Below are 556,644 nucleotides of genomic sequence, written 5' to 3'. Positions count from 1 at the left end.
AGCAATGAGGTGATTGCTTGAGCCTAAATAATGATTTCCAAAGGCGATAAACAGGTTCTGACTCGTCATCGAAACCTTTGAGCCGTGTATATTTCTGTATCCAAATCACCATAAAAATGCAGTTCTAACGTCGAATTGGCCTGCTGCAAGCAACTGGACTAAAAAAGTTTCATCATAATAAAATCCGTCACATTGAAACATACTATGCACAACCAAGGAAGCATGGAATGGAACAATCGATCCATCAGGTTTATATTCAATAAAAAAAAAACAGCACTATGTCTCTCAAAGACAACAAGATCTAGACTAGTGTACCCGCTAGCGAGAGGGACATTCCTAACTGAAGATATCAAACTTCGATATATGATGCCACATACCAAGGCTTCCAGAAATCAACTCAAGATCATGGAGGATAAACGAGAGAAAGTATGGATGGAGTTCTATGTTACTGAAGCAATGACGAACAGCTCATGGACAGTACCAAACTTCGAACTGTGACATGTCGTAACTAGATTATCAATTCACGGTTTTCATCATTAATTTGCAAGAACAAAAATTAACACGACCCAGCCACAACATATGTGTGTGAACTGTGTAACGAAACCTGTGAACGATATCATATAGAACTATGCAGTAAAAGAGAAAAATCTATGGATGAATATGCAAAAATGTAAAGTGTTACGCAAAGTAGCTGTATGTGGTTATTTGGATGCAATTTTATTAATTAAAAATTTAATTTGAAATATCCATCGACTATCGATGACATGTTTTCCTTTAGGCAGTTTTACCAAGTCCCAGTTATCATTTTCTTCAAATACCTTCATTTCTTCTTTCATCGTATTAAACCATTTATTGGAATTACTACTTTCCTTAGCTTCGTTGAAGTTTGTTGGGGCAAGCTCTTCATGGATAACTTTTGTCAGGAAAACTAATGCATTTACTTTTTGAGAGTGGTGAGGCTGGTATTCTAATTCGTAGTCACTGAATTTTACGGGGGGACCTATTTCACCAACTGGAAGTCGACTTGGTAACTCATTCGAATATTCTTGGTCACTAGTTTCAATCTGATCAACAGTAGATACACGTCTCTCTACTGTTTCTTCAGGTGCGGAATGTTTTGATGGAATCCACACTTTGGAACCATCTTTGTCATTCACGTAGCCAATAAAATGTAATCGAATTTAGAACGAAATTTCTTAGGCAAATAAACATAGCATTTCTACCCAGAAATTCGTAGATAGCTAAAACTGTTAAACACTTTGCCAGTCCACAATTTGCATCGTGTTTTACATTTAACAATTGACATCCCAGTACGACTGAGTAGGAAAACGGCTGTGTCACATGCCAAAGCCTAAAATGATTTAGGTAACTTGTCAGACGTTAACAATGAGCGAGCTAATTCAACTATATGTCGATTTGCTTGTTCAGAAACACCATTTTGCTCAGGAGTGTCTGGACACATAAGACAAAACTCAGTACCACGGCCTCGTAGCACAGCAGCTACCATGTTACCATTCACTCTCCTCCTCTGACGCTGCTGATGCTTTCTCTGTGATTGTCGAGGAAATCAGTGGTAATGTTGGGAACTATCATCCCATAGCTCTGAGAAAATTATTCTTTACCTCAGGCGCCGTATTAAAAAATAAAATCGCGAATCTCAAGACTGTTTGGGAACAATAGCGTACAACTTGATTTCACTACTGGGGAAGCTGCCAATAAATTTGTAGAAGAGAATCTTCTAGGTAAAAAAAAAGGGTTCCTTTTGTAGTGAATTACAGAACGCACCGCTAGGGTGTTGTAAGGAATGTAGACGCTAATCTGCCACAGTTCTTACAAAAATATATTGCAACCTATGGTACGCAATGTTCACTTACACCTTACTTTCCCCTAGTTAGACAATGCTTCCATTGTCTTAGATATGGCCACTTAAGTAATCAGTGCCACTCAGAAATCCGTTGCAATAAATGTGGAGGTAACCATGAGGAGTCAACATGGTCAAGCCAGAGTACATCATATGTACATAGCAAAGGCAACCACACGTCAAGAGACAAAACTTGTCCAATTTATCTAAAGCAGCAAGACATAAATAGCTTCAGCTGTCCTCGACATTTCTTTCAAAGAAAGTGAAGATTATATTAAATGCAGGTTCTGTGCCTTAGTGGCAGGAAACCAGGGTAAAAGTAAACTGCACTGGGAGAAGAAATTTCATCTCCCACAAACACACAGCATAAATTCATGACAATCATCCACCCTAACTGACCTACGCCTACAAAACCTATACCAACTCTAACCCCCCGTCTTTTCCATTATCAAATTATCTGCATCCACTATTATAGATAGACTTTAAGCTCCACATCATCACACTGGTGTTCCCCAGATACCAGACACAAGTGGACGATTTCTTCATTGATGTACAAGCTAGGACATGGAATATTAAATTTATATCTCAGTTAACATTGTAGCAGCCACACCGTTCAAACGCGCGAAGTGCTGTACTACGGCACAGCCGACACAAGTAAGTGACGCCCGGCATTCACGATTGCAGCTATACCGTTACGCCGCATTCTGGCAACGGTGCATTGCGCATCGGACAAAGCAGGCAGACAGTGCGAGCTGGTCAACACAACGCGACACGGCTCAGACTTCTCGCGCCACTGACCACATGCTTCGAGTTAACGCGGCTCCCCCGCAAACGCGTACACACAGTCTTAAATGCAGTCGCCTGTTTCGCGGTGTGCACCGTTCCGTTTGGCAGTGCTTTTCTCTCTTTCGTGGACATCATGCCCCCTCCAGTCGCGCCAGGAGCTGAATATTCAACGACGCGGCTTTTGTCTCGCTCGGTCCACGGGTTCGCGCCATGGCTCATCACTGGAGTGTTTACCTTCCAGGGCCGGTGATCGAGCTGTACTGCTAGTGCAATGCGCCTGTACAGACGGGCATTGGAGATGAATTATATTTGTATCTTAGTGTAAGACTTTTGAAGAATAAGTGTGTCACGATCAAAACTGCTCTAGTCGTTTCCGTCACCAAGCCTCTCCCTTAAACATAGTGGTGATACCACACGTCTCCACTTCACTGGTGACACTGATGTGAAACGAGGCTAAAAACACGTGGTGATGAACATTCGTCAGTACAAGTGCCATGGAACCGCAAGTAGGCTGGCGCATGCATGCCCGCGCCCAAACAGTGCTCCGTATTGATAAACTATTGTTTTTTTAACAAACTCCGTTTTTGTATTGTTTTTGTGCGTGTATGTTTCGTTCGTGAACTGTCTAGTGTTATTCTTTTTTTTGTGTTTTCCTTTGTAGTGTTATTTTCATTGTGTGCTTTCCCCTTGTGCGAGGACTCGACTCTAAGCTAAGATGGCGACATTCGAAGAGTTGCAAAAGACTTGTGAAGACCTGCTCGCATGCAGCAAGGGGCTGGAGAGTGAGCTACAAGCATGAACTACATGCGCGGACGCCGTGCAGCCACAGACAGCCCAGGACAATTTTGGCCCACAAATTCCCACCACACTGATGCCTCCTACAATCGCCGGAGTGCTCACGAGCACTGGATGGGTGTTGGTCAGGCTGCCTTCCTTTTGGCCCTGCGATCCTATAATGTGGTTCAGCCAAGTGGAGGCAGTCTTTATGAGCAACCGTGTAACTAGACACCTGGCAAAATTTGGACACATAGTGAGCCAGCGCGACCAGAACTACACGGCCGAAGTGCGGGATATAATCACCGCCCCACTGATACAGTCATCCTACAAACGGCCCAAGGAAGAGCTGATCCTGCGGATCTCGTCATCTGAAGAACAACAAGTGCACCAACAGCTGCGGCAAGAGGAATGCAGCTATCATAAGCCCTCACAGTTCCTGTGCCACTTGCAGAGCCTCGTGCAGTCCGACATGGTGACAGATTCACTCTTACGCACTATCTTGCCTCCCATTTCAGGTGCAGGCAGTGATAGCAGCACAGACGCAGATGCAGCTGGACGCCATTGCTAACTTGGCCAACCAGGTACATGATGCACTGACAACTGTGCCAGCACAGCGGCTGCGGCACTTTACGACTCCATCCTCCCACCTCCGTGGCGGCAAACACCTCCCGCACCTGCATTGGATGGTGACCTCCACCAGCTAGTGCAAAACTTGGCCGCATGGTGGCAGCTCTCTCCATGCAAGTCAACTGGTTGTTGCGCTCGCAGCAAGAGGGCAGCATGCATTGCACCAAACCAGACTACAGGTGGCACAGCTCATCCAGTCAGCAACACAGCATCAGCCACTCCAATGGTACTCTGCAGTCTTCAGAGCATACACAAACATGGTACCACACCCATTTCGGTAACAAAGCAACTAGGTGCCATGCTCCTTGCTCGCATCCAAATGCCAGCTAAGACCGGAGCAGGGCGCACCCAGCTGCAGTACGATATCGAAGCATCTGTTTCTCACAGCACTGGGTGCGGGCGTGAGGTACCTTGTCAAGACAGGTTCAGATCTTCGATATTCCTCCATTCTATGTTATGAAACCGCAGTTGGGTCGAGGCACTCTCCCTCACAGTGGCGAACAATTCAGCTATTAAAACTTATGGCACACACAGCTGCAATTTAGATATAGGTCAACACTGCACATTCTCGTGGACTTTTACTGTGGCCCATGTCAATGAGCTGATGGAGCGCATGGACTTCCTCGGCCACTACGGGCTGCTTGCTGACATCGCAAATGGCCAGCTCATCAATGTGACAACAAATTTAAAGAGAGAGGGGCAGTGCCAACAGGCCACATTCTACAGTGTTAAACCTGTGAAGTGCCCCTGACCTTATGCTGACATCCTTGAAAAATTCCCTGACCTCCCCCACCCAGCCAGCGCACTGAAAGACATTAAACATTCGGCAGTGCACCACACCTCGACCCCACACATCGTGTCCCCACGTCGACTCACGCCTGATCGACTTGCACCAGCAAAGGCAGAGTTCGAGGCCATGCTGCGGGAAGGCATCGTTCGATCATCAAGCACCCATGGTCATCGGCTTTACATTTAGTACCAAAAAAAGAAATATCGTGGCGCCCGTGTAGGGACTATCGCACCCTTAATTCACGAATGGTGCCAGAGTGATACCCAGTCCCATACCTACAAGACTTTAGTTATGCTTTGGCGGGCTGCACAATGTTCAGCAAGATAGACTGCGCAAAGGTGCATTGAAAAAACAGCTGTCATAACGGTCTTTGGGCTTTTCGAAAGCCTGTTTATGGCTTTCGGTCTTCGGAATGCTACCCAGACTTGGCAGCAGTTCCTCGGTGGTGTCTTGCAAGGCTTGCCATTTTGTTTCGCGCACCTCGACGACGCCCTAGTGTATTCCAGGTCACCTGAGCTCCACCGCCGCCACCTAACAACCATCTTTCAGCGCCTGTTTTTCCAAATTTCTCTGATACTTCCCCGATTTCTCTGACACTTTTGTAATTCCCTGATTTGCAGAAATTATGGAAACCCTGTGTACAAACAACCACTGGATCTGTAAACAACCGTTGTACCACAAACAAATAGTGAAGGACAAACAGTGCTGACAACACGGTTCTACCGAACTGAAGACAGTTGTGGTGACTGAAAAAATGCCACACTGCAAAAGGATATGAGGTGTTGCACAATATCAAGTACTTCTGGGAAGGAACATACAAAGCTAATTCAGGCCAAGCCTTGGTCCGCACATCTGGTCCACATAAAGTTTAAGAAGCCATGGTCATCCCTGATGTAGCAGAACGGGACACTACATTATAAACACATCGATACAAGGTCACTCGAAATCTGTGATACCTTGACAGGTACTGTACTCCAGAATGAAATTTTCACTCTGCAGCGGAGTGTGCGCTGATATGAAACTTCCTGGCAGATTAAAACTGTGTGCCCGACCGAGACTCGAACTCGGGACCGTTGCCTTTCGCGGGCTTCGGTAGCTCAGTTGGTAGAGCACTTGCCCGCGAAAGGCAAAGGTCCCGAGTTCGAGTCTCGGTCGGGCACACAGTTTTAATCTGCCAGGAAGTTTCATATCAGCGCACACTCCGCTGCAGAGTGAAAATTTCATTCTGGAAACATCCCCCAGGCTGTGGCTAAGCCATGTCTTCGCAGTATCCTTTCTTTCAGGAGTGCTAGTTCTGCAAGGTTCGCAGAAGAGCTTCTGTAAAGTTTGGAAGGTAAGAGATGGATACTGGCAGAAGTAAAGCTGTGAGTACCGGACGTGAGTCGTGCTTCGGTAGCTCAGTTGGTAGAGCACTTGCCCGCGAAAGGCAAAGGTCCCGAGTTCGAGTCTCGGTCGGGCACACAGTTTTAATCTGCCAGGAAGTTTTAGGTACTGTACTGTTTTGTGCTCCAATGTAGTGTATTTGTATTATTCATATCAAACAAACGATTTTGGATTTGTTATTTCGAGTTTGCATGAATAATGTACTGTATAGATATTCATAGTCACAATGTAATGCAAACCAAGTTACTAATGTGTTTCAAATACTGGTTAAATTTGGCGCAAGAAGCAATAAATGTATCCAATAGTATGTAACCAGATTACTGCAAAAATAATTCAGGGATGCCAAGTTTCCTGAAGTGAAATTCTCTGATACTTCCCTGATTTCCAGACAAGTTTTAGCATTTTTCCCTGACAAATTTTGAGTTCTCAAGTGTACGTAAAGACATAAGTTGACAAAAAAGTAAAGACTTCTGTATTTCTACATGTGTGAGTGTTAATCTTAAGTACTAACATCTACATTTTTTTGTAGTGATCTGTTTTTTATAGAGAAAGAAAGCTGAATGGTCCATATGTTTCATTAACCCTTTCAGACCTTGTGGTTACAATTGTGTATATTAGTTTTCAAGAATTCTTAACTGCCATAGAAATATTTTTCCTCAATTTGGAGCTGATGTACACATTTGTGAATGTTCATTCTTTTCAGCATGCACAAGTGCTGCTATTTGTTGTGCAGCACTATAAACATATCAACAGATTACCATAGTAGTGCAGAGCAGTTTGTGCCCTTGAAAGTACCTGGTAGTCTTTCGTAAGCTATAACCCACAGTATAGTTGAGTACAAGTATTGTTGTTTTGCATGAACATTGTAGAATGTTCCATTTATTTATTACAACAATCAATATTTCAAAATCATTTGTTTTAGCCAACAAAACAAAGCGATGTTTTTCTGTGTGCACAATTGTAGCCATGAGGTCTCAAGAACAATGTTGTACATAACTTTGAGTATCTTGTGTTTCCTTCATATGAAGTGCTTGTTGGAACAGTTTCTTTTTATCCTGACAATTGTATGAGTTTTGACTGGGGTTTATTCAAAACATAAAAAGTATGTTGTATTACTAGGTGTTGTTATGAGCAACAATTAGGAAAATAGACATAGCATTGAAGCTCCAGTTGATGACAATGTCGTTAGGCCTACTGTAAATTATTATTTTAGGGAAATACCTCTACTGATATTATTATTATTATTTGTGAATATTTCAGTTCTGTTTATCATGTCAAAGAAACAGTATTTCTACAGTGAGCGAGATGCAGATGCCATTTTAGGGATGCTGCTGTATGGAGAGGTGTCAGATATTGGTTGATCATCAGATGAAGAATCATTTCCTGATGTAGAATCCTAGTGTACTTCAAGAGAGAAGGAGGTCAGAGTGGGGGCTGACAAAATAAACAGGGAAGAAAGCAACGATGAGTCAATTGCAAATAATGAAAGTGGTGTGTGGAGGGACAATGATAACAACGACAGTGGTATTCTAGACAGTGATCCACTTACCAACAATGAGCTCAGTGATGTAAAATACATTTTGTCAGGAAGAAAAGACATCAAATGGCGTCATCGTCCGCTCTCTCTACTGGATTCATATTTTGAATGGGAACAATGTATTGAAGAACAGGAAATACTTTCTCCTTGAACTTATTTCAGAAAGTACATTACCAATGATCTGTTCAGTACTATGGCTGATATGACAAACCTATATGCCTTGCAGAGTGGAACAATTAGCAATTTCAAACAAACTACACCAGCGGAACTCCAAATCTTGTTTGGGCTTCATATAATTATGGGAACTCAAAAATTTGCTAGAGTCCGAATGTATTGGGACACAACATTGAAAATGCAATTATTCTTGGATAGTATGCCCAGAAATAGATTCTTCCAACTCAGAACAAATTTACATCTTGTTAACAACATGGCTATACCAGCAGACAATAAAGACAAGTTCTGTAAAGTTCGACCCTTTATATACTGCCACCCATAACAGGATATCTCGAATAGAAACTGAGGCCAAGCATCTGCCACACCTCTGGATACACCTGTTCAAAGACGACGAGGAGAAACTAGGCCTCCTAAAGAGATTCAGTTTGATGGAACACAACACTTGCTCTTCATGAAAATGGTACACTGCCTACCAGATGCAAATTTCTGGGATGCAAGGGACGTTCATGAATAAAATGTGAAAACTGTAATGTACATCTTTGTTTGTCAAAGCAAAAAATTGTTTCCATTCATTTCATATCAATTAGAACCACATAATGAACATAATTCCTTACTCATTTCATTTTGAATTAAAACTATGGTGAATTTTGAATTATTTTGTGTGCAAATGATTACAAATTTATGTTTAATGTTTAAGTAAATTAGTTTTGTCTGCTACGATTTCAGTGTTGATTGGGACCCAGTGTACACAAATGTGTACAAATCTTTTTTCGAAAATGGTAACATATTTTTATAAAATCATTAAAAAATCATCCAAGTCAATTACAGTATTTAAAAAAAATTCTTCCTCCAGAAAAAATTCGGTTCTGAAAGGGTTAAGTCACACTGATGTTTTTTATGCAAGACAGATTTAAAATATCTTCACTTATTTCAGAAATAACCTCAAAAAAAGGAGGATTCTTGAAAGAATTGCATAATACAGGGAAGAGTTGTGTAAACCAACACTATAGGTGACCGCAAATAAAATGTTGGTTTTAGTATATTCATTAGTGTTGGTTATTACCCACTGTGTTATGACTATTATTTTACAGGTATTGTGTGATTTTTCTTTTGAGAAATATATGGCTATATAGTGTAGAAACTGCCAGCAAATGCCACAATTTTCTTCTTCTTATGGTCCATACTTCATAATATATAAACTACTTTTGAAGTGCTAAAACATACTACAGGAAATAAAATGTCTATAAAACGCCGCACTGTACATTGTACTTGCGATGAGACAGTTGCAACTCCTGAAATCCATCGCCCGTGTCCACCGGCCTGCCGAGGAGCACCGCAGTCCTGGATCCACAGAAAATCCACCACATTACGTCACACACAAACAGACCTGGCCTGCAGCAGATAGGTGAGTCTAGATCTGACCGGCACGGCCTGCACATTAGTGGGAAATGATGGGAAGACCCAATCTGTTAGAGGTACCCACAGAAATGACCTGCGGTTGTGGCCTATCGTGGAAGTCCACTCATGTAGTTTACAGTACGCTTGTTCGCCCACTGCTTGAATACTGCTCAGCAGTGTGGGATCCGCACCAGATGGGGTTGATGGAAGAGATAGAGAAGATCCAACGGAGAGCAGCGCGCTTCGTTACAGGATCATTTAGTAATCGTGAAAGCATTACGGAGATGATAGATAAACTCCAGTGGAAGACTCTGCAGGAGAGATGCTCAGTAGCTCGGTACGGGCTTTTGTTAAAGTTTCGAGAACATACCTTCACCGAAGAGTCAAGCAGTATATTGCTCCCTCCTACGTATATCTTGCGAAGAGACCATGAGGATAAAATCAGAGAGATTAGAGCCCACACAGAAGCATACCGACAATCCTTCTTTCCTCGTACAATATGAGACAGGAATAGAAGGGAGAACCGATAGAGGTACTCAGGGTACCCTCCGCCACACACCGTCAGGTGGCTTGCGGAGTATGGATGTAGATGTAGATGTAGATGTAGATGTAGCCATCTATTCACGTGTCACAGACACCATGTTGATAACTCACACAAATACTCTTGAGAATCAATACTAACGAGACACTCACACTCACAACTTAACTTTTGGCCACAGGCACTGTCAGAAAACGAGAGCGCACACACATTCACATACTCACTCAGACATTACTCATGCACATGTGACCACTGTTTCCGGCCGCTGTGTCCACAGCCTCTGACAATCAGATCCAAACAAATCACTTGTCATGCCTCCCTGCCTCTCGTCAGCAGCTGCTAGTTTAGCAGCAAGAAGTGATGGCAGCACTGAGTGCAAGCTGAGGGGAGTGGTAGAAAGGGCAAAAGCAGTAAGAATGAGGGAGTAGGAAGTGGCACACATACTCAGCTGCACCCAACCAGTGACGATGCATGACATCTCAGTAAAAAAACCATTTCATGTACTGAGACAAAAACTAGATTTTTCCAGTGTTTTTTACCAAATTTCTCTGCTTCTCTGACACATTTGAAATTCTCTGATATTACCTGAATTCCAGAAGTTGTCGCAACTCTGAATATGCGAGGAACAACTACTTTTAAATAATATCGAAGTAAGTAACATTTTTATGTAACGTGTTGTTCGTATAAATAAGATCTTATATTTACACAAGTTAGCCAATGTATTCCTGTTACATTATTAACATACAAAAAAGTTCATACAAAAATGAATCTGTACTTACTATCAAACTATCCAGAATCTTAAAATGTTAATTGAAATTTGTGAAGATTTAGTCAATAACAATGTGTCTTCAATTCCAATTATTGCAAAATTATAGAAAAAGCATGATGGTAGCAATGCATCCACAGTGTTGTGACACATTTTACGGTTTCACGATTGTGGTTCATTACATTCTGTATTTTTAGTAAATTATGCCATAGTTACTGCGTCACAAATCGGCTGACAATGCAAAGAAAAAGAACCAGTTGCAACACACTTAATGGAGGAGTTATAAATTTAACTGAGTAACACTCTCCACTATACATCAATGTACAGCGAGTTTAGTACAGAAGTGCACCAATTCAGCCTGGTACTTAGGTTTAGAGAGCATACAAGTGATCAAAACAAGACTGTACTTGGTAATCATCTGAACACCAATAAGCATAAAATACTCCACATGCAAGATCATTTAGAAATTTTACACAAGGCATGTAAAAGGTATACCCCAAATCTATTAGAAGAAATGTAAATCTTTATTCACAGCAAAAGGTAGCCACAGTGCCTGCTTAACAAACTAAATGATTTCAGGTTAAATTGGTACTATGACATCTTCCAAGACTTACTAATGCAGCAGTGTGTCGAGAGGCATGGTGCTTGCCTGTCATACATCATGTATGCATCAGCTGTGGCAGATATGGCCCCATTTGCAGTGTCCACCCGACAAGTAAATATAACAGCCATGAGACCACCATGATACCCAATTCAACAGTTCTTTCTACATTAATATGTTAATGTTCTTGCTATATATTTTAATAACAAAGTTTTATATACTCAACTTATGAAAAGAACAGGATATTGGATTCAACTTTATATAACTTACATTAGAAATGAAGTTACATGAAAATCTGCCTTGTATAATTTTAAAACCACATGTTACATTATTTTTTAACAACACAGCTGTGCATATTATTTTTATCAATTTCCTTTTATGAGATGACTGTATGTTCAATTTGTAGACACGAGCAATTCCAGTTCATAATTTTTAGAGATTATTATTTATGATACACTGCATCACTAAACAGCACTAGTCCTGGTGCAAGTATACAGGTGAATTGATGAGATGCAGTGTATTGAAATTTTAAACATGGCATGTCTGTGGTTTCTTCTATACCATGTATTATTGTATTTCTGGCACAGGCATTATTTCTCAGCTGGTCTGTTTATCTGACAGATTCTGTAAATGGTTGTGGCCAAAATGTGTTAAGGTGTAATTTTTGAAAAATAAAAATAGCAATCAAAGTGGATAATTATATTGACTAGCAATAATCACAGAATACTCTTGCTTGTCACAAATATTTAGCTACAATCGAATTCTTAACAACACTTTGGTGGATTAAGTGGTCAAGACAAAGATTGCATCACCCATCGAGTGAGGGATGTCAAGTTATCAATTTCCAATTTCAGTTTAATGCTCTTGTAGCATACTCAGTTTAGTTACATATTGTGTGAATACACAACAATTGCAACAATTTATTGCACACACACACATTTGCACTGATAGCTGCACTGACAGATTGTTGCATGTAGATGGACCTTAAGGCATTAATAGTCAGCATAAATTGCATTTCATCAACTGAAACACTGTGTGTGAGAAAAGAAAGTTCCAGCATGCAGAACAATAATTCTGGTTGCTGTAGTAAATATAGTGGAATTCCTAGGACACAACTGATTTACTGTGAGTGATGAGTGTAATGTTTTTCACCAGTCTGGAAAATCCTGAAGTTTGAGGAAATATCTATCCTTCCCTACTTGAAGTTCCTTGGGTTTAAAGTCTGAACTGCTGTCTTGGTGTAATATTGTCAGTATACAATCAATATAATTGTACACCTTGATGGCGGTGGTTGTGGTTAGTGTTTAACGTCCCGTCGACAATGAGGTCATTAGAGACGGATAGCAAGCTCGGGTAAGGGAAGGATTGGGAAGGAAATCGGCCGTGCCCTTTCAAAGGAACCATCCCGGCATTTCCCTGAAACGATTTAGGGAAATCACGGAAAACCTAAATCAGGATGGCTGAAGACGGGATTGAACCATCGTCCTCCCGAATACGAGTCCAGTGTGCTAACCACTGTGCCACCTCGCTCAGTAGCTTGATGGTGTTCAAGCTGGAAACATTATAGTGAGTAGTGATGTGAATACAGCTAGAAAATAGTAGAATTTCTGGAGAATTTAAAGCAGGTATTGAGGGAACCTCTTGAGAACTAAAACTGTGAATCAGAAAGTGTGTGCAGTCCTACACCTAAAAATCTACAAATCAATTTCGTCATTCTAAAAAGTGGAAAAGCAAACGAGGAAGACTTTAATGACACTGATTTCCATCTAATAGACGCTACTGATATACGAAAATATAACAATGGTATTATCCAAAAGGCAGTAATGGTAGAAATATGCATCTTAGGAAATCCGAGTTAGTTGTTTACTGAGACAGTCATGGTAGCGATCTAGCAAAAATCTTGCAAAATGAACACAATCTTAGAGCTACCAGCTATGTAAAGTCTGGGGCCCTTATGCATAAAAGTTAGGTTAGTGTTGTTTAACGTCCCATCGACAACAAGGACATTAGAGACGGAGCACAAGCTCGGGTTAGGGAAGGAAATCGGCCTTGCCCTTTCAAAGGAACCATCCCGGTATTTGCCTGAAACGATTTAGGGAAATCATGGAAAACCTAAATCACAGATGGCTGGAGACGGGATTGAACCGTAGTCCTCCTGAATGCGAGTCCAGTGTGCTAACCACTGCGCCACCTCGCTCGGTCCTTTTGTATAAAGTTGTAAGCAACTTACATGTGATAACACTACAGAAGAAACTCGGTTTTTGGTCATAATCAGTGGTGCAAACGATGTCTATGTCAATGAACTAAAAACTGCCATCTGTAATGTAATGAAAGCCCTGGTCACACTGAAAAATGAAAGTGTAATAGTAACTGGAATGTGCACACATATGACCTAATAGAAACATCATGTGTAACCCAGAAAATTTACATAGGTCAACAGGCAATTTTATAAAATATGCAAAGCATACAGGAACACAAACTTCCTAGACGTGCAACTCCTGGTAAGGAAACACTTCACTGGGCATGGTATGCATTTAAATATTCATGGAAAAAACTTCATAGGTTCTAGAATAAATGAGATTACTGAAATGATGTGCACAAATGACAACATTATGCCTATTATTGTACCAACTCATAATGGAGAAGCCATCTCACCATAGCTGATAACACCAACAAAAATAGCAGCAGAAGAACAAACACAACCAACTGCAGTGACACCAACCACAGCAGTACGAACAATAATCGGAGCATAAATGCCAACAACAGCATCACCATCGACAGAAGCATCACAAACAACACTAATCCCAACAATAGTAGGAGCAGCAGACAACCATCCACAGGGTAGAAAGTAGACAGAAAAGAATACCTCCTTGCCATCTGAAGGATTTTTAACTGCAGTTATGACAAAAAAGAAGCCACCAAGGTAAGTAATATTAAATGTCTGACAGTACTCCACCAAAATATTCAGTGCATAAGAAAACAAAGTGCAAGAGATGGAAGTTCAGTTACTATTCTTAGACAGCTCTGTTATCTGCATCACAGAGGAATCTTACGTATTAATTTACCCTCATTTGTCAAAGCATGTTCTTATTGTAAAACACAATGAAAGGTGGAGGATCATGTTTTTATGTTAAGAACAGTATTGAATTTAAAGTTATAAATGATATTATCTTGTTAAGTGTAGATAAAGACTCTGAAGTGTCAGCAATAGAGCTAGCTGCTATAGACAAGCCCAACAACTAACTATATTATGTGTATACTGTTCTCCCAATGGTAATTTAGAGGTATTCTTTTCAAAACTTATACAAAGCCTAGAACTAGCATCAACTCTGAAACATAATAACCTTTTGTGCAGGGACTTTAACATAAATACAGCTGAAACAGATGGCACCAATAACACATTTCTGAACATCCTATGTAGTTTTGGCATGTCATCACTAGTCAGCTGTGCAACAGGAATAACCAGACATTCATCATCTACCCTTCACCATGTAGCTACAGATGCAGGCAGAGAAAACTGTGATGTAGCCTACTTGTTAAAAATCTGGAACCATCAGACCATATATATCAGATTGTAAAAGTAAAAGCTTGTGTAGAAAAAGAATCCAAACTGCATTTATACAAAAGATTCTACTCTCCATCAGTTTTGCAAGAATTTTCCTTACAGTTAACACATAATTGTTAGGAAGGAGCTTACACAGAAACTGAAGTGAACAGGAAATTCTCTAATTTCATGTCTGAGTTTAAACTAAAATTTTAAGAAACATTCCCCAAGGCATTAATTCCTATTGGAACACCTGCCAAAAATAAATGGATCACTAAAGGGATTAGAAAACTTGTAAATACCTAAACTCCATTAAAAAGGACAAAAAATCTACCACTGATAGGTTGATAAATTTGGCCAACAATAAAACTACATGGGTTGTACTGAAAAAAATAACAGCAACTGTGAAGAAGAGGAGTACAAACACACAAATCAAGAACAAGGTAAACTTAGCAAGTAACCCAAAAGAATTAGCAAACTATGTGAATACCTACTTTAGCAGCATTGCAACAAAGTTACAGAAAATTTTCCAAAAAGTGTTAATCAACCGACACAAAAGCATATAGCTAACTCAATGGTATCGCTTCCAACTACTTAGGAGGAAGTATGGAATGTTGTAAGGCAATTAAAGAACAAAAACTCAGCAGGTTTAGACTGGAAATAGCAACGTGCACTGAAAAAATGCATAAATGGTATCAAAGCTCCACTAACAGAAATCATAAATGAATGCTTCAAAATTGGTTGCTTCCCAGACTATCTGAAACATGCAAAAAATTTACCAGCTCATAACAAAGGTGATGTAGAAAACATTGACAACTACAGATGATTAGACCTATTGTCATCATTATCTAAAGTGACAGAGATGTTTATAAAAACAGGCTTATGAGCTATCTAAGCAAATTCAACCTTCTCTGCAGTGACCTAGCATAGGATAGAATTCACAACTGTCCACTCCACCAAAACAATTTTAGAAACACTAGATGAGAACAGCTATGTAACTGGTCTTTTCCTAGACCTGTCTAAGGCATTTGATACATTTGACAACCGGAAACTGTTGCATAAGTTAGAGGCACTAGGAATAGAGGGAATGGTTAGCAAATGGTGAGTTTTGTTTTACTCATCTCATGACGTACATTTACAATCCATTTGGTTTGCGTACAAGAGATATGTCAAAAATTTATAATACATTTACAATAATTTTTACATTAATAAATAATGGTACTACAATAAATAATAACACTATCAGGATATTTCTTAGAATGTGTAACACCTTGTATCCAGCTCAAATTTCCAGTTTGTCCTGCATGAATTCATCCACTAGGTAATAACACTTCAGTGTCAGTACCTCATATATCTTTCTTTTATGTGAACCTCAATTCATCTGCATCAACTTGCTCCCTTTTCATTTATTAAAAATGTTCATTCCCATGTATTAGGGTCCCTGAGTATAAAATGTTTTTTGTTTCTAGTATCATGTGAATGGACAAAATGGTTTCCCTCAAATAATTCATGTCTGGCATACAAAAATATAATAATCTCATATACACTCCTGGAAATTGAAATAAGAACACCGTGAATTCATTGTCCCAGGAAGGGGAAACTTTATTGACACATTCCTGGGGTCAGATACATCACATGATCACACTGACAGAACCACAGGCACATAGACACAGGCAACAGAGCATGCACAATGTCGGCACTAGTACAGTGTATATCCACCTTTCGCAGAAATGCAGGCTGCTGTTCTCCCATGGAGACGATCGTAGAGATGCTGGATGTAGTCCTGTGGAATGGTTTGCCATGCCATTTCCACCTGGCGCCTCAGTTGGAACAGCGTTCGTTCTGGACGTGCAGACCGCGTGAGACGACGCTTCATCCAGTCCCAAACATGCTCAATGGGGGACAGATCCGGAGATCTTGCTGGCCAGGGTAGTTGACTTACACCTTCTAGAGCACGTTGGGTGGCACGGGATACATGTGGACATGCATTGTCCTGTTGGAACAGCAAGTTCCCTTGCCGGTCTAGGAATGGTAGAACGGTGGGTTAGATGACGGTTTGGATGTACCGTGCACTATCCCCACACCATGATGCCAGGTGTTGGCCCTGTGTGCCTCGGTCGTATGCAGGCCTGATTGTGGCGCTCACCTGCACGGCGCCAAACACGCATACGACCATCATTGGCACCAAGGCAGAAGCGACTCTCATCGCTGAAGACGACACGTCTCCATTTGTCCCTCCATTCACGCCTGTCGCGACAGCACTGGAGGCGGGCTGCACGATGTTGGGGCGTGAGCGGAAGACGGCCTACCGGTGTGTGGGACCGTAGCCCAGCTTCATGGAGACGGTTGCAAATGGTCCTCGCCGATACCCCTGGAGCAACAGTGTCCCTAATTTCCTGGGAAGTGGCGGTGTGGTCCCCTACGGCACTGCGTAGGATCCTACGGTCTTGGCGTGCATCCGTGCGTCGCTGCGGTCCGTTCCCAGGTTGACGGGCACGTGCATCTTCCACCGACCACTGGTGACAACATCAATGTACTGTGGAGACCTCACGCCCTATGTGTTGAGCAATTCGGCGGTACGTCCACCCGGCCTCCCGCATGCCCACTATATGCCCTCGCTCAAAGTCCGTCAACTGCACATATGGTTCACGTCCACACTGTCGCGGCATGCTACCAGTGTTAAAGACTGCGATGGAGCTCCGTATGCCACGGCAAACTGCCTGACATTGATGGCGGTGGTGCACAAATGCTGCGCAGCTGGCGCCATTCGACGGCCAACACCGCTGTTCCTGGTGTGTCCGCTGTGCCATGCGTGTGATCATTGCTTGTACAGCCCTCTCGCAGTGTCCGGAGCAAGTATGGTGGGTCTGACACACCGGTGTCAATGTGTTCTTTTTTCCATTTCCAGGAGTGTATGTATAAGGATGGCAGAGTTAATATTTTGATAAGTTTTCTAAATAATGGTTGACATGGTTCTTTGTGATTTTTCTGTCTTTTTAATATCTGCATTATGTTTGTCGAGTTTTCCAAAAAACAATACCATACCTAATAATGGATTTGAAGTAGCTTGTATATGCTATTTTTTGTGTGTCCATGTCAGTTGTGATTGATAATATTTGCTCTACAAATGCGAAGTTGCTCAGTTTGTTTGCCAGGTATTTAATGTGTGCCTACCAGCTCAAATTTTTATCTACATTTAAACCTAAGAATTTGACTGAGTCAGCTACTTCTATATCTTGGTTATTGTGTACAATCTTAATCAGCTCACATTTTGACTGGTTTTTGTTTTTTTTAACTGCATCGCATGAGTCTTAGATAAGTGTAGATTCAATCCATTTAGCTGCAATGAAGTTTCTACTTTACTGAGGGTACTGATCACAGATTTGGAAATTTTTGCCGAATCCTGATCTTAAACTAAGAGAGAAGTATTATGTGCAGACAGAACTGATGAGGAGGTGATACTTAATGGTAAGTCATTAACATAGAAGAGAAATAGTACTGGGCCTAATATGGAGCCTTATGGAACACCCTGAGATTTTTTTCACCCTGAAAAATAATGTGTGCAATTTGAAGAGATGCTAACTCTTTGATTTCTGTTATAGATAAGTCGGATTTAAGCGAATTGTAGGGCACTGCCGCTAAAGCCATACTTCTCAAGTTTGTAAACAAGTAATGCATGGTTTACAGACTCAAACGCCTTTACAAGGTCGCAGAAAATTCCTGCCACCTTATTTCTCTTGTCTAATGATGTACTTATTTTGTCAGTGAGACTGTTTATTGCATTAATGGTGTTCTTCCTCTGCTGAAAACAAATTGATTGTTCAGAATAACAGAATATTTTGCTATGAAGTTTTGGATTTGTGGAACAGAAAGTTTTTCAAATATTTTGAATAGGACTGGGAGAATTGAGATAGGACAATAATTTCCCAAGATCTCTCTTTATCCCTTCTTGAAGAGAGGTCTGACTTCAGCATATTTCAGTACCTCTGGGAAAAGCCCTCTTTTAAATATTGATTTATTATTTGAGCTAGTGGTTTTGCAAATATATTGTGTACCACTTTAGTAAATTTGGAGGGGATTCCATCCCAACCTGCAAATGTTTGTTTCTTAATGTTACAATACCATTTTCTACATCCTCCACAGAAACTTTTAAGAATTTTGTAAAGAATTCAGAGTTTTCACCGAGGCCAAAGGGATTTACTTTTTTTGATAATCTGTTACATATACATCAGACTTTGCTATATTTATAAGGAATTAACTAAAGTACTCTGGTATTTGAGGTGGATTTGCAATAGTATTTCCTTCAATGTCAATTTATGAAATTTCTTGGTTACAGGCGTTAACACCTAACTCAGATTTAATGACTGACCATACAGCCTTGGCTTATTTTTATGATTTAAAATTAGTCTGATATTTGCCAGTTTTGTTCACATCTAGAAAACAGAATAAGTCAATAGAAATCACACATTTCTCCAGTGGATCAAAGCAGATTGGGAAACATATATCAAATTCACAATATATCAATATTGGGGTTCTTCAAGGAAGTGTACTGGGTCCGGTATTGTTTCTGGTATATGTAAATGATTTCCCACGACATATAACATATCAGCCATGGAGAGAAGATATTGTTTGCTGATGACAGCATCATATTAATCACCAGTGAGACAGTAGCACAAGTGTTGGAAAATTTTACTGAAATGCTGAGGGATGTCTACAAACGGTCACAGGAACGCAAAGCAACCATCAAAATAAAGAAAACAAATACAATATGCTTTAGAATGAATAGAAAACAGAGTCCCTTAAATTTAAAACTAGATAACATCTCCAACAAAATTCTTAGGGTTGCATATTGACAGCAAAATGAAGTGGAAAGAATATGCTCTGAAACTCTCAAAAAAGATATCCACAACATGTTATGTACTTAAGGGAAGCCGTAGCAATGAAAATGACAAAATTAACGTTTTTTGTTTTTTTCATTACAAAATTATGTGGAGTTTTCTGAATAAAACAAATCAAGTTTCACTCTTCTAAGTGTGTTTTTTATCGCTACAAAGTTGACGCTCCGCGTAAACGGTTGTAGCAACTTGATGTGTCACCTCTGACGGCGTCGCTCCCTGGCTGCAAGCAGGGTATTTTTGCGGAAATAGTGTTTTGTTTTCCAACGTTGCATAGCTTTTTCTATGTGACAAGTGACTGTTCATACCGGTAAACATAAAAGCTATACCGTGGGTGTTGACGTGTGGAGTTTGCTTTGTGTTGTTTAGCTGTTCAATTTTGCGTATTTGACGAATTTTGCTCATACCTGCTTTACGTATTTGATTTGTAGATATCAATATGCCCCGTTTCAGCAGTCGAGTGTTTAAGAAGAGGCACAATGAGTGGAAGAAGAAATCTTTTGTTGTTTGGAAGGGAGATGCTCCTCAGACTGCTTCACCGACTACTCCAAATGAATTGGATAGAACTTCTTCCAGCAAGAAACTTTGTGACGGCTAAGAAAAATTTGAAAACTGTGAAAGTGACAGCAATGATGTGAATGAAATAATTAACATTTCCTTGCTCTCTAATATTTTGAAACATAACGTATTATGCCAAGTTTGAAAAGAAAGAAGAATGGAATTGAAAATAACTTCACACATTGGTTTGGCATGTAAAATGTTATTGATGTGTAGCAAATGTGCTGCTAGAAGTTTCGTTTTGTAATTCTAACAGTATTCCTCGTAGTGAATAGTGGAAATGTGTATGATATAAATGTTAGGCTAGTGTATGACTTGCATTGCATTGGCAAGGGCAGTGCTGCAGGGACAATGTTATGTGGAATTGTGAACTTGCCAAAACCACCAACAAAATTTGGATTTTATAATGAATTGGTGGGATCTTCTGCTGAAGATATTGCTCAAGCAACAATGAAGAAAGTAGTTGAAGAAGCTGTGACAGGTAATGGGAATTACCAGATTTAACTGTTGCTTTAGATTGATCATGGCAATGTGTCGGTCATAAATCTTTAAATGTAATTGTAACACTTACCAGTGGAGATAATTGCAAAGTAATTGATGTTGCTATTCTCTCATAACATTGTACATGGAAGCGCAATACCAAGGACGAACGTAGTGAAAGTTGTGAAGCGATGGAAGTAGAGGGAGTGAAAGCAATTTTTTCCAGATCACAGGAGTGGTATAATGTACAATACGCTATCTAGGAGATGGTGATTCTAAGTGAAATGAAGATGTAGAGGAACTCACAACTTATGGCAATGAAATTCACATTAAAAAACAAGAGTGCATTGGGCATGTGCAGAAGCGCATGGGGGGCTCGCTTGTAAAAACTAAAGCAGACATTAGGATCCCAGAAGCTTAGTGATGGTGAGACCCTTGGAGGAAGAGGAAGATTGACAAATGAAGCAATTGATAGATTGCAAAGGTATTATGGGTGTGCAATTAGGCAAAATACAAAAAGCATTGATCATATGAGGAGAGCAGTATGGGCATTATTTTTTCATACTGCATCAACAAACGAGCACCTACAGCATGCACTGTGCACCAAAGGTGTAAGTACCAATCAGGAAAGGAATATGCCCATAAAAACAGTTTGCCAAATGCCATAATTGATGTCATTTAGCCCATATTCAGAGATTTATTACAGACAAGTTTATTGGATAAATGTTTACATGGGAAAACACAATATCCAAATGAAAGTGTAATTTATTTAATCTGGATTATGAACCCCAAAAGAGTGTTTGTACAGATAAAAACATTGCATTTTGGACTGTATGATGCAGTGGCAACATACAACGAAGGAAACAATATCAAATGTGATGTGCTGAAACGTTTTGGTTTCCAACCAGGACACAACATCATTTCCACAACGCGCCGCCTAATTGATGAAGAAAGACTAAGAGGAGCAGGAAGAAGAGACAAAAGCCTACAAAATTCAGCAAAAGGGAAGAAAAGACCAGTGACAAGGAAACTAACACTGGAAAAAGAAGAGGACAAGAATTTATTAAAAAATTTTGGAAGCCATTTCCCATAATTTCAAAATTTTCATCTTTGAGTAACATTTTCTCAAAAACTGCTAACAGTATATCAAAGAAATTTTTACACAATATTGTTTACTTCCTTTCCTTAAATTTTATAACAAATTGTAAAAAATATTGTATAATTCAAGAGTTATAGAAGAAAAAGCTCATCAATTTAGAGTAAAAAATAAGCATCTGTTTAAAAAATTGTAAAACAAAAACCAATAAATATTTCTTAACATGGCATTATAACTTTATAGAGAAATATTCACTGATCACGTAGTCCAAATCTCAGAGAAATATGTTTAATGGTTTTAGAAAAAATGCCCCTTCTATTTGCTAATATTAACATGGAGGAGATGGATCGTTATGGCTCCCCTTAAGAGCTCTTGCATCCACATGCAGTGATGAATGTCTGAGAACTGTATATGTTAGTTATACTCGTTCAATAATCAGTTATGGTATAATTTTTGGGGGAAACTGTATTCAGAATTTACAAACAGTATTTAATATGCAAAAGAGAGCAGTTAAGAATTATAACGAAAAGCGGTATGTTGGCCCAATGCAGAGAACTTTTTGAAAGATCAGAAATTCTGACTGCTCTGTATGAATTTATATTCCAAACCATAGCATATATCAAGAAAAAATATAGAAAATTAAAGTGAAAATATTATTTCTCATAACTATAGTACAAGAACAAGTCACTGTCTTCACCGAGACAGGAAAAATACACATAAGACCCAAAATAGTTTCTTGTATGAAGATGTAAAACTGTATAATAAACTGCTGCACAAAATAAACAGATAACATATATGGCTTCAGGAAAAATCTTAAACTGGATTCGTAGGAACACTGTTTTTACACTGTAGGCCTAAGTGAATTCCTTAGTAAAAATGATTGTAAATAACTTTTGTATCACAATGTTTAACTATATGTAATGTTTTGATAAGGAGCAAAAATGATTGAAAATAACTTATGTCCCACAATGTTTAACTACATGTAATGAAAAACTGTATAAATATGTTAATGTATAAAAACTGACAACATCCATACATTTTAAAATGTCAACGGATGCCTAAATAAATAAATAAAACTGACAAATTATGTGTACATGCAATAATTTATTTGATTACTGTTTGTGTGCAAAAACATTCATTACATTTCAATTTTCATCAAAAGTTACATGTTCAAAACTTAGATAACTTTCCATGCCATGAAACTCGGAAAAGCAAGGTGTGACACAAAGTGGTACCTCACAAAGAGTGCAAATCTTTTTTCTGGATGAATACACATGAATCAGTTGTCTTGATAATCTGATCTGTCTGTTGCTGTTCTAATTGATACAATACATATAAGAATGTAATACCCAAATCAACAAAAAAGTAAGCAGTCGATGCCAACATTTTACAAATTGTCTGCCTATCGTGTATCCTTATCAGAACTGATCGGACCTGTCATCTCCGCCTACTTTGTTGTTGAAATGGCTTACCGCTTCTGGACAGGCCACAGTTATGTCAGAGCCATGTTTCATTTTCCTTTCAATTAATTTGACATCTTTTGGGTCGTTATAAGGAGAAAGCAGACAAACTGCTTTGTTGTCCTACTGCAAATTTAAACTCACCACACTTAATATCACTTTTCTGTTTGCCAATACAGTGTTTAAGATAACTAGGAGAACATGATTATCAACATCCAATACGTTACATTCTTTTTATATAGCCGGTAACTGAGGTCTTACTGCATGGCTCGAGATCATCGCTTTCAATATAGACAACAATTAAAATCATTCGCTATCTATAGGCTGTATCATGCATTACAGTGTTAGGTGACTGCTCAGAAGGAAGTGAGTATCAGCATCCCAGTGTTTTCTATTGAGGTACACAGGTGGCAGGTGTTATTTGTGGACACTTTTCAATCAAGCACATGCAATGCCCCAGGTTAACGCAGTGCAAGTTGCAGGGGCAGTCCTTTTGATTCTAAAAGGATGAACTTGCGGCTGTATTACTGCAGGTGCCAAAGCCTCTCCACCTGTCATCCATAGGTTGTAGACATGTGACAGTGAGACAGGTCAGTACACACGGCAAATTGGACAAGATCACTAACACATTACGACCCTACATGAAGACCAATATCTGGCCATCTCTGCATCATATGAATATCACATGAACACTGCAATACGATCTCAGAAGGGTCATTAGAGCTGCTGTGTCCGACTTACTGTAATGAATAGGTTACAAGAAAGGTGCTTAGGACCCCAATGTCCTTTCGAGTACCCCACTTGACAAGACATCATCTTGCAGCTCACATTCAGTTCTGCTGTTCCCGTGTCAACCGGCAACCTTTTCACTGGTACAATGTGTTATTTACTGACAATTACAGGTATCCTCTCACACAAGATGAGGTCATGTTCGTGTGCAGAGACTCATGGTGAATGGTGCTTGCCAAATGTTGGCCAGGAAATCCACAGATTTCCAGAGTTCTGCGGTGTTGCGGAGAGGCTTCAGTGTTGACAGCCATATGGATCTAGTCACTGACCATGGTTGCCTTACCTCCAGGGTGAACAGATCCTGTTGGACCATGCAGTGGCTGCAGCATACAGTGGTGGCCCTGGATTCTTTCTAATGCCAAGGCCTATGTAGCGGGCATCAGCAGGGATGTCTTGCAGAACCTGGACTTTGAAGTAATGGAATGGCTAGCGGTGAGTCCCGACCTAAAAACCATTTATGCGGGTGTGGGACATGCCTTCAAGACACATTTGTGATCGACCTGTTTCATTACCAACTTTTCAAGAACTCTCGTTGAAGAATGGGAATGAATATAATAGAGTGACCTCTGTAGACTTATATGGAGCATGCCATGCAGATGTCAGGCTGTGATAAGTGTTCACGGAGGGCATACATGGTATTCGAGCCTTCAAAGTCCAACAACAAGCACCCTAGAGGACGGGATGAATGATTATGTCCACTTTCTTTTTGTCACCTGTCATGCATTTCAGTTTTGTTTACATGATTGAGGATGTGAAAGGTAAAGGTATAATTTATAATATATCCTGTCCTCAGTTATTGTTCAATGGAGTACAGCAGATGCCCAAAGTCTTGTTCTCCTAATTCTTTTGAGCAGTGTATTTCTGGAAACCCTCTCGTTTCCTCTAACAGATCTACGGCTATAAAGACCAAGTCCTTTCATTAATTGTAAGTTGTGAAAAAATGATCAAAAACAGTGATTCTTCATCTTTCTTTTTATTTTCTAAAATTTCTTGCTCAGACAACTGAAATTCTTGAAATACTGTGTAGGGGTGTTGGACTTACCAGTGTACACTTCAAAATTTGAAATTATACCACTTTTAAGCTACAAGGCAACAGATTCTGTAGTCCCTGTTGTTGTGATAGTGCCACGACATTTAACAGTGCCGCCACGACAGTACGCACAAATGGCGATAGAGGCGCTCCGCAAATCGGATGAGCGCGGGAGCGCCACCTAGCTACGAACGGCACCAGCCGCATGTCACGGCACAGCAGTCGAATACGAGAGACTGAGTTGTAATCATGTGATCAGCTATTGTTTCTAAGAGAGAGTGTGAAAATCCACGCAATTATTGTGATTAAAGGTTATAACACTTTTTGGCGACGAGGTCGGGATATTTTCACCGCGTTGTGGATTTGCGTGTTCGTGACGGGGCAGACATGGAACAGCTTATGCAAGCGCTCATTGAACAACAAACACAGCTGACGGCAGCGATTCAGGCGTTGTCGACGTCGCTTACTCATTGTCTGTCTTCCTCTTCTCCGCCTCCATTCCCTCCTTACGACGAGGCCGCTGAAGACTGGGAGGATTATGAGAAGCGTTTGCGGCAACACTTCTTGGCTTTCGGCGTTGTCGACGCTCCTATGTGTAAGTCGTTATTTCTATCTTGGATTTCCCCTCGGGTCTATCAGCTGCTATCTCATTTAGCCTCTCTGCGGGAACCAGCCTCCCTGTCCTTCCAAGAAATGTGTGACTTATTGTCTGCCTATTATCGAACAAACACCCACGTCGTTGCCGCCCGCGTGGCGTTCTACCGGTGTCGTAAACAGCCCCATCAATCTTACCGGGCTTGGGCGGCGGAACTACACGGCCTGAGTAGGAAATGTCAATTTGTCACGGACACTCATCACGAGTCTTATGCTGATTCAATGGTTAGGGATGCTATTCTACGGCTTGCTCCTGATAAAGAAGTTCGGCAACGTGCCCTACAACTGCCAAACCCGTCGTTGTCGGAAGTTCTAAGCATCGCTCAATCCTTTGAAGTGTCTCACGCTGCTGGCGCGCAAATAGACGCGTGGTGTGATGTAGGCGCTGTACAATCAACTCTCGACAAGGACAATTTGCCTGTTGCACAGGAGAACGAAGATGTGGCGGCGGTCCACTCGCGTAAACAACGTCGCGTTGGGCCGCAACGCTCGCAGCGAAACCAGCAACCACAGAAGCCGGTTCGTTCCGCGCTTCCTTCTTGCCCCCGTTGTTTCGTACAGCACGACAGGGCAGCGTGTCCAAAACGTTGGGCCACGTGTAATTCATGTAGGAAAAAAGGCCACATTGCTTCTATGTGTCAGTCCCATAAAGTTCCTGTCGACGAGGACGAGGCGTCGGACATGGATGTTCACTGTGTGCTTTCTCAAACAAATAAGTTGTTTGTTACTGTTCGTGTTCTGAATAAAGACATCCGCATGCAAGTGGACACTGGCTCTGCAGTAACTCTCATTAATTCTCGCACGTATTTGGCGTTGGGCTCCCCTCCTTTGTCTCCAGTTACGCGCAATCTGAGGACTTATAATCAGCAGAAAATTCCTATCATGGGCCAGTTTGATGCTTCCACTGCCTACAAGTCTGTTGTTCGGCCCCTCACGTTTTATGTGGTGGATCATGAGGGCACTGAAAACCTGTTCGGTTATGATGCTTTCCAGTTGTTCGGGTTCTCCATTGATGATGATGTGCACCTCATATCTGAGGACATTCCGTATCAACAGCTGGATGGATTGTGTTGTGAATTTTCGTCCGTGTTCTCTGCTGGTCTGGGTTGTGCCAAGGATTTTGCAGCCCACATTACTCTTAAACCTACGGCTCGCCCTAAGTTTTTCTGGGCACGCCCTATTCCGGTGGCGTTGCGTGCACCTGTCAAGGCTGAGCTAGACGGGTTAACAGCTTCAGGGATTCTCCTTCCGGTTACCTCCAGTGAATGGGCATCGCCGATCGTGGTGGTTTCTAAACCAAACGGGAGTCTGCGATTGTGTGGTGACTTTAAAGCCACTGTCAACGCTCAGAGCCTCATTGACACTTATCCTCTTCCTCGTCCTGAGGAGTTGTTTACCAAGCTCGCTGGGGGCCAGTTCTTTTCCAAACTTGACTTATCGGAGGCGTACCATCAGTTGCCGTTGGACGCTCCTTCCAAGGAATTTCTCGTTATCAACACTCCTTGTGGGTTGTATCAGTACCAGCGATTACCATTTGGCGTCGCTAGCGCACCGGCCATTTTTCAGCGGTTTTTGGAACAGCTCACGGCTTCCGTTCCCGGCTGCATAAACTATCTGGATGACATTGTTGTCACAGGAGCCTCCACTGCGGAGCACCTTCGTAATTTACGTTCACTGTTTCGGGTTTTGCATTCGGCTGGGTTGAGGTGCAATCTGGACAAGTCACAGTTCTTCCAACCCTCCATTGAGTATCTTGGTTTCCACTTGTCCCGTGAGGGCATACGCCCTCTCCGTGAGCACGTTGCGGCCATTAACGCTCTACCCCGGCCGTCTACGGTCAAAGAACTTCAGGCGTTTCTAGGCAAGATTGCTTATTATCACAAATTCATTCCATCCGCAGCAGCGGTAGCTTATCCTCTGCATCAGCTGTTACGCAAAAACGTCCCCTTCTGTTGGTCCGACGGGTGTGAGCAGGCTTTTGTCCGCCTGAAGGCTCATTTGCAGTCGGCGCCTTGTCTTGCCACATTCCGTCCGGGTCAGCACTTGGTTCTGGCGACTGACGTGTCACAGTATGGCCTAGGGGCTGTTCTCGCCCATCGGTATGAGGATGGGTCGGAACGACCTATTGCCTATGCTTCCAAGACCCTCAACGAGGCGCAACGGCGTTACTCTCAAATCGAAAAGGAGGCGCTCGCTATCATTTATGCTCTAAAAAAGTTCAGCGTTTTTTTGTATGGTTCTAAGTTTCACCTCATCACTGACCACAAACCGCTGGTCTCTCTGTTCAGCCCCTCGGCGTCACTTCCGGATAAGGCAGCTCACCGCCTGCAACGTTGGGCCTTATACTTGTCTCGTTTTCATTATGAGATTCACTATCGCCCCACGGCCCAGCACGCAAACGCGGATGCATTGTCGCGATTGCCGATGGGCCCCGACCCTGTTTTCGATCGTGATGAACTCCTCTGTTTCCACATAGATGAGGAAGAACGTCGTGCAGTCGAGGGCTTTCCACTTACAGGTTCGCAGGTCGCGTCAGCTACTGCGCGGGACCCGGTCCTGCGTCAGGTGATCGGTTTTGTTCAACGAGGTTGGCCGGACAGGACCGGGGGCCGGGCATCGGATCCCCTTCGCAACTACCATGCCTTGCGCCTTCGTCTGTCTGTTCGTGATGGTGTTGTTCTTCTGGCCACGGATGGCGCATCTCCACGGGTCGTGGTGCCAGCCTCTCTTCGCAAAGATGTTCTCAAACTGTTGCACGGAGGCCATTGGGGTATTTCTCGGACTAAGTCCCTGGCCCGCAGGCACGTTTATTGGCCCGGCATTGATTCGGACATCGCCCATATGGTTGCTGCATGTGGCCAGTGTGCTCAACAACTGGCGGCACCTCGTACAATGCCCTCTCCGTGGCCTGATCCAGCTCAGCCATGGGAACGGGTGCACGCCGACTTTGCTGGCCCCTTCCTCGGTACTTATTGGCTACTGTTGATTGACGCCTTCTCGAAGTTTCCATTTGTTGTTAGATGTCCGTCGCCCACCACTGCGGCGACGACGCTGGCTTTGTCCAAAATCTTTGCGCTAGAAGGTCTTCCATCCACGATCGTCACGGACAATGGCCCTCAGTTCTCTTCGCAGGCCTTCCGTGATTTTTGTACTGGACAAGGGATTCATTATGTTACCGCACCTCCCTTCCATCCGCAATCGAATGGGGAGGTCGAGCGCCTTGTCCGCACTTTCAAATGCCAGATGAAAAAATTCCTTAGTGATTTTTCCACAGATGACGCCCTGCTGCAATTTCTGAGTTCTTATCGCTTCACGCCTCTGGGTGATCGCAGCCCTGCTGAACTCTTGCATGGCTGCCAACCGCGCACTCTACTGCACCTGCTTCACCCTGTCAGGCCTTGTACTGTGTCCCCTAGTGCGGGAAAATACTTGGTGGGCGCCGACGTGTGGGCACGAGGGTATGGATCTCGCCCTAAATGGATTCCAGGGGTGGTCAAGGCTCTTTGCGGCCGCCGGCTTTGTGAAATCCGTACGGGCGACGGCACGGTTGTTCGCCATTACGACCAGATGCGCCCACGAGTGGTGGCCACGCCTGTGCCACCGCCCCATCCTTCGCCTCCACCAGCTCGAGACGCCAGTCCTGTCGCTGCTGCCGATCTACCGTCCGTGTTGATGCAGCCGCCGTCGCTGCCGCTTCCAAGTACTCCGGAACCGGCCCCAGTCGCGACGCCGCCTTCTCCGGGACCCATCTCGCTGGAGCACACTCCCAGGTCAATGACACCTATGGATGCTGCTCCGGAGTTTTCACCCATCATCTCATCCAGGAGGCACGTTCCACGCACGAGCTTCCGTCCTGGACATTTTCGACCATACTCCCGTGTCTCTGTGCGGGATCTCCTCGGGGCCTCACAAGAGGCCATGGATGTCTCTGCGCTGTCCATGTCTCCAAGGAAGTGAGTGTTTATTTTTTTCAAGGGGGGAAAAGTGTTGTGATAGTGCCACGACATTTAACAGTGCCGCCACGACAGTATGCACAAACGGCGATAGAAGCGCTCCGCAAATCGAATGAGCGCGGGAGCGCCACCTAGCTACGAACGGCACCGTCCGCATGTCACGGCACAGCAGTCGAATACGAGAGACTGAGTTGTAATCATGTGATCAGCTATTGTTTCTAAGAGAGAGTGTGAAAATCCACGCAATTATTGTGATTAAAGGTTATAACACCTGTTATGTGCTTTATGGGAACACACTGAGAGATGGGCATCCCTTGAATGTCAACATTGATTCACTGATGTGAGTGTCTCGCCATGGCCATGGGCACGTGTGGTGTGGTGTCTGTGTAGTACTGTGCATGAGTATGTGTACTTCTACTAGAGAAAGAGCAAGAGCTCGAAAGCTAATAAAATACCGTTTCTGTTGCATGTTTCTATGTGTTATACATCAGTCAGCTATAGGTGAGTGATTTCCTTTCCTTTATTTTATCTATTACCCATCCTGGAATTTCCATTGTTGTTACACACTGAAGCAATAGTAAACACTGATAAGAATTACAGCCATTTTTCTCAGTTACTAAAGTCAACTGTGTTTTACTGTATCATAAAGATAAGAAAACTTCGGTCTTTTGCAATTTAAATTAATTATTGGACACCAGGCATGTTTCGCCTACTCACATTACACATCTTCGGTGGTCTTTAATACAGACAAATTTGCATGACTGAATAAATTTATATGTGTTGCAGACCACTGAAATAGGTAGGCCAAACATGTCTGGTACTCAAGAATAAATTTCACTGCAAAAGACGGGTTTTCTTGTCATTATGATAAAATGCAACTGAAATATTAAGGTTATTCTATGCTTAATTTTGGAGTTGGGTTTCATACAAATGCACTAAAAGACAATGTAATATTGTTGATTTACTTAGTTAAGAAATAAAGTCAATATGAAAATACATTGCTACCAGAAAACTTGTTTCTTCCATTCTTAAGTCCACTGGGCAAGTGTTTAAGAGCATTGGAATCTAAATACACTGTCAGCACTATATTGATTCTTTAACTTTTGTAGAATTAAGTAAGCTGCTGTGCAACCACAAATCACATTTCACTAATCAGTCAATAATACTTGCTTACTCGCACACATGCATCATATAATAAAAACATCACATATTTTCACCACTCGAAATTAGCAATTATTGCTCATCAAGGTTTTATATACTGAAGTCGAACTTCCTGCCACTGTAGCACAACAAGCTGTCCTTAAAATGATGCATTTTGGAGATATCTTTCATGTGGTATATCACTGAAACTGATTACTTTCTAATACACGGGTATAAATACGAAAAAAACATCAAACATGCCATAGCATCAGAAGTCTTGAAATCAAGATGATGGCTGCTTGTTCTGCTTTTAATGCTAATTGGTGGTGGGCAAAGAGAAGTTTTTATTTATTTCTTTATTTATTTATTCATCTGTGTAACAATAAATATTATATGAATATTGTCAGTTTATAATGCATGAGCACACATTTACATTTACAATGAAACAGATTTCTCATATTTTGTGTAGTTTTTATAACTAGTCATACTGTACACACATTTATAATTACATCATATTTTGGTGATAATGTCATATGTTGCTAGTAATCTACATCTATGTTAAATATTCTTTTACAGTATAACAACTTTTACTTACTAAGAAGGTTTTATGCTTTTATATGAAAATGAGGGGCTCATTTATTTCTTTAATTTCCTGTGGTAATTTGTTATACAGTTTTATCCCATCATAAATTATACTTTTTTACGTCTTTGCCTTGTTCTTTCTATCTAGATGGAGGTGGTGACAAGATCTTGTTTCATGGTCATGTTGAGATTTTTCTTAATGAACATTATGTTCTGAAAGATATACTCACAAGAAACCGTTAGAATGCCTAGCTTTCTAAATAATTCTAGACAGTGGGCCCTGTTGTTGCTGTTTGTTATTATCCTTATGGCTCTTTTTTGTACTTTGAACACAGTTTGTATGTTACTGGCATTTGTTCTCAAAAACATGATCCCATAGCTGAGGACTAAGGGTAGATATCCATAATATGTTATTTTAAGACAAGTATTATTGCACACTGGTGCAATGATTCTAAGAGCATAGAATGCTGTGGATATTTTCTTTGCCAAAATGTTGACATGGTTTGTCCATTTCAATTGGCAGTCTACATTCATCCCTAAGAATCTGGTACTTGTTACACATTCTAATTCATTATTATTAACTTTTATTCTAGTGGCATTTTGTTTTTTGTTCAATTGGAAGTTAATATAGTTAGTTTTCTTTACATTTAGGGTTACTTTATTTTTTAATGACCAGTTGTGGACATCATTGAGAGCCTCATTTGCGCTTTCTGACAGTTGTGTTGGATTTTCACCTGTTGTTATTATTATGTTGCTGTCATCAGCAAAAATTATTTTCTCTCCATGTCTGATACTTTGTGGGAAGTCGTTAATGTATATAAGAAACAATATTGGGCCTAATACACTTCCCTGTGGGACGCCTATATTCACATGTTCTGGGTCAGACAGGTGTTTTACAAGAGAATTGTTTGAAACTTGAGATATCTCAACTCGTTGAACTCTGTTTTACAAGTATGATTTGAACCACTTGTTTGTCACACCTCTTATTTCCATTTTCCCTAATTTATGAAGTAAGATTTTGTGGTCAACTGTATCAAAGGCCTTTAACAAGTCTAAAAAGATACCACTTACATTTTCACCTTTGACCTTCTAAAATTACTTTAGTGAACTGTGCTATAGCAGATTGTGTGCCTTTTCCGGGCCTAAAACCAAATTGGTCATTGGAAAGAAGGTTATATTTATTCAGGTGATTTAGCAGTCTCTTTTTGGCTAGTATTTCTATTTTTTTTAGAAATGATAGACAGTATAGAAATCGGCCTGTAGTTCTCTACATTTTCCATATCTCCGTTTTTAAGGATAGGTACAACTTTTGCTTGTTTAAGGTACTCCAAAAAGTATCCAAATTCGAAAGATTCATTAATTATGTATGTTAATGGACCCTTGATGGAGTCTATACATTCTTTAATTACGCAGACTGGTATTTCATCAAGTCCTACTGAAGTTTTATTCTTTAGTTGGTGTACTACTAGTGCCACTTGCCTTTCTGTAGTTGGCAAGAGCACCAATGAGTTTGTTGGCTGATTCTGAGTAGGTAAATCATACGTATCTGGAAATTTCTGCCTTAATTTTTTTCTAATATTACTGAAATATTAGTTTATAAAATCAGCTAATTTTTGCGGTTTACCTACTGGTACATCTTTGTTTTTAATATGTGAATTGAGGTCCTTTTTAGCAAAGTTAGATTTTCCTGCTTGACGATGTTCCAGGCTGCTTTGCTCTTGTTTTCAGCATGAAGTAATATTTTGTTGTTTGAAAGTTTTTTGCAGCTAGCAGCACCTTTCTGTATATTTTCCTGTAATTTTTGTAGAATTGCAGAACTTTTGGATTAGACTGATTACTTTTTATGGAGTTGAGATATCTAAGAGTTCCTGAGGATTTTTTGCTACCTGTTGTCACTCATTGATTTCTCTCTGTAGTTTTAATTGGTAAAGAGTTTTGGGAAACATCTCTTCAAATCTGAGTTTAGAAATTGACATGAACTTGATAAATTTCTGAATTGCATTAGTTTCTGCATAGACTTCCACCCAAACTTCATATTCTAGCTGGGATTTAAACTCAGACAGGGCTGATTTGGAAAACATTCGTTTGTATGTACACAGTTTAGGAGGAGTTTCTACATGAATGTTAGTTTTTAAGATCTGGCAGAGGTGGTCTGATAGGCCCAGGTTTTGAACAACAATATGATATTTTTTACTATCAATATCTGTAGGTACATGATCTATAGATGAGGAAGATTCTTTCGTTATGCTAGTTGGACAATTAACAAGGGAGGATATTCTATAACAGCTTAGAATATTAACATATATGTTGCTAGCCTTATCAGGCTTCATCATATTAATGTTTAAGTCACCACTGATAATTACATTTGTTTTTGGTCCAGAAGCCTTGTCTAAGTTTTTAAAAGAATATATCAGTGTCTCCGTTGGCAGAGCGGTACACACAAAATATGACAAATTTTTTTGCTATGCCAGGTCCTATTATTTCAACTGTGGAAAGTTCAAAATGTTGTCCCCACCTAGATCTAAAAGATCATATCTTACTTTAAATAACATACCTTTTTTCACATAGATACATGATCCTCCACCATTCATTGAGATTCTGCTATAGGAACATGCAAGGTCATATGAGGCTAATGCAATGTGTACAGTTTCCTTCCCTTTGCACCAGTGTTCAGTGATACACAAAATTTGGCTATCAAAAGTTTCCAATTGTACTTCTAGCTGTTGTGCTTTGTTCTTTATGGCTTGAATGTTTTGGTGAAACACTGTGAGGCATTTGTTTTCACTTATCTTGGTGGCGCCCTTCCCTTTAGACCTGATGCTAAAAAATCCTTTAGATGAGCTGGTGACACAGTTATTCTTCTGTTGATGACAGTGGAGGTGAGTCTGTTGCCAGTTAGACTTGGAAGTTGGCGTATCTGAAGGTATCTGCCGTGTGTTAGTCTTGTAACTGAGGCCGGGTACCAAAAATCCTGCAGAGTTGTAAGTTTCCTGGCTCTTGTGCTTCTTCTGTTTGCTTCTGTTACTGCTCATGATAGTGAAGCTGGTGAAACGTCTTTCACTGTTGAAGACTGAGGAGGGGCCAATACTGACAAAAGGTCATTCGCCAATACTGATGAAAGGTCCATGGCTGCTGGCACATCAGGCGTTTTTTTTCTTGTTGATGATGCAGTTGCGTAGTATGTAGCTGCTTCTGCTGAAGCTGCTTTGGAAACTTCTGTCATAGTTGAATCATTTTATCTCAGCTGCTTTTGAGGAAAGTGGAGATTCTAGTGCTGAACCTGTTATCAGTCATTCAGTTTCATTTTCTTGTTGGAAATTTTCAGTTGCTGTGTTTGGTGGTGGAAGTGCTATGGTCATGCTATTCTTGTTCTTAACTGCCTTCACTGCATTAAAGATTTCTCGACTAATGAATGATTTTCCGACTTTATTTCTGTGAAGCCCATGCCTGATAAAATGACTTATCTCTGTATATGGTATGTCCACATACGTGGTATTTGGGAGGTTTCGGCAGATTTTCTCAAATTTCCTATTAGTAACTGTGATTTCTTTGTTGAAACAGGATTGTTCTATAAGAGCATGCCTCTGTGGGATACTACAATGAAGAAGTTAACATTTGTAATTTTCTGTAATGTACTTCTTAGAGCTCTTGTGGCGAGTTTGCCCTCGTTCCTATAAACATCATTAGCACTTCCTCTTATTAAACAGTTGCTGCCCGGCTTCAAAGAATGTTCACAGTTTTTTAAAACTTCATGTAAAGGGGCACCCAGTTTCATTATTTCATTAACCTTGAACATAGTCTGCATGTTATACATAATGTCGGTTAAGCCCTTTCCATGACTGTCTTAAAGTATGGAAATATCTTCTTTGTTCTTCTTACCTGTATCGGTAGTTATCTTGTTTGCATGATAAGTATGTTCCATGTATTTTCTGGTATTTCCTTGCTTGTTATTACAGGACTTTGTAGGCCTACTGAAATTATTTGTGGTCGCTGCATTTGATGAAAGTACTTCCTTTGAAAATTCAAACTTATTTGGGTCTGGGAGACGAAAGTTGTTTTCGTTACGATTACCAAGACAAAACATTTTAAGCTAATAAATTTACCGTTCTGTTCGTTTACAACCGTTTCAATACACTTTGAATGGTCTATCACTTCTTCCAGCTTCCGTACACTACCAATCACTGATTCAAGCTTCTCTACATATAGTTTAGCTAACATAAGATCATATTTTAATGAAGAAGTCGTGCATTCTTCTTCGCATTCCGTTTGTAAACACACGATATAACGATAGTTACAGTGCACATTTCCACAGTCACTGGTCATGTTTTTTTTCTTCTAAGGCATTTAAACATTGACGATCGTTCCATTTCTGTGACCACGAACATAATTTAACACCATATTTCACCTTCTTACTACATTTTACACACACAGGATTTAAAAACTCGTAATTTCCCGCGGATCGGATTATTAGTACGTCTATACGCGCCGCCATCTGCTTTCAGCATCTCAAAGTTTGGAGTGTCTCTGAATTTTGTGGAGTGGCTAAAAGTGGTGTCAGTTGAGAAGTGCAACAGGGATTTGGACGTTTCCACATGCAACTTGGAGTGATTGCCAAGTGCCGTCACTTTTCTTGTACTAGGAACTTGGCCATATATATGTACCAGTCAACATCACAACTGGCTAAAATTAGCAAGTGCCACAGCATGCGCCTTGCATTTGGAAATCAGTGGCTGAAATAGTCACTTCACATCTTGCTCCATACTTCTGGGACGCCATATTGGATTCATCATAATTGGTTTGGTTCCATATTATAATCTACATCTTATGGCACTATATCGTCCCGAGACGACAGCGCATTTAAAATTTATTACAAATACGTCAACTTAGTTACAATTTGCTATACTCTAATGTCTGTTCAAGACGATTAGGCTGCAAAAATATTTGGTTGGTGATTTTCGTTAGGCGCATTAAAATTCCTTTCGCCAGTTTATGCCAGAGTATTTTATAATTTTTTGTATTATAGGTATAAGAAACGTAAGTCGATAATTATCCAGAGATGCTCTGTCACCCACCTTATGAAATGCGGTGACTACAGAAATTTCCAAAAACTTTGGGTAAACTATGTTCATACAAGACTTAATTAATTATTTTAGTCAATGGGTTTACAGTTCGTTTTCTGATATGTTTAATAACATAATCTGAGAAGACACAGTAACGATTTGCTTTAGAATTACTTATTCATAGATTTCCTCCTCCTTTACGCGATTCCTGTGAAAGCAGTCTTTTGGTTTATTGTTTATTACTGGTAACCAGGCCCCTGACTTATTCACATCATTTTGACAGTTAATTATTTTATGCTAGTAACACATATTATTCATTGTATGTGTAGCATCAACAAAGCACAATGAAACCACTATTTGGGAACATGGAAGTTTTCTTATATTATTGAACAACTGTTTAATTAATGTAGTTGAGTAGTAATTCACTCCAGTGAAAAATTAGCTCCGAATTAACCTGACATTTAAGAATAAGACTATTTGATAGCAAATTATTCCTTTCGACATACTATAATATAGATGTAAAATAAGTTGTATCCCCAGCTTTTGTGAATTCCTGTAAGTTATCAAGCGTGAAGGGTAACAATAAATATACCAGCAGTGCTCTGCAAAGTTCCAAACACAAGCGCAAAAAACTATCCAATTAGAAATGTAAGTGTCTAGCGTATCATGTGCACCCTGACAAAACCAAACTTGTTGAAACTATTGATTCACTACAAGAAATTGTGCGCAGATCAATGGAGGAAACAAAGTGCTAGCTGATAAGACTTGGAAATGCGGAAAATTAACGGAATAAACTAAAGACCGCTGAGCAGACTATAAGCAGATATAACGAAACAGAAGTGTACACAACAGCCGAACATAACCTTAATAATACCGGTACTCCAATGCATGCTGTTCGCTACACTAGCCAGTAACCAAACCATTGTGAACATTCTGCGTGATCTACAGTTAAAACAAAAAAAAAATCTCGTTTGTTGCATCAAAGTTCTCTGTCAAAAAGACATCAAATCATAAACCAAGAGGAAATGGAGACAAAAATTACGCAACCTATGCATCCATGCCAGACGAAATCGACACTTGAAGATACAAGTAATATGTTTCCAGCACTCTTCAAGAAGACAGGAAATGTAACTATCACAACAAATATCATCCGAAATTGTGCTAAACGTATTCTCTGAAAATTATTTCGAGTAGTTAGTTCATGAGCCCATGCAAATAGAAATAGGTTGAGAAACAAACTTGACCTCTTAGCAACAAATAACCCTGAGTTAATAATGAGCATCAAAACCGATTCAGGGATTAGTGAACACAGGGTTGTCGTAGCGAGACTGTAATCCCCAAATCCTCGAAAAATAAGCGAAAAATATACCTATTCAAAAAAGCAGATAAAAATTCACTTGACGCCTGCCTGAGAGACAAACTCCACTCATTCCAAATTAATAATATAAGTGTAGATCAGATGTGGCTTAAATTCAAAGAAATAGTACCGGCAGCAATTGAGAACTTTATACCAAATAAATTAACAAGCGATGGAGCTGATCCTCCTTGGTACACAAAACGGGTTAGAACATTCTTGACGAAACAAACATGGAAATCTTAAACAGACGCAAAGTCCCCTAAGGTTGGCGATCTTTTACAGAAGTTCTAAATTTAGCGCGGACTCCAATGCAAGATGCCTATAACAGTTTCCACAACGACACTTTGTCTCGAAAACTGGCAGAAAATCCAAATAGATTCTGGTCGTATGTGAAGTATGTTAGCGGCAACAAACAATCAATGCCTTCTCTGCGCGATAGCAATGGAGATACAGTACTATCGAAGACAGTGCTGCCAAATCAAAGTTACTAAACACAGTGTTCCGAAATGCCTTCACAAAAGAAGACGAAGTGAATATTCGAGAATTCGAATCGAGAACCGCTGCCAACATGAGTAACGTAGAAGTAAATATTCTCGGAGTAGTGAAGCAACTTAAATCACTTAATAAAAACAAGTCTTCTGGTCCAGACTGTATATCAATTAGCTTCCTTTCCGAGTATGTTGATGCGTTAGCTCCATACTTAACAATCATATACAACCGCTCGCTCGACGAAAGTTCCGTACCCAAAAACTGGAAAGTTGCACAGGTCACACCAATATTCAAGGAAGGTAGTAGGAGTAATCCACTAAATTACAGGCCCATATAGCTAATGTCGATATGCAGCAGGATTTTAGAACATACACTGTGTTCGAACATTAAGAATTACCTCGAAGAAAACGGTCTATTGACACACAGTCAACATGGGTTTAGAAAACATCGTTCCTGTGAAACACAACTATCTCTTTATTCACATGAAGTGTTGAGTGCTATTGACAAGGGATTTCAGATCGATTCCGTACTTCTGGACTGCCTTTGACACTGCACCACACATGTGGCTCGTAGTGAAAATGCATGCTTATGGAATATCGTCTCAGTTATGTGACTGGATTTGTGATTTCCTGTCAGAGAGGTCACAGTTCATAGTAATTGACGGAAAGTCATCGAGTAAAACAGAAGTGATATCTGGCGTTCCCATAGGTAGTGTTATAGGCCCTTTGCTGTTCCTTATCTATATCAACGATTTTGGAGACAATCTGAGCAGTCGTCTTCAGTTGTTTCCAATGACGCTGTCGTTTAGCGACTAATAAAGTCATCTGAAAACGAAAACAAACTGCAAAACGATTTAGAAAAGATATCTGAATGGTGCGAAAAGTGGCAGTTGACCCTAAATAACGAAAAGTGTGAGGTCATCCACATGAGTGCTAAAAGGAACTCGTTAAACTTCAGTTACACAATAAATCAGTGTAATCTAAAAGCCGTAAATACAACTAAATACCTAGGTATTACAATTACGAACAATTTAAATTGGAAGGAATGTTGTGGGGAAGGCTAACCAAAGACTGAGTTTTATTGGCAGGACACTTAGAAAATGTAACAGGTCTACTAAGGAGACTGCCTACACTACGCTTGTCCATCCTCTTTTAGGATACTACTGCGCGGTGTAGGATCCTTACCAGATAGGACTGACAGAGTACATCGAAAAAGTTCAAAGAAAGGCAGCACGTTTTGTATTTTGTTGACACCGACCTACATAAGGACGAACGATCGCCGGCCTTGTGGCTGTGCGGTTCTAGGTGCTTCAGTCTGGAACCGCGTGACCGCTACGGTCGCAGGTTCGAATCCTGCCTCAGGCATGGATGTGTGTGATGTCCTTAGGTTAGTTAGGTTTAAATTGTTCTAAGTTCTAGGGGACTGATGACCACAGCTGTTAAGTCCCATAGTACTCAGAGCCATTTTGAGGAACGATCACCACGATAAAATAAGGGAAACCAGAGTTCGTACGGAAAGATATAGGTGTTCATTCTTTCCACGCGCTATACGAGATGGAATAATAGAGAACTGTGAAGGTGGTTCGATGAACCCTCTGCCAGGCATTTAAATGTGATTTGCAGAGTATCGATGTAGATATTCCGTCAAAAGAAAATTGTTTTTACTTGTTGATCCCCATCTTGCAGGTGTTGTTCACGAAATAGTAAACGCCAACAAAGAGGTAAGTGCCATATGTTATATCAAACCAGGTGCTCGCATTGATCAAGTACTTTCAACAATAACCGATATTCCTCAAAAGGTAATGAACAAAGACTACATCGTGATCTGTGGTGGTTCAAAACACGTTGCACATAAAGAAGACTTGTATGCTGCTAATGTCTTAAATTCAACTCTAAACCACCTGAAGCATTCCATTGTAATTGTAATTGATATTCCATACAGGCACGACTTATTACAATCCTCCTGTGTAAATAAGGCAGTAATTGCAACAAATAGATAATATGCAGATATCTCCGGCAATTTTACAAATACTCATAGGATCGAAACTCAAAAATTTGGCAGAGAACTTAACACCGCTCATCGTTTTCACCTTAAATGGCGTGGAAAAAATCATTTAGCGACTATAATTAGTGACATAGGTGCAAAGGCAAGGAACAATGTGAACACAAAAGAATTAAATTTGATTGAAGGGTGTAAGGGTACGCAAATTAATTGCAGTAATGGATATAGGCAGACTACGTTGGACAACTGGATGGTGAAAAAACAAGAAAAAAAGTGTGTCTTCCCAATCTGTAAGTGTGTGGAAACAAACTAATTTGGAGAGATGTGAAGTAAAAAATAAATTGTTTATTTATTTCATTCGTGTTCTGTAGACCCATTAGCGATAAATCGCTTGGGTGTAGAACGTGTCATTTACATAGATTTGAGACATTTGTTCATAATAATAGGTTGTACAATAGAAAAATGTTTACAAGAATTGTTTTTTGCGAAAAGTTACAAATTAAATTGAACAGACTTACAATAGATCAAAATCAATTCACATATTCTCGTACATAAATTCGTCCAGTGAGTAAATGGTTTTACTTAGAAGATACTGTTTAAGTTGATCTTTAAAAGTATGTGGATCAGTAACTGACATTTTTATTGCCTGAGGGATAGCATTAAATATTTTTATGCAAGAGTAGTGTACTCCTTTTCGCAACATACTTAGATTCTTTTGTTCAAGATGTATATCATTTTTTACCCTAGTGTCGTAGTTATGATACATGCTGTTCATTTCAAAAAGGGATTGGTTTTTACACAAGAGAGAGAAAATGTACTGAGACACTGTTGTGAGTATTCTCAGCTCTTGGAAGAGTTTCCTGCACGAATATCTGTAATTGACACCACACAGAATCTTAATTACCCTTTTCTGGGCTATGAGGATTTTGTTTGCCTTTGGCTGGTTTCCCCAGAATATAATTCCATAGGCTATCAGGGCATGAAAATAACCAAAATGGGCAGCTTTCAAAGTATTTAAGTCACTGAAGGAAGCCATCGCACGAATAGCGTAGATTGATGAGCTTAGTTTTTTATATAGGAAAGGAATGTGTAAGGACCAGTTTAGATTGCTATTAACAAGTAGACCCAGGAACTTTGTTGACTCAACTCTTGCTAAATTCTCATCATTGTATTTAACATTAATCTCACCTTCGATATTTTGGCTTGTATGGAATTGAATCAATTGAGTTTTTTTCAAAATTCAGTGATAATCCATTAGGTAAACCAGTTAAAGGTCTCCTGAAAAATTGCGTTTACAGTGATCTCAAGATTAGTATTTGTTGAACTGTCTACCAGAATTGTCGTGTCGTCGCCAAACAAAGTAAATTTTATCTTAGCTCTTGTACACATTGGAAGGTCACTTATGAAAATAAGGAAAAGTAGAGGACCCAGAATAGAGCCCTGTGGACTCCACAGTTTATTGTGCCCCAAGAAGAGGACACTGGTTCCCCATTAGTGTCGTTTACCATGACTTTATCCTTTAAATAGGAGGTAAGCCACATCCCTGCTTCTCCAGTTAACCCATAAAATTCTGCCTTCTCAGAAACATCACGCTATCGAACGCCTTAACAACGTCACAAAAAATTCCAGTTTGAGACATTTTATTATTGACTGATTCAACAATTGCATTGGTGAAAGAATATATTGCATTCTTCTGTTGAGATAATTCTCTGGAAACCGAATTGACTTTTATTGAGAATATTGTATTTACTAAGATGTTCAAGAATCCTTCTGGGTACAAGTTTCTCGAGAATCTTGGAGAAAGAAGTTACGAGTGAAATAATTGGTTACTTCGTTTCTGTCACTCTTCTTGTACAATGGTTTTACCACTGCATATTTAAGTCTATCAGGGACAATTCCTAGTCTCAGTGATTCATTAAAGATGTGGCACAGGGCTTCACAAATGAAAATGTATGTGTGTTTCTACACTTTGATGGAAATACCACCAATACCAGCTGAGTTTTTGTTTTTCATGGTACTTATTATCTTCTTAATTTCCTCAACAGCGACAAGAGGCATGATAATCCAGGGCGTTGCATTAAGTCCACTTCTTTGTAAAAGACTCAGAGCCTCATTTATAGAACCATTACACCCTATTTTATCTGCTGCAGTCAAAAAACGCTTGATGAAAATTTTTGCAACATTTTCACCTTTATCAATGATATTCCCATTATGTCTAACTTCAATATTTTCTGCATCGTTTGAGCAACTACCAGTTTCTCTTTTAATAATAGCCCAGATGGTTTTTATTTTGTTGCCAGAATTATCTATTTCTGATTTGATGAACATACTTTTTGCCTTATCAGAGCTTTTACAATGAGCTCTTATTTCAGGATCATTTGTATTTCTGAGAGAAACATAAAGCAGTCTTTTAGTCCTACATGATGTTTTTATTCCTTTTGTGAGACAGTGTTTGCTGGTATGGCTCTGGTACTTGTTCTTTGCGGTTCTTAGAGGGAAGACAGCTTCAATGTGGCACATAAATTAATTTATAAATAGGTTAAATTTGTAATTGACTTTCAGTGCTCTATAAATTGGACTCCAGTCAATGAGTTGAAGATAAATGTTGAAGATCATGAGATTTTAATTATCAATTACCCTAAATGACCTTTTACAGACTGTCCTTCTTGTGTGGGCATATATCATTGATAGTTAGCAATTGACCATCATCGTCTGAAAGACCATTTAGGACTTGTCCTGTTGCATTGGTGTTTCTATTCTCATCAATGAAAATATTATCTATACAACTTGAACAGTAGTTCATAACCCTTGTGGGGGAAGTCTACCATGGGTGTGAGGTTGTATGTGCTCATTATATGTAGCGAGTCAGCTCTACTACTATCATAATCTAGAAAGTTAATGTTAAAGTCGCCTAAGACTACAGTATTTTTTGAATATATATGGGATAGAAGAATTCGAGTTGCTTAAAGAACATACATTGCTTCCCTCATGAGGCCCTGTACACTTACTACAATGAGTGACAGGGTCATGGTGCTAATTTCTACACCACAAGCTTCAAAATGCTGATCAAAACAGTATTTTGTGAGCTCTAGATTAGATTAATACTTGTTCCATAGATCATGAATACGACACTTCGTAATGATGTGGAATGTGTCAGGTTAATAAAAGATGTCTGTACCAGATATTGCATTACACAAATGTTTAAGCTTGTTTTTTTCTAGAAATCTATACATTATATTCTTTTTTACATGTATAATTACACCACCCTTCTGCACACTGTTTCTACAAAAGTGAGAGACAATATGATAGCCATCTAGATTCAGCATATTGATATCCTCCTTTACATGGTGTTCGGCAAAATAAAGGATATCGCCATTATCAATAGTATTACTGTCACTAATATTCATTGTCAACAGTTCTAGTTTACTTCTTAGACCCCTTATATTTTGATGGAAAATACACAGTTTGTCACATTTAGTATTGACTTTTTTAGGAAGTGAGTTGCTAGGTTTCAAGATGGGTGAGTTTTTGCACACGCTCGTTAGATAATTGATCTTTTGCTGAATGTCATTTTTGACTGATTTACCTAAGTCATGGTTTTCCACTTTTTGTTGCGAAACCATAAAAAATCTTGATTTAGTAGAGCAGGCTTCCTAGGCCTCAAGCTACTCTTTTGATTGTAGCATGCTGCAGGCCTTGCTGACACTACAGTAAGTTTGATGGAGCACTGTGATCTAATTGTTGATCCCGCTGCAGTTAATGTTAATGTTTCCGGTGCTGTAGTTGGAGTTAATGACACTTCCACTGATGGCTGAGCAGTTGGTGTAAATGAAATGGAGCTTGACAAATCATCTATGTCGATTTCTTTACTTGAATTGTTTCTCAATGTATCCGAAGTCACTGCAGTTGTACTACTCCATACTTACTGCTATTGGAGGATACCGTGGTTCATTCAACTGATTTAGGTTTCCCAGTATTAAGTCACACAATCTAGATTTGCCACTGCTGTTCCTGTGCATACCATGCATTGTGAAGTCTTCTCTTAGATTGGCAGCTTTAAGAAAGCTCACATTGCAGAACAGTTCGCACATTTTCACAATTTTACAATTTGTAATTTCTTTATCTACACAAGATGTTTTTGTTAGGTCATGTCGCTCAGGAATACTAACAATAGTTATTCTGAGTGCTGGCACACACTCTAGCATTTTCTTCAGATCTCTTATTGCATGTTTCGTTTCTTTTTTGTAAACATCATTTGCTCCAGCTATTATTATAAACGAGTTATTGGAACCCGAGTCTGCATTTGTGGATATCTTTCGTAACAACATGTAGAGGCGCACCTTGTTTCACAAGACCCATAACATTTACCTTTTCCATTTTTTCTTTCAGTGTTTCAGCTAGCCCTCTTCCATGACTGTCTGAGAATAAGTAAATATTTTCTTGATTTACTTTCCGATTTACAGCCCTGTCATTTTTCCACAGCGATAAATCTCAAAATCTGCTTACTTTGGTTGCTTTCATTCACTTATGTGTTATGGAATAATCTTCTGGGGCAATTCACCACTATCGAAAAAAGTTTTTACAAGTCATTAAAAGGTTATCCAAATTTCGTGTGGATTGCCTCAAAGAATCTCATGTCGCAATCTTTTTAAGCAAATAGGGATCCTAACCACTACTTCACAATATATCTTTTCAATCATGACATTCATGCTTCACAATCCTCCTCAATATGAAACAAAAGAAATGTACCATCACCATTACAGAAGGAGGAAATGTGACACACACTGTGACCTGAAAAATCTGTCCTTGGTGTGAAATACACAAGCACAAAAATCGTCAATGCACTTCCAAGTAATATAAAGAGCTACGAGATAAAAAAAAGTACTGTTTACAAAAAAGCTAAAGGAGTTCTTGCTCGAAAAAATTTCTAGTCTCTAGAAGAATTCTATAGCAGAGATAGCTAATTTTATTTCCCAAATACTGTTGTATATTCCTGCCTCAATATATCTGGCTGTGTTAATCAGATTAATTGGTGGTCTTTAGAAAATTGTTTGTACAAAATCAGAATGTTATATCTGCTTGTGAGTGTAATTTTATCGTCCTACTGGACCAGACTGGACGCCAATTTCACTCCACAAAGAGGAAGCATACGTACCTGTCCCTCTTCTATCAGCAGTGTTTCTAGAGGAGCAAAATGTCCTTATGATTGGGATAAAGCACACGTCATTCCCGTTTTTCCAGAATAGTGATCAAAAAGATGCAAAAAACGATAGGCCTTTATATCTGACATCGGCCTGTTGTTGAGTTTTGGAACATATTTTCTGCTCATGCATTACAACATTTCTGGAGCCCAAAAATCTGATCTGAAGGAACCAAAAACAACAGCTATGTGAAACCCAGCTTACTCTGTTCGCCCACAAGACTCAGAAAGCAGGAGATACAGGCACCCAGGTAGATGCGCGTTCCTCGACTCCTGGAAGGCATCCGATACAATTCTACACTGCCGCCTGCTGAACAAAATATGAGCGTATGTAATATCAGACCAGCTGTGTGATTGGATTGAAGAGTTCCTAGCAAACAGAACACAGAATGTCATTCTGAAAAGAGAGAATTCTTCAGATGTAGAAGTATCTTCAAGCACAACCCAGGGTAGTGTTATAGGAGCATTACATTTTTTGCGGATGATGCTGTTATACACAGAGAAATTGCAATACGAGAAAATTGTAGTGAAATGCAGGGAGTGGCAATTGATGCTCAACATAAAACATGTAACATATTGTGAATACATAAACAGAAAGACAGTTATTGTATGGCAATACAATTGCAGAACAATTACTGTAAGTAATTACTTCCACACAATATTGAGGAGCATGAGTATGGAGCGAACAGAAATTGCACAACCACATAAAATTAATCACAAGTAATGCAGATGCCAGGCTGACAATCATTGGAAAAATCCTCAGGAAATGTAGTCTGTAACAAAGGAAATACATCACTGAATACTCGTTCGACCAGTACTTGAATATTGCTCGTCAGTATGGGATCCGTACCAGATAGGACTGATAAAGGAAATACAGAAGGTTTAAAGAAGAGCAGCACATTTTATTATAGGTTTATTTAGTAAGCATGAAAATGTCACGGAGATTCTCAGCCAACTCCAGTGGCAGTCACTGCAAGAGAGGAGTTGCACATCACGGTATGGTCAACTGTTAAAAGTTCCAGTCAACCAATGTAATGCTTCCTCCTCCATATATTTTCAAGAAGACCAACCAAATCAATTAAAAAATGTAGCAGCATCTACAAATATAATGTTACAGGAAGTGCCTGTGATGCTTCTCTCTGATATTATTTCATTGGTTTCGACGACAAAACCAAGTTAGTCAGACACTGTCTTACCTGTGGCAAACATTTTTGGACTGGATGCATACTTAGCAATTGGGTTCTCTATTCAACCCTTCGTGCCATGTGAAGCTATGGATACTACTTGCTCTCAGTTTGCACTGTTGTTTGAGGGGCAGTTAGTGAAGGCTTTGAACTTTCATGCTCACATAGCGTTGAAATCTTTGGTAACGCTCCAGTTCTTTCAAACATTGTAGGTCGTCACCTGCTTGGAGGAGTTTTTGAGTTACTAAATTTCATTTTTATCACATTCAAAGTTGGTGTATGTTCACACTCAAAGTACCTTTTCTATGGTCTCACACTGTAACAGGCTGTTGTTGCAGGCCTATAGTAGTTCATACCGGTTAGAAACAGCTAGCTTGGGATGATTTACGAACACAGACTACAATAAACAATGTACAATATGGGAGGAACATCAAGTGTGGCTCCAGAAGTTGCAGGAAGAACTTGGGATTCCAGGCTTGGCTCTTTGTTCTCAACTACTGATGTGACAGCACGTACTTCCCTTGCTCTCCTCTCCTGTTTTTTGAACTTTGGTCTGCTGTATCTTATCTGTGGTGGCTCCTTGTAGTTGGTGTCTTGCTCCCCTTCTTCAGGTGCAGTCTTTGTAACCCCAGTATTGAATTGTGGTATGCTTCTCACCTAAATAAAAAAAAGCAGTTCTTAGTGGATGCCACTCCCTCAACTTACCATATGACAGATATAGAGTGCACAAAATTCTGCTAGCACTCATACATGAAGTGAAGCTAGAACTGACTGGAACAACAAAATGTGTTTTCCCTTTACCTTGTAGCCAATGGGCCCACCCTTTACTGGTAGTCAAAAGCCAGGTGGCTCCCTTCGATTTTAAACTTATAGTGAATGAGCAAGCAGGAGAAGATTCATACCCCTCACCGTGCACCAACGAGCTTTTTTCTAAATTGCCTACAGTTCAACTTTATTCCCAAATCCATCTCACAGCAGTTTATTTGCAGCTTCCATTAGATGATGTTGAGCATCACCTTTGGCCTCTATCAACACAATTCATTACCATTTGGAGTCACTAGTACACCAGCGATATTTCAAAGATTTTTGGAACAGGTCATTACATGCATTCCCTACAGTGTAAACTATCTCGATGACATTTGGTAATAGGATGTAATAACAAAGAACATGAACACAATTTGCATCCCATTTTTGCAGCACTCAAGCTTAATTATTCAAAATGCTCCTCTTCCCTGACTTGTGTTACTCATCTCAACAATATTCTCAGTAAATAGGGCCTACGACCCACACAAGAGTATGTCACACAAATACACAAAACGCTGGTCCCCAACTGAGTAAAAGATCTCCAAATATTTTCAGGCAAGGTTAATATTATGCCTGGTGGCTTTTATCACCTGCCCATTGACTCGTTTATGTTGCAGTTGGGTTCCCTTTCATTGGTTGACTGTTTATGAGAAGGCATTTCAGACCTTGAAATCAAGGCTTCAGTTTGGAACAAAGTACCAGCTTCACTTACTGTTAATTCTGCCTACAGATACCTCATTGCATGGCGTAGATGGCACAGAGGCCATACTGTCTCACAAGCTTGTCAATGGTACTGAAAAACCTAAAGCACTTATGTTTAAAACAGTAAATCAGGTCCAGAAGCATTACTCCCAAACTGAAAAAGAGACATCAGCTATCATTTTTTGTGTGCACAAATTTCACCTTTTTTGTACTGCCAGAAGGTCCATTTAATTATGGAGCACCAACCATTATTATCACAGTTTGGACCCAAGGTTAAGCTGCAAGAATGCACTGCTTATCACCTGCATTGGTGGGCTTTGTAGTAATCAAATTATGAGTACTATATACAGTACCAACTGTCCAGCCAACATTCAAAAGCAAATGCTTTCTCTCAGCTTCCTACAGGCCCAAATTTTGAAAGGTAGGCAACGGTCTATTTACAGATAAACACCCAAACAGAGCAATTCTTGGAAGATGTTCCAAACAGTTCTAAAAATGCTGCAGCAGCATCCATGCTTGATCTCACTTCTCCAACATATCTGCACAGAAAGAACCAGCAAGCTGTTGGCCACAGTACCCTTGTCTCACTAATGCTTTGTCATCCGAGAACATCAACTTCAAATTTATCATGTCATCATGCTACTAATGCAAGAAGATGACAATTTCCAGTTGATGGTGTGACATCCCTGCAGCAATGAGTGTTGAGCTACTACACCAGTTGCATTGGGGGACCATCAGGATGAAGCATCTGGCCCAGCACTTTGTCTACTGGCCACATGTGAATGACATAGTTACACAGGTAGTATGTCACTGTACAGCTTGCCAAGCATTCAATCAGCCACCTCCCTGCATTATACAACCTTACTATCCTCTTCTGTTCTGTATACATTGGTATATGTTCCATTGCATTATTTGCAAATTAATAACACCCTAAAATTACGTATGTTTCAGATCACGTAACATACATAATATGTCTATGTAGCAGTTGTTATTTGGATGATAAATGCTTAAATAAAATTATACTATAATTTCTAAAATATTGTTGATGCACCACTAATTTTAATGTAGACTGCATTTTCTATGACTTTACATTCATTCTCAAAAAATGTTGCATTAATTAATAGATGAAATCATTTGCTTGACGTTGATGTACATATTAACATAAATTTTATCAAAATCTAGAAGTTCAATATGATTTACACATTCTTAAGGTGCCTGAAATGCATGTCAGTTTCTATTTGTAGGAGTATGGGATTAATTTTCCAGGTGGTAAACATTGAGAACACTGATCAGTTGATCTTGTGTTCATGAGTGATTCATCTGTTTTGCCACAGTTTTAATCCCTCTTACAAAATCTATATTTTTTGATTAAGAAATGTAAAATTGTTTTATTATGTGTTGTTATTTGAATTTAAATGTGTTGATACATAGATTCTGGCTTTATTAAATGGTGACAGAAAGGACATTTCATGCAATTCTCATTTCTGCTATTGTTGGATGCACGACTGTGTTCACTAGTACTTTTCTTTAAGTGTTTACGATTGTTACTTCGATTATAATTCTTATTTTTGTTTGGAAATTGTGCACAATGAGTGTAGTCTGTCTCTGTCTTCTCTGACTGTCCCAGATGACTGCTAGGTGTGTTTATTTGTTTTGCTTTTAGAAGATCATTTTTCATGTAGTAAATTTACATATCCTTCATTGTTTCGATGTGGCTGGGGCGTGTATTCTATTGCATACTGTGACAACTGTACATCACAAAATGGGTATACTTTGTTATTGAGGCACTTGTGGCTGAGAAATACTTGCTTGTTTGGGTATATTTTGGTGCAATAGTTACAGTGATAAGAATCATCACCTGAATGTGTATAGCTGTGAGACCACAGCCACGTGGATTTCACTTACCTCTTCCATGGAATAGTGTGATTTATTGTGGCGGACTCCTTTCCTTATGTTGTCAGGCAGCAGCAGACAACATCAGCAATAGCAAGGGACTATCAAAGTAGCTCCTCCTCCCCTCCCCCACCTCGGTTACGGACAACAGATCTCACTTCATGGCATCCAAGTTCATGTGATCCTACACTTGCAATGGGATTAAGCACGTGACATCTCACCCTTTTGTCCACCTTCTAATGGCTCGGAAAATGATTCATTTACACTTTTAAAATGTGAATGGCAAAAGCTATGGAGCAGCTAAATCAGATTCAGGTCAGTACCCATGGTCATAACACAGCAGAATTACTGCATGGGTGTCTTCATCAGGCACTGCTTGATCTCCTCTTCCCACCACCTGAGTGTGCCGAAGAGCAAGTGATGCCATATGGCATGAGCATCCTAGTGTGAGTTCGCACTCTTATGTGGACCCGAGGTTGGATTCAGAGGTCCAATGCAGCACAACAGGGATGAAAGCTGGAACTGCAGGCAAGATACTGCATCTCCACTATCCAGATGCCCACCACAACAGTGACAGCCACCTGCATCTGGCCCTCCAACAGCTTGACACGGATGATTGGCGTCTGCTCCTTCCATCCAACTTATGACAGGGAACCTCCACAAACATCAGTCTGGCTTCACTGTTGGAAGAACCAAAGCACCTCAAAGGCTACTGGTACCAGTGTCGGTACAGTACCATCTCTGGAGCCTTTTCAGTCTTTTTTTATCCAGGCCATGAGATGAAAAATAGAAATAAGCAACAACGTTCATGAACTGCAAAATCTCTCTACATCAACCAATAAGGAACACATTCTTGGGAATTGTTGTGTGAATAAAATAGATTGATTTGATGTCATTTACTATAAATATCAGCAAGTCTTCTGTTATATTATGATGAGTGATGTAATCTGTTTAGTACAAACTAGTTGAATCTAAATATTCAAATACACATGTAGAATCACTTCTGTTTCTCAATCAAATCTCTTCAGATGCCAGATAACAATCAACTGCACCTTTTATATGAAATACAGGCTGAGGTGTTATAGCTAAATGCCAAATTACATAGGCAGAGGTGGTTACTATGAGGTTCTGTAAAAGTCATTATGATTGTTGGTATAAAAAATTTCACTGGCAGTCCCACTATCTTTATGCTTTCTTCGACTTTGAAATTATGATAATACATTATTCCTTTTTTCTTTAGAAAACCTGAATCACACTCCTCCCTGTGTCAAACCACCAAGCAAAACTGAGAACAGTACAATGTCAATACTGAAAAATAGTTAGCACATAATCAGTCCAACTAAACAACCTGAACTTCAATCAGCTGTTGAGTTATTCAGGCACAAAAATATGTCTGTGTGTGTTAACATGTCCAAACCGAACTGGCAAAGAAGCATATATATCTTGTACACATATTCTTCTTGCCCAGTGGTCACTAGGGGGGATAAGTTATTACATTTACAAACACTGTCAGAAAGGCAGGCTTGTGGATTTAAATATGTTTGCAGCACTTAAAGAATTAAAAATTATAAAATTAAGCAATAAAATAACCAAAGATTCAGAATTTTAGCATACCAATGCATTTTTCCATATTAAAAAATTTGACTTAAAAATTACAACCTTTTGCATTTACAGTCTCTCACAATACAGAAAATAAATAAGAAGTTCTTCACTGTACAGTAAAAGCATTTTAATATAAAATGCAAGACAAATTATACAACCTTACTATCCTCTTCTGTTCTGTATACATTGGTATATGTTCCATTGCATTATTTGCAAATTAATAACACCCTAAAATTACGTATGTTTCAGATCACGTAACATACATAATATGTCTATGTAGCAGTTGTTATTTGGATGATAAATGCTTAAATAAAATTATACTATAATTTCTAAAATATTGTTGCTGCACCACTAATTTTAATGTAGACTGCATTTTCTATGACTTTACATTCATTCTCAAAAAATGTTGCATTAATTAATAGATGAAATCATTTGCTTGGTGTTGATGTACATATTAACATAAATTTTATCAAAATCTAGAAGTTCAATATGATTTACACATTCTTAAGGTGCCTGAAATGCATGTCAGTTTCTAGTTGTAGGAGTATGGGATTAATTTTCCAGGTGGTAAACATTGAGAACACTGATCAGTTGATCTTGTGTTCATGAGTGATTCATCTGTTTTGCCACAGTTTTAATCCCTCTTACAAAATCTATATTTTTTGATTAAGAAATGTAAAATTGTTTTATTATGTGATGTTATTTGAGTCAGGATGATTTTCATAAATGTGTTGATACATAGATTCTGGCTTTACTAAATGGTGACAGAAAGGACATTTCATGCAATTCTCGTTTCTGCTATTGTTGGATGCACGACTGTGTTCACTAGTACTTTTCTTTAAGTGTTTACGATTGTTACTTCGATTATAATTCTTATTTTTGTTTGGAAATTGTGCACAATGAGTGTAGTCTGTCTCTGTCTTCTCTGACTGTCCCAGACGGCTGCTAGGTGTGTTTATTTGTTTTGCTTTTAGAAGATCATTTTCATGTAGTAAATTTACATATCCTTCATTGTTTCGATGTGGCTGGGGCGTGTATTCTATTGCATACTGTGACAACTGTACATCACAAAATGGGTATACTTTGTTATTGAGGCACTTGTGGCTGAGAAATACTTGCTTGTTTGGGTATATTTTGGTGCAATAGTTACAGTGATAAGATTCATCACCTGAATGTGTATGAAGATGAGATATTAAACCTGCACGATTCATGAATTTTCTATTGCAAAAAGTGCAGGACAAATCTGTTGCTTCTGCTGCAATGTGAATTTTCTGGTGTTTTTTCAGCAATTTTTTAGAGCTATACACCTTAGCACAAAGTGTACATTGGTTAACCTGGGATGCACGTAAAGAGTTATTATGATCTGTTGGAGCTTTCTCATTTATTTCAGTTACTGTGTTATCTGAGGGCTGAGTACTACTATGAACAGTTGAAGTTTCCAGGGATGTTGAAGATGCTGTGTTGTCTAACGGACTATCCATATTGTACGAGACTTTAGAAGACATCTCTCTATTGTCCAATGATACATTTTCTACAGTTGACTGCATAATTTCTTTTATTTGATGAACTCTGCTATTTTTGGAACTGTTCGCACCAGAAACACAATCACACAAACTGAAACAACGCTTGGAATTTAAATGCAGTGAAAGGGATGAAGCAGTTTCAAAGATTTGCCGGCAATGATCACAAACAAATAGCTCAGGTGGTGAAGTAGTCAGATTAGTAATACTCTTCTCTTTTTGTCCTATTTTGAACTGTTTTATAATATCTAATTTACCAGTGTAGGATTTGAATGAAGATTTCTTGTTAAATTTTTCACTGTGTGTGGTTATATGTAATTTCAAAATTGAATTATCGGCGAATTTCTTGTCACATAAATTACATTTCAGCAACATATCTTCTGTTATATTAATTTTTACTTTTAAATGTATCTGTTGATGTGTAAGCATTTCCAACAGTGAATGAAATTTCCTTTTGCATTTGCATTCATATGTTGGTGACCTTACCATATTGTGGACTATGGCATTGTGCTTCCTAAATATTTTCTTAGTTTTTAGATACTTCTGGCAAAAGTTACACCACTGTAAGTCTAAATTTCCTGCTAAAGGTGCTGCTCTTGTTTTCATCAATCCATCATGTTTTTGTCTCTTCCCAGACTTGCCATCTGGCTGTGGTTGGGCGAGTATCTCCAACGCATTTTGTGGCCTGTGTAAAATTTTGAAAACTATAAATATCACGTAAAATTTCAATTGCTAGAAAACGTAAATTAAAGGGAAATATCAACTGAGAATATATATGACAAGGTAACAATTTGATAATATTATACATAACATGCCAATAAATCAGGATGGTCAGAAGCATATTTGAACTGTCGTCGTCCTGAATGTGAGTCCAGTGTGCTAACCACTGCACCACCTCACTTGATTGAGACAAAAGAGTAGTATCTCTACATCTATAGCATCTTGCACCTCGACATTTTCTAATATATCTCTTATGGTTTCACCTATCATTGTACACTAATCTAATATCATGTAGCATGTGTTGCTCACAAGCCTCTTACCTAAACTGTGGGGCTTTGGCGCACTTATTTGAGTTTCTCTGAGAAAAAGAGAGAATGGAACATAAAATGATCATTTCTGAGAGTCACAGGGAACAGTATTCACATGCCACACAAACTACAGAGCCAGAGGCGCAACGAGAGCCATAAATGATGTCAAGTCGACAGGTAGACTCTTCCTGGAAACACCCCTATGACTGTTTGAACTCTTAAGTTGAACCTGTTGCAATTTACGAATTGGAAAACATATAGATTCATCTGAAGAAGACAGATCTCGAAAAAATAGAGAAGCTGAAGGCTATTTACTTAAAAAGGGTGCTACCTCTCTCCAAGTACGCTCTCGAGCCTTGTGTATCAATTGGCCAGAGAGCCCTTCTTCGTAGAAGAACTGCGACTGAAGCACTTACTACCAGTGACAACGGCCTACCAGGACTTATTGACGAAATTCAAGATATGGAATGATTTATATGTTACAGATGCCATGACAAACTGTGAATGGACACAGGGAGGATGTGAACTCCGCCATGTAGTGACAAGACTCTCCATGCATGTTTACCTATGGTTACCACAAACCATGCAACACCGAGTTTTCACAAGCCCAGCACGAGCTGTATATGTGCGAGGTGCCGTGACCAGTGTGAGAGATATCGTGTTAATCTGTAGGATGAGAACAGAATCGCTGGTGAAATTCTGTAGTGACTAAGAATAATAATAGTAAATAGAGAATAATTCCTGTAATTCACAAACTAAATGGCTAGTTTGGCTACAATAAATCTATTATTATTATTAATATTTGTGACAAAACACCTTTCACTAAAAGACTACTTATCTGAGAATTTAAACATGACAGCACATCAACTGAATTAGTGTCGGGTAAACACCTTTCTCTAAAAGACACCTTATCTGACAAGTTAAACATGACAGAACATCAATCAAATTAGCATCAGGTACTCTTCTAGTTCCAAGCTAAAGAGGTGGTTAGCCCTTGTGCATTTTGTTATGATTACTGGTTTCAGTGTTGGCTATCTTCAGATTTATTGCAGCAAATGTAACAGAATTAACTTCCTACATTTAACTGTTTCCATGCACAATGACAGGTACATCTGGAATTTTTCAGAAGCTTACTATGGATACCATTATTAAGAACACTCGTGTCACCCAAAGGGATACAACCACGCATATTTTCAGGCTATGCTGAAAAGGATGATGAAATTAGTACCTGATGATGACAAAATTAAAAAAGGGTTTAATATTGTAAAAAAAAAAAGTGGCTGCAGCATTTGGTATACAGAAGACGACATTATAAAAAGGAGTATTAACCTCAAACAAAAAGCGGACTACTCACAAAAAGCAAGAGACATTATATATGAAGCATCTGGCAAAAATGAAAAAATACCTCATGATGACCTATAATGGGACAGTTTCAAACCAAATTGTCAGGATTTTCTAGGATACTAACATCAGGGTCAGTTTTCAGATGAAGCACTTAATCACATTTTAACCTAGAATAAAATAAGAAACAGTAAAAATAAATTACCCAGTTCAGGACCATATAAAATATGATAGCAAAAATTCGAATGGAAATATATAAACTGGCAGAAGTGTTTCAACCTCATTTAAAGAACATAAATATCAAAATAACAAAACTGTCTTCGGTACACATCTGCCAACTAACAAATATGCAGACAGAAACATTCAGAAAACCTGGACATACTGCTTAAATTTCCTAAAGGCCATCTATTTACCTTGTTGGAAGAGTTAGCAATTTTTTGTCATAGGAAAAGGACACACTGCTCAATCAGCAGAGTGAATTCAATTATAGCTCCTACTTTGAAATACTCACACAAACATGACTGACAAAGCATATACACAGGGCAAGAGGATTGGTGGATGGTTGTGGACTTGCAGTTTTGGCAGCAAACTACACAGAAATGAAGAAGATGGTGTGGCTGATGTTTGAGGAAAATGAGCTTCCCAAGCACTACGTGATGGTGCTTGAGTTACAGAGAACTGCAGGAAATAAAACTAAATAGTTAAAACAGCATTTACACTAGCTCTTGCCGTAGCCATGGCAGTGTGCATTTGGGTGTCTGTGTGTGCGAAGGTGTGTATTTTTGCTACAAAAAGAACTAGCACTCAAAGGCTAGTGTAAATGCTATTTTCTGTGATCCATGCATCGATTCCTTATAGATGAGTGGTGCCTTTCCCATATTTTATGTATTGCTCCATCCAGGAATTTCCATTATTGTTAAACTAAATAGTTATAGTACACAAGAAAGAATATTTGTGTAATTGTAAATGCCTAAATTAATTCTGGAGAGCTTCTCTCAGTTCCGGAGAGCTTCTCTCAGCTAGTGTTTTTGTTGTTTTAGTAGGAACTGGGATACATAATTGTCACTATTGAACTTTTATTTCATTTTTCATATTATAGCTGTAAAACCTAAATAAAAATTCAGGGCAACTTTTTCTCCACACACATGTGTTTTTTAAGCAATTGTTTGTCTTATATGTATATTACTCAGTCTACCAGACAATATGAAGCATGCATCAGTGTTTATGTAGGATTATATAAAGATGAAAATACTAACCATTTGCACACTTTTAAATTGTGAAATGTACATGCCTTACAGAAAAACTTACAACACAATACATTTTGTATTGAGCAGTGGGACAAATTATGTTTTCACTTTGTACCTACACTGCTCATAGGGATTACACAAATGTGAATTGTAGTTTATTATATTTACTGTGATGCAATTACTAATTGAAGATTTAATTTTATACAACCTGTATCAAATATGAAGATAGCTAATGCCAAAACTGGGTGATTTGATTTTTATTCGGGTCCTTAAACTAAATTCTATATAAAGGTCGCACTGCAATGTGTCCCAACATAATACTCTACTGTATGGAGAAAAACAAACAATGCTATAAACAATACACATATATGGTATACAACGTAACATACATTAGCATGCAATATTACAACACCATTTACAATATAAAACACCTTTTACAAAACCTATAGCTCTAGAGATTCATTTACATATACAGTAGGCCTATGGTACAGGAGGAACTGTTTCTGTTTCTTCTTGAATTCATTATGGTTGTTATTGTCCTTTTCTACATTCAATGGGAAGTTATAGTAAATCCTTATTCCAGGCTGGATATATATTTTTTTATACTATACTGAGAGTTACTGAGACATTGTGAAGGAATTGCTTCTGTTCATGTCATAATTTTTAATATTACTATTAGTTTGGAAAAGTTTTTTGTTGTTGATTACAAATATCATCAATGAGTAGATGTACTGACTTGTGAATATCAGTATACTAAGGATACTGAACAAGTACCTACAGGACGACCGATTTGTAACACCACAGCTCAACCTCAAAGATTGTTTTTTAAAAACTTTTTCCACATTTGTGGCATTTACCCATAATATTATACCACACAAGGTCAGAGAGTGGAAACGTGACAAATTTCTCAAATCAGGAATATACAAAATACAATGTAATAAATGTCCAAGTTTTTTATGAGGACAAAGAGTGAGGGCATTTTAGACCCACTTCCGTGATAAGACCTAGTTCGCGAGTCTTATCATCAAGAATTCATGTAAGTCAAGTTTTGCAAAGTATCTCTCAATAGGAAAACACTCTCTTCCTCCTCCATCCTTGCTTGACGTGGAAATCTTGCATATAGTTTACAGGCAACAACATGAAACATTCTGAAGAATTTGGAATATATAAATATTAGCACCTAAAGAGAAAAGATTTTTTTTTAATGATCAACTTGCATTAAATAACAGAAACCTTTTGAATGCACATCATCTATTCTAAAATGTGAAAATTAGCTCATTCCTTTTATATATCAGAACTATGCGCCATGTTTTTCCAAATGTATTATTTATAAGTTCTTTATATATCTTAGTTATACTCTTTATATGTTTTTATATATGTTCCTTGCTGCTAGCACAACAGCTTGACATGTATGTAGACGTGATTCAATTACTGTAAACTGTCAACCTGTGTTTACAATAATCACATACAGTATGTACATTTTTGGAAATATAATGGCACTATGCTTCTACTAAGAAAATACTTACATCTGCCAAACCATTAGTAAGTAATTTTACGTATTCTATTCCTTATATTTTACTTAAATGTATGGCCAAGGTGTAAAGATTTATATTATGCCTAATTTTGTAGGCTTTCGAAGATGATAAATTAATTAGCCAAAACTAGTAAAGTGAAATGCCAATGCCCTTGCTGCAATGGTAACACCAGTTCCCATCAGATCACTGAAGTTAATGCTTCGGGCTGGGCTAGCACTTGGATGGATGACCATCCGGTCCGCTGAGTGCTGCCAGTGATTGTGAAGCAGCAGTTCCGGTCTTGTAAACTGACATACAGCCAGGAGAGCAGTGTGCTGACCACATGTCCCTCCATATCTGCATCTGGTGATGCTTGTGGGCTGAGGATGACATGGCCGCCACTCGGTATCATTGGCCCACAGTCGCCAGTCAGCATCATTGGCCCCTTCATGGCCTGTTCGGAGTTTAGTTTGTAGTAAAGCAAAATAAAAATATATTTGCAACTGATAACTGAATTGTATTCTGAAATATAACATTATAGTTTACCTGTCGACATAGGACAAAATAGATATTACTGCAAAGCATGCTGGGCTTAGTTTCTTCAGCAGGTGATTAATCAATATGTTCATTTGATCTTAATTTATTAGCCATTTGTATGCTTAGAAATTTTATATCTGAAGTTTCATTTATTTTATGATCATTGATATCTATTTCAAAAACTTTTTAACTTTTTATTTGGAGCGTGGAACTGCATTAAATTTGTTTTGAACGGTTTAATGATAATATTACTTGCTGTGACCCATTTGTATACTTGTTGGGTTAATGTTTCAGTTGTAAACTGCGATCAGCATTTGACGCACTTGATTAAGATACTTGTATCATAAGCAAACATCACTATATTTGCCTTGTTATTTATTGACAAAATTAAGTCTTAGGTAGAAAACATCTTCAATAGGTTGCTTAGTTTTTGCAGAAGACCTCACAATTCACAATTCTCTATCAGGACATTCAAGCAGCATGAAAATGGTTAAGAGACAAACAAGTGGACAAGAGCTCCTTTTTTTCATTCTGTTCATTTTATTTCTATGAAATGATTGGATATATTTAAAAAGATAACCAAAGTGTTGTTATAGTGTTGCTCAGTTGCTGTTTTGTTGGTGAATGCAGTTTTTCTTTCAATAAGTATAATGTGTATGATACAACAAAATCGAAGAGAAATTCTTAATGAAACAGCAGAAACAGTAAGGCTCCAAATGTCATTTGGAGAAAAAAAGAAAGAAAGAAAATGAAATACATATCCAGAAACAACATGGCACCAAAAATTCTGAAAACTAAATATGAAAAAACTGAGAGGGTTTCTCAGCTCAAATACTTTCTGAGACTATTCAATAAAATGGACTGGAAAACATAAATTATGAAATTTGTTGTCAAAAATGGAAACATGTTTTAAGCAACACAAAATACACCTAACTGAGATGCTACAACAATGTCATCAAACCAAAGTGTCTTTATTGGACCAAGACCCTCATTTTAAACAGAAAAAGAGACACTGAAGGAATACAAGATAGAGAATGAAAAGCGTAAGGCTGCAACAAGTATTGTTTCCATCTTTTTCACGATGGCTGCTGAGTGAGATCACAGGTATTTTCTTCGTCCACTAGAAAAACTTATTTAAGAGGGAATAGTGTTAAATTTAAATTTTCTTTGTTTCACATGCTTGCTGTAGTGTCCTTTCTTGTCACACAACTGAATATTAGCATCCCAGCACACTTCGTGTTATCTGAAGTCCCGATGATCGCGGCATAACCCGAAATTTTGTGACATAAACACAAAAAATTCTATTCAAGTTTTCTTAATGGTGAAAAATTCGTTAAAAAAAGACAGCTACTAGTTTCATCAGTATCTATTGTCACAATAAAAGTGTAATTATACATTTCTAAATTGTATTTAACTAACACATTTCGCATTGTCTACTAGTTCGATAGACACAATCTAGGCCAAAATGTTCCGAGTTACAAATGTTTAAAAACCTGACCAAACACGCTTGATAATGTAAATTCTCTAAAAGCAAAGTAGTTAATAATTCATTCTCCTGTCAATGTATATCTAAATCAGTATAAAAACAACAACAACTGCACATAAGAACTTTGTGTCGTTTTTTGTTTACATATAGCTAATCTCGCGTCCTTGACAAATTTAAAACATTCTTTAAACTTAATTATTCTTTTGAAACTGACCATGAGTGAGAAATGCAGGAGATAGTATAGGGTAGTGAATAGAGGGATTTATTGCCAATCTTGTAGGAAATATTTTCACTGAGGGGTGGGGGGAGGTGGAGGAGGTGGGGGGGGGGGGGGGGGGTGCAGTGGGGAGAAAGTTGGGAGGACAGAAGACACTCTCTCCTGGAACTGCAGAATATGCAATAGGAACATTTTGACTGGAGAACAGGAAAGGAAAATCTATGCCCTTCAGGCACAGCTGGAGGAAGTAACAAAGAAACTGATAAGGATCAAGAGAAATAAGGAGGAGGAGGGTGCTTGGGAACTGGCAGCTGGTACGAGGATAGGAATGAAGAGAATGCAATCTGATAGTTTTATTATCAACTCCAAAAACAGGTATCTACCACTGCCAGAGTTAAGTGGAGAAGAGGCTCAGGTAGAGTGAGGAGCAGGAAATGTGCAACACACTTCAACTGAGCCCAAAAAGCCTAGGAATGTACAAAGTGTTAGGAAGAAGAAAGTGCTGCTGCTAGTTAATAGCCATGGGAGAGGTGTAGGCCCTCAGTTACAGAAAAGCTTAGGGGCAGCATATCAGGCCACCAACTTTAAGCCAAATGCAGGGCTAAGTCATGTGATAGAGGACTTAGGGTCTTTATGTAAGGACTTTACAAAAGAGGATCATGTAGTGGTAGTAGGTTGGGCGGGAAACAGTTTGGACAGAGATGGGGCATATGACATAGGTGGTGACCTGGACAAGATAGCTTCCCTGACTTTGTTGAGCTGTTCTGGCATCATGATCGCCCAAACCTTGATGGAACCGTGAGGCGAATCAATGTCGACTTAGGGATGGCTCTGAGGGCAGTCAACTTTGCTCATGTTTCTCTGATGCCTGTTGGGACTATCAACAGATGGGATTTCACTGGTCAAATACCTGTTGTCATGGGTAGGAAAAGTAGGTCTTTCTAAGGATAAATCCAGACAACAGGTTTCCCTGCCTAAGGAGTATTTCCAGCAGTTTAAAAAAATACTGGTACTATCACTCACAAGACAGATTTTAACACCTCAAACATCACATGTACCAGATGTCACAAAGAAAAAGAAACCATTGGAAAGAGTAACATGAGGCATTTCACAGACTTAACAATCCTCCGTCAAAGCATGCAATCAATAAAAAATAAAATACAACTATTAGAAGTTGAGCTCCAACCTTTGAACTGTATAGTAGTTTGTGTTACTGAGCACTGATGTAGAGACACAGGAATCCAATATGTAGTATTATCACTGTGTGAAAGAGCAAACCCTTACTGAGGAACTGCTTCAAGGGGTGGAAGATCACACATTTATATCAGAAAAGGAACACAGTTCAAATCATGACATAACTTCAGTACAGTAAATGAAGACAAATACTTTGAAATAGAAGCTATTGAATTAACAGGGTTTGAGATCACCAAGAAATTAATCATTTTGTGTGTGTATAGATCTCCCAGTGGTAGTGTGGACACCTTTTTCAATAAATTAACAGAAGTTCTAGATAAAGTCTCAAGTACATAGGTCAACATAATTCTGTGTGGGGACATTAACATCAACACTAATATCATAAATGAATCCAGCAGCACCCTCATAAATATCCTTCACAGTTTTGGCATGTCCCTATTGGTCAATAGTGCAACAAGGGCCAATGCAATTATTGCATGTGGCCACAAATATGGACAGAGAAAAATGTGATATAGCTGTAAAAGATCTCGGACTATCAGACCATCTCTGCCAAATAACAACAGTAAAATCAGGCATCGAATCATTCCCTTAACTACAAGCCCACAAACCACACCTTCCAGAAATCAAATTAAAATATTTTTCAAAAGAACTAGCAAAACGCAGCTGGGATGAAGTGTATAAGGAAACCAACGTGAATATGAAATTCTCTAAAATCTCCACATTTTTTAAATTGAACTGTGAAAAGGCATTTCCAAAAGTAAGCACATCTGTATCAACATCTCACAAAACAGATGGATAGCAGCAGGTATTAAGAAGTCCTCCCAAACACTTAAATACCTAAGTTCCATGAAAAAGAGTTGCAATGATCCAGAATTATTAAATTTCTATCACAGATATGAAAAGATGTATAGGAAGGTGCTGACTGCTGTAAAAAAGTCATTTAACAACAAAATAATATATAATGCAGAGAATAAAAGCAAAGCAGTCTGGGATGTTGAATAACATACTGCTAAGGGAGGGGGATGAGGTAATAAATGATCCACAACATTTAGCAAACCATGTAAATGAGCATTTTTCAAGTATTGCAGAGAAGTTACAGCACAAATTCCCCATAACAAATAATACACCTGTAAATAATGTTGCACTAAACACAAACCGAGCGAGGTGGCGCAATGGTAAGACACTGGACTCGCATTCGGGAGGACGACGGTTCAATCCCGATTCCGACCATCCTGATTTAGGTTTTCCGTGATTTCCCTAAATCACTGCAGGCAAATGCCGGGATGTTCCTCTGAAAGGGCACGGCCGACTTCCTTCCCCATCCTTCCGTACACTGATTAGACCGATGACCACGCCGTCTGGTCTCGTTCCCCAAACAACCAACCAACCAACTAAACAAAATTATGTTACTTCCAACCACAGGGGATGAAGTCAATAAAACTGTTCAAAAATTTAAAAAAATAAAAAAAATAGAAAGTCAGTAGGCTTAGAAGAAATACCAATGTGTGTACTGAAACAATGTATAGAGATTATACAAGGACCCTTAGCAAATATAATAAATAACTTATCCAGAGCAGTTAAAACAGGCAAGAGTTGTACCTTTGCTTAAGAAAGGTAATGCAGAAGACATAGAAAATTACTGGCCCATTTCCCTGCTGTCACCATTCTCAAAAATAATAGAACAATTATGAAAGAAAGATTAATGAATCACCTGAATTAATACAATATTTTAAACGAATCATAGTTTGGTTTCTGAAGTGGCCAGAATACGGAATCAGCCATAGAGGTATTCACAAAAGTCGTACTTGATGCTCTTGACAAAGATGAGTGTATCACAGGCATGTTTTTGGATCTTTTTAAGGCCTTTGATACAGTCGACCATAAGATCCCATCAAATAAATTAGAAGCATTAGGAATAAGAGGGGTAGCTAATGACAGGTTTCGATCATACCTAGCAAAGGGTGCAAAGAGTAGAGATAACACACACATCAAATAGATCTAAACATTTAGTAAAACTCTTATCAGAACCAAAATACATTAATATAGGGGTTCCGCAAGGTAGCATATTAGGACAAATACTATTCCTGATATACATCAATGACTTTCCCAGTATTGTTACTCATGGTGAAAAAATTCTCTTCACTGATGATAGCAATATCATAGTCACTGAGAAAAAAAGATAACTCCTTGCAGAGGAGGCAAATGAAACTCTCAAGGAAGTTTATGATTGATCAAAAAGCAATAAAGTAACACTGAACATAAAGAAAATTAATGCCATGAATTTCAGTTTGAAGAGGGAAAATGTCAATGTTAAACTAAATGTAGGTGGCACCTCTATAGACTGTGTAACAAATGCAAAATTTTTTAGGAATGAATACTGATTCACAGCTGAAGTGGTATGAACACGCAAAGGTACTTGTAAACAGAATGTCATCAGCACGTTATGCCCTTAGAATCCTATCATCAGTGTGTAACATGCAGTGTCTTTTAGTTACATACTATTCATGTGTACACTCAGTTCTTAGCTATGGCATTCTTTTTTGGGGAACAAATGCACAAAATATGAACACAATTTTCAAACTCCAGAAAAGAGCCATAAGAATAATAACCAAAAATGGTAGTCGAGCTCATTCTAAAGATCTGTTCAAAACACTGGGGATTTTAACTGCTTCGTGTGAATACATTTACCAGTCAGTAGCACACATCAAAAATAACATTGGTAACTACTGCACAAGCAGTTCTGTCCATGACCACGGAACAAGAGCTAGACTTAACTTACATTTGCCAAGAAAAAATAAACACAAAACTCAAAACAGCAAGGAGTAAAACTGTACAATAAATTACCAAAAGTGATTTACGAAATTGCAAAAATACACTTATTTAAAAGGGCTCCTAAAAAGTAGCTGTTATGCAATACATCTTATACATCGAAGGATTACTTAGATAAAACATAGTAGGGGTTCAATGGCTCTGAGCACTATGGGACTCAACTGCTGAGGTCATAAGTCCCCATAGTAGGGGTTTGGTGAAAAAACTTATGCAAATGAATAACAACAATGATTATAAAACATCCGACATTCCACATAACACCTTCACACTGTGTTTTTCCTTTTCTAGAAAAACTTACCCCCAAGCTACGCTTAGCACGATATTAACGCCTCTTCTTCTTTCTGAGCTCAACATCCCACTCATTTTAGAGGGATGCTGACTCAGTTTTTCAGGATAGCAAATGGGAAGTTGCGGAACAGAAAATGGCCCAGAAATCACCAGTGTGTGTGTGTGTGTAGTGAGTGAAGTGTTATGACAATGTGTGTATAGTGTGTGCAGTGACTAATAGTGAGATGTGTGAACAGTGTGGCATTACATTATTTAATAAGTTACTTGTAAAAAAACGTATTGTATACCAGGAGTAAATCTAATGATTGTCTCTAACTAGAAGTCTGTAAATGAATATGTATATGAATTACCTTATTTTAAATTGGTCTAAACTTGTTAATACTTTGACATGTCCTATAGCCTTGTAAAAAGAGATCTACAGATGAATAAAGTTACTACTACTACTACTACTACTACTACTGCTACTACTACTTCCATCTTATTTCCAGCTTCCATTAAATTTTTTTACCTGTAAGCACTATCCCTAAAGAGAGTGTGTGCACTATCTACATTATTCTGTTTCTATTGTATTGTGGCATCTGTATTCTCTCTCTTCCCCTTTAGTTTTTTACATTTTCAGTTAATTTATTTCTAAGTGAGGTATATTGTTCTGCTGATTTTAAACATTTTCTTCATTTCTTTATGAATATATTATGCTGTTCATGGCCACCTCTTTTCTGCATTTTTCAGTCTTAGTAACTATGCTGCTGTATTTACTACACCAGTTAGTTACATATTCCATAATCATTTGAACGATTATTTTATGGAAATGATGTGAAACAAATCAGTTTACACAATATGTATACATGATTAGTGTTAACTTTAATGAACAAATTTGTATTTTTAGTCCTACTAATGGGACTACCCTTTTTTCCTCCCTTTCTTGATTGCCAGATTTTAAATAGAAATTTGTCAATGGAATAGAAGGTGCTGTCCAGCGGAAATGATTTTAAATTAGATTTAAAACTTGGCTTGCTGCCTACTGCCAGACATTTTAAGTTATTGATCAAAACTTTTTGATGAATTTTTTTTTAATTTTTTTGTGGTAGACACAAAGTGGGTTGCCCCTCCTCTGATGGGGCAGATTAAGCCTGTGTCAGGACTACAGTACGATGTGGAGGGTGGTTGCGTAGGGAATTCCTGCAGCTGGGTCTTCAATGGGGATATGAACCAAGTTGGGACTAGGAGTGGTGTGGCAAAGAGACCATTACACAAACCAGCTATACTGCAGCACAGCATTTTATACAGGCATGACTAACTGTCCACCATAACACCGCCAAAATGGACAAGAACACAACTGACTGTCCAGTGGAGGAACATAAGAACATGCAACTAAGCACAACATCCTCGAGTTCAATCCACGCTTCACAACCCGTACCCATCTGGATCCTTCCTTCCAGCACCAGCTTTCCTGAACTACACAAATGGGAATTATCCTCACAACACATCTCCACTCCTTATAATCCTCCTGGCCTGAGCCCCTACTAACCCACTGCCCCTATAATCTCTACCCAACAATATCCCCTTCCTCTGTCCTGTCATCCTCTCCCAATCCTTGCCTCCACATTATCATCATTCATCATTGTGCTTCCAAAAGTTAGCAAAGTTTTGATTCTTCTTTGTGTGCCTGTTGATGACTCAACACTTCTACTGTTTGGTGAATGGTCTCCTAAATTATTTACATTCCGCCAGGACTTTCCTTACCATGTTTGTTATGTTCAGTAAACTCGATAAATAGGCAGTGGTGTCATATCCCATGGAGAAGTCAAAACATTTAGCTCTGGACAGGAATGTTAGAACAAGTGTGGTTCAGGTTCGGAAAAATAGTTGATTAAGTGTTGCATGCACTTGGTTTTGTGTGTGTGTGTGTGTGTGTGTGTGTGTGTGTGTGTGTGTGGGCGCACGTGTGTTTTTTGTAGGAACGAACCTATATGGTATACAGACAATGTAAGGAAGCAGTGACTACTGTACAATAGGTCTAAAACAATTTATAGGGCTACAGGCATAGAGATGCAAAATGGAACATGTTTGATCATCAGAAGGGCAATGCAACAACTACCAGCCGAATCTTGTGGAAAGACCTCCCACAAAACCCAAAGAAATTATGATCACATGTAAAAGATGGTTCCAGACACTTGAGGATGACACAGGAACTGAAACTGAGGTTAGCAAAGGAAAACCAAAAATGTTAATCTCTGTTTTTAAATATTCCTACTCAAAGAAACATCCTGGAATACTGTCTTGCTTTAATTCTTGCACTACTGCAAAGAGAACTCATACAACTATTAGTGTTAGTGCTGTTGAGAATCAGCTGAAATGGCAGAGAATGATAACAATAACTTCAAACTTTTTGCAAATGATGTAGCTGTCTATAATGAAGCACTGACTGACTGGACAAATATCCTGTCAGGTTTTACTAAAATTACAAAGCGGTTTGTAAAGACTGGAAAACTGCTTTAAATTATGAGAACTGTAATACTGTGCATTTCACAAAATGTAACAACAAAGTTTATGACTACAACATCAGTGAGCCACAAGTGAAATCAGTCACATCAATCAAATATTTGGCTGTAGGAACTGGTGGAGAAATGAAATGGAATTCTCAGATATGCTTAGGAGTAAGTAAAGCAGATAGTTTAATTTGATTCTTTGGTATAATACCAGGAGATTGCTTACAAAACAAAACGATTGTGAGATCCATCCTAGAATCTTGTTCAAGATTGTAGGACCTGTACCAAATACATCTAACAGGAAATATCAAGGAAACACAAAGAAGGCTACATGAAAGCTCTCAAGAAAGTTTCGCAGGAATGTTGAAAAGCCTGAACTACCAGATCCTTGACGATCAGTGTCAACTACCTTGAAAATCCTACTTAACAATTATTAAGAACCAGTTTAAATGAGGAATTTAGTAATGTATGTTGCCTCTGTATGAACTACAAAGGCAAGATTAAAGTAATCAGAGCACACATATAGGAATTTAAGCAGTCATTCTCCTTGCACTTATTGCAGGAATGGAATGGGAAGAAGCCCTAATATGTGGTATTACAGGAAGCTCTCTATACCATGCACTTTCCAGTGGTTTGCAGAATGTGGAGGCAGCTAATTTGTTGTAGTCTTCACTATGACCCTGGAAACAGATCTGTACAAGGTCCTATTAGTCAGGCCAATTGCTGCATCACAAAACACACACACACACACACACACACACACACACACTAGCAAATACAGCAAATGCTGTGATTGGGAATTGGGTATATATCCTAAACTCTCCCCCCCCCCCCCCCCCTCTCTCTCTGCCAATCTCCTCCTCCTCCACCTATCCTCTTTGTGTGTCACCTCCTTCTGACCATGTCCCCCCCACCCAAGCCTGCCATTCTATTGACCCCTCTCTGATCTTGAGGCTCTTTATTATTATTGCGAATGAAACCTTCTACGCTCATACTCTGCAAACCATTGCGAAGTGCTTCACAGAGGGTATGTCCTATTGTACTACTAATTATTATTTCTTCCCATGCCATTCGTATATGGAGTGTGAGAAGAATGATTTTTTTTTTTTTTTTAAATGCCCCTGAGCGTGTTGTAACTAATCCAACCTTGTGTTCATGATCCCTATGTGAGCAGTATGTAGAGTGTCGTAGTATTTTCCTACACTCAGACATTATTTAAAGCCAGTTCTTCAAATTTTGTAAGCAGGCTTTCTCCGAATAGTTTACATCAGCCTTCAAGATCTGCCAGTTCAATTTCTTCAACGTCTTTGTGGCACTCTTGCACGAGTCAAACGAGCCTGTGACCATTTGTGCTGCCCTTCTCTTATACGTTTAATAATCCGTTCGTTCTTTCTGAGTAAGATCCCACCCACTTGAGCAATATTCCTGAATGGATCACACAAGTGATCTTTAAGCAGTCTCCTTCGTCAACTGCTTGCACTTCCCCAGTATTCCATCAATAAATAGAAGTCTGCTACATGCTTTAGCCACAACTGAGTTTATGTGATCATTCCATTTCACATTCCTACAGAGTGTTACGCCCAGGTATTTGTACAAGTTTGACAATTCCTACTGTGACTCTTTGATATTATAGTCATAGGATACTATGTTATTCATTTTGTAAAGAGCACAATTTTACATTTCTGGACATTTAAAGCAAGTTTCCAGTCTCTGCCCAACTTTGAAATCTTATCAAGTGCTGACTTGAATATTTATACAGCTTCTTTCGGACAGTAGTCCGTTACAGATACTAGCAACATCTGCAAAAAGTCAGGGATACTATTTGTTAGAGTCGACACAGGTGAATAAGTAATAGTGAGTAAAACACATTTAGTGCCAGTAACTATATTTGCACTTCCAGGTAAAATACATTGAACACAATAACCAAGGAACATTTAATTACATACGTAAGACTCAGAGTGTACAATAGCACCAGAGAAGTCTATTATATTCCACATGATGCAATTAGCCACTGTTTCACATGAAATATATTGTTCACACAATTCCAACGCCCCCCCTCTGAACATAAATTTTGTGGCTTGCCTTCACAAGATAAACCAAATAGTCCCACAATCTTTTCAAACTTCTCTTTGTCTAAGGGTTTTATCAGAAGGTCAGCCAACATTTCTTCTGTGCGCAGGTATTCCACGGGAATGTTCTGTCACTGTATGTGGTCCCGAATAAAATGGTGGATTATATTAATATGTTTTATTCTAGCACTTGTAACATCATTTTTAGCTAGGTTAATGGCTCCTTTATTGTCACAGAAGATCATTATGGGTTTCACTGTTAAATTGGATTCTATTTCACATATTAACGTTCTTAGTCACAATGCTTCCTGTGTGGTATAAGACAGCACCATATACTCGGCCTCTATGGTACTCAATGCAACAGTCTTTTGCTTTTGACAGGGCCATGAAATGAGACCCCCCATTAATTTAACGCAACAGCCAGTAGTGGAGTGCCTATCTCCCAATCCACTACTCCAGTCTGCATCTCTGTAGCCTTCTAGTTTTGCATTACCCTCTCTGTGGTATCTTAATTCGTTGTTTGAAGTTCCTCTTAGGTATCAGAATATCCTTTTCACAGCTCTCCAGTGTTTTTCTTTTGGGTCTCTGCAATATCTGCTCACTGCATTAGTAGCAAAAGCAGGTCAGGATGTGATGTCTGAGACAAATATAACAGACTTCCTACTGCTTCTAAATATGGAACATACTTATCACCTTCCACATCTGTCCCATTTATATTTAACTTCGCTCCTACTTCCATTGGAGTAGTTATGGATTTACAATCACTCATGCCAAATTTCCTTAAGGTTTTTTTCTGTATATGATGATTGATTCATGCTCAATTCTTGTCTCTCTTCATCTTTAGTAATCCGCATACCTAAGTAATGTTTCACTTCTCCCAAATCATGTGCCTTAAACTTAGTTTGTAGCTGTTTCTTAAAAATTCTTAACTGACTTTCGTTTTCAGCCAGGATAAAGAAGCTGTCCACCCATATTGCCATTATTATTATCCCTTCTCTTTCTCTTTTATAGTATATACTGGGATCTGCCTTCTTAGAGTTTTATGTAGACATCGTTTCCAGCAATATCCACTCTGTTTAAGTCCATAAATACCTTTTTGCAAACGCCAAATCTTTTCTCTTTCCGATCTGGTTTTCATAGCTTCTCTTGGTTGAATGACATATCTCCTCCTCCAATTTCCCATTTAAATACGCAGTTTTTATACCCATATGATGAATTGTTAAATTTCGTTTTGCTACAAAGGCTAAAAGATATCTCAATGAGGCATACTTGAAATGGGTGAAAAAGATTCTTTGTAATCTATCCCGTTTTGCAAATATCTTTTTATTACAAGTCGTGCTTTATATCTTGGTGATGAATTTCAGAGCTCTTCAAAGTGAATACCCATCTTGCCTGTAATGGCTTCTTATCTGCTGGGATATTTACCCATTCAAAGGTTTCATTCTGAGATAAAGATTCCAATTCTCTCTCTGTCGCTTCTTTCCATTCTTGAGAGTTCAGTCCTCTCATTGGTTCTTCTGCTGCTGCTGGCTCATCATTAAAAGACTGGGCTGCATACATTTCAAAATCCGGATATTCTTTCGGTTTTGGTACACGAGAAGAACACCTTACATTATTCTCTTCATTTTGTTTGTCCTCAAACTGACTGTCATCATAAATAGTCTCCATTTGCCTTTGACTGTCCTCTTCCTGTTCTTCAGTTTCTCTGTCTTCAAATAAGGTTTCACTCTCGGAACTAGGTGCAGTTAACTTAGTAGTCTTGCCTCTTCAGAGTCCTTTCTATTTTCAAAGAATACTACATCTCTTCTTGTAACTATCCTTTTACTCAATGGATCCATTAATCAGTAGCCTTTTGAATTCTCACAATAGCCTATAAAAATATACTTTACAGCTTTCGGGTCCTATTTTCCTGTTTTGGAACGTGCGTCATTGCATCACACCCAAAAATCTTTATAATGCTTAGGTCAGGTTTCCTTCCTACCCATATCTCATATGGGATTTTATTCCTTAATGCTTTTGTAGGTGATCTATTGTATGAATATACGGCCGTCGATACCGCCTCTGCCCAAAAATCTTTTGATAATCCAGCATCAGTTATCATGCTCCTTGCTTTTTCGACAATGGTACTATTAGCCATCTCAGCAACCCCATTTTGAGATAAGCTGTACCTTACGGAAGTTTGATGCCTGGTTCCCATTTTTTCCAGAAGTGTCTTCAATTTCTGGCTAACATATACTCTCCTGTTATCAGACATGATAATCTTAATCTTCTTTCCCGTCCACCTTTCGACCAGATTATAATATTCCTCAAAAATGTCACTCACTTGGTCTTTGGAACTAAGAAAATAAACATGAGTATATTGTGAATGATCATCAATAAATTTAAGAAAATAATGGGTCCCACCTATGGATTCACACTCATCGGGCCACATACATCTGTATGTATTAACTGTAAGACATCTGTAGATTTACTTTTACTAGTCTTAAAAGGTAGTCTCACTTGTTTTCCTTTTATGCATATCTCTCGAGGGTCCTTGGTTACACTATAATTCCGTATTCCCTTTACCATATCTCTCATTAAAGACATGTTGTTGTTGTTGTTGTGGTCTTCAGTCCTCAGACTGGTTGGATGCAGCTCTCCATGCTACTCTATCCTGTGCAAGCTTCATCTCCTCCCAGTACCTACTGCAACCTACATCCTTCTGAATCTGTTTAGTGTATTCATTTCTTGGTCTCCCTCTATGATTTTCACCCTCCATGCTGCCCTCCAATACCAAATTGCTGATCCCTTTATGCCTCAGAATATGACCTACCAACCAATCCCTTCTTCTAGTCAAGTTGTGCCACAAATTTCTCTTCAATACCTCCTCATTAGTTATGTGATCTACCCATCTAATCTTCAGCATTCTTCTGTAGTACCACATTTCGAAAGCTTCTATTCTCTTCTTGTCTAAACTATTTATCGTCCACTTTTCACTTCCATACATGGCTATACTCCATACAAATACTTTGAGAAATGACTTCCTGCCACTTAAATCTATACTCGATGTTAACAAACTCTTCTTCTTCAGAAATGCTTTCCTTGCCATTGCCAGTCTACATTTTACATCCTCTCTACTTCGACCATCATTATTTTGCTCCCTAAACAGCAAAACTCATTTACTATTTTCAGTGTCTCATTTCCTTATCTAATTCTTGCAGCATCGCCCGATTTAATTCGACTGCATTCCATTATCCGCGTTTTGCTTTTGTTGATGTTCATCTTATATCCTCCTTTCAAGACACTGTCCATTCCGTTCAACTGCTCTTCCAATTCCTTTGCTGTCTCTGACAGAATTACAATGTCATCGGCAAACCTCAAAGTTTTTATTTCTTCTCCATGGATTTTAATACCTACTCTGAATTTTTCTTTTGTTTCCATTACTGCTGGCTCAATATAGAGATTTGAATAACATCGGGGACAAGCTACAACCCTGTCTCACTCCCTTCCCAACTACTGCTTCCCTTTCATGTCCCTCGATCTTATAACTGGCATGTGGTTTCTGTACAAATTGTAAATAGCCTTTCGATCCCTGTATTTTATCCCTGCCACCTTCAGTATTTGAAAGAGAATATTCCAGTAAAAATTGTCAAAAGCTTTCTCTAAGTCTACAAATGCTAGAAACATAGGTTTGCCTTTCCTTAATCTTTCTTCTAAGATAAGTTGTAGGGTCAGTACTGCCTCACGTGTTCTAACATTTCTATGGAACCCCAACTGATCATCCCCGAGGTTGGCTTCTTCTACCAGTTTTTCCATTTGTCTGTAAAGAATTTGTGTAAGTATTTTGCAGCCATGGCTTATTAAACTGATAGTTCAGTAATTTTCACATCTGTCAATGCCTGCTTTCTTTGGGATTGGACTTATTATATTCTTCTTGAAGTCTGAGGGTATTTCGCCTGTCTCATACATCTTGCTCACTAGGTGGTAGAGTTTTGTGGGCTTGGCTCTCCCAAGGCTTTCAGTAGTTCTAATGGAATGTTGTCTATTCCCAGGGCCTTGTTTCAACTTACGTCTTTCACTGTTCTGTCAAACTCTTCACGCAATATCATATCTCCTATTTCATCTTCATCTACATTCTCTTCCATTTCCATAATATTGTCCTCAAGAACATCCCCCTTGTATAGACCCTCTATATAATCCTTCCACCTTTCCCTTCTTTGCTTAGAACTGGGTTTCCATCTGAGCTTTTGATATTCATGCAAGTCGTTCTCCTTTCTCCAAAGGTCTCTTTAATTTTCATGTAGGCAGTATCTATCTTACCCCCTTGTGATATGCGCTTCTACATCCTTTAATTTGTCCTCTAGCCATCCCTGCTTAGCCATTTTGCACTTCCTGCCTCAGTTTTGAGACGTTTGTATTTCTTTTTGCTTGCTTCATTTACTGCATGTTTGTATTTTCTCCTTTCATCTATTAAATTCAATCTCTCTTCTGTTACCCAAGGATTTCTACTAGCCCTCGTCTTTTTACCTATGTGATCCTCTGCTCTTTCTATTTAGGTGTCCAAGTCTGTGGTGCCATAAAAAACTTTCCACTGAGTATCCTGAATGACTAACATTTCTATATTTACCTGATTTCTTCTTCTTCTTCTTCTTCTTTTAACAAAGAACAGATAAACTTTCTTTCTCCAATACATGACATCTTGAAGTAGTCTTTACATCCTGTAGGATTTTCACTTTGATACTGTCACCCGTGATCGATGTACCTGAGCTATCCAGCCCCATAACCAAAGGCGCATGCCTTTCAGGCAGTCCAGCCAACAGTAGTGTCCCTATCCATTCGTCAGCGATCTCAAACACAATGTTTCTCAGTCAGTTCAACGTGGCTATTATTTTGTTGACGTATTTGTCTACACTCTGGCATTTGTCCAGCTGAGTGGTAATTAACTCACGTAATAATCCTACTTTCCTTGTAAGACCTCCGTCCTCAAATGCACTTCATAATTTGTCCCAGACATCTTTTGCCGTTGCAGCTTTTTCAACGTGAACATAATTCACTGGGTCAACTAGTAATATCAACTTTGATTTTGCTTTCAAGTCCTTACTTGAATAATTCTGATCTGTGGATTTCATTGTCCCATCCACCACATCCCATAGGTCGTCTGCACGTAAATACGCTTTTACTGCAAATTTCCACATTGCATAGTTTTTGTGACCCATAAGTCTTTCAATCTGCGGAATTTGTGTCGCACTCATTTTAACGGTAGTTTTGATCTTTCTTGACAAAAAGAATAATACTGAAGAATAACACAAAAGAGTTGCGTTCATCTTGTAAGGATAACTCGTACTTCAGGCAAGTGCACTACTTGGAACTTTTCCACTACCCTCTCACTATTATATTATGTATACTTATTCCACATGCATTATACTTTTGACAATAAGCGTACTTGTGGTACTGAGTCAAATGCTTTCTGGAAATCATGTAACACTGCATCTACCCGACTGGGTAGACCCAAAGCTTTCAGTATGTCATTTGAGGAAAGTGTGAGTTGGGTTTTGCATCATTGATTTCCAGAATCCATGATGGTTGGCATGGAGGAGGTCATTCTGTTCAAGATACCTTATTATGTTTGACCACAGAATGTGTTTTACGAAACTACAAGAAACTGATGTCAAGGATGTTGGATGGTAGTTTTGTGGATCACTTCTACTACTCTTCTTGTGAACAGGTGTGACCTACGATTTCTTCCCACTACTGGACACCGTTTTTTGTTTGAGGGATCTAGAATAGATTATAGTTAGGAGAGGGGTTAACTCATATTCAAATTCTGTACAGAATTTGATGTGGACTCCGTCGGGGCCTGGAGTTTTGTTCAGTTTTAACAATTTCAGTTGTTTCTCAACACCATTGACACTAATACTTATTTCACTCATCTTTTCGGTGGTATGAGGATTAAGTTGCAGCGATTCTCCTGGGTTTTCCTTTGTAAGGAAATATTTGAAAATGGAGTTAAGCTTTTTAGCTTTAGCTATGCTACCCTCAGCTTCATTTCTTGTCCCATACACAAATGACTGCACGCTACCTTTGATTCCACTAAACACTGGGAACTGAAGTTGTTTAACATGGTCGGTTGAGACCATTGGTATGCAGAATATGAGAGAGATCTCTTCAATTGCTGGATCTGTGAGGAAATAACTTGAATGACAGTATTTCACATAGTTTCAATCTGCAAATGGGTAGGATGACAAAATTGTAATAGCAATCTAATCAGAAACCAATAAGTCATAATTACATGTTTCCTGTTTTCTACACAACTGACAGCAAGGAAGAAAACAAAGCAGCACATATAAACTATGGTTTGAAATAATATATAAGGAGAATGAATATATAAGTGGGAAACAATCTGTCTAATGGTTTACATGCCTTCCAACCATAGTTGAAAGTGACTCCAGGAAAGAATATAAAATCACACATTTTCACAGCAAAGCACTGTATTTTATTTCTCACAAGATATTCTGACAGAAAACCTGCACATATTCATTTAAAAAATATGTAGCCGGTGTTCATCTGAACGTTTATTAGGTATTATGTTGAAACTTCACGTAAATTCTCAAGAACATTTTGAGACTTTAGATAACTATGTTTCCTGTTTACATATTACACATATATTTATAGATTACATACATTAAAATATAGAGCTTATGTCCATTTGGATGCTCATTAGAGTATCATGTAAAAATTTGGAGTAAATGGGAGAACTTTACAAGATTTTTGGTGACAACCTAAACAACAACTTGTCTTAATATGGTAGTGTTTATTAATATTTATGTCCAAGGGCAGCAATAGTGCACTGTGTGATGTAGTGCCACAACCCAATCTTTGATCAGTTATTAGTGATTAACAATAATAGGAGAAGTAGAATGGGAGCACCACAGAGCGCAGTGTTAATAGCTACGGGTTGGTAACCACCAAAGTAGTGACATATGACTTACAGTAAAAGACATGCAAGTGGATTGCAAGCAAGGATAGCTAAGCTCAGAAAACAGTGTTGCACAGCCGCAACTGTATAGCAGGTAGGGTGGTGTCACAACATTGTGGCAAATCTCTCTGTTTGGCAATGGACAAGGTGCTGGGCTCTAGTGAAGCAAATGGGCATGAAGGGCAGATACATAAATCTGGATTTTATGGCAGGGATCTGGATGCTAGCAGTACCACAATGATGCCTGAATGACACTGGACAGAGAGATGACTGGGCCCTGTCAGCAGCAGTTGTGGGTCCGAAACAGGGCTGTGCCTGCCATCTGCACTAAGTTCTTCGAAAGACTCGGCGCCTCAGCCCTGCCAATTTGCCATCTGTGCCTGCAGACTCTCACATTGAGTTCGTAGTGGGACTTGGCACCACAATGCCAGCCACTAGCCAATTTCTGTCCGAAGACACACAGCAGACTCCCCATGCTGCCGCCACAGCCATTTGTAGAGCCAAGGTACTGTCTCCCACATGGAGTGCTAGTGTAGCACAACGTGACACATCAGTAATGTCTACATCCACGGTCTACAGCCGGCTGGTCCACAGCCAGCTCAACAAGAGTATCCAGTGGAAGCCATTGCCCGTATAACAGCCTCGGTCAGGGTCAGTGAGGAGAGGCTTACCTGCTTCACTGTGCTATGCACAGAAATAAACAAAGTTGTTTTTAACTGTTAACAGTGTTTAACCTGTGACCCATGGTCTGTCACAGCCACTCATTCATCCCCCAGCATGCCCAGCACACTACAGTAAATTGGTTTTTTTGGACTATGTCATTATAGATTGGTGAGAGTGCCATGTGTTATGATTATATTTTCATAATCTGAATGTTCACTTTTCACATATCAAACGTATAGTGAATTGTGGAGGAGATAACACCAACCAAAGAATGAAAACACTTCAAGAGTAAAAAAAATAACTGGTTTTGAAAAAGACAGCCTCTTGTCTGAAAGCGAAAGGTGCACTGCCCCTTCACTAAATTTCTGTATTCGATAGCAGTGGGAACAAGTGAGCTGAGTGTAGCCAAAACTATTATGGCACAAACTGACAAGGAGGATTGAGAAAAGGCTAGAGGTTCTATTTGTTGCGTATTATTTCCAACCACACTGAAGTGTCATCCTCTTGGCAGTGAGAGCCAGCTCCCAGACCTAGTAGAATTGAACTAATTGAACTTTGTCCAGCAAGGATCTGACAGGTCGGTCTTTCCATAAATGGCCATGTAAAGGGTTCAATGGCCATGTAAAGGTTTAAATGGCTATGTAAAAACTATAATAACAGGGGATATAAATATAGACTTATTAACCAATGATGCCCACTCCAAAAAGCTACACCTCCTACACAACAAATTCAAACTGACCCCACTTATCCATGAGCCAGCTAGAGAAACTGGTAACAGAAAAATATGTCTGGATAGCATAATAACAAACATGACCCATCTTTCCTACACTACATCTATTCTAAAAGTAACCATCTTTGATCACCATGCAGTACAGTTTCGACTGGAGGCAAATGTGATTCCACTTGTCACTAAAAAGAAACTATATGTAAGCAAAAGAATTATGTATAATGACAACATCAACAAACTGAACAGCATGTTAGCACACATACCATGGTTTGAAGATGATAACTTTTCTTATGATACCTTTGCTGCTGACTTCTACTACTGTTCTGATGCCTCATGCACAGTTGTAGCCACAAAGTTAAACAAACGAAAAATACAAACAAAAGTATCTGGGTAAATAATGATGTCACTGAAGCAAGGGAAAAATTAAAATTATTCCATAGTGCAATGGTGAATAATAGACAAAATCTCAAGCTATACAAGGCCTTCAAAATTTATCAAGAATACTATAAAAATTTATTAATACGGACCAGGAGCAACTATGGCGCAAACAAGCTTCTGGCTTCACACAATGTTAGTACTTGTGTCTGGGGAGTGACAAACAGTTTTGAAACAGGCAGAGAGAAATTCTGTATTGACTTTATTATTGACCACAGTGGAATGGTTGTAAAAGATCAACTTGAAATTGCTAATATATTCAAAGAATATTTTTCTTGAGCAGGAAAAGCTATCAATGGCAAACATAATAACCCGCAGTATAATTTTAAGGACAATCCATTTGAGCACATCATATATCTAGCCCCCACAAATTGCAAATAAATAATTAACAGCTCTCTAAAATCTTCCAGTTCTGCAGGGAATGATGGCATTAGTATTAATGTATTAAAAGTGTGTAGACAAAATGTGTCTGTACATCTGTCTGTAGCAGTAAATAATATAATAGAACCTGGCACCTTCCCAGACAGACTAAAAACAGCCCAGATAGCACCAATCTTTGACAATGTGACAAACACAAAATCCAAAACTAAAAACCAATTTCAATACTTCTTGTCTTTTCCAAAATAACTGAAAAAGTAATATATAACTGAATTATAAACTTTCTCCAGATGCACAACCTAATGTTTGAAAATCAAAATGGATTCTTAAAATATAAATCAACAAGCATAGAAGATGCTGAGATGACTGAAGAGATAATAAGTGGCACCGAGAACAAGCAACATGTTGCAGGTACATAACTTGACCTTGAGAAAGCTTTTGACTGTGTGAACACCACTATCCTATTAGATAAGCTATTGAACACTGGCATTAGAGGCACTGCTCATGATCTAATAAAGTCTTACACGAGTAACCGAAAACAGTTTGCACTGCTTAAAACTGAAAGTGGTGTTCACAAAATATAGAGTATCCCAGAACTCAGTATAGGGTCCTCTTCTATTTTTGATTTATGTAAATGTTAGAAGATATTGGACTCAGAGTTCAAAAATTGTTCTGTATACAGATGACACATCCACCATGTGTAAAAAGGAATCATTTCATGAGCTAGAGACCACTGTAATAATGTGACAGATGAAATCATCCAGTGCTTTATATTAAAGCCACTTAAATGTAAGCAGAAGTAAAACATGTCTCATGGTGTTTAACGACAGTAGTTTAAAGATGAAATTAAACAACACATAGGCAATGAATTAGTAAAGAGTTTAGTGTAAAATTCCTCAGTTTAACAATTCAAAGAAATCTAACATGGGCCACACATGTTGACACTATAGCATGAAAGTTGCCTAAGAATATATTTGGAATTAATATGATTAGCAACTTCTGCAGAGACACTGCTGCCTTAAAGACTGCATACCATGCCCTATTTTCCTCTCACTTAAATTATGGAATAGAAATTTGGGGAACAACAACCAAAACAAATCTAAATAAGCTACTGCTACTTCAAGGAAGAGCTGTAAGAATCATCTATGGAGCAAAATATAACAAATCGTGCTGTGGCTAGTTTCCAAAAACTGGTGTGCTTACCATAGTAAACATGTACCTTCTAAAAGCCATACTACTTGTTAAAAGATTTCAGCCCAACATCTGTTCTGATTTGCATCAGTAAAACACCATAAATAAAGAAAAAATTTTAGATCAGCAGTCATAGAACAACACTCTATGAAAAAAAAGTCCACAATATGCAAGTTGAAAGTTAGCCAATGCATTGCCCAGTAATGTTATGACCCTACATGCAATGAAGCTAAAATTTCAACTAAAGCAATTGCTGTTACAAAATCCCTTTTACACATTAGATGAATACCATACTTACATGCAGCAAAAGAAGTGCTTTGAGAAGATATGTAATAGTGTTAAGCAGCCCATTTTATTTGATAGTTAATCATTTTGTTAATCAATTATGTATTCAGAAGACTGTATAATTGTTCTATGTATCAATAATTGTGAGCTGTTTTAATACATATGCAGTGAATCATTTAATGTTGAATGAAGTATTATTATTATTATTATTATTATTATTATCTGCCTATGTAGGTTGCAGCTGAAGCTCGGTGGGCAGGCTTTTGAGCAAATGGCTTTACTGTGACAACAGATGTTTTACAGTGTCTGTTGCATTTAAACATGTAGAAAGTCCTGGCAGGAAGGAGTAATGCTGGCAGTGGGAGAAGGAAGTGACCAACAAGAAAGCCTGCCTGTATTCTGCTACTGAGACTGCTTCGTTGAAAAGCCCAAGTGTTTACATGAGTTAGAGCAGTTAATAGGAGCTCATGAAACCTAGGAGGCAGCTAGTAGCTCTTTTAGCAGTAGGAACTGAGGTCACTCAGGAGCAGAGGTTTGTTTTTCTGGGTGTGATGATCGATGAAATGCATAGGGAGGAATATTTATAACATGGCTTTATATGGAAATACTATGAGAAAAGGTGTGCCACTATGTAATAATTAATATAACATGGCAATAAAAGGAATGAGGAAGGATACAGAAATTATTTATTGCCACTGAACATCAATGTCACAGTAACCCACCTAAGTGATATGTGCCTGTAAAGTGCAGTTTCCCAATAACAGTTTGCGTTCACATTCTGAAACTCAAGAATTAAAGACATTGTAGACAACTGATTTCTTGCATTAACTAGTTTCCTTTCATCATAAAAGTTTGTGGCACTCTAGTAAAAAGTTTCATTATGAGCATGCTGTCATGCAACAAAACTTGTTATCTGTTCCATGTCGACCTTCCATATGTCCATTGTCAAGTACGTGAACACAAAAGTGGAATATTATTACCATGCATACTGAAATTTCATTATAACACTGTAGTAGTTCAATGTGTACACAGTCATAGTTTCTAAAAATTAACATCTTATATAATAAATCCCAATGGGTGCATTAAAACACATCGAAGAGGCCTATACCACACTCTGGACTCATTACCTGACCCGTGGTGATACCTTAAGGAAAACTAGCATTTTGCCACAACTCTTCCTGTGTACATGTATTTCACAAATATTTGCATATATTTAACACATTTCATAGATATTTATATTGTGGTGTAACATGGGACTTTTCATAACATCAAGTTCCACCTTTACCCTCTTAGGCTGATGAAAGATTTTCATGAAAACTGAAAATGTAGTCTAGGCAGTTTGCAAGTGTCTGGACATCCCACTGTGGGCAATATTACTAACATGTGTACAGATGGGGTGCAAAAGCTGCCTGCACTGGACATTGGCAAAGTACGACAGTAATTGTGCATCTCCACCTGCTCTGGGAGCTCACTTGTCCTCTGGACGTTGCAGCTTGGCAGTGTCTCAAAGGTCAAGGAGCAAGATGTATGCAAAAATGTTAATGATCGTAAACAGCTGAAAAATCATTATAGGAACTGTCATTGATTCGATGGCTACTGCAAAAGCAATACACCTATAGGATAAAGATCTGTTCACCAGGTGTTGTAACTGTAGCTGCACATGGAAAACATTGTGCTTAAAATAAAGAAGAGTCAATGCAAAACTGTTTTCCTTATTTAGAAGCTTGGACAGACGAGCCCTCTTCCAACACCCGCACACCACAACAAGGCGAAGCAGTCCAATGGCACAGCTCCACAGTACTGCACAGCACGACCACAAAAGTAATTAACTTCGAGAACAGCATCCAAAAATTGTTAATGAGGTATCAGGGTGACAGATCGTACACGGAGTGTAACCACATAACCACCCATCAATGGTAACACTTCATTTCAGCGTGCTAGTGCACAAAACGAATTACTTGTGCGAAAAGAAGAGAGCATTTGTGAAATGGGTGACAGATCGTACATGGAGTGGAACTACACAACCACCCATCAATGATAACACTTCATTGTGGCGTGCTAGTGCATGAAACGAATTACTTGTGTGAAAAGCAGAAAACATTTGTAAAATTTCAAGAATTTCTGACCAAAATAAGAGAAGAAAATATGACATTCCCAGAGCAATCTAGATCAATATACTTAGTAAACAGTGCACCAAAGACAGAAGTTGGGACACTCTTTTGTGTCACACAAAATGATGTAAATACTTACGAAGAGGTCATTGTGATTTGTTAAAACCAAATAAGTGTGAATTGTCACAAAAGATTAGATAAAGAAGATCAGTTGACAGTAGCAATGAGGTCAACACAAAATATATCTACATGGTTAAGTAACCTCTGGCATGGGAGATTTCGTACAACAACACGGAAGGATTTTGTTTGTTGATTTCGGGGCTACGAGTGTTGCCGTGGCTCTCACTGGCATCTGAGCAGCAGTCGACTGACATGACAACAGCGCAGCTGCAATTTGCTGTGCAGTGGCTAATCAGCTGACTACATAGTGGCTAATCAGCTGACTACATGACTGCACAGCTACCTGTATGTCTAATTAGGTGAGTTGCACACAGTACCAAGTTGAGAATTTTGTTTAGTAGTGTATTGTGTAAAAAAGTTCTTGAAACACATTTCAATAACTGGGAACAGTGGTGTTCAAACAGCATAATATTATAGAAGTGCTACTAACAATAAGTGAATATATTGTTGCCTACATTAGATGTTCGTTACCACACACAAAGTGGAAGGGTTAACAGCTCTCATGGAAGCACAGGGAGAAAATTTAAAAAATTATCAAATAGTCTTGAAGACACTTAACAAGAGATATTCAACTGTATGAAATACAATAAACAAGAGTTAGCTTATGGTATGTAATGCAATAAAGAAGAGTTGTCAAATAGTATTACAGATTTAAAAACACAAGGGAAGGAAGAATCATGACTTTAGTAAAATTACCTATAGATTTAAAGCTTGAAATAGAAAAACAGTGTGCTTTAGTCTGGAAGGAGACTGTAAAACAGTTTAAACAGGCGAATGATAAGATGAAACTTATAGAGGAACTATCCAACCAGGAGTTTGAAAATATTCAAAGTCAAATGTCAGATACGCATTTTTAGCAAAGTAGTTAGTGCCCCAAACACTTAGGACAGTTTGGAGGAGCACCTACAGGAACTAGCTGAACCAAAAGTTACTGCTACACCTAATTCTTTAGGCAATACTGTAGGAATTCAGACTTCCTGTATCATAGTGAGTACACTATGGTATGCGATTATCGTAAACCTAGGCATAAAAAATATTTAGGCTGTAGTGAATAAGATGACGAACTGATTTTTTATTTTGCTACACGTTTGGGAGAAGACTTACTAATAATGTTATTCATGTGCACATTAGGTTTAACTTGAATGGTAATAGGAGTGTTTAAAGGAAGCTTTAAGTTATGGATGTGAATTTTTTAAGTTCTTGGATGAACTACTATTAGGTGAGAGAAAGATATTTATTAGAAGTAGATGCTGTGTAACAAGATGCATTCCACAGTATGGAGAAGAGAAGTGTTACTTATAGAAAGTGTTACCATTTAACGGAAAAGCAGAAATAAAAGAGAGCAGAAAAGGCTTTTGTTTATTTTGTAACTTGATTACTGAGATTTATATGTTTTCATTATTCTAATTACTTACCTGGGGTGAAGTTAGCCTTATTTTATTATTTATTGATTCTTAAATGAAAAGAAATGCTAAAGTTTACATATGTACAGAACCTAAGGAATGGTATTAGGCGTGCATTTGTTTCTTCCTGCTGTAGCAAGATGTTTAGTGTTAAATGTAATCACTGGTTCAGCAACAAAGCAAAATCTCTAAGGCGAAGACATTTTTTGCAGGCAATAAGGTGTTGCTGCATATTACACCCAGTGTTCCCTTTATTAGAATTGAACACTACATGTGGCTTTGCTGTGTGTTAGAGCCAGTATTCACTTTGCTAGAACTGAACATTAAATGTGTATTATAAGTGTTAAGATTTATTTTAGTGATGTGTACGCCATGCTTTGTGTCAGCTTGCAGCATTGCTAGGAAGAAAAATGACAAGAAAATGACCTTGGGAGGAATGATTACTTTTAAAGACTATTTTATCATTGTGCAATGTTGTAATTAGTGAAGTATGTTGCATTACACATCTTTCATTAAAGTGGGGGAATCTGTGGTGTAACATGAGATTCTTTGGAATAACATGTCCCATCTTTATCTTCTTAGGCTGACGAAATATTCTCATGGTAACTGAGAATGTAGTTTAGGTAGTTTTTAACTGTTGGGATATCCCACTGTCAGAGATATTATTATATGTACAGATCGGGTGCAAAGGTCACCAGCTGTGGACAAGACCCAAAAATGAGATGGTTCTCCTGGGTGTCGAATGTGTCAGAGGGTATAACACAAAACATTTGAATATAATACTCACTATGCTAATCATTTGTCAGAATATTGTCAAAATAGGTGAATACATTAAAGTAAACTGGAATTGCTAATATTTACAGAATTAATACTCTATCAGAATGACATATGGTTATGCACTTTTAATAAATTTATCATCCACTGTTGTGACCAAGTGCTGTGAAAACTGAAATCTAACAGACATTTTTACTGAAACTTATCTAACTGTCACTGTCAAGATATTCATCGATAAAGTTTAGGAGCTGCCTATCAAAAAGTCTTTCAAACTCAGTTTAAACCATGCTTTACCTGAAATTACCTGTGATGCCTTGGAGATCAAGCAACAAAAGGTCACAGACAAGAATGTAAATGATCATAAACAACTCAAAAATTATTATAAGAGCTGTCACTGATTTGATGGCTAATACTAACACTTCAGCACATACATTTCATTCATATCTCTAGTGAATTTCAGCCTCCAGGTCATCTGAATTCTGAAGAAACTTGTAATTATGAAGGTAACAGATTATTGTTTTGAGAAAAAGGTGTCTCTGGCAACAGTCAGATTCTCTACTGTTTTATACCATGCAGCTCTATAGAGGACATTAAATGCATCTATGATGTTGATCCCAAAAACAATGTGGTCGATGCAATTAAATTACATAAATGAGAGAGAGTTTGTAGTTAGTACTTTTAAAGTACAGTATTTTGAGTCAATTATTTACAGGAAAGAAATACACACAGACTTCTACATGTCACACTTTCTCATCATAACCTCCACCCCTACCAGCAGTAGAGGTATCTTACTCCCTCATTATTTTTATGCATATAATGAAACATTCGTATACTAAATTTGGTTGAAATGGCTCCAGACATTTAAGAGTTATGAGGTGTTTAAGATTTATGATTTATGTCAGTCCTTTTAACATCATCCTCTCAGCCGTGGGGTGCTAGGGTTGTCTCACTGTCGGAGTAAATTTTTCCAAACAGCAAGTGACAAATGGTATACTGATATGTGATATATTAATACATGAAACATAGAGATATGTTATGTCACTGTCTTTGCATCTCCAGGCCAACCCCAACTCTAGGGATTATATGTCATCATAGACTGTAACTAATAAGTGTTGTCCACATAAACTACAAATCTGATAATAATATCAGTTCTTATCAAATATTTTTACATGTGAGGAGCATGGTTTCAAATTATGTTATGCCTAGAGAACAAAATTTTATAGAAGAAACAAAAAATTGACTACCCCTAACATGTGAAACTTTTCACAAATTGTAAAATGGAAAGTTAATTGTGTTTAAGGCATATTTCTGGAAACTTGAAAAAAGTGAAATCAGTTTGCAACTGTGTTCTTCAAATTTAAGGAAAATTTATTTGGACTTCATATGTTTTGATCCAAAGATTTGTAAAATACACAAATAAAAAATGATTAGTGAACTAAGTACATCACTAAACAATTATTTTTGTTTTTATTATAGAAGAACATTACCTTTTAATAGAAAATTAATTTCTTTACAATTAACATCTTAAAGAAGGTTGTATACATGGAAGAATCCTGGAGATACTAAAAGGTATCAGATAGATTATATAATGGTAAGACAGAGATTTAGGAATCAGGTTCTAAATTGTAGGACATTTCCAGGGGCAGATGTGGACTCTGACCACAATCTATTGGTTATGAACTGTAGATTAAAACTGAAGAAACTACAAAAAGGTGCTAATTTAAGGAGATGGGACCTGGATAAACTGAAAGAACCAGAGGTTGTAGAGAGTTTCAGGGAGAGCATAAGGGAACAATTGACAGGAATGGAGGCAAGAAATACAGTAGAAGAAGAATGGGTAGCTCTGAGGGATGAAGTAGTGAAGGCAGCAGAGGATAAAGTAGGTAAAAAGACGAGGGCTGCTAGAAATCCTTGGGTAACAGAAGAAATATTGAATTTAATTGATGAAAGGAGAAAATATAAAAATGCAGTAAATGAAGCAGGCAAAAAAAATACAAATGTCTAAAAAATGAGATCGACAGGAAGTGCAAAATGGCTAAGCAGGGATGGCTAGAGGACAAATGTAAGGATGTAGAGGCCTATCTCACTAGGGGTAAGATAGATACTGCCTACAGGAAAATTAAAGAGGCCTTTGGAGAAAAGAGAGCCACTTGTATGAATATCAAGAGCTCAGATGGAAACCCAGTTCTAAGCAAAGAAGGGAAGGCGGAAAGGTGGAAGGAGTATATAAAAGGTTTATACAAGGGCGATGTACTGGAAATGGAAGAGGATGCAGATGAAGATGAAATGGGAGACACAATACTGCGGGAAGAGTTTGACAGAGCATTGAAAGACCTGAGTCGAAACAAGGCCCCGGGAGTAGACAACATTCCATTAAAACTACTGACGGTCTTGGGAGAGCCAGTCATGACAAAATCTACCATCTGGTGAGCAAGATTTATGAGACAGGCGAAATACCCTCAGACTTCAAGAAGAATATAATAAGTCCAATCCCAAAGAAAGCAGGTGTTGACAGATGTGAAAATTACCGAACTATCAGTTTAATAAGTCACAGCTGCAAAATACTAACACGAATTCTTTACAGACAAATGGAAAAACTAGTAGAAGCCGACCTCGGAGAAGATCAGTTTGGCTTCCGTAGAAATGTTGAAACACGTGAGGCAATACTGACCCTACAACTTATCTTAGAAGAAAGATTAAGGAAAGGCAAACCTATGTTTCTAGCATTTGTAGACTTAGAGAAAGCTTTTGACAATTTTTACTGGAATATTCTCTTTCAAATACTGAAGGTGGCAGGGATAAAATACAGGGAGCGAAAGGCTATTTACAATTTGTACAGAAACCACATGCCAGTTATAAGATCGAGGGATATGAAAGGGAAGCAGTAGTTGGGAAGGGAGTGAGACAGGGTTGTAGCCTGTCCCCGATGTTATTCAAATCTCTATATTGAGCCAGCAGTAATGGAAACAAAAGAAAAATTCAGAGTAGGTATTAAAATCCATGGAGAAGAAATAAAAACTTTGAGGTTTGCCGTTGACATTGTAATTCTGTCAGAGACAGCAAAGGAATTGGAAGAGCAGTTGAACGGAATGGACAGTGTCTTGAAAGGAGGATATAAGATGAACATCAACAAAAGCAAAACGCGGATAATGGAATGCAGTCGAATTAAATCGGGCGATGCTGCAAGAATTAGATAAGGAAATGAGACACTGAAAATAGTAAATGAGTTTTGCTGTTTAGGGAGCAAAATAATGATGGTCGAAGTAGAGAGGATGTAAAATGTAGACTGGCAATGGCAAGGAAAGCGTTTCTGAAGAAGAGAAATTTGTTATCATCGAGTATAGATTTAATGGTCAGGAAGCCGTTTCTGAAAGTATTTGTATGGAAGTGAAACATGGACAATAACTAGTTTGGACAAGAAGAGAATAGAAGCTTTCGAAATGTGGTGCTACAGAAGAATGCTGAAGATTAGATGGGTAGATCACATAACTAATGAGGAGGTATTGAATAGAATTGGGGAGAAGAGGAGTTTGTGGCACAACTTGACAAAAAGAAGGGACCGGTTGGTAGGACATGTTTTGAGGCATCAAGGGATCACAAATTTAGCATTGGAGGGCAGCGTGGAGGGTAAAAATTGTAGAGGGAGACCAAGAGATGAATACACTAAGCAGATTCAGAAGGATGTAGGTTGCAGCAAGTACTGGGAGATGATGAAGCTTGCACAGGATAGAGTAACATGGAGAGCTGCATCAAACCAGTCTCGGGACTGAAGACCACAACAACAACAACATTTTAATATATAGCATGTTCATAATGTCCTTCTTGCTGCCGATTGACTTTAATAGCATTTATATCAAACTTACACGTTATTATTGAAAACCATGTTACTACACAATACAAATATTCACATTAACCATGATTTTGATATAAAATTTAAAATGTCTTTCTGCTATGAATCTTTAATAATACACTTACTATTTAAATGCTTGTTTGTGTTATTAATAAACAAAACAGTTATTTCAAAATCTAAATCATCTTGTTAAACATCTTGATTTATAATAATATACTTACTATTTCAATACTTATTTGTGATATTATTGAACAAAACTGTTATCCCAAAATATGAAACTTCTGGTGAACATCTTGATTTATAGGGTGTTCAGAATAGCCATCCTGTTGGTTTCTCTCCAAATTTGGTTGAATCCTCATCCTTCCAAGCAATCACAAGCTGATATACAAACGTCTTCATTCCTAATTACCAAGGCAGCTGCATCAATGATGTCAGCATAGAAATCTATATCTCCTATGCTCCTTCAGTCATCTCCAAAACGTTACAGAATAAATTACTCTCTCAGTCTCCTTCACTTCACTCACCTACATCTATCTCTGCAAACCACTTTGAATGCAAGACAGAGGGTACACCTAATTGTACCAATTATAAGGGTTTATTTTCATTCCATTCACATACTAAGCACAGGAAGAATGATTGTTTAAATGCCTATGTGTGTGTCGTAATTAATATAATTTTGTCCTCAGGAAACCTATGTGAGCCATGTACAGAGGGTTGCAGTGTATTCCCAGGCTTTTTCGGGATAGCTTAAACCCATCTTCAAGAGTCTGCCAGTTTACTTACTTCAGTAACTCTGTGACAGTCTCCCACAGGCCTAACAAACCTGTGACCATCCGTGCTGCCCTTCTCTGTATACATTCAATATAAACTGTTAGTCTGATCTGGTATGGGTCCCACAGACGTAAGCAATAATCTAGTATTGGTCATACAAGTGATTTGTAAGCAACCTCCTTTGTGGACTGATTACATTTTCCCACTATTCTATCAATGAACTGAAGTCTACCACCTGCTTTACCCATGACTGAGCCTATGTGATTATTCCATTTCATATCCCTACAAACTGTTACATCCCGGTATTTGTAGGAGATGGCCAATTCCAACTGTGACTCATTGATATTATACCCACAGCATACTAAGTTTTGTGAAGTGCACCATTATACATTTCTGAATGTTTATTGCGAGTGGCCAATCTTTGCACCTCTTTGAAATATTGTCAGGATCTCAATAAATATTTATGCAGCTTCTTTCAGACAGTAATTTACTATTAATATTGTCTGCAAGGTCATTAATACACAAGAATGAACAGCAAGGGTCCAAACACAGTTCCCTGTGGCACATCCGAAGTTACTTCTACATCTGGTGATGAGTCTCCATTCATGATAACATGCTGCATCTTCCCTAACAAAAAATTCTCAATCCAGTCACAAATTTCACTTTATACCCCATAAAATCATACTTTCAACAATAAGTGTAGTGCTTGTGGTGTCACAAGGCCTAGGCCTGTCCCACCCTTCATTAAATCGACCAACATTTATACGAATAATTGTAAGAACAGTTATTATTATGATGTTCTTTAAGTTTGTTTTTGGATTTTCAGAAATACTGTAGGAAGAAGGTTTATTTATGTTGCAGATAATGTGGAAGACGTTGCCCAACGATCACCACGAAAGTTCGACGTAGCGGCAAGTGGGCAAGAAATAAAACGAATGCTGCAAACTAACGCGGACCATGGAAAAGCCTGGGCCGCGAGGACGTTGAGCTTCCTAGGTCGTTGTTGGACAACGTCAAAGGAAGAGATATTCTGCTTTCTCTTTGTAAACAGATCGATCGAGTCTTGAAAGGTACATGTAAAACATATAGGCGGGTGACACATTAGGTGGGACCTGATGCCTGTATACTTCCACAGTTATTAAAAAGTTGTTAAATGGCAAAACCAATAGTTCATTATTTATATAGATAAAAAGTAGTAAAGATATAGGAAAGGAAGAGTTGCAGCGTCAGAACGAAAAGTGATACATCGGTCAGCAATGAAGGAGGACGTAAACAGCGGGTGTTACGTGGTGAAAACAAATCAACTGATACAATAGTAAGTCTGTAATTCAGCATAAAGCCACGTAACACTACAAGCTGGTACAGAATCAAATGCTTTTCAGAAATCTACCCAACTGCCTTGATCCAAAGCTTTCAGTATGTCATGTGAAAAAAGTATGAGTTGGGTTTCATATGACTGATGTTTTTGGAATTCATGCTGGAGATCATTCTGTCCGGCACATCCCATTATGTTTGAACTCTTAATATGTTCTAAGGTTCTATAACACATCAATGACAAGTATATTGGATGGTAGTTTTGTGGATCACTTCTATTAGCCTTCTCATTAACGATTTTCTGTTCGATGGGTCTGCAATAGATTATAGTTGCAAGAGGGGCTAACTCCAAATTCAGTGTAGAACCTGATCGGGATTCCATTGGATCCTGGAGCTTTGTTCAATTTTAGCCATTTCATCTATTTCTAAACACCCTGAACACTGATATTTATTCCATTCATCTTTCCAATGGTAGGAGGATTGAAATGGAGCAATTCTCCTGGGTTTCCCTTTCTAAAGGAACATTGGAAAATGGAGTTAAGTGTTTCAGCTTTTGAGCTGACCCTCAATTTCAGTTCAAATCTGACTTGCTAGGGACTGGTCACTAACTTTGGTGCCTATGCAGTAGTGACTGTTTCTTTGCAGTGACTGCTTACCACTCGTAACATATGGTGAAACTACAGATGGTTCAGCAACAAGGCACACTGTTGCCCCCCCCCCTTTTTTTTTTTTACTGTGAGGCTGAAAATCTTGGCTGGATCATAACAAAGACAAGTCTACTCCATTTTTATTTTGCATAACATTTTCATCTTTGATTCAACTCTGTAACATAATTTGTTTCAAGTATCTGACACTGTCTATCTTTTTAAAATATTCACAGAGTGCTTCATTGTCCCTCACGCCCCAATCCTCACTTAAGACATGAACTGAACCCACAGATTTATAAACATTGTGGTAATCTTCGGGTGTCAGTATCTCATATTTCAAAGATGTTTTTCCAAAATTCCAACGACACTGTCAGCAGGAAGATATGAGTGACCTCTTACTGGAAAGTAAGTATGACTTTTTAATGGGGTAGTTCTCTTTGTTTGAGTTTTTAGCTTAAAATGTTCTCTGGAATGTCTTCTTTATTTTAGAGTTCATCCCAAATTCACCAGAAACTACACTGTTGAGGTGATTTGTGACAAAGTGTCTCTAAAAACTGTTAATAGGAAGAAAACAAATAGCCGACATCACGGCATCAAGTAATTTCAATGATTGCCCAACAGGCATTACGGAAATTATGAACATGCTCAAACTTCAGATCAGACCAACTTCCACACAAAAGGCGTATCGATCTAGCAGAGCAGGAGACAACAGAAGCTGCCAAAGAAGCTCACAGGACTACCTCGGCCACAAAAAGGGTGGATAGAGGACCTCATTTGGATGTGGATGGATTACTATACAGTCCAGGTATCACTGACTAAAGTTCAGAGGACTAACTACAAAAAATATAGCCAAAAACTTTAAATGTAATTTTCTTGAAACCATATTTTTCAAATTGGTGGTAAACAGAAGCTGATAATAGTATGTACGATTTTGATCGCAATTTGATGCCAGAATTCTTAACTGAATTCTCTGCCAGTGTGTACAACCTTTTTCAGTACCCTTCGATTTCTATATTCGGTGCATACTTTTGTCTCAGTTTTGTGGGTGGAGAAGATGACATTTGCTTCAAAACGTTACCATTTTGTTACAACTTCATGTGTTTTGATTACCCTATGTATGCTGACAGAAAATATATCAAAAATGACTTATACACAATTATCAAACAGTAGAAACTCGAGATTGGAACATCAATAATATTAAGAAAAGGATAATGACAATATTATGAAAAGGGTAGATTGGTATCATCATATAGTGGAGATGTTGAGTCACAAAGAGCCAAAACAAAAAGATCACTGAACACAAAAGTTTTTGGATAAAAGGCCTTCTTCTGAATTAGACAATGAATACACACACACACACACACACACACACACTGCAACTCAACATTTCAGAGTGCCTGCAAGACTACTTGGACGCACAGAGTGCGTCAAGAGCTAAATTCCTTATCTATTCCAATTCTCTGAGTGTCCTTCACTCTTTGCAACACTTGTACCCAGCAGATGAAGTATTTCGGGAATATCCAGGACACCCTCCTCCATCTACAATGGCTGGTGAAGGTGTTGTCTTTCTACTGGGTACCAGGAACATGGGTATTGCAGGCATGAAAGGACAGATGTAGCAGCCAAGAAGGTATGTTGTGATCCTCAGTTATTTCAATGTGCCATCCCCCTGCATACTATCGCATCACTGTTGAGTTACAGAGTCATGTGTCGATGGGAAGATAAGTGGCTACAAGTGACTGATAATAAGCAGTTTCTAGTAAAGCCCACTACATGGCTGTGGCATACCTCATTGCAACCACAAAGTCAGAAAGAGGCCCTCCTTCCTTGCCTTCGGGAAGGACACAGCCCTGCACTGGTGCAATAAGCCTCCAATGTGTGGTGCTTGTATTATGCAAACGAATGTGGTGAGACGTTTAAGATTTTGTAGGTATTGTGATTTTTCCAACTTTTTCCAAAAATTTTCAGGATATGTGCTCAATGTGTTACGAGGGCGATAGGCTCCCCATGTTTTTATATATAGTCAGCTGGTCATATATCCCTGTGCTGTTGTTTTAGCTCCTCTGTCATTTGCCTTCTGTTTTCATCCCAGATGTAGTACCTTTCACTACTTATCATTTGTTTTACTGCATGTGATATGGAGTGCTGTGTGGATCAAAGCGAGTGACTAGGAATTGTGGAGTGAGTGTCTTCTTAGCCCTTTACCCATGTTCATTTCTTTTAATACTTGTAAGGGCGCTGATAACCTCACCGTTGAGCACTTGTACACCCAAAAACAGCAACTTTATTGCTGTGGAGTCAGATTTTAACAAATCGTATTCATTGACAGTGTAAGTGGTTCCTGAAAATTAGCTGTTGTCTCAATCGTATTCAGTCCACTGTAGTATGTGTTTCAAATCGTATCGTCTCCAACATTAATACTGGGTGAAGCATATTAGTTACTTTGATAAGTTGGTTATATTGACGACTAGCATCCTTTTCTCAACAGTCCTGTGTGTTCAGTAATTACTGTTGTCTTTTATTTCTGAATCGTGTGTAAGGGAACAGTTTCTTCAAATGTGGAGCAAGAAATAGCTGTAGGTGATGATTCAAGATGAAGCTGAAAGAGGAAAAAGTAAACCAATCATGCTCATCAACTTAAATGTGAGGAAAGGTACAAAAAAATAAACTTCAAATATAATACTGGGATTGTAGATCTTGCTACAAACACTAATTTGATGCTGCCAAAATTTTAATGAATGGTGTTATCTTCTAATTTAATACACTACCAAGTCGACATTCAGGTTTTTGACTCACTTCCTTTATTTTTTGTACAGACTCTGACAAAGATCCTGATATAACCCTGTTCACATTATCATTCTAGTGAAAAAGAAGGATATTTTCATTGCTGTAATGTACCCACACATTTCTACTAAAGGACAAAAATAATGTATTTGGAGCTTTAAACAAAAATGAACTATATCTGAATGTCCCATTAAAGATTCATGTATCTGCACCATAGAGCTGGTACTAGGAAACCTGCATCAGTTATCAAAGTAAAATTGCTAATCAGTTATTGGTGGTGGAGGATGTAAATAATGCAGAGGGGGTGACCACAAAAAAGCAAAGTATACATCCAAGGGAGAGAAGATTATTAGTTTCATTACAAGCCTAAAGAGTAGGGAGAGCCATATTCTAGGAATAGGAGACAGCAATTGTACATTTCTACAAAGCTGAGCATCAGTAAGTTCTTTGAAATGTAGAACGCAAGTGTGTGAAGTGAATTACAAGTAAAAAATAATGGTTCTCCCAGCAAATATTCAGTTCAAAATTTAACTTAGGTTTCTAACACCTGGCTCAGACACTTCTATTTACTGCCTTAATATTTCTCATAGATTGGCTACAGTTGCTCAAAATGAAAAAGCCCAACTTACTAACTTGGGTGCTCATGCAGTAAGGGCAAAAACTTGTCATCAGTTTACGAGGGTGAAACCCCATAATTCAACAACCATGTTCTCCCAGTGAGGCATATTATTCAATTCAAAGAAACCATAACACTCTCTGTGTTAGACACACACACACACACACACACACACACACACACACACACACACACACACACACAAAATAAATATCTACCCTTCTGTGTCTGGACAGTAAATCAGGCTGGCAGAGATTCTGTTGAGGTGTCTTCAGCCCTGTGTGATTTTCTATAACATTTTGAGTTCTCTATTGAGAATGATAGCTTGAGACTTCTTGCAGATGGCTGTGGAAAGCAAAATAAGAATGCCCATGTGGTACAAACAAGATTTTCTTTCTTCTTAAAAAATCTCCTTGGCTGCTTAAGGATACAGGATACTAATAAATGGTGGAAAAATCAATTTTTTTAAAATGATTTTATCAAATTCTGTGGTCTTTCCTAATTACATTGATATATACATCAATGAAAAATGAATATAATAGAGGGAAACATTCCTTCCACATGGGAAAAATATATCTAAAAACAAAGATGATGTAACTTACCAAACGAAAGGATTGGCATGTTGATAGACACACAAACAAACACAAACACACACACAAAATTCAAGCTTAAAACCCACATCCTTTCGTCTTTCCCTCTCCTTCCATCTTTCCTGAGGAAGCAACCGTTGGTTGCGAAAGCTTGAATTTTGTGTGTGTTTGTGTTTGTTTGTGTGTCTATCAACATGCCAACTGTAACATTACAGGACATATTGGGACATATTGAAGTATTCAATACTGTAGACTTTTAGGGGATGTCGATACGAAACTTTGGTGATGTTTAAATATTGTACTGTGTCAATATTAGGACATTTTGCACAGAAAGAACAAAAATAGAATTAATGTAAATATATATTAGTGTTAGTAACCTATTTTCATTCAATTTTGTAATTATATTTCATTTTGTAAAAGAAAGACTCACTGTTTGCTGTAGCTCTGATTAATTGTATAAATTATCAGTTTTGAGCTAAATTATTTCGTATAATATGGACAAGATACTTTTAAAAACTCACCAGCTAAAGAGAAAGTAGAAAGTCTGTAAATGAACGTTTAATGCACACTTCTGGAACTTTCTATGGAGAAATTCCATATTATGATCGCAAAAATACGAAAACTTGTGAAAACTGTTTCATAACCTAATTTTGAAAGACGATTTGTATCAAGAAATATTGCTAAAAAGATTTATTTACGTCTTGAAACATGATTTAAATCATTTTACATATAAATAGTTGTTCTAAATCTCTCAAGAAATATCCAGAATCAAATGTCAAGATATTTCTGGAAACATCGGTACAAATCTGGTGAAGGTTATCCAGAAGCTGGTAGAAAAATGTTATAAAATCTATTTGGAAATTATGCTTGTAAGAATTTATATGTACTGATCCTTTTACTTAATTTAATCTGTACTAAAATTCTGTAATGTCTAATTTAGTTTTAAGTCGTGAATTGCTATCGTATTGTAAACAAAACATTGACAAAAACTCTCATTGTTTGGAAAGATATTAATACACCTAGGAGTTGTCAGCTGCCAGTTCGCATATGCAGTGTGGTTAGCTCTGAGAGTCAGTTGTCGAGTCTGTGAAGTCTGTCAGTTCTGTTTGTAAATAAACGTCTGTAATGAAGAATTACTTGTTGTCGTCAATATGAACTCAAGACCTTTTTGTACGAAGCAGACACCTCCTAATGCAACGTTTTAATTTGGTGTGGAGGAGCTGAAATGTTATAATTTGGTGGAGGAGCTGGGATGTTATAATTTGATGGAGGAAGCAGAGGATATGATGACCACCCAGTAATTCTTCAAAATAAAATACGTCTCTTCTGGGATCACAAGAAGAAAATACGTCTGTTTTGGGACCACAAGAAGAGAATATACGACGGACCAGTCATTCTTCAGAAGTAAATATGTCGATTCTGGGGTCACAAGAAGAGGAGTGAATCAATCGAGCGAAACCATCCTGGAATTGAAGAAATTTCGCAAAACACGGACACCAACGACCGCCGACGGACACTAAGATAAGTACCTGCTTCCTAAAATAATGGAAAAAGACGCAGATTTCAGTATTGACAGCGGTGTAGCGAGTACACCTATTAGGGAAAGTGCTTCTGACAGTGTAGGAATGTTGGAAATGTTAAAACAAATGTTTTCAGAGTTAAACTCGAAGTTGGAAAACATAAACTCGAAGATGGACGATTCTTGTGCCGAATTACGTCAACAAATTGAACAGACACAACAACAGATGGACAGGTCGATTTCGAAGGCTGTGTGTGATTTAAAATCAGAAATAAATTCAAATACAGAACAGATTGCTCACACTAATCAGGTTCTCGAAGAATGGCGAATTACTTTTGAGTCAAACCAAAAAGAACTTAGTTGTCGTGTGGACACGGTTGAGAGCAAAATTTCTGTCCTTGAAACTGATTTAAGTAACGAAATTTCAAATAACCAGTCAAAACTTAAAAAAGTTGTTGATTTTGTAAATGAGGAAAATTCTCAATTGAGAAATGAATTTGACCAGACAAAACGATTTTTTGAAAGCGAAATTGAATCTTTCAAATCTGATTCTGACAAAAAGGTCACAGAAATTTGTAGTAGAGTAGGTAATGTCGAAAAAACTGTAGACAGAAAATTTGTAGAAATACAAGAAACTATGTTGCAAAAAGGTTTTAGTAATAGTTGTAATGGGGTATGGGGGAATTTTCCCATTAAAACTTATCCCGGTGACAAGAATATACACCCAAAAGACTTCATGCAATTCTGCAAGGAGCAGTTCACGTCCATAATGACAGATAGTGTTAAGATAAAATTTGTAAAGAAATTACTTGATGGTGAAGCGCTTTCGTGGGCCAATCAGAATTGTTCCGCGGAAATGCCCTTTGAAGATTTCGAAAAATGTTTTCTAACCAAATTTTGGTCTGAAACTGAGCAAGCTCGAATCAAAAGTGAATTCTTGAATGGTCCTAGTTACAGAGAATCTGATGGGTCAATGAAAGCCTATTGTGAGAAACAGTTGCAAAAATTAGTGCATCTGGATAAGCCGTTTGATGAGCTAACTCAAATTGATGCACTAAAACGGAGACTTCCGAAAAGAGTACAATGGGGTTTAGTATATGGTCCAGATGAGTCCATAGAACAATTCTTGAAATATGTGGACAAACTTGATAGAGCCTTTGAACAAAACAACAGATTTAACGACTTTGTAGGTTCATCACACAGAGGGTGGGAACCGAACCGTGGAAATAATAACAATAATAGTGAACGAAGAAACTTTAACAACAACAGGGATAATTATAATAGCAATGACAGAAGAAATTTTGGTAGGAACGATCAGCACTTTAATTCAAACAGAGAATGGGAAAATCGAAACAGGTCCTGGGGTAATGACATGAGAGAAGGTAACCCGAGGCAGGGAAACGACAGACATAGGCCTTTAAACGACTAAATGCTCCACTGAGAGTCTGTCAGTTTGGGGCAAGGAATTTTCAAAATCAGGCTAATTTCACCCGGAACAGACAGCACTATAATCAGAGACCTAACCAGTATAGACAGTATGCTTATGATCGATCTGTAGATAGAGGTAATGAAAAAATTAAATTTGACAGGAAATTTTGGAATGTCATCAGAGAAAATACTAGAAACAACTGTAATAGGAACCACGCTACCTTTGATGAAGTAGGCTTAGAAGATGATATAATTGCAAATTTATATAATCAAGAAGAAGCACCTAATGCTGAAATGAAAGGTAAGGATAACTTTGATAATTTTGGATTGTACAAACTTATGTGTGATGATGTTTTAGATGTAAGTTGTCATAATGATGTTCGTACTGAAGTTTCTGGAAAGTCTGATATTCATGTGGATGTGGTTGGTGAAGATGGTGTTGTGAGTAATGTTGGTGATACTAGTAGTGTTTGTAGTGTAAGCTCAGGCAATGATGATGATAATGTTGATGTTAAGGCTAATGGTGATTATGTACTAGAAGATTTTGATGGTGAATTGGATGGTATAGTTTATGTTGAAGTTAAGGAGGATGTTATAAGCAATAGTGTTGAGAATAGTTGTGCCAGGAACTCTAACTACATTCCACATGAGAATCAGATTGTGCCAGTTCAGCTTAGTAATACATCAGGAGACAGGGGGGTTGATTGTGCTGATGCATCTGAGATTATTTTGAAATCTGTTTGGGACAAATTTAAAGATTACAGTGATGACAATGATGTTAAGATCAAATTAAGGGAAATTTGTGAACCAGTTTCTGCTTTTAAGCCTAATGAAATCATCAAACGGGGTACTAGTCAGGATGAGTGTGAGGTAAATAGTAATCCAGACATTCCAGTAAATTCCAGTAGACCTAGAAGTTTGAAGAAAGTATTGCCTAATAAAGAAAACCTAAATATGGAACAGAGGTATGATGAGATAGCAGAAGATATTTTGTATGAAGAACAGGAAGAAAGGGAAAACACCACTATTGGTAGTCCATACATAAAAATTAAAGCTGCAGGTTGGGAAGGGTATTGTTTGATTGACACAGGGAGTCCAATTAGTGCCATTTCAAGCAAATTAAGAGATATAATTAAGCATGATCCTGGCTTTGTTGAATTACCAGTTGTTGGAATAAAAATTAGAGGCATTACCGGCAAACTGAGCAAAATTGTTTATAGACAGGTGTTGTTGTCCTTCAGTATAAATGATGTACAGTTTACTCAAGGATGTCTTGTAATAAGTGACCTAAATGAGAATGTACTGTTGGGTATGGACTGGATATTAAAAGCTAATGCAGCATTTGATTGGGAAAAGAGTTTGTTTACCTTTATTGATCCTAAGACGAGAGTATGTTCCAGTACTGACATGTCGGTTCAAAACTGTGCTGATAAGGGAATTGAAATTAGGGACGTTACATTTTCTAAAGACAGTGGTTATTGTGTAGAGGAAATTACTGAGGATTATGATGATGGAGAATATGGGGATATAGTTCAAAAAAAATTACAGTTTTTTGACATATACATTGGACCTCCCCCCATGAACCATGGACCTTGCCGTTGGTGGGGAGGCTTGCGTGCCTCAGCGATACAGATGGCCGTACCGTAGGTGCAACCACAACGGAGGGGTATCTGTTGAGAGGCCAGACAAACGTGTGGTTCCTGAAGAGGGGCAGCAGCCTTTTCAGTAGTTGCAGGGGCAACAGTCTGGATGATTGACTGATCTGGCCTTGCAACATTAACTAAAACGGCGTTGCTGTGCTGGTACTGCGAACGGCTGAAAGCAAGGGGAAACTACAGCCGTAATTTTTCCCGAGGACATGCAGCTTTACTGTATGATTAAATGATGATGGCATCCTCTTGGGTAAAATATTCCGGAGGTAAAATAGTCCCCCATTGGATCTCCGGGCGGGGACTACTCAGGAGGATGTCGTTAACAGGAGAAAGAAAACTGGCGTTCTACGGATCGGAGCGTGGAATGTCAGATCCCTTAATCGGGCAGGTAGGTTAGAAAATTTAAAAAGGGAAATGGATAGGTTAAAGTTAGATATAGTGGGAATTAGTGAAGTTCGGTGGCAGGAGGAACAAGACTTTTGGTCAGGTGAATACAGGGTTATAAATACAAAATCAAATAGGGGTAATGCAGGAGTAGGTTTAATAATGAGTAGGAAAATAGGAATGCGGGTAAGCTACTACAAACAGCATAGTGAACGCATTATTGTGGCCAAGATAGATACGAAGCCCACACCTACTACAGTAGTACAAGTTTATATGCCAACTAGCTCTGCAGATGACGAAGAAATTGAAGAAATGTACGATGAAATAAAAGAAATTATTCAGATAGTGAAGGGAGACGAAAATTTAATAGTAATGGGTGACTGGAATTCGAGTGTAGGAAAAGGGAGAGAAGGAAACATAGTAGGTGAATATGGATTGGGGCTAAGAAATGAAAGAGGAAGCCGCCTAGTAGAATTTTGTACAGAGCACAACTTAGTCATAGGTAACACTTGGTTTAAGAATCATGAAAGAAGGTTGTATACGTGGAAGAACCCTGGAGATACTAAAAGGTATCAGATAGATTATATAATGGTAAGACAGAGATTTAGGAACCAGGTTTTAAGTTGTAAGACATTTCCAGGGGCAGATGTGGACTCTGACCACAATCTATTGGTTATGACCTGTAGATTAAAACTGAAGAAACTGCAAAAATGTGGGAAATTAAGGAGATGGGACCTGGATAAACTGAAAGAACCAGAGGTTGTACAGAGTTTCAGGGAGAGCATAAGGGAACAATTGACAGGAATAGGGGAAAGAAATACAGTAGAAGAAGAATGGGTAGCTCTGAGGGATGAAGTAGTGAAGGCAGCAGAGGATAAAGTAGGTAAAAAGACGAGGGCTGCTAGAAATCCTTGGGTAACAGAAGAAATATTGAATTTAATTGATGAAAGGAGAAAATATAAAAATGCAGTAAATGAAGCAGGCAAAAAGGAATACAAACGTCTCAAAAATGAGATCGAGAGGAAGTGCAAAATGGCTAAACAGGGATGGCTAGAGGATAAATGTAAGGATGTAGAGGCTTATCTCACTAGGGGTAAGATAGATACTGCCTACAGGAAAATTAAAGAGACCTTTGGAGAGAAGAGAACCACGTGTATGAATATCAAGAGCTCAGATGGCAACCCAGTTCTAAGCAAAGAAGGGAAGGCAGAAAGGTGGAAGGAGTATATAGAAGGTTTATACAAGGGCGATGTACTTGAGGACGATATTATGGAATTGGAAGAGGATGTAGATGAAGACGAAATGGGAGATACGATACTGCATGAAGAGTTTGACAAAGCACTGGAAGACCTGAGTCGAAACAAGGCCACCGGAGTAGACAACATTCCATTAGAACTACTGACGGCCTTGGGAGAGCCAGTCATGAGAAAACTCTACCAGCTGGTGAGCAAGATGTATGAGACAGGCCAAATACCCTCAGACTTCAAGAAGAATATAATAAGTCCAATCCCAAAGAAAGCAGGTGTTGACAGATGTGAAAATTACCGAACTATCAGTTTAATAAGTCACAGCTGCAAAATACTAACGCGAATTCTTTACAGACGAATGGAAAAACTGGTAGATGCGGACCTCTGGGAGGATCAGTTTGGATTCCGTCGAAATGTTGGAACACGTGAGGCAATACTGACCTTACGACTTATCTTAGAAGAAAGATTAAGAAAAGGCAAACCTACGTTTCTAGCATTTGTAGACTTAGAGAAAGCTTTTGACAATGTTGACTGGAATACTCTTTTTCAAATTCTAAAGGTGGCAGGGGTAAAATACAGGGAGCGAAAGGCTATTTACAATTTGTACAGAAACCAGATGGCAGTCATAAGAGTCGAGGGGCATGAAAGGGAAGCAGTGGTTGGGAAAGGAGTGAGACAGGGTTGTAGCCTCTCCCCGATGTTATTCAATCTGTATATTGAGCAAGCAGTAAAGGAAACAAAAGAAAAATTTGGAGTAGGTATTAAAATTCATGGAGACGAAGTAAAAACTTTGAGGTTCGCCGATGACATTGTAATTCTGTCAGAGACGGCAAAGGACTTGGAAGAGCAGTTGAATGGAATGGACAGTGTCTTGAAAGGAGGATATAAGATGAACATCAACAAAAGCAAAACGAGGATAATGGAATGTAGTCCAATTAAATCGGGTGATGCTGAGGGAATTAGATTAGGAAATGAGACACTTAAAGTAGTAAAGGAGTTTTGCCATTTAGGAAGTAAAATAACTGATGATGGTCGAAGTAGAGAGGATATAAAATGTAGACTGGCAATGGCAAGGAAAGCGTTTCTGAAGAAGAGAAATTTGTTAACATCGAATATAGATTTAAGTGTCAGGAAGTCATTTCTGAAAATATTTGTTTGGAGTGTAGCCATGTATGGAAGTGAAACATGGACGATAACTAGTTTGTACAAGAAGAGAATAGAAGCTTCCGAAATGTGGTGCTACAGAAGAATACTGAAGATAAGGTGGATAGATCACGTAACTAATGAGGAGGTATTGAGTAGGATTGGGGAGAAGAGAAGTTTGTGGCACAACTTGACTAGAAGAAGGGATCGGTTGGTAGGACATGTTTTGAGGCATCAAGGGATCACAAATTTAGCATTGGAGGGCAGTGTGGAGGGTAAAAATCGTAGAGGGAGACCGAGAGATGAGTACACTAAGCAGATTCAGAAGGATGTAGGTTGCAGTAGGTACTGGGAGATGAAGAAGCTTGCACAGGATAGAGTAGCATGGAGAGCTGCATCAAACCAGTCTCAGGACTGAAGACCACAACAACAACAACAACAACATTGGACCTTTCAAGATTCAGGACAATCCTCATCCGAATGCTTACCATCTAGTCTACCCAAATTCTGGCAGACTGTTTGGTCTACGAAACGTGACCGAACTGAAATTGTAAAAAAAAAAAAAAAAAAAAAAAAAAAAAATGTAAAAAAGTATTTTAGATAATAGATGTTTATAGACTTTTATATGTAATCTTACCAGGATATTTTTGTATACTTTGTTATGTTGTATTTATCTGATTCCTCAGGGGAGCATACATTCTTCGTGTGCTAAGTGTTTGGCGAGCACTAGGTCCCCTAGCTATGCAACTGTCATATTTCATTTTCGTATTCTGGCATTGCATCTTACACTTATTCTGTGATCCTGTATAATCAATTTTCTCCATCTGTCTGTCTATCCTCTCTTAGCTTTAAGAAATTATTTAGAGTAAATTTTCTTGAGTAATTAGACTTTAGAGAATTCAAAATTCTGTGTCCTTAAAAACCGGTCCACTGACTATTAAATGCTTTTGCTAATGTTTAACTGGGTTTGACCACTGTATGCTGTATATTCATAGCGGACTGTGCTATTGCAGCCTGTGATAGCCTGCAGTGTATATGGAAACCATACGGACTGTGAAGATGAGACTGAAATACAGTGTGTGGGATTGAGGTATACCGACCTTTAAGGAAGAAGATCACGACCTTCAAGAAAGAAGATCACCGGTCTTCAAGAAAGAAGACACCAAAGATATGTGTAAAACTTTTCTGTTTTGTAATGTAAGGACATCAACCCTTCCGTGTTTCACGTGGAAGTGCTGATGGGGGTGTTGTGTAACATTACAGGACATATTGGGACATATTGAAGTATTCAATACTGTAGACTTTTAGGGGATGTCGATACAGATATGCAAAATGTAAAGGGAAACTTTGGTGTTGTTTAAATATTGTACTATGTCAATATTAGGACATTTTGCACAGAAAGAACAAAAATAGAATTAATGTAAATATATATTAGTGTTAGTAACCTATTTTCATTCAATTTTGTAATTATATTTCATTTTGTAAAAGAAAGACTCACTGTTTGCTGTAGCTCTGATTAATTGTATAAATTATCAGTTTTGAGCTAAATTATTTCGTATAATATGGACAAGATACTTTTAAAAACTCACCAGCTAAAGAGAAAGTCTGTAAATGAACGTTTAATGCACACTTCTGGAACTTTATATGGAGAAATTCTATATTATGATCGCAAAAATACGAAAACTTGTGAAAACTGTTTCATAACCTAATTTCGAAAGACGATTTGTATCAAGAAATATTGCTAAAAAGATTTATTTACGTCTTGAAACACGATTTAAATCATTTTACATATAAATAGTTGTTCTAAATCTCTCAAGAAATATCCAGAATCAAATGTCAAGATATTTCTGGAAACATCGGTACAAATCTGGTGAAGGTTATCCAGAAGCTGGTAGAAAAATGTTATAAAATCTGTTTGGAAATTATGCTTGTAAGAATTTATATGTACTGATCCTTTTACTTAATTTAATCTGTACTAAAATTCTGTAATATCTAATTTAGTTTTAAGTCGTGAATTGCTATCGTATTGTAAACAAAACATTGACAAAAACTCTCATTGTTTGGAAAGATATTAATACACCTAGGAGTTGTCAGCTGCCAGTTCGGATATGCAGTGCGGTTAGCTCTGAGAGTCAGTTGTCGAGTCTGTGAAGTCTGTCAGTTCTGTTTGTAAATAAACGTCTGTAATGAAGAATTACTTGTTGTCGTCAATATGAACTCAAGAGCTTTCTGCATGAAGCAGACACCTCCTAATGCAACGTTTTAATTTGGTGTTGAGGAGCTGAAATGTTATACAACGCTTTCGTTTGGTAAGTTACATCATCTTTGTTTTTAGATATATTAATGAAAAATGATCCATACATACCAAATTTTAAAGTTACGGACATGCACGCTGCCATGCCCCCTTTATTTCTGTTACAGAAACCGGTATTATTTTGAGAAGAGCTGTGAACTTTCTGTTTCCAGTGATACATTGTATATATTGGTAACAGTGCATGTTTCTAGTGTCTGTAAATGATTATCTTTGCTAATATTTACATTTGTTTCGCTGAAGCAGTTTTTTTCACATGTTACTGAATGTGTGTTGCCCAAGTGCTACATATATTTGTGGAAGTACATATTCTTTAGTGTACAATAAATATGAACTACGCAACACACGAAAAAATTCAATAAAAGGAAATTCCGTGGTAACCAATTCACAAACAATGCAAGCCACACTGTTGAAAGTAACGTATGTAACATTTTTTCAGGGAAGAAACTCCCACATGGCACGCTGTTTGTAGTGGATTTGTTGTTCTTGATGTGGGCATCTTATCTACCTCAAAAATGACTTCGAACACTGTGCAAAATTCATATGATGTGAATTTGAAGTTAGTGTATGCAATGCGTGTAATAGGAAAAGGAAAAAAGGCTGCTCAAATGTTTTGCAGTTTGATGGACCTTCCTCCTCCTCCCAGTATGTTCAGCAAATACACAAAAATACTTTTAGGTGCCTTGACAGATGTGTCTAAAGCATCTACGAAACGTGCAGCAGAAGAAACTATAAATATTAGTGATACCTGGGACACTGATGTTGCATTTGATGGAACATGGCAACGTCAAGGACATCATTCTTTGAATGGTGTTGCCAATGCTACTTCTCTGGAGAATGGAAAAGTTGTTGATGTTGAGTGCTTATCTAAGCACTGCCACACCTGCCATGGTAACACTGAAGGACATATTGAACATCAGTGTTCTAAGAATGATGATGGTTACGATGGAGGTATGGAGAGTGATGGAGCTCTAAAAATGTTTCAGAGGTCGGTGCCCTTTTATAACGCTAGATACACGAAGTACCTAGGCGATGGGCACTGTTAAGCTTTCAATAAAATTAATGAGGTCAATGTTTATGGTGATACCGTACCTGAAGATTACTGATGCTGTCCACTGTGAGGAGTCATGGTGGACAGCGTCAGTAATCTTCAGGTAAGAGAGCCTTACTGACCCATACACTGTGTATCCATAGTCTAGCTGTGGATGCACAAAGGCCCTATAAAACCAGAGCAGATGTGCCCTGTCTGTTGCCCAAGACCTATAGCTAAGACATTTTATGATTCTCAGTGACTCTCGGCCTCTGGTCTCAGGTCTCTCAGATGTCATACCCACAACAGTTTGGAGTAAAAGATGAAGCCCACAAACCCCACTGATTCTTTAAAATGTAGAATGGTGTCCCTCATATGCAAGCCAGATAAATTTAAAAAATGGTGAGAACGATTAAAATGGGTACACACACACACACACACACACACACACACACACACACACACACTTATCTGCAGAAAACTGAAAACCTGTGGTTGTAGTCCGCTCCTCCAACTGACAGACTGTAAGTTGCAACAGATGCGTCACTGTTGCAACAATGGAAGAGGTACAGGAAACAGCCAATTCGTGACAAACAAGGAGCACTGTACAGGTCTCCTTAGTGTAGATGTGATACTGTTTATGACCATGGAAAAAAGGGTAACACTTAAAACATTACACTGAGGAACACCATTCTTCTGCTGGAAACAATTTGACAGCATGTTACCAACACGGGACCTAAAAAAGCTCTTATAGGGAGGACAGTATGACGATGGGGAGGAGGCCACAAAAGCCCCATTGATGGCATTGCAGGAGAATATTGTGTCTCCAAGTAGTGTCATACACCTTACTGATAACAAAGAATTTGCAGTGACTGTAATGTTTACATAGGAAAGCTTGCTGAATAGCTTCCTCTAGTAGGGTAAGGTTGTCAACAGTAGACCAAAATCTTCGAAATCCACACTCAGAGTGACTGAAGAGTTGCCTGGTCTCCAACAACCAGTTGAGACAACAGTTAACCATTCACTCCACACACTCTCGAACACAGTTTGTTAAGACGACACTCCGGTAACTACTGTGACTGTGGCTCTTGTTTGGTTTGAGGAGAGGTATCCAAGTTGCTCTCTTGATAAGTTGGGACAGTGACCTGTGTGCCATAGAAAATTAAAACATTCGAGGAGTATTTCCTTTGACACTGCTGGCAAATGTCAAAGCATGCAGTATTGGATTTGCTCATGACCAGGTGCAGTATCACAAGTCTCAGACAGTGCCGATTCTAGCTCCTACATGGAGAAAGGACAGTTGCAAGACTAAGAATTTTGGGCTTTGAAGTCAAACTTGCCCCTCTCTGCAGTCACATGGTAGCAGCAAAATGCAAGATCCTGACTGGCATTGGAAGTAGTCACTGCATAATCCTCTGCCATCAGCTGAGCCAAGTCTCTGGGTATTGTTTGGAAGTACCCCCGTCTCAGCACTGCTGCTATTTGTAAATGACTGTGTTTACTGAATAGCCTCCTGATGGCTTCCTATACTTTTGTAGAATAAGTGGAACGACTGATGGTGTCCAGGAACACTTGCCATGACCTTTTCTTGCTCTCCTTAATCACACATCGAACCTTGGCTCTCGTTATCTGAAAGGCTGTGAGATTGTCTGCTATTGGGAAGTACTTAAAACGTTGAAGATCTGCGTGCATGTCCTGGATTGCCGATCGGCATGCGCCGGATCACCAAGATGACCTGGAGACTTAGGGGTGTGTAAGTCACCGGCATGATGAATCGCTCATGTAATGTGGTTCACCCAGTCCTGGCTACTTTTGCACTGTTCAAACACAGCCAGCTTACTGAACAATGTCCATTTAGCATTGCTAACCACCCATTCAGGTGGCTTCTGTTCAGGTAATGTTCCATCCAATAGGTGATTGCGGAATATGAAGTGGTTGTCAGTGACTTCCCACTGAACAGAGTTCGCGAGGGCTGGAGAGCAGAAAGAGCAGTCAGTGGCTGAGAATAACGTAGTAGCAGCACAGAAATGAGTGGCAGCACCTGTGTCGAGGATGCACAGCTCGCGAGACATCACGAGGCTCTCCAGAACCCGAACCAGAGGGCAAGGAGACGTTGAGTTCCACAAGACATGATGGGCATTGAAGTCTCCCTGTAGGAGAAATGGTCAGGAGAATAGTTCCCTAAGATCTGCAAGAGCCTCAAGTCTATTGTATCTTGCAGAGATAAATACAGCAAGCAAATAGTGATCCTCAGACACGTGTGAATTTCAAGTGCAACTGCTTGCAGCTCAGTAGCCAGGGAAGATCAGAGGAGTGGTGTGGATAATTGACAAACACAGCAACTATTCTCTTTGCTCTTTCCCCCGTCATGTCATCCTTATAGAGCATATAGCTCTGTAGTACAGGGGCATCAGATGCGTTAAAATGAATCTCCTGCAAACACAAGCACAGACGGCATTATGTTAGGAGCTTTTGTTCCACCATATGTGTCCTGCACCCATTAATGTTGCCATGTAGGATGGGAGCCATGTACCATGGGGGTAGCACTTTCATCCTGACTTTCTGCCAGGGAGGGGAACCTGCAATGCATGGAGACTCAGTCTTGGAGCAGAAGATTGCCCCAGTCAGACATAAAGGACCATCACCTCCAAAGAAGATTTGAGAGAGATGTCCGAGAGGATGACATCGACATAATCAGACTGTGTTCTTCTTGTCTCCGTCAATGGGCGATTTTTGACTTTCACTTTGATTTTTATGGTCTGGGGAGGCATTGGTGCCACAACCGCAGGAGTTGTAAGGGCAGCACCAGACAGTGGTCAAGACTGGATCTCTGGAGGGGCAGGGAGTTCCACAAAGTCAGCAATCACGGCCTTTTCTGAAGTTCTGGGGGTGGGGGTGGGGGTGGGGGGGCACATTTTGAAGTGAACCCTAGAGCAGTTTACACACTTTGGAGAAGATAAACAACAAAATCCATCATGGTCAGCTTTACCACATTCACTACAAGTGTCTTCTCTCTTGAAACCAAGAGTAGTGTGCCCGAATTTCTGGCATTTAAAATGACAAATTGGGTTGGGGAAATATGGCCGGACACTTAGACGAAGGAAATCTGTCTTAACATTATTAAATGTAAATATAAAGAATATAAAGTGTAAAATAGTCTGATCTGACAAGATTGCCATCCACATTTTTATGGTGTTTTGAACATCAGCAATGCCTTCTGGGGACCAGCTTTCTGTTCTTCTTGGGAAATGCCAGCCAGATCCCTGCAAGTTACACCTTTGATTTAGTTCAAGGTGTTGTGCAATTCATAGTTTTCTGCCACTTGTTGGGACCTAGACATTTTAAACAACTGGGTCCCATTTTTCAACCAGTTAACAGATTTTAAGAGTCCAGTGACCTCTAAACGTTTTTGTATGTAGAATGGTGACACTTTATCAAAGCTGTCCTCTTTCCGTTTAACTATTATAAACACAGTCTGACAACTAGCAAGCATTCTGTTACTATTAACTGAGTCTGGAGGAGTGGCTACTCAAGCCCTCTTTGTTAGGTCTGGGTGTGGTACTTACCAGCAGCCCACCCATTCCACTGGGAGGAGGATGAGAAAATTTCGAGTGTTCCATCTCAGTCCCATGAGCAGCTAGGGAAACAGAAGTGCCTTATACAACTGAGATATGGCAGGTCAAAAGCCATGCACCTCATTAGTGCACAACACACTTTTGAGATTGAGGGTTTTTTTATTTTTTATTTTTATGGAGGGTTTTATCATCCTCGTGATCCAAGCAGACAAGTCAAGCTCCCTGTTCCCTGTGACACACAATGTACTACCACCACACTGTACACTGGTTGCTAAAGCATGCCCAGAGCTTATGGTGACAGCGAAATGGCAGCTGTTACCAGCCGCAGCTCAGAAACCCCAGGGGCCACAGCATGAATGATCACTGCAGAAACTACATGAAAATGTATCAAACTTAATTTTGTCTGTTGATGGACATAATGTGATTTGAAATGATGCTCCTGAACGTCGCATCTTGTTGCACCTGCCCCTAGTGGTGGTTGGTGTATATTATCACACAGTTTTTTATATACACAATGAGTCACTTTTATGGAACCGCGTGACCTCTATGGTCGCAGGTTGGAATCCTGCCTCGGGCATGGGTGTGTGTGATGTCCTTAGGTTAGTTAGGTTTAAGTAGTTCTAAGTTCTAGGGAACTGATGACCTCAGAAGTTAAGTCCCATAGTGCTCTGAGCCATTTGAACCATTTTTTTTATTAAGCAGCTTGAAATGAAACTGGAATATCGTATGAGTATTGGGCAACACAAATGTGGTGAAAAGAACGGGAAAATGATTGAACAAGTGCTGCAAACTGTTAAAGTGCAAGAGAAATAAAAATATAAAAAAGGGAAAGTAACAGTTCATAATGGAATGGTTTCTGTCCGTTAAAAGCTGTACAAAGTGTATATGCCAGCAAGGAAAAAAATTTCTGGGTTTTTCCCATATTTCCCAGTTAAAAAATAAACTTTCTCCCTGATGAAAATACACTTTTCCCATATTAAGTGACAGTATACTTTCCCTCGGGATCTTAAAACTTATGAATCCTTTGAATGGTTAAGGTTTTATACACCGGCATAGATCCCTCGGGATCTTAAAACTTATCAATCCTTTGAATGGTTAAGGTTTTATACACCGGCATAGAACCCCAGAAAATGCGTTTTGGAAAGATCTTTGATTTGCAACGCTGTGTACGTAGCATATTTTCGTATTACGAAAGAATATAGTCAGTTTCTGCCAAACACAGAATGTTAGTTTTCGAAGCATTGAAATCAAGATTGCCATGTGCTTCTGTAAGCCATTCATAGCTCACGTCACATGATCTCACCAGCCAATGATAGCAGATATGAATCGCGTTTACATGGGGCTCCCGAAGTAAAAAAATTTAACCGAAAATTAAAATAAAGAAAAATTCCCAGAATTCTTAAAAACTGCCAGATTTTCCCCAGTTTTCTCCCAGATGCAAAAATTCCACTGTTTTTCCCAGATTTCCCGGAGCGTATACACCCTGACTGTATGAACACCTTAGAATTATTCATAATACAATGGGCAGACATATTAAAGCCTTATGCAGTGTAGACCGCAAGATGTGCAGGAAGAGAGTCAGTGAGGTTTTAGGGGGTATCGACAGAGATGCGGATCCATACTAACTCCTGTGCTGTGGCAAAATGTGTTAAGTTTCTCGGTTGAAGATCCACGGCATGAACAGTGCGAATGAGGTGGTCCCACAAATTCTTGACCCGATTTCAATATTGGGAGTTTGGTGGCCAGGGGAGCACAGTAAACTCATCCTGGTGCTCTTCAAACCGCACACGTACACTGCAGTCTGTGTGACACTCCGCTATGCCATCAGGCATAGGAAAAAACAAATTGCATGTACATATGGACATGGTCCCTGAGGATAGATGCATTCTTGTGTCGATCCACTGTGACTTCCAGAATGACGGGATCAACCAGGGAACACTATGAACACATTTCCCATGCCATAGTGATGGGACAACCAACTGCTTTTAACAATCAATTGGCCAGCCAATTGTTTTTTCATTCAGTTGAATGAAACTAATCTGCAGCCAAGTCAATCTCCAGGTTTGAGTGGTTTTGCTTAATATGAGATGATATTTTCACTCAGTCTCTGGGTTTCAGTGATTTCACTTATATATTTTTCCACCCTTTTCCTCCTTGGGGGTAGGGGTGCAGCGGCAGCAACAGTCACCGCTGGGGTGGGTGCAATGTGCTGTCACCGTATGTAGTCTATCCCTGCTGCTGCCAGGGCCAGGGTCACAGCTGTTGCGAGGTGGTGGTGCGGTGCCCCGTCCAAGCACAACACTGCCGGCATCTGTGCTATCGATGGCTGGCTACCTCCTCCCACCGTTGCCCTGGCCCTGGCAGCAACAGGATGGTAGGATGCTGACGTGGAGTGTGTGGAGACTAGACTGAAATGATTTTTTAATTAATGGACATCATCACAGCTTTTCAGTAAAACACAATGCAAACAGTCACAAAAATCTGGCAATGTTCCTTTCTTCTTCGTGTACCCGTAAGAGCACTTCTATGCTTGTTCAGCTTAGTTACACGGCATTTGCACTTGGAACAATTTAATGCATAGCAACCTATCTGTCAGCTTTAAATGATAAAAAGAATAATTAGTATTTCAGTACATTATTAAATGAATACACATACTGCTTATTTTAATAATGGCAAAACCACTGAAATTTCTACGCATACACCGCGAGGCAACCCCATGGGGGTATGTGTACCCAGTTTGTATCGTATACTGCTGCTTTATTTCACCTCATCAAAGTACTACAGACTGGTTCCTCTCATAAAAATAACTGGATAACTGTGTCAACTAAACACTACTTTCAGCTGAATGCACGAATCAATACATGCTTCAGCTGACAGAACAACTAAAGACTGATTTCACTTGAAAAGAAAGAAGGAATGACTCAGTCAGTACACAAAACATCACTGGATTGTGTCAATTGTTTTCATTCGGATGCTAACAGAGACTCGTTTCATGCGAAAGAAATGAATGAATAATAATTCAGTTCATACGTAAAAATACATCCGACTGTGTCAATTGTATGTCAGATACATTGCTCCAGTTCCACATTACGGCAATGACTGCACTGTTTCCTGCATCCCCTGACACTGTTTCTATACCTTCCATTGCTAGTGCTGTCACCTGCCATCAGTGAGTGGTTATTGCATGCTGTTGTTGAATACAGGCAGTGGTCACATTAATGTGGCCGTGTATATTGCCCAGGATAAAATCTTAAACGAAGGAGAAGAAAAAGAAGAAGCAGAAGAGGCTGGTGGTGGTGGTGGTGGTGGTGGTGGTGGTGGTGGTGGTGGTGCTGCTGCTGCTGGTGATTGCCCAAAATTTGAAACAGCAAATATTAGGAGCAGTTAATAAACAGGAAACTATTTTTGCAAACCTTGAAAATAAAAGCACTGTTTACAGGAATTGAGTGTTAGCCAACAAACAAAGTGGATGGCATTGTTAATTGATAAAATAGTCGCAATGTATCTGGTTCTAGAACTGTTAGTACAAATCAAAGCAGAGTGACTTAACACCCTGAAACAGGAACAAAAAATCTGGCAAGAACAAACCAAAGCAAGAAAAAGACATCCACTGATTGCTATCCCAAATGACACTGAGACAATAACATTCGAGACTAGTATTAAGTGAGATAAATATTTCTCAGAACTATTGAATACTTACTGTGAGGTCAGTCAATATGAAGTGCTACTAGGAAATTCCATCTTGGGAATACAGAAACAGCATACTGAATAGGGGAACGAAGAAGTTCCAGATGGGGTCTGTTCTGGAATGAAGTTAGGAGGGTCTTTAAATACACAAATAATCAAATTATAAGACAGTAATTAATTCCCAAAACCAAAGTTAATCACAAAGAACAGATAATACCCATTTTGTAGCCAGATGAGGAAATATCCATTCTTTATATTGCTTTCTCGACATTTTAAGTCTGAGAAGGGCAACTACTGTTGAAGTCACAGGTATGAAGTTGCAGATAACAATGGAAACTCGTATTTCATCCTTTAAAGAATACAGCATCAGAAAAGATATCAATTGGCTTTCTAGAGTATACTGGACATGCATTGCAGAAGAATGTGTTGAAAATAAGAATGGCAGCGCCATAATCAGCCTGAAAGTGAACAGCAGCCTAGTAACTTGAGAGTGCCCAGAATATTATGCTAAGGACATCTTACGTAAAAATGGGCATGGCCATATTAATATAGGAATAGAGAATAAGTGAACTGTTCTGTTAATAAGTCAAGAACCAGGGACACTTAAAGAGACAATTTAAAGAGAAGATGATAACAAAATTCATTTTCTAGGTGGTTGTGTTTGAATTACATGTACTGGTGAACACTTTTAAAAGACCAGAAAGGCTCCATAACTATAGCATGGCAAGAACAATGCAGAAAGCTGGTCACGTTATTTTCGAAAGTACCATTCTGCTACTCTTATCACATAAATAAGAGAAACCATGTAAGACCTAACTCTGGACTACTGGATTGAAATTTTCATCTCGTTTCTCCCACATGTGTCCAGTGTCTTAAGCACTATACCATTTAGCTTGGCAGTGCAGGGTGTTGTATGATAAGAAAGCAGTCAAATAAGGAAAGAAAAAATCTTTTTTCCCTCATAGAGTAATTTTACTGGTCATTATTCTTTATACTAAACAGACCATAATGTTTTTCTCTCTGTATAATCTCACAGACAAGTTTATTCATGATGAATGCTCACAGCTGCAATCGGCGCTGACTTCGGCCGCGCAGCTTGAGGCTGTTGCCAATGGGCACCACTGTGAGGAGCCGGACTTGGGTATCACGGGGATGTCAACCTCGTCCCGTCTGCCCCAGATCGGTCTGCCGCTGTGGTTGCCCCGGTTGCTGCCCGCAGTGGGGCTGAGCCCTCGCCTGTGGTTGATTGGGAGGTCGTTCCAAGGCGTGGCAGGCAGCGAAAGGCGTCCCCGGAGGATGATCAGAAAGCCTCCCCGGTGCGTCTGACAAACCGGTTTCAGGCACTGTCTCTGGCTGAGCCAGGTGCAGCTGCCTGCCCTGTTTCAGAGGATCATTCTCAGCCTTCAAGGTCCGGGCAATCGCAGAGGGTGGGCTTACTGGTAGTTGGGAGCTCCAATGTTAGGTGCGTAATGGGGCCCCTTAGTGATACGGCGGCTAAGGAGGGGAAGAAATCCAGTGTGCACTCCGTGTGCATTCCGGGAGGAGTCATTCCTGATATGGAAAGGGTCCTTCCAGATGCCATGAAGAGCACAGGGTGCAGCCAGCTGCAGGTGGTGGCACATGTCGGCACTAATGACGTGTGTCGCTTTGGATCTGAGGAAATTCTCTCTGGATTCCAGCGGCTATCTGATTTGGTGAAGGCTGCCGGTCTTGCTTACGAGATGAAGGCAGAGCTCACCATCTGCAGCATCGTTGACAGAACCAACTGCGGACCTTTGGTGCAGAGCCGGGTGGAGGGTCTGAATCAGAGGCTCAGACTGTTTTGCGACCATATTGGCTGCAGATTCCTTGACTTGCGCCATAGGGTGGTGGGGTTTCGAGTTCTGCTGAATAGGTCAGGAGTTCACTACACTCAGCTGGCGGCTACACGGGTAGCGGAGGCTATGTGGCGTGGACTGGGCGGTTTTTTAGGTTAGAAGGCCTCGGGAAAGTGCGGGATAGGCTGCAATGTCAAAGGGTGCTTGGCAATTACAGGACGTGCTTGGATCAAGGAACAGTCGGAATTATAGTTGTAAATTGTTGTAGTTGCGCTGGAAAAGTCCCTGAGCTTCAAGCGCTAATAGAAAGCACAGAAGCTGATATCGTTATAGGTACAGAAAGCTGGCTAAAGCCTGAAATAAGTTCTGCAGAAATTTTTACGAAGTCTCAGCCGGTGTTCAGGAAAGATAGATTAGGCAGAATTGGTGGTGGAGTGTTTGTGTCTGTCAGTAGTGGTTTATCTTGTAGTGAAGTCGAAGTAGATACTCCGTGCGAATTGGTATGGGTGGAGGTTATACTTAACAGCCGAATTAAGTTAATAATTGGCTCCTTCTACCGACCCCCAGACTCTGATGATACAGTTGTGGAACACTCATACGGTTATAGTTGGTGGGGACTTCAACCTACCCTCGGTATGTTGGCAAAAATACTTGTTCAAAACCGGTGGTAGGCAGAAAACGTCTTCCGAGATTGTCCTAAATGCTGTCTCCGAAAATTATTTCGAGCAGTTAGTCCACGAACCCACGCGAATTGTAAATGGTTGTGAAAACACACTTGACCTCTTAGCCACAAACAATCCAAAGCTGATAGAGAGCATCGTGACTGATACAGGGATTAGTGATCACAAGGTCATTGTAGCTAGGCTCAATACCATTTCTTCCAAATCCATCAGCAACAAATGCAAAACAATTTTATTTAAAAAAGCGGATAAAGTGCCACTAGAAGCCTTCCTAAAAGACAACTTCCATTCCTTCCGAACTGACTATGCGAATGTAGACGAGATGTGGCTCAAATTCAAAGATATAGTAACAACAGCAATTGAGATATTCATACCTCATAAATTGGTAAGAGATGGAACGGATCCCCCGTGGTACACAAAAAAGGTCCGAACGCTGTTGCAGAGGCAACGGAAAAAGCACGCTAAGTTCAGAAGAATGCGAAATCCCGAAGATGGGCTAAAATTTACAGACGCGCGAAATTTGGCACGTACTTCGATGCGAGATGCCTTTAATAGGTTCCACAACGAAAAATTGTCTCGAAATTTGGTAGAAAATCTGAAGAAATTCTGGTCGTATGTAAAGTACACAAGTGGCAAGACGCAGTCAATACCTTCGCTGCGCAGTGCCAATGGTACTGTTATCGACGACTGTGCCGCTAAAGCGGAGTTATTGAACGCAGTTTTCCGAAATTCCTTCACCAGGGAAGACGAATGGAATATTCCAGAATTTGAAACACGAACATCTGCTAGCATGAGTTTCTTAGAAGTAGATACCTTAGGGGTTGCGAAGCAACTCAAATCGCTTGATACGGGCAAGTCTTCAGGTCCAGATTGTATACCGATTAGGTTCCTTTCAGATTACGCTGATACTATAGCTCCCTACTTAGCACTCATATACAACCGCTCGCTCACCGATAGATCTGTACCTAGAGATTGGAAAATTGCGCAGGTCGCACCAGTGTTCAAGAAGGGTAGTAGGAGTAATTCATTTAACTACAGACCTATATCATTGACGTCGGTTTGCAGTAGGGTTTTGGAGCATATACTGTATTCAAACATTATGAATCACCTCGAAGGGAACGATCTATTGACACGTAATCAGCATGGCTTCAGAAAACATCGCTCTTGTGCAACGCAGCTAGGTCTTTATTCGCATGAAGTAATGGCCACTATCGACAGGGGATCTCAAGTTGATTCCGTATTTCTAGATTTCCGGAAAGCTTTTGACACCGTTCCTCATAAGCGACTTCTAATCAAGCTGCAGAGCTATGGGGTATCGTCTCAGTTGTGCGACTGGATTCATGATTTCCTGTCAGGAAGGTCGCAGTTCGTAGTAATAGACGGCAAATCATCGAGTAAAACTGAAGTGCTGTATGGTGTGTCAGGTGGCAGTTGACGCTAAATAACGAAAAGTGCGAGATGATCCACATGAGTTCCAAAAGAAATCCGTTGGAATTCGATTACTCGATAAATAGTACAATTCTCAAGGCTGTCAATTCAACTAAGTACCTGGGTGTTAAAATTACGAACAACTTCAGTTGGAAGGACCACATAGATAATATTGTCGGGATGGCGAGCCAAAGGTTGCGTTTCATTGGCAGGACACTTAGAAGATGCAACAAGTCCACTAAAGAGACAGCTTACACTACACTCGTTCGTCCTCTGTTAGAATATTGCTGCGCGGTGTGGGATCCTTACCAGGTGGGATTGACGGAGGACATCGAAACGGTGCAAAAAGGGCAGCTCGTTTTGTATTATCACGTTATAGGGGAGAGAGTGTGGCAGATATGATACACGAGTTGGGATGGAAGTCATTACACCATAGACGTTTTTCGTCGCGGCGAGACCTTTTTACGAAATTTCAGTCACCAACTTTCTCTTCCGAATGCGAAAATATTTTGTTGAGCCCAACCTACATAGGTAGGAATGATCATCAAAATAAAATAAGAGAAATCAGAGCTCGAACAGAAAGGTTTAGGTGTTCGTTTTTCCCGCTCGCTGTTCGGGAGTGGAATAGTAGAGAGATAGTATGATTGTGGTTCGATGAACCCTCTGCCAAGCACTTAAATGTGAATTGCAGAGTAGTCATGTAGATGTAGAATGCCTTGAAATGGAAAAGAGGCACTTGTTAATGCAATCCACTGAAACTGACACTTTCATGTTTTTAATGAGGGAGAAATAACAGTGTTGCTCTTGTGAATGCATATTGTAAGCAACATTTTAAAATATAGTGTACTGAGATTCAAAAGGAATTCCGGATTACTTATTTCATGATTGGTCCTACTGCTTCAGATACAAGTCTCCACATGGCGAGAAAGAAAAGAAAAAGCAATGAGAGACCATATGGACAGCTGATTGTGCACGAAATACTACAATAACAGAGAATGAGGTCTCCGAATTACATGGCTTGCTGAATCTACATCCAAATCTATATGGATACTCTGAAAATCACATTTAAGTGCCTGGCAGAGGGTTTATTGAAGCACATTCACAATAATTCTTTATTATTCCAATCTTGTACAGTATGCGGAAAAAAACCAACACCTCTATCTTTCCGTGCGGGCTCTGATTTCCCTTATTTTCTTATGATGATTGTTCCTCCCTATGTAGGTCGGCATCAACAAAATATTTTCACATTCAGAAGAGAAAACTGGTGACTGCAATTTTCTGAGAAGATTCGCCGCAATGTAAAATGCCTTTGTTTTACTTATGTCCACCCCAAACCCTGTATCATTTCAGTGACCCGTTCACCCTATTTCGCGATAATACAAAACATGCTGCCCTTCTTTGAACTTTCTCTATGTACTCTGTCCATCCTATCTGGTAAAGATCCCACACAGCGCAGTAGTAAGAACATAGTGTAGGCACTGCCAATAAAACATAGTCTTTAGTTTGCTTCGTGCACAACATTTTCCATGCGTTTTCTCCAATTTGAATTGTCCATAATTGCAATTCAGAGGTATTTAGTTGAATTTACGGCTTTTAGATTTATTGTGTAACCAATGTTTAACAGATTCCTTTCACTATTCATGAGGACGACCTGACACTTTTCGAAATTTAGGGTCAACTGCCGATTTTTGCATCATACAGTTATCTTTCCTAAATCATTTTGGCGATTTGTTTTGATCTCCTGGTGACTTTACTGGTTGATAAATGACAGTGTCATCTGCAAACAACCTAAGACGGCTGCTTGATTGTCTAGTAAATCATTTATATAGAGAAGGAACACAAAAGGGTCTATGACACTACATCAGAGAACGCCAGAAATCACATATGTTTTACTCGATGGCTTCCTGTCAATTATAAAAGAACTGTGACCACTTTGACAGGAAATCACGAATCCAGTCATATACCTGAGACAAAGTTCAATAAGCATGCAATTTCACTACGAGCTGCTTGTGTGGTAGTGTCAAAAGCCATCTGGAAACCTAGAAATATGGAATCAATTTCAAATCCCTTGTCAATAGCACTAACACTTCATGTGAGTAAAGAGCTAATAATGTTTCACAAGAACGATGTTTTCTAAATCTATGTTGACTGTGTTTCAATATACCATTCTCTCTGAGGTAATTCAAAATGTTCGAACATATTATATGTTCCAAAATCCTGCTGCATAATGACGTTAATAATATGGGCCTGTAATTTAGTGGATTACTCTTACTACTTTCCTTCAATATTGGTGTAATCTGTGCTACTTTCAATATTTGGGTACGGATCTTTCATCAAGTGAATGGTTGTATATGATTATTAGGTATGGAGTTATTATATCAGCATACTCTAAAAGGAACCTAACTGGTATACAGTCTGGACTGGAAGACTTACTTTTGGTAAGTGATTTAAGTTGATTCACTACTCTGAGGATACCAACTTCTACGTTACTCATGTTGGCAGCTGTTCTTGATTCTGGAATATTTACTTAAGCTTCTTAGGTGAAGGAATTTGGAAGGCTGTGTTTAGTAACTCTGCTTTGGCAGCACTGTCATCAACAGTATTTCCATTGCTATGGTGTAGAGAAGGCACTGACTGTGTCTTGCCCATAGCGTACTTCACATATGACCAGTATCTCTTTGGATTTTCTGTCAGGTTTCGAGACAAAGTTTCGTTGTGGGAACTATTGCAAGCATCTCGCATTGAAGTCCTTGCTAAATTTCAAGCTACTGTAAAAGATAGCCAGTCTTGGAGATTTTGTGCCCGTTTAAATTTGGCATGTTTTCTTTGTTGTTTCTGCAACAGTGTTCTGACTCGTATGCACTGAAAAATATATAATGTTCCGTGTGCGTTCTCTAAATTACATTGAGCATATCGGATATGTTTGCAGCCATCTATTGTGGTGTGGTTCCATTTGTGGACTTGAAACAATTATGGTCCACACAATTCTTTGCACAAAAGGCATCACTAAATGAAAGAATAACTTTCAACTCTAAATTATCCCACGAAGCACACTACAATTGGTGACCCTGACTGGATTTGTTTTCAAGAATAGTAATCGAAAATATTACTAGTAGATATCATGATTTAACTATACAATATTTTCCTTTCCGTGTGAGGAATACATAAATTAATGGGACACCAAATCAGCACAACACAATAATGAACAAAAGACTCTACTAAGATCACGAGATGCGCACAAGGTTTGAAAATATAAAACAACAAAAATAAAAATGGAAAAAGTTTGAAAGTTATTACGCCGAGTAAGGTAAGTGAGATTAATCATTAATATACTTTGTCAAATAAAAGGACTGATTTGTCAGTTAATTTTGCAGAAGTTTGATAAAGCATTAACTTTTCTCTTGTACACAATTAGTTTTTCAGTAGTAGCCTACATTCACTGCCAGAACATTCAATAATACTAGCTTAATTATTGTTGAAGGTAGAACTTTTTTTGAACTCCAAACAAAAGTAGATTAGTAATAGTAATTGTGAGTGAAGTATTAAATGGAATTTATTTACTTTTGTAGGAAAATTGTCGAAATAAATCATAAATCAATATGGCAGAAGCCAATAGAGAAGTGAACAGCATTGTAGACGAAAATGTGCAATCAAGTCGAGAAAATCCCATAATGGGAGAGAACAACATAATAAGTGAAAATGTGAAATAAATGCTCCAGTGAGATAATACCTTGTATATAAATGTGGAGCCGAATTCAGCACAAAAAACTATGACAAAACATCTAATATCGGAAATCTCTGTCAGTTTAGCATATGACATAGTGATCGATCAGCAAGACGCCATCTCAGTTTTGCAGAAACATTTGGAAAGTGAAATGGCTGTAGGACTAGATATCCCTTTATGTCCCTTATTGAGATGCCATATGGGCTTCAACAGATATTTCACGTCACCAATAACAAATGATACGGCTTTAAATTATGCGAACAGTGTTGATGCACTAGCACAATGCATGTGAACAAATCTTATTCAAATCAATAGTCACATAAATAATGAAATGGATGAAAAATTTGGACAAATTGACACAAAATTTTCTAATCTATTTTCAGAGCTACTGTTGGAACAACAGAAAGTAACAGACAGGTTAGATGAGTTCACATCTCAACAAGATGCCTAGCAAGTAGCACATAATGAATTAGAGGAAAATGTAGCTTTTGTTCACACGTAAGTATTGGACTTGCAGGCAATCTGTAATGAACTTCCAGATTGAATGCGAAAGCTGTCTGAAGAAGTGGCTTTTATCAAGTTAGAGCAAAGTCGAATAAATGCTGACAGGAGAACATTAAAGGAGCGTGCAGAGCTAGGTGCACTTGATAGTGATGCCACCCTAGCACAGAAAGTAGTACAGTAACATGGAACTTGTTTCTGAGAAACAGGAAAATTAACATCGGACAAAGGAACCAAAATTATTCTGAAAGTAGACAGGAGCATCAAAGCTGCAGTGCAGCAGATGCAAACAAAATTAGTATCGGGCAAGACTGATGCAACTGACAAAAATGTAACCGGATGCCATATAAGCTTGACACTGTCAAGTTAGGGAGTAATCTAGATTAATGCAGAAATAGAATTAAGACTTCAAACAGTCATGATCACTATTGTACAGCATTTATTGTGATGAGCAGTTTCAGCAACCTGTGTTGATATCATCAGATCTGTAAAGCAAAGAACTACATCTTCAAGTACACTGTGATCATATGTGAAGGGTGTAATACAATTTAACATAGACATAAACATGGACCATACCTAGAAATGTAACAGACCTTCTACAGGATATTTCACTGAATCTTGATCAAATGCATCATGTATTGTATCATATCATTGAACGATATTTCATGAACATGAGAAAAACAGTATATCAGCAAGTCAGGCATAAAATATCTAGCATACACCTGACTTGCTGATACACTGTTGTTCTCATGTTCATATCATTCTATGACATGATACGATATAAGATGCATTTGGTCAAGGTTCAGTAAAACGTATAGCAGAAGGTATGTTATATTCCACAGTATGGAATCCCAGCATACTTGAAGATGTTCTATGCCACTTCTGTTTCTGCCACAAACGAATTCAGTAACACCTCATCAGTGTGAGACTGTGTATTCTCCTTTTCCCATGCGCAATGTCATGGAGATAGATTATAATACAGGCATTCAACTACTAGTTTCAACTAATAATCAAATGCTTCACCAAGTAAATACACCTATGACAATGGTACCAGCCCCTGCTGTAGAATTGTCACTTTCACCTGTACTTCTGGATGAAAGCTTGTTAAAACATTGTCAGCTCCAAGTAATTTTGGCAGAATCAAAGAAAGTGCACCCAATGGTGTTTATAAAAGCTTTTCGACATGTGTTACTACGTGACTGGACTGAGAGTCAAAAGATGCACTACATGGTAGGTTTCTTTAAAGGTGATACCTTGTTGTGGGCAGCAGATATAGCTGAAAAGTGTCAAATGTATGCTCAGTCCAAGTAAGCTTTCTTTGACAAATATTGGTCAAATTTGGTGCTGGAGAGGTTGAGACATGAAGTGTTAAATACAGAACCCTATTATATTAAACAAGGGGGTTTACAGAAGTGTTTTGAAAACCAGATGCCTAAGCAAACCAATTTCCCATGTAGATGTATGAGGGCTATTCAATAAAAAATGACATATATATATATAAATAAAACAGAAAGAAACTTCCACATGGGAAAAATATATTAAAAATAAAGATTCCAAGACTTACCAAGCGGGAAAGCGCCGACAGACAGGCACATGAACAAAACACACAAACACACACACAGAATTACTAGCTTTCGCAACCGATGGTTGCTTCCTCAGGAAGGAGAGGGAAAGACGAAAGGATGTGGGTTTTAAGGGAGAGGGTAAGGAGTCATTCCAATCCCGGGAGCGGAAAGACTTCCCTTAGGGGAAAAAAAGGACAGGTGTACACTCGCACACACACACACACACATATCCATCCGCACATACACAGACACAAGCAGACATATTTAAAGGCAAAGAGTTAAGGGCAGAGATGTCAGTCGAGGCGGAAGTACAGAGGCAAAGAAGTTGTTGAAAGACAGGTGAGGTATGAGCGGCGGCAACTTGAAATTAGCGGAGGTTGAGGCCTGGCGGATATCGAGAAGAGAGGATATACTGAAGGGCGAGTTCCCATCTCCGGAGTTCGGATAGGTAGGTGTTGGTGGGAAGTATCCAGATAACTCGGACGGTGTAACACTGTGCCAAGATGTGCTGGCCGTGCATCAAGGCATGTTTAGCCACAGGGTGATCCTCATTACCAACAAACACTGTCTGCCTGTGTCCATTCATGCGAATGGACAGTTTGTTGCTGGTCATTCCCACATAGAAAGCATCACAGTGCAGGCAGGTCAGTTGGTAAATCACGTGGGTGCTTTCACATGTGGCTCTCCCTTTGATTGTGTACACCTTCCGGGTTACAGGACTGGAGTAGGTGGTGGTGGGAGGGTGCATAGGACAGGTTTTACACCGGGGGCGGTTGCAAGGGTAGGAGCCAGAGGGTAGGGGAGGTGGTTTGGGGATTTCATAGGGATGAACCAAGAGGTTACGAAGGTTAGGTGGACGGCGGAAAGACACTCTTGGTGGAGTGGGGAGGATTTCATGAAGGATGGATCTCATTTCGGGGCAGGATTTTAGGAAGTCGTATCCCTGCTGGAGAGCCACATTCAAGGTCTGATCCAGTCCTGGGAAGTATTCTGTTACAAGTGGGGCACTTTTGGGGTTCTTCTGTGAGAGGTTCTGGGTTTGAGGGGATGAGGAAGTGGCTCTGGTTATCTGCTTCTGTACCAGGTTGGGAGGGTAGTTGCGGGATGCGAAAGCTGTTTTCAGGTTGTTGGTGTAATGGTCGAGGGATTCAGGACTGGAGCAGATTCGTTTGCCACGAAGGCCTAGGCTGTAGGGAAGGGACCGTTTGATATGGAATGGGTGGCAGCTGTCATAATGGAGGTACTGTTGCTTGTTGGTGGGTTTGATGTGGACGGATGTGTGCAGCTGGCCATTGGACAGATGGAGGTCAACATCTAGGAAAGTGGCATGGGATTTGGAGTAGGACCAGGTGAATCTGATGGAACCAAAGGAGTTGAGGTTGGAGAGGAAATTCTGGAGTTGTTCTTCACTGTGAGTCCAGATCATGAAGATGTCATCAATAAATCTGTACCAAACTTTGGGTTGGCAGGCTTGGGTAACCAAGAAGGCTTCCTCTAAGCGACCCATAAATAGGTTGGCATACGAGGGGGCCATCCTGGTACCCATGGCTGTTCCCTTTAATTGTTGGTATGTCTGGCCTTCAAAAGTGAAGAAGTTGTGGGTCAGGATGAAGCTGGCTAAGGTGACGAGGAAAGAGGTTTTAGGTAGGGTGGCAGGTGATCGGCGTGAAAGGAAGTGCTCCATTGCAGCGAGGCCCTGGACGTGCGGGATATTTGTGTAAAGGGAAGTGGCATCAATGGTTACCAGGATGGTTTCTGGGGGTAACAGACTGGGTACGGATTCCAGGCGTTCGAGAAAGTGGTTGGTGTCTTTGATGAAGGATGGGAGACTGCATGTAATGGGTTGAAGGTGTTGATCTACGAAGGCAGAGATGCGTTCTGTGGGGGCTTGGTAACCAGCTACAATGGGGCGGCCAGGATGTTTGGGTTTGTGAATTTTAGGAAGTAGGTAGAAGGTAGGAGTGCGAGGTGACGGTGGGGTGAGGAGTTTGATGGAGTCAGGTGAAAGGTTTTGTAGGGGGCCTAAGGTTCTGAGGATTCCTTGAAGCTCCGCCTGGACATCAGGAATGGGATTACTTCGGCAAACTTTGTATGTAGAGTTGTCTGAAAGCTGACGCAGTCCCTCAGCCACATACTCCCGACGATCAAGTACCACAGTCGTGGAACCCTTGTCAGCCGGAAGAATGATGATGGATCGGTCAGCTTTCAGATCACGGATAGCCTGGGATTCGGCTGTGGTGATGTTGGGAGTAGGATTAAGGTTTTTCAAGAAAGATTGAGAGGCAAGGCTGGAAGTGAGAAATTCCTGGAAGGTTTGGAGAGGGTGATTTTGAGGAAGAGGAGGTGGGTCCCGCTGTGATGGAGGACGGAACTGTTGCAGGCAGGGTTCAATTTGGATAGTGTCTTGGAGAGTTGGATCATTAGGAGTGGGATCAGGATTGTTTTTCTTCGTGGCAAAGTGATATTTCCAGCAGAGACTACGAGTGTAGGACAGTAAATCCTTGACAAGGGCAGTTTGGTTGAACCTGGGAGTGGGGCTGAAGGTGAGGCCTTTGGATAGGACAGAGGTTTCGGATTGGGAGAGGGGTTTGGAGGAAAGGTTAACTACTGAATTGGGGTGTTGTGGTTCCAGATTGTGTTGACTAGAATTTTGAGGTGTTGGGGGGAGTGGAGCTGGAAGTGGGAGATTGAGTAGATGGGAGAGACTGGGTCTGTGTGCAATGAGAGGAGGTTGAGGTTTGTTGGAAAGGTTGTGGAGGGTGAGTGAGTTGCCTTTCCGGAGGTGGGAAACCAGGAGATTGGATAGTTTTTTGAGGTGGAGGGTGGCATGTTGTTCTAATTTGCGGTTGGCCTGTAGGAGGATGCTATGTACAGCCGGTGTGGATGCGGGAGAGGAAAGATTGAGGACTTTGATTTGGGATAGGAGTTGACGGGTGTGTTCATTGGCCGAGTCGATGTATAGGTGAAGGATTAGGCGGGTGAGGGCTATGGATCATCTCAGTTTTTTTTTTTTCAACAACTTTCGTTTTATTTCCATTCCCGTTTTTCCCACAAAACCGATCATTTTCTAGCAGCTTCCCACAGGTTTACACGTTATTATTTCTTCATCAAACAATTGTTAGCCTCATTATCATAACCTGCCAGTACATAACCAGTCCTTTGAATACATTTACACACATATTCTTCGAGATTTTATTCAAAAATTTTTTTCGAATTTTATTTTTTCGCAAATCATTTTTCCGAAACTTTTTTCGAAAAATTTTTTTTGTCGAAATTTTCTTGAATTTCTCGAAATTTTCTTGAATTTCCCCACCCTTTAACGTGATCTGGAGACAACATAACTACCCAACCTTTGCACCCATTGTTGTTCACCAACCTAAGTTCAGCACATGATCAACATAGCTCATCTCAAACCAACACTTTTTCGACTTTTTTCACACCTTTATCTCTCCCTATATAAATCTCTCTTTACTTTCACTTTAACCTCATATTACCCTTTCCACCTACCAATACCATGTCAACCTCACAACATCCCTACAACGACCCCATTAAATTTTATTTACATTCCCTCCGCAAACATGCCTTCACCCTAGCCAGATTACGCTCCCATATTTTATTTACTCAGGCTTGTCTGACATTTGGCATTACTCCCAAAGGCCTCACACTTAAAGTTCCCATCTCTGGCTGCAATCCTTCTTTCCATCAGTCCTTATACCAGTTCCAAACAGCACAATCCATAGCCCTCACCCGCCTAATCCTTCACCTATACATCGACTCGGCCAATGAACACACCCGTCAACTCCTATCCCAAATCAAAGTCCTCAATCTTTCCTCTCCCGCATCCACACCGGCTGTACATAGCATCCTCCTACAGGCCAACCGCAAATTAGAACAACATGCCACCCTCCACCTCAAAAAACTATCCAATCTCCTGGTTTCCCACCTCCGGAAAGGCAACTCACTCACCCTCCACAACCTTTCCAACAAACCTCAACCTCCTCTCATTGCACACAGACCCAGTCTCTCCCATCTACTCAATCTCCCACTTCCAGCTCCACTCCCCCCAACACCTCAAAATTCTAGTCAACACAATCTGGAACCACAACACCCCAATTCAGTAGTTAACCTTTCCTCCAAACCCCTCTCCCAATCCGAAACCTCTGTCCTATCCAAAGGCCTCACCTTCAGCCCCACTCCCAGGTTCAACCAAACTGCCCTTGTCAAGGATTTACTGTCCTACACTCGTAGTCTCTGCTGGAAATATCACTTTGCCACGAAGAAAAACAATCCTGATCCCACTCCTAATGATCCAACTCTCCAAGACACTATCCAAATTGAACCCTGCCTGCAACAGTTCCGTCCTCCATCACAGCGGGACCCACCTCCTCTTCCTCAAAATCACCCTCTCCAAACCTTCCAGGAATTTCTCACTTCCAGCCTTGCCTCTCAATCTTTCTTGAAAAACCTTAATCCTACTCCCAACATCACCACAGCCGAATCCCAGGCTATCCGTGATCTGAAAGCTGACCGATCCATCATCATTCTTCCGGCTGACAAGGGTTCCACGACTGTGGTACTTGATCGTCGGGAGTATGTGGCTGAGGGACTGCGTCAGCTTTCAGACAACTCTACATACAAAGTTTGCCGAAGTAATCCCATTCCTGATGTCCAGGCGGAGCTTCAAGGAATCCTCAGAACCTTAGGCCCCCTACAAAACCTTTCACCTGACTCCATCAAACTCCTCACCCCACCGTCACCTCGCACTCCTACCTTCTACCTACTTCCTAAAATTCACAAACCCAAACATCCTGGCCGCCCCATTGTAGCTGGTTACCAAGCCCCCACAGAACGCATCTCTGCCTTCGTAGATCAACACCTTCAACCCATTACATGCAGTCTCCCATCCTTCATCAAAGACACCAACCACTTTCTCGAACGCCTGGAATCCGTACCCAGTCTGTTACCCCCAGAAACCATCCTGGTAACCATTGATGCCACTTCCCTTTACACAAATATCCCGCACGTCCAGGGCCTCGCTGCAATGGAGCACTTCCTTTCACGCCGATCACCTGCCACCCTACCTAAAACCTCTTTCCTCGTCACCTTAGCCAGCTTCATCCTGACCCACAACTTCTTCACTTTTGAAGGCCAGACATACCAACAATTAAAGGGAACAGCCATGGGTACCAGGATGGCCCCCTCGTATGCCAACCTATTTATGGGTCGCTTAGAGGAAGCCTTCTTGGTTACCCAAGCCTGCCAACCCAAAGTTTGGTACAGATTTATTGATGACATCTTCATGATCTGGACTCACAGTGAAGAACAACTCCAGAATTTCCTCTCCAACCTCAACTCCTTTGGTTCCATCAGATTCACCTGGTCCTACTCCAAATCCCATGCCACTTTCCTAGATGTTGACCTCCATCTGTCCAATGGCCAGCTGCACACATCCGTCCACATCAAACCCACCAACAAGCAACAGTACCTCCATTATGACAGCTGCCACCCATTCCATATCAAACGGTCCCTTCCCTACAGCCTAGGCCTTCGTGGCAAACGAATCTGCTCCAGTCCTGAATCCCTCGACCATTACACCAACAACCTGAAAACAGCTTTCGCATCCCGCAACTACCCTCCCAACCTGGTACAGAAGCAGATAACCAGAGCCACTTCCTCATCCCCTCAAACCCAGAACCTCTCACAGAAGAACCCCAAAAGTGCCCCACTTGTAACAGAATACTTCCCAGGACTGGATCAGACCTTGAATGTGGCTCTCCAGCAGGGATACGACTTCCTAAAATCCTGCCCCGAAATGAGATCCATCCTTCATGAAATCCTCCCCACTCCACCAAGAGTGTCTTTCCGCCGTCCACCTAACCTTCGTAACCTCTTGGTTCATCCCTATGAAATCCCCAAACCACCTCCCCTACCCTCTGGCTCCTACCCTTGCAACCGCCCCCGGTGTAAAACCTGTCCTATGCACCCTCCCACCACCACCTACTCCAGTCCTGTAACCCGGAAGGTGTACACAATCAAAGGGAGAGCCACATGTGAAAGCACCCACGTGATTTACCAACTGACCTGCCTGCACTGTGATGCTTTCTATGTGGGAATGACCAGCAACAAACTGTCCATTCGCATGAATGGACACAGGCAGACAGTGTTTGTTGGTAATGAGGATCACCCTGTGGCTAAACATGCCTTGATGCACGGCCAGCACATCTTGGCACAGTGTTACACCGTCCGAGTTATCTGGATACTTCCCACCAACACCTACCTATCCGAACTCCGGAGATGGGAACTCGCCCTTCAGTATATCCTCTCTTCTCGATATCCGCCAGGCCTCAACCTCCGCTAATTTCAAGTTGCCGCCGCTCATACCTCACCTGTCTTTCAACAACTTCTTTGCCTCTGTACTTCCGCCTCGACTGACATCTCTGCCCTTAACTCTTTGCCTTTAAATATGTCTGCTTGTGTCTGTGTATGTGCGGATGGATATGTGTGTGTGTGTGTGTGCGAGTGTACACCTGTCCTTTTTTTCCCCTAAGGGAAGTCTTTCCGCTCCCGGGATTGGAATGACTCCTTACCCTCTCCCTTAAAACCCACATCCTTTCGTCTTTCCCTCTCCTTCCTGAAGAAGCAACCATCGGTTGCGAAAGCTAGTAATTCTGTGTGTGTGTTTGTGTGTTTTGTTCATGTGCCTGTCTGCCGGCGCTTTCCCGCTTCATATATATATATATATATATATATATATATATATATATGATGTAAATAAAATAGAAAGAAACTTCCACATGGGAAAAATATATTAAAAACAAAGATTCCAAGACTTACCAAGCGGGAAAGGGCCGGTAGATAGGCACAATGAATAAAACACACAAACACACACACACACAGAATTTGAGCTTTTGCAACCAGTGGCTGCTTCGTCAGGAAAGAGGGAAGGAAAAGGAAAGATGAAAGGATGTGGGTTTTAAGGGAGAGGGTAAGGAGTCATTCCAATCCCGGGAGCGGAAAGACTTACCTTAGGGGGAAGAAAAGGATAGGTATATACTCGCGCACGCGCACACACACACACACACACACACACACACACACACATATCCATCCATACATACACAGACACAAGCAGACATATGTAGAGGCAAAGAGTGTGGGCAGAGATATAAGTCAAGGAGGAAGTGTGGAGGCAAAGATGATGTTGAATGACAGGTGAGGTATGAGTGGCGGCAACTTGAAGTTAGCGGAGATTGAGGCCTGGTGGATAACGAGAAGAGAGGATATATTGAAGGGCAAGTTCTCATCTCCGGAGTTTGGATAGGTTGGTGTTGGTGGGAAGTATCCAGATAACTCGGACGGTGTAACACTGTGCCAAGATGTGCTGGCTGTGCACCAAGGCATGTTTAGCCACAGGGTGATCCTCATTACCAACGAACACTGTCTGCCTGTGTCCATTCATGCGAATGGACAGTTTGTTGCTGGTCATTCCCACATAGAAAGCGTCACAGTGTAGGCAGGTCAGTTGGTAAATCACGTGGGTGCTTTCACACGTGGCTTTGCCTATGATCGTGTACACCTTCCGGGTTACAGGACTGGAGTAGGTGGTGGTGGGAGGTTGCATACGACAGATTTTACACCGGGAGCGGTTGCAAGGGTAGGAGCCAGAGGGTAGGAAAGGTGCTTTGGGGATTTCATAGGGATGAACCAAGAGGTTACGAAGGTTAGGTGGACGGCGGAAAGACACTCTTGGTGGAGTCTGGAGGATTTCATGAAGGATGGATCTCATTTCGGGGCAGGATTTTAGGAAGTCGTATCCCTGCTGGAGAGCCACATTCAGAGTCTGATCCAGTCCCGGGAAGTATCCTGTCACAAGTGGGGCACTTTTGGGGTACTTCTGTGAGAGGTTCTGGGTTTGAGGGGATGAGGAAGTGGCTCTGGTAATCTGCTTCTGTACCAGGTCAGGAGGGTAGTTGCGGGATGCGAAAGCTGTTTTCAGGTTGTTGGTGTAATGGTCCAGGGATTCAGGACTGGAGCAGATTCGTTTGCCACGAAGGCCTAGGCTGTAGGGAAGGGACCGTTTGATATGGAATGGGTGGCAGCTGTCATAATGGAGGTACTGTTGCTTGTTGGTGGGTTTGATGTGGACGGATGTGTGAAGCTGGCCATTGGACAGATGGAGGTCAACGTCAAGGAAAGTGGCATGGGATTTGGAGTAGGACCAGGTGAATCTGATGGAACCAAAGGAGTTGAGGTTGGAGAGGAAATTCTGGATTTCTTCTTCATTGTGAGTCCAGATCATGAAGATGTCATCAATAAATCTGTACCAAACTTTGGGTTGGCAGGCTTGGGTAACCAAGAAGGCTTCCTCTAAGCGACCCATAAATAGGTTGGCATACAAGGGGGCCATCCTGGTACCCATGGCTGTTCCCTTTAATTGTTGGTATGTCTGGCCTTCAAAAGTGAAGAAATTGTGGGTCAGGATGAAGCTGGCTAAGGTGACGAGGAAAGAGGTTTTGGGTAGGGTGGCAGGTGATCGGCGTGAAAGGAAGTGCTCCATTGCAGCAAGGCCCTGGACGTGCGGGATATTTGTGTATAGGGAAGTGGCATCAATGGTTACAAGGATGGTTTCCGGGGGTAACAGACTGGGTACGGATTCCAGGCGTTCCAGAAAGTGGTTGGTGTCTTCGATGAAGGATGGGAGACTGCATGTAATGGGTTGAAGGTGTTGATCTACGTAGGCAGAGATACGTTCTGTGGGGGCTCGCTAACCAGCTACAATGGGGCGGCCAGGATGTTTGGGTTTGTGAATTTTAGGAAGTAGGTAGAAGGTAGGAGTGCGAGGTGTCGGTGGAGTCAGGAGTTTGATGGAGTCAGGTGAAAGGTTTTGTAGGGGGCCTAAGGTTCTGAGGATTCCTTGAAGCTCCGCCTGGACATCAGGAATGGGATTACCTTGGCAAACATTGTATGTAGAGTTGTCTGAAAGCTGACGCAGTCCCTCAGCCACATACTCCCGATGATCAAGTACCACGGTCGTGGAACTCTTGTCAGCCGGAAGAATGATGATGGATCGGTCAGCTTTCAGATCACGGATAGCCTGGGCTTCGGCTGTGGTGATGTTGGGAGTAGGATTAAGGTTTTTCAAGAAAGATTGAGAGGCAAGGCTGGAAGTGAGAAATTCCTGGAAGATTTGGAGAGGGTGATTTTGAGGAAGAGGAGGTGGGTCCCGCTGTGATGGAGGACGGAACTGTTCCAGGCAGGGTTCAATTTGGATAGTGTCTTGGGGAGTTGGATCATTAGGAGTGGGATCAGGATTATTTTTTTTCGTGGCAAAGTGATATTTCCAGCAGTGAAGAACAACTCCAGAATTTCCTCTCCAACCTCAACTCCTTTGGTTCCATCAGATTCACCTGGTCCTACACCAAATCCCATGCCACTTTCCTTGACACTGACCTCCATCTGTCCAATGGCCAGCTTCACACATCCGTCCACATCAAACCCACCAACAAGCAACAGTACCTCCATTATGACAGCTGCCACCCATTCCATATCAAACGGTCCCTTCCCTACAGCCTAGGCCTTCGTGGCAAACGAATCTGCTCCAGTCCTGAATCCCTGGACCATTACACCAACAACCTGAAAATAGCTTTCGCATCCCGCAACTACCCTCCCGACCTGGTACAGAAGCAGATAACCAAAGCCACTTCCTCATCCCCTCAAACCCAGAACCTCTCACAGAAGAACCCCAAAAGTGCCCCACTTGTGACAGGATACTTCCCGGGACTGGATCAGACTCTGAATGTGGCTCTCCAGCAGGGATACGACTTCCTAAAATCCTGCCCCGAAATGAGATCCATCCTTCATGAAATCCTCCCCACTCCACCAAGAATGTCTTTCCACTGTCCACCTAACATCCGTAACCTCTTGGTTCATCCCTATGAAATCCCCAAAGCACCTTCCATACCCTCTGGCTCCTACCTTTGCAACCGCCCCCCCGGTGTAAAACCTGTCGTATGCAACCTCCCACCACCACCTACTCCAGTCCTGTAACCCGAAGGTGTACACGATCAAAGGCAAAGCCACATGTGAAAGCACCTACGTGATTTACCAACTGACCTGCCTACACTGTGACACTTTCTATGTGGGAATGACCAGCAACAAACTGTCCATTCGCATGAATGGACACAGGCAGACAGTGTTTGTTGGTAATGAGAATCACCCTGTGGCTAAACATGCCTTGGTGCACAGCCAGCACATCTTGGCACAGTGTTACACCATCCGAGTTATCTGGATACTTCCCACCAACACCAACCTATCCGAACTCCGGAGATGGGAACTTGCCCTTCAATATATCCTCTCTTCTCGTTATCCACCAGGCCTCAATCTCCGCTAACTTCAAGTTGCCACCACTCATACCTCACCTGTCATTCAACATCATCTTTGCCTCCACACTTCCGCCTTGACTTATATCTCTGCCCTATCCTTTTCTTCCACCTAAGGTAAGTCTTTCCGCTCCCGGGATTGGAATGACTCCTTACCCTCTCCCTTAAAAACCACATCCTTTCATCTTTATATATATATATATTACCTTACTTCAACAGAATACATTGGTCCACCAAACATTAATGAAGTAAATCAAGCCATTAAAGAATTGAAAAATTATAAAGCTAGTGGCGAAGACCAAACATTTGCAGAGCTGTGGAAAAATGCATCAGAATCAAGTAAAGAATCACTTCACCAAAGTTTAATTAAAATGTGGAATGATGAAACATTGCCAGAACATTGGACAACAGTAGTAATACACCCTCTACACAAGAAAGGAGATAGAACTAATCCGGATAACTATAGAGGAATCTCTCTCTTGGATTGTACATATAAAATATTTTCTAGAATAATTTATAATAGATGCAAAGGTGATCTGGAAAAAGAATAAGGGGATTACCAAGGAGGATTTCGACCATGGCGCAGCTGTCCGGAACAAATCATAACACTAAAATTGGTTATGGATATTTACAAAAGAAGACAGAAACAAATGATTATAACTTTCGTGGACTTTTAAAAAAGCATATGATAGTATTCACAGACTTTCAATGTTGAAAATACTACGAAATCTTGGATTACATCCTAAACTAGTGAAGATGATAAGCTTAACTTTAACAAATACTAAATCAAAGGTGAAGTTCAGAAGTGAAATGTCTGAACCTTTCACAATTAAAACAGGACTAAGACAAGTTGATGTATTATCACCCCTTCTGTTCAACTGTACTCTGGAATATTTAATGAGAGAATGGTATAAAGAAAATAAAAAATATATAAAAATTGGGTACAATAAAGACAAAATTAGCCTAAATTGTTTGGGATTTGCAGATGATCTGGCACTACTAGCCAACAACATTGAAGAGGCTAGGGATCAACTCACAAATCTCCAAAATATTGCAGGAAAAGTAGGATTAACAATTTCATTTGAAAAAAAACAAAAATAATGGCAACAGACCCCCTTGTAATAAATAGTGTACAGATGTGTGGGACTGATATAGAAATTGTAAAACAATTTAAATACTTTGGAGAAAATATAACCTATAACTTAACTGAAAAAATGTCTTGGACAGAGAGAACTAATAAATTATCAAGAGCCCAAAAAGTATCCAGAAACACATACAACAAAAAATGTTTGTCAATAAATACAAAATTAAAACATTACAAGACTGTTGTCCAACCAGAAATAACCTATGGAAGTGAAACCCTGTTTAAGCTAAATCAAAAGAACAACACAGACAAAATTCTAAAAATAGAAAGAAGAATAATAAGGACATGCATCAATAAAAAGTATCAAAAAGCAGGAGAATGGCGTATTGTCGCAAATGCAGTAGTATATCAGGAGATAGAACCAGTAACGGATACCATGAGAAAGAAGAGAATATCATTTTTTGGCAATCTATTGAGAACACCTGAAGACAGATTAATACGCAAAATTTTGGAGAAACTCTGGAAACAAAAACAACAACCTGCCTGGATAAAGGAAATAAAAGAAGACATGAAAGAACTAGACATAACGCTAGAGGACTTGAAAACCAAATCAAAACAAGTAAATAAATTAAAAAAATAGAAATATTAGATTCTTGCCAAAAATTGATAAAAGAGAAACAACTAAAAGGGTATTTTCAGAAGAGGAACGAAAACAAAGATCGGATAGAATGAAGAAATACTGGAAAGCCAAGAAGGAAAAAACAATGAGAAATCTTAGGAAGACCGGAAAGAAATTGACTGAAGTGGTCCAATGAGGCCGTAAAAGCACAATAATAATAATAATAACGTACCTTTACTCATAATCATAATTTTGATGGTTCTTCTCAAAGCAGTCTCCCACAAATGCGATACACTTGTCCCAGCATTTCTGCCAGTCTTCAAATATAAGCTGGAAATCATTTTTTGAGACGACCTTCGAAATGGCCTCCACAGCCTTTAGCACTGCTTATGATGATTGATAATGCCTCCCATGAAGATGTTACTGAACAGAAAAAAGTCACATGGGGCTAAACCCAGACTATGCACTTCACACTGATTTTTGCAAGATATTCAGCACGAAAATTGGCAATATGTGGCTGTGCATTATCATGGTGCAGCATCCAGCCTGCTTTACGGAAATGCGGTCTTTGGCACCTGATATGGACTTGCAATGTTTATAGGACATACATGTAGTACTGTCCAGTTACTGATGTGTGTGCAGGAACAACATGCTGACAAACCACTCCATGAATATCAAGTGTAATTTTTCTATCACCACCGTGTGGGTGGCACCCAATGTAATGTTCAGCATTTCAGAAAGTGATCTTAAGGTAATTCGCCAATCCTCTCTCACAATGATAGCAACAGTGCTGATGTTTTCTTCTGAGCAGTAACTGGAGCACTGGGTCCACCTTCCTTTGAAACTGATTGTTTCCCCTCTTTAAATATTTTAAACCACTTCCGAGCTGTGCTGTAGGGAAGAACTGACTCTTCATAGGCCTCCTGTGACATTGTATAGGCCTCAGCTGAAGATTTGTTGAGATGAAAGCAGAATTTAAAAGCCTCGAGTGTTACCTCCATTGCAACGGTAGGCGATACTGAACATCTCTGACCTTGTCTGTCTCTCACAAGCAGAAACCAGGAGCCCCAATGCTGAAACTACTACGGCGTGTTTGTTGCACATTAAACTAACAGATCAAAGATTAAATTTTAGTGCAGTTATGACCATTAAAAAAATTATGATCATTCTTTACTGAACAGCCTTCGTATTACAAACACTTAAAGGAAAATTAACATCGAGCATTCATGAAAAACTTGTCACAGTACCCGAGTCAGATTTGCAGTACTTTTGTCAGTCTTAGGTTTCACTGATCTTATCCATGAAGACACAAAAGCACAAACTAACAACTTGAAGGTGCAAGCAAATGCAAGAGGTAATGAGAAACATAGCAATGGTAATAACAGTAATCACAACTCTAACGGTTGACACCTTCCTCCCCAGATAGACGACAACAACAACAGTAATAATAGAGGAAGTGCAAGTTAGCTCCTGAATAATAATAATTATGGGTTTAAGAAAGAACAAGGGTACAGCCATGGATATCAGAATAGGGCAGGCCATAACAACAAAAGCAATCACAATTATAATAGTTGGCGAACTGTGCCCCAGGTGGTACGTGGGTTAACACTAATATGAATGATAATTGTGTGCTGAGAAATGGATGACTGGAAACATCCCCATCCCTCCAATATGGACACAAACTGGTGTAACTGTGGGCATGCAGTAAATATAACTGAAGTTGCACTTAGCAACATTGCCATTCCCCTATAACAGACAGAAAACTAAAATCGGCCATGCTAAGTCCCTCAGCTGTTGTTGGAGGACGAGACGGAGGTGAGATCCAATATCAAACCCAATAATGTGAGCTAGCTACACTACAGAATAAAATGAATACAAAGAAACTAACTTACAAACGAAAAACATCTAGACACTTCCATTAAATCTAAAAGTTAAACAAACTACATTTATTGAAAACTATTTACAAACTATGAATATTTATGTCAATTATTTTCAAGCATCTACACTAAGCTATAGGAATACACACATATAATTACAAAAATAATGTATACACAAAGATATACACAGCAAGCATGTACAAACCTAATCTACATAAACACAAATAGGTGTGTGTACAAAATACAAAACTACAGAGAAGAAATATAGGTTGGCCTGCATGCCATGTTTTAGGGAAAACTCTATGGGTATGAGAGAAGACAAAAGACAGTTCTACTTCGAGCCATAAAGAGACATGTATGAAAATTGAGTCTAAATATTGTGTCAGCAAAAGAAAATAATGGTAAGTGAGTGTGATATTTGATGTAACATGGTGTTTCACAAATCCTATTCCAGGTGGTGTCTGTGGTATGATTGTCCCATGGGAAATCTTAGTTTTTAAGTAATTCAGAATATATATGAGAAATGATACAAGAGCACATCCCAAATGGTATTAAGATTTATATAAGAAATATGGTGGTTGGTACCGACAAAGAGGTCGTCAAACTGTGTCATGTTGAGTGAGCGTGTGTGCGTGAGAGAAAATAATACAGTTGTAATAAATCACATAGAAGTATAACACCCACTCATAGCCAATGTCACGGGGGTTAAAAGCTAACACTTTTATAGTTCTGTAACAATAATAAATACAAACCATGTAGTGTATGCTCACATCTCAAAACAGTTATAAGCTCAGAGTTAAGACCTTGAGTTATCATCCTCTTTCAAGTGTAATTAGAACTAAAGATAGTAAAATGAGGGAATGAACAAACTTTCAAATGTGAACACCTATAGTACATAAATGCTTCACAACACAAATGCACTCTACTTAAATAAATATGAGGTATAACCTGTGGCAAAAGATTGACCCACATGGGTTATGTGGATTGAATACAAACATACATTTTCAGGATGATGTAAGACTGTTTGAAATTGTCACATGTCGCACCAGCAACATATGGTGTTGAACATGTGAAATGGCTAATATTCATAGTAGTTAATTTATTTCTTCTCTGACATGTAAGTAGAAACGGTTTTCTTCATAGGCAGTTGATATGCCAATTCTTTTCTTGCATATTGCATCAAAAGTAGAACTTAGCCTCAAAAGTGTAGACGGAATGAAATCTCAACTTCGTTTTGCACTGAGTACTCTACGACTGGAAAACAGCACATGTGAGTCCTGTATATAAGAAAGGTAAAAGACTGGACCTGCTAACTTAAACATCAATATTCTTAACACTGGTTTGCTGCATAATTCTTGAATTTACTCTGAGTTTGAATATATTAATTTCCTTGAGACAGAAAAGCTGATGTCCACAAATCCACATGGATTTAAAACCACTGCTCATCTGAAACTCAGCTTTCCCTTTTCTCACAATATCCTGCAAACCATGGATGAAGGACACTATATTACTAGATTTCAGAAAACACCTGAGGTGGTGCCCCACTGCTCACTGCTAACTAGGGTCTGAGTATATGGAATAGGTTTTCAGCTATGTGACTGGCTGAAAGACTTCTTAAGTAATATGTTGTCCTTGATGGTGAGTGCTCATAAGTAACAAAGGTATTGCCAGTAGTGCCGCAGGGAGTTTGATAAGAATGCTCAAAATTTCTATTTGGTGCGTTGATTGATAACTTGCCCTAAAGGGAGAAAAATGTAAGATAATGGAGATGATTAGGAAAAACAGTCCTCTGATATTCAAATATGGGATTAATGGTGTGCTGCTTGACACAGCCACATTGACTAAATATCTGGGTGTAACACTGGAAAGCAGTATGAAATGAATGAGCATGTAAGGGAAGTAGCAGAAAGTCAAATGGCCAACTTCGGTTCGCAGGGAGAATTTCGGAAAAGTGTAGCTCATCTATACAGGAGGCCGTATATAGAACAGTAGTGTGATTTGGTCTTAAGGAGGGTCCTACTGCTCCGGTCTTTGGAATCCCACCATGCTGGGCTAAAGGAAAACATTGAAGCAACTCAAAGGCATGCTGCTAGATTTGTTACCAATACATCCAATCAATGTACTAGTATTAGCGAGATGCTTCATGAACTCAAATGGAAATCCCTGGAAGGAAGCTGACATTCTTTTCACAAAACACCACAGAGAAAATTTAAGGAACCGGCATTTGCAGCGAACTGCAGAGCAACTGGCTGCAGAATGATTCTACTGCTGCTGAGACACATTTCACGTAAGTGTCTCGAAGACAAGATAAGACAAATTAGGGCTCGTTCAGAAGCATATAGTCATTTTTCCCTCGCTCTATTTGTGAATGGAACAGAAAAGGAAATGACAAGTAGTGATACAATGTACTTTCCATCATGCATCATACAGTGCTTTTGTGGAGTACGTATGCTGTAGAAATTTTTTCAAAACATTCTAACACATTTATTTTTAAAATAAATTTCTATTTTTACATTTTCCAGAGATTATAAATATGTTGTGACTTAATAAACATAAAGCACAAACAAGAATGCATTGTCATTCAGCTGCAAAAACAATGTCATGCAAGTGGCAGTTGTTCTTGCCAGCCATTGTTGCAGGTGACTGGAAAAAACAGTGCATACACCTTTCATGGATAGCAAGGAGAATTTCTCCAGTAATGACTCCTGAAAGAGCTTCAAGAGCATATGTTTTTTAAAGTAAACCCGAAATTTTAGGTAGCCCCATAAGAAATAATCACATGGAGAAAGATCTGGAGATCAAGAACGCCACTCCACCTCCCCAAGCAAATAAATGAGTCGACCTGGAAAATGTTCCTTTAATTATTGAGGTCAATCAGATATCTTCTCAGTTCTGGCATAAAAAATTCTCGCAACATTGTGAGATAACATTGCAAGTTGACAGTCAGAGTGTCCACTTTCTCAGAAAAAGTAAGGACCAATGATGCTAAATCAGGCTAATCCAAGGTTTCCAGTGTCCTTTCGGCAAACATATGCTGCCATGCATACACATTTTGCTTCAGTTGTTGGTTGGTTGGTTGGTTGGGGGAAGAGACCAAACAGCGTGGTTATCGGTCTCATAGGATTAGGGAAGGATGGGGAAGGAAGGCGGCCGTGCCCTTTCAAAGGAACCATCTCGGCATTTGCCTGGAGCAATTTAGGGAAATCACGGAAAACCTAAATCAGGATGGCCGGACGCGGGATTGAACCGTCGTCCTTCCGAATGCGAGTCCAGTGTGGCTTCAGTTGTTGAACCACCATGATTTTAGAAGGATAAAACTGGAGGTCAAATTGCAAAATGCAGTGAATTGACATAGATCGTTGAGCTCTGTCTATGTTTTCTGCTGTTCTAACTGTTTGAATGCCACCCCATGCTGTTCCAGGTCTCACCATTCCTCTCATTCTGATGTTGAACCACTTTATTACTGTTGTGCAAGATGGGACAGCACCATGTCGACCAACACTGAGCTGACTGTGAAATCTTCACTGCATCTGTGTTACTGGATGAATGGTTGCAACAAAAGTGTCACATACACAATGACCCGTTGTTCAATTGACCAAGGTCCCATGGCTACTGAAATGGCAACTAATAACAAATATATATCAACTACTACACATGTGCTAGTTCTCCCACCACTTAAGTTATGGCAAATTCTAAAACATAAAATCTCCCTACCAGACCCTGTACAGTTAATGGTCTTGAGAAGAATTACTAACAGAAGGTTACACTGTGATGTCTGCAGAGATTCTTGCACGACCAATGCATGGCTATCAACTAACTGGACTAAAAGTATTAGTTACAGCCAGCATAGGCATCCATATAGCACAAAGGGAGGGGGAAGGTCTCCCTCCTGGAATCAGGAGAATAGACTTTTTATTTATTTTAGAATTCTGGCACTTTTCTTGGAAGGATTGGGCTTCTAAAAAGCTGCAAATCTAGCATAGCCACGCACAACAGGAAATACTGTGACTTTAGAATCACTATATAATTTGTCATTGGTTGCTTACTACACTGTTGATGAGAAATTATGCAGTTTGATTGGTACAAAGGCAGTTTCTATAATGTCCTGCAGTCAAACGGAATACGAACTTTTACGGACCACAGATGAAGGAATCCTCAAACTTTCCTCTGTCACTTGCTGATACAGCTTTTATAGAGCTGCAGAAAAACACCAGTTTAAAACATAACATGGAGTCATGTCAATCACCAGGACACCAGTGGTACATGAATATGGAGGTGGTGGTTGTGTCTATGGCTGGCATCCAACCGCAATTCCCACATGTGCAATAGTAGTTTATCTCTTGCCCGTTGGTGGACAATGATTGCCTGCAGAGACTACAATCAGTTTTACAGGACACAACAATTGTAGCAGACCCTAAAGCAAATGAACTTTTATATTGTAAGCGTAATTATCTATACTTCATATGTTAATCCAAATGCAACAGTCAGAATAAGAATAGCTCTATTTTCTGTGCAGGACGAGAAAAAGACTGAAATCTGAAGCTCCGAAAAATGTTCTACAAAGCTGGCATCTTCTTGACCTCTACAGGGAGCAATATATCACAACATACAGCAACATAATTATGAATTCTGTCACCAATTTGACATTACTGCATAATGTGTCAAACTGGGAAGATTAGGACAGTCTAGAGTCAGTCATAGCACGTGAAGTTCTACAGGTCAATGTGAGGGTGGTTTTTGAAAATTTACCATTTTTATTTTGTCAATGGTTGGGACTGGGACACAAATTAAGCAAACTATTCAAAAAGTATATCTTCCAAAATACAGATAATAAAACTTTAATCATGCCAGCTGATGGGATATGAAAACAACTCAATAAAATCATTAACACGATCAGATGTGGAGCTTCGCAAGGAAAAAAAGGGCCAATGATGAAAAAGTGTATTTTAAAGGTAATTTCATGTTTCTTTGAGGAGCATTAATGATATACATGATTGGGAAAAAAATTAGTACACTCTTCTAGAGGTTTTCAATTCACTCAAGATTTATTGTTGCAACAGTGCATTTGGAATACATGAACGGATTACATTTACAGACCAATAGCACAAACGGTTCCGAGGCACCAGGTATCAACCCATGCTGAAACACCCAGTTAGTGTATGGGGTAGCCTCCATGGGTTGTAATGCAGGTGCTCACTCTGGCATCCAGTCAATCTTACAGATGGCGAGTACTGTCCTGGGATATGTTATGTCTTGCCTGCTCGATCTGTGCATGTAGTTCTGTAAGAGTAGTCGGTTGACAAGTCACGTAAGTGACTTCTCATCCCATAACATCTGACACATGCTCAATTTGAGAGAAGTCTGGAGATTGTGCTGGCCAGGAAAGCTGCTGTACATCTTGCAGAGCATATCGAGTTTCACGGGCAGTGTGTGGGCGAGCATCATCCTGCTGGAACAACACATCACCTTCCTGTTGCAAGAATGGCAGAAGAATGAGTCTAACAACATTCTGCACATACCGAGTGCTGGTTAGCACACCCTCCAGAAACAACAAATGTGTACAAGAGTTATAGCTTATCGCACCCCACACCATAAAAGCTGGGATGGGGCCAGCTTGTCTTGAATGAAAACACACTACGAGACAGCACTCACCAGGTCTACGTTGTATGCACAAGTGATCATTTGCACACAAGTAGAATCCGCTTTCATCGCTGAAGACCACGGCGCACCATTCCATCTTCTAAGTAGTTCTCTGATGCCACCAGTCGAGCAGTGCATGTCGATGCTGTGGCACAAGTCAAAGATGGGCTTGATGTCTGCTTGCCGGTAGTCCCACTGCCAATAACCAGTTTGCTACAGTTTGTATTTACACATATGGGCCCACAGCTCTCTCATCTCTGCTGTTGTAGCTGGATGACCAGCAAATGTTGCCGTTACAATAAGATGACCCTGGCAGGCGTCTGTGCTGCACGGACATCCAGAACCTCATCTACAGTTGTGAAAACGTTCACTTGACCACTGATACCAGCATCATTGCACAACTGAAGCAGCACATCCAAACTGCATGGCAATCCTGCAAAAGGACCGACCCACCACAGGAAAGGTCACAATTAGACCCTATTCAAACTCACTCAATTGGCTGTAGGAAACATGAGTGCATCTCAATAACATGGTTGCCTGCTTGATTTAGATTTTTGCACTACAATGACTGTGAGATTTCTCTATGAAAGGGTAGACAAAGATGGTGCTCTGATAGCTATGCCGCTACACTATCTGTTGGCAGACAATGTTGAAACCATTATCAGTACATCTCCTATCCCCCATATGCCAACATCGGTTCAAAATTAATGTCATCTTTCCAGGTCCATGTGTCTAGCCCCGCTCCCCTTCTTCCCACCGGCAATCTATATTTCTAATTCTAGCTGTCCTTAGTGATATCCAACTGGACTCCCTCAGCCATTTTGATCTTTTCTCATTTCAGGTTTTTACTTTTCATTTTCGATCTCAACTTATTAGTACATGATTAAAAATACCTTTGTGAACATTTTTTGGCTTTGTTTCCTAACTCAATGTATGTGGTGCATTTTATTATACAGGATGTAATTCAAATTGTTAACTCAACAAACACATAACCCGTAATAGTATCAGTAATATTAAAAGATTTATTTTGCATGTCAGAATGGAATATTCTTACCTTTTAGGTATCACAAGCAGACAACTATTACTCCTGTGAGATACAATGAATTTTCTGTTCCTTTTTTAAGGTTTAGTTCTTGCACAATGGCACATTTTCAATTTCACAGAATCAGTATTAAAAAAAAAAGGTCATTTATAGAAATTTGCCCCTTCTGGATAATTTTTTGCACATGCCCATGGTTTTAGCTCCAGTGAGAAAGAATCTTGTCCTTGACGACCACTACCACTACCACTACAAACACCACCACCACCACCACACACCACCACTGCCACCACCACCACCAACTCTCAACAGGCATAATGAATGAACATTAGATGGCGTGAGGTACTGCAGTGTTAATTCATCAGGGTAAGTGTATGAAAAATATAAATTTGAAAGATTATTTCACTGTGTGAAAAAGTAATGTACTTCAGAGGAAATCCTGAAAATATATAACAAAGAAAAGGAAAGCTAAGGCATCAATACTAATCAAGATTTTATACTTCACAGAAATGGATCACGACAGCATGAAATTAACTGGCTTGATTCCAAAGCTTGTTCAGAAACTCCTTTCTCTTCACTTAGAGATACTCGCTGCTCAGGTATACAGCAACTGCCTAGTATTCTTCAGCACTTAAACATCCAACAAAACGAACAAAAAGTAAATTGTGAAATCTAACAATGAAGGTCAGTTGACACATTTTCCACCGAGTTTTGCTTTCTTTCTTACGAAAAACACATTTCATCCTTCCATTTTCTATTTTCCTCCAGCCAGAAATATAATTTTTTTGTTTTTTAAGTACGAGACTTAAACTGCAAGACTATTAAACTTATTTATTTAAAGATATTTTAGTTTTTTTTTTTTTCTCTTCTATTCTATTCTGGGGGCCTTTCAACCATTCAGGCCTAGGAAAAGAATGCAAGCATTCTTCTTAGTCACTTCCACCTCCCACTCATAACGCTCATCTGGCATGTGGTGATTTCTGCCTCTTTTTAAAATCATTCAACACAATCTATTTCACATAATATCACTTACAGGGCTACTCATACTCAAGCAGCAGTCGAGATCTATGGGGTACAGAAAACAGTACACAAGGATACCTGCACTAAGACCACACAGCACCAACCATCAGATCTGAGTTATCAAAACAAAACAGTAGTTCAAATGTGTATCCATCTCCCAAACATAAAACACATCTCACTTACCCAACAAGCCCATTCTGCACTACTTCCTGTTTGTCAGCTTCTATTCTGTTGTCACTAAATGCCTGATCATTTAGTTCACTACTTATGCAAGTTATTTCATTTTCACCGTGTCTGAATATATTATCTCCTTCACTACTGCTATTTCTTGCCTGTACGTCTGGTGCAACATCATGAACATCCACAGCATGGGTTTCGTCAAATGGTGTATGCTTGACAATCTCCATCTGCTCATTTTGGTCTCCTGGCCAATGTTCTGATAATGTAATGCACCCACCATACGACTGCACAGGATTGCCCATCAATTCAGATCCGTGTTTCTTGTCCTGGAGAATATTTCACAAAACATTGTAACACAATTTGCAAGAGGTAGTGAGACCATGAATTCCACTTCAAATATACAAGAAAAGTAAAACTGAGAATTTAAAATTACTGAGAAATATGCACAGGGTAAAAAAATGCATTTTTTAGGTTTTTTCAATGAACTTACAATTTTTATTGTCATTCATAAAAGAATAAGTTGGACCAGAAGAGTGGGAATGTAAATGGTCATGAGTGTGGCTGATCACTTACAAAAAACAAGGATTAACGAGCCATCTTGGCAACACATTAAATCCTTATCCCTAGCCGGTTTGGGAGCAAGGCTGACATCTGATAAAGTTTTCAAAGTCATACTACAATCATCTCACAGTCAGGTAAAATAGAGCACATATCAGTTGGTAGATTAATCTTTACTCTCCTGTCTGAAAATGAAATATAGATTCATTTAAAATGTTGTAGGCTGTAATTTGTACAGCATAAGCAACAGTCACTGGAGGGTCCTCCCACCAGAGCAGCAAGCCACACATCATCCGACTGTCCCCTATTCAAAGGATAATGAGAAGTATTTCATGTTGACTCAATAGCTGGAAGGAAGTATGCCATGACCGAATAATTGGTTTGCAGGTAGAGCAGGGAGTCCTGGATGCATTTGTCTGCTGCATACATACACTCCTGGAAATTGAAATAAGAACACCGTGAATTCATTGTCCCAGGAAGGGGAAACTTTATTGACACATTCCTGGGGTCAGATACATCACATGATCACACTGACAGAACCACAGGCACATAGACACAGGCAACAGAGCATGCACAATGCCGGCACTAGTACAGTGTATATCCACCTTTCGCAGCAATGCAGGCTGCTATTCTCCCATGGAGACGATCATAGAGATGCTGGATGTAGTCCTGTGGAACGGCTTGCCATGCCATTTCCACCTGGCACCTCAGTTGGACCAGCGTTCGTGCTGGAAGTGCAGACCGCGTGAGACGACACTTCATCCAGTCCCAAACATGCTCAATGGGGGACAGATCCGGAGATATTGCTGGCCAGGGTAGTTGACTTACACCTTCTAGAGCACGTTGGGTGGCACGGGATACATGCGGACGTGCATTGTCCTGTTGGAACAGCAAGTTCCCTTGCCGGTCTAGGAATGGTAGAACGATGGGTTCGATTACGGTTTGGATGTACCGTCCACTATTCAGTGTCCCCTCGACGATCACCAGAGGTGCATGGCCAGTGTAGGACATCGCTCCCCACACCATGATGCCGGGTGTTGGCCCTGTGTGCCTCGGTCGTATGCAGTCCTGATTGTGGCGCTCACCTGCAAGGCGCCAAACACGCATACGACCATCATTGGCACCAAGGCAGAAGCGACTCTCATCGCTGAAGACGACACGTCTCCATTCGTCCCTCCATTCACGCCTGTCGCGACACCACTGGAGGCGGGCTGCACGATGTTGGGGCGTGAGCGGAAGACGGCCTAACGGTGTGCGGGACCGTAGCCCAGCTTCGTGGAGACGGTTGCGAATGGTCCTCGCCGATACCCCAGGAGCAACAGTGTCCCTAATTTGCTGGGAAGTGGCGGTGCGGTCCCCTACGGCACTGCGTAGGAACCTACGGTCTTGACGTGCATCCGTGCGTAGCTGTGGTCCGGTCCCAGGTCAACGGCCACGTGCACTTTCCGCCGACCACTGGCGACAACATCGATGTACTGTGGAGACCTCACGCCCCACGTGTTGAGCAATTCGGCGGTACGTCCACCCGGCCTCCCGCATGCCCACTATACGCCCTCGCTCAAAGTCCATCAACTGCACATAAGGTTCACGTCCATGCTGTCGCGGCATGCTACCAGTGTTAAAGACTGCGATGGAGCTCTGTATGCCACGGCAAACTGGCTGACACTGACGGCAGCGGTGCACAAATGCTGCGCAGCTAGCGCCATTCGACGGCCAACACCGCGGTTCCTGGTGTGTCCGCTGCGCCGTGCGTGTGATCATTGCTTGTACAGCCCTCTCGCAGTGTCCGGAGCAAGTATGGTGGGTCTGACACACCGGTGTCAATGTGTTCTTTTTTCCATTTCCAGGAGTGTATGTTTAAAAGGTTTCTAGACACCTAGAGTGTTGGAACAGATGATACATTTCTCAGCACAGGTATATCACATATGCTCCAGCAGCCTCACAGCTGCATGTAACTCCACAACATACACAACAAATTCATTTGGTATACAGATCTCGGGAACTAGCTCAGAGTACACCATTGAGCAGGCAAGAAAATCTCATGCTTAGATTTGTCTGTAAATACAGCTACATAGTTGTGGCACTCATTTAAAATTTAATTAAAACTAGAATTAAAAACATATGCTGGAGTTCAGTATGAAATTAGCTTCCATAAGGGAAGTGGAATGCACACCACAACTGCGAAATAACTTTCAAAATGATAAAGAGCAGCAATCAGTAGTCGTTAGCAGCACCTAGTATCATTTGCATTCCATCTTTATTAGAGATTTCGTCTAGTAACTAACCATTATCAATGCAGTATTTCTGAGTTGTTATATGTGCCCTACTATGTGTACATCTGTTTTTCAGGCTCTTGTCACAGTTCAGTATCTCCTGTACCCTATTAAGTCTAAAAGTATTCTGAGCCTCTTCAGTAGTCAAGGTGGCAGTTGGTGCCAACCGTAGGACAGTGCTAGTATTTGACTAACACCAAGTGCCACAAAATCATGTTTGTCACAGATCCCAAAATCCCATACAAATTGCAGATGATCTGTAAAAATTGCTTTCATAGGAGGGCCTGCAACAGTTTGGTATGTCACTGAATCTGTAATAACAGAGAACCCATAAGCACAATGCACAATAAGGAGCTGCCACCAGATGACAAGTGACACACAACTTAAAACCAAATGATGCCCAAACACTACCCCCAATCTTTGAAATTTAAAACTGTATCCCTCAATTGCATGGTGACAACTGGATGCTGGATACAGGTGGTGGTATCAGCAGTCTTGGCATATTCCTTTACCATTGGTTGGAAATGTCTCTGGGTGGTGTTTGGAGGCACGCCATTTCAGTACGGAGGTCATAGGTGGTCCACTTTGCCTTGTGATAGCTTTTGCTAAGCTGGTGGAACTGTTTAATGAGTTCAGAAAATCCTGCTATGATCTCTTCTTATTCTTAATAATAGTGATATTTGGTCCTCACTAATCAAGAAGTTACGGCACTCTCTACAGTTGTTGTTGTTGTTGTTGTTGTTGTCTTTAGTCCTGAGACTGGTTTGATGCAGCTCTCCATGCTACTCTATCCTGTGCAAGCATCTTCATCTCTACTGCAACCTACATCCTTCTGAATCTGCTTAGTGTATTCATTTCTTGTTCTCCCTCTACGATTTTTTACCCTCCGTGCTGCCCTCCAATTCTAAATTTGTGATCCCTTGGTGCCTCAAGAACATGTCCTACCAACCGCTCCCTTTTTCTTGTCATGTTGTGCCACAAACTCCTCTTCTCTCCAATTCGATTCAATACCTCCTCAATAGTTATGTGGTCTACCCATCTAATCTTCAGCATTCTTCTGTAGCACCACATTTCGAAATCTTCTATTCTCTTCTTGTCCAAACTATTTATCATCCATATTTCACTTCCATACATGGCTACACTCCATACAAATACTTTCAGAAACGACTTCCTGACACTTAAATCCATACTCGATGTTAACAAATTTCACTTCTTCAGAAACACTTTCTGTGCCATTGCCAGTCTACATTTTATATCCTCTCTACTTCGACCATCATCAGTTATTTTACTCCCTAAATAGCAAAACTCCTTTACTACTTTAAGTGTCTCATTTCCTTATCTAATTCCCGCAGCATCACCCGATTTAATTCGACTACAGTCCATTATCCTCGTTTTGCTTTTGTTGATGTTCATCTTATATCTTCCTTTCAAGACACTGTCCATTCCATTCAACTGCTCTTCCAAGTCCTTTGCTGTCTCTGACAGAATTACAATGTCGTCGGTGAACCTCAAAGTTTTTATTTCTTCTCCATGAATTTTAATAGCTACTCCAAATTTTTCTTTTGTTTCCTTTACTGCTTGCTCAATATACAGATTGAATAACATCGGGGACAGGCTACAACCCTGTCTCACTCCCTTCCCATCCGCTGCTTCCCTTTCATGCCCCTCTGCAGTTGATCAGTATCTAAACATGCACAGTGCTGCCCACATGACCCTGATTGCAGAGCAGCACTCTTCCCTCCACTGAGACACAAGCAGTCAATGTATATGGCCTGCAGACTTTGAAATGGCTGCATCAATGGCCTGGCGGATCACCATCACAAAGTGATACTGTCCTAAACTCCAACTGTACAGCATGCACTTATGCTTTCTGAGCGTACACTTTAGTGCCTTACTTCTAGGTATTCTTTGATTCAAGATATGTATGCACATGAGGAAGTAGGTTCTGGAGTCCACTGACCACATACCCCTGAGCAGTATTTGTGAGAGCAGGAAAATATGTTGTGATGCCTATGGCAGAGCATGACCCCGTAGCAGTGGTGCAATGTGTGCCATGCCCATGTTCAGTAGGCATAATTCTTCTGAAGAAATTAGGTTCTCAACAGCTCGATTCTGGAGACACGTGGTCATAGATCCCCAAAGTACATAAGTGCAATAAATTTTCCACAAAGGATGAACATATGGAAAACCTGTTCAATAAGATCACTGAGAGGCTCAGAAACAAAGTTGTCACTTGGGGAAGGTATAAAGAGCATAATAATGTACTTTCAGCACACACTAGTGTAGAATCTGTGTGCAAGATGGTGTTGAGGAGGAGAAGCATGGAGTAATACTTGTCGCTAACAAATACGGCCACACCGACTTTAGCCCTCTCACCACTAAGTTCATCTTTCTGTGGAGACTGTAACTCCTAAATACGAGTTTTCTTAAAGACAAGGGGTCTGCCCTGTGTCTCGTGAATGTAAGCGGTAGCATCACCTTATTTCCCTTCTGAAATTTTTGCAGCTTTCATTCTGAGCTGTGTGATTCCAGAGTAATTTATGTAGAGTTCTGGAAGGAGGCAAGTTGTTCCTGTTTCAAGAGCTACTTCACCATGTCTGCCACACACTGCTTGCAAACTGCAAACAACAGGTGTATGATCCTATCACTGCCACCTGAAACATCACAGAAGGTTTGGAAGATGATATAGCTGCACTTTCAGCCACAGGAATCCTGCCTTGATATACAGTGTAAGTTTTGGGTAGTCCAAGGTTACAATAAAGGCATCTCTCTTTTTTTTTTTTTAATCCTGTTATTGACAAGATTCATTATATTACATACATCTGTTACTCTTTCATTAGAAAATTCCATCAGCAATTTCTTCATTGTAATATTCATAACATGGCAACAGATCACACCTCTGTTGACACACACTTCTACGCAGTTTTATTCATTTTTCAGTATAATGATACATTCTAGTACTTTCCAAATAAGAGGATTCCTTTTTTGAATGACCATTTTCCCCTCTTAATAATTGTAAATACATTTTGATACAGCTAGACCCTGTTACTATTTGTTAGCGAGATTGTCGAATGCTCTGGAGTATTAGCCTCTCTATCTCTATTTGGTGGTCGTGTGTTGGCTACAAACAGTGGATCACCTGACACACTGGAGGACTTTGTAAAGTTTGAACCACCAGCCACTTCAGTTCCACAAGCAGCTAGGAAAATAAAGATTCGCGCAGACAGTGCTCAGCATGCCTGGGTAAGCCTCATACAATTGAAGTGTAGCAGCTTCACTGGAGATTGCCTGCTCACGACTACACCACCACTACAGCTGCCCACCCCATCAGCACGCAGCATGCCTCATTAAGTTTTAATATACACCATTTTTGCAATCTGTGCAGTGACGCATGCCAGTCCACCTCTGTGGCACACAGTGGCCCCTGAAGCATGTACAGAGCTTATGGTTACAGAAGACTGGCAACGCTCACCATTCCCCAGCTCACAAACACCAGGCACACCAATGGTGGCACAGCTCCCCAAGTTGCTCGCCATCTGGCACGACCTAGGAGGCAGGTGTAGCTTATCAAAAGCCACAGATATGGTAAGAATTATTCCCCTTGAATAGTTATTACCATTTTTGGTGAATATAAGTACCTGCAGCAGACAGCATAAACAAATCTGAATATCTCAATTTTGCTCCCACCAGTTTACAACTGAGGTAAACAAATTTATCTTAGTATGTCACATGGCATACATACAGCCCCCTTCCTGTTAACTGAGTCCCTGTGTTCAACAAAAGTCAAACAACTAACATTAATGAGTATTTGTCTATTGCATTGTCTTCAGTTCAAAAACAGACAAAGATTTCAGCCAGGACTGAAAGTGTCATTTTTCCACCATACAGGAACAAAAAATTTTGTTTTGTTGAACATATAAAATGTGCCACAATGTCACAGAAGTAATATTAATGAGTAAGATATTGCTATGCACCGTATACATTCTACAAGAACAGCTTCAGTTGTAAGCTGTTAACTAAATACTGTGACTTCAAACCAGTGTGTAGCTCTCAGACTCCGATAATGAAGTTATTAATGCCCTACTAAAGTTCAGTGGAAGCTAAATATCTTGTGTGTGTTCTGTGGCAGAGTTAATAAGAGTTTTATTTAGGTTAAAGGATGGGAGGAAACTTAGGGGTTTAACATATTATAAATGTTTGCCTTAAGTGATCCAGGAAAGTGATGGAAAGCCAACATTATGATGGCCAGACACATACTTGAACCTTGTTCCTCATTAATATGAATTCAGTACCTCAACTGCAACACCTCATTCAATTTAATTAAAATCAAACTGAGCAAGTTATGTAAGGTTGTCAGAGCTAATTATGGCCTCTTGGTTTTGAGTCAAGTGGAAGGCCTGCACCAAAGATTCAATGATTCTGTGACAAGCAGTAAGTACTGGGAGATGAAGCTTGCACAGGATAGATTAGCATGGAGTGCTTCATCAAACCAGTCTCAGGACTGAAGATAACAACAACAAACAACGTGACAAGCTAGGCTTAGAGTTTCTACACTTTGACCATAGGGCTGAGAGGCATCTGAGCGTGGATTGTAGAGAAGGCATTTCTTAAGATTAGGTGACTCCCATGCAGTCCAGATAACAATAGGTGTAGGAGACCTCAAAGTATTATGCCTCCTCCCCTTTTTACAAGTGAAAGTATTAAAATCATAGTGATTAGCTATCAATGCATTCACAACAAAGTTCTGAGTTTGAAGCATTTCAAAAAAGCAATAGATCTCTCATAGCACTAGGGACAGAAAGCTTGTTAAAATTCAAAACTGATACCAGTGAGATTTTTGGGAAAAATCTAAGTTAATATCAAAAGGATAGGCTTATGGGTAATTGAGATGTATTTGTCACAGGAGACAAGAAGCTCAAACCCACTGAGACAAATGTTGAAGCACTGGCAGTAGTCAGTAACAAGGCTGGGCAGAAACTTGTAACTGCATCTTTCAACTGACCACCAGACTCACTTCCCAAATGTAGTCAAAGACTTTTAGTGAAAACCTTAGCTTACTAATATAAATATCTCTGTCATAATGTCATCACTGGAGGATGCGTTAATCATACAGCAATGAATTGTAACAATTACATTTGTGTAAGTGATGGGCATGGTAAGAGTTGTACAATACTAACTGACTTCTCTGAAAGCCACCCAGAACAGATAATTCGGAAGCCCACTCATGATGGGTATACGTTAGATCTAATGACAACAAAGCATGCCCACATTGAAGCTGGCATCAGTGATCACTAGGCAGTTGTAACAACAGTGATTATCAAAGTACACAAGGCAACAACAAGTAGAAAAATTTACATAATCGCTAAAACTAAATAAAGAGGCAGCACAAGGAGAAACTAGAAACATTTAGTTCTGGCCAGGAGTGTGTAGAAGAACTGTGGCGCAAGTTTAATTCTTTCAGAATTATGTTATCCTCTCCCCTACACGACCATGCCCTTAGATACTTCTCGTATAAGAACTGTAAATTTCCTGATTATTATTTTGCTTCAGTACAAACACAGTATTGGGTTATCATGCAGTGCTGTTACTACTAAAACTGGGGGAGGAAGCTGTCTCCTGTAGTTCTATATGATGAATTCTCAGAATAAGTATATGAGCAACACTAAGACACAGCAGGTTACTCCCAGGTAAATGTAGTTACTACTGGAAGATAAGGCTATAAGACAAGATATTTGTATTATGGATATGTACTTACAGAATGCCATGTTTCTTTCCCACCAATTACAATTACTTCATCTTCAACTATAGACAGATATTTATCTATTACTGGGTCACTCCTCTTCTGGTTCATAGCCTTCTTCAACTTTTGAAATGCACTGAACACATCACAACGGAATTCATAGCTCTGTTCGAGCTTGTACAGGCATCTGTGACAAATAAGTTTGGACAGAGGATCCGTCTCATAAATCTGTAAAATGAAAAGAAAAAAAAAAATCTTAACAGTAAGACTTCTGACCTCAATTTGCATATGATGCTACACCAATTTCCGTAGCCAGTTCAGATGACAACTGTTTCCTTTATGAAAATAAAATGTACACCATATATTCAGAAGAACTGAGACAAGTTCCGCAAGAAAGGAAACCAATATAGGCTCTTTAATCAGAGTCGATCTTGTGAACTACTATTGTTTGTTACTTAACAGCACCTGAGCAGTAATGACTACATGTGGAATACTAAAAAAGAAAAAAGCACTGAAAAGTAACAGGATGCATGCCAATTACGAGTGCCTGCTGAGACATGGTCTAGCAAAATACATTTAAACTGTTGTTCTTCTCAACTGTTATTCTCACTGGTAGGAGAGCTGATAATCTTGATTACACACATAATGTACACACATAGTATTCGGGTTTGTTACAGCCAGATTCATTTGATAATGACATCACTTTCAACAATATCAGGACAAAGATAGACTGCTACATAATGGAAAGATGACCCACTGAGTTGCAAAAGAGACTGTTACACATAATATCTTTCAGCGAAAGGCTTCTTCGCAAAGAATGAAACCACACACACACACACACACACACACCTCATGCACACATGACCGAATCATCTGCTGAGTAACAATCTATCCTTTTCCTAATACTGCTGGTATTCCAAAGTCCCACTGTTCGACATTACTTTCAGTTTTACTGCCAATGTTTCAGAGAGTGCATATTTATTAATGCACATTATTATTTTTATAGCTGCCGTGGACTGCAGCTCTCTATGCTACTCTATCCTGAGCAAGCCTCTTCATTTCCAATTAACTACTGCAAAAGATGTCCATTTGAACCTGTTTACTGTACTTGTCTCTCAGCTTCCCTTTTCACTTTTTTAACTCCATACTTCCCTCAAATACTAAACTGATGATTCCTTGATGTCTCAGAATGTGTCCTATCAACTGACACATTCTTTTAGTCAAGTTATGCAACAAGTTTCTTTCTTCCTCAGTTCTTTTCAGAATCTAATTATGAGTTAAACAACTTACCAATCTAAACCTCAGAATTCTTGGAAAGTGCCACATTTCAAAAGTTTCTATTCTTTTCCTGGCTGAACTGCTTATCATCCATGTTTCACTTCTGTACAAGGCTACAATTCAGACAAATGCCTTTCAAAAAGGCTTCCTAACATTTAAAATTATATTCCTTCTCATCTTCAGAAACACATGGAGCAAGCTTGCTGCAGTGGTTCAACTTACATCCGCTGTGGGCAGTAGGTGCAGCAACTGACAGGTTACTACACTCCTACTTTTGAGTGGAAGGACCAAGTGTCTCCATCCACAATACTGTGATTCAGAGATGTCGAAGGTGTCCACAGAGCATTGGGGACAGCAGACAAAGTCACAAGAAGGGCTCCCTTGCCACATGTGGACCCTGGGTTGAGCGGTGGACAGGATCAGTTACAGGGAGGTGGGCAGAAGCCATCTAGGCACTGGAGTCCACAACGATGGCTGTCAATACGGGCAGGAACAACAATGGACTGGAGAGTAGAGGCTGTTGTGACAGGGACCCGGTTTCCATCCCTGCTGGCAGTGGGAAGTGCAGCACTGATCACAGGAAGCAAACCCACTATCGGTGTTCTGCCTTCAAACAATTGATGGCACAGAAGTGAGCAGTAAAAATAATACGTGTTCACCCACGTATGTCATGTAGACACCTCTTCAAGGAGATAGGCATTTTTATTGTGGCGTCACAATACGTACGTTCACTAATGAAATTTGTAATAAATAATCCATCACAATTTGAGAACAGTGATGTACATACTTACAACACTTGTGGGGAAAAATCACCTTTATTACACATTGTTAAAGCTGTCAGTGGCTCAGAGAGGAGTTCAATATGCAGTAATAAAAATTTTTGATCATTTGCGTAATATCATAAAATGTCTGACAGGTAGCGAAGCAAGTTTTAAATCTAATTTAAAGTCATTTCACCTGGACGAGTCCTATTCCACGCACAAAATTCTAACCAGTAGCCAGTAAAATAAAAAATTAAAAAATAAATAAAAATAAAAAACACTTGTTTTTAAGTGTAGTTGCAAGAGTAGCAATAAAATGATAATGTGTTCATTAACGTTAACACCAATCAGGTATACATATTATGTATGCTCACTTGTTCCACATCATTTTCATAAAAAATATTTCAAAGGATCTATGGAACATGTAGCTAACTAACCAATCAACCAGTGTCTGCAACCAACATACAAGACATGCTTGCTCTGGGGAATATTTTCAACAGGACCTTGACGTTATGTCTGCCGTCGCAAACAGACAATGAACAACATAAGGAAAATGAGTGAAAGCAGCAACGGCCAATAACACAATAGTGTCTAGCAAAGGACCAGCGAAATCTATGTGAGCTCTTTCCTAATGATGTTTAGGGGACGGCCATGACGAAAAAACAGTGTGCGGCACACAAAGACAGAGACAATACAGTAACTGATGATGGAGATGCCTCGCCTATGTATCCAATAGAAAAGAAACAGTTCCTCCGGGTCAAATGAGTGGCCAGGACCCATGGGGAACCAGGACACAGCATTTGCACTTGCACATTGTGACATGGGATGAAAATGGAGCTCATAATTGTACCAGGACAGAGAACAGACTCCATCACTGAAGAAAATAAGTGGCTTTGTCTGGCAAGGATGCTACCTGGAAATCAAGGGCTTATGGTCAGTAATTAAATAAAAATTTGCACCATACAAGAATACGTGATTTTTTTAAAAGACAAAGACAATAACAAGAGCTTCTTTTTCCACCTGAGAATAACATTGCTGAGTTGAGCTGAGTGTTTTCAATGTTCAGAGCCACCTGAATAGTGATGGGCTATTGAAGACTCAACAGTCTGCCTCATTCAAAGTGATCATGACAGGACATCAGATTACATGGCACATAGTTTTACACTTTAGAAACAAGAGCCTCTGAGAAGATTATCATCTCACAAATACAATATTGTACCTAATGAACTGCACATCACATCGAGAACAGATGAAGCATTGTACTAGGATGAAAAATTCTAGCTTCTCAACTAATCTCACCACTGCCTAAGTGCATTCTCATTCTTTGTACAATATGCTACAGGACAAGAAATAATTAACAACACTGTACCAGGCAATCATGGTCAACTACATCAAGAAAAGCCAGGTAGAAACTGTTCCTTATGACTACACAAATAGGAACGTATTCCATTTAGCACACAGACTGTTAGATATTTAATAATGTTAAAATAAAGTATGAAATAGTATTCAATACTTCTCATGACCCAAACTCTTGAGAATAAAATGGCAATAGTCTACAATGACAACAAAAATTCTTGCAACTGACACTAAATTTTTTTGTGGATTACATCAACACAAAAGAAAAGAATGTATACTTCACTACTACATGCATAAATAACTACCTGTTCTGTAGTATGGCTTATTGTGCTGATTATCACGTGATACCTGTGTGCAGGTTGACAATAATGCATATGATGTTCTTATATCTTTGCCACTTCCAACTGACATACTAATTTGTTTTGGTATCATTGTCTGTGGAATCTAGTCTGTATTTAAAGTGCCTTCTGCTTTAACTTATTTGCCCTAAACTGTAATAACTTAATTACAGTCTGCCATCAGGTTAAGGGCCCAGCAAAACATGTTTATTAACTGAGATAAAATTTTATTTTCCTTGGGTCAGTCAAGTCTCTGAAGTTATCCATTAATTTGATGGAGCTAATTTTCAATTATAGAAATATAAAATGGAAATTATGTTTCGTGCTGAGAAACTGCTGGACAGTGTTGATGAATGTACAGTAAGCCAGCTGAAGGCACAGATATACAGAATTTGTGGGATGAGCTTAATGTAAAAGCAATGCTTTGTATCTTACCTAGTACAGAATTTGACCAGCTGCAAACTGTTACCCTCCACAAATGACAGCATGTCCAAGGAAAGGTGACCATTTTTAATACAAAAAACTAACAAACAGCATCTGGATTACAGTTTTTTTGTTTTTTTACTGACTGCCAGTTTCAGTCTGTGTTGCAGATTGTCTTCAGGTCCAGTGTTGCAAAGTGTTGTTTTACACAACTGTTGACAAACTGCACTTTGCAGCACTGGACCTGAAAATAACCTGCAACACATACTAAAACTGACAGTAAACAAATAAAAAGTTGTTATCCTGACATAGTTTGTTTGCTTATTTACGCAAACTGTTATGTCGAGTACCACAGGAAATGATATGTAAAACTGTCCTACAATAATCAATGAACAGTGATCTGCAATAAGTAAAGTTACTGTACATTGAAACAGCAGTTCTCCAATTATAAAAAAACTGCACTGTTATACCATGGCACATGATATGAGTAAAGTCGAAGCATTAGCACCGTTTCTTGCAGACTTGTTAACCACTGGGAGATACAGACAAGATTGCCAAAGTTTTTGGTTGACTTCAAGCAAAATAGGATTCGATCGTTACTGCTTAGGACTCACGTGACAATCTATAATTTAACAGCAAGGTTCTGCAACATTTGTTGCAGACTGAAGAAATGGTCACAGCATTCACTGCTGTTAAGGTTAATCACAGAAAGGATAAAAGTCAGTGATCGCAAAGCTATTACTGTACAAGAGAGATAATTATAAAGCTGAGTTAAAAAAAAAAAGAGAGACTGTTTAAACTGTCAAGAGAAGGTCAAATACCTGATCATCAAGAACTCAGTACAGAATTTAGAACTGACGCGTGTGATGTCAGAGACCACATGTCCATACAGTTCACAGGCACACTTATAGAGGCCACCTGGGTTAGCCTCCTCGCACGCTTTGGTGAGCCGCCAAATAAACAGCGTTATTTGAGCTATCGCAAAGGACTGCTCGGCCTATCCTGTAACCTGTATTACAGTTATCCAGTGAATTTGTTTAGTGTTACACACAGTCAGTAGTTCATTGTATCTTTCATGTTGCTCTGTAAAGTACTATGTTCCATAAATTGTGTTCGTTCCTGCTACAGCAAACTTGGCGATGAGTGACGATTATGTTTCTTTGCACATTAGTGCCACTGTTACGACACCCGACGAACACCTCAATAGAAGAAATACTCCAACATATCACTGCCCAGTAGAAAGCTTTCACGTAACAACAGCAGGATCTCACCACCAATCTCAATCAGGTGGCATCTGTGTATTTGTGGCTGGTTACTCTACTGACAGTGCAACCATCGCCCCTTCCAGCTTATGATGTACTGTCTGAAGATTGGGACTCTTAAAAGACACAGTTACGCCAACATTTCCAGTCTTCTTGCATGGGCGATGGAAACCTGTGTAGGGCTTTCTTTCTTTCCTGGCTTTTGTCGCGCATCTATCAGTAGTGGTGTCAACTCGTGTCTTTGCAAGAACCAACCAGCTTATCATTTGATGAAACGTCCAAGCTATTCTTAACTTATTACTGTAACAGAATGCACATCATTGCGATGCACGTAGAATTTTACCGTTATCAGAAATGACCAAACCAATCTTACAAAGCCTGGGCTGCAGAATTATGCAGGTTGAACAATTATTGTAAATTTGTCACATACCCATCACAAATCCTACGCTGATCACATGGTGTGTGATGATGTTATTCGTCTGGCCCTGGATATGGAAGTCTGCGAAGAACACTTCAGTGTGAAAATCCGATGTTTACACATGTGCTCAATATAGCAGAGTCCTTTGAAGTGTCATGGGCTGCAGGCAATCAGATTGCTGTGTGGAGGCAGGTATCAGAAGTTGCTCAGTCAACCCGTCATGCACGCTGCAGGTGTTCAGGATGATGGGGAAGCTGCTGCAGCAGTACAGCCTTTGACTAAGGATCGCACAGGGCAGTGTTGGTTACGGCCACAGCAGCAACAGGCCGTGTTACAACGATAGCCACATGCTTCCCTCCCACCTTGCCCATACTGCTTCATCTGACGCTACATCTACATCTACATATCTACTCCACTAGCCACCAAGCACTGTCTGGCGGAGAGCACTATTCGCACCAAAGCCATATTTCCTCCCCTCTCTGTTCCACTCGCAGATCGAGTGAGGGAAACAAGACTGTCTGAATGCTTCAGTACAAACTCTAATTTCCCTTATCTTTGAATGGTGATCATTGTGTGATATGAAAGTTGGTGGTAATAATATATGCTCTACATCCTCAACAAAGATCGGATTTTGGAATTTAGTGAGCAGCACCTTTCGTAATAATATATGCTCTACATCCTCAACAAAGATCGGATTTTGGAATTTAGTGAGCAGCACCTTTCGTTTAGCGCGTCATCTATCTGCAAGTGTGTCCAACTTCAAACTTTCTAAGAGATTTGTAACGCTCTCGCGATGGCAAAATGTACCAGTCACAAATCTTGCCACTCTTCTTTGGACCTTCTCAATCTCTTGAATCAGACCCAACTGGTAAGGGTCCCATACGAACTAATGTATTGTAAGCAATTTCCTTCATTGAAGGACTGCATCGCTTCAGGATTCTACCAATAAACTACAATCTACAGTTCGCCTTACCTGTTACTTATGTAATCTGATCTTTCCATTGAGATCATTTCAAATAGTCACAAATTGATATTTGATGGATGTTGCCACTTCCAAAGATTGGGCATTTATTTTGTACTCCTACATTAATGGGGATTTTTCCTTTGTTATACGCAGTAGGCTACATTTCGTAATATTGAGAGAGAACTGCCAGTAATTACACCACACATTTATTTTCTGCAAATCCTCATTGATTTGTTCACAACTTCCATGCAATACTACTTTCCTGTAGACTACAGCATCATAGGCAAACAGTCTAATGCTGCTGTCAATACCATCAACCAGATCATTTATGTAAATCGTAAAAAGCAGTGGACCTATTACACTGACCTGGGGCACACCTGATGTTACGCTTGTTTCTGTTGAAGTATTCCCATTCAGGACAACATACTGCTCTCTGTCTGTTTGAAAACTTTCTACCCAACTGCATATGTCATAAGATAGACCATAATCGTGCACGTTTTGGAGCAAGTGACACAGCAGAACTGAGTCGAATGCCTTTCGAAACTCGAGGAATATGGCATCAACATGGGAGCCGGTATCTAGAGCCTGTTGTACACCATGCACACTTGTGTGCTACACACCTTCAGCACTGGGCTGCTTGCGACATGTGTCAAAAGAAAGACCACACTGCATCAGTGCGCAACACCTCTTCAAACGTGGCAGACAAAGTAGTACCAACGGACATAAAATCCCTATCTACAATGACTGCCTCCCCAAAAAAACTGTTTATTGACTTGTGTGTGTGTTTAATAAACTGCTAAAAATGCCAGTAGACACAGGAGCTGTAGTGACTTTAGTAAGCACACAAACATAAGTGGACTGCCGCTTCTCTCCCCTCATGCAGGTTTCACAGAAGCCGGTTGGCTACAATAAATAGCAGAATCCTAGCTCAGTTCTCTGCTCCTGTCTCTTACAAATCTGTTGTTTGCCCTTTCACCTCCCTTGTTGTGGATCAGTTGCAATAACGCAGAAGTGTTCAGGTTAGATGCACTTAACGCTTTTGGTTTCTCCATTGCTGATAGGTAAATTTGGTGTCAGATCAAGTTCCTGATCAGCAATTGGAATCTCTCTGCTCTGAGTTTTGGTCATTATTTTCCTCTGGGCTCAGTTTTGCTACTAGTTTTCAGGCCACTGCCACGAAAGAGTCTGCACATCCTTGTTTTCTTTTTCAGGTACAGCACATGCCTGTCAAGTTGCACAACTCTGTCAAGGCCAAATTAAACTATTTGACATAGCTTGGGTCTTTGTTAAGAAGCCGACAGGTAAGCTTCCCCTCTGTGGCAACACCAGTATCACGATTAATGCAGAGTCTGTGATAGCTACATACCCTCAGCCCAGTCCTAACAAGTTGCTCGCAAAATTATCAGGAAGTCACTACTTTTCCAAAACTGATTTGTCGGAAACATACATCCATCTCTTCTCGGATGAGGCCATTCGGCGCCTTCTCATTGTCAATATACCTTTCGCAGTATACCAATATCAATGCTGCCTTTTGGTGTCGCTAGTCCACACACAATATTTCAGGTATTCTTTTGGAACAGCTGACAGCCTCTGTACCCAGCTGCATCAGTTGCCTCAATGATATTATTGTTTTGAGTTCTTCCACTGGAGGCCACCTTAGAAATCTCAGACTGCTGTTTTCTGTTTTGCAGTCTGCAGGTCTCAAGTGCCATCTTGCCACATCTCAATTTTTTCAGCCATCAACTGAGTACCTAGGTTTTGAGGTTATTTGGACAGGAGTCAAGCCATTGTGTCACCATGTTGACGCGTGGCTTCGCCGCAGCCACCCTTCATTAAGGAACTGCATCCATTTCTAGGTAAAGTTGTGTGCTAACGTAAATTTTTACCTGACACATCCACAGTTGCTCAGTTCCTGCATGCAATTTTGCATAAAAATGTGCCTTTTTTCTGGTCTCCAGCTTGTGACCGAGTGTTTATCTCACTCAAATGTAAGCTTCAATCTGTCCCATGTCAGGCCACTTTTTAGCCGGGTCAACATCTCATGTTAACTACATATGCCTCTCAGCACAACCTTGGTGCAGTGTGGGACACAAATACACGGACAGGTCTGAACGACCCACTGCTTACGCTTCTTAGACTTTAACTCCTGCTCAGCAGCGATATTCTCATATTGAAAGGGAGGCTTTAGCGTTTGTGTTCGCCCTCAAGAAGTTTCATGTCTTCTTGTATGGCTCTAAGTTCCATTTAACCACAGGTCACAAGCCATTACTCGCTGTTTTTAATCATTCGGCTTCCACACTGGACAAGTTAGCACATTGTTTGCTATGGTCGGCTCTCTTCCTCTCCCGTTATCATTATCAGATCCATTATTGGCTGATGGCACAACATGCCAACGCCAACACCTCACCTCACCTTCCAATTGTGCCAGATCCAGCATCCAATAAGGACGAGTTGCTTTGTTTTTATTTAGATACTGAGAACCAGAACATGGCCGATGGTTTTCCCATTACTAGTGCCGTGATAGCATGCTGTCGTCATAGATCCTGTACTTAAGCCTGGCCCTCTCTTTTGTGCAGTGCAGTTGGCTGGAAAAACCCAGGCTGTGCCTCAGATCACTTGTGTAATTACTTCTCCCTCCAGCACTGTCTTTCTGTGTTTGACAGGGTTCTTTTGTTAGCTACAGAGAATGCTGCTCCCCAGGTTGTGATTCCCACTTCTTTACACCGTAATATACAGTAGCTTCTGCATGTCAGTCATTGGGAACATCTCGCACCGAAGTTTTGGCCCACCGTCCATGTTTCCATACATTGATTTCTCATTTTTACATTTACAGGGAATGCCATGCAGCAGGTGTCAAGCACCCTTTTCTGCAGGAACACAGGAAGACTGAGTGAAACCCACCTTGTGTCCTTCCATCTTTTTCACATGAAGACCACTGATAGCTTTCTCGTTCACAGTAATCTGCTTGTCCACAATTTATACATTAAGGTTGAACAACCACATTGCGTTGTGGTTTGACCAAGTACCTCAGAAAGGATGTTCGAACATTCCATTATGTTTTTAGTAATTTGAGTGGATGTAGACATTTCAAAAACTAATTAAACATGGAAAAACTGTTAATACCAATAATATGAGGGTAATCCCAAAAGTAAGGTCTCCTATTTTTTATAAGTACATAGACCTGTTTATTTCTACAATGATTTACATCAGTTTACAGCTTTAACATTTAGCTATTTTTTGACATAATCACCATTTCTGTTGATACATTTTTGTAGATGCTGTGGCAGTTTTGTATGCCCATGTCATACCAGCTCACTGCCATGCTGTTCAGAAAGTTATGAACTGACATGATCGTTGCTCGGTCTCAGGTGTAAAGTGGTATGCCCAGGTTTTGTCACCCAAGACAACTGAGTCCAGAAGGTTGTCCTGTTCGGCTGCAAGGCGGTGAAGAAATGCGCAGGAACCATCAACCCGTTGCCACGTATGGTCCTCAGTCTGCATGTGTGGCACCCATCTTGCGCACACCTTCCGGTAGTTCAATGTTCCCGTTAAAGTTCTGTGAGCGGTGCTTTGGGGAACCTCAGGAACCGACGTGCACAGATTATCCAGCGCTATCCGCCAATCTTCACGCATGATTTGCTCAACCTTCAACACTGCCTCCTCAGAAACTGACGGTCTCCCACTCCTATGTTCATCATGAATTTCGGTCCGACCAGCCGCAAACTCTCTACACCACTTACGAACATTTTTGACATCCATGCATAACTCACCATACACATTCATCAATTGGCGATGGATTTCAATCGGTGCAGTGCCCTTTGTGTTCAAAAACTGAATAACTGCGCCCATTTCTCACTTGGCAGTAACATCCAACGGGAGTTCCATTCTCAACAGCTGCCAAGCCAAGACAGCACCTCAGCGCGGCATGCACATGTTTACACAGCACATGAAGCACTCTTCATAACAGTATGACCAACTGCCACACAAACAGAGTTCTGTACCTATAAAAAAAAAATAGGAGGCTTACTATTGGGATTACCCTTGTACTATTACCAATTTATAATGTACACATATGAGGTGTCTGTTAATGTAAAGTACTCATCAGTACATTTTGTTGGTTGCTGCAAGAGATCAGAAAATGTCATACATCCAGGATCTGCACAGCAGTACACACTATCAGAGATGACAGGATAGTGTGAGTCACTGGCTATGGTGTGTCACAGCCTTGGAAATGGGGAGTATTGCTGAAGTGGCTGTTCTATGTCCCAGAAAGAACACATTCTGCAGTTATCGACACAAAATCAGATACGGATGAACAGCATAGTGAATGCTTTGCAGAAGACAAGATAGACACAAAGCCAAGACAAACCACAATGGCACAAGAATATCTACATTTACATACATACTCTGTAAACCACAGTAAAGTGCATAGCAGCTGGACTGCTCAAATGCCTCTGTGCACGCTGTATTTTGTTTAATATCACCTTCACAGTAATACACAGGAGGCTGAAATATACTTCGAGTTTCTTCAGTTAATACTTGTTCCTGAAACTGTCTAAGTAAGGCAGTGAGCAATGATTCAAACACCAACCAGTTCGTGTCTTTCAGCATTTCCATAATGCTGTCCCACGAGTCAAACAAATCTGTGACCATTCATGCTCCCCTTACTTTAATACGTTCAGTATCTACTCTTAGTACTATTTGGTATGGGGCCAACACAGCTGTGCAATATTCTAAGATGGGACACGCAAGTGATATGTACGTGGTCTCCACTGTAGACTAACATTGTTCTCCCAGTACCCTGCCCACGGAAAAATGTCTGCAACCTGCTTTTTCTACTACTGAGCCTAAGTGATCACTCCATTTCAGTATTTTCCTAATAGCTCTTCAGATGACAAAAAGATTGATAGAAGGCATGACATAAAAGAAATTACTTATTACGTTAAGGGAGAAAAAAATTTATCTTTAATGGAGGACTGAAATTCAATAGTAGGAGAACATCGGTTGAGGTAAAAGCAATACAAGGGGTAGTTGCCTGGTACGATTTTGCACTTCATGCAGAAGAAACTTGAATAAAATACTATGGAGAACAGAAAGCAAACAGATGAAGATTAGGTGGACAATATGATATAAGGGTATCCATAACCTTTTAATTATTGCCTCAAAAGAAGGTGTGTGTGTGTGTGTGTGTGTGTGTGTGTGTGTGTGTGTGTGTGTGTGTGTGCGTGTGTGTGCGTGTGTGTGCGTGTGTGTGAGAGAGAGAGAGAGAGAGAGAGAGAGAGAGAGAGAGAGAGAGAGAGAGAGAGATTGTGTTGGATGATTTGCCAGATACTTAGGTTTCAAAAAAAATCTGCATTTCAACTGTTCAGTAAACATTCCACATCAAAAATCAACTCATTGTCATTTTGGAATGCCTATCAAACAATGCTTTTTTCATACAAAGAAAGAAGTAGTAGTCATTAGGTTTCACTACAGGGCAATACAGGGAGTGAGGCAACATTTGACAGCCCAAAGAAGCAGCACAAGTGTCTATGTCCTATGCCAGTTGAGCAGGGATGTTGTCCCGGAGTAAAAATAGCCCCACAGACAGCTTCCCATGATGCTTTCTCTTGACAGCCTGCCATAACATTGTCAGGAGATTTTGGTAGCATGCTCCTGCGATGGTTAGCACCAAACTGTGGCAGTTCAAGAAACATTTCAGCATTACATTGCCCAATGATGGTTGGATCTTTGCCTTTTTCAGCAGTGGTGAATCCATGTATTTTCATATCACACTTTGCTCCACTGTTTTTGGGTCATACTGACTTGCCCAGCACTTGGTGTTAGTGTTTAGAACAAGTGGTCTGGATTATCCTGACATGTGAAACATTTCTGCTGCTGCCTTGGTTCAGTGGGCTTTTCAAATGGACATGACCCAACATGAAAACCACAGGGTGGTGATCTTTGTCATGTCCAAAATGTCATTCCAGATGTTGAAGACAGATTTGTAACTGATTTTCGAATTTTCCACTATTGCTTCAGTTGTGATATTCTGTTCTTAGAGCACCAGGGCCTCCACTTCTCTTGTGATTCCTCATTCTGCATCGAGACATGTCACCCACTTCATTCATGGGCATTTCGACTTGTCAAAGCATCTGCACCACCTAACCACTATGTCATATGATGATGCATTGTTGCCTCACATTTTCACCAACTCAGCATAAACTGTCGCAGCAGCCATCACCTTAAATTGCAGAAAATTATGTGTACTACTTCACTTAATTAATGGCCTGTGCCACTTGCCTTAGCCTGCACTAGAGGCACATTATGGTACTGTGGCCTGGGGATTTCTGTATGTATCAGGACTGTAGACATGTACAGTCTTAGACATAAAACCTGCCCACCACCCAGCCGCTATAGAGACTATGCTCGAGTCACTCGTCATATGCACAATTTGGGAACATCATACGATGAGGAAGTATCTGGAGGAAGTGGTGTCTTCTTCTTGAGTTGTTACAGTGCTGTATGTGCTCATAGTCCAGTGCTGAACATCGAGCAATGTAGACACAAAGTCACAAATTGGAATCCATTTGTTCCTCTATTTTTTAAACCACATTTTGCCTCTCTGCTAAAGTTATCATTCTCCTGGAACTTCAAAGATAATCCACTTCACTTTCTAACCCACCAATTACAGCAAAAACTTCCAGAAACAATTACAGAACAGGACTCAGGACTGTGTCAAGGTCAGAACAGCTCACATTCAAGAGTTTTCTCTCCCTGCAGCAGCCACTGGCTAACAACCACTCACCACAGGACGTCAAGTGCTGGCCAAGCAGGTGACCACGGCACTATGAGTGAATTTATCAACTGTCATTTTCTTATTTGCATTTAGTACCTTGTAGTTATGTATTGGAGATTACATATTTGAAATTCACAAAAGTTTTTTAGGCATTACAAAATAGGAGTTACAAATTGAGAAAGATCTAATATTTGCAAAATATTGTTCGTATAGGGTTTAACACAAGAGTGAAGGAAGCGGAGGCATCTCAAAACCTTTGTGCTGTGTGTGGGACAAGTGCTTTTGTGCTAAACTTATCAGAAAAGGATTTTTTTTCTTTGAAGAAAGAGTGCACCGGGTGGAATGATTTTGCAATATTCAGGAAGTCTCGATAATTGACACTGTGCTGAACTGTGATCATTTAACAGTCATGCAACATTTGTATTCAACAGGCAAGGTTCAGAAGTTGGGTGTAGGAGTACTACATACACTAATTCAAAGCAACGAAAATCAAAGGCGTAACTATTAATACATTTTTGCTTGAACATCATCAGTTCCCTCATCGAACTTCCCTATACAGTACTGTTATTGATTATTAGTTATGATGCCTTTACTTTAACTTCTTAACATGAAATTAATGGCTGAGCACTAACAAAAGGCATATACTCAAGCATAGGTCAATTTGAATATAATGTTTTGCATTTGGTGGCACAGAAAGGAAGTTTTACTCTTTGAATTCCTACCCACAGGTGTGTCCTTTGCAGCAGGTATTTGTTGGCAACAATTGAGTTACTTCCAGTAGCAGTGTAAGGAAAACAACCAACAAAACTGCATCACATGCTGATTTCAAAAACAAAACTATCTAGAGGATTGTTTGGGAAGTCATCCCCTACTCACTTGTTATTCTGATCTTATGCAGTCAAATTTTTATCACTCTCACTCCTTATCAAATACTAGTCACGAAAATATGTTTCCAGATAAAAATGCACTTCAAAACCTGGTTTGATGACATCTTTAACTCAGAACTGGATTTCTGCAGGCGTGGAATTGGTAAACTATCAGACACTACTGTCAGATCGTTTTAGATATGTGAGAGAATATATTGTTAATGTTTAATTTCTCTCTGATGTTTCCTGCTGTGATCAATAACTTAATAGAAAATCCTATTAAAATATCAACTATACCAATACAAACAAAATACTACTTGCCATGATACCCTTACGACAGAAGTATATCTTGTTGTTGCTGTTGTGGTCTTCAGTCCTGAGACTGGTTTGATGCAGCTCTCCATGCTACTCTATCCTGTGCAAACGTCTTCATCTCCCAGTACCTACTGCAGCCTACATCCTTCTGAATCTGCTTAGTGTAGTCATCTCTTGGTCTCCCTCCACGCTGCCCTCCAATAGTAAATTGGTGATCCCTTGATGCCCCAGAACATGCCCTAGCAACTGATCCCTTCTTCTGGTCAAGTTGTGCAAGTATATCTTAATAAAATTATATTATGAAAAGGATAATTGCTAGTCACCACATAGCAGCACTGCTGAGTCGCAAATAGACACAACAAAAAGAATAAGAATAAGAATCTTTATTAGCCGTTCAGTATTTTCTTATACAATGGGCTTCGTCAATAGTCAAACAGGCCTTCTGATGACAGCCTGTTTGGCTGAAAGCTTTGTTCAACGGTCTCTGCCTATTTGCATCTCAGAATCTCCACTATATGGAGAGTAGCAACTATCCTTTTCATATTACTCACTTTGGATTCAAAACAGTCTGTATTTACTTACCATCCTGTAGCATGCTCAAGTAATATGGAAATGGGGCATTTCATAAATAAAACTGTGTATTAACAAAAAACAGAAATTAGTCAGCAAAAGTGGAAAGAAGTGCTATTAATTGTGCAGTATCATAAGTTTATCATCCTTACACTATGAGATACTGGAAATAGTAAGAAGTCTTTTGATGAAGAAGTTTCCTTACGATTACCTTACTGATTTTCTATGTGGCTGTTTGTAGCTCTGTAACAGAATGGCTAAAAACCTAGCCTTCAGCGAGACTGAAACTGCAAGCAAAAGCAGCTTTCACTTTAAAAACCGAGATCTCGTAACAATGACAAAGCTTAATTGAGACTATGGAAAAGGATGCACAAGGTGGAAATGTAGGTACAATGTTCGCATTAAAGCTATATATATTGTCACTGGATGATTAATATTATCTCTATATTGCTTATATGAAGGCTAACTAAATACAAAGTTAGCCTCTACAAAAATCCCTTTTGTTTGTTGTCTGGCTCTGAGTATAATCTTGTACAGATGATCACATTATTACGGGGCTAACAAAGAATTGCCAAATTTGTATATTAGATGCAACTTCCTCCACGAACGACTTCCTGTGCTCAAATCCCTAAATTTATAAGTTAATGTCACGCTTCAAGTGAAAGTCACAAAAATTATTCAATCAAAATTATATGAGAAATCAAGTGAATTTAGCAGGACAATACAGTGCCATCCAGGAAGTAACTCGTTGATCACAGAGTTGCCATACTTTTCTGTGTTGCTGTCAAGATTCAGTTATAGCCTACTTCAAGAATACTAGCTGATGTGTTTCTTGAGCAGACTCAAAAATGAGTACAGCATGTGTTTCAAAGACACAGCTACCAAGGGTCAGAATACCAAAAGTATGTGTCACTGTATATTATTCCCGTTTCTGCAAATAAGATTAGGAACTACATTGCAATTAATAACATAATTCAGATGCACTGACTGCAAAATAAGTAAAATAAATCGACAACTGCAACTATTACTTTTGTTTTTCTGTCTTAAGTGTAATGAGAACTTAAAATGCCATCTATCACATGGGGTTCAAATTTCTGGAGCATTCCAGTGGTTATAGTGTAAACATTATCCTTAGGCCACATACTATTTGGCCATTACAGACTTTGAAAACATTTTTCTTAAGAATGCTGTTACTGGCACTATCCCCAAACAGTGAAACACAAATGAAAAGATGACAACACGACACTGATTACAAAATGTGAACATCCCCAGAGAGACTTCATAAGCTACAAATAACATCTTCCAAATCAAAGAAAGTCTACAGTGCGTGGAAACCATGTGCCATGACTGAGAACCTAGGCTAGAAGGTAGTGGAGAAAATTAAGCCAGCTAGCAAGAAATGAAAGCAGTTGTCACCAGAAAGTGGAACAAGGAACATAGAATGCTGACAGTAATGTCTAGGATAAGTCATCCTTAAGAGAACTATCATTCAGTCTGCAAATACTGGACAGATCTACTCATAATGATTAGAATATTACCACTACCAATGCTTTGTCAATAAAAGCAAAAAACATATATGTTGAAGAGTTATTTATGGATTCTTCCATTACTTCTTGTTCAATCAATTCAGTATTTAAGGTTAAATAACAAGTAGAGTGTTTTTGTTCTACTGGTTTTTGTTTACTTCGGATTAGTTTTCAGCTTATTAGGCCATTTTCAGGAAAGAACTGACTAGCACCTAGAAGGGACACTGGTTCTTAGGTAACCAAACATTATAGGATGGAAAGTAAAAATATTACGAAAAGGAAGGTTGCTTCTCACCATACAGCGGAGACGCTGAGTCACAGAGAGGCACAACAAAAAGACTGTCACAATATAAGGTTTTGGCCATCAATGCATTTGTAAAAAATAGATCACACACACACACACAAACACACACACACACACACACACAGAGCACTGACTGGATACATAACACCAGTGCTGCATTTCATCAGATGGTCTGGGGTGGGGTTTTATTGGGTAGGGTGGGGTGGTTAGAGGGAAAGATATGCAGGAGGCAGGGAGAGGGGTTGGGGGGGGGGGGAGGGGGTTGGTAGTTAGCAGCAGGGACTGAGGCAGCTGGTTTAGAGACTGGGGATGTAGGGAGGGATGGGTGGCAGGTGAACAAGCTAGGCACATCATGCACGGTTGTTGGAATTGCTGGGGAGCGGCACATACCAAAGGTGATGTGGAGACGTGAAATGGCAGAAGGTGACAGGGCAGAGGGAGGGGAAAATGTTGGGCGGAGATGTGGGAACAGTGGGTTAATAGAGCTGGTCATTATGCTCCCACTGAAAGAATTTCTGCTCTTGTTGACCAACACCTCCAACCAGCTGCACAAAACCTAGACTCTCATATCAAAGATACTAACCAGTTACTTCACAAATTTTCCAACATTCCCAACCCTTTAGCGCCTGGATCCCTAATTGTAATCTCCCTATATGTGAAAATCCCTCATGCCCAAGGTCCTCCTAATGTCCTTTAGACTCCAAATCTATTATCTCATTCATTATACACCTTAGAAACTATATCCTGACACACTACTACTACTCCTTTGATGGGAAGGTATACAAACAAATCCACATCACAGCCATGAGCACCTGCAGGGCACCCTCTTATGCCAACCTGTTACAGGAAGCCTTCCTATCCTCCCAAAACTCCCAACCCCATAGTCTGGCTCACATGCTTTGATGATATCTTCATGATCTGGCGTCATAGCTAGGACACCTATCCTCAGCCCTTCACAACCTCACTCCTTCTCCCCCACCCACCTCAACACACCGTGCTACCATCCAAAACGTTGACCTCGACTTCCCTGAAGGCCCCATCCCCACCTCTGTATACATTAACTTGCATTTCGACAGCTGCCACCTCTTCCACACCAAAAAATCCCTCCCATACAACCTTGCCACGCACTTACCACACATCTGCAGTGAGAACTACCTTGCTCAGTGTGATGAAGGTCTCACAAACACCTTCACAGAAAGGCACTACCCCCCCCCCCCCCCCCCTCAATCCTAGCCCATAAACAGATTTTCTGTGCCATATCCTCAAATACCCAACCCCTTCCTAGCAAATGTCACCCTTAACTGGAACTGAACCACATTCTCCATCGGGGCTTCGATTATCTGTCCTCATGCCCTGAAATGAAGGACATCCTACACAAGGTCCTTCCCACCCCTCCTAAAGTGGTGTTCTGCCACCCACTCAACCTACATCCTCCTGCATCCCTTCACAGAGATCATATCCCTGTGGAAGTTCAAGGCACAAAACCTGCCCAATCCGCTCACCCAGCACTTTCTACTCCAGCCTGCGACCCCACCCGAGTCCGTGCAACTTGTGAAAGCAGTCACGTCGTATGCCAAGTCTGCTGCAAACACTGCTAAATTTTTTATGTATGTGACTACCATCTGGATGGATGGCCACTATTAAACAGGTTACCAAGGACAAAGTTAACCAGACGGTGACACAATATGTAGCTCAGCAAGCGTGCTCAATTTCAACAGCTGCTTCACAACCTGGGCCGTCTGGTTCCCCACCTCCACCACCAGCTTCTCTGAACTACGCAGATGAGAGTTATCTTTGACAGACTGTAGTGATTCAAGAATTTCTGTGTAAATTCTAGAACCACTCAGCCTTCTACCACCTCGAACACACAATATTCTGGATATGAGTGTGGGATGGTAAAATCCTACCTACTGCGCGTCACATGTTTGTGTGAGCAGGTTTAAAATCAGTTGTGGGAAGAAAGCAGACATTGCGGTCAAATGGCACCGACAAGTACCTGTCGGGCAATCCATAGATGTGTTAGTGTTTGTGTAAGGAAGAATCATGGAATCTATATGCAGCTCTGTGCTTATTGTATCATTGACTATTGTTATGTAAAACAAGAACAGTTGAAAAAGTACTCTTCTAGATTCCTGACTCAGCACTGTTAGAGGCAAGACGTATTTTCAGACTCTTTTTTCTGAAAGTCATGGTGTCTAAGCAGACTTGCTTTTGAATGTAAAACAATTTGTTTCTAACGTACGACTGTACGAGACACTTGCTGGAAGTTACATATATTGTTGAAAGTGGGAATTTATTGTGCTTGAAAGTCAAATACATCGTTGATTGACGAAAAGTAAAGTTTGTATGGCTACTTATTTCATGAGTAGGAAAAGGCTTGGAAGTTCCTGTACCTAGTGTTATTCAACGGAGAAGAAGTCAAGAGAGTTTTCAGCAGCCGGTTATCCAGTAAAGGAGAGTGGCTGCAAACCCCCAAGTACGTCATCTGGTAAAGAAGTGGAATGTGGTTTGAGGAAATAAATCAGTATAACCCAGACTCACACTCACACTTTAAGTCGTCAGAACGTTAGAACACATCATTCACTCTGGTAATCCTCATGGCCTCTATCTCCAGTAACCCACTGCCCCACATCCTCCACTCAACAGTTTCCCCTCCCTACATTCTGTCAACCCTCCCAATTCATGTTCCCACATAACCTTCAGAATGTGCCACTCCCTACCAGTTCTGACAACCATGCATCACATGCCCAAACAGTGCATTTGCCACCTGTTCCTCCCACATTCGTAGCCAGCAAAATGTTGCCTCCTCTGAGCTCTAAAATCAGATGGACAATTTCTAACTGTTGGTCCAGTGGGAATGGCATCGCGATCACCAAGGCCAAAATATATACTAAACACACAGTGTGTTATGATAACAGATCTGCCACTTTGAATAAATTCTTCCATCATGAATGCATTGATGTTAACCTGACAAAGCCATTATGTGCCCTGAAAACCACGCTACAGAGTACCTTACGACATCATCCCCATCACTCTACTCCTTCCCACATTTGAGTAATGACCTGATGAAATTGGAAAGTTTAATATGGCTCACCCTGTATTCATATCCTATCAGAACTTTGCTACCAAGACTTCTCCTTATCATTCTTTCTTTCTCTCTTTCTTTTCTTTTTTTTGAAGATTTTCATTCTTGTGGAGGGTTATCATGTTGCACATACTATTGAGAATTCAACTGCAGCAATTCTATGCTGCTATTTGTGTGAGAGTCAGTTAAAATACAAGACAAGTATGCCCTAGGGGATGACCTTGACTCCTGTGACACCTGAGAATGACAGAGGACCTCCGGCTCTGCCAGCAGAGTGGTAAAGGGATGCTGAAGGTTGGTGGTAACTTCTCCCTCAAATGGTTCGCTTTGAAGAGAAGAGTCATATAGGTCATGTCAATGAAACTTGGATTATTTGTTCTCTTTTCGGAGGTAAAGAGACATACAAAATTTAAGTGTTTTATCTTTCTCTGTTACAATTTTACAACATTCTAAAATTTGGAAGTTTTGTTGTGTTTATCAATTTGATGGCACTTCACACTTCTTAACATTTAGAAAATAAATTACCATTTCTTTTATCTATCATACAAACAAAGTAAAATTTTAAGATTACCTACTCTACAGTATACAGATTGTAGGAAATATCTCTATCTCTAAGTAAACTATCAAGACAGGAAAAATATATACTGACAGTTTTGTTTTTTATTTTGTGAAAAACATAGTGCACCAGTGCAACAAATATCATACAAAGGAAAGCCTGGAGAGTCTGTAATTCCCCCGCCCCTCCACATTAATCCTCAAAGCCCACACTATAACATATGAAGATAAAATTAATGGGGTTTTCATTCAGACCCTGTAATTTTTTGGCACAATAATAGTTTTTATTTTCATGAACTTAAAATAAACAATCGAAACTTCAAGGATCCTGAGAAACATACCCTTCATCAAATTGAAATTTAAGTAAGTAAATTTGATAAAGGTACGGGTTATACCACAACTGTTTAAAAAAGCTCACAATAATTATTTAATTTAAACACACATAGACATATGATTTCAAATTTCAGGTATTTCAGAAGTATATTAATCAGCATATCTGAAATTTCAGTAGTTTATTTTAAGTTCTCATGGGAAAAATTAAAACTTACTACATGAGCAAAAAATGTATGAAAGAAGAAATCTCCATTAACTTTATTTTCCTAAGTGATAGCTCATACTTTAAGGATTATTTTGCACAATTGTTTTTGGTATATTACCCTTTCTGCCTCATATGATATATGACCTAATGGCAAGGCACACATTTTGCAAAATAAAACATAAAAACGGAAATACACATTCTTTTTCCTGTCTTGACAGTTTTACTTAACGGTGTGAGTTGTTATTTTCAACAGACCTTATACTAAGATGTATATAACCTGCAAACATCACATTTTGGATGATGAATTTTAAAAAATGGTGATTTATTCTGAAAATGTTAACAAATGTTGTTTTGAGATATCACTATGTCAAAAATGTGTGAACTTTCAAACTTTGAAGAGTCATAAAGTGGAACAAGGGAGAGAGAAAACGCCAAATTTTGCAGGTTTCTCATTGTCAGTCTCCCCGTTTGGTGCCTATTAAGTTGGTGATCATGATGGCTACTCTTCTCTTGTTGGCAGCAACAAGGAATAGGTTTCTTGAAGACATACTGAACCAGCGTCTAAGATTGTCAAACCAAAATATTCATCTTCTGCCAGGACCTCTTGTGTTGTTGATTTTCCCTTGAAGTATTTTTTGTACCAAATCATATTTATAAACGATAATTAATTGAGACCCTCAGCTCACAAAAGGTGTTGTTGACATACCTTGATGGGGGACAGCTGAAAATGTGTGCCCCGACCGGAACTCAAGCCCAGGATCTCCTGCTTACATGGCAGACGCTCTATCCATCTGAGCCACCGAGGGCACAGATGAAAAGCGCGAGTGCAGGAACTTATTCCTTATCAACAACACCTATCGGCAGCTCAGGGTTTCAATTAATTATCATTTATTCTAGAGAAGCTGCCCATTCATCAGTGATATCTGCTGCTGATATATCAGAATGCAGAAAGTTGCAATAAGTGGTTCATGTAATGTTAAAACAACAGCTGATTCCTCAAACTGGGGAGCTATCAAGTACGGGGTCCCACAGGGTTCAGTCTTAGGTCCTTTCCTGTCCTCGATATACATTAATAACTTACCATTCCATACTGATGAAGATGCAAAGTTAGTTCTTTTTGCTGATGATACAAGTATAGTAATAACATCCAAAAACCAAGAACTAAGTGATGTAATTGTAAATGATGTTTTTCACAAAATTATTAAGTGGTTCTCAGTAAATGGTCTCTCTTTAAATTTTGATAAAACACAGTATATAAAGTTCATACAGTAAATGGCACAACTCCAGTAATAAATATAGACTTTGAACAGAAGTCTGTAGCTAAGGTAGAATTTTCAAAATTTTTAGGTGTGGCAATTGATGAGAGGTTAAACTGGAAGCAACACATTGATGGTCTGCTGAAACGTCTGAGTTCAGCTACGTATGCTATTAGGATTATTGCAAATTTTGGTGACAAGAATGTCACTAAATTAGCTTACTATGCCTACATTCATTCACTGCTTTCATATGGCATCATATTCTGGGGTAATTCATCGTTGAGTAGAAAAGTTTTCATTGCTCAAAAACGTGTAATCAGAATAATAGGCCATAAAGTTTTCAACTTTCTTCCTCCACAGCAACATGGTGCAGTGGCACACTTGATTGCCCACCCACGGTCATTCTGCAGACATCTATTTAAGGATCTAGGGATCCTCACAGTAACCTCACAGTATATATATTTACTTATGAAATTTGTTGTTAATAATCCTACCCAGTTCAAAAGTAATAGCAGTGTGCATAGCTACAACACCAGGAGAAAGGATGATCTTCACTATGCAGGGTTAAATCTGACTTTGGCACAGAAAGGGGTAAATTATGCTGCCACAAAAGTCTTTGGTCACCTACCAAACAGCATCAAAAGCCTGACAGATAGTCAACCAACACTTAAAAATAAGTTAAAAGAATTTCTAGATGACAACTCGTTCTACTCATTGGCTGAATTTTTAGATATAAATTAAGGGAGGAGAAGGGGAGAAGGGGGGGGGGGGGGGGGGGGGGAACCCTAGCTTAAACATTAGTGTCATGCAATATTTTGTGTAATGCAATATCTTGCACAGACATCTTTTATTAACCTGACACGTTCCATATCATTACGAAGTGTTGTATTCATGATCTATGGAACAAGTATTAATCTAATCTAATCTTAGAGAACAGCTACTATCTTCATATAAATCATATTTATATTATTATGAGAAGGAAAGTTGCTACTTTCCTTCTCATAATACTGTTACATTCCAGTGGATTTTTCACTATTTGTATTATGCATGATATGTCCTAGATATTGCAACTTCCAGTATTTCACTACCTTGATTAATTTAGGTGTTGGGTTCATTCTTTTCAAAACTTCTACATCTGCCACTCTCTGGCTCCAAGGTATTCTTAGGATCTGCCTATAAAGCCACAATTTAAAGGCATCCAGCTTCTTCTCTGTGTTTTTATGTAGGGCCCATGTCTCTACCCCATATTGGAGACAGTTATACATAGCAGTGCAAAACTCTGATTTTTGTTCTTACAGTTAGGTTATGGCTTTTGAAGACAGCACCCATTTTCTGAAACACACTTCTTGCTTTCCAAATGCGAATCTTGATTTCTTGCAAGTTATACCAATTTTCATTTATTATGGTTCCAAGGTATATATATTGTTTTACCACTTCTATAGTTCTCTTAATCCATCTACCAAAATTCCGTCTTCTAGCTCTTAGAGGGCTTCTCTAAATATGAATTTGAGTATATATTAAACAATATGGGTGACAAGATACATCGCTGCTTTACCCCTTAAGAATTTTGACTGCTTTAGTGTGTTCCCCATCAATAAGCAACACCGATGTTTGATTCCAGTACAGGTTCTTGATGATTCACGGATCTCTTTCCTCCATTCCAACATTTCTCAAAATCTCCAACAATTTGCCACATCTTACTCAATCAAAAGCCTTCTGGTTATATAATAGGCAAGCAAATACTTTTTATTTACATCTCTACATCTCTGAAACAATACCTGTACATTGAAAATGGCTTCCCTCGAATCCAAGGCAACTGACTGGGGGCTATCTGTTCCATACGTAGTCTATACATTCTTCTGTGTATCACCCTCCAAAAACAATTTCAAGATATGGCTCATTAAGGTTATCATATGATAATCTCTGCATTGTTTTGCATTTGGCTTTTTGACCAGAGTAACAAGCAATGATTTCAGGCACTCTTATAGAATGTTTCCAGATAGACACATTCGATTGAAAATTTGAGTTAACCATTTTACATGATTTTCATCCAACAGTTTTAAGAACTCGCTTTTACTTTATCTGACTGATGGCTGTTTTTCTTGTCTTCTAATTCCACCATCAAGTTTCTTGCTCCATCCACTAGTTTTCCACTGATGTCCTTCCTGCATTTCCACGTTAATACACCGAAATTATAATATTTACTTTGTTAAATTTCCTCACAATGCTTCACATTCTCCCCCCCCCCCCCCCAAATCTGATGTCCATATTTTCCCTTATTTAATCTCCTTTCGTTCATTGGATTCATCTTCCTTGTCCGTTGTAAGGGGGCATACATTTGTATTATATTTATATCACTAGTGCTACCACTCAGCTGGAGTAACATTAAGCATGCTGAGACTGGTACAAAACTTTTGAGACATTTTGATAGTTTTGCGATAATATTACACAGACTCCATGCTCATGCTTCCTGTCTGCTCTTCCCAAGTATAGCACTTTATGTCCATCTATGTAAATACCTCCTATGTTTGGCCATCGCATCTCATGAACTTCAAATATTTCTATTCCCATCCTATCCATTTCTTGAATTGTATTATGTATTTTCCCTCCTTGACTCACTGACTTTACATTCCAGATTGCCACTATCATTTTTTCTTTCTACGCGATTTCTTTCATGTTTGTACTCATAACCGTTCCTCCTGGAGACCCAATCGAGGAACTTACTCCGGATGCTAATTTAGCCATGCATCCAGTCATAATGATTGCCATAGGGAGACCAAATAAGCCAAGACTAATCAAATCTGAGATGGTAGGTAAGAAAATGCTTTTTTTTCTGGCTGAAACGACATGGAATGGCCCTTCTGTGAAATTTGTGGCCATATCCACTGGATGTAGCCACTCTTTTTTTTTTTGCGAGTATGAAGTATGAATAGCCGATCAAAGATCTTGCATTCCTGTGCCTTCTTTTTCTTTTCCAAAATCTGCCACACACTCAACAAGGGAGGGTGACGGCATGGGCGGTTTATATGCAGTGGAGAATGTTCACAAGGGTGATCATCATAACGAATTCTATGACAGTTTCCACAGAAAGGTGATGAAGTACAGCAGCATGATATGTGACTAAAACAGAAACATCAGAAGCAGCTCATGGAAGGGAGCATATGGCTTTATTTCATGTCTATATATATTTTTTTAACTTTTTCTGGTAACATGTTTCATTCAAAGGACAATATGAAAGATCTGTGTCCACTTCTTTTGACACTTTCTGTTTGCATCACAGAAAACGAACATCACAACATTCCAGGTTTACTTTGTGTACTTCATCAGACTGCAAGATTAGATCTATTTGAAAGATAATGTCCAGAGTAACATTAATGTTTTATGTGGAGTAATAGTGACAGAGGCATCTCTTAAGTTAGTACAGGTTCAAAATGCTTGAGATTGTTTCAGTTGTTGCTTTTATCAATAAAGTTCAATTCCACTTTATTTCCTGGGCATCTACTTTGCTGAATGTATCTTCAATATTCTATACAGAAAACTGGTTTCAATCTTGTAAAGGATGTCTGTTGCAGTGCATATGCAATGGATAGGGTGCCATTTGAGATGTCCTCCCCAAACAAATATCTCTTGAGCAAATGTTTTGTATTAACAAAAAATTTTTAAAAAGTTAATAAAAATCAGGCTTCACCAGGATAGTGATAAACTCAAAACTGAGAAATGAGTCAGCCTAGGTCATTCCACATCACCAAAACTACTCTCGGCATTTCTAAAGGAGCTGGGAAAACAAATCAGCAATAGAAAGTAAAGGAACATATAAGGAAGCACAGGATAACTGGGCCCAGTTGGCGAATTAACAACGGAGTCTTCCTCAAGGAATGGTGGGATAGTTAATTCTTATAGTATTGACAGAACTGAATTAAGTGTTTATCTGAGTAAGACACACTGAATCTCATTCAAAAGTATTTGTCAGACATAAGGCCATAAAGTTTTCAACTTTCTTCCTCCACAGCAATACGGTGCAGTGGCACACTTGATTGATTCCCACAACAACTGAATAAGTGTTATTTTTATTGGCGGTTTTTACATTTGTACTAGACGGTACTAAATTTCATGTTAGTGTTCGTTTCTGATTCTTCAGCTAATGTTTCACTTCTAGCATGGGTTCTGGCCATGAAAACTAACAATGACTGGGAGAGTGGTGTGCTGACCACATGAGCCTCCATGTTACCTGACACCTGTGGGCTAAGAATAACAGAGCAGTTGGTCGGTACCATTGGGACTTCAAGACCTGCTTGGACAGACTTTGCTTGAGTTTTAGTATGGGTGGCCCAGTTGTTCTCTGGGCCATATACTCAGGGACCACTAGCCCCATAAAAGGTACAATTATCCCACTTTTTTAAAATATTTTTTATAGCTCTATTACAATTATTAAATGGGGACTAAAAAATTGAAGTTATTCTTCACTATAAAATTTACACAACTGTAAGTCATGGTGTGAACACACAGGAGAAACAGTAGAAAGAGAGTGTATTTACTAGCAGTGGTTAAGGCCCGAAAAAGCCCTAAATCTTAGGATCATATGGAAGATGGAAATAAGACACACCCGGTGTGACAGTTTTCTACAATGTCCCTCCTTCCACAGTGAAACATTATGTTGATTGTACATGATGGAAATAGTATGAAAAGATAGTGGAGTCATCTAGCTCCAAAAGATGAAGAACTGGCAACTTGAATCTGAACATTAGACAACAATGGATTAGGGCTGCTGTCAGAAACTGTGCTGGATATTATGGAGTGTCACATCAATGATCAAGCATGATTTCTTTTCTCCCCCACTCTCCTCCCTCATTAACAAAAAGGTGTACACTTTCTACACAAAAAAAATCTCAAAATACTGAACATTGTTATCAGGTCAACTTATGATTTTTCTGAAGTTCACTACCACTGTGACAGAACTAAATGTTTGGGAAAGCCAGGACAAACCAACGAGGTTTTGAACATGAATAGTCGCAACTATATGTTCACAACCGATACAAAAGAGTTGCATGTTTGCATCTGTTACTGTCCTCCAAAGTAGTCACCAGCATTGTGCAGAACCCATTGCAAACGATGTGGAAGGCGTAGTGTACTGTTAGCAGAGCCTGTTCTGTTGATGGTGTGAATGGAGCCGTCTAAAGTTAAGGTGATTCTCGAGTAGGAATGTGATGGTGTTATTCTAATGCATTATGATCCTCCAGGGCAGACCGTCAATTGGAGCATCACCTGCGACCAGCTATGCGAAGGAAGCGGCAACACTTTCTGTGCAACCAACCAATTATTTTGCACGACAATGTGCGGGCGCATACAGCGCAAGCTGTGGATGCCCTATTCAGTCGAAGCGACTGGGAAGTGCTGTACCACCCACCATACCTCCCACAGTTACGTCCTTGTGACTTTGATTTGATTCCAAAGATGAACGAACCACTTTGTGATATTCGCTTCAGAACTGTTCCAGAGATTTGACAGGCAGTAGACCGCTCCATTCGCACCATCAACAGAACAGGCTCTGATAACAGTATACTACGCCTTCTACATCGCTGGCAATGTGTTCTACACAACAGTGGTGACTACTTTGAAGAACAGTAACACATGCAAACATCTAACTCTTTTGTATCGGTTCTGAATAAATAATGGCAACCCTCGCATATAACTGTGATAAAATGTCATTTTCTCATGATCCTTCTAAAACTGAAGCTGTTGGAGCAGTTGGCATAAAAAGAAAAGATATAGGTAGTTTTGAAGAAGAAAACATTGCTCTTACTGTGTCTGACAGCTGATAATAACATGAGGCCAACGCCTTGTTTGACTAAAGAAAAGTATGTAATGGAAAACTGGACTGGCAGAGAGATGCCTACACAGACTGCAATGCCAGCACATGAATGAGGTCGGATGGAGAGCACACTGTTTTTCAACTGGTTCAGACATGTCTTTTTCAAACATATCCACTCACACATGCCAGCATTGTTAATCTATATACATACACCACCCACACTTCAAGTAAAACAATCATGATAGCTCAGAAACACAATTTGAAGCACTATCCATGATCTACTAACCTCCAATGATTTACTGCTATAAACACTTGCCTGTATTACAACTCCCTTGAACTGATAATAATTGGAACTATTTTAGTGTGATTTTTCTGGGCAACTTTAATGTGCCTGAAGAGACAGAGACAGGTGGGGTGGGTCCTGTTATTCCAAAATCTTGAGGAAACTAGGTCCATGCAAAACTGCATCAGATTCAGTTTTCATTCCATAGACCCAAAAATGAGATGGTTCTCATGGGTGTGGAATGTATCAGAAAGTATAACATAAAAACATAGAACATTTGAATATAACACTCATTTCCCTGATATTAAAGCTTTTCAACTATTGCATTTTGATGAAAAAGTCTTATTCTATAATAAAAGATTAATTTAAAGATTATCATAATAAAACATAAGAAACAGTTGGCTTTGAAGCAAAAAAGGCCCAGTTACCCCGTGCTCCCTTTTGTGTATAACATGGTGCTGTTTGCCTCCAGCTTCAACTATGAATGGAAGAACACAACACAGCATGCAAAATAATGTTACCTCAATTTGTCATAAATAAAGTAATGACTGTCCACTGAAACCACAGATTCTGTTGGTGTTTTTAAATTTAGAACAGCTGAAGACTACTGGACTGACAGTAAAAAAAAAAAAAATGTATGGCCTGGGCTGTTGTTGGGAAAATAAATACAGTTTTCAAAACTGAGCTGCTTATGTGCTTGAAAATGAAAGCTGACAATAATTTTGTTTCACTGTACCAGTTTTGACTTATGATGCTGACATTTTGATGTCAAAACCATTCAAAAACTAAAGGAAAAACACAGTACTAGGAGATGGGGGGGGGGGGGGGGGAGGAGGGAGGGGGGATTGGTCAAAGGCCAGCCTAAAACAGGATAAGAAATTATGACAACAACTCAAATAAAATGAAGATGCAATGAACATTTAGCCAGGCAACTGAATGATTGATGGACCAAGAAAGTTCTTAAATGGGTCCCAAAGTACAAAAAGATCACATAATGACCTAATGGAAACAGAGAATGTGCTATTAGAAGATATGCAAGAGCAGCATGTACACTTGTGGCTGGAGACAGAATACACGAATCCAGCAGTGGACACGAAGTGGTGGCGATGATGGTGACTCTAAAATGTAGTGTTTTATTAAAATATAAACAAAAATAAGATTTCAGAGTTTGGTTAGAGTTGGGTGCTTGTCTAAATACCAGAGGATCAAAACAGCAAACAGTCTCCTAAGGCATTAAGCGTTCGATAGAGCTAACTGAGTATTAAAGTTTGTCACAACCATCTGTGCAAGAGAGTTCTTTGAAGATTTTAAACATAGAAGATGAATGCGGATGGTAAAATTATACCACGGCATGAAACGAAGGTGTCTGAGGTCTGTCATTGCGGACGTTGTCTCTAGACATATCTAGAGGAATTATCGGCACATATATCTATTTTAGGTACCACTACGCACATAAAAAAATAGGTACACCTATAAACAGATATAAATTCATTCGTTCAGTAGAAAACTCAAATCCTATTAGATACTACTAATTCTTCATTTGCCAGTTGTTAGAACATATCGTAATTGCAAGCTTAGAACAAGTACAGAAAATATAAAATTCGTCCACAAACAGGAAGCACTGGACGAGATGGCAGTCCGCGGTCACAAGCTAATTATTATCAGTGTAAAGAATATCATTTTCAATAAGCTTGAGGAGCACATTATATTTTTCATTTCGGAATGAATCTCACCCACGGAATCACCTCATTCTTTGGGTCTATGGAACGAAAACTGAATCTAATCTAATCTGACTAAATACAGGGCTGATGACCTCAGCAGTTTTGTCCCTTAGGAATTCTCTCACACACACACACACACACACACACACACACACACACACACACACACACACACACACACACACACACAGTTTAAGATGGAAAGGTCTGCTGAAATCCCACTGGTTAATCTGTCCTACTGAATTGAATTGAATTTATTTGCCTGTAGACAACTGTTGTGTTGTATAAGGCATCGTCATTTGTTACATAATTATACAGTTGGTTACACAAATTATACAAAGGGTAGATACATAATTCTACATATGGTTATACAAATGAATATACAAGAGGTTAACATATGTAGATACTATTACATAAATATTGCATATCTTCTACTCATCCCTCATTAGTTACACCGGTTGCATAGACAAATTTTGTTTTGTCATAAGTTACAATTTTGTTAGTCCAAAATCACATTTGTTTTTTGTTATATAAAAGAGCATAATATTTTTCATATAAATGAGTAAGTTATCATATTTTTCATTGTATAAAAGAGCGTCAAATTTTGTTATTATATATGAATTGACTTGTACTATAGAATGCTTTCTCTTTCAGCCATATCTCTACCACCATTTTAAATTTATTTTCATGCAGCTCCCTTGTGTCATGTGAAAGTGTGTTAAAAAATGTTTTGCCTTCATGTACAAAATTATTGTGAACTTTACTCAAAGGTGTCCAAGGAATGTCTAATAAGCTCCTGTTTCTGGTTTCATATGAGTGAACATCTGAGCTGCTTTCATACATGTGGGCATTCTGTTTGTCTTGCATAAGTGCTTTGAGTTATGTATAGACTGAGGTCTGTAAGTATTCCATCCTCAACAAAGTACTGTCTGCAAGAAGTTAATTTGCTCAAACCAAAAATACATCTAATGGCTTTCTTCTGCCAGAGGAAGACATCTTTTGCCCCAGCAGAGTCTCCCCAAAGAAGTATTCCATAATGCAAATGTGTATGGAAAAGGGCATATGCCATAAGCATGCACTCCTTAGTGACACAATCCTTACATTTCCTAAGGTGATATAAAACTCTTGCAAACTTACTGCAGAGCTCTTCTGTGTGGGTTGTTGTTGTTGTGGTCTTCAGTCCTGAGACTGGTTTGATGCAGATCTCTATGCTACTCTATCCTGTGCAAGCTTCTTCATCTCCCAGTACCTACTGCAACCTGCATCCTTCCGAATCTGCTTAGTGTATTCATCTCTTGGTCTCCCTCTACGATTTTTATCCTCCACGCTGCCCTCCAATACTAAATTGGCGATCCCTTGATGCCTCAGAACATGATGCCAATGCCTTGCATGTCTAAATAAAAGAAAACGTTGGGTATTCCAGCATAATTTAGTATCCAGATATATGCCTAACAATTTTATTGAATGTCTTGATTCACTTGGTCCCTTGTTAATATCTCTAAGGGAAAATAAGATGTGTTCATTTTTTATTTCATTTAATGACTGTCTATTTTCTTGGAATCACCGAGTTGCTTTTCCACCATTGAGTTGATCATTTGTTTGACTACATTCGCGTCACTATGTGACGTGATAAAAGTTGTGTCATTCGCATACATTACAGATTTATATAGTAACAAGATGGGCAGGTCATTCACACACACACAATAAATAAGAAAGGTGCCAGTACAGGTACTTGTGGGACTTCATATTTTCTGTTTGTCATATATGCTTTCAACAATAATAGTTCTACATCAGTTATTCCAAATTTTTCAAGTTTTTTTTTTTTATTAAAATGCTATGTGGGACAGTGTGAAATGCCTTGGTTAAATCTACTAAAAATGCATAGTCGTGTTCCCTATTTGCAAAACCATGTAATATTGATAATACAACTTCCTGAACTGCTTTTATTGTTGATAGCCCCCTTCGGAATCCATACTGGGTCATATTTAGGAGGTTGTAAGACTTTTAAAAAAATCATGTAACTGGTCTTTCATTAATGTTTCAATAATTTTGGATAATATAGGTACTACTGCAACAGGTCTGTAATTTTGGGGTGAATTTCTGTCTCTTGTTTTGAACATGGGCAAGCCAATTGTCAGTTTAAGGCAGTCTAAAAATGGCCCTTCTGTAAACTTCCAATTAATTAGGTAAGATAGTGGATTGCATATGGTATGTATTATCTTTTTATTATAAAACTACATAAACCATAGATGTCCTCAGTTCTGGAGTTGCTCATTGATTTGACTACAATCAGTACATCCTTAGCATAAATAGTTTTCCATGGAAATTTTGGCAGGTCTACTGGCAAGTCTGTTTCCCACAAACTGGGAAGTCTATCTGCATTGTCCTCTAAATTTATTTTATTTTGTTATAGCTAATTCCACAGAATTTATGAAACTATTATTTAGTTCATCTGCACTCAAGAAGGACAGGTAAATTTTCTGTACTTAATCCTGTTTCTGCTTTATTTTCCATGCTGCTTTACATCTGTTACTGGCCTGAGAAATATAGTTGGTCATTTGCTTTTTTCTTTGCAGAAATGTTAACTTTTGTGTAAAGCTTTTTTAATTTGGCATATGTATGTCTATATTCATTATTAGTGGAGTACTTCTCGTAACGAAAAATGCATTTGTAGCTATGGAATAACTCCCGATCCCATACTGTTGAATCTCAGTGCCGGTCGCGACGACGCAATGTCACTAAATAACATTGGACACATAATAAAACAGTGTTGAATGTAGTTTGCACAAAGGACAAAAACGAAATCTAACACCTACAAACTGAGAAAACAATCCTTCAGTTACAATATTTCGTAGCAACTGACAAAACATACATACCACAATCGCAAAGCATATGTTAATTTTGTGAACCACATTTCGCTGCATGCCCACTTCTCCAAAAATCGGCAACTTAATTCCATCAGGTTTCAAGCATAACCTGCATGCCTTTTTTATATTTTCATAATCTAGCAATTCCATTGTTTCACTGTTAGTGTTTCGCACGTCACATAAACAAATATCTTTCTCCAATCAACGCAGATTCAAGTTGCACGAACAGCAGCAATACATACTTGATACTAGCTACTGGCTAAGGTGAACACTGAACAGTCAGCTGTAAAAGCGCGCTTTCTTGACTTTAAAACACGGCCTTGGCGGGAAAAATAAAATCAGGTAATGCACACGAAGACCGCTTCACGAAAACACTAGACTAACCAAAAGTAATTACCAAATGCATTATTGGGAACGTAACTACGGACATGTCATCAGTTAGAAACTGAAGTGTAGAAAGTTTATGGTATGTGTTTTTACGGAGATCCAATTTGGTCGATTTATGACGACGCATTTCCTCTTCGATTCATAGTTTGAGGTGATTTCAATTTTTTTTTTGGCGCGGATAGCGCCTACCAACAGAGGACAGCTAGTGATAGACTAACGAAGGACATTGAACGTAGCGGTCTGGTATAATACTGGGGAAGTGTAATCAGTCTACACAGAAGATTGCTCCCAAATCATTCGCACATCCGGTTCTAGAATAACGCTCAAGTGTTTGGGACCCGTACCAGAAATGACTAACAGAGGATATTGAAGGTATACAGAGAAGAGCAATACGAATAGTCTCCGGTTTATTTAATTCGTGACAGAGTGTTACAGAGATACTGAAGGAACTGAACTGGAAGACTCTTGAAGATAGACGTAAACTGTCCCATGATAGTCTATTAACAAAGTTTCAAGAATCGGCTTTAAATGATTACATTAGGAATATACTACAACCCCCTATGTATCGCTCACATAGGGATTGTGAAGATAATATTATATTAAGCACTGCATGCACAAAGAGATTCAAACAATCATTCTTCCCAAGCTCAATATGTGAATGGAACAGGAAAAAGTCCTAATAACTGGTACAATTGGATCTACCCTAAGCATTGTGTTGCAGAGTATGGAAGTAGATGTAAATTCAAAGATGGGCAACACAGATAGTCACAGATTTGTTTGAATTAAGGAAGAGCAACACAGCTTCTGCTGAATAACCTAAGTAGTGTCAATTATCCCACGAAAAAGTTTTAAAAACCAGTAATAAGTGAAGAATCTAGAGATCTGCTTTAATCCTTTATGTATGGCTATTGAGTGTAGCAAAGCAAAAGCTGAAACACTTAACTCCGTTTTCAAATGTTCCTTTACAAAGGAAAACCCAGGAGAATTCTCCAGTTCATCCTCATACCACTGAAAAGATGAATGAAATAAGTATTCACGTCTGTGGTGTTGAGAAACATGTGAAATCGTTAAAAGTGAACAAAGCTCTAGGCCCCAACGGAATGCTTGTCAGATTCTATACTGAACTTGCAGCTGAGTTAGCGTCTCCTTTGACTATAATATATTGTAGATCCCTTGAACAACAAACTGTGCCCTGTTCTTGGAAAAACGCACATGTCACACCTGTCTCCAAGAAGGGTAGTAGAAGTGATCCACAGGACTACTGTTCGATATCCTTGACATCAATTTGTTGTTGAATCTTGGAACATATCCTGAGCTGAAACACAATGAGGTATCTTGAACAGAATGACATCTTCCCTCAATATCGACCAGCATGGACTTCAAAAACATCGATCATGTGACATCAAACTCGTACTTTTCTCACATGACATACTGAAAGCTTTGGATCAAGGCAACCAGTTAGATACAGTGTTTCTTGATTTGCGAAAGGCCTTTGACTCAGTATCACACGTATACTCATTGTCAAAAGTACGATCCACTGGAGTATCAAGAGAAATCTATGATTTGATTGAAGACTTTTTAGTAGGGAGGACACACCAGGATATCTTGGATGGAAAATCATTGTCAGATGTAGAAGTAACTTCGAATATGCCCACGGAAGTGTGATGGGATCTTTGCTGTTCATTATGTTCATTAATGACCTTGCAGACAAAATTAACAGTAAAATCAAACAATGGATAACCCAGGATGGAACGTAACGATATGCTGAAAAGGAAAGTTGCTACTCACTATATAGGAGAGATGCCAAGTCGCAGATAGGCGCAAAAAAAAAAGACTGTCACATTATAGCTTTCGGCCAGTAGCGCCTTTGTCTAAATTAGACGACAAACATAAACATACACACTCATGCAAACGGTATATTGGTACAATACTGGGAAAGTGCAATCAGTCTATAAAACAGATTGCTTACAAATCATCATGCCACCAATCCTAGAATATTGCTCAAGTGTGTGGGAACCCTAATAAATAGGACTAACAGGGCATATTCAACATATGTAGAGAAGGGCAGTACAAATGGTCACAGGCTTGTTTAATCCATGGGAGAGTGTCACAAATATTGAAGGAATGGGACTGGCAGGCTCTTCAGGACAGACATAAACTACCCCGAGAAAGTCTATTAACAAAGTTTCAAGAACCAGCTTTAAATGATTTCTCTAGAGACATACTACAATCCACTACATATCGCTCACATAGGGGTCGTGAGAATAGATTAGAATAATTACTGTATGCACAGAGGCATTCAAACAATCATTCTTCCCACACTCCATAGGTTATAGGAACAGGAAGAAACGCTAATAAATGGTACAATGTGACCTACCCTCTGTCATGCAGCTAACGGTGGTTTGCAGAGTATGGATGTAGATGTAGATGAATGCTACTGTAAGAACGTGAAGAAAAGATTAAGGTGCGTCCACACGATTTCTCTATTGTGTGCAATTTTGCGCATATGCACAGATTTCCAACAGCACAACTATGCCACCACGGCAGCTCAGCGTGTTCTGTCATAAGGCAGCTACCCTCTGCAATAAAAAATAATAATGAAATAAAAAATAAAAACTGAGTGAATGGATCAATGAACTTGAAAGGATATCATGGGACTTCCGCCCTGAACAAATCCAATGAGCAATAATGAACAAAATTAAGATTTTTTTTCTGGAAATGGAGGCCATGCTTAATGCTCATTGCTATCCGCTTTTGGTGAGAATATTTGCTCTTTCTACCAGACGACAGACAGCTGAGGCCCATTTCTGACATGCTGTTATTTGTATATACATCACAAGAGGAACTGTGGCTGCGCTCCTTTCAAAGATATACTTTGGCTTACGCACCTGGATAAGGCCATATTGGATTTCGTCAAGCTCATATTTGGTGTGTTTTATATTATAACCAATTTATAAATTACGTCCTGTAAATAAATACTGTTCCAAAATACTAGCACATCGAGGATCTTTCGAAAAGGTACAATTTATTGATACTGAATGACAAACAATGAGTTATCACTGTTTAAGGTTTCAGAAGCCTTATGACAAAAAACTTGTACGGAATATTGAGTTATCGTTTTGCCACCTGTAAAAATTTTAATATTCATCTTCATCGTTTCTGACAGCTTCTGTGATTTTCATTGTCAATCAAACAAATTAACTATGAAATACAGAAGCGAGAGTAAATATTCAAAACACGTTGATTATCTGGTAGAAACAAACACGTCATCATCAGAACAAAAATCATAGACGAGACTGACACACGTGAGAAAAAATTAGAAGGCGACTTACTCTCACTATAAAGTATAAAGGAAAATTTACAAACTAGCTACTTCAGGAGACTCTGTTTCTAAACAAGAACGTCTTCAAATTAAGTACATATGTGTACAAAATATATTCTAGGAATGGTGTAGGCGTATTTCTGCTGATGTTTTCTAGTTCATTCAGTTACTTTCAAGATGAAAGGAGGAAGTTTACTTTCCTGGTAATGAATTGTAATTTTTCGTGCACATTAGAACATTCTTCACATGACCAGCGCATTTTTTTTAGCAGTGGGGGAGGTTCTCCTTAAGTAATTTTTTTAATATATACACTATGTGATCAAAGGTATCCGGACACCTCAAAACATACGTTTTTCATATTAGGTGCATAGTGTTACCACCTACTGCCAGGTACTCCATATCAGCGACCTCAGTAGTCATTAGACATCGTGTGAGAGCAAATGGGGCGTTCCACGAAACTCACGGACTTCGAACGTGGTCAGGTGACTGTGTGTCACTTGTGTCATACGTCTGTAACGCGAGATTTCCACACTCCTAAAAATCCCTAGGTCCATTGTTCCCGACGTGAGAGTGAAGTGGAAACGTGAAAGGACACATACAGCACAAAAGCATACAGGACGACCTCCTCTGTTGACTGACAGGGACCGCTGACAGTTGAAGAGGGTCATAATGTGTAATAGGTAGTCATCTATCCAGACCATCACACAGGAATTCCAAACTGCATCAGGATCCACTACAAGTACTATGACAGTTTGGTGGGAGGTGAAAAAACTTGGATTTCATAGTCGAGTGGCTGCTCATAAAGCACACATCACGCCAGTAAATGCCAAACAATGCCTCGCTTGGTGTAAGGAGCGTAAGTAAACATTGGATGATTGAACAGTGGAAAAAATGTGGTGTGGAGTGCCAACAGTAAAACTCAGAGGTGGTGGTGTTACGGTGCTGTCGTGTTCTCCATGGAGAGGACTTGCAGCCCTTGTTGTCTTGCGTAGCACTATCACAGCGCAGGCCTACATTGATGTTATATGTACCTTCTTGCTTTCCACTGTTGAAGAGCAATTCGGGGATGGCAGTTGCATCTTTCAACATGATCGAGCACCTGTCCATAATGCGCAGACTATGGCGGAGTGGTTACACGACAATAACATCCCTGTAATGGTCTGGCCTGCACAGAGTCCTGACCTTAATCCTAATAGAACACCTTTGGGATGTTTTGGAATGCCGACTTCGTGACAGGCCTCATCGACCAATATCAATACCTCTCCTCAGTGCAGCACTCCGTGAAGAATGGGCTGCCACTCCTCATGAAACCTCCCAGCACCTGATTGGACGTATGCCTGCGAGAGTGGAAGCTGTCATCAAGGCTAAGGGTGGGGCAACACCATACTGAATTCCAGCATTACCGATGGAGGGCGCCACGAACTTGTTAAGTCATTATCAGCCACGTGTCTGTATACGTTTGATCGCATAGTGTATCAGTACATAAATAACTAGTATGCATTTGACAGGTTCTCGCTTTCAGAAAAAGAAAATACAGCAACACCTGTAATTTTTGCACAAATTAGAACACACTTCACACAACCAGCACAGCTATTTAGGCCGCTGAGGCATTCCATTGATCGGACCAAAAAAACTTAGTTTGGTAGCATCGAACGTATTACGGAATATTGTAGATAATTAATGTATTTAACAAAATATTGTATCAAACAAACGTGTACAGCAACAGAAATGAACACTTACAACAGTGCCCTTCTGATGCACAGTATGAGTTTGATACATTCCTGTAGAACATGGAAGCAAGTGTTTGTGAAAGACAGAGAGAGAGAGAGAGAGAGAGAGAGAGAGAGAGAGAGAGAGAGAAGAAGTTAATTTAGCTATCTTATTCGCATTTCTGCATGAGATATAGAATATAATACTAACTCCAAAAACCTCTCTCTCACACGCCAATACACACACTCCTCACAGGGCATGTTTGGTCACTTTAACGTGGCTGTAGTAAGCAGGGGGTGTTCTGATGTATAGTTGTTTAAGATACTGGTGGAGATCGGGCCTGAATCACCACGTAATGACACCACCATCCTCAGCTAACAATTGCGCTCTAGCCGTTACCAAATGATATATGTGCCCCGTTTTGCTTTGACTTTCTGGTTGATTCCTTTTCTTATTTTGAAATGAATTCAGAGAGCAATATTGCCCTGTCACAGGATGCGAAAATGACTCTCACAGCACCAGATGGAATCAGCAATCCATATGTACATTATTACATCGGTTCTGCCTTCCCAGGAGCACAGAACACAGACGTAGGCTGGCAGTCCTGTGAGAGGGAGGCGTGGCTTGGCCCCCCACTCCACTCTTCTCACCTCGACAGCCAGAACTCCTTGTTTGTTTTACGTTCATGGCCGACTACCAAAAAGTGTACTCACCAAAAGCAGCATCTCCATGACTTTGGGAAGACAGCTTCAAAATAATTAGCAGGAATGATATTGTAAATCGATTCGTCGCTCCGTCTTGTTGGCAGTAAATCTATCATCTCAGATTGAAATGTTCAAATGGTTCAAATGACTCTAAGCACTATGGGACTTACCATCTGTGGTCATCAGTCCCCTAGACTTAGAACTACTTAAACCTAACTTAACCCAAGGACAGCACTCACATCCATGCCCGAGGCAGGATTCAAACCTATGACCATAGCAGCAGCGCGGTTCCAGACTGAAGCGACTAGAACTGCTCGGCCACAGCACTGAAATGTTCAATTTTACACACGAACGACTTTTCACAGGTTAGCATAAAAAATGGTTCAAATGGCTCTGAGCACTATGGGACTTAACATCTGAGGTCATCAGTCCCCTAGAACTTAGGACTACTTAAACCTAACTAACCTAAGGACATCACACACACCCATGCCCGAGGCAGGATTCGAACCTGCGACCGTAGCGGTCGCGCGTTTCCAGACTGAAGCGCCTAGAACCACTTGGCCACCATGGCCAGCAGGTTAGCATTCCTAAGGCACTGAGTCATTCTTCTTTCATGGTGTTTCGTAGGAACATTTTCATTCTCTTGAGCATTGAAAAACACTGCTCAGCTTCTGATGTCGTGGTAGACGTCGTGATTAGCAGTTTCAAAACTTTAACAGTCTCTTCGGCGAATGTGTCATGAAATTCATCCTCTAGAATCAGCGAAAGAAATGCAAGTGCTCTCAACTCAGGCCTGGCGTAGAGGACTTGAAGCTCACCCTTCAACTTTCTTTTTTTTTTCAGAAATGTATTTGTGTCTTTAATTTCAAGGTATTTGTCAGGAAAATCTGTGAAGTATTTGTCAAACTGATTTACATCAAATAAGGTGGCTGCGGTGACGTGCCCAGTGAACTGGAAACGTAGTTTTATTTCAGAAAGGGCGGCATCGCTCACTTCCAAAGCATCTCTTTTTTTGTGCCCATCAAGAATCCATGGTTTCTTGGCAGGCATTCTTTCATCATTTTCGAAACTAATCTCGTTAAGGATGGAATCTATGTCATCTCTGATGTTTTGCATTACTGCTTCGATGTTCTGGTTGTCTTGTGTTGCTGCGGTCGGTTCGGTTATCTTCTTCTGAGGCTGATTAAAAAGAACGTCTGCATGAGGCATTATCTTATAGAAAAATGATAGCCAGAAAATGTTTTCGTTATCTTACAGCCTTCGTTTGTATAAACCAGATTTTTCAATAGTAGGAGATAGCTGTATGCTCTCGCTCCTTTCAATGACTTCCATAAAAGTAATACGATTTTTTTCTGTTTTCAAAAACATCTTTTACTACTCGTGAATGGTAATTCTATCTCATCACACAAACGGGGCAAGATTTTTTGAATAATGCTGTGCAACACTTTTGATCCCTGTGGCGAGTTAGAAAAGAAAGAAGAATTACCAGAAAAGCGTGCAAAAATGATGCGGGCTTTGCGATTAACAGAGGCTGCCATAGACATAAGTTTGAACTGATGTGCATAAAAATGGATGTAATTTGAATTTGGATATTTGTCTTTAATTTGTCAACCCCGCTCGAATTGCCACTCATAACGTTTGCACCATCGTTACTCGTATGCTCAGTCGTTTTTTTTTTTTTTTTTTTTTTTTGTTTTTTTTAAATTTTCTGTCCATTTAACAAAAAGTTTTCGGACATTGTCAGTAACATTTAGCTTACATTACACATATACAGTAAGATATTTACATTCTTTCATAACATCATATGGATCAGACACATGTCTGTACACACTATTTTTCAAAAGGGCACTGCAAGTAAATTCCTCTATAGTGTAACACAAATTAGCTTATATTTATTATAGTACAGCACACATAATACAGTGTATAATTACATTCTTTCATACCACTGATAGATCGGAGACATTGTCTATATACACTGTTTTCGAAGATGGCGCTACAACTTAAAGTCCTCTATAGAGTAACAACACTTCTCTATAAATAATTGCTTCAGTCTACTCTTTAGCATATTTAGATTTGCTTTCCTGAGTTCACAGGATAGTGCATTGTAGAAAATTGCTCCCATTCTATGTGGGCTGTGGTTCATTGCCTTTTTATTGGTCACAATTCTATGAAAATTTTCCCTTCCCTGTGTATCATAGTTGTGTACATTACTGTTTGTCATATTACATTCAGGATTTTGTTTCACGAACATGACTGTCTACAGTTAATACATGGAGTACACCATAAGAATTTTATATTTTCTAAAGATGTCTCTACAGGGCTCTCTCTTCTTTAACTTGGCTACCATTCTTACTGTCTTTTTTTGTATTCTAAAAAGTCTATCTATATGAACTGCTAATGCCCCACACCATATCTCAATACCACACTGAAGGTGCGGATGAATCAACCAAAAATATATTTGCCTTAAAGTATCATGGTCCAAGAAGACTGAGACTCGTTTCAGTAGATACACATTTCTACTGATTTTCTTGCAAATGTTATCTACATGTTCTTTCCATGATAATTGTTCATCAACAACGATGCCCAAAAATTTGTGTGAATTTGCATATGCAAGACCCAATGGGGATGTAAATACAGTATCAGTTATAGCAGCACTATAATTGAGGATGAACTTAATTATTACCGTTTTGTCTTTATTTACAAGATACTTGTTTGCTGTAAGGTATGTGGACAGAGTATTGAAACTGATATCGGTACTGTTAGCTGCAGACTGCATATCACTGCCACGGCTTATGAAGGATATGTCATCGGCATAGCTTACAACCATGCAATTTTGGGGTTCAAATAAGTTATTTACATACACGAAGAACAGAAAAGGCACTAGTACGCTTCTGTGAGGCACGCCACATTGAAGTGTCCTGAAGGTTGATCTGGTTGTTAGGAGTGGCTCATTATTTTTATAAGTTAGCTTAACACACTGTTTCCTGTCTTTCAGATAGGAAGTAAGTAGTTTCAAGGCTAGTCCTCTCAACCCGTACTCTTCTAGCTTACACAGAAGAATGGTATGATTCACAGTATCAAAGGCTTTCCTCATATCTTGTCATTTTTGTCCAGCTTATTTAATATTTCATGTATAAAAGATGCTACTGCTGTTGTAGTAGATCTCCCTTTTCTAAATCCATGTTGTAGGTTGTTTAACAGATTGTGTTTGGTGAAATATGATCCAACTTGATTTAGTATTACTCTCTCTAAGAAATTGCCTAGTTCTGAGGTTAATGATATTGGCCTGTAGTTTTAGTGCCAGTTTTTAATCCCTGTTTATGCACTGGTATAATTTCAGTAATTTTAAAAGGTCAGGGAATACACCATTACTGAGGGAGGTATTTATCAAGTGAGTCAGGGGTTTCACTAATTCATCTGTGCATTCCTTTAGCAGTTTACGTGAAATGTCATCCCAGCCACAAGACATTTTTGGTTGAAGTGCTGATATGATTGTTAGGACGTCCCTCTCAGTAATGCCATGGATATAAAAGGACTGGCTAGATTTTCCAAGACTAAAATTTTGTGGCTTGACATGAACTTCATTTGTACCAAATGTACTGAACTGTTGTATAAATTTCTCACACACTTCTTTTGGGTCATTTATTCCTTCGGCATCGCCAATTACTGCTTCAGTTTCTTTCAGAATACTCTCAGCTGTAGAGTGAGGATGCTGACTTTCTGGATTAAAAAAGTTCCAAAATCTTTCAACAGGTTTTCCATCTACAACATAACACAAAACAACTACCAATTGAAATTCGCAAGACGCATCTGTGCTTTCATCCATGATCATGCAACATAATCGGCACATTTTATTTCCTTACAAACTTCATCGCTGAATGGGGTAGCCGTGCGGTCGCAGGCGCCTTGTCACAGTCCTTGCGTCTCCCCCCCGTCAGAGTTTCGAGTCCTCCCTCAGGCATCGGTGTGTGTGTTGTCCATAGTGAATAAGTTAGTTTAAGTTAAGTAGTGTGTAGGCTTAGGGACCGATGACCTAAGTAGTTTCTTCCCGTAAGATCTTACCACAGATTTCCAATTTTTCCATACTTCATCATGGTACACTTCCAACGTGCATTGCAGTAGTTTGTTCTGAACAGTCTTAGACATGCCTTTGAACACTGGTGCTTGAATGACATGAACTTTAACATCTTTATCCAGGTCTGCACTGAACTGAATCAGCTCGCGAACAACCACCTTATTTTGAGAGGCATCAGATTCATCATGCCCCCTGAGAGTCAGTTCCAAAGCACCACAGAACAGAATAAAGTTTATAATTGCATTCAAACACATATTTTATATATGTGTGTTGTGGCTCTCAATTGTTTGTCTATATTGCGAATCTAATTTCTGCTGAATGTTGGTTTTGTCTAGAAATGAAAGTCTAAGCACATTATTCATGTGTCGCTTTGACATTTCAAGAGCTTTCACTTTAGCCATATAAGCCCAATATCATTTATTCCTTTCTTACACCAATTAACATCTCCCCCAAATAACACACAAGAAAAGCAAAAAACAGCGTTGCTTTCTTCACAACCACAATTCCATTTCTTCTTTTGGAAAATTTCTGGATTGAACTTAAGGCATCGACTTTTTGTTTGCTGCCACAGATTCAGATTCGGGAGTGGGCTACCTAGTGTTTTTTACCTGAGAGTCTTGTCGCTAAATGGCGTTTTTAATAACTCATTTACTTTGTTCATGTTTGCTATTCTCGCATTCAGCTGAATTTTCCTTTGCAGATAACTGTGTGAGACAGCTATATACAGTCAATTACCTGACCTCGCAACAACTACAACATGTTTGTACAGAACTGTAGTACACGAACGTAATGAGCATAAACATAAATACTGCACGTTTGTTTGGAAAACAGATGCTCAATGGTGGTGTATACGTTAGTTTTTTTGTTTTGTAACAATAGCCCTGCTGCTGTGAAATATACCAATATTGAAATAATGCCTATTAGTTTCAGTATCTAAGGGCATAATTATATTCAAATTACATATAGCTGTTTATAACCATATTTAAGTGCATTATGTGTGTATTCAATTTAATTAAGCATTAATTAGCGTTTAGGAACGCATTAGCAATGATTTGCAGAATGACTGTAAAACTGGATTACAAGAAATCTGCACCCCGGTGTATTTAAACATAATCGCTAGATGGCAGACCGTGCTTCTACAGGTCCTACGCTTTACTAGTCTCTGGCGGAAAGAACGTGAAGCTTTGAGCTGGACTAGCTGTGACTCTATCTCCACCATAGGAAGCGTATAGAAATCAACAGCTGAGCATTTCACACATCCCTTATGAGGGCAGACGGTGCCGGAACGACAGACTCCATATAGCTGACCAATTTATCCCACGGTCGCCAGGAGTGAAGTACCTTGGTGTCTGCCTTGACAAAAAATTGCTCTTTATGCAGCATATTGACGACAAGAAAACGGAAGCCCAGAAGATGGCCGGGACATTGATTACATTCCTGAAGAGTAAGGATCTCAACCCTAAGACTAAACTCCAATTGTATAAGGCAGCGGTGGAACCCACAATGCTATATGGCTCCACCTAGTGGGGAACTATGTGCGTCTCTAACTACAACAAACTCCAAGCGCTGCAAAACATTGGTTACCGATGGATCACAGGAGCTCCATGGTGGACAAGAAACGTCGACACCCGCACTGCACTTCACGAGACATCTATAAAAGAGAAGGTCCATGACAAGGCTCTACAAGTTTTTTACAAAATCGATTCCCTTAAGGACGAATTTCGACAATTAGAATCGTTAGGAACGGTGAAGCCTGAAAGATGTCACAAGTATCGAGCACCGAATTCAATAACGTTTCACCCTCCATAGGCGATCTGTCATAATACGAAGACGCAGTCACACATAACAGCCTAGACACATCTCATCCTCAACATGAGATAGACATCACCAAAGACAGCAGGCTAAAGGACCCATGGAGTGCCCAGGCCTAACTGAATGTGTTATAAATAAAGTGTTTTCCTTTTATCCTCACATCCCATCCTAGAAGAATAAGTCACGAAGGATAATCTCTTCAGCGCACACTATTCACACACACACACACACACACACACACACACACACACACACACACACACACACACACACACAAACAAACAAACAAACATGAAAAAAAAAGAAGTGGCAATCTGCAGTTGGCTCCAAGATTCAGAAAACTACCGCGAGAACGCGGGCGGCAAAACGCGCCTCTTCAACTCAGAAAATACATACTCCAAAACAATGTTTTATGCGCAGTTGCATAGATTTCTCTTTTTTTTTGTGCCATGGCACAACGGCACTACCTCAGAAGCCGCCCCTGGTAGAAAAACACTTTCAAAGAAAGAAAAGACAGCAGTAGTTCCCAGATCTGCAATGAATGAACCAGCTGAACATGTAAAGAGCTTGTCCTTTAATTCATCTGCTAGAATGCTTGCCGCAGTCACGACGACAAGTCGCCAGCGACAGCGAAACATGGAAAGTGGCGCAGTTCAGAGGGGTCACTACAGCCAGCTGGAGCAGTGGTCTCCATACTAACAAGGGGAAGGCCTCAGACACGGCCAACCAACTCAGCTCAAATTTGGCAGGTCGCTTGTGTACAACCTAAAACGAAGGACTCTAAGATATTTTGGGTCAACACCCCCGCAATATTGATAAAATCACCCATAAAGGTTATGACGACCAATCAACTCAAAATTGGAGGGATCGATAGATACTTTTGCACCCACATGGTAAACGCTTTTCACGCCGTCGTGGTAGCTCAGCATGTTCGGTCAGAGGTTTAGCTGCCCTCTATAATAATAATAATAAACTGAGTTAATCGATCAACGACGAACTTAAACGGGTGTCTCACGGCTTCCGCCCCAAGAAGGTGCAACGAATAAAAACGAACAACATGAGAAAAATAGCGCAACGGCCAGGTAACTGGCTGGGAATCGGAAAACCCGTGTCCAAATCACGAAGAAACCTAGCGGATGTTATTCTTTTCGTTTGTATTTTTCCATATCTCAACTGATAAGGATATGAGGGTTAATAAGATAAGTAAATCAATAACGAATGACAATAATAAGGTAGGCAGACTAATTTCCCAAACTCGGTGAGTTAGTTAAGTATTAAACTTTTAAGTCTTGTCACATGAAAACAAATCCGAGTAAGAGTGCTGCGAATTCCTCACGAGGGATCACAGATAGCCAAATGCGCGACGCTTGTTTACAGCAGGGCACGGGAAAGAATGCACGCGGGGAGAGTTATGTTGTCCCGGTTGCCTTTTCGTCATGTCATAGTTGTGAACCTGGAAGAGTGAAGGTGTCCAGCACGAGCCTTATAGTCAATCGGAAAGAGTTGTTTTCTGTTATTAGGCGGAATTAAATACATTTTGTGAATAAATACAGTGTTCTTCCGTAAGAAACATCTGACGAGTACTGTATGTAGTTTATAGTAATTAGCTCGTTTGTTTATGCCGTAGTAACTAGTTATTGTTTTTTGTGTCATATCTTTCAGATGCATAATCTGAATAATGGTGGATGTACACCCTTCGACTAACGCTGTAATATATAGTTGGGAGCCTGTCACAGACCATGGCAAGCGGGAAGTTACCGACGCTATGATTTGGTTTGTAAAAGTGTTGCAAGACAGATGGATTATCAGTGCACTACAGGAAGCAGGCAGTTCTGTCTCTCGGCGTTCCAGATTGATAGGAGCAGCTGTCGTCGAGCGATTTTTGGAGCTGACGAACGAAATGACTTTTGTTTATACTGAAGAACTATACTGTGAAGACGAATTAGAAGGTGATTCAGTGGAAGGTATCCCGACTAGTGAATCGCAAAACGGTCATAACATTTTGGATATCTCCACATCACTGGGAATATGTGCGTCATCTGTTCCCAACGAGTATTACGAACTGGTTACTAAACGACTGAACTACGGCGCTATACCCCTTGAAGTAAAAGTAAAGGCGAAAACGCTAGCCAGGAATCATCCAAATTGGAACTTACAAACACTGCAAAAGAATGGAGCAACAACAGCCCTGAAAAGGAAGAAGGACTTGAAATTGTGGGAAACAGATATCGTTAAAGGAGGGACAAAAGATGAGACAAATACCAGGCGATAAATAAGTAGACATACGACCAATTTGTCGAATCTCGTTGTCGTAACGAGAATGTAACAACGAGAATACTTTAGGAGTGGGCTGCAGGTACAGCGCTTCAATATACGCCCAACAAGGATTTTACATTTGCTACATCATTATCCTGGGCAAGAAATTTCAAATCGGAGTATAAAATTCGTCAACGGCACGTCACTAAATACGTTTCTCATAAGGAGGTACAAACAATAGAAGATATACAGAAAGTGGCGGCTCCTTTCAGTACGCAAACGGCATCACTTATGACCGGTTTTAATCGTGATTACGTGATCAACACCGATCAAACAGGATGCGAGTATCGAGTGAACATTCGACGCACGTTATCGCATAAGGGAGAAAAACGAATCCTTGTCGCAGTTGGTAGTAAAAACAAACTAACACATTCGTACACGGCGCAATATGCCATCACAGCCTCTGGAAAAGTGTTGCCTAAGGTTTTCCAGTGTTTACAAGAAACAGAATATAACATTTTGTACTCGGTTTATAGAAGAGGTCAATCGTTTAACCGACTCGTTGAAAAACGTTTACATTACCTGCTCCACACCAGGGAAACTGACGAATGCAATTTACAGAACATTTCTTGAGAATGTTTTAAAATCATACGTTTCTGATAACAAATTTTGTCTAATACTGGATTCCTGGAGTGGACAAATTAATACTACAATATATGACACAACGTTTATAGATGACGAGGGTCAGCCGACGTTCACACCGCCAAACTGCACACCTGTATGCCAGCCGTCTGATGTTTACTTCTATTGCCAGGTTAAAAACTTTATTTCCAGGTTTCAGAATTGCAGTGTGCTTCTGGAAATCCAGCGGGACCCAGCGGACAATCGCACGGATGTAACAACTATTCACAGCATAAATCATAACCAACTATCAGCACCGATTTTTCAGGCAGTGATATCGTGTGCGTGATACGCATCAAAATTAATTCCCGAAAAAGACATATTTTTTAAATGTAAACCAAGTTTGTTTCCCGCCGACTCTACGGAAGGAACAGTGTAGCTGTCGAAAGATTGCATTCATTAGATGTTCTTGGTGCTGTGAGTATATTTGCTCCGAATGTTTATACGACAAGTACAATCCATCTAGTTGTTCGAAGGAAAGTGAGGACACGTAACAGTGACTGAAAGAGCCATTGTAAAGTGACCCGTAGCAACATTTTAGTTGTTTACTATCCCAAGAGGTTTGAGAAATTTATTTGGCCACTTTATTATTATCATTCCTGATTGATTTACTTATCTTATTAACCCTCCTATCCTTATCAATTGAGATATGGAAAAATACAAACGAAGAGAAGAACATCTGATAGATTTTTTCGAGGTTCGAACCTGGGTTCTCTGATTCCCAGCCACATACCTTGGCTGTTGCGCTATTTTTTTTAATCTCATTTTGTTCGTTTTCGTTCATTGTATCTGCTCGGGGCGGACGTCACAAGACACCCGTTTCAGTTCGTCGTTGATCCATTAATTCAGTTTTTTTATTTATTTATTACAGAGGGCAGCTAACCCTCTGGCCAAACACGCTGAGTTACCGTGCCGGCATTATCGGTGCCGCGGGCGAGAAATGTTTACCATGTGGGTACAGAAGCGGTAGGTGTAAAAGTTTCTTACCTCGTTTTCTGGAAAAGTATGCGGTTTCGGACCCCATACCTGATGATGAAAGCTGCTCTATTTACAATTATCTATCGATCCCGCCAGTTTTGAGTCGATTGCTCGTCATAACCTTTAGGGGCGATTTTCTCAAAAACGCGGGGGTGTTGACCCAAAATATCTTAGATTCCGTCGTTTTAGGTTGTACGCAAGCGACCCGCCAAATTTGAGCCGAATCGATTGGCCGTGTCTGAGGCCTTCCCCTTGTGAGTTGAAGGCACATCTAGCGATGCGTTCGAGAAAACTAAAGTACATCATTCATTCATTCATTCATTTTATTATCTTCCTGTAAATCATTTACATGATGTAGGAATTGTCACAACAAAGTTATCATACTAGTACAAGTACTCCAGACATAATAATGGAGTATCACTTTCAAGGCATTTTTAAAAGTAGAAATTTAGACATATAAATTAAAATTTTTGGCAATAAATTTACACACAATCAAAGTACTCATCTATGTCATAGAAAGTTTTGCTTAAAAGGTAATTTTTATGCCCAGTCTTAAATTTTACTTCATCTGTTATTTCCTTCATGTACACTGGCAGAACACTGTAAAGTTTTATTCCAAAATAACTTACATGCTTTTGGGTTTTGGTTGTCGTTATCCTTTCTACATACAAATTCTTACGAGTTCTAGTATTATAATTATGGCAGTCCTCATTTGTACGTAGATTTTTCATATGAGCTCTTGTACACAGAATGCTTTTAAAAATATACAGTGATGGTATTGTGAGTATTTGCAGTTCTTTGAAAAGGGGCCTACAATGAGTTCTTGGAGAGTTATGTGTTATGATTTGTATAGCTCTTTTCTGAAGTTTGAAGATATCTGTTAAGCTTGATTTAGTTTTACCCCAGAACACTATGCCATAAGACACGATGGACTGAAAGTAAGCAAAATACACTAGTCTAGTACAGTGTGTGCTGCATACTCTAGATAATATCCTCAATGCAAAACATGCCGAATTGAGCCTGTGGGATAAGTACTTGAGATGGTCTTTCCAGCTTAAGTTTTGATCAATGTGCATGCCCAAAAACTTTGTGGATTGTACATTCTCTATATTCTTAGCCATTAGTTTTAACTGGAGGTCCATATCTTGAGTTGCTTTGCCATATTGTATATAATTTGTTTTATTTAGATTAAGTGCTAACTCATTAGCATTAAACCAATGTTGAATATATTTCAGGCCTATATCAGTTGTAGTCGTTCATGATTTTTTATCATCGCTTCTAATAATGCTAGTGTCATCTGCGAACAACATTATTTTGGTAGAAATATTAGGATTTTTATGTCATTTATATAAAGCAAGAGTAATAAGGGATCAAGAACACTGCTCTGTGGGACACCTATTTCCAATTTCTTTGCATCTGAGACCCACTTGATTTTCTGATTTTTATGTTCTGCGATGATTTCTACCACCTGAGTTCTATTTTTTCTAACCATAAACCAACTAAAGCCATAAATATAACAAAATATTCTATAGAATTGAGCTTTGAAGCTACAGCACTGGAAACTAAAATTGCTGGGAATTTATGTTGTGTATTAGGTTTGTATCGATCACCAAATGGTGTAATTAAAACCTTCTTTGAACAGCTGGAAGATATAATCCAATACCTCTCAAAAACATATGCTTATTTGATCATTATAGGAGATCTGAACATAGACACAAGTAAAAATACAGACAATACTAAGACCCTACTGGACTTATTGTGCATAAACAATCTAAAAATAAAAATAGACAAACCAACCAGAGTAACAAAGCATAGTGAAACTATAATTGATCATGTAATAACAAATATTCCTATATGCTATTGTGACACACAGGTAATAAACTCCACATTAGCAGACCATTTTGCAATCATGATAGACATAAATATTAAGACTAGTGATTCAGTGCAGAAGATATGGGAGATGAGAAAACAGAACAACCCACATAACATAAATCTGCTAAAAAAGATGTTAGAGGCAGAAAACTGGGAAACAATATATGTAGTGAAAGATGCAAACACCAAATGGAACCAGTTTTTTCCTCTATTCAATTATTATTAATATGTTACATGTCCTGTTAGTAAGAGGCTTCTCAAAAAGCAACAAAAAAAGAAAAGCTGGGTGACTGGAAAAGTAATCCATGCCAGAAATAATCTTAGAGTCTATTATGACCTCTCCAAACAAAAAAATACTGAGGCCTACAACACACTGTATAAAATAAAAAAGAAAGAGTACTGTAGTGTTATCAGAGAAACTAAAGCATCATTCATCAGGATGTCTATAGATAAGGGAAAGAACTACTCACCAGGTTTATGGTCTTTCATTAATGAAGAGAGAGGAAAAGTAACTAATTGGGCAGAGGACATCTGCCCACAGATGAGTGGGAAAAGCAATGCAAACCCTCTAGAAACAGCCAATACTTTTAACAGATATTATATTACTGTAGCAGACGAATTAATAAGACAAAATAAAACAAATGCAGTAAGTAAATTGTTAAACCCCCCACATACAAACCATACTATGGTTTTCATACCTACAACAGATACAGAAGTGTCAAACCTAATAAAACAACTTAAAATTAAACCTTCATCTGGCTTGTATGGTATCACATCACATCTCATAAAGGAATGCAAAAACAGCATCAACAGATATAATTGAGCACATTCTTAATTTACTTGATAGGCAACAAAAGACTTGTGGGATTTTTATGGACCTATCTAAGGCATTTGATTGTGTGGACCACTCAAAATTAATGATGAAATTATATCAGTATGGAATTAGAGGAAAATGCTATGACATACTTAAATTATACATTACAAATAGGAAACAATGCATGGAAATCAGACATACTAGTGGGGGAAATATAACAAACTACAGATCAGAATTGCAAACAGTTATACACGGTGTGCTGCAAGGATCGGTACTTGGGCCAATACTATTTATACTCTATGTAAATGACTTTCCTAGCTATATAAATCAGAAACTTATAATGTATGCTGATGACACAACAATCATTTGCACAGCCGACACAAAGGAGGAGCTTGAGAAGGAAGTACTCCTGAATATCAAAAATGCAAATAAATATTTAACACAAAACAACCTGTTTATGAATCAGTCTAAAACAATGAATGTAGTATTTCAAACCAAGCATAGTGAAAACTATAATATAAATGGAAAGACTATTAAAGAAGTAACCAGCACAAACTTTCTAGGGACTATAATAGACAAAAATTTGGCATGGGGGGAGCACATAGATGCACTGTGTAAAAAGATAAACAAACAGATCTTCATCATGCATAAAACAGCTAAGACTGTGGATGATAAAGTCCTCAGATCAATGTATTATGGACTTGTCTTCCCACATTTGTCTTATTCAGTTCATATATGGGGAAGTGCACAAGCTGGCTACTTAAAAAGAATATTCACAATTCAGAAAAGGGCAGTGAGATGCATTGCAAAAATACCACCAAGACAGACCTGTAGGAAAGCTTTTGTACACTATAATATTATGACAGTATATTCACTGTACATATACCAAAGCATAAAGGCGGTAAGGTCAAGCGATAAACACCTCCCGAATAAAGATGTACACAAACACGGTACAAGAGGAAATGAAAATTACTACATGATAAACAGAAATCTAAAACTGTCCATGACTGCCCCTGAAGAAGCAGGCAAAAGGTTCTTTAATAAACTCCCCAAAATCATTAAAAAAGAAACAGACCTAAAATGTTTTAAAAATCATTTGAAACTATATCTCACAGAGAAATGTATATACAGTTTGAGTGAATACTAAGATGGTGTTTAAATATGTTATGTCATTACTGAAATGTACCTTTAAAATTATCATTTCTGTATGTTTTTTGGATTGTGTGTATGTATAATGTGAAACATGTAATATCTGTATGCTTGTAGACTATTTCTGTTTAATTATTGTTTCATTTATATATAATGAAATCAAGTTTGATGTTAATAGCCTATTGTATGACACACCCTATACTCTCAGCTGGATTTTCAGCTGGAGTCCATGGGCAAAGAATAAATAAATAAATAAATAAATTTTGAAGGTAAGATTCAAACCACTGCTTCACAACTCCCCTTACACCTATTGCCTCCATCTTGTTTACCATAATTTTGTGATTTACTGTATCAAAAGCTTTAGATAAATCTAATTTAATTCCCACTACACATTTTTTAGTGTCGAGACTCCTGACAATCTCTTTGGTATGGGCATGGATAGCTGATTCTGTGCTGTGGCCCGAGCGAAAGCCATATTGATTACAGTTTAGAAGTTTGTGAGCATCTAAGTAATTTATGAGTCTGGTTTTCATTAATTTCTCTAGAATTTTTGAAAATGATTTTAGAAGGGATATTGGTCTATAATTTTCTACCTTCTACGGATATCCTTTTTTAAACAGAGGTCTAACCTTAGAGATTTTCAACCTCTCAGGAAACACACCTTCACTAAAAGACAAATTGGCAAGTTTTGAAAGAAGCGCAGCCCTTATCTAGGCACTGTACTTCTCGTGATGTATATGCAGATAAAGGCACGTCGTACATGTTTGTGTGTTTTGAGGCTATATTGTGAAGCGATTTATGTGTAATAATGTTTATTGCTCCATAAGGAAACACGCTAAAGTTTATAGATGGTTACAGACAAAGAAAAAACTCGTATGGAATACTGCATCCTAAGATTATTTGAATAAAAATTCAAGCTATGTTGCACTGAGCATCACGTATTGGTTAAAAGGTCTCCGATCATGTCTGTAAAGAACAAGATACTGTAAGTTTCGAAGTAGGAAAACAGAAAAGAATAAGCTAAAAATTAATGAAAAGTGTTTACGGAAACTGTGGGCGAATATTCATGCTATGGCGACTTAAAAGGAGCCCGACGTCTGACCAAAAGAAGAGCAGTGACGAGATTCTCAAACACAGACTTCGTTCTAATGGATTCTGGCGTCCATGAACTTCCCAAATTTGAAGAGTCCCGGGAGGTTTATCTATCTATCGTATTTATGATTAAATGTGAATGATCCATTGAAAGTTAATGAACTTTCACATAACGCCTACAAACCTCACTTAAGTATTTCTCCGTTTTAGAAATGATCACTTTCATTTTTATTTATTTATTCGCGTTCTCTTGATCCAGTATACAAGAGAAGTGCATAATTATGGAACATGTCATTATTGTAAATGAGAATAGTACTTATAGACGCTGACAGATAAAAATTGTAATATGTGCATAGGTAAAAATATTCCAATAGTTACAAGCTTAGGCATTCTCTATAGTGAACAGAGGGATAAAACAATCAAATAATAAATTACAATTATTCCACATCACAAGTTAAAAATATAATAGAATTCAAGTGCTTTGTTTTGAGATGAGGAATAAATAATTCAATATAGTATATAAGTTGCCAGTTAGTAGCTAACGAAATTTTATGTCCAAGTTTACTGCTACAGTTTCCCAAATAGAAAATCGTAAATCTCGTTGCGGACAAAACATTGTCACCACTTTGTAGTTCTTGTACCACTGTTGTTTATGTGCTTCTTTGCATAGTGCCGCTTTTGAGTTTTCTTTTTCTGTGGCCTTTTCGTCACAATAAAAGCAACACAAGCCCCAAAGCAAAGAAAGGGATTCAAAGCAGACTGCTTGCACAATGATGCAATGTATGTACGTGAGAACACCCTTGGGTACATGCGTCCTTTCCACAATTTTTTGTGCATACCCTTTTATTCCCATGCATCTGTGATTGCGCATGACGAAAGAGGCATCATGTGGACGCACCTATATACTAATTACAGTGCACACTGAGCCAAAACAGTCATCCTTCACACGCTTCAAAAGCGATTGGAACGGCAAGAAACTCGTAACATGTGGTATGATGATCATAGTAATGACATCAATGTACAACGATCCGAGAGTGTTTATAGGAACATTTTCACGTCATCCGCTCCGTCTGCATTGCATGTGCGAAATGTACATCCGCATACCGCCCCGTAACAACTATTCATGTTAACGAACAAACCGCCCGCCATGTTGCCTCTCACTACGGACCTGCTTTTAGCTTTGGAGAACAGTGCCTTCACGGGCAACGCTCCCTTTCAGAACCGTCTGCAACATACGTGTGACACAAATTGCGTGCCTACACGTCTTTCATGTTGCGAAATGCAAACATCTAATCATTTTACCATTTTGCCATCACAGACCGGGCTGTATGCACAGTCGGCAGCCACCTCACGTGTCAAAGAGACAATGCTACAAATTTGGCCTTCACTCCATGTCTGACATGTCTGAAGCTTAGTACTCAACTCAGATTGCCACCATTTGGTGTCGCAAACACCACCTTGTAGTTTGCACTGCCTGACAATATTTTTACAGCAACAGAAAGCCTCGATGATGATGCCAGAAACGACAGTTACTCTGCCAGCTAGCGGGCCTAGTGGATGTCATCAGGGATGTCATACTGTCACCAGCAAAGTCTGCACTCCCGCATTGCCTCTCATGTAACCCTGCAACAACAAATGTAGGAGGCTATGTACAATCAACAGCTACATAACAACACTCCATCTCACCTCTGTGCAACCACCGACCATGCCCTCATGCCAGACACAGTTCTATGGACACTATGGATGGTCAAACTACTGACAGAACTACAACTAGCAGTGATTATGGATGAGTCTGAAACTTTCGACAAACGACTCTTCAATGCTAAGTACTGCCAGCCAAGCTAGGTGAGTGTAACCTGTGAGTGATGTCAGACCTCACCATTCGGGTCCATCAGGCCACAGCAAGGACACTCTTCTCTCTCCACGGGACAAGAACATCCTGGTGATGCATTCTCTTCACAACCGTTGTTCTGCTAGTTTCATACTACCTTCAGGCAGACAGTCGAAAATGTCGAAAAGAATTTGAGTTCCCAAATGTATTCAGTGAGATGATGATGCCCAAAGATCGACGCCTCTTTATTCAAGACCTAGCTACAAAACAGTTCTAGCAACTCTTCAAAAATGGTTCAAATAGCCCTGAGCACTATGCGACTTAACTTCTGAGGTCATCAGTCGCCTAGAACTTAGAACTAATTAAACCTAACTAACCTAAGGACATCACACACATCCATGCCCGAGGCAGGATTCGAACCTGCGACGGTAGCGGTGACTCGATTCCAGACTGTAGCACCTAGAACCGCATGACCACTCCGGCCTGCAGCAACCCTTCCTTGTGGGTACAGGTTCTGACATCAGGTCCCTGCCCTACAATAGCTTGCCCACTTTCGAGCTATCATTATCGCAGATAAAGAAGAGACTTAAATGTCTCAGGGAAATATGAAATTATAAGATCTGTAAGATCATCTATGGTAGAGGACTTTCCCATTATGTCCAACACTGGGTGCTATTCCAGTGCCGGAGAGCTCTGGCAGTACTAGCAATGTTAGGGGAAATAAGCAGAAGATATGAACTGAAGTTTGTGTTGGGGAGGGCACTCAATTTGGGCAGATCTTGCGGCAATGTTGACCATAGTGCTGTGGTGGTCTAATGGTTAGCACTTCTGCCTAGCACGCAAGAAGACCCTGGTTCACGTCCCAGCTGCAGCACAAATTTCAATCCAGTTCTTCTGCTTCAGTCATTATATCGACTATTAGTCTGCACTCGACATATATCTCAGAAATCTTTATCCATGGCACCATGTTGTGGACCCTTCAGTTTACAATGCATATGGACACTTCATGTCATGAACATATGCAAGCCTATCTTCAGCATGGACTTCCTAGGCTACCACAAACTTTCGCCTGATGTGGTGCATGTGGCATTAAGCAGCTCACTACTGGGCCTCAGCTTCAAGGATGATTCTCTAATACTATGCCCACTACACCTCATTCCACTGGATGCTTTCCTACACACAAGGTTTTGACACGAACAGCTGACTTCCGACCACAAGCCACCGGTCAATGCTATTAGAAATTCCTCCCAATATACCAGCTCTCAGCAGTAAAGACACTTAAACTTCATCATGCAGTATACTGCTTACGTGCATGACCTTCATGGCACAAACAAAATCATTACTGGTTATCTGTTCTGAATCTGTGCAGTATCCCTGCAGTACGATTATGAGCTTATGACAGCCAAGGAAGTGAAAGACTGCATTATTACAGATCTTCTCAATGATATGGATACAAATCTGCAAACTAAACGTCGCAATCTGTCCTCTGATAATATGACGCTGCTCTGTGATGTTTCTCAAGACAAACCACAGCTAAAAGTTACACTCACCATGTGCCGAAAAGTTTCTGACAGACTACACAACCCTAGCCACTCAGGCATCAAAGAGTCAGTATGATTAGTGACAGACAGGTTTTTTTGGCCCAACGTCAAATGCAACTGCCGTCTCTGGGCATAGAGTTTCCTTGCATGCCAGCATTAAAAAACGAATACCATACCCAAACACAACTTGGCTGGTTCCCAGTTCCCAAGACAAGATTTCACTACATCCACTTAGGCATCAGTGGACTGCTCATCGATCATTGATTAAACATCTTATTGGATTGAAGCAACATGCCTACATGACATCACTGCTGAATTGATTGTAGGCACCTTTGTTGAAACCTGGATCACTCATTTTGGCATGGCCAAGCTGGTCACCACTGATTGGAGCTGCCAGCTCAATTCAAGTCTATTCAGTGTCTCAGTGGAATTACCCAGGCATGGAACAGCGTATTACCCACAGAGTAATGACCTCATAGAGAGGTGGCACAGGACCATGAAGATGGCCCTAACGTGCCACACTGGTCTGTAGACCGAAGCACTGCTCTGGATTCTCCTCAGCGCCCACTTCTCTTATAAAGAAGACCTAAGTGCCCTACTACAGAGGCAGTATATCAGGAACCACTGGCCCTACCAGTTGACTTTGTATAGCCTATGACTAATGGACAATAACAGGACATACTGGCACTCATACAGTGTGTCTGTCAGCACATTCAGATACACCATACAACCCCCAGAGTATTCAAACACAATGACCTCTCCACATCAGAAATTGTCATGGTGAGGTATGATATGGTTCAGGTAGCCCTGAAGCCATTGTACACTGGCCCATATTAGATGCTCTTACTGGGGCCTCAGACATTTTTTATCTTGGTCTGCAGCAAGCCCATAACAGTCTCCCTCTCCTGCCTCAAGCCCACCTGGGCCCTACAAAATTCTCTGGATACATCACATCCAGAGGGTGACACTTCAGTTGACACTACTGTCAACCAAAGCATGTTGCAGCTTCCTTTCCCACCAGCAGAGTCATCTCTGAATATCAATCTCCTGCTGATGTGCGATCACCACCATCACCCCAGCTTTGCCATCCAGGTCATGCTACAGCAGCCCATGACATCTTCCACAGCACCTCACACTGTACCTCATCTACAATCTACGCATCAGTTAAGACAATCACTCAAGAAATGGTCCAGCCATATCCGCACATGCACCAGCCACAACACGGATGGTTAGGTGAACCTGCATCTTCATCTCATCTACCACTGCACTCGTGCAGCACCGGAACAACAGCATATGCAAGATGTAGCACTGATGAGCTATGATCCAGCAGTTCCCACTCACATGCCAGCCATGACATGGCTGGTCAAACCCAGATTCACCACCCACACATGTCTATGCAACAACCCATATTGCTCTGCATTCCCTGGCAGGAGCTTTGTGGGATTATTGGTCAGTATGCAGTCTCCAGAGACCCTCTGCCATGAGAAGAGAATGATCTTTGAACTGTGCAGAAAGAGAGACTAGTGTGATCTGAGTCTTGCATTTCTTTGTTTAAGGTAGTGATAAACACCAGCCTGTACTATGACTAACACACATATTTAATCTTTTCCAGAGAGAATGTAGCCTTGTATAGACAGCTTACATAGCCTTGTATGAGAAGCTGAAGTGCAGAATATGGATCTCTGTCATTTGCTGATTGACTTGTTGGTTGCTGAAAAACATAAAACTAACTATGGCTATTTACAATTCCCACTTCTGTTCTTGCTGTCTTCTTCCCAACAGTATGAGTGAAACCATACTGACTTGAGCCGGAGGCTTACTGAACTCTTTATATCTTCAAAATCAATTTCCTCAAAGTTTATGTTCTCAAATCCACTCATAAATGTGAGACAGTGGCATCTTATGTTGATCATTTTGGATAACCCTTCGTTTACAGTGGTATTAGAACCTGTGACATTTGTGGACTTCACATTGGAAGATCCATTACTGCCTAAGCTCAAACAAATGTTGGTTCATTTTGATTTGAATTTTGTGAAATATTACCATGTTGAGAATGTCGGATAAATGCCTTTCTGGCAGTGTTTATTCATGAACCAGTGCCACCAACATACGATTCTCGAATCTTACATGAAACAGTCGAAACTGTAGCCCTCCTGTCTTATGGGACCTTGACATGATCACAGATGGGGTCTTGTTGTTCTCAGAAGTCTTCTTATGAGGTGTACCCATTTGTGTTCTGTGATCATGAGTAGAAACCAGACTGGCAGCCACAGCGGGAGTGTAGGAGGGAATGCAACTAATTCAAGTATTTGGATGGCCACTGGTGCCCCTTAGTGGTCACCTGATGCATTTGCATGACTGCAGGATGCAACACATTTTTGAGTCTTGCTACTACATCTTTGAAGATACCAACACCAGTTACTACTATCAACCTGTTCCTTGTCATCCTTTTCTGAAAGAAAAGTTTTGGTACACCACTTGGGATGTAGCCTGGCATCTGTGTGTTGCACATGGTTAAGCACTGCTGTTTGGGTGCTGGCTGCCACCTGATCAGTTGTTGCTTTGTGTGTGTGGGCGGCAATGTGCAGTTCCGGGCTATTGTGTGGTCCTACCCCTAGCATGTGCGGTCCAGAGCTGTCTGCCATGTTTTCATTTGCTTCTGCACTGAAAACATTATACAGGGTGGAGAAAAATTGTGTCAAGAAATTTTAACCCTGTATAGCTGACGCCAGAAGGAACCAAAATTACTAATGTTGTGTAGGTCAAAACTGCACCATTTTTAAACTACAGAAACTTGGGGTGGGATTGCCATCTTGCCATTCATTGGTTGACGAGCAGTGCTATGGTTGTCGGTTCACACATACAAACACCCTTCACCCTGTCACTGCTGCAACATGGTATGCACACATGTTGATTAGGTCTTGCTGTTTGTCACCACCTCTCGTCAGAGGCATTCACGCGTAAGCTTCACTTCAGAGCACACACGTCACCTGCAATTTAGTCATGTGGTAAGTATGGCAGCACAGTATTTGTTTGGAGAACAAGATATGGTTTTTGTTAATGGACTAGCCAATGCACATGAAGCTTGACGGTTGTATGAGAAACGGTACCCAGCAAGATATCACCCGCACCTACAAATGTTGATGGTTGAACCTGGGTCTCCAGATGGCAGACCTGAAACTGGGACCCACCACGCAGTTTCTCAACAGGAGACCGAGCAAGTTCAACAGCGTCAAGGGGCAATGCAGAGTGATACAGCGGTATTCAGAAGTATTCCTTTATTCACATAGTTTATAGTACTACAATGGGTGCAGCATAGTGGCAGCATGCCGCCCGCAGTGTTGTCCTGCTAGTCCAGCTGGCTCAGTAACTCCTGGTATGCCGACACCACTGCTCCGTCATCAAGGCCTTTCAGCTGGGAGTCAGCCGCGCTCTGCCCGGTCGCTGCCTTGTATCTGAACATGGGATGAAGGTGGATGTACTGGTCACCCGTGGCACTTGGGCCACCGCTGCTCCCAGGACAGGACCAGACTCGATCCCGCGCCCTCCCGGATGCTGTGTTGCAGCTTGCCATTAGTGGTGCTTACCGGATGGCAACACCCACTAATGTCCCTAATGTTGTCTCAGCGCTGCTGCGCCTCCCACAGTGTACGCCTCACCTGGACCCCAGTATGCCAGGTGGGAAGCGAATGTGGCCCCTCGTGGACCCACTGCAAACTGTTGTCACTGCCCTCCTTCAGGCAGACCATGCAATCTCCAAGTACCCGGCTGCCGTTCTGTCCTACCCAGTGTTGCATCCCCGGAGGCAGAATACAGCTCGAACAAGTACATGGAAACAAAGAACAGGTTACACAGAATATTTACAACATTGCTGCCAGACTGGCCCCTATAAGCGTAGACCAGCACAGGCCTGACCCGGCTCTCGACTCACCTGTCACACCCCTCTCAAGCTAAAGCTGCCTGACTATTTATACTGCTTTTTCCTTCACTTTTGACATAGCGTCTGAGGGATATACAAACTATGTCAGGGGTAAATTCCCATACCTCAGCCATTTACACATCGCCACTTCTGGCTCTGGCCTACTGCCTCGCCTCATACATCACAACAACTTAAAGCAACGCTGCAGTTCCCTGCCTCACTGTTGCTTCACTCCGAACAAATTGTATGTGCAATACGCCACTACAGCTCCACGCCATGTTTACCCTGTCTGGCCTACTGGCTGCTGATTATTACCACACACTGCCAGTGCCCTCAAACTTCATCGTCCAACTGTACCTTTACTGAATTTTAACAAAATTCCCCTTTTCTATGACTAAGATTAATACTAGCGCTTCACACCTCCCTCCTTTCGATAAGGTCTGTCCCAAATCAAAAGGTAACAGATGTGGCCTGTGGCTGCGTAAACTTACCTTGTTCACAAAACTTACATTCTACAGATTTAAACTAATGAGAACATCAAAACATTAACTCTCCACCTATAGACAGTTTGCACTTGTTACCCAGGCCATAGGCAACTGATGTGTTGGTGCCTCCTCTAATGGTGCACGTTTCCACACTCTCCACAAAGCTATACTCAAGAAAAATAGAAAAACGAAACACCCTGTGGCTGAAATGCTCACTGTCATTATTCTGTTAGTGCAATGCTGTTGTAATGTTTGAAAATGTTCCAATACTTTATTAACCATGATAGATCCTTCCTGTGCCTTAATAAAGGAATGCAATGTTTCCAAAAACTCTGGATTTAACGTGGAATTTAAATACGTCAGATTCTGCATTGGTAATATCTCCAGAACCCCTTCCCACTACAAGTCACTACAACATCTTATGGCATCTTCAAAAATTCCCAATAGTTCACTCTGCCTCTATCAAATTCCCTGAACTTAGTCTCCCCATACAATGACAGAATTACAACAACAAACAAGAAAAACACAACTATTTTCTGATCAACCAAAACACACAAAAAAACAATGCAAATTATCCCTTTATACAAAAAAATGGAAAGGTGCCATACAATATTACACATATAATAAATTACCCCCTCCATGACCATAACGCATAGGGAACATTATGCGTCCGCTTTTTTCCCTCCGCCGCGGCCTTCTTCTCCATTTGCTTTGCCTAGCCTCTGCGATTGGGTCACTTCCTTGTAATTGAGGTAATCTATCCACCATTCCTTTAAAAAGCTTTACTCTACTTATGTGGATAATGGATGTTTTTGTTGGCAGCTGCACTTTAACATTTACAGGCGAAGTCATCTCCACGACCTGGTATGGTCCGTAGTACTTCTTCAAAATTTTTTTCGTGTTTCCCTTACGTGTATATGGATTCATGATCAGTACCCATTGACCTACCCTGTACTGTGGTAAAGGTCCGAACAGCTTGTACTGTTCTTCTTGCCTTTCCAATGCTTTCATATTGGCCTTCTGTACCCTCTTCCAGACATCCCGTATTGCCCGTGCAGACTTCCTCACTACGTCCCCTTTAGCTCCCGATTTCGGACATCAAACGGTGATGGCATCTTTCTTCCATAGACCACCTTGAATGGTGACATTCTGACCCCCAAATGTATTTTGGTATTATAACTCAATACCATGTATGGAAGATAAATGTCCCAGTTATCATGGTTTCCACTCACATATAACTTAGCATTTGTGAAATTGTCTTATGTACTCACTCCATTCTCCAGTTCACCTGCAGATGAAATGGACTAGTCAATAATTTTTTAATTCTCAATAACTGACATAACTGTGTCATTAATTTGGACATGAAGTTCGTTCCCTGATCTGTAATTATGGTATCAGGCACCCCAAACTTCAGTAACTAGTTATTGACTAAAGCTTGTGCTACCATATTTGCTTGTTGCTCTGGTATTGTGACTGTGGCTAGAAACTGTGAAAAGTGATCAATTATAGTGAAAACGTAATGATTCCCTGCTGATGTTTTGTTATATGGCCCGCAGATATCTAGCCTGTTGAACTCGAAAGTTTTCAAAGCCTCTGGTAACCATTGCAATGGAATTCTTGTGCATGTACATCCACTCACTGCACACATGTTACACAATTTGCTACGTATTGTTCCACATCCCTTCTCCAAGTGCACCACCAAAATCGTTCTGCTACTTGTCTTTCCATTACTTGACGACCCCCATGCCCTGAAAGCACATGATCATGGGCCTGCTTTAAGACTTCCTCTCTCAAACTCTTTAGTACCACTACCCGTGGTCCACACCTGGTAACACTACACAACAAATTTCCCTGCACAATGAAATGTGGTTGAGTTCTAAAACCCTGGTACTCCTTATCCTCTGCTTGTGCCCTTTGCCATTCTGCGACACTCTTACCCATTACTTCTAATGTGTCTAACTTGTGACTTAATGCATCTGCATTCCTGTGTTTCTTCCCTGGCTTATGAATTACTTCAAAGTCAAACTCACTTAATTTTAGAGCTCATCGTGTTAACTCACTAGAAGGATCCTGGAGACCCAGTAACAATCTCAACACCGCACGATCTGTCATGACCTTAAACTTCCAAACATAAAAGTAACTACAAAAATATGTTACTCCATATATTACAGCCAACATCTCCATTTGCACTGTGGAATAATTCTGCTCTGCCCTATTTAACTGTCTGGAAGCATACGCCACCGGATGCTCCTGTCCCTTTACCATTTGCTCCAGACTACATCCTACTGCGCCATTTGAAGCATCACATGATAAGATGAAGTCTTCTTCAGAATTCGGAAACACGAACACCAGACCAGAAACTAATCTCATTTTTAATTCATTGAAAGCTTGCTGGCATTCCTCTGACCATTGAAATTTAACCCCTTTCTTTAAAAACTTTGTTAATGGCTCAGCTTTTTTAGCAAAATCCTTTACAAATTTATGATAATATGAACATAACCCAATATTCGATTGTAATTGCTTCATTGTACGTGGTGCCATAAAATTTTGAACTGCCTTTGTTAACTGAGGATCAGTTTGAACCCCTTGTTCACTGATTACATGACCTAAATATTTGACCTGCATCTGCGCAAAATTAATTTTTTTTAAACTTAATGTTAACCATGCCGACCACAGTCTTCTAAGGACTTCTCTTAAATGTGATACATGTTTTGATGTATCCTTCACAAATACTATAATGTCATCTAGGTAAACCATACATGTCTTTGGATTCAGTCCTCTTAAAATTCCATCTAATAATCGCTGAAAAGTGGCCGGTGCATTCTTCAACCCAAACAGCATACATATATACTGTTAGTGTCCCCAGGAACAGTAAAAGTTGTCTTTGCCCTATCCTTCGGTGCTACTTCCAACTGATGGTATCCACTCCATAAAGCCATCTTCGTAAAATACTTACATTGTCCCAGATTATCCAATGTTTCTGTGATATTCGGAATCAGATATGCGTGCGAAATGGTTTTTGCATTCAGAAACCTATAATCACAACAAAACCTATATTTCTTTGTACCATCCACTGACTTCTTAGGTATGACAACTACATTGCTTGAATACAGACTATTGCTATGCTCTGTGATTCCATCCCGTAGTTGTTCTATAAACTCCTCTAGTAGCGGTTGCATATGATGTGCTACCCTATATGGTTTCTTAAACACTGGTGTATTGTCCTCTGTTGGTATATGATTCTTCGTAATTGGTGTTGCTGGTAACATACCCTCTGTTCCGAATAAATTGCTAAATGTCAATAACAATTTCTCCAAAGTGACCCTGTCGTCTCCCTGCAAATGCTGTAATTTTCCCCTCAATTGCATTGCATCAATATTTTGCTTATGGCTCGCCACTAAATCCTCCCTATCAAGGTCATCTTCATCAAAAAACCCAATGTGGCCAATAAAAATCCTTTCAACAAGCTAAAATCCACTCTGTCAAAGTTATCTATACTTACAGGAACCCTATAATCTCCGTCCATATAACTTGCATGAGCTAAACTCCTCCGCACAAAACAGTGCACATTATCCAACTCCTCATTACTTGAGAGTGGCACCACCATGTACAACATCTCCTTTGGTAAGTCTATATTTATCAAAACCCAGACTACCTGCTGGTATGTTATCCTGCTGATCGACCTTTAATGAATGTGTTCGCAGTTTAGCTTGCGTCACCTTCGTGTTACGTGTGCCTTGCAAATTTCGTCCATTTGCAGCAATTTCCCCCATGCAAAACATTGTTGCACTGAGTTCCACTGTTTGTTGCCAAGGATCTATCTTTGCGTGATGTTTGTCAAGGAAGTGCAGTCCGAGAATCACCGAATGCCCCTCACCCACTCATGGTAACACTTCTACCTGCTCGCTAAACTTAGTTCCTGTGATCACAAATTGAAGTACCGTCATTCCCAAACACTCCACGTTATTATCCCCCAACTCACGTAACATTTAATGTGGTGGCTCAAGCCTTCTCCTGCTAACCAGGTCTAGACCAATAAGACACATGTGCCCCGTGTCAACCAGAAACCTCTGTTCCCTTCCATTCACCAAGCCTAATAAGCAGCATTCCATCTGTGCACCTACAAGCGCATTACCTAATTTCACTGGCACCGCCCTCCAACGGTTGAAGCAGTCCCGTTCTCATTTAACAGCTGTTGTCTCCGAAGTTCCCCCCTACTTTTACTCCTGCAGTTCACTGCCCAGTGACCCATTTTCCCACTTGAGTAACACCACAACTGATGCTGACACTGCTTCCTAATATGCTCTACCTGGCCACAACCAAAACACTTAATTTCCACTGCCAGAACTGTACGCTCCACCCTTTGCTTCGTTGCATAATCTACCTCCTCTAAGTATGTGGAAATCCTTAGAGCCATCACCAGACCACTGGGATTCTCCTTTCTCACCCAACAGGACAGCTCCAGTGGTACTCCCCCACAAAAACACATCTAACATCCTGTTCTCGGCCCCCTGTAACAGCACTCTATTAGTCTCCCCATTCGGTGACAGTTCGAACGTTTGTGCATTCAGCTTTCAAACCCTGTCTGAGAAAACCTCCACAGTCTCATTTCTTCGCATAACTAATGCACTTAATTTTTCCCAGAAAAACCTGGTACTATTCTGTTTTTGGTACCTCTGACATAACCCATCCCCAAGCTCTGCAAATGCCCCCACATTGTTCAACATTTCATGGTGCAGTACATACCGCTTGGCATCCCCTATCAGGCATAACTTTGCCACTCTCAACATTACAACATCCGACCACCCATTGGCCTCAGCCATTGTGATAATGTCTTTAAGGAAAACTGACACATCCTCCATTGTTTTACCCAAAAAGGGGTCTATGACACTCCATGATGTGCAATTTACTTTCACCCAACATCTCTTCCCCTACTTGCAATGCCTCAAATCTCCCCACTAATTCTTCACATTTTTCTTTGTCCCTTATCCTTACCATTGACAATATCCAAATTTGCTCAGTAAGAGTGGCTATAGCTTCTGCTGTAGTCACTGCCAAAGCCTCCACTGCTTGCTGTGTTTCCACCATTCTTGCTTATAGCTCTACAGTTAGTATTAATTCCACTCTGCTCCTCCTAAAACTTAGTTCTTGCAGAAAATCATCATCCATCTACATACTGAACAATTGCATGCCAGAAATCCAAATCTGTTATGTTACAATGGTACTAGAGGAGAATTTGATACGCCATCAACAAATCCAAACATTTTTACTAGGCAAGAAGTCTATTCACTCTGTTGTACCTATTCATGCATTTCGTGAAGCTATGCCTAAATCACAGACAGATGGTGTAAAGATAAGTTTTGTTAATTTTTTTGTTTGCTGTACATATAAAATCAATTCTCAGACCTTGTCACAGATTTTAGTTCATGGATACAAAGGTTTAGTTAACATACATAAGAGCACACATTGATATAAATAGTGAAGATCAGAAATTATCATTTCTTTGTTGCAAAAATAAACTTATGCTATATACACCATTTTACAGAGAGACTTTACAATTTGAAATATAAATGCATACATTGAATTAGTGGGAGAAGATCAGAAATCATCATATTTGTGGTGAAAAAACATACTTATGTTATATATACTGTTTTAAAAACGGAGATTACAACTTGAAATATTCTACTGAATAACAACTTTTCTTTATTAATAAATGCTTAAGTGTATTATTTAAAGTGTTAAATAAGCTGTCTTCAGTTCGGATGGAAGTCTGTTATAAAAGATGTTTCCTATCGTATGTGGACTACTGTCTACAGCCTTTTTTTTTAATACATATGTACATAACTGTTTGTTTCATTATATTGTGGATCTTGTTTCAGAAAAATTATTGCCTGCAGGATGTACATCGAGTAGATGGTTAGTATTTTATACTTTTTGAATATTTCCGTACAAGGCTCTGGCTCTCTCCTGTTTACCTTGGCTACCACTTTTACTGCCCCCCCTCCCCCACCTCTACCACCGTATTTTTTAAGGTCTGGTGTATAGACAGCTGGTGCCCCACCCCACATTTCAGTACCATACTGAAGATATGGATGTATCAATTTGAAGTAAATTTGTCTCCAGCTATTATGTTCCAGGAAGGCTGAGACCCTTTTCAGTGAATACAAATTTGTACTGATTTGCCACCACACTGAAGTATCTTGTGGGTTCATTTGGTTGTTGCCAACTGTTCATTCCTTTTTAAGTTACCTTGACCCATGTAACTGCTCTTTAGAGAGTAGTTATACAGAAATGAATATTAGATAAAATTCGGTAATCCGAAATGACCCAAGAGCCAAAAAACGGTAGTTGTATTTCAAAGCAATTGTTAGTTAAAATTTTACAAGGAGTACCTATTTGAACTAGAGTAATGAAAAGTAGTACAAAGGGAATCCAAGGAAGACATAACAGAGCTGTGTTTTGTTGTGAATATAATATACAGGGTGGTACAAAAAGGTACGGCCAAACTTTCAGGAAACATTCCTCACACACAAAGAAAGAAAATATGTTATGTGGACATGTGTCCGGAAACACTTACTTTCCATGTCAGAGCTCATTTTATTACTTCTCTTCAAATCACATCAATCATGGAATGGAAACACATGGCAACAGAACGTACCAGCGTGACTTCAAACACTTTGTTACAGGAAATGTTCAAAATGTCCTACGTTAGCGAGGATACATGCATCCACCCTCCATCGCATGGAATCCCTGATGCGCTGATGCAGCCCTGGAGAATGGCGTATTGTATCACAGCCATCCACAATACGAGCACGAAGAGTCTCTACATTTGGTACCGGTGTTGCGTAGACAAGAGCTTCCAAATGCCCCCATAAATGAAAGTTAAGAGGGTTGAGCCAGGGGAGCGTGGAGGCCATGGAATTGGTCCACCTCTACCAATCCATCGGTCACCGAATCTGTTGTTGAGAAGAGTACTAACACTTCGACTGAGATGTGCAGGAGCTCCATTGTGCATGAACCACATATTGTGTCGTGCTTGTAAAGGCACATGTTCTAGCAGCACAGGTAGAGTATCCCATATGAAATCATGATAATGTGCTCCATTGAGCGTAGGTGGACGAAACTAAAATGAGCTCTAACATGGAAATTAAGTGTTTCTAGACACATGTCCACATAACATCTTTTCTTTATTTGTGTGTGAGGAATGTTTCCTGAAAGTTTGGCTGTACCTTTTTGTAACACCCTGTATAAACCAATGCGCAACATTGTTAGCTGTCTTGAGTCTTGTTTTCAATGGTGCATGTTCGCAATCTTCCATGGTAGTCAGAAATTAGGGATTATAAGCCTAATTAAATATCATTCTGATAACTGGATTAGACATTGGAGTAGTGGATAATAGATTATTTTGAGATTTTGGGACAGAAAATAGTTGGACCTTATCATACTAATATCTTTGCCGATCGTTGTCAAGGCGATTCCACTAATAACCAAGTTTTGGGATACATTGCCTATGAAAAGACTAAATTTGTGCTGAACAGACATTGAAAGAACTCAAACTTATAATTAATATCATGCTGTGAGAATTAAGAAGCTTGGACATTGTAAAGCCCGAGACATATTTATGATTTATCAGATATTAATGGTAAAGGACAGTTTCACAGGAAATCATATCTTTGGTGATAGGAACGCGAAAGAATGTGGTACGGACTGACTGTTAATATGGCAAAACGATGCACACTAGGATCAACTCCTTCTTCATTGATTCCCCAGTGCCATCTCTCATTAATTTAAGAAGTGAATTGTGTCAGTAAAATAGAATATATACAAGACTTTCTCTGTGTTTTCTAAATTCCAAAAATCAGCTAGTATATAGACAATTAAATCTGTGAACATTCAAGGGTTATTGAGAAAAACTGATCAACCTGTTACAAACAGATAATAGGATTTAACGAAGGCATATTGACTATGAAGGTACTAAGTCAAATTATTTGGGGAACAAAAATTAGAAAATAATAGACTGGAAACCAATTGCTATGATATTCCCAAGTAATAAATAAAATCACTGTCTTTGGATCTGCCATGGTTGAAAGTGTAAGAAATATCTCTGGAAATAGAAAATGAGATCAATTTTCAACTGCTAGTTCACACAATTAGATTCACACCATTATTCAAAGATGTTTTATGCCCAACCCACACAGGAAAATATATATACACAAACTTGTGAGATCAGCTCTGCTGCCAAAGAGGGGCAATGTCAAAGCAATATCAGTGCAGTTGTGACAACGGTGGGTGCACAGGCATACACACTGTTTCCTCTCTTTCAAATAGGAGGTAAGTAGTTGTAAGGCTGCCCTTCTCATCCCATATGCTTCTAATTTATGCAATAGAACTGGATGACTCACAGTATCAGAAGCTTTACTCATATCCAGGAAAGTGTCTGTTACCTTGTCTCCTTCATCTAGCTTCTTTAATATTTCATGTAAAAAAATTGCTACTGCTGTTACAATAGATCTTCCTTCTGTAAAACCATGTTGTAGAGTATTAAATAGATTATGTCTGATGAAATATGCCTGAAATTGATTTAATATCACTTTCTCAAATAATTTTCCAAGCTCTGAAGTTAATGTTAGTCTTTATTCCTTTCTTACACAACTGTGGCGATCAAAGATCACCAATAACTGTCGCCTGCCAGATGCAGAGTAAATGGTCTTTTGACTCAAAGATCTTAGGAGTATGTTTTGGAACTCTGGCAAGAATGTTTGAGTTGTGATTTTCTGTATTGTTTTTCCTGTGTCCGGTGTAATTATTTGAGCCTTAATAAAAACACCTAATCGTAATCCATTGGAGTTTTCTGTACGCGGTCCTTCACTATAGCTAGAACACCCACACTGGTGACCCCGAGATTCCAGATTCCCCTGGCCTGAGTTTCTACTGCACCGCAACATGGACCATGCAGCTGTCACCTTTGGGGTCCACATGCATGGCTGTCCTTAGAATGGTCCGTCATTTAATGTGTCCCTCTCTGCACTGGTCAAAGGGACAGTCATGTCAACCGTGCCGGGCCACGAAAAAGCCTATACAACCTGCCTCCCGTGCACACATCAGGCCATGGTTCCTCCCTGTCACTCAGTGTTCAATTGCAATTTTGCGCCTCTGCTCGAGATTTTGTCTGCATCGGCCATTGCTCCTTCCATGCATGCCATGTCATGTTCATCATGAGACTGTACAAATTTCTTCCCCACAAGGACTGGATACCACATCCTGCCTGCACAGCTACTGGATGTTTAACAAACCACATCACCCGTCACCAAGGCACAGTTCGCATCAGTGAACACTCTGCAGAATCCTCACACAGTTCATGCTTTTCCTATACCCCTGCAAGCACTGGTCCCTAGTCACTTTCTTAAGCTTCCGCCTTTACAACTGGATAACCCAGTGACGTGGTTTACCTTGGTTTACAACATGTTGGACATAAATGGCATTGTGGATTATGGGACTTGTTTTTTGTGTTTAGTGAACCACTTTCATGACCACCCTGCTCTCATCAATGACTTGTTGCTGAACACGCCCAAGACTAACAAAGACACCTCTGCACATGCTCTACTCATCGAAGGCCTTTCTCATCTCCCAGCCAATATGATTCCCAACACTATTTATGATGAGACTTTAGGTGACAGAACCCCCTCTCATCTGTGGCGACACTTGCGTGCGCAGATCAGTACCGAGATCTTGCCGAACTTAGTGCTCTGGGGCATTGTGGTTGGTGAAGCTGCCACAAGAACTAAAATTACATTTACTTCCCCATACTGCAGCATCACTTGTGGATAAACAACAGCTGGCAGACCAGGCTTTCTCCATTATTCGGCACTGCCACCTCCCTTCACGAAGCACAGCACCTAATATTGCTAAGGTTGTTAATCCTGTGACTATACCTCGACTGCCCAGTGCATGCATATCATGGACAGCACACAGAACAGCAGCCACCTAGCGGCAAAGACCGGGGATTGCCAGCGGTTCAGTCCCAGCCTCCCGCCACAACAACCAGCACCAACCTTTCACCTGGAACAAGTACAACGGACCCACGCATATGCTGGTTCCACTCCCCTTACGGGAACACTGCTTGCAACTGCTGCCCACCCTGCGCATTCTCAAATGCCACATGTGGGTTGCAGTAGGTGCCAGGGCTCGCAGGTATATGGAATGGTGCCCAGGGACATTGCATTCTGTCAGATCCTCTACCTCATGATGTCGCCTGTATGCCTCGGATTTAGGCTTGGGGCAATATTTTCTTGTCGACACCAGAGGAGACATTAGCATCATACATAATGGACATGACACCAGCCAAACTGTTTCTTTGAGCAGCAAATAAATTGCCACTTCATGTCAGTGGTTTTGCCAAGTTACCTATTGAACTGATACCTGGCAAATGTTTCACTTGGTCCTTCTATGTGGCTGATGTAGAAGACCCAGTACTAGGCACTGACATCCTTTTTCACTTCGGTCTGTTTCCAGATCTCCAGTCGGCTGCACTATTCCACCACGTCTCACTTACTCATATTGTCTGTTCAGTCGCCTCCTTGGCTCCCCCCTCCCCCTCAGCTTCCCAACGATTTAGACACGGCTCTCATTGAGTGCTCTTCACTAGTGGACAGCCTCACAGCTTTCATCACCCAGCTTCAATCTGAGCACTCTGCAGTCGACGATTCCGCGTTTGCAACGCCGAACTGAATCATACCATATTGTCAGCTACACAAGCCCTCGCAGAGGCATTATGCCTCATACAATGCCTGTCAATGCCGTCACCCCCAGACCAGCGATGCACCTCTTGGAACTTTGACACCACTGCTGCGGAGAGCTTCCTCTGCACATCACGTTAATGACTCTTGTGTGTTACCGATTCCTCTTCGCGATGGCTCTCCAAACAAGTTTGTCAGCCCAACTGAATGCTATCATGAATGGAATGACACACAAAATTCTTACAACAGACAGTCCACCAGTGCATCATAAATTACACTGACTTCCACCACATAAACTATGGCTTGCTAAGGCCACAGTAGAGGAACGTCTGTGGGCAGGAATTGTCCATCTGTCAGACAGTAAGTGGTGTTTGCACATTCATTTAGTTCCCAAAAAGGGTGGCACAGTGTGTGTGTGTGTGTGACAACTATTGCTGCTTTAACACACGGACCTTACTAGACAATTACCCTTACCTCACATACAAGACTTAGATGAGCACACATCTTCAGTGTGTTGGACTGCTGCAAGGCATGTTTACAGATATCCATGGAACAGAGTGACACATCAAAGACAGTGTTGGTCAAACTCTTCAGCCTCTATGAATTTTGTTACTTGCCTTGTTGTTGTGGTTTTCAGTTCTGAGACTGGTTTGATGCAGCCCTCCATGCTACTCTATCCTGCGCAAGCTTCTTCATCTCCCAGTACCTACTGCAACCTACATCCTTCTGAATCTGCTTGGTGTATTCATCTCTTGGTCTCCCTCTATGATTTTTACCCTCAACACTGCCCTCCAATACTAAACTGGTTATACCTTGATGCCTCAGAATATGCCCTACCAACCAATCCCTTCTTTTAGTCAAGTTGTGCCACAAACTTCTCCCCAATCATATTCAATACCTCCTCATTAGTTATGTGATCTACCCATCTAATCTTCAGCATTCTTTTGCAGCACCACATTTCGAAAGCTTCTATTCTCTTCTTGTCCAGACTATTTATCGTCCACGTTTCACTTCCATACATGGCTACACTCCATACAAGTACTTTCAGAAACGACTTCCTGACACTTAAATCTATACTCGATGTTAACAAATTTCTCTTCTTCAGAAATGCTTTCTTTCCCATTGCCAGTCTACATTTTATATCCTCTCCACTTCGACCATCATCAGTTATTTTTCTCCCCAAATAGCAAAACTCCTTTACTACTTTAAGTGTCTCATTTCCTAATCCAATTCTGACAGCATCACCCGACTTAATTCGACTACATTCCATTATCCTCATTTTGCTTTTGTTGATGTTCATCTTATATCCTCCCTTCAAGACACTATCCATTCCGTTCAACTGCTCTTCCAAGTCCTTTGCTGTCTCTGACAGAATTACAATGTCATCGGCGAACCTCAAAGTTTTTATTTCTTCTCCATGGATTTTAATACCTACTCCAAATTTTTCTTTTATTTCCTTCACTGCTTGCTCAATATACAGATTGAATAACACTGGGGAGATGCTACAACCCTGTCTGACTCCCTTCCCAACCACTGCTTCCCTTTGATGCCCCTCAACTCTTATAACTGCCATTTGGTTTCTGTAATAATTGTTAATAGCCTTTTGCTCACTATATTTTACCCCTGCCACCTTCAGAATTTGGAAAAGAATATTCCAGTCAACATTGTCAAAAGCTTTCTCTAAGTCTACAAATGCTAGAAATGTAGGTTTGCCTTTCCTTAATCTAGCTTCTAAGATAAGCTGTAGGGTCAGTACTGCCTCTCGTGTTCCCATATTTCTATGGAATCCAAACTGATCTTCCCGAAGGTTAGCTTCTACTAGTTACTTGCCTTATGGTCTCAAAATTGTGACCCAAACTTGACAACATTTTATAGACTCATTTCTGTTTACTGAACATATTGTTATGCATACCTCAACAAGGACCTATTGACACATAACGAAGTTGAGATCAATAACGACAAGTCTCGACTTCGGTGCACTGCTGCCTCCAAAGGTATACACCCCCCTCAGGAGTGGGTTGACTATTCACGATCTACCTCTACCAGTACCATTTCACAAATTACGCTGGATTTAGGAACTATCAATTTCTACCATTGGAACCTACCAATGGCGGCAGCCATTCAAACCCCTCTGATTGATGCATTGGCCGGTAAACAAACCTCTAGCAGTCATCGTACACAGTGGTCTGACAATATAGTGAGAGCTTTCAAAGCTCTTAAATCAGCGTTAGCTCATGGTGTCACTCTCACACACCCTTTGCCAGATGCCCGCATTCCTATTACAGCAGATGCAAGTGATTTCACAGTCAGTGCAGTCCTCCAACAGCATGTTGGTGACATGACTCAGCCGCTTCATTTTTTTTTTCCAAAAAGCTATCTATGGCTCAATGTAAATGGTCAGAATCTGATAGAGAATTGCTTGCAGTGTACAAAGCTGTAAAATATTTCTGCACAGACATCAAAGGAAGGAACATAAAAATTTTCACAGATCATCATCCCCCTATCTGAGACTATCTGTAACACCTCTCTTGATCTTCCTCCATATAGGTTTTGGCACATGGACTTAATTTTCCAATACACAACAGACATTCATTACAGCCAAGATTCAGTGGCCCACTACCTATCCTGTATCAATGCAATTTTGTCCTCCATTAATTTTGACAAATTGGCCCACTTACAGTACAGTGACACTGAATTGCACAACATCCGACAGGACCCAACTACTTCCCTCCAGATCATTTCCTGCAACCTACCGGGCTTGGTCAGGCCACTATGGTGCAACATGTACATGGGCACTTCCCGGCAATTGTTCTGTGTGTGCTATGCTGCCAAGTATTCACTACATTACATAACCTTTCACAACCTGGTGCTAAGGCTACTACATGGCTTGTTACAGAACACTTTGTGTGGCCAGGTGTGAAGAAGAATTGTCATACCTGAGCTCATGCATGTTTACAGTGCCAGCACAGCAAAGTCGGCAGGCACACACAACCCCCTCTATGTAAATTCAACATCTCGAAAGGCCACTTCTGACATGTGCATCTGGACCTCGTAGGACCATTACCCATATCTGATGGTTTCAGGTATATCCTGTCTGTCATCGACCATGTTACACGTTGGGTGGAGGTGATACCCCTACAGGACATTACAGCAGATTCCGTAGCTTGAGCATTTATGCCCTCCTTGATAGCTCGATTCAACTGCCCTACATCCATCACCACCGACTGGGGTGTTCAGCTTACGCTGTGTGCTCTGTGGGGTGGATATATTCCAGAATACATCTTACCACCCACAGTGAAAGGACTGGTCAAGCGTTGGCACAGGACTCAAGTGGCCCTCATGTCCCATGGTGGTGAGTGGTCCAATGCCCTTCCCTGGGCTATGCACGACTTATAAGACAGACCTCCAGGCTTCACTTGTGGAGCACCTGTATGGCGAGACCATAGTTTTCCCTGCAGAGTTCATCAATGACAAAGCAACTGTCTACCTATCCAACCACCCCGCTCTAGGCAAGTGTGTCCGATCACATGTAGCTGTGATCTGCATGCCCCCTCCATGACCACACACCTGTCCTCACGTTTTTCTGCATTTGGCACTGGACTCTTGTGAGTTTGTTATGCTACAGGACGACACAGACAAACCAGCATTACAGTTGCCTTACTCTGGTCCGCGACGAGTATTGGCTCGCACGGACTATACCATGGATAATCTCATCAATGGTCGGCAGCAGACAGTTTCCTTTCAATGTGTGAAACTGGCCTTGATGATCGAGGAATCTGTACCACAACGTCTCGAGGCAAGTGCTGCTCCATCATGCGACAACTCTGATCTCACACATACCGCCCACTCCCCTGCACCCCACCCTGATCACATGTGCACCAAGCCTACACCTTTCGGTAGCTCATTTGTTGCATGTGACGATATTCTACCCTCACTTCACTCAGGCACTGCTTGTGATGATCCACAACCTCAGGCCCAACCACATGTTGCATGTGACATTACCCCGTCGCAAGCTTTGGCACCCAGTGCCCCCACATAGTGTTCTAGTGCTCCACTGAAAAAACATTATTTTCCCCCCTGCCCCTCCTAGGACCCTCTTCGTCCACTGTCGATGAAATTTTCATCTCAGTCAACACCTCTGGGTATCCACGTGATGAACTTTCCTTACAGCTCCACAAAGGATCTGCCTTTGTCCTCCACATAGGGGACACATCGTGCTAGACCACACCCACGTCACATATCACCATTCTGCGCACAGTCCCTATCCCAAAGGTGGATAAGGCTGGCAGAGCTGCAACAATTAGCACTGACGGGATGCTCATGATTCACATCCCCCTCTCGACATATACTTCTATGCTGACATCTTGTGTGGCAGACCAGTTCACACATGCAGGTCGACCAGTCTGTCCTCCCCACTGGATGGCAGACTATACCATGCCTAGTCCACCATGCACAGACGGCATGGACTCTTTGCACATGCACAGGTGAGCATCCCACAACACCAATACACTGGAAGACACCCACACCCTTCCTTCAGTGCTCCACACTCCCGTGGTGGGGAGGGGGAGGGGCGGCTCTGTGGTGACCAACAACCACCAGTAACTGCCATCTGCCAAGTCCATAGTAAATAGTCTTTGGACTTGAGGTACTTAGGAGTTTTTGAAACTCTGGTGAGGATGTTTGAGTTGTGATTTTCTGTATTGTTTTCCCTGTGTTTGATGTATTACGTCTACAACTTTGCTTATGCCGTTTTGCAATAGACAGCAGAAGTGGCAAGTGAGGTTCAGGTGGTTGGTCAAAGGTGTAATACAATAAGCTTAGGTATCTGTAAACATAATTCCATAGAAATATTAGTCGATTTGTGATTGCATCATAAGGTTATTCCCGATTAAGTATGTCAACTTAAGTACCCATTTCTCACCATATGGGGGAAGTTTTAGTTTTCTGCTTTAACATGAAGAAATATGTGGCTGTGGCTCTTAAAATGCTTGGTAGGACCAATGGTGAGGGAACTACACTCCTGGAAATGGAAAAAAGAACACATTGACACCGGTGTGTCAGACCCACCACACTTTCTCCAGACACTGCGAGAGGGCTGTACAAGCAATGATCACACGCACGGCACAGCAGACACACCAGGAACCGCGGTGTTGGCCGTCGAATGGCGCTAGCTGTGTAGCATTTGTGCACCGCCGCCGTCAATGTCAGACAGTTTGCTGTGGCATACGGAGCTCCATCGCAGTCTTTAACACTGGTAGCATGCCGCGACAGCGTGGACGTGAACTGTATGTGCTGTTGACGGACTTTGAGCGAGGGCATATAGTGGGCATGCGGGAGGCCAGGTGGACGTACCACCGAATTGCTCAACACGTGGGGCATGAGGTCTCCACAGTACATCGATGTTGTCGCCAGTGGTCGGCGGAAGGTGCACGTGCCCGTCGACCTGGGACCGGACCGCAGCGACGCACGGATGCACGACAAGACCGTAGGATCCTACGCAGTGCCGTAGGGGACCGCACCGCCACTTCCCAGCAAATCACGGACACTGTTGCTCCTGGGGTATCGGCGACGACCATTCGCAACCGTCTCCATGAAGCTGGGCTAAGGTCCTGCACACCGTTAGGCCGTCTTCCGCTCACGCCCCAACATCGTGCAGCCCGCCTCCAGTGGTGTCGCGACAGGCATGAACGGAGGGACGAATGGAGACGTGTCGTCTTCAGCGATGAGAGTCGCTTCTGCCTTGGTGCCAATGATGGTCGTATGCGTGTTTGGCGCTGTGCAGGTGAGCGCCACAATCAGGACTGCATACGACTGAGGCACACAGGGCCAACACCCGGCATCATGGTGTGGGGAGCGATCTCCTACACTGGCCGTACACCTCTGGTGATCGTCGAGGGGACACTGAATAGTGCACGGTACATCCAAACCGTCATCGAACCCATCGTTCTACTATTACTAGACCGGCAAGGGAACTTGCTGTTTCAACAGGACAATGCACGTCCGCATGTATCCCGTGCCACCCAACGTGCTCTAGAAGGTGTAAGTCAACTACCCTGGTCAGCAAGATCTCCGGATCTGTCACCCATTGAGCATGTTTGGGACAGGATGAAGCGTCATCTCACGCGGTCTGCACGTCCAGCACGAACGCTGGTCCATCTGAGGCGCCAGGTGGAAATGGCATGGCAAGCCGTTCCACAGGACTACATCCAGCATCTCTACGATTGTCTCCATGGGAGAATAGCAGCCTGCATTGCTGCGAAAGGTGGATATACACTGTACTAGTGCCGACATTGTGCATGCTCTTTTGCCTGTGTCTATGTGCCTGTGGTTCTGTCAGTGTGATCATGTGATGTATCTGACCCCAGGAATGTGTCAATAAAGTTTCCCCTTCCTGGGACAATGAATTCACGGTGTTCTTATTTCAATTTCCAGGAGTGTATTAGTGGGAGAACGTGCAGAGAATGGTGATTTTGATGTCGAAGACTGGCATGTTGGTGGAAGACAGAACATTTTTGTAGCTACTGAAACAGACAAAGCGAGTCACAGGACATCATTGTTGATGTATTTGAGCCCAGCATTGAAACACAAGCGGCCACAATACAGCAACAGACACGTAAAGGTAATTTTGCAGCAGGTCAGTGCTCGACCCCATGTCACAAAACCCACCAAAATATACATGGAAACGTTGAAATGAGAAGTCCTATCCCTCCCACCTTATTCTCCGTACGTTGCTCTTTCTGCCTATCACCTGACCAGCACTTCTGATCATATGAAGAAGTGCAAAATTGGATCAATTCATGTATCCCCACAAAAGATGCCCAGTTCTTATGCCATGAAATTTGTATGCTATCTGAAAGATGGGAGAATGTAGTGGCCAGCCGTGGGCAATACTATGAATAATAATTTTTTTGTAAGTCTTTCACATTAAAGCCCTGAACTTTGAGAAAAAAACGGCAGAAGCAAAGTTGTAGATCTAGTAATTATTCGAGCCTTAATGGTAATCATCATCTGTTGGTGTTTCCTGTGCGCAGTCAGTTGCCATAGCTAGAATAACCACACATCGATAGAATTTCAGTGATTTTCAAAAGATCGGGGAATTCTTCATGGCAGAGGGGGATATTTATTAGATGTACCAGAGACTTTGCAAATTCTACTCTGTATTCCTTTAGCAGCTTAAATGAAATGTCATCCCAGCCACAAGACATTTTAGCATCATGTTTTGAAATGATTGCTAGGATGTCCCTCTCAACAATGCCATGGATGAAGAAAGATTGGCTAGTTTTTGTAACATTTAAATTGGGGGCCCAGTCATGTATTCATTTGTGCTAACTATATTAAACATATGTATGAATTTCTCACACACTTCTTTTGGGTCATTTGTTATACTGTCTTTTTCTTTTAATGTTATGCTGGTGAGCCCATGAGATTACTGTTTCCCACATTTTTTATACAATATTTTGCAGGCTGTTTGACTAACACAGGTTGAGTTGCTTATTTGATAGGCATATTTCTGAGCTTTAAGGTTAGTCAAGAGATCTCACTATTTTTATGAGCAGTTTGTATTTTGTTAAATAGTATTGTAATTTAGTATCTCTAAAGAGTATGTAACAGTATTTCATGTTCTCTCTCAGTTCAATGATGTGTGGAGGGAAAGTCTCAGCTTTGTGATTAATGGCTTTGTTTACTTGTTTTATGAAAGGGTATGTTGCACTTAAAGCTTTATTGAATAGACTATATAAATTTTCCCTTTATCAGTCACATTTGTTGCATTGTGAACAGTTTCCCATTTTTCATCGCCTAATGCCATCTTAAGTTTATTATAATTAAATGTTCTTTGATACATAAATCTACCTCTTTCACTTATATCTATGTGGGATTTTGGGTCCTTATCGTTATAAATAACAACCCATTGATCCACTTGTTAAAACAATGAGCACATTTATTGTCACACTTCAGATATACGTCATTACACATAGAAAGTATCACATAGACAGAACATAATGACCGCCTTGGCCCAAAGAGTTTTTGCGCACCAGAGATGTTATGGCACGTCAGTGTTGCCACAGAGCCTCCCCCCTGCAGTGTGGAGCACGAGGCTCTGGCTGTTGTGGGGGGAGGGTGCAGGTGTCGCGCCATCTTCGTCCAGAGGGGGAACTGGGCGGGAAGGGGCCATGTGTTCATATCACGTCAGGGTCACCAATGTGGGATTTTGAGTCCTTATCATTATAAATAACAACCCATGAGCACATTTATTGTCACACTTCAGATATATGTCATTACACATCAAAAGTATCACATAGACAAAACATTATGGCCGCCTTGGCCCAAAGAGTTTTTGCGCACCAGAGATGTTATGACACATCAGTATTGCCACATCTATATTCACAACATCAGTTTCCATAGTAAGGGCTCTGCAGTTAGGTATGTCAATTTCTACGGTGGTTATGTTTTTGTTCTCCTTTGTTATGTGTGTGAGAATGTGGTCAATGCATGACTGCATTTCTATAGTAATTCTCGTAGGTTCTAACTTTATGTGATAACAGTTACAACATTGAAGTAAGTCAACTTAACACAAGTAATTATTGCTATTATTTAAAGAGTCTATGTCGATGTTTGCAACAAACAGCACATTTTTTATACTGATGTCTTCTGCAGCAAATCCTCCGGTTTTGCTTCAGTGTGACCTATACAGAGCTTCTATATAAGTAGGCTGTTGTTACCTAGTTTTATATTTATTGCTGCAACTTCAAGTTCCCTTTTCTTTAGTCAGATCATCAATCCATTTGACTTTTTCACATGCTGTATCATTGCTGCTATAGATGCCTACCCCTCCACCTCCATGTGTCCTTCTACAGTACAAGTATGAGTTTGTAATTTCTTAGCCTCCTTTCCATTGCAACCTAAATCACTCACTATGAAGTAGTGTGGTTTTGATTCATTGAAGCATACATCCAAGTGCTCTGTTTTATTCCTTATATACTGAACATTATGGTAATAAGGATTGAACTGCTATGTTTTACTCTAATTTGCATCCCTATCACCTTTGTGATTGATAATTTTGTTTAAGTCATCTCCCTCTATGATAATTTTGCTTATTTCCTGACATAAAAGTCTTTTTTGCTTCGAAATTTAGATGCATCCATGTTTAGTACATAGGCATTTGTCCACTTTACCTGTATCCACTGTGGGGATGTAGAACCACTGACTCTACCCCCAAATAATATCGCTGCCCTACTGCAGTAAGAACAACTGTATTTCTGCCAGGTCAGTTTATAACGTTTTTTGGATGACACGAGACAGTGTGGTACTGGGATACAAGACTCACACGTCTCTCGCAGTTGACTTACATATTATGTGCAGCTGATCCTCTTCTCTGAGTAATCTCCCAAAACCTTCTTCTCCAAAGACTATAGTGGGTTACAGGAATTTATTAAGCTACTTCTCTATTCTAGAAATAATTTGTGTACCCGTAGAACACTTTCAGTTCATTCATGGTATATTTTCAACTCTCAACACAAAGCAATACTTACTTTTTTTCACATAATTATGTAAACTCCGGCAAGTCAGCTGGTGTATTTAAACATCAGACTCGATAAAACACAAGTACAATATCATAGGTTGTAACAATCCAATAATTTATGGACACAACATGCCTCCTGCTCATGCAGAGCTAAGACATGAGTAAAGTTAAAAGTACATAGTCAATTGTTTTCTCCTCTTTTTCTACAATAATCACTTTCACTAACATATCAAAGAATACTACAAAATTATTCATTGAGTTTTCATCACGTCTTCTGTGGCACTGGTGGCAAACACTTGTCATCATCAGTGACCCGCCCCTCTTACAGTTTTCCAATAACAAACTTCCGACGTGCACATAGAAACAGGTGGATTAGTAGAAACATTCTCACTCTCCCGCACTCGTACCTAAAATATCAGATGTTCGAGACGATGGAAAGCCAAGTGTTTCTAGAATTTACACCGAAATTCTTGAGGCACTACACATCCCTCCCCTTAGCTCGAACACATGATATTTTATACATATTCATTGTTGTTGTTGTTGTGGTCTTCAGTCCTGAGACTGGTTTGATGCAGCTCCCCATGCTACTCTATCCTGTGCAAGCTTCTTCATCTCCCAGTACTAAATTGGTGATCCCACAATGTCTCAGAACATGTCCTGCCAACCGATCCCTTCTTCTAGTGAAGTTGTGCCACAAACTCCTCTTCTCCCCAATTCTATTCAATACCTCCTCATTAGCTATGTGATCAACCCATCTAATCTTCAGCATTTTTCTGTAGCATCACATTTCGAAAGCTTCTATTCTCTTCTTGTCTAAGCTATTTATCATCCACGATTCACTTCCATACATGGCTACACTCCATACAAATACTTTCAGAAACGACTTCCTGACACTTAAATCTATACTTGATGTTAACAAATTTCTCTTCTTCAGAAACGCTTTCCTTGCCATTGCCAGTCTACATTTTATATCCTCTCTACTTCGACAATCATCAGTTATTTTGCTCCCCAAATAGATCTTAATACCTACTCCGAACTTTTCTTTTGTTTCCTTTATTGCTTGCTCAATATACAGATTGAATAACGTCAGGGATAGGCTACAACCCTGTCTGACTCCCTTCCCAACCACTGCTTCCCTTTCATACCCCTCGACTCTTATAACTGCCATCTGGTTTCTGTACAAATTGTAAATAGCCTTTCGCTCTCTGTATTTTATCCCTGCCACCTTCAGAATTTGAAAAAGAGTATTCCAATCAACATTGTCAAAAGCTTTCTCTAAGTCTACAAATGCTAGAAACGTAGGTTTGCCTTTCCTTAATCTTTCTTCTAAGATAAGTCGTAGGGTCAGTAGTGCCCCATGTGTTCCAACATTACTACGGAATCCAAACTGATCTTCCCCAAGGTCGGCTTCTATCAGTTTTTCCATTCGACTGTAAAGAATTTGCGTTAGTATTTTGCAGCTCTGACTTATGAAACTGATAGTTCGGTAATTTTCACATCTGTCAACACTTGCTTTCTTTGGGATTGGGATTATTATATTGTTCTTGAAGTCTGAAGGTATTTCGCCTGTCTCATACATCTTACTCACCAGATGGTAGAGTTTTTGTCAGGACTGGCTCTCCCAAGGTTGTCAGTAGTTCTAATGGAATGTTGTCTACTCCAGGGGCTTTGTTTCAACTCAGGTCTTCCAGTGCTCTGTCAAACTCTTCACGCAATATCATACCTCCCATTTCATCTTCATCCACATCCTCTTCCATTTCCATAATATTGTCCTCAAGTACATCGCCCTTGTATTGGCCCTCTATATACTCCTTCCACCTTTCTGCTTTCCCTTCTTTGCTTAGAACTGGGTTTCCATCAAAGTCCTTGATATTCATGCAAGTGGTTCTCCTTTCTCCAAAGGTCTCTTTAATTTTCCTTTAGGCAGTATCTATCTTACCCCTAGTGAGACAAGCCTCTACATCCTTACAATTGTCCTCTAGCCACCCCTGCTTAGCCATTTTGCACTTCCTGTCGATATCATTTTTGAGACGTTTGTATTACTTTCTGCTGTTTACTGCATTTTTATATTTTCCCCTTTCACCAATTAAATTCGATATTTCTTCTGTTACCCAAGGGTTTCTACTAGCCCTTGTCTTTTTACCTATTTGATCCTCCGCTGCCTTCACTATTTCATCCCTCAAAGCTACCCATTCTTCTTCTACTGTATTTATTTCCCCCGTTCCTGTCAATTGTTCCCTTATGCTCTCCCTGAAACTCTGTACAATCTCTGGTTCTTTCAGTTTATCCAGGTACCATCTCCTTAAATTCCCACCTTTTTGCAGTTTCTTCAGTTTTAATCTACAGTTCATAACCAATACATTGTGGTCAGAGTCCACATCTGCCCCTGGAAATGTCTTATAATTTGAAACCTGGTTCCTAAATCTCTGTCTTACCATTATATAATCTATCTGATACCTTTTAGTACCTCCAGGGTTCTTCCATGTATACAACCTTCTTTGATGATTCTTAAACCAAGTATTAACTATGATTAAGTTATGCTCTGCGCAAAATTCTATCAGGCGGCTTCCTCTTTCATTTCTTACCCCCAATCCATATTCACCTACTACGTTTCCTTCTCTCCCTTCTCCTTCTGACGAATTCCAGTCACCCATGACTATTAAATTTTCATCTCCCTTCACTACCGAATAATTTCTTTTATTTCATCATACATTTCATCAATTTCTTCATCATCTGCAGAACTAGTTGGCATATAAACTTGTACTACTGTAGTAGGAGTGGGCTTCATGTTTATCTTGGCCACAATAATTCATTCACTATGCTGTTTGTAGTAGCTTAGCCGTACACCTATTTTTTTATTCATTATTAAACCTACTCCTGCAGTACCCTTATTTGATTTTGTATTTATAACCCTGTATTCACCTGACCAGAAGTCTTGTTCCTCCTGCCACCGAACTTCACTAATTCCCACTATATCTAACTTTAACCTATCCATTTCCCTTTTTATATTTTATAACCTACCTGCCCGATTAAGGGATCTGACATTCCACACTCCGATCCGTAGAACACCAGTTTTCTTTCGCTTGATAACAACGTCCTGTTGAGTAGTCCCCGCCCAGAGATTTGAATGGGGGACTATTTTACCTCCGGAATATTATTATGTACAATAATATACGAGATGCATTCAAGTTCTAATTTTTTCTCCGGACTGGAAAGAGATAGAAACATGTGCATTGTTTTAAATGAGGCCGTGTTCACTGTTAATACGTCCCAGAGATGGCAGACCGTAAGGCAGATGGAATTTTACTGCCAGCGGCGAGAATGAGAACTGTTTTAAATACTTAAAATGGCGATGTTTTCCTTAGTTGAACAGTGTGCAATCATTCGTTTTCTGAATTTGCGTGGTGTGAAATCAATTGAAATTCATCAACAGTTGAAGGAGACATGTGGTGATGGAGTTATGGATGTGTCGAAAGTGCATTCGTGGGTGCGATAGTTTAATGAAGGCAGGACATTGTGTGACAACAAACCGAAACAACCTCGGGCTCGCACAAGCAGGTCTGACGACATGATCGAGAAAGTGGAGAGAAATGTTTTGGGAGATCGCCGAATGACTGTTGAACAGATCGCCTCCAGAGTTGGCATTTCTGTGGGTTCTGTGCACACAATCCTGCATGACGACCTGAAAATGCGAAAAGTGTCATCCAGGTGGGTGCCACGAATGCTGACAGACAACCACATGGCTGCCCGTGTGGCATGTTACCAAGCAATGTTCATGTGCAATGACAGCATGAATGGGACTTTCATTTCAACGGTTGTGACAATGGATGAGACGTGGATGCCAATCCACGAACAAAGCACCAGTTAACTCAATGGAAGCACACAGATTCACCGCCACCAAAAAAATTTTGGGTAAGCGGCAGTGCTGAAAAAATGATGGTGTCCATGTTCTGGGACAGTGAGGGCGTAATCCTTACCCATTGCATTCCAAAGGGCACTACGGTAACAGGTGTATCCTACAAAAATGCTTGGAAGAACAAATTCCTTCCTGCACTGCAACAAAAATGTCTGGGAAGGGCTGCGTGTGTGCTGTTTCACCAAGACAATGCACCCGCACATCGAGCTAATGTTACACAAGTTTCTTCGTGATATCAACTTTGAAGTGATTCCTCATGCTCCCTACTCACCTGACCTGGCTCCTAGTGACTTTTGACTTTTTCCAACAATGAAAGACACTCTCTGTGGCCGCACATTCACCAGCTGTGGTGCTATTGCCTCAGTGATTTTCCAGTGGTCAAAACAGACTCCTAAAGAAGCCTTCGCCACTGCCATGGAATCATGGCATCAGCATTGTGAAAAATGTGTATGTCTGCAGGGTGATTACATCAAGAAGTAATGCCAGTTTCATCAATTTCGGGTGAGTAGTTAATTAGAAAAAAAATCGGAGGCCTTAGAACTTGAATGCACCTCGTAGCACAAGATAATTATTCATCTTTTAACAGTACATCTCTTTCTACTAATAACTGTACATATTTTACCAACATTATAAAAAGGGAACCTTTCAATCCATCTCCAAAAATTTCATGAGTACCTAATTTTTGTTTTCTATTCTTCTTCCAGTCGTAAATTCCAGGTGTACATAGCTCATGAATACTCTACTGCTTTGTTCTTATTTTCCGTACTACTTTTCCTAAGTATGTACTTAGTCATTACTTATTGTAATCTGCAGGAATGCTGGATGGAATAAAAGTGTTCCCTTCTTGTGACACGTGTAAATATGAAACGTAAAAATCCTAGTGCTGCATAGAATTCAAACCTACCAGACTCATCCCTTTAAACAAGATAGAATTCAAACCTACCAGACTCATCCCTTTAAACATGTGACTGCTGTCATGATGCTGCCCTTTTTCCCTATAGGAACATTATCTGTATCTTACATGTGTTAATCTTAGAAGCACCCTTTCTCCTTCTGTTTGGGTAGGTATACCCCTTTCTCATTCCTATCCTGCTATGGTACAGGTCTGTCCCCTTCTTGGGGCCCCTGTCCAAGCAGAATAGGTCAGCCGTTCATAGGTCTGCATATCCGCCCTTTTTCTCATCCAATAAATGTCGAGTGCACCCTTCGTATCCTTCTTGAGTGGGCCTCCTGGTTCATTGCTCTGGCATACATAATTATGTACACTATGCTTAAAATATTCTCTGGTAAAATTACATATCTACTTTACACCTCAACTCCACTTTCCAATACTCAATTTAATACCCTAGAGACCTCTTTCAGTCCTTACTCCTACTATATAAACAGATATGATGCCTGCACATAGTAGATGCTGTGTCTACCTGTATTTACTGACTCTCAGTAGATACTATGCCTACATGTGTGGATCAATTCTCACTACACAAATGACTATCACGATTCACTCCAATTTAGCTTATCACTGTTTTATAATTATTGTACCCATTCTGCTGCTCCTGTCTCTCTGGCACATGAGTTGAGTGTTATTTTCCTGTCTTCATATACATGTAAATATGTATTAGAGAAAAAAAAAGAAAACGATGCAGAACCGTCACATATCAACAATGTAATGTGCATCTACTCAGATGTACATATATCTTTATTCCCCTACATCCCTTCGTGGTTCTGACATCACTTCAGGTTTGTAATTCGTAATTCTCTTGTTTGTGTTTAAGTGTATCTTTGTGTGTATGTAGATGTGTGTTTGTGTTTCTTGGTTTTTTTGGCCTACTAACATCAAGTATGTTGAAAGTTATTGGAAACTACGGAAAATAAGAAGGACTTCAGCGATAGAGGTATATGCATATGGAAAGAGGGAAAGATAGACCGGTACTCAAATGAGAAGTAAGCAAGGAAAAAGTAGAACTGGTTGCTAAGATAGAAGAAGTGAAAGAAGATATCCCCAAAGACAGGGAAATCCTTCCCACCCCCTTTCCCCAGGATCCCTGCTTCAACTGTACTTGAGTGAGAAGCTAGAGGAGGTATGATATTAAATGTTTTCTACAGAATGGTCGTTCTCACCTTCACCTTTGAAGCCCCCAAAGAAAAATCTGATCCACACCTATGACTACAGACCCCTTCCAAAAGTGATGCAAACCCTCCCATTTACATTACATCTCACAAAAAGTATAAAATATTCTGTAAAAATAGAAAATTATACACCACTATAACATAGCTGTTTAGTCATTCAGTTTATACTGTACTTTTATACAGACATAAAATCCTCTACTCAGTTTATGTTGTCTCAACATCACTCAGTTTCAATAGTACCATCATATTCTACTTCCACTAAGATAACATTCTATTCATTTCACTTCATGTCTAGAGATCACTGTTCATTCATGATTCTCTTAAATTTGTCTCAATTTGTCATATCCAGTTTCCTATGTACTAAAATTATTGGATAGTTTAAGAATTGAGGAATAGATTGCAGAACTGTTGAAGAATTGAAGGGAATTTGGTGCAGGAAAACTAAGTTTGAAGAAACACCGAAAACAACTGGGGACCCGATGGTCGTCACTCTGCCCATTAACAATAAACGTTAATGTCCCTGGAGAACAGATGTGACTCTGCCCAGATCCCATGGATCTGACATTAACCTCACTCCATTACTTATGGACCAATACTTCTCATTAAAATCATGTTGGTGAGTGGATGCGTAATAAGCGCCGGTGAACAGCACTGGTGCTGGCGGCATCGAATGTCGGTTTCAGCGTCGGCATTGATGAGCGTATGTGGAATCAGCACCGGTGAGCTGCAGCTGGAGCAGTTGGCATCGGCGCCTCGTTACTTCGTCAGTGCTGGCGAGATGTACCCGTGTGAACACTGCTTACTCGCCACACCCAATCTTGTTAGTCGAAAACTTGAGGTCTTCTCTCCAGTTTTCTCCGCTATTACTTTCTCACATCTTTTACTGCGTTGCACTTGCAACTTTCTTCCATTGGTTTATTGGACTCAATACGATTGCTGGAAGCAGTTGTTGTATCTTGTTAGGCCTGGTTGATATGGCAGCACCTAATATCTTCTTTCTATTTCTGTCTCGAAATTCCTATTTTCTTTGGGTCCTGTCACTTAGGTTGCCATGTTCTAACGTTTTTTGGACGACATGAGACAGTGTGGTACTGAGGTACAAGACTCATACTGAGCCATGGCTGGCTCGAGTCATGATTGTATTGGGTTAAACCTTTGTTGCAGTCCTGTGGTTTTATTCCTCCTGCTGTTATCGCGATAATGTTGCTATCCTCTCCATCAGTGGCAGCAGCAGTGTGTATCGATACTAGTACTTGTAACATTACAGGACATATTGGGACATATTGAAGTATTCGATACTGTAAACTTTAAGGGGATGTCGATACAGATATGCAAAATGTAAAGGGAAACTTTGGTGATGTTTAAATATTGTACTGTGTCAATATTAGGACATTTTGCACAGAAAGAACAAAAATAGAATTAATGTAAATATATATTAGTGTTAGTAACCTATTTTCATTCAATTTTGTAATTATATTTCATTTTGTAAAAGAAAGACTCACTGTTTGCTGTAGCTCTGATTAATTGTATAAATTATCAGTTTTGAGCTAAATTATTTCGTATAATATGGACAAGATACTTTTAAAAACTCACCAGCTAAAGAGAAAGTCTGTAAATGAACGTTTAATGCACACTTCTGGAACTTTCTATGGAGAAATTCTATATTATGATCGCAAAAATACGAAAACTTGTGAAAACTGTTTCATAACCTAATTCCGAAAGACGATTTGTATCAAGAAATATTGCTAAAAAGATTTATTTACGTTTTGAAACACGATTTAAATCATTTTACATATAAATAGTTGTTCTGGATCACTCGAGAAATATCCTGGATAAGGTGTCAGGGTGTTTCTGGAAGCATCGGCACAAATCTGGTGAAGGTTATCCAGAAGCTGGTAGAAAAATGTTATAAAATCTATTTCGAAAATATGCTTGTAAGAATTTATAAGTACTGAACCTTTTACTTACTTTAATCTGTACTAAAATTCTATAATGTCTAATTTAGTTTTAAGTCGTGAATTGCTATCGTATTGTAAACAAAACATTGTCAAAGACTCTCATTGTTTGGAAAGATATTAATACACCTAGGAGTTGTCAGTTGCCAGTTGCCAGTTCGGATATGCAGTGCGGTTAGCTCTGAGAGTCAGTTGTTGAGTCTGTGAAGTCTGTCAGTTCTGTTTGTAAATAAACGTCTGTAATGAAGAATTACTTGTTGTCGTCAATATGAACTCAAGACCTTTCTGCACGAAGCAGACACCTCCTAATGCAACGTTTTAATTTGGTGTTGAGGAGCTGAAATGTTATAATTTGGTTGAGGAAGCTGGGATCGCTATAAGTGCAAACAAATTGAAATGCAACGTTTTATACTGCTGTACTATCTTTGGTGTGGCGGATATAGTTTCCAGCTGGGTGGTGTGTGACCAGTCGGTCAGTTGGCGTGGAGCAGCGAGGAAGTCTCCGTTGCACGTACTCTGGCTGCGGCGACTGGAGATGTGCGTGCGGGGTTGGGGTGTGAGGTGATGCTTGCGAGTGCTATGAAGCTCGTCGCCCACCGATCTTGGACATGAAAGTTGAGTCCTCACTTGACCTATTATTAAGCCTCAACTGTTTACATTTCTTCATTTGATCCTGGTTGTCGCTTTTAGGACATTCCCGCGAGCAACGACATGTGCGTTTTCAAGTCGGTTAAGATTCCTGCCATCTTCCTGCGGAGTTTAACTTAAGTTAATTTATTCCCCGTTATTGAAGTTGAAGAGCGGTATCTTCTGCCTTGTGGCCGTTGATGTTCCGGTTATCTGCCCTGGTCATTGATGTAATTTTCAGCAGTGTATTTTCCTTGTTGTGTTGTTGCTGTCCAGCGCAGTGTGTAGTTAGACAGCTGAGGTGTTGTTGGTCATTGTGGGTGCCAATATCCTGTGTGTGTTGCATTGAAATCTTGTGGTCATTTTGCAGGTTGTGTGGAGTGGAACTAATTTTGTTGATTGGTCGGTCGGCTGTATGTCGGTTGGGTTGCCTTCAGATTAAGAAGTTGTTGGACAGGCTGCCTGTCTCACCTAAACGGGCGTTAGTGTTACAATCCCAGGCTGACCCATGGAAACTTTTGAGTGCCGTTCCTTGTGTGTTACAGTATAATTTCCCTGTTTGGGTTTTAGTTATTTGGTTGATGAGTGGGCTTCAGCCAAGTATCAATCTCTTAAATTAATATTCTTGTCTTGCCCTTAAGGCATGAGATTGTTATTCTTTTATATGGGGCTTTCAGCCAAATTTTACACGAGATGTTTTAAGATAAGACCTTCTGCCTTTTTCTAGTACTTAAGCCGTTAAACATATTTTGTTGATATGTGGCCATATCTCTTAAATTAGTGTTCTTGTCTTGCCCTTAAGGCATGAGATCGTTGTTCTTTATAGGGGCCTTCAGCTGAATTTTATATGAAATGTTTTAAGATATGGCCTTCTGCCTCTCAAAATTGAAACTATTCTTTCTAGTGCTTAAGCTGTTAAATTATTTGTTGATGTGCGGCTTTCAGCCGAGTTTTAATGTCTCTTAAATTAATGCCCTTAAGGCATAAGATTGTTATGCTTTTGTATGGGACCTTCAGCTGAATTTTGCATGAAATGTTTTAAGATAAGGCTTTCTGCCTTTTGATTCAAACTCTTCTTAATGTGGCCTCCAGCTGACTTCCATTAAAATTAAATTGCTAAGGCCTTCAACCTGTTTAGATTGAAGATTTAGAAAATATTCTTGGGTGAAACCTCCAGAAGAACCTTGTATTTCAATTTCTTGCTTATGCCTTCTGTCTAGGATTTTGAGTGTCACCTTTAGCTGATCCAAAGTTAATCATAGGAGGTCGATTAAAGTTTTGAGTGTGTTGCATCCTTGTTGTAATATTGTGTGTTGATGAATAAAGGTTGTTTGTTGAGTGCAACTGACAGCAACTTATTTTGGCCCATTTCCACAACCTAATCTGCTCTGTCCTACTAGCCCAGGCATTTCACTGGTAGCAGAGCGTGCTTACGTTTGAGCTTGCCATTCCAGTTACTGTCAGTTTCACCCTTGTTTCTGTTCTGTGGCACCATATTGTTTTGGTTGTTGATTGTTTCAGGTTTATTCCAATGGCGGTCAGACAGTGTCCAGGGATTGGCCTGCTCAGGAAGGGCGATCTTGTTTGAGTTTGCAATAAGGTGCCAACCTATTGAGGGCAGTGCTCCGGATTTAGTAGCCTGTTTGCGCATTGCCGTTCTTCATCTGGTTGACATCACACTGGCAGTGATGGGTGAGACAGGAGTGGCCATTCAATTTTTGTTTAAGTCTGTTAGAGGCCTTGAGAACACTATTTGTGTTTTGGAAGGGACCCAACCTAGTGACAGACAGCTGGACAGGGTGCGGGCGCAGTTAATGCATTTAACTAATCAGATAGTGAATTTGTGCATGATAGCCTTGGAAGATAATCATCAAAAACTAACAGTTGAATTGGGAGCTTTGGTTAGCACATTAGTTTAAGCTTATGTGTTTAGAGTTGGATGGGAAGAGGATTGAAGGTTACATCCTCTGTCAAGTTAGACGGAATATTTGCCAAGTTGCCAAATCCTCTGGCTATTTCTTCTGAGATATTACTGAATTAGTTGTGGAGTGACTTGAGCAGGTCAAGAAATTATTATGGCTGATGGCTTGCCTTGAACAACATGTGGGTACCTTTCACGTTCCACACCAAGTAATTTTGTCACTGTTGTACCCGCTGGCTAGAGGTGATTTGCAGAACCTCCTCTCGCAAGCCATGGCTGAAGGTTCAAAAATGGTTGAAATGGCTCTGACCATTATGGGACTCAACTTCTGGGGTCATTAGTTCCCTACAATTTAGAACTAGTTAAACCTAACAAACCTAAGGACATCACACACATCCATGCCCAAGGCAGGATGCGAACCTGCGACCATAGCGGTGTCGCGGTTCCAGACCGCAGCGCCTAGAACTGCACAGCCACTTCGGCTGGCCACGGCTGAAGGGTTCTCTTTACAGAATTTGAGGGAGCTCATGATTATGCACAGATTGACCACCGGAGTTCAAACACAGCTGGAGTGTCATTGCATTTGGGAAGTGCAGTGCGATAAGGAGCAGTTACATCAGTATGTTGATAGAGTTCAGATGGCCTCCTTGGTCTTGTTAATTGATTTGCCTGAACAAGAATTGGTGTCTATTGTTCTTAGGGGAATGCAAATGGCAGACAAGTCACATTTTGTCTTCCATAAACAGCCTTCAACGTGGGAAGAGCTCCGTGATGTGGTTGTAGCAGTATCGGCATTGCCACTTGGAAACGATGTATGTCATGAGATTAAGGGGCAGGTCGTCGGTGCTCGCTTCCAAATCTCTACATCCACTGGAGTCATTAGAAGGGAATCCTGGCATTGTTTTGAGATGTGGCAGTACGGCTCATTTGGTGCACTCTTGCGTTCAGTCTCGCGCACCCAGAGCCAATAAATTATGGGCGGGCTGGGCAGCAACCTCGGGATCGAGCCTTTAGACCCTGGTGTACCTGTATTGTTGCTCCCTCATCACTACTCTTTTCTTATGTTTGTTTGGAGTAGGTGGCAAACCGATTTGTGCTCTTTTGGATTCTGGTAGCACCTTTTCATTACTCAGCTTCGAGTGGTTTTTGGAATTTGGGCATCTTACGAAATTTTGGTTGGTCCCTTCTCCGGTGTAGAGATGTCTGGTTGCCAGTGGCTAAGTGTTGCCTCTGCATGGTTGGGTTCAAGGGAGTATACCGGTAGGGGATTTTTCCTGACCTATGTCATTAGCTTTGGTTAAGGAACTGCTGGTTGATCTAATTTTGGGGTGTGATTTCATCAGTAAGTTTGGGATAGTCTTGGATTATTCTGGGCACAGCTTTTTCTTTAAGTTCGCTCCTGTAGAGATGTTTGGTTTCTGTGAGTGCGCTAAATGTATTGTGAATCAAAATGTTGGTGTGTTGGCCATTGAGGAGGTGGCTAAAGAGTTTGATCTTACCCATCTCTCGCCGCATCTGGCTTCTCAATTACGGGATTTGTCACACAGTTTTCCACAGCTTCTTAGTGATAACTTGGGGGTTACTAATGTTCTTAATTATCATATCCATCTATCCGACGATATTCTGGTCAAGCAGTACCCATATCACCTCTCACCCCATAAGGTGAAGATACTCAAGGCTAAAATATTGCAAATGCCCCAAGGAGTGATTAGACCTTCTACATCTGCTTATGCTTTCCCCATATTCCTTGTTCCTGAGGATCAAGGGTGCAATTTCAGACCTGTGTGAACCATGTTAGGCTCGTGTTGTGTTGGTTTAAACCTTGGTTCCTATTCTGTGTTTGGTTTCCCGTGGTTATTGCTATTATGCTGTTGTTCACTCTCTCCGTGAGAGGCAGCAGCAGTGTGTATAGATATTCGCATCTTGTACTACCTTTGGTCTGGTGCTTATAGTTTCCATCTGTACTCTGTGTGGGCAGTCAGTTAGTTGGCATGGAGCAGCATGGAAATCTGTGTCTGGTATAGTTTGGCTGGGCCCACTGGCAGTCCCTACGCAGTGTCGGAGTGTGTGGGGCTGTTCCCATTGCTACAAGGTCCGTGGCTCACCGACCCTGGACACGATAGTTGAGTTTGGATTTAATTTATCAGCAAGTCAAGACTGTTCACATTGTGCCATCTGGATTTTGTTGTTGGCTGTTGGGACATTCCCATGAGCAACAACTTGTGTGTTTGAGACGGTGAAGTTTTAGACACCATCCGGTAGAGTAATTGTATTTGGTTATTTGCAGTTGAAGTGCACCAGTGGAATTTTCTGCCTTGTGGCCATTAACATTCCGGATACCTGCACTGGCCATTGACATAAATTCAGGCAGTGTCTTTTTTTCACCATGTTGTCGCTGTCCAGCACGGTGTATAGTTTGACAGCATAATGTATTCTTGGTTGTGGGTGTCCATGCCTTCTTACATTTTGCATTGAACTCCCAGTTGTGTGCTGGTCAAGTGGAGCGCAAGATACCTTGTCAGTGGGTCCGTTGACTGTCTGTTGGGTTGTTGTCGCATCGAGAATGGTTGGGCCGACTGCCTGTCTCACCTAAGTGAATGTTAGTTTTTCAAGTGCTGGCCGACACCTGAAACTTCTGAGTGCCGTTAGCTGTACTGCCTTTTCTTGTTTTGTTGTATGTATTTGTATGGCTCATAGCCGATGGTTTTGAATTAAATTTGAATTGTTTTTAGTGGTGTTTTAAGTCATGGGCCATCAGCCGCTTTAAAATTAAAGTTCCCTGCTTTTCAAGTGTTAGATTGTTTGGGCCTTCAGCCTTGTTAAAATATTGTTTAAAGATAAAGCCATGGGCCTTCAGCTGTTTTAAAATTGAAAATTTCTTGCTTGTCAGGTGTTAGATTGTTTGGGGCTTCAGCCTGATTAATATATTGTTTAATGATGAAGCATTGGGCCTTCTGCCAACTAAAAATCATTTAAGTTGTGTTTTAAGTCATGGGCCTTCAGCTGTTTTAAAATTAAAGTTCCTTGCTTGTCAAGTGTTAGATTGTTTGGGGCCTTCAGCCTAATTGAAGGTGGGGCCTTCTGCCTTGTGTTTTTTTATTTAATTTTACCTTTAGTCTTAAATCATTGACCTTCAGCTGTCTTTAAATTAAGGTTGTTGCTTTTCAAATGTTAGATTTTTGGGCATTCAGCCAGATTATAGAACTTACTTAACGTGAGGTCTTCTGCCTTCTAAATATTCTTTTTTGGCGTCTGAATTTTGAGTTAATGGCTTTTAGCCATTTTTTAAAATTAAAGTGGTTGTGCCCTTAAGGCATAAGATAGTGTGGTGTATTCAGCCGATAACTAAGTTCAAGAATTTGTACTGTAATATAAATAACTGATAGCGACTCATTTTGACCCCTTTCCACAATTCCAACTACATGTCCTGCCATGTGGGTTTAGCAGGGCATTTCACTGTGGTTGACTACCATCATTTGAACACTAAGGTTGTCCTCAAACTGGTGCCCCTGCTTGATCTGCATAATTCTTTCACTTGGTTTGCTGGCACTAATTGGTTTACTGTTCTTGATTTGAACCAGGCCTATTATCAGATTCCATTAGCTGAAGAGTGTAATCATGTTACCGCAATTTGTACTGATTGGAATTGGAGTTTAACAGAGTTCGTTTTGGTATAGCGAACGACACAGCTCTTCTTACTTGTTTGCTGGATAATATCCTTGGTGACTTGAAGTTAGCCAGTGTGTATAATTATTTGGATGACTTAGTTATCTATAGCTGTTCATTTCAGGACCATTTGGACTATATCCGGCAAGTTCTTTTGAGATTACAGGGGGATGACTGTTAAACATAGTAAGATGACATTAGCCAGGCAGCAAATGTCCTTCTTAGCTCACATAGTGTCGGCTCAGAGTATTCGCATTGACCAAAAGCAAACTAAGGCCTTATGACTTTTGCCTCCGCTTACTGATAAGTGCGGAATTGCTTGGTTCATAGTCATGGCAAACTATTTTAGGCATTTTGTCCCAAATTTTGCTCAGCTGGCAACACTCTTAAACGAAATGCACCAGAAGGGTGTGCATTTTGAATGGGGACTTGCTCAGGAGGCTGCATTCGAGCACATTAAAAACTGATGCATCTAATACTGGTATTTCAGCTGTTCTCCTCCAGGTGTTCGAAGAACAGAGGCAGCCGTTAGCTTACGCGTCTCGTCAGTTAACTGGTGCCGAACTTAAGTACTCCATCTACGAGTTCGAGACGTTGGCCGTTTTGTTCACATGGGAGAATATTTATAAGTAGTGTCACAGTTTTATAAGTAAAAAAAATATTATGTGTATTTTTGAATGAAATATGTATGGACTTAAGTAATTTTCTTGTTTTGTAAGCAAAGACAAACATTTGACTAGAAGAAAGTGTAATAACACAGCTTCAAGCGAAGTGAAATGCAAACTGGAGCAGCGTACGACTCAGCTGTGTGCGCTCAACAATACATGCTTAAATCAGTACTAGGGAAGAAGCGTTGACCTTGCGCAAGAGCAAAAGGCTAACTCGTGATGCAACCAAATAGAAACGCGAAACTGCACAAGTATCGAGCAAAATTTCAAAATAAATCAGAACAGGTAACAACTATGTTTACTATCAGGGAATGATAGAATATAATATTACATTTATATCAAGATGCAAAGTTGCATCAATACTAAAATATATACATTGTAACTAGAATTAAAAATCATTACAACAAAACATACAGGATGTGTTAGCTGACAAAAGGATAAGATACCATAAGAGATGTCAAAGTAACTTTCTTTGCAGGGTAAATGAATAAAAGGAATACAAATGCAAGTAAATCAATATATAAACAAATAAGAATGAAATATGAAAAACGTCTGAGAACTAAGGTGACTGAGTATATGCGTGGCCTATGAGGTATGAAACACAATTAGTTTTTAAGTTAGTTATAAGTTTCTTATATTGCAGCAACCAGTGCATCGACATGGCGCAGAAGAAGAGATTTATGATGGGTGTTATAGGTATCAAATGGAAAAAACGGGCTGCACCGCAAAGAAATGATTTAGTTATTAGTATGTCTATATGTATATTTTGGTCATCAAGCAAATGAAGAATAAGAATATATTGTCACAGTGCAACAACAAAACATTTACTCGTACCTACTGACTAGAAAGTGCGCATAAACACGGAGACATGTGACCTCAAATGAAACGAATCAATTCATATCGCACCATTTGCAAGTATAAACAGTGACATTTACATATGATCGTAAAGAGATAAGCATGACGTAATGCAAGAGCTTTTGCATTACAAACACAAAGCTACATGTAAACAGTTATAAGTAACACAATGGTATATAGTACATGACTCGTTAATAAGTTTCGATTCCATGAAAAGGGAGTTCCCTGATAAGTGATTTAAGAAAGGATAATAGCATTTCCTTAGTAATCCATAAACCAGTAGAATAGTACTCCTTATTCTCTCCTCAATGCAGGAGGTGGCACCAAAGCATAGTTAAGCTAAAAACACGTAATGTAGAAACCTGATGTAAATGTTTTTCTGTTTCTCCCTAGAAAAATATTAAACTCTCATAACTGATGAATGCATGACCGGAAAATAAAATGTGGATGAATTAAATACATATATAGTAACACAATGTAATGGAATGTAAATAAGTTACTTGTATTTATGTACAAAGGAATTTTTTTCTTAAGGTAACAAACAAACAAACTAACTAACTATACTAACTAGCAACTGTAATTGAAAGGAATTAGTAATGTTTTAGTATTTATTTTCTACATTTGAGACAAATAATGGGTGGAATGCCAGCCTTAGATGTAAGCCATTGTAATATGCATAGTTATGTCAAAATGCTTATGTGAATTTTATGTGTATATCGAGCCATACGTAAAAGATGAACTTGAAAAAATAGCAGAAAGGGAAAAAATCTCAAGGACTAAAAACAATTCTCACGTCAAAGTGAACGACAAAATAGATGGTGGTACCCAAATGCGTGTGCAATAGTGCAATGAATCAATTATGGTAATGTCATGGTACACAATATCTGATATATTAATCAGCAAACTAAAATTGTACAAGCTTCACTTACCTTGACATCGGATGTTGATGTGCAGCATTCACCCCACTGAAAATGTGGATAGGACAGAGAAGATCCTTTCCAAGCCATATCAAAGGTGAATTATCTGCTGCAGCATCAGTTCTGGAGAGTAAATGCACATGCACATGCACCGCACTCACAAGGGAAGACCACACCACAATAAGTTATTCGATGCATAGTACGGCACTCAGTGTGAAAGTGACACTAAAGTGGGAGTGGAAGCGTGAATGGCCATACACAATACTGCATGGAGCATTGCAGAGCTAACAAACACATTATGTGCACAGAGGCTGGGAGTGTTGCCAAAAGGACAAGTAACCGCTCTAGCAGTGCTCTCTAGTATATACTTAACGAACTATCATTCCATATGTGAGTTATGTATTTCCTGTAAGATAATGTGTAAGCAAGACAAGTTAACATCTCCAACCCAAAATACAAAGAAAAATATGCCAACAAATAAAGGTCATTGTACCCCTTTCGGCAAAATTTAAATTTAAGCTGTATGAGTGTATACAACTCGCAGTGCACCTCCATTGTATGTCATCGCACAGTGTGGAGGCAATTGTATAGGTACATAAGAAAAAACCCCAACAAGCTACAACAGAAATTTAAAACCAATTACAATAATCATTACCGCGGCCACTGCAAGCACCGGAAAAGACATAATTTGTTACGCCAAAAGTTGAATGAAACGATAAAACTCCATTAATTTTTTTTAGTTACTACATAGACTCTATCTTTAGTTTTCGTGGTGGAAGGATGTATTTTTTGTCATACAATGTGTTGTCTGAATAATAATGCTATGAAAATATGAAGTCTGAGAGTTCATTTTTGTGCAAAACCACGAAAGTTTTTTCTTCCATACATTACCACCAGTGTCATGTTGACATAGCTGTCTGCATCAGAAGAATTAATATTGCACACATGGCCAAGAATGAAAAATACTTATGGTGGAAGAAGATGAATATAACTAAGGATACCAGATTTGACGTAAGTTAATAACACCACTGGCTCACAATTTATGAAATTTGTGAATTAAAAGTGGAAGACAACTTATTTGCTGCAAATTCTATGAAAATCAAGTATATCAAAAGTTAAAAATACACTCCTGGAAATTGAAATAAGAACACCGTGAATTCATTGTCCCAGGAAGGGGAAACTTTATTGACACATTCCTGGGGTCAGATACATCACATGATCACACTGACAGAACCACAGGCAACAGAGCATGCACAATGTCGGCACTAGTACAGTGTATATCCACCTTTTGCAGCAATGCAGGCTGCTATTCTCCCATGGAGACAATCGTAGAGATGCTGGATGTAGTCCTGTGGAACGGCTTGCCATGCCATTTCCACCTGGCGCCTCAGTTGGACCAGCATTCGTGCTGGACGTGCAGACCGTGTGAGACGACGCTTCATCCAGTTCCAAACATGCTCAATGGGGGACAGATCCGGAGATCTTGCTGGCCAGGGTAGTTGACTTACACCTTCTAGAGCACGTTGGGTGGCACGGGATACATGCGGACATGCATTGTCCTGTTGGAACAGCAAGTTCCCTTGCCGGTCTAGGAATGGTAGAACGGTGGGTTCGATGACGGTTTGGATGTACTGTGCACTATCCCCACACCATGATCGCAGGTGTTGGCCCTGTGTGCGCCTCGGTCGTATGCAGTCCTGATTGTGGCGCTCACCTGCACGGCGCCAAACACGCATACGACCATCATTGGCAGAAGCGACTCTCATCGCTGAAGACGACACGTCTCCATTCGTCCCTCCATTCATGCCTGTCGCGACACCACTGGAGGCGGGCTGCACTATGTTGGGGCGTGAGCGGAAGACGGCCTAACGGTGTGCGGGACCTTAGCCCAGCTTCATGGAGACGGTTGCGAATGGTCGTCGCCGACCACTGGCGACAACATCGATGTACTGTGGAGACCTCACGCCCCACGTGTTGAGCAATTCGGCGGTACGTCCACCTGGCCTCCCGCATGCCCACTATATGCCCTCGCTCAAAGTCCCTCAACAGCACATACAGTTCACGTCCACGCTGTCGCGGCATGCTACCAGTGTTAAAGACTGCGATGGAGCTCCGTATGCCACAGCAAAATGTCTGACATTGACGGCAGCGGTGCACAAATGCTACACAGCTAGCGCCATTCGACGGCCAACACCGCGGTTCCTGGTGTGTCTGCTGTGCCGTGCGTGTGATCATTGCTTGTACAGCCCTCTCGCAGTGTCTGGAGAAAGTGTGGTGGGTCTGACACACCGGTGTCAATGTGTTCTTTTTTCCATTTCCAGGAGTGTAGTTCCCTCACCATTGGTCCTACCAAGCATTTTAAGAGCCACAGCCACATATTTCTTCATGTTAAAGCAGAAAACTAAAACTTCCCCCATATGGTGAGAAATGGGTACTTAAGTTGACATACTTAATCGGGAATAACCTTATGATGCAATCACAAATCGACTAATATTTCTATGGAATTATGTTTACAGATACCTAAGCTTATTGTATTACACCTTTTCAGGTCGTCATGCAGGATTGTGTGCACAGGACCCACAGAAATGCCAACTCTGGAGGCGATCTGTTCAACAGTCATTCGGCGATCTCCCAAAACATTTCTCTCCACTTTCTCGATCATGTCGTCAGACCTGCTTGTGCGAGCCCGAGGTTGTTTCGGTTTGTTGTCACACAATGTCCTGCCTTCATTAAACTATCGCACCCACGAATGCACTTTCGACACATCCATAACTCCATCACCACATGTCTCCTTCAACTGTTGATGAATTTCAATTGATTTCACACCACGCAAATTCAGAAAACGAATGATTGCACACTGTTCAACTAAGGAAAACATCGCCATTTTAAGTATTTAAAACAGTTCTCATTCTCGCCGCTGGCAGTAAAATTCCATCTGCCTTACGGTCTGCCATCTCTGGGACGTATTAACAGTGAACACGGCCTCATTTAAAACAATGCGCATGTTTCTATCTCTTTCCAGTCCGGAGAAAAAATTAGAACTTGAATGCATCTCGTATATTATTGTACATAATAATATTCCGGAGGTAAAATAGTCCCCCATTCAAATCTCTGGGCGGGGACTACTCAACAGGACGTTGTTATCAAGCGAAAGAAAACTGGTGTTCTACGGATCGGAGTGTGGAATGTCAGATCCCTTAATCGGGCAGGTAGGTTATAAAATATAAAAAGGGAAATGGATAGGTTAAAGTTAGATATAGTGGGAATTAGTGAAGTTCGGTGGCAGGAGGAACAAGACTTCTGGTCAGGTGAATACAGGGTTATAAATACAAAATCAAATAAGGGTACTGCAGGAGTAGGTTTAATAATGAATAAAAAAATAGGTGTACGGCTTAGCTACTACAAACAGCATAGTGAATGAATTATTGTGGCCAAGATAAACATGAAGCCCACTCCTACTACAGTAGTACAAGTTTATATGCCAACTAGTTCTGCAGATGATGAAGAAATTGATGAAATGTATGATGAAATAAAAGAAATTATTCGGTAGTGAAGGGAGATGAAAATTTAATAGTCATGGGTGACTGGAATTCGTCAGAAGGAGAAGGGAGAGAAGGAAACGTAGTAGGTGAATATGGATTGGGGGTAAGAAATGAAAGAGGAAGCCGCCTAGTAGAATTTTGCGCAGAGCATAACTTAATCATAGTTAATACTTGGTTTAAGAATCATCAAAGAAGGTTGTATACATGGAAGAACCCTGGAGGTACTAAAAGGTATCAGATAGATTATATAATGGTAAGACAGAGATTTAGGAACCAGGTTTCAAATTATAAGACATTTCCAGGGGCAGATGTGGACTCTGACCACAATGTATTGGTTATGAACTGTAGATTAAAACTGAAGAAACTGCAAAAAGGTGGGAATTTAAGGAGATGGGACCTGGATAAACTGAAAGAACCAGAGATTGTACAGAGTTTCAGGGAGAGCAGAAGGGAACAATTGACAGGAACGGGGGAAATAAATACAGTAGAAGAAGAATGGGTAGCTTTGAGGGATGAAATAGTGAAGGCAGCGGAGGATCAAATAGGTAAAAAGACAAGGGCTAGTAGAAACCCTTGGGTAACAGAAGAAATATCGAATTTAATTGATGAAAGGGGAAAATATAAAAATGCAGTAAACAGCAGAAAGTAATACAAACGTCTCAAAAATGATATCGACAGGAAGTGCAAAATGGCTAAGCAGGGGTGGCTAGAGGACAATTGTAAGGATGTAGAGGCTTGTCTCACTAGGGGTAAGATAGATACTGCCTAAAGGAAAATTAAAGAGACCTTTGGAGAAAGGAGAACCACTTGCATGAATATCAAGGACTTTGATGGAAACCCAGTTCTAAGCAAAGAAGGGAAAGCAGAAAGGTGGAAGGAGTATATAGAGGGCCAATACAAGGGCGATGTACTTGAGGACAATATTATGGAAATGGAAGAGGATGTGGATGAAGATGAAATGGGAGGTATGATATTGCGTGAAGAGTTTGACAGAGCACTGGAAGACCTGAGTTGAAACAAAGCCCCTGGAGTAGACAACATTCCATTAGAACTACTGACAACCTTGAGAGAGCCAGTCCTGACAAAAACTCTACCATCTGGTGAGTAAGATGTATGAGACAGGCGAAATACCTTCAGACTTCAAGAACAATATAATAATCCCAATCCCAAAGAAAGCAAGTGTTGACAGATGTGAAAATTACCGAACTATCAGTTTCATAAGTCAGAGCTGCAAAATACTAACGCAAATTCTTTATAGTCGAATGGAAAAACTGATAGAAGCCGACCTTGGGGAAGATCAGTTTGGATTCCGTAGTAATGTTGGAACACATGGGGCACTACTGACCCTACGACTTATCTTAGAAGAAAGATTAAGGAAAGGCAAACCTACGTTTCTAGCATTTGTAGACTTAGAGAAAGCTTTTGACAATGTTGATTGGAATACTCTCTTTCAAATTCTGAAGGTGGCAGGGATAAAATACAGAGAGCGAAAGGCTATTTACAATTTGTACAGAAACCAGATGGCAGTTATAAGAGTCGAGGGGTATGAAAGGGAAGCAGTGGTTGGGAAGGGAGTCAGACAGGGTTGTAGCCTATCCCTGACGTTATTCAATCTGTATATTGAGCAAGCAATAAAGGAAACAAAAGAAAAGTTCGGAGTAGGTATTAAGATCTATTTGGGGAGCAAAATAACTGATGATTGTCGAAGTAGAGAGGATATAAAATGTAGACTGGCAATGGCAAGGAAAGCGTTTCTGAAGAAGAGAAATTTGTTAACATCAAGTATAGATTTAAGTGTCAGGAAGTCGTTTGTGAAAGTATTTGTATGGAGTGTAGCCTTGTATGGAAGTGAATCGTGGATGATAAATAGCTTAGATAAGAAGAGAATAGAAGCTTTCGAAATGTGATGCTACAGAAAAATGCTGAAGATTAGATGGGTTGATCACATAGCTAATGAGGAGGTATTGAATAGAATTGGGGAGAAGAGGAGTTTGTGGCACAACTTCACTAGAAGAAGGGATCGGTTGGCAGGACATGTTCTGAGACATTGAGGGATCACCAATTTAGTACTGGGAGATGAAGAAGCTTGCACAGGATAGAGTAGCATGGGGAGCTGCATCAAACCAGTCTCAGGACTGAAGACCACAACAACAACAACAATGAATATGTATAAAATATCATGTGTTCGAGCTAAGGGGAGGGATGTGTAGTGCCTCAAGAATTTCGGTGTAAATTCTAGAAACACTTGGCTTTCCATCGTCTCGAACATCTGATATTTTAGGTACGAGTGCGGGAGAGTGAGAATGTTTCTACTAATCCACCTGTTTCTATGTGCACGTCGGAAGTTTGTTATTGGAAAACTGTAAGAGGGGCGGGTCACTGATGATGACAAGTGTTTGCCACCAGTGCCACAGAAGACGTGATGAAAACTCAATGAATAATTTTGTAGTATTCTTTGATATGTTAGTGAAAGTGATTATTGTAGAAAAAGAGGAGAAAACAATTGACTATGTACTTTTAACTTTACTCATGTCTTAGCTCTGCATGAGCAGGAGGCATGTTGTGTCCATAAATTATTGGATTGTTACAACCTATGATATTGTACTTGTGTTTTATCGAGTCTGATGTTTAAATACACCAGCTGACTTGCCGGAGTTTACATAATTATGTGAAAAAAAGTAAGTATTGCTTTGTGTTGAGAGTTGAAAATATACCATGAATGAACTGAAAGTGTTCTACGGGTACACAAATTATTTCTAGAATAGAGAAGTAGCTTAATAAATTCCTGTAACCCACTATAGTCTTTGGAGAAGAAGGTTTTGGGAGATTACTCAGAGAAGAGGATCAGCTGCACATAATATGTAAGTCAACTGCGAGAGACGTGTGAGTCTTGTATCCCAGTACCACACTGTCTCGTGTCATCCAAAAAACGTTATAAACTGACCTGGCAGAAATACAGTTGTTCTTACTGCAGTAGGGCAGCGATATTATTTGGGGGTAGAGTCAGTGGTTCTACATCCCCACAGTGGATACAGGTAAAGTGGACAAATGCCTATGTACTAAACATGGATGCATCTAAATTTCGAAGCAAAAAAGACTTTTATGTCAGGAAATAAGCAAAATTATCATAGAGGGAGATGACTTAAACAAAATTATCAATCACAAAGGTGATAGGGATGCAAATTAGAGTAAAACATAGCAGTTCAATCCTTATTACCATAATGTTCAGTATATAAGGAATAAAACAGAGCACTTGGATGTATGCTTCAATGAATCAAAACCACACTACTTCATAGTGAGTGATTTAGGTTGCAATGGAAAGGAGGCTAAGAAATTACAAACTCATACTTGTACTGTAGAAGGACACATGGAGGTGGAGGGGTAGGCATCTATAGCAGCAATGATACAGCATGTGAAAAAGTCAAATGGATTGATGATCTGACTAAAGAAAAGGGAACTTGAAGTTGCAGCAATAAATATAAAACTAGGTAACAACAGCCTACTTATATAGAAGCTCTGTATAGGTCACACTGAAGCAAAACCGGAGGATTTGCTGCAGAAGACATCAGTATAAAAAATGTGCTGTTTGTTGCAAACATCGACATAGACTCTTTAAATAATAGCAATAATTACTTGTGTTAAGTTGACTTACTTCAATGTTGTAACTGTTATCACATAAAGTTAGAACCTACGAGAATTACTATAGAAATGCAGTCATGCATTGACCACATTCTCACACACATAACAAAGGAGAACAAAAACATAACCACCGTAGAAATTGACATACCTAACTGCAGAGCCCTTACTATGGAAACTGATGTTGTGAATATAGATGTGGCAATACTGATGTGTCATAACATCTCTGGTGCGCAAAAACTCTTTGGGCCAAGGCGGCCATAATGTTTTGTCTATGTGATACTTTTGATGTGTAATGACATATATCTGAAGTGTGACAATAAATGTGCTCATGGGTTGTTATTTATAATGATAAGGACTCAAAATCCCACATTGGTGACCCTGACGTGATATGAACACATGGCCCCTTCCCGCCCAGTTCCCCCTCTGGACGAAGATGGCGCGACACCTGCACCCTCCCCCCACAACAGCCAGAGCCTCGTGCTCCACACTGCAGGGGGGAGGCTCTGTGGCAACACTGACGTGCCATAACATCTCTGGTGCGCAAAAACTCTTTGGGCCAAGGCGGTCATTATGTTCTGTCTATGTGATACTTTCTATGTGTAATGACGTATATCTGAAGTGTGACAATAAATGTGCTCATTGTTTTAACAAGTGGATCAATGGGTTGTTATTTATAACGATAAGGACCCAAAATCCCACATAGATATAAGTGAAAGAGGTAGATTTATGTATCAAAGAACATTTAATTATAATAAACTTAAGATGGCATTAGGCGATGAAAAATGGGAAACTGTTCACAATGCAACAAATGTGACTGATAAAGGGAAAATTTATATAGTCTATTCAATAAAGCTTTAAGTGCAACATACCCTTTCATAAAACAAGTAAACAAAGCCATTAATCACAAAGCTGAGACTTTCCCTCCACACATCATTGAACTGAGAGAGAACATGAAATACTGTTACATACTCTTTAGAGATACTAAATTACAATACTATTTAACAAAATACAAACTGCTCATAAAAATAGTGAGATCTCTTGACTAACCTTAAAGCTCAGAAATATGCCTATCAAATAAGCAACTCAACCTGTGTTAGTCAAACAGCCTGCAAAATATTGTATAAAAAATGTGGGAAACAGTAATCTCATGGGCTCACCAGCATAACATTAAAAGAAAAAGACAGTATAACAAATGACCCAAAAGAAGTGTGTGAGAAATTCATACATATGTTTAATATAGTTAGCACAAATGAATACATGACTGGGCCCCCAATTTAAATGTTACAAAAACTAGCCAATCTTTCTTCATCCATGGCATTGTTGAGAGGGACATCCTAGCAATCATTTCAAAACATGATGCTAAAATGTCTTGTGGCTGGGATGACATTTCATTTAAGCTGCTAAAGGAATACAGAGTAGAATTTGCAAAGTCTCTGGTACATCTAATAAATATCCCCCTCTGCCATGAAGAATTCCCCGATCTTTTGAAAATCACTGAAATTCTATCGATGTGTGGTTATTCTAGCTATGGCAACTGACTGCGCACAGGAAACACCAACAGATGATGATTACCATTAAGGCTCGAATAATTACTAGATCTACAACTTTGCTTCTGCCGTTTTTTTCTCAAAGTTCAGGGCTTTAATGTGAAAGACTTACAAAAAAATTATTATTCATAGTATTGCCCACGGCTGGCCACTACATTCTCCCATCTTTCAGATAGCATACAAATTTCATGGCATAAGAACTGGGCATCTTTTGTGGGGATACATGAATTGATCCAATTTTGCACTTCTTCATATGATCAGAAGTGCTGGTCAGGTGATAGGCAGAAAGAGCAACGTACGGAGAATAAGGTGGGAGGGATAGGACTTCTCATTTCAACGTTTCCATGTATATTTTGGTGGGTTTTGTGACATGGGGTCGAGCACTGACCTGCTGCAAAATTACCTTTACGTGTCTGTTGCTGTATTGTGGCCGCTTGTGTTTCAATGCTGGGCTCAAATACATCAACAATGATGTCCTGTGACTCGCTTTGTCTGTTTCAGTAGCTACAAAAATGTTCTGTCTTCCACCAACATGCCAGTCTTCGACATCAAAATCACCATTCTCTGCACGTTCTCCCACTAATACACTCCTGGAAATTGAAATAAGAACACCGTGAATTCATTGTCCCAGGAAGGGGAAACTTTATTGACACATTCCTGGGGTCAGATACATCACATGATCACACTGACAGAACCACAGGCACATAGACACAGGCAAAAGAGCATGCACAATGTCGGCACTAGTACAGTGTATATCCACCTTTCGCAGCAATGCAGGCTGCTATTCTCCCATGGAGACAATCGTAGAGATGCTGGATGTAGTCCTGTGGAACGGCTTGCCATGCCATTTCCACCTGGCGCCTCAGATGGACCAGCGTTCGTGCTGGACGTGCAGACCGCGTGAGATGACGCTTCATCCTGTCCCAAACATGCTCAATGGGTGACAGATCCGGAGATCTTGCTGACCAGGGTAGTTGACTTACACCTTCTAGAGCACGTTGGGTGGCACGGGATACATGCGGACGTGCATTGTCCTGTTGAAACAGCAAGTTCCCTTGCCGGTCTAGTAATAGTAGAACGATGGGTTCGATGACGGTTTGGATGTACCGTGCACTATTCAGTGTCCCCTCGACGATCACCAGAGGTGTACGGCCAGTGTAGGAGATCGCTCCCCACACCATGATGCCGGGTGTTGGCCCTGTGTGCCTCGGTCGTATGCAGTCCTGATTGTGGCGCTCACCTGCACGGCGCCAAACACGCATACGACCATCATTGGCACCAAGGCAGAAGCGACTCTCATTGCTGAAGACGACACGTCTCCATTCGTCCCTCCATTCACGCCTGTCGCGACACCACTGGAGGTGGGCTGCACGATGTTGGGGCGTGAGTGGAAGACGGCCTAACGGTGTGCGGGACCGTAGCCCAGCTTCATGGAGACGGTTGCGAATGGTCCTCGCCGATACCCCAGGAGCAACAGTGTCCCTAATTTGCTGGGAAGTGGCGGTGCGGTCCCCTACGGCACTGCGTAGGATCCTACGGTCTTGGCGTGCATCCGTGCGTCGCTGCGGTCCGGTCCCAGGTCGCCCGGGCACGTGCACCTTCCGCCGACCACTGGCGAAAACATCGATGTACTGTGGAGACCTCACGCCCCACGTGTTGAGCAATTCGGCGGTACGTCCACCTGGCCTCCTGCATGCCCACTATACGCCCTCGCTCAAAGTCCGTCAACTGCACATACGGTTCACGTCCACACTGTCGCGTCATGCTACCAGTGTTAAAGACTGCGATGGAGCTCCGTATGCCACGGCAAACTGGCTGACATTGACGGCGGCGGTGCACAAATGCTGCGCAACTAGCGCCATTCGACGGCCAACACCGCGGTTCCTGGTGTGTCCGCTGTGCTGTGCGTGTGATCATTGCTTGTACAGCCCTCTCGCAGTGTCCGGAGCAAGTATGGTGGGTCTGACACACCGGTGTCAATGTGTTCTTTTTTCCATTTCCAGGAGTGTATAAAATAGAAAGAAACTTCCACATGGGAAAAAATATATTAAAAACAAAGATTCCAAGACTTACCAAGCAGGAAAGCGCCAGCAGACAGGCACAATGAACAAAACACACACACAGAATTACTAGCTTTCGCAACCGATGGTTGCTTCTTCAGGAAGGAGAGGGAAAGACGAAAGGATGTGGGTTTTAAGGGAGAGGGTAAGGAGTCATTCCAATCCCGGGAGCGGAAAGACTTCCCTTAGGGGAAAAAAGGGACAGGTGTACACTCGCGCGCGCGCGCGCACACACACACACACACACACACACACACACACACACACACACACACACACACACACACACACACACACAAGCAGACATATTTAAAGGCCTTTTATTAGAAGGTGGAAAGGGTAATATGAGGTTAAAGTGAAAGTAAATAGAAATTTATATAGGGAGAGATAAAGGTGTGAAAAAAGTCGAAAAAGTGTTGGTTTGGGATGAGCTATGTTGATCCTGTACTGAACTTAGGTTGGTGAACAACAATGGGTGCAAAGGTTGGGTAGTTATGTTGTCTCCAGATCATGTTCAAGGGTGGGGAATTTCGAAAAAAGTTTCGAAAAAATAATTTCCGAAAAAATAATATTCGAAAAAAATTTTCGAATAAAATCTCGAAAAATGTGTATGTAAATGTATTCAAAGGACTGGTTATGTACTGGCAGGTTATGAGAATCAGGCTAACAATTGTTTGATGAAGAAATAATAACGTGTAAAGCTGTGGGAAGCTGCTAAGAAGTGATCGGTTATGTGGGAAAAACGGGAATGGAAATAAATCGAAAGTTGTTGGAAATAACTGAGATGGTTGAGTAATGGGTGAAAGGAACTGAAGCTGTGAAATAGTATTCACGAGTTTACACGAAATGTTTGTAAACTTGGAACAGTGCATTTTATAGCAGCGGTTATGTTGAAAGCGTTGAAAATTTTAGGTTATGGTCTGGAAGTAAATTACGTATTATTGAGTATAATTAGGCAGGATAAAATGTATGGTAGATTACGGAAAAAGGGAAGATGAATACAAAGTGAAACTACTTGTACAAACGAAAAGAGAAAGTAAGACGATAGAGAAGATTTCGAAATGCAACAGAGACAATAACAAACGTAATTGTTGGATTCAAATTAATGATGATGTAAATAAAATAGAAAGAAACTTCCACATGGGAAAAATATATTAAAAACAAAGATTCCAAGACTTACCAAGCGGGAAAGCGCCGGCAGAGAGGCACAATGATCAAAACACACACACAGAATTACCAGCTTTCGCAACTGATGGTTGCTTCTTCAGGAAGGAGAGGGAAAGACGAAAGGATGTGGGTTTTAAGGGAGAGGGTAGGGAGTCATTCCAATCCTGGGAGCGGAAAGACTTCCCTTAGGGGGAAAAAAGGACAGGTGTACACTAGCACACACACACATATCCATCCGCACATACACAGACACAAACAGACATATTTAAAGGCAAAGAGTGACTCTTCGTCAGGAAAGAGGGAAGGGAAAGGAAAGATGAAAGGATGTGGGTTTTAAGGGAAAGGGTAAGGAGTCATTCCAATCCCGGGAGTGGAAAGACTTACCTTAGGCGGAAAAAAGGATAGGTATATACTCACACACACACACACGCATATCCATCCATACATACACAGACACAAGCAGACATATTTAAAGGCAAAGAGTATGGGCAGATATGTAAGTCAAGTCGGAAGTGTGGAGGCAAAGATGATGTTGAATGACAGGTGAGGTATGAGTGGCGGCAACTTGAAATTAGCGTAGATTGAGGCCTGGGGGATAACGAGAAGAGAGGCTTATTGAAGGGCAAGTTCCCATCTCCGGAGTTCGGATAGGTTGGTGTTGGTGGGAAGTATCCAGATACCTCGGACGGTGTAACACTGTGCCAAGATGTGCTGGCCGTGCACCAAGGCATGTTTAGCCACAGGGTGACCCTCATTACCAATCAACACTGTCTGCCTGTGTCCATTCATGCGAATTGACAGTTTGTTGCTGGTCATTCCCACATAGAAAGCGTCACAGTGTAGGCAGGTCAGTTGGTAAATCACGTGGGTACTTTCACACGTGGCTCTGCCTTTGATCGTGTACACCTTCCGGGTTACAGGACTGGAGTAGGTGGTGGTGGGAGGGTGCATATGACAGGTTTTACACTGGGGGCGGTTGCAAGGGTAGGAGCCAGAGGGTAGGGAAGGTGGTTTGGGGATTTCGTAGGGATGAACTAAGAGGTTACGAAGGTTAGGTGGACGGCGGGAAGACACTCTTGGTGGAGTGGAGAGGATTTCACGAAGGATGGATCTCATTTCGGGGCAGGATTTTAGGAAGTCGTATCCCTGCTGTAGAGCCACATTCAGAGTCTGATCCAGTCCTGGGAAGTATCCTGTCACAAGTGTGGCACTTTTGGGGTACTTCTGTGAGAGGTTCTGGGTTTGAGGGGATGAGGAAGTGGCTCTGGTTATTTGCTTTTGTACCAGGTCGGGAGGGTAGTTGCGGGATGCGAAAGCTGTTTTCAGGTTGTTGGTGTAATGGTCCAGGGATTCAGGACTGGAGCAGATTCGTTTGCCACGAAGGCCTAGGCTGTAGGGAAGGGACCGTTTGGTATGGAATGGGTGGCAGCTGTCATAATGGAGGTACTGTTGCTTGTTGGTGGGTTTGATGTGGACGGATGTGTGAAGCTGGCCATTGGACAGATGGAGGTCAACGTCAAGGAAAGTGGCATGGGATTTGGAGCACGACCAGGTGAATCTGATGGAACCAAAGGAGTTGTGGTTGGAGAGGAAATTCTGGAGTTGTTCTTCACTGTGAGTCCAGATCATGAAGATGTCATCAATAAATCTGTACCAAACTTTGGGTTGGCAGGCTTGGGTAACCAAGAAGGCTTCCTCTAAGCGACCCATAAATAGGTTGGCATACGAGGGGGCCATCCTGGTACCCATGGCTGTTCCCTTTAAGTGTTGGTATGTCTGGCCTTCAAAAGTGAAGAAGTTGTGGGTCAGGATGAAGCTGGCTAAGGTGACGAGGAAAGAGGTTTTAGGTAGGGTGGCAGGTGATTGGCGTCAAAGGAAGTGCTCCATTGCAGCGAGGCCCTGGACGTGCAGGGTATTTGTGTATAGGGAAGTGGCATCAATGGTTACAAGAGTGGTTTCCGGGGGTAACAGACTGGGTACGATTTCCAGGCGTTTGAGAAAGTGGTTGGTGTCTTTGATGAAGGATGGGAGACTGCATGTAATGGGTTGAAGGTGTTGATCTACGTAGGCAGAGATACGTTCTGTGGGGGCTTGGTAACCAGCTACAATGGGGTGGCCAGGATGTTTGGGTTTATGAATTTTAGGAAGTAGGTAGAGGGTAGGAGTGTGAGGTGTCGGTGGGGTCAGGAGTTTGGTGGAGTCAGGTGAAAGGTTTTGTAGGGGGCCTAAGGGTCTGTGGATTCCTTGAAGCTCTGCCTGGACATCAGGAATGGGATTACCTTGGCAAACTTTGTATGTAGAGTTGTCTGAAAGCTGACGCATTCCCTCAGCCACATACTCCCGACGATCAAGTACCACGGTCGTGGAACCCTTGTCAGCCAGAAGAATGATGATGGATCGGTCTGCTTTCAGATCACGGTTAGCCTGGGCTTCGGCTGTGGTGATGTTGGGAGTAGGATTAAGGTTTTTCAAGAAAGATTGAGAGGCAAGGCTGGAAGTGAGAAATTCCTGGAAGGTTTGGAGAGGGTGATTTTGAGGAAGAGGAGGTGGGTCCCACTGTGATGGAGGATGGAACTGTTCCAGGCAGGGTTCTATTTGGATAGTGTCTTGGGGAGTTGGATCATTAGGAGTGGGATCAGGATTATTTTTCTTTGTGGCAAAGTGATATTTCCAGCAGAGACTATGACTGTAGGACAGTAAATCTTTGACAATGGCAGTTTGGTTGAACCTGGGAGTGGGGCTGAAGGTGAGGCCTTTGGATAGGACAGAGGTTTCGGATTGGGAGAGAGGTTTGGAGGAAAGGTTAACCACTGAATTGGGGTGTTGGGGTTCCAGATTGTGTTGACTAGTATTTTGAGGTGTTGGGGGGAGTGGAGCTGGAAGTGGGAGATTGAGTAGATGGGAGAGACTGGGTCTGTGTGCAATGAGAGGAGGTTGAGGTTTGTTGGAAAGGTTGTGGAGGGTGAGTGAGTTGCCTTTCCGGAGGTGGGAAACCAGGAGATTGGATAGTTTTTTGAGGTGGAGGGTGGCATGCTGTTCTAATTTGCGGTTGGCCTGTAGGAGGATGCTATGAACAGCCGGTGTGGATATGGGAGAAGAAAGATTGAGGACTTTGATTTGGGATAGGAGTTGACGGGTGTGTTCATTGGCCGAGTCGATGTATAGGTGAAGGATTAGGCGGGTGAGGGCTATGGATTGTGCTGTTTGGAACTGGTATAAGGACTGATGGAAAGAAGGATTGCAGCCAGAGATGGGAACTTTAAGTGTGGGGCCTTTGGGGGTAATCCAAATGTCAGACAAGCCTGAGTAAATAAAATATGGGAGCGTAATCTGGCTAGGGTGAAGGCATGTTTGCGAAGGGAATGTAAATAAAATTTAATGGGGTAGTTGTAGGGATGTTGTGAGGTTGACATTGTATTAGAAGGTGGAAAGGGTAATATGAGTTTAAAGTGAAAATAAATAGAAATATATATAGGGAGAGATAAAGGTGTGAAAAAAGTCGAAAAAGTGTTGGTTTGAGATGAGCTATGTTGATAATGTGCTGAACTTAGGTTGGTGAACAACAATGGGTGCAAAGGTTAGGTAGTTGTGTTGTCTCCAAAACACCCTTTAATATATATATATATATGTCTGATGAAAATGTCTGCTTGTGTCTGTGTATGTGCAGATGGATATGTATGTGTGTGCAAGTGTACACCTGTCCTTTTTTCTCCATAAGGTAAGTCTTTCTGTTCCCAGGATTGGAATGACTCCTTACCCACTCCCTTAAAACCCACATCCTTTCGTCTTTCCCTCTTCTTCCCTCTTTCCTGAAGAAGCAACTGTCGGTTGCGAAAGGTAGAAATTCTGTGTGGGTGTTTTATTTATTGTGCCTGTCTACTGGCGCTTTCCCGCTTGGTAAGTCTTGGAATCTTTGTTTTTAATATATTTTTCCCATGTGGAAGTTTCTTTGTATTAAAAACAAAGATTCCAAGACTTACCAAGCGGGAAAGCGTCGGTAGATAGGCACAATGAATAAAACACACAAACACACACACAGAATTTCGAGCTTTCGCAACCGGCGGCTGCTTCGTCAGGAAAGATGGAAGGAAAAGGAAAGATGAAAGGACATGGGTTTTAAGGGAGAGGGTAAGGAGTCATTCCAATCCCGGGAGTGGAAAGACTTACCTTAGGGGGAAAAAAGGATAGGTATATACTCGCGCGCACACACACACACACACACACACACACACACACACACATATCCATCCATACATACACAGACACAAGCAGACATATTTAAAGGCAAATAGTTATATATATATACTCAGTCACACTCACGCGGGAATGTGAGGTTGTGTGCAATGTAGATGTGTAAGGGATTGTCCGATGGCGGGACCTCAGTATCTGTCAAAAGAATGAGCACTTAGTCGTTGAACATCACTATAGAAACGTCATTCACTTGGTGTGGCGCTATGCTATGCTGCAGGACAAACTGATAGTAGGTGTGTGTGTTTCCGACGTTGGAGGTGAGGACATGAAACCTGTGCAGTGTGAAACGGGACGGTGTCGGGAAACCAGCAAACGGTGACGAACAGTCTTCAGTGGAAGAGGTGTGTGGTGAGGTTGATGGGAGCAAGTCTTCATTCTTGATCAAGGATGGATCGTCTGCAGAGTCCAACTGCGACAGTATGAGACCATCAGGGACAAAGAAAGCTGGTTTCAGGCGATGCAGAGAAGCTGTCTGTGTGCGGTCTTTAATCATGATGATGCAGAGAAGCTGTCTGTGTGCGGTCTTTAATCATGATATCAAAAGTTGTGTCCCCCACCACAGGATATCGTTATAGGTACAGAAAGCTGGCTAAAGCCTGAAATAAGTTCTGCAGAAATTTTTACGAAGTCTCAGACAGTGTTCAGAAAAGATAGATTAGGCAGAATTGGTGGTGGAGTGTTTGTGTCTGTCAGTAGTGGTTTATCTTGTAGTGAAGTCGAAGTAGATACTCCGTGCGAATTGGTATGGGTGGAGGTAATACTTAACAGCCGAATTAAGTTAATAATTGGCTCCTTCTACCGACCCCCAGACTCCGATGATACAATTGCGGAACAGTTCAGAGAAAGTTTGAGTCTCGTAATAAATAAATACCCCACTCATACAGTTATAGTTGGTGGGGACTTCAACCTACCCTCGGTATGTTGGCAAAAATACTTGTTCAAAAGCGGTGGTAGGCAGAAAACGTCTTCCGAGATTGTCTTAAATGCTTTCTCCGAAAATTATTTCGAGCAGTTAGTCCACGAACCCACGCGAATTGTAAATGGTTGCGAAAACACACTTGACCTCTTAGCCACAAACAATCCAGAGCTGATAAGAGAGCATCATGACTGATACAGGGATTAGTGATCACAAGGTCATTGTAGCTAGGCTCAATACCATTTCTTCCAAATCCATTAGAAACAAACGCAAAATAATTTTATTTAAAAAAGCGGATAAAGTGCCACTAGAAGCCTTCCTAAAAGGCAATTTCCATTCCTTCCGAACTGTCTATGCGAATGTAGACGAGATGTGGCTCAAATTCAAAGATATAGTAGCAACAGCAATTGAGGTATTCATACCTCATAAATTGGTAAGAGATGGAACGGATCCCCCGTGGTACACAAAAAAGGTCCGAACGCTGTTGCAGAGGCAACGGAAAAAGCGTGCGAAGTTCAGAAGAATGCGAAATCCCGAAGATGGGGTAAAATTTACAGACACGCGAAATTTGGCACGTACTTCGATGCGAGATGCCTTTAATAGGTTCCACAACGAAACATTGTCTCGAAATTTGGTAGAAAATCCGAAGTAATTCTGGTCGTATGTAAAGTACACAAGCGGCAAGACTCAGTCAATACCTTCGCTGCGCAGTGCCGATGGTACTGTTATCAACGACTGTGCTGCTAAAGCGGAGTTATTGAACGCAGTTTTCCGAAATTTCTTCACCAGGGAAGACGAATGGAATATTCCAGAATTTGAAACACGAACATCTGCTAGCATGAGTTTCTTAGAAGTACATACCTTAGGGGTTGCGAAGCAACTCAAATTGCTTGATACGGGCAAGTCTTCAGGTCCAGATTGTATACCGATTAAGCTCCTTTCAGATTACGCTGATACTATAGCTCCCTACTTAGCACTCATATACAACCGCTCGCTCACCGATAGATCTGTACCTAGAGATTGGAAAATTGCGCAGGTCGCACCAGTGTTCAAGAAGGGTAGTAGGAGTAATCCATTTAACTACAGACCTATATCATTGACGTCAGTTTGCAGTAGGGTTTTGGAGCATATACTGCATTCAAACATTATGAATCACCTCGAAGGGAACGATCTATTGACACGTAATCAGCATGGCTTCAGAAAACATCGCTCTTGTGCAATGCAGCTAGCTCTTTATTCGCACGAAGTAATGGCCGCTATCGACAGGGGATCTCAAGTTGATTCCGTATTTCTAGATTTCCGGAAAGCTTTTGACACCGTTCCTCATAAGCGACTTCTAATCAAGCTGCGGAGCTATGGGGTATCATCTCAGTTGTGTGACTGGATTCGTGATTTTCTGTCAGGAAGGTCCCGGTTCGTAGTAATAGACGGCAAATCATCGAGTAAAACTGAAGTGATATCAGGTGTTCCCCAGGGAAGCATCCTGGGACCTCTACTGTGCCTGATCTATATAAATGACCTGGGTGACAATCTGAGCAGTTCTCTTAGACTGTTTGCAGACGATGCCGTAATTTACCATCTAGTAAGGTCATCTGAAGACCAGTATCAGTTGCAAAGCGATTTAGAAAAGATTGCTGTATGGTGTGTCAGGTGGCAGTTGACGCTAAATGACGAAAAGTGTGAGACGATCCACATGAGTTCCAAAAGAAATCCATTGGAATTCGATTACTCGATAAATAGTACAATTCTCAAGACTGTCAATTCAACTAAGTACCTGGGTGTTAAAATTACGAACAACTTCAGTTGGAAGGACCACATAGATAATATTGTCGGGAAGGCGAGCCAAAGGTTGCGTTTCATTGGCAGGACACTTAGAAGATGCAACAAGTCCACTAAAGAGACAGCTTACACTACACTCGTTCGTCCTCTGTTAGAATATTGCTGCGCGGTGTGGGATCCTTACCAGGTGGGATTGACGGAGGACATCGAAACGGTGCAAAAAAGGGCAGCTCGTTTTGTATTATCACGTTATAGGGGAGAGAGTGTGGCAGATATGATACACGAGTTGGGATGGAAGTCATTACACCATAGACATTTTTCGTCGCGGCGAGACCTTTTTACGAAATTTCAGTCACCAACTTTCTCTTCCGAATGCGAAAATATTTTGTTGAGCCCAACCTACATAGGTAGGAATGATCATCAAAATAAAATAAGAGAAATCAGAGCTCGAACAGAAAGGTTTAGGTGTTCGTTTTTCCCGCTCGCTGTTCGGGAGTGGAATAGTAGAGAGATAGTATGATTGTGATTCGATGAACCCTCTGCCAAGCACTTAAATGTGAATTGCAGAGTAGTCATGTAGATGTAGATGTAGACATTGTAGGGGCCAAGATGAGGTTAAAGAGGCTGCCTAACCGCATCATCATGAAGCATGACGTGGGTGCAATCATGGCTACAGCCTTGACCCAGTGAGACAAACGCTTGATAATTGATAAGATATATCTCTGGCCCTTCATAGGAGGAAGAGGCCCGATCCGATCAATATGTACGTGACAGAATCGTCCTGCGGGAATGTTGAACTTGCCCAGAGGCTGGGAGGTGTGGCGGCTGATCCTATTGTGGTGGCAAGCGACGCAGATGTGTGCCCAGGTTTGACAGTCCCATTTGATATTCTGACACGAGATGTGTGGTGGCTCGAATGCCCGGGTGAGCTAGTTTATGAAGGGCATCGAAAATTTGTCTGCACAGCCCAAGTGGCAGCAAAGGGAGTAGCGAGCCAGTCGAAGAATCACACCACACCTTCTCGGAAACGCCAGGAAATTTAGCCTTTGTGAAAACAAGTGATGTTTGTGGGTCTTCTAGGAGGGCCTGAGACTCTTCGTCAGAAGCTTGGAGGGAGGCCAGATCGGAAATATCAACAATGCTGGAAACAGCACTGATCCACGAGAAGAAATCTGCAGTGACATTATCTGCACCCTTGATGTAATGGATGTCCGTTGTGAATTGAGAAACCAGGTCAAAGTGGCGGTAATGTTGAGGGGATGGGTCCTGAGGTGGGTTGCAGAACTCTTCTGTCAGTGGTTTGTGATCGGTGAGGATGAAAAACGAACGTCCATCGGCATCGGGGCAGAAATGTTTGATTGTCTTGTAAACAGCAAGAATGCAGAGTATTTTCTGAGCCATAGATAGTTCTTCGAGAAGAAATGATGGGGAGAAACTGTGTCACCCTTGTGTTGTTGCAACACTACCCCCACCGCGATGTTGCTGGCATTCGTAGTGATGAAAAACTCAGCTGAGGGGTCAGGGTGGGCGAGTGTCACAGTGTGAGCTAAAGAAGTCTTCAAAACCTTGAAGGCCTCTAGCATCAGAGCAGTCCAAGAGATGGGTTTGGTACCGGTTTGTTTACCTGATAGTGCATTTGTCAGGGGTGCCTGAACAGCAGTGCTGGAAGGCAGATGGTGCTGAGGAAACAATGTAGCTCTTTGTAAGTAACAGGGGGTAGCAGAGACGTGATAACCTGCACATGAGATCTGGGAGGCTGTATTCTGTCAACGGAGACGGTGTAACCTAGGAAGGAGACTGATGCCTGGCGCAACTGAAACTTGTCTTTGTTGACCTTGACACCATTGGAGTTTAAGGCTTGGAGGACCGTAGACAGATGATTTTCATGTTCTTCCTCTGAGCTGCTGAAAACAAGACTGTTGCCCAGATAATGAAAGCAAAATAGAGTCAATGAAATATTGCCACGTGTGTGCCGCATTCTTTAGGCTGAACAGCATGAAGTGGCGTGATAATAGAAGCTTTAGGAATGGCTTTCCACGCCATGTGAATCTGGTGGTAGGTGCGTTTACAGTAAATAACACTGAAAATTATGGCGCCTGATAACATACGAGTGAAGTCATCGATGTTCGGCACTGGGTAAGTGTCCATGACAGTACGAGCGTTTAAGCATCTGTAATCGCCACACATTCAAAAAGATCCGTCATGTTTGGGGACAAGGTGGATTGATGAAGACCAGTTGCTGTCTGAACATTGCAGAACATCTGCCGCCAAAAGTTCATGAATCTGCTGCCGGGCCATGTGCAACTTGATAGGGTTGACGCGTCGGACCTTTGCCTAGTTGGAGGCCCGGCAATGGTAACTATCTTGTGTATTGTTCCATTAGTGATGGAAAAAATTGCTAACTGCACATGAGATTGGTTAACATCCTGGCACCGAGTCTTCAGAATAGTAGGGTGTAACAAGGTGTAGCCATTAGTGTGAGTGGCGAAAGGTAGCATGAAAGTCACGTGTCTCTTACGGGAGCACAGTGTGCACTTGTGTGGAGGGGCTGAATGTGGGTGCAGGGGCTGAATGTAGGTGCAGTGCCAGGCGAAGGGGAACAGACAGCGACTGACCGCTGTTAACCTTGCACTGGACAATCGATGCGGGCATCGCACATTGGGCCACGATGACCACTGGGTCATGTGGCCAGTGAGTGAGTAAAGGGGAATGTTTATCAATATATGTGGTAGCTGTCCGAGAGGTGGGCATGGTCGCAACGCACGAGCAACTGTCATTAACAGCACTGTTTGAAATACACATCACTGGATGAGGTGAGCGCAATGGGGGGTGGGGGGTTGGAACATCACACACAAGTAAAGTTTGTGGACTAACCTCCTGAGAGTTCAAGCTAGGCTTGGCCGAGCAATCTTGTTTAGGTGGCGGCACCATGGACTGCAGTTGCAGAAATAAGGTACGAACAGCGACGAGCTTGATATAAGTGGATGCGATGCGTTGTTTCAACTTCTCATTGTCCAGGTGGAGTTGTGTAGCTGAGTCGTGTTCTGACAGCAGGTCAGTACTGCAGTTCACAATGTTGCTCGTCAGGGCGGAGCACTCGCGTATCATATCAAATGTTGCGGTGGAAACAGAGCGTTGGACATAGGTGTGGATGCATGGTATGTGGGTGTTTGAAGGATGGTGGAGCACTGAACCCTGTACAGCATTCGGAGATAGTTCATAACGAGACAAAAAATCCATACCGAGAATCAGTTCATCGATGTCAGCAATGTAGAATGTCCACGGAAAACATAGAGAGGGAGATGGGGTAGCTGTAACCTCTACTGAGCCTGAGGTAGGTAACGTCAATGAGTTGACAGCTCATAGAAGTGACTTCGTCTGTGGAGAAGCAGGTGGAGCCATCGTAGTAGGTGTAATCAACAAGTTAGCACCAGTGTCGACCAAAAAAACTAGACCTGACGCAATGTCAATCACACAGAGATGACCACTCGGCTTGGCAGACAAGTGAATGGAGTGTAATGTAAGAGGACACCTGTTAGGTTCCCCGCAGGGCTCAGCATCTCTTAGTTTCTGTAGTCGATGTTTGGGTGTTGGCATGGCAACCTGCACTTCTTGGCATTGTCGCTGAACACTTTGTGGTACCAGCAGAAAGGGTGAGCAGGGCAAGGAGGAGGTGGAGACTGTGATAGCGGGGGTGGATTTTCCTCGATGATTTGTTCCGGTAAATAGACTGTAATGTAAGGTGCATGCACGATCCTGGAGTGCTTGGACAGTGGAGAGAGTGAGCAGATGCTGCCAGGAGAAGTAGATGAGGTGACGGTGGAGCGTGCCCTGCCTCTGCTGGCTGAAGGTCGGTATGCAGGGGTGGCTGTGCTGAAGGACGGTGTGGAATGAACCGGCAGATGTTGCCGCAGCAGCGAATACAACTGGTCAGCAATGCGCAGGCGGGAGCTGATGGACTCGAACGAGTGTGTTAACAGATGGATCTGTAGATTGGTAGGTATTGTTTCAGACTACACAGCCCATGCATGGCGTCAGGCATGGTATGCTCATTCACAAGCAATCAAAGGTAGCGCCAGAGTTGTGAGGGGGTGGGTTCCCCCAGGTGCTCCTCGTAGAGAATCTTGATTATTAACTCTTGTGGCAAGCAGGCAAGTTGTCCCATTATAGTCTTCTTTGCAAACTCATATTTTGGTGCAGGCAGCGGCTAAATGAGCAGGTCACAAATCAAATCCTAGTGGTTGTGGATGTGTGTGACGAGGCAGAGAAACTTTGAGTTGTCGTCAGACACATGATGTAACTGGAACATGCTCGATGAGCGCGAACCACGAATCTGGGTTGTCCTCGTATAAAGACGGTAGCTTCGGCAGGCAGCCAGGAGGGGGTGACGACGGCAGCTTCAGTGTCTCCTGGGGTAGCGGCTGAACTGAGATTAAGTCAGAGGCCGGTGCGGTATGCCCATATTTGCACCAGGGAGCGAATCTGTAGCAGCACCAACTAGAATATTTGACTGTGTGTCATGAAAATACGTCATGGCAGACACAGACGGTATTATGGAAATGGGTGCATGGATGGCACACAAGGGGGTCTGGAAACTGGACCATGAAGGACAAGTGCTGGATGGAAACGACCCGCTTCTGGAACAGGGCGAGGGTCCGGTGTGGCAGATACAGGCAGCGCTGTGGGAGCGGCAGGTGGTTGAGCGACTGGAAATGTGGACCCGCGCCAGTGATAGGGGGGGGGGGGGGGGTGCATAACATGCCTGTAGTGCATGTAGCGGTCCACTGAGGCAAGGTAAGGGGTCCATGTTACGCAAAACACTGAATTGTGCATGTAAATTAGACAAAACTGGAACACCACATGTGCGGAACGGATCCGGTGCGGTTTGTAGTAATGGTGGCGTTGTACACAGCCTGACAGAAACTGATGTACCATGCTGGTGGGTGGCTGAACACATGTTTGAATGGAGATCACTATGTTCTTGAAAACTCAGTTTGAAGAGACACATTTTGAAATATTGGAAATATTGTCCAGTTCACATTTCACTGTCAGATGGGCATAACCTGGTGAAACGAATCCTGAGTCCATTGTTTGCTCTAACGGCATAGTTGTCGACCATTGAAAACTAATTAGGTTAGCACAAGGCATAGGTTGACACGCGAATCACAGTGCATAAATGATGAATATGCCATTGGCGAAGAAACAATGAAACTTGGTGAGCGGAGTTGTGCTTCCACATCTTCGAACAAGACATTGTTTGGCACGGTCATTGCATAGTGCATATAACCTGTTGCTTAAACACTGGCGCAGAAGATGCCTAACACGAACGAGATGCGGGTTCACCACTATGGGAATGGGATCGGTAATCAGGATATAGAAATCATAATTCCCATATATGTTGTAGATCATATATATATTTACACTTGACACTGTGTGCATACAGAATGAAGTATAACAAAGAACTGACTAAAGTAAAGTTAAGATGGAGGCTCGACAGAGCACTTAAAGTTCACAGATATTAAGTTTCTTGGTCGATACGAACTATCGACGCCACAATATGTACGTGCTGCTTTAATAGCTGTCTATAGGAGTTTAATGTTAGCACTGAAGTCATTATTGGAGGCTGGTTCCAATGCTTCAGTATTCTGAAAGACAGTGGAGCAATAAATATCATTACAAATAACATTAAATTAAAATCAGTGCATAAAAATGTACCTGGATTTGTCTGTGTCACCCAAAAATCATACTGATCAACAAAAATATTGCCTGAATGGAGATGGTTGCATTTCTTTGAAAAAATGCTCAACATTCTGCTATTAATAGTCCAAATGGCAAAATATTTGCCAATCTGGTCACCCAGATGGTTGTCAGTTATGAAAACCACCCAATGTGGAATGTTGGGGAGGGATTTGACGAAAGTGGAAGAGGTATGTGATGAGAGTACAATCTATATTTCATTCATTTCTATAAGATATTTTCAGCAGGCTGCTTGAATTCATTTGAGCCAACTATGCTCTGAAACCCTCCCTCATTCTGTCGTCCAAAATCTTGTAATACTACAATAACTGAAGCCAACAGTTCACTGCACAATTAAATCTTAATGTATGCATATGTTCATGCAGTGTCAAATGACAAAACAGCCACAATTAAAGGAAAAATATGTAACATCAGAATTCAGTCTTTTGTTGTGATGCACTTTATTTTATTTTAAAATGGTACACAACAACCAGTTTTTCCAAATTCATCACTACTTTGGGGTAGTCACTATGGCTAGCAATCCCTGAATTTGGGAGGCAAGGTGGTTTGAATCTATCTGCAAGCAACCTTGAAAATGGTTCTATGTGGTTTCCCATTTTCAATTTAGGACTGGGGTTGGTCCCTTAATACAGGCCACAGCCAGCTACTTCCAAATACCTTTCCTTCCTGACAGAACCAAATTCACTTAAATATGCAGCCCCGCTGCTTAAATGAAAAGAGGTGGATAGAAGGCAAGCCAGTCATCTCTTTGAATACTCCCAGCACTAAAATCAGGATGATAAAAAGTAATTCAACTTCTCCTCATTTAGGCTCATGCATTTGTTGGTCAGGACATTCTTTAAAGCAGAAAATAATCTTTCTTACATCACAAGAAGTAGCAGATGCATACCTAAATGAGGAAAATTTTGGGTAAGTGTAAGTTTGAATAATTCCAGATACTTTGCAGTTCTGTCAAAAAGAGATCTCTTTATTCCAAAAGCCCTGTCAGTAATAATCATGGTATCTCAAAAAACTTGTGCTAATGCGGTCTTGATCACTTCCTTGTCTGAGATCCAGACTGAAAGAAAAGAGTATAAAACAACTTTGGAGGGTGAAGGGAGACTGCAAAAATATGGCACTCCTTGTGATGACACCTAATGGTTACTACTGCTGAGTTGCTCTTCTAAACAGCAATCCATATGAGCAAACCACTTGCATCTTTACCTGTGGTTACTCACACTTTAGGTACTTGGTGTATGCACAGCACTGTTTAAAAAGAGTTGCTTGATGCAGTCATAGGGTTGACATGTCCTGCAGCTAATTCACTGCAAATAACAACTAGTGGCTGTAATCCAGCAGTCAAATAGCCTATGAATTGGCTAGAATTGAAAGTTAATAAAATATACAGTAATGCAAAATAATAGTTAAATGAATAATTTAATAACAAATATTCTACTCTAATGACTGTAACTGATCTAGATGACAGAAAATTATGTTGAATAATGTTTAACAAGAAAGGACATCTCAAATAAATGTGAAGTGGTCCTATGATATTCAGTTAAAATACAGGCAATGAAAACCCTTATCAAATGCAATAAAGTTGCATTGAGAGCATTACAAGAACGGCAGCAAAATTCCCAAACTAAATAGTCATCAAATATATGTGAAAAATAAATCAATTTTGTAATCATAATACAAGCTAAAAACAGTTCAAACTTCAACATGATGATTTACAGATTATCATATGTGATACAAAGAATAGTAACTCATACTCTTTTAATCCTCAGATTCATAATACAAGTGAAAAAATTAAGATTCCTGCTCTTGGGTAAATTCATCCAATGTCCTTTTGAAAGTTAGAATATTTTAGTGGTTGTTCATTGCCCAGAATCAATCACCTATATGACTGAATAATGCACATTACAATAGGCAGGGCCTCCTTCCAGTGCTCGACACCAAGTTTCAGAATCACTCCTGTGAACACTTCACTCATGAAGTCCCAGTCTCCACTTGACTCCCATAGTATTCTGCTACTGTTAGCTTAAATAACAAAATGTCATAAACATTTGATTACACTTAGATAATTAACAATAAATAAAAGTAACAGTTGGAAGGAGCTCTATCCATCTGTGTCAATACAGAAAAGTAACAGTTGGTTCATAAATAAATAAGCCAGTATTCTTGCACAAGCGTGCTCATGATAAATGAGAGCAGATTGTCATTAAATATTTTTAAACAATTATTTATACCTTTTTACAGAAGCATCCTTTGGTTCTCTTGTCAATGGTGTTGTTTACTAACACATGTGACTGATCACTTTTAAATTAGCACAGTCTTTCAACAGCAGTTGCAACCAACATTTAAATAAAGTTATTGCCAAAATAAAACTGTCTGTTTATTAACTAAATACACAAGTTAGGCAAAATGTGAGGTATTCAGGTTGCATTCATTTGCAGTGTGTTATTGTGGGGAATATGGGAATTTGATGTTCTGACAACATTTGCATAATGTAAAGATATAAAAAAACATAATAAATAAAGAACTAAGATATATACAGATATGCACCTTTCAGCAATGATAGCTATAGTGCAATGCTCTTATCGGAGATATCATACATTCGAATAACATGAAATACTCAAAAGTTGTTAATTCTGAGGTTCATTGTGAAAATATTTAGTCACTGTAAATTATTAACGTTTTTTTTGTTTTAAAGATATTGAAATTATTGTTGCATTATTGGACATGCCTCATTTTCTTGAGATCGCTGATTAACTCAGATTTGCATTAATATTTGGTTGTAAATTTTTATAGATTTGCAAAGAGCTGTAAGAAGCTGTCTTTAATATAGCCTGACACTCCACTATTTTTGGAGCAATGTCTTCTTCACTAAGGCCATGCGAACAACAGCCATACAGTTTCCTAGCTTTGAGATTTACCCATTTCCAGTGATAAGTGTTCGTCTTTGTACCTGGCTGGCCTGTATCAGTCACCTGGCCAGATCTGCTGTGGCACATCTTGTTCCCTGGGCCCACTAACATTCAACCATACAACATATTCATCTTTCTGTTATAACCTTTAATCACCAATAATTGCGTGGATATTCAAACACACTCACTGCCATGCCGTGACATGCAGCCGGCGCCTTTTGTAGCCAGGTGGCGCTACAGCACTCAGTCGAGTTGTGGAGCGCCTCCATCGCTGATTGCGCGTACTGTTGTGGCAGCACTGTTAAATGTCGTGACACTGTCACAACACTTTTCCCCCCCTTGGGAAAAAAAAAAACACTCACTTCCTTGGAGACATGGACAGTGCGGAGACATCCATGGCCGCTTGTGAGACCCCGTGAAGATCCCGTAGAGAGACACGAGAGTATGGTCGAAAATGTCCAGGACGGAAGCTCGTGCATGGAACGGGCCTCCTGGATGAGATGATGGGTGAAAACATCGAAGCAGCATCCATAGGTGTTGTGGATCTGGGGGTGTGCTCCAGCGAGATGCGTCCCGGAGAAGGCGGCGTCGCGCCTGGGGCTGGTTCCGGCGTACTCGGAAGCGGTAGCGACGTTGGCTGCATCAACACGTACGGTAGATTGGCAGCAGTGACAGGACTGGCTTCTTGGGCTGGTGGAGGCGAAGGATGGGGCGGTGGCAACGGCGTGGCCACCACTCGTGGGCGCATCTGGTCGTAATGGCGAACAACCGTGCCGTCGCCCGTACGATTTCACAAAGCCGGCGGCCGCGAAGAGCCTTGACCACCCCTGGAAACCATTTAGGGCGAGATCCATACCCTCGTGCCCACACGTCGGCACCCACCGAGTATTTTCCCGCACTAGGGGACACAGCACAAGGCCTGACAGGGTGAAGCAGGTGCAGTAGAGTTTGCGGTTGGTGGCCATGCAAGAGTTCAGCAGGACTGTGATCACCCAGAGGCGTGAAGCAATAAGAACTCAGAAATTGCAGCAGAGCGTCATCTGTGGAAAAATCACTAAGGAATTTTTTCATCTGGCTTTTGAAAGTGCGGACAAGGCGCTCGACCTCCCCATTCGATTGCGGATGGAAAGGCGGTGCTGTAACATGATGAATTCCTTGTCCAGTACAAAAATCACAGAAGGCCTGCGAAGAGAACTGAGGGCCTTTGTGCGTGATGATGGTGGATGAAAGATCTTCTAGCGCAAAGATTTTGGACAAAGCCAGCGTCGTCACCGCAGTGGTGGGCGACGGACATCTAATAACAAATGGAAACTTCAAGAAGGTGTCAATCAACAGTAGCCAATAAGTACCGAGGAAGGGGCCGGCAAAGTCAGCGTGTACCCGTTCCCACGGCTGCACCTTTTCAAGCCACGGAGAGGGCATTCTACGAGGTGCAGCCAGTTGTTGAGCACACTGACCACACGCAGCAACCATGTGGGCGATGTCCGAATCAATTACCTGGCCAATAAACGTGCCTGCTCGCCAGGGACTTAGTCCGACAAATACTCCAATGGCCTTCATGCAACAGTTTGAGAACATCTATGTGAAGAGAGGCTGACACCACAACCTGTGGAGATGCGCCATCCGTGGCCAGAACAACAACACCATCACGAACAGACAGACGAAGGCGCAAGGCATGGTAGTTGCGAAGGGGATCCGATGCCCGGCCCTTGGTCCTGTCCGGCCAAACCCGTTGTACGAAACTGATCACCTGACGCAGGACCAGGTCCCGCGCAGTGGCCGACGTGAACTGCGAACCTGTAAATGGAAAACCCTCGACTGCACGACGTTCTTCCTCATCAATGTGGAAACAGAGTAGTTCATCACGATCGAAAACCGGGTCGGGGCCCATCGGCAATCGTGACAATCCGTCAGCATTGGCATGCTGGGCCATGGGGCGATAGTGAATCTCACAGTGAAAACAAGACAAGTATAAGGCCCAACGTTGCAGGTAGTGAGCTGCCTTATCTGGAAGCGAGGCCGATGGGCTGAACTGAGAGACCAATGGCTTGTGGTCAGTGATGAGGTGAAACTTAGAACCATACAAAAAAACGCTGAACTTTTTTAGAGCATAAATGATAGCGAGTGCCTCCTTTTCAATTTGGGAGTAATGCCGTTGCGCATCGTTGAGGGTCTTGGAAGCACAGGTGATGGGTCGTTCCGACCCATCCTCATACCGATGGGCGAGAACAGCCCCTAGGCCATACTGTGACGCGTCAGTTGCCAGAACCAAGTGCTGACCCAGACGGAATGTGGCAAGACAAGGCGCCGACTGCAAATGAGCCTTCAGGTGGACAAAAGCCTGATCACACTCGTCAGACCAACAGAAAGGGACGTTTTTGCATAACAGCTGATGCAGAGGATGAGCTACCACCACCGCGGATGGAATGAATTTGTGATAATAAGCAATCTTGCCAATAAACGCCTGAAGTTCTTTGACCGTAGACGGCCGGGGTAGAGCGTTAATGGCCGAAACGTGCTGACGTAATTGACGTATATCCTCACGGGACAAGTGGAAACCAAGATACACAATGGAGGGTTGGAAGAACTGTGACTTGTCCAGATTGCACCTCAATCCAGCCAAATGCAAAACCCAAAACAGTGAACGCAAATTGCGAAGGTGCTCCTCAGTTGAGGCCCCTGTGACAACAATGTCATCCAGATAGTTTATGCACCCGGGAACGGAAGCTGTGAGCTGTTCCAAAAACTGCTGAAAAATGGCCGGCGTGCTAGCGATGCCAAATGGTAACCGCTGGTACTGATACAACACACAAGGAGTGTTGATGACGAGAAATTCCTTGGAAGAAGCATTGAACGGCAACTGATGGTACGCCTCCGATAAGTCAAGTTTGGAAAAGAACTAGCCCCCAGCGAGCTTGGTAAATAACTCCTCAGGACGGGGAAGAGGATAAGTGTCAATGAGGCTCTGAGCGTTGACAGTGGCTTTAAAATCACCACACAATCGCAGACTCCTGTTTGGTTTAGAAACCACCACGATTGGCGATGCATTCGCTGGAGGTAACAGGAAGGAGAATCCCTGAAGCTGTTAACCTGTCTATCTCAGCCTTGACATGTGCACGCAGCGCCACCGGAATAGGGCGTGCCCGAAAAAACTTAAGGCGAGCTGTAGGTTTAAGAGTAACGTGGGCTTCAAAATCCTTGGCACGACCCAGACCAGCAGAGAACATGGACGAAAATTCAGAACACAATCCATCCAGCTGTTGATACGGAATATCCTCAGATATGAGGTGCACATCATCATCAATGGAGAACCCGAACAACTGGAAGCAGCATAACCGAACAGGTTTTCAGTGCCTGCATGATCCACCACATAAAACGTGAGGGGCTTAACAACAGACTTGTAGGCAGTGGAAGCATCAAACTGGGCAATGATAGGAATTTTCTGTTTATTATAAGTTCTCAGATTTCGCGTAACTAGAGATAAGGGAGGGGAGCCCAACCCCAAATACATGCAAGAATTAATGAGAGTTACTGCAGAGCCAGTGTCCACTTGCATGCGAATGTCTTTATCTAGAACACGAACCGTAACAAACAACTTATTTGTTTGAGAAAGCACACAGTTAACATCCATGTCCGATGACTTCTCCTCGTCGACACGAACTTTAGGGTACTGACACACAGGAGCTATGTGGCCTTTTTTCCTACATGAATTACATGTGGCCCAACGTTTTGGACACGTGGCCCTGTCATGCTGTACAAAACAACGTGGACAAGAAGGAAGTGCAGAACGAACCTGCTTCTGTGCTTGCTGTTTTCGCTGCGAGCGTTGCGGCCCAACGTGATGTTGTTTACGCGAGTGAACCACCGCCACATCTTCGCTCTCCTGTGAAACAGGCAAATTGTCTGTGTCGGAAGTTGATTGTACAGCGCCTACATCACACCACACGCCTATTTGTATGCCAGCAGGCCAGCAGCGTGAGACACTTCAAAGGATTGAGCGATGCTTAGAACGTCCGACAACGACGGGCTTGGCAGTTGTAGGGCACGTTGCCGAACTTCTTTACCAGGAGCAAGCCGTAGAATAGCATCCCTAACTATTGAATCAGCATAAGACTCATGATGAGTGTCCGTGACAAACTGACATTTCCTAATCAGACCGTGTAGTTCCGCCACCAAAGCACGGTAAGATTGATGGGGCTGTTTATGACACCGGTAGAACGCCATGCGGGTGGCAACGACGTGGGTGTTTTTTCAGTAATAGTTAGACAATAAGTCAGGACAGAGAGGCAGGTTCCCACAGAGGGGCTAACTGAGATAGCAGCTGATAGATCCGTGGGGAAATCCAAGATAGAAATAACGACATACACATAGGAGCGTCGACAACGCCGAAAGCCAAGAAGTGTTGCCGCAAACGCTTCTCATAATCCTCCCAGTCTTCAGCAGCCTCATCATAAGGAGGGAATGGAGGCAGAGAAGAGGAAGACAGACAATGAGTAAGCAACATTGACAATGTCTGAATAGCAGCCGTCAGCTGTGTTTGTTGTTCAATGAGCGCTTGCATAAGCTGTTTCATGTCTGCCCCGTCACGACCACACAAATCCACAACGCAGTGGAAATATCCCGCCTCGTCGCCAAAAAGTGTTATAACCTTTAATCACCAATAATTGAGTGGATATTCAAACACACTCACTTAGAAACAATAGCTGGTTACATGATAACAACTCAGTATCTCTTATTCGACTGCCATGCCGTGACATGCTGCTGGCGCCGATCATAGCTAGGTGGCGCTCCCGCACTCAGCCGAGTTTCGTAGCGCCTCTATTGCCATTTGCGCATACTGTCATGGTGGCACTGTTAAATGTTGTGGCACTGTCACAACACTTTCCTCATACCAGCACTGGGTGGCAGATTAGCTTTACTAAATACATGTACTGTTACATCATAAGTAACAAGCTTGTATCTTTACTTCATGAAAACTCATGTACCATTTTCAAAGAAAATGATTTATTATTCTTTATGAAAATTTTCTGAATAAATAAAAACCAGTAGTCTTTAGCAAATTGGATCTCCCTTGACAAAATCCTGGTGACATCCTTGCCAACAGATGTTTCAGTAAGATTTCCTCAGTTTCCTCAGCTGTTCCATCCACAATACTGATAATCCTCCCTTGTGCTTGATGTTGGCAAGAGGCAAACACCAACCAAGGTGCAACTTAAAAGGAAACTTACAACCCAACACTCCAGTCTAACACCATTTCTACCTTCTGCACAAAATCACACCCTAGGATTACCAGCTTGGCTAAAACATCGGTCACTAAAATCTGAATCTGCTAAGTAAATCCTAGAATATGAATCTTCATTTGTAAAGTTCCTTTAAATTGTAGACATGACAAACCGGACTCCTGACATTTGGCGAAACTGATTCCGAGGGATCGACATGGGCAATTAGCAAACTGCCTTGTATTGGTTGTATTGTCTTCTATCCATAATTACACAGCACTTCCAAAATCTCTTAATGTGCGCACTGGTTTCTCAGTGACGTGCATACCAACAAACAGTAGGTAGTCACAAGTAGGCACTGTCACACAGTTGCACTGTGGACCAATTCACACCACCTAATCATTATGTCACTTTACCTTTCTTTCTTTCTTTACACTGCCTAACAAAATGGATAGACTTGTTACAGTGGTAACATGTTATGGGCTCTGTCCCCTGTTTCTCAGTGTGAAAATTCCTATGTTCTATCCCAGGATCCAGACCTTCGCAGCTTCACCTGATATCACCCGATCAAATACTTTAAATTTGCAAACTCACCTTCTCTAATACATTAAAACTCAGGCTGCACTAAAAATATTAACGTAGACTGATCCCCTGATTTTAATGCTCCTATTACATTCTGAAAAATCTCTATTTCATGTACCTTTATCCACATGGCTTTAACACTTGTTAAAATTTCAGTTAGATAATGGGAAAAGCATTCATTACCCCCTTGTACTGATGAATAATATCTGTTTATTAGTTTATGAATAACCCTATCCCACAGAAAATAAACACAAAAGTTTTTATGAAGTTGACCTAAATAATTCCTCATACAATCACCTCTCCAATCTGTTGACTTAACTGCTCTTTGGTGACTGGGTACAGTAACTCCGACAGTTCCCTCCATCTGAAATAAGCTTACTTGGCCCTGAGTTTCAACTAGAAATCACAGTGGCTTTTCTGTCTGTTAGACAGGTTCTACCAACAACTCCCCCACTTTCTGAAGGATAGGCAACAGCAGTTACAGTCAACTCACAGGCATGCATATCCATGTTCACATTGCTCATCTGTATGACACCCGGCATATTAAACAACTCTCCCACCCTTTTCTCATACTCCACTGTTCTGTTTTCTGGTGCAGTTAACAAAGAGGACCAAATGTAATACTCTGTTCTAGGACAAAACCTCCTACCATATGCATCAACAAGGAATGCGGACCAGAACCACCACTGCTAAACTTAACTTTGTGATTGCACCAAAATTTCCCTAGAACAACACCGCCCAAATAGTGCTTCAAAGGAAGCCATCTAGAATGACATTTACCAAAATTTAGAGTCCACAGAGCCATTTACTCATGCCTTTCCTTGTGACTATGTCGTCTTAAATTATCTGCCTCTCCAGCTAGCCATAACCCCTACTTCCACGCGGAAAAGTATCAGAAGTCACCAACATAGCCTGCAGCAGCATACTGTCCTAGAAACTGGACAGACTGACACAGAGAGAGAAAAGGGGGGGGGGGGGGGGGGGTAGGACAGCAAGTACTACTGTGTACACAATAGCTGCCTGTCTTCTCACTCTGCAGTCTTGCTTTCTTGTTGGCTCTCTGTTCATTGCCCCTCCAGCTCAGTCGGGCTTTCTTGGCTGTTGGACAAGATGCTGCTTATTGATCTCAGTGCTAACTGCAAGACCTTTTTGAGACTGACAGTTGCAACTGTTACAGTAACAGCTCAGATACCAATCACTATAAGTTTAGTAGATCTTATCTCTAATAAAACTCAAGTTATCTTGAACTATTAGATAACAGTATATAACAAAAACACAGGTATTTTACAATTTTACTGATAGTTACTGATACTCATGTTCTGATATAATCAGGCTGTTGGTTAAAGACAAAAGGGGAAACAGCCACCCTAATGCTCTGTGACCCTGTATTACTTAACCTTACATGGGTGGTCAGCCTCAAGCAGAGCGCGCGCACACACACACACACACACACACACACACACACACACACACACGCACGCACGCACGCACACACACATATACATCCGCACATTCACAGACACAAGCAGACATTTGTAAAGGCAAAGAGTTTGGGCAGAGATGTCAGTCGAGGCAGAAGTACAGAGGCAAAGATGTTGTTGAAAGACAGGTGAGGTATGAGCGGCGGCAACTTGAAATTAGCGCAGGTTGATGCCTGGCAGATAACGAGAAGAGAGGATGTACTGAAAGGCAAGTTCCCATCTCCGGAGTTCTGACAGGTTGGTGTTAGTGGGAAGTATCCAGATAACCCGGACGGTGTAACACTGTGCCAAGATGTGCTGGCCGTGCACCAAGGCATGTTTAGCCACAGGGTGATCCTCATTACCAACAAACACTGTCTGCCTGTGTCCATTCATGCGAATGGACAGTTTATTGCTGGTCATTCCCACATAGAAAGCTCCACAGTGTAGGAAGGTCAGTTGGTGAATCACGTGGGTGCTTTCACACATGGCTCTGCCTTTGATCGTGTACACCTTTCAGGTTACAGGACTGAAGTAGGTGGTGGTGGTGGTGGTGGGAGGGTGCATGGGATAGGTTTTACACCGGAGGTGGTTACAAGGGTAGGAGCCTGAGGGTAGGGAAGGTGGTTTGAGGATTTCGTAGGGATGAACTAAGAGGTTACGAAGGTTAGGTGGACGGCGGAAAGATGCTCTTGGTGGAGTGGGGAGGATTTCATGAAGGATGGATCTAATTTCAGGGCAGGATTTGAAGAAGTCGTATCCCTGCTGGAGAGCCACATTCAGAGTCTGATCCAGTCCCAGAAAGTAGCCTGTCACAAGTGGGGCACTTTTGTGGTTCTTCTGTGGGAGGTTCTGGGTTTGAGGGATGAGGAAGTGGCTCTGGTTATTTGCTTCTGTACCCGGTCGGGAGGGTAGTTGCGGGATGCGAAAGCTGTTTTCAGGTTGTTGGTGTAATGGTCCAGGGATTCCGGACTGGAGCAGATTCGTTTGCCACGAAGACCTAGGCTGTAGGGAAGGGACCGTTTGATGTGGAATAGGTGGCAGCTGTCACAATGGAGGTACTGTTGCTTGTTGGTAGGTTTGATGTGGACGGACGTGTGAAGCTGGCCATTGGACAGATGGAGGTCAACGTCAAGGAAAGTGGCATGGGATTTGGAATAGGACCAAGTGAATCTGATGGAACCAAAGGAGTTGAGGTTGGAGAGGAAATTCTGGAGTTGTTCTTCACTGTGAGTCCAGATCATGAAGATGTCATCAATAAATCTGTACCAAGCTTTGGGTTGGCAGGCCTGGGTAACCAAGAAGGCTTCCTCTAAGCGACCCATGAATAGGTTGGCATATGAGGGGGCCATCCTGGTACCCATGGCTGTTCCCTTTAAGTGTTGGTATGTCTGGCCTTCAAAAGCGAAGAGGTTGTGGGTCAGGATGAAGTTGGCTAAGGTAATGAGGAAAGAGGTTTTAGGTAGGGTGGCAGGTGATCGGCATCAAAGGAAGTGCTCCATCGCAGTGAGGCCCTGGACGTGTGGAATATTTGTGTATAAGGAAGTGGCATCAATGGTTACAGGGTTGGTTTCTGGGGGTAACAGATTGGGTAAGGATTCCAGGCGTTCGAGAAAGTGGTTGGTGTCTTTGACGAAGGATGGGAGACTGCATGTAATGGGTTGAAGATGTTGATCTACGTAGGCAGAGACATGTTCTGTGGGGGCTTGGTAACCAGCTACAATGGGGTGGCCGGGATGATTGGGTTTGTGAATTTTAGTAAGAAGGTAGAAGGTAGGGGTGCGGGGTGTCGGTGGGGTCAGGAGGTTGATGGAGTCAGGTGAAAAGTTTTGTAGGGGGCCTAAGGTTCTGAGGATTCCTTGAAGCTCTGCCTGGACATCAGGAATGGGATTACCCTGGCAAACTTTGTATGTGGTGTTGTCTAAAAGCTGATACAGTCCCTCAGCCACATGCTCCTGACAATCAAGTACCACGGTCGTGGAACCCTTGTCCGCCGGAAGAATGACGATGGATCGGTCAGCTTTCAGATCACGGATAGCCTGGGCTTCGGCTGTGGTGATGTTGGAAGTAGGATTAAGGTTTTTCAAGAAAGATTGAGAGGCAAGGCTGGAAGTGAGAAATTCCTGGAAGGTTTGGAGAGGGTGATTTTGAGGAAGAGGAGGTGGGTCCCGTTGTGATGGAGGACGGAACTGTTGCAGGCAGGGTTCAATTTGGATAGTGTCCTGGGGAGTTGGATCATTAGGAGTGGGATCAGGATTATTTTTCTACGTGGCAAAGTGATATTTCCTGCCCCAAAATGAGATCCATCCTTCATGACATCCTCCCCACTCCACCAAGAGTGTCTTTCCGCCGTCCACCTAACCTTCGTAACCTCTTGTTTCATCCCTATGAAGTCCCCAAACCACCTTCCCTACCCTCTGGCTCCTACCCTTGCAACCGCCCCCAGTGTAAAACCTGTCATATGCACCCTCCCACCACCACCTACTCCAGTCCTGTAACCCGGAAGGTGTACACGATCAAAGGCAGAGCCACGTGTGAAAGTACCCACGTGATTTACCAACTGACCTGCCTACACTGTGACACTTTCTATGTGGGAATGACCAGCAACAAACTGTCAATTCGCAAGAATGGACACAGGCAGACAGTGTTGATTGGTAATGAGGGTCACCCTGTGGCTAAACATGCCTTGGTGCACGGCCAGCACATCTTGGCACAGTGTTACACCGTCCGAGTTATCAGTATACTTCCCACTAACACCATCCTGTCAGAACTCCGGAGATGGGAACTTGCCCTTCAGTATATCCTCTCTTCTGAATATCCGCCAGGCCTCAACCTCCGCTAATTTCAAGTTTCCGCCACTCATACCTCACCTGTCATTCAAAAACATCTTTGCCTCTGTACTTCTGCCTGGACTGACATCTCTGCCCAAACTCTTTGCCTTTACAAAGGTCCGCCTGTGTCTGTATATGTGTGGATGGAAATGTGTGTGTGTGTGTGTGTGTGTGTGTGTGTGTGTGTGTGTGTGTGTATACCTGTCCCTTTTCCCCCCTAAGGTAAGTATTACTGCTCCCGGGATTGGAATGACTCCTTACCCTCTCCCTTAAAACCCACATCCTTTCGTCTTTCCCTCTCCTTCCTGAAGAAGCAATCATCGGTTGTGAAAGCTAGTAATTCTGTGTGTGTGTGTGTTTTGTTCATGTGCCTGTCTGCCGGCGCTTTCCCGCTTGGTAAGTCTCGGAATCTTTGTTTTTAATATATATATATATATATGGCATGATTCAAGCTTTCGCAACCAACGGTTGCTTCGTCAGGAAAGGAGAGGGAAAGACGAAAGGAGGGTAAGGAGTCATTCCAATCCCAGGAGCGGAAAGACTTACCTTAGGGGGAAAAAAGGACAGGTATACACTCACACACACACACACATACACAGACACAAGCAGACATTTGTAAAGGCAAAGAGTTTGCCTTTACCTTTGCCTTTACAAATGTCTGCTTGTGTCTGTGTATGTGTGGATGGATATGTGTGTGTGTGTGTGTGTGTGTGTGTGTGTGTGTGTGTGTGTGTGTGTGTGTGTGTGTGTGTGCGTGTGTGTGTGGCGCGCGTGCACGCGCCTGAATGTATACCTGTACTATTTTCCCCCTAAGATAAGTCTTTCCGCTCCCAGGATTGTAATGACTCCTTACCCTCTCCCTTAAAACCCACATCCTTTCGTCTTTCCCTCTCCTTCTCTGTTTCCTGATGAAGCAACGGTTTGTTGTGAAAGCTTGAATTTTGTGTGTATGTTTGTGTTTCTTTGTGTGTCTATCGACCTGCCAGCGCTTTTGTTTGGCAAGTCACATCATCTTTGTTTTTATATATAATTAAACAAATTACTTATTCTATTGACATATTTGATTTTTGTGAATTCTGCAGAGAATAAATTGTCTTTTACTTTCAATTCACAAATCTCGTAAATTGTGAGCTAGTGGTGTCGTGAACTTACATCGAATCTGGTATCCTTGGTTATATTCGTCTTTGTCCTCCATAAGTATTTCTCATTCTTGGCCGTGTGTACAATATTAATTCTTAATCGGACTTCCTCTTCTGATGCAGGCACCTATGTTGACACGATAGTGGAATAATGCGCGGAAGAAAAGAAAACTTTTGTGGTTTTGCACAAAAATGAGCTCAGACTTCATATTTTCATAGGATTATTATTCAGACAACACATTGTCTATGTAATAACTGAAACGAAAAATTGAATGGAGTTTTTTTACATTTGTCATTCGCCTTCCGGCGCAGCAAATTACATCTTTTCCGGCACTTACAGCGGCCACACTAATGATTATTATCAACTGGTTTTAAATTTTTGTCGTAGCTTGTTGGGGCTTGTCCTTATGCATCTATACAATTGGCCCCACACTGTGCGGTGACATACAATGGAGGCGCACGGTGTTTTGTATACACTCGTACAGCTTAAATTTAAATTTTGCAAAAAGGGGTACAATGACCTTTATTTGTCGGTGAATTTTTCTTTGTTTTTTGGGTTGGAGATTTCAGCTTGTCGTGCTTACACATTATCTTATAGGAAATACATAACTTACATATGGAATGATAGTTCATTAAGTATTTACATGAAGCCAGTCTCTGTGTGTACGAGCACAAAATTTGCTTGTTGGCTCTACAAGAGCTGTTAATGCTCCACGCATTATTCTGTACGGCCGTTTGCACTTCCACTCCCACTTTAGTGTCACTTTCACACTGAGTGCCGTACTATCCATTGAATAATTTGCTGTGGCATGGTCTTCCATTATGAGTGCGGTGCTTGTGCATTTACTCTCCAAGAAACGATGCTGCAGCAGATAATTCACCTTTGACACGCCTTGGGAAGGACCTTCTCCGTCGTATCAACATTTTCAGTGAGGTAAATACTGCACAATCAACACCAGACGTCAAGGTAGGTGATGGTTGCACAATTGTAGTTTGCTGATTAATATATCAGACGTTGCGTAGTATTACATTACCATAATTGATTCGTTGCACTATTGCACACGCATTTGGATACCATCATCTATTTTGTCGTTCACTTTGGTGTGAGAATTGTGTTTAGTCCTTGACGTTTTTTCCCTTTCTGTTAGTTTTGTAAGTTCGTCATGGCTCAATATACACATAGAATTCACATAAACATTTTGAAATAACAATGCATATTACAATGGCTTACATCTAAGCTTACATCTAAGCCATTACATTGTTTTAGTATATATGGATTTAACGCATCCACATTTTATTTTCCAGTTGTGAATACATCAGTTATGAGACTTTAATATTTTCCTAGGGAGAAACAGAGACAAACATTTACCTCAGGATTCTACGTTTACTTCTTAAAGCTACGAAGAAAGAAACCAGAAAGCAAAACATTTTATAACCAGGACAGAAGTCCCTTCAGTTTATCCCTGTTTATTCTGAAGGTAATATTAGTTAGGCAGCAGTGATCAGCTATAAGGTTACATCTATTTATTGCAAATAAATCTAGTGAACTTAGGCACTTTGGCATGTTGGTTTGTTATTGCACAAAAGAAAGGAGGAGCCCAACATACTTCAAGAAGTAAAATTGACTTTGGCTTCTTTTGCATGGGACCAAGTACTTTGAGTATTTAAAGGGAGAGCCAGGTCTTTTTCACAGAAATAGAAAAATGGATATAATATGATAGATTCTTGTCAAAATGGTCCAGACTTTGCTGACAAATTTGCTTCTGCATTTGCTTTGAACAGTATTCAAGACTATGTGCAACCCACCTTCCACAAAGTATTCTCAGATATAGTTCTTCACGCAAAAGATCTGAGTCTCTCTCTCTTTTGTAATATGCCTACTACGTAAACTATTTCACACTATTCACAGATTGTTTAATATTATATTGTACAGTTCATCAATGTTTTTGACCTGGACAGTAGATTTAAAATGAATTTCATGCAAAAATTTGTAAGGCAAGTGCAACTACATGCCAAGGCAATTATTCATCAGAAACAAGGCTACTGTCCAGAGTGCCCCGGGGATGTGCGACAGGAACACACTTATTTTCTGTATACGTAAATCATGTGATGGACAGGGTAAACAGCAATTTACAGCTGTTTGCTGATGATGCTGTGGTGTACAGCAGGAAGGTGTTATCGTTGAGTGACAGTAGGATGATACGGATAACTTAAGACACAATTTCTAGTTTGTGCGATGAATGACAGCTTGCTCTAAAAAAAAAGGTAATGTGATGCTGGCCACAGTCACATCAATTAAATATCTAGGCATAACTTTTCAAAGTGATTTGAAATGGAATGAACACATCAGATTGGTAATAGGGAGTGTGAGTGGCTGACTTTGCTTTTTTGGGAGAATATAGCAAATTTTTGGGAAATGTAGCTCATCTATAAAGGAGACAGTGTATAGTACACTAGTATGATTCATTCTTGAGTAATGCTCAAGAGTTCTGGATTCCCAACAGATCAGATTAAAGGAGAACGAGGAAGCAATTCAGAGTTGGACTGCTGGATTTGTTGCCGTTAGGTTCAATCTGCACACTTATATTATAGAGTTCTTCGTGACCTCAAATGTGAATCCCTGGAAGAAGACAATGCTCTTTTTGTGACACACTACTGAGGAAATTTAGAGAACTGGCATCTGAGGCTAACTGCTGCCAACATGCATTTCGTGTAAGGACCACAAAGATAAGATGAGACAAATTAGGGCTCATACGGAGGCTTATAATCTGCCATTTTTCCCTCACTCTATTTGTAATTGGAACAAGAAAGGAAATAACTATACAGTCCAATCACATTAATGTGACCATCTCCTACATTCGACAGCTATGTGCGAGAACCACTCACAGATGGCAGCACTAGTAGAGGGGTTTATATAAAGCATGTTGGGGAGGGGGGGGGGGGGGATGTGCAAAGCAATGCAGTGGTTGTCATAATATGGAAACAGAGTGATTTATCTCAAGTCAAAGAGAAAATGATGACTGGCTTTCAGGCAAAGGGTGGAAGCATTTCCAAAGTGGCTAAGTTTGTAAATTGCTCATGTGTCACTGTTGTTAAAGTCTAGTGCATGTGGCGAAATAGTGCCATCCAAAAGTGATGCCGAGTCAATTGTGATACACCAAAGGCCAAAGATGACAGGAGCAAATGACGGCTGTGGAGATGTGTACAGGCACACAAACGTGCAACTGTTGAGCAACTGACTGCCCAGACAAACAAGGGGCTACCAACATGTCTCCTCAATGACCGTTCAGTGAATATTGCTGCATATGGGCCTTAATTGCCAAAATGATGCAACATGCAACTTATAAGCAGTCATTTGATTTGGATGCAATTCTATTGGCAATACCAAGTCTAAATCAAATATGTTCATGACTACATTGTATTTCAGGTTATTCATTTACATGACACACACAGAATATGGCTAATTTTAAAAGCTGGATTAAAAATTATTCTGTAGAAGCATCTGAACAAGAAACATTAAACTACACGCACCATCATAAGAATAACAAACTTTCAACGGTCCCAGTGAGGTTTCTGTGCCAAACACAAATTTTTTATATACATTTCCTTTCTCTTATGACCATGGTGTCTGGGTCATTGGTGCCCTTCCTAATCCTAAATTTAATGCCTGTTATAGGTGCACCTTCCTTCAGTATGTTGTATAATCCGTTTTATGAGAAACCCACAAATTAGTATTTCACAATTACAAAAATTGTGACCACTATTTTACATTCAAATTGATTGTAATAGTTATGTTTTTCAAATAATTGTCTGTAATTTCAAAATAACTTCAATAAAAATGTTTAGTTGCACAATTGTTTTATTTAAAATAGAAATTCATCTGAGCAGAATGACACAATTTTAACAGAGTATGAAATAATATGTTTACATCCTTATATTTACTACACTCAACAAAAAAGATACAAATAGACTTACATAAACACAAGGTGAACAGATAAGATGATATGTAACTATACACACTTCTTGTCAACAAAATGTACAATATTATATTAACATAAAAAATATATATGAAATAACAGAGAGAAATGCAAAACTGAGAGTTTAAAATAAATACTTTGCAAAGTAGAAAATACTTAACAGTGGACCTGCCAAAGTCATTCTGTTCATAAATAATTTTGCTGAACCAGCTTTCAATGTGATAAAGAGTGGTTAACTCAAAGAGACTTCACCAGTTACGTCACCCTTACTTGCCTCTGTAGGTTATAAGTGCTTTACAAGTCAGTACAATGCAAATGATTCACTGATGTGAGAATGTGCATTTCCAATTATAGCAGCTTATAAAAAAGGTGAGGAAAGGGAAATACTTGCTCACTTGAAACAGAGAGATAACATGTGTTGACACTCCAAAAGTACATGCTGTGTAATGCATGCAATTTTCATCCAATTTAGTGTCTTACATACTGCAAAATTATGACTCTATTCCCTTACCATACAAAGTGAAAAAGATTCATGTTTGTTTAGGGGGGCTAGGGCAGCAGTATTTTGTTAAATCTTTAATTTGCTTGCCATACTTAAAATGGGAAGTAGACAGTGGAAGAAAAGGTGACAATAAGAAACTGGTTGTCTGGGTGTAATGTAAAAAATTATCACATTTATGCATCCAAATCATAAACAAACAGCACTTCTCTCCGAATGAGGCCAGCTTCTGCCAGTGTCTGCTTTGCTGTTCCCTCTGATCCAGGAGAGCATTGTAGGACACGTTTTGGAAAATTTGTTGCCACTTCAAAACTCACTGGTGATGATGGGTGACAAAATATATAATAGAAAACAGCCTGAAACAAAAAGGTGAAAAAATAAATAGACAAACTGAATTTTACAAAATTGTAGAAATTCAAGGAAAGTATTATAGCACTGATGTGTAAATATTCTGAGTATAAAGTTATGGATTAATGAAAACACTCCAGGACAGAATATAATTTTTGAAAGCAAGTACATTGGTACTGAACATATAAGAGAGGCACTGAGCAGCTGAAAGGCATATGCAAAAGAGGAGAAACTGCTTTGCCCATGGAGAATATGAGTATCAACACCTACGTCTTTTTGGCATTAACATAAAATATCTGTAATTCTCTCCAAGTTATTCGAAAACACTGCACAGTTTCGTTTATAGTACCACTACTCCTCTAACACCATGTAAGTGTAACTCGACTGTTTATCTTGTTGTCATAAAATGTAAGGGCTTCATCTTGTTAAGCAGTGTACACATGCCAGAGACACCAATATATATTATAAAAAGGGTGTTGTTTTATTCTTTCTTACAGTTTATATTCACAGCATTGGAGGTAAAGATCATCTGTGACATGTATAGAGCTTTCAATGGTGCAGTATGCAGTATCCTCTTCAATCAGTTCTGACATATTTTCTTCAGTAGCAGCTGTTTTGATGTCCGTCCTCTTTTGGAGTATTGCTGTGTGATCTGGGATCCTTACCAGATAGGATTAAGGGAGTACTTTCAGAAAGTTCACAGAAAAGCAGCACATTTTGCATTATCGTGAAACAGAAGAGAGAGTGTCACTGACATTATACAGGATTTGGAGTGGACATCACTAAAACAAAGTTGTTTTCCATTCCAGTGGGATCTTCTCACAAAATTTCAATCACTCACTTTCTCCTCTGAATGCAAAAATATTTTGTTGACACCGACCTACATTCGGAGAAACAATCATCAAAATAAACTAAGGAAAATCAGAGCTCGCACAGAAGGATATAGGTTTCATTTTTTCTTCACGCTGCTTGAGATTGGAACAACAGATAATTATTGTAAAGGTGGTTCAACGAACCTTCTGCCAGGCACTTAAGGATACAGGGTACTTTTCTGGCTCAATATTATGTGAAAATCAACACCTATTTCTTTCAGGCACTGTTTATAAGGTATATGTTTTACAGATTTTTTTTTGTTGGTATCATGTAATGCAGCACGCTTTCTAAACAAACTAGAAGTATTTTGAATATTTTTGAACCTGCTTAGTGTTATTTAAAAAATTACAAAACAAATTGATGCATTTTTTCCCAAAATGCTTCCTCATTTAATCCAGGTACCACTTAATCCAGTGTTATACATTTTAAGGAGACCAAATTTTTACCAGATATGCACAACATGATGGCTGAGGTACTAGACCTATTTAATTCCATCTATTATGTACATTTCAAGGATAAAAATCACATCTTACATTTTAATTTTTATAATTTTTTCCTAATAAAAATGTTATTTTTTATATAATTTAGTTGATTCTGCAATAATTAGTAGTATTTATTGCAAGTTACAGAAAAAATTTGAGTAATGCTTCATAAACTTTAGGAAATATTTGTACCTAAAAACAACTTGTGGGAAATTGCGAATGAAGATATGAGTCCAATTAAACTGTACCTCAGAACATTCCTGAATCATAGTCTTCATCCTGCACCATTTCTTCATCTTCAAGCTTCCTCTTGGAATTCCTTTTAGCACTTTGTTCTTCTGTGGGAACTTGAACAGTGAATCTTTCAGCTTCATGCACCCTTTGTCAGTCACACGCAAGCAATTTATCTTCCATATTAGAGCCACATTTTATGCTTAAATTTCTCAGGACTTCCAATCTTCCTATCACTCCATCACTGAAACGTATCACTGCATCTAGTACACCAACTTTTAATGTATTTAGTCCTACAAAAACATTCTTGAGTAATCTTTCCCATATGCAATGGTTGAAAATTTATTTTTATTCTGAGTGCCACCATGGAGAAATTTACTAAGCAAAACAGGGTCACTCAGGCCTCTTAAAATTGGTTTTATTTCATTCATAACAGGCTCAGGAAAAGAATGCTTATGATGGTATATTTGACCACTCTCTTTTTCTTTTTGGTAACCACACCAAGGATTTGCTCCTTTAGGGCAAAGTCCATGAACAGGGTGGTCATCTGTAGACAACTCATGAAAGTAGTTGACCCAGACAGATTTTCTCATTGCTGTACCATCATTTAGATGTACAGTTTGTCTAATGGCCAGTCCATAATAACTCTGAAGAAGGTCTATTTCTGCTTCTATCAATCTGTCTCAGCCACACAGAGATTTTCCATCAGATAGTAACTTTAATTTCATTTCTCTTCGTAGCTTTCTCAATACAGTACCTATCCTCTTTTTCACATGTCCACAACATACCACTTTTGTTACTGAGGTATCACCATAAACATTGAACTCATTAATTTTATTGAAATCTTTAGTCTCCATTGCCTAGGTACTTCGTATATCTAATGTTATAAATAGGCACCAATCTCTGAAATTTTTTTAGAGCTCCATCACACTCTATTCCTCCACTGTAACTATCATAATTCTTAGAAAACTGACGTTCAATATGTTCTTCAGTGTTACCATGGCAGGTGTGATAGTACCTAGATAAGCACTCAACATCAACAACTTTTCCATTCTCCAGAGAAGTAGCACCTACAACACCATTCAAGGAATGATGTCCTCGACGTTGCCATGTCCCATCAAGTGCAACAGGAATGTCCCTGGTTCCACTGATATGACACACCATCAAGGCACCTAAAAATATTTTTATGTACTTGCTGAACCTATTGGGAGGAGGAGGAAGGTCCATCAAACCACAAAGTGTCTGAGCAGCCTTTTTTCCTTTACCTATTGCACGCACTGCATACACTAGCTTCAAATTCACATCATGTGAATTATGCACAACATTCGAAGTCATTTTCGAGGTAGATTTATTGCAGGATCCACACAGAACAACTAATTTTGACGCTAAACCCTTCCTGATACTTTGTTGTTCAGCTATTTCCAGACAGCCTACACCATCACATTGTTTACATTTCGCCACTTCCTTTATCAAAGAAGATGAGATGCCCACAACAACAAGAAATCCACTACAAACAGCGTCATTGTTAACACAAAAATTTGAACTGCCAGGAGGCGTGCCATGTGGGAGTTTCTTCCCTGAAGAACTGATACATAGGTTACTTTCAACAGTGTGGCTTGCTTTGTTTCTAAACTGGTTACCACAGAATTTCCTTTATTGAATTTCTTGATGTGTGGCGTAGTTCATATTTATTGCACACTAAAGGATTTGTACCTCCACAAATATATTTCGCAATTGGGCAACAAACATTCAGTAACACATGAACAAAATGTTTCAGTGAAACAAAAGTAAATACTAGCAAAGATAATCATTTACAGTCACTAGAAACATGCACTGTTACCAACATATACAATGTATCATACATATAATCGCTGGAACAGAAAGTTCACAGTTCTTTTCGAAATAATACTGGTTTCTGTAACAGAAACAAATAAGGTGTGGCGGTATACATCACTGTAACTTTAAAATTTGGTATATATAGGTCATTTTTCATTTGAAACCCTATAACGTAAATATCAATGTAATAAGGAAAGACTATAGAATTTAATAATGTCATAAAAAAAACTCATTTTCCCACCATTTATAAGTACCCTGTATCCTTAAGTGTGATTTGCAGAGTATCGATTTAGATCTACATGTCTAAATCAAATTTGATTTTAAACAGAATTTATTGTATGACTGAATTCCCTTAATGAATACTCAACCCCACTCTTAAGTCTCAGTAGCACATTACACAAAAATATTTTTTCCAGTACATGCCAGGAATGGTACAGCAACCAGTAATATACAATGAAGAAACAAACAGCTGTAATTCAGGGATGTAATTATTATATATTTACAAATGATGCATTTCATCTGATTCAGGCATAATCAGTTAGGCTGAATATTATAGAGTGTTAGATATATGGGATACTGAGCATGCGGAATGTCTGCCCAATAATTTCCCTCATCAAATATTTGGGAACTTTGCATGGTGTCCTTTGCGAGGCACACGACATAGTCAACTGAATGCAAAACAGGATCAGGCCTAAATAGATCTGTCACCAAGCAAACACGTCAGCGGTGTAGTAGCTATATGTATAGGCCAGATATGAGCAACTGTGCCTCCCATTGTTTGCATGGTGGCAGAGCTATGTAGGTCTGACTCTGTTTTTGGATTCATTGGACTGTGTCGCATGCCTCAACAACGACACTGTGCAATGCTTCTGAATATTTGGCAAGGGAAATTTGGTGGGATATTCTGCATGCTCTGTATCCAACGTACCTAACACAATCTAATATTCAGCCAATCTGAAGATGCTTGAATCAGGTGAGATGTGTCACTTGTAAATAAATAATAATTATATCCCTGCAATCAAGACTGTTTGTTTCTTCATCATTACACAAAAATGTTCTTGTTTCAGCTCCTCCTATTCTTCTAGAGAGACGACGGTCTGAAAATTGCAGACAGCACAAAAAAGTATGCCATCTAACACATATTATATATGTACAACGCTGAAACATGCAGTAATAGATTGAATTAAATATGGTTATAGCACTTACTTTTTTAAAACACACCACAACAGGCGAGAATTCTGTCAGTATAAATATTTCTAGAATGACACCACATGAAAGGATGAAGTATGGGACACTGTCAGGGTGACTTCATATTATCTCAATGGTTTCAAAAGAGTAGACAACATTCATATTGTTGGCTCTATATTCCAAAGATTACTTTTCTCCATATCCAGTCACTCACCAAGAAATAACTTCACTCTTCAATGAATGACTAAACTGGAGTGCGAACAAGTACAGCACGTGTACTTGCAGGTACAAAAATAACGACATTCTGGAAATAACAACAGACGAGGTGTATGATGCTGCTCAAGGAACGAAGAAAGGCAATGGGACAGCAGATGAGGATGTTTCAACAGAAAGTACTAAAACTGAATGCAAAGTAATACAAATAAAACTTTTGAAAATATTTAGAGAACATCTGTAGAGGAAGGCAACTTCACAAATGTGGAACTATGCTGTAACTGTCCTATTTCACAATAAAGATCATAGGCAAGACATAAAGAACTGTCACAGCTTTCAGTTTCCATAATGTACAATGCATTCACTAAAATGATCGCACACCATACACGAAACCAGTTGATTTAAATGAAGTAAAGGAACTAGCTGGTTTTAGAAGCAAATGTAGCACATGGGATTACTTGGAATAAAATTAAACAATGATAGAAAGTACCCCACCGGATGTGGTTGATTAATCTCGAGAAAGTTTCTGACTCAATTTCTACAAAATGTCTTTTATTAAGCCAGCGATTCCCAACCTCCCTCCCTCCCTCCCCTGAGGGATAAAATGAAGGGTGAAACAGAAACGTACAATTTTGTTTCGGCCACAAGACTAAATTATTTTTAAATGATCATTACTGCTTTCATTATTTTGTAAGAGAGTATACCAACACTGTCATTACCAGTAATTACATTTTTTATGTCAAATACTAGCACTGACAGATGTGGTGGTTACAGTTTGTGAAACAAATGTATGGACCTCCTAAATATATTCCACACACTACATACCTACTTTGTATCACGGATACACTATGATAAAATTGAGACATATATGTCGCTTATATCATGAAGATCTCTTCTCTAAGTTGCAAGTAGTTCCCACAATACACCAGAAATCACTTTATTATTCACTTTGCAACAATAAACGAACTAACTGACAGTGCAACAAAACAGTTATTGTCAAACAATGGAAACTCCAGGTAGGAGTATCAATAATGTAGGAGAAGATAAGACTACTGCTTACAGTGTAAAGCTAACACACTAAGTTGCAGGTAGCACAATTAAAAAGGTGCTTACACATAAGCTTTCAGTCTCAGCCTTCATGGGAAAAAAAGAAGTACTCACCATTCATTCCCACAAGTAGCGACATCTCATGCACACATGACTGCCAACTCTGGCACCTTGGTCCACAATGCATTCTGGCCCAAGCTGCCGGATTTGGCAGTCATGTGTGCATGAGGTGTGTTTACTTGTGTGAATGACTGGTGAACACTTCTCTTTCTTCGATGAAGGCTGAGGCTGAAAGCTTATGTGTAAGCATCTTTTTAACTGTGCTGCCTGCAACTTAGTGTGTTAGCTTTACAGCAAGTAGCAATCTACCGTTTCCTACATTGTTAAAACAGTAACTATGTAATGGCTACTACACCGCTGTAGTACCTACTTAATCTTCTCCTTTGTTTCTTTGATTTCAGGCATCTGTGGACCACATGAAGAAACTTCATGATTCTGTCTTTTTTTCTGATTTTTCAGTCTTCCAGAATTTCTTCATTCTCTCAACGTATTCTTTTGTTCTTTCATCTGTCCATACAGTGATGCACTTTCTGACCTTCATCTGAAACCCTTAGAACTTCCTAACTCTGTCTAGAATTTCTTCTTCTGTAATGTTAATTTCAACTAAGTCCTGCTTCACTTCCCTGAACCAAATGATTCATATTTTTTGATTTATGTTGAATGGTCAAATATTTTTCAGCCAGTCTTTCTGGGTTCATTTTAATCAGGAGGCCATAAAATGAAATCCTCCTTTTCCTGAGAGCATCTGATAGTTTTTCACTTTTAGGTGTGGGTTTCTTCATTACCTTTTCTAATCAACATACTCCCAACCTTTCTTCGACTGAATATTTTCCATAGTACCTCACCTTCCTTTTTCTCCAGCTCTTCAGTTTCTCCCTTCTTGTTGAGGACTAAAACTTCTGCTGCATAAAGGCACTCCAGTTTAATGGCAGAGCTGTGGAGTTGTATCTTTGTTATTAGTGAGAGTGATTTCTTATTATAACTGTCCTTCATTATTATTATCATAATCATTATTATTATTATTATTATTATTATTATTATTATTATTATCAGCAATACAAAGTGTCTCACTGTCTCATTTGTCTGTGGATTAATAAAACATCTACAATACTAAATATCATTTATCTTTCAACATTTCAAAAGTTAAAATTTTCAAAGAAAATTCTTTTTCATTCTAAAGCTTAGTTAGGCAATGATGCTGATAGTAGGGGGAGGGGAGGGGTTAGCTAATATCTTATTGCATTCTTGGGTAATGGGCTTAGAAAGACTGGGGCAGCCAAAGCAACATAACAGTACATCAATTATGAAATATCTACTTCTCTAATGTTTAGATATACATAATTTCAATGAAACATCCATAAGATTTGTTCATACATTAGGTGCAATTTGATTGTAATATGATTCCAATGGCACATTCAAAACTCGACAGGTGTCTTTAGCTGTTTATTATGTATTCATGCGAGTTCTATAAATTTAAAATAAAATACTGAGATGTTGTACTGAGAAATGTCTCAGATGTTGTCAAATTATTCTGTAAAATATTAATCCCCATGGCCATTTCTGTAATGGATTATATTTCACTTTTAAAAAGAAATTATTGAATTTGGGCTATTCATTCATCAATTTGGCCCACTCCCTTATCTTCCATTTACATGTTTCCCATTCCTCTTACAAGTAGCATCTAAAGGATCATATGACATTCATTGTGATACTTACACATTCATATAACAGTAAAGCTAACATAGTTCATATGTACATTTACATATCATTTAGCAAACTTAATTACAAATGCTGCAATGTGCTCAATCGCTTTATCTGTTGATGCAAGGAAATTGGTGAAGGTCCCTTGTAAGGTTAATTTGGAAATTCTTCTGTTAAAGGAATGATATTGGACATATCTGAGGAAAGAGAAATACATACAAGGAAGATACAGGAGTCACACAAATTGATGTCTGAACAGTTTGAATTTATGCACAACAATTTTTGTTCTTTTAAACTAGTGTTCATAACTTGTCACCAATAAAAACAATTTTATGCAACTGTGACAGAAACCTAAATAAATTATAAATAAATGCAGTTGCTGATCCTTACAAGAACACAATGTTGGAATTGCATAAAAAGGGCCTGTAATTCTTCTTTACTTTCACTGATGGTAACTATTTCAACATTTCGCCCAGAATTTAAATCTCACCTTTTTTTATTTCCATCTGTTATGTACAAAACATTTTGAACTTTTTAACAGAGCATCCAGTAGCTGAATGGATTCACAGAAGAAATAAGACTAATTTTTGACTCAAATCTGTGATGCGATGAACCAACAGAAAAAGTGAGGAGGTTAATAAATTCTCACAAAAACACGAAGAACTGATACTCAGTGTAGAACAACAAATTAACAAATGTTTTGAACAACGAGAAATGCAACTTAATGAATGCCTCAATCAGCACATAGAAGCATGTAATCGATTTCAAGAGCAAGTTACACTTGCAGTTCAAGTGCAAAATCAGACTATTAACCAACAAAACAAAACGATCGAACAGATATGTGAAACTCTCGTTCACGTGCAACATGAAATCAGCACAAATATAATAGCTCACAAAGAAAAATACACAGACAATTGCTACAGTAAAGATTTTGGTGATCTTAAAACGGTACAAGAAACGAACACACACTTTCAAAATGATTTTACAGAGCATAAAACAAGTAGAAACTCGTTTGAGTCAACAACATGAGAAACACCAAGAATACATATTAACCTGAACAATTACAGCTCAATACTGATTCTACCGTAGTCATATCTGACATATGCAAACTTAACAAATGTACAAAGAAACTGCAGAAACAGATTGACAAAAATGACACCAACAATACTGCTCAAATTCCATCACTTACAGAAAAGGCTTTTAAACAGAGTAGAAATTTTAGAAATTGACACTGATACTAAATCTGAAGAAACACTGCCTTCTACTTTCATTTAGTCTGAACAATTTCAATCAATGACCCATGCTGTTAATGAGCTGAACTCGTGTAGCAATGCACTGAATCGTAAAGTTAGCAGTTTACACCATGAAATTGCCACGTTAAAAGATGAAATATCATAGAACAAGTACATAGTAACCTCCAATATTATGAAGCAGAACAATTTGAAATTACATCACCAGAGCACTCTCTTGGCAGATTACAACGTGTGAGAGAATTACATGTGGAACAATGTCCACAAAACACACTTTTTAACAATAATGAACAGACACGATTGTTTCTTGTCTGTTGGCATTAATTTTATCAATAAAGTAGTTACATTAAATTTTAAAACTGTGCTTAATCCAATGTTTTCATATATTATATCATAACCATGTGTATATGTCGACTCAGGTTATGGCCAGGAAAACATGAAACTTGCCATTTTTCACACGATATAAGAGAGAACCATGAATGAAGGGCGACAGGCATATTCCATATTCCTAGACTTCCGGAAAGCATTCGACATGATTCCGCATTGCATATTGTTAATGAACGTATGAGTATATGGAGCAGGTTCCCAGATTTGCGAGTGGCTCGAAGACTTCATAAATTAAAAAAACCCAGCATGTTTTCTTCGACAGTGAGGGTTCATCAGAGGCAAGGGAATATCAGGAGTGCCCCAGGGAAGTAAGATAGGGCCACTTTTATTCTCTATATACATAGGTCTAATACACAGCATGAGCATAAATTTCTGGCTATTTGCTGGTGATGCTGTGGTGTATGGGAAGGTGTCTAAGATAAATGACTGCAGAAGGATACAAGATGACTTACACAGAATTTCTGGTTGATTTGATGAATGGCAACTTGCTCTAAATGTATAAAAACGTAAGTTAATGTGGATGAGCAGGGAAAACAATCCTGTAATGTTCAAATACAGCATCAGTGGTCTGCTGCCTGATGCAGTCACATCAAATACATACTTATGCATAATGTTGCAAAGCAATATGAAATGGAATGAGCACATCAGATTGGTAGCAGGTAAGATGAACGGTTGACTTTGTGCTATTGGGATAACTTTGGGAAAGTGCAGCTCACCTATAAAGAAGATGGCATACAGAATACTAAAGTGATTCATTCTTGAGTACTGCTATGGTAGGTTTCATCAGCATGCAAGTATCACAGAAATGCTTTATGAACTCATATCAAAATCCTTGAAAGGAACTGGCATTTGAGGCCAAATGCAGTATGACTCTACCACCACCACCGTACATTCAGTGTAAGGACTATGACGATAAGAGAAATTCGAGCACATATAGAGGCACACAGATAGTCTTTTTCCCTTGCTCTGCTGGAGAGTGGAACAGGAAAGAAAATTACTAGTACCGGTAAAAGGAACCCTTTGTCAGGCACCATATGGTGGCTTGCAGAGTATGCATGTAGATGTAGATGAACCTGTAAGACCTTGTGTGCAACCATGTTTAGTTTCTTGTCACATAAATAACAGAAACTTAATTATGTCTTTGAAATTAAGTAAATTAATGCCTTTAAGTAGTTTCAGGTTCACTGTCAACTTAATGCAATATTGTTGTAATAAGTTATTTCCAAGGCCAACTATAGACGTTGGTCATTTGTGTGTGTGTGTGTGTGTGTGTGTGTGTGTGTGTGTGTGTGTGTGTGTGGTTGTTTTGTTCTAGGACTGAATGGTAACAGTTTAGGAGTCAATTCTCTCTTTCGTTCCTCTTCCTGCTGTCTGCTGTTTAAACTTAGCGTGAATTCTGAAGATCAAAAAGTACAGGATGTTCCTGTTATTGCAACACTGATTTCCAAAAAAAGTCCTAGCTTTAATACACCACAGATACATAACTCCAATTGTTCAACCTTACTTTCCATTTTTTGTAAATCTCTGTGCAAGTTGGAAATGGACAAGAAAATGACAAGGCATTGACACTTTTCTTATGGTTTCTGATGATGGATGAGAGCACTTGCAGTTACTGAAAGTCACAGATACTCTTTAACGACTGTGCATATGGATTGAGCTTTAGTCCAGCACACAGATTTCATCTGATTTAATTTAGCAAGAAGTTTCATAAAAGTGAACATGTTGCTGCAGACTGAAGGATTAATTCTGGCCATTGCACTAAACCAAGTAGGTGAATTACATAAAAAAAATAACGTGTCAGTACAGTTCACCGTCACATGGCTAATATTTTATTTCAGAGACGTTTTTGTTTTAATCAATCACTGATTGAACTCTTTAAACATTCAGTTGCATGGCCTCACATCAATAGCAACAAGAAGATGATCTGCAAAATTTGCTTTTATAGTCAATATTCAAACAACTTAAGATCCTTACATCCAATGTGTGACTCCGCAGAAACCGTCGTTCAAGGCGAGTCCCATCTGGAAGCTTTATAACAATATGGACGGCATCTGGGTGATTCTTGTCTGGTTCATCTGGTATCCTGTTCATGAATTCTACCTTCTGCCTTCGGATTTCCTGTAAAAAAATGATTCTTCCTGTTACGGTAACATTAAATTACACTGCACCATGTAATAGCTTTATTTCACACAGAGTAAGATGATGGAAATTACAAATAGACAATCAAATATTATGGATATTTTTAAATTTTGTGATGGAGAAACCAAGACAAAATGCCACAAAGGAATTCAGTGTCACAATGAAGACAATGAAATTTAACAAGGGGTCCAATTTAGTGTCACTAAATAAAATAATACATTATAGCAATGTATGAAACTACGTCAATACTCTCCTGAAATATGCACAGGTAATAAGAGTGTGATATATCTTGTAAATAAACCATCAATCACAGTTTATTTGAAGGACAAACAAATGGAAAAATTATCATACTAATGAGTCAATGAATTAAATGTCCAATGCTAGTACATGTGAAGCTGCAAGCCACTTCCCGTCCCCAGTCAATCCCAGAAAACTTTTGTATTCAACAGAGTTAGCACAGAATATGAAACAAAGTACTTTGTAGAATCTGATAGTTTCTCACACACATTTTATTGAACTTAAAACCATATTAGCTCTGTCAACACATAAGATGAACTTAATGCATTTCACAAGGCACTGTGGTTTCTTATGCCTTCATTCAGAAATGCAGCATGTTTCAGCATCCATACTTCGCATTTATCATATTATTTATCTACAGATTTGTGTGATATTTCAAAAGACTAATTTTTCCATCAGTTTCCTAATTCATTCACCATGCCACACAAGCTGGTATATAAATCATGAAACTATGAACATGTTCTGGACCAGTGTACCAGTTGCCTACAAAAAAATCTGTGGCCTAATTGAAAAATATGATTGAAGCAATATCAAATCACACCTCCTGACTTCCCAAGTCTATACTGTTAATAAGGCTTAATGATACTTCAAAAATAATGTTACAATTGAATGACAGTAGGAAATATTTTGTGCTGTCAGTCCCCAACAGTTTCCACACACTTGTCTGGAAAATGCAGCATTTCACCATATGACACAAGCTGGTATATAAATCATCATCAAACTATAAACATGTTCTGGACTGGAGCTTGTCTCCAACACATGTGGAGCCTGTGATCGATAAAAAGGTTCAATGACAGTTCTGAGAGCAATCACTGCGATGGTAGCAAATTCATATAACTTGCATTCGACGATCTATGGATTGGCTGTGTTCTGATGTTATTTTTGTTGTGAACATGATGAATTAAGTCACTCATAGTAGTTTTACTGAATCTTTCAGCAAGAACTGAACTCTTGTTGAAGATGAAGCTTAAGCACTGAGCTGTAACACAACATTCTTTGTGACATTTGTAGTTTCAGTAGTGACTCAAAATTTCCAGTTTCATGCACAAAAAACATTCTTCTTCCAGAATGGACAGTGGTGATGGTAAAAAAAGTCTGTTACTGGGGATAATATGTGTTATGAAGAAAGATTCAGAACAGCTTTATAGAAAGTAATATGGTTTAACTGCTACAAAATAAAATGTAAAATACTCAGAGTAGGCCAAATTTAATGCCTGGAAGTGTTTTACAGACAAAGAAAGATATATAAATTTGCTATGTGGCAATCAAGTAACACGAATAAAAAGTTCAAATATGGCACTTTGGTGGCATTGTAATGGATAATTTGAAACTGTACTCAAACTACATTGCTAGACACTAAAATTGTACGACCAGAAAGGATCTCTGTCTGTTGCTTTTTAAGTGATGCTGCAACAGAGGTTGCTGTGTGTCGACAGTCTGTGGCACTCCATAAGCCATTACACTGTCCCCGTGGATACTCTTCTTGCTGCACATAAGCCCATTCCTGATTCTAGGTATGCAACACAGCTGTAAAATCCTGCACAGCTGAGTGAACAATGTCTCTGTCCTCTTGAACACTAGTTGTATGGGTTTTCCTTAAGGAACCGTTATTTATTCATCAACATCAACTCTGTACCCTCCAAAGTAATCACCTCCAGAAACGATACACTTGCGTCAGTGCTTTTCCCAATCTTGGAATCACTTCTGAAATTCACTTTTGGTTATGGCGTTCAGCTTCTTCACTGATACTGATTTTGTCTCATCGATGGTGGCAATATATATATATAAGATTCCAAGACTTACCAAGCGGGAAAGTGCCGGCAGACAGGCACAATGAACAAAACAGACAAACACACACACAGAATTACTAGCTTTCGCAACCGATGGTTGCTTCTTCAGGAAGGAGAGGGAAAGACGAAAGGATGTGGGTTTTAAGGCAGAGGGTAAGGAGTCATTCCAATCCCGGGAGCGGATAGACTTCCCTTAGGGGGAAAAAAAGGACAGGTGCACACTCGCACTCGCGCGCGCACACGCACGCACGCACGCACGCACGCACACACACACACACACACACACACACACACACACACACACATCCTTTCGTCTTTCCCTCTCCTTCCTGAAGAAGCAACCATCGGTTGCAAAAGCTAGTAATTCTGTGTGTGTGTTTGTCTGTTTTGTTCATTGTGCCTGTCTGCCAGCACTTTTCCGCTTGGTAAGTCTTGGAATCTTTGTTTTTAATATATTTTTCCCATGTGGAAGTTTCTTTCTATATATATATTCCAAGACTTACCAAGCGGGAAAGTGCCGGCAGACAGGCACAATGAACAAAACACACAAGCGCTTTCCCGCTCTGTTCATTGTTCTTTGTTCGTTTTGTGGTGTGTTGTGTGTTTTGTTCATTGTGCCTGTCTGCCACCACTTTCCCGCTTGGTAAGTCTTGGAATCTTTGTTTTTAATATATTTTTGCCATGTGGAAGTTTCTTTCTATATATATATTCCAAGACTTACCAAGCGGGAAAGTGCTGGCAGACAGGCACAATGAACAAAACACACAAGCGCTTTCCCGCTCTGTTCATTGTTCTTTGTTCGTTTTGTGGTGTGTTGTGTGTTTTGTTCATTGTGCCTGTCTGCCGGCGCTTTCCCGCTTGGTAAGTCCTGGAATCATTGTTTTTAATATATTTTTCCCATGTGGAAGTTTCTTTCTTATATATATATATATATATATATATATATATATATATATATATATATATATATATATATATATATATATATGCTGCTCTTCAGCTTCAGAAATAGAAACAAGTCACAGAGGGCTGTCTGGTGAATATGGTGGCTGAGGCAACATAACAGTTTTATTTGTTGCCAAAAAACACAAACAAGCTTTGAGGTGAGAGTAGGAGCATTATTGTGATCCAATTTCTACGACTGGTTTTGCTGGTCATTTTCTTTGGAATGCTTCATGTGAATGCCGCATAACTTCTAGGTAGTATTTCTCATTGACCATATGATCGAGGAACTCGTGATGAACTAACTCTTTGTAATCGAAGAAAACAGTGGGGAGAATCTTCACACATGATCAAAATTTAACTTTTTTCCATCTTGGCTCTTCTGGCAGTTTCCACTAGGACAATTGGGACTCAGCTTCAACATCATACCCATATATCCATGTCTGATCACCTGTTATAATCTTCTTTAGAAGTTCTGGTTGTTGTCGACTTCATTCATCAATTCCGGATTGATGATTACACAACATCATTTTTAGTTGAAATTTAATAATTTTGGAACAAACTTTGCTGCTACAGGTTTCATATCTGAAACATCCGAAAAAGCTTCTTGACATACGCCAAAGGAATGCCGACATATCAGCAACATCTATGATGGTGATTCAGCAATTTTCAGAACCACTTTCTTTACTAATTCCGCATTGTTGTTAGTAGCTGATGTGCTAGGGTGCACAGAACAGCTGTCGTCTTCAGTGTCTTCTCAACCATCTTTGAAATGTTTATGTCACTCACAAACTCATAGCAGATTCGCCAAAAGCCATAGTCAACATTTTGACTGCAGTACTGCACTTTGTTCCATTTTTCAAACAAAATATAATAGAATTTTATTTATCTATCTTTTTTTAACATAAAAATTAGCTGAGCACTCGAAAGCATGTACACTCCTGGAAATTGAAATAAGAACACCGTGAATTCATTGTCCCAGGAAGGGGAGACTTTATTGACACATTCCTGGGGTCAGATACATCACATGATCACACTGACAGAACCACAGGCACATAGACACAGGCAACAGAGCATGCACAATGTCGGCACTAGTACAGTGTATATCCACCTTTCGCAGCAATGCAGGCTGCTATTCTCCCATGGAGACGATCGTAGAGATGCTGGATGTAGTCCTGTGGAACGGCTTCCCATGCCATTTCCACCTGGCGCCTCAGTTGGACCAGCGTTCGTGCTGGACGTGCAGACTGCGTGAGACGATGCTTCATCCAGTCCCAAACATGCTCAATGGGGGACAGATCCGGAGATCTTGCTGGCCAGGGTAGTTGACTTATACCTTCTAGAGCACGTTGGGTGGCACGGGATACATGCGGACGTGCATTGTCCTGTTGGAACAGCCAGTTCCCTTGCCGGTCTAGGAATGGTAGAACAATGGGTTCGATTACGGTTTGGATGTACCATGCAGTATTCAGTGTCCCCTCGACGATCACCAGAGGGGTACGGCCAGTGTAGGAGATCGCTCCCCACACCATGATGCTGGGTGTTGGCCCTGTGTGCCTCAGTCGTATGCAGTCCTGATTGTGGCGCTCACCTGCACGGCGCCAAACACGCATACGACCATCATTGGCACCAAGGCAGAAGCGACTCTCATCGCTGAAGACGACACGTCTCCATTCGTCCCTCCATTCACGCCTGTCGCAACACCACTGGAGGCGGGCTGCACGATGTTGAGGCGTGAGCGGAAGACGGCCTAATGGTGTGCGGGACCGTAGCCCAGCTTCATGGAGACGGTTGCGAATGGTCCTCGCCGATACCCCAGGAGCAACAGTGTCCCTAATTTGCTGGGAAGTGGCGGTGCGGTCCCCTACGGCACTGCGTAGGATCCTACGGTCTTGGCGTGCATCCGTGCGTCGCTGCGGTCCGGTCCCAGGTCAACGGGCACGTGCACCTTCTGCCGACCACTGGCGACAACATCGATGTACTGTGGAGACCTCACGCCCCACGTGTTGAGCAATTCGGCGGTGCGTCCACCTGGCATCCCGCATGCCCACTATACGCCCTCACTCTAAGTCCGTCAACTGCACATACGGTTCACGTCCACGCTGTCGCGGCATGCTACCAGTGTTAAAGACTGCGATGGAGCTCCGTATGCCACGGCAAACTGGCCGACACTGACAGCGGCGGTGCACAAATGCTGCGCAGCTAGCGCCATTCGACGGCCAACACCGCGGTTCCTGGTGTGTCCGCTGTGCCGTGCGTGTGATCATTGCTTGTACAGCCCTCTCGCAGTGTCCGGAGCAAGTATGGTGGGTCTGACACACCGGTGTCAATGTGTTCTTTTTTTCCATTTCCAGGAGTGTATAACCATTAGGACTGTCAACAACAAACGAAATCTTCAAAACTGCTGATAATGCAAACATACTTCAGGAACTTGTGTAGTAACAAGATAAAAAATTGAAAATCGGATGCACAAAGCCTGCACAACTAAAAATATTCATATTACTTTTTTATCATACCTCGTATATGCTATGATCCAGCTACCCTTAAATTCCAACACATTCAGATAGATATTTCTCCTTCTTTCACGAGGCATAATGTGATCTCACAAACAACAAACATTCAAATGAGATTCCTGAATGAGAAACCCAATGAGTAATCTGCCTTTATATACAGAATGAACACAACATCCTATGCCACTCCCATTCCCAACCACTTGCCACAGGGATCATATTCCTGTGGACGACTTATATGCAAGACAAGCCCAATTCACCCACCCAGCACCTCCTATTCCAGTCCTGTCAAGAGACTTATCCCACCCTGTCAGACACTGGGCCACCTGTGGAAGAAGCCTTGTCGTATAACAACTCTGCTGCAGACAACTGCACAGTCATTTATATCAATATGACTACAAAATATCTGTCCACTAGAATGAATGGACATTGCCAACATTTTGTCAAGAACAAAACTGGCCACCCAGTGGCACAACATGCTCTATTTCAATGGCTGCTTCACATGCTGAGCCATTTTGATGTTTATCTCCAGCACCAGCTTCTCTGAACTACACAGATGGATGTTATCCTTACAACAAATACTCTGCTCCCATAATCAGCCGGGCCTCAATCTTAGGTAAACCCACTCTCCTTGCATCCTTCACCCAACAGTTTTCCTTTCCTCTGCCCAGTCATACCCTCACAATTCACATCCCCCAGTTGCCTTCAGTGAGTAACACTTCACACTGGCTGCTACAATCATGTCAGCTCATATACGTGCCAAACCTCCCTCCCGCATTCCTAGCTGGCAACTGGCTGCCTCGCTCCGAGCATTGGCCATCCATCCCCCGACCCCTCTCTCTGCCTCCCTCTCTCTCTACTCCTCGTCCAACACTACCCCACCAAAAACAGTCCATCTGCCAAAAAACGGTATTGGCAGTGTTAGTATAGTGAGCACAATGTAGGGCATAGGCATGTGTATGCACGTATACTACAACCACCCATTTATTGCTCACATCACGATCGTGAGGATGAGATTAAAATAATTACAGCATGCATGCATAGAGGCATTCAAACAATCATTCTTTCTGTGCTACATATGTGAATGGAATGGGAAGAGACCCCAATAGCTGGTACAATGGGATGTATCCTCTGCCGTGCACCTCAGGGTGGTTTGCAGAGTGTAGATGTAGATGTTTGTGAGTGTGTATTCTACTCTAGCTCATCAAAGGATACAGCTTCCTGTTCACATTATGATCAATACAAACACTTACGACTTTAGAATACTCTATCATACCAAGTATTGCCTTGTGCATTACAGAACTGCATGTATTGTGTTTTACCTAAGTCTAGTGAAAGAGTCAATAATTTTCAATAAAAGTTTATTTACTTGCTCAAGAGTTGAAGTTCCTTCATTAGGCTTGATTGTAATATAAGTAACAATCAAAATGTTTCCATTCAAATACCATACTGACCCCTTACCTACACGTAGATGGCTATACACCAACATCGGAGTCATGCTGGGTTGCATATATGCTGCAGCAATGCCCTTACACAGAAAGTTTTTGATTGCCCCTTATACTTACACTGACAGCAAAGGAAACAAGTTCAGCTTCTTGGATGAAACAATTTCAGCTTCTTGGATGTACAATGGCAGACCAATTACACATAACGATAAAAAGCAGCCCAGCATGATCCCCGGTGTACACCTACAGTGATTATTCCTCATCAAGATCGAAGATGCTGTTTCACTGAGTACACTCCCTCAGTTTCTTGATGTGACACTTTGCTTCTTTTTAGTTCTATATGATGAAAATCAGTTACCAGAAAAGTCTCTGATATTATAATATTTGAGCTTCTGTGGGAAAATACTGATATTACCTCTAGCCGATTACGTTCTGCCTGTTCCTGTTCTCGCCTGCTTCGTTCTTCATCAGCCAATCTCTCACGTTCCTGACAGCGCCTTCGCTCTTTCTCCTCATCTGCACGCAGAGATTCCAAGTATGCCTGGTCCTGCTGCTGCCTCAGAGTCTGATTGAAGTTGCGCTCCACCCTTAAAAGTAAAGTCACCCAGTCCTGGTAAAAAATTATCTGCTCTGCATGTACTACTTCAACTAAGTTCATAATTAAACCCAAGAATTCCAAAATTAAAACACAAAAGCACAGAAAGTTATTTTAAAATCAAACTAAGAGCAGAAATGATTAAACAACTCTGGAGAGGAGATTTAATATTGTGCAAGGAGTATTTTGTAAAATGCTGTGGCCCGATTGCAGCTGTATGAATTTCACTCACCTGTAAAAATGCACATTCCTTCCAGAATGACTTGGTACAAGCAGACTCTATTAGCAATCACAACCTAATTTGTACTGTTGATGTTTAAAATATCCAAGACAACTGAATGGTCTGGGATACGGTTTCGACAGCAAGGAACATGCCCAGCATGGCTCAGTTTAGGAGTTTTGGAGTTAATGTAGTGTTACTGGAATCTATGATGCTAAATATTCAAGATATTTTCATAGACATATTTCATTTCAGCAAGCATTCTTGCCACAACACCCCTTCCATTCTAAGCATGTGGATGTGAGTATCTAGGCAGCAGGGAAATTCACTGTCTCTCACCCCTTGCCATTTACCTGGCAACCTGGAGCTGTGCTTAAGTTCCGCCTAATCGACTGGACTATAATATCCCGTCTAACAGGCACACACATTTAAAATTAGCACTCTTGCTTGCATCCTCAGCATCTGTTATGTTACAGTGGTAGCAGAACATAACATGTGATCAGGTGAGTAAAGGGTTATAAATACAAAATATAATATTGAATAAGAAACAGGAATGCACGTAAGCTACTATCAATGGCACAGTAAACAAATTATCATAGCCAAGAAGACACAAAGTCAACGCACACCATTGTGTCAACACACAGCATAGTAGCACAAGTTTATATGCAAACCAGCTCTGTAAATGAAGAAGAGATTGAAATAATGTACGACGAAATAAAGGAAATTATTCAGGTTATTACAGGAAATGAAAATTTAATTGTGATGGTGATGGCACTTCAGTAGTAGGAAAAAGAAGAGAAGGAAAAATAGTAAGAGAACACCGCGTGAGGGAAAGGAATGAAAAAGGAAGCCACCTGGTAGAATTTTGCTAGCATAATTTAATAATTGTTTAAGAATCCTGAAAGAAGATTGTATGTGTGGAAGAGATTATATGGAACAAAGAGTTCGAAACCACATTTTAAACTGTATGGTGCTTCCACAACACATGTAGAATCTGGCCATAATTTATTGTTTATGAATGGTAGATTACAATTAAGGAAATTGTAAAAAGATAGGACATTAAGTGTATGGGACCTTGATAAAATGAAGAAACCAGAGGTGGTTGAGAGTTTCAGAGGGAGCATTAGGCAACAGCTGACTGCAACAGGGAAAAGAAACGCAATAGAAAATGAAGCGGTAGCTATGAAAAATAAAATAGCGAAACCATATAACATAGGATACTGAATTTTGTAGACGAAAAGAGAAAATACAAAAATGAACCAAATGAAACGGGTGGTAGGAAATACGGACATCCAAAAAATGAGACTATATATATCAACTAAAATAATGAATTGTTGATAGTATAATGTAATCGTGTAGATAAAAAATTTACTCAAAAAGCGATTGCAGGAGAAAACACATATGTAAGTTAAGGAAATGTGCAAGCTTTTCAAGCCAGTGGCTCCTTCTTCTGCCAGAAGGGTTGAAGGGGAAGGAAAAGGAATGGCTCTAGATGTGACTAAAAAATAAATAAAAAAATAAATAAAATAAATAAATTATTAATTACTTCCAATGATCTCTACTGCAGTAGCAGTTTATTGCAGATGTAACATGTCCTAACACTTTTGCACCACTTATCATAGTGCTGTGCACCAACTGAACTATATAATTTTGTAGTACAAAAAAAAACATGTATGAAAAATACCAAATATTACAATTCAGTTCACGAAACATATAACTCAACATGGCACCTCATCATCTTTCAACATAGGCCCTAGTCTACATAACAGATCACACTTTCAGTGCATACATAATACACAAAATTGTACCAATAATATTGAATAAATAGTGAAACACACATTCTAAGTTTTACCACCAGAAACACAAGTAGTGGAAAAGGAGAGACAAAGACAGAAATAAATAAATAAAAAAAATAAAAAAAGAGAAAAAAAAATACTGGGTGTGGTGGTGGAATGATGGCTGCCTAGTGCTGGAATGGGAGCAGGGAAGGGGGTAGATGGGTGAGGACAGCGACTAATGAAGGTTGACATTAGGAGAGTTACGGGAACGTAGCATATAATGCATGGAAAGTTCCCACCTGCGCAATTCAGAAAAGCTGGTGTTGGTGGAAAGGATCCATATGGCACAGGCTGTGAAGCAGTCATTGAAATGAAGGATATCCTGTTTGGCAGCATGTTCAGCAACAGGGTGGTCCCCTTGTTTCTTGGCCTCAGTTTGCCGGTGGCCATTCATGTGGACAAACAGCTTGTTGGTTGTCATGCCTATATAGAATACAGCACAGTGGTTGCAGCTTAGCTTGTAGACCACATGACTGGTTTCACAGGTAAGCCTGCCTTTGATGGGGTAGGTGATGTTACTGACTGGACTGGAGTATGCAGTGGTGGGAGGATGTATGGGAAAGTTCTTGCATCTAGGCCTATTACAGGGGTATGAGCCATGAGGTAATGGATTGGGAGCAGGGCTTGTGTAAGAATGGACGAGTATACTGTGTAGGTTCAGTGGATGACGGAATACCACTGTGGGAGGGGTGGAAAGGATAGTGGGCAAGACATTTCTCTTTTCAGAGGATAATGAGAGATAACTGAAACCCTGGCGGAGAATGTAATTCAGTTGCTCCAGTTCTGGGTGGTAGTGAGTTACGAGGGCAATGCTCCTCTGTGGCCAGATGGTGGGGCTTTGGGACTTGGTGGGAGACTGGGAAGATAACACACAGGAGATTTGCTTTTGCACAAGATTGGGAGGATAAGTACAGTCAGTGAAGGACTCAATGAGAGCCTCGATATATTTCGAAAGGGACTGCTTGTCACTGCAGATGCGACGACCATGGGTGGCTAGGCTGTACAGAAGGAACTTCTTGGTATGGAGTGGGTGGCAGCTGTTGAAGTGGAGGTATTGCTGACGGTTAGTAGGTTTGATATGGACAGAGGTACTGACGTAGCCATCTTTGAGGTGGAGGTCAACATCTAGGAATGTGGCTTGTCGGGTTGAGTAGGACCAGGTGAAGCAAATGAGGGAGAAGTTGTTGCGGTTCTGGAGGAATGTGGATAGGGTGTCCTCACCTTCGATCCAGATACCAAAGATGTCATCAACGAATCTGAACCAGGTGTGAGGTTTAGGATTCTAGATGTTTAGAAAGGATTCCTCTAGATGGCCCACGAATAGATTGGCACAGGATGGTGCCATGTGGGTACCCATAGCCGCTACCCGGATTTGTTTGTAGGTAATGCCTTCAAAGGATAAGTAATTGTGGGTGAGGATATATTTGGTCATGGCTACTAGGAAGGAGGTTATTGATTTGGAAACCGTCAGGCGATAGAAAAGGTAGTGTTCAATAGCGATAGGGCCATGGGCATTAGGAATGTTAGTGTACAGGGAGGGGGCATCAACAGTGACGAGCAGGGCACTGTATGGTAAAGGGACAGGAAATGTGGAGAGTCGGTGGAGGGAAAGGTTTTATATACGAGGGTAGGTTCTGGGTAATAGGCTGAAGGTGTTGGTCTATGAGAGCGGAGATACTCTCAGTGGGGGCACAGTAACTGGCTATAATGGGGCATCCTGGGTGGTTACGTTTTTGGACTTTAGGAAGCATGTAGAAGGTAGGAGTGTGGGAAGTGGTATGGGTGAGTAGAGAGATGGACTCCAGGGAGAGGTTCTGGGATGGGCCTAAGGATTTGAGTAGTGACTGAGGATCCTGCTGGATTACTAGAATGGGGTCACTGTGGCAAGGTATGTAGGTGGAAGTATCTGATAGCTGGCGGAGTCCTTCCGCCATGTAATCCTTGCTGTTTGAAACAACAGTGGTGGAGCCTTTGTCCGCAGGTAGGCATATAATGTCGGGGGCAGTTTTTAGATGGTGGACTTCGGTTCTTTCTGCAGATTTAAGGTTAGTCTACATGTTGAAGCATTTGGGGAATGATGGTGAGGCAAGGTTTGAGGTTAAGAAACTCTGGAACATCAACAGGAGGTTGGTTTGGGGACAGGGGGGAGGTGGATTACAGCTGGATGGAGGAGTGAACTGAGTTAGGCAAGGTTCAATATTGGTGTGTGGTTGATTCTGATTGGCAGGGTTGGTGGTGAAAAAAGTGTTTCCACTGTAGGCACTGGGAGAAGGAGAGAAGGTCTTTAACAAGTCCTGCATCACTGAATTTGGGAGTGGGGCCTTTGGAAAGGACTGATATTTCTGTGGGGCTAAGGCTTCTGGAGGATAGGCTCACGACTGTGTTGCGGGTCTGTTTAGGTTCTGGATTCTGTGTGGTGGTGGGAGGGAGTTTTGGAGGGGGGGGGGGGGAGAGGGTAAGTTTAGTAGGTCTGCAAGACAGGGTTTGTCCACTACGAAAAGGCTTGGGGGAAGTTTGGAGGTTGTTGTAGAGGTGGTGGACAGTGGCACTCCAGGGTGGGAGTAGGAAGTGAGCAGGATGGAGAGATTTTTGAGGTGGCATCATGCATGCTGCTCAAGTTCCTGCAAGGCAAGACTTTCAATGTGTGTTATGGGTTCCAGGAATTTGAGATAGCACAGCATGAGAAGCTTGCGGATGGAGAGACGGTACTGCAAGGAGGTTTGGGTTTGATTGATATGTTTTTCCAGGATTGTGTTGGTGAGAGCTAAGGGTTGGCAAAATTTGAACAGGTGGAGGTCATTGTGGAAGGAGGGGAGCCAGCCAGAGATGGATAAGGTCATTACAGGGGGATTTCATGAGCCAAGCAACAACAGTATGTGGGATTGGGATCTGGCTAGGAATAAGGAGACTTTTCTGTATTGACACAGGATCCATGGTGGCAGAAAAATGCGAAAAGTTACGTATATAATGTAGAATATCGTCCAAAAAATTTCACAAAAATACACCCAAATATGTTTGAAAATATATTGAAAGGATGAAATGGATGCAAGAGGGGGAAACAAGATGAAATCTGAGGGAGTCGATGATAGCAACATGGGAAACTCACAAAAATTGGCATTGGGAGTAATGTGGGACATTAGATGCTGCACCAACAATCAACGTGGTCTTGTAATCGTCTGTTGTGTGTGGCTGAGACTGTCAATACAGTGTGCTCGTAAGTAGTGTGTGCAGTGCGGTTAGTAAGGCAACAAGAGAAAGACAGGAAAGAAGAGAAATAGGATGAACATTGAGTATAGTGATGCAAAAGAAAATAGTAACAAAGGAGAACAGCACTGGGTTAGGACTGAAGAAAAGCCATCAGGCAAAAATCAAACAATGGAAAATCCAGGATGGAATGTAACAAATAGTATGAGAAGGAAAGTTGCTACCAACCATATAGCAGAGATGCCGAGTCACAGATAGGCACAACAAAAAGATTTTCACACTTAAAGCTTTTGGCCAATGGCCTTTGTCAACAACAGACTCTCTCTCTCTCTCTCTCTCTCTCTCTCTCTCTCTCTCTCTCTCTCTCTCTCTCTCTCTCTCACACACACACACACACACACACACACACACACACACACACACACACACACAACTGCAGTCTCAGGCAACTGAAACCACCTTGCAACCAGCAGCACCAGTGCATGATGGGAGTGGCGGCTGGGTGGGGGAAAGGAGGCGGCTGGGGTGGGGAGGGATGGTATGGTGGAGATGACAGACAGTGAAGTGTTGCAGTTTGGGTGGCGGGCAGGGGAGAGATTGGGGGGGGGGGGGGGGGGAGGAAGTAGTGGGAAAGGAATATTGTAGAGACAAATAAATAAAAATTTTATTTATTTATTTATTTATTTATTTCTCCCCCACCCCCACCTCTCCATTGCCTGCTGCCCAGCCTGCATCACTTCACTGTCCACCATCACCACCGTACTATCCCTCCCCCTCCCCACCCCAGCCCCCTCCTTTCCCCCACCCAGTTGCCACTCACATCATGTACTGGTGCTGCTGCTTGAGTGTGCTCTCAGTCGGCTGAGACTGCAGTTGTGTGTGTGTGTGTGTGTGTGTGTGTGTGTGTGTGTGTGTGTGTGAGTGTGCTGTTGACAAAGGGACAAAGGCCATTGGCTGAACGCTTTAAGTGCGAAAATCTTTTTGTTGTGCCTGTCTACGACTCAGCATCTCCACTATATGGCAAGTAGCAACTTTCCATTCTCACAGTATAATTTTCAATAAGTAATTTATGTAACTTCAAATTTTAAGCTTATTAGATCTGATAGTTAAACTCGTGTTTTACTTCAACTTAAAGGCAGTAACATTAGACTCTGCTTGTCTGATACGAGGGTCGGTCAAAAAGTAATGCCTCCCATTTTTTTTCTACTTAAAAAAATTAAGTTAAGTGAAAAATTTGAATTTGGCGCCATTCCTCAAACCTTCTTCTGCAATCCACTGCAGTAGTAACTTTCTGTGTCAACAGGTGGCAGCACAGCAGAAGTTTGTAAGATGGCCGACATCGATGTTCGTTTGAGACAGCGTTGTGTGATTGAATTCTTGAATGCAGAAGGTGAAACGCCCATATGCATTCATGAAAGACTGAAGAAGGTGTATGGTGTTGTGACAGTGGATGTCAGCACTGTTAGACGATGGGTTCGTCGTTGTAAGGAAGCTGAAGGGCAAACACCGTTGACTGACGAAAAGCGGAACGGCAGGCCGGTGAGTGCAGTGACTCCACACAACATTCAGCAAGTTGATGACATCATTCGTGGTGACCGTCGGGTGACTGCAGATGAAGTGTGTCGCATTATTTCTCTTAGTAAAGGCAGTGTGATCACGATTATTAAACAATTGGGGTACTCAAAAGTTTGTGCACAGTGGGTTCCAAGAATGTTAACCGATCAGAATAAAGAGGCAAGGAAAACAATAGCCTCCCAACACTTGCAGCACTTCCGTTTGGAGGGAGATGAGTTTCTGAAAAAAAATTGTGACCGGGGACGAAACATGGGTGCATTTTTTTGAACCCGAATCAAAGAGGCAGTCAATGGAGTGGCGTCACACAAGCTCGCCGAGGAAGAAAAAATTCAAAACTGTGCGATCGGCAGGGAAAGTTATGGCAACAGTTTTCTGGGATACAGAGGGTGTGATTCTGGTTGATTTTTTGGAGCAGGGATGCACAATAAATTCTGTTCAATACGTCACAACCCTCAAAAAACTTAAAGCACGTCTTCAGCGAGTTCGCCCAACAAAATCAATGGCAGATGTTCTTCTTTTGCATGACAATGCAAGACCACACACCAGTCATCACAACTCTGACGAGATTGTCAAAACTGGATGGGAAGTTCTGCCTCATCCCCCATACAGCCCTGACCTGGCACCATCAGACTTCCATCTGTTTGGGCCACTAAAAGAAGCTCATCGTGGGATTCATTTTGAAGATGAGGAGGCCGTCAAAACATCCGTGCGTCAATGGCTTAGGAAGCAGAGCTGTGATTTTTACCGTGCTGGGATACATGCCCTTGTTCAAAGATGGACCAAAACTGTAGAGATGGGCGGAGATTACATTGAAAAATGACAAAATGATCCTCAATGTTGTGGTTTTCAACCTATGTAATTGCATTTAAATTTCCTGACAATTAAACGTAGAAAAAAAAATAGGAGGCATTACTTTTTGACTGACCCTCGTAGATGTAAAGTGAGAGGATGTTGCACTTATTTGTGTGTTTGTGAACCGTAAGTGCTGTATTTGGTGTTTCTGATACTACAAAAATATGCAGTTTAATAGATGTACTGCATTAATGAACTTCTCAAACCTCTTCATTTTTTATCATGTTTATTTTGAAAAAATATCATGCTGGATGAAACCATTACCCATATTTCAAAAAGTGAAGATGGATTCACTACGGTGGGAAAATGAATTTTTGGTGAGTAAACCAGCAAGTTTTTGAAAACTGTGATAAGATGAATACTTCAGACAGAGGTGAAAGAAAAGCAAAGGGCTGCATCTTCAAATTAGGCTAACAACTATTATGGCCACAGATTCATGCATTAAGCTTGTGTTCACACTTCTAGGTTTTCAACCATGTTACGAAAATGAACTTCATTGATGCAAAAAGTTTACACGTGTACCTAGAATGGCAAGACTCAGCCATGTAAGATGTTCTGAAGGGATTCAAATCCCTTCATAATTTAGTGAAAAAGCAACTTCCCATGCCAGCAGGAAATGTGGATATTGTCACATGTATGTTGCGTTGAAGGCAGTTTGTCTTCCAGTTCAAATTAGAATGTTTCCACACTATAGTGAAGTGTTGACAGATCAGCAGCATAGTGTCTCAGAAGAGAACTTTGAAGTTGTGACAATGTTTTCCGTTGAAAAACTTTCATCAGGATATGGTTGCAAAGTTATTTTAACTTTAACTGATTCAATTTATTGGGTTTAATATAAACAATTTCTTTTTCCAATAACGTAAAAATATGTGATCTGTGATGTCAAGATGGATATATTTTCTTTTTCAACATTGAAAAAAATATAATGAAATAAGGCAAAAATAAGGAACATTAAGTAACTCAAAAACAAGTTGTCAGAAACTAATACAAAACCGGCAAAAAACAACATCAAAATTGTCAGAAAATAATACTGAAATGGTCATAAAATAAAATAATTTTTTCCTGTCCCAATGCATACTGTATTAAGCTCTTGCCACCTGTAGGCAAAACTGTAGGGCTTATTTCGACCAATTTTGGAAACAAGTTCTGAAGTCATGACTGCCTCTGTTGCTAATTTGGGGGAAAATGTCATCATAATTACTACTAGTAGTAGTATTACTAGAGATATTATCATCTTCATTTCCATACAACCTGTCGAACCAAAAAACTCACATCTGTTATGTCAAACTGCGATAAATACTTAAATGCACAATGATAGTGTATGGTGACACAGGGATAATGGTTTTGGCCAGCACAAGAACCATCAATTTAATGAACTAATACACATTTATTTCAGCAAGAGTTCTTTGACACCCTCACTATTTAGAACCACACAGTTTAAAGAACATTATGATATTGTAATGATGGAACAACTGGTAGAAATCTAACCTGGGGGGAAGATAAGTTAAAGGAAGGCACAGTCACATTTTTAGCATTTGTATATTTTAGGGGGAAGATTGGATAGGTTAACTGGAATACATTCTTTGAAATCCTGAAATTACCAAGGATAAAATACTGGCAGGAAAAGGCTATATACAACTTGTACAGAAACCAAATTGCAGTTATAAGAGACAAAGGACACAGAGGGAAGCAGTAACTGAGAAAGAAGTGAGAACAGAGTTGCAGCCTAAGCTACATGCTACTCAATCTCTACACAGAATAAGTGGGAAAGGATCCCAGGAAGATATTTGGGAAAGGAATTAAAGTTCATAAAACTATGAGGTTTGCTGATGACTTTGTCAGACAGGATATAGGAGCACCTGAACAGAATCGACAGTCTCTTGAACAGAGATTATAACATGCACATCAACTAGAGTAAACCAAGAGTGATGGAGTGTAGTCAAATTAAATCATGTGAAGCCAAGAGATTTAGATTAGGAAATGAGACAGTAAAAGTACTACACAAGTATTGTTGCTCAGGCAGCAGAATAACTGATAATGCTCGAAGTAAAGATGATATTAAAATGCAGATTGATAACAGTTAAGAAAAGCATTTCTGGAAAAGAGGAATTTGATAACAATGCATATAAATTTAAGTAATAGGAACGTTTATCACAGTATTTGCCTGGAATGTAGTCTTATGCTAAAGTGATACACAGTACAGGAAAAAAAGAGAACATAAGCTTTCAAACTAGGGAATTCAAGAAGAATGCTGGAGGTTATATGGGTGGAGTGGGTAACTACGGAAGAGGTATTACACTGAATTAGGAAGGAAAGAAATGTATGACACAAGTTGGCTAAGATGAGACAGGTCAATTGCAAACATTCTGAGGCATCACAGAACAGTTAATTTGGTTATGGAGGGAATTGTGTGTGTGTGTGTGTGTGTGTGTGTGTGTGTGTGTGTGTGTGTGTGTGTGTGTGTGTGTGTGGGAGGGGGGGCAAAATTGTAGAGAGGGACGGGGGGAGAGGGAGAGGGGAGGGAGAGAGGGGGAGATCAAGGCTTCAGGTACAAGTGCATGAAGGTTGTAGTAGTTATGTGGAGATGAAGAGACTTACATGGTAACCTAGTGAGGAGAGTTGCAACAAAACAGTCTTTGAACTGGAGACAACAAAAATCACAAAACAGTCTTTTACAGTCTTGCCTAGTAATCACAGATTACTGTCCATATGACGACTTCTTGGAAAATGGGCGACTTTCTTACCTCACATTCACCAGAACTGTAACACAGAACAATTAATAAAGGTGATACTTCATGGAGGGTCACCACATCCCGACTTCAACTATCATCTGTCCTTATGTAAGACAGAAATATGAAGAAAGAATGAAATAAAAGGATTAAGCCACAATAACCAAATGTTATCTAATTATCAGCACCACTAAATCTTTTTAATTTTCATTATTTAAGTAAATTGGAATAATTTTATACCAATGTGAAACACGAAGAATAGACATAATCAAACAATGAAAAATCCATGACAGAATGTAGCAATATTACGAAAAGTATAGTTGCTGCTCACCATATAGCGGAGATGCTGAGTCGTAGATAGGTACAACAGAAAGGCTGTAAATGAGCTATTGGCCAACAAGGCCTTCGTCGGAAATAGACAAAACACACACACACACACACACACACACACACACACGAGAACAATATCTGGCTGAATCAAGACCAATCTGGCCTCAGTAGACAGAGATGGTGTGTGTGTGTGTGTGTGTGTGTGTGTGTGTGTGTGTGTGTGTGTGTGTGTTCAGTTCATTTCCAATGAAGGCCTTGTTGGCAGAAAGTTCACTTTCTGACAGTCTTTTTGATGTGTCTATCTGCGACAAAGAAGACACATAAGTGTCATTGACTACATTTTGTAATACATTAAGAAAATAGTCACTGACTATTAAACTAAAAATGACTATGTTACTAATAGTAGTTTACAGGTAACGTACTGATATTGTCTATATTATAACCTTGTGTGTTTTGCCTTTTTATTATAAAATGATCATTACTGGTGTGGGCTTTAAATTCCCATGCATTATACGTTGTGTTCCCTCACTATGATTAAATGCGAAGGGAAAACTGAAAACTGATTGCCGCATAGAAATGTGAAACATAACTAAAACTATACTAACTGTGTTTAGAGGGACTGGAAAAAATAATGGAATAAGACAAAAGAATCCTGATAATAAAGGAAGCACAAATTACCTATAAATTTTTTTCTTTAATATTGCTGCAAACAGGAACTATGGATGATAGCCACAAAAGGACAGTATAGCTGTAACATTCAGATACATCAATATCACTAACCTCTCAGCTCTGGCGGCAATAAGAGCTGCTTCATTTTCTTGTACGATGGTCTGTAGTCGCTGTATGAGCTCTTGTGGATTTACTGAACCCTCCAGCCTGTGAATATTTAGGCCTGGTAATATATATCTTATGACTGACACAAATCACTCAAAAAAATTTCATAATGTTGCACAAATTTTTACTAGTCAATAAATAAAAGCAAAAGGCACACAATTCTGAACACAACACCACAAAAGGTACTATGGTCACACCATGAGATGCTCGATGTCTGAAACATGATGGGTGCAGTAAGAAGAAGGTGCCATTCATAGGTGCAATATGACTAGTGAAGTCCTGATGGTAAACACTAGCCAACTGATAGATGGTGAGATAACTAGGCAGTACTGGTAGAAGTGGAAGGGAATTCCTACAAGCTGGTGTGGATATATTGGTTCTGGAGCTTCAATGTCTTAGCAAAACAAGTTCTTACTCTCAGTGCCTTCATGAGACAATTAAATGTTTGCATCAAAATCACACATTCAGCTTCTGCAATGTCAGCATTACTGCAAAATTGCCCTATAACAACTTGCTACTCCAGCAACTGGTAATAAGCATACCATCATCTTATATTACTGCCTATTAATATATCAGAAGAAGTCAAAAAACGGTCCATCTGAAGGCTGCACGTTGCTTAAATCACATTGACCGACCATCTGTGCAGGGATCGATACTTTACAGTGTAACGCCACAACTGTTCAATGCTAAGGTTTCCTGCCAACTGGATCTGCAGAGAAGAAGCTACGAAACGAGCCAGTACCTGCTGCATACAAATGCTGCCAACTGTTGAAGAGTTACGAAGGTGGAGGCATTACTTTTCAGTCAACCCTCGTAGTTCCTTACTCAGAACTTAGGAGGTTAGAAAAAGGAAGGAAAGGTCACTCAGGCTCAAGGATAAGAGGGACCGACCTATTGTAAGAATGAGGGGAGACAAGGCATTAGCTTCGTGTTAATGACTGGAGCCTCATTATTATTAAATTTGCTTGATATTTAGTATTCAATGATGGCAATAGGGTTTTAGTAAAGTTTTAAATGATACGGTAGGTATAAAATGGAATCTGTTGCTACTTTGTAGAAGATATCATAGCTTATGGTATTTTATCAAAGCAAATGAAAACATACAACAGACTAGACTGGAATTTTCTTATTTCTGAGCCTTGTTTCACACTACTGTGTCAGTTCCTATGAAATCTGAAGTGTTTCCAAAACAAATAAATTTATTAACTGCAATTCTGGTTAACATACAAAACAAATAATATACATCACAAATGAGATGATGCACAAGATGCACCACAGTGATGAAGGGAGGACAAACTTCTACTACTTTGTTCCACAGAAACTAACTGTAACTGACATTTATTGTTCACTGGACACATAGATGTGACAGTACATGACAAAACACACAAAGGGTAAGAAAATCAACAAACTTCTACAGACTAGCTTTTCGTGCCTGATTAATTCTATCTGATGTGGTAGCTCTAATAACAGCCCGATTAAAGGGACAGTGGGACATGCCAAAGAATGGCAGGAGAGCAAATGTCTTTACAAGAATGTTTTACTATCAATAAACAGACAAAAACCTCGATTATGTGTGTCATTTTTTGGAACACAAGTGTAGGAAACTTCAGGACTATGAGAAGGTTTTTATTTTATTTATTTATTATTTTTTTCTTATTTTTTGTGTGTGGTGATGGGGGGGGGGGGTGGGGGGAGTGAGGGGGGGGGGGGGGGGGCTGGAGGTCTCTGAACAATGTGATATGGCTTTATGAAAAGAAATCTCATGCAAAATCAATAAACTTTTTGCTGAGGGCTCAACTCCAGAATCTAACTAATTTCCTATGCCAGCTGAGCCTCAAGATACATTCTGATTGTCCCCTGAATACATTTCTACATTGGTGTTCTGACAACAAGAATGCATAGTCTGCTCCTACTATCATACTGCTTCACTCGTATACCCCACATGTAAATTCACACATCTTTTATCAGTTACATTATGACAGCAAACTTAATGAATTTTCACTAATAATTCTTTGACCTTTAAAACACAGCTACCACTGCAGATGACGAAGAGATTGATGAAATGTATGATGAGATAAAAGAAATTATTCAGATTGGGAAGGGAGACGAAAATTTAATAGTCATGGGTGACTGGAACTCGACAGTAGGAAAAGGAAAAGAAGAAAACGTAGTATGTGAATATGGAATGGGAGTAAGGAATGAAACAGGAAGCCGCCTGGTAGAATTTCGCACAGGGCATAACTTAATCATACCTAACACTTGGTTCAAGAATCATAAAAGAAGGTTGTATACACGGAAGAAGCCTGGAGATACTGGAAGGTATCAGGTAGATTATATAATGGTAAGACAGAGATTCAGAAACCAGGTTATAAATTGTAAGACTTTTCCAGGGGCAGATGTGGACTCTGACCACAATCTATTGGTTACGAGCTGTAGATTAAAACTGAAGAAACTGCAAAAAGGTGGGAATTTAAGGAGGTGGTACCTGGATAAACTAAAAGAACCAGAGGTTGTACGGAGTTTCAAGGAGAGCATAAGGGAGCAATTGCCAGGAATGTGGGAAAGAAATACAATAGAAGAAGAATGGGTAGCTTTGAGGGATGAAATAGTGAAGGTAGCAGAGGATCAAGTAGGTAAAAAGACAAAGACTAATAGAAATCCTTGGGTAACAGAAGAGATATTGAATTTAATTGATGAAAGGAGAAAATATAAAAATGCAGTAAATGAAGCAGGCAAGAAGGAATACAAACGTCTCAAAAATGAGATCGACAGGAAGTGCAAAATGGCTAAGCAGGGATGGCTAGAGGACAAATGTAAGGATGTAGAAGCACATATCACTAAGGGTAGATAGATACTGCCTACAGGAAAATTAAAGAGACCTTTGGAGAAAAGAGGACGACTTGCATGAAAATCAAGAGCAAAGATGGAAACCCAGTTCTAAGCAAAGAAGGGAAAGCAGGAAGATGGAAGGAGTATATAGAGGGTCTATACAAGGGTGATGTTCTTGAGGACAGTATTATAAAAATGGAAGAGAAGGTAGATGAAGATGAAATGGGAGATATGATACTGCGTGAAGAGTTTGACAGAGCACTGAAAGATCTAAGTCGAAACAACGACCCAAGGGTAGACAACATCCCATTAGAACTAATGGGAGCCTTGGAAGAGCTAGGCCTAACAAAACTCAACCATTTAGTGAGTAAGGTGTATGAGACAAGCGACATACCCTCAGACTTCAACAAAAATATAATAATTCCAATCCCAAGGAAAGCAGGTGTTGACTGGTGTGAAAATTACTGAACTGTCAGTTTAATAAGTCACAGCTGCAAAATACTAACGTGAATTCCTTACAGACGAATGGAAAAAATGCTACAAGTCGACCTCGGGGAAGATCAGTTTGGATTCCATAGAAATGTTGGAACATGTGAGGCAATACTGACCCTACGACTTATCTTAGAGAATAGATTAAGGAAAGGCAAACCTACGTTTTTAGTTTTGGGAATCTTAGAGAAAGCTTTTGACAATGTTGAGTGATATATTCTCTTTCAAATTCTGAAGGTAGCAGGGGTAAATACAGGGAGCGAAAGGGTATTTACAATTTGTACAGTAACCAGATGGCAGTTATAAGAGTCGAGGGACATGAAGGGAAGCAGTGATTGGGAAGGGAGTGAGACAGGGTTGTAGCCTATCCTCTGATGTTAGTCAATCTGTATATTTAGCAAGCAGTAAAGGAAACAAAAGAAAAATACGGAGTAGGTATTAAAATACATGGAGAAGAAATAAAAACTTTGAGGTTCGCCGATGACATTGTAATTCTGTCAGAGACAGAAATGGTCTTGGAAGAGCAGTTGAACGGAATGGACAGTGTCTTGAAAGGAGGATATAAGATGAACATCAACAAAAGCAAAACTAGGGTAATGGAATGTAGTCGGATTAAGTCAAGTAATGTTGAGGGAAGTAGATTAGGAAATGAGACACTTAAAGTAGTAAAGGAGTTTTGCCATGTGGGGAGCAAAATAACTGATGATAGTCGAAATAGAGAGGATATAAAATGTAGACTAGCAATGGCAAGGAAATCGTTTCTGAAAAAGAGAAATTTGTTAACATCGAGTATAGATTTAAGTGTCAGGAAGCCATTTCTGAAAGTATTTGTATGGAGTGTAGACATTTATGGAAGTGGAACATGGACAATAACTAGTTTAGACAAGAAGGGAATAGAAGCTTTCGAAATGTGGTGCTACAGAAGAATGCTGAAGTTTAGATGGGTAGATCACATAACTAATGAGGAGGTATCGAATAGAATTGAGGAGAAAAGAAACTTGTGGTACAACTTGACTAGAAGAAGGGATTGGTTGGTAGGACATGTTCTAAGGCATCAAGGGATCACCAATTTGGTATTGGAGGGCAGGGTGGAGGGTAAAAATCATAGAGGGAGACCAAGGGATGAGTACACTAAACAGATTCAGAAGGATGTAGGTTGCAGTAGGAACTGGGAGATGAAGAAGCTTGCACAGGATAGAGTAGCATGGAGAGCTGCATCAAACCAGTCTCTGGACTGAAGACCACAGCAACAGCAACAACAACAAAACATAAACTCATAAACAGATCAGGAGTACAGCTATCAGGAATAGAATGACTCCCTGCAAAATGAAAATTTTAAGATGGCAGCACCAGGAGCGGGCCCAGGTCTTCTCAACATTTTCTTGGCCCACCCAAATAAGATGAGGAAATTTCAATATCAAAGTCAATCTTTATTTTCTACAAGTTAAAATAATTCGTATACAGTAATAAGCTTATGGTAAATGATGCTGTTAATTTATAGCACTAATGGAAATTCCTGAGTGGAGGAATATGTAAAATAAGGGAAAGGAAGACACTCACCTATGGCAGATTCATCCACTCCATATGACAGGTTGCCTTTCCCTTATTTTCTGTATAACTCTGTTAATTTGTTAAACAGTTTTTGTCCCATAATAAAGGCATAAAATAATCTGAAACCGTTTAAAGTGGTCTTTATGATGGTGAAGTTAATATCAAACTATCCATTGATCTGTATGCGTTGAACAACAAGCAAACAGACTACTCGATCAATCTACTGATTGAACAGTTCGTCCACAGTTTCTGTTTTGTATTTTTGCATATGTTTTATGGTTTGCAGTAACGCTAAACAATGAAAACATATTTGGTGTAACGCTAAACAATGAAAACATATTTGGTATCATCATGATCTCTGTTTTGTTCTTACAAAAATTTTATGTATTATTAAAAGTGAACACAGTAATTTGGCAAAACAGCCTAGTATATCAGATTTCTTCATTCTGCAATGAAAATTTATTATACCAGATGAGAACATTTCAGGTGTAACCTGTAGCTTGTCCAGAGGTACATGTTCCATTTATTCCTTGGTGTTGGGAAAAAAATACGATAGTGGGAACAACCCATTCTTCAAGGTTGTCAAATTTGTAGGTAAAATCCACAAAATGGGATGCATACAGAATGCCTACAAGGTGCAATGGCACCCTAGAAGACCTGTTTGTCATGTAGACATTTAATCGTGCTGTGCCATCAGTATCTGGAGGTGTTTTGGATGTCTCAGGGAAGATGGACCATCAATAATTGTAAAAGCAAAAGAGGACTGAAAAATGATTTATTCAGTCATTACTGCACTGAACTCTGGTCACTAGATGTGACATATGTTTAGATATGTATTGGTGTAATTACTTGAAAATTCAAGTTACGTTACTGTTCAAGAGGATTTTAAATACAACAGTTCTGTGATAGAATGGTGAGCTATAATATCACAGCTGCTGTGCACATTTGGATCTTGCTTAGAGTCTTTGTACCAACTGCATCAGAGAAGAGGAGTACACCGTAACCAGTAGCCTTTATTACTAAGTCCACAACACCAAGAAATCATCACAAGGTGACTGTAATTAAGGAGAATTCCAGTTAAAACTTACACAAGCTACCAAAAGATAACACAACCTTAACAATATTATCTGCATTAACATTATATATCGCGAGGAGAAACAATTATAGCTCCTAGTCTGTAACTGCAGAGGTTAGTTTTCAGAACCCAGAAAGTGGTGTAGAAAAAACTGTGATGATGATGAAATGGAAGTAGGAAAAGAATTAAAACAGTTGGTAAATGAAATATTCAATGAAAATAGAGGTTAATAAAATAGAAAGAAACTTCCACATGGGAAAAATATATTAAAAACAAAGATTCCAAGACTTACCAAGCGGGAAAGCGCCGGTAGACAGGCACAATAAATAAAACACACAAACACACACACACAGAATTTCTAGCTTTCGCAACCGGCGGTTGCTTCTTCAGGAAAGACGGAAGGAGCGCGAAAGACGAAAGGATGTGAGTTTTAAGGGAGAGGGTAAGGAGTCATTCCAATCCCGAGAGCAGAAAGACTTACCTTAGGGGGAAGAAAGGACAGGTGTACACTCGCACACACGCACATATCCATCTGCACATACACAGACACAAGCATACATATATTAAAAACAAAGATTCCAAGACTTACCAAGTCTGCTTGTGACTGTGTATGTGCGGATGGATATGTGCGTGTGTGCAAGTGTACACCTGTCCTTTTTTCCCCCTAAGGGAAGTCTTTCCGCTCCTGGGATTGGAATGACTCCTTACCCTCTCCCTTAAAACCCACATCCTTTCGTCTTTCCCTCTCCTTCCCTCTTTCCTGAAGAAGCAACCATCAGTTGCGAAAGCTAGAAATTCTGTATGTGTGTGTTTGTGTGTTCTATTTATTGTGCCTATCTACCGGCGTTTTCCCGCTTGGTAAGTCTTGGAATCTTTGTTTTTAATAAAATAGAGGTTAAGATATATTTTCTATTCCTAGCAATATCACCAGCAGCTCTAATCTGCCTGCTTCAGTTTGTCACATATCTATAACATCTACTAATGAACCAAAACAACCTCTATTTAGGTGTTTTCCTTTTTGATTATTTGGAGACAGAAAAAGAAATACGCAGTCAGATTCATTCATGGCTGGAATACACAATCATAAATGTTGCTGATTTTTTTTTCTGTTGCTTTTTCTGTCCCTAAACTCAAGACACAGAAAGAAAATTGCTTAGTTTTGTAAGTGAAGGTTTCAGTAATTGGACAAGAACAAAACAGACTAATTCGATCTTTAAGCAGCACGAGAACAGTTTCACTTACAAAACTCTGTAGTTGCTTGGGAGTCTTTCAAAAGTTTAAAAAGTAATTCCAGAGAGAATGCATCAGTTGCTGCCCTGCTAGATGAAACATATGATTTAGAAGTTCTAGAAAATAGAAGATACACAGAAACAAATGCCAATGTATTTCAATACAAAGCCTTTCAAGGAGTAGCTCAAAGAGGTAATGAAAGGAAAGATAGTATAAATAAGGGAAATTTTTTGAGTTAATGGAACTACTGGGAAAAAGATGCAAGAGCTAAAAAAAGAAAGAAAAAGAAGAAAAAGAAAAAAAAACTGGCTCTAAAAGGGAAAAATACAGTATACACATCATGATACACAAAATGAAATTCTTAGCACTATGAGCAAGAACATATCTCACATGAAGTGAAAAAAGCCCAATATTTTGCTCTACTGGTTGACTATCTCACATGAAGTGAAAAAAGCCCAATATTTTGCTCTACTGGTTGACGAGTCAAAAAATTGTTCAGAACTGAGCAACTATCAATTGTCATTCAGTACTATTTCGATCATATACAAAACATTTCTAGGCCCTGAACCTGGAAAAAAATTTGGATGTTTCCTCTGTTAGTCTACACTACAAAAAGTTTGCAAACTGTATAATTAATTAATTTAAATTACTGTGTTGCACAAACATATGATGGAGCTGGAGATATGAGCTCTTTTAAGCAAGGCAGTCCCACAAGGAATCTATACCACTGTATGAACCATAAGTTGAATCTCACCATAGTATTTAAGATGCAGAAAGGTCAAGTCGGTTACAGATTTTTTTACGACACTCAAGGACTGTTATGTTTTTAAGAGGGGTCGACATGCATCAAATGTTTATTCGTACACAAATAAAAATTAAGATTGGAAAAGTCAAGTTTCACTCAAGTGAAACTAGGTGTGCTTTCAGTATAATTCATGCATGACTGTGAAGAATACAACTGGAACTACCATAATCTTAGTAAACATACAGGAAGAAAATTCTGAATGACTTGCAGAAGCATCAGAATTTAGCACAAAGTTTTCATTAATGCCTGTTCAAATGTTTGCTAGAAAAGTCAACTCATTACCTTATTTCCTTCATGACAAAGACTGTAATATTGTCCTGCAATCAACTTAGTAGGAGCTACATGAAACGATTTCAAAGAAATTTTTGGATCAGATTCAGGTTTCACTTATGTCTTGGGGAATACCTTTGTGATTTGCCAAACAGAGACAGCCTGGAACCTGTACAAGCATCTGATTTCAAATGTTTAGAATTTCATAAAGTTTTACATATAATAGACAGTGAACTGGAGAGACTTTTATTTCAAACTCTGGAATAATTTAAGGAGTCACTTGAACGAACAAAAAATGTAAAATTTTTATGGAAAAACAAATGTTGTCATCAGCATAAAATTATTCATGACATACCAAGTCTAAGGTCACTAATGCACACTTCTGTGATGGCACTTGACCTGGGCATCAGCCAGTTTGAATCTTCGTGGCGGAAGAAAATTTCACTGCCAGTATTTGGCTAGCAACAGGAGGACAGGTGGTGGCGTGAAGTTCTTGACCACCAGACTCTGCTAAAAACCTGATTTAAATACCAAACCTCTCCGCAGTGTCTCATGAGGTTAAGGCGTGTAACACTGTTGAAGCTGATCATTCTGTCAGATGGAGACATTAAGCTTGGTGGCCTCCTTGGTGCTATTTGAAGTAGGCTATGTACTGACACCAGATTTCACCTTCTCTCTCTCTCTCTCTCTCTCTCTCTCTCTCTCTCTCTCTCTCCCCACCACTACCACCAAACAAGATAAACATTCCACCACACACACAAATACATGCAGTATTACAAATAGTTTCTAATGGGGGATGTAAATAAACAAACAACACTGAGTCATTGCAAGCAGAAATTAAGATATTAAAAAATCTTATCATAAGAGGTGAGCAGCAAACCAGAGTGGAGACTGACCATTTACTTGTATTGCTCAAGTTGTTGGAGCAATAAACTTAGGTTACATGATTTTTTAAAATTAAGTCAAATAGCAGTGTCTATTTCATCTTCCTCTGCATCATGTGAAAGAACATTTTTGTGTAGGAGACATGTAAAAAGTTATTTAAGGAATTCAGTTTCAGATAAATGCGTAAGTTATTAGTCTGTTCTTACAAAAGAAATTTTGAGTTGCAAAGACAGACTGTCTATTTTGCTATTAGTCACAAAAATAGATGGATTAATCTGTTTTAAAAGCATGGAAACAACCGTTCATTATTTTGTATATCATAGTTTTTTGTTTTCTCCTCTATGTTATCAATTTTGCAATTTTCCTGATGAACAAGAAATGAATGTACTCTTGAAAATGTTTTGAAGCACAATTTGTTTTTGTTGTGTGGCATGTTGGGAAATAGATGCCTTTCTGATTGGCACATTATCTTTCAAGGTTTTGCTGTTAGTAGTTATATGTCTATCAGAAAAGGTAACTCATGTATATAGGTGTACTTTGGTTTCCAATAGAAGAATGTAAATGTTTTCAATATTTTGCTGTTACTAGGTATGATTGGTTGGTCGATTTGTATGAGGGGGTTTACGGGGCTAAACAGCAAAGTCATCAGTCCCTAAATAAGGTCAACAGTCGCTAGGAACAAGAGTGGTGCATACAGATGCAGAGATGTCCAGCGAGACTGTGATCCGATCTAGTCGGGAGACACACAACAGTAAAAGCGAAAAGGTTAAAGATGTAACAGGCATCTTTTGTGCCATCTATAATAAAAGCAAGATTAGATAAATAGATAAGTCAGCAGGTGGGCATTTCTGGAGCTGTGCATGAACACGAAATCTCCCATCCACAGCTATCTCACCCTGATCCTTTACAGTCAATAGTGCCCACTATTCAACAGAGTACAACACTGAGAATGGAAAATTGAGTGTCCCAAAAAGGAGGCAAACCAATTCTAAAAGTGATTCAAACAGAGCTAAAAAGAGGCATGAAAGAGTGTCCTGGCCAAGGAGGTGGGGTCGGGGATCTCCCAGACTTAGCACACATTGGGAGATGCCCAAACCCCATCCAATCTGCCTCTGCTCTGGAAGTACATTAAGATCTTATGACAGAGAATAAAAACCACTTTCACACAGAAGACTGAAAATCTGTGTAACCATCCTGAATTGTCCATCAATATGATTCCAGAAATCCATACTTAAACTAGAGGGCCAAGAGGAGAAGGCATTCCACCAATATATGAGCTACTGGCTGTAAGGCTCCACAACCAAAATGTGGAGGTGGTTTGTTGAACAATATCAACAAATATGGGTCAACCTGGTACATCTGATGCAGAGACGACATAGGGTTGTGGATTCCTTCCAAGAGAAGCAGAAGGAAGAGCACCATGCTACAGTAGTCTCCTCAGTTGTGCAGAGTTTATTAGATGGAGCAGCAGCCCAATAGATGTCATTCCATTTCTGAGCGAGTGGAGACCTTATATGCACTCGCAAATCCACCTCATCAAGACAAATAAGAAGTGAGTAAGTGCTCCTATAGCCAAACTACTGGCCAGTTCTTTATCAGGGATATCTGCATGAATTAGGATCCAGAGGAAGACGACTGAGCAGGCAACACGATGAAGGTCGGCAAGAAGGTAATGAATAACGAAGACCAAAATGGTGGCACATGTAGCATGGGTCAATAGCCTGGAGACTGCTCACTGAGTCAGTACATCTTAAAACATGGTCAAAGGTGCCTGTTTAATTACATGGAGGGCTCTGCTAATGGCTATCAGCTATGGTTCAAACACATATGTTTTTGGCGACAAGTGGAACGCCATACGGCCAGGAGATACATCAGCGTATCCTGTCTGATGCTGAGTTTTAGAACCATCACTGTGAAAGATGGTAGCACCTTGGAACTCTTGAACAACTGGATGTAACAGATGCCAAAAGACCATGGGGGTGACAGACTTCAGGACCTTGGAAAGGATTGGTTCAAATCCATAGCCTAGGCACCATCCAGCAGGAAGGGCACAAGAAAGCACAGGATACAGAGTCCAGAGAGGGGAGATGGCAATCTTGGTAGAGGGAAGCAAGGTGCATTCCAACTGGTAATCCCACTCAAGGGTGGATATCAGGAGGACACCCCTTGTACACAACAAGGATGATCAGGGAATTGTTGAATAGTGACTGAGGCCAAGAGCAGGTACTACCGAATCCAAAGAGGGAAGATCCCTGATTTGGGAAGGAGACTGCCTACAGGACTAGTCCGAAAGCCACCTGTGGCTAGATGCATGCCACAATGATGGACTAGGTCTAACAGTTTCAAAGCTGAGGGAGCAGCTGAGCCATAAACAAGGCAACCATAGTCCAGCTGGGACAAAATCAGGGCCTGGTAAATACAGATAAGAGTGGCACTATTCGCACACCAAGATGTATGGGCAAGGAAGCAGAGAGCACTAAGCTTTCACATTCAGCTAGCCTTAAGTTGGTGAATATTGGGCAGCCAGGCCATCTTTTTATAAAAAGGAGGCACGTAAACAGGGCTGTGCTACAACAGTGACCAGGTGCTGGGTATCTAAGTACAGTTCATGGATGATAGTGTCTGAGACACTTTGCACAACCTAATTAATACAACCTGACAAAGAGGCAGTGAATGTAACAGCAGAGGCATCCAAATGAGTTAGTTCTTTGAAGCGCCCAATGTGGCAGACCGAATGTGGTAGCTGGTCGGTCTAGCAGTGGCATGGAAATGACAGGATTACTGGAAAATGGTCACTTTCATGAAGGCTACCACATTTATTTATTTACACTTCAAGTTCTGTTGGGCCAAATGAGGGGCAAATCTCCAAGGTCATGGAACGTGTCAGTACATGAAATTACAATGTGAAAGTAGTAACAGATAAAAATAAAATGTTTATGAATGCAAAAAAGTCAAGCCATAAGTTTAAGTAAATTCAATCAACAACATAACACAAAAATCAGCTTAAATTTTTAAGAAGCTCCTCGACAGAATAGTTTTCAGTTTCAATTTGAAAGCATCTGGATTACTGTTAAGATTTTTCAGTTCTTGTGGTAGCTTATCGAAAATGGATGCAGCAGTATACTGCACACTTTTTTGACAAGAGTTAAGGAAGTCCGATCAAAATACATACCCAGACTAGTGAACAGGGGTTGACAAGAGGTCCACGAACTTACACGACTTATTGCCCGAACCGCCCATTTCTGAGCCAAACATATCCTTTTAGAATGGGAAGAGTTACCCCAAAATATAATACCATATGACATAAGTCAATAAAAAAATAAGCAAAGCAGACTAATTTTCATGTCAAACTTTCGTTTTCTCGGCAGTGTTAACCTAATATCATGGACTGAATATCCTCTCCTGAACACCATCGTCAGATGACTCATCTCAGAATCAAAGTGCTCCTAGTCTGAAATAGTCCTGGCTCTGTGTATTAGGATGTTTGGCATAGCTCTCTTCTAACTAGATGGAGAGAACTATGTCTGTTGACATACAAGTCTGTATGTGTTGTTTTACAATACACAGAATAGCCAAGTCGTCGTTCTGCTTTCTGTTCAAACAATACATCTGAAAAAGTTATGTTTCCGACCTCCTCTATCTCCATGTATGGGTGCATACTGCTTGTACAGTCAATGAACTACTGTAGCACCTCACAGCAATGCGAAGCGTTTAAAGATGTATTGTCAGCATACCTGAAGAGGGCGGATGGATGGAGGATACATTATTCAACTCTCTTTCTCCAAAATCCGCTGTGAAAAAAATTGGCTATGGCTGGTGGGAGTGGCAAACTCATGGCAGTTCCATCCGTCATTTTATAAAATATGTGGTTATCAGAGTCTGACAAGATAATTTTAAGACTGAAGAAATAAGTAGACAACAGTCTTAATGTTTCTTTCACTGCTATTTTTGTAAACAGGGAGATCACATTGAGGCTAACTATAACTTCACTTGGGCCTATCCTCATCTGCTTGATGAAATCTACAGACATTTGAGAATTTTTAATATAGTGTCTGTAGTGACCGACTATAGGGGCCCACGAGATAAATATTTTGATACCCTGTATGTAGGAGAGCCGACAGCACTCCTGATTGGTCTAAGTGACACCCATATTTGTGAACTTTAGGCAGCCCATACCACCTGGGTGCAGAGAGTGCAAACATATTCTGTACGCATGGAGTATGTGCCATTTCTATGACTTCATCATGAAATAATTCGGCCAATCAGATGCAGGCCTTTAAGTATAAAAGTGAGAGCCTCACCAGCATCACAACAGTCAGGCATAGCCCCTGAGGATGACACTGATGGAGACAGTCACAGAGAGATTCGGATTTTATCTGAATTTGACAGGGCAAACTTACCATGCCCTTTTTATCCAAATGTAATAATAGTTCACTGTTTTGGGTTGATTGCAACACTAAAGCCAATGTTGGAAGTGGAACATTTGCATTAATTAATGCTCAGATAATTTTTTTTTTTTTTTTTTTTTTTTTTTTTTGCATCTTATATTTGGTATGCAAGAATTGTAGATGGTTCACGTCTCCTCTTCACTGCAAAAATCACATAACGAGCCCTTCAATCTTATTCAAACCAGGTGGGTTGGAAATTTGCACTGATTTAAGTGCTTAAACCAGTATTATAAATTGTTTGCTTCTATTTCAGTTGGTAAAGCAAAGAGATAATTCTACTGTAAGCTCCATGGGCCACAGTGCACTCTTTTTGAAATTCTTGTCGAATCCCACTGTGTCTGCCAGTCATTTCTTGCTTTTTCATTGCTCAGCATTTCTTGGTAAGGTACTCTTTATTATGTATGATTTCAACTTAATTCATTGCTTGGTTCACTAAGTTGTCTACTATTCCATTATGAAAGATGCCACAGTGCCCTTGAATCCACAAGAAATTTGTTATTATTCCAACTTGCTTATCTGCAATGACTACTTTAAAAACATCTAAATTATAAGTGATGTACTTTTGTTCCTTTTGGCTTTTTGAGACTTTTTAGTACATGTTGGGAGGCATTTAATATCACCATACAACTTTGTGTGCAAGATCTTCATATCTACATCTACATTTATACTCTGCAAGCCACCAAACAGTGTGTGTCAGAGGGCACTTTACATGCCACTGCATTACCTCCCTTCCCTGTTCCAGTTGCATGAGGTTTGCGGGAAGAACAACTGCCGGAAAGCCTCCGTGCGCACTCGAATCTCTCTAATTTTACATTCGTGATGTCCTTGGGAGTTATAAGTAGGGGGAAGCAATATATTCGATACCTCATATAGAAATGCACCCTCTCAAAACCTAGACAGCAAGCTACACTGCGATGCAGAGCGCCTCTCTTCTTTCTCTATCTCCTCTATCAACTCGACCTGGTACGGATCCCACACTGATGAGCATTACTCAAGTATAGGTTGAACGAATGTTTTGTAAGCCACCTCCTTTGTTGATGGACTACATTTTCTAATGACTCTCCCAATGAATCTCAACCTGGCACCTGCCTTACCAACAATTAATTTTATATGATCATTCCACTTCAAATTGTTCCGCATGCATACTCCCAAATATTTTACAGAAGTAACTGCTACCTGTGTTTGTTCCGCTATCATATAATGATACAATAAAGGATCTTTCTTTCTATGTATTCACAATACATTAAATTTGTCTATGTTAAGGGCCAGTTGCCACTCCCTGCACCAAGTGCCTATCCGCTGCAGATCTTCCTGCATTTCGTTGCAATTTTCTAATGCTGCAACTTCTCTGTATACTACAGCATCATCCGCGAAAAGCCGCATGGAACTTCCGACTCTATCTACTAAGTCATTTATATATATTGTGAAAAGCAATGGTCCCATAACACTCCCCTGTGGCACGCCAGAGTTTGCTTTAATGTCTGTAGACGTCTCTCCATTGAGAACAACATGCTATATTAATGTTTTCCTAATTGTGATGGCTTTGTTAGGTATGGAATTCAGCGTTTGACAATTTTCTGCACAGCTGTATATTGTGCATCCTGCTTTGCCAGTGTACACAGTCTTAGATCCATTCATATACATCTTTGTTGATTTCAGGATGTTGATAGATTTCAGCCTTCGAGTTTGGAGAAGCTTTATGCTGTTGATGTTATCAAAGATTAGTATATCTCTATCTCGGTAGCTGAATCGGGCTATACATTCTGGTAAAATTTTGTATTTCTTTATTTTATTTTCACACCACGTCCACTATTTGAGAGCTTTCATAATCAGTGGCTTTCTTTTACTTCCAGTGAAATAATTATACTTTTAGATGTCTGGTGAATATTTCATTAATCAGTTGATGAAAGGGTGTGCTGCCAGTGATATTTGCTTCAAAATGAATGTATCTGCGAGTTTTTCTCTTCAGTTACTGGGTGGTAGCCCCTGTCTTAACAAAATCATTTGTAGGAGTGGACAGCATGGCTCCAGTGCAAATTTGAATACAATGGTACTATGATCTGTCTGTCTGGATATTAAATTTATTTCCCCATCATACTAAAACACGCATCAATTATCCACGACTGATGCTACAAGTAAGATGAGTATTGGGCAGAGTTTCTTACCATGTGCCAGCCACACATCTCAGTGCATTCATCTTTGTTTCTATCGATTCTCATGCATAGCAACTTTACATGAGTCATGAACGGTATATTTATTCCACCAAGTGTCATATTATAGATGCAATGTAGAACTCTTTTTTTTTTGAACAAAAGTAACTACCATGAATTTTTCCATTGTTATCTCCAGGCCAGTCTCCTTCAGCCAAATTCTAAGGTTTGACAAGCACGATTTGTAATTTCTTTTCCTGTGTCAAATACCAACAAATGTCATCGGTGAACTGTACGGTAGACACACTCAGTTACAAACAATTCTAAAGATCTCACATGTACATTATGTACAGAAGAGAACTCAGTGTGGCTCCCTGAGGGAGATCACTATCAACTACTAGAGGCCCGATGGTATTTCCGTGACACTTAACATAGATACTTCTTACTGACAGCAAAGATTTAGTTCCACAGACAAGTTAAAGATGTAATCTGGTTGAAACAAGGTTTCTTTCCAATACTGTTATTTCTCACACTGTCACAACTTCCAGCTATATCACAGAGTACTCAAAACTAGAAACATCCGTTCACAAATATCTGCTGAATACATTGCCAAGAGAACTCTTTCCTTTCTAAAATCCGTTGTAGGTCATGGAAGGAGCGTTATTTCTCTCCATCCACCATTATATTCTGTTCTGTGTTAACCATTCTTTCAAGCATCTTTGATATACATATAGTTAGGGTTATTGGTCTATTGGAGAATGAGATAAGAGGATTTTTCTTTGGTTGAAGAATCGGAATTCTTGTGGCACTGAACCACTCATTTGTACTTCATTGAAAACCCTTTGTAGTGTAGAAAATGTCTCCTGTGTCAAATTAGGATCGTGCTAGAATGTATTGCATCGATACCTGGTGCTGAGATGGGTGAATTTTTTTAAAGCTTTAATCAATTCTTGTTCTGTAAAAGGGATATGTAATTCATGTTCTGCTTCATTTCAATTAAAGTAAACACCTTTGTTGTGCTTAATAACAATCGGCCAAGAGAGATCTTTGTTATGAGTTCAAACTGGTGGAATTCTGTCCAAGAATGGCTCTAATAAAAGCATTTGTCTCTTAATTAATTCTCCATTTAATCTCCCATTCTAAAAAATCATGTTGGTATTTTTTCATATGGACTCTCAACACTGAATCCAGTTTTGTATCTTACAAGCCTTAAAAACTTTTTTGTTGTTGCTTCTGTTTGCTTGCGATTTAAAAAATTTCCAACAATGGTGTCTTTCCATAATACAATAGAGTTAATGTTCTCCTTGATATGGCCCTGAAGCAATCTATGTTCCAGCAAAAACAACTGCAGATCATTTGCCTTTATTGTTGCTTATTCTTGGAGGAGTCTTCTATTACCTGCTCACTTCATTAGTGAGAGGTATTTCCCACTTCCTTGGTAATATTGCAATTTTTATTTATTTCCTGCATTATAATTTCTTGTTAATGTTCTCAATTTGATTTTCTAACAACCCATCCAGCTGTGGGATTTGTATGCTTACAGTGACCATACTCTCAACTGATCCTCATAAGTATAGGGTAATGATCTGATCATATAGTATCATGGAGTACTTTCCAGAGACAGGGCAATGTAAGGAGAGCATAGTGATACGCCTAAAGAAGATTTGCATCTACCAGGAATGAATGATAACTGTTGATGGGGAGCTTCCATTCATAAAAGTCAGTGACTTATTATTCAACAATGCAAGGACAGATTCGCCCATTATGTCATTATGTGTGCAGCCCCAATTGACACTGTGAGCCTTATAGTGTCTGCATAATATACAAGGTGAGTCACGTGATACATAACACCCCTTTCATGTTGTGAATGGTTCCAGATATTGAATCGACATTTTCAACAAATGATGGAATGATAAGTGGCATGTACTCTTGTTATGTCATAAAAGAATATAACTTTCATGTTGAGTGACATACTGAATCAAGTATGTTTTTATTAAAGAGAATGATGTACTTAAAAAAAATTCAAAAGCACATGAAAAGATGAGTACATTGATACAATGCTTGTTAATTTTGAAGCTGAAACCCTTCACAAAGGAATCCGAGATATAGTCTAAAATTGAATGGCAAGTCAACCAGAATTGACTATTGCACTGTAAACATGCTCATGTCAAGTTAAATCATTTTATCAGGCCTTTTAGCTGTTTACTTGTGTACACTGCAGGACTACTGGCATGTCATTTCTGCTTCAACATTCCTTGCACACAGACAACACACCAAAGAGGAAGAGTTAGACATACTACTTTTAAATGGAGAATGTTAAAGAAATGCTGTCACAATGGTATGGCATAATAGTGATATCTAACCTGACCATCACTGTCTCTTGCACCGGTATTGGCATGAATTATTAGGTCACTTATAATAACATAAAATGAGGATGAATACTGCAGCTGTCAGTGCACTGACAGAGCACTCTTATGGCTATGTCACTCATCAGTTCGCATGTAGTACAAGATGTGTTGTCAAGGAATGAGGGATCAGCCAAATGAGTGTCATTCGCATCTAGCATCGACATAAATTCCAGCCTTATCATCTGCCACAAAATAGACAAACTGGTACTATGTTTTTCCAACATGTACTCTTTAGTCACGAAGCAACACTTACGAACTGAGGTAATGTAAATTTATGTAACATACACTACTGTACAGCTGAAATTCAGTGCTGGCTAACATGAAATTCCACAGTGGAACCTAGGTTCATCCCCAGGGGTATCAAACAGATATACATGTGCATACTGTCTTACAAACATTCTACCTGTTCTTCTAGAAGAGGTACCACATGATGAGCTAGAGAGGATGTGGTTAAAACATGACAGCTGACCAGCTAACTCTTCTTCTATTGTAAGTGAACGAAAAGTTGGATAGACTGGAATGGTGTAGCACAATGGCTAGCCAGGTCCCCTGATTTGACTCTTCTCAATTTCTTTTTATGCGAAGAAATAGAAGATGCAGTCCATTGTGAAGCTCCAACTACGCTTGAAAATATGCACCATCAAACTGCCACGGCTCACAACAGCGTATCGTCCAATGTATTTTCATCTGTGCACCTACCTCTCGAACAGCAATTGCAAATGTTCTTTGCAGTCAATGGTAAACATTGTGAGTACATGGTTAAGTGAAGTGTAAAACAATGTTTCATTAAGGAAAGCACTTATTTTCTGGGTGACGTCGTTAGTCATTCTGTATAAAATGTACACTTTATTGAAATGTGTATTTCATCTAATAACAGTTTCAAGTAGTATCTATAGGCACATTTGTCTGACAGCAGGTGTTTTACCTTTAAGAATCATTCAGGTCAGGTGTTCCTTTCTTTATGCAATATAAGAAAGTTAATACAAGTTTCTTTTTTTCCATGTATAGTGCTGTTTATTATTATGAAGTATGAAGGACTGACATTTCTGTTTTGGCTTTGACTAATAAGTAGCACAGGGAAGCCATAAATGGAAAACTGCCTGATGAAACTGAAGTTGTTTCCACAAAAACCTGGAAAGGTACACACTTTTGAAACAGTTTTACTAAGTCCCACCTGATGCGCCAGAAGTAAGCACGTGCCATACATAGTTCCATATACAAAAATCACAGCTGACCTTATATCTACGTCGTAGGTGCCATCCACAAATAATGTCACAGGAATTTCATGATTTTTGGACATACTGATCTGATACTCTTGCCCACCAATCATCTTCAAGAATGTCTTGAACTGCATTAATGTTTTCATCTTTAATGATGATCCAAGGATGGCAATCACGTTTCTGCTCTTGTCCTTCCTCTAACACTCTATGAGAGGCAAACGCACATGTGCTTGACAATTATTGATCATCAAACTGTGCAGTGAATCTCAGAAAAATTGCTGTTGCTTGAATTCAGTCATGAGCAAGAACTTTTATAATTATGCAATGTGCAATGGAGAGGTGCATCTGTTGTTCAGACATTGTGAGAATTATTGACGAAGGGTGGAAGTATATAACAGCCACCTATCCCTACTCCTAACGGCCACACCTAACAATACTAGAAGTGCAGGCCCGGTTCTACCAATGCTGATCTTCAGGGAAAAAATATCCATTTATATTTGATGCATCCTCATATTTATTACTGGCACAGCAGTCACTTTTCTTGATTTGGATACCATTAGGAACACACTATGAGTCCACATCTTCCTCATACAAGCACATAGCATTGTCACTGCTCATCAAACAGAGAACTTTCCTGACATGCCTAGCGGCAATTCTCCGAGGATGAATCTTCGTGATGGACAAAACCTCTTGTTGGCTCTTACATGATTGGTTAGTGGCTTTGTACTATGGAAAATATAGCCCACAGATGCTACACGATAGTTTAAATGAGTATGCCTCGACACTGGAGCAACAGCCATCATATGGAAATTGCTTCAAATGTGTAGATGTTCAGAGATCCAAAGATAGTTGTTGTAACAGTGGAGCAAATTTCCTATGAGTGCAAACACACCTGAAGTCTGTTTAATCAAAACAGATGGTAGTAAAAACCCATCTCACAATAACCACCACATGCTAGATCATCACACACCACAACACGTGACAATCTCTCATTTTACGATTTGTAAAAAATATTGTGATTTACGTACATGATTTGCTTACCAAGTAGCATCATTTTTCAATGTCCTAGCCTGTGAAATATCCAGTCTGATGTCTGTTGGCACAACCTATTCAGCAACCATAGGAACATTGTCAATGAGCAATTGGCTCCAAATATTAGTCAATGCAATGCCTGGAATCTTAAAGTTCCATTTTTGTTGATCTAAGTCAGTAGTTTGATTACTGGAATCAATATGTGAAGCAAAATTGTAATATTTTAATACAACGCCATTAAGTTCATGACTAAGAAGCACCATTTATCACTCCACTCTATTAAATGTAGTTCTTTCTGAAGCATTTGTGGCAATGCAAATAACATCAATCAAAATCATTTAAAATGTACAAATGAATTTTTTTGTTGGAATCAGCATAAGCAAATAAAAATAAACATGAGTTTTAGAAATCCTTCTCACAAACTTTTTGAAAGCAGGTAATTTAGAAAGTCTATGTACGTCTTGGCACGAGTCTCTGCATTAGAGGAAGAAGTTTTCCACTAGAAATGTAGGCCCACAGTGCAAATCAGCCTCAGGTTTCTCTTCATCATCCTGCTTTATTATAATGCCAGCATAAACAAAGGGAATAAGTTTATGTTTTTCAGCAACCATAAAATCATGAGCCAGTAATTTTAGACAGCACTCAAGGTATATTAATATTGGTGCTTGAGCAATTGCTGCTGTAATACCTACTGTATCATAGGCTTTATCAAAATAATACTTCACCAGGCCAAAAACTAAAGATTCAAGATTTCTCATTGTAGCTGTACACAATTTCACATATTTATACTTTCCACACAGCACAGAGTCTGGATTGCACAATATACAAGGAAGAGTTACCAAGTATTTTTTTCCTTCCTCTGTATTGACTCAGCTGGGAAGGAATCTTAAGTATAATCCGATCAACTGCTAGTACAGCATTGTTTACACAGTTCGGATGGTAAGTCGTCCAACATTTTGCAACACCTCCTAATTTCAGTGTGACATCTCTCATCAGCTGTGCCACTAAAAACTGCAATCTCTTTTAAGTAAACTGAGCTGATTTTCTTCTACTCTGTGTCAAACAATTGTATTTTGAATTTTGAGACCTGCTGCTATGCAGGAATTAATTTCACAAATTTTTAGAATCACAACTTTCTTTTGTCATTCCATTGTGCTGATCTTCAGTGTGTTTTTTTTAACATTGAATTTTCTGTCTTTTTTTGTTGCTTCATCTGTTGTATGCCAGCGTCTCATACTAACAGCAAGCTATTGAGTTCAGATTGTTTACTACAATTTTATTCCTAAAAGTGTTCTGACTAGACTATGGTATAGGTACTGTTTCAAGTAACTGGCTTTCACCTGATTTTATAATAATATCTTTAGTGTCTTCTGCTACGTCTTGTTTCTTCTTGCAATTAAAAGTAAACATGTAAAATGTAAATAAAACAGAAAGAAACTTCCACATGGGAAAAATATATTAAAAACACAGATTCCAAGACTTACCAAGCGGGAAAGCGCCGGCAGACAGGCACATGAACAAAACACACAAACACACACACAGAATTACGAGCTTTCGCAACTGGCAGTTGCTTCGTCAGGAAGGAAGGAAGGAGAGGGAAAAATGAAAGGATGTGGGTTTTAAGGGAGAGGGTAAGGAGTCATTCCAATCCCGGGAGCGGAAAGACTTCCCTTAGGGGAAAAAAAGGACAGGTGTACACTCGCACACACACACACACACACACACACACACACACATATCCATCTGCACATACACAGACACAAGCAGACATATTTCTGTCTGCTTGTGTCTGTGTATGTGCAGATGGATGTGTGTGTGTGTGTGTGTGTGTGTGTGTGTGTGTGTGTGTGTGTGTGTGCGAGTGTACACCTGTCCTTTTTTTCCCCTAAGGGAAGTCTTTCCGCTCCCGGGATTGGAATGACTCCTTACCCTCTCCCTTAAAACCCACATCCTTTCATTTTTCCCTCTCCTTCCTTCCTTCCTGACGAAGCAACTGCCAGTTGCGAAAGCTCGTAATTCTGTGTGTGTGTTTGTGTGTTTTGTTCATGTGCCTGTCTGCCGGCGCTTTCCCGCTTGGTAAGTCTTGGAATCTTTGTTTTTAATAAACATGTAAAATGTTGAATTTGGGCATTTCACATAATACGTATCTAAATCACCCTGAAAAATACAGCTACACAATAACGAAAACCACATTGAATCAACCCTGTATGCTTTGAAATTACCCCGGACAAGCAAACAGGAAGGTGCAGTTATCAACTTTGGTTTATGGCAAGTGAATAACAACTGAATTTAACTGACTAGGTTGCTCTGTTTTTCAATTTGTCATGTAACGCTAAATACATTTTTAGCATGGGAGAACAAAATATTAAAATACAAAACTTTAATTCCCTTTTATGTTCACAGATTCAAGTTGTTTTGGTGGTTTGGACGATGAAGGAATGTTTGGAATGGGATTTTTTTTTTTTTTTGTGGGGGGGGGGAGGGGGGGGGCGTGTAAGGGCTTGGGGGAGTGTCACTTTCTGTTTTTTCAGTTTCCTTTGGAATTATTTGATTTTTTTAAATCCACTTCTCTTTCAACACTGTCCCTACTTTTCGATCTTCACCATAACATGTTAACTGCATTTAATATTTTTTGTTTATTTGTATCAGCACAAGCTGCACAGCGTACTTCATATAGTTTGTGCTAAGGAACACTAAATCACCTTTTTACGTATTTTAAATCTGTTAAATACACTGTTGTTGTTGTTGTGGTCTTCAGTCCTGAGGCTGGTTTGATGCAGCTCTCCATGCTACTCACCCTGTGCAAGCTTCTTCATCTCCCAGTTCCTGCTGCAACCTACATCCTTTTGAATCGGCTTAGTGTATTCATCTCTTGGTCTCCCTCTACGATTTTTACCCTCCACGCTGCCCTCCAATACTAAATTGGTGATCCCTTGATGCCTCAGAACATGTCCTACCAACCGATACATTCTTCTGGTCAAGTTGTGCCATAAACTTCTCTTCTCCCCAATCATATTCAATACTTCCTCATTAGTTATGTGATCTAATCTTCAGCATTCTTCTGTAGCACCACATTTCGAAAGCTTCTATTCTCTTCTTGTCCAAGCTATTTATCGACCATGTTTCACTTCCAAACATGGCTACACTCCATACAAATACTTTCAGAAACGACGTCCTGACACTTAAATCTATACTGGTTGTTAACAAATTTCTCTTCGTCAGAAACGCTTTTCCTTGCCTTTGCCAGTCTGCATTTTATATTCTCTCTACTTCGACCATCATCAGTTATTTTACTCCCCAAATAGCAAAACTCCTTTACTACTTTAAGTGTCTCATTTCCTAATCTAATTCCCTCAACATCACCCGACTTAATTTGACTACATTTCATTATCCTCATTTTGCTTCTGATGATGTTCATCTTATATCCTCCTTTCAAGACACTATCCATTCCGTTCAACTGCTCTTCCAAGTCCTCTGCTGTCTCTGACAGAATTACAATGTCATCGGCAAACCTCAAAGTTTTTATTACTTCTCCATGGATTTTAATACCTACTCCAATTTTTTCTTTTGTTTCCTTCACTGCTTGCTCAATATAATTTACTAATATTAAATTATATATATATTAAATACACTAAAAATCACAAAATAGTACAACCAACAAAAATATGTCCTTCACTCAGCGAAAATCTTGTTTCGACTGAATGACACAATAAACATACACAAAACTGGGGTGGCGTGGCGATTTTTGTCAAAGCCTCGAAGCTGGTATTGGCCTTCCACCGTATGTCAAAGGCGGCCCACATGTAACACTACGAATACTGAGTGTGAACTCGTACATCCGCATGTGCCAAAAACGGATATAAACCTTGTTTAATAATATTAACAGAGTCTGTAATACTATAAAGTTTTTCATTAGAGTTGTAACGCTTTAGGATTTAAGGATTTACACATGTAACATCACAAGGATTATGAAAAGTTCCATATACAAAAAGAAAAATGTTTTAATATATCTGTTGATACCAAAGTTTAGAGCATTATCTGTTCAAATATTACCAATTGCTGAGAACTTCGTTTTCATACCTGGAACTGCCTTGAAATAAAAATGTCTTACGTGACTCACCCTGTTTACAGTGATGCTATTTGTCGAAACAAATCCTTCCACTGACCGTCTGTCAGAGTCCTTGATGGAATTTATAGTGCCATAGACAACAACATATAAGATATCAGAGTAATGCCTAATTCAATCTAGGCACCACAGCTTGCAATGGCAAATTGTGAAAATTTAAGGCTATCTGGTGATGGATTTTACTGTCTCTTATGAGGACTGCTACACTGCATCCTCTCTAATCATCTCAGTCAGCTATTTATGTAGTAGAGTCCTTGATTAAAAACTGTTTATTCAGCTGGAGCCCTGTTTATGACATTGCTGCAGCTGCTATGCAGTTCACCTGCAACTTTAACAACTTAACTTCATTTATTTGAAAGAATAGTGTGTCTGTTCCACAGTAAAATGTTAAATTTTGTCTTGCTGCTGTATACTTTACAAAAGACCAGAACCTCTTTGGATTTTCTGCCGGATTTTGAGACACGAGTTTTGTTGGGTGAAAATATTTGTAGTGCTCAATTTCGAGCTTGTACGAGGCATTGTCAATTTTGGAGATTTTATGTTTTTTTTAAAAAATCTGGTATGCTTTTCTCGTTGCTTCTTCAACAGTGTCCTGGCCTCTTTGGTATACCGTGAGGGATCTGTTCCATCTCTTATTAACTTGCTCGAAACTCTCAACCGCCAGAAATACTACTACTTTAGATCTAAGTGCCATTTGGTCTAAGTTTATGAAGTTAGCGTGTAAGAAATGAAGACTGTCTCTTAGGAAAGCATCAAGTAATTTTTTTAAACATATGTAGTTTGTATTTATTTTTGGTGCATTTAAATGTTAAGCATCTTGATAAATAAATACAGCATTGTATGCATGTGGATCCATGACCCACCAATGAGCCACCAAGTTGATGTGACTTACCAAACAAAAGTGCTGGCAGGTCGATAGACACACAAACAAACACAAAATTCGAGCTTTCGCAACTGGCAGTTGCTTCGTCAGGAAAGAGGGAAGGAGAAGGAAAGATGAAAGGATGTGGGTTTTAAGGGAGAGGGTAAGGAGTCATTCCAATCCCGGGAGCAGAAAGACTTACTTTAGGGGGAAAAAAGGATAGGTATATACTTGTGTGCGCGCGCGCGCACACACACACACACATTCATCCATACATATACAGACACAAGCAGACATACTTAAATGCAAAGAGTTTGGGCAGAGATGTCTAAACTGCCCAAACTTTTTGCCTTTAAATATGTCTGCTTTTGTGTGTGAGTGTGTGTGTGTGTGTGTGTGTGTGTGTGTGTGTGTGTGTGTGTGTGTGTGTGTGGGCGCGTGCATGCGCGAATATATACCTATCCTTCTTTCCCCCTAAGGTAAATCTTTCCGCTCCCGGGATTGGAATGACTCCTTACCTTCTCCCTTAAAACCCACATCCTTTCATCTTTCTTTCTCCTTCCCTCTTTCCTGATGAAGCAACCGCCGATTGCGAAAGCTCGAAATTTTGTGTTTGTGTGTTTTTTTATTGTGCCTATCTACCGGCGCTTTCCTGCTTGGTTAAGTCTTGGAATCTTTGTTTTTAATATTTTTTTTCTCATGTGGAGGTTTCTTTATATTTTTTATGTCACATATGCACAGTTAGACAAGCACATTTACTCTGGTGAAGTAACCATTAACCATTATAATAAGTTATGCAGACCATCAGCCATAACCACACTGCACAAAATGAAAATAATCTGTACAACTGAGAAAAAAAATTAAAAGTACTCCATACAAAACTCACCTCCCAACAACAGTCATTCTGTTTTCCCGAAGACAAATTACTGCCAGAAACGGGTAGCCATTTTCTCGTAATGCCTGAGACACTCGATAGCCCTCTGGGGTGGTCACAGAGCAGCCCCAAAACAACATATTTGTATTAATGTACGTCACAACCTCCATGTCTGATAATGTGTTCCTAGAAAGCAAAGAAAGTTTCCAGGTTCTTATATCTTCTCACATTTAAAAACTCTACAACAAATACGAATTAATTGTTCATTATAATTGTGCAAGTCTATGTATGACAAAGTGCTAAGTGTCACTCACGACTAATGTCTACAGGCACTAAGGCCCAACTGCATCTGGTGTGAGCGGCAATCTACTGGGGTGGGTAGTCGGGGAATAATGAGAAGGCATGTGGTGGGGAGGGGGATAGATAGCCCTCTGTGGTGGAGCCCCAAAACAACATATTTGTACTGAAGTATGTTATTCCATTTTTGGATTTTCCAATGATCGAAAGTGCAAAATATGCTAGACTCAAAGATGGGGAAAGTAAAAATAAAAACACAATGAGTACCAAGTTTGAAAATATTCACAAAAATTAGGACTGTATTACAATAGCTCTATACTTTTGTGTATGTAAACACATTGAAGTCCTCTATAAGTGCAGCAGCATACCTACAGAAATTGTCGGTATCTTGATGATCTTCACAATGCAAGTATATTAGAAGGAAACGAAGCTCTCGCTTAGCGTCATTCAGTGCCTGGCTGTATGTTCCTTGATAAAACACTGGATGCCTTGATCCATATTTTTCTTCAAAGGAATTTATAAATTTAAGTACATCACCAACAGGATCAGTGATATCTGCAAAAAAGGAATATGTGGATGAAACAAGTGCTGCATATCACATGCTATAATATTAGTCTGCCTTCTCCCTGTCTGGTGCACCTGTATAATTCTTTTTAATTTTACACATTTAGTTCCACAGGACCAAATTGAGGAACAAATGTCCAAGGTCATGGAATGTGTCAGAACATGAAATTAAAACATAAAAGTAATAACAGATTTAAAAAAAAATGATTATGAACCCAAAAGAAGACAATTAACAATATAACACAAAAATGAGCTTAAATTTTCAAGGAACTCCTAGACAGAATAGAAGGAGTGACCCACGAGGAACATTTCAGTTGCAATTTGCAAGCGGGTGGATTACTGCTAAGACTTTTGGATTCTTGTGGTAGCTTACTGAAAATGGGTGCAACAGTATACTGCACGCTTTTCTATATGAGAGTCAAGGAAGGAAGGGTCACGGAAGTGCAATTCAAATGTAGATTGGATTTCTGTCTAGTATTAACTGAGTGAAAGCTGCTTATTCTTGGGAATAAGGTAATATTGTTAACAAGAAATGACAGTAAAGTGTGTGTGTGTGTGTGTGTGTGTGTGTGTGTGTGTGTGTGTGTGTGTGTTTATATCTATATTCCCGTTACCCACCTGGCCACAACCTCTGCTAATTTTTGCCTCTGTACGTCCGCCTCAACTGACATCTCTGCCCAAACTCTTTGCCTTTACATATGTCTGCTTCTGTCTGTATATGTGCAGATGGATATGTGTGTGTGTGTGTGTGTGTGGGGGGGGGGGGGGAGGGGGGGGGGGGGGGGGAGCGTGCGCGGGTGTATACCTATCCCTTTTCCCGGGATTGGAATGACTCCTTACCCTCTCCCTTAAAACCCATATCCTTTTGTCTTTCCCTCTCCTTCCCTCTTTCCTGATGACGCAACCGTGGGTTGCGAAAGCTTGAATTTTGTGTGTGCGCGCTTGTTAGTGTCTCTATCAACATACCAACGCTTTTGTTTGGTAAGTTACATCATCTTTGTTTTTAGATATATAAAGAAAGAAAGAAAGAAAGAAAAATTCCACCAGCGCTTTCACATTTGGTAAGTCACAACATCTTTCAACTTACCAAACGAAAGCGTTGGTATGTTGATAGAGACACTAACAAACACAAACACACACATAAAATTCAAGCTTTCGCAACACATGGTTACTTCATCAGGAAAGAGGGAAGGAGAGGGAAAGACGAAAGGATGTGGGTTTTAAGGGAGAGGGTAAGGAGTCATTCCAATCCCGGGAGCAGTAATACTTACCTTAGGGGGAAAAAGGGACAGGTATACACACACACACACACACACACACACACACACACACATTTCCATCCACACATACACAGACACAGGCGGACCTTTGTAAAGGCAAAGAGTTTGGGCAGAGATGTCAGTCGAGGCAGAAGTACAGAGGCAAAGATGTTTTTGAATGACAGGTGAGGTATGAGCGGCGGAAACTTGAAATTAGCGGAGGTTGAGGCCTGGCGGATATTCAGAAGAGAGGATATACTGAAGGGCAAGTTCCCATCTCCGGAGTTCTGACAGGATGGTGTTAGTGGGAAGTATACTGATAACTCGGACGGTGTAACACTGTGCCAAGATGTGCTGGCCGTGCACTAAGGCATGTTTAGCCACAGGGTGATCCTCATTACCAACAAACACTGTCTGCCTGTGTCCATTCATGCGAATGGACAGTTTATTGCTGGTCATTCCCACATAGAAAGCTTCACAGTGTAGGCAGGTCAATTGGTAAATCATGTCGGTGCTTTCACACATGACTCTGCCTTTGATCGTGTACACCTCCCGCTGTGACGGAGGACGGAACTGTTCCAGGCAGGGTTCAATTTGGATAGTGTCTTGGGGAGTTGGATCATTGGGAGTAGGATTAGGATTATTTTTCTTCGTGGCAAAGTGATATTTCTAGCAGAGAGTACGAGCGTAGGACAGTAAATCTTTGACGAGGGCTGTTTTGTTGAATCTGGGAGTAGGGCTGAGCCTCATTTTCATAACATGGCACCACAAAACCATTCCTTTTAATACATTTACATGCAGTTTTTTTCGAAGTTTTTCTGAATTTCTCCATCCCCTATAACGTGTTTTGGAGGCAACACAACCACCTAACCTTTGTGCACATCGTTGTTTACCAACCTAAGTTCACCACAGGATCAACATAGCTTAGCTTTAACCAACACTTTTTCAACTTTCTTCACACCAGATCTCCAGTTGCTTTCTAGTTCCCCTTTATCTCTCCCCAAATTTTTTATTTTCATTTTCATTTCAGCTTCATGTTACACTTTCCACCTTCTACTACCATGTAACCATGACAACAACATCCCCACAACGACCCTATTAAGTTTTATATACATTTCCTCCGCAAACATGCCATCGCCCAAGCCAGATTACGCTCCCACATTTCATTTTCTCAGGCTTGTCTGACATTTGGCATTACCCTCAAAGGCCTCACACTTGAAGTTCACATCTCTGGCTGTAACCCTTCTTTCCATCAGTCCCTACACCAGTTCCAAACTGAACAATATATAGCCCTCACCCGCCTAATCCTTCACCTGCACATCAACTCAGCAAATGAACACACCTGTCAACTACGATCCTTAATAAAAGTCCTCAATATTTCCTCTCCCACATCCACACCAGCTGTTCAGAGCACCCTCCTACAGACCAACCGCAAATTAGAACAGCATGCCACCCTCCACCTCAAAAAAACTATCCAATCTCCTGGTTTCCCACCTCCGGAAAGGCAACTCACTCACTCTCAACAACCTTTCCAGCAAACCTCCACCTACTCTCATTGCACACAGACCCAGTCTCTCCCATCTACTCAATCTCCCCCTTCCAGCTCATCTCCCCCCAAAACCTCTCAATTCTAATCAACACAATCTGGAACCAAAACACCCCAATTCAGTAGTTAACCTTTCCTCCAAACCTCTCTCCCAATCCGAAACCTCTGTCCTATCCAAAGGCCTCACCTTCAGCCCTACTCCCAGATTCAACCAAGCAGCCCTCATCAAAGATTTACTGTCCTACACTTGTACCCTCTGCTGGAAATATCACTTTGCCATGAAGAAAATAAATCCTAATCCTAATGATCCAACTCCCCAAGACACTATCCAGATTGAACCCTGCCTGGAACAGTTCCGTACTTCGTCACAGCGGGACCCACCTCCTCTTCCTCAAAATCACCCTCTCCAAACATTCCAGGAATTTCTCACTTCCAGCCGTGCCTCTCAATCCTTCTTGAAAAACCTTAATCCTACACCCAACATCACCACAGCTGAAGCCCAGGCTATCCGTGATATGAAGGCTGACTGATCCATCATCATTCTTCCGGCGGACAAGGGTTCCACGACCGTGGTACTTGATTGTCGGGATTATTTGGCTGACGGACTGCGTCAGCTTTCAGACAACACTACATACAAAGTTTGCCAAGGTAAACCCATTCCTGGCGTCCAGGCAGAGCTTCAAGGAAACCTCAGAACCTGAAGCCACCTACAAAACCTTTCACCTGACTCCATCAACCTCCTGACCCCACTGACACCCCGCATCCCTACCTACTACCTACTTTCTAAAATTCACAAACCCAATCATGCCGACTGCCCCATTGTAGCTGGTTACCAAGCCCCCACAGAACGTATCTCTGCCTACTTAGATCAACACCTTCAACCCATTACATGCAGTCTCCCATCCTTCATCAGACACCAACCACTTTCTCGAACTCCTGGAATCCTTACCCAATCTGTTACCCCAGAAACGAACCCTGTAACCATTGATGCCACTTCCCTATACACAAATATTCCGCACGTCCAGGGCCTTGCTGCAATGGAGCACTTCCTTTCACGCCGATCACCTGCCGCCCTACCTAAAACCTCTTTCCACATTACCTTAGCCAACTTCATCCTGACCCACAACCTCTTCACTTTTGAAGGCCAGACATACCAACAATTAAAGGGAACAGCCATGGGTACTAGGATGGCCCCCTCATACACCAACCTATTCATGGGTCACTTAGAGGAAGCCTTCTTGGTTACCCAGGCCTGCCAACCCAAAGTTTGGTAGAGATTTATTGATGACATCTTCATGATCTGGACTCACAGTGTAGAAGAACTCCAGAATTTCCTCTCCAACCTCAACTCCTTTGGTTCCATCAGATTCACCGGGACCTACTCCATATCCCATGCCACTTTCCTTAACGTTGACCTCCATCTGTCCAATGGCCAGCTGCACACGTCCGTCCACATCAAACCCACCAACAAGCAACAGTACCTCCATTATGACAGCTGCCACCCATTCCATATCAAACAGTCCCTTCCCTACAGCCTAGGTCTTCGTGGCAAACGAATCTGCTCCTATCTGGAATCCCTGAACCATTACACCAACAACCTGAAAACAGTTTTCGCATCCCGCAACTACCCTCCCGACCTGGTACAGAAGCAAATAACCAGAGCCACTTCCTTATCCCCTCAAACCCAGAACCTCTCACAGAAGAACCCCAAAAGTGCCCCACTTGTGACAGGATACTTCCCGGGACTGGATCAGACTCTGAATGTGGCTCTCCAGCAGGGATACGACTTCCTAAAATCCTGCCCTGAAATGAGATCCATCCTTCAAGAAATCCTCCGCACTCCACCAAGAGTGTCTTTCCGCCGTCCACCTAACCTTCGTAACCTCTTAGTTCATCCCTATGAAATCCCCAAACCACCCTCCCTACCCTCTGGCTCCTACTCTTGTAACTGCCCCCAGTGTAAAACCTGTCCCATGCACCCTCCCACCACCACCTACTCCAGTCCTGTAACCCGGAAGGTGTACACGATCAAAGGCAGAGCCATGTGTGAAAGCACCCACATGACTTACCAACTGACCTGCCTACACTGTGAAGCTTTCTATGTGGGAATGACCAGCAACAAACTGTCCATTCGCATGAATGGACACAGGCAGACAGTGTTTGTTGCTAATGAGAATCACCCTGTGGCTAAACATGCCTTGGTGCACGGCCAGCACATCTTGGCACAGTGTTTCACCGTCCAGGTTATCTGGATACTTCCCACTAACACCAACCTGTCAGAACTCCGGAGATGGGGACTTGCCTTTCAGTATATCCTCTCTTCTCGTTATCCGCCAGGCCTCAAACTCCGCTAATTTCAAGTTGCTGCCGCTCATACCTCATCTGTCTTTGCACAACATCTTTGCCTCTGTACTTCCGCCTCGACTGACATCTCTGCCGAAACACTTTGCCTTTACAAATGTCTGCTTGTGTCTGTGTATGTGCAGATGGATATGTGTGTGTGTGTGTGTGTGTGTGTGTGTGTGTGTGTGTGTGTGTGTGTGTGTGTGTGTGTGCGTGTGTGCGTGCGCAAGTGTACACCTGTCCTTTTTCCCCCCCTAAGGTAAGTCTTTCCGCTCCTTACCCTCTCCCTTAAAAGCCACATCCTTTCGTCTTTCCCTCTCCTTCCCTCTTTCCTGAAGAAGCAACCGTTGGTTGCGAAAGCTAGAAATTTTGTGTGTGTGTGTTTGTATGTTATTTTATGGTGCCTGTATACCGGTGTTTTCCTATATATTGAGGAATTGGGTTTTCGTGGTGGTGCTAGAAATTACTTTAACTTGAAGATGTGCTACATGCCTTATGGTGGGTAAGATGAAAAAAGCTACTCAGACCTATTCTGGGGGGAATTTTATTCTTTTTATTTGCATGAATAGTAAACTTTTCCAAAAATTGTATCACTTCAGAGTTATAAGTGAAAAACCCCCCAAAAAAGGTCCAACTTTTGTGGGTTTTTTTTCCATTCTTGACCCATTTTCAGGCTGAAATTTTGGTGGGAGTTTGAAAGCAATTAGCCACTGAGCTACTTACAAATGCCCACAGTCGGACTACAGACCTGAAGACAGGAATCAACATCTATTTACTGGAAACGTACTAAAGGAGGAAAAGAAAGGAAAAGGAGAGTAAAAGTTAAAAGTACTATAAAAAGTTGTGTGGTAGTGTGGAATGATCTATTGCTCTCTTACACTCTTATGGTATTGTTGCTGCTATCATTGCCAATATGAAACTATTACTGGGCTGTATTAATTCCTGTAAGTATAATTATTTAATCATCCTTTCAATTAAAAGTACAATAAAGAGGTTCACATAAGTAAAAATGAAATATGAAGTCTGTTCAATAAATTCTGGGACTTCGTCCATAAAATTTTTCTACATTTACCTTTTACTTATGGTCTCCCTCAAAATAGTCTCCTCCACTATTGATACACTGCTTTCAATGCCGTTTCCACTTCTGGAAGCAGTCTTGGTATGCCTCTTGCTGGGCTGCATGAAGCAGCGTCTCTGAATTTTCTTTTATCTCAACTACCATTGCAAATTTTCATCCTTTCAATGGGGTTTTCAATATTGGAAATAATAATCATAGAAAAAGAAAAAAAAAATCAGCAGGGTCCAAGTCTGGAGAGTACAAAGGATGAGGCAGCACAGTGATTTTATTTTTTGTGCAACAGTCACGCACCAACAGGGATGACTGCAAGAGTGTGTTATTGTGATGCAAGAGTCATGAATTTTCTTGCCACATTTCAGGCCGTTTCCTTCTCACATTTTTTCACAGGCATCACAACACATCCCAATAGTACAATTGATTAACAGATTGCCCTGTGGCACCAATTCATGATGAACTAATCTTTCAAAGTCAAAGGAAACCAACAGCATGGCTTTGACATTTGACCTGAACTGACAAGGCTATTTTGGCCTTGGAGGACCTTTCCCAACCGACTGTGAAGATTGAACCTTGGTCCTTAACATCCTAATTGTAGACCCATGTCTCATAATCAGTTATGATTCTCTTAAGGAACATCTTATTCTCATTTGTGTGATCCAAAATATCTTGAACAATTTCAAGGCAAAGGTCTTTCTGCTCTTGACTCATGAGCCATGGGATGAACTTGGCAGCAATATGATGCATTTGAAGATGCAGTGTCAGGATTACATGACATGATCCAACTGAAATGTTACAGAGTTCTGCAATCTCTTGGACAGTCAGTCTTTGGTTAGGGCACACAATTTCATTGATGTTCAAGACACAAGCATTATTGGTTGACTTCGAAGGGCATCCTGAACAAGAGCTCTCATTAACTTCACTCCTGCATCATTTGGTGTGTCTCTGTACCAGTTTTCTCAAGTTTCATGCAAAATCTAATGCAGACACTTTACTCCGCTAACTCTCCAATCTTGAAATTCCCAAACTGTGTGACACGATATTCTCCTCAAGACAGCACTGAACAATAACTAACAGACATACAACAATGAAACTTCTGAAGTTACACACTAACCAAAGGCGTGTGTGCAGGGATGCCAACAGCATTTCGCTCCAACACAGCACTGGCATGAAACTACGAATTCTCCAGAATTTTTTTGAACAGACCTCGTACTTGTAGTGCTAGCACTGCATATTTGGCAAATCTTTCCGGTAGTTTGAAACTAGCTATTCCTAAAAGTAGTCACTCTCACACAAAATAACTGTTAAGGCAACACAGCAGATTTACAATTTAGATGCTATCAAAACGTGATGTTGTCATTGACAATAGTATGAAATATTTGCAACAGGGGGTGGCTGATATGTGTCGTGGAAAGTCTTTTCGCAGGCTGAACAATCTGATTATGGCTGACTGGAATATGAATGCTATAACTTGGTCCAATTTTACATCAAATGCTGAGAAGGCCGTGGAAATCACTGTGGTGATATGTGAAGGATTTTGTGTAGGAGTTTTCCAATTTCAGGGATACCTGAGAAATTATTTACCGAGTGCTCTGTTCCCATTGTACAGGGTGAACATAAAGTCTGGGAACACTTTCAATTATTTATTGCACAAGAACTAAACATTGTACAGATGTCACACATATTGCATTTTCAAGAGAAGCTTTTTACAAACATTCGATATGTCAACTAAGAGCAACCCGGCAGACGCCAAATGGCAATCGAATTCTTGCCATACCTGTCGAAGCATGGCATCGTCGATTGTGGCAGTCGCTTCCTGTATTCTCTCCCGGAGCTCTGCTACATCACATGGTAGAGGTGGTATACAAACCAGATCTTTAATGTGTCCCCACAGAAAAGAGTCATGCGGAGTGAGATCTGGTGATCAGGGAGGCTAGTTCACAAAACAGCTGTCCCCTTCAGTAGCATGGCTGATGCATCGATGCAGCAGCTCCGTGTTCAGGTACACACGAACTTCACGATGAAAATAGGGTGAAGCCCCATCCTGCTGAAAGATGAATGAAGAGTCCGATTGCATTTGAGGCATCATCCATTGCAGCAATGTGTCTAAGTAGGAATATCCAGTGACAGTGCTCTTGATGAAGAAGAATGGCCCGTACAGTTTTTTACATGGCATGGCACAAAAAACATTTACCTTTGGGGAATCACACTCAAAATCTATGCTTTCATGTTGATACTTTGTATCCCAGATTCGACAATTATACCTGTTCACTTTCCCATTAGTGTGAAAAATGGCTTCGTCACTAAAAATTAAGCGATCAACGATACCATCCCCATCCTCATTCAATTGTTGTAACGGCGAACAAAATTCAAAACACTTGTCTCTGTCATCGTCATTGGGCTTCTTCACTAGCTCCAATTTCAAAGGTTTCATAGACAGCTTCTGTCGCAGGACTTTCCACACTGTCAATGGAGCCACTTCAAGTTCAATGGATGCACAACGCACCAATTCCTTTGGACTCCTTATGAATGTCTCTCGTATGTGCTTTAAATTCACTTCAGCCACACTGGGAGATGCGCTTCTCTTTGTCAGGCATGAGCAACCCACTGTAACGAATTTGTTGTGGCAGTGGTAAATGGCCTTCCTTGTTGGTGGCTCCTTACAATACTTATGTCTAAACATCCACTGAACAGCTGTAGCACACTTGGTTTTATCGAACACCAACACACAGAAAGCTCGCTCCGCAGCTGAACTCGCCACGTTTGCGACTATGGCCGACTATCGGTAAATTATTGAACTACGCTGTGGCAGTATTTAAAAAGAAGAAGAAGAAGAAGACGAAAACCAACAGCTTTCACGGTTTCTCTTCAGAATGACATATGTATGACAAATGTACAATGTTTGGTTCTTGTGCAGTAAATAATTGAAAGTGTTCCTGGACTTTATGTCACCCTGTATTATGTTCAGCTCTTTGTTTCTATCTCAGACCTCTTTCTATTACTGTTTCTTTATTGTGGACCCCATACTACCTCCGGTTGTTCTCCCCAGTTCCGCATTCTTCTCTCTCTCTCTCTCTCTCTCTCTCTCTCTTTCTTTCTCTCTCTCTCTCTCTCTCTCTCTCTCTCTCTCTCTCTCTCTCTCTCGGCTGAAAACAATCAATTTTTTATAACATAATACAAAGCAAAACACAAGTACTTACATCTCCTTGGATCTGGCCTTATAAAGCCAAATGTAAACCGCAAAAAGGTTGCTACTGTATCATAGCATATTCTGAAGAAAAGTGAGACAATATAAGATAAAATGCCACGACTGCCTCTTGCAGGGGCAGGTGTTGAGAAGAAAAATTGACTGATGCGTGATTCATTGACAGGTGGTGGGGACTGCACCAAGTCTGGAGGTTCCCTATCCCGAGAATAGACTGACGGTCGGCCCTCACGCATGTTGAGTTGTTCCTGTACTGACACCTCTAAGTCCCAAGCATGTCGTTGCAGCACATCGCGGCAGACAGACATGTCTTCAATTCCAGTTAGATCCTGAAACATATTAACATTATAAGCCACAAAAATTGGTAATAATGACATAAATATACACTGATTTTTACTTTAAATTTGGAACTGTCAGTGTATAAATTAAATTATAAAGGTAATGATAATACCTGTTTTAAAAATGTTTAAATACAAGTTGAATGAAAAATAGTTCTCATTCTTGAAAATGTTACAACATATTATGTTCAATGAAAGTATTTCTCTGGTGAATGTTTTAAGAATATTTCAAACCTAACAGCTTAACACACATTTTAAAAAACAGAAATAAAACTCATCTTCTGCAATACCTAAAGGTTAACAACATTAATAACAGGAGACACATGACCACTAATAAGTGCAATGGAAGACATAAGATTGACGAAATGAAATACAAGAGAAGGGCTCTGAGGATGAGAGAGATGGCGTAGTAAAGTTAGTAATGAATTCAAGAAAAGCATGTGTAGAATGTTTATTATAACAGCAAAAGAATAAGTTTTAAGACTGGCCCATTAGAACTTAAGTCAGCTTAAAACTCTTCCACTCTTAAGAGTCTGGTCTGTGAATCACAAATTATAACATCATTTAATCGATGAGGCATTATTTTACATGGCAAATATGGGATTCTGAATTTTTTGTATTTTTTAATCTTTTTGTTCTTGCATCATTAACTATCTGCACTAAAATATCATTGAGAAAAATCTAGTTTTATGTATCAACATTTTTCAAAAAGTCTTTGGGGAACATTATGTCTATTTTAGAAAATGAAAGATAAGGTTTCTATGATTTTTCTGTGCTTATTTTGCCACAATAAATACAACAGTATTTTGATGAACATGCAATACCAGATAATCTAGTGTTCTAGAAAGCAAGACAGATATTTTGATCTGCAAGCCTTTTCATCTGAAAAATTACGTACTTTTATTAAAGGGAATAGGAGCTCTACAAAATACAATTCAAGTATAGCAAATATCTGTAATAACTGCCTCTTTATTAGTCAGTGAGAGAATTTTTGCAGGGCAGCATAACACAGAAGCAACCACAATTATCACTCGCATTTCCTGCTGAAATAAGAAAATCATACCATTCTTCAAATGTGAAAGTTCAAAATCGTTGATAATTTTTCCAATGACACTACAATATCATTATTCTGATACATGTAATGATTTTAGTTTTATATATATATATAAAACAGAAAGAAACTTCCACATGGGAAAAATATATTAAAAACAAAGATTCCAAGACTTACCAAGCGGGAAACCCACATCCTTTCATTTTTCCCTCTCCTTCCCTCTTTCCTGACGAAGCAACTGCCAGTTGCGAAAGCTCGTAATTCTGTGTGTGTGTTTGTGTGTTTTGTTCATGTGCCTGTCTGCCGGCGCTTTCCCGCTTGGTAAGTCTTGCAATCTTTGTTTTTAATATATATATATATATATATATATATATATATATATATATAATGGTATGAAAAATGAGTTAGTTGTAACAAATACCAACACTCTTTCTGTTTTGACAACAGAGAATTCTTCAATTGCGTATATGCCATTGTATATTAATAAAATTGGTTGACTTGTTTAATAAAAAATATCACCAGGTTTTGTACTGAATCATCATTAAAGATACCATTACGTACTAGACATGTGTGTATGGAAGTCAAAACAACAAATGCATGTTGTAATGGACAAAAATAACTTTTCTGCCAATAAATGTGTTGTTAAAGCAAATTTCACCAAGTCTTTTAGATTCTTTTGATTCCAAAGAGTTATCAGGTAGATCTGTCACAGGAACCTGGGCAGGTGAGATCTGCAATCCACTCAATCTATGCAATATCCAACATTCTGATTAAAATTATCTGTGACTGAAGTTTCAGTGAACCGCCATCCAGTCGCAGTTCTTTCTCGGGCACCATGTGCTAGACGTATTTCCTGCTTTGTAAGTATATACAGCGCCTTGTGAAGTAAGGCTGGCTTTTACACTTGCAGCATTACTTCCTGCCACTGCATTCCATCAATCATGAAGTAATTTTAATTTGTGTAGAGTCCATCGTACTCCACACCTACTCCACCCTCTTCTCACACAGGTCATATCCCTGTGGAAGATTCTTGTGTGCAAAACTTGTCCAATAGATTCACCCAGAACATCCTACTCCAGACCCAACATAATGTGCTTGATTTGAATGGCTGCTTTGAAACCTGTGCCATCTGGATTCTTCCTAACACCACCATCATTTACAACTTATGTATAGAGGAGTTGTCTTTGCAACACATCCTACAATTGTGTAATCCTCTTAGCCTCAATTTCCACAGTGCCTCACTACAACCCGTGCCCCACAACCTCAATTTCACTCATCCTGCACCCACATCCTGTCCCTCTTACACTGTTACGCTCCACTTCTGCAAGTCAGTCACTACGCCCTGCGCAGAACTCCCCGTGGCCAAGATGACACTATCACCTGCATTTGCTGCCTCTGTCAGCCACCCTCCCCCACCTCCGCAACCCTTCCCTCTCCCCCAACTCTTCACCCCCCCCCCACCCTAACAGACTTCATCTGACAAAAGACCTCATCCTAGTTGAGCTGCAGTGTCATCAAGTAGGATTCATCTGAGAGCTAGGAAAGTTCTCAGTCTTGAATACAATGGTGGATTATAAGTTCTGAAGTTAATGGTTTAGGATTGTTGTTTTGAGATGCTGTAGGAGAGTCACTGCAATTTTTAATATGGAAATATTAATCTTCCTATGATTCTTACTGTCTTTTGGACTTCTTCTTCTACATAAATACAATGCTTAGCCCACTCTGTCAAAATTGGATGTTCACAAAAACTCCAACTAAACAACCTAAACTTTGAAGAGATACAGGAGAATTCGTATAGAACAATGGGACAAAAATACATGTACGCATGCCAAGACATCCACCGCATGAAGGTACCATAGTGACAGTGTCTAAATACATCTGTAGCACTCAGGTAGCATTTGCATACATAGCTACAGCACTGTGGGAAAGCGAGGTTAGCATGTAACAAGGATCTAACAGCATCTGGGGAAAGATATGTCACAGTATCAAAATTTTTGAGAAAGACTGGGGGGAGGGGGTTGTGCGACTACAATGTAATGTACAGCTACAGTTGGCATTAGAATAAATTATCAGCCTTAGGGGTATCAACAATAGTGACACTGATTCACAAATTTTAATTTGTGAGGTCATACTGGATAATATTTTGTGGTAACTTTTACTTAAATAAAAACTACACTGTACAAAAGAAAGTTATGTGTTGGGTTCATTCATATACTTTGTGCAGGCGTCAGTTATAGGGATTGAGAAAAATAATCACAACTTCACAGTACATTCTTTCACTGATAACATTTAGCTATCGAAATCCATCAAAGTTTGAAGATAGAGATATATTAATAGACACTATACTTTAGTGACAAACACCTCCAATCATGCAGCAAACAAACAAATATGACACTAATGGTGGACTATCGACACACACGATATGCAGCTAACAAGCTGCTCAAAGACATGAACTGGAGTAATGTATGTATGTATGTATGTAGGTAGGTAGTTAGTTAGTTACGTGTTCCATTGATCAATAGCATGGAAAACCGTTATGATGTGGAACGTGTCAAATGCACAAGAAATGTGCACAGGAAACAAGCTTTTTTTTCTTTTTTTGTTTACATTATAGTGTTATACCTAAATATTTCTATTATCTATCCCATTCCCTTAAATGGCACAAAATGCATATACTATATCTCCAGATTTATTTACTCATATTCAAGAATTCATCTATGGTATAGAAGGAGTTGTCAAGGAGATATGATTTCAATTTGTTTTTGAAGCTATTACTGCTGTCTGTCACACATTTTATTTCATTTGGTAATTTATCAAAAAGTTTTATAGTAGCATATTTTACCCCTTACTGTGCCAAAGATAGGTTAAGTAAAGGATAGTGTAGGTCTTTCTTTTTTCTGGTATTGTAATCATAAATATCGCTGTTGATTTTAAACTTGTCCACATTGTTGAGAAAAAATTTCATTACTGAGTAAATGTACTGTGAAGCAGTTTTAAGAATTCCTAACCTTTTAAACAGATGCCTACAGGATGTGCGACTACGAACCTCACACATTATTGTAACTACTTTCTTTTGAGCAGTGAATATCATTTGCCTAAATGTTGAGTTGCCCCAGAATATTATTCCTTATGACATCAGAGAGTGGAAGCATGCAAAGTATGCTAGCTTACTAATTTCTACATCCTCAAAATTGGCAATTATTCTGATTGCAAAAGCTGCTGAACGTAGTCGCTTTTTAAGATCCAAAATATAAATTTTCCAATTAAGATTCTCATCTATATTTACACCCAAAAACTTAGTATGCTCTACCCTGGCTACTGACGTCTTTTGGTGTGTTATGTTTATTGAAGGAATTATACTTTTTGCAGCAGAAAATTGGATGTACTGTGTTTTTTCAAAGTTCAGAGCAAGCCCATTTGCAGAAAACCAATTAATAATTTTTCCAAAGACCTTATTTGTATCATTTTCTATCGGACTTTCTTTTACTAGATTAATAATTATGCTCATATCATTAGCAAACAGTGCCAGTTGAGCATCTTGTTTCACATAAGAAGGGAGGTCATTCACATATATCAAGAACAGGAGGGTGACCTATGATCAAACCTTGTGGAACACCTAATGTAATTTCACCCCAGTTAGGTGAAGTGGCAAACTCATATAGAGAGACTTTTTGCTTCCTGTTTTGCAGATATGACTTAAACCACTCATATGCTGTTCCATTTATACCATAAAATTGTAATTTCTCTAACATAATGTCATGGTTCACACAATCAAATGCTTTGAGTAAGTCACAAAATATATTTCTACTGGTGACATTTTACTACTTAAAAGATTCTATTATGTGGACAGTGAAATTGTATATTGCTGTCGCAATGGAATAGCATTTTTGAAATCCGAACTGTGATTTACTAAGTATCCCATTACTGTTGAGATGGCTAACCACACTTGAGTACATTACTTTCTCAAAGATTTTTGAAAATGCTGCAAGCAAAGATACGGGCCGGTAATTATTCACGTCTGTGGTTTCCTCCTTTTTGTAGAGAGGCCTGACAATGGCATATTTTAACCTGTCTGGAAAAATACCCTGAGTCAGTGATGCATTACATATGTGACTCAAAACATCAGCTGTAATTGCTCCACATTGTTTTAATAACTTGTTGGAGATGTCATCTACTCCAACAGAACATTTATTTTTCAAAGATTTAATAATTTTCCTTATTTCACAAGAGGTTGTTAGATGAAACTTAATCTGACTAAAATTTTTCAAAACTGCCTCTTCTATGTACTGTCTGGCTTTTTCTTTTGAACTGTTCTCACCAATTTTTTCTCCTACACTTAAGAAGTGATTGTTAAATACATTGGCTACCTGTGTACTGTTGGTTAAGATGTTCTCATTCTCTTTAACAGTAATACTACCTACCCCAGTGGTTACTTTTCCTGTCTCCCTTCTAACAACATTCCATATTGATTTTATTTTATTTCTGGAGTGGTTAATTTCTTCTCTAACATACATATTTCTTTATTTCCTTACAACTTATCTCAGTATGTTACAATAATTTTTACAGTGTAAAACTACTTCTGAATCTTTACTAGTTCTTGCTGTCTCATACAGTTTTCTTTTTCTTTCTGAAGACACTTTAATATCTGTAGTAATCCAAGGTTTCTTTGAAAAGTTTGTGATGTTACATTTAGTCATTTTCTTTGGAAAACAATTTTCAAAAAGGGATATAAATTTATCAAGAAATATGCTGAGTTTATCATTAGCATTAGGCTCATTATATACTTATTCCCATTTCCTAAACTTTCTCTGAAGTGATCTATAGATACCGGGCTGAGCACCCTCACACTTTTACTTAATGGTTTCTGAAGTGTACACCCTGTTAGGTTTTGTAAGTTAATCAGTTGTGCATTGTGGTCAGTAACCCATTTATCACAGGTAAAGCTTATGTGTGTTCTACATCCTCTTTCTGTACAAATACATTATCTGTTAGAGTACTCCTGTCCTGAGCTATACGTGTAGGGAAATCAATCACCGATTCTAATTTATATGTTGTTAACAACACTTCTAGTTCACTTTTCCTATCAGAATTGCTTAGAAAGTTAACATTGAAATCACCACAGATTAATAACTTCTTCTTTTTGTCTGACAGACAGCATAATAGGGAGTCAAACTTTTTTTATGAATAGCTCCCAATCTCGTAGTGGAGACCTGTACACTGTTGCTAATATCAACACAACATTATCTAGCTTAAGCTCACATGCACAAACCTTAAAGTGCTGATCAACACCAAATTTGCTTACTTCAACAGTTCTGTATTTATTCCCTTGTTTTATGAAAATGGCAACTACTCCTTTATCCATACTAGATCTACAAGTGTAAGATGCTAAGTTATACTCATTTATACTGATATTTTCCATCCCCACAGTTACATGGTGCTCAGACAGACAAAGTATATCAATCTCATTCTTATCTTTGAGATCATTATAAGCTCATCTGCTTTATTTTTTACCCCCCTGATACTTTGGTGAAGTAAGTAGATACCACCCTTAACTTTATCCCTATTTGCTGTGCATGAAGTTTCTTTTCTTCTATTTTCCTTGGTTGTTGTCTGTCTGGAATTTGGCTTTAACCTAAAAAACATGTCTGCTGTCTGCCTGGTCCCAATAACCACAGGGATCACCCCTTGTGTGACTGTGGCCCCCTTACAGTATCTGCTAATAGAGAAACTAACTTATCTTTCCCCTTCCTATTAAGGTGCAGGCCATGTGTAGTGTACCACCACCTACCAATAGCATGAACTGGAACAACACTCATGTGAGACTTTGCCGGTGTCTGGAGCATCCCGTTCAGCTCAGTGTTAACACGCCTTACAGCAGTGTTTACCCAGGGCTGATCATGGTGCTGAAAGACCTCCACAAACCTCACATTCGTGTGCCCAGTTTCTGCTCCTATTTTATCCAGATCACTCCTAATACTATATTTTGGATTCATAGACAGGCTGTTTCCTGCTCCCCCAACTATAATTAGCCGATCTTCCTTCTCAAAGTCCTTGCATAGCTGACCTAAGTTTGCTGTCACCTGGTTGAGGCTAGCACTTGGTTTCACAAAACTTGTGACCTGGTACACTGTCTCTAATTTCTCTTGAAGCTATGGGCCCACACCCCTCTCATGACTGCTACATATAAGCAGAATTCTTCTTTTCCCATTCTGGTTTGATCTCAAGCTGTCTTTTTTCTTTAAGCTAGTATTATGTTTCAATCTACTTTCAACTACATCTGGATGAGGCCCTTCCTCCACTACTTCAGATAGCAAGCCAAACTGATTTGCTAACTGAATTTCAGAAGTTTTATCAATTGTTTCCCTTTTCTGCCCTTTGCTTGCTACCTTTTCCTTGCCCCCAGAGTCCTTTTACTCCCTTAGCTTACATAATCCCAAATTAGCGATTTCTAATTCAGCCTTAAGGGCACAAATCTTTGCCCCCTGTTCTGTGATTTTTCTGTACTTTCTACATAACCTACAATGCCATGGAAGAGCCTCATTATCTACCCTTGTTTCCTCTCCGCTGCACTTGCCCCAATGAGACCACAACCTACAGTCTATACAGAACATCCTCTATTTCAAATTTCTACAGCAACCACCACACTTGTCACACATGGTTTGATAGTCAAACGTAACACAAAAGCAGAAAATAACTTTAACAACACATTAGTTTCATAACTGGTACTAATACGTAACTAAACACTGTTGTTGTTGTTGTTGTTGTTGTGGTCTTCAGTCCTGAGACTGATTTGATGCAGCTCTCCATGCTACTCTATCCTGTGCAAGCTTCTTCATCTCCCAGTACCTACTGCAACCTACATCCTTCTGAATCTGCTTAGTGTACTCATCTCTCGGTCTCCCTCTACGATTTTTACCCTCCACACTGCCCTCCAATGCTAAATTTGTGATCCCTTGATGCCTCAAAACATGTCCTACCAACCGATCCCTTCTTCTAGTCAAGTTGTGCCACAAACTTCTCTTCTCCCCAAGCCTATTCAATACCTCCTCATTAGTTACGTGATCTATCCACCTTATCTTCAGTATTCTTCTGTAGCACCACATTTCGAAAGCTTCTATTCTCTTCTTGTCCAAACTAGTTATCGTCCATGTTTCACTTCCATACATGGCTACACTCCAAACAAATGTTTTCAGAAATGACTTCCTGACACTTAAATCTACATTCGATGTTAACAAATTTCTCTTCTTCAGAAACGCTTTCCTTGCCGTTGCCAGTCTACATTTTATATCCTCTCTACTTCGACCATCATCAGTTATTTTACTTCCTAAATAGCAAAACTCCTTTACTACTTTAAGTGTCTCATTTCCTAATCTAATTCCCTCAGCATCACCCGATTTAATTGGACTACATTCCATTATCCTCGTTTTGCTTTTGTTGATGTTCATCTTATATCCTCCTTTCAAGACACTGTCCATTCCGTTCAACTGCTCTTCCAAGTCCTTTGCCGTCTCTGACAGAATTACAATGTCATCGGCGAATCTCAAAGTTTTTACTTCGTCTCCATGAATTTTAATACCTACTCCTACTAAACACTATGTAAACAAAATTATAAACTTGCTTCAGAAACTTTTAATTAAACACACAAATTCTGGATGAGAGGCACGAAGTAATTTAATTTTGAAGCGCTAAGTCTAGTCAAAAACAAATAACTATGCTTGTACGAAATTTACGCCTAAGTATGTAAACAAACTCACGACTGCCGGCCTTTACGAAATACTTCCTTTTCGATGTAATTAAGTTTAGAAAAACGAAACCTTCAACAGATAGATTAGATAAGAAGTAAATGTGCTAGTCTAAAACGTAATATTAACTAAATTAGCTCTTATTTCAATAGTGCTCATGGAATGAATGAAAAACACAAGACTTTATTAATAGTGTCCTTACCTTATTTGAAAGCCATTTTCCCTCAAATCTAACAGAGATTAGACCAGAGTCTACAAAGACACCATGCATTACTCACATTTTAATAATTATTTAGTGCAAAGTTCTTGTACCACCACAGTGGTTTGTCTTGGTTTATTCACTCAGCATCAGTTGAACATCTAGGTAAGATGGCACCATCCACCCCAACACCATCACAGAAGAGTACAGCATTCGTTTGTGAATTACTTTTATGAACTTATAAATAAAAGTGACATATTCTTCAATGAAGATTTGGCTGCAGTTGCCCACAATTTAAAATAAGATGTTCAAGATTTTGTTGTGATCAACTTGCATTCCATTAAGGAATCTCTCAGGGAAATCAGCTGATTACCAATGCAAATACACATTCTAACTGATTTTCTATTTGATGAGACTTGACTAAAATAGTCTACTTATCATGTGCACCGCAGTGTACCACACAATTACATGTTTTGAGGGAAATTTCTAATTATCTTTCACATGAAAATATGTTAAGATTTATTTATGCGCTCCACATTCGTGATGACCATTTTACTTGGGATCTGTGGAAGAAAAATTAGTATATCTTTTTTTATTTATAAATATATACTGTGTATTATTGTTTTATGACATGTCCTGCATCCTTGAAGATCTTGTCAGTGTGATCTATGGAAAAAAGTACATTGAATCTAAGCTGGGAAAAATAATTCTCAAACACTACCACAAATAGGGGTTAAATAAGCAGCTATTAAACTCTTTGAGAAGATACCTATGACAAAGCAGTGCCTGGTTTTCAAATGAAGATTAATGTTTTTCCTTCTTGACAGCTTCATTCCTAGCATAGAGGAAAGGCTGAATAGACATAAACTGTCAATTTAAACTTATAAGTGTTCAGCATGTGGCCAAATACATACACAAATTTCTTGAAAGAAATGTTGAACTTTTGTTCATTTGACGTATTCCACCTAATAAAACGCAATTTACTAAGCTATAAAGTAAAAGAGTTATAATAACTTGCAAGGCTTTGGTTAAGTACATTGCGATTTTTGGTCCACACAGCTACAATCGAGAATGCTTGGCATGAAAAACGGACAAAGTGAGCTTGTCCTCTACATAATTCTATGGGTAACTTGTATGGTTAAACGACTGGAAAAATAAGTGTATCAGATTGTAGGGCAGTAGTTGCACAGCACAATGGCTGAGATGTTTCTAAATAACTGTTATGCTAAAATATAAAGTTAATGTGGAGTACGCAAAATCAGGTAATTTAAACTTCAAAGTATGGCTTGGTGACTAAGTGGGTTAGTGTCAATATTACAAATCAAAATCCAGGATTCAATCCCCAGTCCTAGGACGTTTTTATAACTTACCACTTCTTTCATCTCTGTCCAGGATTTGTTAATGTGAAAAAGGTTTGGAGTCCACATGAAACTGTTGGCTCCCTGTGTAACTGGCACAGTATATCAGCTCAGAGACTACAAAAAACGCAAGGGCCTTCAATGAATGAAAATAGGAGACTCACGAAAAGAAGTTTTTACTAGTATTTTGAATTTATATTATATAGTGTCCATTTCTGTAGGTGAATTGTCAGTGTATCCAATTGCCATTCCTTAAGCCCACTTCAGGTTCCAAGGTTGAAGTAACTGCAGTGCCATGTTGTGTGGTAACATGTCCTGTGAATTCCATTTTTGTTGCTTTATAGGATGTGGTTTTCAATGTACAAGGGTGTTTTGAAAAATTCTTGGAATGGAATAGAAAAAAAGTACTTACATCACTGAAACATTTTTTTAAAATTTTTCAACGTAGTTTCCTTGTAGATTAATGAACTTGGTCCAATGATGTTCCAATGCCTTGATCCCACCCAGGCCTGCAAAACAGTTGTCAACTCTGGTTATCAATTCTTCGTTTGAAGTGAATCTTCGTCCACCAAGAAAAATTTTCAGTTTTGGAAAGAGATGGAAGTCCGACGGAGCCATATCAGGTGAATAAGGTGGGTGTGGCAACAATTCATATCTTAGTTTGTGTAATGTTGCCATGGCGACGGCACGTGTGCGGGCATGCATCGTCTGGATGGAAGATGACTTTCTTCCTCGTTAAACCTGGTCTTTTTTGCATATCTTTTGTTGAAATTTGTCCAGGATGTTAGCATAGTATTCTCCAGTAATTGTTTGCCCAGTGGGGGGAGAATCTACAAACAGAATCCCCTTCGCATACCAGGACACTGATGCCATGACCTTTCCTGCTGAAGGAATTGTCTTTGCTTTCTTTGGTGGCGGAGAATCGGCATGTTTCCACTGCTTTGACTGTTGTTTTGTCTCTGGGGTATAGTAGTGCACCAAAGTTTCATCTATGGTCACAAATCGGTGCAAAAAATCATGTTCGTTTCTCCTTAAACGGGCTAAACATTGTTCCAATATGTCCATTCTCATGCGTTTTTGATCCAGCGTCGAGAGTGGTGGCACCCATATTGCAGAAAATTTTTTCCATTTCTAATTTTTCAGTTATAGTGTGATATACACGTTCGGATGACATCTGACAAGCATGAACAATGTGGCGCACTTTCACTCGGCAATCCTCCATGACCATTTTGTGCACTTTTCAAAGATTTCTTGAGTACTGACACATCGTGGCCGACCACTCCACGAATCGTCATCTAAGCTTGCCCGACCAAATTTAAATTCATTTGTCCACTTGGCAAGAGTTGAATATGAAGGAGCAGAGTATTCTGGTAATCGGTATGAATGTCCTTTGCTTTCATACCTTTCTTAATAAAGAACTTAATCACTGATTGAATCTTGATTTTTTTCCATCTTCGCAAATCACTACGCAGGAACAAAAACAGAGCCATATCACTGCTACAGCTCTGTTACAAGAGCACTGACATGGCACGTGCTTACAGGCAACAGTTCAATGACTATAACGTGTACAACTCGTTGTGCTAACACTGACCTCCCGTGGTGATTCCGAGAACTTTTCAAACCACCATCATATAACTGTATAAAACATTTCATGCCAGTGTCTTGAGTCACCTAGTTGCTTCAAAAAGCACTTAAGGTGCTACATGGTACATACATTTCCCTATTTATTTGTCCCAAGAAATGTGCTATGTAAAGTTAGCTTATAACAATGAAATACTCTGTATAGTATCTTAACTTTCAATCACTGTGCCTCCCTATATCCCACCTTGGTAAAGCTTTCCATATTTCTACCCCCCCCCCCCCCTTTCCCCCGAACCAATCCCCTCAGCCTCCTAAAGTAATCTATGTGCACCTCCCTTCATACCAATTTGTCCTGATCACCAAGACTTAAAAATTTCACAATTATTGTGGTAGTAAGTGCCTGTCTCTTTACACTAGACATGATGTTTTTGAAAATTGATTTGTTTGTTTTAATTAGAGTATAAAATTCACAAGAAAGTTCTGGATTAATTTTAACACTTAGCCAATGTTTAACAGTATATACTGAAAGTCTACTTCTTTCTGCAGACCAAATGTTCACCACAATTGAAAAAAGTTCTCTCAACTGGAGCAGATGTCCTAGGCAAAAATATTGCAAACTCAGCCAGTTTAGATATATTGTAACATGACATATAAGTCTTTTGAAATACCTTAAAAATCGCTTTTCACTTCTCTTTACTAACATCTGGTACTCTTTGAGAACCTGGACCATGACCTACCGTTTGGTTCTGAATTACCCGATTCAATAATATGCATTCATTAAATAGGTCACCAATATTTAAGGAATCTCTTATCATTTCACAAACAACCTGTGATCTCTCTCTAAAACAGACCACTGAAACCTACTAACTTGATCAAAAGTGGTTCTCCGCAGTTCTAAGTATACAATATTAAAGTTATAAAAACTGAGTATGCTCAAGAAGAATTGTTGTTTCTGAACATCATCATTTTCTTTTTGAGTGTATAGAAATTCTTTGACAGAAGATGGGATAAATATGTGGATAGTACTTTTGTGAAGTTTACAAATTCATAGTAAGTCTGAAACACTTCCATCGTTGCAATAGAATTAGCTTCCAATTTCAGAACTACATTATTAAATAACTGTGGAACACCACATAAAAATTTCAAAAACAGCTATCTTTCTAGATTTAAATCAAATAATAATTTTCTAGTGTTGTAGCTTATTGATAATATCAGAGTTGGCAAGATTTATCCTAGTACAAGACTACTTCTGTGCCGCTAGTTGGTGTCAAATGTTACACTGAGTTGTTGCCAGCTAGCTCTACTGGCAAACATTCAGCATATATAAATGCACACCTGTGTTGGCTCTGTGCTTACAGCTAGCCACAGCTGCCATAGGTCATCAGCAATGTAGCATTTCTTTGCCCACAAGTTGAGTACAATATATTTATTCTAAGTGCACTTGTGCCAACTATTCCTTTGCTTGCATGTCTAGACTCCTACGGTGTCAGATCCTTTGGCCACCTTCCAACCATTTATCATTAGCAGCGAGGACATGACATTTGGCTCATCAGAACATCATGATTACTGACTCGCATCATGACATGTGACAATGAATCTTGTCAAATATACGATGCCACATCATTTTACCTCCTTTGTTGTCCATTTTTAACCACTTCATGTAAATTTTTGTTGTACTTTTGCCATTTGTGCCTGTGGATATTTCTGTTTCAGATCTGTGCTTGCCATTTTGTTCAATTTACTTATTATTTTTTGCTTTGCCATTGCTACCCCATCGCCCCAAGCACCATGTTTGCCTGACTCACTGTTAGTGGTGCAACAATTGGAAGTTCCTTTGGCACCAATGCTTGATCTAACTCAGCTTCTTTACTTACACTGACATAACAAATGATGCACCTTCATGAGATGGTGATTCAAAAGCAGATGGCAGCAAATTAGAATCACAATCAGATGACACAAACTCCCCTCCATGGCAGCGCCACAACTTCAGCAGCTATTATTAGTGCCTCCACTTCGCCCATCTGAAGTGTGCAGTCAGGACTGGGTTGAGTACTTGGCCCAGTCTGAAGCTCATATCTACACACCAAGTTATAAGTACTGTTAAACAACCATTTTTCTTATTAACGGCTGATGTCTCACTGTATAGAACATGCTGCAAATTATTCCCCACTCTGCAGCCAGAGCTTGTTGCTTTGAACAGATATTACAGTAAGAAGGTCCATATGGCAGCTTTGTTTTCAGACTAAAGAGGCAGTCAGGGCAAACTCATATAAAGCAGGTGACAGACTTACATGAACTTAAAAGGTAAGGTAATTTTAAGTGTGAATGTGGTGAGTATTAAGAGTAACTTCATGATATGTGACATAATTACTGAGAACGTGGCTGGAAATAAAATAAGGGAACAGATTCTCAAGTGCTCCAATGCTTTCTCGCAGCAATTTTGCCAATTATTGTCTATCAAGGCTTTTGTGACAGTGCCGTAGGCAGTTTTCAGTCAGTCAACATCTGTGCTGTATCAGCTAGCAATTGCATTACACAGCCACATAAACAAGCTGCTTCGTAGTTGAAAGCGCAGCAGCTCACTTAGGCTCAGCATAACCAGGCAGACCAGTGAACCCTACAAACAGTGACTGATTCATTTCCTTTGCTTTGACCTGATGAACTTACAGACTATTTGGTTGCTGGTTGTCACTACCCTAAGACTAATTTATGAGATGCTTATCTCCGGACCCTCTTAGGTGAGCAGTCTCAGCACGTGTTTATCATTAATACACACAGAGGACTCTTCAAATTTCTCCATCTGCCTTTCCAAAATGCATCCAACTAGAAATTTTCCAGTGCTATTTGGAACAATTAACTGCACCAGCGTATTTGTATACAAATTATTTAAATTCTATACTGATTTTAGGCCACACAGGAGATGAGCACCTTAGTAATTTGAATACCCTGGTCCAAGTGTTATCAGGGGCAAGCTTTAAATACAACACAGGCAAACATATGTTCTTTCAAACTGGGAGCGAGTACTTCGGGCATGTAAATAATTTTCAGGGAGTTCATCTGATGCAGTCACACTTGCAGGCCATTTGTGTCTTCAAATCTCCAGGGTATGTTACTGAATTACAGTCAGTGTTAGGGACATTAATGTATTACATCCACTTCATTCTGAATGCAGCTCAGATTGCGGCACAATCACACTGCCTTTGCTGTGAGACTGTACCTTTTGTGCAGTCCCAGGAATGTGATATTGCTTTTCAACTACTCAAAGACAGTCCGTTCAGTGATCGTTGCTTAGTTAATTTTGATCCTTTCAAACTTGTAGTCTTGGCCACGGATGTATCTTCATAGGGCACTGGTGCTGTACTCTTGCACAAGATTAGTTCTGTGGAAAGACCAATAGGATTCGCCTCCAAACCGCTAAGCAACACTCAGAGCAACTATTTGCAGATAGAGATGGCGGTTATCTTCATCATCTATGGAGTGACTAAATTTCATCACTATTTGTACAGAACAAAGTTGTACTTAGTCACTGGCCACAAGCCTTTGCAGTCACTTTTCAATCAGGCCAAGTCCATTCAAAATCAAACTGCACAGAAACTGCAATGTTAGAGTCACACCTTATCACACTACCAATACGACACAATGTACAGGCCCACGTTGCAGCATGCTAATGGATACGCACTGTCGTGTCTTCCCTTGGGACCGAATGCAGACTATGATGCAGCAGAGGCATATTGTTGTCACATTGACGCACAGGAGTCAGCCACACTGGGCCAGTTTCCATTATATCATCAGAGGATTGCCGAGGCAATGGCAGCGGAACCAGACTTGCAGATTCTGTTGCGCTACGTCCACACTGGATGGTCTCGCACTGTGAAACAAACTGATAGCTTTGCGGTTTGCTGATGCTTTGCATGTCGGCATGACTTGTCTGTGCTACAAGGTGTCCTATTGCTACACACTGAATCTGAACAACTGTGTTGCTAATTCTAAAGGTTCTGCAAAAACATATTTTTAGTTTGGTTCATTAGGGTCACTGGGGCGTGGTACGCACCAAGCAATTTGGTTGACAACATTGCACACGGTTTGGCACGTACACACAAATAGCGCAGATGATGGGTAAGTGTCATGTTTTTACAGAACACTGGGCAGCCCCTCTTCAACAATTCTTTTATTGACCGAAGCGTGTCTCGGCAATGACTGCATTTAGATTTTACTGGACCCTACTGGAAAACTCATTGGTTAATTGTCATCAATGTATATAGCAAGTTTCCTTTTGTGGTTCTCATGCATTCTTTGATGACACATTGCCCCCTAAAAACCCTGGAATTCAATTTTTTGCACTGAGGGTCTACCAGAGTTGCTTGTGACTAACAATGGATCTCAATTTGTGTCTGCAGAATTCAAGGACTCCTGAACAGCCAACAGAATTCATCACATCACCAATGCGCCTTTTCATCCAGTCCAACAGAGAATCAGAATGCTTCATTCACACTTTTAAGTAGCAGGTTGAGGAACTATGCACCTGCCACAAACAGGACCAAGCTTTGCTGCTCTTCTTGTCCTCCTACCACTGCCAGCCTCACAACAGTACATCGCCAGGAGCGTTGCTTCATGGACGGCACCACTGGACCTTGCTCCAGTTGCTGTACCTACCACTGATTCAGGCAATGTTTAACTTTAATGACCCATTTTTTTTTAGATCATGAAGTGGTCGGAAGTGGTGGGAACGTGGCACCATCATAAAGCTGCTTGGCAATTGCATGTTTCTGATACAGGGTCCAAGCAGATTACAGCAACAGCACCTGAATCAACTTCACACCTGTGAATTGCATGATCCTTTTGCTTACTGTTCTGCTCGGATGATGCAGCTTGCAATCCCCTATGGCTACCTGGGGCCCTGCATTACCAGCAACTGGTCTTGAACACCTCATTTGTAGCCAAGCAGGCAGCAGACATCCACACTTCGTTTTTCAGCTGGTATTCTGGGACAGCCTCAAGGTGAATGTGAGGGCACCAACAGAAGTTAAATACCAGCCACAGCTAAGGCTCCTGCCTTCTCATCGCTTCCTGCATCCACGCATCCCTCCGCCCCCCTCCTCCCCCACCACCGTTGGAACAATCGTCAATACATGACGAAGGTGGGGAGGTTTTGCGGAGGGGGGGGGGGGGGGAGTATAGTATCATAGCTTAGTGATACAGCTGGAGCCAGTGCCTCAAAAATTCCTGTGGGTGCCACAAGCAGTGCTGTGAAAATCGCCACCAATGAAGAACTTCTAGGCCACCGACCAATGAAGACCACCAGGATGGTGTTATAAGTGGTGGGCACCAAGGGCAATAGCCTGCTAGTTCAAGATTACTACTAGACAATCTCCAACAACAATTTGCTCAGCAGCCCCTCATCCTATCACAACCAGAAGGTGTGAAGAATGTGATACAATTCATCAGCACAGATTGTTGATGTGACCTATTGGTCATCATTACATAATGTCTATGACATCACACAATTTCAACTACCAAACTAATGGGACACTATGTAAATATGTGGGTGTTGATCAAGGGATGTTCTTCTCACTAACATTTTCAAACACGATAAAAACTTCAAAAATATCAGACTGCCACATGAAAATGCGGATTTTCTATGAGGAGATAAATACTTGGGAAAGCACAATCAATATTGGTCCCCCAACTTGGGTATTTTTTTTTTTAAGCCGCCCGTGCAATAAAGTGAGGAGAAAATGAAAAGCTCCTCTTGTGTGAAACAAACTACCAACTAACATAACTGCTACGCTGCTGAAAGTAAAAGTCAACAAACCCATTCATATAGCAGTACATTGAACAATAGCCAGAAGTTAAAAACCCATTTAAACATATGTCGTAGGCTTACTTTAATAAACAAACCTTTTCTGGTAAAAATCCTTTGGTGTAAGCGCATGGGTACAAATTATCTGCACATTAAAAACTACATAGGTTGACTACTGCTGTGACTGGCCAAAGAGTATTGGGATTATTTTCTGATGAGCAAAAGTATGCTTTAAAGTTACCAAACGTCAGGTTTGGAGATAGACAAATAATGTTTCATTACTAGCATTTCTACTCCTTAAATGGTGTGGATATAAAAATTAGGTTTCACTGCTAGTCAATTTGGTTTCAGAACCAGATCATCATCTTTCAGACTTGTTGGCTTCACCAATTCACAAACCAAATTGTAATATTCCAACCTAAACTAGACCTTCTGCTGCCCTTTAGATAAACTTGTCACCACTACCAAGATTACATGGAAAGGGGGGGGGGACAATATGTAACTTCTGCACTACTGTCAATAATTTTTAAACTTGATATCTGTGACAAACATTACGATTGTTTACATCCTTCACATTCACAGTCTGTAACTGTGAATATGTTTCAAAATCACAGCCTGATTCCACTGTAACTGCTGTGTTCACTTTTTTATGAGCAACTGTGTTAAAGATCTGGGAAGAAGTACATCCTCCTCTCATTCCAACTAAAGGAACGGACTGACATGTTGCTCCTAGTACAAGGTTACTAACGTTACACCAAGTTGTTGACAACTAGCTCTACTGGCAAACATTCAGTGTACATAGACACACCACTGTGTACAGTCTCTGCTTGTAGCTAGCTATGGCTGCCAAAAGTTGATGACAGTGCAGCGTTTCTTCACCCAAAGTTTGAGTACAATATATTTATTTAAAGTGCACTTGTGGAAACTAATATTTTGCTTACATATCCTTTGGCCACCTTCCATCCATTTATCATTACCAGCAAGGATGTAACATTTGGTTCCTCAAAACATCATTACCAACTCACATCATAACAAATTTTGGGCATTTGTCGCATAATAAGAAGTATGATTTTGGGCCACAAAAAATAGTAAGAATTCTTTCTATTGCAGGTAACATATTAAGGAATCTTGTGCTGCTGTGAGATAATACCTTTTGTGATATGTTTCTACAACTTCACCGAACTTTAAGTTTCTTTACTCTTACTGTGTATATGTGAAAATAGCTATAAAATTCTATAACAACAACTTCAATGTCGAGGTGTACAGAATCACACGCTGGCTGTACTGAACTGTGTACAATGTGAGCTGAACAAGCAATTCATAAAATAGGTCTACCTAAATCACTTTAGATTTTCTGAGCACATTTTCACTCCCCTTTCTCTTCACATCACTAAAATTACTGTGTGTTTGTTATCAGCAGTATAACATACCAACGTTTCTTCAAGTTCGATTTTTGCCCTCAGATTACAAAACAAAATGTGTCAAAATTTGGGCATTTTCAACTGACACTTCATTAAAATTTAAAAGTTTGTTTTGAATTCCCTCCTCAAGACCGAAATATCTTACAACAGCCGGAACAAGTTTTACTTCAATTTTGTTTGCATCATCAATTATTTCCATTACATAATTCATGTTGTCGAATGAATGCAACAGATAACCAAGTATAAAAGGCAAAATAATGTTAATAATAACTGTCTCGGTTTTGATTCTACCAGATGACAATTTTGGAGCTTATAACTTTTGTATCTTATGAAACTGAGTTGGCATCTCACAGTGTGGTATAAGAAATTTTAAAAAACCGTAGCCTATCACAAAATTCTACAACCGCAGACATTTTTGCGACCTTGGACAGCATTAGGAACTTGGACAGCATGGGATCATCGTAGATATATGGTAAGCCTATCCATAATGTGGATTTCATCATTGTCGCTAATGTTACTTGGCTCAAATATCCATCTGGTCATTAAAATTTAGGTTTCCATAGATCACTTAAGGTGAATATTGGCATACTTCCTTAAGGCTGTAGATATCTGCCCCCTCTCCAAGGGAAAAAAAAACATTGTCCAACTGAGTTATTGCAGCATTTCTAATTACACGCTTCAGTTTTCTCTCTCAATAGTGTTCTCATCACTGTTATGCAATAGGGTGGTTACCAAAGTCTTCACCCTAATTATTAAAGAAGTGTAAACACCAGCCAACTGGCAACTGAGCATCCCTGCCAGTCTTCAAAAAGAAATTGAATTATAAAGTCTAGGAAATGTCAATTTTTCTAATGTTTTCCTATATGGCACAAAATTTCATCTTATCATGGACTACAAATCTGTGATCACCCTGTTTCACCTGCGTTCCAAGCTACCAGAGAAAGCAGCTAATGTGGGTCTCTCAAATCCGCAGTAACTATCGATATTACTAGCCCACTGTTAAGCATGACAGACATATTGCTAAGTCTGCCCAAACAACCAATTTGAGAAGTGTAAAACAATGTGTTTCGCAACTGACACCTATGCCAAACCCTCAACAAATTCCCAACACTTCATACTGGACATTGTCATGGATGTAAGCCTGATGCAAGTACAGCCAGTGAGTGCAGCATTTTTCTCAGAGGCTGAAACCTAAGCAACCTTAGGAACAAGTACAAATAGATTTTGAGGGTCCATTCCAGGAAGCAATGTGGCTTGTAGTGACTGACACACCCTTGAATTTCCCCCTACACTTCAAGAATGTTCACCACTTCTGCAAAAGCCACAAACCAGGCTCAAGCAAGAATTTTTGCAGTCAAGGGCATCCTCACACCTTGGTTTCTAATAATGGTCTCCAATTTGTGGCGTATAAACTTATGAAGTTCTGTGACAAAAATGGCATCAAATGAGGCCCTATTCTATCCAACATCTAACTAAGAGGGGAGTGCATGGTAAGAACTTTCAAGACACAAATATGGAAGGTTGTGGTGGAGTCCCCATCCGAGTATGCTCTGAACATGTACTCTTTCATCCAAGTCAATGGATGCTGGAATCCTGCAAAATAAAGATTGGGGACAAAACAGGATATCCAGAGCCTGTGTCAATATATGCCACATTAAAGTGTAGGCTGCTCCTTCAGCTGAAGACTCAGGTGGCTACCAGGTGCCACAGGTGGTGGTAGCTTTTGATGTCATGGTCAGGCAAGAGCAACTAGGAAGCCACATCATGATATACAGCACAGGCAGTGCCACTGACAGGATGGAATGGAATTCCAATGCACCAACTGCAGGGAAATAAGTAAGTGCATACCTAACCTGCCCGCGAACACTGTGACCTCCACCTGTGCTCCTATGACCCCTCAGGTTGCAATTGACATTATGACCTATGCTGCACTACAGTCAGCCAAATTTGGTGGAGGTCATGCAGCATGTGGAGGTGCCTAAGGTCTTCAAATATTGCCTTTCTCTCCCTCATCTACTCCTCCTCCATGTTTCAATGTTTCTAGACACTGGGCCATTAAGCACCATGCACAATCTGCTAATGGCTTCTGCAGTTCCTATGCCAGTTGCTGTACCAGAAACTAAACTGCAGAAACTCACGGAAAAGGATCCCATGATGAAACCTTCCCCTTGCTCCCATCTGTACCAGCACTGTCCTGGCTATTCCCAGTTTAAGGCAGGTACAACTAAGTATCGTACAATGCACACGTTGACTTGGATGATAAATGAGATATCTAAGAATGGCCTGAGTCAACAGCGCTAATACTTCTCATGTACATTGTTAGCACCATGTTAGGTGACCACACAGCATTTCAGGGTAACACCAATAAGTATCCGCTTGTAGCGGTTGGCCTCATAGCCATTCCCCATTATTGTATTAAACTAGACGCCACACAACATGCAGTGTCTCAGATACGACCCAGCTGTCTCTCACTGGTTTGCCAAACAGTACTGTTCATCCATAGCAATATCAATGTTTTTAGAAACTGTGATAACTGTTTTGAAAGTGTAGCTGGTTCTGATCATTCACCTACTTTGAAATGATGTAATTTCTAATAAATTTTGTAATTAATTCACTAATAAGAAATGTTAATCTTTTGTTCCTTTAGAGGAATCTGCAACATGAGTTCTTCTCTGAGAAGAGAGGAGGAGAGTTTTAGATCCTTCATAGTGTATTGCCATCAACTGTTCTCACCATATAGTGTAGGTATTAAGTTGTAATGGGTATTTGTATCAGGTTATGTGGAAACAAGTGCATAACGTCAGCACTCTTCAATTCCAAGAAGAATTAATGTGTTTTACATTATATAGTTGTTAATAGCAGTAAGTTAAAATGTTTGTTTACTATCAACAAGACAGTAATTATTTAGCTATCAACCTTATATTGTAAGCACATGTGAAAGGGTAATTTTCATTATTCAACATTACATTTTTGGCATAGTGTAACTCCTCTGAGATTTTTGGAGTTTCAAAAAGTTTTGTTTATGATAACACTGTGATTTACAAGAAGCTATAACTTAATGCAAGTAGTGATCTAAGCAGTGATATCCGACAGTCACTGGTAGTTTGAAAACTGATGAAACTGCACATGTGCAGCTCAAAATAATTTGAAATCTTTTGAGACTACCACATAGCTAAGACACTTGTCCTGTTATCTTAGCAGTTTGGTCATTTGTAGTGCTGACTGTTGACACACACTTCGTTTAGCATAAGATGTCTCCATTTATCAGAAGTAGGTGGTGCATTTGGTGATTTTTTTGTGTTATAATTTGCGTGATAAAGCAGGAATGGCTGGAGGAGAAATACAAAGATGTAGGAGCATTCATGAGTATGGACAAGACAGGTGGCACCTAAAGAAATATTAAAGATACATTTGGAGAAGAGAAAAGCACCTGCATGAATATTATGAGATTGGGTTCCACTGAGCAAAGAGGGGAGGCTGAAAAGTGGAAGGGATATACAGCAGTACTTTACAAGGGAAACAAAGTTTAAAAAAGGGAAGAGGAAATAGATAAATACAAGATGAGAAATACGATAGATACTACATAAAGATTTGACAGAGCATTGAAATCTAAGTTGGAATAAAGCCCCTGTAATAGACAGTTATTGAGATCCTTGGGAGAGCCAGCCATCAGTAAACTATTCCACTTGACATGCAGATATACAAGAGAAGCAAAACACCCCCAGACTTCACAAAGGGTGTAATAGTTCCAATTCCAAAAGAGACATGTGCTGACAAGTGTGAATATTACCAAAACATAAGTAAATTAGTCACAGTTGCAAAAAACGGACACAAATATTTACAGAAGTTTAGAAAACTGGCACAGACTACAGAGAAATGTGGGGACACGTGAGGCAATACTGATTGCATGCATGCCTTATCCTAGAAGATAGGCTGCAGAAAGACAAACCTACATGTACAGGGTGGATCACTGCTCATAACCAGGCCAAATATCTCATGAAATAAGGGTCAAATGAAAAAAACTACAAAGAACGAAACTTGTGTAGCTTGAAGAGGGAAACCAGATGGTGTTATGGTTGGCCCGCTAGATGGCGCTGCCATAAGTCAAACGGATATCAACTGCGTTTTTTAAAATAGGAACCCCCATTTTTTATTACATATTCGTGCAGTACGTAAAGAAATATGAACGTTTTAGTAGGACCACTTTTTCGCTTTGTGATAGATGGCATTGTAATAGTCACAAACATGTGGCTCCTAATTTTAGACGAACAGTTGGTAACAGGTAGGTTTTTAGAATTAAAATACAGAATGTAGGTACGTTTGAACATTTTATTTCGGTTGTTCCAAGGTGATACATGTATCTTTATAAACTTATCATTTCTGAGAACGCATGTTGTTACAGCGTGATTACCTGTAAATACCACATTAATACAATAAATGCTCAAAATGATGTTCGTCAACCTCAATGCATTTGGCAATATGTGTAACGACATTCCTCTCAACAGCGAGTAGTTCGCCTACCACAATGTTCGCACATGCATTGACAATGCGGTGACACGTGTTGTAAGGTGCTGTTGGTGGATCACGATAGCATATATCTTTCAACTTTCCCCACAGAAAGAAATCTGGGGATGTCAGATCCAGTGAACGTGCGGGCCATGGTATGGTGCTTCGACGACCAACCCCCCTGTCATGAAATATGCTATTCAATACCACTTTAACTGCACCGGAGCTATGTGCCGGACATCTATCGTGTTGGAAGTACATTGCCATTCTGTCATGCAGTGAAACATCTTGTAGTAACATCGGTAGATCATTACGTAGGAAATCAGCATACATTGCACCATTTAGATTGCCATCAATAAAATTGGGGCCAAATATCCTTCCTCCCATAATGCCGCACCATACATTAACCCGCCTAGGTCACTGATGTTCCACTTGTCACAGCCATTGTGGATTTTCCATTGCCCAATAGTGCATATTACGCTGGTTTATGTTACCGCTGTTGATGAATGACGCTTCATCGCTAAACAGAACACATGCAAAAAAATCTATCATCGTCCCATAGTTTCTCTTGTGCCCAGTGGCAGAACTGTACACAACGTTCAAAGTCGTCGCCATGCAATTCCTGGTGCATAAATATGGAACGAGTGCAATCAATGTTGATGTAGCATTCTCAACATTGACGTTTTTGAGATTCCCAATTCTTGCGCAATTTTTCTGATGTGCAGATTAGCCGCGACAGCAGCTAAAACACCTACTTGGGCATCATCACTTGTTGCAGTTCGTGGTCGAGGTTTCACATGTGGCTGAACACTTCCTGTTTCCTTAAATAACGTAACTATCTGGTGAACGGTCCAGACACTTTGATGATGTTGTCCTGGATACCGAGCAGCATACATAGCACACACCTATTGGGCATTTTGATCACAATAGCCATACATCAACAAGATATCGATCTTTTCCGCAATTGGTAAACAGTCCATTTTAACACGGGTAATGTATCACGAAGCAAATACTGCCTGGACTGGCAGATTGTTATGTGATACGATGTACTTATGCATTTGTGACTATTACAGCGCCATATATCACAAAACGAAAAAAGTGGTCCAACTAAAACATTCATATTTCTTTACATACTACACAAAAATGTAATAAAAAAAATGGGGGTTCCTATTTTTCAAAAAAATAGCAGTTGATATCCGTTTGCCCTATGGCAACGCCATCTAACAGGCCAATCATAGCGCCATCTGGTTTCCCCCTTCAAGCTAGATGAGTTTTGTTCTTTGTAGTTTTTTTGTTTGATGCTTATTTCGTGAGATATTTGGCCCGGTCACTATCAATGGACCACCCTGTATAGTCATCCACAAAGTCAGGGAAAGGTTCTGACAATGTCAACTGCAATTTACTCTTCAACATTTGGAAAGTAGCAACAATACAGTACAGGCAGCAAAAGGTTACTTACCACTAATACAAAAGCTAGATTTCAGTTACATGTATCCCTAATGTTATTTAATCTGTGCATTAAGCCATCGGTAAAGGAACTGAGAAGGAATTTGGAAAGGGAATAAAAGTCCAGGGAGATGAAATAAAAATCGAAGTTTGGCGTTGGCACCACAACTCTGTCAAAAGTGACAAAGGATTTAAAATAATACAGAAATGACAAATGACTTAAAAGAATAGTTCAGTGGACTGGATACTGTCTTGGAATAGAGACTATAAGACGGACATCAACTAAAGTATAACAAGGGCAATTAAATTTAGTCTAATTAAATCATGTGATATTGGGGAATTAAATTACAAAATGACACACTAAAAGCAGTACATGAGTTTTGTTACTAGTGTGGCAAAATAATGGCTTAAGTAAAAAGACTATAAAATGCAGACTGGCACCAACAAGAGAAGCAATTCTCAAAAAGAGAAATGTTTTAACTTTGAATTTAAAGAGAGATAGAGATAGATAGAGAGAGAGAGAGAGAGAGAGAGAGAGAGAGAGAGAGAGAGAGAGAGAGTTATGAAGCCTTTTCTGACAGCATTTGTCTGGGGTAGCTTTGTATTTTACTGAAACGCAGACAATAAACAGTTTATACAAGGAGAAAAAAAGAAGGTTTTGAAATGTGGTAATTCAGAACAAAGCTGAAAGTTAAGTAGGTGGGTTGAATAACTGAGGAAGAAGTACTGCACTGAACTAGAGAAAAAAGAAATTTATGTCGCAACCTCAGAAAGAAGAGATCTGTTGAAGCACAAAAGAAGCATCAATTTGTTAACAGAATGAAGTATGGTGGGATACAAATTTTAGATGGACATCACCTCAGAGCAAGGAGCTACATTAGTTGAGGAGTACCGGAACAAAAACCGATAAATCCGCATTTGCTGTTAATACAGAAAGTAACAAATAGTGCTCTCTAAATGGCTCCACAAGCTATAAAAAGAAGAAACACACCATAAATCAGTTGATGTCGCGTTGTGCTGAAAATTATTTTGTGGCAGCATGTATTATTACTCCCGTATCTCCCCCCTACAGCTCAAACACACGAATACAGCAAAATTGGATATATCGGGTTTTGTTCCGGTGCTCCTCAGTTCTGACGGATGCAGTGTCAGCAGGTTTTCATGTGTTATACTTTTCATGAGTGTCGCATAATGTGTTCATGTGTTTTATTATTTCAGAAGTGTCTTGCATCAAAGTTTCACCTCCTAGTGACCTCACCAATTTATAATTGTGCATGTTGAACTTTTCATCAGTGTTATTTAATGTGTTCGCATGTTTTGATTTTTTCAGTAGTGTTTGATATCAAAATTTCATTTTATAGTTACATCACTGATTTACTTCTTGTCTATGTTCAAATCTCAATGTAGACTGTATCATGGGTCCCTTTCCAGTCATTACCAAATGAGGTGGATTTGAAAGTGTTAATGCACTGGACTCACATTTGGGATGATTAGATTAGATTAATACTTGTTCCATAGATCATGAATACGACACTTCGTAATGATGTGGAACGTGTCAGGTTAATAAAAGATGTCTGTACAAGAAATTACATTACACAAAATATTGCATGACACTAATGATTAAGTTTTTTTTTTTACTTAGTTTATACCTAAAAATTCAGCCAATGAGTAGAAGGAGTTGTCATCTAGAAATTCTTTTAATTTATTTTTAAATGTTAGTTGGCTATCTGTCAGGCTTTTGATGCTATTTGGTAGGTGCCCAAAGACTTTTGTGGCAGCATAATTTACCCCTTTCTGTGCCAAAGTCAGATTTAACCCTGCATAGTGAAGATCATCCTTTCTCCTGGTGTTATAGGTATGCACACTGCTATTACTTTTGAATTGGGTTGGATTATTATCAACAAATTTCATAAGGGAATATATATACTGTGAGGTTACTGTGAGGATCCCAAGATCCTTAAATAGATGTCTGCAGGATGACCGTGGGTGGGCTCCAGCAATTGTTCTGATTACACGTTTTTGTGCAATGAATACTTTTCTACTCAACGATGAATTACCCCAGAATATGATGCCATACGAAAGCAGTGAATGAAAGTAGGCATAGTAAGCTAATTTACTGAGATTCTTATCACCAAAATTTGCAATAACCCTAATAGCATACGTAGCTGAACTCAGACGTTTCAGCAGACCATCAATGTGTTGCTACCAGTTTAACCTCTCATCAATGGACACACCTAAAAATTTTGAAAATTCTACCTTAGCTACAGACTTCTGTTCAAATTCTATATTTATTACTGGAGTTGTGCCATTTACTGTACGGAACTGTATGTACTGTGTTTTATCAAAATTTAAAGAGAGTCCGTTTGATGAGAACCACTTAATAATTTTGTGAAAAACATCATTTAAAATTACATCACTTAGTTCTTGGTTTTTGGATGTTATTACTATACTTGTATCATCAGCAAAAAGAACTAACTTTGCATCTTCATCAACATGGAATGGTAAGTCATTAATGTATATCAAGAACAGTAAAGGACCTAAGACCGAACCCTGTGGGACCCCGTGCTTGATAGCACCCCAGTTTGAGGAATCAGCTGTTGTATTAACATTACATGAACCACTTATTTCAACTTTCTGCATTCTTCCAGTTAAGTATGAATTAAACCATTTGTGCACTGCCCCACTCAAACCATAATGATTTAGCTTATCTAAAAGAATTCCATGATTTACACAATCAAAGGCCTTTGAGAGATCACAAAAAATACCAATGGGTGATGTCCGGTTATTCAGAGCATTTAATATTTGATCAGTGAAAGCACATATAGCATTTTCTGTTGAAAAGCCTTTCTGAAAACCAAACTGACATTTTGTTAGTACTTTATTTTTACAAATATGGGAGGCTACTCTTGAATACATTACTTTCTCAAAAATTTTTGATAGAGCTGTCAGAAGAGAGATTGGGCGGTAGTTGTTGACATCCGATGTATCCCCCTTTTTATGCAATGGTTTTACACTGGCATATTTCAGTCTATCAGGGAAAACACCCTGCTCCAAAGAGCTATTACATACGTGGCTGAGAATCCTACTTATCTGTGGGGAACAAGCTTTAAGTACTTTGCTGGAAATGCCATCAATTCCGTAAGAGCTTTTACTTTTCAGTGAGTTTATTATTTTACTGATTTCAGAGGGAGAGGTTGGTGGAATTACAGTTGTTTCAAACTGCGCAGGTATGGCCTCTTCTATTAATAGCCTTGCCTCTTCTAGTGAAGATCTAGATCCTATTTTCTCCACAACATTTAAAAAATGATTATTCAAAATATTTTCAATTTCTGATTGTTTGTTAGTGCACTTGTCATTCAGTTTTATTGCACTAAAGTCTTCCTGTGCTCTTGGTTGCCCTGTTTCCCTTTCAATAATATTCCAAATTTCTTTAATTTTATTATCAGAGTTACTGATCTCAGATATGATACACATGCTTCTGGACTTTTTAATAACTTTTCTTAGTACCGCACAACAGTTTTTATAATATTGAACAATTTCGGGGTCAGTACTCCCTCTTGCTGTTAGATACAGTTCTCTTTTACGGTTGCAAGATATTCTTATTCCTTTAGTTAGCCAAGGTTTTTTATATGTTTTCTTGGAATTATGTTTAACTATTTTCTTGGGAAAACAATTTTCAAATACCCTTAAAAATGTATTGTGAAATAAGTTATATTTCAAGTTTGCATCGGGTTCCTTATGCACTTCATCCCAGTCTAGCTGCTGTAGGCTTTCCCTAAAGTTTGCAATATTTATATTGTTAATTCAACGCACTGCTTTGAAAGTCTGATTTATTATACTGCATGGAGCTATGTCATGTACTGTAACAAGCTGTGCACTATGATCTGAAAGACCATTCTCAACAGGATAAGCATTTATGTCCTTAAACTTATCTTGGTCTATAAAAAAAGTTATCTATCAATGTACTGCTGTTCTTTGTTATCCGAGTAGGAAAATCAATGACGGAGCTCAAATTGAAAGAACTGAGTAATACTAAAAGGTCATTCTTCCTATTACACTCTTTCAGGGAATCAACATTGAAATCCCCACAAATGATAATTTGCTTCCCCCTGTCTGACAGATAGCACAACAAAGCATCCAAGTTTTCTAGAAATAGCTGGAAATTCCCTGAGGGGGACTTATACACTGTTACAATTATGAAAGTGCCATCATTTAGTTTAAGTTCAGTGGCACATGCTTCCATATGTTGCTCTACACAAAATTTTTTAGTTTCTAAATTTTTTGCACTGTGGAAGCTTTTGACATATATGGCAACTCCTCCTCTCATCATATTATCTCTACTTACATGTGCAGCTAATTTGTACCCATTGATGCTAATCTTTTGCATATCAGTGACAATGTGATGCTCAGACAGGCATAGTATATCTATTACATTCTTGGTTTCTATATCTTCTAAACAAAGCAGAAGCTCATCAATTTTATTCTTCAATCCCCCAATATTTTGATGAAATATACTAACAGTATTTTTCACTTTACTTTTGTGAGTATCTTGAACTTTTTTAACATCTTTAGTACTTTTATTCTTCAATCCCCCAATATTTTGATGAAATATACTAACATTATTTTTCACTTTACTTTTGTGAGTATATTGAACTTTTTGCACATCTTTAGTACTTGCCTGGCTGAGTTTCCCACTGGACACTGATCTTACACTAAAAAAAGAGTTTCCACCATGAGATGTAGTTCCTCCCCCCTTTAAATTTCCTGCTATCAGCCCAGCCAGTTTACCCTTCCCTTTCCTGTTGAGGTGTAGGCCATGTCTAGTATAGTCCCACCTACAGAGTGAATCAACAGGAACCACACCAATGTGTGACCCTGCACCAGATCCAAGTAGCCGTTCCAACTCCAAATTAACTCTCCTGACAGAAGAGGTCAAATGAGGTCGGTCGTGGCGCTCCAGAACCGACACAAACCCAACACTGGTATGATTCGATGCCGATGCAATCTTTGCCAGGTCACACTTTATGCTGTACCCCGGATCTCTGTCAATACTGTTGCCCGGCCCACCCACAATAACCACGGTGTCTTCCTTAGTAAAACCTTTACATAGTGAACCTAAATCCTCTGTAACCTGCCCAAGTTCAGCACTAGGTTTGAAAAAACTTGTGACCTGGTAATCCAACCCTAATTCATCCTGCAGAAGTTGGCCCACACCCCTAGCATGCGAACTACCTAGCAACAAGACTTTCTTTCTCTTTGCAGACTTCCCTACATTCTTAATCAATTTGCTGCTGAAAGCTTGTTGAGCCCTGTCTACATCTACTTCTGTGAGAGGCTCATCAGTTTCTGACTAAGGCAACAGGTCAAACCTATTTTGTACATTAATAACAAAGCTGTCAGAAGAATTTCTTGGCCTGTTCCTCATGCCTGTTGCCACTTCCCACCCCTGTTTACCCTTCTCCCCCCTTAACCTGCCCAGTTCTCGCCTAGCCTCATCTAACTCAGTCTGAAGGGCAGCAATTTTCCCCTCCTGTTCCACAATCTTCCTATCTCTACTGCATAGCCTACAGAACCACTGATGAGTCTCGCTCATTTTCCCAATTCCCACGCCACTACAGTCGCCCCAATGAAAAAAGTTACTACATCCATCACACCAGACCCCGGAGCTAACGATCCTACGGCACGTCAGGCACTTTACACTCATGGTACAAATCGATTTTAGTGACAGAAAGACAATTAAGTTACCGGAAAACAATGAAAATACGTGTACGAAAAATTAGGCCTACTCGCGACTATGTAAACAGTGGTTCAGAAGTTTTTTACTGGAAATTACTTAAGAGATGACGATACTCTACAGATATAAAGGGGCAGCAAACGTATTTAGCACACTAAACTATCAGTAAATGCACTTAAGATTGCGGTATGAAGTTTAATCTGAAAACTCAAAAGTTCGGCCTGGCCGCGATATGTAAACAAAACGAACTTTACGTGATTACTGTGAAAATACGCGAGTAAGACAAAAACCTTTAATGGTACGCTTGCAGAGCACTATAATTAACGTAATAAATTAGTTTAAAGTGTTAAAAAACAGTTTATTACTACTTAAATTACTTATCTTGTACAAGAGCTGTGACTCAGACGTCCATGTAGCAGGCGCAGGGCTACCAACCTCTTCACTTGGGTTTTCCCAAGTTGCTACGATGTATGCTGGGATGATTCCTCTGATTACATCATGGCCTCTCCTACTTTGTTTATATATACATGTGTATATATTATTTCTGTAAGGCATTTGACATCTCTGGCACAGTTGTACTGAATGGTCTAACAAGGACTAAATAAATAAAATATGGATTGACCACAGTAAGCAGGTTAAAATGGATGTGGATTGTGGTGACTGTGTTGGGATGTAAAGACTTGCACAGGATAGACTAGTGTAGAGAGCAGCACCGAACCATCTTCATGTTTAAGTCCACCATCACCTCCACAACAACAACAACAACATGAGGTATCAAATGAAATTTGTGCCAGGACTGAGGATTCATTAGTACGGAGATAGCAAAATGTTATTTTGAACAGAGTGTCATTAACAGAAGTATTCAGTGGTGCCCAAGGGCAATGCACATTAATCACCTGCAAGGCAATATTATCAGTGTACCTAGTGTTAGATGAATGAGTCACAATTGGAATTAATTGACTCATACAAATATTTGCATGTAAGGTTTATATGGACATGAAATAGAATGACCAGAAAGGCTCAGTTATGACAGATTTCACTCAATAGGTTGGATATTGGAAAAATGCAATCAGTCAATTATAACGTGACTGTCTACAACATACTCATGTAATGCATTGACACAAAAATATTGTTCCGGTATGTGTGACCTTTACCAGATAACAGGACTAAGAGGAAATACTCAACATATGCAAAGCAGCACAGCACGAATGATCACAGGCCGGTCTGACACAGGTTGGAAAAATTGAACTTGAAATTTCTTTCAGACAGGAACCCAACTATTCTGTGACAGGCTAGTTACAATGTTATACGAACCAGTATTAAGGGTGGAACATAGGAACATACTACTGCTCCCTATGTATTGATCCCATGAAGCAATCATTCTTCCTATGCACCATATATGAAGACAATGTGAAGATACCTATATATGTGGAACAATGGGTAGTACTCACTGCGGCAGGGGAAAAAACACACACATACACACACAAGGATTTTACTTTTACGAGCTTTCGGAGCCAATGGATCCTTCTTCTGGCAGAAGAAAGAACTCCTGGCTCCAAAACCTTGTAAAAGTTAAATCCGTCTTTGTGCTTCTTTCCCTATCGCTGCTTGGTGAGTAAATTGTTTTATCTATACATTTATATTATAAGTAATTGATTATTTTCATTATATATGTAAAATAGAAAGAAACTTCCACATGGGAAAAATATATTAAAAACAAAGATTCCAAGACTTACCAAGCGGGAAAGCGCCAGTAGACAGGCACAATAAATAAAACACACACACAGAATTTCTAGCTTTCGCAACCGACGGTTGCTTCTTCAGGAAAATGGGAAGGAGAGGGAAAGAAGAAAGGATGTGGGTTTTAAGGGAGAGGGTAGGGAGTCATTCCAATCCCGGGAGCAGAAAGACTTACCTTAGGGGGAAGAAAGGACAGGTGTACACTCGCACATATCCATCCGCACATACACAGACACAAGCATACATATATTAAAAACAAAGATTCCAAGACTTACCAAGTCTGCTTGTGTCTGTGTATGTGCGGATGGATATGTGCGTGTGTGCGAGTGTACACCTGTCCTTTTTTCCCCCCTAAGGGAAGTCTTTCCGCTCCCGGGATTGGAATGACTCCTTACCCTCTCCCTTAAAACCCACATCCTTTCGTCTTTCCCTCTCCTTCCCTCTTTCCTGAAGAACCAACCATCGGTTGCAAAAGCTAGTAATTCTGTGTGTGTGTGTGTTTTGTTCATTGTGCCTGTCTGCCGGCGCTTTCCCGCTTGGTAAGTCTTGGAATCTTTGTTTTTAATATATATAAACCCACATCCTTTCATCTTTTATTTTCCTTCCCTCTTTCCTGACGAAGCAGCCGCTGGTTGTGAAAGCTCAAATTTTGTGTGTGTGTTTGTGTGGTTTTTTTTTTTTTTTTTTCATTGTGCCTATCTACCGGCGCTTTCCCGCTTGGTAAGTCTTGGAATCTTTGTTTTTAAGATTCATCTCCCAGTACCCACTGCAACCTACATCCTTCTGAATCTGCTTAGTGTAGTCATCTCTTGGTCTCCCTCTACGATTTTTACCCTCCACGCTGCCCTCCAATAGTAAATTGGTGATCCCTTGATGCCTCAGAACATGTCCTACCAACCGATACATTCTTCTGGTCAAGTTGTGCCACAAACTTCTCTTCTCCCCAATCATATTCAATACTTCCTCATTAGTTATGTGATCTAATCTTCAGCATTCTTCTGTAGCACCACATTTCGAAAGCTTCTATTCTCTTCTTGTCCAAGCTATTTATCGACCATGTTTCACTTCCAAACATGGCTACACTCCATACAAATACTCTCAGGAGTGTCTTCCTGACACTTAAATCTATACTCGATGTTAACAAATTTCTCTTCTTCGGAAAAGCTTTCCTTGCCATTGCCAGTCTACATGTTATATCCTCTCTATTTCGACCATCATCAGTTATTTTGCTCCCCAAATGGCAAAACTCCTTTACTACTTTAAGGGTTTCATTTCCTAATCTAATACCCTCAACATCACCCGACTTAATTCGACTACATTCCATTACCCTAGTTTTGCTTTTATTGATGTTCATCTTATATCCTCCTTTCAAGACACTATCCATTTCGTTCAGCTGCTCTTCCAAGTCCTTTGCTGTCTCTGACAGAATTACAATGTCATAGGTGAACCTCAAAGTTTTTATTTCTTCTCCATGGATTTTAATACCTACTCCAAATTTTTCTTTTGTTTCCTTTACTGTTTGCTCAATATACAGATTGAACAACATCGGGGAGAGACTACAACCCTGTCAAACCCCCTTCCCAACCACCGGTTCCCTTTCATGTCCCTCTACTCTTAAAACTGCCATGTGGTTACTGTACAAATAGTAAATAGCCTTTCGCTCCCTGTATTTTACCCCTGCCACCTTCAGAATTTGAAAGAGAGTATTCCAATCAACATTGTCAAAAGCTTTCTCTAAATCTACAAATACTAGAAACGTAGGTTTGCCCTTCCTTAATCTATTTTCTAAGATAAGTCGTAGGGTCAGTATTGCCTCACTTGTTCCAACATTTCTACGGAATCCAAACTGATCGTCCCTGAGGTCGGATTCTACTAGTTTTTCCATTCGTCTGTAAATAATTCGTGTTAGTATTTTGCACCTGTGGCTTCTTAAACTGATAGTTCAGTAATTTTTACATCTGTCAACACCTGCCTTCTTTGGGATTGGAATTATTATATTCTTCTTGAAGTCTGAGGGTATTTCGCCTGTCTCATACATCTTGCTCACCAGATGGTAGAATGTTGCCAGGACTGGCTCTCCTGAGGCCATCAGTAGCTCCAATGGAATGTTGTCTACTCAGGGGGCCTTGTTTCCACTCAGGTCTTTCAGTGCTCTGTCTAACTCTTCACGCAGTATCATATCTCTCATCTGATCTTCATCTACATCCTCTTCTATTTCCATAATATTGTCCTCAAGTACATCGCTCTTGTATAGACCCTCTATATACTCCTTCCACCTTTCTGCTTTCCCTCCTTTGCTTAGAACTGGGTTTCCATCTGAGCTCTTGATATTCATACAAGTGGTTCTCTATTCTCCAAAGGTCTCTCTAATTTTCCTGTAGGCAGTATCTATCTTACCCCTAGTGAGATAAGCCTCTACAACCTTACATTTGTCCTCTACCCATCCCTGCTTAGCGATTTTGCATTTCCTGTCGATCTCATTTTTGAGACGTCTGTATTCCTTTTTGCCTGCTTCATTTACTGCATTTTTATATTTTCTCCTTTCATCAATTAAATTCAATATTTCTTCTGTTACCCAAGAATTTCTACTAGCCCTCGTCTTTTTACCTACTTGATCTTCTGCTGCCTTCACTACTTCATCCCTCAAAGCTACCCATTCTTCTTCTACTGTAGTTCTCACCCCCATTCCTGTCAATTGCTCCCTTATGCTCTCCCTGAAACTCTGTACAACTTCTGGTTTGGTCAGTTTATCCATGTCCCATCTTCTTAAATTCCCAACTTTTTGCAGTTTTTTTCAGTATTAATCTACAGGTCATAAGCAATAAATTGACTTCAGAGTCCACATCCACTCCTGGAAATGTCTTACAATTTGAAACCTGGTTCCTAACTCTCTGTCTTACCATTATATAATCTATCTGAAACCTGTCAGTATCTCCAGGCTCTAAAATAATAAAAATAAAATAATAATATATGTTTAGTTACTGGTACTTCTACTCCTTAAAAAGTGCATAATAGACTCCCCCTTGCAATTTGGTGTGGACATAAACCATAGGCTTCACTACCAGTCAATTTGTTCCCCGAACCAGATCATCTTTCACACTCATTGGCTTCGTCAATTCACAAACCAAACTGTGATCTTCCAACCTAATCTAGACCTTGCACTGCTCTTTGGATTGGACTGTCACCACAACCAAGATTTCATGGAGGGGAGGGGGCGGGGTTCCAATATGTAACTTTTGCCAATGCTGTCAATAATTTTTCAACTTATTTGTGACACACATTATTATTGTTTATAAAATATTAGCTAACTAGCATTCACACAATCTGCATTCTGTAATGTTGTACAACAGTCTTTTATTACAATAGTAGGCCCTGTGTAAGAGACAAACATGGTAATTACATTGTGATTTTGTTGGGAATATAAATGTGTTTAGAAGCAAGAAAGTTATTGGTGCAGAGCTCTGCTTATAATTTGCCCTATCAGTAAACAATGTACAGTTGCATAATATTTATTTTCCTATTAATCTTAGAAAACATGAAAGACACCTAAAGAAAATTTCTGACGACACATGAAAGTGTACGAAAGAATACACTGTTTTCAGTTTCTTGTTCGAATGGGTATTTATGAAACCAGTGAGTGTTATGTCGTATGTTACTGACATACCACAGTTCTTGGAATACTAGTAATATCGCAAGTAAACAGTATTCATCATATCACAATCGAGTCTATATGATTACAACCAACGTGAAACTTTGACTGTAAGCAATAAACTGATATGAAAAAAACATCTTGCACAATCACAACCTATAGCTGTGATTATCTGTTTGAAAATCATTTCCTGACACCGTCGTTAACTGCTGTGTTCACTATCTTAGAATACGTATGTCACAGATCTGGGAAAAAGTACATTCTCCTCTCGTTCCAACTTAGAAATGGATTCATATTTTCGGTTGGAGGTACATACATACTGGGTCTGCTAAATTATACAAATACCATAACCAACGTGTTCTGTGTTGTTCAGCATACCTGGAATTGCAGTATCTTTTCAGTCTGTTCTGCAGATAAACTCATGAGGTCAGCCATTATATTTAAAGCAGATTATCTTCATAAAACACCAGTAAGTGCTCTCCTGTACTGAAGCATAAGTTGCACCATCAATTTTATCACATTTCGCCAACTTTCTGCAAGCAGCGCATTGCTACACTTCTTTTATTACAAAGAGTTTCCAAGCCACCGTGTTTCGTTGATAAACATAACCAGAGATGTTATTAATGTTTTGTTGTACTGGTTGGCATCGTTGGTTAGAGGATTGTGGCTAGTGTGAGGGCTAAATATTTTTCTATTGTGATCGTTGATGCTAATCATTTGCTAAATATTTCAATCTGCGGTGCTATTTCCGCGCATAGGTTTGGTAATTGGCAAGACAAATAGAAATATCCAATAAATAGCAATCATATATTCCAGGTTATAAGTGTGAATTTAAATGCAGAAATGGCGAATGTGAAAGGTTCTCCTGTAAAGGCAAAGTTTCAGAAAGGTTTGCACGTAAACATTGTTTACTTAAGACTGATTTTTATCGAGGTGTTATTTTTGCGTAATATATTTCCTCTCGTTTAGCTAGTATTTCATTTGATAAATTTACGTTTTATGTTATAGGTGAGAAAGTTTTATGTTTTCATGGGCCTCTGATATACGAAGCTAAATGCCTTGAATCGGAAATAAAAGATAAACAAGTGCGCTATTACATTCACTATGCTGGTTGGAACAAAAAGTAAGTAACAACAACGCAAAATAGTTTTGTATACAGTAATATCCCCTTTTTCTTAATTTTAACGCCTTAATAGACTCTGTTACAAAATTGTCATTAAGCGACTTAGGATGAATGCATAAAACATGAATCCTTATAGCTGGGCTGGTGTTTGAATATCACTTCTCCGAAATTCCAGTTGAATGTCTTAACATGCAGTACATCACACTGTATTTTGTTTCCCTGCAGCAATAAACGAATATGTATTTCATACAGGCCCTATGTTTAACTTAGAGACTGTGAATGCATACTCAGTTATATTGCAGCAATGTTGTGACTGCATGTATGTACTTCACCTTACACACACACACACACACACACACACACACACACACACAACCTACCTACACGTACGTGTGCGCGCTCGATCTTCCGCTCCCCAAATATTCCTTTACTTGTAAAAACAAGAATTTCACGCCTATTACTTACCACAGTAGTACAAGTTTATATGCCAGCTAGCTCTGCAGATGACGAAGAAATTGATGAAATGTATGATCAAATAAAAGAAATTATTCAGATAGTGAAGGGAGACGAAAAATTAATAGTCATGGGTGACTGGAATTCGATAGTAGGAAAAGGGAGAGAAGGAAACATAGTAGGTGAATATGGATTGGGGGTAAGAAATGTAAGAGGAAGCCACCTGGTAGAATTTTGCTCAGAGCATAACTTAATCATAGCTAACACTTGGTTGAAGAATCATGAAAGAAGTTTGTATACATGGAAGAACCCTGGAGATACTAGAAGGGATGAGATAGATTATATAATGGTAAGACAGAGATTTAGAAACCAGGTTATAAATTGTAAGACATTTCTAGGGGCAGATGTGGACTCTGACCACGATCTGTTGGTTACGAACTGTAGATTAAAACTGAAGAAACTGCAAAAAGGTGGGAATTTAAGATGATGGGATCTAGACAAACTGACTAAACCAGGTTGTACAGAGTTTCAGGGAGAGCATAAGGGAACAATTGACAGGAATGGGGGAAAGAAATAACAGTGGAAGTAGTAGTGAAGTAGGGATGAAGTAGTGAAGGCAGCAGAGGATCACGTAGGTAAAAACATGAGGGCTAGTAGAAATCCTTGGATAACAGAAGAAATATTGAATTTAGTTGATGAAACGAGAAAATATAAAAATGCAGTAAATGAAGCAGGCAAAAAGGAATACAGACATCTCAAAAATGAGATTGACAGGAAGTACAAATTGGCTAAGCAGGGATGGCTAGAGGATAAATGTAAGGATGTAGAGGCGTATATAACTAGGGATAAGGTAGATACTGCCTACAGGAAAATTAGAGAGACCTTTGGAGAATAGAGAACCACTTGTATGAATATCAAGAGCTCAGATGGAAACCCAGTTCTAAGCAAAGGAGGGAAAGCAGAAAGGTGGAAGGAGTATATAGAGGGTCAATACAAGGGCGATGTTCTTGAGGACAATATTATGGAAATGGAAGAGGATGCATAAGAAGATGACATGGGAGATATGATACTGCGCGAAGAGTTTGACAGAGCACTGAAGACCTAAGTCAAAACAAGGCCCCAGAAGTAGACAACATTTCATTAGAACTACTGATAGCCTTGGGAGAGCCAGCCCTTACAAAATTCTACCGTCTAGAGAGCAAGATGTATGAGACAGGCGAAATACCCTCAGACTTTAAAAAGAATATAATAACTCCAATCCCAAAGAAGGCAGGTGTTGACAGATGTGAAAATTACCGAACTATCAGTTTAATAAGTCACAGCTGCAAAATACTAAAGTGAATTATTTACAGACGAATGGAAAAACTGGTAAAGCTGACCTCGGGGAAGATCAGTTTGGACTCCTTAGAAATATTGGAACATTTGAGGCAATACTGACCCTATGAATTATCTTAGGAGATAGATTAAGAAAAGGCAAACCTACGTTTCTAGCATTGGGAATGTTAGAGAAAGCTTTCGACAATGTTGACTGGAATACTATCTTTCAAATTTTTAAGGTGGCAGGGGTAAAATACAGGCAGCAATAGGCTATTTACAATTTGTACAGAACCAGATGGCAGTTACAAGAGTCAGTGGTTATGACAGGGAAGCAGTGGTTGGGAAGGGAGTGAGACAGCATTGTAGACTCTCCAATGTTATTCAATCTGTATATTGCGCAAGTAATAAAGGAAACAAAAGAAAAATTTGGAATAGGTATTAAAATCCATGGAGAAGAAATAAAATGAGGTTTGCCGATGACATTGTAATTCTGTCAGAGACAGCAAAGGACTTGTAAGAGCAGTGAACGGAATGAACAGTGTCTTGAAATGAGGATATAAAATAAACATCAACAAAAGCAAAATGAGGATACTGGAATGTAGTCGAATGAAGATGGTTGATGTTCTGGAATTAGATTAGGAAATGAGACACTTAAAGTAGTGAAGGAGTTTTGATATTTGGGGATCAAAATAACTGATGATGGTCGAAGTAGAGAGGATATAAAATGTAGACTGGCAATGGCAAGGAAAGCGTTTCTGAAGAAGAGAAATTTGTTAACATCGAGTATAGATTTAAGTGTCAGGAAGTCATTTCTGAAAGTATTTTTATGGAGTGTAGCCATGTATGGAAGTGAAACATGGACGATAAATAGTTTGGACAAGAAGAGAATAGAAGCTTTCGAAATGTGGTGCTACAGAAGAATACTGAAGATTAGATGGGTAGATCACATAACTAATGAGGAGGTATTCAATAGAATTGGGGAGAAGAGGAGTTTGTGGCACAACTTGACTAGAAGAAGGGATCGGTTGGTAGGACATGTTCTGAGGCATCAAGGTATCACCAATTTAGTATTGGAGGGCACCGTGGAGGGTAAAAATAGTAGAGGGAGACCAAGTGATGGATACACTAAGCAGATTCGGAAGGATGTAGGTTGCAGTAGGTACTGGGAGATGAAGAAGCTTGCACAGGATAGAGTAGAATGGAGAGCTGCATCAAACCAGTCTCAGGACTGAAGACCACAACAACAATCTTCTTTTATCGGAATCACTTCGCTGAGAGGCTGCATGTGCAGTTGTATCTGGAACAGGTGAAAGGAAAGAGAAACTTGATTATGTGATTACACACCATTAACCAGAACACATACTATTAGTAGGGCCTACGTGTAATTTAGTTTGGTTTTTCGCAAGTCATTAGCATTTGTGGGAACCAACATATGCTCCTAAAGCGATAAAGCATGTGAAATATCCTTTTCCTGCCACTTTATATAGGAGTTACACAGACATCACATTGTGAAGTCGGTTTCTTTTTGACACACGTGGCTTCTGAGTGAGAGTCAATTACTCATTATCTGTAGAGGACCCAATAGTTGTGCCTATTGTAACAATGTAAGTCACTTTTAATTTGCAGATCTCAAAGATTGGCTTCGATTATCAATATATACCAAACGAAAGCGTTGGTACGTTAATAGAAACAATAACAAACACACACACAAATTTCAAGTTTTTGCAACCAACGGCCGCTTCATCGGGAAAGAGGGAAGGAGAGGGGAAAAAGGACAGGTACACACACACACACACACACACACACACACACACACACACACACACACACACACACACACACACACACACCTGCGAGCATATAACAGACACAAGCAGACACATGTCTTTCTCCTCCCGGGATTGGAATGACTCCTTACCCTCTCCCTTAAAACCCACATCCTTTTGTCTTTCTCTCTCCTTCCCTCTTTCCTGATGAAGCAACCATCGGCTGCGAAAGCTTGAAATTTGTGTGTGTGTTTGTGTTTGTTATTGTTTCTATCAACATACCAACACTTTTGTTTGGTAAGTTACAGAATCTTTGTTTTTAGATATATTTTTCCCATGTGGAATGTTTCCCTCTATTATGGGAATGTGCTGTATTGAGGCCAGTATATTAATTTTGAAATTAATGTTTCTGAGATTGTTACATCATAATAATAACCATTCCTTGTTGTATAAAAATTTCTTATAAATATTATAGGCCAGCTAAAAGATGTACTCATAACCAACAAGCATATGTAAATACCCATTTTCTCTACTTCGAAATTGTTTCCTTAAAATCAATTTTGTTTTAATTAAATTCCTATCTTTGGGAACTTGTGCTCTAGCAATTTATTGTATACAAAGATTCCTTTAAGTTGGTCATTGTTAGGCCAGTACAATTTTTGCAGTGCTGACCAAGGTCTAGGCTAATGTGTGTTGATGGATCCAACCCTGGCTGTGGTGACATACTGATATGCGGCATAGCTCGAGGTCTGCATCTCACAACACTCAGTTGTTTCTGAATCTCACTTAGCAGTGATTTTAGTTCACTCTGTAGTGTTTCAGTAGTGTTAGCTGTGAATTACCTCACGCAGATTTAATATCGTTGTTCTTGATTTCTTACTTTCTTTGACCATTGCCTTGGATGCAGAGTGAAGAATTTCATTTCCTCCTTTCTTTTTGCTTGCTGGGAGAAAATACAACACGGCACATACTACTTTTCTTGAATAAATACGCAAACACCTATTATACAATTCTTATATTGTCCACAGTATATGCAGTTTACTTCAGATAACATCAAATGACAAATCAGAATGTCCAGCTCGAAATCCCTACATTAATGTTTATACAAAGAGTGAATGATCCAGAATGACAGTTTATTAACAGTTCACCTGGTTGAATTCCCCACATAAACACTGCCAGCAATATATCTATACATTCTCTGAGAACGTCACATTACTCCAGTGTAGGTCGGCAAGGCAAGGTGCTCATATTTGCGGCCATGCAAGTAATTCCTCTGATGAAGCTACTGCAATGGCTGTTCCATTTTGAAAAAATGTGCCTTCTCTCTGTTTTGTTCTCCACATGCAAATAAAACAATAAATCCGACAATAGCTGCACTCTCCCCTCAGATAATTTGTTTCATGTTTTCCGTTCATAAGTGTCATTTGTTCGTAAAAGTGTGTAGGGATACACATTGCTCCTCTGGGGCGGTATGTAACTCCACAACTGTCTTGTCTTTACTATTTATGTTTTTTACTTACACTAAAAGTACAGGATCTGTACATGTTTCAGTTTGACGACAGTCTTTTCATAATTTTACAGGATTATGTTGTTCAGAGTACTATTTCTCTTTCTGATTTGCACTAATGATTCACGCCGGCTGTTGTGGCTGAGCGGTTCTAGGTGCTTCAGTCAGGAACTGTGTGACCACTACGGTCGCAGGTTTGAATCCTGCCTCGGGCATGGATGTGTGTGATGTCCTTAGGTTAGTTAGGTTTAAGCGGTTCTAAGTTCTAAGGGACTAATGACCTCAGATGTTAAGTCCCATAGTGCTCAGATCCATTTGAAGTAATGATTCACATGAAGTTCATAATAATCTGGCATTTCCTGCACTATTAGATTTTTTTGTACTTGGTTTTAAGATAACTTTGATGTGTTCTGTTTCGTGATGCGTAATGTTTTACCTCGCGTGCTCACTTGCTGTATCTCTTTTATTTGATGACAGAAATGTGCAGGTCCTTGTTCCACCGGGTGAAAGTGTGTCCAGTACATCTGTTACACCTTTTTCCATTACTTTTTATCATCTTGATTTTTCACATTTTCAAAATTCAGAGGTAAATTTCCATGGAATTTTTCATTAGAGGCCAATGATGCTGCGTGCGGTATAGTATAGTAATTTATTCATCCATGGAGCATTTTACAGTAATGTAGGGTTTGCTGCTCAATATGAGAGTGAACATAATTTATATATGGAAAACCCGGGATGAAATAACAACAATATGACATTAAGATAACTGTTACTCTGCACACAAAGAAGGCATTGGGTAGTAGACAAACACAGTGAGAGTTTCCACCTCTACAGTTCAGTAGCTGGTGATGGTGGGAATAATCCAGATGGTGTGGGCTCTGAAGCATTTGTTGAATTCAAGCACACCATATTGGTTGGCATGCTCAGCAACTAGATGGTCCAGTAGTCTGTTGACCAGTTTGGTGACGGCCATTCGTGCGGATAGCTTGTAACTGGTCATGCCCATGTATATCTACATTTACCATCCCAACATTTGCCTAAAAGAATTTATGTGCTATGGATGCTCTTAATTTTTAACTATTTTGAGGTGTTCTGAGTATCTTGTTTTAAAATTCCCGCATGTTTGTCCTATGTATAGTGATTGGCAAGTGATGCATGTGAGTTTATATATTCCTGATCTGTTGAATTTATCTGTTGGTCTCTCCTGTGTTCTGAGTTTTTTCTGTATTGTGTTGTCTGTTGTTCATCCTATTTGGAGTCCCTCTTTAATAACATACAGAAAGTTCTGTTTGAAAATTATGAAATATTTGGGAATAAAGGAGATGACTCACCGAAAGGCAGAAGCAGTGCTTCTACGATAGGCACACAAATGAAAGGTATGGAGCTTGACTATCTTTGGGAACGCACTTCCTTTTTCTGGCTGTAGGAACACACACACGTGTGCCTGCGTATCCCCCCCCCCCCCCCCCCCCTCCACATACACACACGTTTGCCTACATTGTGCTCAGTCGACAGCCAGCTCTTTACTGGCCTATAGTGAGTGTACTGGGGTGAGGAATGGTGAGAGATGGGAGGGGGTTGGGGGGCAGCTCATGGGAGAGTGGGGAGCTGTCTGTGGCTTGGGTGAAGTTAAAATGGGCATGTGGCAAACGAATGAACATGTGATTTCATAGACTATGTCATGAGACAACAGCACACAACTAGCTGATGTGAGGACACAGATTAGATGGGGTTGCTGGGGCAGGAGATACACTCACACAGATACATACTATATTGGATGGGGGGTGGGTCGGCAGCGAGTTACATTAGGTTTAGGCCAGGAAGGTTATTTGGGGGGGGGGGGTGAAGGGTGTGCTGTAAGGATAGTTCCCATCTGCACAGCTCAGGAAAGCTTGTGGTGGTGGGGAGGGTCCAAATGGCACGGGTTGCGAAGCAGCCATTGGAATCGTGCATGTTGTGCCTCTGGATGTTCCACCTTGTTTTTGGCAACGTTTTGATCGTGGCCATTCATTGCAGTTGACAGCTGGTTGGTTGTCATAGCAATGTAAAACACTGTGCAGTGTTTGCAGCAGAGCTGGTATATAACATGACTGCTTTCATAGATGGCCCAGCCTCAAATAAAGTAGGATAAGTCTGTGATGAGACTGGAGTACGTGGTGCTGGGAGTGTGGATTGGGCAGGTCTTGCATCTGGGTCTTTCACAGGGATATGATCCCTGTGGCAGTGTGTGTGTGTGTGTGTGTGTGTGTGTGTGTGTGTGTGTCAATGTTATACCTACATCTAAAGAAAGGAAGTGCATCCAGAAGCTAGCCAAGCTCCATACCTTTTGTTTATGTACCTATTGATGACAGAGCACTACTGCCTTTTGATGAATTGTCTCTTTTATTTCTAAATAATTTGAAGTACCTGGTTCTTAGATGTGTTGCATATTCCATGGACAATTTTGTTTTTGTGAGTGAGTATGTGCCATTTTGTTTTGTATGTGTGTTATTGCACTGTTGTGTTTTTAGGTGTGGTCATTGTTTGTGCGCTGTGTTTTTCTGTGCTGTGTAAGGTTTTGTGTGTGTGTGTGTGTGTGTGTGTGTGTGTGTGTGTGTGTGTGTGTGTTCATTCCTTTTCCATTTACTAATATGTTTGTTTAATTTCTCTATCATGTGGCTCTTGTAATCATTTTCCACTGGTAATTATCTTATTGTGTTCTGCTTCTGTTTGCTTATGGGTGTTCTGTTCAATCTGTGAGCATGAATCTGAATCTTGTGACTGGTGGTACTTCTGGTTGTCGGTACCCTGGATATCATGAAGCCATGGGTATTCTTTGGTTTTCTTGTGGTGAGATCCAGAAAATTTATTGCGTTACCTGTTTCTGTTTCTAATATGAAGTGAATTTTTTGGTGTCAATTGTTTGTTTCATTGTGTAGGAGGTAAACACAATAAAACAAATAGCAGGGAAAACTGGTTACAAGACCCATATGATAAAGAAATTAAACCAATAAATTTTATAAACAGAAAAGGACTGAACATATGTGCATGCTTGTAGGCGCGCACGCACACACACCCACACACGCACACGCACACACACACACACACGCACACACACACACACACACACACACACACACACACACACACACACACACACACATATATCTGTAAATAGAAAAGGATCGAATGCACCACACACAACTCACAAACAGTGACCACATGCAAGACACAACAGTGCAACACCACACACACACACACACACACACACAAAACAAAATGGCACACACCCATCTACAATCACAGAATTGTCCACAGAATAGGCAACATATTGAGTTAGTTAGAAAAAAGGACTTCAAGTAGGGTACAGGACAAACAACACAGCACAGAAAAACTTGGAACACAGAAAACACCCACAGATAAATTCAACAGATCAGAACTCACATGCATCACTTCCCAGTTAGTATACGTAGAACAAACACACAGGAATTTTAAAACATGATACTCAGATCCGTAAAAGGTAACAGTAGCCGTAGCACATTTGCTGACCACCTAATAGCCCATAATTACTGCCCAACTACAACAGCTGCAGATTTAAAAATACGAGATCCAGCCATAGCCTATACCACAAAGTAACAATAGAAGAAAACTTTCACATACAGAAGGCAAACAGGTTTTAAAGGAACACACTACACTCTGTAAAGGCACATTATTTAACACATTAAAGGAACTTTACAGAAAAGGCAATACAAACAGCTAAAGGAGCTTTACCCCCTCCCCACCCCCAGCCCCCCTGCAGCCCTGCTTCCTCCATAGCGTCACCTGTCAGCTAAAAGTAGGAACAGACACACATAACCCCCCCACATACCCACTCACACATACAGAAAAAGAGAAGTAAAAGTAAACAAAATTGAAATTCAGCACCGAACCCACTCAGGAACAGTTGAATGTCAATGGGGTTAGGACACACAACGGCATTGTTTACACAGCATTTTGCAAAGTGGAAAGGTGGTTATGAAACAAAAATTATACAAAGTACATTTAGTATGTGAATGCAGTGCTCTCAGAACATGAAAAAAATAGGTTCTGTCACAACAAAACATGAGTAACAACTAGTGTGCATAGAAAACATTTTGCCACACAAATATCACATTTTTAAAAGTCCAGGGATGTGTTAACTTGCTGTTATAATTCTTATTTACATCGTTTTGTTTGTAGATGACAAGCTATCGGTAAAGGACACCATACAGAGGGTTCTGCAAAACTGTATAATGTAAAATTGAGATTAGAACACAGACAAATAAAAGCTGATTTTAGGTCTCAATTTGACAGATGAGATTTTAAAATTTCAAAACCGGTTGTGGTTTAAATAGCTATTAGTACAACTGCAGCAGATCTCTAAATTAATTAATATTTGTTAGATCAGTTACAACCTAACATCAGTTCACTGTGTACAGTTTTTTGAATAACAAAGCACACTGATGATGACACATAGCTGCCAAAACATATTTGGGTGACTAGAAAGAGCAGCTTTTACATAAAATGTGGAACCTATATCCAATAATTTTAACTGCAAACATGGAAAAAAACACAAGAGCTGCAAATCTAGAAGATGAATATTAATGTACAAGGTCTGATCCATAATTTTTAATTTGTTTTTAAATAATGGTGTGATGAAACAACCAAAAGCTGCTGTAGTGTGTATTTATTTACCAACAACTAGTTTCTGTCATGCAACCATCTTCAAGTCAAGAATATCATTACAACAGATTAAAGGTGGATCCTTTGACATCAAGTACATAATTTTCATCAGTTGCAGAATCTGTCAGTTATGCATGTATCCAGTGTCTTATATATTATTTTTCTTTTGATCATTAAATCTGCAAATTGATAGTAATTCATACTGTTACACCAAAGACTTATAATAAACACCAGCAGTATACCCAACCACTCAAGAATGTAAGGAAATCACTGAGAAAGCATGTTAGGGTTTTTTGTCCAAACTAGCTCTTGTTGCATGATTTTGTGTAGAACTGTTAGTGAAATACCGACTAAATGTTTTCCCTGATAAACGCAACAGGTTGGTAGATGCACTCACTTGCTACAGTAATGATACCGATTTCAAATAATTCTTTACAGTGGATTCTACAACTTTCAGTTATTCTTGTGACCCTTTTCTGCAGTTCAAAAATTTGTGTCCATGTTTAATGCCTTTGATACCCAGAAAATAATTTAATAGCTAATATTTTAGTGTATGAAAGAACTCTGTAACTCCTATTTTGTAGAAGAATTTTTGGAACCTTATAAATATTCAGCATGTAGCCATATTTACAAATTAATCTGAGATGTGAATGTAAAATGACGTATTCTGTATTGTTACGATTTGTCGTAATGATCCATGAAACGTGAAACTAAGAGCATAATATGCCAGTATCTTTGTGTACTTATTGCGTGTTAACTGACAGTGGTCATCCTAAAAGCTTCGTGTCTTCATGTTTTTTACACAGTCAATAGGTTTATCATATGGGCTTAATGCAGCAGAGTGTTTTCTCCTCTTCCTGCTGAAGTATGTACTGTATTTTTCCCCAAGTTCAGTGTTACCATACTTTATAACATACTTTCAACTGTAAATATATTTGAGGTTTTAATTTTCCTTCTCTTTGACGAGTTCTGTTTTATTAGTAATGACTGTGATGTTTTTGTCATCAGCAGAAAGGATTTTTTCTCCATGTCTTACACTGTCTGGAATGACATTGATATGTTTATTGTGAACAGAATTGGACCCTGCACACTACCCTGAGGCACACCTATGTTTATACGTTGGTTGTCTGACAGTTGTTGAGTGAACTCTACTTTTTTCACCCTATTTTCCATGTAAGACTGGAACCACTCATTTACAGATGTGATTTCCGACATTCTCTAAGGTAGTGTTATAGGCCATTTGGTGTTCCTTATCTATATAGGAGATAATCTGAGCAGCCATGTTAGGTTGTTTGCAGATGATAGTGTCATTTATTGGCTAATGAAATCATCAGAAGTTCAAAATAAATTGTAAAACTATGTAAATAAGATATCTGTATGGTGCAAAAATTGGCAATTGACCCTAAATAATGAAAAGTGTGAGGTCATCCTCAAGAGTACTAATAGGAATCTTTTAAACATTGGTTACACGATAAATCAGTCAAATCTAAAGGCCGTAAATTCAAATAAATACCTGGGAATTACAATAACAAACAACTTACATTGGAAGGAACACGCACAAAATGTTGTGGGGAAGACTAACCAAAGACTGTTTTATTGGCAGAACACTTAGAAAATGTAACAGATTTACTAAAGAGTTGGCCTGCACTACCCTTGCCCCTCCTCTTTTACAATACTGCTGCCTGGCGTGGGACCCTTACCAGATATGATTGAAGGAGTGCATCGAAAAAGTACAGAGAAGGACAGCATGTTTTGTATTATCTTCAAATAGGGGAGAGAGTGTCATTGAAATGATACAGGAATTGGAATGAACATCATTAAAACAAAGGCATTTTTCGTTGCAGCAGAATCTTCTCATGAAATTTAAGTCACCAATTTTCTCCTCTGAATACAAAAATTTTGTGTTGGCACCAGCCATTATAGGAAGAAACAATCATTGTAATAAAATAGGGGAAATCGGAGCTCGCATGGAAAAATATAGGTGTTGATTTATTCAGTGCACTGTACGTGATTGGAATAATAGAGAATTATTGTGAAAGTGGTTCAGTGAACCCTCTGCCAGGCACTTGAGTGTGATTTGCAGAGTATCCATGTAGATCTAGATTTACTATTCCTTTTATATTGCTTTTACTTTCTTCAGTAATATTTTATGGTCAGCAGTGTCAAAAGTGTTGGACAAGTCTAAGAATATACTTGTAACACAGCCAACCTTGTCACAGGCCTCAAATACCACGCTGTTGTTATTGATACTGCACTCTTCTCACTTCAGGAACCAAACTCTGCTTCATTAACCCTTTAACTGGCCTGGATGTGTTTACACATAGACACGTTCAGAGTACCAGGTAGAAGGACTGGTAACATGCGTAAACACGTTCAGAGCATACAGGGACAGGTAAAAAAGGCGCATGTGTTAACACATCCAGAACAGTTAAAGGTTAAAAGGGTTGTACTTATACATATAAATAATTAGTCTGTGATTGATTCAATCATTTTTTAGAGTGTTGATAGTAGTTAAACTGGTTTTTAATTTTCTGTCTCTCTGCATTACCATGTAACTGATTAGTCCATGATTGGTTTGGTAGTTTTTGGGAGTGTTGACAGTAGTTAAACTGTCTTTTAGTATTCTCTCTCTGTATTATCTTTCATTAGTAAGGCAAAACTCGTGTTTTAGGTACTCTGGAAAAATACCTGAAGTAAAGGACTCATTAAAATTGTAGAGCACCCACAAGTCACTTGTAACTTCTTCTTTTGATATCCTTGAAAATTTATTTATTTTTCAGAGTTCAGAGAACTTAGCATGTACACGGCTATTCACATACACTTCATCCCAAAGTTCTTTTTACCAATGCCCTAGAAAAAGTCTGTAATGTACATTCTGAGAAGAGTTATCTACAGGCCTACAGTTTTGCAGGTTTTAACAAGTCCATCCTTAGCTTCATTATCTGACAGTAATTAACAGAGAGACCAAGATCTCTATAATACTATAAGTTTTCTTGTCAGTGAATTTAAGCCCATGGTCTAACAATTAAGACCAATGCTATGGTTTTTGTTACATTAATAGAAGAGATTACCATTTTACCATGCCAGAAGTGTTTAGAATGTTCAGGAAGTTATTACTGATTTCATTCTTAAGACCTGCACCTGAATTGATATCCATGTTTTCACTTATTGTTATATTAGTTTTGCAGGTTGAGACTTCCTCCAAGATTTCAGTTAATTTGTCAAACAAAATGTCGACACACCACTAGGTGAGTGGTACATGGAAGAATGATTAACATTATGTGAATACCTAGTTTTGTTAGTTCATCAAACGGCCAGTTTGATGTGTGTGCCACTTAATGATATAAAATACGTGGTTGCCCACCCTTTATGGTAGTTCTGCAGTGGTTCATTTGCACATTCACACGACAATAGGAACAATATGCTGTATTTCAGTGTTTCTGCACCAGTGTTTTGTAATGGACACCAGTGAGCTTTTTAAAGACTGTAATTCACCTTCAAGTTGGTGTACTTAAATTTTAATAGGCTGCATATTTTGATGAAAAATACATAGTTTTAAACAGATCTATGTGGTGTTTGTTATTATGATTTCTTATGCTCCCCAATAACTGGTGAGTTTGCACTCCAGTGTGGTACCTTCTATCTTCCTTATACACATTGCAGAAATTTGTAACCTGGTTCACACACTTTTAAGAGAATGGAACCTATTGTCATGATTTATCCCCAAAAAAGGCTTAGTTGTCCTATCCAAGACTTCAGGTAACAAGTATTAGTAATCTCTTCCTGTGAGACACATTTGACTAAGTATAGGATTTTTCTCTTCACATTCACTTTACTTGAGTACACTGCACATTATTGTATGCAGTTGTACAATTCTTTTTAGCAGGTTGTTCCATTCTTAGTGTGATGGCCACTGCCCTTGCAGGTTGTTGTCTCCCCTCAGGTCATCTCTCTTCCTTACATTGTGCTGTTACATCCCACTGAACATCATGCTCTCTTTAGAGCACTTGTTTACTCTCAGCACTTTAGCTTACTTCATTAGTGCACACTCACAAATCGTGCTCATTTAATTACTTTGGTGCACTATATACGTTTTACTCTTACAGTTGGTGTTTAAGTGAACATATTACGAAACTTGCCAACATCTGGTGCCCTAATTAAGCCTTTTACTGCTCTAAAGCCGTTTACTTCTCTAAATGTGTTAGCAACTGCCACTGCTTGTGACAACCAGGTGTTCCTGGTGTGTGTAAGTATGCCACAGCTCCTGTTCCGAGGCGCTCTAGGTATATTTGTGTGTGCCAGCTTACCAAACCTCGTGGACTCCATTATGTGTTGAGATGCGCTGCAGCTCAAGTACCTGTGCTCTCTGGAAATAACACTCGGAGTCATATTTGTGGCCTCAACGCTTAGTAGATTTTCATCATTTGGTCCGCTCTATTGGAGTTCCTGTGTATGTTTGTTGCTGTGGTCTTGTATTGCTAGTTTCATCTTCATTTTTGACTAAGATGTGTATTGGGAAAGAAAATTGCATGCTGTGTGGGCTGTTCAGAGAAACAAATCTTGGAGATTCTCACTAGAAGTGAGAGAGTGGATGTCCTCTTCTATTGTTATGACAGTGACATCTTTTCGATTGAAGTTAGTGTCCTGATCCATGTACTTCTGTGCATTATGCAGGAGATAACAATTATTCAGAACGTCTAACAAATAAGAGGATAATGTGTGGAAAAGCGATTTTCATCTATCTGAGCATGTGTTGGACATTTCAGCGTCATTATACAAGTGTGGGTAAGTAGCTAGGTTCGAGCATTCTGTCTTTTTTATGTCATCAAGCCTTATTTGATATGGGTATGTCGAAAGTTGTTATTCAAGCATAGGTTGGAATCTGTAGCCAATGTAACCAATCATTTTATATGTACCTCATGGCAATATGGCAGGACCGGTGCTACCTCAGTTGTCAGAATGAAAAGAATCTGGATTTGAGGGACTGTATTCCTTCGTTGCTGTTTGTCTGCTTAAGGTTAGCTGAAAAAGGTGTTGTTGAGACATAACTCATACAATCTCTAGATACCCTGGAAAAATACTTGAAATAAAATACCTTTTTTTATCAGATTTAATGCTTTGTTATGGGATAAATTATCCATGTACTAGCTAAATAATTCATTGAAAGTGTAGCACCAATTTTATGAACATTTTGTTACAGTTTCTCTGCAATACCTGAAAAATAATCATTTCAGTATTTGCTAGTTCCTGTGAAATTTCTATTAATTGTTCTGCTCCCAAGTTTGATTCGTATGTTGTACTTGAATCTGCCTCTGCATTGTTTTTGTTTTTTTGTTTTTTGTTTTTGTAATTCTGTAATGTCATTGCAGTGTGTCATATTCCTTCATGTGTTCTAAAATCACGCAGTCACGTGGTGCAGTGGTTAACACACTGGGCCTGCATACAGGAGGATGATGTTTGGTCATTCATATTTAAATTTTCGGTGATTTGCTTGAATGCCTTAAGGTAAATGTGAGGACGGTTCTTTTGAAATGGACATGGTTAATTTCTGCCCCCACCTCTGCTTATGCTCCGTCTCAATTGATCTCTTCATTGTTAGATAGTTAAATACCAAGTTTTCATCTTTTTTTTCTTCTGAAGTCAGGAATTCCTTTTTTCTGGATCAGTGTCCTTGAAATTACTTTCATTCTGTTCTTGATTTTTGCTTTGTTGCGCATTATCTAATCCATTTGAACAGTCTCCTCATTAAGATATAGCCATCACTAGTTACAACTTTAAATAGAAAATTGTATTAGTTATACGAAAATGTGTCTTTATTTTTCAGGGCACTATAACTTATTAAAGTTGTTACATTGGATTGTGAAAAGCTTTAATGATTGGTTTGAAGTTAATAACCCCGAAACAGAACATATGCAAAGTTTCAAACACAAGTAGGCACTCTTTGATTTCCATCCATACTGCTGTGTTCTTGAAATTTCTACATTTAAGACTAGTACAGGACTATGATCAATGATAAAAACAGCAGCTTTTCACAAAAAATTCTTTCCAAGCTTATTGCTAAGGAGTGTGAAGCACACTTTTTAAATTATTGTTGGATGTGAGGTCCGCCAGTTATGCAAAACACCGTTTTTCTCAGTACCCAAACATGTTTCAGCACTACTGTGCCATCATCAGTGGGTTTTTCTTTTTTATTTATTCTGCAATGTGAACATTTTTGTTAAATGATTATAAAATTATGTGCATTTTTAGTTCAAACAACAGATCATTTCTTTTTGTAAATACCTTTACATTGGGTGTGCATGAATTTTCTGGATCACTTGTGTGTTATTTACTACAGGTAGCTTGTCATCTGTAACCAAACGATGTTGATGAATTTTTTGCATGGGGTTAACCTATCTTCTCCAATGCAATTCAGTTTTTCGCGATGTTTTCGCTCCTATATTCATTTTTACTTACATTTTCGTGTGGCAAGTACTTCCATTCTCCTCATAATGCTGAGGTGTTGTGATGCACATGTAACTATAACAAGTATTTTTCATAAATAATGTAGTAAAACACTTTTCACTTCACCAGAACACAGTGCGATTGTGGCTTGTTATGTGTCCCAGCCCAGTCAGTGTTTATATGTTCACCAGAGAGTTCGGTGCCAAATTTGAATTTTGTTAGCATTTTATATTTTGTATGAGTGTGTGTGTGTGTGTGTGTGTGTGTGTGTGTGTGTGTGTGTGTAGGCTTTATCCGTTTGTGCTGTTTGTATTTGTAAAGTTCCATTAATGTGTTAAATAGTGTGCCATTGCAACGTGTAGTGTATTTGTTTAAGACCTGTTTTCCTTCTGCTATTGCCTTATGAATTTGGAAGTTTTCATCAATGGTCAGTTTGCTGTATAGGCTGTGGCTGTGTTTTAGTATTCTTAGGTCTGTTTCTATTGTGGTTGGGTGGTGGTGTTGGCTACAAGGTGGTCAGCAAACATGCTGTCGGAGCTCTGAGATGTTCCGAATATATGGTTTTGGAGTTTCTGCTTCTTTGTCCTATGTGCACACACACACACACACACACACACACACACACACACACACACACACACACACGAAAAATGAGATAAACTAAAATCTGCAAAGACGCATCATTTGCACACAAGAATACCATATAAAAGCCAACACACACAGCTAAGAAGCACACAGAAAACACACACACACACACACACACACACACACACACACACAAAAAAAAAAATATAAAATGCGAACAAAATTCAAATTTGGCACCGAACACTCTGGTGAACAAATGAACACTGGCTGGGCTGGGAGACATAACAAACCACAATCACACTGTGTTCTGGTGAAGTGAAAAGTGTTTTATTACTTTATTTGTGAAAAATAGTTGTTATAGTTACATGTGCATCACAATACCTCAGCTTTATGCGGAGAACGGAAGTACTTGCCACACGAAAATGTAAGTAAAAAAGAATATAGGAGCAAAAACATTGGGAAAAACTGAATGACAGTCTAAAAGATAGGTTAACTCCCAGCAAAAAAAAAAAAAAAAAAAAAAAAATCTTATCAACATTGTTTGGTTGCAGATGACAAGCTAACTGTAGTAATTAACACACAAGTAATCCAGAAAATTCATGCACACCAAATGTGAAGGTATTTACACAGAAAAACAGTCTGTTCTTTGAACTAAAAATGCACATAATTTTATAATCATTTAACAAAAATGTTCACATTGCAGAATAAATAAAAGCGAAAACCCACTGATGATGACACAGTGGTGCCAAAACATGTTTGGGTACTGAGAAAAATGGTGTTTTGCGTAACTGGTGGACCTCACATCCAATAATTTTATCTGCAAACACGGCTACTACAAGGAGCTGCAAATCAAAATGATGGATATTTTTAATTATTGTTCAATCATTCTGTCACTCCGCTCGTCTGAAGAGTGTGATAAATGGGAAACAAAGATTGTGTGCCTTAAATATCAGTACCAGTCACAAAATTTTAGGCAACTAAATTATTAGGGACATATTTCGAAGATATTATATTGGCGTTACAAAAAATTTAACACGTTTGTACAGGCATTAAAAATTCTTTAAATGACTGATATGATCGTACTGTGGAGAGAGAGGAGGATAACCTAGTAAGAGGCGATGCCATTTCGTGTATTGGTCTTATGTTCATATGAAAAATTTATAAAATGATCACTCACTTTGTTCTTGTGGCATGGCAGTTTTCTTGTGATATATTGAGGCATCGTTATTTCCATGGTTCTTTTGGACTTCTTCACCACATACAATGTTCCCAACAGTGTTTTTAAAGCACGCTTCACAAAACAAATCAGTTGTGCAGAAAAACAAGTGGGTGGTCAAAACAAGGCTAGTTTTAATTTGACTATTGATGTATCGATCCTGGTGTTATCAGTAGCAATGTCTTCTGAATGTCTTGCTGTTGTATCACTGATGTTGGTTGGCATAATACATTATAAAATGAGGCAATGGGGCAGTTTTGTAATGCAGGTGACAGTACAAATACTGTTTATTTCAGAATTACAATGATACATTTGTGGTCTGTAATATTTGTAACATTGATGTTATGTACAATGTACAACTATTCTAAGAGTGCTATATTGAAATTCGTAAATAAGTGTGAATTTTTGAATAGTGTCGTTTAATTTAGGATCTCATTTTTCTACTAAGGCTGTGGATAAATATTTCCATTTCTTGCAAGATGTGCATTCTCTGGCTCTTTTCCAAAGTATGTAGTACTTTGAGATTGTTAACTATTGTAACAATGTGCCCTGTTTCATTATGTGTTTTGCTATAGCTGACTTATTAGCTGTATCCATACTGAAACAGTCAATGTGTTCTTTAAATTGTGTTTTAAAGTTTATCCCAGTTTGGCCAATATAGTATTTGTTGTAATGACCACACATAATTTAATAAAGTCTTGGTTCATTCAGTTTGTCAGTACGTTGTACGATGTCACGGACCAGTTTCTTTCTTAAGTTGTTGGCGCAAAAGTGTTCGTGATGTCTGTGTTTTTGAATAACTTGTCTATGTTGTTGTTAGATACTATGTATGTTGGGGGAAGGGGGGTAGCCATGTTGGTTCTTTTGCTTTTAGTTATGTGTTGTGAAAGTGCATGTTTAACAGATTCAGAAGGATGTAGGCTGCAGTACATACTGGGAGATGAAGCAGCTTGCACAGGATAGAATAGCATGGAGAGCTGCATCAAACCAGTCTCAGGACTGAAGACAACAACAACAACAACAACAACAACATTTCTGTCTCATAGTCAGCAGAATTACCTAATTGGGAATTCCTATGCTCTGTTTAAGAAGGATTGGAATGCTGCTTGTTTATATGAGTTGGGGTGTGTGGAATATTTATTGATTAAAGTATCTGTGTGTGTTGGTTTTCTGTGAATGTTAATTTTCAGTGTCTGATTTGTATAGGGTATGGTCATGTCTAAAACATTTATTTTGTTACCTTTCTTGTTTTCTGTGGTGAACTGTTACTGTGTAAGTTATTGAACCCATTTAAGGAGAGTTGGAATGCCCTATCCCAACAAATTTAAATGACTTGGCTTCCTTGTATTTCAGGAACCATTGTAGCCATTGACATGAAACTTTTACAGGACATTAAACTGTATGTTATGAGTCTACTGAACTACAACAATTGCATTTCAGCCACTGTGCTGCATTCTCTGCTGTACCGATGTGAACCTTGCCCATCCATTCAAGTTCTCTGATTCAGTTTGCTCCAGGATTAACTCCCATATGCTGCAGCACGGTCACCCTACCAGTGTTGGCGTCATTAAAAGCAATAATAGCATCACTGACCCCCCCCCCCCCCCCCAGTTTAGTGTCTTCATTCCAACAAAAACATTTTTTAGTAAGCAAGTCCATATAAGATTATTAAACGACTCATTGGGATTTTGAGTCTGACCACGCTGACACTTCTTCAGTAATTCAGGATTTGTCAGGCCTTTGTAAATAGGTTTTATGATATTCATGACTGCTGCTGGGATGGAATGCTTATGGCTGTATGAACAGTTTGAGTTCTGGGCATTGCGGTAATTGCACCATGAATCAGGTCCAGGAGGGCAAAGGTGGTGTACTGGTTTTTCATCAGTTGACAGTCTGTAGAAGAAGGTAGCATGCTTCAACAAATCCTGAGTATTATTTCTAATGGACAACCCATAATATTGCTGTAGTTCATCAATCATTTTGTGTTTCCACTTCCTCAACCTGGTGCCCATCCTCTTATGGACATGATCAACACATTCCAGTTTTGTGATAATCTTCTCACCATAAGGTTGAGCGGCTACTACACTGTTGTATGCTTTTGAGTCTCCATCACCCAAGAACTTAGTATAACACACTCCCCTATCATTCACAGATCGACTAAAAATTTCAATAGCTGCAGAGGCCTCCCTACCACCACTTGTTCTTTCATAATTTCTGTCAAGATAAGCTCTTCTTCATTGCCTGATTTACACTCATAGCAATTTTTATCTCATTATAAAACTTGCAATTTTCCAAATAAAATGATTATATATCTATATATGGAAAATTGCAAATTTTATAATGAGATAAAAATCCGAAAATGTGAATTTTTTTTTTTTTTTTCTATTCTAACTCCCCTTAACAGAGTTTCTATTTCTTCATTAATTCCATTATATATAATGAGTCTGTCATCTACATATCTGCAGTAATGTACAATTTTCTAGGTGTTTGTATCTGTGTTGTTCAGAAGTTTATTTTCGAGGAGATTAATGAAATAGTAAGTACATGAAATCAACGTTATACATATTATAGACCCTAGAAATATCTTTGTAATTCTGAAATAAACAGTATTGATACTATCACTTCTATTGTATAACTGTCACTTTCGCCAACCAACATCAGTGATATGACAGCAAGACGTGAAGAAGACATTGCTACTGACAATACCAGGATTGACATACTGATAGTCAAATCAACACTAGTGTTGTTTTGACTGTCATCTTGTGTTTCTATACAGCTGATTTGTTTTGTGTATTGTGCTTTAAAAACATGATTGCGAAGTTTGTGTGTAGTGAAGAAGTCCAAAAGAACCAGGGAAATAATGATGCCTCAACACATCACGAGAAAACTGCCATGCCACAAGAACAAAGTGAGTGTTTGTTATTTTCATGTGAACACAAACCAATACAAAAAGTGACATCGCCTCTAACTAGGTTATCCGTCTCTCTCTCTCTCTCTCTCTCTCTCTCTCTCTCTCTCTCTCTCTCTCTCTCTCTCTCTATCTCTCTCTCCACACAGGATTTTCACAGAAGTCGTTTAAAGAAGCTTTAATGTCTTTACAAACATGTGTTAAATGTTTTTGTAATACCAATCTAGAACAACGATGAGGTAAAATCCTTGAAACCTGTCCATAATTAAATTAATATAGTTGTCAACCAATTTTATGACTGGTAGCCGTATTTGGAAACCTTTTCACATTTTTGAAACAGACACAGTCGATTAGTGGTCAGTATGGCTTTAAATTATTGTATGCTTTTGGTGTGAGTGATTCATTCATTTCCTCGAAATGCATTCATGGTAATTTTCACATCTAAATTGTTAATTTTGAACCTAAAATGAGTAGTTGCCACTCCATAGGATACCTTAAAATAATGAAGCAACTTCCACTTTGAAGAATATATGTTGCTGTAAATTATAATTAGTAATGACAGTGACCAAGGACCAAGTGCATAACTATGTATCATTAAAGTGTTATCTGACTGGAACACAATATTGATTATGTAATAATCCTCATTCAGTTGTCTTCTGTATAGCTCAAACACTAATTTACAGGTTTTCAAAAACTTGGCCTTGTCCAACCCATATGCCAGAAGGCAAAGGTTTTTTCATATTGCTAAGAGTCTAGTTGCTCACTGCAGGGTCCCAACTCTTTTGTGAGTGCATGAGTGGTGAGCATAGGTCCCCAAGCCTTTGCAGTACTTCTTCCTTTTATGTGACATCATCAATCTGACTATATTTTTTCTCAGGCTTTATCTACAGTGCAGATTCCCTGCTGGCAACCTAGCCTGCTCATAGGATGTCAATCATGGCTTTTCTGACATTGCCTTTTATTTTATAACACCTACTTTGGTTCACTTATGTTTGGTTCCCACATATGGATGTGACCTCCATCTTTTCAAAATACTTTGGTTAACTGTGGGCCATGCAAGGAAGTTCATCCAATGGCTGCCAATTCATGTGAGGAAGAAAAAGGTATCTGTATGGGGGTGGCCCTGACTGCACCATTGATACCTGCCTAAGAGTAGGTTTGTGTCTGTTTGGCGGCACCAGGACTCTGGGTAGTCTCCATGAGGAGAGCCATCATTTGGAGTAGGTGGTATCATAGCAGATATCTGGCGCTGTGGAAAGATCAAAGGAGTCAGTTGGTGACCGCGAGGCTCCAGTGGTCTTGTTACACAGACTGAAATTCTTAGGTGTGGACAGTTAAGACACCAGAAACTTTCCCTCATTGGTCACACAGTGGGATGAACCGTAGTTCCCTCAGTTCCTGGTTTGCATTAGATGGAGGGTCATTTCTCTCTACTAAGCCAATGTTCTTTGTGGAGGCTACTGAAAACATAATTGGAGAAATCTCTTCCCTAAGTAAATTTATGAAATTGCTCCATCTTAATTGAAATGCAAAATCCTACCCAATCATGAATGTTAATCTGTTGTAAAAGAACTTGGTGGTGGACCTGTAACTGTAACACACCATAAAAATCTAAAACTGGTAGACGGAATAAATTTTCACTGTGACTTTTCACTGCAGATGGATGAAGAACTATATGGACACTTGAAGTGTGAGATCAATTTCTCTTTTTGTGGACACTAAGTCCCAGTAGACAACATAGTTGTCTTCACTTTTGAGTATGTTTACTTCCAGAGAAGATCAAAATCATGGTTTTCCACTATTATGTAATGCTGTATTTCCTACACTCCATGTAGTGCTGAAAATGCCAACGCTTCGAGCATATTTCACCCTCATTGTACATATAACGTAAAGGGTTGAGGATGTGGTTAGGCACTTCATAAAAACTCACAAAGTACACTACTAGCTCTCTGCGTCAACTGTAGAAGTTACCACCTTCTCCAAACCATGAAGAGTGCTCCCCTGAACACACTGTCTCATTGATATCAACCTTGGCCAGTACCTGCAGTAGTCATGCAAGTATACTATACTTTGTGGATGATATGCCCTCCCCTCTTATGGTTCCTGCAGCACCATCTTCAGGAACTTCAACTTGTCACAGCCAGCCAGAGAAGCATCTTCCTTCTGTGGCATTTACCGGTAACAGAGCTCCCTTTCAAGGAGCCTCTCCCTGGAGATTTACAGACTGACGATGTAAGGCTAGCCAGTGGTTGAAAGAGTGTAGGTTGCAAGGCTGTCCACTCATTTTCTGTTTCTACGCCCACAGTAGATAAGCCCCCTCAAGATTCTCAATATCCAGACATAATGAAAGAGGTAAAGAAGAAATCTCAAGGGAAGGCTACTCTGGTGACACTGGATGCGCCAGATTCCCCCCCCCCCCCCCCCTCCCCCACACTGTTGGATTTGGAACAGATGTTCGTTGATGTTCTTCTGGTCAAACTGGTGACAGACAGTGATACAGGGGTGTGATCTGGCCTCCTGTCACCTTCATCCCTAACTAGGACACTCTTAACGTAATAATACAGTGGAAATTGCTGTCACCTGCCAGAACTGCAACAACAGATACCTTCCTGTTCTGTGATCTTTGTTGTTCTCCAGGAAACACATTTCATTGATGACCATTCTCCAATTCTTTAACGACACTGTTGATTCTGTGGAACCCTACTCTCCTTTGAGATAGATTCTGGAGAGGGTCTCTGCATTGATTTGCACTGGTGCCATTAGTGAGTGGATTCTCCTCTGCCCTGACACTGCTATTGCTTCCAATGTGGCACAAACAAAACAGTGATGACCATGTATAACATCTATTTGCCTCCATGCCACACACTTAGGTACCTTGAGATGATCAACTTAATCTCATAATGCTACCCGCTTTTATCGTGCTTGTAAGGGAATGTCATCAACTTGACCTCATATTTTCTTGAGAAGAAAAAAACAACACCACATGAGCTAGATATTAACCCCAGCAATCAATCTCATGCGAAAATTCGGGCCATTATGCTGATATTATGCAGTATGGCCCTCTTAACATACACCTTTTAAACATTTGTGTGCTTGGGTCATTTGTCTTGCACCCTGCCTCACTGCGTCCGCATAATGCCTGAAAGTGAAGTACTGAGCACAGAGGTTAGTAAGAAGTTTGTGTTCTTGATGTTGGTGAACACACAAGCTGCCGTGCGATACCTGTGAGTGCGGTATGGAATGTTGGCTTAACTGCAATGATTACATGTCAAAGAACTGGAAGTGTTGAAAGTCATGACCAGTAAGAATCAAAATTTTTGGTTATTGGATGAACTTCTGTTCACGATAAACACATGGAAGTGACACTTTCTTTATGCTATAACTTCATTGCAAATATCTTAGACAGTTGCACAGATGAAGATGTGCTAGATAAAGAAGAAAATAGTGGGTTGATGTTATTTTATTTTTTATTTATTTACATGTCAAGCTCCGTAGGACCAAATCGAGGAGAACACCTCCAAGGTCATGGAACATGTCAGTACATGAACTTTCAACATAAAAGTAGTAACAGATAAAAATAAATGTTCATGAACCTGAAAGAACATCAGTCTATAAGTTTAAGCAAACACTATCAGCATTACAATGAGAATCAGCTTAAGTTTTCAAGGAACTCCTCGACAGAGTAGAAGGAGTGACCCATTAGGAAACTCTTCAGTTTAGATTTGAAAGCGCGTGGATTACTGCTAAGATTTTTGAATTCGAGTGGCAGTTTATTGAAAATGGATGCAGCAGTATACTGCACACCTTTCTGCACAAGAGTTAAGGAAGTCTGATCCAAATGCAGGTTTGATTTCTGCCGAGTATTAACTGATTGAAAGCTGCTTATTGTTGAAAATAAACTAATATTGGTAACTAGAAATAACAATAAGGAATATACATATTGAGAGGCCAATGTCAAAATACCCAGACTCGTGAACAGAGGTCGACAAGAGCTTCATGAACTCACACCACTTATTGCCCGAGCCACCCGTTTCTGAGCCAACAATATCCTTCTAGAATGGCAAGAGTTACCTGAAAACATAATACCATCTGACATAAGTGAATGAAAATATGCAAAGTAGGCTAATTTACGTGTCGAAGTATCACTCACTTTCAATACTGTTCAAATAGTGAAAATGGCTGTATTAAGTCTTTGAACAAGATCCTGAACGTGGGCTTTCCACGACAGCTTACTGTCTATCTGAACACCTAGGAATTTCAAATGTTCAGTTTCACTAATCATATGCCCATTCTGTGAGATTAAAACGTCGGGTTTTGTTGAATTGTGTGTTAGAAAATGTAAAAACTGAGTCTTACTGTGATTTAACATTAGTTTATTTTCTACAAGCCATGAACTGAGGTCATGTACTGTACTACTTGAAACTGAGGCAATGTTGCACACAACATCCTTTACTACCAAGCTAGTGTCATCAGCAAACAGAAATATTTTAGAGTTACCTATAATACTAGAGGGCATATCATTTATATTAGTAAGGAACGGGAGCGGCCCCAACACTGATCCGTGGGGCACCCCCCACTTGACAGTACCCCACTCAGATCCCACATCACAGCCGTTATCAACATTGTGAATGATGACCTTTTGCTGCCTATTGCTAAAGTAAGAGGTGAACCAATTGTGTGCTACTCCCCTTATTCCGTAATGATCTAACTTCTGGAGCAATATTGTGAGATCAACACAGTCAAAGGCCTTTGTTAAATCAAAAAATATGCCAAGCGTTCAAAACTTTTTGTTTAACCCATCCAGTACCTCACAGAGAAAAGAGAATGTAGCATTTTCAGTTGTCAAATGACTTCTAAAGCTGAACTGTACATTTGATAGCAAATCATGTCATATAAAATGATCAATTAACCTTACATACACAGCCTTTTCGGTAACTTTTGCAAACACTGATGGCATAGAAATAGGTCTAAAATTATCTACATTATCCCTTTCTCCCTTCTTATAAAACGGCTTTACTACTGAGTACTTTAATCACTTAGGAAACTGACCATTCCTAAAGGAAAAATTACAAATATGGCTAAATACAGGGCTAACATGTGCAGCACAGTACTTTAATATTCTACTAGACACTCCATCATAACCATAAGAGTCCTTAGTCTTCAGTGATTTAGTTATTGACTCAATCTCCCTCTTGTCTCTATCACAGACAGAGGAGTATTTCAGACATCAATCTCGGAAAGGCATTTCCTTAGAAATTTATATGATTTCTTGTAGAAACTAATTTTTTATTTAATTCACCAGCAATGCTAAGAAAATGGTTGTTGAATACTGTACATATATCTGATTTATCAGTAACAGAAATATTATTACTGCGAACTGACTTTATATCATCAACCTTGTGCTGCTGACCAGACACTTCCTTCACAACTGACCATATGGCTTTAATTTTATCCTGTGAATTAGCTATTCTATTTGCATACCACATACTTTTTGCCTTGCTAATAACATTTTTAAGCACCTTACAATACTGTTTGTAATGGGCCACCGTAGCTTGATTGTGACTACTTCTAACATTTTGATATAATTCCCACTTTGTTCTACATGATATCCTTATCCAACTAGTCAGCCAACCGGGCTGTCCATTACTGCTAGTACTCCATTTAAAATGTTCTAATGGAAAGCAACTCTCAAAGAGCATGAGAAATGTGCTATGGAAAGCATTGTATTTATCATCTATATTATCGGCACTATAAACATCTTGCCACTCTTGCCACTCTTGTTCCTTGACAAATTTGGAAAAACTCTCTATTGCTGTTGATTTAACTTTACTACATAGTTTGTAATTAAATATGATGTTGGTTTGAGTACAAAAACCTTTTAATGTTAAAATTTGTGCATCATGGTCTGTATGTGTACAAGAGGATGACGATGGCAATAGTGAAGCTGCAATTTCACCATTGTCACTGTTGTGTTGGCATATACTAACGGACCGCGGCTGATTTAAAGGCTACCACCTAGCAAGTGTGGTGTCTGTCAGAGACACCACAGTCACATTAGTCAAACATTTTCATTACATCAACAGAGCTGGAGTGTGCAATTGAGGATGTCTGCGACGGTGAAGATAAAGGCTGCTTTGATGATGTAAAATCGTCAAATAGCACTTAGCCCATGTCCGTAACAGAGGATTGTATGCAATGGGCCTTTGCCTTTTGAAAAAATGGAAACAGGGAGTCTGTCTTTCAAGACTATCAGGTACGCATCGTCAAAAGCTTGTAAAAGTAAATCCAGTCTGTTTAGATTCATTTAACAATGCCTACAGCACTTCCATGTCGTAGTCCAACAGATCGGTTACCACACTGAGCTCTTTGAAGAGCCGGCTGACAGTTGTATACCTCAGCTGTCTTCTTCGCTCCCTCTTTGTCAGACTGCATCAACAAAGTTGTGGGAAATGTCTTGGACATGAACACCTGCACTGCTGGAACTGCTATTCTCCTTTATTCAGACTCCCTCCACCACCATCCGGTGCCTTGGTGAACCAAAGATGTTGCAACAACTATTCAGGATCGTTGAAGGGTCGTGCAGCATCTTAAGTGTCATCCTTCACAGCCTATTCTCATCACTTTTGAGTGTCTCTGCATTGCATTAAGGCTCACTATCTAATTAAACACCATATGAAGAAATGCAGGGAGTGCTACATCTTGTGCTTGAGAATTTATGCCTCTTCATTCCAGGTGAGGGCCAAACACTGTATTCTACTGGGCCACTAAAGATCACCAGCTGTTCTGGCTTCACCTCCATGGTGGTATCAAGAGCATTGGCACCCTCTTGTTATGCAGCAATCTTTTGATCACATAAAGGATAAGTTCAAGACATCTCCCTCTTGCTTTTACTCGCATCGTGCTGAATTCTCTAATGAACTTTTCACTAATTGAGAACTGCTTCAGGCTGTCTTAATTATCACACAGTATGGCCCCAGACTCATTCATAACTGGATGATCCAACATCTCAGTGTTACTTAGAGAGTTCATACTCTGTGGGTTTTTAACAATAAATTTGGATATAAGGTATTTTCCTTCTGCTATGGTGAGATAGTATCATCCTAGCCCTTAATCCAGGCAGAAACCTCATGTCCACTGACAGCCACTAATCAGTTAGCCTCGCCCTGTGCTCTGCAAACTGCTAGAAAGGATGGAAGCCCAAAAATTATGCTGGTTTCTTCAGTAGTGGGATATTTTGGGCCCTTGTCAGTGTGTGGTTTCTGGTTGGGACTATCTGCAGTTGACAATTTGGTTGGACTGTTAACAGCAGTCTGAGAGGAGGCTAAGGAGACGGCATAGGTATACAACTGCCAGTTTAGATTGAAGTCAACTGGTAGGTATGCCTGCGTAAAGGAAGTCCCTTTAACTAAGGGCTCACCTTCAAAGGCCTTCATGTTTCCAAGTAGAGAAGGAATTAGCATATTTCATCAAAATATAGGAGGTATTAGAGATAAAGTTAGTGAACTGTTTATAGATGTTGACACTGAAATTATTGGTATATCAAAGTACCACTTAAATAATTTGAAAATTCAGAGGCTTGCTTTACCAGGATGTAGACTAGCTGGCTGTTTTTCAAGGAGTTCCTCGCAGGGTGGGGAAATGGGCATGTACGTAAAAAACAGTATTCCATTTGAGTCCATAGACGTATTGCTGCACTGCACTGAACAGAAATTTGAATGTTGTGCAGGGGCAGTTGAATTTAATGAAACTAAACTACTAATTGTTTTTGTTTATAGGTCCGCTAACTCCGACTTCGAGCATTTCTGCTCAAGCTAGAGAGATTTCTTGATTCACTTTATAGGAAGTACCAGAAATTAGTTATATTTGGTTATTTCAATATAAATGTTGTATATAAAATAGAAAGAAATTTCCACATGGGAAAAATATATTAAAAACAAAGATTCCAAGACTTATCAAGCGGGAAAGCGCCGGTAGACAGGCACAATAAATAAAACACACAAACACACACACAGAATTTCTAGCTTTCGCAACCGACGGTTGCTTCTTCAGGAAAGAGGGAAGGAGAGGGAAAGAAGAAAGGATGTGGGTTTTAAGGGAGAGGGTAAGGAGTCATTCCAATCCCAGGAGCGGAAAGACTTACCTTAGGGGGAAAAAAGGACAGGTGTACACTCGCGCACACACACACACTAGAAATTCTGTGTGTGTGTGTTTGTGTGTTTTATTTATTGTAAATATTGTATATGATGGCGCAAGAAAAGGGATGTTCGTAGATCTCCTAAATTCATATGATCTGATGCAGACTGTGTTTTTTCCAACTATGGTGCAGGGGAACAGTAGCACAGCCATAGACAATATTTTTATTCATTCTTCATTACTAGATGGGCATCCTGTTAGTAAAAGGGTAAATGGTCTTTCAGACCATAATGCACAAGTTTCAACACTAAAAGGCTTTTGTACTCAAACAAATGTCACATATAATTACAAACTATGTAGGAAAATTAATCCAACAGCAATAGAGAGTTTTTTTAACCTCATCAAGGAACAAGAGTGGCAGGAAGTTTATAGTGCCAATAACATAGGTGATAAACACATTTCTCATGCTCTTTGAGAGTTGATTTCCTTTAGAACATTTTAAACGGGGTACTAGCAGTAAAAGGCAGCCCGGGTGGCTGACTAGTGGGATAAGGATATCATATAGAACAAAGCAGGAATTATATAAAAATGTTAGAAATAGTCACAGTCAAGCTACAGTAGCCCATTACAAACAGTACTGTAAAGTGCGTAAAACATTATTAGGCAAAGAGTATGTGGTATGCAAATAGAATAGCTAATGCACAGGATAAAATTAAAACCGTATGGTTAATAGTGAAGGAAGTGTCTGGTCAGCAGCACAAGGTCGATGATATAAAGTCAGTTCATTGTAAAAATATTTCTGTTGCTGATAAATCAGATATAAGTCAGTATTTAACAATAATTTTTGAGCATTTAGTTTCTACAGGGAATCATATAACTCTTCTGGCAAATGCCTTTCCAAGATTGTTGTCTGAAATACTCCTCAGTGATACAGACAAGGGGGAGATTGAGTCAATAATTAAAATTCTGAAGACTAAGGACTCTCATGGATATGATGGAGTGCCTAGTACAATATTAAAGTACTGTGCTGCACATGTTAGCCCTGTATTTAGCCATATTTGTAATTTTTCCCTTAGGAATGGTCAGTTTCCTGAATGATTAAAGTACTCAGTAGAAAAGCCACTTTATAGAAAGGGAGAAAGGGATAATGTAGACAATTTTAGACCTACTCTGCCATCAGTGTTTGCTAAAGTTATTGAAAAGGTAGTTTATGTAAGGATAACTGATCATTTCTCTTCCCTGGGAGGTACTGGGTGGATTAAACAAAATGTTTTGAACACTAGACATCATTTTTTTTTTTAAACTAAGGGGTTTGATTGTGTTGATCACAAAATATTGCTCCAGAAGCAGAACTATTATAGAATATGGGGAATAGCTCAGAATTGTTTCACCTATTACTTTAACAACAGACAGCAAAATGTCATTATTCACAGTGCTGAGAATGTCCGTGATGTGGGGTCTGAGTGGCGTACAGTCAAATGGGGGGGGGGGGGGGGGGGGTGCCCCAGGCATCAGTGTTGGGGCCACTCCTGTTCCTTATTTACATAAATGATATGCCCTCTAGTATTACAGGTAACTCTAAAATATTTATGTTTGCTGATGACACTAGCTTGGTAGTAAAGGATGTTGTACTCAAATTGGCTTGTTTTCAAGTGACGTAAGTTCATGGTTTGTAGAAAATAAGCTGAAGCTAAATCACAGTAAGACTCAGTTTGTACAGTTTCTAACATACAATTCAACAAAACCTGACAGTACAATTCCACAGAATGGGAATCTGAACAGTTCAAATTTCTAGGTGTTCAGATTAATTGTAAACTGCCGTGGAAAGCTCACATTTGGAATTTTGTTCAAAGACTTAGTGCTGCTATTTTTACTATTCGAATGGTATCTGAAGTAAGTGATTGTTCAACACGAAAATTAGTCTACTTCGTTTATTTTCATTCGCTTATGTTGTATGGTTTTATATTTTGGTAAACTTTTCCCATTCAAAAAGAGTATTTTTGGCTCAGAAACGGGCAGTTCAGGCAAGAAGTGGTGCAAGTTCATGACCTTGTCGACCCCTGTCCACAAGTCTGGGTATTTTGACATTGACTCTCAATATATTTATTCCTTCCTGTTAACAGTATTAGATTATTCCCAGAAATAAGCAGCTTTAAATCGGTTAATACTCGGCAGAAATCAAACGTGCATTTGGATCAGACTTCCTTAACTCTTGTGCAAAAAGGTGTGCAGTATACTGCCGCATCCATTTTCAATAAAAAAATCTTAGCAGTAATCTATGTGCTTTCAAATCGATAGTGAAGAGTTTCCTCAGGGGCCACTCCTTCTATTCTGTCAGGGAGTGCCTTGAAAAATTGAGCTGATTCTTGTTGCTGTATTGTTGATTGTGTTTACTTAAACTTATGTCTTGACTTTTCTTGGGTATATAAACATTTTATTTTTATCTGCTATTACTTTTATGTTATAATTTGGTGTATTGACACATTCCATAGCTTGGAGATTTGCTTCTCAATTTGGTCCTACAGAACTTGACATGTAAATAAATAAATAGGCAATTTTCTAAATGCTAACATCTGAATCCAGTTTTTTTATTATTTATTTTTACACATTTATTGCTTGTTTTCAACTTACATAAGGCATATAACACTGCATGGCAACATCACATTTTACTTACTCTCCTCAACTGTGGCTTTCAAGGTGGCCTACCATTTTTCATCCATCAATTTTTATCCCACCAGTTGTTTCTGATTAGAATCAATGCATCAGTCAGCTTCCAATGGGTCCAAGAGTGTATCATCTATGCAGAGTGTTACACTTTTCTCCATCGCCATCAATGGGCTAGTTACCTCTGTTGGTAGAATGAGTCACTTCCGCACATATGCCAATGACTTTTGCCTTTGGTATAGCTTACGTTCTGTAGCTTTGGATGAAGGATATCCAAGTGGAGCCTTTCCCGTGGCTTCATAGCCTCCCGTGAAAATGTAAGTCATATCTTTCTGTCATTCCAGTGAAGTACCCAGCATTTGGACATTGTAGTGCAGTCCCAATTTTTGAGACTCCTCTTTGATAAAAAGCTGAATGGCGTACCCAAATCTATTGCATAAAGACTAGCTGCATGCATAAGCTTAACACACTATGTTTTCTTGTGCACAACTCTTGGTGTTTGGATCATGTAACTCTGCTCCATATTTACTGGGCTCTGGTCTTGTTCTGATTGGCCTATGGTTGCCAGGTTTGTGGCACAGTGAATGTTTACCTTTGAAATTGCTGGACCCAGTCAGTCTAACCACTTTGCACCTTTCTGACTAATCATATATACAGTCTCATTACCAAAGAGGGGCTCTAACTTCTTCAGTTCCTGCAGTACCAACAAAGCTTGCTCACTCATGCTATCATCATCTGACGCTGTCCAAGTCATCCAACTTATCTAATTATTTTTCCATACTATGGGCATCAACCCTGTGACACACAGGCTCAGATGGGATTACCAGTTGGAAAGCGCCTTTAGGCCCTCTGCTGAGATCTCACCATACCTCCTTAGAATGTGCTTCCCATGTTTTTCGACACTGTCTCCTGTCGTTAGTACCCAGATCGTAAGTTAGGACAGACCTTTTTCAAGGACCTAAAGTTTGTCGCCCGTGTGACCTTACGGTATCTGTTCCTCTCAGTTCTTCGAGAGTATCACAGCGCTACAGTGACTTACACTGCTGGCTCTAAAACTGTGGCTAGGATGGGATATGCTTTTACATATCCCACTGGTCAGGAACACATTTGTTGCCAAGGTCTTGTGGTGTTCCTACATTGGATCTAATATCTATTTGTGGGAGAGAGCTGGCTGTGTTCCTCTGTTGGAGCTAATATCCATTGGTAGAGCCCTATATTTTATTAAACAGACCCCCTTGATCACATTTTGATTTATAATGAGTTAATGAGCAGTCTCCACGCTACTGATTGATGTTACTTGATTGTTGCCCTGTTATATCTGCTATTCATGATCTTCCCTTGAACCTAAATCATACTGCCTACTCAGTTGTCTTTATCTTGGTCTCATATCGAATAGGTATCCCAGAGAATGAACTGGCTGACCATTTGGGTAGGCAACTGATAACTTCACCTACGTTTGCTTTGATGAGCCCAGGTGCAGAGTTTTAGCTGCAAATAATGTCTCTCCTCACACTGAGATGGAACATTATCTTATGGACTAATGCCTTCTCCAATAAACTCCACACTGTCAAGGAAACTACTGCTGCATACTGTACTTTCTTCTGTTCGTCTCAGAAGAAAGCCATCATTCTCTGCCCTCTCCGCATCGGTCAGACCAAATTGACCCATAGTTTTATTGTACGTGATGGTTGTGAAACCTTGTGTAAAGTAGCTCACATTGTGGTAGAATGCCCCTCTCCTTCTGGCTCTCCACACCAAGCATGGTGATGGATGACTCACTGGCAGTTGAACTGGTTCTTATTTTTGTCAGATAAAATGGTTTATGTTCTCAGACATAATGTTTTAAATCAGTTTTGGGCAAGGGAAGGATGGTTAGAGTTGGGGCATCTCCTGTTGCATGCTGGGTCTGGAGGACACTCAACTCAGTCTCCTTTGCCAGCTGCCTTTGGTCAGCCCTCTTTTACTCTGTAGTGTTTGCTTTTAGATGTAGTTAGCCCTTTTTTCTGCCACGTCCTGTTTTCTGTTTCAGAGGTAGCACATTAGTGAATAATGGCGCTGTGCCCATCTTTAACCTTTAACCATAATAGATAGGTGGTGGAATGGCTGTGGGATAGCTGGCCCCTGTTGCGTGCAGTGTCCCAAGGAACACTCACCTGACTTCACCTACTTGATCATTTCTGTCACCTTATTTTGTTATTGTCAATTTGACTGGTGTCAGTGTGTCACTTTTGCTGTTACAGATCTTCCGGCTAGAAGGTGTTTTGTACACTCTAACATCTTTAGCCCTTAATTGGTTTGGCAGGGTTCAGATGCGGATGGGGTTTCTCTTATTGCCACAGATGATCCATGGAGGAAGCCTTGTTCTGTTCTCTGACCTACATACTGGTCCAAGTTGTGTACCTTTAACTCTCCTTAAATTATTTTTATGCTCTGACATCAATTTGTCTTCCAGTGCCTCAGTTTTACCATACTAATGTACTTTCACAATTCATTTAAATTTTTGGGTGATATTACTAACTCTGGATGACATACCTCTTGACCAAGGGACTGATGACCTAGCTACTTAGTCCTTTACCCACTCCCCCTGCAAACCAACCAACTGGCAAAATGTTACTTAGTATTCTAGATACTACAAGAACATCTTTAATTCGTATTTGAAATTTCTTACCACAGACTCAAAGTTTCAACAACTACTAAACAAGTCCTTCATGATAACAGAAACATATCTATGTTTTGAGCCAAGTTTTATTGTTTGAATCGACTTTGTTTTGAAAATTACTTACTCCCTGATGCATTCTCTGTATTGAAGACAGCCTTTTATTTTGTGACTTCTTGTTACATTTGAAACCATTACATTTTGCTTCTTCACCTAGAAGTCTGCCTTTTACTCAATTGTAGTTGCACACTTGATAAAGTATCCATAACAATAAAGAAAGATTCATATTTTTCAGGCATTGATTTCAATAAACTACAAATAATCTTGTATCTTCAGTGTTGGCATTGTGTACTCTAAAATCTCATATCAACTTATCAAACTTGAAAAAATGATTTTTAGGAGTGTCACCATTTACAGGAAACTTTGTCATCAACATTTTTTGTACAAGGTAATTATGAATTACTTTCTATTTGAATATTCAAGAGAACAATATGTATAAATCATAGCATGTCTCCTTCCTCTTGGCGTAATCCAAGTGGCTGTATGGCTGTATGAAATTCATTGGATTATTTCTAACTTCTTGTAATTCTTGCAGTCTTCTTCTATGCACATTGTTAGCTGAGTTGTGTAGAAAATAAACTCAATTATTTGAACTCAAGAGTATCAGTTCATAATTTTTAGTTACTGAAGTTATAGCAAAGAAAACAAAGGTATTTTGTATTCTTCCATTTCCTGTGTCATGGCTGCAAGCTGTGTGTGGTAGATCCACTTTGCTTTCCACACATTAATATTGTCACACTGTAAAAGGTGAATTGACAGGGTTTGGTGCCTTCACCCAATTATCAGAACTAGAAAGTTCCCAGAAAAAACAGAAGCCCCAGTTTGAATATTGTTTTCTGTTTAGTAACTGTGTTTACAAATCACATGCAGACAGAAAATCTCTGACCTAAGGTATTGCAAAGTAGCAGGAATACACACACAGATAAGTTCATTACTGCAGCACAGCTATTAAATTACTCGTATTTCGGCAGTACAACATACAGATGCTATATAGTCTCTCCAAATCGTAGATCAGGCGAGACAAATGTAGTAACGAATTTTGGAATTAAACATAAATATATTTCTTATTACTTCCACCCTGAGGCTACCCTTTGATTTGACTCTATTTCAACAGTTTTCATGTTAAGTTACAGGAAACTGGTGTAAACAGTCACTTGCTTTCTTATTTACTTACTGACTTTTCATGGATTGACTTGTGGCCTGTTCCAACCTCATGTTTTGCACCATCTTTTCATGGGATTTTCAATGTATCTTCTTCCAGTAGGATACATTAGAGGTCAAGTTTCGAGAATGTTGTTTTCCGTCCTTAGAATGTGGTATGTGGTGTTTTTGTGTTTCCTCTGTTCAGAGATACTTTTTCATTCGAAAAAATATTTTTGATTGCTGAGTAATTTATGCATTTTTTTCTATCCCTTAAAGAGTAACCTTTTATTGCTCACAGGCATCTTATTTCAGCTGCCTGATTTTTGCAGTTTATTCACCCACAGAAATGTAAAACAAACAAAATTTGTAAAAGACAGAGAGAAATGATAAATATGAGGGATGAGGTAAAATGGAATAATTATATCAATATAAATAAAAAAGGGGAAGAAAGGACTCTAGTGAAAAAGAGAGGTCAGCCAAAGGTGTAGAACAGAGATGTCCAACCTTTTAGCTTACCTGGGCCTCTTTGGAAGAAGACAAGTGTTTTTGTGCCGCAGATAATATACTTAACACCAACAATTACTGCTGAGGAAAAAAAAAGAAAGAAAAACTGACCAGGGAGAGGGGAGGGGGAGGGGGACAGGCAGAGAGAGAGAGAGAGAGAGAGAGAGAGAGAGAGAGAGAGAGAGAGAGAGAGTTTCAAATTGAAAATATTCAGTTTTCATAACTTAACATAAATGAATTAATAATTTTTTGTACCTGTTATGTGATAGATGCTCACTTTGTGGGCCACAGGTTGAGCAACCCTGGTGCAGAGACTTGCCTAATGTAAAAATAAGTGAGTGGTGTGAGTAAAGTATGTGTTTGAACCTCAGTTAAGTTCCCAGTTTAGCAGTTCAGACCAAGAGAACAGACCAAATTTACTCAAATGGTGTGATATTGTGTCCATAATTGAACAAGATTCTTTGGTGTGGACCAAAGTATAGTGCTCCAGTTAGAGGCTGTATTGATTCCGTGCAATCTTTGTTGCAGATATCTAGATCATCTAATGGGCCTGAGAAGTGGATAATGAAAATTTCCCTTGCCAGGCCAAGGGTGTACTAGACAGAGGAAGCAGGCTAGGTGATAATTTGAGGTCCTCTAATCACCGCTTGCCTGTCAGTAAGCAGAGAGTGAAATCAGATCACTTAAAATGTAAATGCACTTTGAATATATGCACTTGAATATTAACAGTAAATTTCTGCAGCATTTGTAACACTGTCCCTGAATGTACCACCCACTAGAAAGCTATTGCTCTGAACCAAGAGCTGAATGAAACCCGAAACAGGACACCCCGGGATATTTAACATAAAATGGAACATAAATTGAAAGGATTTTATAGGAAGGGAGTGTTCATTGCAATTGACAAAAACATGAGAGTTGGTGGGAAAGTAATGCACACATGTTTGTAGAACACGACCTAAATGACCATGAAACAGAGAAATTTTCCAGATAGCATGTGGTTGGTAACTTCCCCCTCTGTGTGCATGCACGGTTTGAATGTGTTGCATTCATCCAGTGTGTTTTGAGTGGCAGATAATTATGACCCAGAAGAGAAAAGAGTGTTGAATGTATCCACCCATCTTCTCCTCAGACGAAACTGAGTTTACGTGACTGATTATCTGGTACAAGGGGCAATAGTAAACTCTTCTCACTATGTAGAGACTCTGAATCTCCTCTGACAAGTTTATTGTGTTAAGAGGCAGCCTGGTGCCATTAATCTTGTAACATGACAATGCTCATCCACATATCCCGCGCATGGCTGAAGAGGCTCTGTGAAACATGAATTTTGAGCTGATTCTACACCCTCCTTATTGCCCCAATTTTGCACCTTGTAATTTTTATTTTTTTCTTTACTCAAGAGAGACCTCAGAAGATGAGGTGACGGCAGCTGTTAAGTTCTAGATTCGAAAAAAGTCAGAAGAAGTAGTTTTCAGTGACAGAATGAAATAACGTGTTACACTGGAGAAATGTGTTATTCTTAACAGTGACTATGTTGCAAAAGGTATAATACAGTTTTGAAGCTTAAGAATTGTACTTTAATGTACTTTTGCCATATCACCCTAATTGTTTTTGTTTACGTTCTACAGGTGTGTGTGCCTTACTTTTCAGCCTACCTTTGTATTATATCTATCAAGGGCAAAATCAAGTATGTCTGCAAAGTTTCCTGGACATAAGTAATCGTCCTTGGTGAACTCATATGAAACATTTGATGCTTTTACTGGCCACTTGGTTCTTCTGTAACACTTTAGAGTCATTGAAAGAAAGTCTACACTAAGTAGTGCAGAAGTACCTTGGTCTTGTGATATTGGTTGGAGGTGACTTCAGCCTACCAAGCATAAAGTGGGACATCTATGATTCATTGCAAAAAATGGTTCAAATGGCTCTGAGCACTATGGGACTTAACTTCTGAGGTCATCAGTCCCCTAAAACTTAGAACTACTTAAACCTAACTAACCTAAGGACATCACACATATTCATGCCCCAGGCAGGATTCGAACCTGCGGCCGTAGCGGTCGCGCGGTTCCAGACAGTAGCTCCTAGAACCGCTCGGCCACCCTGGCCAACGATTCATTGCAGATGGTGTGGACAGATAGTCATGCAACATAGTTCTTGCTGCATTTTCTGAGACATGTCTTATACAACTGGCGATCACAATGTTCATCATAGCCACAGTTGTTACCAAAAGTTAATAAATAAACCTATCAACAAGCTTAGGAAATTTGTTATGCTGGGAAGAGCTGGGAAGCAGTTGTTAACATCCTACCTATACAATGAACAGATGTCATTTAGTTCCAGTCTGATAGACATAAAGGAATTATGGACAAAGTCAGTTGCTCTTTGGAGACGTATGTGATTGGATTAAGGTTGGAAAAGATACACCATGGTTTAGTAACATCCTATGGAAAGTGTAGAGAAAACACAAATTGTTGCACTCACAGTTAAACAAAGGTAGCAGAAGTGTCAATATGCAAATGTCATTAGGCATTTTTGCATCTATAAAAGGATTGACGAGTGAAGTGTACCCCAAGTGCTCCCTAATATGTTTGCAAAATACCTTGTTGAGAGTTCTAGAAAATTCTGGCACTACATAAAATTGCTATGCACGTTGGTAGCTTCTCTCCAGTAACACCTTCACTAATCTGGCCTGGCAGCAGAAGGCAAGAAAAAATCATTCACGCAGGAAATTGTACAGACATAACATTTATTCGATGCCACACAAATTCTCATATAGATGTATAAATAGCATCCCTAGTGTTGAACAACAACTGAAAGAGTTGAAAACAAATGTCACCAGATCTGAATGGAATCCCAATTCTATTTAATAGAAAATATACATCAGCATTGGCCCCTTGGTTATCTTGCATTTTGTCGCAAAACCTCTCACCCACCACAATCTCCCAAGCAACTGCTTTGTATAAGAAGGGTTAAAGAACTGACCTGCAAAATTACATATAAATATCGCCAACAATTCTATAGTATATTCTAAGTTCAGATAAAATAAATTTGCTGTAGAGAGAAAAACTTTTATCTACAAATTAGCATAGATTTAGAAAGCATTACTTGTGCTGAACTCAGCTTGTCCATCTCTCACATGGTACAGATTAGGTTATCAGATATATGAGTGGCCTGAATACTTAGGTAATAGAACCCAGTACACTGTCCTGGATGCTGAAAGTTTATCAGAGACTAAGGTATCACCATGAGTGCTCCAGGAATGTGTGATAGGTCCACTCTTGTTCTCTATCTGCCTAAATGATCTGTCAGATGCAGTAGACAGCAGTCCGTGACTGCTGATGATGCTATAGCACACATGAAAATGAACGTTAAATGTCTATATTAGGGTACAGAATGACTTGTACATGTTTCTGTTTGGTGTAATGACTCTCAACTTGCTGTAAATTCGAAAAAAAAAAAAAAAAAAAAAAAAAAAAAACTGTAGATTAAATCCACATGAGTAGGAAAAACAACCCATAATGTTTGAAAACAGTGTTAGTGGTGTGCTGCTTCACACAGTCGCAAAGATTGAATATCTAGGTGTAGTGTTGCAAAGCGACATGAAATGGAAGGAGTAGTTGAGGTTAGTTGTAGGGAGGGTGTATGGTCGACTTCTGTTGGGGAGAATTCTGAGAAAGTGTAGCTCAGCTATAATATAGACTGCATATGAAACTCTTGTGTCCATTTCTGTGTGCTGCTCATATGTTTGAGAGCTCCACAAGGTGTGATTGAAGGACAACATTGAAACAATTAGTCTTTCATTCCCATCTCGTCCGGTAAGTCTCCCTTTACCTGGGGTTCTGGGTGACTTTTCTTCCTTCCCTTCCCTTCCCTTCCCTTCCCTTCCCTTCCCTTCCCTTCCCTTCCCTTCCCTTCCCTTCCCTTCACTTCACTTCACTTCAACCTTTCTGTCAGAAGGAGCCACTGGTTCCAAAAGCTTGCAAATTTAAGTACTTTTACATGTGTCTCCTCCTACCACAGCCTGATAAGTAGACTTTTTACCTATCCTATAACATCAACTCACCAAGCAGCAGCAGGAGAACACACACATACAAAAAGGCCTAACTTTTACATTACATTGTCAATAATTGATTATTTTTGTTGTTGTAACTACTTTATTGGGATTTGAATTCTTTTACATGACTCCATCTTTTTATTATGCATTGAAAGGAAGTTAAAAAGAAAAACATATGTAATAAGTTTATGTTAGTCCTGTGAGTCAATATTTTCTTGCACCAAAGTGTCTTTCAGAATGTACACATGGAGTTCACTGCAGCTATCTTCCACATATCGAATGACTCTGAAGATCCTCCACCTTTTGCATTTTTGTGGGTACTTTACAAGAAGAATAGCGTTAATTTCAAGGTAGTTCAACATGCTGGCTTAGTCCAACATTAAAGATATGTTTGATTGGACCATTGATGAATGGTGATCCCACAATATAGCCAGGGCTTTTATAATCATAAATGAAGGAACATAGAGAATTTATACTAAAATGAATTCTCACATTTCTCTATTTAAATGACATTTCTAGGAAGACAGTTGTCTTTTTGTAGAACTGATTTAACTTGGGGGACAAAAATACTAAATAATATGAAATTACCTGCATTCTCCATCAGTTATTTCGGCATCTTCATTCTTTTCTGAGTAGTGTTCATAAGATGCTCTTCCCTGTCTTGTTTGCTGTGTTACAGATCTCTTATGACTTCAGAGGTTTTATTTTCGTTTCCACCTCCATTTTAATCTGAGGAATCATGGTGCTTAATGTGCTTTCAAACAGTAAAATTTATACAAAATAATGCAGATTTTATAATAATGCGTTGTTGTGCTCTGAACTAACAGGGGCCTAGTAATGTCAACTGTAATGCATTGTTGTGCTCGCTATTAACAGCCGCCAAAGTACAATGTCATCTCTGTAACAAGATAACATTAAGTATTTTGTTAAAAAGGCAGATGCAGATATCCACGACATGAAGGAAATATCAGCATTTTAAACTTACTTGCAGTTTATTGCTGTCCTTTTAACACAGAATGATAGGGTTTCATAACCAGTGAAAACATAAAAAATGTGACATCTGCCATTTTAACAAATGACTATGCACATATCTTCTTTCTAAGGATATCTCATGAAAAGACTATTAATGCAGATGAAGAAAACAGAAATCACATGACCTGTTGCTGCAGAATGACTGCACGTGTACAGAGTTGTTTCGCATGTTCATTGTGACAGCAGCAGCTCGTGGAGACACTTCGTTGATAAAGCAAAGTAACGCCATTTCTATGTATCTTGTGGTACTTCATTACTGCACTCAGTATTGTGCAAGTCACACTGAGATAATGGTGATTAGTATTTACAAAAAGATATGAAGGACTTTTCTGATAGAAAAAGAAAGTATGTGCGATATTACCAACTGATTGTAATTGTAATCTGGCTTTGGAGGTACTGAATACTGTAATTCATTAGTGTCAGTAACGTAAAAGATACAGACTCACCCCACCCATATCAGATAGTAGTGTCACTTTGTTAAATGTTTATGTTGCTATAGAGTGATTTCATGGAGCATCTGTCCTTCATGGTGTTAGGTATTCAAGTTGCATGCATGCTTAATTTGTTAAGGAAAACATACTCAATTTCATAGAGTATTACAAATGCTGTGGTGTGTAAATGTTACTTCATTGCACATTACATATGCTATGAGTTGTTTATTGATTTGTCTTATGTTGTTTTTGTTATGAGCCAAAAAGCTGTACCAGATTATGTTTGACCACTGTTTGTTTAAAGAGAGAGTGTACTACTGTGGAGCAAATTTGTAATGTGTTTTTCAGAGTTTAAAATCTTCACCAGGTGAGGGTATTTGGCATAAACCCTGATGACTGTATGGCTCAAACAAGTATTTGCAAATTTTAGATATATCCTTGAAGATGTCTTGTGCAGCGAGAAACTGAGTTTTTAAATTTCAAATGTCTTTTAAAACTTGCTTAATAGGATTGTTAATATGTTTGTTCAACATATGAGAGATCATACTTCATTTCTGCATAACATTGTCTCATAATATTAGTAAAAGTAATTGTGAGAGAACATGGTTGTAATAGTTTAGAGAAATATTTTCAAATATAAATTATAACAAAGCGTGATGAAGTTATTAAATATCTGTTAACCATTGCCCAGAAACTTTAGCCGTTGGATAAATGATTTATTGTCACCTCAACTGTGTGATGCTTTCACTTCTCTTTCATATGCCGTCTTGCCCTCTTGAAGTCACTTACCATTATGTCAGCACCTCTTGCAAAGATGGCACTTCTTCAAATTGAAAATTTTGCCTCTTGCTGTTTCCTGGTAATGATCATTTAATTTAATCACTGCTTGAAGTAATAAAATTCATTTGTTTTAACATGTACCTATCCCTAGAGAAAGAAAGTATAAACATATCAAACAGTAGATAGAAAAGCACTTTTTAACTTAGTTTTTATTATGCCGACTTTTCCTTTGATTAGTTTCTGAAAGTCAAAGAGTCATTCACTAGATACATTCTAGGTGATGTTATTGATGATATTTTTGCATTTTATCTTGGGAAGAACTTCCAAATACTACTTGTATTTTACATGTAAACATTTCGTGTCCTTTATTTTATAGATGTATATGTTTAACTTTTAAATATTATGTCTCATAGCGTGATCCTCTATCTCGTTGAATATCTTCTTCATACTTCTTTTCACATTAAACAAACTGACATCCAATTGTTACTGTTCTAATGTGGCCATATCTCCCACATCAGATATGCCCTCTTCTACCAAGAGGATATTCACACCATATCTGTCTGTTTGAGCATTGAGTTTGTGTCAATTTTATTATTGTCATCTTTGCTAAGTTCATGAGGTTTTTGGCATGCAGCTACGATAAGTCCAATCGCTCCACTAATATTTTTGATGTGTACCTTTTGACCATACCTTGAATGAGGTGGCTGACTTGACTAAAGAGCGGCACTTTCACCCTCTCTTTTTTTTTTTTTAAATCTCTGAACCACATGACCACACTTGTGTTCATATATCTAATAGCTCAGAGATATTTGTTTGATAACAAAAAGTTAAATTTTATGAGACGTGTACGCTTTCCCTACATAATAAGTCTTGAAAGTCTCTTCAGGTTTGGTGCCGGATCCTAAAATCAACTCAGTTCTATATTTCAGCGAGCCATCTGTTTGCCGTCTTCAGGAGAATGCTGCTTCTGCTGATGAGTCCCGCTGAGAGCTCTCGGCGGGACTCACAAGCAGAAGCAGCATTCTCCTGAAGATGGCGATCGATTGGATCACCGAAATATCGAATCGAGTTGATTTTAGGATCCGGCAGCAAACTGGATGAGACTTTCAAAAAGTTTATTGTTTGGATTCTCTTGTTGGCACAATTAAAATACATTTACATAAAGCTTTTAGCCACAGCCTTTGTTAGCAAAAGAGAAACACACACCATTCATACACGCAAGCAAGTACACCTCATGCACTCAACTGCCAACTCAGACAGCAGCTTTGACTGGAATGCAGCTATCACGTGGGACTCAAGCAGCCATATGAGGGGTTTGGGGAAGGGGAAGGGGGGAGAGGTAGGGGTAGGGGTATTAGTGTACGGATGGAGTGGAGAGGTGGATGCTGTCGGTGGAGTGTGCAGGGACTAAAATGCCACCAGGCGCAGCGTCAGGAGGTTGTGAGGCAGGGAGGTGGGGAAACCCTCCACCCAACAGTTTCCTTATCCTCTGTCTTATCATCTCCTCCCCATTCTCATCTCCCACAGTCTGTGTTTGCCACTCACTGCCAACGCAAGTGGCCATCTTTTCCTCATCCTCTCCTTTTTCGATCCTTTTTCCCCCATTTCATTGTACCACAACCTCCAGAGGCTGTGCCTGTTGGCATTCTAGTCCCTGCACTCTCTACCAGACTGCAGACTTGCCTCCTCCTCCTCCCCCTCCCCCCCCCCCCTCTCCCCAATCCTACCCATAATATCAGAGTTGGCTGTCATGCGTGTATGAGGTGTGCTTGCTTGTGTGTGTTGATGGTGTATGTTTCTCTTTTGCTGATGAAGGCTGTGCCTGTCAATTTGACACTTGAACCATGTTGAGACGTACAAATATGGAGGAAAAAGTGCTGTTGTGATGTCTTTGAGAGCTCTCAAATAGTGGACTTGTATTTGGATTCAGATTCCTGTCTGGCCATCCAGTTCTAAGTTTTCTGTAGTTCCCTAATCTGTTCAGGTAAATACTAGTGATTTCCCTAAAAGATGACTTTGTCACAAAAATATACTATGGTTCCTTATATCTCTTTCTGTTGAAGCTAAGATCATCTTTCTTTTGATTCCTAGTGTTGCAAAACTTCCTCAGTCCACCTTCATACCATTAAAATTTCACTCCAACTATAGGTAAGTTTTATTTCTTCAGTTAGAAATCGTATATTGAGATTGAAAATGATAAAGCCTTCTAAATTTATAACAAATCTGTTTTGTGTAAAAACAGTTTATTACTGCATGTGAACAGCCACTAGTTGTAAAAAGTGTATTAAAACAAGTGTAGTAAAAATAGCATGGGTATTAATATACAGTGCTTTATTTTCAGTTGGGATGAATGGGTTCCTGAGAGCAGAGTTCTGAAATACAATGATGCAAATGTTCAGAAGCAGAAAGAACTTCAGAAGGCACACAAGGCCAATCCACAGTAAGCACTAAGTTTTTTTCTTATTTCCTTAAAATAGATTAAATGCTCTTCCTTTGATTTCATGTGGATAGAGTAATTAAAATATATATTCAGCATACAATGTTTACAGGTCACCAGCTTTAGACTTGTGAAAATGTGTTTCGTTGAACAATTTATAAAAAAAATTCCTGTGCCTCTCTTCAATTCTTCATTAAATAGAATGAAAAGACTCATAATGTGTTCATTTCTGTGTGTGATATTAGCCTATTTTTGGCTTTATATGCATTATTAACTTGGTAATCAAATTTCAGTTAGAATTAGAAATTTAAACATGTACATGCTAGTAATAAAATTGATTTGTGATATGTTCTGCACAGAGAAAATGCTGAGTACTTTGCTCTGTTACCAGTGTGGCCTCTGTGTCTATCCCATGCCCCATGGTCCAGCCGTTTTTACCCTGGAAATTGGCAACACTGGGCTAAGCACCACATTGTGACACTATTTCTGCTTCTGACACTCTATAAAAGAATTTATGTGCTCAGAACACTATTGTCGTCGCTTGTTAATGTAATGCTAGTCATGTTTACTTTATACCCCAAGTAATGAACACTGTTGTGTTCAGTCCACAGACTGGTTTGGTGTTGCACTACACATTCGTCTAGCATGTGCAAGGCCATTCTTCTCTACTTAACTGTTGCAATCAACATCTTTTTGAACTCCGTTATTGCAAAGCCTAAGTCTTCCTCTACAATTTCAAAAGCTTCTTTTCTCTTCTTATGCATACTGTGTATTGTCTGCATTTCACTTCAGTAGAAGGTTGCACTCAAGACACCACCTTCAGAAAAGGCTTCCTAAAACTTAAATTTGTATTTGACTAGTAACTCGCCCCAGTTTTGCACAGTATCTCTGGTAGGATGACTTGTCTGGCAGAGTGGTTGTAAATTATGTACGCAAACCTTCCTCATGAATCAGTCTATCTATTAGTGAAAACCATATCAAAATCCCTACATTAGTTCCAGATCCCTACATTAGTTCCTGAGAGTAGCCTAGACCAACAGGCGGAAAGACATAGCGGTGGACTTTAACTTATAATATGTATAAATGTTAGCAAAATTCTCTCTGTCAGACATGCTTTTCTTGCTATTGCAGTCTGGATATTATATTCTCTCTACTTTGGCAGTCATCAGTTTCTTGTTGCCCAAATAACAAAAATCATATGCTTCATTGAGTGTTTCATTAACAGTGGCTAAATAACCACTCCTCACTGTACCTAACTTAACATGAAGAATAACGTTAAGTATTCTACATGCATCCGGTGTGTGTGATATGGACGGATGCTGTTGGCTGGTGTGTCAGGTGCAGTGCCACTTGCTACTTTATATCTCCCCACAACTTGTCTTGCGTGCACACCTCTGTGGTTCTGAAGGAAGCTGGTCACCCCAACCCAGACCTTGTTATTGATTAATATTCAAAAATGATTTGAGATACAAAATTCAGACATATTTGGTTTTTAGAGGGGAGAGAAAAAAAGGTAAGTGAAGATTGAACACCAGGTAAACAAGCTTATGCTGAATTTTGATCTGTTTTAAAATACCCGAAATAATGGTTTTCAAAGATGAGATTGCTACTTTTATGTATGAAAAATTCACAGCTGCATGTGAAAGAAATTTTATGTGAAACGTGAACTGTAGTGCCAGTGAAGCCAGTATTTAATTTAAAATTAATCCCCACTTATCCCCCCACTGAGCGAGGTGGCTCTGTGGTTAGTACATTGGATTCGCATTCCGGAGGACGACGGTTCAACCCTGTGTCTGGCCATCTAGATTTAGGTTTTCCGTGATTTCCCTAAATTGCTTCAGGCAAATGCCGGGATGGTTCCTTTCACAGGGCACGGCCGATTTCCTTCTCCATCCTTCCCTAACCCAAGCTTGTGCTCTGTCTCTTGCCTCCTCCTCCCATTCATCCCCTCTCCCCTTGTGGTGAACAACAGAATGCAAAATTAATATATCAAAAACTTAATAGGAAGAAATGATATCGTGGGCTGGGCTAAATTACATAAGGATGTTGTTGTTGTTGTGGTCTTCAGTCCTGAGACTGGTTTGATGCAGCTCTCCATGCTACCCTATCCTGTGCAAGCTTCTTCATCTCCCAGTACCTACTGCAACCTACATCCTTCTGAATCTGCTTAGTGTAGTCATCTCTTGGTCTCCCTCTACGATTTTTACCCTCCACGCTGCCCTCCAATACTAAATTTGTGATCCCTTGATGCCTCAGGACATGTCCTACCAACCGATCCCTTCTTCTAGTCAAGTTGTGCCCCAAACTTCTCTTCTCCCCAAACCTGTTCAATACTTCCTCATTAGTTATGTGATCTACCCATCTAATCTTCAGCATTCTTCTGTAGCACCACATTTCGAAAGCTTCTATTCTCTTCTTGTCCAAACTATTTATCGTCCATGTTTCACTTCCATACATGGCTACACTCCATAAAAATACTTTCAGAAATGACTTCCTGACACTTAAATCTATACTCGATGTTAACAAATTTCTCTTCTTCAGAAACGCTTTCCTTGCCATTGCCAGTCTACATTTTATATCCTCTCTACTTCGACCATCATCAGTTATTTTGCTCCCCAAGTAGCAAAACTACTTTACTACTTGAAGTGTCTCATTTCCTAATCTAATGCCCTCATCATCACCCGACTCAATATGACTACATTCCATTATCCTCGTTTTGCTTTTGTTGATGTTCATCTTATATTCTCCTTTCAAGACACTATCCATTCCGTTCAATTGCTCTTCCAAGTCCTTTGCTGTCTCTGACAGAATTACGATGTCACCAGCGAACTTCAACATTTTTATTTCTTCTCCATGGATTTTAATACCCACTCCGAATTTTTCTTTTGTTTCCTTCACTGCTTGCTCAATATACAGATTGAATAACATCGGGGAGAGACTACAACCCTGTCCCACTCCCATCCCAACCACTGCTTCTCTTTCATGTCCTTCGACTCTTATAACTGCCATCTGGTTTCTGTACAAATTGTAAAGGATGTGTATTTCATTATTTTCAAACACAAAAATTATTTCACCCTGAAGACAGATCATCATTATTAATATTTTCTGCGCTCTGTTAACTTCATTTAGTCAACTGACAAACAGAATGAAATTTTCATTCTGCAGCAGTGTGTGCACTGATGTGGAACTTTCTGGCAGATTAAAACAGTGAGACGAGGTACTGGTGGAATTCAAGCTGTGAGGACGGGTTGTGAGTCATGCTTGGGTGGCTCAGATGGTAGAGCACTTGCCTGCAAAAGGCATAGGTCCTGAGTTAGAGTCTCAGTCCGGCACACAGTTTTAATCTGCCAGGAAGTTTCAACTGTCAAACAGTTATCAGACACTTACCCCTATAAACATAACATCAGCTAACATGTAATAGTTTGGAGCTTTAGCACAACAATAAAAAATTAAAGTGTGTAGTTAAATACAGTCACTAAAATCTTTAAAAGCTGTAGGCCATGAAATCATTTCAATAATGCCAGACATGCTCCAGCATCCTGTCCTCCACATAAATAAATATAAAAAAAATCTGGCCACTGCTAAATACAGTGTACTGCTCTCAGTAACATTCAGTTTCCTTATTCATGTATAACAAAGGCAAAGCAGGTTGACATTCAGATGGCAACCCGAAAATGAACTAATATCAATATCATGCCTTAACATTTAGACCACAAAGAAGTTATCAGCTGAACACCTCTCAACATTATAGCTCACAAACCATAGTTAGTTTCCATATGTATTCATTTCCAGGGCCACACACATGAATTAACAGTGCTGAAAATCATAAGTAACATCGAACAAATGTTCACATTATGAATGTTATGCTACAGAAGTTGATTTTAACCTAAAAAACAAGAGAAAGATACAGCAAAATGTAATATAGTAACATATTATATCTACCACTTAATATTTTTATTGTATGTAAAAAAGGAAACATGTATTACAGGCCACTGATGATGCTTCCCAAATAAATGAAGTGAAATGCTTATGGTAACAAATAAACTGTCTTCAGTTGGTTGGATAGATGGTACGTACCTCCAAAACTTTAAAGCAACTAAGGGAAAGATGGAAAACAGAAAAAATGATGATAACTAATAGTTTTTTTGTCTTCACTCATGTATCGTGACAACATTTTAAGTTTGTGCATCTAATCATTTACAAACAAAGAAAATAGATGTGAAATTTGCAGAAACTAGATGAAATTTGCAGAAACTAGATGAAATTTGCAGAAACTAGATGAAATTTGCAGAAACTAGATGAAATTTGCAGAAACTAGATGAAATTTTGCCAGAAACAGATGATACATTTCTGGTCCCTACTTATTGCTGATGTATGAGATGCCTCACTGTGGTGAAGGAGCACTTTTTTTGTATGCCAACCTTGGTCTTCTTCCAACCAATGCAAGTTTTAAACAATTCAACAGTGAAGTTTAATAGGGCCCAGTTATGGTTCTGCCTTTTTCCAAGTAATCTGCGAGGATTATTCCTTGGGAATCCCAGAAAATAGTGGCCATCATTTTACCATCTGACAAAATGGTGTCTACATTCTTTAGTGCCCTTCCACCAGCCTGTGTCATTATTTTGACTGCCATTTTGACTCTGGTGTGTATTGATGGATCTAGGTTTCATCAACAATCACAAATATACACAAAAAGTCTTGTGGATTGCTATCAAACATCACCAAACACTGAGTGGAAATGTTGTGCAGGATGTGCTTTTGATCAACCACCTCACACAGAGTTTCTTTATAGTCAGTTCTCTGAACAGGACATTATGTACTCAGTTGAGATTCCTATAGTTTCGTAAGCAGTGTGAATTTTTATTCAGTAGTCTTGCATTATCATATCATGGAGTTTGTCAATGATTTTCTTTGTGGTGATCTCAGTTTTACAGCGCAAGTGCAATTTGCTTTCAGTGCTTGAATGACCACATTTAAACTCATTGATCCACAAGTAAATGGCTTCAATGATGCTGCAAAGTCCACGTGTAGTTTATTCAATTCTGTTTTGATTTGTGCGGCAGTCCAAACTTTAAAATGAAAATGTTTAATAACAGCACAAAACTTGGTTTTCTCTATCTTCAATTACTATTGACAATTCAGATGGTTGTCAACAATGAACTGTACATGGTACATTGTTGAAATTCTTGGAATAATAGAACACACCAACCATGAAGGCTCAACAATGGAAATTTACCAGACCTATCAAGCCATCCATATCATCAGATCTGTGGCTGTGCTACTTATATATGCAGTATATTGAAAATTTGAATCTGATATCTGCTAATTTTGTGCAAAATATTGAGATTCTCAGTTTGAGTTGAGCAAGTCACTGTAACAAATGTCTGTCACCCTCCAACAGATAAATGGCCACCTCATGTTCTTCGCATTTCCTAATGTCCCAGTATATGCAAGGTTTTGTCCGTGGATGTATGTTTTGTGATCCAGGATACCCAGAAATAGCCCATCATTACATTAAGGATGTTCCTTGGAGGCTTTCCAAGTAGCTGACACTGGCCAGTAGTTCTTGATGTAGGAATTCAAATATATGTAATTAGATCAGTCCCTAGACCAAGATGGAACTGACGCTAAATTCTCCAAACAGCTTAATAAAGTGATCAGATGAATTGCCCCATCAAATGAAAATTACTTCAGATTCATTGCAGCAGTTTCAACAACAGAAATGGGGAAAAAAGTGCATGCCTAGAGGATTCGAAAGAATCCCCAGAGGCTGCGGGACCTGTACCAAATAAGACTAACAGAGGATATTGAACATATACAGAGAAGGGCTGCAGCCTGAAAAGAAAGAATGGGCCGTAATGGCTAGGGGCCCTACATGTGCCACGCACAAACTCAAGAAAGAACCATGAGCCTCTGGGGAGTTAACCTCTTAAAATCCAGACACGCCGTTCCTTGTTCCAAGCACTCTTTATGGGTTTTATCAAGATGTTTTAGCAATTCCTTAACAATTTCACAATAATTGACAGTTAAACAGGACTTCATAGTAATTACTCCAGTCTCGAATACATTCTTTCCTCCCTGACCACGGTTCTTGGCTTCTGCCTCCTCCTCCCCTCCTCTGAGTGTTACTTTCGTAGACCTGGCTATCCTCCTGATTTCTTGTATTCCTTCCGGTCTTTGTTCCTTTTCATCCTTCCTTTTTGGCGATTTTGGTCCCTTTTGAGTTTTGACCTCACTTCTAAATTTTTTCCCTGTAGCATGAGCCCTTTTGAGGAAGACCTCCCTCCCTAGCATCTACAGCATGGATTCCTTTCCACCCCTCCTTCCCTCTTCCTTCCCCATTGTAGCCCCTCCGTATGTGAATGAACAGGAAGAAACCCTAACAAGTGATATAGTGGAATGTTCCCTCTGCCTTGCAGCTCATGGTGGTTTTGCAGAGTATCGATGTAGATGTAGATGGATGTCACCCCATCCTCATTGGTGACACATAGTGGCCTGGCAGTACGATAGTCCCCAGCCCGTTCACCTTCCATTTGGACCTCCATTCTGTTCAGTGTTTATTCAATGGAACTGTAATGGATATTACTGTCATCTCCCGGAGCTGCAGTCCCTTATTTCCTTTTATTCGGGAGATTGTGTCATTCTCCAGGAATCTCATTTTACTGCTGCTCACTCACAGACCCTTCATGGAGACATTGCTTTCTTTCGAAACCAGGTTGGCCCTTTGAGGGCTTCTGTTGGTGTTCACATGTTGATCTGTGTGAACATTGTTAGTACATGGATCCCCCTTCATACGACATTGTAAGCAGTTCCCATTTGGGTCGATTTGGACTTTGCAGTCATGGTTTTGCAACTTCTATCTCCCTCTTGACAGGCCGCCTACAGCCACTGTGCCAACTGCCCTCCTTCAGCAACTGCCTCCTTGAAGATTTTAATGTCCATCACCCTTTGTGGGGCAGTGCTTCTTTGTCTAGTCTCGGGATCCTCATTAACCAATTTCTTGCAGAACACGACCTGTGCCTTCTTAGTGGTGGTTCGCCTACTCACTTTAGTGTCGCATATGGCACTTTCTCTGCCACTGATATTTCACTCACTTCCCACCTGCTTCTTCCTTCCTTCCTTCCACTGATGGCCACACAGTGGCCTCTGCGCTAGTGATCATTTACTGTTGATTCTCTTGTTCTCTTCCCTCCTCCCAATGCCAGGCTTTGCATTGTACTGACTTGCTGTATATACCTCCCATGTCATGTTTACACTTTCTTTGTCAGGTTGTATTGATGAAGTCATTCATGATCTGTTCTTTTGAAACCACGTTGGCCCTTTGAGGGCTTCTGTTGGTGTTTGCATGTTGATCTGTGTGAACATTTTTAGTACATGGATCCCCCTTCATACGACATTGTAAGCAGTTCCTATTTGGTTCGATTTGGACTTTGCAGTCATGGTTTTGCAACTTCCCTCTTGACAGGCCATCTGCTGCCAGCGTTGCAGTTCCCTGCTCATCACACGGTGCGCTAACAATTGCATTCCTTCCTTTCTGTGGTAGTACGTCCAGCAGTATAGGTAGAGTCCTGGGAAGACAAGATGTGATATCCATTTTCTGATCTCCTGAGAAGATGAAGCAGATCCCAGACCCTATAAGGACAGTCTCGGCCTCAGGATTCCTGGAATTTACAACAACCCATGTGAGTGTGGAAGTAATTAAATTAGTCAATCCATCCACACCAATTCTGACTGCTGTGCAGATCATCAATGGCATATTAAAAATTTGTGAACTGGAGAAATCTGCAGCTGTTGAGCCCAGTGTCATAAACAAACATAAAATAATGTTTGACAAAACAAAAGTTTTTTTCCAGTCTTCCATATATTAAAGAGGCTGTAGAAATAAGAATGTGTGAGAAAATCTTCAACTATGATGGTTGATATAATCTTAGCAGTACATGGAAGCTAGATCTCAATAAAGAGGAGAACCTCAGGTATTTGTTGCAATGGTTATGCTACGGCGGGAGTGATGGCACCACCAGTGCTGACATTGACACCATCTGCGACAGCATGATATAACTATTGTCCAATCAGAAGCTGTCTTTGGGCTATATAAGGTCACCACAGCAGCAATTATGACAATCAGTTCCTCCTAACACTGACAATGATGGAAATCATTGAAAGCTTGAGGTTTTAGACTGAACTTGTGTGGCAAGAAGTCCGAAAAGGTTTTATACAACATGCCAACACGAAAGATTTCGACCTCAAAACTAGCTGTTGCTACTATATGATGAAACATGAAGTGATCTATGTTACATTCACAGTGTATGTACAGAAGCCAGGCATTTTGAATAGCTACATCAATTAGGTGAGCAATTATTGGGGAAATGCCATTTTTTGCCTCTTACAAATGTGCAATGAAGGGATGTGTTTTGATCAGCACAGTCAAATACCTCCAATATGGCTGTTGTAGGCTTGAAAAACTTTCGATTGAAGCACTGGCATCCTCTGTTTCTTTTCCCTGCTAAAATTTCCAACTTATCTGAGAGGCAAAACTTGATCATAGTTCTTGTCAACAGTAACAGTGTTGTTATTGTTCCATTAGACAACTGAAATATCTGAAACAGTGGAAAAACAGCTCGAGTGTGATACATATATACCAATACTTCATTGCAAAGTAAGTACCAGTATATTTACCTGATTAATTATTTGAGGATGATTTGTATGCATCTCTCTTTCGATTTTTGAATTTTACAGTCTGTCAGTATGCTGCTCTTAGGAATTCAGTTTTGACAAATGGTACCTGATGCATCAGTATCTCTTTTCTTCAGATCCAGTGCTGGTAAACACATTATCAAAGAAGAGTTGATACAGTACATCACAGATTTCTCGGCATTTGTCATTATGACTCCGTATCCTAAGCCTTTCTCAGTAGATTTTTCACTGATAGTTATTGCTCCTTAGCAAGATCCCAGGCATAAAAATACGCAACTATCGCTGATTCCTCTAAATCAGAATTTGCGCCCACATTAAATTGTCTTTCCTGTGATAAAATTGTTTGCATCCATGCCTTCCAAAATAGGCAGCCATGGATTCACCCACAGAATGATGATGTTGGTGTAGTACAAAATTTTTGAAATAGCCATTGAGAATTTAGTAGCTGTCAAATTTTTGCAAAATGATCACATTTATTTAAATGATTGTTGTTCAAATTTCCATATTTGTCATAATGAGCTGCAAACACATTGTGAATTACTGTTTTCTGTTTGGCAGTGCATTTTCCTCCTCGGGACCGTACGTAAGGACTCAAAACAAGAATTCCTGTAAACATACGCATTTAATTTTTGCTGCAGTCACATAAACTGTTTCTTTTGGTGGCGTACTCACAAATAGACCAAGGATTTTGAGGTCGTAAAAAAGTCTGTTTTAGGCACTTAAAATAGGCTCCTCCAGTAGTTCAATTAGGCTATATAAAACCTAAAATAGGCTCTAATAAAAATGTTGCAGAGAAAATAAAAATACGTAAAAATACACAGTGTTGACAGTATGAACATCTTATTAGTTATTAAAACAAGGAGAATGAATATTTACACAGTTACAGAGCACAGCAATCTACAACATTAATGTTGAACATACTCCAAATATTTTTGAGTTCCTGCAAGATAAAGATCTCCATAAAAAAAAAGGATGTGGCAATGGTTTAATTAATACATTCGTAGTTTCACATATTCTGACCACAGTTGGCTTCACAATAAATAACCAAAATCTTTTCTATGTTTTCTAGTGAAAAACTGTGGCACTTGTCAGTCAGAATCAGTTTATACACTGAAAAAGAATGTTCTACATCAACAGATGTGACAGGGGCATACTTCATATTTTAGGCACATGTTGGACAGGAATGCTGTAGTCAGGAGTGCTGGATTTTCCACTAAGTATGTCGGCATCTGCACACAACTCCTTCAAGCCAGTGTTTGCATTTTTGCCCATACTTTTTCCCCTACTTCACCTGGCGCTTCATTAATTTTCATTTTGACTTCTTCAAGCAAAGAAATATTGTCGTAGATAGGTCTCCCTGAGCCTTCTAATTGTGAAATTATTCTTGCCATAAATGTGTAATGGGCCCTAATGTAAGATAAGTCCCGTTTTAAAGAAGAATCTTTGAGTAACTCCATTGCTGCAGCTACGGATGCAGCATCCTCCGGTATATTTTCAACCACCTTGTGGACAGCTGAGATATGTGTACTATAGTATTCTGCTGCTATCAGCCATGTGCCCCAGCGGGTGAAAACAGGCTCTGGTGGCAATGGGACATCTGGAAGCTGTTCTTTGAATGCCTGTGTTCTTGATGGTCCCTTAACAAAAATTTTCTTCACCGTAGATATTACTTTAATTACTTTAGGAAATTGTAGCCTTACTTGCTTTGCGATGCGTTTGATCCCATTCACTACACAAGTTACGTGCAGCATCAATGGGTAGAATACTTTTAATAGTTGAAATGCTGCTATCATATATGCAGCAGCATCAGTGACGGCCAGGAGCACCTTATTCTCATCCACTCCATTTGGGTATAGCACCTTAAGCCCATTGTTCACAAACTGTACTATTGTTTATTGGTTAGTTTTTGCAAGCTGTTTTGAATAAATCAAATGAGCCTTGGATAGAGCATCTGGATCTAGCTTGCCAATAATCAGGTTTGCAATGTAACGGCCAAGACTGTCAGTAGTTTCATCCACAGAAATCCATATACAAGATTCTCCAACATCTTCTTGGATTCTGTGCAATGTAGCATTGTAAGCTGAATACACATAATTCTTACGTAAAGTTGACTCTGCAGGAATAGACTGATGGCAGTACTTCTCAAGAAAACTTCTGAAAATAGGGTTTTGTGGTTTTTGATAAGGGATGTTTGCTGCCACAAGTGCATGACACAAATCACTGCAGAACTTGTCTTTTGTTTTCGGAGGATTCACCAGATTTATTGGTTAAAAGAGTTTGCTTCAATTTTGACTTTCGTTCAACATTAGCTTTATGTGCGATTCCATCTGCATGCTGAGTTAAGTGAGATTTCTTAACACTCGAAACCTAATACGAGAGAAAATGGAAATGCAGTTTAGAATTGCATATAAAGAGTATTTCGTATTACTAAAGGATAGCGATAAAAAAGAATCCTAAGTGACAGGAAAATAAGAAGTCTAAGAAAAACATCAACTAACCTCCTTGTTGCATGCTTGGCAGAAAATAATTTTCCCATCTGTTGTATAATGCGGAAAATCTTGCAGCCACTGCCTTATATGAGTAGACTTTGAACTAGCTGTTTTCGGCATGGCGTAGTATTCTCACACAGAAACTAGAATTTATTTTGCATTTTGAACGTCAGTGATACTGAACATGTTGGTCGCTACACAATGTACTGATTTGTTTTTGCTGGGGAAAAGTGAATGATTTTTTTTTTTTTTTTAACTGCGATGCATGGATGGGAGCAGTAGGGGCAGTACCGTACTCGTTGCTGGAAATATGGAACCCGACAGATGGCCGCCCATTCTGAACAAGCGAATGGAATCTACCGGTGCTTCAGATGAGAACATCTCACTACTGGCAAATTATTTTTCAAACTGGAAAATTCACGTATAATACCTTTCATGAAACAGAGTAGTTTGATAGGACTGCCTGTAGAAAGCAGCGAGAAAATTCGCGAAGGGCAGTAATTTAGCTGTAGAGGGCGTCTACGATTAACATTGTGATTTTTTAATCCATGCTCAGCTTAAGGCCTATGAAACCGTTTCTTTGCGAAAATACACAGCTGGCCAGAATGCAACAAATGAAATATTTTCAAATATAACATTTAGTATTCCCACGTTCGATTCTAATGTGTAACTCAAATCTTTGACCGGTTTCCATCCGCTCAATGAAGTTAAGCACTGCCGCGCTTGGCACTTACTTTGATGGATGATCATTCAACTGTGCCGAGTGCTGTTGGTAGTAAGGCAAGCAAAGGAATTGTAAACAGTCTCTAACGACCTTCGCCTTCGATGAGACGTAAAGCCCTAAGTTTACTTCCTTTTTCTGATCTTTGAAAACACAAGAACTCTGTCAGATTAACAAAATAGGTACTGTTTAGGATTTTGATGCCGAAATAGGCAAAATTAGGTGTCAACGTCGAAATACGCAATTTTAGGTCCTATAGAACTAACGATATTCAGTTTAGTTAGGCATGAAACGCTTAAGTACCAACTTATATGCAAATTGGACCTTAGGAAAAAAAATAGGTTTTAACCTAAAGATCCGTGATCTATTTTTTTACATATTAATAATAAAACATGTATAAAGAGTATTTGGTATTAACAGGGATAGTGATATAAAAAAATAAAAAAGACCGAAGTGTTAAGCAAATACGAAGCATGAGCGCATATCAACTAGCCAGCCACCTTACTACACGCTGGGTAGAAAATATTTTTTTCCATCTGTCGTATAGTGTGGAAAAACTTGAAGCCACTGTCTTATAGGGCGAAATAGGCACTTTTTAGAATATTAAAGCCGAATTGGCAAAAATAGGCACTAACATGAAAGTAGGCTTTTTTAGGTCCTATAGAATTAATGTTGTTAAGTGTAAATAGTTATGAAACGCATAAGTACAAATTTTTATGCAAATAGGAACTCAGGAACAAAATAGGTTTTTACCTAAAATCCGCGGTCTACTCATATATGTATATAACCATCGTCGTAACTATTTCACACACAAAAAAAAAAAAAAAAAAAAAAAAAAAAAAAAAAAAAAAAAAATAAAATAAATAAATAAAATAAAATACTCTAAAGTAACTTCCTGGCAGATTAAAACTGTGTGCCCGACCGAGACTCGAACTCGGGACCTTTGCCTTTCGCGGGCAAGTGCTCTACCAACTGAGCTACCGAAGCACGACTCACGTCCGGTACTCACAGCTTTACTTCTGCCAGTATCCGTCTCCTACCTTCCAAACTTTACAGAAGCTCTTCTGCGAAACTTGCAGAACTAGCACTCCTGAAAGAAAGGATATTGCGGAGACATGGCTTAGCCACAGCCTGGGGGATGTTTCCAGAATGAGATTTTCACTCTGCAGCGGAGTGTGCGCTGATATGAAACTTCCTGGCAGATTAAAACTGTGTGCCCGACCGAGACTCGAACTCGGGACCTTTGCCTTTCGCGGGCAAGTGCTCTACCAACTGAGCTACCGAAGCACGACTCACGTCCGGTACTCACAGCTTTACTTCTGCCAGTATCCGTCTCCTACCTTCCAAACTTTACAGAAGCTCTTCTGCGAAACTTGCAGAACTAGCACTCCTGAAAGAAAGGATATTGCGGAGACATGGCTTAGCCACAGCCTGGGGGATGTTTCCAGAATGAGATTTTCACTCTGCAGCGGAGTGTGCGCTGATATGAAACTTCCTGGCAGATTAAAACTGTGACGTGAGTCGTGCTTCGGTAGCTCAGTTGGTAGAGCACTTGCCCGCGAAAGGCAAAGGTCCCGAGTTCGAGTCTCGGTCGGGCACACAGTTTTAATCTGCCAGGAAGTTTCATATCAGCGCACACTCCGCTGCAGAGTGAAAATCTCATTCTGGAAACATCCCCCAGGCTGTGGCTAAGCCATGTCTCCGCAATATCCTTTCTTTCAGGAGTGCTAGTTCTGCAAGTTTCGCAGAAGAGCTTCTGTAAAGTTTGGAAGGTAGGAGACGGATACTGGCAGAAGTAAAGCTGTGAGTACCGGACGTGAGTCGTGCTTCGGTAGCTCAGTTGGTAGAGCACTTGCCCGCGAAAGGCAAAGGTCCCGAGTTCGAGTCTCGGTCGGGCACACAGTTTTAATCTGCCAGGAAGTTTCATATCAGCGCACACTCCGCTGCAGAGTGAAAATCTCATTCTACTCTAAAGTACTTTTTTCTGGATTTGCTGGGACTGTATGCATGAAAGGCCACTCAGTATGAAATGATGCTGAATCATCCTTTGTTTGTTCATACTGGACTTCATTTTTCCTAATTCTACTACCAGGAGGTGGTGGAGTTGCAGAATGACACCTGATTTTTGTTTGACAACTCAGATGATCCATCAGTACTTACAGTATTTCACACAGATCATGCAGTGTGATTTGTTTCCTGTAAACAAATTTATGTCTTATTGCCCTAACGTCCTTCAGGAAGGATGACAAGAAAAATATCACTCCTATTTCCACCATGCACATACATATCTCAAAAGTAGTTGTTGATAACAAAGATCCAACCTTCCTACCATTAAATATGCAATTAACCTGAACTAATTATTACAATCATAGAAAGTAAACTTACTCATGCAGAATTATGTCTGAAAACTCATCCATTAGAATGGAATGCCTTTCACGGGCAAGTGCTCTAACGACTGAGCTACCCAAGCACGACTCGCACTCCATCCTCACAGCTTAAATTCCGCCAGTACCTTGTCCCCTACCTTCCAAACTTCACAGAAGCTCTCCTCCTGAGGAGAGCTTCTGTGAAGTTTGGAAGGTAGGGGACGATGTACTGGCAGAATTAAAGCTCTCCTCCTGAGGAGAGCTTCTGTGAAGTTTGGAAGGTAGGGGACGCAGTACTGGTGAAATTAAAGCTGTGAGGACGGGGCGTGAGTTGTGCTTGGGTAGCTCACTCGGTAGAGCACTTGCCCGCGAAAGGCAAAGGTCCAGAGTCGCGGTCCGGCACACAGTTTTTATCTGCCAGGAAGTTTGAACTCATCCATTGCACCTATTCAATGAACTTCACACTATTCAACCACAATCTTTAATAATGAAACAACAACAAAATTATGCAGATCGCACCAATATACGTTTAAATTCTATTTCATTGTTGAAACAAATTGGTGAGAAGGTTAATTGTGTAGAAATAAAACTTTTGTTTTAAGAGTGTGTTTAATCCTTCTAGAAGGATATCAGGTTCAACTGGGGTTCATAATAGTCTTCCTCAAGGCCCAGTTTTGACACCTGTTCTGTTCAGCTTATATACATTTTAGCTCCCTGAAACAAGAGTCAAGGAAGTTTATTTATGCGGGTGGCTTTGGCCACTCAGCTGAGAAATCTTCAAGCAGGTGAAGAGATACTCCCTGCAGATCTAAGTACAGTGCATGAATACTTGAAAAAGTGGAGATTAACAGCAAATCTAATGAAGACTGGAGTTAGCTGCTTTCATCTTAACAATAGCACACCCAATACAAAGCTGCACATCACCTTTAATGGTCAAATCCTCTACCACCAAGACTTCCCAAAGCATCTAGAAGTAACTCTTTGATAGAACCTTCTTGTACAGGAAACACATAGAAAAGACTGCAGCAAAGCTGAGATCACCCAGGAACATGAAGCAGTAGCTGAGTGGTACCTCATGGGGTGCAAAAGCTACTACACTATGACATTCTTCCTTAAGACTTGTCTATTCTGCTGCTGAATACTGTGCTTTCATGTGGCTTAATAGTTCACATGTGAGAAAAACTAATGTTGATCCAAATCTGTAGTAAAAACAATAAAATATTGCATCAGACCTACTCTCTACACTGGTTACCACTTGTAAGCCATTGTGCCATCAGATCATTTAAGACAGAATGCCCTTCTCAAGGAATATGAGAAAAATTAATTAAAATTCCTCAGCTCCCATTCCACTCTGATGAGCCTGCACCTAGAATAGGCCAATCAAAATGAAGGCAATCACCTATCTTATTGGCAGGATCGCTACAAGCAGTGGTTTTCGACATGAACTGGAAGTGGTCAGAAATGTGGAACAGTATTGCCCGTGAGGAATGTCAGACTCTCATAAGACCTGGTACAAGACTCACTATCATGGAATTACCATGACATACTTGGACAACAATTAGTAAGATTTGTAAAGGCCATGGCATCTGTGCAGAAAGCCACTACTGATGGAGAAAGACTTTGGCTTCTCAATGTGACTGTGGTAATGAACATCAGACCATTGGACACTTTGTAACAAGCTGTACCAGATGAGCTTACCCTGGATATCCAGAAGAGTTCTGTGAGGCGATAGAGGCAGCCCTTGAATGGGTTTAAAATTAGTTTAAATTTAGTTGTTTAACTTTATTTACTTTGTAAAATTATACAGTTCATATGTGTTAGTTGCAGCTGAGTTTCTATTGCCATACTCTAAAACAATAAGTAAACAAATGTCCAGGAATAGAACATAAAGCTTCGACTAATAGGTAGCAAAATACAGCAGTTCTCTGCTGCCTCAATACCAGAAGTATGTTTATGTCAAACTTCTAATGACAGCAGTTAAAATTCATTATTTGGAATCGAGCTCAATACACTGGTCTCTGCTAAAGAGAGCATAGTAATTAGTAGCTGCAGAACACACAACATGCCCCATATTCCCCAAGTCACCAGTCACAATACCAACCTCCACAATGTCTGTCACTGGTTCTGGATGCCCTGAATCATCTAGTCAATATTGTATGACCAAAATGTTCTTCTCTACATAGTCTCATCATCATCATCATCATCATCTTGAGTACAGACATTGGTTACTGCTATACGAAGTTTCATTTGCCAACCTCAAAACTAAGTTGCATAATGGTCTTCAACAAAACCTGTACTTTTTGCAAACCTTTTTCCACTGTCCATAATCTACTGCCTGAGCCCCACTAGATGCACATATGCTATGTCCAAATGCGCATGCAACTCAGATATGTGATCAACACATATGTCAGTTCATGGTAGATGGTGTGGTATGTCATCCATTCTGGCTGTAGAACCAGCAACAGATGAGAAATGTGAGGGCAGCTGGCACAAGATAGACTAGAGCTCACTGTACTGTCTCTTCAATCACAACAATAACTTATGATTCTAGAAGCTATAATACACTGAAGCATCAAAGAAACTGGTATAGGCATGTGTATTCAAATACAGATTGATGTAAACAGGCAGAATACCATGCTGTGATTGGCAGTGCCTATATAAGACAAGTGTCTGGCGCAGTTGTTGGATTGGTTATTGCCGCTACAGTGAAAGGTTATCAAGATTTGAGTGAGTTTGGACGTGGTGTTCCAGTCAGCTCATGAGCGATGGGACACAGCATCTCTGAGAAAGCAATGAAGTGGGGATTTTCCCATATGATCATGTCACGAGTCTACTGTGAATATCAGGAATCCAGGAAAACATCAAATCTCCAACATCACTGCGACTGGAAAAAGATCATGCAAGAATGCGACCAACATTGACTGAGGAGAATCATTCAGTGTGACAGAAGTGCAACTCTTCCGCAAATTGCTGCAGATTTCAATGCTAGGCATCAACAAGCGTGTAAACCATTCAACAAGACATCATCAATATGGGCTTTTGGACCCGAAGGCCCACTTGTGTACCCTTGATGACTGCACGATACAAAGCATTATGCCTCGCCTGGGCCCACCAACACCAACATTGGACTGTTGATGACTGGAAACATGTTGCCTAGTCGGATGAGACTTGTTTCAAATTGTATAGAGCAAATGGACATGTACAGATATGGAGACAACCTCATGAATCCATGGACTCTGCATGTCAGCAGGGGACTGTCAAAGCTTGTGGAGACTCTGTGATGGTGTGGGGCATGTGCAGTTAGAGTGATATGGGACCCCTGATACATCTAGATACAATTCTGATAGGTGACACATATGTAAGCATCCTGTCTGATCATCTGCATCCAATCATATCCATTGGGCATTCCAACGGACATGGGCAATTCCAACAGGACAATGCGACACCTCACACATCCAGTGTGGCTCCAGAAACACCCACTAGCCACCAAACTCTCCAGACATGAACATTATTGAGCATATATGGGATGCCTTGCAACATGCTGTTCAGAAGAGATCTCCCCTCGTACTCTATGGATTTATGGACAGCCCTGCAGGATTCACAGTGTCCATTCCCTCCAGCACTACTTCAGACATTAGTAGAGTCGACATGGCGGTGCCAAGTCATGTTGTGGCACTTCTGCGTGCTCGCGGGGCCCCTACACAATATTAGGTAGGGGTACCAGTTTCTTTGGCTCTTCATTGTATGTAGTAATAAAGCTGTCATCAGTGTGAATGTTGGTTTGAACAGTGCAGTACTTTACTACTTTTTGTTCTGTCATAGGTGGTATGTCGTTGCCTTCCTGCGACCTTCAAACTGACTTATCCAGCTGGTGTAGGAGGCTGTGGCTGTACAGTTTAACATGGACTCCGAAACATTGTGCAACTCAGAGTTTTCACAGCAGCAGACATTGCCAGAGATGAAAACCATTAACATACTTGGAAAAATTTTTCTTGTTTTCATCCACGTGTATCTACTTCTTATTTAGCTTTCTGTCTCGAGCTTCGCAGTAGTAAAGTCATTTTGTATTGCTGGCAGTGGCAGATACATATGGGGGGCGTGCGGGGCACGCGCTTCCCTCTTGCGGGACCACCCGCATTGCCACCTGCACCCCCCCCCCCTCCCCCCCCCTAGATGCCCACACGCTATTTATTTGTTTGTTTCATCAGTCGACTCGACTGAATTGAGTTATCGAGTAGTTGTACTTTCCTATGTAGCAGGTGTGTCCACATTATTGTATTTTATACATTTCTGTGTGGCACATAGATAGCTAACACATCCCTACGAGAGAAGTCGCGGCCATTCTAGTGATCTTGATACGTTAGACTAACTGACATTTATTCGAAAAAAGCAGTGAATATTCTACTGTTTTTTAATTACGGTAAAAGTAAAGTCAGCTCAAGATATATTTAGTGCCCCCTCCTTGAGGTTTTTCTGTATGTGCCACTGATTACTGGTACCAGTGCCATTCACATAGTGGAATGTGGCTTTTGTGAACTTTCATCAGCATGTCTTTGCACAATAATGTTTCAAATCCATTCCATTTCTCTGAGCTGTCCAGAAGTAATAAAGCTAAGGCATGAGCTGTCCAGAAATAATAAACCTTGCTCAGTTTAATTTAATGTTACTTTGTGGTGCAACCTGCAGATGGAGAAAGGCTTGATGAAACTTTGCAGTAACATACCATTTTCTTATCATACTATCTCATTAACAATCAACATAATTTCCTGATGCAAAAAGTCAGAGCCTCAAATATTTATCTATCTGTTGTTATGTTCTTTGACTAGTTTATTTCCTATACTATATTTTCTACTGGTTTCAGTGGAAAATGTTATCCAGAGTTGAGAGGAGCCTCCAGATGGAAAGTATCCTCTGAAACTCCCTGTTACATCAAAGCTTGGAAGAATGATATGGAGAAACATATCCCCAAAAGAATGGTACACTGAAAATGTTTAAGTAAAATTTATCACAGAACTGCTCATTCTATAACTACGTAGGAAATCATCATTACAATTGACTGCCCACAAGGACCCAAAACACTTTTTTGTTTTTTACCAACTAGTTTTGTATAGTAGGAGGGTTGGAATGTTTTGTATTTTTACTCTCGAGTGTGACTTGTCGACTGATTGAGGGATAAGCAGTGGCTCTGGTTTGTAAGATGAAAATAAGTTGACAGAAGGGGACTGTGCCAACTGCATGCTTCTCCAAATAATATTCATTGCAGCTGTAGACAGAGATAACACACCTTTTGGCTGCCAGTATGTGCTGTCCTAAGCCAGATCACACAGTTACTATATCTAAATTGGTTACTATGTTTCACGTTGCCAGCACAGTGTGCTTTGAATAAGTGCTGAACAACAGTGGTAATAAAGTTAGGACCAGTTTACGGTTTTGATCCAAAGTACATTTATAGGTAGGTCTAGGCAAATGGTGAAGAGATTTGTGATGTTTCCTCTTGGAGTCTCCTATTGTAAAGCTTCTGCTGTATGTTTTTTGTGTAATTGTTTTTTTTTCTGTGTAGAAAGTAAAACCCATGGCCAACAAAGTTCAGAAAATTTATTGATTATGAGAAAATTCCAAAGAAACTTAAATATGTAATTACTTTTGAACAAAACAAAAGTTATATTTATTTTCAAGAAATGTCATAGCAGAAGCATGAACTTAAGCAAGAATAAGCAAAGTAATTACAGACAGAGCAGTCATTTCAGTGAGTGACATAAAATTTGAGTACTGTGGTAGAGATTTTGGTTCTGAAATAACTTTTAACAAACAATATTCATTAGCAACTGTAAATATTATGGATCTGCAGTTATAAAGTTGTGATAGCATGTGGATACCTTCAGGTGTGGCAGTAGCACAGCCATTGTTATTTTTAAATATAGAAAGTGACTTTAAATGTGATTGCAAACAAAATCATTGCTGTAGCTGATTTTTAGAAAAATATGTAAACATTGTTGTTCATTCAGGATTTCACAAAGCAGTAAGAGGCTGAAATGAAAGCTTCTTGTGTAAAACTATTGTAAATTTCATAAGTGATTTGTGAATGTTATTTTCTCACACGATAATGACTGAAAAATAAGAATAGACTGACAACAGTTGTGTAGTAAGAGATTGGCCTATTATAAGATGCACATAAATTAAGCCATGTATTAGGTGTACAACTTTGCTTCCCCCGTTTTGCAATAGACGGAAGTAGCGGCAGATGGGGTTCAGGTGGTTGGTCATAGGTGTAATACAATAAGCTTAGGTATCTTTAAACATAATGCCATAAAAATATTAGTCGATTTGTGATTGTATCATATGGTTATTCTCGATTAAGTACATCTGCTTATGTATCCATTTCTTGCCATTTGCGGGAAGTTTTAATTTTCTGCTTTAACATGAAGAAAACTGCGGCTGTGGCTCTTAAAATGCTGGGTAAGACCAATGGTGAGGGAACTATTAGTGGAAGAACATGCAGAGAATGTTTTCAACACCTTAAAAATGGTGATTTTGATGTCTAAGAGCGGCATGGCAGGGGAAGACAGAACGTTTTTGTAGCTACTGAAACAGACGAAGACAGTCACAGGACATCATTATTGAAAGCAATTGATGTGTTTGAGCCCAGCACTGAAACACAAATGTCCACAATACAGCGATAGACATGTAAAGGTAATCTGGCAGCAGGTCAGTCCTCAACCCCATGTCGCAAAACCCGTCAAACTGTGCGTGAAAACGTTGAAATGAGAAGTCCTATCCCTCTCGCTGTATTCTCCATACTTTGCTCTCTCTGACTACCACCTTTTTTGATCAGTGGCATACGGTCTGACTGACCAGCACTGAACAAGTGCAAAATTGAATTGATTCATGGATTCCCACAAAAGACTACCAGGTCTTCTGCCATTGGATTCATATGCTATCCTAAAGATGAGAGAATGTAGTGGCCAGTGATGGGCAATACTATGAATCATAATTTTTTTGTAAGTTTTTCACAATAAAGCCCCGAACTTCGAGAAAAAAACATTTTTTGTGAGAATGTGACCATCTTCATTCCAGCAGTTCTCATTTAGTGCTAGTTTTCGTGTTTCTTGAGGAAAGATTCTTTAAAAACTTCCTTAGCATTTTTGTTGAGCTGTACTTGGCTGTGGAACGCAGAGTAAATATTGCTTGTCTGAGGGCTATATTACAGTAAGTTCTTTACATTATGAAGAGACTGTTCAAACCAACATTACTTTACTGTATAAACATGTGGAATAATTTGAAAGTTGAGACAGGGAGTTTATTCTTGGTACGTTTCGGGGTGCATGTCCATAAAATGCTGTGCAATTTCAATGTGGTTATTAACCTATTACATGTGATCTGTTTATTTTATAGTTGTTAATGATAAATTATTTTCCTCTTCACCCATTCATTTTGAAGCTGAAAATTAGTTTACTCAGCTTGTTACTTGTTGTACAGGAGAAAGAAACCAGCAAAACGGAAATCCGATGGTACCCTTTTTGTGGGCAAGGATGGAGAGGGTCAGAGTCGCCCCTCAACCCCCTTAGGTCCTAGTGCCGCATCAACACCTTCCTCATCTCAAGACTCATCATCAGATGTGCCTCGTCGCAAGAGGGGCCGAGTTGACCCTACGGTTGAGACGGTTTGTTTTTCCATTTTTTTAAAGGGAAATCCTCTTGTTTGTTGTAAACAAAGTACACCTCTGAGTATTCACACAAAACTTAGAAGGTATCTATTAAGAAGGACATGATCTTTAAAAGTAAGCACAAACATCTACTTGATTTAAATTCTCTTTTTGTCGTAGTCTGTTATTGATATATTATTGCTGCTGTTTTGTGATGATGCACATTTTTTATCTGTTTTAGATTCCATACATCATTGCTCATAGAGTACAGAAATTATTTTAGTGCTACATTGTGAAAAGAAATGTGTACATTCAAAGAGTAGTTGACAGTGTGTTCTGGCTAATAAGTTTTTTTACCTTTTTTCCCACTAAAATTACAGACTATATTTGAGACTCCTTTTTTCTGTTAACTTTGCACAATGCTTTAGTTATATTCTGTTGTTTCAGTATTACTTTGCCTAAAACAAGTGTTAAAAAAAGTTGGTTAAAGTTATATTCATGGTGCTCAGAAACAACCTGAAATGCTTGTTTGAGTATTGCATGGTAGGTTCTACTGAGCAGTAATTGTCATCATCTTCATTTAAGACTGATTATGCCTTTCAGTGTTCAGTCTGGAGCATAGCCCCCTTATAAAATTCCTCCATGAGGAAAAAAAATCAGTGCTTTTTGTCATTTCCACGTTAATAGCATTGAAGTTAGGCCATCTGGCCATTGCATATGCAAATTCAAGCAGCCCACCAGAGGCGGTGTTTCTAAATGTGTTCTTTGTTTGGTTTTCTAAAACAAGAGAGCAGTACAAAAATTGGACCTGGGACAGCAGTAAAAATCAAACTCCAGCCAGAAGATGAGCGGTCTCATGCACTTATCATCAGCACTATGAGAATAGCTGACAGTAATTGTATGCAGTGAGCCACGTGAATTTATGCTGCAGTGGCCTGATTTGAATAACATCAATGGTAATTAACTCAGAAATGATGAAACATGTTGACTTTTGTTCTTGACAGTTATTTTTCAGCACAACCTACCCTGCAATGCCCTTGCAAGCTTAATTCCAGTGCTAATTAAATCAGAAACGATGCAATGTATCGAATGTTTTTCTTAAAAATTATCTCTCAACATAACCTACCCTGCAACACCCTTACAAGCTTTTCAAACAGTTTCTGGCCACTCTGTATATAACCTCAAAGTTAAAAAGAAAACAGAAATACAGTATTCCCATGTAACCACACATATTTACACCGAATGAGATAGTGCAGTGGTTAGCACACTGGACTCACATTCGGGAGGACGATGGTTGAAGCCTGTGAGCAACCATACAGATTTAGGTTTTCATGATTTCCCTAAATCGCTTGAGGCAAATACTGAGATGGTTCCTTTGAAACGACATGTCTGATTTCCTTCTCTGTTCTTCTCTAATCCAAGCTTGCATTCTGTCTCTAATGACCTAGTTGTCAATGGGACATTAAACAGTAATCTCCTCCTCCTCCTCCTCCTCCTCCTCCTCCTCCAAACATATTTACCTATGTCCAATTTATCCATTCACTGATAAGACTAATGTGTATTTGTTTCTTGTCCAGGAGGAACAATTTACCACGAAAGTGGAAGTGAAAGTAAAATTGCCAGATGAACTAAAACCATGGCTTGTTGATGATTGGGATTTCATCTGTAGACAAAGGAAAGTAAGTGAAATTTTTGAAGGGAATGAAAAGTCCTATGTACTTGTTCAGTCTGATGAAGCAAATTTAAGATTATATACAGACATTGTTGAATATATATAAAAATGCCATTCTTTTCAAATGTGAAAATTGATAGATTAACAGGAATTTGAAAACCTAAACAGACTTTTTATGAATATATAACTATATTGTTCAGAAATTAAAGTACAGAGATAAGGAATATGTGTTTAGAAGTTATAAATGGGGACATAAAGAACCAAAGTCACTCTGATTAAATGAGCATTGTACATTTTGTGTGTAGTAACATCTGGTTTTATTTAAAATGATGATAAGAACAAGCTTTCTTAAAGAAGAAAGAAGTAATATTAATATGGATAATATACCAGTAATAAGAACATTAACAATGTAGCTAATTGTATGATTCCTTTAATATTATGAATGGATAGATTGCTGCTCACCATAAATTGAGTTTCTGACAGTCATGACAAAAATACTGTATCAGTCTTTTTGTTGTGCCTGTCTCCAACTCTTATGTGCCATCTTTACAGTGAGTAGCAATCTCTCCTTTCCTTAATAGTAAAGATATCATTGTATTAGCTATTGTGTTTCTTGTCTGGTGCCTCTTTGCGATTGTATATAAAACCTCAATCAAGAAGACACAAATAAGAAAGTAGAAGCTGTGGATTTGTCTTATAGATACCTAAATCATATTCTACCTAATACTTTTTGCCATGTGGCTAATATTTTTGGTGATAAGTTGTTAATCACATTAACTGAATCCTAAGTGTGTCGCCTTTCATTTCTCTATCTGCTTGCAGCGTATTTTGCATATTATTGCAGAGCTTACTGTTCTTTTCTGTGTGTAGGGTCTTCTCAGAGAAATACTTTGATGTGAGTGTAGCCATTTTTGAAGACTGTCCACATTGAGGTATAGCTACACTGTTTCCCTAGGCTTGGAGATTCCTGCACTTCTGTTGCAAGAAGCGGCTTGAAACTGACATTTTTATCTTCATTTGTCTTCACACTCACTAGAAAAACAACAAATCCATTGTGCACTGTAATGTTACTTAACCTTCTAAACATTTTCATGTTCTCTGTGCTCAGTTTCGTGGTTCATGAGAGAGATTAGAATCTCTGATCTTTTACATTTGCACTCCCCCATGTAAAAGAATTGTATCCCTTAATGCTATGAGGCTTTCTCAAATTGTTGCCCCTTTTTATTGCCATAGCAACTGCATTATTACCAAATGTTAAATTAATGAAGTGATCCATACATTACTTTCTCACACGTAGTATGAATTTTTAATTTAGTATTCAAGTGCTGTATAACTGAAGCCAACTTGAGTAGTCTTTTATTCCTCCATGATACAAGTAGTTCCTTGCTGTCTGAACCTAGTTTGCTGCATAATATGGTGAAAAATAGGCATGTTTTAAAACAGGTGCTTGCTAAAACAGGACTTTATGGATGACTTCTGTATAACTTCCATCAACATCTGTGGTGCAAATGTGGCTCCCTCTTGCTAAGATTTTATACCAGTCTGTCTCTGAATAGTATCTGCAGTTTAATGCACAGTCATTTTTACAATTACTTCATTGACATAAGGCCACAAGCTGCAGAAAGTTACGTAAAAAATGAAGTATTGGCTGAAAAAAAATTTCTATCAGTCATCAATATTGTTTAACTTTGTTGAAGCCTAACGTCTTCAATCCAATATTCAAACACTGTTAGCCATAATGTTTCAGTCACTTAACCTTGATTGTGCAAGCTAAATATGCATTTAATTAATTTTGAATGTCTTTTCTGTGCACTGAAATAGTTTACATGCTTAAAAATTAGTGTCAAAGTTTATGTAATCTGTTCAAATTACATATGGGAATGCAGCCAGGTAATGTCATTGACAGCTGCACACCCCGCCCTTTTTAAGGGAGTTTTACATTGTGTGTGCTGGGAGAAACTTAGGTCTTCATGCATTCTGTCTACGCTGAGATTGATAACTTGATACTACGTTTATCAGAACTGACCTCAAGCACTTTTTAGAGGTTTTGAATTCACAACCATTTATCACTGGCTACTTTTTAAAAAAAATTGTTTTATCACTTTTGGACATCACTGATTTTAGAACTTGTTCTTCATAAACACTTTCAAATCATAGCTATGCAAAATTCAGTTTTGTCAAACTTGTGACTTGCATAATATAATACTTTTCAAAAATATTTCAGCTATAAGAAATAACTTCAGTATCATCTGTGAACTTTTTTTGTGTAAAATTCTCAATATCAACTTCCAGCGGAAGATTTGAGACACCAAAAACAAAAATTAATGACAGTAACTCTTGACTACATTACTCAAGAAAAACTTCTCAACACCAGATTTCGTTTTTTTAATGATATAATTGGCCATTTTATTTTCTCATAATATATACCTATCTCATGAATATCATGCATGTTAACAGCTCGAGAGTCAAACAGTAATTTATAACATTTTAAAATATATTTTGTTTTACAATTCATTAACAATGAATATAAAGGTTCAAGACAATGACGGAGAGATATTTTCATCATTGACAACTGCACTGCCAGGTGCTGCTTCAGGAGGAACACCTCTGGAACACCTTGTCTGCATTTTCCTTGGATTACATGCAGCATACAAACAAAAATAGCAGATTTTAAGTACATATATTTAACAAACATTTATTGAAATTATTAACATAGGGTTTACCTGAGCTAGCTGAAGCAGAAAAAGAAAGACAGTAGAGTCCCATCCAAATTGGTGCACTACATATCCTCACCTCTAGCTGAGTAGTCTCATATCATGATCATCTTAATGATTATTAACTTAATAAACCCAATACAATAAAAGTACATTTTACATGTCTCTGTTAGAGCCATATCTAGCTGCAGTAGTGTCTCTGCACTTCAGTAAGAGTTTCTCAACTGCATTTTTTAAAGATGTACAGACTGTAATATCAATGATACTATGTCAAAAAACCATAACATCTATCAGGATTACACATTGTTAATAATGTGTGTATTTGTGTATTTTGTTATTATGACATTAATGGTAATTTGGCTATAACAGTATCATTAAAATGCTTGGTATCTTTCGTATTAACATGTAGAACACAATTATGTCTCAGATCAGGTGATTTTTTTCTTCATCTTGTGCATTAGATTCATTTCTTTCTTTTAATTTTGCTTTCTGGTAGTTTCTACATTAATCTATGTAATATTATTAAGATTAACCTTTGTATGTCAACATATAGTTTTCTCCTTATTATAGTATGACTATAACAATAATAAGATTCACCATGGTACTTTAGAACCACCTATTCAATTTGATAGACATTTTTGTACATCAGAGGTTATATTTAACAACTACGTAAGAAAAGACAGATTGCTACTTATTGTAAAGAAAACACATTAAGTTGCACACAGGCACAATTAAGATACATACATAAAGCTTTCAGTGTCAGCTGCCATCAGCAAGAGAGACACACACTCCTCAAACACACAAACAAGCACACACCCGCATCTTGGGCCAGTATGCAACTATCATGTGGGATGCAAGCAACAATGTAGAGGGGGCAGGGATGGGGGAGGGATAGTAGTTTACAGGTGGGAGAGAGGTGAATGCTGTCTGATGGAGTGTGCAGGGATCAGAATTCCAACAGGTACAGTATCAGGAGTTTGTGGGGGCAGAGAGCAAGGGGAAAAAAGGAGCAAAAAAAGGAGAGGAGCAGGGAAAGATGGGCAGATGCATTGGGCAAATGAACAGGGTGGAAGATGAGAAATGGGAAGAGATAATAGGACTGAGATGGTGGAACGGTTGGGTAGAGGGTGCGGGACAGTATGTTACTTTAGGCTGAGGCTGGGATAATTATGAGAGTGGAGAATGTATAGTTTAGAAAAGGTGGTGGTGGAGGGGAGGATCTAGATGGCTCAGGTAGTAAAGTAGTCATTAAAATCAAGTTTGTTATGTTCAGCTGCATACTGTGCAATAGGGCGGTCTGCTTCACTCTTGGCCACAGTTTGACGTTGGCTATTAATCGTAGTGGACAATTGGATTTGGTTTTTCGGGAGGCTAGGAAGGTCTCCTAAAAAGGTTGGCATAGGAGGATGCCATGCGGGTGCCCATGGCTGTGCCGCAGATTTGTTTATATATCTTCCCTTCAAAGGAGGAGTAGTTGTTGACTGGGATAAAGTTAGTAAGGTGTATGAGGAATGAGGTAATGGATTTTGTGTCTGAAGGACATTGGGAAAGGTAGCATTCAGTAGAGGTAAGACCATGGGCATGAGGGATGTTGGTGTACAGGGAGATGGTGTCAACGGTGACAAGTAGGGATCCAGGAGATAAGGGGGTGGGGATGATGGAGAGTCAGTGAAGGAAGTGGTTGGTTTCTTTGATGTGAGAGGTTAGATTATTGGAAATTGGTTGGAGGTGATGGTCAATGAGTGTCAAAATTTTTGCAGTGGTGGCACAATAACCACCCACAATGGACCCAGAATAAATGAAAAACTTCCCTACTTCCTTGTGAAGCTTAGGGCTTTTAGCATGTGCTTGAATCATTACTTTCTCCCTTACTGTAAATATAGGAACAACAGTTGTTTCATTATACTTCTTGGGTTTTAACTCTGTGCTGTTCTTTAGGTTATCTTCTCCCTTTGCCTGGTTAATTTCAGTGATTTTATGATTATCTTCGGGCCATTTTAAAAAAGCTAACAATGATTTTCCTCCTACTTCGTTGCCCACAACTTCTCGAGGTACCATTCCTGTACCACTATGTGGTAGATCATTTAACACAGCCTCAGACTTAGGGTGCATATCTGTCTGTTTACTATGCCTCTCTTAACAGTAAGGATGACAAAGACACCCTAATTATTTCATTGTCCTATCTGCAAAATTACTTCGGGGTCAATATTTTGAAACATGTACATGTTATATATTGTGTATAATTATTACTCACTTCAATTGTCGATAAAATCCTCTTAAGGGTACCTATGTTAATTAGATAATGTCTCTCTCTGTAGACATCTAGCAACACTTTTCACATTTGCACATTTCAGTGGGTGTCATCTAACTTACTTAGATCAACATTATATCATGAAATATATATTGTACTCCACCTTTACCTTATGGCAGTTGACCATAGAAATTGACAGTGCATAAATCTCGTAGTTTCTCCAGTGTTGTAGGATAGATGTTATGGTTAACTATGGCTGGGGTTTGCTTAACCTTTTGACACAATTGGCATGAACGAATTGTTCTTGTAATAGTCCTACTCATATTTCTCCTATAGCAATGCTTAAGTCACATGCTTTAAGCATTTTTGTAATGCCAAAGTACCCATATCCCTGATGAACAGATTGACACATTGTGACCTCCCCTTCTCTGTTTGCTCTGTTTCTTTCACTGATCTTTCTTCTTCTTTCTTCCTTCTTCGTACCTCGGCTATATCTCAGGGTTTTCAGTGCAGAAATGTAGTGAGAATGGGGCACATGTGTGTGGTGGTCATTGATACTTAAGATTGTTTCGATAGTTCTATTGCTGTCCGTTTATGAGTTGCTAAGCAATGTATCAACAAGCTGACTATGCAATGATTAATGTTTGTCGTATCCCGACAGTAAATCACTTCTTGCTTGCTTTGAATATCAAGACAATTACTATGCCGCTCATATAAGTCTTTGATAGTTACTATCAAGCTAATGTCCGTAAATTGCGGTTAATGTTACTGAATCCTACATGCGACGATAATGCCCGATATCCAGCCGCGTATCTTAAACCCCACACTGATGTTTGAGAATTCGTGCGTGATTTGTTTGCACTAAAGTTGGGCTGTGGTTTGCTAGAATAATTTTTAAATCAACTCCAGGCTGTAAATTAACAACTCTATGCTCATTCATGAAAGTTACAGCAGATCCACACTCGACGACTACTTGATCACGTACTCGAGCAACAAGGAAATTTTTCTGTTTTTACAAAGAGAAAACATGTCAGGCATAATGCAACAAAGTTATTTGCTTTGTCTAAACATATTTGTATCTATCTCATTAAAACTCATTTCCTTTTAAATGTTGTACATAATTAAATTCTTTACTCTGTAAATAATCAATAAAATTTAGAAAGGAATGACATATATAAAAAAGAATCTCAAGTTGATAAGACATCATGGGTCGCTACTGGTTTCGACTCCCCTACACTCACGTGACGCAAAGTAGATCTTACTATATTGGACATACTCGTGTAATGTTACATCGCCCCCCCCCCCCCCCCCCCAAACCTTAATATCTTTGAAAGGTCAGAGATATTGGAGGTTTCTCTGCACGGTGGTAATATGGTGTTCTGTACTGTTGTTTTTGAACCAGTCATTTCTGGACTCGTACAACAAGTTATGAACATCGTACATCGAGCTTTACAGCATTGGTTAAATGTGGGGCCTAACAGGATTTGCCCATTAAATAATCCATAAATGTCATAATATTTGTCCAAACTTTTAAAGCACTTGTCACACAAATATTACACTTTCACTTCACTGCACTAACTTCACAACACTATTAGCTGAGAAGCCCTTCTTTAACTGACTGCACAAAGCACTGGTTGCAGCCACACATATCCATCCATACCTATCCTTTTTTCCCCCTAAGGTAAGTCTTTCCGCTCCCGGGATTGGAATGACTCCTTACCCTCTCCCTTAAAACCCACATCCTTTCATCTTTCCTTTTCCTTCCCTCTTTCCCGACGAAGCAGCCGCCGGTTGCGAAAGCTCGAAATTCTGTGTGTGTGTTTGTGTGTTTTATTCATTGTGCCTATCTACCCGCGTTCCCGCTTGGTAAGTCTTGGAATCTTTGTTTATATATATATACGTGGGAAAAACTATATCTAAAAACAAAGATGATGTAACTTACCAAACGAAAGCGTTGGTATGTTGACACACACACACACACACACACACACACACACACACACACACACACACACAAAATTCAAGCTTTCGCAACCCACGGTTGCTTCATCAGGAAAGAGGGAAAGACGATAGGATGTGGGTTTTAAGGGAGAGGGTAAGGAGTCATTCCAATCCCAGGATCAGAAAGACTTACCTTAGGGGGAAAAAAGGACAGGTATACACTCGTGCGCGCGCGCGCGCGCGCTCACACACACACACACACACACACACACACACACACACACACACACACACACACACACATATACAGACACAAGCAGACGATGGTGGTTCACACATGTTGAGCCACGGATGAGGATTGTGTTGTTGATGATTCCAAGTGACAGTCGTGGTATGTGCATGCGCGTGCTTTCCTCTTGAAGAAAGCGTATATCCTGCAAATTATGTCTCTTTCTTGCTTATGTGGAAAGTATCACTTACCATCACCATCAGCGATGACAACTTGCGACAGTTGGAATAAAAAGTCACGAAACAATTCGCTACAATCACATTTAATGCTTGCATTAGCTATGGCATTCGGAGCAGAGTGCCGAGGACACTACTGAATGCTCATTGGGTGCCCAAGAATGCGTGACATAGGTGTGTAGAATAAGCCGAAACTCGAGTGCCTGGGGCACTGACAACTGACGTGCAAACTGCACTGGTCGTTGTTTCCCTTGGAAGCATTGCACGTCTACTTGGTCATTGATCTGTTGAAGTGCTGATTGCTGCTTTGCAAACACCACTGGTCATCGGCCTCCTTGTTTGACTGCTGCTGCTTGTGGCTCAACATGTCTAAATCTCTAAAATTTTCACTGACAATATGTCTTTACGTATTTTTCTGCCAGATCTCTGCTTTGAACAACTATAAATAACACATAATTATTAAACACCCAACATGTTCATCAATCATTCTGTGGAAGGCACCAAAGGGTGGAAGTCAGGAAGGAGCATTCCCATGAGAAGGTAGACAACCTTCAGGTACATCTGTATTAAATAATGAGGATCTGTTGCCTTCTCCACTATAGTTGAAATCACGATCAATGGTGGTCGAGTTTAAACTTGCTCTGCATGTCTGTGTCACGCATTATCCAACTATCACTGAGCAGCCAGCAGTGTTTTCAGGAGTCTGCTGTGAATGTCGTAGACAGTGCAAGCATTATACTTGATCATAGCAAGTTATTTAGTGAAATTTTATTCCGTTTGTTGTAAGTTGCCATGGCTGTTGGTGATGGTAAGTGACAAATTGTGCACAAGCAAGTGAGAGACATTATTTGCAGTATACAAACTTTCTCAAAGCCCAGAGCACAGGTATGTGCATTCCTCAACCGTCACTTGCAACCAGCGACACTGCAATCACCACCCATGTCTCGAGCTGCGCTAGCTGCCATCACTCATGGATCAGACTATGGATGGAGTCCACAAAATGGCAGAACATGTTTATTACATAACAGGTAACAACAAGGAACCCGCTCTGCCATATCAGAAAAAGGCTGTAAAAAATAATGCATCTGGACTTCAACAGTACAGTGGTATATAATAATTGTATAGATTTCTGTGGTGAATTTTCCTTCTGGTATTATTAATAGCCCATTATATGTGTGCAAACTCGAATCCATATGGTGTGTTCCATTGAAGCTAACTGGTGTACTTTGTAGTATTCTGTTCCGCCTTAGAAATGTGTCTAAAGAGTTTCTCTTTGGCCTTTTTAACTACATTTGATAACAGGGACTAGATCTTGACATAAGTATTATCTTGATTCCCTTCTTAAAATCAAAGTTAACTGTCTCATCTTGCTTGCATCAATTACATTGCCTAGCAATGACACTTGATGAGTCGCAAACCGGCATCCTATGTTGATTCTAAAGTAGCAGAAATCGTGTCACCTTCAGACAGACAGTGCTCAGAAATTGTTGGTAATTTAGCTTAGTGTAAGCTGCCTTTCAAGATGCTTCTTGGTGCAGAGAAACAACTGAAAGAGTGGAAAGTAAGCCACCAGGTCTGGATGGAATCTCATTTCAATTTTACGGACAGTACCCTATGGCACTGGCCCCTTACGTAGCTTGCATTTATCGCGACTGCCAGCTCAAAGTCCTAAGAGACTGGAAAAAAAGTGCAGGTTACTCCTGCTCATAAGATGGCTAAAAAATGAACCTGCTACATTACAGACCAATATCATTAATATCACTTTTCAGCAGAATTTTTAAACATATTCTGAGTTCAAATATAACAAATTTCCTTGAGACGAAAAAGCTTCTGTCCACAAATCAGCATTGTTTTAGAAACCATTGCTCATGTGAAACTCAGCTTGCCCTTGTCTCATGTGATATATGCAAACTATGGATGAAGGGCAACAGGCTGACTCCATATTTCTAGGTTTACAAAAACCATTTGACACAGTGTAGTGCCTCAAGAATTTCTGGGTAAATTCTAGAGACCTGTAGTTCCACCATCTCGAACACGCGTTATGCTAGCGATGAGTGTGATAAAGTAGAACTGTGTCTACTGCACCACAATAATGTGTGTGCAGGACGGACGTGTATCGGACAGATGATCAGCGCGGGCAGGTAGTCGCCAAGCCAGCCTAAGATGTTACACGTCCAGCTCAAGGAATAAACACGCTGTGCTCCGTGCGATGTCAAGCATTATTGTGTGAACATTTGAATGTTGTTGAAAGAAGAGATGAGACAATTACTTATTTATTTATTCATTCACTTACTTTCGTAAGGTCCGGACAGTTGTCTTGTTAAACTTTGAGAGATGTGTAGATTGTATTTATGGAAAAATGAATGTGATAGTTTCTGTCTGTTAGTGCCAAACTTACGAGAAATGTTTAGTTGTATGAAAACTGTTATGTGTGATGAAAATACAGTGGGATTCAGTTCAAAATATTTTCAAGGGTACGGAGTTATATTAAAAGTATAGACAATCCCTCCAAAGCAGCATCCTATCTTCGGAGAAGAAGTTGGGCAGAACATTACAGCCGGCTATCCTGTAAAGATCGATGAAGCAATTCCCAGTAAGTTCGATATTCAAGGGGGGAGTGTGAGTCTTGCACACCAGTACCACACTGCCACCCTTAATCACCGGAAACTGCCAGTACAGTGCCCCACTGCAGACTGGCAACAAAGGTACAAACATATGGAATAGGTTCCCAGGTACACGAGTGGCTCAAAGACTTCTTAAGTAATAGAATCCAGTATGTTATTCTCAACAGTAAGTGTTCAGCAGAGACAAGGATATCATCAGGTGTGCTCCAGGAAAGTGTGATAGAACTGCTGTTATTTTCTATATACATAAAGGATCTGACGGACAGGGTGGATAAAAATCAGCAATTGCTTGCTGATGATGCTGTGACTACATGAAGGTATCATCATCGAGTGACTGATGACTTAGACAAATTTATAGTTGGTGTGATGAATGGCAGCTATCTGTAAATGTATAAAAATGTAAGTTAATGCAGATGAGTAAGGAAAAAAGACCTGCTGTCTATGATTTTATGACCCACTAGTCTCTTTCCACCAACACAACTACTATCTTACATTTATGCTTTGAGGAATTGTTTAAAACAACTGTTGGTGTCAGTTTCAGTGGTGAATAATGAATATTTAACTAGCCTTGGTTTGCAACTTATAAACACCATTCCAAATGTTTGAAACTCTGGGAGATATTTGTATCTCATACAAAGCTTAAAGCTTGCCTGTCTGTGCATCTGTACAACCTGAAAATGGGAACATAGAAAGCCTTGAATATTCTCAAGAGTCTTGTGTGGCAGAAACTAGGGAGTGAAAAGTTCCTTTCTACTACAGTACTGATTGAGGTTCCATGGTGAAGCCCCTTTAGGATCAGTTACCCATCTGCCTGCCTGCCTGCCTGCCTGCCTGTCAACACCCCTTTTTCTCATAAACGGGTAGAGGTATCAAGTTAAAATGTACCGTATTTACTCGAATCTAAGCCGCACTTTTTTTCCGGTTTTTGTAATCTAAAAAACCGCCTGCGGCTTAGAATCGAGTGCAAAGTAAGCGTAAGTTCTGAAAAATGTTGGTAGGTGCTGCCACAACTAACTTCTTCCGTCGAATATATGTAGCGCTACACAGGCATGCTTTGCAGGCACAAAGATAAATATTGGAGCCAAAACCTCTGCGTCAGTAAATAAATTAAAAAAAAGGTGGAAGACGAGCTTTTTTCTCCGCCCCAAGTTTCGACCATTGCATTTTTATACATTATCCAATGAAGTAAATACAAATTCCGTATTGTTCATCTTCGAATGTGGCAGCGAAAATCCGACTTGCAAAACCTGTTTGGGATGTTTGTCAATATGGCCAACTGCCCAACTCTACGTTCTGAATTTTTTCCTACATGTGAGAAGAGATGGTTGCAGATAGGAACTTTTATGAATTGTGAATCACATGCAGTATTCTCTTCACCATGAGAATAATACGAATATAAACATTTTGCCATGTATTCTTTCGTGTTTGCTGCTATCTCATTTAAATTCTGTCTGCCTAATAAACTACAAAACTAGAGTGAGACAACAGCAAACGCGGAAGAATATACATATCATGTCATGTTTATATTCATATTATTCTTATGCCTAATAGTGATACCGTCAGAAATGAAGCACAGCAATTGACTAGATTTTTAAATCTAAGACGACTCTAATTTCTGTGCAGGATGTAATGTACGAAAGAGGCATGTGCAAAGATTTTCAAACGGAGAAAAATTTTCGCTAAACTCTCGTTCAGAACATCTTCTATCATATGCAGTCTATTATTTGGTTCTTGTTGATCATTATCAAAGAAAACAAATGGCAGTCTCTTGCCATTGTTTCGCTAATGAGACGTTTCCTTCTTCTTCTTCTTCTTCTTCCCTTTTTTTTAAAAAGCGGTGGTAGTGCGCACAAAAGCAAGCCATGCCGCGAGCGGCGGCAGGTCGTAAACACTCATTATCAGAATGCGACAAACAATGCATGACACAGTACAATAATTCATTTTCAGCTTAGAGTCACATAAACACCTATAACAAAGAGAACGGCACTTATCAGATCAAAGAAAAATAAGCAATCAATTCAAACCAGACGAAGCATGTGAAAATGGAAGAGTACCCGTATAAATACGGACGGAGCGCCTGACGCATAGCAAACCTGGTAAAGCTTAACTGCTAAGCTTACTATTCGAACCAAACTACTGTAGCTGTATCGTCATTCATTCGACCTAAATTGTGACTCAATTACTATGGACCAACTTTGATTCGATTTGGAGTTGCGGCCTAAAACTTTTCTCTCCCCTTGAATTTTGAGTCTCAAATTTCAGGTGCCGCTTAGATTCGGGTAATTTTTTTTCCTTGATTTCGAGTCTCATTTTTCAGGTGTGGCTTAGATTCGAGTGCGGCTTAGTTTCGAGTAAATACGGTATGTCTAATTCTGAGGTCTATTGTTCCTTGTAATTGTAAATAAATTTAAACTTCCAAATCAATGCAGTCAGAAGATAGTCATTTACATTACATATTTCTTACTCCCAAGCTCACTCATCAGAACATGCAGATGAACTATCTACATAAATAATGAAACTTGTACAGAACCTTCAGAGGTCAAGCTTCCTTCAAACTCCTGGATGGTCTTCTCTCAAAAATGGTTCAAATGGCTCTGAGCACTATGTGACTTACCTTCTGAGGTCATCAGTCGCCTAGAACCTAGAACTAATGAAGCCTAACTAACCTAAGGACATCACACACTTTCATGCCTGAGGCAGGATTCGAACCTGCGACCTTAGCTTTCGCTCAGCTCCAAACCAGACTGTAACCGCCCCCCCCCCCCCCCCCTCTCTCTCTCTCTCTTTTTAAAAAGTGCTTAAGACCCAGATGTTTGAGTACAGCTTGGTATATTTTAATTTTATGATTTGAATCATAGTGTCAGATTGGGAGACCAGGTTATGGATGATGCCAACCTTACAACAAAAATAGGTCCTTATTTGATTTCAATTATTTATCTCTTATGTAACCAATTGATGTAATACACCAGAATTGGAATGTAGAATTGGTGTGTCTGTTGACTGAGAATTTTAAGTTAAATCCCTTAATTGTTCTCTTCATTTGCTTCCTCTCCAGCTTGTTGACCTACCTGCGAAGATAAGTGTTGACCAGATCCTGGATGCATATGTGAAACTGAAAACTTCAAGTAAAAGTAACACACCATACAAGTAAGTACCTATATGAATATCTTATTCAGCCCATATTTAAGTACTGCCACAAACAAACACAATTGCAGCTTTTAGTTGCTGATGCAATAAAGTTGAATATCATTCAGTTTGGACACCAATAAATGTGGTCGAGCTTAATAAAATTATAGTAGTAATAGTTTCTGATTTTTGTGGTGTACTACCGTACAGCTATTTGCTCATTGTTGATTACAGGATGAAACAATGAATTTACATTTGGTTTCCTCTCCATGGATCTCCAGTTTCATAATCAAATACTGTGTTATATTTTATCAAATATCAGTCAAATTTCTAGAATTTTTGGATTCTGTGCTGCCTTATGTATACATCAGTTCATCTGAATTATGTTGTCTGTATTACTAGCAAAATCACAATATCTAATATATGTTTTCTTCTTTAGAGAAAGTGCTGTTATTGAGGTTATCAATGGAATTCGTGAATATTTCAATGTGATGTTAGGCACGCAGCTTCTATACAAGTGGGAGAGACCTCAGTACAGTGAGGTGAGTGAATGCAACTCTAGATTTTAACTAATTAATGGAAAATCTCATATAAAGATGTGAAACAATTACTAACAAAGAGATAGAGGGGCTGGCCAGTACTTACCTCAGCTCAGTACAGCCGATAGAAACACAAAAAACAACCGAAAATTTAAGCTCCTAGCTTTCGGAATAAATGTTCCTTCATCAGGGAGGAGAGAGGGGAAAGGAAGGGAAGAAGGGAAAGTGGATTTAGTTACTCACAACCTAGGTTATGAAGCAACAGGGAAAGGAAAAACCCTTTCCCTGTTGCTTCATAACCTAGGTTGTGAGTAACTAAATCCACTTTCCCTTCTTCCTTTTCTTTCCCCTCTCTCCTCCCTGATGAAGGAACATTTATTCCGAAAGCTAGGAGCTTAAATTTTCGGTTGTTTTTTGTGTTTCTATCGGCTGTACTGAGCTGAGGTAAGTACTGGCCAGCCCCTCTATCTCTTTGTTAGTAATTGTTTCACAACTCTATATTTTGGTAGCTACACTTTTCTTTGATAACTAACATAGAGTATTATTAACATGTTTGCCTACCATGCAACGGACCCAGGTTCGATTCCCAGCCAAGTTGGAGATTTTTCTTCACTCATGTACTGGGTGTTGTGTTTTCCTCATCATATTTCATCCTCATCATTGTCACACTAATCACCCAGTGTGGCGTCGATCGAAATAAGACTTTCAACTTGGCAGCCGAACTTCACTGCATGGTGGCTGCTGGCCATCAATGCCACACGATCATTTCGTTTCATTTCTACAAATTATAGATCTGATCACATAAATAAATTCTCCATGGCTTACTCATTAACCTTTTGTTAGGCGTGGCTGGTGAGACTGGCGTAGTTTTAAATTTTGTCAGTTGTTTGTCAACAGTCGAAAGCAATCATGTCTTTTTGCTAGAAATGCCACTTATCCAAAGCCTTTTTGTTGTTGTGCACTTCAGTATCGAAGAGACTGCTCTGTTATGGTGATATGTGCTGGTTTATCAGTGTTGTGCACTGAACCTGACTACATTTCATTTATATAGTACACTTATTTGGTTCTTAGCATAATTTCGTTAGTACAAAGCAGCTTAGGAATGTAAAACACAATGTTTGCTTTCTTTTTGAAATCTTTGTTATGGCTGTATGAATAACAAGTATCAAATTGATACAATACATCTGATAGCATTATTTTACCAAAATATTATCATTTGAGGTACGATATACTTGATTGTGAATGGCTACAGTAAGATGTATACTATTCCCAACCTAAAACATTACAAAGAAATCCAAGAGATGTTTATAGAGGATAATAATGAAATTCAAGAGAATTTTGAAGACAAAATGGATATAGATTGTGATAATGGAACTGAATTTCTGCAGGGAGATTCAGAAACAGAGGAAGATGACAGTGAAGATGGCAAGGAAGTACTTCAGGAAAATGACCATCACTGTATTGGTAGGAACAAAGTGACAAAATGGAATAAAGTTCCACTATCACAGAGCGTATGTTTCTGGGCCCACAATGTTCAAATGTTACGTTCATCTTTGAGTATGGCAGAACTGGCGAAAACTCTTATGGAATGCTGGATTTGCCTCTTAGATTATGACATTTTGCCCATTATAGTTCTGTATGCAAATCACAATATTAATATCATCAAAGCTTCATTTCAGTACGAGAAAGACATAAAACTAGTAAATGTTATTGAACTCAAAACCTTCATTGGTCTCTTGTTTTTGGTTAGTGTTAACAAAAGTAACAGACAAAGCTTAGAGAATCTTAGGGGAATGGGTGAGGAAGGTATTAAAAAAAATTATGCCTCGTGATGAACACACAGTGTTTCCCACTCCCCCATTAGGTGACAATCTTGTGACTTGTGATCAAAGGGGACATTACATAAGATGGCAGTGACTTGGGAAATATTTTCTGTGTTTATACAGAGTTGTCAGAAGTTCCATACTCTCAGTGAAACTGTTACGGTATAAACAGGAAGCAATCCATGAAAGATGCCACTACATATACATACAGAAAACCAAATGAAAGTAGCATAAATATACAGGGTGGTCAGAAACAGTCTGTAAAGTTTGTAAGGGTGTTTTGGGGTAGATTGTGCTGAGAAATAATTGTTAAGACATTTGACATGTTGGACTGTTTCAGAGTTAATTATCATTGAAGTTAGTCAATTAGGCCATTGTGCGCTCAAATTGAAGCGGCCTGTGAGAGGCAGTGTCACCAAATGTGTTCTTCATTTGATTTCCTAAAACCAAACAAGAGAGCAATTAAAAAGAAAGAAATGGACCCGGCGTGGTAGTAAGGATCAAAGCAAAGCCAAACGCTGAGTTGTCTCATGTGCTATTGTCTACACCAGGCATGGGCAACCTTTGGTGGTCTGTGGACCTGATTCACAGACCTACTTAAGCTAGTGTGCCACATCATCACAACAGAACAACACTCCTAGAGCATAAAGTCAAAATTATAGTGTCTGTGACTTAAATGTTTATGAGGAAATGAACAGATATGAAGAGCACCTGTTTCCCGACAAGCCACGCCAACAAACTGTGCCTCGAAACACACGATTTTGAGAAAATGTTCATTTTAGGGAATTTCGTCCATGGGCCAAAATGAAACCAATCGCGGACCAGATGCAGCCCTCGGACTGCCAGTTGCCGACCTGTCGTCTACGTGATGAGAACAATTGACACTAATTGCAACCTACAGGTCACGTCAGTTTTTGCATGAAGCGGCCTGATTGGCTAACTTCAAAGCTAATTAACTCAGAAATAGTGTAAAGTATCAAATGTTTCTCTGAACAATTTTTTTTTTCCAGCACAACCTCCCTTTCAACACCCCTTACAAGCTTTTCAGGCTGTTTCTGACCTCCTTTGTATAAGCTCTTGTTGTTTCCAGCTATTTTACCTGTATAATTTGAAAATATGCTTAGGATTTCAACCAGAAGGATTATACCTCGTAAGCAACAAACATTTGGATGTTGTTCTGCGACTTGTGAACCTATTTGTCAGTCTGGTTGAAATGTGGTTCACTGTATCAGCTTGCTAGAGGACCTAGAAACAAAAAATATTTCTTATGTTGGGACAATGAAGAAAAACTAGTGTGGGATTCCTCCAGAGTTTACTATCAGTAAAGGTAGGTCTTCTGCAGTTCACTTTTTGGCTTCAAGAAAAGCTGTGGTATAGTTAAAGAGAAAAGTGTCTGATGCTGGCATCAAGCTTGATGCTGAAACAGGAGAGAAGCAATCCATTGTAACATACCTGTATTATGAAGGCACTAAAGATGGAATCGACACTACAGATAAGCTCGCCTCTCTGTGGAATGTTGCAATAAATGCGTGTCATTTTACCAGACCTATTTTTTTCCCCATGTTCAGTATGAGTGGGGTCATTGATATGAGTAATAAATTTTGGGAACTACAAAAAAGGCATCTGAAGCAAGGGATACCTTACACAACATCCAACAATGAAAAATCCAGAATGGAACACTCACAGTATTATGAAAAGGGTAGTTGCTACTCACCATGTAGTGGAGATGGTGAGTTACAGATAGGCACAACAAAAAGACCTTCAAACAAAGCTTTTGGACAAACAGCCTTCATCAGAATAGACAACATACACATACACACACTCATGCAAACGCAGCTCACACTCACAAGTTCACAGTCTTTGACTGCCTATAATTCATATTGGTCTTCAGCAGAACAAAAAAAATTGTAGGTGCATATGAGGAGAAGAAGAAGCAGAAGACAAATCAAAAATGAAGAAAACGAACTGGGGTGAATCGGAAGAAATGTAATACTCGCATAGTAAAATAAAAAAAAGAGAAAAAAAAGAAGGAAGACTGATAAAAATGCTGTTACAAAATGTGTCGAAAGTCAATCTGTTTCACGTTGAAACTTTTTGTTGAGACTGTGGTAAAATTCTTTATTTGTTACCACAGACCAATGATGAGACACTTGAATCACTAATATTTCTATTTTTATTGTGGTCTTATGTCGTCCTTGTCTTTCAGTAAATGTATTTGTATTAATAAAGAGTTAAATTAGGAAATTTAATGAGAAAAAAGCAAGTGAATAAATGATGGGATCAATTTGATACTATGCACTCCATCGTAAATTGTGGTATTATATTCTTGACTAGGGAATGGATGATTTTTTAAATTTGTAACTCACCATAAGTAAAAATTACTTAAAAATTGCCTTTTTTTGCTGAAATAGACTGTAACTGAACTTTGCAAAGTCCTGTGCATTTAATTGTGCACTCCACTGGTCCTAACCGAACAGTTAGGAACAACACATACGGTGAAAAAAAAAATCAATTTAAAGTCAATTCAATACATTGTTAAGGGTTTAAACTGGAAGCATGCGCTTTTCTTAACTATTTTTCATGGACATTGGAAATTTTAATTAAGTGTTCTGTAAATTTGTATCTTGGGATATATTCTGGTACACTTCTTTATTGCAGAAGAAAAAAATTCATTGTAAAATATTACAATGAAGGTGGTATGTAGTATGGTTTTTCCCTTCTAAATGAAAGAATGTTAATGGAGGTGGTTTATTCATTTATGTAGCATTTGGCTAGTACCACATTACACAAGAAAAATCCTTTCCCATTAATAAAATGTTTACACATATTTAACACACAGAAAAATGCATAGGTATTAGTCAATTAATTGTACAGTATTTACAACGCACATAAGGTCACAGACATACATCCAACAACTAAATATATTTAATTTACATCTTTTTTGCCATCAGGAACTCTTGTGTGTTGGCTGGAAATGATCATTTTAGGCACGCAGGTGTGCTATACTGAACTGTTTTTTATTCTACACCTCAGTCACAGCTGCGCAACATTGTTGCTTCCCATATGTACATTGAGTGAGCATATTCTCCACTATTTTTCCTTATTCTGTAGAGTGCAAACTTGATCTTGCAATGACCTTCAAAACCTGGCATCTTGAATGAGTTGCAGAGCATCTTAAGTTGTTCTGGGATAGTATTGTTCTGCCATATTTCTAGCTATAGATTTGTTTATATTATCCATTGTCCATCAAAAATTTTGCACCTTGTAACTGGTGCTTGAGAACAGATTCTTACCACAAAAATGAGGGAGCATTATGGCCGAGAATAGGCAGGAAGAAAGTTGGAATGTTGATTGTTCTGGAGATGATGCTTACATTCTGGTTGAGCTGTGCATGTCAGCGAGTTTGGTGTATGGTGTGTTGATCCAGACTGAAACACAATATTTTGCGACAGGGTACACCAGTCCAAGAGCAAAAATTCTTATTGTTGGAGCTGATGAACCACATGTCATACCACAAGATTTCTGCAAAAAGTTATTTCTTTTCTCTATCTTAACAGCAGTTCTTAGGAAGTGCTCTTTAAAGCGGAGTGTCCTGTCAAGAGTGACCTCTAGACAGTGTGTACTTCTGTGATGGCTCAGCTGTTTCTCTTTAGAACATACCTTTATTTCGTTGGGGAAAGAAACAACAGATGCCCCCTGCCCCCCCTTGCTTTCTGAGTTTAACATCGACTCGAACAAATGTCATTCAAAGGCAGAGTCAGGTAAAAAAATATATTAGTAATACAAGAGCCTTATAGGCTTCATCTGAGATGGGAGTGAGCAGAAGAATCTGCCAACAGTTGTGTTACATTTGCTCTTAAATGTCTCTCCCACCCCTCCCCCTCCCCTCAGAAGTTGAAGTGTTACCTGGGATCTGTCTCAGTTAATTTGTAGTTAGAATTTAAGCTGTAATGGTACAGGAATCACAGTACGATCACCTGAGATTCCTTTTTCACTTGCCGTAGTTATGTGCTGTGGTTATTCTTGATCATTGACTTCATCTCTGGAGGCTGGAATCTTGGGGCTGAAAATGTAAATTCAAACTAGCTCGCGAGTACACAGTTAAGAAGTATTACTTCTGTGGTGTCCTTCCCACTCATCTCTTATAGGGTGCCTAAAGGATTTTGCTTTCTCAGATAGCTATACAACAATTAAAGCAATTCACATTAATGGTATTTATTTCAATAAAGTCAATTGACAATGCTTAACTTTGGTTTACAATGGTGTCACAAGCAATGGGTGACATGCAAATAATCAATGTCCTTTGGTATATACAGTGTCCATGCAAGTAATGTATATGGATCACAAGTAACAGCTCTACTAGTGTCTGTCTTCTGCTGTCCAGCTGAGACTGGCAGGAACAGCACTTATATTCTCTTCGGCTAGAGGCAGCTCCTGTCGTCGTACAGTCCTAGTCAGCGAACTATTGGCTAGCATCATCTCACAGCCTTCTCTGCTCCTACATTCTTCATCTGTGTGCCGGCACTTGTCATTACGCCGGAATGTCCCCCCTCTCCCCAAAGTGACGGGAGTTCCATCACGGCGGGGGAGTCAGAAGGGTGTGCGCATCGCTGGAATGGAAGCTGTGGCTACAGAAAATGTCAAGCTTCCGGTTGTACCCCACCATCCGGCATTTGCTCTGGCGGAAATGTCTCCTGGAAAACTATGAGAAGGGTACGCATCCACCTCCTGATGCCATGAACCAGATGAAGGTGGCGACTGCTGCGGTGTGGGCGGGGCCACCCTTCCACCGATAAGACGAGTGGAGGGGAAGGCGCCGTCTCCATGGGGTCATCCCGAGTTGTCGTGATGACACCCTCTGGTGGCTGCTTGCGGCCACGCTGCCATCTGGATCCATGAATCTGGGGGAAGAGATACTGAAAGATCATCGTGCCCATGACACAGATGAAGCTGATTTTGATGTCGGTGCAGCCCGCCATCTGGACCTGAAAGAAGATACATGCAAGCGCCAAGTCGATGGACAATCTCGCCTTGTGCCCACAGTCTGCTGCTGCTAAAAACCCTGCAAATGACAATATTGTGTGGTGCTAAGTGATACTTCGGCCTTCCTTTGGTGCTGGATGCTGAGGAGGGTGGAGTAGGTGGAGCAGTGTCCAATGGCGGCAGCCGTGAAACAATTATGCCGGCGATGGTCCATCTCCTGGGTGCGAACGATAGGAGGCGAGAAACACTTACAGTGCTTGATCCCTGGTGTGTGCGGAGCAAAGTTTGGCCATCTGCTGCTTGAATTTTCTAACAAAATGTTGCTCTTCGCCATTTGACTGTGGATGGAACGATGCACTACTGAGATAATGTATGCCATTGCGTTCACATAATGTTTAAAATTAATTTGATGTGAACTGAGGGCCATCATCTGACACTAGTACTTCGGGTGAACCTTTGAGGTAAAAAATTGATGACAACACCTGAATTGTGCTACGTGACGTCGTTGAGTTCATTGGCACAGCAAAAGGAAACTTGCTGTATGAGTCAACCAACAAGTGTTCCACAAAGTCTATGTGCACATCTTGCCATGGTGGTTGTGTCTTAGGCCAAGCAGAGTATTTTAGTGGAGGAATGTACTGATTTTCCGCACATGCGTGACACTGTGATGTCATCTGTTCTATTTGGGTGTCCATACCCTGCCAAGTACAGTGTCAACAGGCTGCTTCGTACGAACAATCCCCCAATGTCCTTGTTGAAGTAACTGCAACACTTCTTTTTGCAAAGCTTTAGGGATCAACAGACGTGACTGTCCACCGTCATATTGAACAAGAATTACACCTTGCTGTACAGCGAGGATATGCCGACGGGCAAAGTATTGGCGCACTAAAGTGTTTTTTATGCTGTTCAAGGAATGAGGCCAAAATGTGCAAATGTATTTTAGCAAAATGTTCAAAACTGAATCAGCTTCCATGGCCTGTGCAATTTTCCTATAATTCAGTGGAAAAGATTGAAGCAATTCAGAATTCTGAGCATCAATGTGACAACAAGATGCAGAAGTGTCAAAGCCTGTGTTAGGGCCAATTGGAAGACGTGAAAGTGCGTCCGCATTACCCTGTTAAGCTGTCAGATGATACACAATCTTGTACTGGTATTGAGACAACAACAAAGCCCAGTTTTGCAATTTTTGGGCAGTTCGTACAGGAACTGGTTTCGACAGATGAAACAAGGACTGCAAAGGCTTATAATCTGTTACTAAATAGAATTTTCTGCCATACAAATAGTGGTGAAATTTAGTGACACCGTACACAATAGCCAAAGCCTCTTTTTCAATTTGTAAATAGTCACACTGATCTTTGGACAACACTTCTATGAGAAAACAATAGGCCTGTCTTTATCACCGGTTCTGTGTGAAAGTACTGCACCGTTTCCATAAGAGGAAGCATCGACTTGCAATACAACTTGTTTGTCAGGATCAAAGTGAACTAAGCATCGATCACTGAGCAATGCATCTTTAAGGTCTTGAAAAGCTACTTGGCACTCATCTGTCCAGACAAAGGGGGCATTCTTGTGATGCAAGTGAGCTGCGTTTTGCGCAGCATTTGGTATGAACTGAATACAATAGTTCATTTTCCCTAAAACTGTCTGTAATTCCGTGACATTGTGAGAAACTGGCAAATCTCGTACTGCTAACAAATGCAACTGAAAAGGATGTACACCTTGGCTGTTTATGACATGACCAAGATATTGCAACTCAGGTTTAAAAAAATCACATTTGTCCAGTCTACACTTTACTCCTGCATCAGATAACACATGAAACAAAGCACACAAATTTGCAATATGTTCTTCAGGTGTACTACCTGCTGCGACAATGTTGTCCAAACAGTTTGAACAGTTTGGCACTTGTGCAGTCAGCTGTTCCAAATACCAAAATACCATTGGAAAATGGTGGACGCACAAGCACTGATAAAAGGCAAACACAAATATTTAAACAAACTCAAATGAGTATTCACAACACACACTTTTTGAGATTCTTCATTAAGCAATAGTTGAAGATATGCATCGCACAAATCAGTTTTTGAAAAGTCGTGTTTCGCTCCTAATCTGTGCATGAAATCCTCTGGGCGTGGCAATGGATAAGTATCAATGACAGTTTGTGGGTTAACCGTAGACTTAACCGGTGGACTTGCCCATTGACTAGCGGATATTAGCGCAATTCCTCCGCCATTCTTTACGTTCATCTGCAACTTTGTCCCGTATTGCAATGAGAACTGTTCTGGCCCGGCAAAATTTCGGCTGAGCATTGTCTTCCAAAGTAATATGTGCTGCAAAATTGTGAGCCTTGCCTAAACCTTCAGAAAAGAGTTCCAGGAAGTCTTTTAGCAAGCTAAAACACTGCTTTTTGCGTGAAATGCAGACACTGACAACACATAGGCCTCAGTGTTAAAGCCAAACAAATCAGAAGAATCAAGACCACATATGTTCTGACCATAGCGTGATTGTAGCACTGTAAAAGTCACTAATCGCGTATGCGAGCAATACATGGCAGGCAAAGTACGTTCCGATAACAGGAATGCCTTGTCCATTATAAGCCGTCAGTTGTGTCATAGTTTTAGACAGCTATGGGAAGCCTAACAGTTCATATGTGTGATGATTTAGCAGTGTGACAGAGGCACCCATGTCCAACTAAAATTTTCCACAAAGAAGTAACTGAACCAAAAGTTTGTTTGGCTCAGGTATCACTGACGAAACTGCACACTTGCTAGTTGCAGTCTTGGAATATACTGCATTAATGACGTGGGCATTGTGACTAGATTTTTGTGAGTAGGCCGAATTCTTATATCTTTTCCATTGCAAACATATAGATTGCACATGTCCTTTCCGACCACAAGTGTGACACTAAGCTTGTCAGGAGGGGCAGTCTTGGCATTTGTGCCGTGAATAACACCAAGTGAAAGAGACATTTCTGTTCGGCTGTGTAGCCGCCTGTTTAGTGAATGGCTTACAGGACACATAAAGTGTTTACTCGGCATGGCTAGCGCAAGCTGCCGCTGGATGGACCGATCACAAATAAGGAACTCAAGCTGAAAAATAGCTGGCTGCTCAAATTTATCAGCTGACAGGGCACCTGAATTGTATTGCTCTAGTATTTGCACTACCTGCTGAAATGATGGATCGGACTGTTTCCAAATCTGATCTCTGAGTTTGACATCAGGTATATTGTACGCGATTGCATCATGCAACATAACATCTGAATATAAAGCACTGCAAGCAAATTTGAATTTGCAGTTCCTTGTCATACACTGCAAATCTGTTACCCACTTGCGATAAGTTTGTTCTGACTGTTTTGTGCAATTTAAGAATTGAAACCTAGCTGCTACTACATTCACTTGTTGGTCATAATAGTTAGTTAGTTAGTGAGTGTACCATCTGGTCGTAAGCAAGTTCACTCGGAGTGTTGATAGGAAAAAGTTGTTGATAAGGCGGAACACCACACTTCCTACTGTGGATAAGAAATAATGGCTTTTCACAGTACTTGGTACAGGGTGAGCGAGGATGTGGGCTTCAAATTGGGACAACCACTTGAGCCATTCCTCCACTTGTTCACAAAACAGTCAAAGAGGCGGTATAGCAGTAGGTGTTGCTGTAGGTGGCGCTTGTTCCGTTGGGTGCACAGCGTTGGCTAGTAGGTTCTGTACTGTGTTGAGCAGGGTGGAGATTTGCTGCATCTGGAACTGAAGCATCTGCTTTAGCTGCATTGTAACTAACACTTGCGGCTGTGGTGCGTCAGCAGGGAGTGGAATAGGTGGGGTGGGCATTTTGGAAGAGACAAGTGCAACAAACAGACAAGGCAAGCAAGGACAAAAGCAAAGAAAATTTCGGCAACCCCCACCTGAAAACACTGATTAGCAAAAGAAATGGTTAAAGTGATGAAATGCCCCTGAAAAACAAGAGAGAATTAAGGTGCCGGGGGAAAAAAAAAAACGAGAATTCCATGGTCGTCAGGCTCGGGATTTGTTTGTAACTCATCGCCAATGTGGGGTCTTGCCCACTCGTTTCTTACAGGGTGCCTAAAAGATGCTGCTATCTCGGATAGCTATACAGCAATTCAAGCAATTCACATTAGTGGTTTGTATTACAATAAAGTATATAGACAGTACTTAACTTTGGTTTACAATGGTGTCACAAGCGATGGGCAACATGCAAACAGTGTCCTTTGCTATATACAATATCAATGGTAGTAATGGATATGGGTCGCAAGGAACAGCTCTACTAGCGTCTGTCTTCTACTGCCTGGCCGAGGCTGCCAGGAGCGTTGCTTATATTCTCGTCAGCGAGGCCGCTCCTGTCGTGGTGTGGTACTAGTCAGAGAAACTATTGGCTGATGTCATCTCACAGCCTTCTCTGATATTGCGTTCTTCATCTTTGTGCCGGCACTTGTTGTTATGCTGGAACAGCTTCTTAATGAAACGTTAACATTCACATCCATTACATTAATTGAGCAATCTTTCCACATCATTACACAGAGGAATAATTTGCATTCATTTTTGTCTACATGACCTTTTTTGCTTATTAAGCCTGTCATCTGTGATATCAGTATTTTCAATAATCACCATCATCCTATTATCAATACATGCCACTGACATCTATCTATACTTTTACTTTCTCCTGCAGAGATGTGTACCAGTCTGTGTATTTGTCCAATTTTAAAGTTAGTTCAAATGGATTCAGGCAAACTGCATTGATATAGGTTCCTGTAGTTGGGAGCATGATGCAATTTGCTGCCTGATCACTATGTCCCTCCCCGCACCCATCCTAGTTCTCAAGCAAGCCAGTATCACTGTTCCCCCTCCAACCCTCCTGTGATGCTGTGCTGAGCAACTGTGAAACACTGACTGCAGTATCTTCTAAGGTGCAGGTCATGTGGAACAACACTAACTAATATTACATAAATGATCCCAATCATGATACAGTAAAATTCTCAACTTTCACTCATCTTGAGATTTGTTGATGTCTGTTGCTACTATCTCCACACTGGGTCTTGCTGCTGTAATTTGTTCTCGTGATAATAATTATAGCCAATTTAATATGATTTATTTTGTTTGTTAGACATTTAACTGTGGATTAATTTTCTTTCTTGTTTCATCTGATTGTCTATCTCATTCTGAAGCTGGTTAAAAGTTGGTAATGTTTTTATCCTTTATTCTAAGACGTGAACAGCAACCGAATTTCTCATTTGCAACCCACTTGGTAAATCATTACTACATCTCATAATAAAATACTGACTTGCATTCGGAGTCAAGTTATGTTTTTTGAAGGACAACATTTTCACCTTTCAGTGTTAACTTTATGTAACAAGCACCTTAAATGTTTGTGTAAAATATCTATACTTGTCTGAAGACTTACTGCATTCCTGTTCAAATGCAGCAAGAGTTTGTAAGATAATAGCATTAAATTCTATGACCTCCAGCATTTCACGAAATTGTTGAATTTTAAGCAGAGCAGTAGATTGTCATATTGGCTAGTTCATAGTTACTCGCGTATCCCTTGCACTAATGCCGTGCTAGACAAATGTCACGTGACTGAGCAAGGTCAGTACTGTATCGAGCACTTTGGTGTAATGTGGAATCTTGAATCTGTTAGAGCATGAGTCTCATTTGCCCTACCTAACCTTCAAAATAGATCTGCATGTGATCTCAATAGCCCAAGCTTCACCGGTAAATGTAAGTCAACACCTGTATCAATCTATTAAACAAGCAATAGTTCAGTATATCAGTATAAGACGACCCAGTAGTTTTTTAATGATGAAAGTAGGAAAAATCTCATGTTATAATGGAGTAAATGTGGTAATATTTACACCTTCCTTACATTATTATACAAAATGTGTCACTGCAATAGAAACTTAATTTTATTGATAAGGGTGACATCTTTGTACCAGGCTAAAAACTTTTGATCTTGCCTTTGTAAATATAACTTGTTGCCACTCGTTACCACGCGTTTTGCTACAATATCAGAGATAACTGTACAATGAGAAGTGAAAGGAAACCTGGTGACCAGCACCCTTACATGTAGACCAGCTTCCAGCAAATGGGTTGGTGCTGGCCTCGGCTAACTTTTAAAGTACAACATTTGTGCTGTAATTGCTGTGAGATCAGCAGTGGTTGCTGGTCATCAACAATCCAGGTACAAATCTGTTATCTCTGAAAAGCAGTACAAGCACAGCGAGTGTGCGCTCCATTTCTTAGAGCGAACACTTCACTTTGTATATGTTGGCGACTTTTTCCAGCAGGGTCATTCAACCTCCAGCAGGTCAGGGTAAAACTTCACTGGAGTTGGCACTCCCCACCCTCACTATCAACCCCCTCAGTGATGCCTACAGTATCTGGTGACCTAATACATTGTTTGAAACATAGAACACACTTTCTGTTTTCAGACACAATTTACTAGGATCTTTGTTTTCACGCTCAGGATGTGACTATTATGTCCTCAATATAGTGCCTTGCATCATTTTCTCTGTTGGCATCTATCAACAGCTCTTGCAAACATGATGTTTTTACATGTTTTTAACAGCATTTGTTTTTCCACCAAACGTACAAAAACAATTTCTTTGGATAATTTCAAACCAGTCATTTATAACCACGGTGCAAGTGATATCTTCTTTATCTATTCAGCAATTCACACTAACATGCCTGGCAGAGGGTTCTTTGAACCACTTTCATACTGTTTTTGTCTATCATTCCACTTTCTTAACAATGTGTGGGAAAAATAAACTCTTGAGTCTTTCTCTAGAAGCTCTCTGATTTGTCATACCTTATTACGAGGATTGTAACTTTAATAGTGGCAACTATTTATTTACAGCTCGTACAGAATAGATACGTGTTTAAAAGTTTTACTGACCTTCAAAGTCACCAGCATTGTGTATAACCCATTGCCAATGATGTGGAAGTCGTAGGATACCCTAAGCAGTGCCAGTTGCGCTGACAGTTCGAGCGGCGTGGTCTATTGCCCGACGAATTTGTAGCAGTTCTTAAGCGAATGCCATGAAGTGTTTCCTTCAGTTTAGAGTAGTTGCCGCACTCGTCACAGAAGCTAAATGCCCGGCACAAAGAACAAGCGCGTCTTACTCCGTGACGGTGCTACCTCAGTCATTATTAGGAACAGTTGAATTATGTTATAAGAAAAGAAAAAGATACTTACTTACTCTCTTGAGATTCTGATGGTGGGCTTGCAAGAACTTTGAGAGATTTGTGGAACTGAATTTATTGTAAAAGTACTTAAACCTTTGAGTACTGCAGACATGCTATGCCGCGGCACTCCACGTTGCCACGGGGCCCGTGGACTTTATGTATAGCTTCATTGGTATTTGGCTCCTCATGGCTCGTGTTAAAAAGTTGAGAATAAAGGAATATTGGTCCAGAGATGTACTTCTGAGTTCTCCGATTTTTGACAAAGTTCTGTCCCATGACCGTTTTATGTTACTTTTGAGAATGTTGCATTTTAGTGACAACTCGGCCAATTGTGGAGATGACTGTTTGTTTAAAATTAGGAAAATAATTGATACAGTTCGTGTGGCGTTTCGCAGTCCATTTAATCCATACAGACAACTCTTTGTCGATGAAAGCCGATTATTGTACAAAGGTCGCTTATCTTTTAAACAACACAGTCCTTCAAAACGAAGTAGATTTGGAATCAAAACATTTGTGTTGCGCAGCTGTAAAACTGGACATGTCTTAGATTTCATTGTATACACAGACACAACAACAGAAATTGAAGTCCATAATTTGGGGAAATCTGCTGATATTGTGGCAACATTAATGAAGCCATACCTTGAACGTGGACATACCCTGTATGTTGACAATTGGTATACAAGTCCAGCCTTGTTCCGCTGGCTTCACAACCAGAGAACAGCAGCATGCGGTACTGTATGTAGGAACAGGTGCAACTTTCCGAAGCTAAAAAAAGTAACTGAAAGAAGGAGAAGTTGAGTTTATGCCAACTGACGCAATTCTTGCCATCAAGTGGTGCAGCAAGAGAGAAGTGTTCATGCTGGCTACCTGCAAAACTACAGAAATGAGTGACACAGGAAAGACAAACAGGACGACTGGTGAAAAAGTAATGACTCTGAGGAGCTCATCTGCAGAAGCCAGCATGATTTTAGGAAACAGTGGTCATGAGAGACACAGCTGGCCCTCTTTGTGCGTGATATACAACAGGTTCTAGATACCAACTCTCAGATTGATGCCATATTTCTCGACTTTTGAAAGGCGTTAGACTCATTTCCGCACTGCTGCTTGCTACAAAAAGTCCAGTGACAGAATGTCGTTGGATCAAAGTTTTCTAACAGACAAATTAAACATTTATAAGGTTCCTGGTAAAACTGTTTGAGTTTGGCCGGCCGGTGTGGCCGAGTAGTTCTAGGCGCTTCAGTCTGGAACCGCGTGACTGCTACGGTCGCAGGTTCAAATCCTGCCTCAGGCATGGATGTGTGTGATGTCCTTAGGTTGGTTATGTTTAAGTAGTTCTAAGTTCTAGGGGACTGATGACCTCAGATGTTTAGTCCCATAGTGCTCAGAGCCATGTGAACCATTTTTTTAGTTGCTCTTTCATTTAACATATCATTTATAACTGTAAGTTTAATATAATAAATATTATAAAGCGTTGAAACCCCGATACTCATTTATAAACACCCTGTATTTGATTATAGTGTGTAATTTTCTATTTAGTATAGAATATTTTATACCTTTTATGAGATGTGATGTAGATGGGGATGGTTGATATCGATTTTGAAAGGGGTGGGTAGTGTAGGTACAAACATGGCTAACACTACACACACACACACACACACACACACACACACACACACACCACACCTTTCAAACGACCCTCGCAGACAAGTGCACCTGATTATCCACCATTTGCCGATGCACAGGAATTGCTAAGATCTTTCTTCGGGGACTTCAAAAGTGAAGGTGAGAATGTATACTCTACAGGAAATGTTTATCATCATGCCTCCTCTGGCTTTTCACTCAAGTACCGGCGAAGTAGGGATCCTGGGGAAAGGGGGGTGGGAAGTGTTTCCTGTCTTTGGGGCTGTCTTCTTTCACTTCTTCGATCTTAGCAACCATTCCTATTTTTTCCTTGTCCACATTGTGGCACTCTCTTGATACACATCAGTGTGAGGTAGACCCTCACCCGTCTCTCACTCTCTTGTATGTAAAATATCAGGTGTTCGATATGGTGGAAAGCCGAGGGCCTCTAGAATTTGCATCAAACATTCTCGAGGCACTACAGTTTATGTCCAATTTTTAAGGTCAATTCAATTATTCTGACTACAAATAGATTCAGACAAACTCCATTTTAAATGTGGTAGATGTTCATAAGAAGCCAAACTACACTATGTAGATTCCCATGGTTTGCAGCACAGCCTAATTCGCTGTCCGCTCCATACTCCCTGTCCTGCACTTGACTAGTTCTCAGCCAAGCTGATATCAATTAAACCTCCAACCTTTCCATAGTGCCATGCTTGAACAAGTGTGAAACTCCGACTGCAATATCTTCTAGGGTGCAAGTCATATGTAACAACAGCAATTAATACATAAATAAAAGATCGCAATCACAATTCAGTACAGCTCTTGAACTTCAGCTCGTCCCACCATCTACTTACTTCTATCTATACTATCTCCACTACGGATTTGCTGCTGAATTTATTCTTGCAACAACAATTACAGTCAGGTTAATATGATTTATTTCATCTGTTAGATATTTCATTCTCGATAAATTTTCCTCCTTGTTTCATGTGAATGTCAGCATCATGTTCTAAAGCTGATTAAAACCCGGTTATGTTTTTATCCAGTATTCTAATACATGAGCAGTGACCAAACTTCATTTGCAACCCACTTAGTAAATCAGTACAGTCTCTTATAATGAAATGAAATTTTGATCTGGATTGAGAATTAAGTAATGTTTTTGAAAGATAACATCTCCCCTATTGACTGTTACCTATACTTAAAAAGCGACATGTTGTTTATACACAGTATCCCTAATATATGAGGACTTTTGTTGTAAACCTATTCAAATAGACAAGAGTTTGTAGGAAGATAAAATTTGGTGCTATTTCCTCCTTTGTTTCACAAAATTATCAAATTTTAAGCAGAGCAATAGACTGAAAGTGATTAGTTCATAGCTTCTTGGATATCCCTTCCACTGACACCATGCGAGTCAAATATCACTTGATTGTTCGAGGACATCGATACTGTATTGAGCACTTTGTTGTATTAGGAGAGCTTGAACCTGTTCGAAGGCAGATATCATTTACCCAGCCATGCTCTTCTAAATTCTTTAAAATAAATCTGCAGGTTCACTCAATAGCTAAAACTTCATCTGTGAATGTAAGGCAATGCCTATACGGTGTATTAAACCATGTAAATATGTTAACCTCTGCAACAATAGTTTAATCTGTGATCTGTGAATATAAGATGATCCTTTTTTTTGGGGGGGGGGGGGGGGGGACGACCTGGTCTTACAATGAGATAAATGTCATAGTTGGGAAGGAGTGGAGACTTATCTTAGGAAGGACTTAGTGAATTTTAATCTGCTTTTTTAAGTAAATATATTTTATATTTATTTTTGGTGGGTTTAGATGATGTGCTATCCAGTCTCGCTACAACGACCTTGTGGTCGCTAACCCCCGTATATCTCTCATGATGGCCCCTATTTGCTCAAGATTATTTGTTGCCAAGAGGTCAGGTATGTCTTTGCATCCATTTATGCTTCGAGTGGGCTCCTGAAATAATTGTTCACAATAATTTTTGAAGAACCTGCTTAGTACAATTTCTGACAATATTCTGTACCTACCACCGGTATGGAACATGTATTTTGACCAACATATTGAGGGTAGATTGATGTCATCACTGAGCGTAATTGTATGAGCGGGTCACCTAGTTGAAATGACACTCAAGTTTTTTTTTTTTAACTGTTCAACAACTGTACCATCTGGATTGGGCAGGTGGTAAAAGGAACCAATTATTAATTTATTTCGTTTGTCAAGTATAACCTTTACCCATACTAACTCAAAAGGAACTTCCTTCTTCAATTTCACTACAAGACAAACTACATCTAACAGCAGCAAACATGCTACCACCATTTGTATTTAAAATGTCATTTCCAAACACCATTAAGTCCTTTGTAAAAATGTCATCAAGTATTACCTCTGGCTTTAGCCACCTACCAGTACTTAGCTTAGTGCTTTGTATTAGTGCTTTGAGCTCTGGTATTTTTTCCAGTACAGCTACAATAGTTTAAAACTACATTATTAGTGATTACTATCATCCTGTGTGTGTCCTGCAGTCTTTGAGATTGAAGCCATTTCTGTACTTACCAGAGACCCTATAACCTAGAAAACCACCCAATCCACACAATACAGTCTCCTCTACCCACATAGCCACCTCCCGTGTATAAAGGACCCCTCAACTATTGAGTGGAACCTGGTACCCTACCATTCTATGGTGCAAATCAAGGAATCTGGAACCAAAACGATCGCATAATCATTTGAGCTTCTGATTCAGACCCTCTACTTAGCTCTGTACCAAGGGTCTACAATCAGTCATGCCATTGATGCGACAGTTGGTGAATCTGCCTTCATCTCTCAAATAAAACTGGTGGTCTTTACCAATTCAAATAGCTGTCCAAAACCAGAGAGAATTTGTTCTGCTCCAAAACACACACCAATAGTTCCAACATGAGCCACCACCTGTAGTTGGCTGTACCTTATGCTCTTCAACGCATCCTCAAGCTCATTTTCCGCATCTGGGATAGCTGTTTCTGGTATGCACATGGAGTGCACACTGGATTTCTCCTCTTCCTTGGCAATCATACCCCTATGAGGTCTCATTATTAGCCCAACATTGTTGGGCTCCCATCTACCAGTAATGCCCCCCTCCACCCCTCTATGAATTACCAGACCTTGAAGGCTTCTAAAACATGGCAAGCGACTGCATCTGGCTCAGGATCTGTATCAGCCACAGATAGTGCCTGAAACCATTTTGTCAGGTAAACTGGGAAAGTCTTATAATCGCCCTTCACACTTCAGGGTGGAAGGTCTTTCACTGTTTGCCACACATCGAAATAACCTCCCACTCGACCACGGGTAAGGGGTCAACCTCAGTGCGGGCAGAGCCAGGGCAGTCACAGCAGTAGATCAATCAGGAGACATGGTATGTACTGGACATCTCTTGGATCCCCACATCTGGCTTCCCATAGTGATGCCTATTGACAGCATCCTTAAGCTGTGTGGTTGAAGCCAGCTCTGCCTGGAGCTGTGAGCAAAGGGTCGCCAACTCAGTTTGCGTCTGAACACAGTAATCACGGTCCCTGTCTATACTGAAGACATCATAGCTATACACTAGACAGTTATTAAAGCAAGGAACTGTAACTACTAGATACACAGATGTGCAAGAAATTTAAGAATTTAAACTAAAATGCCGACAGTTAGATCCCTGGAAACATAAGTTCGCCTTTTCTCATTTCAACATGACCTCATATGATACAGAATTACATTGGTGTACAAAAACTTATTTCAACTTTCAAACAAATTATTTTTCTCCTCAGACTTGCAGAAACTACCCAACATTATTTGGATCTCTCGTGTGCCACTTATCTTGTTGGCAGGACAACCTTTAAATCTTGCATCCGAAGTTTACATTGATTAACTTGTATTTATGTCGATGTCCTCTCTCTGTGGTATTCTGTTCATACTTGTGTACAATTTTACATATCAAGCTACTTACCATTTTGATGTCTACTAACCAAACTGTTAGAGTCCAAAATAATTTCTGATACCGTGACAAGTAGTGCACAGTATACTCAAATCCACTGTGGAGAAGTAACATATTGTTTACTCTTGCATTGAATAGTTTGTTCATATTTTCATTCAAAATTTTTTTTCTCTCTCTCATTATTTTTGTGTAAATGGTATTGCCTGCTCTTTCCTGCAAAGGGAGCTGTAGTTATGAAAGTTATATTCTCAGATGCATAACCTCTAGTTTTAAAGGTTACTAAGAATTGTATGTATGCGAAGTATGTTTAGTTCTTCCATAGATGTAAATAAAAGACGCATTTTTTTCTCAGACAATTTTGGTTGAAAAAGTGAACAGATTTTGTTGTGAGGCAACATGGAATATTCTCACTTCAGACCCTGTAGTTTCATGAAGTTCTAAAAAATGCCATGCTATATGTAGCCTTCAGAGCAGTGTCTTTAATGGAAGTGCATTTCAAGCAGAGAGCTGACATCAGGTTTCTTCTGACGGAAAACCAGAGCATCACAGATATTCCCAGGTGCTTGCAAAATGTCTACAGAGACCTGACTGCGAACAAAAGCATGGTGAGTCATAGGGCAAGGTGTATGTCATCACTGCAACAAATCACACAAACATGTCCAAGCACACATCTATGACGACTGCAGTGTTGGAACTTGCGGACACTCATTTGTGGTGATGAACAGATCACAATCAGGCAACTCACCGCGCAGTTGGACGACTCTCTTGGTAGTGCTGCAACACTCGTCGAGCTACTCAGAGGTGTGTGTCCGCTGGGTTCCTTGTAGCCTAACAGAAGACCATAAAGAGCAACAAAGGACCACGTGTGCGGAACTGCTTGTGTGTTACGAGGCTGATTGTGACAATTTTTTGTCAAACATTGTCACAGGCAATGAAACATGGGTTCATCACTTTGAACCGGAAACAAGCAATCCTCCAAAGAAAAGCCACACCCTCAGCTGGTAAAGTCAATGCGATGTTCTTCTGGGACTCTGAATGGCTTATTCTGTTTGATTTCCTCCCTCGTGGTGCAATGGTCAACTTTAAAATGTATTGTGCTACTCACAGGAAACTGAACATATGACTTCAGCATGTTCATTGCCACAAAAATGCAAATGTAGTTTTCTTCCACGACAACGTAAGGTCTCACACAAGTCTGTGCCCACACCGCCTCCCCCCCTCCCATCCCAAGAGGAATACACAAAATTTCATTGGACTGTTCTTCCTCATACACCCTATTGTCATGACCTTGCACCTTCTGACTTCCATCTGTTTGGCCCAATGAAGGATGCACTCCATGGGAAGCACTACATGGATCATGGGGAGGTTGTCTTCAACACCGATCAGTAGACAGGTACCATGTGGGCATAGAGGGCTCCCAGTAAGATGGCATTAGGCCAAAGCATTGAACAGAGATTATGCTGAGAAATAGAATTTTGTAACCTAAAGAGTGGGGGTTAATACATTGCATTGAAATCCTGAATAAAACCAACCTGCTTTCAGAAAAAAAATGTGTTGTTGTGTTTGTATGAGTCAGCATTGTCAGTTAGCCATATGGCATGTTCTGTCTGGTTAATTCCTGTTTCCATTACATCTTGTCATGTTTTCAGTATTAGGTAAGCAGGTCAGTAGGTAGGTATGTAGGTAGGTAGTTACATGTTCCTTAGGTCGTTTGAATCAGTGTCTACATGATTAGTTTATACATGATTAGTGTTAACATTAAAGAACATTATAATTTTTAGCCCTACTCATGCAAGTACATTTATTTATTAATTTTTTTACAGATATGGTATTCCCCAAGAATTCACTAGTAAAAGTGATATTTTTCCACAGACAGATCAAAATAATTAGTTATTTCTCATAGCAATATCTTTGATTGTAAATATGTAAATGAAGCACTGACCATTTAATTGGATAGATAAAAAATCTACTTACCAAGCAGCGGCAGAACAACCGTCTTTTATGTGTGTGTTCTGTCACGGCTTGGTGAGTAGATTTTTTTTACCTATTCAGTCAAATAATTTTGTCAATAATTGATTGTTTTTGCTGTTTATATACAATGACCATTGTTTTAAAATGTTGCAGCTTCTTCAAGCTAATCCTGATACACCAATGAGCAAGTTGTATGGTGCTGCACATCTTCTTAGATTATTTGGTTGGTATTTTATCATAACTTAACATTGTATGAGTATGTAGATAATTTGTTTCTAATGGTCATTTAAATAATAGTTTTTATTGTCCAATGTGGGCTAAAAGTCACGAAAGGGCTATAACTGTGAATAACTTTCCATATTTATCATTGATTTCCATGGGTATTTCACAGACTTAAAGATCATTGATAGGAAATTATTTACAGTTGTGTGCAGAATAAACAAAAATGGGAGGAAAAAATCACTGTCATCAGTTATAACTAAAGATTAAATGTCCTTCGCCATATTGCTGTTGTTGTTGTTTTTTTCTTCAGTCCAGAGACTCAGGTCTCCTTGCTACGCTATCCTGTGTGAGCCTCATCCATCTCCAAATAACTACTGCAACCTACATCCTTCTGACTCTGCTTAGTGTATTCATCTCTTAGTCTCCCTCTCCGAATTTTATCCTCCATGTGTTCCTCCAATACTAAATTGGTGATCCATAGATGCCTCAGTATGTGCCCTACTGACTGATCCCTTCTTCTAGCCAAGTTGTGCCACAAATTCCTCTTCTCTCCAATTACAGTTAGTACCTCCTCATTAGTTATGTGATCTACCCATCTAATCTTCAGCATTCTTCTGTAGCACCACATTTCAAAAGCTTCTATTCCCTTCTTGTCTAAACTAGTTATTGTCCATGTTTCACTTCCATACATGGCTGCACTCTATGCAAATATTTTAGAAAAAAAAAAACCTTCTGACACTTAAATTTATACTCTATGTTAATAAATTTCTCTTCTTCAGAAACACTTTCTTTACCAGAGCCAGTCTAGATTTTATATCCTCCCCACTTTGACCATCATCAGTCGTTTTGCTTCCCAAATAGCAAAACTCATGTATTACTTTAAGTGCATCATTTCCTAATCTAATTCTCTCAGCATCACCTGATTTAATTTGATGCATTCCATTCTCCTCATTTTCCTTTTGTTGATGTTCATCCTCCTTTCAAGACACTGTCCATTTCATTTAGCTGCTCTTCCAAGTCCTTTGCTGCCTCTGACAGAATTACAATGGCATCGGCAAATCTCAAAGTTTTTATTTCTTCTCCATGGATTTTAATTCCTATTCCAAATTACCAATGTTCTGGAATGCTGGTACAATATGTTTTCTCTCCATTTCATTTATACATGCTTAAGAGAATATGGGACATACCACAAATTCAAAGATTCAAGGAAACAAGAATTATTTTTCTTTCTATCTTTTCTGGTGAGGACTTGCATATGTCATAGGTGTCTAGTCACACTGCGATTCAGAATCCATGGCAAATGCTATGTTCCCCTGTAATTGGCTTGGTGAGTCCTATGTTGGACCAAGTCAAGGACATAGCACCTCAAATAGGACCATGTGTAGTAAAGTACCTGTAGGTTGAAAACAGTTTCACTTACTATGGTGTTAAACCCTGTTATAATGTACTCCAACCTAATGAGCATGGTCAACAACAACTAAACAAATGGTTACAGGAATATATGAACCATTGATTAAATCATAGCCTCCTTCTTTTAAACCTGACAGATGTGACATGCATTCCTTAACCATGTCAAGTTTCTTATATCCATAGGAAAAGAATCAGTATGTGAATCAACTTATTCCCTTTGTTACTTGGCTCATGACTAACAAAAATTGTGTTCATTTCCTGCAGAAACTGCAACCTTTGCCTGTCTAATAACCAAAATGATATTCATACAAAGCTGTTGCCAGGACTCCTTAACATAAAATTAGATAATTATATGGAAGATTTATTTTTATTTTCATTTTTTTTTTTAAATCTTACAGCTCAAAACATGTATTTAACATGCATGGGCAGTGTTACAGCAATTACATTTAGATTATTGATACACAAAATATATAGATTCCATGCTATTAAGTAAAAGATTATTAAAGTATATTTAACATAGCATTCCTGAGGTCAAATCATGTCAGCACCATACTGTATGGGCACTTCAATATAAGCCATTCTTTTAACTCATTTTTAAAAATTCTACCAGAAAGCTGTTTCAGATTGTTTGGCAGAGAATTATAAAATATTGCTCCCTTAATGAATAGGGTATTTGTTGTTAGATTCAATCTTCTGCTCACCATATGTAAGTCTGATTTGTGTCTTGTATCGTAATCATGGATTTCCATATTCCCGTTTGTCACTTTTTTGTCTTTTTTCACTAATAATATTGATTGAAACATATGTACTGCATAGATAGTCATAATATTAAAATTAATAAACGGGTTTTAGCATGAAGTTCTGGGTCTTGCTTTTACCATAGATCTTATTACTCTTTTCTGCAATACAAATACCGTTCTTATATTGTATTGGCTACATCCACCCCACAATTCCATAAGATAGATGGGGATACGCCAACCCAAAAATACGCTATTTTTATTGCTTCAATATCTAGATATTGAACTAATCTCCTTAGTAAATACAGAATAGATGTTATTTTACCACAGACATGATCTATTTGCTGATACCACGAAAGTCTGTCATCTATGTATATCCCCAGAAATTTACATTCTGAACAGGTATTTTCCTGAATGTCCTCATTTACAACAGTTTTTGTATTTGAGCCACTGGTCTTAAAATAAATTAAATTAGTTTTGTTAATATTGATCCTCAGGTTTTCTTTTTAAAAATGTGTTTGTGCTTTTTCAACAAAATTCTGTACCACTGAATGTAGGCCATCATTACTACGTGCCCAGCAAACCCCAGAGGTGTCATCAGCATACATAGTAATACGATGACTGGTGTCTAATACTTTTGGGAAATAATTCACGTAGTAAATAAACAAGAAGGGGCCCAAGATAGAGCCTTGTGGCACACCAAAATTTATATTTCTTATCTTTGATCTCCTTTTTTCGATTACCTCTCCATTATACACAATTTCTGTGCATTGTTGTCCATCTTTAAGGTAAGATTCTATTAAAAGCAACAGTTTCCCACTGACACCATTACAAGCAAGATTGTCATAACTTTCCTCTTTCTCTTATCCAAATCATTATTTTCCTGGTGTTTTGTGTATGAACCTGATTGTCAAATATTGATTCACAAATTTATCTGTTGAACAGTCTTGAGACAAATTGAGTGTGTTACTTACATTTCTCTTTTGGTAATGTGAGGCTTGAGTAAAACACATTCCACTCAAATTGTTGCCTAAGGAATCTTAGGCATTCATCGAAGCAAAGTTCATTAATACTCAATCTCCTTAGCTTCTTTTAAAAATGTGCACAAATTCTCCCTCCAAATTTCTTCTGGTTGGACTTGAGTTTCAGAATATCCAGTACATAAAACAATTTTACCTATATATGCTGATGTCTGTGCACTGTGTTGGCACTGAGCTGAAAGTATTGCTTGTACGAGGCTTTCTACAGTGGGTTTGGTTATTCTAAACTTGACAGAACATATTCTGAAATACAGCTGGTAATATTTCATAATTGTTTTTTCTTCCTTTTATTCATTGTGTAGAGAGCCCGTGTTAAGAGGAAAAAGCTCAAGGAAGATAGACTAATTTGTTTCACAGTGTCAGTTGTTATATCAGCAAAGAAATCTGAGAGACAAAATTGCACGTACAAAAACCTTCAGGAAAGCCATCTGTGCTTCCTGAATGAATGTGGAAGATTGGACATGTAAACTACATTTACTGGGTCAGAGGTTGGTGTATACCAAAACAAATGCTAGATCCAGTTTCATATTGATAATTCATTGAAAACGCTAAAATTTGTGTTACACATTGAAGTCTCTAAACCTAACAGGAAGTCTGATACGAATAGAAAATATATTTAATACAAATATGGGTCAAAAAATGCTTATGTGATAGAATTAGGTAGTAAATGCATGAATGGTGCTGGAACACCCTCTAGCCTCATTACGTGATCCAAATGGTAGCCATAAAATGAGGCCTTGCTTTGTTATGGAACAATGAGGTGTTTGTAGCTTCCTTGTTTGGATACTTGTCACAAAGAGCATCATGCAGATTGGCAGGAGTGTGTCCATGTGTCTAGATGTGGATGATTGTACTACTTACATGGTACACCATTAACTATATACCATGTGTGCCTCAGAATACAGACATTATTATTATTATTATTATTATTATTATTATCACCACTTAAAATTTCTTTGTCAGTGGAGAAGAGAAATGCTTCCACACCATAGTGGCCTGCAAAAATACATTCATCTTATGGCGTACCCAGTGTTTATAACTAGATATCATCTCTTTCTGAAAGCCTCGGTTGGCTGCTTGTGGTTATCTGACTCGTTGTTTGGCAGCCATCAGTTGGTTTCACAAAGTGCAGTTGCTTGTGTTTAATGTAGTAAACATGGATTTTTTTCATGTTATATTTTTTTACTGGTGGTTTTTTTACATGAATTTTTCCCTCAGCTTTGTTAAAAATATGGTGAGCCTTTTACACTGATCCACATTCAGGTGAAACTGATTGTGCTTATTGATATTGGATATTATCAACAAGTTTGTATTTGTTTATATTATTTCTGAGGGGTGTTGCTCTTGTACTCTGAGCAAACTTAATTGGATACAAGGGGATACTGATTCCCTTCAGTATGTAATTATACCAGAAAACAAATTCACATTTGCGTGCGACTTTCCTTTATTAAATTATTTTCAACAAGCAGTCAAACTCATTTCTTCTTTTTCAAAGAATTTAACTTCTCATCTCATTTTAAATTCTGGCGTATTGTTGAAAGAGTTCAGCACTCATGTGATTGCACAAATAATTTACAATATCAGTTTATCAACTTGATACCACTGTTGGTGCCTACTGATTGACTAAATACAGAGTGATTGTAAGTAAAGTTCAAGTTCCAAAAAAACGATCCATTGTTCAGAATGAAAGCTGTGAATAAATTAAGCATTGCTCAGAATTATGCAAAATTTGAATTGAATGATATTGAAGAAGGGGGAAACATTACGGAAACAAAAAAATTCCACAAATAATTTCCCACTGGACAGCGCTGTAAACATCATAATGTTAATGAGTTCAGTTGCAGAGGACAGATGAAACACAATGCAATGGCTATAGCATGAGTTGCACACTAAACCAATTGTACTGTGCAATATCCATGACCACACATGTGTGGCATACAACATCTGTGGCCTTGTTAGTTACGTAAACCCATCCACCACAGCAAGATTGTATCACATTGGATGGGAAAAATAGGTTTTTAATTGTCCTGAGACCAGAAGACTGTGTAAAAAGTAACAATGGGTTTGCAGTTGTCATGAAACTGGTGCGAGAACTGTTCAACATGCTGTTCACTGTTTTCTGCCACAAGTTAGAATCGAGAAATGGCGTGTTCCACAATGACCAGAATTTCTCAGAGGTCATGTCCAGAATGTGTTGCATAATGTGTGCTTTCAGTACAAGTATGTTAGTAATCAGACCACTGAACGTGACATTTTTCAGATAATAGGCACAGCCAGAAGTCACACAGATTAAGATATATTGATAGCCAGGCTGTAAGGAAATTATGGCTGAGAATTCCAGCATTACCAAAATGCCTCTGCAGCAGGTGTTACTTTACGAGCTGTTCATTGTGCAGAAGAGTGCCATCTTGCATAAAAATCATCCTACTCTCATATGCACATTGTTGGAGGATTGGAATGATGTTGGTGCGAAAAAGACTCTTAATAGTATCTACCAGTGATGGTACAGATAACAGCACACAGCACCCACAGGACCCGTCTCTTTGGAGGTGGGGAGGGGGGGGGGGGCAATTCCCCTTGCACTGCATATTTGCATACCGCTGCTCGATTCCTCAAGCAGTAAGTATCTGTCTTTTCAAATTACATAATCCATTTCTCCAGGCCAATGGCAGACATCAGAGCAACCCCTTTTTACATACCCTTGAGCATCCGGAACTTCTGGAGAGCTAACAGTGCACAGTCACTGTTCTCATAAAAGAGAATTATCAGCAGTGCATGAGCCTGCATTAGTCATGGCAAGCATCTCGAATGCAAACTGAGGAACAGCTGTGTACCCCGTGTCATTTATTTTGCATATTCTGCCAATATAGTGCCTTCTACCTTTTTTTTTTTTTTTTGCGTCCGTAACGTGTCCCCCATCTTTCATAACAGTCTGTTCAAGTTTGATGTTATTCTGAGTTGTAGTTATTTTTTTACAGCATTTTGAAACTGAGACTTCGGTTATAATCAGTTTGTATATAATCAACTTTACATAATTAGCTTTTTTACAGGGTAGTAATTCAGTTAATAGTAATAATAATAATAATAATAATAATAATAATAATAATAATAATAATAGTAATAGTAATCTACACTGATTATTATGACAAATGGGTTTCCATCCTCTCACAGATGATGGATATCATATAAATCTTAGTGATTTCCAACCTAGCTGAAGTTGCCGCATGTGTAAAGATCCAGCCCTGTCACATTGCCCTCGCACTCCACGTGAAGCAGCTCTAGCATATTGGTGATATGAATTACCTTATAACACTAACAAACATAAATAATAAACATACTATGTCTCCAGGAAAGTGTAACTCCATCAAATTGATAGATCACCTACACCTGAGGTACAGGCAAGATTTTCCCCTGGGGTGCTGTTCCAGTGTTGGAGAGCCTTGGCAGTACTGGTTATTTAAGGAGGAGAAAATCAAGATGGACTGAGGTGTGAATTGGAGTTTGTGTTAAGAAAGGTATTGGACTAGGATAGTTGGTGGTGGAGCTGCGTTAGCCACAGTGCCAACTGAGGTGTAGTGGATAACATACACTATGTGATCAAATGTTTCCGGACACCTCCAAAAACGTACGTTTTTCATATTAGATGCATTGTGCTGCCACCTACTGCCAGGTACTCAATATCAGTGACCTCAGTAGTCACTAGACATCGTGAGAGAGCAGAATGAGGCGCTGCGCAGAACTCACGGACTTTGAACGTGGTCAGGTGACTGTGTGTCACTTGTTATATGGCTGTACGCAAGATTTCCACACTCCTAAACCTCCCTAGGTCCACTGTTTCCCAATGTGATAGTGAAATGGAAACATGAAGGGGCAAGTACAGCACAAAAGCGTACAGGTGACCTCGTCTATTAACTGACAGAGACCATCGACAGTTGAAGAGGATTGTAATGTGTTATAGGCAGACATCTATCCAGACCATAATTCAGGAATTCCAAACTGCAACAGTATCCAGTGAAAGTACTATGACAGGTGGGTGGGAGGTGAGTAAACTTGGATTTCATGGTCGAGCAGCTGCTCATAAGTCACACATCATGCCGGTGAATGCCAAGCGACGCCGCGCTTGGTGTAAGGAGCGTAAACAGTGGATGATTGGACAGTGGAAAAACGTTATGTGGAGTGACGAATCATGGTACCCAATGTGGCGATCCGATGGCAGCGTGTAGATATGGCGAATGGCTGGTGAACATCATCTGCTAACGTGTTTAGTGCCAACAGTAAGATTCGGAGATGGTGGTGTTATGGTGTGGTCATGTTTTTCATGGAGGGGTCTTGCACCCATTGTTGTTTTGCATGGCACTATCACAACACAGGCCTACATTGCTGTTTTAAGCGCCTTCTTGCTTTCCACTGTTGAAGAGCAATTTGGGGATGGCGGGTGCTCTTTCAACACGATCGAGCACCTGTTCATAATGTACAGCCTGTGGCGGAGTGTGTAGGCAACGATAACATCCCTGTAATGGACTGGCCTGCACAGAATCCCTACCTGAGTCCTACAGAACACATTTGGGATGTTTTGGAATGCCGACTTTATGCCAGGTCTCACTGACTGACGTTGATACCTCTCTTCAGTGCAGCACTCCGTGAAGAATGGGCTGCCATTCCCCAAGAACGCTTCCAGCACCTTATTGAACATATGCCTGCAAGAGTGGAAGCTATAATCAAGGCTAAGGGTGGGCCAACACCATATTGAATTCCAGCATTACCGACAGAGGGCACCACGAACTTGTAAGCTATTTTGAGCCAGGTGTCCGAATACTTCTGATCACATAGTGTCTCTGTCTAGTAAGCAGGAGACTCTGGTTCAAGTTCCGGTCTTGGCACAAATTTTAATTCATTACGTCAGCTTATCCTTATTGAGTCGATAGGATTGACAACAGTGCATTAATTACAATTGTTATATGATGAATTGTCTTCCTGTTAGTGCTCGGGTATAAGATTGCAGTGTCAGGTACAGTTTGTCATTATATTACATGTATTGCACATGGCATCTTTAAGCATTATTTTATGCTGCTGCTCTGAGAGGTCTGCCACCTCACATCATCTAAACAAAAAATTGAGAGTTTTCGTTCTGCTGCTGCTATTTTAACCACACAAATACAACAATAAAAATTTATTATGTGTTACTTTTCAACCCTTCCTTATATATTTTTTAAAAGTTGTATTTGCCATTTTTAATTTCTTGCTTTTTATTATTTCCTTTCGATTGTTTTTCCCCTCCGTGGTGGACAGACATTATTCAGAGCCATGATTTCATTGCATTTTATGATTTGTTCTCCAGTTCTTCCACCTATCATCAAAGACATTTCTCATTTATGGATACACATAATTTCTGTGAAACAGTTATTGTGTTTTGCTCTCAATGAGATATGATTATGTTACAAAGGTTTCTGTAATCTAAAATGATGCAGTTGTATGCTACACCTCCTTCCAGTCACCAGTAGTAAAAATAAGTCCATAAGATAACAGATAACTTGTTCTTGAACCATCATAAATTGATACTGCTGAAAATATGATTCTAAAGTCATGGGAAAAACATCACTTTCATTGGAATTATCACTAAGCATGAAAAGGTATATGTAGTCCATTTTTCCTAGTATTCTCCACATACATATCGTACAGAACAGAAGTACATTGCAAGTTGTGGTATTGCTGGTAACTGAAATTGTGAACTTTGTTGCCTATGACAGAAAGAAACTGTTTATTTAAATTTTGTATCAACTTCTAGCATGAACAGAATGTTGTAGAAATTTTTTCCCCCAAGTCCATCCCTGTTCTGATATTTTCAATTTAAAAGGGGGATGTTTTGTGTGTCATCTTTAAAGATGAAGAGATGTTCTTCTAAGTTTGCTCTCCTCTGTAACATGATTGGCAATCTGTCATCCAAATAATTAATGCCACTTTTTTTAATATCCCATTGTTATAATTGTTGTTACTTTTGAAAAATATATAAATTTTTATTTTTAGTTCGCCTTGGAAGTGTGCTGGCATACACACCACTAGACGACAAGAGTATTGCACTGTTAACAGCGTACATCAATGATTTTCTCAGGTAAAACATATTTTAATAAGCTTATTAATTGAAGTACTGTAGTATCATATTTTTCACGTGGTCTGTGTGGTGTTACCAAAGAAATGACAGTTAACAAAAATATTAATGAATAACTGTGATTCCTAGTAAATCATTTTGAAAAAATATAATGCATATGGTATTAAGAATGACAGTGAGTCACTGTTGTTTAGTTTCTTTGTTTTTAGCAATGCTTTCTTGTCACAATCAGCATTTGCCGATGGCATATGTCATATTAGAGACATTTACTAAATATTGTGTCAGTAGTTAAAGAACTGTACGTATATATAAAATATAAGCCAAAGGCACACTATAGTGACACCGTCATAAATGTCAATAGTTATAGTTGAAAGAAGTTCGTTGTTATGTAGTATGAATAACAAAAAAAGTCAGGAAGATGATCATAAACTGATAATTGAGTACTTTACTGTGTTCAGTAGGAGAGATGGTGCAACAGTTATCCTGAAAGAAAGGATATTACGGAGGCATGGCTTAGCCACAGCCTAGGGGATATTTCCAGAATGAGATTTTCACTCTGCGGTGGAGTGTGCGACCGCGACCCGGGGTCGAGGTCGGGACCTTTGCCATCACTGGGCATCCAACGCTTTTGGAGCACCTTATAGAGTCTATGCTTACCAACCTGGACAATGTGGACTCTAATCCTCGCTCGTACTTTCTTTTTATACTTCATAAGTATTTAATAAAACTGAAGATGGACTTTGTTTTGTGCAATAATTACTGGTTAACTGTAATGCATGTCATTACTTTCACTTTTCAAGTAGTTGATTACCTTAAATAATTATGTACACACGCAACTTCATGAATTCAGTCCAAGTTTCTTTTTCAGTGAATGTAAGGCAGAAAAAATCCCATGTGTCAAAGTGTTTTTATTTAGTGCACATTGTGTAGAGTGTTTAGATGTTTTATGGCATTTATTTCCCATGAAATGTCAGGACCAAGTTTAGAAAGAAACCATCTAAACAATAATATGAACTGAATGTGTTAGGATTATGAACTCTGCAACATAAGGAAACCGAATGACTCAACAATTTCATTGTTATCAGTCACTGTTTATTACCACAAGAAATTTTGAAGGTTTAACTCTCCAGCATCAAGTTGTAACTATGTGGATTAAAATGGCATGTATGAGTTGTGTAATGAGCTTGGAATAACCTATGGCACTGTCCCCAGTACACAGGAATATTTCCTCGACAATGATGCATCACATATAACACTGCACTTTGTCAGTGATGGTGTATGTGATGTGATGTATCATGGCAAGAAAAGGAGCCCTTGACTACCATAGAGATGACGCCACAGGTTATTCCAAAGTCATAGCACAACATATGCGCCATGCGTATAATTCCACCTGATGATACAGGTTTAACCCTTCAAAATGTCTTGTGACAGTAAACAAACACTAACTGGTAACAGTAAACTTGTTGTTTCATTTGATATTAGTAACAGTCGTGGTAAAGTCTAAACAAAAATGTTCGTGAAAATAAGGAAACCATAGACTGAGTAATCAGCTTTTGACAATTTTGCCATTCTGCTAGATTGTAATGGAGTTAATTTATTATTATTATTATTATTATTATTATTATTATTATTATTATTATTATTTCAAAAGTCAGAGTAATTTCATACGGGCTTGCTAACAATAAGTGTTGCTGCCAGTTTTATAATACTTGCTACCACATGTGATGCTCATTGACTTACAGTCTAAAAACTTTCACTTCTGTTGTTGAAAATTAAGTGCATGTCATCAGAATAGAGGGATATTTTCCTTGTGGTCTGTGTCTCTTATAGCGAGGAAGAAAAACAAACAAACTGTTGCAATTTAACATAGAATCAAACTTCTGTCCCTTGACAAAGAAAGCCTGCATTTTCACCATTCAGTTACAGTGATATCCAAAAACAATGTTGTTAAGGAGCTTGATAGTGTACAAATAGCTAATCACACACACACCCACACCCACACACCCTTTGTGTCCTTCAGAAAAGTTTTTCTCTCTTCACAGAAAATGTCTATAACACAGATAGGACCAGTTTTTCATAATATTTCAAGTAATTATTCCTCTTCCACATATATGAAAATAAATTGCATGTTTCATTACATTTGCACCAGTCTTCGACACTGGTTTTGATTCTCATTGCCACTTTTCGTGCTGTCTGGTATATTGATGTAAATAACAAAAGATGTTGGAGGTTTGTATCGTGGCAAAATAAAAGAAAATCTCAGATGAAACGTGCAGCTATTAGGGAGAGAGTCTTTGGTGATAAAATTAAACAAAATTATAAGACCCCTTGCTTTTCTCCTTAATTCACTTCATTTTCTTTAGCATTTGGAATTCTATTGAGAAATGTATCTATCTATCATTATGCTCATCCCAGTATCCTTGAGTTGTATGCAGCTAGTCAATGGTCGTGGATCAACAAGTGTCCTTGGAATCTTCCGCAGTGGCATGCTTCAACACAATGTTCTCGATTTACAAGCCATGTCATTTCCAATTTTTTTTTTAATAAATCAATACAGCCTCTCAGTGATTTTGTTTCCCAGTAATGTACACATCTGAAGGGGTTACAATAGTCATTAGGGTGGAAAGTGACTACATGTTCCCACGGAAAAGTTTCTTATTTAATTAGTCAAAATTCATTATGATGCTTAGACATCATCAACACTTTGAACCTTGATTTGCTGATTCAAACCCTTTTTACTCTTGGTGAAGCTTGATTTGGCACTTAGTTTCTCGATCATAAGTGAAAAACCAAGGTCCATCCCATGTAATCACTTTTTCCAGGAAAATAGGATCCTTTTCAGTGGTTTTCAAAGTGACAGTAGAAACAATGTCACGAGCTTCTTTTTCTTTACTTGTGAGAATTTTCAGCACAAGTTTTGCTTACACTTTTCTCGTGTTCAATTGATTACGTAAAATTTGCCTTACACGTTCTTCTCAATTCCAACAGTCTCAGCAATCAGTCGAATACTCAAGAACAGTCAGATCAAATCATATTACCTACTTTTTCAATATTTTTATCCATTTTTTATACTGAAGGGTGTCCGAGGTGTGTTTCATCTTCAACATCTTCTCGGCCATCTTACAAACCATTAAAAAAATTGCGGACATGACAAACAAGTCTTCGCCATACACTTATTTCAGTAAGAGATTTGTTTTCAGTAGCAGTTTTTCCAAGTTTCATGTGAAACTTCGCAACAATTTCTTGCTCTATTATTACACTTATCATTTTTCTGGCAAAACAAAACATCAGCTCTTAGCACAAATGATGACTATGGCCACACTGATTTGTCATTAGACACCAGAGATGTGACATTTGATTGAGAAGGCTTCATGCTTCACAGCTATTGGTCATTCATCTCTGGCACATCCATTCCTACTCTGTGACGAAACCAGTTAGTGACATCTTGTATATTAAGTGATCTAGACAGTTTTATTCACAAAAACAATTACAGGTAAAGTTTAATTATGCAGCTGATGTTTATGCAACACAGTGAATTTCTGTAAATATTTCTACACTTCTGAGAACCTTATGACATCTCCCTTACTTTATGAATCCATATGATTTATTTTATTAGGGGGAAGCAAATTATCATTTGTGGGGATTTCAATGTTGATTCCCTGAAAGAGTGTAATAGGAAGAATGACCTTTTAGTATTACTCAGTTCTTTCAATTTGAGCTCCGTCATTGATTTTCCTACTCGGATAACAAAGAACAGCAGTACATTGATAGATAACTTTTTTATAGACCAAGATAAGTTTAAGGACATAAATGCTTATCCTGTTGAGAATGGTCTTTCAGATCATAGTGCACAGCTTGTTACAGTACATGACATAGCTCCATGCAGTATAATAAATCAGACTTTCAAAGCAGTGCGTTCAATTAACAATATAAATATTGCAAACTTTAGGGAAAGCCTACAGCAGCTAGACTGGGATGAAGTGTATAAGGAACCCGATGCAAACTTGAAATATAACTTATTTCACAATACATTTTTAAGGGTATTTGAAAATTGTTTTCCCAAGAAAATAGTTAAACATAATTCCAAGAAAACATATAAAAAACCTTGGCTAACTAAAGGAATAAGAATATCTTGCAACCGCAAAAGAGAACTGTATCTAACAGCAAGATGGAGTACTGACCCCGAAATTGTTCAATATTATAAAAACTATTGTGCGGTACTAAGAAAAGTTATTAAAAAGTCCAGAAGCATGTGTATCATGTCTGAGATCAGTAACTCTGATAATAAAATTAAAGCAATTTGGAATATTATTGAAAGGGAAACAGGGCAACCAAGAGCACAGGAAGACTTTAGTGCAATAAAACTGAATGACAAGTGCACTAACAAACAATCAGAAATTGAAAATATTTTGAATAATCATTTTTTAAATGTTGTGGAGAAAATAGGATCTAGATCTTCACTAGAAGAGGCAAGGCTATTAATAGAAGAGGCCATACCTGCGCAGTTTGAAACAACTGTAATTCCACCAACCTCTCCCTCTGAAATCAGTAAAATAATAAACTCACTGAAAAGTAAAAGCTCTTACGGAATTGATGGCATTTCCAGCAAAGTACTTAAAGCTTGTTCCCCACAGATAAGTAGAATTCTCAGCCATGTATGTAATAGCTCTTTGGAGCAGGGTGTTTTCCCTGATAGACTGAAATATGCCATTGTAAAACCATTGCATAAAAAGGGGGATATGTCGGATGTCAACAACTACCGCCCAATCTCTCTTCTGACAGCTATATCAAAAATTTTTGAGAAAGTAATGTATTCAAGAGTAGCCTCCCATATTTGTAAAAATAAAGTACTAACAAAATGTCAGTTTGGTTTTCAGAAAGGCTTTTCAACAGAAAATGCTATATATGCTTTCACTGATCAAATATTAAATGCTCTGAATAACCGGACATCACCCATTGGTATTTTTTGTGATCTCTCAAAGGCCTTTGATTGTGTAAATCATGGAATTCTTTTAGATAAGCTAAATCATTATGGTTTGAGTGGGGCAGTGCACAAATGGTTTAATTCATACTTAACTGGAAGAATGCAGAAAGTTGAAATAAGTGGTTCGTGTAATGTTAAAACAGCTGATTCCTCAAACTGGGGTGCTATCAAGCACGGGGTCCCACAGGGTTCGGTCTTAGGTCCTTTACTGTTCTTGATATACATTAATGACTTACCATTCCACATTGATGAAGATGCAAAGTTAGTTCTTTTTGCTGATGATACAAGTATAGTAATAACATCCAAAAACCAAGAACTAAGTGATGTAATTGTAAATGATGTTTTTCACAAAATTATTAAGTGGTTCTCAGCAAACGGACTCTCTTTAAATTTTGATAAAACACAGTATATACAGTTCCGTACAGTAAATGGCACAACTCCAGTAATAAATATAGAATTTGAACAGAAGTCTGTAGCTAAGGTAGAATTTTCAAAATTTTTAGGTGTGTCCATTGATGAGAGGTTAAACTGGAAGCAACACATTGATGGTCTGCTGAAACGTCTGAGTTCAGCTACGTATGCTATTAGGGTTATTGCAAATTTTGGTGATAAGAATCTCAGTAAATTAGCTTACTATGCCTACTTTCATTCACTGCTTTCGTATGGCATCATATTCTGGGGTAATTCATCGTTGAGTAGAAAAGTATTCATTGCACAAAAACGTGTAATCAGAATAATTGCTGGAGCCCACCCACGGTCATCCTGCAGACATCTATTTAAGGATCTAGGGATCCTCACAGTAACCTCACAGTATATATATTCCCTTATGAAATTTGTTGATAATAATCCAACCCAATTCAAAAGTAATAGCAGTGTGCATACCTATAACACCAGGAGAAAGGATGATCTTCACTATGCAGGGTTAAATCTGACTTTGGCACAGAAAGGGGTAAATTATGCTGCCACAAAAGTCTTTGGGCACCTACCAAACAGCATCAAAAGCCTGACAGATAGCCAACTAACATTTAAAAATAAATTAAAAGAATTTCTAGATGACAACTCCTTCTACTCATTGGCTGAATTTTTAGATATAAACTAAGTAAAAAAAAAAACTTAATCATTAGTGTCATGCAATATTTTGTGTAATGTAATTTCTTGTACAGACATCTTTTATTAACCTGACACGTTCCACATCATTACGAAGTGTCGTATTCATGATCTATGGAACAAGTATTAATCTAATCTAATCTAATCTAATCTAATCTGGTGCGTTAATATAATTACTTATATATTTGCACATGCAGTGGACGTAAGTAAGGGCGATGCATAACAAAGTATTTTTATTGTACTTATCTTGTGATTTGCCTGAGTCGGGTAGCTGGTGATTTCTTCTAATTAAAACTCCAGTTCATACAATTTGCAGTGGTTTATTTGTTGATGATAACATTTTTCCAAAGTCATTGCAGAATACATCAAACTTCACATATAGTCTCTTTGACAATCCGACAGCTGACAGACTGACTTACTGACTGAAAAGACTTGACTACAAAGTGATCCCCTAGGCGAACTGATGCTGCATTGCTGCATTTGCTTATATTTATATTCCAAACAATGAATGTTCATTACTTCAATTAAAACACCATCGTGAAATTAATAGCTACAATTAAAAGTTACAAATATACAAAAGGTTGACAATCAGATTACTTACAGCATAAAATATTAGTTCATTACAGATGAGCTTTAGGTTAGAAATTGTACAATTTAAGATTGAAAATTAAATATGACTTTTTTACAGTAATGCGTTTCATTAATTTAATAAATACAAATCAATTATCGATCGGGAAATATTGGTAACATTTACGTAATATATACACAAGTTGTCTAACCTCTTTAATGGCTCATAACTTTGAAATATAAATCCAAATGTAAGTAATGGAATTAATTACATGTGCTAACAATGATCAGTTAATTATTTTAGTAATGGTATTAATTCTGGTTTACAAATTTGGGTTTGAAATTACGTATCACTTGAAATTATGTGAATTTAAATTTGGTTCTTGTTTTTTGATCGATTTACAATAACGTTTTCCAGACTGAGCTGTCAATATCTAATTGCAGTTAATTAACAAAAGTAATAACGATGCTAACATTTACAACTACTTCTAATCAAATGAGTTACATACTGATTATTATAGTTCTGAGTGAATGTTGATGGTTCATAGTGATTATTACATCTCATATTTACATATTATTTAATTATTCATAAATTTTGTTTAAATATCATTCATAGTATTATATAGTACAAGCTGCTATAGTGGCATGATTTTTATTCTTTGTGTAACAGAAAGTACCGGTACCTGGCTACAAATTCCGGGTATCGAATATCATAGTAATGCTGAGGGGGGGGGGGGGGGGGGGGGTGTTACAACCTCTTCCATAAATATTTCTCCGATTTACATGTTCATCAAGGTATAATGACTTTTGTGGTGTCAATAAAGTGTATTTGCAGGGTATGTAGTTTGCAGATGTTAATCTGTTCCTTACTTTTCCCATATGAGAAGGCTATTGCAATGTGTGTGTGGATTTTGTCATAAAAATATTAGATGCAATCTTCTCAAACAGGCAGATGACGTAACTTTATTGCAACTTGGGCCACAGTTTTTTACAGAATTGCCTCGGTTAATCAATATGGAATGGATAGTGAATTGCACATTTTTATTAATAATTTGTAGTGTAAACCACATACAATATCAAAAAGAGACAACAAAATTAATTAACAGATTTTGCTTGTTTCAGATTCTTACATAAAAATTACTCATCACTACAAGCTGTACAGGATTACCACATTGCAGCACCTGAGTATCACAGGAAAGCTGTGTGATTGCCTCTCATAAGTATTTTTTATTCTTTCTTGCGTGTTTATAAGTGTTAGCTTGTAGTTTGTCACAGTATTTAGAGTTTAAGACTGACTGTGCATTCTGCTAAGGCATTTTTTGTAAACACTGTATCCAAATAACAATCACATTGTATTTGGGGGTCTGTATTTCTCATGGTTTAATAAGTTGACTGCCAAAAAACAGTTTGAGACCTTATATGTGTTAAAATAGTGGAACCAGTTGTATTGATACCACCACATTGCACAAGGATGTATCTGAACATCCAGTAGAATAAGAAAATTCCAATATTTGTTTAATAGAGATTTACAATGATCTGAATTCTCATTAATATATTTGCCATTTCACTAATCTGATTGCAGTTGTATTGTACACTCACATGCATATTTGTGGATGCTTCATTATTCATTGTGTTTCTGTTGGGTATGTTTTATGAGAACATATTCAATTGGTCTTTTGATTGTGTATATGTATTCTGATTGCAAAATGTACATGTTACAGCAGAGAAATTAACTCCTTTTGCAGTTGCTGTTTAGAAGTTTCAAATATATATATATATATTGTCTGTGCTTACTTTCCACTAAAAATCGGTTTGAGACTTGTTTCTTTCTGGCTTTCATTATTTTGCAATAAAAGATGGACTTACAGAAAGGAAGGACTTTCTGGTGGAAAAAGTTGTGTGTTTTATTCCAAAAGTAAGTTACTAGTTAAAATAAAACCTTACTTTCTTCCTGTCATATAAATTTTTAATATAAACAGTTTCGTTCTGCCTTGTTTTCAGATAGATATGATTTTTAGTCACATTTGTCAGGGATTGTAAGCTAAAATGATTAAATTTTTATACATCCCAAAGTCTGATTGAGCATAAGAAATTCACATTTTTATGAATTTGTGGTTCATAGTGGAATAGTCAGTCAAAAATGATAGGCCACTGTTACAAATTCTGATATTTACACAAGATAGAATCATTTGTAAATTATGTACTCATTCACTATGTCTAGCTCAGAATCAGTAATATTCATAAACCTTCAGACAGTGTACATGCTTGTGATTTTGCCAGCTTTTGAAAGCCATATGGTGGTGCAGTAAAAACCTCAGTGCCATTATTCTTGAATTTTCATGTTATTTTGTAATGTTTGAGAATTCTACAAAATGTGCCAGTTCAGTCTGTATCAAATATCTAAGCATTTGCTATATCTCCTGGCCATTTTAAATTAATGGCTACGCTAGATGGAGAACAATCACATGGGCCATTTCATAAGTTACTTATGTTGTATGAAGGAGGTGGCACACACCCCAGCCCTATCTGTAGCAATCGGTTCTCAGGGTATAGCTAATGTACTGTGCTCTCTAACCCCTGTCTATAAGGCTAAAGAAAATTAGAACAAATAGGATACAATATCTGCTCTTTCAGAAATTTCATGTGCCACATATTATAGGAAATTCTGGAGTGGTTGTAGAAAATATTTGTATCCTGAGGCTTGCTTTCCTCAGATGTTCTGATTAGTGAGGTTATGTATGAGACTTTAAACTGAGAAAACAGATCAGATTTTCAGAGCATCTAACTTTGCTTATAGATTTTGGACGCAGGACATTGTATTAATTCTCTTTTCGAAAAATGTAAACTCTCGATTGAAATGTTTAGTGTTATTTGCTTTCTTGTAATGATTTGGCACTCATTTTGTGATCAACTTCTCTTCTTGTATGTGACAACTGTTCACTTGTATCTTTGTCGATGTGTGTAACAAATTTTTCCCCCTCTTCCTTTCTGCACATGAATGTGATAGTACAGCTACTCCATATGGGAATACAGTTGACCTTGTTGAGTAATGCACAGATAAATTGTTTCGACACAGTCTAAATACTGAACATTATTATTATTATTATTATTATTATTATTATTATTATTCAGAAAGTGACCATATTTTAGTGAGATGACAGACACGAGTTACCTGAAATATACTTAGCTATTAGATTTTCTTAATCCCTTATGTTAGTTACAAATTTGACTCAGAAGCTCACAAACACTATAAAATGTAAATTTGATACATTTACTCTCTCTCTCTCGCTCTCAGCACAGTTGTCTTACAGCAAGTCTAAATGTTATGTATACACCTTTACTTGCATAAATATTGAAACAGGTGGTAGTGCAAAAGATAACAGGTGGTAGTGCAAAAGATAGAGAAGGAAAGACACATAAAACTTCAAAACTGTTTCAACCGTCATCTTCATTTCGTGACTTGTCAAATACAGATGATTAGATGTCTATTTGAAGGAATCATTGATCTGCTTGGTGTATAATTGGAACTCACCACACAAGCTGAGTATGTGGCCTGTTCCTGTAGGCATTTGTGGCCAATAAAAATCCACTAAAGGTGGATTGCTTTCAACACCTTTAACTTGTTAACTGCTGTGAGGCTTCCAGCAGACACAGCAGAGGTTCATACCTGATGCCGAGTGCCCACTGGTGGCCACACGCTACTCTCTGTTTAGTGCAGTATATGTTTAGGTGGAGCGTAAAGTTGCAAACAACAGTGTTCAAAAATTTGAACGATATCTTGTACCAGATTTTCTGTACACTCGTGTGAACTCAATTAAGAAGTACAAATTAATGCACTATATACTGTAAACAAAGTGTAGCGTGTGGCCACTGGGAGCACACACCACCAGGTGTGAACCTCCACTGTGTTCTCAGGTCACCTCACAACAGCCAACGTGTAATACGTGACAACTCTCTTAACTTACCTGTTGAAACTGTAAACTATGTCCTTCATTTTAAGTATTGGTGGATCAAAAAGGGAAAATGCTCACACAGTGACTTCCTTAACGATAATTTAAAGCCAGCGTCGAATACATTCCGCCCACGCCTCAAAATGCCTTAGCATAAGCTGTAGCAGATGTAGCCTTTGTAATGCTGGAGGAGGAGCATAAAATATCAATCATCTGTAATCAATTAATACTGCACGATAGGGTGAACTGCAATTTCAAGAATTGCTGTAGCAGACATTTTAATATTTAAAACTGATTCTTAGGGACGCCATTCTTTTTCCCACTTCTGTCTGGCGTTGTATCTTTTCAGAATACCTGGAAAATTATGTAGAAAGAAACAGCAAATATGAAGATATCAATTTATGGTTAAGGATATAGTCAAGGGCTGAGTAATACCTCCTCCACTTAACACTGAAAGGAACTATCTTCCTAGCTTCTAGAACCAAAGTATGATGTCAGTTGACAGTGTACTCCAGCAATTTTTCTATATATTTAATGTTGGCAGCACTAACATAATTACTAAGCAGTGTTCAGTCGTTCCCTGGTTTTAGGAGAGGGAACATGATTACTTCACTCCACAAGTGGTGAAAATATACAATCAGCAAAATTTCATTAAAAAATGCGAAGAGGATTCTTCTGCATTACTTTACAAGAAGTTGTATTTTATTTAGTCATATCCAGGAACAATTTTGCTAGCCTCAAACAATGTTGACTCTGTCTCCCACTGGGTGAAAGGACTGTTGAAATGGCAATCCAAGTTGTCCTCCATTAACACACGGTGGCTGCACAAACTAGTTTATGTGGTGCAGGATGAAAAGAAACATCCTGCCCTTGTCTTCAAATATTGTTAGACAATATTCCTGTTTCACAACAACAGTTACTGGTTACCTGCTATGTCAGCCAGAATTGTCCCTCATGGCATCCAGTACTTATCATGGAGTAATGATTCATTACATACAGAATCACCTACCATGAAGTCTCTGTTCTCTCTGTTGTTCTCTACACTTTTGCTCTCGTGTTCTGAAAGACTGTGAGATTTGGTTGGCATTTGTACCATACTAAGTCTCATGTCTGCACCTAATTGCAAACTAGCACTTGTCATTCTACCACAAGCTGGTCCTGGCATTAGTAATGGATGTTTGAGAAGCACGATGAATCACAGTTTTAAGGGGACCACACCCTGCCTGTCTAACCCATGTTAATTTAGACAAGTATTTGACCCATTTCTGAAAAAAACTATTTGATGCAGGACCTCGATATTTTTATATCTGACATGATGCTAATAGTGTCAACTGTACTGAAATCTACTTTATCCATTTCATAGTTTTTAAGAAATACTTTTTTTAATTTATTAACAAGAAATATTAAGTTTTTTCTGCAGAAAATATTTTTTAGTGAACTTCCCTATGGGGTAATAGTAATGAATGTAGTACCAGAGGCGACTTTTTATGTTATGCAGAGTCTCTGAAAATTTCATTCATTTATCTATGATAGTTACTGATATAGTCGCGCATTTGTACTGAAAATTTTAGTTTGCAGGAAATTGACTTTAAAGAAAAAACTTTTGAAATTTGTTACTTAAAGTTAATTAAAACTGTCGTGCTGCATATGATGGCCCTTCTTTGGCCTCTAGCAGTTCTTCCAGCTTCTTTTTCACCTTCCTGGATGTTTGTCTTCCTTTCTTGGCCATATTAGATGCAGACCTGTCTGCATCGGCTATCCTCATTTTATTGCAATCTTGCAGCCCAGTGATCATATTTTCACCAGGATTAATTCCCAGCTTTTTCAGTACCCAATACTTTCCAGTATTACCACAATTGAATGTAATAACAGCATCATGAACTCCTAGTTTCATTATATGCATGCCTACAAATACAGTTTTAGGAAGGCGGCTCTAAATTATGCTGTTGAAACATTCATTTGGGTTCTGTGTCTGCCCTTTCAGATATTTCCTTAGAAGGTCAGGATGAGCCAAGTCTCTGAAAATAGGTTTAACTGCTGTAATATCAGCAGCAAGAAGAGAATGCTGCTGAGAATAAGATTCTCCAGTTGCCTGAGCCCTATTGTATTTGAAGCACGAATTTTCTCCTGATGGACATAATCCATGACATGGCTTAACATCAGTAGAGGACTTATGGAAGAATACGGCCCAAACATCTCTCTTCATTGCCTCCAGAATTTCTTTATTTCTCCTAATTGCCTGCCCATAGTAAACCTGCAAGTTTTCTATTTCAGTTTTAGTTAACTGACCCTGTGCGGTTAACAATTTTCCATCTTCTAATTTTTTTCCTCTCATATCAACAGTTAGTTTTCTCAGCCTTGTTACCAAACGTTTCTGAACATGGCCTACACATTCTATTTTGCTAATAATGACATCTCCATATGGCTTAGAGTTCACCGCATTGTTGTACGCCTTACTGTCATCGTCGCCTAAATATTTGGTGTGCTGTACGCCTCTTGTTTCTACGGATTGATGAAATATTTGTTGTACTTCCATACCACCACGTGTTCCTCTAAAATTAGCCACACAGTTGTGTTCTTTATGTTCATTTACTTTACAACATTTGCAATATTTAGACATTATCTCCACATCCTACACTTTACCTGTGTCTACACTCATAGCAGTCACTACTCCATTCAGAGAAGTATGTCCTCTTTTCTGCCAACTTCCATCAAGTGCAACTGCAGTATCCGAACATCCATCATTTTCTTCCACTACTTTCCTAGCAGCCAGTTTCATGCTTTCCTCACTGACCTCACATACAGCTTTCTCTAATATTGCAGTCAGTTTTACAAAGTTATTTGATGGTTGATGTAAGTTCATCACTGAACAAAATGTTCTCTGTGCAGTCATGCCCTTGCCAATGGATTGTAAGGCATAAACTAATCTAGTATTGATTTCATAAGGGCCACTTGCATCTGGTTTTGAAGAACTCATAAATGAAATGAGAAGAAGAAAAATACATGCAGCAATAAAATAAAAACAATATGGGATATAGTTAAGTCGGAGACAGGTAGGACCAGAAATGAGGAGGAACAAATAGCTCTAAAAATAAATGAAACCCTGGTAACAAACGCATGTTGTGTTGCAAACCATTTAAACAAGTATTTTGTCTCTGTTACTGATAGCATGGGGTTGTCAGGTTCAGTAAATATTGCAATGGAATATCTGAGACCAGTGCACACAAGCAATCTCAGTAAAATGGAATTGACACTTGCACCCAAAGAAATAGAATCCATCATAATGTCCTTGAAATCAAAGCATTCTAATGGTTAAAATATATTAAAAACAAAGATTCCAAGACTTACCAAGCGGGAAAGCGCCGGTAGATAGGCACAATAAATAAAACACACAAACACACACAGAATTTCTAGCTTTCGCAACCGACGGTTGCTTCTTCAGGAAAGAGGGAAGGAGAGGGAAAGACGAAAGGATGTGGGTTTTAAGGGAGAGGGTAAGGAGTCATTCCAATCCCGGGAGCAGAAAGACTTATCTTAGGGGGAAAAAAGGACAGGTGTACACTCGCGCACACACACACATATTCATCCGCAAATACACAGACACAAGCATAATGTCTGCTTGTGTCTGTGTATGTGCTGAAGTTATACAAAAGGGGACAAAGAAATGCCATCACATTACCGACCGATCTCACTTTTGCCAGATTTTTCAAAAATCTTTGAAAAGGTTATGTTCAAGTGTCTACTTAAGCACCTTAGTGAAAATAACATACTGCAAAGTCACTGTTTGGGTTTCTTAAGGGTTCTGATATTGAGAAAGCTATTTACACTTACAGCGAAAATGTCTTTAATTCATTGGACAACAAATGAGAGGCAGCTGGCATATTCTGTGACCCATCAAAGGCATTTGACTGTGTGAAGCACAACATTCTTTTAAGTAAATTAAAATATTATGGGATCACTGGTAGTGCTGCAAAGTGGTTTCAGTCATACCATACTAAAAGAAAATAAAAGGTGTCATTACGTAACACTTCAGCAGTAGGCAATCAGACATCATCTGACTGGGAAGAAATTACATGTGGTCTTCACCAAGGTTCCATACTAGGCCAACTACTGTTTCTTGTGTATATTAATGACCTGTCATCTGTTCCATTACCAGATGCCAAGTTTGTATTATTTGCAGATGATACAAACATTGCAGTAAATAGTAAATCAAATATAAATTTAGAAAGGGCAGCTAATCAAATTTTTACTGACATTAATAAGTGGTTCATAGCCAATTCACTGTCATTAAACTGTGAAAAGACCCGCTATGTGCAGTTCAGAACTTCCAAGAGATTTCCTACTGGTGTGTGTGTATAAAATATGACGACACGGAAATAGGAGAAGTTGAGAGTGTAAAATTCTTGGGATTACAACTTGATGATAAATTCAGTTGGGAGCAACATACTAATGAACTGCTGAAGCGCCTAAACAAGTCTGTGTTTGCAATGCGAATGATCTCAGACATAGGAGATACAAAATAAAAAAACTGGCATATTTTGCTTATTTTCACTCCATTATGTCATATGGTATCATATTTTGGGGTAACTCCACAAACAGAGAAAAAATTTTTAGAGTACAGAAGTGTATAATAAGAGTTGTGAATAGTGTAAATCCAATAACATCATGTTGAAACCTATTCAAAGAATTGGGCATATTAACCACAGTTTCTCAGTATATTTATTCCTTAATGAAGTTTGTTATAAATAATATTTCTCTTTCCAACTAACTTACGAATAAGAACAATATACACAATGATTTAAAATCATTACTCTTGCCCAGAATGAAGTCCAGTATTCGGCAATGCATATTTTCAATAAGTTACCAGCAACCATTAAGAGTTTTGTTTCAGACAAGCACAATTTAAACATAATTTAAAAGAATTTTTGGTGGCCAACTCCTTCTATTCCATCAATGAGTTTCTCAGCAAGTGCAGTAAACCATTTTAATGAAAATTTATTATACTTTAATTTTTGGCAATACTTCGTTGCAACAGCCAAGTAACTACCTACTGTGTGAATGATGGATGTATGGAAAGCAGATGTAAGTCTGTAAATAGTGGAAGTTTAATTTTAAAATTTGTACATAATCTGACTGTTCTTAACTGAGGATAATTGAAATGAATAATTTACCTTAATTTTTGACAATACTTGGTTGAAATAGCTAAGAAACTAGCAAATGTCTGAATGTTGGATTTAATAAAAGCAGATGTAATTATTAAATCTGTAAATATTAGAAGTTTAAATTTAATTCATGTACATAATTTTACTGTTTATTGACTTAGGATCATTAGAATTAATGAAACTCAGGTTTTTCTAATTACATTTTTGTAATGTGTTTTTCTGACATGTTCCACACCCAGGAGGATTCTCCCTTTTATGGGTCTATGGAATGAATAATTAACATTTAGTGCAAATTAAATCCAAAGGAATTGCTAGGCCTTTTCTCCCACTGGCACTCTCACAAATTTTCACACACTGTGACTCACCGCACTGTCTACATTGTACAAATTTAGAAATTACATCTGATAATATTTTCATATTTACAATAATGTTATTGCACCCCTTGTCACTTGCAGCAAATTTGTTGTAACTGTCTTGAAATGGTGAGAGCTTCTTTGATGATGCACTTGTTGAAGAATTACAATTAGAAACATCATTGTCAGGGGACATAACCTCTTTTACAGAAAGCTTTCTAAACTTGTTTCCTCTAAATTGTCGTTTCTTGAAAATGTCTTTGCATTTCGTCATCTTCAATAAACACAACAAAACACATGTAAACGAGCACTGCAAACGTAAGTATAACAACTACTTGCAATCACACTTGAACAAAACTAACCGCATGTTTGAAGGCATGTTGTTTACAAACAGCAGAAACAAAAGAATACGAACCGTTGCTTCCAAGGGTAGCCAACGCACTCGGGAGGGGGAAAAAAAAAAAGAATTCGTAACGTGCAATGTAGGGGATATAAAGATCTAAAATATATGCAGAAAAGTGGGTGTGGCTCATAAACACATAAAATTCTCTTAAAATGCTAAAAAAAAATTTTTTTAGCAAAATCCTTTTCAGAGTACTTAAATAAAACCTTAATCTATCGAAATATGATGAAAACCGAAAATCGATTTTTTTCTACCTGAACGACGGTGTGGTCCCCTTAATGTGATCCAATCAATCTTGGATAATACATAAAGAATAGGCAGTTGTCTGTTCAGAGACCTCCTGAGCATCAGTCAAGCAAGATTTGTAACAGAGTCTTGCAATACTGTAGTGCATGCTGTGAAAAGATATTTAGGAGACAACTCATATGATACGAGCCCCTCAGCAGCTGAACCGTGGGGCAGCTGAATGTAGGCCACCAAAGCACACTACATGCAGTAAAATGACATACAAACAAGGCAAGCTTGTAAAATTAGATTGGTGATAGCCTCAGTCTCAAGAGATTCGTGAGTGACACATAAAGTGAGCAGATTGTTCTCCTAGATTAGGGCCAGCCATGGCATGCCAAATTGCACAGGTGGGCTGAGGCTCCGCCCATCTCATCTTTGTCAGCGCTTCTTGGAAGTACTCAGTATAGCACAACGTATAATTTAGTATTGCGGTGTGGCATTTTTTGGTTGGCACAACTCTCTTTAGCTCAGCAGAATCATAGTGTTTATCCTTCACTATTTGTTTGTGCTAGGGAGGACGTTCAGAGGTTCAGCGGCTGTTTGCACAAAAAGAGGCAGCCTAGGCATTTATCATTATGAGCCTTTAAAATTGCGGAAATGTGAGATGAGAGGGGTGAGAATTCTCAATATCTGTTATGCAGTAGCCTAATGAATGAGCTCTGCAAATTTGCATGAAACAAAATTAAAATACCCTCCAGAAGGAATTTAGAGATTAGTTGATAGAGAAAGAGGCAAAGTACAATAGTTAAGTCGAGGATAATGCTGGGAATGATGTTTCTCTTTAAAACCCATTATTGTTGAGTTTATGTAGGAAAAGGGAGTGCAGGAATAAAAATTAGAATGTCCAGAATGGATTGCAGACCTTGCATTTTAAGAGGACTTGACTGCACACTGCCCACAGAAGACATTGCAAGATGTGAAACAATTTATTTCTAATTTTACAGCGATGCATTTAAAAATAAAATCACACTGTAGAAGGGACAAATGTTGACAAACACCATTTGGTTCCCTAAGCTCACTGACATTATAGAAAACACAAGATTTGAAGAATTTATTGTGGCCTTAAAAGAATTTCCTTACATCTGTTTTTGAGACTGTTTGCCATATCAGTTGAAACCACACCTGTGTATGTGCAGGTGTAATTGATTGATCACCACTGTAATTCCTATTTTAAAGACAAATCCTTTTATGTTAAAACTGTCCACATTATCTACATTGTTTTCATCAGGTAGTGTGTCCATGCCTCGTGATGAGATAGCAGAAGTGGTACAGTAATCAACATGTATGTGAGAAAAACCTTTTTTTTCAAATATGAAACTAAATAACCTGAGTGCGAAAATCTAAAAAGTTGTCCACATCTATCCGTATGCCGAATTTTTGTGCTAGATAATATAATTTTTATGTTTGCAGCATGCTGAAAAAAAATTAAAATACTTACAATTTGTCTTGTTTGTGATCTATGCTCACTCTAACAGCATGCCATGGTGGTGGGAGAAGTGTGCACCCAGGCTGAGCATTATGACACTCATACCAGGTAATGACTTGCGAGCCAAATACTTGGCCACTCCTGCTTAAGATAGAATGTGCACTACTACAAAACTGTTTCGATACTTATTACTAAAGAGACAGATAAATTCTATGTCATTCATATACAGAGCCAGTCCACATTTTCCTCCTGCCTCCGTCACTAAGGAGGCTGTATTCTGTTTTAAGCTGGGATGTCTATGTTTAAAATGTCTCCTGATAACACTGGATATCTCAAAGCACTGGGAGATTTTTTGATGCAATTAGTCAACAACAGAGAAGTTCCATGAGTAGTTCTGGAAATAAAAGTGAGCAGTTACCCCAAATGTTGCTTGTTAATGCCTGATTCACATGAACAGACACCCACCTCATTTGTGTAGGCACATCGTGAGGATGAGGTTTCTTAAAAAATTATTTATTATATAGGTATGTACCAACTTCACAATTCATTCTGTTAAGATAAACTTCCCAACATTCTACTGGCATAACAGCAGTTGTTGAAGCATACTACAGGACTTGAAGCATTGACCACCTACTAGCTTGAGAATCTTGGGTGTGCTAAATCTGTACCCGGCCTCAGTTGCCCAAGTGCTTTTGAGATGCTCACTATTTATAAAAATGCAGATGTAGTAAAAATATTCAGTTCCATTATTTGCAGTTTTGTTCACAGATAAAGTATATTGTTGGAACTGAAGGTGGTGTGGAGCCAAAGTAGAAAACAGCTTATTTATTGAAGGAATCCATGTGAAGAAAACTGTTGGTTGAAGCTTAGTAGTGGAAGGTTGAGATCATAAGATTCTGGGATATGAGGATTTTGAACCACATTCAAATCAAGCCAAAGGCAGGGTGAAAAATTCTTAGCCTGACAAAGATATGGCATTGATGTGAAGAAATAATGTATTAGTACACATTCTATATGGAATAGTTGTCCTTTTTTTGCTTTCATAGATGTTGTTTTGTCCTGGTTCAATTAAATTGATAACCAGCTTATTATGCCATCATAAAAGTCTTTTGTTTGGAATAGATTGCTATTGTAAAGTCATCCAAAGTTGGTAAGCCCCATAAGGAATATGATCCTTAGTTTTCAACATTAGGAAGGGGATGGCTGAATTCAATATGGCCATACTAATCTTTATAACGATACGTGTTACCCAAAAATAAGAACATAGATGGTGTTTGGTGATTGGTAACAGCTGACAATAGTTCATCAACAGCTGTCTGATACTATTACAGAGTACACTTTTCCAGTCATTATGATGATCTTGAGTTATACACTGCTTTACATGTTCTCCAGTCATTAACCCATCTTTCATTATTTTTTAATCTCAGTCTTTTCTTATACATGGGTGGTTCTCGGAACGGTATAGGAAAAACATACATCACTAAAACTTTTTTCATTTTTCAATGTACTCTTCTTATAGATTAAGGCACTTGGTCCAACGGTGTTCCAGTGCCCTTATCCCATCTCGAAAATGTGTTTCCTCCAGACGTGCAAAATAGTTGTCAACTCCGGCTATCAGTTCTTCGTTTGAAGTGAATCTTCATCCACCAAAAAAAATATTTCAATTTTAGGAAGAGATGGAAGTCTGACCACACCATATCTGGTGAATAAGGCGGGTGTGGCAACAATTCATACCTTAGTTCATGTAATTTTGCCATGTCCATTCTCATGCGTGTTTGATCCAGCTTCAAGAGTGCCGGCACCCATCTTGCACATAATTTTTTCATTTCTAATTCTTCAGTTAAAATGTGATATACCCCTTCAGATGACATCTGGCAAGCGTGAGCAATTTCACGCACTTTCAATCAGCGATCTCCATGACCATTTTGTGCACTTTTGCAATGATTTCTGGAGTAGGGACACATCTTGGCCGACCACTCTGCGGATCATCATCTAAACTCTCCTGGCCAAATTTAAATTCATTTGCCCCTTTGGTGGCAGTTGAATATGAAGGAGCGGACTCCCTCAGTATATTCTGAACAACAACAGAGCCATGTCACCGCCATAGCTCTCTTCAAAGAGCACTGACATGGCGTGTGTTTACAGGCAACAGTCCAGTGAATATCACGTGAACAACTTGTTGCACTAGTGCTGTCCTCTCGTGGTGATTCCAAGAACTTTTCAAACCACCTTTGGTATCCAGTAGGGTACTTCCCTGGTCAATCAGCTACACAGTCACTTAGCTAAATGACCTGTCAACCTCCTTTCAATGTCAGTCATTATTATTTCTTCCACTGCAGTTTGTTTTCCTCTCTCTCCTAGTAATTTCCACTTTAAAAGTCTATGCCTCATTGCTGTAAGTAGAAAAAAATGTAATACATGTCAGCAACAAACATCGCTTTCCAGATTGGTCACTTAATATTGAAAATCCTGCTTCATTTACCAAAAGCACTCCAGCCCTTTATTACACGTCACCCCATTTTCACAGTTCTGTTCATTTCTTTTGCATTCAATTTAAATGCAAAAACTCTAACGACATGACTTCACTGCTAATTTGTACAATTTTGACACTAGAGGCAAACAGCACATTGTTTTCAACACAAACGAAGGTCTTTGATCTCACATTTTAAGAATCTTGTAAATTACTGTAAGGCCTTCGCTACCATGTGAACAGTCGAGCGGCAGGCGACAAAGTGGTGAGTGGCCTCGGCTACTGTAAAATCGACAGAGTGATATTTTGAGTGAAACCAACTGTTTTTGGAAAAATGACTTATCGAAGGGCAGGGCAAATCACAGAATTCATTACATTATTAGGAGAGTTTGTGGACAGTACCACCATATGTGATGTAAAAAATGATGAAACTAGGTTTTTTGTTTATACAAGAACGTCTGTCTAAACATCCAATTACATACTCCAGATAATGGCTCCTAGCTTGGAAAAGTAGAGACCAGGTCTTCTAGTGCAATTTTCACCAGAAGAGAAATTTGTTGCAATGCCGAGGTATGTAAGAAAGACATTTACTAAATTATAGACATATCATTTTAAAAAAAATAAGCAGTTTCTTTCCAGTTTCAGTTATATATTTATTGTTTTAAGTTATCAAAAAATTGGCCTTATTTTATAATATACATAAATATATTGAAAGTAAACCTTGAATATAACCAAATTATTATATAGAATATTTAAATGCTCGAAATTTTCATGTGTTTAATGAGACAGTTTGTTCCCAAAAAGTTGTTTTCTGAATCAATATAGCTTCTGGTGGTTGATAGTGACGCATAGTGTGGAGAATATTGCTGATCTGTCTTCCTCAGTTCATGTTCTTTTACAGTCTACGAATACACAACTTTCAGTTTTAGAGGGGAGCTGAAGCTTTTCGAGATCATCAAAGTCACATACAGAAGAAAACTTAAAAAAGAAATGATGGTCTTCTTCTAATGGTTTGGCGACAAGAGAAGCAGTGCAAAACTGGATTGTGCACTTTCCTTTTCTCTTATTACAGTTGATTTACTTGAAAATTCAGCCAATTCTCTTCTCTGGATATGCGACTGCATCGATCTCCACTAGTTCTTCTCCGAATAAATAATGTGCTAGTTAGAGGGATTTAAAGAAAAAAAAAAAAAGAAAAAAAATCCTTTTCCACAAGTCTCACATAAGTATACAAATTCTTGCAAGTCAATTGCGTCTTTAACTGTCAAATACAATTAAGTATGTTTACAATGTGGTATGATTAACAACAAGAAATTCAGAAAGAGCTCTTGCTTCTAGCAAATCTAACACCTGAATTAAAACTCTCTAGTCAAATCATATTTCATTAGTTCATAACAGTCACTATCATTACACCGTCAAGGAATAATGCATGCTTGCTCCTTGTATGTCATATACAGCTACTGTGGTGCGAGCGGCAAACACTTGTCCATCTGATTGATTGCCACGATTGCAGAATTCTCCTGATACACATCCATCCTGCACACACAAAGACTGGTGGCGCAGTAGACACAACTCCATTCTCTTACACTCATACTTAAAATATCGAGTGTTTGAGACGTTGGAAGACCCGAGTATCTCTCGAATTTACTCCGAAATCCTCAAGGCACTACATATCCCTCCCCTTAACACAAAAGTGCAATATTTTATACATATTCATTATGTACATCAGTACCTCCCATAACACTAATTCGCATATTAATCAGTATACATTGTATTTCTTCTAGTAATCATGAACTTAATATCTAGCTCTTCCTTCTTCATTTTGATAATAACTATCTGAGCATTTCACCTTCTGTTGGAGTTTGTACTTTTATGTCTAGGAATCGTGTGAACTACATTCTTGATTTCCTGTTACAAACCCCAGGTGTCATAGACACTTAATTATGTTGCTCTACTTCTCTGTACTGTTTTTTTTCTAGTATGTATTCGTTTCATCATCTACCATAGCTTGTAGTCTGGAGGAACTCTGGGAAAATGAAAGCATTCTTTCTCATATTCATAAACATAAAACATAACAATGCTGGTGGAACAGAGAATCTAAACTTACCAGAATAATTTCTACAAAATTTTGTGTCTTTTGTCACGATACTGTCCTTTCCCCTCTAGGAACAGTAGCTACACCTTACATACAGGTTGATCCTATGGGTATCCTTTCTCCTTCTGTTTTGGCAGGTATGTCCATTTTTAATTCCTATTTTTCCTATGGTACAGGTCAATCTCCTTCTTGTTGCCTCTGCCTGCACAGTATAGGTCAGCCTTTCTTCGGTCTGCCTACCTCCCCTTTTATATCCAATAGATGCTGCGTGCGCCCTCCTTATCCATCCTGAGTAGTAGGCCTCATGATTCATTACCCTAGTTTACATCTTTATGTTCACTATAATTAAACATTGTCTGGAAACTAAATCTGTTTTCATTTCTTAATACTTCATTTAATCCCCTAGAGTCCTCAAGTATGCTTCGACTCCTACGCTTCCAATATAGACCACATATATATTATTCAAAATAACATACATTTACTTATGCTGTACTTGCCCCACTATCCTACAAATCATCAGAACAAATGTTCGACTGACATTCTTGAATAATTATAACAATTAGTTCCACCCTGGCTTTTGTTCACTAGTTCCTCCTTGGCTTATGCTGATTAGTTCCTCCTTTGCTTATTTTCTCCATAACTACTCACACTTCCTTCTTATGTATCCCTGATGTACTACCATAGTTTTTGTATCCTTAAGTACATATGCGATATAGAATAATTATTGTTCTTATACACATATTTCCTATACATACATATTAATAAACATGTACATGATAGTTTTCTCTAGTAACTAGGTGATGTAGAACCGTCACAGTAAACAGCCATATGTGCATATTTCTCAATGTGCACGTTCTTTCCCCTTACAACACTTGATGGTTCTTACATCATTTTTATCTGTACTTTCATTGTTTGTGTTTTCGTGTTTTGTTGTCTGTATGCATAAGTGTGTCTGTGTATCCTGATTCTTTGGCCTACTTATATGAAATAAGTTGAAGGTTATTGGAAACAACGAAAAATAAGGAGGACTTCAGTGATAGAAGTATATGAATATGTAAAGAGGGAAAGATAGACCAGTGCTCAGACGAGAAGTCAGAAAGGAAAAAGTAGAAATGGTTGCTAAGATCAAAGAAGAGAAAGAAGATAGCCCCAAAGACAGGAAACCCTTCCCCACGATACCTATTTCGCTGGTACTAGAGTGAGAAACCAGAGGAGTTATGGCGTTAAATGTCTCCTACAGAACGTACATTCTCACCTTTGCCTTTGAAGTGCACGATGAAAAATCTTAGCAACCCCTATGGAATGGCAAATGGTGAAGAATCAGTTACACTTGTTGCGAGGACTGTCTGAAAGGTGTGGTGTGTGTTCGGTGTTAGTCATGCTTGTTCTTACACTACCAACCACTACCAAAATTAATACAAACCCTCCCCTTTACATCACATCTCATAAAAGGTATAAAATGTTCTATAAAAATAGAAAATTGTACACTACAGTCAAATAATTGTTTAGTTAATCACTTTACACTACAATTTATACACACATAAAATACTCTGTTCAGTTTATGTCGTCTAGACATCATTCGGTTTAAATAGTATCATCATATTATATCTTTCACTCTAATAATATTTTATTCATTTAATTTCATGTCTAGAGATCACTGTTTATCAGTGATTCTCTTAAGTTTTCTACTTTACCGTCATGTCCGGTTTTCTACATATTAAAATTATAGGATGTTTTAAGAATTCAAGAGTAGATTACAGAATAGTTTAAGATTTGAAGGGAATTTGGTGTAGAAAAAAATAGCACAGAAGAAACACCGAAAACAACTAGGGATCTGACGGTCATCACTCTGCCCATTAACACAGAACGTTAACGTCCCTGGGAGACAGATGTGACTCCACCTGGATCCCATGGATCTGATATTAACCACACTTGAGCAAGGGCAAACCAGTACTTCTCATTAAATTTTGAGTGAAAGTCTCCCCACAGAAAATCAATCTCCACTTTACTAGGTAACACAACATCAGGTAAAGTTATTCTGTTTTCTGCTCTATCTTGGATAAGTTTGAATTCTTTCCATAAATTATCTATGCCTCTCTTAATACCACTAAGTTTGGAAGATAAAATTGGAGACACATTGTCAGATATTACTCTCGTGGCAACTTTTCTGTCAATCATCTCTTCTACCTGTTCCTCCAGATTACTGATATTTATGATGTCTGAAGTGGCTAGTTTCTCTTTAAAATTTCTTTCTACGTTATCAACTCACATGTTAACGCCTGCAATTTGAGATTGTACTATTGGTAATAATTTGTGCTGTTTCTCAACACTCTCCTTTAAGGTATGTAATCTATGTTTTACAGCATAAAACGTAACATTACAGACACTTTGAAATGATCCTAATTATTCACCAAATTCAGCTTCTACATTATTCTTCTTTTATCTTCAATATTGAATTCTAGTTTCTTTGCAAATCCTGAAATTGGTTACTCTGTGTCTTACGGAAGTCAGTGAATAGTTGGTTTACATGACTACTTAATGAACTAGGTAACTCCTCTCTCAAATCTATTTGATAATTCTCTACTTTTGTAATTAAAGCATCAAATTCAGTCTTCAGATTTCCCATGCCTTCACATAACTGACTAAATTCTTTACTTTGTTTATCTACTGTAGCACTTAACAATCCTAAAGTCTCATTCTGAACATCCACTTTATTATACAATTGAATTTTCACTGCATCTACTTTAAGACTTTGAGCATTTAGGGTTGTATTTAGTTCCTTTCTTAAAGAAGTATTTTGAGCAGTAAATGCTTTACTTTGTCCATCTATTCCAGAATTTAATTGTAAACTCTGAACTTCTAGATTTTTGCTTAAAGTAGTAATTTGGAGGTTTACAGCTGCTGAATCTGCCCACTTGGCTTGATTTAAATTCACTATTTCAAACCAGTCTGGCATTTCCCTAGTCACTTTAATAACAGTGGCTGGTTCTGCTAGTTGCTGTTCTTGATCCATATTCATTCTACTTTTAGATCTAGTGATCATTAAAAAAAATTCTCCTCTGAGTATAATAACTATACTAACAGTCTATTATTGAACAGCGTCCTTAAATTTACATTCAAATAATTATTGTCTTTTGCTCACCCGGCGTAGAGTCTTCGGCTGTGTAGCTGAGCAGGTGTGAAATCGACGCCGGTGAACAGCATGGGCACAGGCAGTGTCGAAGGTTAATTTCAGCGTTGGTGTCAGTGAACAGATTTTTAGTCAGCACCGGTGAGTAGCAGTTGGCGCCAGTTGCTGGTTACTGCGTCCACACCCCTGCATATGGGTGAGGGCTGCTTACTCTCCACACTGGATCCTCATCATCGAATAGATCTCATCGTATCTTTACTTAGTCTTAACTGTTGAGATATTCTGCACTACTTCTTTTGTCTGGTATTCATCAACTTTCACCCTTTTTGCCGTTTATGCAGAATCCAACTCTGTGAAACAATTTATCCATCTTGTTGCTATTGGTTGCTATGGCAACTCACAATATCTTCTTATCTGGATTTCGTTTTAAAATTCCTCTTCCTTTGAGTCCTGATCACATCAGTCACCACATTCTAACGATTTAGTGGCAAGAGAAGCGGTGCAAAACTAGATTGGGGCGCACTTTCCTTTTCTCTTATTGCAATTGACTTACTTGAAACGTTCAGCCGATCCTCTTTTCTGGATATGCAGCTTTGTCTCCACAACTTCCTCTCCGAAGAAATAATGCTGGTTAGAGGGATAAAAAAAAAAAACTCTCTCTCTCTCTCTCTCTCTCTTTCTGCTCTTGAAATAACTATGTACTCTCATAATACTTTCAGTTCAGTTCTGGTATATTTCCATTTCCACAAGTCTCACATAAGTATACAAATTCTTGCAAGTCATTCATGTCTTTAATCGTCAGATACAATTAAGTAAATTTACAATGTGGTGTGTTTAATAACCATCAGAAATTCAAAGACTGTTCTTGCTTCTAGCAAGTCTAACACTTGAATTAAAAGTCTCTAGTCAAATCATATTTCATATTTGTTCATTCATAACAATCACATTCATTACACTGTCAAGGAATAACGCATGCTTGCTCCTTGTACGTCACATACAGCTTATATGGTGTGAGCGGCAAACACTTGTCTGCCCCGATCGATCGCCACGAATGGAGTATTCTCCCAATACATGTCCATCCTGCACACACAAAAACCGGTTGCGTGGTAGACACATCTCCACTCTCCCACACTCATACTTAAACTATCGAGTGTTCGAGACAGTGGAAGACCAAGTGTCCTTAGAATTTACCTTGAAATTCTCGAGGCGCTACAATCCCCCATAGCGTCTGTTTGTTTCCCATATTTAAAATAGAATTTTATCCCCCTCCAGTTTCAACATTTACTTTTCCAATCTTTTTCCCATATGCTATTCTCAGAATGGTGTGGTGTGGAAAACCTACTGTCATCTTCAGGACAGGAAGCCATTGTGCCCTGTTGCATGTTAGGTTGCGTGACATCGGCTTCAGTGATTTTGCTACCAATGTCAGTCACTGAAGGGAGACATAAGGTTTCTTACCATTGGGCTGTGAAGAGCAACATCTCTGTTGATTTCCGTGAGAATTGCTTATTTCCACTCTGTGTGTGTGTGTGTGTGTGTGTGTGTGTGTGTGTGTGTGTGTGGGGGGGGGGGGGGGGGACTGAAAGCAGAACTAGATTTAGATTGCAGAGTTTGCATATTCTCCCTGAACATATCTTTCAGGTTTTTTCCATTCCTTTCAAGATTAATCCCTAGATAAAAGAGAATTTGTATTGTTAAAACAAAAAAATTATTATTGATGATATCTATACCTAAGCGTACATTGAAAATAATATATTTCTGCTATTTTTTAAATACTTATAATGTAAAGATATAAATAAACAGGATTGGCTCTCATACTGCTGGTAATGTCAAAACTTTTAATTAATTAGGCTGTTACATTAAAATTTAAAAATATAAATTATTTCTTTAATTACATTATAGTTAATTAATTTTAACTATCTTAATTAAATTATTTGTTACTAAAGGATTTTGTTCTCTTTTCTGTCAGGCTTTTGGCAGCAAGAACCACTTTTAGGCTCAATTCACATAGAAATGGCACAGTGTGGACATCTGAGAGGGTTGTGGCACTGTTTTGTGCCACCTTCATGTTAACATACAGTGCAATTCACAGACATGCTGTGGTGGGGACGCAACACTTCTTGATTCACGTGACGTCCATTTGATGCCACAAATGGCACACTGAACTGGCATGTGGCGAAGATGTGCCAGTGGCACATTGCTGTTTTCATTAATTTGAAGTCATGATGTGTCTCAAAAACTTGTTTTAGATAAATGAAGCAAAGCTACATCCATCTCTGCAGATAATTTCCTTGTAAAACTTTTACTTTTCGCATATAAAATTAAAAGACAATGTTTTGGGATTCACACAAGTTCTCCGCTGTGTAGTCTTTCTCATTTGATTTTAAGGAAATCATTCGGAAAAATGAGATATTTTTCTTTCCTCTTATAGTCTGGCATCACAGATTGATAGTGAATTGGTTTTATTTTTGTTATTGCCCATAGTTATCATGATACTTCCCGAATAAATAAACCACCAGGCATATTTATAAAAGTTGGCAGTGAAGAACGTAGTCACTGGCCAGTTTGCAATTTGGGGGGGGGGGGGGGGGTTAGGACATACGTTGCTGCATATGAAATATGGTTATATAACTAACATATCAAAATTGTTTTCAATGGTGGGAGGAGATAGAGATTTCTTTGCACTCCCAAGTAACAAGTGACACATTTTGATGTTCAGCCATGATGAACTATGATGCGCCACACTTAATGTGCACCCTATGTGGATTTTTGGCTTGTGTTCCTCTTTCATATGTGGTTTATGAAGTCAGTTACAATCACATTTGAAGTTAATATTTCATTAAGAGTTATTTCATTTTAATATTAGACGTAGGCAATCATAGATTCAATGGTGGCGTTAGCTATATGCTGTGTACATACAAAAGGCTACCCAAAAGAAACTGAACAAATTTTTTGGTGGGCAGCGCATATATAGTACCACATTTTGACACTAGGAGCATATAGAGAAAACATTCCAGAGGCAGTAAGCAGAGTGCCATCGCTGAAGGATGTCAGGACTATTTTCAGCTGAGTTAACAGTGTCAACTGTTTTCGGTAATTGTTGTTTTTGCAATGGCTGATTTTCTTGAACAGCATGTGGTGGTGAAATTTTGCTTCTTGCTCAAAAAGCGGAATACAAACTCTTGCAATGTCATAAATGATGTACAATGACGATTCTATAGGGAAAACTCAATGGTCTGAGTGGTTTTCGTGTTTCAAAAATGGTGAAATGTCAGTTGATGACAAACTTCATTCTGGTCATCCTTCCATGTCCCGAACACATGAAAACATTGGAAACGTTCACCCAATCATCAACAACTTGTAACACTTATATCAATTACGAGTAGGTTTATTTTGAGTAACTGTGCATCTGCAATTTTTGAAGTGTGCATTCTGTGTTGTTTGAACTCCTTGATGTTTGGCAAGAAAATCAGTTTTTTATAATTGTACATATGAAAAAAGCAAAAGAATATTTTTAAATTATTATAATATGAATATGTTTATGAAAGAATTATGTTTGTTAAAAGCTGATTCACGCTTAGGGCACTTGTATGTGTTACATGTAAACACTGTAGGGAAGTTCCTCCGCAATGAAAGTGGCAAGGCACGATATAAAAGGTGTGTTTGGCAGTTAAACTGGGTGGCTCTTTTGCATGAACGGCACGGATTGTGTGGCTAGGCTTAGCACAGTACACTTCGACAGTGGTAAGAGAGGCAATTGGAAGCTGTATTAGAAGGGATTTGCCTCGGATGTGGATCTGGCTATTACGTGGTATTTCCGGAATAATGGAATGGCTCTAATATGTTGAAAATCCGATGCCAAGAAGAGATTTTATAGAGCATTCACACATCAAGAGTCGTGAGTAGAATGAGCAGCCATGTCGCCTGCCACTAATCTTCGCCACTGCTTCACAGAGTTCATACATTCAGTTACGTAATGTATATTGGCATGGACCAGTTAATTTGTGTGTTGTTTCAATAATAATCACATAAAATGTCAATTTGTGTTTGAAACCATAACTTCAATCTTGATCACGGACCTACGCAGAGTTACTAAAACCGAGTATCCTGATTTAAATGAACAATTCTGACATTCACGTGTTCAAAATTGATTTTTTGTCTAAAGTAAAAGGAGTAGCAAAAGTTAAAGTAAGAGTAAAATTTGGATGCTGCTAGTAATGCTGCTAGCAGGACTGTGAAGGGGCATAGTTGGAACATGGTAGGGTCTCTAGCTGCAGTCGGGGGGGTTTAGGGGGTGTGGGGGAGGGTGCAAAAGGAGAGAAGTAGAAAAGGGAAAAGAAAACTTGTTGGGCATGTTCGTGGAATATTAGGCTGTGTAGTGCTGGAGTGGGAGCAAGGAAAGGAATAGGTGGGTGAAGAGACCATTAAATTTCGGGCATGCAGCCGCACAAACAAAACTACCTCCACTGATATTTCGGCTGCATATCGTGTGGCCATCTTCAGAGTGAGTTACAAGACTTATGACAAGGTGCCAAGTGCGGCCTTATATGCTCCACCACGGCAGTACTGCTCATGTGGGTCATAGATGCTGGTCAGTGGCAAAGAAGTACGCTTACACATGCGCCACCTGTGGCGAACTTACACATGCGCCACCTGTGGCGAAGGCGAACTGACATTCCATTTGCTTATCAATGTATGTTTGGTGGCGGTGACACCATGACGACTTCTCTGCAGTTTAATTACCCAAAGAGCCTGATTCCATGCTTAGTCCAAATTAAAACCTTTATCTCTGTTTATTAAATTATTAGGTAATCTAATCTCTATAGCTTCCTTGAAGACAGAATCCCAAAAGAGAGAGGTGGATGTTAAAATCTTCACATGACTGTAATTCACAGAATGCCCTGTATCAATACAATGTTCGGCCACTGCTGACTTGTCTGGCTATGAAAAGCGTGTGTATCTTCAATGCTCCAACATCTCTCATGGACAGTGTGAGTTGTTTGACTTATGTATGACTTCTCACAATTTCCGCAAGGAATCTGATACACACCCGCTTTACGAAGCAGTAAATCATCCTTTACAGATCCAAGTAAAGTTACAATCTTAGTGGGTGGCTGGAAGATCACAAAGTTTCTCAAGAATACAGCCTGTCTCCGAGGAAGGCGCACCCATATAGGGCAAAAACGCCCTTGATCTGAAGGAATCACAATCCTCTCCCCCATCACATGCCTGCATTCTAAGTTTTACACTGAATGCTCTATGAATTTGTTGCAAAGAAAATCCATTCCCTTTAAAAATGCTCTTGTGGTGTGTGAGCTGCTCTTGCAAATTATCTAAATCGGATATACAGTGCTGTCTATGCACTAAGGTCTTAAGGTCACCTATGGCCTGTGAAGTGTGATCGCAGCTACTGGCATGTAGATGTAGATTTGTGTGTGTTGGTTTCCGATATACAGCATGTCCTAATGTGCCATCATCTTTATGGCAAACGACAACATCCAAAAAGGGGAGGCAGCCATCGTTTTCTATTGCCATAGTAAATTTTATACTAGCATGTGTGTTGGTTTCTGATATACAGCATGTCCAAATGTGCCATCATCTTTATGGCAAACGACAACATCCAAAAAGGGGAGGCAGCCATCTTTTTCTATTGCCATAGTAAATTTTATACTAGCATGGATAGAATTCAAATGCTCAAGAAATAAATGTAATTCATCCATCTCGTGCCGCCATACCACAAATGTGTCGTCCACATACCTCCAGAAGACAGTTGGTTTAAAACTTGCTGAGTCCAGTGCCTTGTCCTCGAAGTCTTCCATGAATAAATTAGCTACCAGTGGGGAGAGGGGGCTTCCCATAGCAATGCCAACAATCTGCTCATAAAATTCACCATTAAACTGAAAATAAGAATGATAAAGGCACATGTTCAAATAGGGCCATAATGTTCTTATCAAAGTGTTGGCCAATAAGAGATAAAGAGTCCTTTAAAGGTACCTTGGTTTATAATGATACCACGTCAGAACTAACAAGCACATCCATACTATTTAGCCTGACATTGATCGATAAGTCTCTGAATAAAATCCATAGAATTTCTGAATGTGGTGACTACATTTCCCTACCAGTGGTTTTTAATAAGCTAAGTATTTAGCAGAAAAATACGTTGTTGAATCAATAGTGTTCATTATAGGCCTCATAGACAAGTCCTGTAGACGCTCATCCTTATCCATCTTGTGAACCTTAGTAAGCCCATAAAATCTTGGTGGTACTGCACTTTGCACTTTTAAACTTGTTATGACTTGCCTTGGTAGTGATTGAGCGTTCAGCAAGGCAGCTGTCCTTATTGTGACATTGTTGGTAGGATCTTTATTAATCTTCTGGTATGCACCAGAACGAAGTAGACTACATATCTTTTCCTTGTAGACTTTCTGAGGCAAAAGGGACGGTAGCATTACCTTTATCAGCACGCAGGATGACTGTGTCAGAATCCTCATGCAGCTTTCGTTTCACATATGTTTCTTCCTTGGAAACATTACTTCTTTGTGGACGATGTTTCATAATTGCTCAGCAGGTTTCACATATGATTTCTTCAGCAGAATCCTGTGATGGCGGTCGGACAGATTCTTCAGTGGCAGTGATGAAACATGATTTTGGCAAAGTCTTTGGAGCAGGGGAAAAATTTAGCCCTTTATTTAAGACAGATAACATAGCTTCGTCCAGATCCTTACTGGTCAAATTTATGACAGGGTGTCAAATAACAGAGTCCAGTTGAGAAGGCTGGTCCAATTGGCTGTGCCTGGTAATCTGTCTTTTTGTAGCTACTTCATGAACCCAGTCATACTTAGCTCGTGTTGTGCCATAAATCCATTCCTATGAGTCAGGAGATAAAACAGCTGATACCTTAACATACAGATGATACAGGTGTTCAGAAACAATGCCCAACTTCTGACGAGTAAAACGAATTCTTTCTCTGAAAATAGCAGAACCAGCCCTATGTAAATTTCTATTTACTGCAGTGTTATTAACAAATTGAACCGACCTTGCAAATTTTGGGAAACTCTATGGGGCCAGCATTTCCGTAAGAAACTCAAGGATCACAATAGTCTTGCTCCCTGGTGTTGTCCAAATTATGGACCCATGAAACAATCTCCTCCCTGAAGAGGTACTTGTGCATTTTCAACTTTTCACGACATAATGAATAGTCTATTAAATTTTGGTCATGCAGCCACACAAATAAAACTTTCTTCACACATATTTCAATAACGTGTCATCCGGCCATCCTCAGAGAGAGTCACAAGACTGACGACAACATGCTAAGCGTAGCCTTATGTGCACCACTGCGGCAGTACTGCACATGCGGGTCACAGATGCTGGGCAGCGGCAAAGAAATACACTTACATATGCACCACCTGTGGCAAAGACATACTGACATTCGAGTTGCTTACGGATTTTCTGTGAAACAAATTCGCAGAGCATTCAATGTAAAACCTAGAATGCAGGCAGGTGATGAGGAAGAAGACAGTAATTTCTTCAGATCAAGTGAATTTTTGCTCTATGTGGGTACTCTTTCCTCGAAGATAGGCTGTATTCTTGAGAAACACCATCTTAAGTTGATCTTCTGGCAACCCACGAAGATTGCAGCTTTACCCGGCTCTGTAAAGGATGATTTACTGCCTCATAAAGTGGGTGTGTATCAGGTTCTTTGCAGAAATTGTGAGGAGTCATACATACATCAAACAACTCTCACCGTTCAAGAGAGATGTGTGGAGCATCGAAGATACACATGCTTATCACAGCCAGACAATTCACCTGTGGCCGAAATTGTATTGATACAGGGCATTCCTTGAATTACAGTGATATGAAGATTTTAACATCCACCTCTTCCTTTTAGGGTTCTGTCTTCAAGGAAGCTATAGAAATTAGATTACCTGTTGTTGTTGTGGTCTTCAGTCCTGAGACTGCTTTGATGCAGCTCTCCATGCTACTCTATCCTGTGCAAGCTTCTGCATCTCCCAGTACCTACTGCACTAATACTGCAACCTACATCCTTCTGAATCTGCTTAGTGTATTCATCATCTCTTGGTCTCCCTCTATGATTTTTACCCTCCACGCTGCCCTCCAATACTAAATTGGTGATCCCTTGATCCTTCAGAACATGTCCTATCAACCGATACCTTCTTCTAGTCAAGCTGTGGCACAACCTCCTCTTCTCCCCAATTCTATTCAATACCTCCTCATTAGTTATGTGATCTACCCATCTAATCTTCAGCAATCTTCTGTAGCACCACATTTCGAAAGCTTCTATTCTCTTCTTGTCCAAACTATTTATCATCCATGTTTCGCTTTGTCACATGGCTACACTCCACACGAATACTTTCAGAAAAGACTTCCTGACACTTAAATCTATACTCGATGTTAACAAATTTCTCTTCTTCAGAAACGCTTTCCTTGCCATAGCCAGTCTGCATTTTCTATCCGATTTTCGCCCATATAAACAGGTACTCATCAGCATTTAACTTCTTCTTCCTTCTCATAGTCAAAACAAATGGCATGCTCGGAACAAGAGTACCATAAGGCTGTTTAGCCAAAAGTCCTGTAGTCTCAGGAATACTCCATGTCTTCCAAGGCAAAATGTTTGCATCTGGAAATGCTTCAAGGCCACCACAATCTGCTTGGTTACCCCATACAACAGCCCGCGTAGCCCGGCAGCCTCGTCCAGCGGCTAAGTCCCATTCAAGGTCACCCACCTAGCGAGGAATCAAGAGCGGCACAGCCACCAAAACAAAAAGTGAATACATTTTTTGAATAAAAAAAAAGGAGGTAGATAAGGAATAGAGATAAGGAAAGGACAGAACACACTTTATTCTCTATAATAAATCATACAATCACCGTTGATCTTTATTTTACAATTGACATTGCCGACTTTCGTAGTTTGAAAGCGATTGATATTGACTTGGCTGGGCAGTTTAATAAACAGCAATTGATTGGTCCAAATGTTTTTTATGGACTGCATCTGAACTTCACTTGTGATGCACAGGCAGTGTTTGGAGGTAGCACGGGACTTAGCCACTGGACGAGGCTGCCGGGCTACACGGGCCCTAGTTTTACTAGGCCCGCGTTGCGCTAAAATTCACTTCTGGGGCGGCAGTCAGGCTGATAAGGCTCACTGGCGCCGTTCTGGCACGCTGCAACCGGAAGTTGCGGATACGATAAGCGCTACTGGGGTCCAGCTGTGCCGCAGCACGCAGCATCATTGGCTCTGCAAACGTCGAGGAGTGCGGACGCATAGCTCTGGGTGTCTCGCTGGGTGTTGGCTTGCTACGTTCACTTGTGTTAACGTGCCACAGCAATTCCTCTGCTACCATCATCCACTATTTTGCTCCCCAAATAGCAAAACTCCTTTACTACTTTAAGTGTCTCATTTCCCAACCTAATTCCCTCAGCATCACCCAACTTAATTCGACTACATTCCATTATCCTCGTTTTGCTTTTGTTGATGTTCATCGTATATCCTCCTTTCAAGACCCTGTCCATTCCATTCCACTGCTCTTCCAAGTACTTTGCTGTCTCTGACAGAATCACAATGTCATCGGCGAACTTCAAAGTTTTTATTTCTTCTCCATGGATTTTAATACCTACTACAAATTTTTCTTTTGTTTCCTTCACTGCTTGCTCAATATACAGATTGAATAACATCGGGGAGAGACTACAACCCTGTCTCACGCCCATCCCAACCACTGCTTCCCTTTCGTGCCCCTCGACTATTATAACTGCCACATGGTTTCTGTACAAATTGTAAATAGCCTTTCACTCCCTGTATTTTACCCCTGCCACCTTTAGAATTTGAAAGAGAGTATACCAGTCAAAATTGTCAAAAGCTTTCTCTACGTCTACAAATGCTAGAAACGTAGGTTTGCCTTTCCTTAATCTTTCTTCTAAGATAAGTCGTAAGGTCAGTATTGCCTCACGTGTGCCAATATTTCTACGGAATCCAAACTGATCTTCCCCAAGGTCGGTTTCTACCAGTTTTTCCATTCGTCTGTAAAGAATTCGTGTTAGTTTTTTGCAGCTGTGACTTATTAAACTGATAGTTCGGTAATTTTCTCATCTGCTAATACCTACTTTCTTTGGGACTGGAATTATTATATTCTTCTTGAAGTCTGAGGGTATTTCGCCTGTTTCATACATCTTGCTCACCAGATGGTAGAGTTTTGTCAGGAATGGCTCTCCCAAGGCCGTCAGTAGTTCTAATGAAATGTTGTCTAATCCCGGGGCCTTTTTTCGACTCAAGTCTTTCAGCGCCCTGTCAAACTCTTCACACAATATCGTATCTCCCATTTCATCTTCATCTACATCCTCTTCCATTTCCATAATATTGTCCTCAAGTACATTGCCCTTGTATAGACCCTCTATATACTCCTTCAACCTTTCTGCTTTCCCTTCTTTGCTTAGAGCTTGGTTTCCATCTGAGCTCTTGATATTCATACAAGTGGTTCTCTTTTCTCCTAAGGTCTCTTTAATTTTCCCGTAGGCAGTATCTATCTTACCCCTAGTGAGATAAGCCTCTACATCCTTACATTTGTCCTCTAGCCATCCCTGCTTAGCCATTTTCCACTTCCTGTCGATCTCATTTTTGAGATGTTTTTATTCCTTTTTGGCTGCTTCATTTACTGCATTTTTATATTTTCTCTTTTCATCAATTAAATTCAATATTTCTTCTGTTACCCAAGGATTTCTACTAGCCCTCGTCTTTTTACCGACTTGATCCTGTGCCACCTTCACTACTTCATCCCTCAGAGCTACCCATTCTTCTTCTACTGTATTTCTTTCCCCCATTCCTGTCAATAGTCACTTATAGTCACTTATGCTCTCCCTGAAACTCTGTGCAACCTCTGGTTCTTTCAGTTTATCCAGGTCCCATCTCCTTAAATTTCCACCTTTTTGCAGTTTCTTCAGTTTTAACCTACATTTCATAACCAATAGATTGTGGTCAGAGTCCACATCTGCCCCTGGAAATGTTTTACAATTTAAAACCTGGTTCCTAAATCTCTGTCTTACCATTATATAATCTATCTGATACCTTCTAGTATCTCCATGATTCTTCCATGTATACAACCTTTTTTTATGATTCTTGAACCAAGTGTTAGCTATGATTATGTAATGCTCTGTGCAAAATTCTACCAGATGGCTTCCTCTTTCATTTCTTACCCCTAATCCATATTCACCTACTATGTTTCCTTCTCTCCCTTTTCCTACTTCCGAATTCCAGTCACTCATAACTATTAAATTTTCGTCTCCCTTAACTACCTGAATAATTTCTTTTATCTCATCGTACATTTAATCAATTTCTTCATCATCTACAGAGCTAGTTGGCATATAAACTTCTACCACTGTAGTAGGCATGGGCTTCGTGTCAGTCTTGGCCACAATAATGCGTTCACAATGCTGTTTGTAGTAGCTTACCTGCATTCCTATTTTGTTATTCATTATTAAACCGACTCCTGCATTACCCTTATTTGATTTTGTATTTATAACCCTGTATTCACCTGACCAGAAGTCTTGTTCCTCCTGCCACCAAACTTCACTAATTCCCACTATATCTAACTTTAACCTATCCATTTCCCTTTTTAAATTTTCTAACCTACCTGCCCGATTAAGGGATCTGACATTCCATGCTCCGATCTGTAGAACGCCAGTTTTCTCTCTCCTGATAACAATGTCCCCACCAACGGCAAGGTCCATCGTTCATAATTTAATAAATTATGGTTCATAATTTAATAAATAGAGATAATGGTGTAATTTGGATAAAGCATGGAATCCGGCTCTTGGGGTAATAAACTGCAGTGATGTCATCATGGTGTCATGGCAGCCGAGCATAAATCATTATGCAAATCGAATGTCAGTTTGCCTTCACCACAGGAGGCTCATGTGCAAGCGTATTTCTTTGCTGCTGACCAGCGTTTGTGATCCGCATGTGCAATACACCGCAGTGGAGCATACAAGGCCACCCTTGGCATCTTGACATCAGTCTTGTGACCCACTCTTAGGATGGCCGGGTGATATGCGGCCGAAATATCAGTGGAAGAAGTTTTATTTGCACAGCTCCATGCCATAAATTTGATTGACTATTCATTATCCCGCGAGAAGTTGAAAATGCACAGGTGGGTGAAGGTCATCGACTAGTGTAGGTTGAGGCCAGGTGTGTAGTTCAGGAAAGATGGTGTTGGTAGGAAGGCTCCAGGTGGCGCAGGCTGTGAAACAGTCATTGAAATCAAATGGAGAACGTGTTGGACAGCGGGCCCAGCATCCAGTTGGTCTTGCTGTTTTTTAGCCACAGTTTGTCGTTGGCCATTCATGCGGTCAGATAGCTTGTTCATTGTCATGTCCACATAGAATACATGACAGTGGTTACAGCTTAGTGTGTAGATCACATGACTGCTTTCACAGGCAGCCCTGCCTTTGATAATGTAGGTGATGCCTATGACCAGGCTGGAGTAGCTGATGGTGGGAGGACGTATGGTGCAGGTGTTGCAACTAGGTCTATTGCAGGAATATGAGCCATGAGGCAAGGGGTTGGGAATAGGGGTGGAGTGTGGATGGACAAGGATATTGTGTAGATTGGTAGACAGCAGACTACTACTATGGGAGGGATAATGGGCAGAATATTGCTCATTTCAAGCCACAATGAGAGGTAGTCACGGAGGATGTGATTCAGTTGGTCCAGTCTTTGGGTAGTACAGTGTCACAAGGTGAGTACTTCTTTGTGTACTCACCCTCAGCCCACATCATTAAGATTTTGCCAGTGATTCTGAACCAGGTGAGGTATTTGGGACTCTAGGTGGCCCATGTAGGCATTGATAGTGATGAGCAGGGCACCGTGTGATAAAGGAACAGGAACTGTGGAGAATCGGTGGAGGAGATAGTTGTCTTTTATATAGGATGGTAGGTTACAGATAGTAGGCAGAAGGTGTTGCTCCTAAAGAGAAAATCTCTTGTGTCATGCACCAACTTCTGCTGGTCACTGTGACTAACTATATCCTCACCAGCAACTATTTCACCTTTGAACACATCATTTACAAACATATATGTGGCACAGCAATGGGCACTTGCAAGGCACCATTCTGTGCCAACCTATTCATGGGTCATCTAGAGGAATGCATCCTAACCACCCAGAGCCCCAAACCTCTCAGATGGTTCAGATTCGTCGACGATATCTTTGTGATCTGGAATGAGTGTGGGAGCACTCTATCCACATTCCTCCAGAGCCTCAACAGCTTCTCCCCTGTTCGCTTTACCTGATCCCCCCCCCCCTCAACCCAACAAGCCATCATTCTCAATGTAGACCTCCACCTCAAAGATGGTTGCATCAATGCTTCCATCTATATCAAATGTACCAACCACCAGCAATATCTCTACTTCGACAACTGCCACTCATTCCATACCAAGAAGTCCCTTTGATACAGCCTAGCCACCTGTAGCCATCACATCTGTAGTGGTGAGCAGTCCCTCTCCAAATGTACCAAGGGTCTCACTGAGGTCTGCACATACTGAAATTACCCTTCCAACCATATCTCCTGTGTCTTGTCTCTCCAGTCATCAACCACCTCACACATTTCTACTGTTCGGCCACAAAGGAGCACTCACCTTGTGACTCAGTACCACCCAGGACTGGAATAACTGAATCACATTCTCTGCCAGTATTTCAACTACCTCTAGTCGTGGTGTGAAATATCTTTGTCCATCCCTATTTCACCCTGCTCCCAACCCCTTGCTTCATGGCTCTAATCTCTGTAATATACATAGGTGCAAGACCTGCCCCATACATACTCCCACAATTGCCTACTCCAGGACAGTCGCAGGCACTACCTATGATATCCAGCCCCTCCCACTGGAGGTTCGAGTCCTCCCTCAGGCATGGGTGTGTGTGTGTTGTTCTTAGCATAAGTTAGTTCAAGCAGTCCATAACTCTAGGGACCAATGACCTCAGCAATTTGGTCCGTTAGGAATTCACACACATTTGAACAATCCTATCAAAAGCAGGTCTGCTTCTGTAAGCAGCCATGTACTTGTGTGAATGAGCATGGTTTTGTACTTCAGAAAGCCTTTTGGCCAAAAGCTTAAATAAATAGCAGTCTTTTTGTTGTGCCTGTCTGTGACTCAACGTCTCTTCCATATGGTGACTAGCAATATGTTCTTTTCATAATATTGTCATTATTCCATCCTGGATTTTTCATTGTAATAAACTAAAGTATTTCGCATTATGGATGTTGTATGTTGACTTATTTGCTTATATATTTTATGTTTACATATTTGGCCTTTCTTGATGCAGGCAGTATAGATATAAGGTAAAATGCCATTTGGCATTTTTTGTAATAGTTACTATACAATTACTTCAATTACCTTTGTAAAACTAGCATTATCTTTTTTATTTTCCTGGATGAACACCTTGAATTTATGCTGCAGTTACAACATTGTGTTGCTGAAACACTCATGGTTTTTCAGTGTTACTTACTGCAGAAATTGAAACCTTATTTCGAGAATGTGCAACACAGGTCAAAATGCACAATCTTTACTGGCATACATATCTGCATAAGCAGCTGCAGGAAGGTATGGAAAAAGTTAACACTATTTCTGTTGTAGTTGCACTAGACATGTACAGTCAGCATTTCTTGTCCACAGTCAATGGATTTTCTAGACATACATGCAAATCCACTATTCGCTTGGTATATGCTCATAGAAATTCTATCTTTCAGCTGGAATATATCATCACGTGACATGTAAGGCTTGGCACATTTTAGTGGCAGAATTTTATCACATAAGATAGGGAAAACTGTAATGTTAACTAACAGCAGATGTCTTTTCCCAGCACCTCCAGCGTATTTGCAATCCTGTTGTGACTTCACATTACTGTGGTAGCAATAGCAGATGTACTCAGTTATTTTGACTGGGCCTCTGTACAAACCATGGTCTAGTGCACTAAGATCCCTAAAATTCTGTGGTTCCATCTTGCACAGAAGCAATCCGGTGCCCTTAGCGTTGGCAATGACTGGAATCCTGTTTTCTGGATGAAAGGAAATTTATTCCTCTCTATAAGGGCAAAATCTCTATCACATTGTAGAAAACTGTGCCCTGTAATGATGAATTTCTTGTCAACAGCAATGAAATATTTACAGACGGTGAGATTTTGGGAAGTGTCATAATATTTTTGGATATCCTTCACAAAATCAGCACTGCTTTGGCTTCAAATGAAAATCTTATGAAAAACAGGAATAATAAACATCCCAGCTTAATTTTTTTTTCTCTAAACGCTGTCCTGCACTTTGCCTGACACAATATAGAAACACTTTTGAGACATATTGTAAATGTGCTGGAAGGCATTCGGGATACATGTTCAGTTCTTTCATTATGTTGAGTGTGCCATATTTCTTGGCTGTTTTCAACAATAACAGATGTAGCAGTGTAACTGCCCCATGTCTCTCTGACAGTACCATTTCACTTTGAATTGCTCATGTCCCGTGTGTGCCACGTTCCTGACTCACTACCTCCAGGCGTCTGTGCCACACCATCTCTATATGAATTGAACTTTAGGTGTGTAACATTTGTATTTAAACTTGGAAGATGTACTGTTGGCTTGGTAGTTTGTGATACATGTTTAGCAATTATGCTAGAATTTGTATGTGATGTTTAAAGCTTTCCCGGCGTAGTGATTGTTCCATAAAAACATGGGAGAACTGCCGGATATCAGTAATGTTCTGCCATGATATTTCGGCGCAGAGTCTTCTGGCCATCTTCAGGTGAATGCCACTGTAGTAGTACTGGCGAGTACGCGCTGAGCTCCGCTATTTAAGGCCTTCTGAGGTGACATTGCGCATCTGTGAAGAAATATTCCCAATAAATGGTAGATAAACAGTCGACCTAAATTTGTATGTCCACCTCAAGAATGTAGCAGTCAGTATTTTCGTTAAATTTTCAAACTGCATTGGAGTGATATAGATGGGCGTCATTGTGAACTTAAAATATCCACCACATAGTAGATCGAGTTATTCCAACTATCTGAAATAATTTTCTGTAGTTCTAATATGTGTTGCTGATGCCTATAAAAAGCTTTTGGTTATTGATGTAGGCACAAGAGGCAAAAAAGGTGATTACAAAATTTTTATGGCCTATGAATTGTCAAGAAAGCCGGAAAACAAAAAATTTAATGTACCTCCCCAAGAAGTCTTACCAAATAGCAATGTTTCAGCACCACATTTTCTCACTGGAGATGAATCCTTCCCATGGAAACTGTACTTTCTGCATTCATTTCCAGCTAAACATATAAAGGCATATCAAGAAAACTTAAATACTAGTCTACCAAAAGCTAGGAAAACCACTGAATGTGATTTTGCAGACAAAATGGCAAGTTTTAGGAGCACCAAACATATCAAAAGTAAACAAGCCTTTAGCAACTGCTTGCATGTTGAATAATTTTAGTGACAGGCATGGCATTAAGAACGTAGACTGCATATCATTTTACTGTTAAGCGATTGTGAAGTCTGTCGGATCCGATTCCAGATCAGTATGGAAGCCCAACTGCAGAAAAAATATAAATCAGTTTATGACCATTTTTAATCAATAGCCATTATCCTTTGGTAATTAAAGGTAGCTTATTTCAATGTAACAATATTGTCACAGAAGAAGCTGAGTAGCTCCATAATGTAGTGTTTATGATACTAAACTGTTGCATGGAGGGTTGTGAGTTCAAAACTCACCTGGACTGTACAATTTTAATTTCTATATTCAGTTCAAATACATTCTAGAAGTTATCCACAAATGTCAAGAATCATTGTACTGGAATGTTCTGTAGCTGTATATATACTGTATGTGTTCTAGTCGGAGGCAGTTCGCTCTGCACTCTTGTATGTGCAAGTGCTGAATAAACCTTCGTTAAGTGAAGTTAAGTGTTTGTTATTCATCTATTACACCTTCTTCTATGTGAAATTATTCTGGTGGAGATGCTGAGTATTGGAATTTGTGATAGTGTACATTATCGACTACACAGTGGCTCCCATCAGGCCACGACAGAGCCGCCATTCACATGACGAGAAACCCGAGTTCGAGCTATATTCAACAGATCGCAATCTATCAGAAACAGAAGAAGAAGAGGACATTATTATGACAACAACTGTGTG

General features: G+C 39.7%; 3 protein-coding genes and 5 non-coding genes across 9 annotated transcripts; 4 read left to right on the top strand and 4 right to left on the bottom strand.

Moving 5' to 3' along the window:
* The first annotated feature begins 6,226 nt into the window (after window positions 1-6,226).
* On the top strand, window positions 6,227-6,301 carry Trnas-cga (transfer RNA serine (anticodon CGA)). Its single transcript has one exon. It is a non-coding gene; the product is annotated as a tRNA-Ser (tRNA).
* A 44,697-nt stretch (window positions 6,302-50,998) lies between these two features.
* Window positions 50,999-186,973, bottom strand: LOC126365933 (zinc finger protein 271-like). 2 transcript variants are annotated; one of them, XM_050008702.1, is made up of 4 exons: window positions 186,527-186,973; window positions 153,260-153,472; window positions 144,677-144,999; window positions 50,999-53,916 (listed from the first exon to the last, which is right to left on the bottom strand). In XM_050008702.1, the coding sequence occupies exons 1-4, from the start codon at window positions 186,665-186,667 to the stop codon at window positions 52,401-52,403; spliced, it is 2,193 nt and encodes a 730-aa protein (XP_049864659.1). In that variant the 5' UTR covers window positions 186,668-186,973; the 3' UTR covers window positions 50,999-52,400. The 2 variants fall into 2 exon arrangements, with proteins under 2 accessions (XP_049864659.1, XP_049864660.1); XM_050008703.1 differs by lacking the exon at window positions 186,527-186,973 and adding an exon at window positions 163,815-164,045 and having other exon boundaries at window positions 51,013-53,916.
* Window positions 186,974-294,689: 107,716 nt separating this feature from the next.
* Window positions 294,690-399,973, bottom strand: LOC126365934 (FAS-associated factor 2). Its single transcript, XM_050008704.1, has 8 exons — window positions 399,724-399,973; window positions 362,776-363,109; window positions 353,160-353,346; window positions 352,507-352,680; window positions 326,187-326,282; window positions 314,479-314,650; window positions 306,915-307,058; window positions 294,690-295,680 (listed from the first exon to the last, which is right to left on the bottom strand). Exons 1-8 carry the CDS (start codon window positions 399,778-399,780, stop codon window positions 295,501-295,503), a joined length of 1,344 nt encoding a protein of 447 aa, XP_049864661.1. The 5' UTR covers window positions 399,781-399,973; the 3' UTR covers window positions 294,690-295,500.
* LOC126365935 (mortality factor 4-like protein 1) lies at window positions 399,970-521,657 on the top strand. Its single transcript, XM_050008706.1, has 10 exons — window positions 399,970-400,234; window positions 400,354-400,468; window positions 445,137-445,235; window positions 466,979-467,162; window positions 468,722-468,823; window positions 481,867-481,958; window positions 482,377-482,479; window positions 504,180-504,249; window positions 513,460-513,544; window positions 521,322-521,657. The coding sequence occupies exons 1-10, from the start codon at window positions 400,189-400,191 to the stop codon at window positions 521,404-521,406; spliced, it is 981 nt and encodes a 326-aa protein (XP_049864663.1). The 5' UTR covers window positions 399,970-400,188; the 3' UTR covers window positions 521,407-521,657.
* Trnas-cga (transfer RNA serine (anticodon CGA)) lies at window positions 458,050-458,124 on the bottom strand. The gene has a single exon. It is a non-coding gene; the product is annotated as a tRNA-Ser (tRNA).
* Window positions 458,350-458,424, bottom strand: Trnas-cga (transfer RNA serine (anticodon CGA)). The gene has a single exon. It is a non-coding gene; the product is annotated as a tRNA-Ser (tRNA).
* Window positions 458,661-458,735, top strand: Trnas-cga (transfer RNA serine (anticodon CGA)). The gene has a single exon. It is a non-coding gene; the product is annotated as a tRNA-Ser (tRNA).
* Trnas-cga (transfer RNA serine (anticodon CGA)) lies at window positions 458,961-459,035 on the top strand. Its single transcript has one exon. It is a non-coding gene; the product is annotated as a tRNA-Ser (tRNA).
* Window positions 521,658-556,644: the final 34,987 nt, after the last annotated feature.

This window comes from Schistocerca gregaria, chromosome 4 (assembly GCF_023897955.1).
Source record: "Schistocerca gregaria isolate iqSchGreg1 chromosome 4, iqSchGreg1.2, whole genome shotgun sequence".
In the NCBI taxonomy this organism is placed as follows: Eukaryota; Metazoa; Arthropoda; class Insecta; order Orthoptera; family Acrididae; genus Schistocerca; species Schistocerca gregaria.
Note: the sequence above shows the minus strand (reverse complement) of the source record. Positions and strands in the feature narration are given on the sequence as shown.

What these genes read in the sequence shown, in the direction of transcription:
- LOC126365934 (XM_050008704.1), bottom strand. Translation starts at nt 399,780, where the DNA reads ATGGCTGACCTCATGAGTTTATCTGCAGAACAGACTGAAAAGATACTG. An exon ending in AAGGCCAGATCCAAGGAGAT is followed by an intron (nt 353,347 to 362,775) that starts GTAAGTACTTGT and finishes CCTTTTTTGCAG; the next exon opens with ATATCACTGATCCTGTTGGT. An exon ending in GATACCGACAATTTCTGTAG is followed by an intron (nt 352,681 to 353,159) that starts GTATGCTGCTGC and finishes TTTGCTTTCTAG; the next exon opens with GAACACATTATCAGACATGG.
- LOC126365933 (XM_050008702.1), bottom strand. Translation starts at nt 186,667, where the DNA reads ATGGAATTGCTAGATTATGAAAATATAAAAAAGGCATGCAGGTTATGC. An exon ending in GGAAAGAAACATGGCATTCT is followed by an intron (nt 145,000 to 153,259) that starts GTAAGTACATAT and finishes AATATTCTCCAG; the next exon opens with GACAAGAAACACGGATCTGA. An exon ending in GTGCAGAATGGGCTTGTTGG is followed by an intron (nt 53,917 to 144,676) that starts GTAAGTGAGATG and finishes AATTTTACACAG; the next exon opens with GCCACAAAATGCGTTGGAGA.
- LOC126365935 (XM_050008706.1), top strand. Translation starts at nt 400,189, where the DNA reads ATGGCGAATGTGAAAGGTTCTCCTGTAAAGGCAAAGTTTCAGAAAG. An exon ending in TCATCTGTAGACAAAGGAAA is followed by an intron (nt 468,824 to 481,866) that starts GTAAGTGAAATT and finishes CTTCCTCTCCAG; the next exon opens with CTTGTTGACCTACCTGCGAA. An exon ending in ACATCTTCTTAGATTATTTG is followed by an intron (nt 504,250 to 513,459) that starts GTTGGTATTTTA and finishes TTTTATTTTTAG; the next exon opens with TTCGCCTTGGAAGTGTGCTG.